This window comes from Mugil cephalus, chromosome 23 (assembly GCF_022458985.1).
Source record: "Mugil cephalus isolate CIBA_MC_2020 chromosome 23, CIBA_Mcephalus_1.1, whole genome shotgun sequence".
NCBI classification, from domain to species: Eukaryota; Metazoa; Chordata; class Actinopteri; order Mugiliformes; family Mugilidae; genus Mugil; species Mugil cephalus.
In genome coordinates this window covers 14,917,011-15,481,436 of record NC_061792.1, presented here as the reverse complement: position 1 = coordinate 15,481,436, position 564,426 = coordinate 14,917,011, and the positions used below count along the sequence as shown (strand labels likewise).

General features: G+C 42.7%; 27 protein-coding genes, 3 long non-coding RNA genes, 1 other non-coding gene and 2 pseudogenes across 93 annotated transcripts in view; 22 read left to right on the top strand and 11 right to left on the bottom strand.

Moving 5' to 3' along the window:
* LOC125000630 (CLIP-associating protein 1-A-like) overlaps positions 1–14,130 on the bottom strand; it is a 22,649-nt gene extending 8,519 nt beyond the window's left edge. For 18 of the 33 annotated variants that reach the window (XM_047576188.1, XM_047576198.1, XM_047576194.1 and 15 more), the window contains exons 1-22: positions 13,818–14,129; positions 13,269–13,465; positions 9,078–9,156; positions 8,851–8,954; positions 8,509–8,600; positions 8,114–8,189; positions 6,860–6,957; positions 6,705–6,775; positions 4,377–4,517; positions 4,222–4,298; positions 4,051–4,143; positions 3,820–3,965; positions 2,567–2,702; positions 2,403–2,473; positions 2,252–2,311; positions 1,785–1,862; positions 1,518–1,685; positions 1,366–1,418; positions 1,082–1,288; positions 802–813; positions 420–518; positions 133–336 (exon numbers count right to left, since the gene is read on the bottom strand). In XM_047576188.1, the coding sequence (XP_047432144.1) occupies positions 133–336; positions 420–518; positions 802–813; positions 1,082–1,288; positions 1,366–1,418; positions 1,518–1,685; positions 1,785–1,862; positions 2,252–2,311; positions 2,403–2,473; positions 2,567–2,702; positions 3,820–3,965; positions 4,051–4,143; positions 4,222–4,298; positions 4,377–4,517; positions 6,705–6,775; positions 6,860–6,957; positions 8,114–8,189; positions 8,509–8,600; positions 8,851–8,954; positions 9,078–9,156; positions 13,269–13,463 (2,260 nt within the window). In that variant the 5' untranslated portion in view covers positions 13,464–13,465; positions 13,818–14,129. Of the gene's footprint in view, positions 1–132; positions 337–419; positions 519–801; positions 814–1,081; positions 1,289–1,365; positions 1,419–1,517; positions 1,686–1,784; positions 1,863–2,251; positions 2,312–2,402; positions 2,474–2,566; positions 2,703–3,819; positions 3,966–4,050; positions 4,144–4,221; positions 4,299–4,376; positions 4,518–5,020; positions 5,973–6,704; positions 6,776–6,859; positions 6,958–8,113; positions 8,190–8,508; positions 8,601–8,850; positions 8,955–9,077; positions 9,157–13,268; positions 13,466–13,817 lie in introns of those variants that run through there. The other 15 variants (XM_047576190.1, XM_047576219.1, XM_047576220.1 and 12 more) reach the window with 6 other exon arrangements.
* On the top strand, positions 9,959–10,087 carry LOC125003096. Its single transcript, XR_007111963.1, has one exon. It is a non-coding gene; the product is annotated as a U4atac minor spliceosomal RNA (small nuclear RNA).
* A 223-nt stretch (positions 14,131–14,353) lies between the features above and the next one.
* LOC125000653 (high affinity cGMP-specific 3',5'-cyclic phosphodiesterase 9A-like) lies at positions 14,354–19,601 on the top strand. Of its 3 annotated transcripts, XM_047576253.1 has the most exons (14): positions 14,354–15,021; positions 15,204–15,353; positions 15,442–15,481; positions 15,558–15,660; positions 15,747–15,889; positions 16,173–16,232; positions 16,310–16,487; positions 18,112–18,234; positions 18,303–18,395; positions 18,494–18,561; positions 18,706–18,808; positions 18,905–19,009; positions 19,126–19,272; positions 19,360–19,601. In XM_047576253.1, the coding sequence occupies exons 1-14, from the start codon at positions 14,871–14,873 to the stop codon at positions 19,483–19,485; spliced, it is 1,590 nt and encodes a 529-aa protein (XP_047432209.1). In that variant the 5' UTR covers positions 14,354–14,870; the 3' UTR covers positions 19,486–19,601. The 3 variants fall into 3 exon arrangements, with proteins under 3 accessions (XP_047432209.1, XP_047432210.1, XP_047432208.1); XM_047576254.1 differs by lacking the exon at positions 18,494–18,561; XM_047576252.1 differs by lacking the exon at positions 18,494–18,561 and having other exon boundaries at positions 18,905–19,272.
* clcn4 (chloride channel, voltage-sensitive 4) lies at positions 19,598–23,985 on the bottom strand. The gene is made up of 12 exons (XM_047576244.1): positions 23,808–23,985; positions 23,110–23,264; positions 22,931–23,030; positions 22,604–22,791; positions 22,409–22,531; positions 22,131–22,337; positions 21,976–22,056; positions 21,350–21,895; positions 21,008–21,194; positions 20,535–20,933; positions 20,239–20,455; positions 19,598–20,152 (listed from the first exon to the last, which is right to left on the bottom strand). Exons 1-12 carry the CDS (start codon positions 23,821–23,823, stop codon positions 20,062–20,064), a joined length of 2,310 nt encoding a protein of 769 aa, XP_047432200.1. The 5' UTR covers positions 23,824–23,985; the 3' UTR covers positions 19,598–20,061.
* A 10,978-nt stretch (positions 23,986–34,963) lies between these two features.
* On the bottom strand, positions 34,964–80,285 carry LOC125000627. Of its 12 annotated transcripts, XM_047576174.1 has the most exons (30): positions 80,164–80,285; positions 78,911–79,034; positions 78,757–78,804; positions 77,949–78,662; positions 76,222–77,857; positions 75,867–76,130; positions 74,844–75,119; positions 73,276–73,428; positions 69,103–69,546; positions 66,318–66,761; positions 63,479–63,922; positions 62,207–62,650; positions 60,606–61,040; positions 58,926–59,360; positions 54,186–54,629; positions 52,505–52,939; positions 50,159–50,602; positions 48,478–48,912; positions 45,645–46,067; positions 43,612–43,872; positions 41,268–41,711; positions 38,933–39,400; positions 38,593–38,856; positions 38,216–38,470; positions 37,880–38,125; positions 37,507–37,764; positions 36,992–37,294; positions 36,637–36,906; positions 36,461–36,532; positions 34,964–36,317 (listed from the first exon to the last, which is right to left on the bottom strand). In XM_047576174.1, the coding sequence occupies exons 4-30, from the start codon at positions 78,337–78,339 to the stop codon at positions 36,251–36,253; spliced, it is 10,455 nt and encodes a 3,484-aa protein (XP_047432130.1). In that variant the 5' UTR covers positions 78,340–78,662; positions 78,757–78,804; positions 78,911–79,034; positions 80,164–80,285; the 3' UTR covers positions 34,964–36,250. The 12 variants fall into 12 exon arrangements, with proteins under 12 accessions (XP_047432130.1, XP_047432129.1, XP_047432131.1 ...); XM_047576173.1 differs by lacking the exon at positions 73,276–73,428 and having other exon boundaries at positions 74,691–75,119; XM_047576175.1 differs by lacking the exon at positions 73,276–73,428 and having other exon boundaries at positions 38,933–39,394; positions 74,691–75,119.
* Positions 80,286–82,637: 2,352 nt separating this feature from the next.
* Positions 82,638–89,437, top strand: LOC125000639 (NACHT, LRR and PYD domains-containing protein 3-like). 3 transcript variants are annotated; one of them, XM_047576234.1, is made up of 10 exons: positions 82,638–83,584; positions 83,651–83,699; positions 84,217–84,454; positions 84,566–84,598; positions 85,175–86,960; positions 87,045–87,162; positions 87,676–87,740; positions 88,203–88,379; positions 88,543–88,716; positions 88,897–89,437. In XM_047576234.1, the coding sequence occupies exons 1-10, from the start codon at positions 83,466–83,468 to the stop codon at positions 88,904–88,906; spliced, it is 2,769 nt and encodes a 922-aa protein (XP_047432190.1). In that variant the 5' UTR covers positions 82,638–83,465; the 3' UTR covers positions 88,907–89,437. The 3 variants fall into 3 exon arrangements, with proteins under 3 accessions (XP_047432190.1, XP_047432191.1, XP_047432189.1); XM_047576233.1 differs by lacking the exon at positions 88,897–89,437 and adding an exon at positions 87,818–87,991 and having other exon boundaries at positions 82,684–83,584; positions 87,045–87,218; positions 87,567–87,740; positions 88,203–88,638; XM_047576235.1 differs by lacking the exons at positions 87,676–87,740; positions 88,203–88,379; positions 88,543–88,716 and having other exon boundaries at positions 82,664–83,584; positions 87,045–87,218.
* Positions 89,438–89,810: 373 nt separating this feature from the next.
* Positions 89,811–93,396, top strand: ephx2 (epoxide hydrolase 2, cytoplasmic). Its single transcript, XM_047576246.1, has 18 exons — positions 89,811–90,203; positions 90,302–90,380; positions 90,462–90,624; positions 90,702–90,892; positions 90,975–91,097; positions 91,174–91,245; positions 91,325–91,420; positions 91,496–91,574; positions 91,663–91,697; positions 91,787–91,813; positions 91,890–91,975; positions 92,067–92,178; positions 92,345–92,419; positions 92,601–92,640; positions 92,715–92,817; positions 92,915–92,984; positions 93,069–93,149; positions 93,223–93,396. Exons 1-18 carry the CDS (start codon positions 90,019–90,021, stop codon positions 93,364–93,366), a joined length of 1,761 nt encoding a protein of 586 aa, XP_047432202.1. The 5' UTR covers positions 89,811–90,018; the 3' UTR covers positions 93,367–93,396.
* Positions 93,397–93,626: 230 nt separating this feature from the next.
* LOC125000644 (X-linked retinitis pigmentosa GTPase regulator-like) lies at positions 93,627–102,910 on the bottom strand. 2 transcript variants are annotated; one of them, XM_047576242.1, is made up of 17 exons: positions 102,764–102,910; positions 102,011–102,136; positions 101,677–101,769; positions 101,212–101,274; positions 100,963–101,121; positions 100,635–100,784; positions 100,299–100,457; positions 99,849–100,004; positions 99,641–99,765; positions 99,330–99,521; positions 99,062–99,248; positions 98,625–98,719; positions 98,482–98,541; positions 95,083–95,187; positions 94,948–94,993; positions 94,738–94,855; positions 93,627–94,597 (listed from the first exon to the last, which is right to left on the bottom strand). In XM_047576242.1, exons 1-17 carry the CDS (start codon positions 102,792–102,794, stop codon positions 94,330–94,332), a joined length of 2,133 nt encoding a protein of 710 aa, XP_047432198.1. In that variant the 5' UTR covers positions 102,795–102,910; the 3' UTR covers positions 93,627–94,329. The 2 variants fall into 2 exon arrangements, with proteins under 2 accessions (XP_047432198.1, XP_047432197.1); XM_047576241.1 differs by lacking the exons at positions 93,627–94,597; positions 94,738–94,855; positions 94,948–94,993; positions 95,083–95,187 and adding an exon at positions 96,870–98,085.
* Positions 102,911–104,173: 1,263 nt separating this feature from the next.
* Positions 104,174–104,959, bottom strand: LOC125000692. The gene is made up of 2 exons (XR_007111359.1): positions 104,896–104,959; positions 104,174–104,715 (listed from the first exon to the last, which is right to left on the bottom strand). It is a non-coding gene; the product is annotated as an uncharacterized LOC125000692 (long non-coding RNA).
* Positions 104,960–104,986: 27 nt separating this feature from the next.
* LOC125000638 lies at positions 104,987–111,959 on the bottom strand (annotated as a pseudogene).
* LOC125001235 (X-linked retinitis pigmentosa GTPase regulator-like) lies at positions 111,265–119,099 on the top strand (the record flags this gene model as incomplete). The annotated part of the gene is made up of 16 exons (XM_047577157.1): positions 111,265–111,268; positions 111,398–111,513; positions 112,753–112,882; positions 113,517–113,642; positions 113,884–113,976; positions 114,376–114,438; positions 114,529–114,687; positions 114,865–115,014; positions 115,192–115,350; positions 115,645–115,800; positions 115,884–116,008; positions 116,128–116,319; positions 116,401–116,587; positions 116,909–117,003; positions 117,087–117,146; positions 117,543–119,099. Coding segments are annotated over exons 1-16 (3,372 nt in total), but the record flags the coding sequence as incomplete, so codon positions are not given.
* Positions 119,100–122,493: 3,394 nt separating this feature from the next.
* dynlt3 (dynein light chain Tctex-type 3) lies at positions 122,494–125,152 on the top strand. The gene is made up of 5 exons (XM_047576307.1): positions 122,494–122,664; positions 123,009–123,050; positions 123,441–123,564; positions 123,661–123,738; positions 124,765–125,152. The coding sequence occupies exons 1-5, from the start codon at positions 122,629–122,631 to the stop codon at positions 124,836–124,838; spliced, it is 354 nt and encodes a 117-aa protein (XP_047432263.1). The 5' UTR covers positions 122,494–122,628; the 3' UTR covers positions 124,839–125,152.
* Positions 125,153–125,641: 489 nt separating this feature from the next.
* LOC125000651 (cytochrome b-245 heavy chain) lies at positions 125,642–134,401 on the bottom strand. Its single transcript, XM_047576247.1, has 14 exons — positions 134,295–134,401; positions 133,756–133,812; positions 133,359–133,451; positions 132,267–132,377; positions 132,088–132,172; positions 131,829–131,977; positions 130,478–130,659; positions 130,256–130,388; positions 129,329–129,421; positions 128,979–129,232; positions 128,314–128,476; positions 128,093–128,239; positions 127,871–127,995; positions 125,642–126,465 (listed from the first exon to the last, which is right to left on the bottom strand). Exons 2-14 carry the CDS (start codon positions 133,798–133,800, stop codon positions 126,348–126,350), a joined length of 1,698 nt encoding a protein of 565 aa, XP_047432203.1. The 5' UTR covers positions 133,801–133,812; positions 134,295–134,401; the 3' UTR covers positions 125,642–126,347.
* Positions 134,402–139,462: 5,061 nt separating this feature from the next.
* On the top strand, positions 139,463–166,439 carry LOC125000657 (prolactin receptor-like). Its single transcript, XM_047576264.1, has 9 exons — positions 139,463–139,675; positions 152,343–152,452; positions 156,365–156,506; positions 157,983–158,152; positions 161,007–161,185; positions 161,321–161,474; positions 161,563–161,650; positions 162,433–162,502; positions 162,585–166,439. The coding sequence occupies exons 2-9, from the start codon at positions 152,362–152,364 to the stop codon at positions 163,233–163,235; spliced, it is 1,545 nt and encodes a 514-aa protein (XP_047432220.1). The 5' UTR covers positions 139,463–139,675; positions 152,343–152,361; the 3' UTR covers positions 163,236–166,439.
* A 1,869-nt stretch (positions 166,440–168,308) lies between these two features.
* On the top strand, positions 168,309–176,880 carry dusp27 (dual specificity phosphatase 27). Of its 2 annotated transcripts, none has more exons than XM_047576232.1 (6): positions 168,309–168,379; positions 168,964–169,128; positions 169,488–169,606; positions 171,141–171,372; positions 171,455–171,672; positions 173,047–176,880. In XM_047576232.1, the coding sequence occupies exons 2-6, from the start codon at positions 168,986–168,988 to the stop codon at positions 175,821–175,823; spliced, it is 3,489 nt and encodes a 1,162-aa protein (XP_047432188.1). In that variant the 5' UTR covers positions 168,309–168,379; positions 168,964–168,985; the 3' UTR covers positions 175,824–176,880. The 2 variants fall into 2 exon arrangements, with proteins under 2 accessions (XP_047432188.1, XP_047432187.1); XM_047576231.1 differs by having other exon boundaries at positions 168,314–168,379; positions 168,934–169,128.
* A 4,014-nt stretch (positions 176,881–180,894) lies between these two features.
* LOC125000652 (zinc finger protein 513) lies at positions 180,895–187,564 on the top strand. 3 transcript variants are annotated; one of them, XM_047576249.1, is made up of 7 exons: positions 180,907–181,171; positions 181,444–181,688; positions 182,944–183,069; positions 183,154–183,288; positions 183,359–183,895; positions 184,967–185,160; positions 186,165–187,564. In XM_047576249.1, exons 2-7 carry the CDS (start codon positions 181,649–181,651, stop codon positions 186,783–186,785), a joined length of 1,653 nt encoding a protein of 550 aa, XP_047432205.1. In that variant the 5' UTR covers positions 180,907–181,171; positions 181,444–181,648; the 3' UTR covers positions 186,786–187,564. The 3 variants fall into 3 exon arrangements, with proteins under 3 accessions (XP_047432207.1, XP_047432205.1, XP_047432206.1); XM_047576250.1 differs by having other exon boundaries at positions 180,924–181,171; positions 183,377–183,895; XM_047576251.1 differs by lacking the exon at positions 184,967–185,160 and having other exon boundaries at positions 180,895–181,171.
* Positions 187,565–189,451: 1,887 nt separating this feature from the next.
* Positions 189,452–192,250, top strand: plaat1l (phospholipase A and acyltransferase 1-like). The gene is made up of 5 exons (XM_047576305.1): positions 189,452–189,612; positions 189,998–190,127; positions 191,087–191,175; positions 191,253–191,417; positions 191,680–192,250. The coding sequence occupies exons 1-5, from the start codon at positions 189,604–189,606 to the stop codon at positions 191,743–191,745; spliced, it is 459 nt and encodes a 152-aa protein (XP_047432261.1). The 5' UTR covers positions 189,452–189,603; the 3' UTR covers positions 191,746–192,250.
* Positions 192,251–192,343: 93 nt separating this feature from the next.
* nhej1 (nonhomologous end-joining factor 1) lies at positions 192,344–203,121 on the top strand. Of its 3 annotated transcripts, none has more exons than XM_047576291.1 (9): positions 192,344–192,408; positions 193,306–193,398; positions 194,006–194,198; positions 194,280–194,501; positions 194,578–194,716; positions 194,824–194,882; positions 202,313–202,505; positions 202,583–202,683; positions 202,780–203,121. In XM_047576291.1, the coding sequence occupies exons 3-9, from the start codon at positions 194,010–194,012 to the stop codon at positions 202,861–202,863; spliced, it is 987 nt and encodes a 328-aa protein (XP_047432247.1). In that variant the 5' UTR covers positions 192,344–192,408; positions 193,306–193,398; positions 194,006–194,009; the 3' UTR covers positions 202,864–203,121. The 3 variants fall into 3 exon arrangements, with proteins under 3 accessions (XP_047432247.1, XP_047432248.1, XP_047432249.1); XM_047576292.1 differs by having other exon boundaries at positions 192,347–192,405; XM_047576293.1 differs by having other exon boundaries at positions 192,361–192,408; positions 193,330–193,398.
* Positions 203,122–203,257: 136 nt separating this feature from the next.
* LOC125000666 (indian hedgehog B protein-like) lies at positions 203,258–213,142 on the top strand. Its single transcript, XM_047576276.1, has 3 exons — positions 203,258–205,399; positions 208,187–208,448; positions 211,684–213,142. Exons 1-3 carry the CDS (start codon positions 205,100–205,102, stop codon positions 212,361–212,363), a joined length of 1,242 nt encoding a protein of 413 aa, XP_047432232.1. The 5' UTR covers positions 203,258–205,099; the 3' UTR covers positions 212,364–213,142.
* A 384-nt stretch (positions 213,143–213,526) lies between these two features.
* On the top strand, positions 213,527–226,483 carry bin1b (bridging integrator 1b). Of its 4 annotated transcripts, XM_047576255.1 has the most exons (18): positions 213,529–213,893; positions 219,407–219,487; positions 219,576–219,630; positions 219,727–219,821; positions 220,171–220,266; positions 220,339–220,446; positions 221,476–221,568; positions 222,047–222,132; positions 222,247–222,322; positions 222,414–222,469; positions 222,567–222,611; positions 223,676–223,718; positions 223,869–224,045; positions 224,513–224,533; positions 224,733–224,945; positions 225,115–225,168; positions 225,247–225,348; positions 225,442–226,483. In XM_047576255.1, exons 1-18 carry the CDS (start codon positions 213,813–213,815, stop codon positions 225,541–225,543), a joined length of 1,584 nt encoding a protein of 527 aa, XP_047432211.1. In that variant the 5' UTR covers positions 213,529–213,812; the 3' UTR covers positions 225,544–226,483. The 4 variants fall into 4 exon arrangements, with proteins under 4 accessions (XP_047432212.1, XP_047432211.1, XP_047432215.1 ...); XM_047576256.1 differs by lacking the exon at positions 222,567–222,611 and having other exon boundaries at positions 213,527–213,893; XM_047576259.1 differs by lacking the exon at positions 221,476–221,568 and having other exon boundaries at positions 213,535–213,893.
* Positions 226,484–227,435: 952 nt separating this feature from the next.
* si:ch211-114n24.6 (uncharacterized protein LOC795591 homolog) lies at positions 227,436–229,178 on the top strand. The gene is made up of 4 exons (XM_047576272.1): positions 227,436–227,453; positions 227,533–227,755; positions 227,844–227,992; positions 228,073–229,178. Exons 1-4 carry the CDS (start codon positions 227,451–227,453, stop codon positions 229,051–229,053), a joined length of 1,356 nt encoding a protein of 451 aa, XP_047432228.1. The 5' UTR covers positions 227,436–227,450; the 3' UTR covers positions 229,054–229,178.
* Positions 229,179–230,423: 1,245 nt separating this feature from the next.
* Positions 230,424–232,847, top strand: LOC125000661 (tubulin alpha-1A chain-like). The gene is made up of 4 exons (XM_047576271.1): positions 230,424–230,523; positions 231,112–231,334; positions 231,423–231,571; positions 231,652–232,847. The coding sequence occupies exons 1-4, from the start codon at positions 230,521–230,523 to the stop codon at positions 232,630–232,632; spliced, it is 1,356 nt and encodes a 451-aa protein (XP_047432227.1). The 5' UTR covers positions 230,424–230,520; the 3' UTR covers positions 232,633–232,847.
* A 665-nt stretch (positions 232,848–233,512) lies between these two features.
* Positions 233,513–237,053, top strand: LOC125000663 (tubulin alpha chain-like). Its single transcript, XM_047576273.1, has 4 exons — positions 233,513–233,634; positions 235,395–235,617; positions 235,724–235,872; positions 235,954–237,053. Exons 1-4 carry the CDS (start codon positions 233,632–233,634, stop codon positions 236,926–236,928), a joined length of 1,350 nt encoding a protein of 449 aa, XP_047432229.1. The 5' UTR covers positions 233,513–233,631; the 3' UTR covers positions 236,929–237,053.
* Positions 237,054–242,669: 5,616 nt separating this feature from the next.
* Positions 242,670–246,536, top strand: LOC125000675 (four and a half LIM domains protein 2-like). The gene is made up of 6 exons (XM_047576295.1): positions 242,670–242,816; positions 244,246–244,423; positions 244,560–244,734; positions 244,819–244,988; positions 245,303–245,489; positions 245,886–246,536. The coding sequence occupies exons 2-6, from the start codon at positions 244,268–244,270 to the stop codon at positions 246,035–246,037; spliced, it is 840 nt and encodes a 279-aa protein (XP_047432251.1). The 5' UTR covers positions 242,670–242,816; positions 244,246–244,267; the 3' UTR covers positions 246,038–246,536.
* A 200-nt stretch (positions 246,537–246,736) lies between these two features.
* On the top strand, positions 246,737–252,436 carry c23h7orf57 (chromosome 23 C7orf57 homolog). Its single transcript, XM_047576297.1, has 8 exons — positions 246,737–246,885; positions 247,644–247,691; positions 247,840–248,013; positions 248,481–248,565; positions 248,827–248,953; positions 249,579–249,646; positions 249,737–249,837; positions 251,164–252,436. The coding sequence occupies exons 1-8, from the start codon at positions 246,882–246,884 to the stop codon at positions 251,220–251,222; spliced, it is 666 nt and encodes a 221-aa protein (XP_047432253.1). The 5' UTR covers positions 246,737–246,881; the 3' UTR covers positions 251,223–252,436.
* A 937-nt stretch (positions 252,437–253,373) lies between these two features.
* LOC125000636 (plakophilin-4-like) lies at positions 253,374–283,947 on the top strand. Of its 4 annotated transcripts, none has more exons than XM_047576229.1 (22): positions 253,374–253,796; positions 254,228–254,402; positions 262,761–262,873; positions 264,042–264,076; positions 264,482–264,592; positions 265,579–265,733; positions 267,229–267,703; positions 270,820–270,996; positions 271,303–271,507; positions 271,647–271,779; positions 271,967–272,180; positions 273,739–273,922; positions 276,206–276,323; positions 276,415–276,609; positions 276,709–276,888; positions 277,769–277,919; positions 278,163–278,355; positions 278,442–278,526; positions 279,469–279,586; positions 279,674–279,805; positions 279,890–279,963; positions 280,766–283,947. In XM_047576229.1, exons 1-22 carry the CDS (start codon positions 253,738–253,740, stop codon positions 281,024–281,026), a joined length of 3,543 nt encoding a protein of 1,180 aa, XP_047432185.1. In that variant the 5' UTR covers positions 253,374–253,737; the 3' UTR covers positions 281,027–283,947. The 4 variants fall into 4 exon arrangements, with proteins under 4 accessions (XP_047432185.1, XP_047432183.1, XP_047432186.1 ...); XM_047576227.1 differs by having other exon boundaries at positions 264,482–264,598; XM_047576230.1 differs by having other exon boundaries at positions 253,374–253,901; positions 264,482–264,598.
* LOC125000641 (kinesin heavy chain-like) lies at positions 283,399–297,774 on the bottom strand. 2 transcript variants are annotated; one of them, XM_047576237.1, is made up of 27 exons: positions 297,606–297,774; positions 297,320–297,460; positions 296,277–296,364; positions 296,119–296,192; positions 294,973–295,077; positions 294,831–294,879; positions 294,676–294,731; positions 293,666–293,753; positions 293,467–293,591; positions 293,283–293,387; positions 293,055–293,203; positions 292,501–292,649; positions 291,850–292,076; positions 291,689–291,757; positions 290,743–290,949; positions 290,505–290,648; positions 289,273–289,470; positions 289,058–289,175; positions 288,899–288,963; positions 288,083–288,192; positions 287,901–288,002; positions 287,693–287,753; positions 286,900–286,971; positions 286,680–286,784; positions 286,103–286,319; positions 285,913–286,020; positions 283,399–284,725 (listed from the first exon to the last, which is right to left on the bottom strand). In XM_047576237.1, exons 2-26 carry the CDS (start codon positions 297,443–297,445, stop codon positions 285,935–285,937), a joined length of 2,895 nt encoding a protein of 964 aa, XP_047432193.1. In that variant the 5' UTR covers positions 297,446–297,460; positions 297,606–297,774; the 3' UTR covers positions 283,399–284,725; positions 285,913–285,934. The 2 variants fall into 2 exon arrangements, with proteins under 2 accessions (XP_047432193.1, XP_047432192.1); XM_047576236.1 differs by having other exon boundaries at positions 297,320–297,768.
* A 785-nt stretch (positions 297,775–298,559) lies between these two features.
* Positions 298,560–304,263, top strand: LOC125000691. Its single transcript, XR_007111358.1, has 3 exons — positions 298,560–298,769; positions 299,231–299,346; positions 302,756–304,263. It is a non-coding gene; the product is annotated as an uncharacterized LOC125000691 (long non-coding RNA).
* A 3,627-nt stretch (positions 304,264–307,890) lies between these two features.
* Positions 307,891–316,043, top strand: LOC125000647 (annotated as a pseudogene).
* Positions 316,044–321,428: 5,385 nt separating this feature from the next.
* LOC125000695 lies at positions 321,429–321,926 on the bottom strand. The gene is made up of 3 exons (XR_007111363.1): positions 321,883–321,926; positions 321,683–321,745; positions 321,429–321,551 (listed from the first exon to the last, which is right to left on the bottom strand). It is a non-coding gene; the product is annotated as an uncharacterized LOC125000695 (long non-coding RNA).
* A 3,266-nt stretch (positions 321,927–325,192) lies between these two features.
* LOC125000634 (methyl-CpG-binding domain protein 5-like) lies at positions 325,193–341,729 on the bottom strand. Of its 2 annotated transcripts, none has more exons than XM_047576223.1 (11): positions 341,407–341,729; positions 337,077–337,697; positions 335,986–336,088; positions 335,317–335,488; positions 332,804–335,164; positions 331,157–331,314; positions 329,957–331,075; positions 328,633–328,706; positions 328,466–328,541; positions 326,914–328,388; positions 325,193–326,639 (listed from the first exon to the last, which is right to left on the bottom strand). In XM_047576223.1, exons 2-10 carry the CDS (start codon positions 337,187–337,189, stop codon positions 328,326–328,328), a joined length of 4,239 nt encoding a protein of 1,412 aa, XP_047432179.1. In that variant the 5' UTR covers positions 337,190–337,697; positions 341,407–341,729; the 3' UTR covers positions 325,193–326,639; positions 326,914–328,325. The 2 variants fall into 2 exon arrangements, with proteins under 2 accessions (XP_047432179.1, XP_047432180.1); XM_047576224.1 differs by having other exon boundaries at positions 329,957–331,072.
* Positions 341,730–343,645: 1,916 nt separating this feature from the next.
* Positions 343,646–347,346, top strand: orc4 (origin recognition complex, subunit 4). Of its 2 annotated transcripts, none has more exons than XM_047576274.1 (13): positions 343,646–343,734; positions 344,472–344,535; positions 344,611–344,687; positions 344,920–345,010; positions 345,079–345,154; positions 345,222–345,307; positions 345,381–345,429; positions 345,512–345,663; positions 345,762–346,022; positions 346,095–346,203; positions 346,740–346,835; positions 346,917–346,984; positions 347,071–347,346. In XM_047576274.1, the coding sequence occupies exons 2-13, from the start codon at positions 344,479–344,481 to the stop codon at positions 347,251–347,253; spliced, it is 1,305 nt and encodes a 434-aa protein (XP_047432230.1). In that variant the 5' UTR covers positions 343,646–343,734; positions 344,472–344,478; the 3' UTR covers positions 347,254–347,346. The 2 variants fall into 2 exon arrangements, with proteins under 2 accessions (XP_047432230.1, XP_047432231.1); XM_047576275.1 differs by lacking the exon at positions 343,646–343,734 and adding an exon at positions 343,745–343,874.
* A 265-nt stretch (positions 347,347–347,611) lies between these two features.
* Positions 347,612–389,797, bottom strand: LOC125000655 (activin receptor type-2A-like). The gene is made up of 11 exons (XM_047576261.1): positions 388,775–389,797; positions 371,226–371,433; positions 370,596–370,729; positions 368,485–368,639; positions 358,781–358,924; positions 358,537–358,680; positions 356,816–356,961; positions 356,383–356,497; positions 355,415–355,553; positions 355,184–355,314; positions 347,612–354,060 (listed from the first exon to the last, which is right to left on the bottom strand). Exons 1-11 carry the CDS (start codon positions 388,827–388,829, stop codon positions 353,866–353,868), a joined length of 1,566 nt encoding a protein of 521 aa, XP_047432217.1. The 5' UTR covers positions 388,830–389,797; the 3' UTR covers positions 347,612–353,865.
* Positions 389,798–564,426: the final 174,629 nt, after the last annotated feature.

Genomic DNA, 564,426 nt, shown 5'->3' with positions numbered 1-564,426 from the left:
GTCTGAGGGGACGTGGACGGAAGAACCTTCACTACACTCAGGTCAACAACCAGAGGGCTCCCGGCTCTAACCAGGTCCTCACATCCTGTGTGACTGCTGCTAGCTCAGCTTAGTACTGACGCCTGTCCTCACCCAGGCCTGATCTGCTGGGGCTGGTCTCTCGGCTGCAGCCCTGGCTGCGGTGACCGCGGGGTCGGCTCTTGTCGCTCAGACCGGTGGAGGCGGAGGCGGAGGTGGAGGCGGAGGCGGACGTGGCAGCGGTGCCCATGGTGGGCCTGGGGATCCTGCCGTAGGTGGAGCCCAGCAGGCGACCAGGAGAACCAGAACGACTGCCGGCTGAATCACAGGAGGACACGGGTTTAAGTTATTCTGGACTAGACTGATCAGATCCGTCAGGTCCTGGAGCTGAAGCTACTCACGCTGAGACTGGGACACCACCTTCCCCCGGCTACGCCCTCGGCTGTCCGTCGCCCCCGAGGGACCGCTCCCTGAGCTCGTCCTCCTCGTCCTCACCCGACCTGCAGAGGCAGAGGGACACGGGCATTTAAACTGTCCTAACACGGACGAGGTTTAACGTCCACAGCCGGGAGCCCTGAGGACAGATGGAGGTGAGACATGCCACAGCACCACATAAACCACATGCAGCAGATTGACATCGTCCACAGCTTCGACATGAGCTGGACAGGAGGTGGTCAGACACGGTGGAGCTCCTCTCTGGACGCCATCACACCATGCACTGACACCTCCATCACAGACCACCACCACCACCACCACCACGACACACAGCAGCTCTGTTCTTACCGTCCGAGCCGTCTGAGGGGGAGGAGGAGGAGGAGGAGGAGGAGGTCAGGAGAGAACGACAGGCTTTTAGGGTCAAGAGGTTAAGATTTAGATGTGAGGGGAGGGATGGGGGAGGACACAGCTGGGAGGCAGCAAATCTGATCTGGACAGGGAGCGTGTCATCAGATTATACTTGGACAAGGCTCCGTCTAACATATGTAATCAGATGATCTCATCAGGCTAGATTCAGTTATTTCAGAGTGTTTAGAGCATCCAGAGGCCTCGGCTTCTGGAGTCTTACCCAGTGAGGCGTAGGACCCAGGGGGCAGAGCCGAGGCCGAGCTGAAGGGGGAACTTGCCGCCACCGCTGAGGGCACGGCGGGCATCCTGGTGCGGGCGGAGGCGGAGGCGGAGGCGGCGGCGTTGACGTCCACGTCGCTGCGGGAGCGCTGCAGAGAGCCGGGAGACGAGGCTGCGGCGGGCGTCCTGGAGGAGGGGGCCGCCCTGGCTGCACGACGACACAAAACACTCACTTAAACCTGCAAATCAGATCAATCAGAGGACGTGTCCACGCGCTGTCCTTACGTCGGCTGCTGCTGCTGCTGCCTCCAGCGACGCTCCTCCCGGACAGAGGCCGACTGGGACACAACGCAGAAGAAACAAAGATCTGAGACACAAAGATCTGTGACAGACGACAACGTCCACAGAGGGACAGACAGTCAGAGAAGAAGGCTCACTTGAGGCTCTCCTGAGACGAGGACGAGGACTGGTCCGAGGCCGGCAGAGACGCCACGCTGTCCCCGCTCCTCAGGTGAGCCTGCAGAGCCTTCTGATAGGACGACTCCAGGCCCTGGAACAGATGCTCCGCCTCCCGGCTGAAGTGACCGTGGAAAGACCAGTAGCACCTGCAGACGGAGAGGATGGAGGACGGAGAGGACGGAGGACGGTTGTGAGGGAACGAGGACTCTGCGTTGGATCTGGTGAATCGTTCAGGTGTGACTTACTTCCTGGCCACAGACCGAGCCTCAGCATCCGCATCGTGGATCCCTTTCTTGATGGTCTCCATCACAACCGCTCCGTGTCTACGAAGCCACAAGACAACCTCACACAAAACTCACACAGGAGCATTATAAGAACAGATAAAGAGGAAGAGCCTCTCTGATGTGAGACAGACTCTGAGAGGTCGATGAGAACCAGAGAGCTCTCCTGACACCGGGGGTTCAGCTCAGGTTTCTGCCTGGTGGTGGTGGTGGTGGTGGAGGCAGGAAGCAGCCAGCAGAAACACAATGAGGCCTCTGGAGGCTGACAGAGACGGTCCTGGCATCGCCATGGTAACCGCTGAGGCAGACCTCGAGACGGCCGGTGTCACGTTACTTCACAGGGTAGAAGATGGACTCTACCCGGAGCTTTAGGCCTCTCTTGGTTTTATATTTACGGTCTGTTTCTACAGGTTTCTGAAACTAAAACTCACCTCTCCAGAGAACTCGTCTGCCATTCCTGCAGCAACAGGTCCAAGAAGTCAAAGCAGCGCCTGCAAACCAGCACGTAGAAGCTTTAACAATGATATTTGGACATTTAAAGGAAAGAAGGGTGTTTGCATATTAACCCTGTGACTCTCTGACCTCCGGACAGCCACGGACTTGGACGTGCAGTTGCTGGTGATGATGGGGATGAGACGTGGGTAGTGTGTTTGCTGCAAAACAAAAACCAAACCTGTGAAGCGTGGCTCACGTGGCTCACGTGGCTCCTGTCTCTACACATTAAAAAAGAGAGAGCTGCCACGTACTCGGAGGATGATGCGGATGGCGGCCACTCCAGAGGTGGCCATGACTTTGGCACTGTTGGGGACCAGGTTGAGGAGGGCCGGCATCACGGCCTCTGCTGCGTGGTCGAAGCGGCTGCCGAGCACCGAGGACAGGTGGCTGGGGAGAGGGAACACTGACTTTAGAACGCAACAGGAAGAACTACAGTAGCCTCTGCAGCATAATGTAGCCTCTGTAGCGTAGCCTCTGTAGCGTAGTTTCTGTAGCATAACATAGCCTCTGTAGCATAACGTAGCCTCTGTAGAATAACGTAGCCTCTGTAGCATAATGTAGCCTCTGTAGCGTAGCTTCTGCAGGGTAACATAGCCTCTGTAAAATAACGTAGCCTCTGTAGCATAATGTAGCCTCTGTAGCGTAGCCTCTGTAGCGTAGCCTTTGTAGCATAACATAGCCTCTGTACCACAACATAGCCTCTGTACCACAACATGGCCTCTGTAGCATAACTAGCCTCTGTAGCATAACATAGCCTCTGCAGGGTAATGTAGCCTCTGTAAAATAACGTAGCCTCTGTAGCGTAGCCTCTGTAGCATAACGTAGCCTCTGTAGAATAACGTAGCCTCTGTAGCATAGTGTAGCCTCTGTAGCACAATGTAGCCTCTGTAAGCGTGCTCTGTGCAAGTAGCTCTGTAGGAGCCTCGTACATATTAGCTTGTAGCTCTTGCAGGGTAACTAGCCCTGAAAATAAGTAGCCTCTGTAGCACAATGTAGCCTCTGTAGCGTAGCCTCTGTAGCATAGCCTTTGTAGCATAACATAGGCTCTGTACCACAACATGGCCTCTGTAGCATAACTAGCCTCTGTAGCATAACATAGCCTCTGCAGGGTAATGTAGCCTCTGTAAAATAACGTAGACTCTGTGGCGTAGCCTCTGTAGTATAACGTAGCTTCTGTAGCATAATGTAGCCTCTATAACGTAGCCTCTGTAGCATAATGTAGCCTCTATAACGTAGCCTCTGTAGTGTAGCATAGCCTCTGTAGCGTAGCCTCTGTAGCGTAGCATAGCCTCTGTAGCGTAACGTAACCTCTGTAGCATAATGTAGCCTCTGTAACGTAGCCTCTGTAGCTTAACGTAGCCTCTGTAGCGTTACGTAGCCTCTGTAGCGTAGCATAGCCTCGGTAGCATAGCCTCTGTAGGGTAACGTAGCCTCTGTAGGGTAACGTAGCCTCTGTAGCGTAGCATAGCCTCTGTAGCGTAGCCTCTGCAGCTCTAGGTCTTACCCCAGAGTGATGCAGGCCTCTCTGACCACCTGAGAGCGCAGGTCCTTGGCGGACAGTTTGAACGCCGCCTCCATGAGCCTCAGCTGCTGCAGAAAGCCATCAAACTCTACGGCCCCGGCCAGGATCAGCGAACGCACCTTCTTCAGCTGCAGGAGAGGACACAGTGATCAGCACGGACCCCCCCGCCTCAATGACAGCTCAAACCCAGGGGGGGCGGTCAGGACTCCTTACCGCCGCCACTCTCAGCTCCCAGTCCCTCTTGTCGTCCGACAGCACGTCTCGAATCTTGGTCATGGCCTCCTCCACCTCTCTGTTGGAGTAGATCTGAAGGGACATGATGACCATTCACACTTTACATTAGAGCCTCATTACAGCCTGTGAGGTCCACGTGACTCCTCCTACCTGCACCGTGGGAACATCCTCGAACGCCTGGATGAAGTCGTCCTCGTCCACAGCTCCAGCAGCAGAGCTGTCCCTCCCTGAGGACGACAACAAGACACAAGCTGCATCAATCAGCTCCTGATGAGTTCACTGACCTCACATGTGTCCGTTCTGACCTGCAGACTTGCTGCCGGAGGAGGACGAGGGCCGTCTGAAGGAGCCCATGCTCACCGCCTTCCTCCCGGACACAGAGGCTCCTTTGGACGAGGACGAGGAGCGGCCGCCGTCCACCGAGTCATCGTCCTCAAAGTTTTTGTCTGGAGGAAGAAGGGAAAGAAATCACAAGTATCCAAACTATTTAGAAGAGGCAGGCGGGTGGTGGCATCCTGACTGCAGCTGACGGAGAGGACATAGCCGGCATTCCTGCAACATAACGAGCTAACAACACAACAATTAGTCCTGTGTCCACGGACAGACGTTATTTAGCTGCTACAAATGTTAATTCCTCTGCTTATGATGAACTCAATGATTCTCCGTTATGTAATCTGATTATTCTCCAGAGGAAAAGACAAAGGAAACAATAAAACCCCTTTAGCACATCAAAGTGAGACAGGACCAGAAACTCCTGGAGTCTAAGAAGACAGACCATCTTAGGGGACGGCGTCCTTCAGCTCACATAAACAAACTGTTCACGAGGACAACAACTAAACCAAACAGGAACAGAAGCCAAACGACTGAGGTTAAAGTCCGGCAGCAGCACCAGAGAAGAAGAAGAGCAGCGTAAGAGGAGACAGCAGCAGCCTCCCTGCCTGCAGCTTACAGGAGCACAGCCGCCTGCACACCAGCTTCCTCAGCATGTCAGCCGCCGCTCACATCTTCACCTCCAGAGGACGAGGGGGACGAGGGGGAGGAGGGGAAGGATGGGGGGGGACCAGGACGAGCCTCCCCCGTCTCCTGCCAGGCAGCATGTGCTCCAGAGGGGTCCTCGCTGGCGTCTCAGCAGCAGAGGATGGATTCAGGAAGGAGGAGGGGTCAGACAGAGGACGAACCGAGCGCTGTTTGGGGAGGAGGGGGAGGAGCTGGTGGGTGGAGTCAACAACGAGGAAGCAGGAAGGTCACTGCTGCTCCACAGAGATAACTTATCCTCCAGCAGAGGAACAAACACCTGAGAGCTCCCACACCCCCCTCTGTTCCCACACCTGCCACCAGGCGGCGCCACCCTAGCCCTTTACACCCTCCTCCGTCTGCCTCTCTCAGTCAGGAGGTTTTAATGTCACGGTTCTAGTTCTAATCACCTCCTCCTGAGCTGGATCTGGACCCGGATCTGGACTGAGTCTGACAGCTGATCTGTCCGATGCACATTCACTAAACGAGGAGAGGTGAGGCCAGGGAGCGTGGGAGAGCATTCAGAGCCTCAGTCTGCTCGCTGTTTGCTTCCATGAAGCCGAGAGAGGACGGAGGAGCTCTGCTGTCCTTATGCAGACCTTTATTTATATTATTGTTGTGGTTTCAGCCTCACTTCCTGTTTCCTGTCTGCTTCCTGTCTTCCGGCCGCTCGAGAGCGTCTTCCTGTTATCTGAGTCCAGACGTCAAGCTTCATCTCCTGTGTCTGCAGCCTTCATTATTCACGAGCTTTCCAACCGTGCAACCTTAGGACCGGGACCGGGACCAGGACCGGGATCAGGACCGGGACCAGGACCAGGCCTCCACCCTTCACCCAGACCTCCACCCTTCACCCAGACCCAGAACCACACACAAAGCACTCAGGATGATCAGCTGCGATTATTGGTAAAAGTTCCTCATCAGTCTCAGCTACAGCTCAGCCCCAGCTACGTCCAGCTACGTCCAGCTACCTGTAGCATCCTGCTAACTCAGACCAGAGCAGATATTTCAGTAAAAAGCGTCTTTACCTGAAACCACGACACGTTCAGTCTCCTGACAAACGCTGCGTCCAGTCACCGAGAGCCACAGTCGACTCAGAGCTGCCTCCTCCCTCCTCCCTCCTCCTCCCTCCCTCCCCTCCAAGCCGGTCTTGTGACTGTAGGGACGACAGCTGACACCACTCCTACAAAATAAGAGCCCTGGGCTGCTGGGATAAAAAGGCTGGCTCTGTTTTTCCTGACCTTCCTCTCTGGTCCCTGTGCTCTGGTCGCTCAGTAACAAGCTACGGCCTTTTTCTCTCAGCTATTTATTTTCTCCGGCTTTTAAAATGATGCAGGGAGATGCACGGGGGGGGGGGGTGGAGGCAGGGGTGGGGGCGGAGTGAAAGCTGAGCCTCTAACCACAGACGTAAACCAGCTTCATGTCACTCAGCGTGGGTTTCAGAGCCGACCCGGGACACACAACCTCCACAACCTGAGGAGGACACAAAGGCAGAGGCTCAGGTTGCCTCCTCCATGCACCTCCACCCCGCAGCTCCTCCCAGTTCACCTGAGAGGAGGCTCCGCCTACTGCCGTAGAACAGGGCGCCGCCACAATCAAAGAGGGAGGAGGAGGGGCCTTACCTGACACGGGGGACAGCACCATGTTCCCTGACCTCTGGACCTCATCGAACTTGCTGAAGATGACGTTGAGTCTGAGGAGGAGAGGGAGGAGAGGGAGGAGAGGGTGAGGTCTGCTGGTCAAAGTGGTTTCATGACGGAGATGAACGTGGACCCACCTGGACTGGGGCAGACCCTTCTTTCCCAGGTCCATTCTGACTCGTTCTCCCACGTGGCGGTAGATCTCCACCAGACAGCTCATGGCTCCGTCACGCACCTACAACCAAAGCCAACCAGGTTTAGAGGCTACGGCTACGGCTGCTGCATCTCCTCTCATGGAGAAAGAGCTGTGCTGGCTGTATGTAGGCTGTATATAGGCTGTATATAGGCTGTATGTAGGCTGTATATAGGCCGTATGTAGGCTGTATATAGGCCGTATATGGGCTGTATATAGGCTGTATATAGGCTGTATATAGGCTGTATATAGCCTTTACATAGGCTGTATATAGGCTGTATATAGGCTGTATGTAGACTGTATATAGGCTGTATATAGGTCGTATGTAGGCTGTATATAGGCTGTATATAGGCTGTATGTAGACTGTATATAGCCTTTACATAGGCTGTATATAGGCTGTATATAGGCTGTATGTAGACTGTATATAGGCTGTATGTAGGTCGTATATAGGCTGTATATAGGCTGTATATAGCCTTTACATAGGCTGTATATAGGCTGTATATAGCCTTTACATAGGCTGTATGTAGGCTGTATGTAGCCTGTACATAGGCTGTATGTAGGCTGTATATAGGCTGTATATAGACTGTATGTAGCCTGTACATAGGCTGTATGTAGGCTGTATATAGGCTGTATGTAGACTGTATATAGGCTGTATATAGGTCGTATATAGGCTGTATATAGGCTGTATGTAGGCTGTATATAGGCTGTATATAGGCTGTATGTAGGCTGTATATAGGCTGTATATAGGCTGTATGTAGACTGTATATAGGCTGTATATAGGTCGTATATAGGCTGTATATAGGCTGTATATAGGCTGTATGTAGGCTGTATATAGGCTGTATATAGGCTGTATGTAGGCTGTATATAGGCTGTATATAGGCTGTATGTAGGCTGTATATAGCCTTTACATAGGCTGTATATAGGCTGTATGTAGGCTGTATGTAGGCTGTATATGGGCTGTATATAGGCCGTATATGGGCTGTATATAGGCCGTATATGGGCTGTATATAGGCTGTATATGGGCTGTATATGGGCTGTATATAGGCCGTATATAGGCCTTATATAGGCTGTATATAGGCTGTATATAGGCTGTATGTAGGCTGTATGTAGGCTGTATATGGGCTGTATATGGGCTGTATATAGGCTGTATATGGGCTGTATATGGGCTGTATATAGGCCGTATATAGGCTGTATGTACCTGGCCAGTGGGATCTCCCAGGAGGTTACAGATGTGAGGAACGATTTTACTGAGCGTCAGACTCTGGGATCCAAACCTGAAACAACAGCACAGTCCAAAAGCTGCTGGTTAACCCTCCATCCATCCCTCCATCCATCCATCCATCCTCCATCCCTCCATCCCTCCATCCATCCATCATCCATCTATCATCCATCCATCCATCATCCATCCATCCATCCATCCATCCATCCATCCATCCTCCATCCATCCATCCTCCATCTATCATCCATCATCCATCCATCCATCCATCCATCCATCCATCCATCCATCCATCCATCATCCCTCCATCATCCATCCATCATCCATCCCTCCATCATCCCTCCATCCATCTGTCCATCCCTGATGAGTCCACTTACACATTTAAAGTGGAGATGAGGCAGAGACACAGTCCCTCCCTGGTCCTGGAGTTCTTGTGCTTGAAGCCTCCCATCATTCGCTCCCACACAAACTGCAGAGACACAAACACAAAGACATGTGGTCTCCACCTACTGGGGGAGTACTGGAGGAGTACTGGGAGAGTACTGGAGGAGTACTGGGAGAGTACTGGGAGAGTACTGGAGGAGTACTGGAGGAGTACTGGGAGAGTACTGGGAGAGTACTGGAGGAGTACTGGAGGAGTACTGGGAGAGTACTGGAGGAGAACTGGGGGAGTACTGGGGGAGTTATGAGGGAGTACTGGGGGAGTACTGGGGGAGTACCTGAGGGTTAGCGGCCTGGTCCATGATCTTCAGCAGCAGCGCTTGGTCCTGGTCCCGGACTTGGTCCTTGGCGTCCCCCAGTCGGTCTATGAGGCTCGGCAGAACTGAGCCAAACATGAACACCAGCTTCAGCTCAGCATTTACAGGATGGATGAAGTACGGATGGATTCATTCGTGATGAGGCAGGACGTGACACTACATAAATGACATGCAGCTCATGTACTGACCTGTTCCCACCTGGGTCCTGAAGCGGTCCTGCAGTCTGCTGACCAGAGCCGACAGAACATCCATCCCCAGCAGCACCACCTGATGGACCAGGACACACACTTTACCGCCTGAAGGGTTTGGTCTCTGTTTGTCTTTTATTCTGCTTTTGTCCTTTTTCTACCAAATGATGGGAAGAAATCTGCCCCTTGGCTTCTGCTTGGATTATTATATTTGGCTCCACTGACTCATCCTTCTGCCAAAAACAAGTCATTCTGTATCGTTAATACATTACACATGCAGCCAAATAGCACATTACAGACGTAGACACACTGATCAACATAAACTCTTCTCCCTCTTTAAAATGAGGCTCATCAATATGTTAGAACTATTACACGTCCCACTCATATGAAACACACAGGATTTATTTATTGACAATTTTCATTCCTCTCTCACATAATACACAGGTTAAACATTTAAAAGAAAGAAAAAGATAAAATGTATGATTTTAAGTGAACTTTAAGTGTTCTTTCCAGTCTGTTTCTGTGTAAGATGTTATTCTGAAACGTCTGTAGCTCCTCAGCAGTTGACGCTGCGCTGAATTACTGCATTTATTAATAAAGTTTATTTAAAAAAAAAACTGGGACACCACAACACACGTGACTGTAGCACATCCAATGGAGCGGAAGCAGGGCTGCAAAGGATTCTGGGTAATCTCACTAAACGAAAGAACTTTTACTCCAACGGCGGCAAAATAACCCGAATAAATGCACTAAATGCGACAAACTCGAGTTATAATCTCACATTCTTTCATCCGGGGACATAAAACACGATCTTAAAAAAAAAACCGTGACTGAAGAGGAGGTGTAGATTTTATAGAAAGCTCCCAGCGCCGCTCTCTTCAACCTTCCTTGTCATGGGGTGGTTTGGGAGACTCAATGAACGTCTAGTGAGAGCTTCCCTGCTGACACCATAACGACACATGCGCACCAGCCGAGCTCCGCGCTCCGGCCCCGGTGCAATTTTTGGAAACTCTCTAAGACTCCGAGAGACGATCCGAGTACAATATGAAGCATTAGCTGCTCTGCTGCCATCTGGTGGACGCTCAATGGAACTGCACCCTGTTTAAATATACGACCTCTAGTGGACATTCAGTAGAACAACACCCTGATTAAATATACGGCCTCTAGTGGACATTCAGTAGAACAACACCCTGATTAAATATACGGCCTCTAGTGGAAGCTCAATGGAACTGCACCCTGGTTTAAATGCCCCCCCTCTAGTGGACATTCATTAAAACTACACCCTGTTTAAATATACGACCTCTAGTGGACATTCAGTAGAACTGCACCCTGTTTAAATATACGACCTCTAGTGGACATTCAGTAGAACTGCACCCTGTTTAAATATACGACCTCTAGTGGACATTCAGTAGAACTACACCCTGGTTTAAATATACGACCTCTAGTGGACATTCAGTAGAACTGCACCCTGGTTTAAATATACGGCCTCTAGTGGACATTCAGTAGAACTACACCCTGGTTTAAATATACGACCTCTAGTGGACATTCAGTAGAACAACACCCTGATTAAATATACGGCCTCTAGTGGACATTCAGTAGAACAACACCCTGATTAAATATACGACCTCTAGTGGACATTCAGTAGAACTGCACCCTGGTTTAAATATACGACCTCTAGTGGACATTCAGTAGAACTGCACCCTGGTTTAAATATACGGCCTCTAGTGGACATTCAGTAGAACTGCACCCTGATTAAATATACGGCCTCTAGTGGACATTCAGTAGAACAACACCCTGATTAAATATATGGCCTCTAGTTGACAACTACAGGAACTGCACCTTAGTCCCTATTTCTATTTTGTTCATATGCCAATTGTGAACATTTTTGCTTCAACTACTTTCTATTTTATTTCACTACATATAACTGTATTTTATTTTATATTTCCTTTTACTTGTAGTTCATAAGAGTGTTTCTTTTATGTGCAAATAAGCTACTGTGAGAAAGCAATTTCCTTTTAAAACATATTTAAAGCTTAATGTTTTGGGCCGTACTCTCCTCCGTCTTTATTTGATTTCACTCCCTACGTCCTCAGGTGAGTTAGTAGCTTCAGTCGCTACTGAAGAAGATGCAGTTTAGGAGGAAATCTGCAGGAGATTGTACTATGAACTAACCCAGAGACAGGGTTGAGGGCAGAGAGGAGGATGAAGGAAGTTCAGAACAGGCTGTTCATTCATCAGCTTAAGACCAGAACTGAAAATCCTAAAAACCTCCTCAGAATGGACAGAGTCATAAAGGACCAGGAGGAGGTTTCAGCAGTAAATGACAGAGATGAACAGGTTTCTCCTCCCGTCTTTAACCAGAACATGGCTCCTTAGAACCTGCTCCTCTTTCCCCGTCATGTTCAGAAGAGTTGAACCAACAACAACCATAACAACAACAACAACAACAACAACCACAACCACAACAGAGCCGCCCTGTTACCAGATATTACTTACATTTCATTTTAATCTGGTTTTATGTTTCTTTTTACTTGTGGTTTGTAAGACTGTTTCTTTTATGTGGCTAAATATTTGCCCTCTGGTGGACACTTAATGGAACTGCACCTATATTTAAATATTTGACTTTTGCCCTCTAGTGGACATTTAGTGGAACTGCACCATAATTTAAATATCCTCCGACTGGTTCTTTTTACTTGTTTTTTTCTATCGTTTCTTTTATGTGCAACTTAGAATTAGCCTCGTTTTTTTCTTATTCCACTTTATTTAAACATTGTAGACGCGTTGTTCTTGTTCTTATAGTGGAGAGGAGATGCTCGCTCCAATTCCAATGTATGTCGAGATGTACAATGACAATAAAGTCTCTTCTCTTCTCTTCTCTTCTCTTCTCTTCTCTTTGTTCCGTCTCCATTTCTCGTACATGTGTTCACGTGCCAATTCTGTACATTATTTCTTATTTTATTTTTATTTTTACTTGTGTTTTTTTAGAGCGTTTCTTGTATGTGGCTAAATATCCGCCGCCTAGTGGACACTGAATGGAAGTGCACCTTAATTTAAATATCTGCCACCTGGTGGAGAATTAACGGAACTGCACCTTATTCTTCCGTCTATTTCTTGCACATTTGTTCATATGCTAATTCTATTCTACTATTTTCTATCTTATTTTACTACATACAACTTAAATTTTTATTTTTAATCTTATTTTATCTTTCTTGTTTCTTTTATGTGCAACTTAGATTTAAACTCTTTTTTCATTCGTTCTAGACGTGTTGTTGCTCTTGTTCCTATGCTCCTATGTTTCCTTGGATGCTGAGATGTACAGTCATGATAAAGTCTATCTGGTGGACAGTTAAGGGAACTGCAGCCACATTCTTCCTTCCATCCAAGACTCTTTCATCCAGTGCTGCAGGAATAAGACCAGTGGAGCCTCTGAGCGAAAGACTATTTACAAGCCATCAGGCTGCTGAGCTGCTAATCTCTACTAGCATCTTTAACTGAAACAAAGTCATTTGTGCAGGGCTGCAACTAATGCTTATTTTCCTGATTAATCACTGATACGCTTTGTTTTTTAAATGATTCTAAAAGTAATGAATCACATGACAAAGACAAGCAAAGCGTCTCTGACTAACAGTGTTATAACCACTGGAGTATTGATCAGTCAGTGTCTGTTAGAGTGATGTGATCAATGTGTTCATCACTGGCCCCAACAGCCTTTTAATTTCCATCACAAGCCTCCGATGGATGAACAGGAGCCATAAAAGCAGCCGGGCTTCCCTCCCGAGCAGGAAGCTGGTGTCCACACTGTGCTCCTCCCTGTGCTGTCGCTGGCAGAGGGAAGGAAACTGGGCTAATGGTGCTGATAAATTAAGCTCTGAGCCACGGCCACGTTCGCCTGGGAGCCTCGTCCCCATTACAGGGACGTCAGCGCCACCGCTTTCCAGGGCAGCAGAGGAAACGTGTCTGCAGCAGCTTAGACTCTTTATTCTGAGCAGCATCAAAGTGCAACATGTTCAACAGCTGCAGGAAAAACAAGTTTCAGAACCAAATCATTACCCAGAGCCATGAAAACACAAATGCACACAGTGTTTTCAGCTCACGTCTAAGCATCGATCCAGCAGCAGAATGAATCCCAGCGACCACAGAGTTCAACCAAATGAAATGTTGTACACAAACGCTCATCAGTGCAGCTCTCACCTTGAAGTTGCTGGAGTTGACCCAGGAGCTGGCCACCGCGTCCACCATCCTGTCCAGTAAACCCTGGTCCTGCTCCAGGTCCGGGGACTTCTCCTCGTCCAGGACCAGCTCCACGATGTCCTGCCCCACCTGCAGCCTCTTCCCCAGGTCCTTGTGCATCACCTGCTCCAGCAGGTACTCCGCGCTCACCTCCATGGCTGCAGCAAATCAGAAGGCACAATGAGCCCAGAGGAGCCTCCTAGCATCCTGGACCTTTCTCCTCCTTCTCCTCCTTCTCCTCCTTCTCCTCTGAGGCCTCGCTGGAACCACAATTCACCAGAGAAACGTGGCAGTGGGACCAAGTTTCCAAACTACGGGTCCTAAATGTGACGGGGCCCTATAGCTGTGACCTGTGGCTCAGTATTAGAGCTGTGGAGCTGCATGTCGCTGCTAGCCGCCGCTGCTAGCTCCTGCTCCAGCTCCAGCTCCAGGAACCAGAGAACCAGAGAACCAGAGAACCAGGCTGCCGCTACTCTCAGCTCATTACACACACACACAACACATACTCACCTGTTAGTGTCGGGGTTATTAACTAACACATCTGCTGTACATCCACGCACCGGATGGAAGGACTCGTTCCCAGAAAAAAGTCCGAAGTGGCGATGCTTCCTGTGGCCACGGACCCCCGCTACTTCCAGCCCCCTGGAGCCCAGCAGCCCGGCGGGAAAGAAGCTCAGAAACCCGGGGCCATGCCAGCCTCCGCCGCCCCCCAGCCCACGACCCTACACGACATTTACTGCAAATTAAACACGACAAAGTGATCGGAATCAGGCAACCCCAGCTTGTCCCATGTCAGACCCCGTAGACCCCGCAGAGGAGGAGTCTGCAGAACAACGACCCCTGGTGGCCGGACCGAGCAACTGCACCCACCCTGCAGGACCACAATAGAATAGAATAGAATAGAATAGAATAGAATAGAATAGAATAGAATAGATTAGAATAGAATAGAATAGAATAGAATAGAATAGAATAGAATAGAATAGAATAGAATAGAATAGAACAGAAATGGGGAAATTGCAGTTTGCAACAGCAGAAAAGTCAGAAAAGTAATAAGAATAAAGAGTGGAGTATGTAAAAGATAAATAATGAGATAAAAAAGAAAAACAGAATAAACAACGTGCAAGTATTGGCATATGTACAAAAGTAATTGTATTATAAAAATAGACATTTCCGCAGGTACAGGTGTAGGTCCAGGTAGACTGGAGAATGTTTGTGCAAGGTTGCTTAGTCAAAACATAAAAATCAAAACGCTTTTACTACTAAATGTAAAAAAGGAAGAAATATAAGTAAATATAAAAGTGCACATTGGTTATTGCACTAGAATGAATAAAAAGAGTTTCCCCATTTCTGATCTTGTCTTATCTTATCTTATCTTATCGTCATTTATAAGTTGCACGTACAAATGGAATTAATATTGCGTGTCTGGGTAGAAGGGTCTCAGCTTGCACATGGAGCTGGTGTTGGAGCTTTTCGAGTCCTCTTCAGGTCTGAGGCCGGCCTCCTTCACTCTAGAGGTGGGCTTCATGTCAGCTGCAGGTGCCTCCTTGCCCATTCAAGGTGTGCATGTCACTGTCAACAGGTCCCATTTTCATGTCTGGAGCTGGTCACGTCCCACATGGCCCTGGGATGACAACGAAAATCATTTATTTCATGGTGAATGGGAAGCTGGAGAAAGCGGAGTTTGGTTGTGACTGCTCTGCTGCAGACGTCAAAGGTGAGACAGGAAGACACGTGGTGGTCAAACAGAGGAGGAAGGGAAGGAATGGGAGGCAGGGGGACGGTTGGTGCTGTCTGGCCTCCATGTGGCTCTGACAGGTTGAGACAGGGACGAATAAACCGTGTGACAGCTTAACGTTTACCGTAGCAGCCGGTTACAATAAACCTTCTGTGCCTCAGATCTGTTCCGAGCAGCCGCTGAGGTGGAGCCGCACCACGTCCTCAAGATGTACAACTGGAGAGGCAGCGTGGTGAACATCTCGCCCCGGCTGGAGGCCAACACTCCGGACTCGTGCTACCGTCTGGAGGCCGTGGCCTCAGACCTGCACAGTGAGCAGCTTCACGCTACATCTATGTCAACATTTAGGCTTCTAGAAGTGGAGCTGCGTCGTATTAAAGTGACAGTGATGTCTCTCAGGTGTGCCGATGCCTCCGGAGCTGGACAGCATGGAGCACAGGTGAGTGTCTCGTGGAGCTGATGTGCTGACGCGTGCTGCTGGACCAGGATCAGCTGATCCCTGTCCCCCTCCCCAGGCTGAACCACCTGGAGACCAAAGTGATTGAAGACGTGGGGAAGACTCCGGACGCCATCTTTGAGCTGAAGAGCCAGGTGGAGTCTTTTAAGAGGAAGCTGGAGGTGGGTGGCTGAGCCTGGAGCTGGTGCTGAGAGGAGGTGGAGGAGGTGCACGGTAAGAGTAAAGGTTTCGTCTTCTTCTCGGTCAGAGCGTCAAGCACCTGAGCTGGATGGGTCTCTTCAAGGGAGACGGCAACCAGCATCTCCCCAAGACCCCCCTGAAAGCCAGGACGCCTCAGCTGAGCGTGCAGGAGGAGCACCAGCGGGTCCGCATGAAGTTCCTCAACATGAGGTGACCTCTGCTCAGATGCTACACAGCCTGGCCACAAAGAAAGAAAGGAAAGAGGAAAGGAAAGAGAAAAGGAAAGAGAAAGGCTCTGCCTGGTTTAACTCAGCTAAAAGGTGGATAATTAGTGCGTGAGGAGTTCAGGGAGCATTTTCACCACTGAAACTAATCTAGAAGCTTCTCATTGAATCATGAGCACAGACACGAGCGTGGACCTTCATCTTTCTAGTGCAGTGACTGTGTGTGGCCTGTAGGGGGCGGTACTGACGTCTTCTCTGTGCTGCTGCAGCTCTCTGCAGGTCACAGGAGAAGTACGAGAGCTTCTGAAAACTCCCATTTTTGACAACTGGTGAGCATCAGCCTGACAACACACACACACACACACCTGCGCCGCCCTCTCACACCTGCATGTGGCGCTGTTGTCAGGCAGTGGGAGGAGGCGGAGATGCTGGTGCTGCTCCAGGTGATGTACACAGACCTGGACTTCCTCACGGCCTTCCACATCGAGCTGGAGGTGCTGCAGAACTTCCTGTTCCAGGTTTACTGCCACTACAACAACATCCCCTTCCACAACTTCCAGCACTGCTTCTGTGTCACTCAGATGGTACACAAACACACACACTGACACAAACACTGACACACACACACACACACACACACACACACACACACACACACACACACACACACTGACACAAACACTGACACAAACACAAACACAGACACAAACACAAACACTGACACAAACACAAACACAAACACTGACACAAACACAAACACTGACACAAACACACACACAAACACACACACACACACAAACACACACACAAACACACACACTGACACACACACTGACACACACACACACACACACTGACACACACACACACACACACACACACACAAACACTGACACAAACACACACACAAACACAGACACACACACTGACACACACACACACACAAACACAAACGCAAACACAAACACTGACACAAACACTGACACAAACACACACACAAACACAAACACAAACACCAACACCAACACCAACACTAACACAAACACAGACACAGACACAGACACTGACACACACACACACACACACACACACAAACACTGACACAAACACACACACAAACACAGACACACACACTGACACACACACACACACAAACACAAACGCAAACACACACACTGACACAAACACAAACACACACACAAACACAAACACACACACAAACACAAACACAAACACTGACACAAACACAAACACTGACACAAACACACACACAAACACACAAACACACAAACACACACACACACACAAACACACACACAAACACACACACTGACACACACACTGACACACACACTGACACACACACACACACACACACAAACACTGACACAAACACACACACAAACACTGACACAAACACAAACACACACACACAAACAAACACACAAACACAAACACAAACACACACACACACAAAAACACAAACACAAACACAAACACTGACACAAACACAGACACAGACACACACACAAACACAAACACAAACACTGACACAAACACACAAACACAAACACACACACAAACACAAACACAAACAGCTGATGACACAAGTGACTTTACACTGACTGTGACCGCGTCTGCTAAAAGTAAAGTTTAATGAAATAACAGGTTCAGTAAATGTTGCAGAATAAACCGGTTAAAACCGACTGTTAGAGATAAATAACACGTTATCAAGATAAAGTGAAGAAACAGGGACAATTAGTTTCATTTATTTCACATATTTAAACATATTTAAGCTGCCGTAATGTCAATAACCGTAATAATTATAGTTTCTTTCCTCTTCATTCACAAACAGCTAATGCTAATGCTAATGCTAATGCGGCGCAACGTTCCGGATGTTCATGTATTTGATTAACGTCCGGTAAGACCATAGACATTAATAGTAATAATTAATGACGGTACCAGAGGCGCTTCCATGTGACGTCTAAATTAACTAAAGTTATCGTTTAAATTACACATATTTAAATCCTACATAAAAGCCTTTATGGAGCCAAACATACTGTGAAAATAAATGAAACTCGTGTGGCGTCTTGTGGAAGTCTCCCATCATACGGCAAAAACACAGAGGTCCCAGCAGCCTGCCCTGCTGTGCCCCAGCACCGAGGCCCAGACTCTAAAGCCAGACACTGATTGGACCCTGTGCTGCAGATGTACGGGCTGATCTGGCTGACCGACCTCAGGAACAAGCTGGGACGAGTGGAGCTGCTCATCATGTTGACCTCGGCGCTGTGCCACGACCTGGACCACCCCGGATACAACAACGTGTACCAGGTGACTGGGGGCTGGTCCTCCACCCGTCAGCCCGGGTCAGGCCTTCACTGACGCCTCTCTCCCCCCAGATCAACGCTCAGACCGACCTGGCTCTGCGCTACAACGACATCTCCCCGCTGGAGAACCACCACTGCGCCGTGGCCTTCGGCATCCTGTCCAAGGTACGACACAGACACGCACACAGACACACACACACACACACACACACAGACACACACACACAGGAGTGTTGTGGTCTAAGTGAACCTTCTGTTTGCAGCCAGAGTGCAACATCCTTAAAAACCTGAGCAGTGAGCAGTACAAACACATCCGAGGAGGAATGATCAAGTAAGCTCCGTGCTGCCGCCGCCCACGCTGTCCCCCACGCTGTCCCCCACACGTCCCCGACACGTCCCCGACACGTCCCCCACACGTCCCCGACACGTCCCCCACACGTCCCCCACACGTCCCAACCTTACGCTCCTCTTCCAGGTGCATCCTGGCCACGGACATGGCCCGACACAACGAGATCCTCAACAGGTTCAAAGTCCTGCAGCCCGTGTTCGACTTCACCAACAGGGAGCACAAGGAAGTGGTGAGGATGCTGGGACTGATGTGAGGCCGGGCCTCCCCCCTCCTCCCTCCCCCCTCCTCCCTCCTCCCTCCCTGACTGTCTGCACTGTGTTTGCAGCTGATGAAGATCATGGTGAAGGTGAGCGACATCTCCAACGAGGCCAGGCCCATGGAGGTGGCCGAGCCCTGGCTGGACTGTCTGCTGCAGGAGTTCTTCAACCAGGTCTCTGTCCTCCGTCCTCCGTCCTCCGTGGTCCCGGCCCTTGGGCAGGAAGGGACGCGTGTCCCGCCTCAGACCAGGTAACAGACTGTCCTTCTCTGTCCATTTCTCTGGCGCAGAGCGACTCGGAGAAACTCAAAGGCCTCCCAGTGACTCCCTTCATGGACCGGGACAAAGTGTCCAAACCGTCCTCTCAGACCAACTTCATCCGGTTTGTCCTCCTGCCACTGTTCACCGAGCTCACCAAGCTCTTCCCCTGTCTGGAGGTAAAGCTGCCGCCCACGTGGCTCCATGTGGACCAGTTTCCTGGCTCATGTCTCATGTCTGATACTAACCCCTGTTCTGTCGTGCAGCAACACATCCTGGAGCCGGTGCGCAGGGCCCTGGACTATTACTCTGATATGGAGAGAGCCAGCAAGGAGGTGAAGGAGGAGGAGGAGGAGGAGGAGGAGGCCAAGCCTCCGACAGGAGGAAGATGAGGAGTGTGTTTCTTTTGTTTCAGTAAATATTAACATGTGATTGATACGTTACGTCTGCTCAGGCTGAAGCGTCTTGTGTTGTGTGGTGACCAGTAATAAAACGTGACAAAGCTTTAGTCTCCGTCCCACGGTTTATTTGTGTCTGAGCACAGCTGATAAATAAATAAGAGCAACGAGCCGCCCAGACTCAGGGTTAGTGTTTCCAACAACTTTAAAAAAAAAAAACACACCAGGAATCTTCATTATGTACAACACAGACAGGCAGCGAGCGAGATCAGGAGCCTGCAGACATCCATTAGTCTGGTCTGACCTGCTGAGAGACGCGTCCCCCTCCTCTCACAAAGTGACAGGCTTATCAAGACCAGCAGCTTCACAGAAATATGGCAAAACAAGACTGAGCAGCAGCGATTACTTCACTCATGATCTAAGAAACAACCTTCAGCTCAGCTCCTAGTGTCTCCTTCTTAGTGGTTTTCTGACCAATGGAACTAGCAGCAATAAATAACAGACATTAAACACTGGTGCTGTGGTCACTATGGGGGGGGGGGAGGACGGGGGGGGTGCAGGGGGGGGGGGCTAGTTAAACATGATGGACTCTGGGTCCTGGTTCATCATTTGAGCCATGTGCCGCAGGACGTCCTTCTTGGTGATGATGCCCAGGAGACGCCTGCAGGGAGAGAAAGGTCAGAGGTCAGAGGTCCCACCGGGGGAGGGGGGCTGGGGGGGGGGGGGTTTCTCTGGACTGGGTCGTACCCGCTCCTGGTGACCAGACACTGGCGCAGGCCCAGCTTGCGGAAGATGTCCACCACGGTCTCCATGGGCGTGTGGTCGGTGACGGTGAAGGGGCTGAGGTTCAGGATGCGGCGCAGCTTCAGGGGCTGGGGGTTGCTGGCCGGGAGCTGGGGCGCGTCCTCCGTGAAGTAGACCACGGAGCTGCTCACCACGCCGTCCTGCTTCTGACGGGCGTTCTCTGTGGAGGCAGGGCAGCTAAATTAGACAGGGAGGGGGAGGAGAGAGGGGGAGGGAGGGGGAGGACGTGAGGGACTCACTGATGGCCAGCGTCAGGTCGCGGCGCTGCACGAAGCCGATGAGCCGCTCAGACTCTCTGGACACCACCACCGGGAAGCCGTTATAGTCCGTGTCCTTGATCAGCGTCTCCACGTCCTCCACCGTGGTGGAGTCCTGGGTGAGGACGGCCAGGGGGGGGTCGTTCCTGCGGGGCCGCATCACGTCGGTGGCCAGCGTGCGGTGGGTGAACTCGTCCCTGACGTCCAGGTAGGGGTAACCGTTCAGCTGGATGTGGGACTCGTAGATGCCCTCCTTCCCGAAGGCGTCCGCCACCCACTTACTGGTGACGGCGGCCGCCATCAGGGGCACGATGTACTCCAGCCCCCCCGTCAGCTCGAACATGATGACCACCAGGGACACGGTCATCCTGGTCACGCCCCCTGAGGACAGGTACAGGTGTGTGAAACCAGGCGGCCTGACTTGGGCCAGTCTGCAGTCGGGACGGGGCACTCACCCAGGCAGGCGGCGGCCCCCACCATGGCGTAGAGTCCAGGCGTCACACAGTCGGCTCCGGGGCGGCACCAGTTCTTGAAGATGATCCAGTCGTGGTGGTGGTAGGCCATCTGCTCCACGGCGATCCCCACGATCCTGCCGGCGATGGCCCCCACCGCCATGCTGGGAATGAAGAGCCCGGAGGGGATCTGGAGGGAGACAGTCAGGTCAACGTGCTGCTCTCTGAGCCCCCGGAACCAGGCCCCCAGAACCCGGCCCCCGGAACCCGGCCCCAAGAACCCGGACCCAAGAACCCAGCCCCCGGAACCAGGCCCCCGGACATGAGCGACATGTGGCGACTGACCTTCATGCCGAAGGTGAAGATGGTGATGACGATCTTGAAGATGAGAGCGAGGGCGAGCTGCCACAGGGCGTTGTAGACGCCGGGCCCGGCCGGCCGGTCCGGGATGTCGTCCACGGGCCGGCTCATGTTGGGGTTGTTGATGTAGTCGCAGAGCTGCGACGACTCCAGGGCCCCGCAGTCGTTGAAGAGCTCTGAGATGAGCTCGCTGGTGCTGCGCCGGGTGTACGGGTTGGGGAACGCCAGCAGGGCCGTGATCCCCGTCACAGCGATCACCTCCAGCACCGGGTACTTCCCCAGCTGGGTGGTCTTCCTCCGCCGGCACCAGGCGATGTTGGCCCGGATAAAGAGGGTCCCCCAGAGACCCCCGAACACCCCCAGCAGGATGAAGGGCACCAGCTCGGCCATGTACCAGGGCGTGTGGTACTCCACGTAGAACAGGACCAGGCGGCTGTTCCCAAACGGGTTGATGGAGCGCAGCGTGAAGGCAGCGACCAGAGCGGCGAAGAAGGAGCGCCACAGGGTCTTCAGAGGGAAGTAATAACTGACCTGCAGTACACACACACACGGCTCTAGACAAAGTCACAATGCATGAATGGACGCACCACACCGGGGCTCCACAAACCCACCTCCTCCAGGCTGAACAGAACCCCTCCGATGGGGGCTCCAAAGGCCACCGACACTCCAGCTGCTGCAGCTGCAGACAGAACCTGCAGGACACACAAAGCGCGTTTAAGCAAACAAGCTTTCATTCCCCGGACAAACATCCGGACCGAGGCAGCACCTCTCGCCGCTTGCCCTCGTTCTTGCTGTACTTGGAGAAGAGGCTGCAGAAGAGGTTTCCACAGCAACAGGCCACGTGGACCAGGGGACCCTCCTTCCCTAGACTGAGCCCTGAAGACACCGCCAGCACCAGGGTGACTGTCTTTATCAGCAGGGTCCACTTCCCCAGGTAGCCCCGGATGATGAAGCCGCTGAGGATCGTCTTGATCTGAACACAAACGTCATCATCATCATCATGTCACAGTAAACAGCTAAAGACGTCTTCAGCCTCCGCGTTACCTCAGGGATTCCTGAACCACAGGCGTACGGAGCGAACACTCGCACCAGCGACACGGCCAGGAAGGAGAAGAGCAGAGCCCACAGGATGTACAGGAAGTAGTTCAACACGTAGGCTCCCGCTCCCTGGAAACACAGACACGTCGCGTTACTTCACAGCGTCCTCAGCCTCACTTCTCCTGCGTCTTCTCATCCCACCTCAGAGTGGCCCGTCATCAGCTCCGCCCACTTCTGCCACTGTGGACACTTGTCTCTGTCGTCAAACGTGGTCTCGCTGGACGTCCAGCAGCACTGCTCGTGACTGTACCAGAAGGCAGACAGACACACGCCCTCCTTCAGGTCCGTCATCCAGTCCACGGCCAGGTCGATCACCCCGGCCAGAGTCCCTGAACAGAAACCACCCTCAACTCCAACACACGTTGTTGATGCTCGGAACCGTAAGAAGCACAAACTTTACTGTCATGGTGCGTTCAAAGTGACTCAGTGTGCAGTAAAAAACACAGACAGAGCTCGTCTGTGACTGACCTGAGAGGAGACCGATGAGCAGCATCACCACCCACCCTGACCAGGCGTCCAGCAGACTCTTGATCAGCTCCCACATGGACTCTTTACTCTTACTGGTGATCTGGAAGACAAATAACTGGTCATATGTGTATGTGGGGACTAAACTCTAAATATCTAAAAGTAAGAAAGGCTGCACACACCTTGCGGTGGCGGTCAGTGTCTCTGGATTTCTCCCTCAGCCAGTCGATGGTGTGGAAGTCTTCGTACGTGCCCACGTCAGGAAAAGGCTCGTCCAGGAAGTCCATCAGGTTTCCAGCTCCGTTCATCTCCTCTGTGGGCGTGGCAGCACTGACACCTGAGCAGGTGGATCATTGGGACAGATAAAGGACACGATTAGGGGCCTGTTGTCAGCCACAATTAACTGTCTGTCAATTAGATGCAGATAGAATTAAGAAAAAATCAGACAGATTCATCTACAAATACATGATATATAACAATATATCCACAATGAACTTTCTTAATATTATTACACCTCGAGGTTTCACACTTTTCCTATTTACTATGTACATCTTTATGAGCCAGTAACACCTGGTCCACCTGTCTAACATCTGACATCATCTGTTAATATTTCCTTGTATCTTTTTATTCTATTTTATCATTTATCTTTTTACTGCTGAGATTCTTTCTGCCCTTTTGTATCCTGCTGTAAACTGCGATTAACCCATAAAATAACCTCCTTCATATAAAATATTATAAACACAGCTACACACGTCTATAATCTATTTTAAATCTCCGACCTCATAAAGGAACCAAACTCTGCAGCTGCGTCTTTATTTACGTTAGCAACCGATGCTAAGCTAGCGTCTTGTCTTTACGCTGAGATAACGTCGTCTTTTACCTTCACCGGCCTCCATGTCTCAGTCCGTCCTCAGAGGAAATGTCTCTTCCAAACGATTCACTTATAGAAAGTCCAGTAAACTGGACATTTTACATAATATTTAGATGAAACTCATCTACCGACAGCAGTCAGCGTCACAGATTGTATCCCACAATGCACCTGTTCAACCTCACGGTTCTTCTCGCGTTGATTGGACCAATGACAAAGATCGTCTATCAAAAGATGCTTCAAACATCGTTTTTTTTCATCCCATGTAAACAAGTTAAAATCTGTGGTCTATCACTGATTCATTACTTTTGATTAGTGGAAAATGTTAAATATAATACATTCATAAAGCAGAATTAAAGTGGGTTAGAAAGGTTGGAGGTGTGTGACTGTATGAATCACAAAAAAACAAATAAACGACGGTTTTTTAGCTGCAGTTCCTGTTTGTGGCCACTGGAGGGCGATGATAGGAACAAAAGAATCAGAGCCGTTTATTAGAATATCTGATATATTCTAATATATAATATATCTTTACTCTGGAAAGAATAAGAACAAGTTTGTGTCCAGTGTCCAGTGAAACACAACGAAATACAGTTTGACAGCTCTTTGGTTCGATAGCAATAAAAAACAATAAAGATAAAAAGAACTATAGCAGCTAAACAGAATAAAATACAATACACAGAGTAAAAACACACAGGAGGACAGAAATTAATGTAATTAGTACAGTAAACAATTAAACAGTTGTGTAAATGGTGATGTTCGTGGAAATGTGCTTATTAATGAGTGAATAAACTGAATATGAGAGAATAAACATATGATAAATATGTTGGTTATATGTTGGTATGCCCAGCAGTCTATGACGGAGAGGTTATATATATATATATACTTTAATATTTTATACATACTTTGTACTTTTAGATGTTTTAGATGTTACATAATAAATTAAGTTTAGAAAAGTTTGGAGGTGTTTGAGTGTATCATGACCAAGAAACTAAACGTTGTTTAGTTGTAGTTTTATTAATTACCGGAAGTCCCAGGAAAAAAGTAGTTAATTGAAAAGTAGTTAATTGATAGAAAATATTAAATAATAAATATTTTCAGAAATCGGAAATTAAAGTAGTTTAGAAACGTTGCATGTGTCTGAATGTGTGATCGACATTGACAAGAAACAAACGTCAAACTAAATAATTGTAGTTCCTCTTAGTGACCACCAGAGGGCAGAGGTAGAGGTGGTTAGTTGTAGTTCCTCTTAGTCACCACCAGAGGGCAGAGGTAGAGGTGGTTAGTTGTAGTTCCTCTTAGTCACCACCAGAGGGCAGAGGTAGAGGTGGTTAGTTGTAGTTCCTCTTAGTCACCACCAGAGGGCAGAGGTAGAGGTGGTTAGTTGTAGTTCCTCTTAGTGACCACCAGAGGGCAAAGGTAGAGGTGGTTAGTTGTAGTTCCTCTTAGTCACCACCAGAGGGCAGAGGTAGAGGTGGTTAGTTGTAGTTCCTCTTAGTCACCACCAGAGGGCAGAGGTAGAGGTGGTTAGTTGTAGTTCCTCTTAGTGACCACCAGAGGGCAGAGGTAGAGGTGGTTAGTTGTAGTTCCTCTTAGTCACCACCAGAGGGCAGAGATAGAGGTGGTTAGTTGTAGTTCCTCTTAGTCACCACCAGAGGGCAGAGGTAGAGGTGGTTAGTTGTAGTTCCTCTTAGTGACCACCAGAGGGCAGAGGTAGAGGTGGTTAGTTGTAGTTCCTCTTAGTCACCACCAGAGGGCAGAGGTAGAGGTGGTTAGTTGTAGTTCCTCTTAGTGACCACCAGAGGGCAGAGGTAGAGGTGGTTAGTTGTAGTTCCTCTTAGTCACCACCAGAGGGCAGAGATAGAGGTGGTTAGTTGTAGTTCCTCTTAGTCACCACCAGAGGGCAGACGTAGAGGTGGTTAGTTGTAGTTCCTCTTAGTGACCACCAGAGGGCAGAGGTAGAGGTGGTTAGTTGTAGTTCCTCTTAGTCACCACCAGAGGGCAGAGGTAGAGGTGGTTAGTTGTAGTTCCTCTTAGTGACCACCAGAGGGCAGAGGTAGAGGTGGTTAGTTGTAGTTCCTCTTAGTCACCACCAGAGGCAGAGGTAGGTGGTTAGTTGTAGTTCCTCTTAGTCACCACCAGAGAGCAGAGATAGTCGTGGTTCCGTGTGGTTGATCGTTTAAACACTAATTCTGGCCTCGGCCGCTACCACAACTGGCAGATGAACAACAGGTCCCAAGAAAAACTCTGACTCAGAGGATCCATGTAGAGTCTTTACTAGAGATTCAATACAAAAAAGGACAAACAAAATATTAATAAGACAAATTAGTTTTATATTCGTAAAATACTGCTGTACAAAGATCCGTTAGCTTCCGGCTAACGTCACAGAAAACGCTAACATAATCCAGATATTACATATAATAATCAAAATAACACACGGTATCATCAGTACTATGAACAATGCTCTTAAATTAGTTCTTAAAAAATAACAAAACGAACCTAAGCCACCTGAGAAGGCTGCTGTACCAGTTCTCGTAGTTGACGCGTCGTCTTCCGGATCCAATGAATGAATTAACACCTGAGCGTCGTATGCAGTCACCAACATTTATTTCAAATCTTGCGCTCTTAACCAATAAGCGACCTCAGCCGAATTTTACACAAACTACTATTTACTTCATAACTTGAATGTAAACTCAAAACAAAGGCTCACATGATTGCCACAACGCAATAACCACACAACAATGCCGGTCAAAAACTGTTTGCTTCCCCCAGTCAGCAGCACCTGCAGAGTAATTACCTGTTGTATTTAACACCATCCGGCCAAAGTGCAGAGCGCCACCTGCTGTGGATTTCAGGTAGTACCCACTGAACACAAATGCCTACATATATGACAGATGACTCTAACAATCAGTACGATGAACAATGCACTTATATCTACTCACAAACATATGTTTCCAAGCCGAACACTGACACAATAATGACGCATTATGCTCTGTGTTGTATCGGCAACACAATCACTTTGTCTAAAAAGTGAGTCAACTAGATTGTACATTGTTTCCGTCTCCCTCCACTGTGTGTCAGAGACAGTTTTAGTTCATTTGCAGATAATGAATAAAACTTATTTTTTATAATATTTAATTGGTATATAATATTAAATAATAAATATTTGTTTCCCCTGAAAGTAGAATTAAAGTAATTTCACACCACCAGAGGGCAGAAGTAGAGGTGGTTAGTTGTAGTTCTTCTTAGTGACCACCAGAGGGCAGAGATAGAGGTGGTTAGTTGTAGTTCCTCTTAGTGGCCACCAGAGGGCAGAGGTAGAGGTGGTTAGTTGTAGTTCCTCTTAGTGACCACCAGAGGGCAGAGGTAGAGTAAACTAGAGAGTAAAGGTGTCAAAGATCGTCTATAGCTCAGTTATACAGGATTAGTTTTACATGAGGACGTCCTCTGGTTCAAATATTACCTCCTACGTTTGAATTTCATGTGGTTCATTCACACAAACAAATACGACTAAAGATGTTTTAGTTTTAGTTGGTAGAAAATATTAAATAATAAATATTTTCAGAAAGCAGGAATTAAAGTAGTTTAGAAACGCTGGATGTGTGTGAGTGTGTGATCGACATTGACAAGAAACAAACGTCAAAACTAAATAGTTGTAGTTCCTCTTAGTGACCACCAGAGGGCAGAGGTAGAGGTGGTTAGTTGTAGTTCCTCTTAGTCACCACCAGAGGACAGAGGTAGAGGTGGTTAGTTGTAGTTCCTCTTAGTGACCACCAGAGGGCAGAGGTAGAGGTGGTTAGTTGTAGTTCCTCTTAGTGACCACCAGAGGGCAGAGATAGAGGTGGTGAGTTGTAGTTCATCTTAGTCACCACCAGAGGGCAGTGATAGTCGTGGTTCCTGTGTGTTGACCGTTTAAAAACACTATTCTGGCCTCGGGCCGCTACCACAACTGGGCAGATGAACAACAGGTCCCAAGAAAAACTCTGACTCAGAGGATCCACGTAGAGTCTTTACTAGAGATTCAATGTAAAAAAGGACAAACAAAATATACAAATTAGTTTTATATTCGTAAAATACTGCTGTACAAAGATCCGTTAGCTTCCGGCTAACGTCACAGAAAACGCTAACACAATCCAGATATTACATATAATAATCAACATAACACACGGTATCATCAGTACTATGAACAATGCACTTATATCTACTCACAAACATATGTTTCCAAGCCGAAAACTGACACAATAATGACGCACTATGCTCTGTGTTGTATCGGCAACACAATCACTTTGTCTAAAAAGTGAGTCAACTAGATTGTACATTGTTTCCGTCTCCCTCCACTGTGTGTCAGAGACAGTTTTAGTTCGTTTGCAGATAATGAATAAAACGTATTTTTTATGATATTTAATTGGTAGATAATATTAAACAATAAATATTTTTTTCCCCTGAAAGTACAATTAAAGTAATTTCAAACCACCAGAGGGCAGCAATGGTCATGGTTCATGTGTTTCTATCATTTAAAATCACTTTCTGTCTAAAAAGTCGAGTAAACTGTGAGTGAGGATGACAAAGATCGTCTATGACAAAGATTCTTACATTAACATCTCAATTTATCGTCTCATCTTCTACCGCTTAATCCTCACTAGGGTCGCGGGGGGTGTTGGAGTCTATCCCAGCTGGCATCGGGAGAGAGGGGGGGTCCACTCTGGACTATCGCAGGACTAACACGGAGACAAACAACCTTCCGCACTCACAAGCACATCTGGGGTCAGTTTAGAGCCACCAATCAGCCTCACGAGTATGTCTCTGGAGGTGGGAACAAGTACCCGGAGAAAACCCACCCGGACACAGGGAGAACACGCAAACTCCCCCCAGAAAGCTGCTGTGTCACCTTCTACAGAAACATTCTCAATATCATTTTCCTCCAAACTATTTAAAACTTGTTCAAATACTGTAATCACTGATGTTTTAGTTTAATACGTGGAAAACATAAAATATAACATTAAAAATCAATATTAAACGGGGTTGAAACGTTTGAGTGTGATGGAGAAGAAACAACTAAACGCAATCATGTTGTGTAGCTACAGTTCCTCTAAGTGACCACTGGAGGACAGTGGTAGTCATGGTTCCTGTTTTTATCATTTAAAATCAGTTTCTGTCTAAAAAGTCGAGTAAACTAGAGAGTGAGGATGACAAAGATCGTCTATGACAAAGATTCTTACATTGACATTTTAAACATCACCTGTTTTGTCTCTAAATAGGTGACATTTTGTTTGAATACTGCCGTCAACGATATTTTATATCTATCTATCTATCTATCTATCTATCTATCTATCTATCTATCTATCTATCCCCGCGACCCTCGTGATGATTAAGCTGTATGGAAGATGAGACGAAATATTTTTTTTTTTTTGCCCGAAAGTAAAATTGAAATAGTTTAGAAACGTTGGAGGTGTGAGTGTGTGATCGACATTGACAAGAAATAAACGTCAAACTAAATAATTGTAGTTCCTCTTAGTAACCACCAGAGGGCAGAGATAGAGGTGGTTAGTTGTAGTTCCTCTTAGTCACCACCAGAGGGCAGAGATAGAGGTGGTTAGTTGTAGTTCCTCTTAGTGACCACCAGAGGGCAGAGGTAGAGGTGGTTAGTTGTAGTTCCTCTTAGTGACCACCAGAGGGCAGAAGTAGATGTGGTTAGTTGTAGTTCCTCTTAGTGACCACCAGAGGGCAGAGGTAGAGGTGGTTAGTTGTAGTTCCTCTTAGTCACCACCAGAGGGCAGAGGTAGAGGTGGTTAGTTGTAGTTCCTCTTAGTGACCACCAGAGGGCAGAGGTAGAGGTGGTTAGTTGTAGTTCCTCTTAGTGACCACCAGAAGGCAGAGGTAGAGGTGGTTAGTTGTAGTTTCTCTTAGTCACCACCAGAGGGCAGAGGTAGAGGTGGTTAGTTGTAGTTCCTCTTAGTGACCACCAGAGGGCAGAGGTAGAGGTGGTTAGTTGTAGTTCCTCTTAGTGACCACCAGAGGGCAGAGGTAGAGGTGGTTAGTTGTAGTTCCTCTTAGTGACCACCAGAGGGCAGAGGTAGAGGTGGTTAGTTGTAGTTCCTCTTAGTCACCACCAGAGAGCAGAGATAGTCGTGGTTCCTGTGTGTTGATCGTTTAAAAACACTATTCTGGCCTCGGGCCGCTACCACAACTGGGCAGATGAACAACAGGTCCCAAGAAAAACTCTGACTCAGAGGATCCATGTAGAGTCTTTACTAGAGATTCAATACAAAAAAGGACAAACAAAATATTAATAAGACAAATTAGTTTTATATTCGTAAAATACTGCTGTACAAAGATCCGTTAGCTTCCGGCTAACGTCACAGAAAACGCTAACATAATCCAGATATTACATATAATAATCAAAATAACACACGGTATCATCAGTACTATGAACAATGCTCTTAAATTAGTTCTTAAAAAATAACAAAACGAACCTAAGCCACCTGAGAAGGCTGCTGTACCAGTTCTCGTAGTTGACGCGTCGTCTTCCGGATCCAATGAATGAATTAACACCTGAGCGTCGTATGCAGTCACCAACATTTATTTCCAATCTTGCGCTCTTAACCAATAAGCGACCTCAGCCGAATTTTACACAAACTACTATTTACTTCATAACTTGAATGTAAACTCAAAACAAAGGCTCACATGATTGCCACAACGCAATAACCACACAACAATGCCGGTCAAAAACTGTTTGCTTCCCCCAGTCAGCAGCACCTGCAGAGTAATTACCTGTTGTATTTAACACCATCCGGCCAAAGTGCAGAGCGCCACCTGCTGTGGATTTCAGGTAGTACCCACTGAACACAAATGCCTACATATATGACAGATGACTCTAACAATCAGTACGATGAACAATGCACTTATATCTACTCACAAACATATGTTTCCAAGCCGAACACTGACACAATAATGACGCATTATGCTCTGTGTTGTATCGGCAACACAATCACTTTGTCTAAAAAGTGAGTCAACTAGATTGTACATTGTTTCCGTCTTCCTCCACTGTGTGTCAGAGACAGTTTTAGTTCATTTGCAGATAATGAATAAAACTTATTTTTTATAATATTTAATTGGTATATAATATTAAATAATAAATATTTGTTTCCCCTGAAAGTAGAATTAAAGTAATTTCACACCACCAGAGGGCAGAGGTAGAGGTGGGTAGTTGTAGTTTCTCTTAGTGACCACCAGAGGGCAGAGATAGAGGTGGTTAGTTGTAGTTCCTCTTAGTGACCACCAGAGGGCAGAGGTAGAGTAAACCAGAGAGTAAAGGTGTCAAAGATCGTCTATAGCTCAGTTATACAGGATTAGTTTTACATGAGGACGTCCTCTGGTTCAAATATTACCTCCTACGTTTGAATTTCATGTGGTTCATTCACACAAACTCATAGTTTTACTCAAATTTACGTTGTGTTGCTATGTCTCTGCTATTTTCCGTCTCACTCCACTGTATCTCAGATACACTTTTAGTTACCCTTCAAATTATAATGATTGATAAATATATTTTTTCTAATATTTATCCACCGACCTGGTGGTTTTTAAATCAGCTCCACCTACAGATGAATACATTGATGGTTGATTTAATGGTTTCATCCCTGGTCTAAACATCTGTCCAAACATTGAGACATGGACGATTCTTACGGGATTATGATCACAGACGATCTCTATGATTGTTGTTAATTACCGGAAGTCCAAGGAAAAAAAGTAGTCCCGTGCAAATAGGACTAAAGATGTTTTAGTTTTAATTGGTAGAAAATATTAAATAATAAATATTTTCAGAAAGCGGGAATTAAAACAGTTTAGAAACGTTGGATGTGTCCGAGTGTGTGATCGACATTGACAAGAAACAAACGTCAAACTAAATAGTTGTAGTTCCTATTAGTGACCACCAGAGGGCAGAGGTAGAGGTGGTTAGTTGTAGTTCCTCTTAGTGACCACCAGAGGGCAGTGATAGAGGTGGTTAGTTGTAGTTCCTCTTAGTCACCACCAGAGGGCAGAGGTAGAGGTGGTTAGTTGTAGTTCCTCTTAGTCACCACCAGAGGGCAGAGGTAGAGGTGGTTAGTTGTAGTTCCTCTTAGTCACCACCAGAGGGCAGAGGTAGAGGTGGTTAGTTGTAGTTCCTCTTAGTCACCACCAGAGGGCAGTGATAGTCGTGGTTCCTGTGTGTTGATCGTTTAAAAACACTATTCTGGCCTCGGGCCGCTACCACAACTGGGCAGATGAACAACAGGTCCCAAGAAAAACTCTGACTCAGAGGATCCACGTAGAGTCTTTACTAGAGATTCAATAGAAAAAGGACAAACAAAATATACAAATTAGTTTTATATTCGTAAAATACTGCTGTACAAAGAACCGTTAGCTTCCGGCTAACGTCACAGAAAACGCTAACATAATCCACATATTACATATAATAATCAACATAACACACGGTATCATCAGTACTAAGAACAATGCACTTAAATCTACTCACAAACATATGTTTCCAAGCCGAACACTGACACAATAATGACGCATTATGCACTGTGTTGTATAGGCAACACAATCACTTTGTCTAAAAAGTGAGTCAACTAGATTGTACATTGTTTCCGTCTCCCTCCACTGTGTGTCACAGACAGTTTTAGTTCATTTGCAGATGATGAATAAAATATGTTTTTTTTTTTATGATATTTATTCCTCGGAAGAGGGCAGTGATAGAGGTGGTTAGTTGTAGTTCCTCTTAGTGACCACCAGAGGGCAGAAGTAGAGGTGGTTAGTTGTAGTTCCTCTTAGTCACCACCAGAGGGCAGAGGTAGAGGTGGTTAGTTGTAGTTCCTCTTAGTCACCACCAGAGGGCAGAGGTAGAGGTGGTTAGTTGTAGTTCCTCTTAGTCACCACCAGAGGGCAGAGATAGAGTAAACCAGAGAGTAAAGGTGTCAAAGATCGTCTATAGCTCAGTTATACAGGATTAGTTTTACATGAGGACGTCCTCTGGTTCAAATATTACCTCCTACGTTTGAATTTCATGTGGTTCATTCACACAAACTCAAACTTTTACTCAAATTTACGTTGTGTTGCTACGTCTCTGCTATTTTCCGTCTCACTCCACTGTATCTCAGAGACACTTTTAGTTACTCTTCAAATTATAATGACTGACAAAAAATATATTTTTCTAATATTTATCCGACGACCTGGTGGTTTTTAAATCAGCTCCACCTACAGATGAACACATTGATGGTTGATTTAATGGTTTCATCCCTGGTCTAAACATCTGTCCAAACATTGATTTATATCACATCCTTCATAATTCTAAAGTGACAAGAGGCAGAAAAAAACGCAAATCAAACAAAGGCGCCAAAAAATAAAAACTCACCCCTAAATCACAGAGATGTTGATTCACACTGGATTAGTTTTATCAGAGGACCTCTGAGGTACGAGAATTATGGAGGTAGTTTGTGGTGTCATTTTCACTTTACAAATCATCATTTTCACGGGATGATGATCACAGACGATCTCTGTGATTATTAGAAATCACCGGAAGTCCCAAGAAAAAAGTAGTCCCGTGCAAATAGGACTAAAGATGGTTTAGTTTTGATTGGTAAAAAATATTAAATAATAAATATTTTCAGAAATCGGAAATTAAAGTAGTTTAGAAGCGTTGGATGTGTCTGAATGTGTGATCGACATTGACAAGAAACAAACGTCAAACTAAATAATTGTAGTTCCTCTTAGTGACCACCAGAGGGCAGTGATAGAGGTGGTTAGTTGTAGTTCCTCTTAGTGACCACCAGAGGGCAGAAGTAGAGGTGGTTAGTTGTAGTTCCTCTTAGTCACCACCAGAGGGCAGAGATAGAGTAAACCAGAGAGTAAAGGTGTCAAAGATCGTCTATAGCTCAGTTATACAGGATTAGTTTTACATGAGGACGTCCTCTGGTTCAAATATTACCTCCTACGTTTGAATTTCATGTGGTTCATTCACACAAACTCAAACTTTTACTCAAATTTACGTTGTGTTGCTATGTCTCTGCTATTTTCCGTCTCACTCCACTGTATCTCAGAGACACTTTTAGTTACTCTTCAAATTATAATGACTGATAAAAAATATATTTTTTCTAATATTTATCCACCGACCTGGTGGTTTTTAAATCAGCTCCACCTACATATGAACACATTGATGGTTGATTTAATGGTTTCATCCCTGGTCTAAACATCTGTCCAAACATTGATTTATATCACATCCTTCATAATTCTAAAGTGACAAGAGGCAGAAAAAAACGCAAATCAAACAAAGGCGCCAAAAAATAAAAACTCACCCCTAAATCACAGAGATGTTGATTCACACTGGATTAGTTTTATCAGAGGACCTCTGAGGTACGAGGATTATGGAGGTAGTTTGTGGTGTCATTTTCACTTTACAAATCACAGACATGGACGATTTTCACGGGATGATGATCACAGACGATCTCTGTGATTATTAGAAATTACCGGAAGTCCCAGGAAAAAAGTAGTTCCGTGCAAATAGGACTAAAGGTGTTTTAGTTTTAATTGGTAGAAAATATTAAATAGTAAATATTTTCAGAAAGCGGGAATAAAAGTAGTTTAGAAACGTTGGATGTGTCTGAATGTGTGATCGACATTGACAAGAAACAAACGTCAAACTAAATAGTTGTAGTTCCTATTAGTGACCACCAGAGGGCAGAGGTAGAGGTGGTTAGTTGTAGTTCCTCTTAGTGACCACCAGAGGGCAGAGATAGAGGTGGTTAGTTGTAGTTCCTCTTAGTGACCACCAGAGGGCAGTGATAGACGTGGTTCCTGTGTGTTGATCGTTTAAAAACACTATTCTGACCTCGGGCCGCTACCACAACTGGGCAGATGAACAACAGGTCCCAAGAAAAACTCTGACTCAGAGGATCCATGTTTCCATCTGTGATTATTAGAAATTACCGGAGGGTCCCAGTTTAAACCAGTCCCGTGTGAATAGGACTATAGATGTTTTAGTTTGAATTGGTAGAAAATATTAAATAATACATATTTTTTCAGAAAGTAGAACAAAGTAATTTCAAACCACCAGAGGGCAGTAATTGTCATGGCTCATGTGTTTCTATCATTTAAAATCAATTTCTATCAAAAAAAAAAGTCGAGTAAACTGTGAGTAAGGATGACAAAGATCTCTTTTAATTCTCATCACGGAGGAACATATGAACACAGAACATTCACAGAACGTTCAACGGATCAGATCCATATAACAATGTTCCAAACATAATAAAGAATAGAATTGTTAGAACAAAATCAAAATGTGAAATTAAAAGTCAAACCAATATGTATTAATAGTCATAAACACATCAACATAGGAGACTGATTGTATCCCACAATGCACCTGTTCAACCTCACGGTGCTTCACTGTCAAAGATCGTCTATTAAAAAGATGCTTCAACACCAACATGCTGAACATCCATTTCTCTCAGAAACAAGTGAAAATGTTTTTGTTTTAATTCTAGGAAAACATAAAATATAAGAAGGCACTGATTTTAATCATTTAAAATCACTTCCTGGGTTTTTGTTGCAGTCCAACCCTCAGCGTATGTTCACATAGAGTCCATAATTACATTTATAACTCTTTTCTCCTGGTATGAGAGTCTGAACGTGTCCTGACTGCTGTTAATTAACATTCTCCCTCTTTATTGATTATTCACTGAGTTCATTCTGCAGCTGAACAGTCACTTAGTTAGAAGACTCATTATTTCTACATGTGAGGTATTGAAATGAGGAAAATGTAACGTTGTCATTTAAAGAGGAGAAAGAATCAGAGAAGATGAACGTTAATGAAACACAAACGTTCACATTTGATCATCTCTCTTAAAGTGATCAGAGCAGCAGGTTTCCTCTGATTGTCCAGTTTAACGTCATTATAGAGTCACTGCTCTGTCTGGACTGAACCCACAGTAAACAGAGTTAACACTAAACTAATAAATAAATGAGACTGAATGACGACACTGACACAGTGGAAACAGCCTTAAACCAGGTCACATAGAAAACATCATCACATGGTACCAGTTAGAAATATGAGCTCCTCCATCAAAGAATAAAACACGGCTGCTCTTTGTTGCCTGGATTCATCATGTACAAACCATGAAGCCCTAACGGAGCAACCAGAGTCTGAACTAGTTAACTACTAACTAACCAACATTTAAACCAAACACCAACACATGACAACAAGACAGCAATGATTCACTGACTGGTGGACATGTTACTGACTGCTTGACATGTTTCTGACTGGTTGACATGTTACTGACTGGTTGACATGTTTCTGACTGGTTGACATGTTACTGACTGGTGGTCATGTCACTGACTGGTGGACATGTTACTGACTGGTGGTCATGTTACTGACTGGTGGACATGTTACTGACTGGTGGTCATGTTACTGACTGGTTACAGCTGCTTCACCATATTTCAAAGTGCCGGTCTTTCCTGAAGGGGGTCGTGTCCTTGATGTTGTTGCTGAAGAGTCTAGAAACAGTGAAGCAGAGAGCAGACGTCACTCAGGACAGAACAACACAACAACTTATAATACATCTACTGTCAGATTATTGTCTGAGAGCCTCTGAGCAGCAGGTTGTGAAGTGATGGAGCACTGATGGAGGTCAGCTCACCGCACAGTGTGGATGGAGGGCAGCTGCAGTAACAGGTCAGTGGAAGCATCAGTGATCTGGTTGTGACTCAGACTGGAACACAAACACAACAACAAGTGTCAAAGCTGTGACAGTAACACACCATGTGACACTGCTGGATGCTGAGAGGGGAAGGAGGGAGGGGGTCAGACACTCACTCCAGGACCTGGACTTTGTGCAGCTGTGAGCTGAGTGGGAGCAGCAGCTGGTCAGTGAGCTGACAGTGACTGAGGTCCAGCTCTGTCAGACCTTCACTGAACTCCAGCATCTGGACCAAAGCCCCACAGGTCCTCTGGTCCAGTCTACGGTGACTCAGATCCAGCTCTCCACCCAGGGCTCCACACAGGGACACGGCCCGTCTCACCGTGTCCTCCTCACTGTGGACAGGGACCAGGGACACCAGCTGGAGGAGGACGGTTTGACTGACTCTGAGCAGGAGAAACAGAGCAGACTGTTAGGAAGCATCAACATGAAGGAACGAGCTGGTCTCTGGTTCAGGACCCTGGTCTTCACCTCAGGTGGACCCTGTTGAGGACAGGAAACAGCAGCTCCAGTCCACTGTCCTCCACCTCACAGTGTCTCAGGTCCAGCTGTGTGTCCATGCTGCTGTGTCTCAGGACGGTGGAGACGACCCTGCAATCGTCCCCAGTCAGACTCAGAGACTCAGTCTGACCGTCCTCTGGTGTCTCCACACAGGAGGAGCAGGACAGGTCCAAGCTGTGCTGCAGAGTCCTCAGGAGACCTGACGACGCCCCCTGCTGGTCGTCAGAAGCAGCACAGCAGTGGACGAACCTCAGCAGCTGATTCCTGTCGACACTGAAGTAGAAATAAACCAAGTTACACAACAATACACAGACAGTTACACAACTATTTAACTGAGCTTTATTCATTAATTACCAACAACAACAACCCTCTCCACACATGATACTGATTAAATAAAGACACAACCATCAGTGAGTCATAGGACAGTTGATTCATGTCCAGTGTGATGGACACTAGTGACACTAGTGACAGTGATGATGTCTGACCTGAGCTGAGAGACTCTGTCCAGTGCAGAGAGGATGGACTGTAGTCCCTCTGTTGGTATCGACATCCACAGCAGCTTCAGCTTCACTCTGTCACTGTGTTTGAGGACGAAGAGCAGAGCAGCACAGTCCACTGAGTCCAGCTCTCTACAGCTCAGACTGATCACATGATCCAAAGACCTCAGTAAACCTGGTACAGAGAGACCGGCCTGAGCTCTGAACAGTTCTCTGATGGAGGTCATCACAAAGCTGGGACTGGGCCTGGAAGGAAACGGTTTGTTAAGCAGATGAAGATGTGATGAACAGCATCATGTCCTATAAAGACTACAGAGGACCAAGTGTCTCTGGTCAAATGTCCAGAACCCTGAATGAGCACCTTCTCAGCACCATCCTGTCCAGGAAGGGAAGCAGACGAGTAGTGTTCTCCTGCAGGAACCGGTTCTTCCTCAGGTTCACGGTGATGATCTGATCTGACGACTGTAGCAGGTAGTGAAGAAGCTCCCAGTCCACACGACAGCAGCTCAGGTCTCCTCCAACTTTACTCAGCAAGGACAACGTCAAGTGTTGGTCCTGGACTTCAAGGACGAGGGTCAGAAGCTGCTGGAGAATCTCTTCACTCAGTCTGAAAAGTTCACAAGATCAAATCAATCCATCTACATTCAAACATGATCCAGCTCTAGATGAGTTCACTGGACTGAGGGAAGATACTTACTTGAGTGTTAGAGGACCATCATGAAGCAGCAGAGACATGAGACACTGAGCAGAGATGCAGGACTCAGTCAGGTCTAAGAGTCTGACTGTCCAGTATCTGAGCAGAGAAGATAAACTACTGACAAACTCCAACATTAATCTGTCTGATGGCTGGACTGTCTGAGGAACAAGATGAAGCTCTTCAACTACTAATGGACAGACCAGTCTGCCTCTTCTGATCCACTGAAACAGCACCAAGGCCACGTTGTTGGAAAGTCTGGAGTGAATGAGAGTCAGAGGACATGATGAAGGATGTTCACTAAAACAACTGTAACTGAGGCTGAATGTGGACACGAGAGAGAAGCTGCTAGAAGAAGAAGAGACAGATCTGATGAGTACCTCAGGCTGTGGAGACATGTTGTCCTTCTGAAGAGGTTGGAGGCTCCTCTGACTGACATCTTTAAGGCTGTGAGGGTGAGATCCACTTTAGATCCACACAGATGGAGAACTCTCCCCACAGAACAACAGGTTTTCCTGTGTAACTTTCCTGTTAAGATCAGGTTGAAGCCAAGAAGCTGCAGCAGAGACGACAACTGATGGACGTCCTCTCTGGACCTCACAGAGATGGAAGAACACACAGACTGGAAGAACTCTGGAGGACAACTGAAACACAGAGAGAAGACAAACTGTTAAAAACACTAAACTCCTGTTGGACTAACATGTAGAAGAAGTGATTTACCTGAGCTGTGAGATATAAGGCAGACACTGCAGGAAACTCCTCACTTCACTCTCTCCATGTGAGCAGCCTCTCAGCTTCACTGGTTTCTTCTCTGGTTGGAGTTTCATCACTTCCAGGAGGATGGAGGTCTTTCTCTCTGAGAGGTTTATGGACCAGACTGTAGGAGACTGGAAAACTGACTGGAATGATGGAAGGAGTCTCAGACCTGTTTTAGTCTCATAGTCCTTCACATGGGAGCACAGATCCAGCAGGAAGTTACTACGATATTTATTAATAAAATCACTGTCGTAAACATCATCATCCATATAATCTTCATCTAAAGGGAATGTTTGATATGTGCAGACTGATGATAACAGCTCCACTATCTTCTCTCCTGTCTGATTTTCTCTCTCTGCTGCTGCACAGAACAGATTCAACAAGAACCTGGTTTGTTGATGAAGATCTGACCTCCAAGGATCAAACCTGAAACTATAAGAAGGAAACATTTAGAGATGATTTGATGTCAGCTGCATAAATACAACCACACACTACTGATGGACTCCATCTAGTACATGTCTGTCCTGGAGAGAATGAAATGACATTTTAAACACATGTTTCATCAGAGCAGCTCAACATTGTTTTTAGACTGTTACTGACTCACAACACAAACACTAATCCTGAGTGTGATTGAATGGTCTCTGTCATTTGATTTGTTGGATGAATGGAGAGAGTAAAACACTAGATAGAAACTATCTACAAATATACAGACTGTGTTTTTATTAAGATGAAGTGGAGTTGCATCTAAATTCCTCCAAATTCTCTCCAAGTCATTTCTCCAAACTGTTGAGAAGAACCAACAGGAGACGTCTGATGTGTCGAGTGACTTTGTGTCACTACACTGTGTGAGAGTGGAGTTATTCATTGTGTTGTAGTTTGTCTCTTCACTGATGTAGATGGTGGTTGTGTAGTCGTCTCATCCTGATAAGTGTTATTGTTCATGTTGTTTCTCTTATGAGTTGTTGATGTTGGCTGAGCTTCATGCTGTATTTATGTGATGATTCATTAATGTAACATCATGGAATGATCATGAACTGATGACAGATGTCACATATTAGCCAGAGATTCAATGAGGTAATAGAGTAAATGTCTGGTGTGACACCTCCAGCCACTGAGTGGGCTGGTTCACCCATTTCTCTGTCGGTCGGCTGGATGGACGTACAGACCTTATTTTTCAGGTTTTTCTACGTAACGTCACCATTCATCTCTTGGTAACGACTTTATGTGTCTACCTGAATAACGTTAGACGTTTCTCCTGCTTTCTGGCCGACACAAAATAAACACTGACTACAGGGGGATTGTTTTTACCACCAGGCTTAATTTGCGGCTTAATTTTCTACTGTCTTCTATACGAGAGGTAATTAGTCACACAGACCTGCCCAGACACACAAGTAACAGGTGTGATAGCGTCAGACTGTGTTAACTTCTCACCAACCAAAGTTACTAGCGTCACCAGCCGCTAGTTAGCAGTTTGCTAGTGGATGTGCTACCAGTGCGTCTAGTGGACACGCCTCCACAGATAAAACCCCGTTGACTGGGTCCACATGTATAAAGAAGATCTCAGGTGTTATGATATGATAAGCATTTGACATGTGAGTGTTACTGCCCTGAGTTTGGGTTATAAGACGTATTGTAGCTTGACAGGTTATTTGATTGCTGATTAAGTGATGATTTGAGGTATTAAGCTGGAGGTTGATACAAACCCACAGGTTAAAGGGTGAATATGTAAGTTTAGGTTTAGTCAGCTGTGCAGAAAGAGTTGTGGTTGGTTTATATGCACTAAATGTTAGTGTCTACAATTTTATTGACTTTAAAAAGTGTTTAAGATCTAATTTTCATGAGTGAATTATTGTATTTTCTTCAGGTTTCGTTAATTTCCCTTGTAATAATAAATTGTATATAATATAGTTGACTTTTCCTTTGTCGTTACATCACACCTGTTAGTAGCAGGAAACAGCCAAAGTGAGGTAAACGCTACATTTCTGTTTGTAACACACTCTCAGTTTGCAAAGATTAATACATTATCTAATACTGATGTTAACATTAGAATAGAGTTTCAGTTTGTTTATGCTAAAGAACTCGAGGCACTGTACATGTAAACTGTTCACAGATACTGTAAGGAAGTGACTCCTTAAGTATCTGTGAACAGTTAAACAGTGGTACACACTGATCTCATTTAAAAGAAATACATGAAATGTGAGAACAAGTGATTCAAAATATGTGAAGGCAGCGGATCATGATCATCTAGAGAATAAAATAGATATAGTAGAGTTGATGATGTAAAGAAGAAGTGATTTACCTGAGCTGTGAGATATAAGGCAGACACTGCAGGAAACTCCTCACTTCACTCTCTCCATGTGAGCAGCCTCTCAGCTTCACTGGTTTCTTCTCTGATTGGAGTTTCATCACTTCCAGGAGGATGGAGGTCTTTTTCTCTGAGAGGTCTATGAACCAGACTGTAGGAGCTAACTGGAAAACTGACTGTAATGATGGAAGGAGTCTCAGACCTGTTTTAGTCTCATAGTCCTTCACATGGGAGAACAGATCCAGCAGGAAGTTACTCTGATATTTCTTATTGTCATCACTCATGTATCCGTCCTCTAAAGGGAATGTTTGATATGTGCAGACTGATAACAGCTCCACTATCTTCTCTCCTGTCTGATTTTCTCTCTCTGCTGCTGCACAGAACAGATTCATCAAGAACCTGGTTTGTTGATGAAGATCTGAACTCTGAGGAACAAACCTGGAACAATAAGAAGGAAACATTTAGAGATGATTTGATGTCAGCTGCATATATACAACCACACACTACTGATGGACTCCATCTAGTACATGTCTGTCCTGGAGAGAATGAAATGACATTTTAAACACATGTTTCATCAGAGCAGCTCAACATTGTTTTTAGACTGTTACTGACTCACAACACAAACACTAATCCTGAGTGTGAAATGACTGTAAACTGATTGAATGGTCTCTGTCATTTGATTTGTTGGATGAATGGAGAGAGTAAAACACTAGATAGAAACTATCTACAAATATACAGACTGTGTTTTTATTAAGATGAAGTGGAGTTGCATCTAAATTCCTCCAAATTCTCTCCAAGTCATTTCTCCAAACTGTTGAGAAGAACCAACAGGAGACGTCTGATGTGTCGAGTGACTTTGTGCCACTACACTGTGTGAGAGTGGAGTTATTCATTGTGTTGTGGTTTGTCTCTTCACTGATGTAGATGGTGGTTGTGTAGTCGTCTCATCCAGATCAGTGTTATTGTTCATATTGTTTCTCTTATGAGTTGTTGATGTTGGCTGAGCTTCATGCTGTATTTATGTCATGATTCATTAATGTAACATCATGGAATGATCATGAACTGATGACAGATGTCACATATTAGCCAGAGATTCAATGAGGTAATAGAGTAAATGTCTGGTGTGACACCTCCAGCCACTGAGTGGGCTGGTTCACCCATTTCTCTGTCAGTCGGCTGGATGGACGTACAGACCTTATTTTTCAGGTTTTTCTACGTAACGTCACCATTCATCTCTTGGTAACGACTTTATGTGTCTACCTGAATAACGTTAGACGTTTCTCCTGCTTTCTGGCCGACACAAAATAAACACTGACTACAGGGGGATTGTATTTACCACCAGTGGTTTGTTTTGACCCAAATGGGGGCGTGGCTTAATTTTCTACTGTCTTCTATACGAGAGGTAATTAGTGACACAGACCTGCCCAGACACACAAGTAACAGGTGTGACAGCGTCAGACTGTGTTAACTTCTCACCAACCAAAGTTACTAGCGTCACCAGCCGCTAGTTAGCAGTTTGCTAGTGGATGTGCTACCAGTGCGTCTAGTGGACACGCCTCCACAGATAAAACCCCGTTGACTGGGTCCACATGTATAAAGAAGATCTCAGGTGTTATGATATGATAAGCATTTGACATGTGAGTGTTACTGCCCTGAGTTTGGGTTATAAGACGTATTGTAGCTTGACAGGTTATTTGATTGCTGATTAAGTGATGATTTGAGGTATGAAGCTGGAGGTTGATACAAACCCACAGGTTAAAGGGTGAATATGTAAGTTTAGGTTTAGTCAGCTGTGCAGAAAGAGTTGTGGTTGGTTTATATGCACTAAATGTTAGTGTGTACAATTTTATTGACTTTAAAAAAGTGTTTAAGATCTAATTTTCATGAGTGAATTATTGTATTTTCTTCAGGTTTCGTTAATTTCCCTTGTAATAATAAATTGTATATAATATAGTTGACTTTTCCTTTGTCGTTACATCACACCTGTTAGTAGCAGGAAACAGCCAAAGTGAGGTAAACGCTACATTTCTGTTTGTAACACACTCTCAGTTAGCAAAGATTAATACATTATCTAATACTGATGTTAACATTAGAATAGAGTTTCAGTTTGTTTATGCTAAAGAACTCGAGGCACTGTACAACTGTTCACAGATACTTAAGGAAGTGCTCCTTAAGTATCTGTGAACAGTTAAACAGTGGTACACACTGATCTCATTTAAAAGAAATACATGAAATGTGAGAACAAGTGATTCAAAATATGTGAAGGCAGCGGATCATGATCATCTAGAGAATAACATAGATATAGTAGAGTTGATGATGTAAAGAAGAAGTGATTTACCTGAGCTGTGAGATATAAGGCAGACACTGCAGGAAACTCCTCACTTCACTCTCTTCATGTGAGCAGCCTCTCAGCTCCACTGGTTTCTTCTCTGGTTGGAGTTTCATCACTTCCAGGAGGATGGAGGTCTTTCTCTTTGAGAGGTCTATGAACCAGACTGTAGGAGCAAACTGGAAAACTGACTGTAATGATGGAAGGAGTCTCAGACCTGTTTCAGTCTCATAGTCCTTCACATGGGAGAACAGATCCAGCAGGAAGTCACTACAATCTTCATCACTCATGTCATCGTCATTTAAAGGGAAAGTTTCATCTGTGCAGACTGATGATAACAGCTCCACTATCTTCTCTCCTGTCTGATTTTCTCTCTCTGCTGCTGCACAGAACAGATTCCCAAAGAAAGTAATTTGTTGTTGATGATCTGAACTCCAGGTATCAAACCTGGAACAATAAGAAGGAAACATGTAGAGATGATTTGATGTCAGTGTTATGACTTGGCTTGAGAGCTGTAACATGAAGTGTAAACAGATGACAGAGGTACATAAATAAATTAATTTCATTACAAAGAAAACAAAAAGACAACAGGTGAGACATGGTCAACTTCTGCAGCTGAAGAGTCTGAACCTTCGACCTCTTCAACAAATCAGCTTCATTTATATAGAACCTTTCATACAAATGAATTTCAAACCAAGGAGCTTCACACATAGAACAAACATAAAACAAGCCTGCACCACACAGCAGGGACAACACAGCAGGGACCACCCCGGCACAGGCATACAGAGGAGAACCACAACCATAGGCAGTGATCAGCCCCCCCATCCCGTCCCCACAGCATCATCACAGCTCCCAGAGAGGACGGTCCTCAGTGAGGAAACACTAGAGCTGGAGGAAAAGTTTAAACAACAACAATAACAACAATAATATGACATAAATAGATATAATAGAATTAAAAATAAAGTAAATAAAAACATATAAATGAATATACGCTGCATAGAGCAATAAAAACAATAAAAAACATAAATGTCAGGTGAGAAGGAGGTGCTGAGGTGAGGACCCAGATCCAGGACTGATTGAAGAGGCAGGGAGTTCAACAAAAAGTATTTAATCATTAACAAAAGGCGCTGGGCAAGGCAGGAAATACAAAATACAAAAATCAAAAAGAAATCATCCACATGGCATGGAATCTAGGATCGTAGCATGGAAAACAAGGAACATGGCGACATGGAAGAGACATTAAGGACGTGACCAGGAACAAAGTGAAGGCAGGGCTATAAATACACATGAGGGCTGAGGGACGACAAGACACAGGTGAGACGCATGACGACAATCAACCCACGTAAAATTAATGAATAACCAAGGCACAAGGAGGCACAAGACAGGAAACCCAGAACTTCACAAAATAAAACAGGAAACAGAACACATGACACAGACATGACAAAGCACAAGGAGACACGACAGACAGGAAACTAAGAAACTTGACAAAATAAAACAGGAAACAGCAAAATATGAGCCCAAAATAAAAGACAGACACAGAACCTTGACAATAAATAAATGGAGAGTTAGTCCAGCGTACTTCATTCAAGTTAAAATAGACATTTAAGACTGATTAAAAGCTAAGCTAAAAAGGTGGGTCTTAATAAAGTATCAACACTCTGTGCAGCCCTGGGTCCTCCCTCCCTCCACAGACGTGGGCCATAGAACTGACAGGATGCCTCACCATACTTCTTTGTGGTGACTCTAGGAAGCACTAAAAGGCCGCTACCAGAGGAGCTCAGGGCTGCAGGGGTCGATACGGTAAAAGCTGATCTGATAAATATGAGGGACCAAGACCATTAAGACATTTAGAAACCAATAAAAGAACCTTCAAATGGATCCTAGAACACACAGGGACCAGATGCAGCATCTTAAAACGGGGGTAATATGCTCTCTGTGTTTCTGGTCTTCATCAGCACACGTGCTGCTGAGTTTTGAAGGAATTGTGAAGGATTCATGTCTTTTATGTGAAGAGTTGATGGTGTAAAGAAGAAGTGATTTACCTGAGCTGTGAGATATAAGGCAGACACTGCAGGAAACTCCTCACTTCACTCTCTTCATGTGAGCAGACTATCAGCTCCACTGGTTTCTTCTCTGATTGGAGTTTCATCACTTCCAGGAGGATGGAGGTCTTTCTCTCTGAGAGGTCTATGAACCAGACTGTAGGAGACTGGAAAACTGACTGTAATGATGGAAGGAGTCTCAGACCTGTTTCAGTCTCATAGTCCTTCACATGGGAGAACAGATCCAGCAGGAAGTTATCATTCATGTATATCTCATCTAAAGGGAATGTTTTATCTGTGCAGACTGATGATAACAGCTCCACTATCTTCTCTCCTGTCTGATTTTCTCTCTCTGCTGCTGCACACAACAGATTCATCAAGAACCTGGTTTGTTGATGAAGATCTGAACTCTGAGGATCAAACCTGGAACAATAAGAAGGAAACATTTAGAGATGATTTGATGTCAGCTGCATAAATACAACCACACACTACTGATGGACTCCATCTAGTACATGTCTGTCCTGGAGAGAATGAAATGATGTTTTAAACACATGTTTCATCAGAGCAGCTCAACATTGTTTTTAGACTGTTACTGACTCACAACACAAACACTAATCCTGAGTGTGAAATGACTGTAAACTGATTGAATGGTCTCTGTCATTTGATTTGTTGGATGAATGGAGAGAGTAAAACACTAGATAGAAACTATCTACAAATATCCAGAGAGGATCAACTAACTCTACAGTCCATATCATGGACACTAGTAGCTTCACCTTCATCCTCATATATGACACACACATGAAATCACAGTTATGATCCACTACATCTGCAGGTGGAGACTCAAAGTGATGATGACTCCTTGGTCGGGCTGGTTCTACCTAATCTGGTGCCTGAGGTGGTTACAGACAGGTTGTCATCATACAGTCAATGGTTGTTATTTACCAGATGTGTGAAGGTGTTTCTTTTGTTCTAGCTCAGGGTTACCAGGCTCGGTTGACAGTAGGGCAAATGACCATATATGGTCACTTCCTCCAGTGCAGTCAAGAAGTGGTTTCCACCCAAACACTCAGCAAAGATCACTGTTCATCATGGAACATGTCATTACAGCAGATGTAGCTGATATATATCTTTCACTCCAAGCTACAAACCTTGAGAGGCCTGTTTAACACGCTGAATAATGACAACCATAACAAGAATAGCTACTTAATTAGAAGGATAAATAAATCATGACAGGACTCAAATTGTCTGTGTGCTCCTCCACCAGTGTTCTGTTGGTTCTCATCCTCATCTGTATGTTTGATTTAGTGTTTCACTCCAGTTTCATCACATCTTCATGGTTGGTAGACTTGAAAATGAACTGTACCACAGTCGTCACTATTATTAACAACTGTGTCTATGACACTGTTGTTGTTGCTGCTTAGTTCTCCTCCTACTGTACTTGGTACATTTGATATTCAGTAGTAGTAGTAAGCTGCAGCAGTTGTTGTTTTAATTGTACAGTAATAAGTTTATCTCCTCTATATCTGTCTAGATGCACTCAGGAAGTATTTACAGACGCCCTAACAGCTGCTGGAGAGGGACCTTCTGATACAACATCAACACTAACACCACTCTGTGAAGCATGAACGTTTAGCCAGTTGATGGTGGTCTCTGACACGCTGCTATGTTGTTGTTGTTGTTAGCTTATTATTATTATTATTATTGATGTTGAATGGACTGAATGGAACAACTTTGTTAGTGATTACAGTAAATGTTGCTATTTATCAAATAAAATGTTTATTTGTACAGTGTCTACTTTATATCCTTTATATCATTTATTAAGTGAAGAAACATGACACAACAAACCTAATGCGGTGGTGTGACAGTATGGGTTTACTCTAGGTCTGAATACAGATACAAGTCAGAAGTCATGCAGCAGCAGCATGAACCACACTGAAAGTCAGGTTGAAGCGATGAGTTGTGTAACTGCATGTTACAGCTGAAGTCATATTACTGAACAATACTACTAGTATTCATAGTTTATACTTCAGATGTGTTTATTACCTGATGTCCTGTAATTTATAAATCACTGAAGGATTTATATCTATATTTGCATGTGAGTTTGAGTCACTTTCAGGTGAATGAACAAGCACAGCACCCTGTCACCCTTAACTGTTTATCTGCAATAATCCATTATACTATCTATCTATCTATCTATCTATCTATCTATCTATCTATCTATCTATCTATCTATCTATCTATCTATCTATCTATCTATCTATATATCTATCTATCTATCTATCTATCTATCTATCTATCTTGTTCATATTGCTGTTAATCCTTTGACTCAATGTTCTGGAGGAAGAGACTGAAACACTGAACCTTTCTACTTAGTGAAGACACAACTGATTTTAAACCAAGAATCAACTAAAGATCATGATACTAATGTAAATAAAAAGAGCATTTTAAACTAATATCAACTACTTTAATTGATCTCTTGTTGGTTTGTTGAATCTGTAATAAAGACTGAGTTTGATAAACTGATCATACATGGATAGAAAATCTAAGACTTCAAGACAATAAGCAACTAAACCAGTCCAATAAATATAGTGGAGTAAAGAGAACAATGTTTCCCTCTGAAACAGACCAGGGAGGAAATGTAACTGAAAGATGAGTCCATGAAGAGAAAGTCACAATGAGGAAATATATTAGTGATGAGAAAGAAACAGCACAGGAATATTTAAAAGAGCTCAATGATGTTAGAATGAATGGAGCTTGAAATATTTCCACACCTTGTTTTCAGAGCACATCTCTTCTTGTGTAGAGTTGATGATGTAAAGAAGAAGTGATTTACCTGAGCTGTGAGATATAAGGCAGACACTGCAGGAAACTCCTCACTTCACTCTCTCCATGTGACCAGACTCTCAGCTCCACTGGTTTCTTCTCTGATTGGAGTTTCATCACTTCCAGGAGGATGGAGGTCTTTCTCTCTGAGAGGTCTATGAACCAGACTGTAGGAGACTGGAAAACTGACTGTAATGATGGAAGGAGTCTCAGACCTGTTTTAGTCTCATAGTCCTTCACATGGGAGAACAGATCCAGCAGGAAGTCACCATGAGATTTATAATCCATGTATATGTAATTAAGAGGGAATTCATTTCTGTTTAACACTGATGATAACAGCTCCACTATCTTCTCTCCTGTCTGATTTTCTCTCTCTGCTGCTGCACAGAACAGATTCATCAAGAACCTGGTTTCTTCATGAAGATATAAACTCTGACGATAGAACCTGGAACAATAAGAAGGAAACATTTAGAGATGATTTGATGTCAGCTGCATAAATACAACCACACACTACTGATGGACTCCATCTAGTACATGTCTGTCCTGGAGAGAATGAAATGACATTTTAAACACATGTTTCATCAGAGCAGCTCAACATTGTTTTTAGTCTGTTACTGACTCACAACAGTACTGGGTCCACATGTAACAAGAAGATTTCATGTGATATGATATCATAACCGTTTCATATGTGAGTGTTACTGCCCTGAGTTTGGGTTATAAGATGTATTGTAACATTAACAGGTAACAGGTTATTGATCACAGGTATTAAGCTGGAGGTTGATTCAAACCCACAGGTTAAAGGGTGAATATGTAAGTTTAGGTTTAGTCAGCTGTGCAGAAACAGTTGTGGTTGGTTCATTTGCACTAAAGGTTCATGTCTACAATTTCAAAAGAGATATGAAAAAGAGTTTTGTTTTTTAGATTAAATTTTCAGAAGTGAATTATCGTATTTTCCTTTAAGTTTCATTAATTTCCCTTGTAATAATAAATTGTATATAATATAGTTGACTTTTCCTTTGTCGTTACATCACACCTGTTAGTAGCAGGAAAAAGCCAAAGTGAGGTAAACGCTACATTTCTGTTTGTAACACAATCTCAGTTAGCAAAGATTAATACATTATCTAATACTGACGTTTAACATTAGAATAGAGTTTCAGTTTGTTTATGCTAAAGAACTCGAGGCACTGTACAACTGTTCACAGATAGTTTGGGGGTGCTACACTGATCTTACTTGAAAGAAGTACATGAAATGAGAGAAAAAACGACTCAACAATTTTACCTCTACCCCTACCCCGCTCACGTACCCCTCTCCCCATTCCCTGATGCAAGTCTCTAGTTTTTCACATTTGTAAAGTGTACTTATTATGTGCTTGTGTTGCTGAGGTTTTTTTCATGTTCCCACACTGTACTCCTCGAGGAGCATAGTATGGGGGTTGTTTTTATTCTCCTCACGTCACTCTGCATCTCTCTTTTCCATCCCTGTCTTCCTGTCCTGTCTACCCCCATTTTGTCAAAGTGTATGTATGTTTTATATGTATGGACGGGTTGATGGCTAATTTCACTGGTACTTGTACTAGTGACAATAAAGGGTTTTTTGATTGATTCAAAATATGTGAAGGCAGTGGATCATGATCATCTAGAGAATAAAATAGATATAGTAGAGTTGATGATGTAAAGAAGAAGTGATTTACCTGAGCTGTGAGATATAAGGCAGACACTGCAGGAAACTCCTCACTTCACTCTCTCCATGTGAGCAGCCTCTCAGCTCCACTGGTTTCTTCTCTGGTTGGAGTTTCATCACTTCCAGGAGGATGGAGGTCTTTCTCTCTGAGAGGTCTATGGACCAGACTGTAGGAGACTGGAAAACTGACTGGAATGATGGAAGGAGTCTCAGACCTGTTTTAGTCTCATAGTCCTTCACATGGGAGAACAGATCCAGCAGGAAGTCACTACGATACATTAGATTGTCATCATCCATATAATCTTCATCTAAAGGGAATGTTTGATATGTGCAGACTGATGATAACAGCTCCACTATCTTCTCTCCTGTCTGATTTTCTCTCTCTGCTGCTGCACAGAACAGATTCATTAAGAACCTGGTTTTTTGATGAAGATCTGACCTCCAAGGATCAAACCTGGAACAATAAGAAGGAAACATTTAGAGATGATTTGATGTCAGCTGCATATATACAACCACACACTACTGATGGACTCCATCTAGTACATGTCTGTCCTGGAGAGAATGAAATGACATTTTAAACACATGTTTCATCAGAGCAGCTCAACATTGTTTTTAGACTGTTACTGACTCACAACACAAACACTAATCCTGAGTGTGAAATGACTGTAAACTGATTGAATGGTCTCTGTCATTTGATTTGTTGGATGAATGGAGAGAGTAAAACACTAGATAGAAACTATCTACAAATATCCAGAGAGTGTTTTTATTAAGATGAAGTGGAGTTGCATCTAAATTCCTCCAAATTCTCTCCAAGTCATTTCTCCAAACTGTTGAGAAGAACCAACAGGAGACGTCTGATGTGTCGAGTGACTTTGTGCCACTACACTGTGTGAGAGTGGAGTTATTCATTGTGTTGTAGTTTGTCTCTTCACTGATGTAGATGGTGGTTGTGTAGTCGTCTCATCCAGATCAGTGTTTTTGTTCATGTTGTTTCTCTTATGAGTTGTTGATGTTGGCTGAGCTTCATGCTGTATTTATGTCATGATTCATTAATGTAACATCATGGAATGATCATGAACTGATGACAGATGTCACATATTAGCCAGAGATTCAATGAGGTAATAGAGTAAATGTCTGGTGTGACACCTCCAGCCACTGAGTGGGCTGGTTCACCCATTTCTCTGTCGGTCGGCTGGATGGACGTACAGACCTTATTTTTTCAGGTTTTTCTACGTAACGTCACCATTCATCTCTTGGTAACGACTTTATGTGTCCACCTGACTAACGTTAGACATTTCTCCTGCTTTATGGCTGACACAAAATAAACACTGACTACAGGGGGATTGTATTTACCACCAGTGGTTTGTTTTGACCCAAATGGGGGCGTGGCTTAATTTTCTATTGTCTTCTATACGAGAGGTAATTAGTGACACAGACCTGCCCAGACACACAAGTAACAGGTGTGACAGCGTCAGACTGTGTTAACTTCTCACCAACCAAAGTTACTAGCGTCACCAGCCGCTAGTTAGCAGTTTGCTAGTGGATGTGCTACCAGTGCGTCTAGTGGACACGCCTCCACAGATAAAACCCCGTTGACTGGGTCCACATGTATAAAGAAGATCTCAGGTGTTATGATATGATAAGCATTTGACATGTGAGTGTTACTGCCCTGAGTTTGGGTTATAAGACGTATTGTAGCTTGACAGGTTATTTGATTGCTGATTAAGTGATGATTTGAGGTATGAAGCTGGAGGTTGATACAAACCCACAGGTTAAAGGGTGAATATGTAAGTTTAGGTTTAGTCAGCTGTGCAGAAAGAGTTGTGGTTGGTTTATATGCACTAAATGTTATTGTGTACAATTTTATTGACTTTAAAAAAGTGTTTAAGACTTAATTTTCATGAGTGAATTATTGTATTTTCTTTAGGTTTCATTAATTTCCCCTGTAATAATAAATTGTATATAATATAGTTGACTTTTCCTTTGTCGTTACATCACACCTGTTAGTAGCAGGAAACAGCCAAAGTGAGGTAAACGCTACATTTCTGTTTGTAACACACTCTCAGTTAGCAAAGATTAATACATTATCTAATACTGACGTTTAACATTAGAATAGAGTTTCAGTTTGTTTATGCTAAAGAACTCGAGGCACTGTACAACTGTTCACAGATACTTAAGGAAGTGCTCCTTAAGTATCTGTGAACAGTTACACAGTGGTACACACTGATCTCATTTGAAAGAAATACATGAAATGTGAGAACAAGCGATTCAGAATATGTGAAGGCAGTGGATCATGATCATCTAGAGAATAAAATAGATATAGTAGAGTTGATGATGTAAAGAAGAAGTGATTTACCTGAGCTGTGAGATATAAGGCAGACACTGCAGGAAACTCCTCACTTCACTCTCTCCATGTGAGCAGCCTCTCAGCTCCACTGGTTTCTTCTCTGATTGGAGTTTCATCACTTCCAGGAGGATGGAGGTCTTTCTCTCTGAGAGGTCTATGTACCAGACTGTAGGAGACTGGAAAACTGACTGGAATGATGGAAGGAGTCTCAGACCTGTTTCAGTCTCATAGTCCTTCACATGGGAGAACAGATCCAGCAGGAAGTTACTACGATATTCATCATCCATGTCATCGTCATTTAAAGGGAAAGTTCCATCTGTGCAGACTGATGATAACAGCTCCACTATCTCCTCTCCTGTCTGATTTTCTCTCTCTGCTGCTGCACAGAACAGATTCCCAAAGAAAGAGATTTCTTGTTTATGATCTGAACTCTGAGGATCAAACCTGGAACAACAAGGAGGAAACATTTAGAGATGATTTGATGTCAGTGTTACGACTTGGCTCCTCAGTGAGGAAACACTAGAGCGGGAGGAAAAGTTTAAACAACAACAATAACAACAATACAAAATAAAATAAATAAAATAGAATTAAAAATAAACAAATAACATAAACAAGTAAATAAACATATACATGAATATAAGATAGATAGAGCAATAAAAACAATAAAAAACATAAATGTCAGGTGAGGAGGTGGTGCTGAGGTGAGGACCCAGATCCAGGACTGATTGAAGAGACAGGGAGTTCAGCAAAAAGTATTTAATCATTAACAAAAGGCGCTGGGCAAGGCAGGAAATACAAAATACAAAAATCAAAAAGAAATCATCCACATGGCATGGAATCTAGGATCGTGGCATAGAAAACAAGAACATGGCGACATGGAAGAGACATTAAGGACGTGACCAGGAACAAAGTGAAGGCAGGGCTATAAATACACCTGAGGGCTGAGGGACGACAAGACACAGGTGAGACGCATGACGACAATCAACCCAGGTAAAATTAATGAATAACCAAGGGACAAGGAGGCACAAGACAGGAAACCCAGAACTTCACAAAATAAAACAGGAAACAGAACACATGACACAGACATGTCAAAGCACAAGGAGACACGACAGATAGGAAACTAAGAAACTTGACAAAATAAAACAGGAAACAGCAAAATATGAGCCCAAAATAAAAGACAGACACAGAACCTTGACGATAAATAAATGGAGAGTTAGTCCAGCGTACTTCATTCAAGTTAAAACAGACATTTAAGACTGATTAAAAGCTAAGCTAAAAAGGTGGGTCTTAATAAAGTATCAACACTCTGTGCAGCCCTGGGTCCTCCCTCCCTCCACAGACGTGGGCCATAGAACTGACAGGATGCCTCACCATACTTCTTTGTCTTGACTCTAGGAAGCACTAAAAGGCAGCTACCAGAGGAGCTCAGGGCTGCAGGGGTCGATACGGTAAAAGCTGATCTGATAAATATGAGGGACCAAGACCATTAACACATTTAGAAACCAATAAAAGAACCTTCAAATGGATCCTGGAACACACAGGGAGCCCATGCAGCATCTTAAAACTGGGGTAATATAATCTCTGTGTTTCTGGTCTTCATCAGCACACGTGCTGCTGAGTTTTGAAGGAATTGTAAAGGATTCATGTTTTTTATGTGAAGAGTTGATGATGTAAAGAAGAAGTGATTTACCTGAGCTGTGAGATATAAGGCAGACACTGCAGGAAACTCCTCACTTCACTCTCTCCATGTGAGCAGCCTCTCAGCTCCACTGGTTTCTTCTCTGATTGGAGTTTCATCACTTCCAGGAGGATGGAGGTCTTTCTCTCTGAGAGGTCTATGGACCAGACTGTAGGAGACTGGAAAACTGACTGTAATGATGGAAGGAGTCTCAGACCTGTTTCAGTCTCATAGTCCTTCACATGGGAGCACAGATCCAGCAGGAAGTCATTACGATATTTCTTATCGTCATCACTCATGTATCTCTCATCTAAAGGGAATGTTTGATATGTGCAGACTGATGATAACAGCTCCACTATCTTCTCTTTTGTCTGATTTTCTCTCTCTGCTGCTGCACAGAACAGATTCAACAAGAACCTGGTTTGTTGATGAAGATCTGAACACCAAGGAAAAAACCTGGAACAATAAGAAGGAAACATTTAGAGATGATTTGATGTCAGCTGCATAAATACAACCACACACTACTGATGGACTCCATCTAGTACATGTCTGTCCTGGAGAGAATGAAATGACATTTTAAACACATGTTTCATCAGAGCAGCTCAACATTGTTTTTAGTCTGTTACTGACTCACAACACAAACACTAATCCTGAGTGTGAAATGACTGTAAACTGATTGAATTGTCTCTGTCATTTGATTTGTTGGATGAATGGAGAGAGTAAAACACTAGATAGAAACTATCTACAAATATCCAGAGAGGATCAACTAACTCTACAGTCCATATCATGGACACTAGTAGCTTCACATTTATCCTCGTATGACACACACATGATATCACAGTTATGATCCACTACACCTGCAGGTGGAGACTCAAAGTGATGATGACTCCTTGGTCGGGCTGGTTCTACCTAATCTGGTGCCTGAGGTGGTTACAGACAGGTTGTCATCATACAGTCAATGGTTGTTATTTACCAGATGTGTGACAGTGTTTCTTTTGTTCTAGCTCATGGTTACCAGGCTAGGTTGACAGTAGGGCAAATGACCATATATGGTCACTTCCTCCAGTGCAGTCAAGAAGTGGTTTCCACCCAAACACTCAGCAAAGATCACTGTTCATCATGGAACACGTCATTACAGCAGATGTAGCTGATATATATCTTTCACTCCAAGCTACAAACCTTGAGAGCCCTGTTTAACACGCTGAATAATGACAACCATAACAAGAATAGCTACTTAATTAGAAGGATAAATAAATCATGACATGACTCAAATTGTCTGTGTGCTCCTCCACCAGTGTTCTGTTGGTTCTCATCCTCACCTGTATGTTTGATTTAGTGTTTCACTCCACACTGTAACGAATTGCTGTTAATTTACAGCAGAATTCCACTATACTGTTTTCCTAAAATACAGCACTTTAATGATTCTAATCATTCATCGAAACCATCTAAAAAGCAGGATCATGTTGTATTATTTGCATCGTGGGAAATTTAACCTGAAGTACACATGGGAAGCTGTATCTGTTCCTCTCTCTATCCATCCCCATCTAGCAAATTGTTTGGTGAGTAGCAGTTTTATAACATTCGGAAATTGCTGCAAAGTACACACACTCACGACACACACACACACACACACACACATATATAGGCAATGTTTTCAGTTTGTTTTCATCAGCCTACTGAATATGTGCATGCCATGACTGAATGATTCAGTAGCTAGCTAAATTTTCTGATTAGCTAGCTACTGACGATCGATGATTCCCAGAACTCTAACCTGTGGGCACACATATTTTACCAGGGAATTCGTGAAGCATATTAATTTTGCTTTAATGGTGTAAATACACCACACAGACTTCGTTTCCTGCTGATTATTGGGTGATATACCAGATTAAAAATTTTAGTTCAGAAATGTGCTGAACAAGATGTCCTTTACTATAACTTACTACATTTTCTAGTCAGTATTAGATAGTTTTGATTTTGTTTTTTGTTTTTTTATTGTGGTTTATTGTTAATTACCATTGCTGTTACCATGTTTGCCATTAATTAATGAATCTACGGCAACCACTGTATTATTTGATCTATTCAGTGTTAGGTGAGTATTTTGGGCATCATTGTAGTTGGACTGTACAGTTTTGACATATTTCTTTGACGTTACAGGTACTGTAGACTATTTGCTGCTGCACTACTGATCACAGTAAGTACTTTTATTTATTTTAGTATGTTTATTGAAGCATAACAGTCAAGTTTGCAATAATGTTTTCTTGTCAGATATGTGCACATCAGTGTAACGACTCAGTGTAACTTCTGCAGTGACAAATCTGATTCCCTGACTGATTTTTACTCTCACCTTAAAGTTCACATTAAAGAAGGACGAGCAGTTGCATGTCCTTTTCTGCACTGTGGTATGACATTTACTGTGGTATCAACTTTTACATCTCATTTGTCCAGAAAACATAAACAAAGTGCAGAGGGAAATTTAATGGTGTCCATCATTGACCCAGCAGGTGCAAGTGGAACAAGTGGCACTCATAATGATAGTGACTTGTTGGGTGACATGCAGGTTGATGCCACCAGCTACCAGCAAAAAGATGACAACAGTCAACCCACATGTATCCGCTTTGCTGAGAAGACTGATGGACTTTCACTGGGACTTCATTTAAAATGTAATAACTGTCAGAACTCCACAAAGAAAGCAAGTTCACCACAAGGTGCTATGATTTCTGAAATTTGTCTTTGTCTTATTTTGAAACTGTATCTCTTAGAGGCTGCTTTACTGCAAATCATTTTAAGTTTCATTATCTGAACTGTTATGTTGTGGTCAGTTTCAAGTCAGTATTTCCAAGTCTGAATGCCTTGTTCTTTTATTATTTCAGCAAAAAGCCAATGGGTTGTTTTTTGTTGTTGTTTTTTAATAGAAAGAAGGCCCTGTCTGAATGTTCTAAATGTATGCTAAAATAAAAGCCAAGGTGCATTAAGGAGCTGTGTTTCTTTCACATTGCAATTACATGCTGATCTGTTCTAAATTCACAAAGCACATTTTGTTGTAGTTTGTAGATTTTGACTGATAATGTATTTTTAAATAGATTATCTGACTGTAAAATATTGCAAAAATAATCTTAAACATGTCAAATTTACAGTAACATGATGGCAAATGTGCTTTAGTTCCTGACTGTTTTTGTACAGGAAAGTGATTTTAAAAAACAGTCCCATACTGTATTTTTCACGAACAGTATAAACTGTGAAGCATGTGACAGTAAAAAGATGTAAATTTTACGGTAAAATAATGGCAACCCAGCTGCCAGTTGTTTACTGTTTTTTTACAGGAAAATTTCTAACAGTGCAGTTTCATCACATCTTTATGGTTGGTAGAGTTGAAAATGAACTGTACCACAGTCATCACTATTATTAACAACTGTGTGTCTGTACTTGGTACATTTGTTATTCAGTAGTATTCAGTAGTAGTAGTAAGATGCAGCAGGTAATGTTTTAATTGTACAGTAATAAGTTTATCTCCTCTATATCTGTCTAGATGCACTCAGGAAGTATTTACAGACGCCCTAACAGCTGCTGGAGAGGGACCTTCTGATACAACATCAACACTAACACCACTCTGTGAAGCATGAACGTTTAGCCAGTTGTTGGTGGTCTCTGACACGCTGCTATGTTGTTGTTGTTAGCTTATTATTATTATTATTATTGATGTTGAATGGACTGAATGGAACAACTTTGTTAGTGATTACAGTAAATGTTGCTATTTATCAAATAAAATGTTTATTTGTACAGTGTCTACTTTATATCCTTTATATCATTTAAGTGAACTAACATGACACAACAAACCTAATGCGGTGGCGTGACAGTATGGGTTTACTCTATGTCTGAATACAGATACAAGTCAGAAGTCATGCAGCAGCAGCATGAACCACACTGAAAGTCAGGTTGAAGCAGGTGAGTTGTGTAACTGCATGTTACAGCTGAAGTCATATTACTGAAACAATACTACTAGTATTCATAGTTTATACTTCAGATGTGTTTATTACCTGATGTCCTGTAATTTATAAATCACTGAAGGATTTGTATCTAAATTTGCATGTGAGTTTGAGTCACTTTCAGGTGAATGAACAAGCACAGCACCCTGTCACCCTTAACTGTTTATCTGCAATAATCCATTATACTATCTATCTATCTATCTATCTATCTATCTATCTATCTATCTATCTATCTTGTTCATATTGCTGTTAATCCTTTGACTCAATGTTCTGGAGGAAGAGACTGAAACACTGAACCTTTCTACTTAGTGAAGACACAACTGATTTTAAACCAAGAATCAACTAAAGATCATGATACTAATGTAAATAAAAAGAGCATTTTAAACTAATATCAACTACTTTAATTGATCTCTTGTTGGTTTGTTGAATCTGTAATAAAGACTGAGTTTGATAAACTGATCATACATGGATAGAAAATCAAAGACTTCAAGACAATAAGCAACTAAACCAGTCCAATAAATATAGTGGAGTAAAGAGAACAATGTTTCCCTCTGAAACAGACCAGACAGGAAATCTAACTGAAAGATGAGTCCATGAGGAGAAAGTCACAATGAGGAAATATATTAGTGATGAGAAAGAAACAGCACAGGAATATTTAAAAGAGATTAATGATGTTAGAATGAATGGAGCTTGAAATATTTCCACAACTTGTTTTCAGAGCACATCTCTTCTTGTGTAGAGTTGATGATGTAAAGAAGAAGTGATTTACCTGAGCTGTGAGATATAAGGCAGACACTGCAGGAAACTCCTCACTTCACTCTCTCCATGTGAGCAGCCTCTCAGCTCCACTGGGTTCTTCTCTGATTGGAGTTTCATCACTTCCAGGAGGATGGAGGTCTTTCTCTCTGAGAGGTCTATCAACCAGACTGTAGGAGACTGGAAAACTGACTGTAATGATGGAAGGAGTCTCAGACCTGTTTTAGTCTCATAGTCCTTCACATGGGAGAACAGATCCAGCAGGAAGTCACCATGAGATTTATAATCCATGTATATGTAATTAAGAGGGAATTCATTTCTGTTTAACACTGATGATAACAGCTCCACTATCTTCTCTCCTGTCTGATTTTCTCTCTCTGCTGCTGCACAGAACAGATTCATCAAGAACCTGGTTTCTTCATGAAGATATAAACTCTGACGATAGAACCTGGAACAATAAGAAGGAAACATTTAGAGATGATTTGATGTCAGCTGCATAAATACAACCACACACTACTGATGGACTCCATCTAGTACATGTCTGTCCTGGAGAGAATGAAATGACATTTTAAACACATGTTTCATCAGAGCAGCTCAACATTGTTTTTAGTCTGTTACTGACTCACAACAGTACTGGGTCCACATGTAACAAGAAGATTTCATGTGATATGATATTATAACCGTTTCATATGTGAGTCTTACTGCCCTGAGTTTGGGTTATAAGATGTATTGTAACATTAACAGGTAACAGGTTATTGATCACAGGTATTAAGCTGGAGGTTGATTCAAACCCACAGGTTAAAGGGTGAATATGTAAGTTTAGGTTTAGTCAGCTGTGCAGAAACAGTTGTGGTTGGTTCATTTGCACTAAAGGTTCATGTCTACAATTTCAAAAGAGATATGAAAAAGATTTTTGTTTTTTAGATTTAATTTTCATGAGTGAATTATTGTATTTTCTTTAGGTTTCATTAATTTCCCTTGTAATAATAAATTGTATATAATATAGTTGACTTTTCCTTTGTCGTTACATCACACCTGTTAGTAGCAGGAAAAAGCCAAAGTGAGGTAAACGCTACATTTCTGTTTGTAACACAATCTCAGTTAGCAAAGATTAATACATTATCTAATACTGACGTTTAACATTAGAATAGAGTTTCAGTTTGTTTATGCTAAAGAACTCGAGGCACTGTACAACTGTTCACAGATACTTTGGGGGTGCTACACTGATCTTACTTGAAAGAAGTACATGAAATGAGAGAAAAAACGACTCAACAATTTTACCTCTATCCCTACCCCGCTCACGTACCCCTCTCCCCATTCCCTGATGCAAGTCCCTAGTTTTTCACTTTTGTAAAGTGTACTTATTATGTGCTTGTGTTGCTGAGGTTTTTTTCATGTTCCCACACTGTACTCCTCGAGGAGCATAGTATGGGGGTTGTTTTTATTCTCCTCACGTCACTCTGCATCTCTCTTTTCCATCCCTGTCTTCCTGTCCTGTCTACCCCCATTTTGTCAAAGTGTATGTATGTTTTATATGTATGGACGGGTTGATAGCTAATTTCACTGGTACTTGTACTAGTGACAATAAAGGGTTTTTTGATTGATTCAAAATATGTGAAGGCAGTGGATCATGATCATCTAGAGAATAAAATAGATATAGTAGAGTTGATGATGTAAAGAAGAAGTGATTTACCTGAGCTGTGAGATATAAGGCAGACACTGCAGGAAACTCCTCACTTCACTCTCTCCATGTGAGCAGCCTCTCAGCTTCACTGGTTTCTTCCCTGATTGGAGTTTCATCACTTCCAGGAGGATGGAGGTCTTTCTCTCTGAGAGGTTTATGGACCAGACTGTAGGAGACTGGAAAACTGACTGTAATGATGGAAGGAGTCTCAGACCTGTTTTAGTCTCATAGTCCTTCACATGGGAGAACAGATCCAGCAGGAAGTTACTACGATAATCATCATCCATGTCATCGTCATTTAAAGGGAATGTTTGATATGTGCAGACTGATGATAACAGCTCCACTATCTCCTCTCCTGTCTGATTTTCTCTCTCTGCTGCTGCACAGAACAGATTCATCAAGAACCAGGTTCGTTGATGAAGATCTGAACTCTGAGGATCAAACCTGGAACAATAAGAAGGAAACATTTAGAGATGATTTGATGTCAGTGTTACGACTTGGCTCCTCAGTGAGGAAACACTAGAGCGGGAGGAAAAGTTTAAACAACAACAATAACAACAAAACAAAATAAAATAGAATTAAAAATAAACAAATAACATAAACAAGTAAATAAACATATAAATGAATATAAGATAGATAGAGCAATAAAAACAATAAAAAACATAAATGTCAGTATTTAATCATTAACAAAAGGCGCTGGACAAGGCAGGAAATACAAAATACAAAAATCAAAAAGAAATCATCCACATGGCATGGAATCTAGGATCGTGGCATAGAAAACAAGAACATGGCGACATGGAAGAGACATTAAGGACGTGACCAGGAACAAAGGGAAGGCAGGGCTATAAATACACATGAGGGCTGAGGGACGACAAGACACAGGTGAGACGCATGACGACAATCAACCCAGGTAAAATCAATGAATAACCAAGGGACAAGGAGGCACAAGACAGGAAACCCAGAACTTCACAAAATAAAACAGGAAACAGAACACATGACACAGACATGACAAAGCGCAAGGAGACACGACAGAAAGGAAACTAAGAAACTTGACAAAATAAAACAGGAAACATCAAAATATGAGCCCAAAGTAAAAGACAGACACAGAACCTTGACAATAAATAAATGGAGAGTTAGCCCAGCGTACTTCATTCAAGTTAAAACAGACATTTAAGACTGATTAAAAGCTAAGCTAAAAAGGTGGGTCTTAATAAAGTATCAACACTCTGTGCAGCCCTGGGTCCTCCCTCCCTCCACAGACGTGGGCCATAGAACTGACAGGATGCCTCACCATACTTCTTTGTCTTGACTCTAGGAAGCACTAAAAGGCAGCTACCAGAGGAGCTCAGGGCTGCAGGGGTCGATACGGTAAAAGCTGATCTGATAAATATGAGGGACCAAGACCATTAACACATTTAGAAACCAATAAAAGAACCTTCAAATGGATCCTAGAACACACAGGGACCAGATGCAGCATCTTAAAACTGGGGTAATATAATCTCTGTGTTTCTGGTCATCATCAGCACACATGGTGCTGAGTTTTGAAGGAATTGTAAAGGATTCATGTCTTTTATGTATAGAGTTGATGATGTAAAGAAGAAGTGATTTACCTGAGCTGTGAGATATAAGGCAGACACTGCAGGAAACTCCTCACTTCACTCTCTTCATGTGAGCAGCCTCTCAGCTCCACTGGTTTCTTCTCTGATTGGAGTTTCATCACTTCCAGGAGGATGGAGGTCTTTCTCTCTGAGAGGTCTATGGACCAGACTGTAGGAGACTGGAAAACTGACTGGAATGATGGAAGGAGTCTCAGACCTGTTTTAGTCTCATAGTCCTTCACATGGGAGCACAGATCCAGCAGGAAGTCATTACGATATTTCTTATTGTCATCACTCATGTTTCCGTCCTTTAAAGGGAATGTTTGATATGTGCAGACTGATGATAACAGTTCCACTATCTTCTCTCCTGTCTGATTTTCTCTCTCTGATGCTGCACAGAACAGATTCATCAAGAACCTGGTTTGTTGATGAAGTTCTGATCTCCGAGGATTAAACCTGGAACAATAAGAAGGAAACATTTAGAGATGATTTGATGTCAGCTGCATAAATACAACCACACACTACTGATGGACTCCATCTAGTACATGTCTGTCCTGGAGAGAATGAAATGACATTTTAAACACATGTTTCATCAGAGCAGCTCAATATTGTTTTTAGACTGTTACTGACTCACAACACAAACACTAATCCTGAGTGTGAAATGACTGTAAACTGATTGAATGGTCTCTGTCATTTGATTTGTTGGATGAATGGAGAGAGTAAAACACTAGATAGAAACTATCTACAAATAGTGGTTGGTTTATATGCACTCAATGTTAGTGTCTACAATTTTATTGACTTTGAAAAAGAGTTTAAGGCTTAATTTTCATGAGTGAATTATTGTATTTTCCTTCAGGTTTCATTAATTTCCCTTGTAATAATAAATTGTATATAATATAGTTGACTTTTCCTTTGTCGTTACATCACACCTGTTAGTAGCAGGAAACAGCCAAAGTGAGGTAAACGCTACTTTTGTGTTTGTAACACACTCTCAGTTAGCAAAGATTAATACATCATCTAATACTGACTTTAACATTAGAATAGAGTTTCAGTTTGTTTATGCTAAAGAACTCGAGGCACTGTACAACTGTTCACAGATACTTAAGGAAGTGCTCCTTAAGTATCTGTGAACAGTTAAACAGTCGTACACACTGATCTCATTTGAAAGAAATACATGAAATGTGAGAACAAGCGATTCACAATATGTGAAGGCAGTGGATCATGATCATCTAGAGAATAACATCGATATAGTAGAGTTGATGATGTAAAGAAGAAGTGATTTACCTGAGCTGTGAGATATAAGGCAGACACTGCAGGAAACTCCTCACTTCACTCTCTCCATGTGAGCAGCCTCTCAGCTCCACTGGTTTCTTCTCTGATTGGAGTTTCATCACTTCCAGGAGGATGGAGGTCTTTCTCTCTGAGGGGTCTATCAACCAGACTGTAGGAGACTGGAAAACTGACTGGAATGATGGAGGGAGTCTCAGACCTGTTTTAGTCTCATAGTCCTTCACATGGGAGCACAGATCCAGCAGGAAGTCACTCTGATATTTATTCTTGTCCTCATACATGTATCTCTCATCTAGAGGGAATGTTTGATATGTGCAGACTGATGATAACAGCTCCACTATCTTCTCTCCTGTCTGATTTTCTCTCTCTGCTGCTGCACAGAACAGATTCATCAAGAACCTGGTTTGTTGATGACGATCTGAACTCCAAGGATTAAACCTGGAACAATAAGAAGGAAACATTTAGAGATGATTTGATGTCAGCTGCATAAATACAACCACACACTACTGATGGACTCCATCTAGTACATGTCTGTCCTGGAGAGAATGAAATGACATTTTAAACACATGTTTCATCAGAGCAGCCCAACATTGTTTTTAGACTGTTACTGACTCACAACACAAACACTAATCCTGAGTGTGAAATGACTGTAAACTGATTGAATGGTCTCTGTCATTTGATTTGTTGGATGAATGGAGAGAGTAAAACACTAGATAGAAACTATCTACAAATATCCAGAGAGGATCAACTAACTCTACAGTCCATATCATGGACACTAGTAGCTTCACCTTCATCCTCATATGACACATGAAATCACAGTTATGATCCACTACACCTGCAGGTGGAGACTCAAAGTGATGATGACTCCTTGGTCGGGCTGGTTCTACCTAATCTGGTGCCTGAGGTGGTGACAGACAGGTTGTCATCATACAGTCAATGGTTGTTATTTACCGGATGTGTGACAGTGTTTCTTTTGGTCTAGCTCATGGTTACCAGGCTAGGTTGACAGTAGGGCAAATTACCATATATGGTCACTTCTTCCAGTGCAGTCAAGAAGTGGTTTACACCCACACACTCAGCAAAGATCACTGTTCATCATGGAACACGTCATTACAGCAGATGTAGCTGATATATATGTTTCACTCCAAGCTACAAACCTTGAGAGGCCTGTTTAACACGCTGAATAATGACAACCATAACAAGAATAGCTACTTAATTAGAAGGATAAATAAATCATGACAGGACTCAAATTGTCTGTGTGCTCCTCCACCAGTGTTCTGTTGGTTCTCATCCTCATCTGTATGTTTGATTTAGTGTTTCACTCCAGTTTCATCACATCTTCATGGTTGGTAGACTTGAAAATGAACTGTACCACAGTCATCACTGTTATTAACAACTGTGTGTCTATGACACTGTTGTTGTTGCTGCTTAGTTCTCCTCCTACTGTACTTGGTACATTTGATATTCAGTAGTATTCAGTAGTAGTAGTAAGATGCAGCAGGTAATGTTTTAATCGTACAGTAATAAGTTTATCTCCTCTATATCTGTCTAGATGCACTCAGGAAGTATTTACAGACGCCCTAACAGCTGCTGGAGAGGGACCTTCTGATACAACATCAACACTAACACCACTCTGTGAAGCATGAACGTTTAGCCAGTTGTTGGTGGTCTCTGACACGCTGCTATGTTGTTGTTGTTAGCTTATTATTATTATTATTATTGATGTTGAATGGACTGAATGGAACAACTTTGTTAGTGATTACAGTAAATGTTGCTATTTATCAAATAAAATGTTTATTTGTACAGTGTCTACTTTATATCCTTTATATCATTTAAGTGAACTAACATGACACAACAAACCTAATGCGGTGGCGTGACAGTATGGGTTTACTCTATGTCTGAATACAGATACAAGTCAGAAGTCATGCAGCAGCAGCATGAACCACACTGAAAGTCAGGTTGAAGCAGGTGAGTTGTGTAACTGCATGTTACAGCTGAAGTCATATTACTGAACAATACTACTAGTATTCATAGTTTATACTTCAGATGTGTTTATTACCTGATGTCCTGTAATTTATAAATCACTGAAGGATTTGTATCTAAATTTGCATGTGAGTTTGAGTCACTTTCAGGTGAATGAACAAGCACAGCACCCTGTCACCCTTAACTGTTTATCTGCAATAATCCATTATACTATCTATCTGTCTATCTATCTATCTATCTATCTATCTATCTATCTATCTATCTATCTATCTATCTATCTATCTATCTATCTATCTATCTATCTATCTATCTATCTTGTTCATATTGCTGTTAATCCTTTGACTCGATGTTCTGGAGGAAGAGACTGAAACACTGAACCTTTCTACTTAGTGAAGACACAACTGATTTTAAACCAAGAATCAACTAAAGATCATGATACTAATGTAAATAAAAAGAGCATTTTAAACTAATGTCAACTACTTTAATTGATCTCTTGTTGGTTTGTTGAATCTGTAATAAAGACTGAGTTTGATAAACTGATCATACATGGATAGAAAATCTAAGACTTCAAGACAATAAGCAACTAAACCAGTCCAATAAATATAGTGGAGTAAAGAGAACAATGTTTCCCTCTGAAACAGACCAGAGAGGAAACATAACTGAAAGATGAGTCCATGAGGAGAAAGTCACAATGAGGAAATATATTAGTGATGACAAAGAAACAGCACAGGAATATTTAAAAGATCTCAATGATGATAGAATGAATGGAGCTTTAAATATTTCCACAACTTGTTCTCAGAGCACATCTCTTCTTGTGTAGAGTTGATGATGTAAAGAAGAAATGATTTACCTGAGCTGTGAGATATAAGGCAGACACTGCAGGAAACTCCTCACTTCACTCTCTCCACGTGAGCAGCCTCTCAGCAACACTGGTTTCTTCTCTGATTGGAGTTTCATCACTTCCAGGAGGATGGAGGTCTTTCTCTCTGAGGGGTCTATCAACCAGACTGTAGGAGACTGGAAAACTGACTGTAATGATGGAAGGAGTCTCAGACCTGTTTCAGTCTCATAGTCCTTCACATGGGAGCACAGATCCAGCAGGAAGTTACTACGATATTTCTTATCGTCATCACTCATGTATCTGTCATCTAAAGGGAATGTTTGATATGTGCAGACTGATGATAACAGCTCCACTATCTTCTCTCCTGTCTGATTTTCTCTCTCTGCTGCTGCACAGAACAGATTCATCAAGAACCTGGTTTGTTGATGAAGTTCTGATCTCTGAGGATGAAACCTGGAACAATAAGAAGGAAACATTTAGAGATGATTTGATGTCAGCTGCATAAATACAACCACACACTACTGATGGACTCCATCTAGTACATGTCTGTCCTGGAGAGAATGAAATGACATTTTAAACACATGTTTCATCAGAGCAGCTCAACATTGTTTTTAGACTGTTACTGTTTCACAACACAAACACTAATCCTGAGTGTGAAATGACTGTAAACTGATTGAATGGTCTCTGTCATTTGATTTGTTGGATGAATGGAGAGAGTAAAACACTAGATAGAAACTATCTACAAATATCCAGAGAGGATCAACTAACTCTACAGTCCATATCATGGACACTAGTAGCTTCACCTTCATCCTCATATGACACATGAAATCACAGTTATGATCCACTACACCTGCAGGTGGAGACTCAAAGTGATGATGACTCCTTGGTCGGGCTGGTTCTACCTAATCTGGTGCCTGAGGTGGTTACAGACAGGTTGTCATCATACAGTCAATGGTTGTTATTTACCAGATGTGTGACAGTGTTTCTTTTGGTCTAGCTCATGGTTACCAGGCTAGGTTGACAGTAGGGCAAATGACCATATATGGTCACTTCTTCCAGTGCAGTCAAGAAGTGGTTTACACCCAAACACTCAGCAAAGATCACTGTTCATCATGGAACACGTCATTACAGCAGATGTAGCTGATATATATGTTTCACTCCAAGCTACAAACCTTGAGAGGCCTGTTTAACACGCTGAATAATGACAACCATAACAAGAATAGCTACTTAATTAGAAGGATAAATAAATCATGACAGGACTCAAATTGTCTGTGTGCTCCTCCACCAGTGTTCTGTTGGTTCTCATCCTCATCTGTATGTTTGATTTAGTGTTTCACTCCAGTTTCATCACATCTTCATGGTTGGTAGACTTGAAAATGAACTGTACCACAGTCATCACTGTTATTAACAACTGTGTGTCTATGACACTGTTGTTGTTGCTGCTTAGTTCTCCTCCTACTGTACTTGGTACATTTGATACTCAGTAGTATTCAGTAGTAGTAGTAAGATGCAGCAGGTAATGTTTTAATTGTACAGTAATAAGTTTATCTCCTCTATATCTGTCTAGATGCACTCAGGAAGTATTTACAGACGCCCTAACAGCTGCCGGAGAGGGACCTTCTGATACAACATCAACACTAACACCACTCTGTGAAGCATGAAAGTTTAGCCAGTTGATGGTGGTCTCTGACACGCTGCTATGTTGTTGTTGTTAGCTTATTATTATTATAATTATTGCTGTTGAATGGACTGAATGGAACAACTTCGTTAGTGATTACAGTAAATGTTGCTATTTATCAAATAAAATGTTTATTTGTACAGTGTCTACTTTATATCCTTTATATCATTTATTAAGTGAAGAAACATGACACAACAAACCTAATGCGGTGGTGTGACAGTATGGGTTTACTCTAGGTCTGAATACAGATACAAGTCAGAAGTCATGCAGCAGCAGCATGAACCACACTGAAAGTCAGGTTGAAGCGATGAGTTGTGTAACTGCATGTTACAGCTGAAGTCATATTACTGAACAATACTACTAGTATTCATAGTTTATACTTCAGATGTGTTTATTACCTGATGTCCTGTAATTTATAAATCACTGAAGGATTTATATCTATATTTGCATGTGAGTTTGAGACACTTTCAGGTGAATGAACAAGCACAGCACCCTGTCACCCTTAACTGTTTATCTGCAATAATCCATTATACTATCTATCCATCTATCTATCTATCTATCTATCTATCTATCTATCTATCTTGTTCATATTGCTGTTAATCCTTTGACTCAATGTTCTGGAGGAAGAGACTGAAACACTGAACCTTTCTACTTCGTGAAGACACAACTGATTTTAAACCAAGAATCAACTAAAGATCATGATACTAATGTAAATAAAAAGAGCATTTTAAACTAATGTCAACTACTTTAATTGATCTCTTGTTGGTTTGTTGAATCTGTAATAAAGACTGAGTTTGATAAACTGATCATACATGGATAGAAAATCTAAGACTTCAAGACAATAAGCAACTAAACCAGTCCAATAAATATAGTGGAGTAAAGAGAACAATGTTTCCCTCTGAAACAGACCAGAGAGGAAACATAACTGAAAGATGAGTCCATGAGGAGAAAGTCACAATGAGGAAATATATTAGTGATGACAAAGAAACATCACAGGAATATTTAAAAGATCTCAATGATGATAGAATGAATGGAGCTTTAAATATTTCCACAACTTGTTCTCAGAGCACATCTCTTCTTGTGTAGAGTTGATGATGTAAAGAAGAAATGATTTACCTGAGCTGTGAGATATAAGGCAGACACTGCAGGAAACTCCTCACTTCACTCTCTCCATGTGAGCAGCCTATCAGCTCCACTGGTTTCTTCTTTGATTGGAGTTTCATCACTTCCAGGAGGATGGAGGTCTTTCTCTCTGAGAGGTCTATCAACCAGACTGTAGGAGACTGGAAAACTGACTGTAATGATGGAAGGAGTCTCAGACCTGTTTCAGTCTCATAGTCCTTCACATGGGAAAACAGATCCAGCAGGAAGTTACTACGATATTTCTTATCGTCATCACTCATGTATCTGTCCTCTAAAGGGAATGTTTGATATGTGCAGACTGATGATAACAGCTCCACTATCTTCTCTCCTGTCTGATTTTCTCTCTCTGCTGCTGCACAGAACAGATTCATCAAGAACCTGGTTTGTTGATGAAGATCTGAACTCTGAGGATCAAACCTGGAACAATAAGAAGGAAACATTTAGAGATGATTTGATGTCAGCTGCATAAATACAACCACACACTACTGATGGACTCCATCTAGTACATGTCTGTCCTGGAGAGAATGAAATGACATTTTAAACACATGTTTCATCAGAGCAGCCCAACATTGTTTTTAGACTGTTACTGACTCACAACACAAACACTAATCCTGAGTGTGAAATGACTGTAAACTGACTGAATGGTCTCTGTCATTTGATTTGTTGGATGAATGGAGAGAGTAAAACACTAGATAGAAACTATCTACAAATATCCAGAGAGGATCAACTAACTCTACAGTCCATATCATGGTCACTAGTAGCTTCACCTTCATCCTCATGTGACACATGAAATCACAGTTATGATCCACTACATCTGCAGGTGGAGACTCAAAGTGATGATGACTCCTTGGTCGGGCTGGTTCTACCTAATCTGGTGCCTGAGGTGGTTACAGACAGGTTGTCATCATACAGTCAATGGTTGTTATTTATCAGATGTGTGACAGTGTTTCTTTTGGTCTAGCTCATGGTTACCAGGCTAGGTTGACAGTAGGGCAAATGACCATATATGGTCACTTCTTCCAGTGCAGTCAAGAAGTGGTTTCCACCCAAACACTCAGCAACGATCACTGTTCATCATGGAACACGTCATTACAGCAGATGTAGCTGATATATATCTTTCACTCCAAGCTTAAAACCTTGAGAGCCCTGTTTAACACGCTGAATAATGACAACCATAACAAGAATAGCTACTTAATTAGAAGGATAAATAAATCATGACAGGACTCAAATTGTCTGTGTGCTCCTCCACCAGTGTTCTGTTGGTTCTCATCCTCATCTGTATGTTTGATTTAGTGTTTCACTCCAGTTTCATCACATCTTCATGGTTGGTAGACTTGAAAATGAACTGTACCACAGTCAGCACTGTTATTAACAACTGTGTGTCTATGACACTGTTGTTGTTGCTGCTTAGTTCTCCTCCTACTGTACTTGGTACATTTGATATTCAGTAGTATTCAGTAGTAGTAAGATGCAGCAGGCAATGTTTTAATTGTACAGTAATAAGTTTATCTCCTCTATATCTGTCTAGATGCACTCAGGAAGTATTTACAGACGCCCTAACAGCTGCTGGAGAGGGGCCTTCTGATACAACATCAACACTAACACCACTCTGTGAAGCATGAACGTTTAGCCAGTTGTTGGTGGTCTCTGACACGCTGCTATGTTGTTGTTGTTAGCTTATTATTATTATTATTATTGATGTTGAATGGACTGAATGGAACAACTTTGTTAGTGATTACAGTAAATGTTGCTATTTATCAAATAAAATGTTTATTTGTACAGTGTCTACTTTATATCCTTTATATCATTTAAGTGAACTAACATGACACAACAAACCTAATGCGGTGGCGTGACAGTATGGGTTTACTCTATGTCTGAATACAGATACAAGTCAGAAGTCATGCAGCAGCAGCATGAACCACACTGAAAGTCAGGTTGAAGCAGGTGAGTTGTGTAACTGCATGTTACAGCTGAAGTCATATTACTGAACAATACTACTAGTATTCATAGTTTATACTTCAGATGTGTTTATTACCTGATGTCCTGTAATTTATAAATCACTGAAGGATTTGTATCTAAATTTGCATGTGAGTTTGAGTCACTTTCAGGTGAATGAACAAGCACAGCACCCTGTCACCCTTAACTGTTTATCTGCAATAATCCATTATACTATCTATCTATCTATCTATCTATCTATCTATCTATCTATCTATCTATCTTGTTCATATTGCTGTTAATCCTTTGACTCAATGTTCTGGAGGAAGAGACTGAAACACTGAACCTTTCTACTTAGTGAAGACACAACTGATTTTAAACCAAGAATCAACTAAAGATCATGATACTAATGTAAATAAAAAGAGCATTTTAAACTAATGTCAACTACTTTAATTGATCTCTTGTTGGTTTGTTGAATCTGTAATAAAGACTGAGTTTGATAAACTGATCATACATGGATAGAAAATCAAAGACTTCAAGACAATAAGCAACTAAACCAGTCCAATAAATATAGTGGAGTAAAGAGAACAATGTTTCCCTCTGAAACAGACCAGAGAGGAAACATAACTGAAAAATAAAATTTCCACAACTTGTTTTCAGAGCACATCTCTTCTTGTGTAGAGTTGATGATGTAAAGAAGAAGTGATTTACCTGAGCTGTGAGATATAAGGCAGACACTGCAGGAAACTCCTCACTTCACTCTCTCCATGTGAGCAGCCTCTCAGCTCCACTGGTTTCTTCTCTGATTGGAGTTTCATCACTTCCAGGAGGATGGAGGTCTTTCTCTCTGAGAGGTCTATGGACCAGACTGTAGGAGACTGGAAAACTGACTGGAATGATGGAAGGAGTCTCAGACCTGTTTCAGTCTTGTAAGAGTACAGGTCCAGGAGGAAATCACACCAGATCTCTTTAACAAGGAATCCTTTGTATGTGCAGACTGATGATAACAGCTCCACTATCTTCTCTCCTGTCTGATTTTCTCTCTCTGCTGCTGCACAGAACAGATTCATCAAGAACCTGGTTTCCTCTGTAGGGTCTGATGACTGAGGTAAAAAACTGAAACCATAAGGATTGGGAAAATTCATGTTTAGATTAGATACTTTACTCCAATAAAAGCTCCGTCTAAAGTCTCATATGAATGTGTGAGTAGACCTGGGTGGTATGAACAAAAATATATATCACAGTATTTTTCTAATTTCTGATGGTGTCATGGTATATTACGGTATTTTTTTTTTATGTATAATCACGTGTTCACAACATTTTCTACTGGTTGAGAGGAATTAAAGCAGTAGATTGACTGAGGACGGACTATTTTACTGTGTGATGAGTAAATATTGTAGAATAATCCCACACTAGTAGTAAAACAGGTTAGCATGACCCCGTGTTAGCACTGACCGCTAATGTGGAAATCTGGAGACATTTACAGCTAAAAAAAAAAAAAAAAAATTAATTAATTAATTTTATGTTGTCAAGATGAAATGAAAAAACAAGGACGATTCCGGTTTCATTTATTTTGACTTATGTATTTGTAGTTAAACATATTTAAACTGCGATGTCTGTAACGTCTATAGCAGTGTGACCGGTTGCTGTAATAATTGTAGTCTTTGTGCAACAGTTTTTTATTTCTCATTCATAAAAAGTTAAAATTGGAGACATTTTCAGGGCAGCTTTAGTCAGGAGACAGGTCATCCAAAACGGGGACATCTGGTCACCCTAAAAAAAAAATAACAAAAAAAAATCTACACAGCACCTTTTATTTGGCACAAGCCCTCTCGTTCCGCCACTTCTTTATTTTTGGACCTTTCCATCTTCACCACCCCTCCCAGTGACACAGTCGCATCATGTGTGTTTAGAAGCTCTACATTGAAAATGGTCCGGTCTCAAACAGCGTCTCACGGTGCAGCGTTCTGAACACCACTCAGATACAAAGGTATGACGGTAAATTCATATGATAACGGGGAAAAAATACTGGTAATTGGTATGAACCTGTTCACCACTCAGCCCTATGTGTGAGAATGTGTTTTGTTTCATTTTAATTTAAACAGACACCCACACAGATTGATGGCGCTGTTTTAAATAAATGACAAGTCAAATCAAAAGCAACAACACAAACACAAATCAACATCAATCACAAATATGGTTATTATTTACCTGAGCTGTGAGATATAAGGCAGACACTGCAGGAAACTCCTCACTTCACTCTCTTCATGTGAGCAGCCTCTCAGCTCCACTGGTTTCTTCTTTGATTGGAGTTTCATCACTTCCAGGAGGATGGAGGTCTTTCTCTCTGAGAGGTTTATGGACCAGACTGTAGGAGACTGGAAAACTGACTGGAATGATGGAAGGAGTCTCAGACCTGTTTCAGTCTTGTAAGAGTACAGGTCCAGGAGGAAATCACACCAGATCTCTTTAACAAGGAATCCTTTGTATGTGCAGACTGATGATAACAGCTCCACTATCTTCTCTCCTGTCTGATTTTCTCTCTCTGCTGCTGCACAGAACAGATTCATCAAGAACCTGGTTTCCTCTGTAGGGTCTGATGACTGAGGCACAAAACTGAAATATAAAGATTAAACATATGATATGTGGTATACTTTTCATCAAATAGATTTTTATCAGCGAACTATAGCAAAATGTTTGTTATATTATTGAATATCTGTATGTACATAGTCATATTACACTGGTCAAAAACTGAAAAAAAAAACTTTTTTTGTCAGAATATATCAAGTCAGTTTCACTCCTAAGATACTGAACTGGAGATCACACCAGCAAACCACTGGTGTGAATGTCTCTGACTAAACAATGAGAAACAGACTCCCTGAGGACCCAACATCCTCTAGAAGTCCACTTGTATTTGTCATAGAACATCATAACTGGCAGGTCGGCCAATGTGCTTTTCACAGATGGGAGCGTGTTCACCCTCAGCACATGTGACAGAAGTGAAAAGTTTGGAGAAGCCGTGGAGAACGTTATGCTGCCTCTGACATCATTCAGCCCGACTGGTTTGGTGGTGGGTTGGTGATGGCCTGTGGAGGAATGTCCATGTAGGGACGCACAGCCCTCGACAGGTTAGACAGTGGCTCCCTGACTGCCATTAGGTATCAGGATGAAATCCTTGGACCCACAGTCAGACCCTACGCTGGTGTAAATGGTCCGAGGTTCCTAATGGTGCTAGACAATGACCTGCCTCATGTAGAGAAAGTATGCAGGGAGTTCCTAGAGGATGAAGGACTCGTTACCACTGACTGACCCACGCTCACTTGAACTAAATTTAAAGAACACCCCTGGGACATTTTGAGTTGCTGCAATTAAAGTTAAAAATCTGAATTCAGCCCTTTGTGGGCTGATCATTATCCAGCCCATGTAATCACGACTTTTTCCTTTTTTTTAGTGGTAGATAAATAAGTGATTTATATGGTGTTTTTCTTCCTACTGGTTCTCAAAGCACTTTATGATGAGAATAACACATCTAGTCATTCACTGATACAAGCACATACACATACATATCAGCATATGGACCTAGTGATACAGTACCACCACCAAATATGTCAAATACAATGATTTACCTGAGCTGTGAGATATAAGGCAGACACTGCAGGAAACTCCTCACTTCACTCTCTTCATGTGAGCAGCCTCTCAGCTCCACTGGTTTCTTTTCTGATTGGAGTTTCATCACTTCCAGGAGGATGGAGGTCTTTCTCTCTGAGAGGTTTATGAACCAGACTGTAGGAGACTGGAAAACTGACCTCAGTTTTGGTATGACATTTAAAAACCCTTCACTCTTGACATGTTGGTACAAATAGAGAAGGAGGTTATTTATGTCAGTTTTATCAGGAAACAATGAGAGGAGCATATTCACTACACTGTCACAGTTGTGTTCATTGTGTAGTGCTGCTCTGACACATAAATCCAGTAACAGCCTCTTCTGATCTCTCTCCAGTGCTGATTGCTCCGACTGACTCCATAAATCTGGATTTCTGTCAGACTTCCTGAAGCTGCATGAAAACAAACAGGTGTTTCAAACATGTTTCTACTGCATGTACTGTAGAATGGCATCATAAACTACTTTTATAACACAGTCACAACCACATCGAGTATTTTCCACATATGTTTCACCAGTGGAAGTTTTGTTGGTCTTCAAATATACTACACAAGTTACAGCTACAGACGGGTCATTATCACGTAGAGACATCGCTGCCAAGATCTATCACCTACTACAGGAGCAGTGACATGACGCTTACTGAAGGTCAAAGAATGCTGCTTTAAGTCATGTCACATCTGAATCACATTAAAACAATGTACTAGTAAACAGCCATCCACAACATTCTACTCCTGTGCTCCACGAAGAGCTCATAATAACCTCATGAAAGTATAACATAGAGCTTTTTATGTGTTCCTGAATAACAACTGTACATTTATGTCTATTTCTGAAGAAACCCAATAGTAAACAGTTCTGAGGTGAAAAGAGTTCAGGGAATTAAAACTCCAGGAGCAGGAAAATCAAAAGGGTTATAATACCCAGACTCATCCTTCACAGTGAGGCTTGATTCTACAAAATCTAATTATTAACTTGAGTAGCTTTACTCATGGATTCCTGAATCCTTATATTCCACCTCATCTCACCACACAATGTATTAAAAAAATTATGACAACCACAACGCTGTGATTTTCATTTTGACACAGACAGACTGGATCTGGGTAAAATGTTGTGTAATAATTATGACTCTAAAGTAAAATCTTACCTGAGCGAGCTGATGTATGGTAGTGCCTGTAAGAGGGACTCACACAGGTTCTGGCAGACAGAAGTCACTCTGTCCCCGTACAGACAGACATTCACCTTCTTAGTCATTCTCTGCATGACTTCAACAGCTCTGTCAAACAGACGTCTTTTACCCTCAACTGGAAGGTGTAGCTGATTTCCATCTATACTAAGCAAGGTCACATAGTCCATCTGTCTGTCACTGAGAAGGAAAATCTTCCACAGCTGCTGTGGCAGAGGGTCACACCTAGAAAGTAAAGAAGAGCCCATTATCTGGTTATTGAACTAATCCAGAGTTAGTGTCATTCTCAGTTTATAAGCAGTAGAGTGAGTCCTACCATTGGACATTTTCCAGACATCCAAACAGTTGTCTCATTCCTTGCTCTGATATCGTTGCATCCTCTAGGTTCAGCCATGCTTTCCTTTCCTTACACTGACTGAGCACATAGGCCAGAGCACAGCAAGGGGAACAGTCCAGACTCTCTTCACTGAGGTCAAGCTGGTAGTCCAGTCTGTCCAGAAGGTAGATGCAATCTTCAGGACTCTGGGACTCATACAAGCACTGACATAAGAACAGTATGTCGACATTGAGCCCACTGTCCTCAGAGTCATCCACACCTTGCTTCTTTAGACCAGGAGAAAATGTAGTTATCACCTCCTTTAAGAACCAGTCAGATGTATTTTTGAGATCATCAGCTGGAATCAGAAGCCTCATCAAAGTAGGTTTCCTCTCACTCAACAATCGACACATGAAAGGGATCAGATGTTTCATGTGTCTCATCTCCTCAGTGAGACACTGCTTTAACACATCTCTGATTCGATCAGGATTCTTCAACAGCCACAGAGCTGCAAAAAACTCCTGCACTGTGTAATGTAGAAAGGCGTATATCGTTTCTGTTTCAGTACAGGCGGCTTTGATAACAAGTGGTTTCAGGAAGGAAAGGACACAGCTGTCTTCACAGGACACTTCAGTCAGGTTCACAGTTTTTCCTCGAGTGGCAACAAAAGCGACCTCAGCCAAAGACAGTATTTCGTTCTTCTTGGTGCTGATGAAGGAGTTGAGATCTTTGTTCTTTGTTTTGTTGCTGTTTATCTGAAGACAGTGACGAACAATATTGATGTAGATTTCTGTCTCAGTGCACGGCTGTGGAGAGCCTCCTGATGAGAAGCAGGCAGCCACCATCAGTGCATACACTGGGACATGGCAAAGAGTCACCAACTCCAGGTTGGTCAAAACCTTCTCTTGTTCATTACCGAGTGCTGCAGATAAGTATGATCTGATGGTCTGCTCACTAAAGCCTTTCACCTCCACTCTGACACAGTCTCCATAAAAGAAGTCATCCTCGTCAGCTGGTCTGCATGTTATGATGATCTTTGCATCAGGTAGAAGGTCTTTCTCTACAAGGCTCTTCACCACTGATGAACAGAGATCTGTGATTCCATCCAAAATGATTGTCACATTTTCAGAGTTCTTCTTTATATCATCTAAGACCTCATCAGCCCCTTCTTCTGGTCCAATGGACACATTGAAAAGAAGCTCCTCTAAACTCCTGGCTGCTGTGATGTTGGATGTTTCTCTCATATCAAAGTAAAACATGTAGTCTAACTCCTTGTTGTCTCTTTCTGCCCAGAGTCTCAGCATTTCATGAGTGAGAGCTGTCTTTCCGATTCCAGGCTTCCCAACCAAGACTATGTTCTTATATGTTTTCAGCAAGTCACTGGGGGAAATTTCTGTTTTGTCCTCAGGGATGTATGTCCTGAGCTTTTTAGGACGAATCATTTGGCCTTTCTTTCTCTTAAGTTTCTTTATTTTAGATGGAGAAACATTGTCTTGTGTATCTAACACAAGTGAAGTGTACGACAGATCCGGCTTCTTGTCTTCAAACAGATTTTTACTTGCCTTCCAAAACTCATTTGATAACTTCCGTGCTTTAGACTTTAGCTTGGCCTGGTATTTGTGGCATGACTTTGGTCCTAAAATAAATATACCATGAATTAATACTTGTAGCACATCAAAACTCTCAAATGTACACACATTCTCAGTTAGATTTTGACTCAAAAATACCTTGTAAGTAGGTTAAATCCACTTGCGGGTCCTCCTTGAAAGAAAAGCAACTGATCCAGTGATGCAGGTCAAACTTCCTGGCCTCAGTGGAAGCATCACTCTTGTTCTTAGAGGGAAGAGGTTGCCTCTCTAAGGTCCTCTTCCTCGTTGTGTCAATGATCCTGAGAAACTCGTAGCAGGCTGCTTCCCCTTTATTTGTGACTGAGTCCAGTATTTTTCTGGTTTTATCATAATCATCCCTCTCTGCTCGTATTTTGCTGACTTCTTCATCAGTGAGGACTCCTTTCTGATACAAGTTCTCCAAAATCACAGAGAGATTCTTTAACTCTCCCACAAGGTGGGTTCTGGCACTCCTGACATAATCTAACGCAGACTGTGTGGTACAAGCCATGTGTCCTGACTTCTGTCTGTTTATCGATTTAAAGATAAACACATCCCATGTCTCTTACAGGCAGATTTATCCCCACAGTTCACATATATCTGCAGCGCAGGTAAAACGCCTGGCTGCATCAGTGGTTTTGAGGTAGTATAAAAATGTCTGACATTCTAACTATAGGTACTACTGTTTACCTCCTTTTTTACAAATTATGCAGGATACAAAATGGCAAATATTGTATGGGATGTGTGTATTCTTGGATCAACCATAACATTTTGACAGAGTGGTCACGCTTACAGATGAAGTGGATAACACAGATTATCTGGGTATCACAGCACCTGTCAAAGGGTGGGATATAGCAAGTAAACATAGAGAGAACTAAACAAGTTCAAGTTGTCTGAAAATACAAAGTTGAGAGAGAGAGGAACTTACACATGAGTCTCAACATCTCCACTGACGATAAACAGCTGTTCAGTACCTCTGGAATTGGATCGGATGACAAAAAATTAATAAATAAAAACAACAAAGGATTATTATCAGACTTCAAAGACACTGATAGTGTCTGTGAAAGACCAGCATAACTTACCCATGGGGAAATTACATATCTCATCCTATGTAACCACTTATCCTCACTAGTGTTGCAGGATAGCTTGAGCCCATCCAGCTGTCATCAGGTGAGAGGCGGGGTACACCCTGGACAGGTCTCCAGTCTATCACAGAGAGACAGACAACCATCACACTCACACTTACGGCTAATTTAGAATCACCAAGCAACCTAACGAGCATGTCTTTGGATAATGGGAGGAAGATGCAAGGAGAACATATGAACTCCACAACCATCAGTGCTAACCACTACTGGCTGAGCAAGTGCAGTGATGGAGAAGGGAGATTTGGATTGTTTAGTGAAAAAAAAAATAATAATAATAAAATAAAAAATAAAAATACAACTACAAACTACAACTTCAGATAATTTCTGAGGGCTGGTCAACGCCAAAGAAAACAGAGAAATAATATAATAAACTCCAGCCCGACCGTTAACCGTTAACTTGCGCTGATAACGTTAACATAGTTACAGCTGCTCCGCTATCATAAAGTTAGCTTCAAATAAACTGTCGCTTCAAATTTAGTTAAAATACTCACAGAGGTGCAAGATGAGTAAACCGCGTTTGTTTAGTGCGGGGGGGAAAAATACACCTGTTTTAATTTAACACGAAGTGGTGAAGTTACTTTACTTTTTCAGTTCCTGTCAGCGTCCGTTGACCACACATGGTCACACATAAGTTTTGTTTTAGTTCGTTATTTGACGCTATCCATTTTATTCCTCGGGTCGCTGATGTAGAAATGATCATGTGTGCAACTTCCTGTGACATTCTTAACAATTTTTTTCAGTGTTTCACAAGGACTTTGAATCATACTTCAGTGACTACCTTTATGTAATTTATAGTGGGAAATGAAGCGCGTTTCATGCCGGGTTTCGTTCTTTCTCTTCTTTATTTATTTTTTGTTCTTAAGTGTCAATGTCCCCGTAGCAACTTTGTTTGTGTTATTGGTTTTTGCACTGCTGGATTTAATGTGAAACACAAAAAAAAAAGATCTTGTGCTTTTACACCTGACAACAATAACTGCACGTGGATCACTTAAGACATTGTCGGATACAAATGATAACTAGAACAACTTTGGATAACTTAAATTATTTAAAATGTATCACACCACGTGGTCGAGAGACGCAAAACTGAGCACATTGGATGATTTCATGTTTCATTTACAGCGTAAAAATTAAAATTGTAAACGCGTTCTACATAAAAAAAATAACACTCTATTATTCTTTGTTACTCTTACCTCTGTGTCAAAGCGTTCACTGCACCCAGAGAGGTTTGATCACATCGATGATCACTATTTCCTGGTCTTATACTTTCATTTCGAACAGGCGTCTAGATTCTAGGTTGAGTCTAGTAGTGGCGTCACTACACGACACGCCTCTGTCTGTGTTCACTATTCACCACCAGAGGGAGATAAAGCTCCAGTTAAAATCCTAAACAGATGGACAGTTTGGAGAAAATGGAACTTTACTGAACATTAATTAGTAAATATAAAAACACACTGTATTTTATGACGTTTGTGTTGGTCAAATGCTTTATTTAAACCTGTCCCATATCATTAGTGTGGGAGATCCCCATCTTGTTAAACATCTGACACATCACTGGCTGCTTCACTGACCCCTGAACAAATATTTGATATTTAAGTGTCTTCACACCAGACTATCAGTGGTCACTGTTTGTACTGAAACCGTTCAGCTGGCCTGTGTGTGGTGTCTGTGGTGTAAACGCCTCTGGGTGTGTCCTCGTTTCAGTTCGGTTGACTTTCACTTTCATGGCGCAGACTGTGTCGCAGATCTGCTTCTGCGCGCACAACTCCACCTGAAGACTGCAGTCACGCCATCTGCGCTTCGGCGAGGCACGGTCGCGCTATCTACACTTGAAAATCGAGTGCCCGTCTACATCGCATCGGACGGTAAAGCGTTTGAGCGGTTTTATGGTGCATTCAAGTGCATCCCGCAAACTCGGAAGTCTATATTTTTCTTCTTATTTTCACTTGTTGAAATACATATATCAGTCATTATTTTGTTGTTATTTTACTACATTCTATTTAATGATTAAAACTAAGTGACAGAACATAATTATTGAAGCATATTCAGAATCCAACTCATTTCTGCATAGTCAGATTTGAAAACTTAATTAAGAAAAGAATCAAATTGTTTTCCGCATACTCTACAGCTACCACTGTGGTGATTTTCAATTTATTTCACTGCATCACTTTCTGAAAATGTGATGTTGAATTCTTATCCAATGAATGATGTATATGGGCAGAGAAAAAAAAAATTAAAAAAAATAAACTAATAGTTTTCTGCAAACTCCACCAGATTCTTGTTCTACATGTCCCCAGCTACCAACAAATTTTCAACAATTTGATTTATTTATTTATTTATAATTGTTTTTTTGAATCTGCCCATATACATCATTCATTGGGTATGATTTCAACATCACATTTTCAGAAAATGATGCAGTGAATTATGTTGAAAATCACTACAGTGGTAGCTGGGGGCATGTAGAACACGAATCTGGTGGAGTTTCGAGAAAACAATTTGTTTTGTTTTTTTAATTATTTTTTTAATCTGCCCATATACATCATTCATTGGGTATGATTTCAACACGAGTTTATTTGAAAATGATGCAGTGAATTAAGTTGAAAATCACCACAGTGGTAGCTGGGACGTGTAGAAGAAGAATCTGGTGGAGTTTGCAGAAAACAATTTGTTTTGTTTTTTTAATAATTTTTTTAAATCTGCCCATGTGCATCATTCATTGAGCCAAATTCAACACGAGTTTATCTGAAAATGATGCAGTGAAATATGTTGAAAATCTCTACAGTGGTAGCTGGGACGTGTAGAAGAAGAATCTGGTGGAGTTTGCAGAAAACAATTTGATTAGTTTTTTTAATTATTTTTTTAATCTGCTCATATACATCATTCATGGAGCATACTTTCAACACAAGTTTACTTGAAAATTATGCAGTGAATTAAGTTGAAAATCTACACAGTGGTAGCTGGGGATGTGTAGAACCAGAATCTGGTGGAGTTTGCAGAAAACAATTAGTTTTGTTTTTTTAATTATTCTTTTAATCTGCCCATATACATCATTCATTGGATAAGAATTCAACATCACATTTTCAGAAAGTGATGCAGTGAAATAAATTGAAAATCACCACAGTGGTAGCTGTAGAGTATGCGGAAAACAATTTGATTCTTTTCTTAATTAAGTTTTCAAATCTGACTATGCAGAAATGAGTTGGATTCTGAATATGCTTCAATAATTATGTTCTGTCACTTAGTTTTAATCATTAAATAGAATGTAGTAAAATAACAACAAAGTAATGACTGATATATGTATTTCAACAAATGAAAATAAGAAGAAAAATATAGACTTCCTAGTTTACGGGATGCACTTGAATGCACCATAAAGCCGCTCAAACGCTTTACCGTCCGATGCGATGTAGACGGGCACTCGATTTTCAAGTGTAGATAGCGCGACCGTGCCTCGCCGAAGCGCAGATGGCGTGACTGCAGTACCTGAAGGTAATGAAGCCGTTTTATGTATGCAATGTTAATATCAGCCGTAGGCAGCTCAGAGACAACAGAAATCTGCTGAAACTTTTTGTGGAGACCGATGCAGCTTTTCAGCCTCCATCAGTCTGTGGACGAGGCGGAGATGTGCCGCCTCTGTCCCGCTGTCTGAGCCTCTGAGAGCGGCCTGAGCTCTGGGGACAGAGGCTGGAGGACAGCTGCATGACTTTCTGTGTTATTATATTTATCAGTGTAGAATAGAACGGATTTTCTTTCCTTTATACTTTAATATTTCCTTCGAGCATTTAGTGGGACTTTGCATTTCGCTGAAGAGCTTTTGCTTTTACTGAATTATGTGCATGTTTTGGAGATATTTGACTTTATAATGTATCGGAGACTTGAGCTCACACATCATCACCACCACTTCTGCTCCGTAGAAGTCAGCGTGTGAAGGCTGCATGAGCCTTGACTGCACTTCATTCAGTTTTATGCAGCATTCATCACTTCTTCATTGTCTTTATTTCTTATAAATCTTTTGTTTTAATGCATGTGTGTGTGTGTGGCTGCATAATATTAATGTGCATAACATGAAATACTGTTACATTTTAATTTGACAAAAAAATGACACAATGGATTCATGACTTTCCTTTTTAACTTGTCAATTCCTTTTCAGGGAGCTAATAATTATTAATAAATAATAATTATTTGGCCTTTGCAACCTGAACTTATGAATTTATTCAAATGAGTGAAGTGGACACTGAGCGTCCGTTAATCAGTCAAATATGTGCTGGTTCCAGCCTCCAGTCTGTGAGTTTGAAATGTTTCTGGTTAATTGTTAATTGACTGTGGAGCTTCAAGAGTTTTTATTGAGAGTAGACCAGTCAACATCCAGAGCCAGTGAGTGGAGGAGCAGCTGATATTTTTACAGCAGAGATGATCTCAGTTGATGTTCAGGTGAATGATTTGTGTTTCCTCTGCAGGTGAAGGTAGAACCTGTGTGTGAGCTGATGAATTCAGTGGCATGGACCAGAGTGAGGACAGAGCAGACTCTCCTGGACCTGAACCTAAACCCAGCTGTGCATCTGTGAAGAGCAATGACGCCACTGAACGTAAAAGACAAAAGTTCTCCCCTCAGAACAGGTAAGACATTGGAGATTTAAAATGAAAACACATCCAATATTGCACTAAATCTCCATCTCTCTGCAGCTTTCAGATCCACAGTCCTGACAGTGGGACCCCGATGGACGACAGCACCGTAAGTTATCCTTCAACAAGTCCCTTCCTCTTTTGTTCCAGATGTGAACGTTTGAGATGTATTCCAAATTAACTTTCTTGGCCAGGAGTAGCAGGGGTATTTCAGACAAACCGAGCGTCCATTGTGAGGCGGCATCTGACCTGCCAGCTTAGCTCTATCGTTTTTTTTAAAAGGAGCTTCAGTCATCTTAAACTGTCTGCCCTGTTAGGTCTGCCACTGGCTTTACATTAAGAGGGAGCACATAGGAAGTGAGCTTGCATCATGTATGAGCGTTATCTCACTGCAGCAGTCGGGGTGGTTCCCATTTGATGTTAAGACTGTTAACATATTTGGAGTCTCTGTTTTGTACTTGTGTTGTCATTCCCCTTGGTCTGTAAATGTTTGGACAGTGACATGAGTTTTGATGTTTTTGCCATCAGGACGGTGCAGGTGGACACACCAACACAATAGAATAAAGTTAATTGGAACAGATTGATCCAGAATAATTCAAATGTTTCTGTTCTTACTCTTGTCTCAGCACACGTTAAAGGAGTGGCTGCTGAACACTTTGATGGATTTGAACACTGAGCAGATGAAGCATTTCAGATGGCGGCTGCAGAATGCGGAGGAGGCAAAGCATGGGTTTAAACCTATTAAAATATATTATCTGGAGAAAGCAGATATATACCGCATGGTGGATCTGATGGTGCAGATGTACAGCACACAGACTAGAACGGTGGTCGAGAAGATTTTAAAGGAAATCCTCAGGAATGAAGGTCAGTCAGAGGGAGGGGAAACCCTGGGACATGTGTCACATAACACAGTCATGAAAGGATTTACGCTGTTTGACCCAGAATAAAAGTCGTCTCATTGCTGGTCTCCAACAGGAAAACCTCTGCCTCAGGACGTCGTTACTGCAGGTATGTTTTCAGTCTGTTCCATTCAGTTGAAACATGCAGACACAGAGGAACTATCTCTGTTTATGCTGCAGAATAACCCTTTCATCTTCAGCACACTTCCTTAAAAGATGACGGTTAGAGTACGATGCATGTTTCCTTTTTCCTGTGGAGTGGCTGCTTGCTAGTATGTGACTATGTATTTCTCTGGTTTCACCCTTGATCATCTGAACTCTTAAGATATGAAAATTGTGTCTCGAAAGTAGAAGATTTTAACTGTATTTTGAACTGTGCTGCAAAATCACCCTTGAGTGTGGTAACTAAATTAATTATTTCTGTGCATTAGTCATGTTCTCTTTTAATGACATAACAAAGAACCACCATCAGAACCAGAACGACCCACTCGTCTGACTGTCTTACTGTGGACCGATGGATAGCTAGACTTAGTAACTCCCTCCAACTGCAGATGCTACATCGCCTGAAGTCGCATGCTCACATCAGCAGAAGCTTCTTGGGATTATATTATAATGTTTGAATAGTTTAAAGCCACAGTAGCTCTAACACACAGATGGTCTGATTATCTGTTGTTGTGTCGTTCAGGTGCTCTTGACAGGTGTCGACGTAAACTTAAATCTAGTCTGAAGGAGAAGTTCCAGTGTGTGTTTGAGGGAATTGCTAAAGCTGGAAACTCAACCCTTCTGAATGAGATCTACACAGAGCTCTACATCACAGAGGGAGGGACTGCAGAGGTCAATGATGGACATGAGGTCAGACAGATTGAAATAGCATCCAGGAAACTACACAGATTAGAAACAACCATCAGACAAGAAGACCTCTTTAAAGCCTCACCTGGAAGACAGAAACCAATCAGAAGAGTGATGACAAAGGGAGTGGCTGGCATTGGGAAAACAGTCTTAACACAGAAGTTCACTCTGGACTGGGCTGAAGACAAAGCCAACCAGGAGATCCTCTTCATATTTCCATTGACTTTCAGAGAGCTGAATGTGGTGAAAGAGAGAAAGTTCAGCTTGGTGGAACTTGTTCATCACTTCTTCACTGAAACCAAAGAAGCAGGAATCTGCAGCTTTGAAGAGTTCCAGGTTCTGTTCATCTTTGACGGTCTGGATGAGTGTCGACTTCCTCTGGACTTCCACAACACTGAGATCCTGACTGATGTTACAGAGTCCACCTCAGTGGATGTGCTGCTGACAAACCTCATCAGGGGGAAACTGCTTCCCTCTGCTCGCCTCTGGATAACCACACGACCTGCAGCAGCCAATCAGATCCCTCCTGAGTGTGTTGACATGGTGACAGAAGTCAGGGGGTTCACTGAGCCCCAGAAGGAGGAGTACTTCAGGAAGAGGTTCAGAGATGAGGAGCAGGCCAGCAGGATCATCTCCCACATCAAGACATCACAAAGCCTCCACATCATGTGTCACATCCCAGTCTTCTGCTGGATCACTGCTACAGTTCTGGAGGATGTGTTGGAAACCAGAGAGGGAGGAGAGCTGCCCAAGACCCTGACTGAGATGTACATCCACTTCCTGGTGGTTCAGGCCAAAGTCAAGAAGGTCAAGTATGATGGAGGAGCCGAGACAGATCCACACTGGAGTCCAGAGACCAGGGAGATGATTGAGTCTCTGGGAAAACTGGCTTTTGATCAGCTGCAGAAAGGAAACCTGATCTTCTATGAATCAGACCTGACAGAGTGTGGCATCGATATCACAGCAGCCTCAGTGTACTCAGGAGTGTTGACACAGATCTTTAAAGAGGAGAGAGGCCTGTACCAGGACAAGGTGTTCTGCTTCGTCCATCTGAGCGTTCAGGAGTTTCTGGCTGCTCTTCATGTCCATCTGAGCTTCATCAACTCTGATGTCAACCTGATGGAAGAGCCAAGATCCTGGTGGTCTAAACTATTAAAAAGAAGAATACATCTACATCAGAGTGCTGTGGACAAAGCCTTACAGAGTCCAAATGGACATCTGGACATGTTCCTCCGCTTCCTCCTGGGTCTTTCACTGCAGACCAATCAGACTCTTCTAAGAGACGTGCTGACAAAGACAGGAAGTAGCTCACAGACCAATCAGGAAACAGTCCAGTACATCAAGGAGAAGATCAGTGAGAATCTGTCTGCAGAGAGAATCATCAATCTGTTCCACTGTCTGAATGAAATGAATGATGGTTCTCTAGTGGGGGAGATCCAACAGTCCCTGAGATCAGGACGTCTCGCCACAGATAAACTGTCTCCTGCCCAGTGGTCAGCTCTGGGCTTCATCTTACTGTCATCAGGAGAAGATCTGGATGAGTTCAACCTGAAGAAATACTCTGCTTCAGAAGAGGTTCTCCTGAGGCTGCTGCCAGTGGTCAAAGCCTCCAACAAAGCTCAGTAAGTATATCATCAGTAAATGAACATCAGTCTCTCAGCCGGTGACAGAAGTTACTAGTTCTTTTTTGTTTTTTTTGTCTTCAGACTGAGTGACTGTAACCTCTCAGAGAGAAGCTGTGAAGCTCTGTCCTCAGTTCTCAGCTCCAAGTCCTCTAATCTGACCGAGCTGGACCTGAATGAAAACAGCCTCCAGGATTCAGGAGTGAAGCAGCTGTGTGCTGGACTCAAGAGTCCAAACTGTAAACTGGAGACTCTGAGGTCAGTTTGCATGTATTTTATTAGCAGCATTCTGGAGAACAGAGATCCAGTTTAGATGATGTCTTTTGTCTGGACTGTTGTACAGAACCAGAAGCTAATTAAAGTGTTGGCATCTTTGTGTTTCCTGTTGAGCTGCAGTGGAGAGATATAAACTCAAAAAGGAAACTTATTCTCAACAGGAACTTTGGTAAATGCCCTCTTGATTAGTGTCAGTCAGATGTTAGGGAGATATAACCTGAAGAACTCTGTAATGTCCATATGTGACTGTTGTTGGAAGACATTTAATAAGATAATAAGAGATGTGATTTGAGCTGCAACTTATAGTTCTTTGATACGTTCGTTATCCAGTTTGAGCCACTGCAGTTTTTCAACGATCAGCTGTGGCCCTCTGGTCTTAGCTCTGAAGTCCAACCCCTCCCATCTGAGACTTCTGAACTTGAGCAACAACAAGCTGGAGGATTCAGGAGTGAAGCAGCTGTGTGGTTTTCTGGAGAGTCCAGACTGTAGACTGGAGACTCTGAGGTCAGTTACTGTTGTGGATCTGATCTGATCTGATCTGAACTTACCTCCATCCATAACGTTGTAACTTTCCATTTCAGGTTGAGTGGCAGCAGTCTGTCAGGGATCAGCTGTGGTTTTCTGGTCTTAGCTCTGAAGTCCAACCCCTCCCATCTGAAACACCTGCACCTGAGTAACAACAGTCTGCAGGGTCCAGGAGTGAAGCAGCTGTGTGGTTTTCTGCAGAGTCCAGACTGTAGACTGGAGACTCTGAGGTCAGACTCCATGTTAATATGATGATCAGCTCAGAGTTTCTGGATTTCTTGGGGTTAATGGAGCTGTGAACTGATCTCCATCTGGTTGTTTTTCATGTTCTCTCATGTTTTCCTGCATCCTACTTGTGTCCTCTGGTTCCTTGTATATTTAATGTGTCTATTTAACATTGAACTTTGTCTTTTTCTTTTCTTTGTTTCCTCCTTTCTGCAGGTTGATTCGCTGTGATTTGACAGGGATCAGCTTTGATTGTCTGGGCTCAGCTCTGAAGTCCAACCCGTCCCATCTGACGGAGCTGGACCTGAGTTACAATAAAGAGCTGAAGGATTCAGGAGTGAAGCAGCTGTGTCGATTTCTAGAGAGTCCAGACTGTAGACTGGAGAATCTGGGGTCAGTTACTGTCTGTTTCTACTGTAGATCCAAATTATGGTCATTCAGATCTTCCATCCATACAGTTTACTTTTACTTAATTCAGTCCCAAGGTGGTTTCTAATCAGTGCTAACGAGTCACATCTGGATGAGTGAAAATGCTCTTTCTTCTTTCTTTATCCAGTTTGAGTTCCTGCGGTTTGTCAGAGATCAGCTGTGATTCTCTGGTCTCAGCTCTGAAGTCCAACCCCTCCCATCTGAAAAGTCTGGACCTGAGTTACAACAAGCTGCAGGGTCCAGGAGTGAAGCAGCTGCGTGATCTTGTGAAGAGTCCACTCTATAAACTGGAGACTCTGAGGTCAGTAGTAGCTGTAGTAGTTCAGCCGTAATGAACTGATCCTGTGTTTCCATTGAACCTGCAGCTTCTCAGTGAAGCTGTGAGAGATGATGTGAAGGCGACAACCTTACGACATGTGAACAGACACTGACTGACCGATGAGGAAGTGACTCTACCTGTTGTTTCTTCTTCTCTCTACAGCGACTGGTGACCATCTCCTCCGAGGTGAGAGTGAACAGGATGAGCTGTGTCCTGATGGTCCTGAGAGGTTGAAGCAGACTGTGCCTGGACCATGTTACTGGGAGGTGGAGAGGAGACCTTCATCCACATGGTCTCCATTTATGACCATCAACAGAGCTGCATGTGAACTCTTCACAGAGCTCCAACAGATCCAGTCCCTCATGAATGATTCAGACACGTCCATCAACAACACTCGAGCATCAACAGTTCTTCCTGCTGGTTTCCAGTGTTCACACCATTTATCTTTGTTAATGAAGACTTCGTGGTTTCCAGAACAAAGTTTGAAGCTGAAGACAATTTTTTGAATGTATTTTAGTGTATATATGTTTTAGTATATTTCATGTTTAGCATTTTTTCATTTATTTCCCTGTAATATTTAATATATTTAGTATTTCGTACACCAGAAACGTATACAGTAACTATTGTATTTATTTTTTCTAAACCTTAAACTATGCAATGATGCTGCACTGTGGAATAAATCTGTACAGCCTGGTACAAAAACTTTGTTGATCTGTTCAGCTTATTTTTCTATTAATTTTATTTTTTTATGACTTATCCATTCATTTGCTTGTTAAGCCTCAAAGTCCTGCATAATTAAGGGAGTGACAAGTAACAGCTGGGAGCTGTCAGCAAGCACTAGCTGTTAATCCCTGGAGTTAATTAGCTCTCACTGTGTTGTCACACGAGTCACATTTCAATAAATTCTATTTGTACTGACTCTCCTCAGGTCAGACTACAGATGCACAGTCAACCGTCAACTGAAAGTACAAGCAGATCATACTAATATATCATTAATCTTAAACATTTTAATAACACGCCTTAATTTAACAAATTAAAGTCAAATCATTACTTCAGGAAAACATCAAACTCATCAACAGTTACTACTTTACCTGGTGAGCTGATATTTTCCATCCTCACACACTAACTACAGTCAACATGGAGCAAGGGGCTGTCCTTAGCTCCTTAGCTCCAGGTGAGGATTAGCAGAGAGACCACAGCTGGAGGCCAGTGACCTCTGACGCCCGCCAACAGTCACTCCAAGGAAGGGGACGCCCCCGCGTATGCAGAACTTCACCCTCCCACATGAATAAAAGCTGCAGCAGCAGAGAAACTTCAGACAGTTTGAGGACAAATTTCAAACCTATGCACTCAGAATCAGAGGAGATGGCAGAGAGGAAAGTCATCCTGTTCAACTTCTGGGGAATTGTTGTCCCTTCTCGGCCCGATGCCGTGTTCGACAAGTTCGAGGAGGTGCACGAGCTGCCGAGGTTAGTTCCTGCTGTCACATGTCATGTGTGCAGAGTAAAGATGTTCTGTGTAGTGTGCAGCTCAGTCAGAGTAAAGATGTGTGCGCTCTGGTTGTCAGGGGTTTCCTGTCCAGTGTGGCGTCCCAGAAGGACGGCGCCATGATGCAGGCGGAGAGAGGCTCCATAAGTCTTTCTCAGGTGGGTGAAGATGTTTGCTGCTTTCCTTCAGGTCTGTCATGTGGCGTTGCTTTTACTGACCGTGGTTGACTGCGTGTGAAGATGATCCCAGCGTTGGAGGCCGACTGTGCGAAGGAGGCTCGGGTCAGGGGAGTGACTCTGCCGTCTGATTGGTCAGTCAAAGGCCTGCTGGAGGAGCTCAGAGGGGCGATGGCGGACGTCCAGACAGCCGTGCTGAAGACGTCTTCCAGCCTGCGTGGCAGTGGTACACTACAGTCTGAGTTACTCATTTCTAAGTTGGGGAAGAGATGTCTGAATGTGACTTTACTCTCTGGTCTAAAGGGTTACTGACAGCCGTGCTGGCCAACCACTGGGTAGACGACAGTGCCGATGGAGACGGCCCCGCCCGCCTTCTCTGTCTGCTGGGGGGTAATTTTGACCTGGTCCTCCAGTCCTGCCGGTCAGGTCACAGAGTCCCCGAGGCTGCCATGTTCAGCTCAGCTTTGCAGCGCCTGGGTGTGACTCCACAGCAGGTAGTGGACTCTGGTGCTGCTACATGCTGCTCACCATGACGTGGATCGACGTCTTTGTGCTGAGCCCTGCATCTTATTCCAGGCTGTGTGGCTGGATGCAGATGAGGAGGGTGTGAAGGCGGCGGAGGGAGCGGGCTTGAAGGCCATCTTGGTGGAGAACCTGGACGTCGCTCTGGAGAAACTGGCCGAGTTTACGGGAGTTCAGGTTTGAATATATCATCGAGGCTTTGATCACTGTTGCTCTGCTGCTGGTGTGAACACATCCCTGCTGTGTGCTTCAGGCTGTTGGAGCAGAGAGTCCTCCACCACCCTGCAGACTGGATCAAGTGTCTCATGGCTACGTCTCCATCAGTGTAAGGCTCTGAACCAACACCAGCAGCTCACTGACTGATCAACAGCCCACTCTCAAACACTGTTGTCTCTGTGTCTCAGCCAGGTGTCAGGATTCATTTTGTGGAAATGGGCTGTGGCCCCCCTGTTCTTCTGTGTCATGGCTTCCCTGATTCCTGGTTCACCTGGAGGCACCAGGTAACCCGATCACTTCCTGTTTCCTCAAGTCAAACAATTGCAGGAGAGTTTTGACGTGTTTCTCCTGTTGGGTAGATGCCGGCCTTGGCTGCAGCGGGGTTCAGGGCAATCGCTGCAGACATGAAGGGATACGGAGAGTCCACAGCGCCTCTTGGTGTGTTAAACTACTCATTACAACACTAATCTCTCGTGTGTGAATCGCCTGTGTTCTCTTTAACTATCATTCTCATTCTCATTCACAGACAGAGAGGAGTATTCAATGGAGAAGATTGTTAAGGTACAAACTCCCCAACAGACTGCAGATTAAAAACAAACATCTATTTATTTAATTATGTTTACACACGACACGTTTCTCTCTTTTCCTAGGATCTCGTCACGTTTTTGGACAGAATGGTGAGTAGTGGCTCGTTACACGGCATACCAGCTCATAAAGTTTCAGGTGGCAGATTCTTCTCTGGCTTTTCTCCAGTCGATACCTCAGGTCACTCTGGTTGGTCAAGACTGGGGCGGCAACCTGGTGTGGACCATGGCCCAGACTTATCCCGAGAGAGTCAGGTGAACACACACACACACACAGACAGACAGTCAGTGATCCTCTGCTGAGGCTGTGTGTGGAGGTGAAATGTGTCCTTCCTTGTGTTTGAAGGGCCGTGGCGTCTCTGAACACTCCTCTGGTGAAGGGGGATCCTTCCGTCGACATCATGGAAAGACTGAAGGCTGTTCCCTTTTTTGACTACCAGTTCTACTTCCGCAACAGAGTAAGCCATAGCGCCATCTTGTGGGCGATGCAGTGAGCGGGACAAAACCTCTTGAACACCCTGAGCCAAATGTGTGCATCCACACCTGGTGTCTCCTGTCCCTTTCTCTGAGGGATAGAAGGCAGCGTAAAGGCAGTAACCAGTGAAATCCGTGTTTGTGTTCCAGGATGTAGCGGCAGCTGAGCTGGAGAAGGATTTGGAGAGAACGTTCAACGCTGTTTTTAACAGAAACCGTGAAGAAGTGAGTACACAAACGGGTGACAACATGTAGCATCAGGTCTGGAGAACAATAACCAAGTTATGTCCCCAGAGAGCGTTAGCGTTTAGAGCGGGCGCTAACAACAACAAAAAACAAAAAACAAATATCAACTCAAGTGTAATCCAGTCTGGAGCATAATAGATGTTTCTGTATTTTTTTGCAGGATGGTCCTGTATATGACCTTATAGGAGTCTGTGATCGAGGTGAGAACATCTCCTGCTGCCTCTTCTTTTTCCACACCGATGTGAGCTCATGTTGTGTTTCCATTGTGCCACAGGCGGCCTGCTTGTGGGTCTGCCCGAACAGATTCCCCCGAGCCCCCTACTGTCAAAGGCAGACATGCAGTACTACATCAGCCAGTACAAAGAGAGAGGCTTCAGGTCACACACATTTAACATCTCAGCTAAACTTCAAAAAAAAAAAAAAAAAGGAGCTCACTGTTTCAGACTCTTCTGTTTCTTCTCATGTGTCGTACAGGAGGCCACTGAACTGGTATGGACATCTGGAAGAAAACTGGAAGTGGATGTGTACTCGGCCCTTTGACAAGGTCTGCTAGACGGAAAACTTTATGGCAGTTTCCCAAAGCTGAGTTTCTCACTGGGTTTTGTGTGTGTGTGTGTGTGTGTGGTAGTTGCTGAAGCCGGCGCTGATGGTGACGTCAGGCAGAGACCGCACACTGCCTCCATTCCTGAGCATGGGAATGGAGGAAATGGTAAGAAAGATTCAGCAGCGAGACCATTGGTGGAGTGATTGTCAGAAATGAACGTGATATTTATGAACCACAGGCAGTGAATCTGACCAGAGGACACTTGGAGGAGTGTGCACACTGGACTCAGAAAGAAAAGCCAGCAGAGACCAACGACATCCTGATATCCTGGCTCAAAAAGACACACAAGAAGTCTGGAGATGTTGCTGGAGATGAGATGTGACTGTGGAATAAAAGATGTGGATTTGTGCCAGCTGGTGTGTTTTAGTGCGTTACATTAGCAGGTGATAAATGGGCTGCATGTCCAGGGTTCACACCAGCAGCTAGCTGAGATAACTGCTGACACCTACTGGACGAATGATGACATGACAACAACACCATAAATAAAATTAATAAAAACAAAATACAATCAAATGAAAATGAACGAAATAAAATGAAATTTTACTAAACAAAGCAAAATAAACTTGCTCCTTTTTTCTTTTCATATCCGTCCATAAATCTATTAAACGTCCTCTTCTCTTGCTTAATGTAACTGTTTTATCCTGACTTCTGAAGCAAAAAAGTTGATATTAATTTTTTACTGAATGAAATTATGGAAAAAATGGATGTTTTTATGTTGGTACATGCAGTACCGTTTCTTAATGAAAACAGGAAAATATAACCCTTTTAATGCAAAATAATGATTCATCTTTATATCAAAATTCATATCATACAAAAACAGGTGAGTTTAAATGAGATTGTCGTATCACAATATAAAAGCAAAGCATCTCTTAGAAACTCAAATATGTCACATCAAATGTGTGAATGTGCTCCAGGACCTGGTCATAATAAATAATCATCATCATCATCATCATCACACACACACACACACACACACACACACACACACACACACACACACACATTGAGGCTCAGCAGCAGGGAGGAAATGAGCCATGAAAGAGTCCAGTAACATCATGAGGTTCATCACTAATAAACCTTTGTGAGCCACCTGGTTTGAGGACAGATGTTCTTAGAAGGAGCTTCACCCCAGGTCTCTGTGAAGCCTGTGGTCTCTGGCAGCGATGTTAATAAAACAGCTCTGTCAGCCAGTTTGTGTGTGTCGGTTTTCAGGCCGGTCTGATGAGTGGAGCTGGTCCTGAGCTCCCCAGGGAAGCTGCTCGTCTGTGTTGCTGCTAATGAGCCTTCACACTTTGGTGGTACTGTCCCAGAGGACTGAGGCCGGCGGAGGGTTCAGTTTCCTGGGATCACAGTACGATGCAGGCTCCAGAGCGGGGCCCTCTGGCTCCGGCTCGCTGCAGTGCTGCACCCTGATGAGTCCTGGGTGCAGCAGCCGGGGGTGGAGGCTCTCCTTGGACGGCTCGGCCCCCGCTGACGGGGCCCTCCGCTGGGGCTTGCTCCGTCTCATTTGTCTGCTTGGACCTGGAGGAGGACAGTCGTCTGAAGACTGAGAGCTGGGAGAGGACAGAGGACACATTTGTCTTTAGCTGGCTGCTTCATATCTGTCAGGGTGGACGTTTTCATCGCTGTTTAACTGCAGCATGTGTCCAGACTGGAAGCAGCTTCTTCTTATTTTAACCTGCTGTTCTTGTACCTTTTTGTTGGAGCCTGATTGGTCGGTGGAGTCACTGTCTGCCGTCCCATTGGCTGCTCTGGTGTCCCCCCTGTCTTCTCTTGGCCTGCAGTGTGGGGCTGCTGGCTGATCTCAGCTGCTGTTGATGTCAGACGTTATTACTCTTATTATTAGTCAACACACTCTTTGCTGGAGGAAATGATGCATGTGAGGAGGAATTAAAGCAGTCACCTCTCTGCCCTCCGTCAGGTTCACATCCTTCTCTCAGATCTTCTGGCTTTGGATTAGATCACATGTTAGAGCCAAATCTGTTTCACCAACATCAACAGAAGACGCTACAGATTCTGTTCAGTGCTGCATATTTACAGGGCTCTCAGTCTCTTCTGCTGGTTTCAAGGACTCGGATGTGTCCTCCTCCTCCTCCTCCTCCTCCTCCTCCTCCTCCTCCTGCTCGCCTCCTTTGGTCAAATCCTGAGAGGTGAGAACATATTCAGATCTGCTTTAGACTCTTTAATCCCAGTTTGCTACCACACTGAGGCATTAAAGGGTTTAAAAGCAGCAGAGGGAAAGGACACAAAGTAGAAATAAAATGTGGGGATGTTTGTGAACGGATGGAGCGTCTAACACAGAGAGGAAATAATACGCTGCCCAGCATCACTGGGGACGATGGGAGAGGACTAGGACGGGACTGGGAGAAGAAAAGGAGCCAACCTGACGGTGAAGAGGCCCAATCAAAGGCTCAAACAGAAAAGGAGCATCGCTGGAAACACGCAGCAAACATTAGTTGTTCGTCAACAACCAGCAGCCGTCTCTCAGGCTGCTGCACTGGAAGCAAATGTTGTTTTGGTCTTTGGATCCCGGAGCATCATTAGCCAGGGTTCAGCCATGTGGAAATCAAACCATCTTAGACATAAATAACCAACGCTGTCCCACTGAGGTGGAATCTAGAGCTGAGGATCTATGTGAGCTACCAGGAGGACGTCCCAGCCTCCATCTACCAGTGAGAGGAGACGCTGGACCAGAGACGCTCCTTCCAGAATGGACCTGATGGTTTGATCCTGATCCTCCAGAGACAGAAGGACGTCCACTGCTGCTACTCGTCTGTTTCTCTTCTAACGCCCACACAAAGACTCAGAGAGACGACACAAAAGAGACACAACCAAGTTTATTACAAAGACAGAAATGAAGGAAAAGGTTAGAAGAACGCTGCTCCTCCAGGTTCATTCGGCTCCTGAGACAATTATTTACAGTCGAGTCCAGACTGAAGGAGCAAATAAAGAGCAGACGTTTAGAAATGAAGTCAGGCAGCAACAAGCAGAGGAGCATCATGTAGGACTCCTCCTCCTCCTCCTCCTCCTCCTCCTCCTGTCTAGCTAGTGGCTAATGTTAGCGTAGCATGTCTCTGTGTTTACTTCAGGTTGAGGTACTGCGGTAAAACATCGTCCCAAAACTCCTCCGACTCCTCGGCTGCCTGACCTCTGACCCCAGACCTCCACTTACTCCCAGCTACAGGTCTAGAACCTCCTCTCTGGACTGGAGCACGTTTCTGTTTGACAACCTCCTCCTCCTCCTCCTCCTCCTCCTCCTCCTCCTCCTCATCTCCTTCGTTTTCAGCTTCTTCCTCCTCCTCATCCTCATCAGTGATCTGTTTGACAACCTCCTCCTCTTCTTCTCCTTCACCCTCCTCCTCTTCCTCCTCCTCTTCTCCTTCACCCTCCTCCTCCTCTTCCTCCTCCTCTTCTTCTCCTTCACCCTCCTCCTCCCCCTCCTTCTCATCTCCTTCATTTTCAGCTTCTTCCTTTTCTTCATCACCCTCCTCCTCCTCCTCAGCTTCATCTTCTTCATCACCCTCTTCTTCGCTGCTCTGTTCTCCCTCCTCCTCCTCTTCTTCCTCTTCCTTTTCACTCCCCTCTTCTTCCTCCTCCTCACCCTCCTCTTCCTCCTCCTCTTCTTCTCCACCCTTAACACTCACCTCTTCCTCAGTACTCTCCTCCTCTTCCTCCTCAATGCTACTCTCTTTTTCCTCCTCCTCCTCCTCTTCTTCTTCCTCACTCTTTACTCCACTCTCTTCTCTCTCCTCTGAGGACTCCACTGTCTCACTGCCACCCTCCTCTTCCTCACTCTCTCTTTCCACACTTCCCTCCTCCTCCTCTGTTTCTCCTCCTTTGCTCTCTGTATCATGACTCAGCCCTTCCTCACTTTCCTCCTCCTCCTCTCCTTCTACATCTCCTCCTTTGCTCTCTTTCTCTTCAGACTCATCTTCACCTCCTTTCACCCCACTTGTTCTGTCCTCCTCCTCCTCCTCCTCCTCCTCGTCTTCATCAGTGTCTGACTGATCTTCAGGATGAAGAGTGTCACTGTCTTTGTCCTCGTCGTCTTCTTCTTCATCCTCTGCTACTTTCTCAGCCCCGTGACCAACCTCCTCCTCCTCCTCCTCGTCCTCCTCCTCCTCCTCGTCCTCCTCCTCCTCCTCCTCTCCTCCTCCTGGCTGTGGTCCAGACTGGTCCTGAGTTCAGGTCTTTCAGGAGCAGGAGTGATGTTGATGGTGACCGGGGGCTGGTCCCTGAATGAGCTCCCGCTGTCTCTGCCTCCAGGCCGGCTGCTCTCTGTCCTTGCTGCCACTTCCTGGATTAAAAGTGATCCTGCTGCGACTGAGGCGGCTCCAGAGAGCAGACTGACCTCTGACCACTTCTTCTGGCTTCGCTCTGACTGGCTTTTGCTCTGAGCCTCTTTCCTGTTTTTCTCATTCTTTGATTTCTTTGACAGGTCCGTGTCCTCTGTAGCTTGGGGCTTTCTGTTTGTCCCTCTCGTGCTCTCCTGGTCCAGGTCCTCTCTCAGGTGGAGGCTGGTGGGACTGTGTTTATCTGCTGCCCTGACTCCTGCATGCTGACTTTGGACCACTATGGCTTTTCTTCTACGCCTCACAGGCTCAGACTCTACTTGCTGAACTTTTCCCACTGCTGCTCCAGAGCTGATACTTAAAACTGTCTTTCTAGCTTCACTCTGTTCAGCTTCTGTTGCCGGCTCCCTGCCAAGCCCTATCAGCTGACTTTGACCCTGACCTGGCCTGGGACGCCGTTGGGATGCAGCCTTCCTGACGTCCTCCAGACTCAGAGGTTGGTTTTTAGCGGGTCTCCTCTGCAGCTCCTCCACAGCCATGATCAGGTTCTCCTTGTCCAGGCTGCTTTCCTTCAGTCTCTGTGGGCTCTGTGAGGCCAGAGACTGAGCGCTGTGGCTCCTCAGGAGCTCTGTGGGTAACGCCCGGCGGGAGGACGCCATCTGACTCTTACCAGACGGTGAGGTGGAGGAGAGACTTCTCTCCTTTCTCTGGCTCTGCTTGTGTATGGCCTTACCATCCTCACCCTTCCTCTATTCCCGGCACCAGAAAGCAGGAAGAGGATGAAACAGAGGCATGCATTAGAGAGGAAGAGAAGCATGTGGAAAAGTCAAAGAGGACGACAGACACACAGAGGAAAATATCAACTTCAGAACAGGACTGGGGCTCTTTTTGGTTTCCCTCATTCATCAAGCTGGAGTAAGAGGTTGCCTCAGGTCCTTTAAATATATTGGACGACTGAAAGCTCCTTAAAGGGAAGCTCTTTGGATTTATGAGGTGGATGTTCAGTGGACATGCTTAAAAAACTTTCTCATTATTCAGACTTGAGACACAACCTGACACAGCAGCCTGATGGAGGCAGAACAGTGGAGAGTTTGTGACTAATGAGGATGAGGTGGAGTGTGAAGTGATGGAGTGTCCTTCTTTACCTTCTGAACTGGAGACAGAGTGAGAGTTTTATCACTGGGATCCATCCTCATCACATGTGTCTGTCAGGAGGGAGCAGAGAGACGATGAGCGGCACAAACCAAACTCATCCCAAACCCAGAGGATGAAGTCAGGGGCCTCTCACCATGTTGAGGAAGTCTGTGGTTTCTCCCAGTCCTCTGACGCTGTCGCTGTCACTCATGCTCTCCACAACGCTGTCTGTCTCGCCGCCTGCCTGCTCTGAGAAAGCACGGACAACATGAGGATGCAGGGTTCACCGCATCACATGACGTATTCTGCCAGTAAAGGAAAGTCCAAGAGAGTTGAGCGGCTTCTTTTAAGGTGAATGAATCATGTTTGTTCCAAACAAACACAAATCACTTCTTTATGTGAGCGGACACGAGGAAACTGACGTGTGGGAACTTGATGAGACAGAACATGATGTTGAGCTTCTCTCAGCTGCAGTGATGTTAAAGAGAATAAGTGTGTGAACTGGGGGGAGGAGGTGGAGGAGGAGGAGGAAGAGGAGGAAGAGGAGGAGGAGGAGGAGGGAGGTGAGGTGAGGTGAGGTGAGGTAGGTACCCTGGTGGATTGACCCTGCGCTCCCATGTTGGTGAGTGCCGTTGAGCACCTTTCTGTGGCTCAGCTCAGGCGGAGGCAGTCTGGGTGGAATGGTGTGGCTGGAGACGGGTAGCGGCGGGTGCAGGCGGCCGGGCGTCATGGCGGGCAGTGTTCGGAACATGGCTCCAAACTGGTCTGGAGATCGCTCCTAAACAAGGAGGACCGGATCAGTCAATCAAGATAAATTATTACCAGTAAAGTCTAAACACAGAATCCAGAAGTGGCTGACCCTCTCCCTCCTGCGAACCCGAGCAGAGAGGCTCCTCTGCAGGGTGGAGGCGTCGGCCGTGTCCCCCAGCAGCTCCACGTAGGGTTTCTCCACATAATCTTCTATCACGTCGTCCTCCTCCAGAGTCACGTCACCACAGCCGCCGTCCCTCGGCCGAGCCAACACCACCATGTGACATCCACCACACGAAGCCTGGACACGTCAACACAACACCTGCTTTTAGAACCTGCTGGTCAAATATGACTGTGACGAATGGAAACGCCTTCAACAAATCCTCCACACGTCACGTGAAGTCAATGTGAAGCCCCTACTGCCTGAACGTTGTACTTGAGGAAGCGTGGACACAGAGTTGGTTTGAACTGGTTGGTGAAGTTCTCTTCTCCCAGACCCAGTTTACCATGCCGGCCGTCTCCAAACGTGTACAGCAAACCCCCGTCTGACAAACACCAGAGGTTTTCTCATCAGACCAGTGAAGAGACCGGACTAGAAGGCTGGAGCCATCAGACCAGGGTCATTTACCTGTGATCACAGCTGTGTGGTTCTCTCCGCAGGCCACCTGACAGGCTCGGCCCTTCTTGAAGTGCTCGATGGGACGCGGCAGCCGAGACTCGAAGATGAACGTCCCGTGGCCGAGCTGTCCGAACTGACCGAGGCCGAACGTGTACACGTCATCCTCTGGAAGAGATCAAACCCACTGAGGTCAGGAGGGGATGTGATGAAGGCTTCTGGTCAAACGTCATATTTCTACTGAGAGGAGCAAATGATTTCCCTCCGTCTTTAAAGACGTCTTCAGTTATCAATGCGTTTCCTAAAAATGTCAGTGTTCAACAGACACTGGCAAAGAAAAAGAAGTTTCTGAATGAATACAGTTTCCAGCTCTACTCAGCTGGTTTCCTGCTTTTAATTCTGATCGCTCTGACCTGCATCTAAGACAGAGTGAAGACATGAAACCAGACGTGTCACATTTACCTGTGAGGGCTACCGTGTGCCCCCCCCCACAGGCCACCTGTGTCACCGGCTCCTTGATGCTCTTCACCCTCTGAGGGACTCGGTGTCCTGGCAGCTGCTCGGTGCCCAGACCCAGTTTACCGCTGTCCCGCTCCCCGAAGGTGTACAGAGCTCCATCCACTGAGGCACAGACAACAAACACTTGGTCCACGTCTCCACATTTAACTTTCAACCTGATGACAACACAATCATCTCCATGACAACGGGATGTCCTCTCGCCATTGTTTAGGACGTCCAGTGTGCAGAGTCCTACTGAAGTGTGAGCTGAAGCTTGTAGCTGACCTGGTCACCGCTCACCTGTCACTAAAGCAGAGTGGTAGTATCCACAGGACACCCAGCGGACGGCTCGTCCCACGCTGACTTCCTGTGGGGAGGACGCCTGGCTCTCCTTCCCCAAACCGATCTGACCTTCAGTGTTGTCGCCCCACATGAACAGTTTACCGCTCGCTGCCACAAATACAGACGGAAACATTCAACACATCTTTTAAGAGTTTATTCTGTTCTGTCTTTCGTTTGTCTCTATATCTAATAACTAAAAAACAGGAGCATCTAGAAATACAAAATGTCCTAAACTACATTAGAGAATGATTTGATTAAACCGTGAAATGAATGAACTGAATCTGACCGGTGAGGGCAGCCGAGGTGTTTGAACCAGCAGCCAGCATCTTGATTGGTCCGAGTGAATCAAAGAAATCCAGTCTCTGGAAGCTGGTCCTCTCCTCACAGTCGCCGAGGCCCAGCTGACCCTCGCTGTTCCCTCCTGAGGCCAACACTTTTCCCTGAGCTGCAAACCCACACGCAGACATGAACAGACACCAGATCAGGTGGATGTTTCCCTGTGACTCAATTAAAACTCTGAGATCCAGGTTCTGACCTGTGCAGACCAGTGTGTGGTTCCTTCCACAGGCCACGAGATGAACTTTCTCTGACTTCAAGGCTGAAAGAGCACAAAGCAGTCAACGCAAATACGGATCTGAACCTTTAAACCTCCTACGAGGAGTTTGCTTAATGTCATGATGACGGTTGGATTTCATGAAGCTTGTATGACGCAGCTGGAACACCAGGAAGTAGACCTGAGTCAGAGATGAGTTGGGGATTTTGCATATTGTGTCCCAGTTACCAGTTCTTTTCCATTGTCTTGTGTTTTGTTTTAAACTGGTGCAGGGGAGACTCAGTTGAGTCACTGTGTCCAGATTAAAGCAGATTAGACCCTTTAGACTGAGATTAACAAACATGCAGCAGCTTGAATGAAGGAGTGGTTTGTTCTTCTTTCTCCCAGACAGCTGTCAGTGGCAGCACTCGCTCACACTACTTTCCTTTCACCTATTTAAACACCAACCTTTGACACAAGTGGGCTTGTTGACAGTGAGTTTGGAGCCCAGGCCCAGTTGGCCCCAGTTGTTGCTGCCGAACATGAAGAGTTTCTTATTTTCTGGGGAGACAAACACAGAAAATCTCTGAGCTTCAGCCACGTTACAGCAGCAGACAGTTTTCATCGCTCAGAGAATGAAACACAAATGTTTTTCAAAGCCTTAAAATTTGGTTTGAAAATGAAAAGATTCTTAATTCTTAAAATTCATATAAATACAAATAAACATTTCAATGATTGGAGCACACATGTGTCGTTTCCAGCAGTAAAGTACACATCAGTAATATCCAGGAGAAGCTCTCACCTGTTATTAAGGCCGTGTGCTCGTCTCCGCAAGATATTTTCAAGGGGACGTCATTTTTTAGCCAGAATTTACTCGGGATGTTGTCAGAAAATTTACTCTTTCCAAACGTGAACACTGCCCCCGACTCTGTAAATAAATAAATAAATGGAAACAAGAGAAGAAGAAAGCTGAGTGCCGGGTTTTCAGCACCTTTATTGGTGGTTTACTGGTTGTGTGTAATCGTCCATCCAATAACATTAATACTCCTGACATGTCTCAGGCTGCAGGCTGGGATTATGTTCATTATTTCTTTAAACATCATAATTAATTATTTCTCAGTTTGTTTAAAGATCTAACAGCAGTAGGGAGCTCATTTGTTCCTCCTGATGTTGGGCTCCACAATGAACACTCATAACATGTGTAATATTATTATTATCACTACTTACTCTGTACTTTGTACAACCTGTTTGCAATTCAATACTTTGCTTTGCTCATTCAGTGCTCTTTATCATTTTATTATTTTAGCGTGTCTGAAAACTGACATATATATACAAGATATAAAGAGGAAATAAATATATCAGCAGCTAAATGAGTCATGAGGATTAGAGGAGCAGCGTAAACAAACAGCTGACAGGTAAACCAACAGAGGCTCTAGAACCAGCGAGCTAAAGCTAATAACTGGAAGCTAATGTGGCAGCGGGCTAACGCTTCACATTAAAATGCTCCGTCCTGACGGTGCGGCGGAGAAATGAGGAGACAACGGCGGATATTTACCGGGTATCTCGTCCTCGGCCTCCCCCGCCATCAACGCGGGACTTTAATCCGCTTTGCTCGGCGGTGGGTGGCTGGGTGCACCTCTTGTTTTCGTCTCCGACAACCCGGAAGTAAACAAAACGTCTCCTAGGCTACGAGGCTGGTCACGTGATTCTTAAAGAGACAGCGCGCATTTAGATATATTAGCCCTCCTGTTATCTAGGATGTTTAGTATTGATAGCGCTGTATTTATCTTCTGAAGACACATCGGTTTTGTTGGACTTTGCTAAGATGTCACCTGCTTGTCCATCTTTGATGTCTGCTATGAGGCCTCTGCTGGAGTGCTATTGTGTAGCTGCTGTTGATTCCTTTGTTGAGTACAATAATCTGGCTGCTGGTTTCCTACAAAACAATTCCAGCTAGTCTATGAAAATGATTTGATCATTGGTCCTGAAGGATGTATTCTGTCAATTCAATTGATGAAGGAACAACAAGTTTTGTACAAATCGTCAGACGTGTTGCCTCGTATTAAAGTTGCTGTGAAGGCTGGTGTTGGTGAAAAACAACTGAGTGAGATGATAAGAAGGTGCCACAATCTGCAGCAGGGTGTCTGCAGCCTCCAGACCAAGGTCATTACTGCCGTGGGAAGGGATTTGTTTTTGTTGAGACTTCCACAGAGAAACTGTCTTCCCCTGAGCACTTTTGTCTTGCAGAAAGGACAAGTTCCTGTTGTGTGTTGACCACCTTCTGATTTGTTTGAAGTCCCCAATGAGTTATGGGGCAAACATAAGTATCATGTGAGATATGTGACATCAGCTCCGCCTCATGTTGTTAAACTCCAAAAAGCAATAGCAGGAATAGAGGTTGTAATCAGGGCACATTAGTGGAGACAAGCAGTCCATGTAACTCTCCCATACTCCCAGTTCCCTACCTTAACAGACCTGATGAGTGGAGGATTGTTCAAGATCTCCAAGCTATTAATAACATTGTTGTACCAACAGCAAAGCACTACACTGTTGTTGGTCTGAGTTCTGCATTTTTCTGGATTCCTCTTCATCCAGATAGCCAGTATTTGTTTGCATTCACATTTAAATGGAATCAATTGACGTTCAGGCTTTGTGAAGAGTCCGACCAGGTATGTGGCTGCAGTGCAACATGATCTGGAAGATTTGCATTTTACGGGTGGTAGTGTTCTACTCCAATATGTGGATGATTTGCCAGTCGCCTCCCCCTCTGAAGAAGGGGGTTGGAGAGGTTGGCAGAGCGTGAACATTGAGCTTCTCTGGTGAAATTGCAGTATTGCAGCCCAGAGATCACATATTTGGATCATGTTTTGAGGAAAGGTCAACAGGTTTTATACTCTGAGAGGATGCAGACCCTAGTGAGGATAAGCGGTAGTAGGAGATGAGAAATAAGCTTTAAAGATCAACAAAGTTTTTGTACCAGGCTGTACAGATTTATTCCACAGCAGCATCATCACATAGTTTAAGGTTTAGCAAATTAAATACAATAGTTACTGTATACGTTTCTGGTGTACGAAATATTAAATATATTAAATATTACAGGGAAATAAATGAAAAAATGCTAAACATGAAATATACTAAAACATATATACACTAAAATACATTCAAAAAATTGTCTTCAGCTTCAAACTTTGTTCTGGAAACCACTAAGTCTTCATTAACAAAGATAAATGGTGTGAACACTGGAAACCAGCAGGAAGAACTGTTGATGCTGGCGTGTTGTTGATGGACGTGTCTGAATCATTCATGAGGGACTGGATCTGTTGGAGCTCTGTGAAGAGTTCACATGCAGCTCTGTTGATGGTCATAAATGGAGACCATGTGGATGAAGGTCTCCTCTCCACCTCCCAGTAACATGGTCCAGGCACAGTCTGCTTCAACCTCTCTCTGGACCATCAGGACACAGCTCATCCTGTTCACTCTCACCTCGGAGGAGATGGTCACCAGTCGCTGTAGAGAGAAGAAGAAACAACAGGTAGAGTCACTTCCTCATCGGTCAGTCAGTGTCTGTTCACATGTCGTAAGGTTGTAGCCTTCACATCATCTCTCACAGCTTCACTGAGAAGCTGCAGGTTCACAGGAAACACAGGATCAGTTCATTACAGCTGAACTACTACAGCTACTACTGACCTCAGAGTCTCCAGTTTATAGTGTGGACTCTTCACAAGATCACGCAGCTGCTTCACTCCTGGACCCTGCAGCTTGTTGTAACTCAGGTCCAGACTTTTCAGATGGGAGGGGTTGGACTTCAGAGCTGAGACCAGAGAATCACAGCTGATCTCTGACAAACCGCAGGAACTCAAACTGGATAAAGAAAGAAGAAAGAGCATTTTCACTCAATCAGATGTGACTCGTTAGCACTAATTAGAAACCACCTTGGGACTGAATTAAGTAAAAGTAAACTGTATGGATGGAAGATCTGAATGACCATAATTTGGATCTACAGTAGAAACAGACAGTAACAGACCCCAGATTCTCCAGTCTACAGTCTGGACTCTCTAGAAATCGACACAGCTGCTTCACTCCTGAATCCTTCAGCTCTTTATTGTAACTCAGGTCCAGCTCCGTCAGATGGGACGGGTTGGACTTCAGAGCTGAGCCCAGACAATCAAAGCTGATCCCTGTCAAATCACAGCGAATCAACCTGCAGAAAGGAGGAAACAAAGAAAAGAAAAAGACAAAGTTCAATGTTAAAGAGACACGTTAAATATACAAGGAACCAGAGGACACAAGTAGGATGCAGGAAAACATGAGAGAACATGAAAAACAACCAGATGGAGATCAGTTCACAGCTCCATTAACCCCAAGAAATCCAGAAACTCTGAGCTGATCATCATATTAACATGGAGTCTGACCTCAGAGTCTCCAGTCTACACTCTGGACTCTCCAGAAAACCACACAGCTGCTTCACTCCTGGACCCTGCAGACTGTTGTTACTCAGGTTCAGGTGTTTCAGATGGGAGGGGTTGGACTTCAGAGCTGAGACCAGAAAACCACAGCTGATCCCTGACAGACTGCTGCCACTCAACCTGAAATGGAAAGTTACAACGTTATGGATGGAGGTAAGTTCAGATGAGATCAGATCCACAACAGTAACTGACCTCAGAGTCTCCAGTCTACAGTCTGGACTCTCCAGAAAACCACACAGCTGCTTCACTCCTGAATCCTCCAGCTTGTTGTTGCTCAAGTTCAGAAGTCTCAGATAGGAGGGGTTGGACTTCAGAGCTAAGACCAGAGGGCCACAGCTGATCGTTGAAAAACTGCAGCGGCTCAAACTGGATAACGAACGTATCAAAGAAGTATAAGTTGCGGCTCAAATCACGTCTCTTATTATCTTATTAAATGTCTTCCAACAACAGTCACATATGGACATTACAGAGTTCTTCAGGTTATATCTCCCTAACATCTGACTGACACTAATCAAGAGGGCATTTACCAAAGTTCCTGTTGAGAATAAGTTTCCTTTTTGAGTTCTTATCTCTCCACTGCAGCTCAACAGGAAACACAAAGATGGCAACACTTTAATTAGCTTCTGGTTCTGTCCAACAGTCCAGACAAAAGACATCATCTAAACTGGATCTCTGTTCTCCAGAATCCTGCTAATAAAATACATGCAAACTGACCTCAGAGCCTCCAGTTTACAGTTTGGACTCTTGAGTCCAGCACACAGCTGCTTCACTCCTGAATCCTGGAGGCTGTTTTCATTCAGGTCCAGCTCGGTCAGATTAGAGGACTTGGAGCTGAGAACTGAGGACAGAGCTTCACAGCTTCTCTCTGAGAGGTTACAGTCACTCAGTCTGAAGACAAAAAAAACAAAAAAGAACTAGTAACTTCTGTCACTGGCTGAGAGACTGATGTTCATTTACTGATGATGTACTTACTGAGCTCTGTTGGAGGCTTTGACCACTGGCAGCAGCCTCAGGAGAACCTCTTCTGAAGCAGAGTATTTCTTCAGGTTGAACTCATCCAGATCTTCTCCTGATGACAGTAAGATGAAGCCCAGAGCTGACCACTGGGCAGGAGACAGTTTATCTGTGGAGAGACGTCCTGATCTCAGGGACTGTTGGATCTCCTCCACTAGAGAACCATCATTCATTTCATTCAGACAGTGGAACAGATTGATGATTCTCTCTGCAGACAGATTCTCACTGATCTTCTCCTTGATGTACTGGACTGTTTCCTGATTGGTCTGTGATCTACTTCCTGTCTGTGTCAGCAGGTCTCTTAGGAGAGTCTGATTGGTCTGCAGTGAAAGACCCAGGAGGAAGCGGAGGAACATGTCCAGATGTCCATTTGGACTCTGTAAGGCTTTGTCCACAGCACTCTGATGTTGATGTATTCTTCTTTTTAATAGTTTAGACCACCAGGATCTTGGCTCTTCCATCAGGTTGACATCAGAGTTGATGAAGCTCAGATGGACATGAAGAGCAGCCAGAAACTCCTGAACGCTCAGATGGACGAAGCAGAACACCTTGTCCTGGTACAGGCCTCTCTCCTCTTTAAAGATCTGTGTCAACACTCCTGAGTACACTGAGGCTGCTGTGATATCGATGCCACACTCTGTCAGGTCTGATTCATAGAAGATCAGGTTTCCTTTCTGCAGCTGATCAAAAGCCAGTTTTCCCAGAGACTCAATCATCTCCCTGCTCTCTGGACTCCAGAGTGGATCTGTCTCAGCTCCTCCATTATACTTGACCTTCTTGACTTTGGCCTGAACCACCAGGAAGTGGATGTACATCTCAGTCAGGGTCTTGGGCAGCTCTCCTCCCTCTCTGGTTTCCAACACATCCTCCAGAACTGTAGCAGTGATCCAGCAGAAGACTGGGATGTGACACATGATGTGGAGGCTTCGTGATATCTCGATGTGGGAGATGATCCTGCTGGCCTGCTCCTCATCTCTGAACCTCTTCCTGAAGTACTCCTTCTTCTGGGGCTCAGTGAACCCTCTGACCTCTGTCACCATGTCAACACACTCAGGAGGGATCTGATTGGCTGCTGCAGGTCGTGTGGTTATCCAGAGGCGAGCAGAGGGAAGCAGTTTCCCCTGATGAGGTTTGTCAGCAGCACATCCACTGAGGTGGACTCTGTAACATCAGTCAGGATCTCAGTGTTGTGGAAGTCCAGAGGAAGTCGACACTCATCCAGACCATCAAAGATGAACACAACCTGGAAGTCTTCAAAGCTGCAGATTCCTGCTTCTTTGGTTTCAGTGAAGAAGTGATGAACAAGTTCCACCAAGCTGAACTTTCTCTCTTTCACCACATTCAGCTCTCTGAAGTCAATGGAAATACGAAGAGGATGTCCTGGTTGGCTTTGTCTTCAGCCCAGTCCAGAGTGAACTTCTGTGTTAAGACTGTTTTCCCAATGCCAGCCACTCCCTTTGTCATCACTCTTCTGATTGATCCATGTCTTCCAGGTGAGGCTTTAAAGAGGTCTTCTTGTCTGATGGTTGTTTCTGGTCTGTGTAGTTTCCTGGATGCTGTTTCAATCTGTCTGACCTCATGTTCATCATTGACCTCTGCAGTCTCTCCCTCTGTGATGTAGAGCTCTGTGTAGATCTCATTCAGAGGAGTTGAGTTTCCAGCTTTAGCAATCCCCTCAAACACACACTGGAACTTCTCCTTCAGAGCAAATTTGAGTTTACGTCCACAAACCTGAGGAAAATGTTCTGAATGAACAAACAAGAAATAATATAGATGAATACATCATACATTGAAACATTTAATTTCTCCAGCAGCTTCAGTGTTTAGAGAAATCCTCTTACTGCTCTGCAGACAGTCAGCCAGCTCCTTCTGCTTCATTCTCCTCAGGAAGTTCATTGTGATCTTCAGAAATAAATCTCTGCTCCTCCTCTGCTCTTCATCCTCACCCTCCAACACCTCCTCATCCTCCCTCTGACTCTCTGAGCATTCTGGGTAATCTGTACTCAGAACCTTCTGGATCTCCTTCAGCTCGTTCTTCACAAAAGTGATGATGTTGTCCTCCAGCAGCTGGAACAGAAGACGATATGAATGACACAAGCAGACCGAACAATCCACTGGTCTACAAAGAGCAGCATGGAGATGATGTGAAGTAGTTGTTGTACATGTACAGACCAGAAAGATGGAGTCCAGCTGTATCTGATGCTGCTGGGTAGACTGACCACTGTGAACCTCTGAGCTGTGGATGAATCAACAACAGTTATATTAAATGATGTCTGAGAGACTTCCACAATATCCATTTTTTGCAGGACACACGATGCTTCACACTCCAAGGAACATGGCTGAGTTTTAAGTGTTGCAGCTTCCTCTTGATAAAAACACAGTATATAATCTGCACTCACTGATTTACAGGTTAAATGTTTTTATGTTATCAACAGTTTACCTCTTTGACCCAGAGAGTTGCTGTTCTTTAAAGTCAATGTTGCGTTCAGTTGACCAGTCACTCTTGAGGGACACACAGCTGGATTCAGGTTCAACAGAGGCTGGTCTGAAAGCAAGGGAAATAAAAGCTTATCTTCACACTGAATGATTTCAGACCATCACAGGCCCATTAAAATCAACATGTAATATATGTTGATTATAGTATTTGCACCACCTTCATTAAAATGACTCAAAACAACAAATCAGGTCAGACCAGAGTCCATGTGTCCAGGAGTGTTTCCATCAATGTGATGAGACTCAGTTTCTGGTTTAGTTTCTATAAATCAGGGATTTGTCTCATGTTTGTGTTGAAGTGTTCAATGACAACGGACAGAGGAGCTTTGTAAGGAGCTCAGAAAAAGAGTTGTTGTTGCTCATCAGGCTGGAAAAGGTTCCACAACCATCTCTAAAGAGTCTGGAAGCCACAAATAATCCACAGAGAGTCAGACAGATTGAAGACGACTGTTCCCCTCCACAGGAGTGGTCCACCAACAAACATCACTCCATCATAGTGGGAGAGGAACCAGAGGAACCCAGGGGAACTTCTAAGCAGCTAAAGGCCTCTCTCACATTGGCTGATGTTCATGTTGATGAATCCACTCAACAACCAAAGACACTGCTCTCTGTCCACAAAGAACATTTGGGATAATGTTTAGTGGACAGACGAGACCAGAGTAGAATAGTTTGGTTTAAATGTTTGGAGATGAACCAACACTGCATTCCAGCATCAGAACCTCATCCCTCCATGAAACATGGGGGCGCTAATGTCCTGGTTTGGGCCTGTTCTGCTGCATCTGCTCATCATTGATGGACCAATGAACTGTGAATTCTACCAGTGAACTCTAAAAGAAAATGTCAGGACATGAGTCCATGAGCTGAATGTGAAGAGAAACAGGGTCATGGAGGAAGACAAGGAGCCCAAGAACACCAGTGGTTCTCCAGAAGAACCAGATTAATGTTTAGGGACAAGTTAAAGAAGCTGCTGTAGCTGTTACCACAAACATTTAGTTACAAGAAGCTCACAGCACAAGGACTCAATGATATGTAATACTGGTTAATTTCCTGAGTAAATAAACACAAAAGTGTGTTTCATGTGTTTGATTGGGTTCTCTTTGTCTACCTTCAGGACTTGTGTGTGAGTGAGTCATTTTTATGCCGAAATGTTGGAAATTCAGAAGACACTGAATGTGTGTGTGTGTGTGTGTGTGTGTGTGTGTGTGTGTGTGTGTGTGTTACAGCAAAGAAGGACTAAAAGGAAATGCCAATTTACCATCTAAAGTCTGGTTTACTTTACATCTTCCAGATGTCAGAATATACATGTAGATGAAGAAGAGTGATGCTGGGCTGAGTTACAGTTGAACTGTTGTCTGTAAGAATCAGTGAAGTGACGACTGACCTGTTTAACACAGGGATGGGTTCAGGGACTCTGTCCTTACTCTGGTCCATGGTGAATTCACATCCACATCAGCTCACACACTCTGTCTACCTTCACCTACAGAGGAAACACAAACCATTCATCCAAACATTGACTGAGACCATCTCTGCTGTATCAGTATCAGCTGTGAAATATTCAGATTAGTATCATAAACTACAAAGAGACTCAGATCAACTCATCCTCCAACTACGTCCAAGGAGAGGAGGCTTTTACAATCATAAACCACGCCTGTAACCATGGCAACTGAAAACTGTGCAATACTAACACAGGATTTGATTTCATAATTATCATGTGTCTGACTCTTAATGGAGGAGAGGTCAGTTTAATAAGAGGAGTTACAGACTAGTGAGGCAGCAGACATGTAGTATCGTTGTGTTTAGTCCATGTCTGTCTGATGGAGCTGTGTGATTGCACATTTAACATTTTGCACATTTCAAGTTCTAAAGATTTGCACATCAAAAATTCTCTTTACAGCTAAATAATCCGAGCTACGCTAGTACCATCATCCATACTTGTAGGTGTTTTATATTTTTATTCTCATTTTTTTCTACCTTGGTTAGCTTATCTTGTTTTATTTATCTTGCCAGACACAACTATTAGTATTATATACTTTTCACTTGTGTCTATATCATAGTTACTCAGTATCTATATATTATAGTTACTATGGGTAACGACCCTGGGACCTGAGTGCATAATTTCGTTTCAGCTCATGCCTCTGTATGGTTTTGAATGACAAATAAAAATCCTTGAATCCTACGTGTAGTTTTAACAGAGGCCTGTCTCCGCTGTCCTCCAGCCTCTGTCCCCAGAGCTCAGGCCGCTCTCAGAGGCTCGGACAGCGGGACAGAGGCGGCTCATCTCCGCCTCGTCCACACACTGATGGAGGCTGAAAAGCTGCATCGGTCTCAGAAAGTAGCAGCACAAAGTTCCTCTACTGACGATCAACTCATCAACTGCTGCTACAAAATGTTCTAGTAGGCGTCCTTTATTCCGTCATTAAACCTTCAGCTCTGACTAAACGTGAACTGTCAAGCTTCAGATTTCTGTTGTCTCTGAGCTGCCAACAGCTGATGTTAAAGAAGGAAAAACTGACACAAACAAAAACGGTTTCCATTACCTTGACATGAAGATCGCACGGAGAAAAAGATCTGCGCCACAAAGTCGATGTAAAGTAAAGGAAACTCCAAGAGGCGTTTACATCAGATAAACTCCGTTATTGGATTCTTGCACTGCAGTGTCCGAGGCACATTTTATGGCAACTCCCGAGAGTGCAGCTTGCACAGGAAGCGGCCCGACAGTGGTCTGCAGCCTACAGCGCAAATAGTTGAACTCAAAAAAATGTCAACAATGCAAGGAAGACATATACGTCAGAGGGCATAGATAATAAAGAGGAAGATTTGTTTGTATGTCTTGGTAATGGATGTTTATCCATTATATTCAGAGATTTGTGTATGAATAGTTATAGCTATAGTTTGAGATATGTTGTTTGCGAAAAGTGCTTGCTGCAGAGCATGATGTTAATTAATTTATTTATTAGTAAAATAAACATGTACTTTTTCCTAGATAATGGGAGGGTCAAGAATATCAGCCCCGTTTAAGTTTACTTGCAAAGGTTTGATACATGTTGAGACTAGGACAGCTGACTAGGACAGAGCAGGAAGGAAACAGAGTCTGAGAGAATATAAAGAGAACAATAAAGAGCCGTTCTGAAGTGATAAAAGTTGCAAAGGAGGGAGTCACACAGCTGCAAGGGTCAGGACAAGGTGAACGTGAGGCCTGTGTCAGCGAGGAACAGGTAAGAAGGGCTTTCTTTTCTTTCTAGGGCTCTGTCCCAGGGGATAAGTCACCAATGATGGGAGGGTTAAGTCTAAACCATGACTCCTCACCACCTGTAGAAAACCAGTCCTATTCATTTTGTTGAAACTGTTATAATTTTGTCAAACTACTAATTAAATCTTCCTTATCTGGGACGTTTGCCTATCTATCTATCTATCTATCTATCTATCTATCTATCTATCTATCTATCTATCTATCTATCTATCTATGTATCTATCTATCTATCTATCTATCTATCTATCTATCTATCTATCATTATCTATCTATCTATCTATCTAATGCGCGCTGTCTCTTAAGAATAGTGACGCCTCGTAGCCTAGGAGACGTTTTGTTTACTTCCGGGTTGTCGGAGACGAAAACAAGAGGTGCACCCAGCCACCCACCGCCGAGCAAAGCGGATTAAAGTCCCGCGTTGATGGCGGGGAGGCCGAGGACGAGATACCCGGTAAATATCCGCCGTTGTCTCCTCATTTCTCCGCCGCACCGTCAGGACGGAGCATTTTAATGTGAAGCGTTAGCCCGCTGCCACATTAGCTTCCAGTTATTAGCTTTAGCTCGCTGGTTCTTCGTGAAGACCTCTGTTGGTTTACCTGTCAGCTGTTTGTTTACGCTGCTCCTCTAATCCTCATGACTCATTTAGCTGCTGATATATTTATTTCCTCTTTATATCTTGTATATATATGTCAGTTTTCAGACACGCTAAAATAATAAAATGCATAAAGAGCACTGAATGACAAAGCAAAGTATTGAATTGCAAACAGGTTGTACCCAGTACAGAGTAAGTAGTGATAATAATAATATTACACATGTTATGAGTGTTCATTGTGGAGCCCAACATCAGGAGGAACAAAAGAGCTCCCTACTGCTGTTAGATCTTTAAACAAACTGAGAAATAATTAATTATGATGTTCAAAGAAATAATGAACATAATCCCAGCCTGCAGCCTGAGACATGTCAGGAGTATTAATGTTATTGGATGGACGGTTACACACAACCAGTAAACCACCAATAAAGGTGCTGAATAACCAGTCACTCAGTTTTTCTTCTTCTCTTGTTTCCATTTATTTATTTATTTACAGAGTCGGGGGCAGTGTTCACGTTTGGAAAGAGTAAATTTTCTGACAACATCCCGAGTAAATTCTGGCTAAAAAATGACGTCCCCTTGAAAATATCTTGCGGAGACGAGCACACGGCCTTAATAACAGGTGAGAGCTTCTCCTGGATATTACTGATGTGTACTTTACTGCTGGAAACGACACATGTGTGCTCCAATCATTGAAATGTTTATTTGTATTTATATGAATTTTAAGAATTAAGAATCTTTTCATTTTCAAACCAAATTTTAAGGCTTTGAACAACATTTGTGTTTCATTCTCTGAGCGCTGAAAACTGTCTGCTGCTGTAACGTGGCTGAAGCTCAGAGATTTTCTGTGTTTGTCTCCGCAGAAAATAAGAAACTCTTCATGTTCGGCAGCAACAACTGGGGCCAACTGGGCCTGGGCTCCAAACTCACTGTCAACAAGCCCACTTGTGTCAAAGGTTGGTGTTTAAATAGGTGAAAGGAAAGTAGTGTGAGCGAGTGCTGCCACTGACAGCTGTCTGGGAGAAAGAAGAACAAACGCACTCCTTCATTCAAGCTGCTGCATGTTTGTTAATCTCAGTCTAAAGGGTCTAATCTGCTTTAATCTGGACACAGTGACTCAACTGAGTCTCCCCTGCAGCCAGTTTAAAACAAAACACAAGACAATGAAGAAGCTTCACTGGGACAAATATGCAAAATCCCCAACTCATCTCTGACTCAGGTCTACTTCCTGGTGTTCCAGCTGCGTCATACAAGCTTCATGAAATCCAACCGTCATCACGACATTAAGCAAACTCCTCGTAGGAGGTTTAAAGGTTCAGATCCGTATTTGCGTTGACTGCTTTGTGCTCTTTCAGCCTTGAAGTCAGAGAAAGTTCATCTCGTGGCCTGTGGAAGGAACCACACACTGGTCTGCACAGGTCAGAATCTGGATCTCAGAGTTTTAATTGAGTCACAGGGAAACATCCACCTGATCCGGTGTCTGTTCATGTCTGCGTGTGGGTTTGCAGCTCAGGGAAAAGTGTTGGCCTCAGGAGGGAACAGCGAGGGTCAGCTGGGCCTCGGCGACTGTGAGGAGAGGACCAGCTTCCAGAGACTGGATTTCTTTGATTCACTCGGACCAATCAAGATGCTGGCTGCTGGTTCAAACACCTCGGCTGCCCTCACCGGTCAGATTCAGTTCATTCATTTCACGGTTTAATCAAATCATTCTCTAATGTAGTTTAGGACATTTTGTATTTCTAGATGTCCTGTTTTTTAGTTATTAGATATAGAGACAAACGAAAGACAGAACAGAATAAACTCTTAAAAGATGTGTTAAATGTTTCCGTCTGTATTTGTGGCAGCGAGCGGTAAACTGTTCATGTGGGGCGATAACACTGAAGGTCAGATCGGTTTGGGGAAGGAGAGCCAGGCGTCCTCCCCACAGGAAGTCAGCGTGGGACGAGCCGTCCGCTGGGTGTCCTGTGGATACTACCACTCTGCTTTAGTGACAGGTGAGCGGTGACCAGGGCAGCTACAAGCTTCAGCTCACACTTCAGAAGGACTCTGCACACTGGACGTCCTAAACCATGGCGAGAGGACATCCCGTTGTCATGGAGATGATTGTGTTGTCATCAGGTTGAAAGTTAAATGTGGAGACGTGGACCAAGTGTTTGTTTTCTGTGCCTCAGTGGACGGAGCTCTGTACACCTTCGGGGAGCGGGACAGCGGTAAACTGGGTCTGGGCACCGAGCAGCTGCCAGGACACCGAGTCCCTCAGAGGGTGAAGAGCATCAAGGAGCCGGTGACACAGGTGGCCTGTGGGGGGGGGCACACGGTAGCCCTCACAGGTAAATGTGACACGTCTGGTTTCATGTCTTCACTCTGTCTTAGATGCAGGTCAGAGCGATCAGGATTAAAAGCAGGAAACCTGCTGAGTAGAGCTGGAAACTGTATTCATTCAGAAACTTCTTTTTCTTTGCCAGTGTCTGTTGAACACTGACATTTTTAGGAAACGCACTGATAACTGAAGACGTCTTTAAAGACGGAGGGAAATCATTTGCTCCTCTCGGTAGAAATATGACGTTTGACCAGAAGCCTTCATCACATCCCCTCCTGACCTCAGTGGGTTTGATCTCTTCCAGAGGATGACGTGTACACGTTCGGCCTCGGTCAGTTCGGACAGCTCGGCCACGGGACGTTCATCTTCGAGTCTCGGCTGCCGCGTCCCATCGAGCACTTCAAGAAGGGCCGAGCCTGTCAGGTGACCTGTGGAGAGAACCACACAGCTGTGATCACAGGTAAATGACCCTGGTCAGATGGCTCCAGCCTTCTGGTCCAGTCTCTTCACTGGTCTGATGAGAAAACCTCTGGTGTTTGTCAGACGGGGGTTTGCTGTACACGTTTGGAGACGGCCGGCATGGTAAACTGGGTCTGGGAGAAGAGAACTTCACCAACCAGTTCAAACCAACTCTGTGTCCACGCTTCCTCAAGTACAACGTTCAGGCAGTAGGGGCTTCACATTGACTTCACGTGACGTGTGGAGGATTTGTTGAAGGCGTTTCCATTCGTCACAGTCATATTTGACCAGCAGGTTGTAAAAGCAGGTGTTGTGTTGACGTGTCCAGGCTTCGTGTGGTGGATGTCACATGGTGGTGTTGGCTCGGCCGAGGGACGGCGGCTGTGGTGACGTGACTCTGGAGGAGGACGACGTGATAGAAGATTATGTGGAGAAACCCTACGTGGAGCTGCTGGGGGACACGGCCGACGCCTCCACCCTGCAGAGGAGCCTCTCTGCTCGGGTTCGCAGGAGGGAGAGGGTCAGCCACTTCTGGATTCTGTGTTTAGACTTTACTGGTAATAATTTATCTTGATTGACTGATCCGGTCCTCCTTGTTTAGGAGCGATCTCCAGACCAGTTTGGAGCCATGTTCCGAACGCTGCCCGCCATGACGCCCGGCCGCCTCCACCCGCCGCTACCCGTCTCCAGCCACACCATCCCACCCAGACTGCCTCCGCCTGAGCTGAGCCACAGAAAGGTGCTCAACGGCACTCACCAACATGGGAGCGCAGGGTCAATCCACCAGGGTACCTACCTCACCTCACCTCACCTCACCTCCCTCCTCCTCCTCCTCCTCCTCCTCCTTCTCCGCCCAGTTCACACACTTATTCTCTTTAACATCACTGCAGCTGAGAGAAGCTCAACATCATGTTCTGTCTCATCAAGTTTCCACACGTCAGTTTCCTCGTGTCCACTCACATAAAGAAGTGATTTGTGTTTGTTTGGAACAAACATGATTCATTCACCTTAAAAGAAGCCGCTCAACTCTCTTGGACTTTCCTTTACTGGCAGAATACGTCATGTGATGCGGTGAACCCTGCATCCTCATGTTGTCCGTGCTTTCTCAGAGCAGGCAGGCGGCGAGACAGACAGCGTTGTGGAGAGCATGAGTGACAGCGACAGCGTCAGAGGACTGGGAGAAACCACAGACTTCCTCAACATGGTGAGAGGCCCCTGACTTCATCCTCTGGGTTTGGGATGAGTTTGGTTTGTGCCGCTCATCGTCTCTCTGCTCCCTCCTGACAGACACATGTGATGAGGATGGATCCCAGTGATAAAACTCTCACTCTGTCTCCAGTTCAGAAGGTAAAGAAGGACACTCCATCACTTCACACTCCACCTCATCCTCATTAGTCACAACCTCTCCACTGTTCTGCCTCCATCAGGCTGCTGTGTCAGGTTGTGTCTCAAGTCTGAATAATGAGAAAGTTTTTTAAGCATGTCCACTGAACATCCACCTCGTAAATCCAAAGAGCTTCCCTTTAAGGAGCTTTCAGTCATCCAATATATTTAAAGGACCTGAGGCAACCTCTTACTCCAGCTTGATAAATGAGGGAAACCAAAAAGAGCCCCAGTCCTGTTCTGAAGTTGATATTTTCCTCTGTGTGTCTGTCGTCCTCTTTGACTTTTCCTCATGCTTCTCTTCCTCTTTAATGCATGCCTCTGTTTCATCCTCTTCCTGCTTTCTGGTGCCGGGAATAGAGGAAGGGTGAGGATGGTAAGGCCATTAACAAGCAGAGCCAGAGAAAGGAGAGCAGTCTCTCTTCCACCTCACCGTCTGGTAAGAGTCAGACGGCGTCCTCCCGCCGGGCGTTACCCACAGAGCTCCTGAGGAGCCACAGCGCTCAGTCTCTGGCCTCACAGAGCCCACAGAGACTGAAGGAAAGCAGCCTGGACAAGGAGAACCTGATCATGGCTGTGGAGGAGCTGCAGAGGAGACCTGCTAAAAACAAACCTCTGAGTCTGGAGGACGTCAGGAAGGCTGCATCCCAACGGCGTCCCAGGCCAGGTCAGGGTCAAAGTCAGCTGATAGGGCTTGGCAGGGAGCCGGCAACAGAAGCTGAACAGAGTGAAGCTAGAAAGACAGTTTTAAGTATCAGCTCTGGAGCAGCAGTGGGAAAAGTTCAGCAAGTAGAGTCTGAGCCTGTGAGGCGTAGAAGAAAAGCCATAGTGGTCCAAAGTCAGCATGCAGGAGTCAGGGCAGCAGATAAACACAGTCCCACCAGCCTCCACCTGAGAGAGGACCTGGACCAGGAGAGCACGAGAGGGACAAACAGAAAGCCCCAAGCTACAGAGGACACGGACCTGTCAAAGAAATCAAAGAATGAGAAAAACAGGAAAGAGGCTCAGAGCAAAAGCCAGTCAGAGCGAAGCCAGAAGAAGTGGTCAGAGGTCAGTCTGCTCTCTGGAGCCGCCTCAGTCGCAGCAGGATCACTTTTAATCCAGGAAGTGGCAGCAAGGACAGAGAGCAGCCGGCCTGGAGGCAGAGACAGCGGGAGCTCATTCAGGGACCAGCCCCCGGTCACCATCAACATCACTCCTGCTCCTGAAAGACCTGAACTCAGGACCAGTCTGGACCACAGCCAGGAGGACGAGGAGGAGGAGGAGGAGGACGAGGAGGAGGAGGAGGAGGACGACGACGAGGAGGAGGAGGAGGAGGACGAGGAGGAGGAGGAGGAGGATGAGGAGGAGGAGGTTGGTCACGGGGCTGAGAAAGTAGCAGAGGATGAAGAAGAAGAAGACGAGGACAAAGACAGTGACACTCTTCATCCTAAAGATCAGTCAGAAACTGATGAAGATGAGGAGGACGAGGAGGAGGAAGAGGAGGAGGAGGAGGAGGACGAGGACGAGGAGGATGAGGAGGAGGTTGGTCACAGGGTTGAGAAAGTAGCAGAGGATGAAGAAGAAGAAGAAGAAGACGAGGACAAAGACAGTGACACTCTTCATCCTGAAGATCAGTCAGAAACTGATGAAGACGAGGAGGAGGAGGAGGACAGAACAAGTGGGGTGAAAGGAGGTGAAGATGAGTGTGAAGAGAAAGAGAGCAAAGGAGGAGATGTAGAAGGAGAGGAGGAGGAGGAAAGTGAGGAAGGGCTGAGTCATGATACAGAGAGCAAAGGAGGAGAAACAGAGGAGGAGGAGGAGGAGGGAAGTGTGGAAAGAGAGAGTGAGGAAGAGGAGGGTGGCAGTGAGACAGTGGAGTCCTCAGAGGAGAGAGAAGAGAGTGGAGTAAAGAGTGAGGAAGAAGAAGAGGAGGAGGAGGAGGAGGAAAAAGAGAGTAGCATTGAGGAGGAAGAGGAGGAGAGTACTGAGGAAGAGGAGAGTGTTAAGGGTGGAGAAGAAGAGGAGGAGGAAGAGGAGGGTGAGGAGGAGGAAGAAGAGGGGAGTGAAAAGGAAGAGGAAGAAGAGGAGGAGGAGGGAGAACAGAGCAGCGAGGAAGAGGATGATGAAGAAGGTGAAGCTGAGGAGGAGGAGGGTGATGAAGAAAAGGAAGAAGCTGAAAATGAAGGAGATGAGGAGGAGGGGGAGGAGGAGGGTGAAGGAGAAGAAGAGGAGGAGGAAGAGGAGGAGGAGGGTGAAGGAGAAGAAGAGGAGGAGGAGAGTGAAGGAGAAGAGGAGGAGGAGGTTGTCAAACAGATCACTGATGAGGATGAGGAGGAGGAAGAAGCTGAAAACGAAGGAGATGAGGAGGAGGAGGAGGAGGAGGAGGAGGTTGTCAAACAGAAACGTGCTCCAGTCCAGAGAGGAGGTTCTAGACCTGTAGCTGGGAGTAAGTGGAGGTCTGGGGTCAGAGGTCAGGCAGCCGAGGAGTCGGAGGAGTTTTGGGACGATGTTTTACCGCAGTACCTCAACCTGAAGTAAACACAGAGACATGCTACGCTAACATTAGCCACTAGCTAGACAGGAGGAGGAGGAGGAGGAGGAGGAGGAGTCCTACATGATGCTCCTCTGCTTGTTGCTGCCTGACTTCATTTCTAAACGTCTGCTTTTTATTTGCTCCTTCAGTCTGGACTCGACTGTAAATAATTGTCTCAGGAGCCGAATGAACCTGGAGGAGCAGCGTTCTTCTAACCTTCTCCTTCATTTCTGTCTTTGTAATAAACTTGGTTGTGTCTCTTTTGTGTCGTCTCTCTGAGTCTTTGTGTGGGCGTTAGAAGAGAAACAGACGAGTAGCAGCAGTGGACGTCCTTCTGTCTCTGGAGGATCAGGATCAAACCATCAGGTCCATTCTGGAAGGAGCGTCTCTGGTCCAGCGTCTCCTCTCACTGGTAGATGGAGGCTGGGACGTCCTCCTTGTAGCTCACATAGATCCTCAGCTCTAGATTCCACCTGAGTGGGACAGTGTTGGTTATTTATGTCTAAGATGGTTTGATTTCCACATGGCTGAACTCTGGCTAATGATGCTCCGGGATCCAAAGACCAAAACAACATTTGCTTCCAGTGCAGCAGCCTGAGAGACGGCTGCTGGTTGTTGACGAACAACTAATGTTTGCTGCGTGTTTCCAGCGATGCTCCTTTTCTGTTTGAGCCTTTGATTGGGCCTCTTCACCGTCAGGTTGGCTCCTTTTCTTCTCCCAGTCCCGTCCTAGTCCTCTCCCATCGTCCCCAGTGATGCTGGGCAGTGTATTATTTCCTCTCTGTGTTAGACGCTCCATCCGTTCACAAACATCCCCACATGTTATTTCTACTTTGTGTCCTTTCCCTCTGCTGCTTTTAAACCCTTTAATGCCTCAGTGTGGTAGCAAACTGGGATTAAAGAGTCTAAAGTAGAACTGAATATGTTCTCACCTCTCAGGATTTGACCAAAGGAGGCGAGCAGGAGGACGAGGAGGAGGAGGAGGAGGAGGAGGAGGAGGAGGAGGAGGAGGAGGAGGACACGTCCGAGTCCTTGAAACCAGCAGAAGAGACTGAGAGCCCTGTAAATATGCAGCACTGAACAGAATCTGTAGCGTCTTCTGTTGATGTTGGTGAAACAGATTTGGCTCTAACATGTGATCTAATCCAAAGCCAGAAGATCTGAGAGAAGAATGTGAACCTGATGGAGGGCAGAGAGGTGACTGCTTTAATTCCTCCTCACATGCATCATTTCCTCCAGCAAAGAGTGTGTTGACTAATAATAAGAGTAATAACGTCTGACATCAACAGCAGCTGAGATCAGCCAGCAGCCCCACACTGCAGGCCAAGAGAAGACAGGGGGGGACACCAGAGCAGCCAATGGGACGGCAGACAGTGACTCCACCGACCAATCAGGCTCCAACAAAAAGGTACAAGAACAGCAGGTTAAAATAAGAAGAAGCTGCTTCCAGTCTGGACACATGCTGCAGTTAAACAGCGATGAAAACGTCCACCCTGACAGATATGAAGCAGCCAGCTAAAGACAAATGTGTCCTCTGTCCTCTCCCAGCTCTCAGTCTTCAGACGACTGTCCTCCTCCAGGTCCAAGCAGACAAATGAGACGGAGCAAACCCCAGCAGAGGGCCCCGTCAGCGGGGGCCGAGCCGTCCAAGGAGAGCCTCCACCCCCGGCTGCTGCACCCAGGACTAATCAGGGTGCAGCACTGCAGCGAGCCGGAGCCAGAGGGCCCCGCTCTGGAGCCTGCATCGTACTGTGATCCCAGGAAACTGAACCCTCCGCCGGCCTCAGTCCTCTGGGACAGTACCACCAAAGTGTGAAGGCTCATTAGCAGCAACACAGACGAGCAGCTTCCCTGGGGAGCTCAGGACCAGCTCCACTCGTCAGACCGGCCTGAAGACCGACACACACAAACTGGCTGACAGAGCTGTTTTATTAACATCGCTGCCAGAGACCACAGGCTTCACAGAGACCTGGGGTGAAGCTCATTCTAAGAACATCTGTCCTCAAACCAGGTGGCTCACAAAGGTTTATTAGTGATGAACCTCGTGATGTTACTGGACTCTTTCATGGCTCATTTCCTCCCTGCTGCTGAGCCTCAATGTGTGTGTGTGAGTGATGATGATGATGATGATGATGATTATTTATTATGACCAGGTCCTGGAGCACATTCACACATTTGATGTGACATATTTGAGTTTCTAAGAGATGCTTTGCTTTTATATTGTGACACGACAATCTCGTTTAACCTCACCTGTTTTTGTATGATATGAATTTTGATATAAAGATGAATCATTATTTTGCATTAAAAGGGTTATATTTTCCTGTTTTCATTAAGAAATGGTATGACACTGCATGTACCAACATAAAAACATAATTTTTTCCCCATAATTTTATTCATTAAAATGAATATCAACATTTTTTGCTTCAGAAGTCAGGATAAAACAGTTACATTAAGCAAGAGAAGAATGAATTAATTAATTTATTTCAAACATAACAACAACAATTTCCCTATTTGTGCATACTAAAGAAAGAAATGATTATAAACCAAAACAAAACAAAACAAGACCAAAAAATAATATATACAGAGCTTCTTTATTCAAAAAAGGACTATCGAAAAGAATAATCTATTATCTAATATCCATATTTTTCATTTTATTTAATATTTTCAGTTTTATTTTATTTTATTTTATTTTATTTTACTGTGTTGTTGTCGTGTCATATCTGTCCAGCAGGTGTCAGCAGTTCGCGGAGCGCCGCTCTGTCTCCGGGTTCGTGTCGCTCTTCTCCGGCGTCGTTGACTCTGTTGACAGCTCGTAGCTCGTAGCTCGTCGGAAGCGGCTGAACGTTTTCTGCCTTTTCTCTGAGCAGCGTCACTTTTTGCTTCTGTTTTTACCTGGAAACTAAGACTGTACTCAGCTCAGACCTCGGACAGATGCCAGGAATGGAGGAATATCAGAACGGAAGCGAGGTTTGTTCCTGAATTGTCTCCGCTAACGTTGGCTAGCATTTAGCTACCGTTTAGCTCAATTAGCCGGCTAGCATCATTAGCCTCAGCTTTAACTTTAACGAGGATTTCTGATGCTGACGCTGTGTTTTCTGTGTGAAATCATTAAGTAATGCTGAGCATCGTATTCAGAATTAATTCTGGTATTTGTGGACCTTAACATGTTTTTGAAAGTCCATGTGTGTTCTACATTATTTGATGCTATAAGCTAATACAGCCCTGATGTTTTCCTTCAAACATCCTGAACTAATATTAAAATAACTTGCTTCGGTGTTGAAAGTGGCTGATAATCTGCATTTTTTTCCCAGGGTTCATTCAACTCAGAAGAGGCTGATAACATTGTCAAAGAGGTAACATCACTTTTACTTTTATCATTTGTTCTGTCCTTATCTTGTGTTTATATGTGATTACACATATATACTCACAGAGTAAAGGTGATATCTAGGAAGTTCTTACTTCACACACTGATGGTAAAGGTTCATTAATTTGTGTAAAGTTAAAACCTTAAGTTAGGCAGAGGCACAAATCAGATGTTTACAGCTGTGGTTTATTTCCGATGCTATTATAGAGGACACATTTGTCTTTCTCAGGTTTGTGTTGGGAATATTTAGTTCAGATCAGAACAGAGTCTTCTCTTCATTTCAGTCCCCTGTGGTGAAACAGCACCCGGTGACTCCCACATGACTCCGATCGCATCCAAACCATGTCTCTGTGTGTGTGTCTGTGTGTGTCTGTCTCAGTGTATCGAGGGCGTCGTAGGTGGTGACGATTACAGCCAGAGTCAGGTGAACAAGTGGACGGCCAGCATCGTGGAGCGCTGCCTCACACAGCTGGTCAAACAGGGGAAGCCTTTCAAGTACATTGGTATGTGTGTGAGAGGAGAACGACCAAAACGAGACATAAAGGAGGAGGAGATGGGTATAAATACAATTTGTTTTGTTTGTTTGTTTGTTTGCACAGTGACATGTGCTGTGATGCAGAAAACAGGAGCAGGCCTCCACACAGCTAACTCCTGCTACTGGGACACTGCCATGGATGGTAGGTTTCTGAGGGTCTATTATTATTATATTAACCCTCAGACTTCTGTTTAATTTGCCAATGTCCAAAAGCTGCTTTAAAAACTTAGCTGATTAATATTTTTATTTCAGATATTTTCTGCATAAATCTCTTAAAACACTTCAGCACTTTACAAAACTACAAAAAATTATATCATTATGAGGATTTTAACCCTTTAAATGCCAGTTTGATAACTTAAAGTCGTTGTTTTTCTTTTGCAGAAAATAAAAGATGCAAATTTAGCTACTTTCCATAAAACTAATGTTGTGTGTCTGGTTCATATTTTTCAACTCAGTCTTGGGTGTGACCGAGATTATGTAAAATATTGACTTGATTATGTGATTAGTTGTCTCACTGACTTCCATCATAACCTCAGACATGACTCAATATAAACATTCATTCTGCAAGATCAGGGTTTCATTTATCAGCTATTTCCCCGTTATAGGGCCTGTGAATGAAATGTTTATTTCATTGTTTTTTGTGAGTGTGTTATTCAGCTTAGGAGATATTTTGAGGTGTGTGTGTTTCTGTGACAAATGTGACCATTTTTCTCATAAATGAAACCCTAATGTTGTAGAGAGATTGAACAATGTGGTTATGGTGGAAGTCAATGGGACATTTTTAGTAATACATTTTTAACCTATTGCTACACATAAACTAATCATATAATCAGGTCAATATTTTAGATATTATAAACATATAGAGAGAGATATATTATATTTCATGCATTTTTTGCAACAACAGTGACTTCAAGGAAATCAAACATTTAAAGGGTAAAAATCATCTAAATGATTGAACTTTTGGTAGTTTTATGAAGTGCTGAAGTGGTTTAAGAGATTTATGCTGAAAAAAATATTACTCAGTTAAGATTTTTTAGCAGTTTATGGACACAAGAGGGTTGGTCAGGTGAAATATGCTCTAACACAGTCAAGATGACGACGAGGTTGGTTTCCTCGGGGTTAATTATACGACGCCTGTTTTCTTCTTGTGTTTGTTTTGCGTCTGCAGGAAGCTGCACAGTGAGATGGGAGAACCGCACCATGTACTGTGTGGTCAGTGTGTTTGCGGTGGCCATTGCATAGGACGCACACGTCACTGAATGACCGCGGTCACCAGGAGAAGGTGCAGTGCGCGGTTGTGAGCAGCAGGGGGCGACCAAGTGCCACAGACTCCTCCTCTGTACAGCTGTGTCCAGCCTTCACATGCATGTAACAACCATCTTAATGTATTTATCTTCTCATGCCGCTGCAGAGCTGCAGTGGCTTCACTTTATTGTTTATGTCGCAGCTGGAAACCATCCATTTATACTTATATGTTCATCACGTGTATCGTGTTAAAGGCAGGAGGAAGATGTTTTGTACTCGAAGCTGCAGGATAATAAACAAACTGAAGCATTCACGTGTTCCTTTTAAATCTATAACAGCGACATTTCATCATTTATTGATTTATAGTATTTTTTAGAGGCAGGCTTTTGTAGGATAAGATCATAAAAATGAGATCAGTGTCACAGATGTACATGTACGTCTGTTAGCTCAGTGAGTTCCCCTCTAAACTACTCTCATGCAAAATCATCTTATGTTGCTGAAGTTCAGTTTTTATCTCCTTCTCTGCCTTTAATCATCTCACAAAGCCTCGGGTCCATCCTGGGACCTGATCCTGATGCAGCTTCAGGATTAATACTAGAATCCTATCAGAGTCATGAAATGCTCTCAGGAAATACGTTAACAGCATGGCCAAACATTACTCTAAGCCTTCTTATCATTTTTTTGTTGTTTTTTTTTTACAGTGCATATAAATGATTTAACAACCTGATCTTATGCAGGAGTTGTGTGTCTTTAGTGGTTGTTTTTGTGTGTGAGCTGCAGCAGCACATTCAAACAGACTCTTCAAAAAGTTCAAGTTTATTATCACTTGGTTGTGAGTGCTACACATACACAAAGTAAAGATCTGATTGTCTGAATAAAAAATGTACTAAATAATACAAATATTTCTACTTTTATTATTGTTCCAGACAAAGTTAGTAACTGATTCAGGAATTTGTAAACAGACAAAAACAAAACAGTCTCGTTGAGTCACGGGATGCAGTTCTTTTTCAGTTGTCACGGAGACCAGAGCCTAACATCTGAACCGTCTCCATGACAACTGAGCAAACTATCCACTAATACATTGGCTGCTTCCTTCAAAGTTTCCACAAACACACACGAGAGTTTCTCAGGCGCGTCTTAACCCGACAAGATAAAATCCATAAAAGCTTCGTCCAGTATTTGAAAACGCAAACAACATGAACATGAACTAAAAAAAAAAAGCAGCGCAGCTCAAAAGCAGAAAACATGGAGGACGTGCTGGAAGCTACTCATCAGCTCTAACTGTAGCAGAGAAAGCTTTAATATCTTATATTTAGCTCTTAACCTCCCACCTTCACCTCAAAGAAAAGTCAGAAGAAACCAAAAAAAAAAGGAACAAATATTTTGAAACCAGCTTGTAACACAAAAGGAGAAGAGGCTGATGTGGAAAGTCTCGCTTCCTGAGAAAGAGAGAGAGAGAGAAAGAGAAAGCGTCGTAGCTAAAGGAGTGAAGGTGTAAAGTTCTTTTCAGAAGTTTTCCTTGTTGAAGATGAACTTGACGTCGGCCTCCGTGTGTGACAGACACTGTTTCTCCAGAGACTTGCCGAGCTGAGGCGGACCGCACAGGAACACTCCCACTTTGGTTCTGCACGACCAAACAAGACATCGTTTAGACTTTATTACTTATCTTCATGCAAACATCTGAATTTGTCCCAATAAAACCACTACAGGCTAAAAGTCTCTGTTCACAATGACAAAGAAAAACAGTTCTATGTATTCTGGGATGCATTCATAGGTATATATATATATATATATATATATATATTTTTTTTTTTTTCCAATTTCCCCCCACTAGTTTAAATTTATTTAAATACACACGAATCCAACATATTTCAGTAAAGAGAGAAATGGAGGCTGTCTTTCAGTCACTCATTCAGAGATAGAGTCCGCAGTAGGCCCCGCCCCTAGTGCTGCTGAGCCAATCAGAAGATATGAGCAAGATGTTAGCAATATTAGCATATGAGAAGCTATATATCTATAAGAGTATTTGAATCTGTTTTATATGAATAGCTTAATGTTAAATGCAAAATGATAATGTTTATTTATAAATAGCTCTAGGCTTTTAGGAGTTTAATATAGAACACATATAGAAGGTCGGGGGTCCCTACTTAATCTGAAAAGTGTTGAAGACCTCTGCTTTTATTGATATGAACCTCTACATTAATGTAAGCAGACCACTGCTGAATAAATAATAATAAATAAATAAATAATAAATGCCAGCAAAAGTAAAGAAGAGTTTTAGTTGCACGAGTCACAGCTTCAGTACAAAAGTAACAAAACAAATCACAGTTTGCATTTATTCACTTTAACTGCTCGGCTTTTGAGAGTCTACATACAAATATCCCTCATGGAACGAAGGCCTCATATATGTATATATGTATATATGCCTCATATATACCTGATAATTCTAGTAAAAATGTCTTCTGAATAGCGACTCTTTATCCTTCTGAGACCTCAGCTTTTATTTTCTATGCATTTTTAATCCCTCCGAGGTATTTGGGATCAGTAGGACCTAAAACGGGATTATTTCATTATTTACATTATAATAAAGTCACAAATGTGTGACAAAATATAAAACTGTGTTCGCAGAATTGCGAACAATGAACGTCCCCTAACGAGTTCATGCTAATTAGCAGCTCGTAGAAACAATAACAAGAATAAATAAACAGGTTTCAACCGTAGAATTTGATGTGGGTTCGTCCCGTGGAGAATGAATTTTTAGGAATAAGTGTATTGGCCCTTTGCCATCACTAGAGGACAGACTAAAGTGTCCACTAACGAGGACAACGGGTTTAAATGAAGCAGAATAAGCTGCAATAAAACCTAAAACTTAATGTCCCCATATGAGGATGCTGGCTCTCAGGAGGTTAAATAGTAATCATGTTTATGTTATGATGTGTTGTGTACAAATTTGATCTTGCGTCCAAACTTGTGTCCTGTAGTGTAAATGGAGGCAGAGGTGAGGATGTGTGCAGCCCAGAGAGCCTCACCCCGGGTGCTTTGACGCGATGTTGGTGAACTCGTTGTCCCAGTTGGGTTTCCCGTAGAGAGTCTTCTGTTTGAGGCCCGTGATCGGATCGTTCTCGGCCTCGTGGTGAACACGGAAATGAGCCGCCTGATACGGGACGGGGAGGAGAGAACCTGGTTTTAGTTCTGCTGCAGGTGTGGATTAAAATTAAAGACCCTGCTGGGTTTCCTGTCCACCTCCTTACCTCGGTCTCCTTCCAGCGGGTGAGGTAGATGTTGTAGCTGAGGAAGTCGGTCATGCCCTTCTCCGTCATCTGGCCCTCCAGAGACTGCAGCAGGTCTGCGAACCACTCGAAGGCCTGAGTCTCGGGACACAGCCAGTAGAAGTAGATCTAGGATGGAGTCACTTCATTCAGTTTTTCTAGTTCTACATTTTAAGTTTAACGCCTGTGCACCAGTTTCTCACCTTCTTGGTAAAGACCTCCTGGTTGTTCTGAATACGTTTGTACCACACGGACTTGAGGATGGAGGCGAAAGGAGTCACTCCGATCCCAGCGCCCACCAACATGACCACCTCGTAGCGGAACACGTCCTCGCTGGCGGTTCCAAAGGGCCCGTCTATGGCCACCCTGAGGACAGGAGGGAAGACACCGGTTATGGAGACAGCTCAGCTTCTCAGGATGCATGTAAAAAACATCTCTCTATGTGTTTTGTACGAGTCACACAATCGCTTTTCTCTTCGCTGTTGTTAGATCTTTCCAACGTTTCTGCAGCACGTTCTCCAACAGCTGCAACAGTTGATTCGTTTCTGAACAATCAACACGCGGCTCTGAAGGTGTTTTCGTCCGAGGCGGCAGCTCTGAATAAAGACCTCATTCTTTCATTGTCTGGTCTCAAGAAAACAGAAAAATTCTCCAGCGCTCACAGCAGGGAATCAACTTAATGGCTGGAAGATGCTATTGATAATCTTTCATGGTGGTTTCAGGAGCCAGCAGAGACAACACATTAAATACTCAGGGCTCTTTTCTCTCCAGCTTTTAAAAGGAGCGCTGGATCCAGGGAGGCAGCGATCGAAAAGCAATTTCTGACTCAATTTTCCTCTTTTCTAAACCAATTTTCCTGTTGTCATACTTGGGCAGTTTCCAGGCCTCCTGCGGTTCGTTCCTGTCTCCTCCACAGGCCTCGTACAGCGCCTGGGTCCAGTCCCCCACGATACGGATGTGGGCGCTGAAGTAGTCCTCCTCTGGGGCCGAGGTCAGGGTGAAGGGGTGCCACTCCAGCCGGGAGACGGAGGGACACTGGATGAAGACGTACTGTCCCACCTCCATGCGGAAACCTTTCCTCTTCATCTGCAGCTCCAGCGTCTTGGAGGGATGCATCACCACCTGTGGACACCCAGAACAGGAGTATCAGGTATATCAGTGCATCAGAGCCACTGAATTATATATGTGTACTTGTGTTTTTACTGCGTGATTACACACCTTGGTGATGACCACTTTTTGATGGGCTCGATAGAGGCGAACGAACCTCTCACACACGTAGAGGATCATAGGGGCTAAAACCCACTTCCATGTCTGGAGAAGAGGAAAATGTTGAAAAATGAACAGTCATAGCTTTTGTTTGGTTTGCTTTTTTAATTTCTCCAAGGTGACTTGGGATCAGTAAGATCTGAGACGTACAAAAGCATCAACTTTGAACAGGAAGTAGTAGTTTTATGTCCTCACATGTGGACACTGGGTTTTTTTATTTTAATACCTGAATATGGCTGAGCAAAGACAGAATGATTAAGTCCCAACGTCCTCAAACGAGTACTAAATTGGTTAAATTTGCAAACTAAATAAATAAATTTAAACCTTTGCTACCACTAGATGGCAGACTAAAGTGTCCACTAATGAGGACAACAGGTTTAAATGAAGCAGAATAAGCTGCAATATTGTCCCCATATGAGGACGCGGGGGTCTCTGGAGGATTAAATGGTATAAAAATGGTTAATTGTTGAGATGGAAGCCAAGAAAGGCTCATGAACTACCTCCAATAAATGAAGCAAAATGTATCTACAGATGTAAAATAACCTTAAACTACAAATAAGATGGAAACAAAACAAAAAATATATAAAGGTACAAATCTTTGTCTAGAAATCTAGAGGAAATTAAAGTAATTTAAACTTTTATCCGAGACAGATACTAGCTACTTGATACTAGTTGGTGTAAAAACATGATAGAGGACGTTTCAGTGGATTCATTCTGCAGCCGATCACGTAACTGAATGCTGTTCATCGACATGTTAGAGCTCGTTCACGGTCTTAGTCTCTTTTTAAAGACACGACTCAAAGGTTTCTAGAGGTGGTTTTGTTGTTGAATCCTATAATGACTGAATGAATGAATGAATGTGTGAGGAAAACTTCTCACCCCTGGTGGATTTCCAGCGAACTCTGGCACGGCACAGTCCGATCCGTTCTTCCCCCACTCTTCGAAGCGACTGGTGCAGTTGACCGGATCGTTTGTCTCCAGGCTCTCACGGGTCTGTCCTCGAACTATGCGCCTGCACACACAAATAAAAGAGTCCAAACTAAACTGGGAGACAGAAGGCAGCTGTCAGGGTCCAGGTGATTAATGGCGTGGACGTCTCACCCGTAGCCGTGGAACACCAGGCCGATGAAGAAGATGACGAAGAGGTGGTGTGTGTACCAGAAGACCTCGAAGTAGGACCTGCGGATGACCTCCATGGAGGAGGTGATGATGAGGATGAGGGCCAGCGTGATGGCCACGCCCGTCAGCCCGGCGATGGTGGTGAACATGACGATGGTGGGGTTCTGCAACACAATACATTTCACTGGTGATTAATGCACTTATTTATATGGATTCTATGGATGTGAGTGGGATTAGTCCTGTGACGGCTGTGGTCATGGGTCAGTTTTATCAGAGGTTTCTAATTTGAACTCACGCCCCTGCAGATCAACTTTATGGGCCAACTTCCCTCATGTGCTAAAGGTCTGTTTTGTCATAGTTCCTGCTAGTTGTGAGGTCAACAAAAGGGAAACAGTTCAAGATGGAAGCTTGTCCCAGTCTGAAGCAGCAGAACGAGTTTCTGGACGTCTACGTTCTGGACGAGGCTCAGGTTTAGTTAGGAAACTGAAATGATGACGAACGGGAGAATCCATAAAAGGATAAGAGTAATAATTAGTATTTTAGTCCTGACACTGTTTCCTCGGTCTTCTCTGATTGGCTCAATGACATGATGAAGGGGGAAACTAAGATGGTGGTACTGTATCTCCAAAGAGGAAGTTTCTCAAAATACCAAAAGTCAAACACATATACATCCAAAGAGGAAGTTTGCCAGATGAAGAAATACATTTACCCCAAAAGAACTATATGAAGCAATTAAGCCGAATTAAGCAGTCGGGGTTTCACACACTTTTGCAACACCAGAAATCTACCAACCGCCCTCCAACGCCAGACCTTCTCTTTAACCTCCTGAGACCACGCGTTTAAGGTTTTAGTTTGCAGCTTCCTCTGCTTTATGTAGTGGTAGCAAAGGTTAAAACTTTATGTATTTATGCTTGTTAACTTTCCAGTTCGATACGACGTGCAAATTTTACAAATTTTACCAATAGCAAGGAGCTAAAATGTGACTAAAATAATATAATAAAAATGCACAGCAAATAACCATCAATATATACATCTAAAATGATTTAACAGCAAATATTAGACACCTAATGGATCCTGAGCCACATTGTTCCCTCTGCTCTCACTGAACCATTGGCTCCTTTGCACATCTTGTTGGAACTATATCAGTGTTGACAGGGGTCCAGTTTCCTATGAATCCTGCAAAAACATGCAAAGTCTGCATGCAAAAACAATAGTAATATGGGAGGATTTAAGTGTGATTGATCTGATCCTCTGCGGTGATGAGTGCATGCTTTGAGAATAAAAGCAGATGTGTCAGGAGGTTCAGGGCAGGAGGCGTCTGGCCTGGACTCACCGTCTCGTTGGTCCTGATGGGGTTCAGGAAGGCCTCGCCTTCCTTGTCGCCGATCTCAGACAGGACGAAGGTCAGGAGGCTGCTGTTACGGTTCAGCTGGGCGTCCATGAAAAACTCAAAGTTGAACAAGTGTGCGACGATGTGCACGGCTGGAAGATGGAGAGACACAACAAGACAAGCAATGAGAAGGAATCACGACGGAACCTCCGACACAATCCACCTTTATTCACCCTCTCTCTGCTTGTTCTTTAATGAGTACCTGTGTGGAAGGCGATCATATAAGCCACCAGCTTGTGGAACGTCAGGTTTCTATCGAGTTGTCGCGCTGCCGTGCGGCTGCAGCACTGAACACAAGAGGAGGAGGAATGAGACATCAGAGACATCAGAGACACTCGGGGGACGGGGCAGTGTTCTGAGGTTAGCGGTGGTAGTTTCTACCTGGATGGTGCCACGGAGGAAGGACAGGAGGTTTCTGCAGACTGGAAGCAGGATGAGCATGCAGTTGAAGTTGAGGCAGGCGGCGGGGGCTCTGGCCCAGGGGAGGGCTTGCTGCAGGATTACAGACAAGAAAGAGAATAGAAACCGTCATTTCAGCTATTAAACGTGTGCATAACTTCAACAAACAAACAAGAGTCAAAGGTGTTGAGCTTTTACTGTGTGTGCACGTACTTTTATTCTCATTTCTGCTTCAATTTCAGTTTTACAAATGACTCTCACCACCACCACCGCCGCTACTGCCACAGGATAAACATTAACTGCACCTGTTAGCTGGTGTTAGCTTAACCTCGGACACTGATCATCCCTCCCCTCAGCCTGCAGCTCAGATCATTCACTCTCTAACTTTAGGATTTCAGGAATAAAATCTGTGTAAAGAAGTAGAAAGCAGCAGCTCGGCCTCCCGTTCCTCATCTCTGTGTTTAATTCTGTCAGATTCAGAGGAAATTTCAGTTCTGTTAGCTTGAAGCCAGCTGTCCACCCTAGTTCCCTTCTCTAGGTGAGATACAAGACACGGGGGAGGAGGAGGAGGAGATAAGGAGTCATTAGAGCAGGGGTGGATGTGTTTATCAGATCTGGGTCAAGTTCAGGTGGAGCTGAGATTCTGATTCTGTGACTCCTTGTTATGGCAAGTTAAGTTTTATTGGTAGGGCCTGACACAACAAACGAGTGGTTCCAGTAAGAGAAACCCACTTTAGGTAATCTGTAAACCCAGTAAAACGAGTCACGGAGTCATGCAGCTGTATGGTGTCGGTCTCTCTAGTAGGTCCGTGTACACTGACATGCAGCGATTTAGGTTTAAAGCCTTTTAGTCGCCCTGGTTCTGCCTCATACAGACACTTTAAAGAAGAGGCGACAGACTCCTTCATCGTCAACACTGAGGACTCTTGCACCTGCTTCATTTTGAGGAAATGAAAATGTGTATTTTTACCAGAGCTTTCTCGTTCTCCTTCTCCTTCTTTTTCACGGCTGAATCTTGAAACTAAGTGAGGGTGCAGCTGAAGCTCTAAATGTGTCGTTGTGTGCAGGACTCACCCCGAGCAGGTCTCTGGTGTAATCCCACCTCTTGACCAGGAAGGCCATGTAGAATGTGACGAAGAGGTACGCGTTGATCCCCAGCCATACCAGCTGCACGAGTCCGGAGTGGAAAGAAAATCACACACACAGCAGGAATAATGGATTAGATCCCCCGTAGATTACAGCATATTACTTTTTTATATGTAGATGTGGATTTACTTTCAGTCGATGCAGGTATTTTAACAATATCGTTTGCCCACAATTACCCAGATGAATCAGTGTAGCCTGAGAATGCATTTTCTTTTTAATTATTGGGTCATGAACAGCACAGAACAGAATGTTAAAAAAAAAAGACTAGACGGATAGAAATCTGATCAGAACTCTGAGAGGAAGGAAGAATTAAAAATATACTCACAATGACAAAGATGGAGAGTCCCTCGTTAGCTACAAAGTTCCCCATGATGAGAAGAGTCTGAGTGTGAAAGGAGTGAGTGAAGGAGCCCGCGTTAATGAGATGATATATGAGGAGGAAGCAGGAAGCAGTGAAGGAGGAGAGTGAAGCGTTTACTCATTTATTACCTCTTGTCGGGGCAAATAAGGAAGTGACCCTTTAAGGCTTTTACGGAATGAAGATTGCTTGTTTCCTTTTCAGTAATTCCTCCAGTCACAATAAAAAATATTCTTATCGTCTTATAACCTGACTCCTGGAGTTAATCTAGAACAGTTTCATCAAAGTTTGTGCAAACACAAGTTATTGGACGGTGATAACGACTTCAATCGACTGTTTCTTTGCAGCTATTTCAACCGTATTAAGGAGGAATATTTGACATTTTGCAAACATCAGAAATGCTCCAGCCACGCAGAGGAATAAAAGTCTTTCACTGCCCTTAAATTGCAAAAGTAAATAAAGGAAAGTGATTTGAGGCGAGGATCAGTGGAGTCAGGGACACTTACCAGCTCGACAGGCCGTGATGCTGCTGAGCTCTGGATGTGCTGAGGCTCAAGGCCGGGCGACCGTTGAAGAGGAACTTGCTCCTTGGTTTTGACATTGTGAATTTTAGACAGAGGAAGTGGCAGATTTGTAAAGGTGAAGTAAAACAGAAAAGTGATTGCCACACACTTCCTGTTTCACGCTGCAGCGCAGAAAGAAAAACACCTGAACTCAATCTGACTCTGGACCAGTAGAATACGAGGACGAGACACCTGTTGGTCTCCTCACGTCCTCACGTCCTCATGTCCTGGTTTCATGAAGCCATCAGAGACACTGAGAAGATCCCCGAGGTCTTGTAGTTCAGGCAGACGTTAAGTAGGAACCCCCCACCTATTATATGTGTTCTATGATAAACTATTTATAAATATACATTATTATTATCATCATTTTGCATTCAGCATTGAGCCTTATCCCTTTACTAAAATATGTTGGATTCTTGTTGACGTGTATCCAAGATGTTTGGGATCAGTATAAAAACGAAGCATCGTCCGTTTATTTTAATACCTGAACGCGGCTGAGAAAAGACAGAACAATGAAGTCCCGACGTCCTCAAACGAGCACTTGCTAATTAGCGACGTTGTAGCTCGATGCTATTGATATAATTTGTTAAATTTGATTTCATATCAAATTAGAAATGTTAACAAGAATAAATAAATAACTTATTTGCACAGTAAAATTTACTGATGTTTCCTTCCTTGTAGAACGAATCATGGTTTTACCATCTAGTGTGTTGACCCTTTGCTACCACTAGATGGCAGAGTAAAGCGTCCCCATATGAGGACGCAGGGTCCCAGGAGTCCCAGACTGATGGAGACATCAAGTAGGGACCCCCCTACAATATGTGTCCAGGCCGGTTATTGGCACAACATGAATAACATAAAATTGGAGTGAATTATATTAAGCTTGGCCTAGTGCTGAAATATCTTGGATTCATGTTAATGTGCATTTAAACAAAGTAAAAATTTGGGGGGAAATTTAAATATTTATATATATGAAAAGATTTCGTGTGCGGACCCCCTAGGGGTCACGGACCACCTGTTGAAGACCTATGCTTTTTTATGAGGTTTTGGGGGGTTTTTAATGATGCGTCATGTGACCAGAAGATGGCAGCATGCGTCATCATGTTGATCCTCTTCCTGTTTGCTGCTGGGCTCCAGTGCAGAGTCATGGACACGAGACCCTCCACGGATCCCCGCGGCCCTTAGAGGATCTTTGAAGTGGCTCCATTAGACCGACAGCTGACGTAAGAGCTCTTAATGAAATCATTAAAAAGTTGGTGTCCTTAAAAGCACCAAATAAAAAAAAAATAAATATTTGCCACAATGCTCTCATTCATAAAAACTTGTCTATCGTGCAGCTCCACACCTCGGTTAAATAAAACCCTCCTGAATTTAATCGACTTCTTAGAATTTCTTTTCAATAAATCCCGGACTGTAACCTCCTGGTTTATAAAGGAACTTTATAAAGAAACCTTTTCAAGGATGATGAAATGTTCTGCTTAAAACCATGAAGAAAAATACAATAAAAGGGGGAATCAAAAAAAAAAAATGTAATCAAGGTCGTCATCTCAAAGTTTTATCCGGGTTTAAGAACAATGGCGTGGACTGATGTTCACTGAGGATTTATGTTCATTTAGATCAGTGCTGCTTCTCTCTGGGGGTTTAACAGTGGCTCTTACATCACTGCAGCTACAGTTAGATCTTAAAATGATTTTTATGTAAGTAATCTCTCAGATGCATCCAGTAAATTCCAGTGTAAACTGTGTATGTTAGAATTAGGGCTGATGTATCTTAACAAGGGCTCCCAGGCTGAACCGGTGTCACTAAACAGACGCACACAAATACACGCACACATCTCTGAATAGCTCCACTAAAGATGAGTAAAGTCACATAAAGATTAGTGTCTGTGAGGATCGATGTTGGTGCATCGCTGCCACTCAGCTGGAAACAGACTCTGCACATATTTACCATTAGGAGACGTTAAATGAAGCGCGGCTGCTCCAATTTAATCTTATTTCTATGCTTTTTTTTTTTTTTTCAGGTCTGACGATGAGACTTTGTGTGCTGACAGATTGTTGTAGAAGCGAAGGATTGGGGTGTATGTGTGTGTGTGTGTGGGATGAATTATTCACACAGGACGAGGCTGAAGTTTAATGGCAGGGTGACACACACAGGATGTGACAGAATGAGTCCAATTCTGCACACACACACACACACACACACTCACAGACACACACATTCACAGACACACACTGTCTACCCTGTGAGTGTAGCTGGAGTTGTTTGACATTGTGATGACCTGTCGTCCGTCTGTCACTAGGCTGTTTCTAAAGGGCTCTTTTTTAACATTTGGGAATGTGTGCACCAACCTAAACTTGGGTTTTTATCCCAATAAATGAGCATTTCTCTCATTTTTTCCTTCCATTATTGTGCAACAGAAAGCTGGAGTTTTATCACATCGTTCCCTAACTGATCTTTATTCACCATTATGCACAATTTAAGAGCTGTAATCTTTATTTAAGAGACTCATCTTGTACTGCAGAATCTTGGTGGCTGACTCTGTTGCCGTGGAGATTAAATGCTAAAATCCTCCAATCCTTTTACTTTCATTATTGATTTTATTTATTTATTTTTATTTCAAGCCCTCTGCTCCGAGGATTTTGTGCCCCCCTTGTAACAAACACTAATGATCTGTCTTCATTATTAATCTTTATTAATAATGAAGTTGCTTTTAATGTTGGCAAATTTGTGAAGTTGAGGGCAGTCTGCAGAGCTTCCTACGGTGGCCCTGAAGGTCAAAACACAACGACATTTCAGAAAAAGCAACAACAATTCAGAAAGCACAACAACATTTCAGAGAACTCAGCAACATTACAGAAAACACAACGACTTTACAGAAAACACAACATTTTACAAAACAACAACAATTCAGAAAACACAACATTTCACAAAACAATGACATTACAGAAAACACAACAACATTACGGTAAAACACATTTAAGAAAACACAACGACATTTCACAAAACACGACAATATTATAGAAAAACACAACAACATTTCAGAAAACACAACGATATTTCAGTAAAACACATTTCAGAAAACACAACGATATTTCAGAAAACACAGCAACATTACAGAAAACACAACGACTTTACAGAACACACAACATTTCACAAAACAACGACATAACAGAAAACACAACAACATTACAGAAAACACAACGACTTTACAGAAAACACAACGACATTACAGAAAACACAACAACGTTAAGATAAAACACATTTCAGAAAAGACAATTCAGAAAACACAACAACATTACAGAAAACACAACAACATTACGGTAAAACACATTTCAGAAAACACAACGACATTTCACAAAACACGACGACATTTCACAAAACACAGCGACAATGAAGAAAAACAACATTTCAGAAAACACAACAAGATTTCAAAAAACAGCAATATTTCAGTTAAACACAACATTTCAGAAAACATTTCACATAACACAATGACAGTGTTGTCCCTGCCCTGAAATGTCATTGTGTTTTGACCTTTGTAGCATCCTGTGGGAAACTGTAAATATTGTGTGGAGGCGTTGCAGCCTGATTATTGTAGACAATCACTGCGCTGGAGTTTACGTTGAATCGTCGTGTGCAGAGTAAATCATCGTGTCGCTGCTTCGTACGTGTCAGGATCCAGCAGCATATGTTAAATAATGAAACCTGGTCAAGGTTAGAGAAACACTCACACGGGTGTAATTTAGACAAAAGGCCTTTGATTTTCATTCTAATCTGAGGGGATTAGACTTAATCTGTTGCACAGAGACTGTGACATCAGCACCAACCCATTTCACAACGACGCGTAATCACAGGAGACGGACTTTCACCACTAGGGGTCCTTCTACAAGACACTGGAGGCTCTTTTCTTCTTCTTGTTATCATTACAGACAAACTAGTCTTACTTTATTGTTCTTTTAATGCCACCACTTTATATGATGAGACCTCTTTCCGTCATTCATTGACTCAGCTGGGGCATATGTTTAAACTGTGTGAGCCTTATGCTAAGCTAGGCTAACTGACTGACTGAGTTGAGCGCATGTTATTCTTCAGAGGACGTCAACATACAGCTATAAACTTTAACTTTCTCTGTCAGAGCTGGTTCATGTTGTCTGAGCTGATGTAACACAGTTTACTGTACAACCACAGCGGCAACACACACACACAAACTTTTCTCCTCCGTCGCTGCATCTGGATCTGTTCAATGAATCATTCAGAGGACGATGCACTCAGCTAATTTGAGTGGTGCCTCTTAGCTCCAGGGAGCAGTCACGCTGGTTAAACATGGACGAGCATCAGACCCCGGAGGCCTGAACCAAACAAGCTGCTGCTGACAATAATCTGATTATTTTTGTCTCTGTGAGGCAAAGCTCGTACTGATCTGAGGCGACTGCTCTTTCACACATGGCGTGCAGCTGCAGGGTCCTGAAAAACATCAATATTGTCCTTTCATCTTCTTCTCCACATTCACATTTTCCACTAAGAAGTGCAGATAAATGACACAATATTCTGATTAAACCTCTAGTTTTCATATTCACATTTGGTTCCGCTCTGCACTGTTTACATATTTCATTTAAATTTTTATTTATTTATTTATTTATTTTTTAAAGGACTCTCAGGTTTAGCTGGTGACCCTTTAGGAGGCCTAGACCCCCCTGCACATAGAAAAGTATTTTTCATTGTTCTTGTTCTTCTTCCACCATCATCATGAAACAAATACTTTCCAGATAAAACTGCACCTCCAAGATATAAATAAATAGAAGACTTTTATTTATTTATTCCCTCTATAAAATAAATGTGATAAAGTTATATTTTCCTACTAAGTGAATTTAGTTCATTGTTTTATAATGCAGAGTTAAAACAGGAGGATTTGAATAATTGTTCTATGTCATTTTAACTCCTCATTCCATGCATTCATGTTTCTCCTCACAGGGCTCCAGGGCGCAGGGGCAGGAGGTGCTCCAGACAGGAGGTGCTCCGGGAGGTGCTCCAGGCCGCAGCTCCAGCTGGTGTTTGGCTGATGACGCGGGATCAGGTGGAGGAAAAGCTCCTTACAGCAGAGAGCCGCTCAGAAACACTCAGCACGTCCGTGGACGCAGGACGCAGGACGCGCTCCGCTGGCTCCGCAGCACCGAGCCGCCTCTGAAGGAGCAGCTCCGACTCTTTCGCACGGAGTTCCCCCGGACTGCCGGCTGCGTCGACCGGCTGCGGGCCCGTCCTGGTCCCGGTGTGGGTGCATGTTTGAGGAAGCGCGCTGCACGCAGCTGTTAACGCAGGTTTCCATCCAGGTAGGACTCATTCGCGCTTTTAATCCGCGGCTCACACATGAAAAGTCACGAAGAAGAAGAGTTGAGTTTTTGAAGTTGATGTGGAGCAACGAGCTCCAAAGTCCATTAAAACCTCCAGGAAGGGTTTCATGGAGTCTTCATCTCTGCACAGAGAAGCTTTAAATGAAAGGTGAACATGTGGCTGACACCAAAAATCAAAGTTTTCCCGATGCATCTAAAGAAGTTAGTTTTCTAGCTTTTTTATTTAGAGAACCTGGAGGAGCAGAGCAGAGTTTGATGTATAAAACACGGACAGAGTCAAATGTTTTGGACCATCCTGATGTTTTGAATTTCAAACAATCTGAGTAGAAACGAGTCATTTAATGTAACACTAAACATCTGAGCTGAGAATTTCTTCAATATTTTTCATTTATTTTCGTTTTTTTTTTGTTTTTTTTGTTTTTTTTTTGGCTCTTGATTGGATGAAAAGCTAAATGCTGATATTTACTGCAGCCCATGTTTTAAATGATATTTTAATTAAACAGAATAAGCAGCAGAGAATCACTTGATGCTTTTTTAGACTTTGCGCTCCAGCTCCAGTAGCTCTGAACAGAAAAGAACATCACCGAGTGTTTGTTTTCTAACACTGCTGCAGAAATCCATCCAACACCTGAATCAACACTCCTCTTATCGGATGCTGGAGCAGATTAAAACATGACATGTGTGTGTTTATTCGTTGGGCCCGTGGAAACCTGCCAGGTCTTAATGATTAGTGCCAGTTTGTTGGCAGCGAGATGTGGAACCATGGAAAGGGAAAGTTTAAAGCTGCTTTGTTTTCTAAATTAGTTTGTGTAAAGTTGTTTATTGCCTCACATAAAGAAAGGTTTTAATAGGACGAGGTGTTCAGGGTCAGAGGCTAACTCATTGATCCAGGCTGGACATTTAATAAGACGCGGCTCACAATGCACACAAGGATTTACTGAAGATATGAGCTGTTGGGTTCAGATGTTTGATACTTCCACTGTGGGACGCCTCGGTGCCAGGAAGTGAACAGATTCAGCCTGGATTCAGGGTTCAGATGTTCTGCAGAGTCGATGTTCTCCGAGGTGACTGCGTTGGAGTTATTTGTGTTTTGAGTGATGCTGGTTTGAGTACAGAACGCCCTGTTTCCTCCTCCCTGGACGCATAAAATCCATGCATCCACAGACATTTAATTCTATACGGCTAACCTTTAACGTCTTTAACATCATGTGTTGAGCATTTCGGAGAAAGCTGCAGACGTCCTGTTTTCCTGTCGTATCTAAAAGCCAAGATAATTCAATTAACTCCACGTTATTAAAGGGCAAACCCTTAAAGTTCTCTCGTGTCAGACTTCCCGTCCTCTGACTTGTTGGCTCGGGCCTCGTTAGCATGTTCATGTTATTCATATGATATCCGCGTGTCCGTTAATTAGCAACGGCAGCGTGGACATGCAGATTACGTAACGCTGCAGGGTTTATGCCAAACGTAACATGTGACTCCCAGTAGATCGAATGCCTCTGTCTCCTCAGATCTGGGCTTCCTGTCTCTCTCTCTCTGTCTATCTGTGTGTCAGGCAGAATAAAGAGAATGCAGCTCCAGATAACACTTATCTCTGCTGCATCTGCACATGACGGTTGAAACCTCAAAGTACAGCAGCAGCAGCAGCAGCAGCAGCAGGGGTGGTGGTGGTGGTGGTGGCAGAAACATCTCGTTGCTCTGTGGTCAAATGTGAAAACTGGAACTTTTAGACATTAATGTGGCGCAATGGAGGTTTTACTGGCTGTTTAGGCTCCAAAAGTTGCAGGAAATTCTACAATTCTGTGATTTTTGATGAGTAAAATATGAGAATCTGTGCAGAACGGCTCCCGTTATATATATTGGTCTCTGTTCTCTGATGATGCCTTTAAATGTCTCCTTCCTCGTCTTTATTGCCATGTGCAAACAGACAAACAGGCACAGAACCGTAAACTTCTCCTGTTTTATTTATTTATTTATTTTTTTAAGCCACTCAATTAGTTTCTGCCTTTTCCCGTTTGTGTGTCAGGTTTTAATTAGAGGCTTTGTTGTTAAAGGTCAGTCTGTCTCCTGTGGGGACGCCGGCAGCAGCAGCAGCATCAGCCCGACTCTTTAAACCAGCTTTATCTCTTATTGTAAATAGCTTTTTAAATGCCTGCTCTCTCGAGGGAAATGTTTTGACGCCAGCGGACAAACCGACGTGTTAATCAGAGGTTTGCACATTTGCTCCGTGGAATCATTTCATTGTTAGGACAATGAATCGCACAACATGAAGATTACAATTAAAAACTGTTACTGTGGCAGCTCCGTTCCCAAAAGTGTCACACGGAAAGATGTTTGGGCTCATTCTCCTGCTGCAGCATGAAACCAGAGGACGGAGGATGTTGGAAAAGCGTCAGTGCAGACAGGTTACTCTAGAGGAAAGTTCCATCACCAAGGCGGCCGGGCGGTGCCCTGGTTCCTACAGAACACTGTTTCAGGCCGGACCCTTTTCAGGGTAGCACCACTGAACACGCACGGTACAGCTGCGTCACTGCGAGGCTAATATCACCGATATCCTGCTCGATCCGATAAAATTCAGGCCGGTATCGATGATGGTACCGATACTTTGTGTAAATACCTCCTAATGTGTCTGGTAAACATGAAACAAGTAGTTTATTTCAAATCATAGCTTCATAAAGAACACAAGACATCAGAGTAATTTATTTATTTATTTATTTTAAGCTGAAGTACATTGGGTGGTGGCCTCATTTACTATACTTACAAAACATATGTGAAAATTCAGTTTCAAACAAAGAAATAAGTAAAATAATGAGACCATTAAAATAAATTACTGTTTAATTGTTAAGAACTGCTGTAAAATGAAAACGTGCATCTTAATTGTGACTCTGTTCTCTCCTCTTCTGTCTCCTCATCATAAATGTCTCGTATTCTGTGTTGTGGTTCAACCTGAGGTGTTTCACAAGGTTTGTTGTGTTGCCACGACTCAGTAGTTCAGTTAGTTTTCACTGCGTTCCTCCAATGTCTGAAGTATCGAACGTTTTGATTTGAGAGTCGACTTTAGAGCATAAACACCTGGTATCGATGTTTTAGTATCGATCAGCACATCACTAGGTCTGAAACATGAAGCAGCAGAAGGAGAGGACTTTTTTTAGGGGACCAGACGTCCCTCGGCTAAAGCTGTTCCCATTTTTAGCTTTTTACGAATGAGGGGGAAAAAATGTTGCGCATCGCCTACAGTTATTACGGTAGACATTCGCGCTGCTACTGACATTACAGACATAACAGTTTACATATATTTAAATATGAATAAATATTTGAAAATACATGAAACCGTATTTGTCCCTGTTTGTTCATTTCATCTGGATAACATTTAATTCTTTCATTTTATTTTTTTTTTGTTAATTTCTGAGCTGTAAATGTCCCCAGATTTCCACATCAGCAGGCAGTAGCTACTAACACGGGGCAATGCTAACCTATTTTACTACTAGTGTGGGATTATTCTGCAATATTTACTCATCCTCACAGTAGAATAGTCCATCCTCTGTCAATCTACTGCATTAATTCATCTCAACCAGTAGAAAATGTTGTGAACACGTGATTATACATGAAAAAAAATACCGTAATACACAGTGATATCGTCAAAAAATACCGTGATATATATATATTTTGGTTGTGCCACCCAGTCCGACCTTGTCTTCTCCTCAGATGTGTGATCTCTGTTATTCAACTCTCTATGAAACATGTGAGCTGGAGGTGAGAATCTTTCACTAATGATGGTTCATGACCTAAACTGTATCATTTAATATCAAGATATTTATCCATTATGTTAAATTAACTCGTAAAAATCATAGTTTCCTGTGTGGGTCTCCACCTTTTCTAGCGTGCACACACACACACACACAACAGTGAAGGACGTGTGCGTTCATCTCTCAGTGTTAGCGGGGCACACGGATGCAGGGAGACAGTCGCCACAGCAACAGTTGCAGGAGGGTGATGATTGGCCCCGAGGACCGTTATGATGTTATAATGGATCGAGATGAACATGTGTGATAACTGCTGGGCTGCTGTTCTGTCCGTGTGTGATGGCATTTGAGTGTAATTTCCTCTAACACGTGTGATTTGTGCTAAGAAAGTTTTTCATTCTCATTTTCTGGGCAAAGACGAGAGGATATTTTACTCCATCATTCCATCTTCCTTTAAATAATAAAAACATTTATTTAAGATCCTCAGTAACAGATTGTAGGAGAATATTTTTGGGGCCAAGTTAAATCTAATCCATGATTCCTCCTGAGTGCTGGCAGCAGAGCTTCTCACAGCTCTTTAAATAATTGCATGATCTTAATTACATCAAGTTAGGACACATGGCTGTTCATTAAATCAAAATTCTTGACTTCAATTATTGACCTCCTGTTATAAATTAGATGTCCTTGTGCTGAACTTTATTTGGAGTTTTTTTTTTTTTTTTTTTTTTTTTTGAGATGTGCAACATTCATCCTCCTGAGACCCTGCGTCCTCATATGGGGACATTAAGTTTTACATTTAATTTAAATCCGTTGTCCTCGTAGGTGGACACATTAGTCTGCCACCTAGTGGTAGCAAAGTGTCAATACACTTCATTCGGATTCCTTCTACAGACGATTCTACTTATTTATGCTTATTAACGTTTCTAGTTTGACACGGGTCACACATTTAATACATTTTATCAATAGCAACGAGCTACAACCTCGCTAATTAGCCTTCGATACGATTGATCTTTCACTACTTCTGTATAAATTAGAACATTACAGGATTAGTTGTGTTGCACACAATTGGCTAATAATTTAGATAATAGGATTCAATACGTAAATATCGATAACAGTTGATCCAGTTGTAGAATAATAACCTGTGGGGTTCCACAAGGGTCAGTATTGGAGCCAAAGTTATTTATATGATGATTTTAATATATTTTGCTCGGGATGAACTAATAAGAACAGTAAAAAAAAAAAAAAAAAATTAAAAAAAAAAACACTAAATGAAACTAAAACAAACTTCCTATTGTTTAGTGGAGCTATAAGCGAAAGGTGAAATAAAATTAAATTTAAATGACGTGGTAATTAACAGAGAGTATGAAATAAAGTTTTTGTGAACTCACAGACTTGGTTGGAAACCACATATACACAAAACAAAAACTATCTTGCTGTTCTAGGAGTGTTCTCCATAAAACAAAGCATTGATTAACTAGTAAAAGCTTGTAGAGTTCTGGAGAACTGCTTATAAATAAGGTCCCATAATTAAACCATAAAAAGGATCCATACGAGTAATAAATAAAGTGGGTCATTTAGAACCAACTAATAGATTATTTATTTATTGAATGTGGCACATTAAAATTCTTGAATATGGTTCAACTTAAAAACATTAGAAATAATGTTGGGAACTAGGAATAAAAGCCTCCTTGATAGTGTTAATTAATTAATTAATTAATTAATTAGGGGAAACGTCATGTTTATTTTGGAAATATGTAAAACAAGAACAAATGTGAAATACAGATGTGTTTCAGTTCTCAGTGTGAAGTTGTGTTGTTCTGTATTAATATTTTAAGAGTTCAAATAGACTTAACTATCGGCCTAAATCCTTTTTAGGTCAATGATTACGACACTGCGCCGTGTAATAAATCGTCGAAAGTGAAACTAATGACCAAAATAAAAGAAAGAAAAAAAGAAAGTATTTGATTGAGGACGTTCGTTGTTTGCAGTTCTGTCTTCGCTCAGCCATGTTCAGGTGACTTCTTTATAGTATAAATAATCAAAAGTTTTCAAAAACTACCACTTCCTGTTGAAAGATGAAGTTAGTTTTTATACTTGTTGGATCCAACTGATCTCAGATACTTGGAGAAATTAAAAATTCATAACTAACTAAAGCTCTAAAAGTCTCAGGAGGCTACGTAAGGCCTCAACCTACAATAATAAACATATTTACCACCACAGCTTCACTGACTCCCACGGAGGAGGGAGTTTTGTTTGTGACTTTTGAGAAGAACATTTCCTGAGACGCTTCAAGTTGGAAAAAGACGTAGCTCACGTATTTATCACCACAATAAATATATAAACGACAGGTCAGCAGAGCCCATGCATGATAAAAGAAGATGTGTCTGCATGTGCGTGGTGCAGCATGTTGTTTTTCCCTTATTATTATTATCATCATGGCCTGTGAAGAACTTTGAGACGTGCTCGTGATAACAAAAAAGTACCATAAACGTCTGAAACGTGCAGTGACTCATGCTCTTAGGAAACCTGTCAGGTGTGGGTTGGGCTGACCTCTTGCACCGTGGATTTATGGGATGAAATCTGTAAATTAGTCATCGCAAATGTAAACAGGAAGTTTTTTTTTGTTTTTTTTTTTTTGGAGGTAATTAGCTGTAATGCATCATTAAAGTTAACCCATTTCTCTGAAAACGTCTCCACACTGTTTAGCTGTTAGCATGAAGCGGCTGAATCAAAGGCCTCTCTGTTGATGCTGCAGCATGAAGCGCTTCCACAGAGTCACATGAGTGAGGCTGGTCGGGGGCTTCCCCCCCTGGATGTCCGATCATTTCAGCGTGACAGGAAGCTGTGAGTTAGCTAATAAACCGGATCTTTAAATCTAATAATCTGTGAAGGATTATCGAGGCCCCTTCTTCATCCAACCCACAGGTCTTCAACAAGTACTGCAGAGGGGTCGCAAAATCTTTGGTTGATTAGACATTTTTCTCTTTTATTTCTACCCACAGTTTTCCCCCACAAATTTCTTTAAACACACATTAACGTGAATCCAACATATTTTATTAAAGGGCTAAACGTTATCTATCAGTCAACACTTTCACACATTTGGTGATACAGGAGTTGGAAACTTCTTGTGTTGAGTTGTGAGCTGAGACCTGTCAATCTGAGTGTCCTGTGCACAGTAGGCCCCGCCCCTATCGCTGCTGAGCCAATCACGAGGCAGCATGTTACACGCTGACTCTGTCAGGTTCCCCGGGATTGGCCGCAAGTCTGAAACTAGAAAACCTGCAAAATCTACTTGTGTTTACACCAGATGATGAAAATCACAGACGAACCAAGCTGCACGGACTGCTTTAAAACAAAAGCGTATTTCGGTTGTTGGTGTAAAAACATCTAATTCCCAACTACAGAAGCTTTAAGGTTGCACAAATATTCATCAATTAAAAATAAAAAAAGGTGCAGTTTCCAGTAGAGTTCAGTTACGCACAAACTCCCCTTTCATGTAAGAAATGAATAAATAAATTAAAAAATAATCCGTTGCACGGCCAGCCTGCTGTTATAAATACCTGAATAGCTTAATACTGAATGATAATCATGTATATTTCTACACAGCACTAGGCCGTGTTTAATATAGAACACAGTGATCTTATTCTAACGTGAGCGTGGACCGAGGCTGCTGGATAATATGAACTGTGAGCAGGACGGGACGGTGGATTCATCCTAAACCTGGAGCTGACACAGTTTCTTGTGCTTTTCCCGTCCGTACTCTTGTGTCCTTGTGGGTGAACAGAGGCTGCTGTTATAACAAAGCCTCGCTGTAATCCCCCTCCTATAAGATCAAGGCAGGGATTATTCTCTCCGATTGTCCGTCGTCTTAGAGCCGCCTGCGTCTCAGTTCGGTCATCCTTCGCCTTCATAAGAACACATTTCCAAGCCCCTAAGCTCCCGCCTGGTCACTGTCCACTCAGTGTGGACGCCGGCCTTTTACATCAGGCTCAGATTTATTTTGATTGTTTTTTGTGGTGTCTCTGGTGGAATGAGATCAGCTGTGGGACGTCCTCGGAGTCTGCACCAAGTGTTGACTCAGCAACTTTCAGCCTTTGGGATAAACTTTATATTTCCCCTAAAAATCCACAAAGCTTCTGTCCCAACTTACTTTAACCTGACGTTAGTTCTATCTGGAGCCTCTGGTAATTTGTAATAATCACAGAGGGCGTCTGTGATCTTAATCCAGTGTGAACGAACCACAGATGTAGGAGATAATATCAGAATCAGAGGATGTCGCCAGGTAAAACTAATCCCATACAAATAGGGATTTTATAAGTACACAATCCCTCCCAATACACCAGAGAATACACCAGCCTGAAAGCCTCCAAACATATGGACTCCTATCTTAGATGTATTCTAATAAAGATAATAATGTGGCCTTTCTATGACGTTAACACACTGTGATGCTTTAAAATGTTTTGGTAAAAGTTCTCTACCATCTATGATGACTTAATGTCTAAAATACAGTCTGAAAGGGCATCAGTGAGTCACGGTGGTGTAGACCTGTGTGTCATCAGCCTCCTGATGATGTAAAAAGTATCGCGCCTTTTTTTGGTAATTCTTACCACCTCATTCTTATTCTTACTCTATTTTTAAGATTATTTTACTCTCATGTTCTTTCTTATCCTGGCACTCGTTTCCCCGTGGCGATCGATGAAGTGATCTTCAATCTTAAATGTGTTGAACCTTACAAAGAAACGACGACCTGATCTGAGAGACAGAAATGAAACCGGTTAAGAACAGTGACGCCGCACGGCCTCCATGAACAGACTCTAGAGTTAATATAACTCTGAAAAGGTGTAAAAATGCATCAACCTTGAACTCGCCTCTGGGCTGAAACACTCATCGAGTCAATTTTGATATGAAAAGAAAAAAGACGGCACCAACCACCACCCTGTGGGTTTGTTCCTTGGTGCCCAGGTGGACCACTGCAGGTCAGGGTCTGGGTCAGGGTCTGGGTCAGGGTCTGGGACAGCTGCAGAGTTTCCTCATACAGTCATGTATCATAGTGGAGACGTAGGACCTCATTTTAGCTCCACTCTCACACTCAGGTTTTGGACTGGGGTTGTGTGTAGACGCCTCTCCAGAGCTTTTTGTTACAGTGAATGTCATGGGAGTGTTCCTGAACGACAAAGAAAAGGGTGACTCATGACTCAATGTGCGTGCAAAAAGAACGTACGTCGTGCTGGGCGAGAAAATACAGATATAATAATTTAGCACATGCAGAGCAATTTATCAAACCTGAAAACTATTTTGCGGATGGAAAGTGGGTCTAGATTTGACACGTCTCAAACGGTTTGTCCTCGGCTGTTATTGTGGAGGAGGAATTCACACATCTTCAGTTTCCCCATGAAACACATTCTGTTTTTATTCGGTAAATATCCAAATGTACCAGTAAATAATGACATAATTTCCATGTCTTATATGAGCCTACCGTGGTCTACAACAGCTATTCCATGGTCTGGGCCTATTATAAGACGTCTCCGTGTCTTATTATTATATTCAGATGTCCTTTTGTTCTAAATTATAGATTGTGTGCATAAATTAGCACCAAATCTACAGTGTGTAGCTATTTTGCTGCAAGATACACTCTGACATGATGCATTACTACCTACCTAAAAAAAAAAAACTTCTAGTTGCACGTCATCAACAAGGATTTTTTAAATGACCGTCATACAGACCAACACATGAAGGGTAGAGACAGTTAGCTGTGAGAGCAGCTGCATGTACATCAATTATTAGTATAAGTGGAGCATTTCTAAAGCAAAGTTTATAAAAAAAAGAAAAGAAAAGGGAATAGAATGTCCTATTGTTATTACACATTGTACAACGAGTGGAGAGCTTCTCCCTTTCAGAGTAAAAGTACAAGTACATACAAAATAGTGCCAAAGGGTTTTATTTGCAGTGAAAACATACAGCAGCAGCGGTGAACATGTAAACATGTATTGCACAAGGTTAAAAACACAATGGAGAGAACAGCAGCATGAGTGTTGGTGGAAGAGTGTCGTTTCACATCCTGCATCATCGATTGTAGCATGTGAGAGTTCAGGGTGTCGATGGAGGCTCTCAGCACCAGTGGATGGACCCAGACAGAACTGGGCCAGGGAGTAACACTCAACACAAACTGGAGTCAGACTAATAAAATAAACCCCTTATCCGCTTAGCTGGGGGCATATGAAAGAGTGAAAGGAGAAGGATGCATGAAAATAATCAGTTCAGAAATAAAGGTTGAAGGATGAAGGAAGAGAAGTGGCGTGAGGCAGATCTGTGTCCACACAGGGACGTTTTAGTTTTACTCATTCTGATCCCTGGAGCTTAAAAGAGGTGAAGAAGGTCTTTGGAGTGACTTTAGCTGACTCACGCTAGGACGCTTCTCAGCAGGTAGAATTAAAACAGGAAGAAGAAAAAAAAAAACTTACAGCTGCAAATCAGGCTTGTGCAAAACTCTGAGCTGAACTGAGAATGTTTCCCAAATTCCAGAATTTGAACAGATAGTTTAATTTGACGTTTTATAACTTTTACATCATGGAAAGTGTAATTTGTTTGTAAACCAAGACCTTTGTGAAACGTGACAGATTCTTCCTCTTAACTCGGCTATAATATAATATTTCTCTGAACTGCATTGAATTTAATTCCAGTTCAACTTCCCAAATTCTAATTTGTCAAATGAACTGAATTGAAATTCCAAATTCTGCATTTTGCACAAAGCCTCTGTGGTTGAATGACATGATATAGGCATGTAGAGCAGGTTTAGAAGGTGACTCTAAAACTACTTCCTTGATCCTGACTCTTGCTGCACGCTGCACATGGTTAATAGAGGCTGGTAGGACTAAGCTCATTGAAGTAATGAGCTTTCAGCACAAAGATCTCCAGCATCTGTGTCCCACTTCACTGCTGCTCAGACAGAGAATCTTCTGACGTGTTTAGCCTTAGCATGCTAATTATTTCACCACTTGCATTCATTTCCATGCTACTGTGCGCTTTTATTGTATATTTATTATATTTGATTGTTTTTTTTAATCTTTCTGTTGCTATAGTTCTTATTTTTTATTGCTCCCGAACCAAATAAGCTGCCAAACTGAATTTCGTTGTTTTTCACCGGACAATGACAATGAAACGTCCTGTTCTTATGTCATGTCAGAGATTATTTGTGACCGTTCCACGTTAACTGAGGTTCAGTTAAGCAGTTTTAATCATTTAAACTTTCCTTCCAAGAAATGTTTTGCCCTCGATGTTCATGTGGAAGTCTGGCCTAAATACTGCCCCACTCAGATTAAAACCCTGATACTATGAACTTATTTCCAGAATCCTTCTTCTAAAAACTCTTGTTGCAGAGGAGGCAGCGTCCGAAACTCAAAAATACCTTTTGCACAATCAGGTTTCTCATATAACAGTGGAACAAGCTGGAGCTAATCTGACAACCTGCACAAATTATGATTTTAAATAATCAAACCTGATTAAGTAGACTACGCTGCTGCTGCTGTCATGTTTTTCTTTTTATAAATGATCAAAAGAGTGACCTCAACCCCATTAACTCTAAGAACAACAGCGCTGTTAGTATAAATTAGCAAATATTTAAAATATATCTATAACTTCTGATTTACCAAAGTTGATATTTAATCCGGCTTTTCTTTACTTCACACATTTTTTTGATTATTTTAATCAGAGAAGCTTTAATGAGCAGCTGGACATGTTAGCATAGCGTAGCACCAAGACTGTAAACTACATTTCATTTAAAGATGTCGTTTTATGTTAACATGGCCACTCACAAACATACGTGTATGTTTTGGTCATTGGATTTTACGTTCAGAAAAGGACATTAAAAAACATTATTATTTGATTTTTATTTTAAATTCAAAAATTAAAATCGAAATTTGAGGCATTTTTTCTTTGGACAAACACAACTTTAAAACCGTCTGACTTTATTTTCTGTTTCTAAAAATAAAATCGTTAGAAGACAGAAACAAAAAAAAACTTTTAAAATGTTTTGCAACCGGAAGTTGTCGTTTTCAAAGTAAGAGCACGTATAATGACGGTGCTGTGCTTCTTTCTCTAGCTAGTCCAGGCTAAAATGAATTTGGAACTTTACTCTGACGTAATTTTTGACAATTCAAGGCTTGTCATCTGCAGAAATCTCTTGTTGTTTCTAAAACAACCTACTGATCCATGTGCATCAACTTCTGTTACACAACACCGTCCTCATTCATGCTCTTACTTTGAAAACGACAACTTCCGGTCGCACAATATAAAAAACACGCGCTTTTTTGTTTCTAAAGATTTTATTTTGTGTTTTAAGAAGCAGAAAATGAAAATAGACCAGTTTTTTTTTTAGTTTTGTTCATCCATTCAGGACCACGAGAAAGAAAAATGCCTTGAATTTAAGTTTAAATGTTTGAATTTTAAAATAAAAAAAAATCAAATAACCTCTTTATTTGTTGTTTTTAATATCCTTCTCTGAAAGGAAAGTCCAGTGACCTGCACACAGGTTCCTCCGCTAATTAACACAGTCCCAGAAACAAGTTTTTGTTGAGCTGCTGTTGTTGCTGCAGCAGAGGGAACTGAGGAGTGTTGGTTTTCCTAAATTTGTCCTTCAGAGCTGGTTTAATGGGAGGAAGGAGGGAGCGGGGGATTGCTCATCCCTTGTGATGTGTCTCATGACTGCAGGAGGCGACGCTGCTTAAAGAGCTGCAGGGCGACCGCACCGCTCAAGATCTAAACATCCACTTCTAGGTCCAGGTCACATGTTCTTGTTGTTGGATGCTGTCACGTGGTGGACGCCGACATTCCCACAGTTAAATGTTAAATGCATGAGATGTTGTTGAGGCCGTCTGACGTTTGTGTTGTGTGTTTGTTTGTGTGGACAGGTTGACGGACCGTAGCAGGATGCTGTGGCTGCTGCTCTGTCTGCTTCCTCCAGTGGGCTGCAGCAGGATCGGCCCCCATGACGCCCCTCCCAGAGAGAGACACAACCATGGTGAGCTCCGGTCCCGCTGTCTTTAAGTTTATTTTAAGATGCAGAGAACATCCAAAGGGACGTTGTGTGAATGCATTACAGGGAGGACGGATGCAACAGACGCCCCCAGTGTTGGTTCAGAGAGTGTTAGTGATATGGTTTCCTTAATAACATCAGATGAAGTCAAAGATTAGTTGGATGAATCTTTGGAGCAGACGATGACCAGCTGAGCCTGTGGATCGTTTATTTCCACTCGGATGAACAGCGTCGGCGTCTGATCGATGCTCCAGGGGGGAGGATGAGTCACAAACGTAGCCGCTGCTTGAGCATCTCCCACCTTTGACCAGGTCAGAGCAGGAAAAGTAAAACGAGATCAGATTTCCAGTCTCTGAAACAGCAGTCGGCTCTTTGAGTCAGTGGGTCACACTTCCTGTGTGCTAATCTGTGGGGAGATGTTTCTGGCCGCTTGTTCAGACTCCAACTCTCCAACAACCTCTTACTGCTAAGCTTTAACCTCCTGAGACATCTTAATTTCTTTAATGTAAGATTAACATCCTTTTTATATTTGGGATTAGTGTAATGTAGAAAAAAACAAGCGTCATCTTTGAACTGGAATTTTTGATATATTTCACAGTCACCAACAAAAATAAAATAAAAAAAACTGTTTACTTTAATGAAAAGCAGAGTTGGAAACTAGTGCTGGGTGGTGGTTCAGAGCGAATACTTTTTTTTTTTTTTTACCGTTATGATATGAATTTTTAATATACCGTCATACCGGTGTATTTGATTAGTGTGCGGAACGCTTCCGCCGCGAGACACTGTTTTAGACCGGACCATTTCCAATGTAGCGCTTCTAAAGACGTATGGTGCGACTGCGTCACTGTGAGGCTGGTGAAGATGGTAAAAATAAACAAAAACAAAAAAAAGAAAAACAAGAGAAGAAGCGGCAGAACGAGAGGACTCGTGCCAAATAAAAGGTGCCATGTCATTTTTTTTGCTTTTTTTTTTTTTTTGACCAGATATCCCCGATTTCTGGGGACAGTCCCCGATTTGGATGACCTGTCCCCCGGTTAAAGCTGTCCCCGAAAATGTCCCCAACTTTAGCTATTTATGAACGAGGGGGGAAAAATGTTGCGCACAGAATAGAATCATTACGGTAGTTGGTCGCGCTGCTATTGACATCACAGACATAGAAGTTTAAACATGTTTAAATACGAATAAATATCTGTAATTGTTTCTTCATTTTGTCTTACATTTAATTATTTTTATTTATTTATATATATAAGCAGTCAGTGCTAACACGGGCCCATGCTAACCTGCTTTACTACAATATTTACTCATCGTCACAGCAAATTGGTCCATCCTCAGTCAATCTACTGCATTAATTCATCTCAACCAGTGGAAAATGTTTTGAACATGTGATTATGCATGAAAAAAAAAACACCGTGATACCGTCAGAATTTTGAAAAATAGTCGTTATTCACGTTATGTCAAACTAGAAAAGTTAATAACGACAACGAGGTCTAAATGAAGCAGAATAAGAAGCTGCAACAAACCTAAAACCTGCCGTCCACATATGAGGACGCAGGGTCTAAGGGAATCCTGCATCGTTGATATAATCCACTACATGAGGTGAAACCGTGCAGCCTGAGCCTCATCACAAATCTGGATGAAATTAAACCTCGAAATTAAAAAATTGTGGAGATTAAACATGTTTCTAGTTTGACGCATAATGGAGAGAATTCATTTTAGGATGTTGACATGAACTAGTGATTGAAATGTCATGCACAGAGAGACCGCCTGAAACGTGGCGTTGTGTTATCATTCAGACCCAGGCGGCAGCAGGACCCTGCGTGTAATTACCATTCAATAAGTTGCTTTCCTTCCTATGTGGACGTCCAGATTTAGCCTCTGGCTGAAACTCACAGCAGGACTGATGTTGTTTCTGCGTTTCTCTGCTGGTTTTGGTCTCTTTCCAGTCAGTTAGCCTCATTTGTGAGTTTTGATCTAGTTTGGTCTCACGTAGCAGCTCAACAGCATCTCGTTATCTTGTGGGAAAATGTTTCACAATCAAAGAGCATTCCTGGATGCAGCGTTTAGAAAGACACACACACACACACACACACACACACACACACACACGGCTTTATTTTTATTCTCGGAGGAAATTAAATCTGCTGCAGCCAAGCTACTCACAAGGCGCGTTTGGACTTTAGACTTGTTTTTGAAGGCTGATTTTTCAGCATATTTTCCTGAAATGTTTTTGAAATAATGCACAGAAATAAATGCTGACTTTGAGGGAGGTTCTGTCTAAGTTTCGCAAACTTTCAAGCTGATATTCCTGGAAATATTTCCTGGAGCAGGAAAAGTCTTGAAAGAATCAAAACCCGCCTTCATCTCTCATTAAAAATAAACTCAGTGTTGCAGACGGTGTAATTAATCCAAGCCGTCTGATAAGCTGCAGGTATAAATTCATCCGGCTCCACCGGTGCCCAGCAAGCGTCCTTTCCTGCTTCATTTCTGGGAAGTGGAGCTCTCTGATAAGAACGTCCCTGCAGCGAGGATCACTGAGCTCCTTACGGTGAACACAAGGCCTTTGTTTGCTCCGCCGCTCATGGACCACAGCACCATACATTCTCTGCAGGATTACTGCTGTTTTCATGTCCTCTCCTCCGCCACAAGAGCGGAGGTCATGCCTGCTCTCATGCAGAACAGAAATTTAATTAAAAACTCTGCAAAAGTGGTTTTAAACTCGACCTATTATTATTATTATTCAGATTCATTTTATTTATTTCAGACATGTGAAACAGTAGGGGGCCGTGCAGCTGCTGCAAACAACTGCTAATATGGCAGCGTGCACCCGACAGAGTCTAAAGCCTCGTGATTGGCTCAGCAGGGATAGGGGCGGGGCCTGCTGGGTACAGGAAGTAGAGACAATATATAGAAAAAGGCTAATCAACCAAAGACTTTGCGACCCCTCTGCAGTACCTACGTAGGTACATCCACTAATTTTATATACTTTTTATTATCTTCACCTATTTTCTCACTTGTGCTTCTCAAGAGACTTCTCAGCAGTTTCTCTTGCGCGTAAATAAAAGTTTGTCTACGTCCGACTTTCTCCTTATACCAGGAAGCTGCTGCTAAAAGCTGCGTTTCCGTTCACTCTGAGTGGCTCAACTTTATCGAGCACTGGAAGAAAACACAGTTTTCCCTCCACGATAAACACAGTGAGCATCTAAAGCTTCTGAAATCATCCATCCCCTCTGTCTCGTCTAATCACAAAATCCATCTCGACTGGTCCCATCATGACCGTGAATTCCACCAGTTGCTCAGCATCCGACAGCAGTGGGAGGTCGACATCGCTTTTATGGAGACGTGCATCTCAGGGATTGTGAATTCGTTTAAGGAAAGAAGTGTTTGATCCAGGCTGAGGTTCCCCAGATGTTTACCCGGAGGAAGGAACCAACAAACTTCCACTTACAAATTCTCATCAGGGATTTCCTTTTTTTTTTTTTTTCTGCCCCTTGCCCTCTCATATAAAGAGGGTTACCACGGCAACCGCAGACCGGAGGGGGGGGGGTGCTTAATCTCTCAATAGAAATAGAGACAGAGGTAAATATATAGGATCAATAAGATGCAATAATAATTAACCGGTTTCTGATTTCATCTGTTTCCATGGTTACTGCAGCCTGTTTAATCATCAATAATTTTAAGATCATGAATCCCCCTTTTCGACCTTTCCCGTGTTCAGTCGCCGCTGGTGAACCTGAGGAGAGGTTCATGCGTCTCACCTGTCCCTTCCTCCTCCACCTGTGCCTCTGCTCCTGCATGCGTTGGAAACACCTGTTTCTGACCGGCCGTTGCCGTGGCGACGCCTGCACTGCTGACGCCACTTTGTACCCTTTTTTTTTTTTTTTTTTTTTTTTTCCACAGAGGAGGCGGTTGCTGCGACGACGAGGCCGCACATCTACCACTGCCGCTCCCCGAACATGGAAGACTTCACCTGCTGGTGGCATCCTCTGGACAACCTGACAGACGGGGAGGACGTCCGATACGTCCTCACCTACTCCAAAGAGTGAGTCCTGGTTATATCAGGACATCCTGCCATGAAATAACTTCTGCTCTTTTACCAACCGATGCGTTCATGTTAGACAGAAATTCAGCCTCTGAAGTTTCTCTGAAGTTTAAATCCAGTTTGATTTGAAGGTTTTAAGACGCTGATATTTCAGAGCAGCCTCACGTGGCCTTGGGAAGGCGCCAGCTGGCCGGCATGGAGCGCACAGAGGAGAAAATGCTGCCGCTAATCAGGACAAATTGGATTGAGCTTTGACCCCACATAGCACCACGCTCACTGTGGACTGTTGTTGTGCTCTCCTGACCCTGGTCGTGTTTTTGTAAAACCTGAAGGAAGTCTGTTAAAAATGAATCAGCTGGGAGGAAAAGTCACTCATCCATATATAAATACCCTGCACTATTTGACATCACATTTATTTATTTATGCAACGCATAAGTGCATTTGAGCTCAGAAATGCTCCTTTCATTCTTTAGTTTTGACCTCCTGAGACCCTGCGTCCTCATATGGGGACGTAAAGTTATTCTGCTTCATTTAAACCTTTACCCTCTTAACTAGATACTAGATAAAAGAGAAAAGTGCAAACATGTGCAAAACCTCACCACATTTTTACGCGTATTCACTTTTCTATTCTAATATTTCAGGTAAATTCTTAACTTTACTAATTGGCAGGAACTTGATTGAGGACATTGGGGCTTAATTATTTGCAACTCTTCTTTTGCACAGAGTTCAGACATGAAAATGAACATATTTTGCTACATATCAGTGATTTTATCGTAATATTGAGTGAAATAATCCCCTTTTCCACACATTTTTTTCCCCCAAAAACCACGTCCTGTTCTAAGATGACGCTTAGTCTTTATAGTTCTCAGGTCGTACTGATCCCAAATAAAGAGAAATGGAGAAATTAAAAATGTAAACCGAACAAAAGCTCAGGTCTCTGGAGGATAATGAGGAAACTTCATCCGTTCTGCTGCAGTGTTTTAGCATTAATGTAAAATTAGATCAACACAAACTAACTGACTCTAACGAATACGGTATTTTTTCCGTTGTAATATGAATTTTTACCGGAGCGTTTTCAGTGTAGCACTTCTGTGTCAGGCATGATGAAGATGGAAAGGTCCGAAAATGAAGCAGCAAAACAAGAAGACTTGTACTTTTTTAGAGTGACCAGACGTCCCCGATTTCTGGGGACTGTCCCCGTTTTTTTATTACCTGTCCCCCGACTAAACCCGTCTCTGAAAATGTCCCTAATTTGAGCTTTTTATGAACGCGGGGAAAAAATGTTGCGCGCACACTACAGTTATTACGGTAACTGCTATTGATGTTACAGACATAGAAGTTTAAATATGTTTAAATATGAATATTAAAATAAATTAAACCATATTTGTTTCTTCATTTCATCTTTGACAACATTGAAATTCTTCAATGTTCTCGTTTGATCACCGTAATAATAAATATCTCCGTAAATCTTTGCAGTAGGGGGCCCAGGCAGGAATGTCCAGACTACATGACTGCAGGCCCCAACAGCTGCCACTTCGACAGCGACCACACGTCCATATGGAAAATCTACTGCATGAACGTGACCGCCGTCACCGCCCGCGGGAACTACACCTCCCTGCAGCACTGCCTGGACGTGGTGGAGATAGGTAAGGAGTAAACCCTCTCTCTGTGACACAATGTGGTGAGTCAGACTGTAGAATTTATTCTGAGAGGCAGTAAAGTGGCATGAATGAGATTAAATTTACTCACAGTGTGGTGATGCTGCATTCATAGCAGAGCCTTTTAGCCTTTTCATTCTCCATTCAATATATATATATATATATATATATATATATATATATACACACACACACTAGAGGCCAAACGTTTGGAAGCAACTTCAAGTTTCTATTCACAATCTTTAAAAGACCAGCACGAGTTTCTATGTGTTCTGTGACTTATGTCTTTACTTTTATTTTTACCAACCACTTTCCTCAGTTTACCTTTAGGACACTGGTGAATAAATGTCAGCAAAAGAGAAGACGGGTTTTTAGTTTTAGGGTCGAGAAGACTCACGGCTTCAGTGGAAAAGTTCAAATCACAGTTTGAGTCTTTGTCTCCTGAGAGTCTGCAGACGAATGTCCCTCGTATGTGTTATGGTGTAGTTAAAGCCAGAGGAGGTTACTGTGAAGAAAGAAAAGTAATAAATAATATAATGAGGTTTATTTTGGTGCAAAGTAAACCAGTTATCTGTACAGTCATGGATAAAACGATTAGATGTTTCCTTCAATTTCTTGCTCATTTTCCTGGTAAAACCGAAGCTACATTTGTTAAAAATAGCTCATGAGAATTTAATTTAAGAGCTGGTGTCGAGCCATTTTCCTCGGTTTTCTTGGTAATACATCGGTGCTTTTTATTCTCCGGACATCGTTGTGGTGTCACTGCAGCCCATTCTTTTGTTTCAGGACATTATGTGAGAGCTGACACATTCTGAGTTGTGTCCTTTTCATGTGCGGTGCTGCTTATGCACCATGTGAATACAGCTAAACTTAAAAAGCTCAAATAGAACATGAAGCATTTTTGGTTCATTGTCTTGTTCAGGTAATAAACCTTCGGTGGTAGCAGACATTAAAATGGACACGAAGTTGAAGAAGTGCGGTCGAATCATTCTTTCCAGGACCGTTTATGTACATGTGTGTGTGTATGTGAAGCTTGTTTGTGCTCATTCTGAATCAAGGCCAACGTTTCATTGAGGGAAGGTTTTTAAAAACCCATTTAAAAGATGAACACATGAATTGAAAAGCCCTTAAACCCTGTTCTTATTTTCATTGAGCTTCTGCTGCACGAAGCCGCTACCAGCGCTTAATCTCATTTACTGGGGACTGAGCGTGTGTTACTGTCCAGATGCAGCAGATCTGGAGCGGTTGCACTGGTTCTGGGTTCTGTTGTGCGTCTGCGTCATGTGAAGGAGTCGTCCTGATGATGTGTGTGTGTGTGTGTGAAGCAGTGTGGGGTGTGTGTCCATGTGCCGTTGAGGAGGTCGTTGTTATCACGGTCCTGCAGGAGGCTGAGTCCACGCCTGCACGTTCAGCCCAACACGGCTCATTTCATTTCACAGTAACGTCACGTTGCTGTCGTGACATTCAGGTGTGCGATAATAACTCGTCTCATGTGTCGACTCGGAGCTAAGGAAACTGATTGACATCCGCTATCAGTCAGTCAGTTGTGACGTTGCCCTTTGAATGGCTTGAAATGTAGCCAGCCGTAGCATGCTAACAGGGTTAGCCTTTAAAGCTGCAGACCCTGCGACCTCTGACCCTCGTTTTCTCTCTGCATAAATCTGCTCTGGATTATTGTAGCATATGTTTAACTCTGAGTTTTAGTGTGTTCAGCTGTCACGTCATGATAATGATCACAGATCTGACTGGAAGGTCCTGGACTTTTTCTTTTCTAGACCCGTCATCATATTCTGTTCCAAAAATTAAAGCATTTGGAGCACATATTATTTACTCAAAGGAGTAAACTCAGTTCCTCTTGTGTGTTGTACCCCGGGGATCCATATACGTATGCATCAATAATTTGGCAAATGTGTCAAATCAGACCATCAAAAATGTTGTTTGCAGATGATACTGGTTTATTTTAGTTTCATTAAAACTCATTTACTGTCTGGAAACTTGTAAAATGACGAAGTGGAAATAAATTGGTTTAAAGTCAACAAACTTTCTCGAAGCATTAAAAAAAATAATTATTTTATTTGGTCTTAAAACAAATCCTATAAATAGGAGCTGTGTTGACTGATAATGTTCCTGTAGCTAATGTCAAATCAACTGGTTTTCTTGGTGTAATTATAGATGAAAAGTTATGCTGGAAACTTCTGGATATCTCATTTATTACATCGAAGATTGACAATAATACTGGAATAATCAGAAGAATTTGTTATCGTCTAAACACTAAAGTCTTGTTAAATCTTCATTATTCAGTGATTTATCCTTCTGTTAGTTACTCCAGTATTGTCTGGGCCACCAAAGTAAACTGGAACCAATTCTAATCTTGTAAAACAAAAACAGATTTGAGAATTATTCTCTGCTCCAAGAAGTCATTTTTTAAAATTGCTCAATTTGTATTTGGTTCATTTAATAAAACACCATTTCGTTCTTTATAGCCAATAATCAGTTTCATAATTATTAATTTCCTCAACCACCTGGGATGCATTTAAAAAGGAAAACTGCTTATTGTTATTGTACTAAGGTGCAAAATAAATGAAATGAAAGTGTAAAGTGACTCTAACCTGCAGCGAGTTTTTCCTTATCTGAACTGGTTTCATTCGGTTCACACTATAATAAATCCTAGGAGCCAGATTTAGCTTGATGGGACATAAACAGAGCAAAACAAAAATACCATAAGTGAATTTTTTCAAGCGTGAATAATGGATTATATGATGTCGTTACACAAGCAGCCACCTCAGAGGAGATGATTTACTGGGAGCATATGACCAGGAGTCAATGTTTTTACTGGCTACAGTTCAGACCGAAGCCCCGGTCAACCTGACCTACCTGCTGAAGGACGCTGGCGGGGACGAGATGGGTCACAAAGTCCTGCTGTCCTGGAAGTACCCGGTGCCCTCTGACCTGCAGTACGGCTGGATCACGCTGGTGTACGAGCTGCAGTACCGACGAGTCACCGAGCCGGACAACTGGAAGGTCGGCACAGCCTCGAGTATCCGACACGTAAACTAACACTAAACGTAAAAGTTGAGCTTTAATAGGCTTAACTTTCCCCCCAGAGGGTCCTTACTGATGGTGCATAGAATAATCTGTCTGTGTTTTTATGTGCAGGTGAAGCATCCTCTACGGGACCCCCGTGTGGAGCTGCTCGGCCTCCCCGTCGGAGACTACGTGGTCCGGGTTCGCTGCCGGTCCCACAACTACGGCCTGTGGAGCCAGTGGAGCTCCACGCTGCTGATGAGCATCCCCTCCAGGCCGCCGGCCGGTACGCTGGAGAATTATTATTTCTGGTTAAATGTTTCCAGCTGCAGGAGGAGGAGGAGGAGGAGATTAAATGTCCTCTACCTGTGCAGGTAAACTCCTGGTGCTGATCCTGGTGACGGGGGTCGGCGTGATGGCTCTGATGGTTATCACCTTGGGGATTATTCCTCAGAGCAAGAGGTGAGACATTGATACAGACCTGAGCGGATGGATTTGCATGTGTCACATCGATGACCAGTTCATACTTATTGATACTTACATACTTACGATAGTAGGTTACAATACAAAACAGTTTAACAGCATAAAAAGCCATTAGTACAAAATAAGGAAAAGGAACAACAAAATATGTAAACAACACAACAACAATGGTGAGTCAGTTTAGCAAAATAACAAAACCAACAATGTAATAATAATTATAAAAACTGCTCAAAGAGAGAAATGTTGCCTCATTCATTTTCCACCAAAGAAGCGTGTCTGCATCCCATGTGACTGTCTTCTCCTCCGAGCACCGACACGTTTCAGCTCCAGCTGTGCGATGCTGCTGTGAGTCAGACTCTGTTCATATCCAGCTTTTACTACAGGTGAGGATGGAGAAGCTCCTGCAGACTTGGAGAGAAGCTGCATGAAGTCTGTGAGGATTCATTTGCTGGACGTGTAGAAGAGAAACTGGAATAAAAGTATCGATCTCATCGTGCATGTATCGATTCAGTACCGATACTAGCCTTGGTGTCGATACCATCGATATTTATATCTTTTATTTATCTATTATCTTTAGTTTAGGAGCTCAAAAAAGTTGCACGAAACCACAAACGGCTACTTTTTCTCAACCAAAAGTTCACAGGAGGAATCGATAATGGCATCGGTATCAATAAGACCCTCTCGATGCCGTCCCCAGTTTCACGTGAACGGATGAATTGCGTTGTGTCTCAGCTCATCTGAACGCATCTGTCTCCCTTTGTCAGAATAAAGGAATACTTCCTGCCGCCCATCCCCAAGCCGCGGATCATCGGCATTGACCCACGTCTCCTGAAGGTAGCTCCCTTTGACACTTGTCCCGTTGAATTTGTTATTTATTTTCCTCTTCCTGTGTTTGACTCTCATTTTCCACCCACAGAAGGGCAACTTGGACGAAATCAACCGCCACTTCAGTAACTTCCACAGCTACAGGCCCCCGAGTTACTCCGAGGAAGTCTGGGACCAGGTCAACGCTGACGATGTTTATCTCACCACGCCGAAGGATGGCAGCGTCCCCAGCGAAGCCACTGACAGGGAGAAGGACGCGTTGATGGTTCCTTGTGTCCAGGCGTCCCCCCATCAGCTCCCGGCCCAGAAGCTGGCGTCCTACATGCACAGCATGTCGCCCTACTGCCCAGCTCTGCCTGAAGCCTTTGAGGTCATGTCCCCGTGGCCGAGGCAAGAGATCGTGACGCTGCCGGGGTCAGACTACAGCATGACCGTCCCTGCTTCTGACCCAACGGCCGCTTTCACCCCCAGCTCTCCACCGCAGGACTTCTACACCTGCGTCCAGCTCATGAATGAGACCGGCGAGGTGCACCTGATGCCCCGCCTGCCGCTGGCGTACTGCCGGGAGATCCCGCCTCCTCCGGGCCTCGAGTCAGATTCGTCAGAGAAGGAAAAGACAAGGAAGATGTCCGACTACCAAGCCAGGAAGAACGCGATGAGCGGGCTGAAAGACGGCGGCGACTCGGAGAGGAGCGAAGCGGCCGTCCCTCTGCTGCAGGTCGCCGTCGACAACAAGGGCTGAAGGACAGGAAGTGACTCCACACTTTAGTTATGAGCTGAAGCATGGAGACATGTCGCCATGTTCCTCGTTAAAATCTGCTTTAAACTGATCTCCTGTTGTGGTGGTGGTTAGAGAAGAGGGGACTCTCTAAAGGTCCCGACAGACGGATGTTTCATAAGGACCTAACAACTCAGTCACTGGTGCAATAAAAATACATTTCCTCCAGGATCAGTGACGTAGCTACACATTTAAACAGCGCTTGTGTTTAGGCGACACCATGTTTTTCTTTGCAAAGCTTCCTCTGGAACTCGACTTCTTCTTCGTCTTATTTTTTTTGTCTCGTCACCACTCAGAAGCAAAAGGTAAATTCCAGCAAGACTCAAGACTTATGTTGAAAACTAAAGTGGCACAAACAGATAGAAGAAGCTCCCGATGAGCCTGGCAGTGTTATAGCTCTTGGTGGTTTATGGGTAATGAAGTCCACAGAGTTTAAAGGAAAATAGAATTTGCCTCGTGCAGCTTTAAAAAAAGCAAACTGTAAAATTAACGCTGCATTCCCACACGCTGCTTCGCCCAAACTGTGTCCGTCTCCTCCCCAAAGCTTCTCCTTCATGGTTGGATGTCTTTCTCAGGAAAACGTTAAGTGCAACGACGTTTGACGTCCAGGATTTTCTTTCAGTTTCAGCGTGACAAAGTGTTAGTGGTTCATTTTCCAGAAATATTCACACAAGACAGTTTAAAATTCATCCTACTGCAGGATTCTCATTTACACATGCCAGCTCATTAAAGGAATATTTCTCAATCTTGGACATGGATGGAATAATAATCTGCGTGTAGAGACACGTCTGCCGAGCTCTGAATCTCTTTCCTCTTCGTCCCTCGGCTGTTTCTCTGACATGTGTCGTTACCATTCAGTGTTTTACTCAAGTAACCTGTTGTCTTGCACATTTTAAATCCATAGTTTCACCCCCTCAGGGACCTTTATTTTGCAGAGAGAGTACAATAAATAGAGATTATGTTGTATAATATAAAAAAAGGTTCAATGACCAGCCTCAGGTAGTGTAAAACACTAACAAATGATAAGTATATTTTATTTTTTATTGATTACTCTGTCCTCTTTGTCAAAATTCCTGATGTATTGATGAAGAGGAGCCATTTTAAGAATGATTCAAACCAAAAATATCTGGCAATTTCTCAGGCGAGTATCGGGCGCCTCCAGATGACGTCACGAGCGGGGATGGTGACGTCGCGCTTTATAATTGGTTGGATAACAGGAAGAGAGGTTAGTCGTGTTAGCGTTTAGCGGTTGGTTGTTCCTCGTTGGATAAATTGATAAAAGCTGCATGATTATTTCATCTTTTTCAGGATAAAACCTCTAAAATTTTTTTGAGCTACATCTTCCAAACGTACTGTGAAATATAAATATAAACTCGTGTTGTTTAACAACGAACCGATCTCCGTCCGAGCCGAGTCGGCTCCATTCGGCTAATAGATGACGTCAATGACGTGGACTTTGATTGGTTCGTTGTTAAACAACATAAGTTTAATTTATTTTTCAGATGTTTGGAAGAGATCGCTCGATAAAGTTATTTTATTTTTAATTTTCTATAAAACACAAAACTACGAGGACAGCACATTATTCATATAAATAAATAAAATAATTCGAATTCAATCCATTCATTTGTACGGTAGGCACGAAAAGATTTAAGACGTTTCGATCCTGATAAAGATTAAATAAAAATACAGCTTTTATCAATTTATCCAAAGAATAAAAGGACAAAACCAAACGATTAAGTTGCTCTGACTCAATAACAACCGCTAGCACCATATGGCTAACCTCTCTTCCGCATCGTGACGTAATCTGGAAGCGCCGGATACTCCCCGAGCTGATCTGCTTCACAACTGTAGCCAGACTTGTTAGACACTCACACTGGATATTTTAAATAAACCACCCCTTTGATTGTGTTTGGTTGGCTTCACATGGAGCCAGATGTGCCAAACAATCCACCGAGCACCAAAGAAAAGCCACTAGCATGTCACCAGTTTGCCCATTATGGTGCTAATCTACATTTATTCCTCTAAGTCACCCCCTCCACCGCTGCAGTGATGTTGTGCCGCCGCTGTGTGTTTTTTCTCGTCTGTGTTGCACTTAGACGTTTTTTTGTTTTTTTGTGCCTGTACGTGCCTTTTATTCACAGAGCAGTATTTGTTGTTCCTCTATCTCAGCAGCCATCGTGCCACTCGCCTGGAGATATTTCCACGAGAAAAAAAAAAATAAAAAATGGTTTGATGGGAAAAGACTTACAATAGATGTTCCCCTTTTTAGTTCGGGTTTCATTCCACTGTGGTGACTTTAAATACGCACTGAAAGGCACCTGAAACTGGCATGGTTTATCATTTATGAACTTTTATTCCGAACTATAGGCCGTTTATGCTCAGTGGTGACATTTGGTGCCAATTAATGCACAAATAATAAATTGTATACCACTGAAAGAACAGAAAAAAAAGTGAACATGGCCTCCAAAGCCACAACAAAAGCAACTCCACTAGGTTCCAGTAAACCATAATTAGGCAGCTAACACTAAATAAATCCTACTTTAGATTGCACAAGAGGATATTATTAGAATAAAAAATGACTGAGAAAACTGTGAGAGGAGATTTTGCTTGCAGTAATACCCAGGTTTAAAGTACTGGGAAAGATTTCCAAACAAAGAAATTGTATTTTCGTACAGAAATGTTTAATGGATTAGAAATGTCCATGGCCCCAAATAAAAAGAAATGTCACTTTTCTATATATAAATAAATATATATACAAGCTCAGAAATGTTATTTATGTGTAGTTCACTTGGCGACTTTCCTCAACAGTGACTGTGTCTTTATCTGCTGCTTCTGCGCACACCTGCATACACAGATAGCATCCTAGCTTGTTAGCTCGGTGTTAAACGTGACCTTCCATTAAAGTGTAGGATGCTCATGTGCTAAAAGCTCAAAAACAAGAGTGACTACCACATTCAGATATATTTTATCTTTAAAAAGCTGAACGTTGTGTTTCATTTTAGCTACTCGTCTGCTGGATAAGAAAAAAATATATATTGTCTAAAAACTGCGTGATAACAATTTTTTTTCCTTTGTGTTTTGCTCACTGAAGAACTGTGTCGTTTGATTTGTTGTCTGCTCAAAAGCACTTTTTCATAATGGTAAATAAAGTCAAGTCATATTCACGTCTGCACGGCTTTTTGTTTCTTGCACACGCCAGAAGTTCACCGAGCGATCGAGCGCTTTAATGGGCCCTTCATGGGCTAACGTTTACAAGCTACAGTGTTTGAGATGTTTTGCCTCCAGTTAAAACACATTACATTAAATATTAACATTACAGGAAATACAACATTTCACAAAACATGACATTACAGAAGACACAACGACAGTATAGAAAACACAACATCATTAGAGAAGACACAAAGCACAACAACATTACAGAAAACACAATGACATTTCACAAAGTACAATAACATTTCAGAAAACACAACAACATTTCACAAAGTACAATGACATTACAGGAAACACAACATTACAGGATACACAACGACACTTCAGAAAAGACAACATTTCAGAAAACACAACAAACGTTAAAGAAAACACGACATTTCACAAAACACAATGACATAGAAAACACAACAACATTACAGAAGACACAAAACACAACAGCAGTTCAGAAAACAACAACATTTCACAAAACACAATGACATAACAGGCAACACAACATAACAGGACACACAACGACACTTCAGAAAAGGCAACGTTTTACAAAACACGACATTTCACAAAACATAATGACATTATAGAAAACACAACAACTTTACAGAAGACACAAAACACAACAACATTTCACGAAACACAATGACATTACAGGCAACACAACATTACAGGATACACAACAACACTTCAGAAAAAAACATTTCACAAAACACAACATTTGAGAAAACACAACAATGTTAAAGAAAACACGACATTTCACAAAACACAATGACATATAAAACACAACAACATTTACAGAAGACACAAAACACAACAACATTTCGCAAAACACAACATTTTACAAAACACAATGACATTACAGGCAACACAACATTACAGGATACACAACGACACTTCAGAAAAGACAACATTTCACAAAAGACAACATTTCAGAAAACACAACAACGTTAAAGAAAACACGACATTTCACAAAACACAATGACATAGAAAACACAACAACATTTACAGAAGACACAAAACACAACAACATTTCGCAAAACACAACATTTTACAAAACACAATGACATTACAGGCAACACAACATTACAGGATACACAACGACACTTCAGAAAAGACAACATTTCACAAAACACAACATTTCACAAAACACAACAACGTTAAAGAAAACACGACATTTAACAAAACACAATGACATAGAAAACACAACAACATTTACAGAAGATACAAAACACAACAACATTTCGCAAAACACAACATTTCACAAAACACAGTGACATTATAGAAAACACAACAGCATTACAGAAGACAACAACATTTCACAAAACACAATGACATAACAGGCAACACAACATTACAGGATACACAACGACACTTCAGAAAAAAACATTTCACAAAACACAACATTTGAGAAAACACAACAATGTTAAAGAAAACACGACATTTCACAAAACACAATGAGATTATAGAAAACACAACAACTTTACAGAAGGCACAAAACACAACAACATTTCAGAAAACACAACAACATTTCACAAAACACAACAACATTTCACAAAACACAATGACATAACAGAAACCATAAAATTTCAGAAAACACAATGACATTTCACAAAACATGACATTTCAGAAAACACAATGACATTACTGAAAACACCAAAAATAAATCTAGTGACAATAAATAAACATATGCAGAAAGAAATGTGTCTGAAAGAAGAGAAAAATGGGGGGTTGAGTGTGGTACTGGAGTAAAAGTACTCGAGTACCTGCAGCTCTGGTGTCGAGTGTCAGGACCTCCACAGGCCTGCTGGGCTGGGGGAGGCTGGGGGAGGCGGGGGAGGACCTGGTCTAACTTTAGGAGACTGTGTCAGTGTAGCAGCCGTCAGCTTCAGGGGAACACACTTCAGATCGAGGTAAGAAGCCGCACACATTCACTCACGGACTCACACTCACAGACTCACACTCACAGGTAGTCGGGCGTTTTGTGTTGAGCACAAACCTGTTGACTCCTGTTTCACAGAGTTTTCACACGTCTGATGAGAGTTGTGTTGCTCTGAGCTCACGGGTCCTGGTTGTTGCTGTCAGGCCTGTGGCTCTGAGGCAGCTGTCGTCTGTGAGCTTAAAAATAGACGAGCTGCAAGGCCTCATATCTCACACATGACACAGACACACACACTCACAGCTACATCTCCCTGGAAAAAAAAAAAGAAAGAAAGAAACAGGTCACTTTTATCACATCTTTATTTTTAACAACCAGTTAATTAATTAGAGAGAATCTTTTACACATTTGATTTGAAGTTGTTTCTGTTTGACCGCTCCTCCAGGCTAAGCTAAGCTCGTTAGCTTCTAGCTGTTTTATCTGGGGTTTACTTCACTTTGCCCATCGTTAATGGCATCAATTAAGTATCGTTAATCGATGCTCATGCTATGAAAGATTAGAGCATGAACAAAAAAACTGCCTGTTTAGTCAATACATGTGTTCGCTGCTGGCGGGAAGGAGCGAGGAGACCTTGGTTGCCATGGCTTCAGCCAATGAGAGCGGGGAGCGTGGCGACCAGACGGTGCCTGATGGCGACAAGAAGGAGGAGCAGGAGGAGAAGGAGCAGGAGGAGAGGAGCATCCGAGGAGTCCAGTCCCAGTACCTGCGCTGCCCCTCGCCCAGGTCGGAGAAAACTCGTGTCATGGTTCATGTTCACTGGGCTGGTGAATTATTTACGCATCTCACATGTGAATAAACCTTCACTAAAGATCCAGCTGAAACACATTTTACATTCAATATTAAGCTATTCAGATAATATACAGGTTCAAATATTCATATTTTATTTTATATTCATATTATTATAATAATAATGATAATATTTGAACATGCATATCATCTGAAGAGCTTATCATTGAAGTCATCTTCATTGAAAGACCCCTGCTCTAATCCACTAAAGGTTTTGTGCCCCCCTCCCGTAGACTACCTCTGTGGACGCCCTGTTTGAGGCCTATAATCCACATTTCCTCTTTCTCCTCTCACAGTTTCTCCATGGCCTCAGAGTCCAGGTTTTCCATGATCTCCGGCTCTGACGCCGCGAGCATCTTCATGGAGCCCATCCACCTCTCGTCAGCCGTCGCTGCCAAGAAGATCATCAACGAGGGTGAGAGACGAGCAGGATAAAGTCACACATGTGACCCTTAATTCCTCCATTAAACTTAATGACTGACTTGGGGCTGTGTAGGACGGGGGGGGGGGGGGGGGGGGGGGGTCAGATCAGACTCTTCTCCTCTCATTTAAATGCAGAGTGTGGAAGAATGAAGAGTCTAATTTGCATTAAACACACTTCGCTCGTAGTCGATCCACGTTTCATCCCTCCAGCTCGTTACCGTGCAGACACGACTGATTGAGGAAATGAGTTCGTAGGACACATCGCAGAGCAGACTCCTCTTCTGACATTAGTGGCAGCTTAATGGACGAAACCACTTCCGTCCGCTTTAATGGGGTGTTAGTCAGAGGCGTGGGTAACTGTGTCGGCCAGTGAATGGAGCTTTAAACCAGTTTCTACGTCAGTGTGCTCGGTATTGGCCCTGAACATTGACCCAGAGGGGAAACTAACAGCGTGTGCCAACAAATAACAGTGATCAGTGGAGCCTGCACTAATGAAATCATCTGCGATCAGCTCCACAGGAGGTCAGACCGCTGCACTGGGCTAATGATTCCTGCACATGTGCACTGAGTAGACACAGAGCGGCGTTAGCCTGAGGCTAACCGTATCAATCAATCAATCAAACTTTATTTATAGAGCACTTTTCATGCAAAAGATGCAGCTCAAAGTGCTTTACATAAAAACAAACAACAAGAACAATAGACACAAGAGAACCACACACGTATGAAAACACACACACTGAGGAAATGCTATCCCTCCCTCACCACCTTATAATAAAATATCAAATAAGTAAATAAAATAAAATAAATAGAAAACAATAACCAAACTAAAAAGGTACAAATAATAAAATAAGTTAAAATGAGTTAAAAAGCCATACTAAAAAGATAAAATGTTAAATAAATAAATAAAATAAATAAAAATAAATTAAAAACCAGACTAGAAATGTAATAATAATAATGATAAGTTAAAATTAGTTAAAAGCTCGTCTAAAAAGATAAAATATTAAATAAATAAATGAAATAAAATAAATGAAAATCAACTAATAACCAAACTAAAAAGGTACAAATAATAAAATAAGTTAAAATTCAATTAAAAGCCATAGCCATACTAAAAAGATAAAATATCAAATAAATAAATAAAATAAAATAAATAAAAATAAATTAAAAACCAGACTAAAAATGTAAAAATAATAATTAAATAAATTGAAATTTGTTAAAAGCCAGTCTAAAAAGATAAAATATTAAATAAATAAATAAAATAAAATAAACAAAAATCAATTAATAGCCAGACTAAAAAAATAAGTAAAAGTATGTTAAAAAAATTATAAAAATAAAATAAAATTCAATAAATAACCAGACTTAAAGGTAGAATTCAGTTGAACTGTATGAGTCCTGGTTTGCTGATTGAACAGATTAAAGAAAACTCAATGTCTTTCCATTTAGCCTCATAGGCTAACACACACCTGGTTCCTGATCTTAAAAAATGATCTATATGTCTATATATTTTAATGATGACTGATCCTCCTCAGAGCTTCCTCCTCGAGGCGTACGCACCGAGTCCGTCCCTGAGTCCATGCTGGAAAGCGCCGAGCAGCTGATGGTTGAGGACCTCTACAACCGCGTCAGGGACATGATCGACGACCGAAGCCCCTACAACACCCCGTGTGTGCTGGACATCCAGAGGGCCATGGTGCAGGACCGCCTGGAGGCTCCCGCCAACCCTGTGGACGAGGTCTGGCCCAACATCTTCATCGCTGAGAAGTGAGTCTGCAGGAAAAGTCTGGAGGAGGAAATGTCAAAATGTTTCTGCAAACTTGCTAATTATTTAATTTTTCCCTCTCAGGTCCGTTGCAGTGAACAAAGCCCGTCTGAAGCGAATGGGCATCACACACATCCTGAACACGGCCCACGGCACCGGAGTCTACACCAACGAGTCCTTCTACGCCGGCATGAACATCCAGTACATGGGCATCGAGGTGGACGACTTCGCCGACGCCGACATCTCGACGCACTTCCGACCCACGGCCGAATTCCTGGACGAGGCTCTGCTGACACACAAAGGTCAGAGAGGACGTTTTCTGGCCTCAGGACCAATCAGATCTAATGAATTCTATTAATTAATGATATAATCTGTCTCAGGGAACATTATTAGTTCTAATAGAGAACGTGCCAATGGATATATTTAACAGTAATAAGCTGACTAATTAAAATGATGAATTCGTCTGTATTTAATGAATGTTATTATGCCCTTCAGTGATTCTGAACCGATCATTACATCATTCCTCAGAGCTCTTCCTTGTCTATCATCATCTTTGTTGGTCCCATGATCAAAAACATGTTTTTCTCTTCATCTCTCACAATCAGATGTGTGAAATTCGGATTCCTTGCCGACATTTATTCAACAGTGACAATACGTTCACTTCACCAGATTTGGCCAAAAGCAAATCTGTGTGGGACACGGTGGAATATCCCAAACAGCTGATCTGTGATATCTGGTTTCTGAGAAGTGTTTTATGAGACCACTGTCTGAGTTCCCGGAAGGCGACGATGCTGTCGCAGTATCGACTGTTTCTCTTATTCATCACAGTTGCAGCTGATCCCCCAAAGTGGTGGAAAAGACGTCAGCAACAATAAGTGAATACGATCAAGATGAATTCATGATAAAACCAGGGCGGCGAATTAAACCACACATTTCCAAGCACTGAAAGGCAGTAAATGAGAATTAGACACGGACGAATACGCAGCTGGGAGAGATGAATGAATGAATGAAGGCTTTATTTCGAACACGAGAAAACTCACACACACGAACAGTGTTGACATAACGTGTCCGAAAGGGCGTAGGAAGAAGCTTATTTAATGCTTCAGCTTCTCCTTTCTCAGTAATCAGTTGATTTCAATTCACAAATTAAAATGTTTGAACCAGCACCTCATCAATATACATATTTATGTATGTACTTCATATATGTACATTTTTACACACAAAACAAAAGAAATAAATTAGACATAGGGGGTCGCAAAATCTTTGGTTGATTAGACATTTTTTTTATATATATTTTTTATTTCAGCCCCCACAAATTTACATTTCGCCAACAGAAGCTAACAGTGCATGATATATATCAGTACGTCTATGTTTACAGTTTCACGGCCATCTTACTGAAAATAAATACTTGAATAGCTTAATATTGAATGCAAAATGATAACAATAATAATGTATATTTATAAATAGCACTAGGCCGTGATTAATACAGAGCACATATAGTAGGTAGGAGGTGCCTACTTAATCTCTCCATCAGGTTGGGGTCCTTGGCCTGAAAAATGTTGAAGAGAGATTCAATATTTATTAAAGTTCTGCAACCTTGAGTTTTTTTTTTTGTTTTTTTTTTTTAAATATGCATGAAATTGTGGATGAGTAATCACCGTTTGCTTCTCCTGCAGGGAAAGTTCTTGTGGTTTCCATGATGGGCGTCAGTCGCTCTGCCGTCCTGGTGGCGTCCTACCTGATGATCTTCCAGCACATGAGCATCATGGAGGCCCTGACCTCCATGAGGAAGAAGCGCGCCATCAACCCCAACGAAGGCTTTCTGAAGCAGCTGCGGGAGCTCAACGAGAACTTGATGGAGGAGCGCGACGACGACGACGAGACGCTCAGCCAGTGCTCGGTGATCGACGCTCGTGCCCGCGCTCGGATCTTCGGCGAAGGCGGGGATGAGGACGATGACGATGACACCGATAAAGAGGACGAGCAGAGCATGATCGAGGTGAAAGCTCAGTCCATTATGATGGAGGAGGAGGAGGATGGGGAAAGTGTGATGAGCAGCGTGGCCTCGTCTGCAGCTGCTGCTGCTCTTAGGAGCGGACTGATCGGTGTCCAGAACGGACACGACCACCAGGCGGCAACCGGGGCTCAAGAGGAGCTAGTTTTGCCGGGGAACGACGGGAGGGAAGATGACGACGACGGCATCGACAGCGTCATCTTTGAGTGGCAACGGAGAAATGAAAAATACCAAAGTGAGGAGTGGTGGGAGGCGCAGCTGAACAGCGACGACGAGGATGGAGAATCTGTAGCAGGACGTAAGACGAAAGAAGGTGCGGACGCCGACGTGGAGAGCATCACCAGCGAGGACGTGCGAGCCGTGAAAGAGCGCTTGAAGCGACGCAACAGACGTCCGCCCTCGGACGCGATGTCCACCTCCAGCTGCACGAGTTACTCTGACCTCTGGAAACAGCGTCTGAGGGAAATCGAGGAACAAGCTGCTGCGCGCTACCGCAAGAAAGAGGACGCTGAAGAAACTGAGAGCACCGCCACTGAAGGCCCTGGAGGGAAGAAGAAGATCGACGATGAAGTGGACAGCATCCTCTCTGACACCACCTCCATGTACAACTTCTGTCAAAAGAATAGAGAGAAGATGACGCCTCTGGAGCGTTGGCGCGTCAAGAGGATCCAGTTCGGCTGGAACAAGAAAGACCGCGAGGACGGAGATAAAAGTTCTGTTTGTGACGGAGAGAAAGGGGACGGCGAGGGAGAAGCCAGGGCGCCGTCCTTCCAGGATGTCAACCTCACGGCGTATCAGGCGTGGAAGATGAGGCAGCAGAAACGCCTCGGGGAGGAAAACACCGAGGAAATCTTGGAGATGAGTCGAGGAGAAGACTCGGCCACAGCCAAGAGAAGGCAAAGGCGCGAGGAGATCCTGGAGCGCTCAAAGAAAACTTTAGAAGAAAGTCAGTCCATGTGTGGCTGGGAGTCCGAGAGCTGCGTCAGTGGAGGTACGATTCCCCTGTCCGCCTTCTGGGCCGGAGCTGGTGCCCAGGGCCCCCCGAGCGTCGCCAACGATGACAACATGTCCATGCTCAGCGGCCGCTCGTCGGTCATATCCTCAGTTTCACAAGCTCGCAGTACGAGGTCGGCACAGTCTGGAGTCCCGGTGAATCCTCCGGTTCCTCCCATCCTCCCGGTTCCAACTGTGCAGGGGCCTGGGGGCGAACCGATGGTCAATCTGGCCAGCATCCAGAACTGGATCGCCAACGTCGTCTCTGAAACAATCAAACAGAAGCAAACTGAAATGAGTCTGCCTCCTCCGTCACGTGCCGGGTCTGAACTCAGCTTTGGTGGTGCAGGAAGTGTCCTTTCGGGCCGAGGGGTGGATGACGACAAAGCGTCCTTGCTGAGCGGTGCTTCCTACTCCAGTGCTCTGGCCCAGGGGCGTGGTAAGGCGGCGTCGGTTCTCTCAGCCGGGGGGTCAAGCAGCATCTCAGGTCTCAGTGGTAGAGGCTCCGTTCTGGGCTCCAGCCTGGGTTCGAGCCTGGGCTCTAAGAAGAACAAGATCACCACCACCAGCGTCCCCCTCTTCAGCCTCTTCCAGGACCAGGTCGACCTGGGCAAACTGGACGCCATAGACAAGGAGATCAAGTCTGACATGAGGGACAAGATGGCTACGTACGAAAAGAAGAAGATCCTGGAAGACAACAAGCGCAGTACTATGTACAAGAAAAAGAAAGCCAAAGAGGACGAAGATGAGGAGGAGGAAAGAAAGAAGAAAGAGGAAGAGTTTCTCCAAGAGACAAAGAAGAAGGAGAAACCAAAGAGGACGTTCGGTCTCTCTGGGTGCCTGAATCTGAACCCCGCGCTGGAAAAAGGTAAAGACACCAGCATCGACGACTGGCTAAAAAGTGTCAGGCCTCCTCCGAGGAAACCGGCTCCAGGAGCAGAAGCAGACGATCCATATGATGATCTTGACGCCTCGGCTTCTGAGTTCGACTTCTCCAGCCGCAGAGCTTCCTACGCTGTTGAAGAAGAAGAGGAGGAGGAGGAGGAGGTGTACGGCGTGGCCTCCAGATACCGGTCGAGGTTACACGAAGATCCGTCAGGTGAAGACAATGACTATTCCTGCAACGGGTTCACGCAATCCCACGGCTACAGCCGAGCAGGGAGGTCGTACGCAGCGTACGAGGAGAGCGACGAGGGAACAGAGAGCTACTCCTCCAGGAGAAAGTTCACCCATCACTCGCGGTATGAGAGCAGCGAGGCAGAAGGGAGGAGCAGCAGGAGGCAGGAGGCCAACGAGGTGGAGGAGGAGGATGATATCGCTACGTTCATCGCCCAAACCAGGCAAAGGATCAGAGCTCGGGCGGCGGTGGAAGCTGAAGACGACGAGGTGCTCGCTGCTTGGAGGGCGCAGCAGGAGGCAAAGTCACAGAGCAGGAACGAGTCATAAAGTAAAAACGTGAAGAGCCGTGAGGTGGGTCAGTGTATGTTCAGGTCATTGGATTTTCCTTTCAGAAAAGGATATTAAAAGAACAACAAATGGTTTAAGTGGTTAAATTCAAAAATTAAAATTTAGTCCTGAATGGATAAACAAAACTTTATTTTCCCTGCTTCTAAAAACAAAAAATAAAATCGTTAGAAACAAAAAAAAGCGCACGTTTTTTTTTCATATTGTGCGACCGGAAGTTGTTGTTTTCAAACTAAGAGCGTGAATGAGGACGGCGCTGTGTAACGGAAGTTGATGTACGTTGTTTTTCGAAACAAGAGTCTCAGTGAAGATGACATGGCTGCAGAAAAGCCTTATATTCAGGTAAAAAAAAAAAAAAATAAATAACCACATATAATCAGGGAATAGTACCAGCTAACATTACTCTGATATGCGTGCAGACATTTCTGCAGATGAAAAGCCTTGTTTTGTCAAAAATCACGTGAGAGTTAGCCTCCAAAGACATTTTAGCCTGGGCTAGCTAGGGAAACCACACAGAGAAGTTATATTTTTGGACGCTTTAGCCAGAAATACAGCACCATCCTCATGCGTGCTCTTACTTTGGAAACGACAAGTTCTGGTTGCAAAATATTTGTCGAAAAACTTTTTTGTTTCTGTCTTTTTTTGAAACAGAAAATTAAACCGGTTTAAACGTTTTATTTATCCATTCTATACCTTGATTAAGCAAAGTACCTTGAATTTCAAATTTTCAAAAATGAAAATCAAATTTTTCGTCCTTTTCTGAACGGACATCCAACGACCACAACATACAGGGACCAGGGTGGATTAAGGGCTTTTTGTTGTGCACAGCAATAATAATAATGATCGATATGCAGTATTCACAATTGTAGAGAGAATATGCACTTTTATCTTAACTGCATCCAAATATTAGAAAAATGTGAATAGTGAAGGTTCTTCCTCAGTTATGGTTTTGTTTGCACCATTTCTTTTTTTTTAACATAAAACACGTTTAGTGCAAATTAACAAAATGTATTATTGTAATAAATGCTCTGGTAAATGATGGCTGGTGCTTTTGTGTCTTGTGTAAAGATGTGGATATAGATGACAATAATAAGAACAAAAGTCGCTCATAAATACACCAGTCTGCACAAACTCTGCAGGCCTGACTCTGTTTCTCATGTTAGACTGCCACCTGGTGGATCACATGTGGTTTTTGACTTTTATTCAAGTATTAATTGTATAAATTGATTTCTTTGGGAGCGTCACTATGTTGTGTTGAGGAAAGAACACAGTGGAATAATTCATGCACACATGTGAGACCGTAACACACACTACAGCTTATAGCGAAGCTTTACGTTCCACGGCAGGATAAACCACGGTGGGAATGTTCATTAATCTGCAAGCCAGAGTCAGAGAGGTTCGGCTGAGGTTTTGCTCTGACATTTACAATTTATTGTCACACCTAAACCTTTCTTATTGATTTTAATGCTCATGGCTGCGGAGGATTATTCAGTAAATCCAGAGTTAGCATTGATTCGAATATTTATAAATGTTTTTTGTTAGTTTGCATCTTTGTGCATCTTGTTTTCCTCTACACTCGCTGTACATTTTCCTGATTCCTGCTGGAGGATTCCAGAGGAGGAAAGGGAGACCATACCTGACAGATTAAAGTATTATGGGTCTGATCACACACATGAAGCATGAGGCTGGAAACGTGGCCTCCAGATTGAGAAATGACGTTTTCAGCCAATCTGCATGTACGAAATCCTTTTCTGACCCCATGCGTGTTTTTTTTTTCTTGCTCCTGGTTTGAACTGAGCTGTAAACGTTCCCTGCATGATGGCAAGCTGGTGGGCGGCTGCAGACTTACTGGACGGTCTGGAGGAAAACTCGATCGTGTCTCAGGTTATTCAAGCTGTCGGCTTGTTTGGAGACATCCTATCATTAGAGGACACGATGGAGTCGATGCTCTCTGAAGGCAAGAAGACGACGGAGGAAGGTGATGGTGATGATGATGATGATGATGATGATGATGATGATGAAGAGGTGGAAAAGGACGGAGGCGATCAATATACTGAAGGTTGGGTGGATAAAAATGAAGAAGAAGAAGAAGGGGGTGATGGGAAAACTGAGGAGGAGATGGAAGGAGAAAAAGCACGAGAGGAGTTTGGGTTAGAAGAAGAAAGATACGGAGGAGGTGTAGTGAAAGAAATTAACATGGAAGCTGCACATGAGGAAGGTAAGAAGGAAGATGAAGGAAAGACAGCAGAGGTAGAGAAAGACGCAGGAAGACACGATGAACAACAAAGAGAGGAAAAGGAAGGAAATGAGGACGTAGAAAATGAGCAAGAGATTCAAGAATATAAAAATGAAGAAGCAAGAGAAGAACGCGAGGGTGACAGAGCAGAGACTAAAGAGCTGGGTGAAGATGGAGAGACTGAGAATAAAAAAATATGTGAAGAAGAAGAGGAGGAAGAACCAGGTGAAGAGCCAGGACACCAGTCTGATCCATCAACTTCCCAAAGAGTTCCACCTCCACAAAACCCTGAATGTGATGAGTCTGAGGACGTTGTCGTGAGCAGCTGCAACGCTTCAAGACAAACTGTGACGGACACACATCTTTCTGGTTCTAATGTTCACTTGGAACTTAGTGGACATCAAGAAATCAGAGATAACGCACCAGAACCACTCACAGGTAGATATTAAATCATTTATTTTTATCCAGAGCCGTATATTAGAGAGAGTCTGGTCAACTCGAATCATGGCGCCATGTTTGTTACATCAGAGGTTAGATTCTACAGTGTGACCCTATGGGGCGGATGTGCTGTGTTGAAATAAATGTCTTATTTTCACCATTAACAGGCCTATAAATGTTATTACCAACGTCTGTCAATATGTCACTTAAATATCCCAGCGTCTACTTACTTTAAATATCTTGAATGAGTCTGTAAAATGCCTTGTAGCTCAATCACCTCATCAGTCATGGAGCTGTGTTTACCTTCTCCTCAGCCTCCGTGTTCATCCATCACCGTTAAAAGGTTCAAAATTATAAATACTCAGAAATAGTGAAAATTAAACTAGTCTTACTGTTATTTAGTGCTATCATTATAGCATTAGCACACTAGCCATAATAACTTGGTAGTAACCGAGGTAAAGTTACGTGTCTATTAAATGTGTCTACATGGACATAAACTACATGAACACATGGGTTTCACAGTATATATGACGCTAGCTGCTGTTTTTCTAAGCCTTTAGTCTAGATAACTAGCTAGCATAAGGCTAGCATAAGGTTAGCATAAGGCTAGGCTAACTTCAAACTTCATTCATGTGTAAAGTGGTGTTGGGTGTTTCTGAGATCAAGGATCAAATTAATGATGGTGTGACTTTATTTTTCTATATAAAATCTTAACAAACGTCACATAATAGAGAGAAATCAGTTGACATCCAGTTCTAACTTTTAATCTAATGCTCCATAACTTTCTACATTTTTGTGTCCCCAGTGTTTTCCTGATCCTGACTTATTTTAACTTTTAATCCAACTTTATTCTCTGTTCTAACACGACGCCCATGAAACACACGAATCAGAAGCTCAGAACCAATCAGCATAGCAGAAATGCTTCTCTTATTTTATTTGGCGACACCTGTGGTCACTGGTGGTAACTGCAAATACATGGATACAAAAGAGAAAATGTAACAATAATGAATATGTAATTGAACACAAAGACACGGATGATATTTCTGTTTCCAGAGCTACAGGCATCAGATTGGAGGCCAGAGACGCAGGAAGTGATGCAGATGGATGAGCTCGGCCTGAGTCAAGACTCATCCAGCGCAGGAAGCCATGTGATGGAGGGCAAAGAAGAGAAAGGTCAAAAGTCTTCCAAGATCAACGGTGAGGTGGATACGGCTGGCGACAAGAGGAAAAACAGGCGTCCGTCATCAAAGTACAAAACTGTGTCCTACAGGAGGATCCACAGAGGAAACACCAGACAGAGGATTGATGAGTTTGAGGCCATGGCTAAGTCATTATAAACATTGACGCCTTATTTATCCTCTGCTTGATTATGATGATCCCTGCTAATAACATATGGAAAGGTGAAGGACCCCTAGCAGAACCATGTGGTACGCCATAATAAACGTCTGTCTTTCTTGTACGTCGTTTAACTCAAGTTACTCCAGAGATTTAATACGGCACCAACAAGGTTTGAAGAAGATGAGCACAGAGTAAAATTACAAATTTTAGTTAATACGTGTTATTAATATTTGTTTTAGATATTGTACATGTAGAAAAAATAATAATTAGCATCATATTATGATGCCATTTCATGTTAAAATATAGTTCACTACTCCACTTTGTGTTGTAGAGTTTAATTAAATAAAGATAAATGGTTCTGTTAATAAACAAGCGATGTAACTATATTTATGATTTAATACAATGATATAAGAAAAGCTAATAAATCATCAAACTGAATGTTGCTTTGTTTGTCTGTGTCATTTCTCTGTAATAGAACTTCATATCAATTTGGTTAAGTTTATATTCAGTTCCATAACACCTTGAAAAAACGGAGTAAAATTAATATAATAATAATAGTAATGCCTTTGCAATAACCTAAATATATAATCCCTTTAATTACTTTTTACTTTAGTCACTTTACTCATACAGTCACGTTTACATCCTCCATGGACAGTTTGGAAAGTTAAAACATTTTTTGGTGTTTTTTTTTTTTTTTGTATATAATTTGTATTGTTCTGTTTTTTCCTTAAAAATGTCTTGTACTCTTGTTCCTTAAATTGCTCCCCGGGCACAAATAAACTTGTTTGTTTGTTTTGTTGTCTGTTTTCTGTCTCGATTGCTTTTCTTTAGTCAAAGTCTAACTGTTATTGTGGGGAACCAGCCTCTTCAAGACCACTGAGGGTATTTTTTTTAGTGGTATTTTTTTGAAAAAGAAAAAAAGAAAAAATCATTTGGTTATTGATTATCTATCCTATTTTGAAATGTGTAAAATAAAAAAGGAACCAAAGCATCTGAATAATAATAACATTATTCATTATTATTAGTAATAGAATAATAATAAATCCTTATTTAGACCCAGTTGGAACTATATCACAATAAAAAACACCATTATCATGATTTGTTTATATTTATTTATATATTTGTACCATCGCCAAAGGAATTAGCTGTAAGGACTTTAAGGACTACCAATCCCACAATCCCCTGCGCTTCTCAGTGACGTCACTCGGAGCCCGGACCCGGCGTATATGTGTGTGTCTCCGGCAGCAACAAAAGACTTGCGTTAGGAAGAGTTTGCGACATTTTGTCGACCCCAGTGCTTTTGTGGACTTAATCGCAGGTATGTTCATCAGCGTATTGACGCCTCATACAATAACATTTATTTTTAGTTTGAATTTGAGGCGGTAGTTTGATCTTTTAACGTTGAACTTAGCTAGCAAGATGGCTCCGACTACTTCCTGCGAAACAACAACAAAGCCTGAGCTACCGCGTTAGCTTCAAAGTGGCAGTTTAGTCTTAAAGTTGTTTAGCATTTATTCCTCCGCCGGATATAAGTGTTATTTCTAAGTGTTGTTTTTTAAGGAGGGCCCTGTGGGTTTTAATGGGTTTCAGGGAGTAATTGGTAGCGATGACACCTCTGCTGCTGGTGTCCGCTGGAGGAAGAGGAAGAGGAAGAGGAAGGAGGTGATGATGATGATGGTGATGATGATGATGACATGCAGTTAGCTGGCTGGCTAACAGACGGACCAGAGCCCGCTGAGAGTGAGAGGTGTCTCCCCGAAACCAGAGCAGGATCCGGGACGAGGAGGAGGCGACGATGCCGCGGAGGAAACAATCCAACCCTCAGCCGGTGAAACGTGAGTCCGGCTCTTTATCCTCCAGCTGTTTGGACTCTGTCTGCTCCTTTCTCCCCACACATCTCATATATCACACACACGGAATAAGGAAGTGGTTCTCCGTGTTCTCTTTCTCTCTCATACATGGCTGTGAGGCTTTTATTTTTTAAAAAAAAAAAACACTTGAAGTTAGCGCAGGAGACAGGAGTCCTGGTAAAAGTTGCCAAACTGGTCCGACGTGTTGATGTTGGAGGCTCTTCCTCAGGCCTGTCAGGGAGGAAGACTGCTGGAGACATGTTGTCCTTTAAGTCCATGTTTGTGTGTTATCTCTTCCTGAACGATCAGGCCAAGCTGGACTCCCACTTCCTCTTCTCTGGCCCCCGTACCTGACCTCCGCCTGCGACCGCCCGTCCTTTCCCTTCTCCTTCCTTTCTTTCTTTTCGTGGCTTCCTGTATGATTTCTTTCTCGTTGCCTCCCCCTTTCTTCTTTCTCTCCGTACCATCTCTGCTTTATTCTCACGTTCTTTGCTCAGAGTGCTAATCGTGACATGACTTCCTATTTCTTTACAACTTAAAGGCTTTTACAGTCCTTAATATCATGGGCGTTCACAGTTCAACACCTTCACACAAGCTGCATCCTGCGAAATGATTTTACAGTTAAATGAACTCGAGCCAAACCTCCTGTTTGTGACGGATGTTTGAGACATCACCTGGTTCACACCTGCACAAACCTGACTAACCACTGCATGAAGCGGATGGCTGATTTATTTATTTATTTATTAAGGTGGTTAATATGCTTTAGGGAGTTTAAAAGAAGTTCTCTAAGGGAGTTAGTCATCACAAAAGACACTTTTATTAATAATTCCTCCAGGATCAGGTGTCGACCCTTGAGCTGCAACAATCTGTAAACTAAGCGACTAATTAATGATTGAATAAAACTAGGATTCAGCTGAACGATTTAGTTCAGAAAATGTCCAAACTGACATTTTAAGTTGAAGTCACCAGACTCCTCCTCCTCCTCCTCCTCCTCCTCCTCCTCCTCGTCCTCTTCCTGACTCTCTTGGCCTCATTCCTCATCCTCCTACTCTTCCTCCTCTGCACTTATCTCATCCTCACTGATTTCCTTTGTCCTCCTCCTCCTCCTCCTCCTCCTCCTCCACCACCGAGCCTCGCGCTTCCTCTCCACCTCCTTAACTCTCGTCCATCTTCTCTGGTGTGTGTGTTTCTCGCGTGTTTAACCTAAGATGTGAGGAGTTAAATGTTTGTTTGTGTCCAGTGGGGTCGGAGGACGGCGCCGCCGTGGTGTCGGATCCGGGCTGCCTGGTTCTGGAGAGCGACTTCCTGCTGAGTGGAGAGCTGGAGTTTGGAGACTCTGAGATCATGGGTCTGGACAGAGAGTCCGGTCAGTGATTATTGGTTTAATATATGTGGAAGTGGCTCTTGGTCATAAACTACCAGTATAAAAACTCTCCTCCTCGTTCCTCAGGTATGACGGTTTTCTCTCTGAGCGTAGAGGACGACCCCTCAGCTCCAAATGTCTCCACCTTCCCGGCGTTCCTCTCCTGCAAAGGATGTGGTCAACTTCTGGGGGACACACCTCTGGGTGCAGGCCTGGACCTGGGTAATTTTAAAGCATGTTTACTTCCAGTCTGTTTGGAAGCAGAAACTTAAACGTCCAATAGAAAGAAAAGTTCTCCCTTTTGTTCCAGGGGTGGGTCTTGATCTGGGGGCGGAGCTTTACTGTCTGACCTGTGAGGAAGGCCTCCAGCACGCCGCCTCCTTCGACTCCTCCGCCTCCCCCCAGGTGGAGGGGTCTAACCTGTCCGACAGATCCATCAGCGGTGGCTCCGACAAGAAGAGGAGAAGCGCGGGAAAAGCTGCCGGGGGCGCCGACACCCCCCCCAAACTGTACTCCTGCTCCCTGTGCACCTTCACCTCGCGCTACTCCAACCACCTCAAACGCCACATGAGGACCCACGACGGCCAGAAGCCGTACCGCTGCCCCGTGTGCCCCTACGCCTCCGCCCAGCTCGTCAACCTGCAGCGCCACGCCCGCACGCACACCGGGGAGAAGCCGTACCCCTGCCACCAGTGCAGCTACGCCTGCAGTTCGCTCGGCAACCTGCGGAGGCACCAGCGCATGCACGCTCAGGAGAAGCCGCAGAGGAGGGAGAAGGAGAAGAGGCGAGGGCGGCGGAAAAAAAGCAAAGGCGCTGAAAGTGAAGAAGGTAAACGCGATGCCACCAATACTGACTAATTCAGGCTGGAATCGCCGATACTGATACTTAGTGCAAATACACCCACATGTGTCAATCTAAAAAAGAATCATAGCTTCATAAAGAATACAAGACATCAGAGTAATTTATCCTTTTCTTATAAACTTGGCCTCATTTACTCCTTAACTGAACAGAAAAACCACAATTATATTCTGTGTTGTTGTTAAACTTGAGCTTGTGTTACACGAGGTTTGTTGTGTTAATAGTAGCGGTGGATATTGGCAAGAACGTTCACGATACCATATGCATCACGATACTTGAGTCACGATACGATACACATCACGATACCTGAGTTACGATACTATTCACATCACGATACTCGAGTCCAAATACCGCAGTATCGCAGTGCTTGAGTCATGATACGGCAGGTATCACGATACTTGGGTTATGATATGATACTGTATGTATCACGATACTTGGATACAATTGATCCATTTCCAGCTTATTGCACTTGTAGATCAATGGTTTACATGACCTCAAGTGACTGAAGTATCAAAAGTATCAATATTTTGATTTGAGAATCAACCTTAGAGCCTAGAGGTGTGGTATCGGAGGTATCGGTATTCCAGTATCGACCACTAGTGTGAATCTACCAGTCTCCAGTTTGAATCCTATATTTGCCACAGTGCAGCAGGATGGCATCGTTTTTCGTTCCCGTCTGTTAATCATGTGCGACGCCGAAACAAAATGCTGTAACTCTTGCGTCTCATGAGAAAGATTGTAAAGTGTGGCTGGCGGAGGGCAGTTTTTATTTGGATGCACTGAGCAGAGCAGAAAAGAGGAAGCAAGATGAAAAATGAGGAAGAGAAATTCTCTCTGGCCGAGCACTCGCCAACCTGAAGTTCACCCCTGCTGACGTGAAACGCACCAGAAAGAACATCTTCACACTTTAATCAGACATCGGAGCAGGAAGCCGGTGGTGGGGGTGCGATAAGAACCAGTTCTAGGAGGTTTTTTAATTCTCAGTAAAACTTTTAGTTGAATCACAGAGTGAAGTCAAATCAGATTTTTCTTGCCTTGCAGTGGTGTCAGACTTGACCCTGAGGTTGTCCCAGGACTCGGGTTACCTCCAGACGCTGGGGGGCCTCGGCTCCCCCTCCGCCCCCCTCCCGGTCCTCCTCTTCCCCCTGTGCTGCCGGTTGTGCGGCCTCACCCTGGAGGAGGCCGACCTGGTGGGGGACAAGGCCGAGGCCGAGGTGGACGCTGACGGAGGACAGGTACGCGCACCAGGACGCACTTTCGGTTTCCTGCCTGCATGCGGCGTGTTGTTGGTTCCCGTAGCAACACGCTTCTGCATCACACGCAGTCATAACAGAAACGAGAAACAACAACCTGTGTGCAAATCCAAAGAAAACTCCTCCTTAATATTGCACATGTTTATATTTAACACTGACTCCCACCGTGCATGTTTCATACATACACAACCCTGTTAAAGTCTGATTTCATCATTTAAGGCGAGACAGAAACACTTAACATGTCGTCTCTCAAACTAGTTTAAAAAAGTGGCTAAAATGCACATTTATGTGTTCATTTCACTGCACTTTGTCTGTGTTGTTCTATATGAGTTACTGTTTGTAGAACTAAAAACATGGCAAAAATAGATATTTTTTAGACAGTGTTTTGTGACTTATAAGATAAAAAGAGATAAAAAGATATGTCCGAAAATAAATACGTGGAAATCTAACGCGTTAACAAAACGAAACAAGAATTTTGAACCTCGCTTTAGCCAGGAAATGCATGCAAATTAGTGCATATTTTAATCCGCATTTGCGTATTTAAATATAAATTTGCAGAATTGCAATACAAAAAAAAAGGGCTGTATTCATGTAAGTAATGTTTCATGGTGGCGTCTCTCAGTTCACTGTTCAACTGTTGTTCCTGACTCTATAAATGATTAGCACCGTCTTTAAATATACAGATGCTATGAATAATGGACTGGTAGATTCCTGGTAACGAGCTTTATTTAGTAAATAACACTGCTGGTGCACTGGAAAGGGAACAAATGGCTGAAGGGAAATAGGAAAAAAAAAAATCCAGGTCTGTTCCACTGTGTCTCAAGTCGAAACCTGCAGGTGCTCGACCTGTTTTTTTTTTTTTATGCATGTTTTTGCATGATTTTTCCCTTTTCCTTCAAGATTTATTTCATATTCTAGAGCTTTTTGTCTGAATTTTGGGCTCAGCTGACGCCCTGGAGGTTTAATTCTGTCTCGTCCTGTTTCAGGTCTGCCGCCGTTGCTCGTTAGACCTCCTGTCCAAAGACGGCTCCGGCGCCCCCTGCAGCCCGGAGGCGTCCCGCGCATCGCGGCGCGGCCAGCGCAGCACCAAGCTCTACCGCTGCCCTCACTGCCCCTTCCTGTCCAACTACCCCAACCACCTGGCGCGCCACGCCCACATCCACTCCGAGGAGAAGCCCCACCGCTGCCCGCACTGCCCCTACACCTCCTCGCACCTCGACAACCTCAAACGCCACCTGCGCGTGCACACGGGGGAGAAGCCTTACCAGTGCCCGTCGTGCAGCTACGCCTGCGGGAACCTCGCCAACCTGCGCCGCCACGAGCGCATCCACTCGGGCGCCAAGCCGTTCCACTGCGTCGTCTGCGGCTACTGCTGCAACCAGAGCATGAACCTGAAGAGGCACATGCTCAAGCACACGGGGGAGAAGCCGTACGCCTGCGCCGAGTGCAGCTACACCACGGGCCACTGGGACAACTACAAGCGCCACCAGAGGAAACACGGACACAACACGGACAGCTGGGACAAACACGCCCCCGTCCACGGCCTCGGCTGGGGCAAAGACACTCAGGAGGGTCACGGCGAGATCCACGGGAACGAAGCTCTTTAAATTCTCAGACAGTGGTAGGGGCTCCACTTATCTACAGGGACTTTATTTCAAACTCTGACCAAACAATGTCCTGGTCCACATGGTGTGTGTGAATATTGTGTGTGTGTGTGTGTGTGTTGTGTAAATACACTGGTGTGACCCTCCAGCTTCAGGTTGGAGCTAAACTCAGGTGCCTTTGACCGACTGTAATGCTGCGCTGACTTTGTGAAAGAGGCATTAATGTGTGTGAGAGATCGGTCCGCGAAAGTCAGAATGTGTCATCAGATGTTTTTTATTTTTATTGTTTTATTTTTTTTTCTCGACAGATGATCTATATTTTCTAAGTTTGGGAGGATTTGAGTGAGTGAATTTGTTACAGAGGTGTGGTGGGGTTTTGTTTTATCCTGGATTCAGTTGTTCAGTGGGACTCCTGTGCAGGCGGGAAAATTAAATGTGATCACGGATGTAATTCAGGTTATTTGTGAAAGAGGAGTTAGAATGTACTCGTGGGGGCTCACGTCTTTCTTTGGAAATGAAATGAAGAGTGAGTTCTCTTCCTGTAATTATTAAATTATGTCATAATTTATCATTAATTGTACCTTTTAGTTGATCATAGTTAGAATATATTAGACTTACTTTTTCTTTTTTTCAGTTTAAGGGGGACGTGCACAGGAGCCCTGCTGAGAACCTGAATTAGATTCAATGCTGTCCTCTCAGATAATTCAACAAATCAGGGAAGAGTTGAGAACATAATAAAAGAACATTTTATCAAATCATTAAAGTTTTCCATCAAACATTCAGAAAACCTGTTTTCATTTCTTTCCTGTCCTGCTGGAACAACACTTCTCCTTAACGTATTAAATCGTGACGTCTCCAGGCTCAGACGGCAACTTTCTATTTATTCAGTTTTTATTGAAGAAGTTTTATTTAAAAATACAAGCCACATGTCAGTATCTTCAGCTTAATGCTGGATAATGATAATCTTTCATATTTCCAGTATTTAAATGTCTGGTTACACCTCTCAGAAGCTGCTTTCTTATCTCTAATTTATAGAGAAAAGAAAGTCTGATTAAAGCTAGTTCCTCTTTCAGGATCGGTGTTTAGGAAACACCTGCTTCACACGCCCAGAGGTGGAGACATGAGGTCAGTGAATGACTTCTGCTCGTCTTTACGCCACAGAAATGTCCCCAAAAATGTCCCCCGGGGACGAAAATCAAACCTGAAGTGAATCGTTCATTTAAAAAAAAAAATAAAAACAAACAAAACAAACACATTTATTTGGCACATTTTAAAATGCATGCAGGGGAAACCTCATGAAAAAAAACCCCCAGGGGACTCCCCAAAAAAACAACAGCTTGACTTTAGTTTAAGGAAATAAATCAAGACAGAAAAGACAAAAAAAGAAATCAAAACTAAAAGAAGTGAGGAGGAAGTGAATTACATATCCTAGGACCTCTTAAATTCTAATTCTCTTAATTTGAATAGTTTTTGTTTACACTCTGGTAGACGGTTGTTCCTCATTGAATTAAACTGATTCCACTATTTTTAAATGTAGAGATGCTTTGGATGATGGATTGGTAGATTCGTGGCAACAAGTTTTATTTATTTATATTTAGTATTGCAAAAACAATGCAATAAATAGATATATATATAATTTTTATTTATTTTTTTAGTAGTTTTTTTTATATCCTGGGATGTTGCACTAAATTGTGATGACGTGGTACGTGATGACGGTGGGAGGAGCTTGATAGCTGTTCAGGTAGGATAATTATTAAATTGATAATTGGCTATAAATAGGGCTGGGCGGTTTACCGCTATTATTTTCCGCTATGACATGAATTTTTAATACCGGTGTGTTTGATTACACAGCGTCCGGAACGATAGATCGTGAGACATTGTTTCAGATCGGACCATTTTTAATGGCGCTTATAAACACGCATGATGCGACTGCTTCACTACGAGGTGTAGTGAAGATGGTAAGGTTGGGTTTTTTTTTTTTTTTTTAGGGTCCCCGATTCTAAAGTTGTCCACGAAAGTGTCCCCAGTTTTAGTTCTTTATGAATGAGGGGAAAAAATGTTGCGCACAGAATTATTACGGTAGCCAGTCGCGCTGCTTTGACATCACAAAACAAGCAGTTTGAATATGAATAAATATATAAAAAATAAATTAAACCATAATTGTATCTTGATTTACATTTACTTATTTATTTATTATACCTAAGCTGTAAATGTCCCCAGATTTCCACATCATTAGCATTCAGTGCTAAAACGGGGCCATGCTAGCCTGTTTAACAACTATTGTGTGATTATTCTATGATATTTACTTATCCTCACAGTGAAGTAGTCCATCCTTAGTCAATCTGTTGCATTAATTCCTCTCAACCAGTAGAAAATGTTGTGAACACATGAAAACATAAATACCGTAATATACCGTGATACCGTCAGAATTTTTTAAAATACCGTAATATGCATTTATGTCATACCAGCCTTCTTTTTTTGTTTCGGTTTAGTTTGGTGAGTACTCGTCCATAAAAGTATTGGAATAAGTAATAAAAGTAATTATAAAATAATATTATTAATAATATAAAATAATAAATATTTAGCAAGATGTTTCCAGTTATTTTTGTATTATTAGACGACACAGAGTGCAGTGAGGAGTGGTGGGAGTTGTTGAAGTGGGTGAGGGGTGGATGAGGTGGACTGTGACCGTGACAGACCTTCAGGTTTCATGAACACATGAGTTCAGATGGTATGTAAAGCAGGTCTGGTTCCTGTGTGCATGTGCGGCAGATTTAATATCAGAAGCAGCTGAAGGAAGGATCAGCAAATACCTGAACCCATGGGCCTGGTGAGTTCTTTCATATTTCATATCATGTATTAATTAAGGGACCAGTTAGTGGCATGTAACCGTGGCAACACGTGCTCATTTAGTAAAAGGAAAACACATAAAAGCTGACTTTTCTTTTAAAGAGTTTTAAATGAAGTATTTCGACACCATTTGGATGCCATAGGCTGTTTGGACGTTAGTAGGAGGCTCAAATATTTAAACTATAATGAGTTTTACAGATGTTTTAAAGAGTGTGATTTGATGAAGTGGTTTAAAAATAATAGAGTGCGCCACACAGAAGTTTGTGGCTTCCCCCTTTCGCTCTGTTCAGCTTTTTTTCTTTGTGGTTGAATAAAAATCCCCCTCCTCGCTGAATATTCGCAAACATCGTTGTTTTTTTTTTAAGAACAACTCCCACCCCAAGCTGTACCCGGGGGACATCGTGGAGTATCCCAGGAACAAATACTTCTCACACTTCGGGATCTACTACGGCGAGAGGGACGGCGTTCCCTACGTGGCTCACTTCACATGTCGAGGTCGGTGCTTTCCTCAACGTCTCATTCTCCTTTAGAGCAGTTCAGCTTCTAGATAAAATATAAAATGATATTAAATAAATGCCTTCAGATAAAGACTGATAAAAATACCAATAGAAAGTGAAACAACAAAAAGCACATAGAGACTAATGCACACTGTAAAAAGGACAAAAATAGAAGATCAATACAACAAATACGTATAAAATAAAATATATTTTTCTATAAACATAAAAAATATAGTAAAATATTAGAACATTAAAAAAATCAAGAAGTAAAATGTAGGATAAAAATATATCGATCTAGCCTTCCTTCCTTCCCTCCTTTCTTCCTTCCCTTTCTGCCCTTCCTTTCTTTAGTGCCTGTATGTAAATGTAAACTGTTTTTTATATATTCGACTGAACATATTTTAATCTGTTTTTAAATATGAAGCTTAACTTACAAAAAAAATTGAAATTAGACAAATACACATTGCTAAAGAAATATTTTAGACGGTAACAAGAAAAAGGACATGGACACTAACGCACGCTGTAATAAGGATAAGTTAAAATAAAAAGATCAATAAGATCAATATAAAAAAATAAATGAATAAACAGTAAGATATATAAGATCATATATATATATATAATCTTTTAGATAATGAATCAAATCTTACATTTGCACTGTGGCGGTTGTATCATACACAACATTTCAATGTGATTTTAGCACAACATAATGTGAAAGGTATATGAAGAAATGATTAACTGCCTCAGTTGGGTAAATACTAATATTGAAATGTCTATTGAAATGTAAATACTAATATTGAAATGTCAATTTAAAGGAAAGGAATTTCAAAATTAGAAAAGCTTTCCATGCAAAACAAAACCAAAAAAACTATTAACTGTTCTTGCACAGATGAGAACAAATTAATTTCCTAGAGTAGTAGTAATTTAATCTGTTTATTATTAAAATGTGTTTTCTGTCAGATTCCGACTCCAAGCTGCCGCTGTTTGGCCGAGCTCTGAGGTCAGAGGTCAAACTGGATCCGGTAGAGCTGGTGGGGAAGAAATACAAGGTAACGCACGGTTCAGGAAACTCCTCCTCCTTTCTTTTCCCTCTTTGATGTGTGGTTGACCGGATGTCTCACGCCAGGTCAACAACATGATGGATAACACGCACACGGCCAGAGACTTCCACAACGTAGTGAAGCCGGCCATCGACGACATGCTGGGCCGCGAGGTCACGTTTGACATCCTGTTCCACAACAGCGAGCACCAGGCCACGCTCTTCAGATATGGAGTCAAGAAGTCTGAACAGGTAGGTCAAAAAGTCTGAGCAGGTTAGTCAAGAAGCCTGAGCAGGTTAGTCAAGAAGTCTGATAAGTCTGAGCAGGTGCAGAGTTTGAGCGGTGAGTCAAGTCTGAGAGGATCAGATCTGAGCAGGGAGTCACAGTTGACAATGTCAGTGAGCAGGTAGAAGGTCGAGCAGAGATCAGAAGTCTGAGCAGGTGAGGGTGGGACACGTTTGACTTCCTGTGGAGTGTCTTTGAAGCAGCAGCCATGTCCTCTGTGTCTTACAGATAGAGACCGTCTACAAACACATCATGCCAGCCTGGAAGAAACTGTTCAAGCAGAAGAAGCTTTGAAAACCAAGAAGTTGATAGACGTACTCCTCCTTCATCCTGACATTCAGTCATTCATCCTTCCTACCTCCTGTCGTCTTTTCTTCTCTAATAACCCTTATCCTCCATTCCTTCCTTAGTGCCTCAGTGCCTGTTTGTAAATTATGACAAATTCTTTTTTAAATATTCAACTGAATATATTTTAATCTGTTTTTAAATATGAAACTTAACGTACAGAAAAATTAATATTTTAACATTAAAAATTAGTAAAGGAATAATTTCAGATAAAGTTGTTATTTTAGAAGGAAATCAAGTTATTTACTTAACACTCAGTTTTTAGATGTTCTTCCAGTTGGTACATTTTTTTATATATATATATATTTTATGATCTGAGTTATTGATAATCAGCTACTGTGAGTTCATTCGTTTTTATTTAGTCATCTCTGTGTTTTGTTCTCGTTTTATCTTGTTTTTGTTGTTGTTGTTTTTTTTTGTTTTTTTCAGAAAAATAAAGTTTTACCTTCCAGAATTGAAAGTCTCACACAAGTACTTTGGTAACTGTTTTATTTTTCACCAATGCGCTGATTTTAACTCAAGCGGAACCTTTGTAAAAGCGTGTTGTTTCACCTCGGTGTAGGAATTCTTTACAGTCAACAACATCCGGCGGAGGAGCAGCTTCTCTTGGTGGTACTTTTATTGTTTGTAATACGTTAGTTTTCTTAAAAATTATCATCTATCTATTCTTGTTACAAATTGCTGCAGTAGAACAATAACTGCACTTCATTTATTTTTGTTTACGATTGCAGAAACACTTCCGTTGTCGCCGTATTCGCATGAAGCTAGCTAAACGTGTTCAATTTCGAAAAGATTCGGGCTTTTTTGGCAATACATTTAATGGTTTGGTGATCGAGATCATCGCCGAATTAAAGAAACACGCCTATAGATGGAGCCAGGTTTAAATTCTTGGCTATATGTTAATCTTATTTCAGACAAAAATTAAAAAAATATTAAAAGTAGTGGATTTTTTAATTCGGTCCGGTTTGCGTTTCTGCTTTTGTCGGCTTCTTTTAAAAATAACCAGGAAAACTCTGTCACCAGCTTTTGAATACTGAACATTTTTATTTATATTAATTTTAGTACAATGTGTGTTGTTTTCAATATTTTCCTGCCACAGTGTAAAATGTGCCTCTGTTATATAGAACTTTTCACTGGGAATGACATGGATCTTTGTATGATATTATGATATTATATGAAGTAGATGGTAGCCGAAACAAAGAGTGGCATCCTATAATTGAGTCTGGGTTTAGTCTCATCGACTGGGTTTAGTTTGGGAGCTTAGAAGCAACGAGATATTAAATTCGAAGATTTTTTGAATGGAGTTTGGTGTAAGCGGTGTACGTTCAGGAGCTAACCGCTGGCATCCGCGTCCGGCTTTGTGTGTGGGTATATCGTAGTCATAAAGCGACTGATTTTGGTATTTTTGTGATTCCTAAATTGGCATGAGTCAGCCTGTGTAAACTTCTTTGTGTTTCAAATTGCGACTGACGAGAAATCCTTCGTTTCTTTCCCCGAAATCCTGAGCAGCCTCTGCGGTCTCCCTCCCGCTAGGTGGTGATTATGCGGCCGGCTCGGCTCTAACAGATCTCGGTCCAGGCTGTCAGGACGCATTCCTCGGAGGTGAGTGATTAAAACAAAAAAACAACGAAAAAAAAAAAAAAGACCTTGTTTTTGAGGCATGGGTGTTTAATTGCATCCACTTCCAGAAACAGCACATTAGATCCACAAAGTAGGGCTGTTAAATGAGTGAAAATGTCAATGTGGTTCTGAACTGTGAGGTTTTCTGCAAAATACAGACAACCCTGGATAATAAGAGTTTTTTTTGTTTGTTTTTTTGTGAAAGAAAATGCATGCCTTTTTTGGGATTGTTAAGCACTTTGTTTTGAAATAAATCTATTATTGATGATGATAAAATAATGGGAGCATCACCACCTGGGATGGGAAGCTGCACCAAATGGACTTTTATAGAAAACGTTGCAGGTTAAAGACAAAGAAGAAGCTGGAATCTCTTAAGGCTGAGGCTGGAGATGAGTTTCCATCCGCATGCATCCATGTGATCAGCTCTGAGCTTTAACTCAACATCTGTCGCTGCACCTTCGCATTATGTTTATGTTTTATATCATATATACATTTATAATTGCTGCAGGTACAACAATACATTTCACCGTGCTTGTACTATGTAGGACTGTCTTATAGCCTCTGTTATTGGTCTTCTTCTTCCTGACAGTTTGATGGAGGCCCGTGGAGCTCCTGCCGAGGACGACCTCCTCCAGAGTCCCTGGTGCCCCGTGAACATCAGCGGCTGCCAGCTCCTCACCAAGAGCCGGTTTGGTGGAACCTCGTACCGCCTCCTGCTGACTGACATGCTCTGTGTGTGGGAGGAGAGGATGGACGAGGCAGCCATCCAGACCCGGGCGCAGGTGGAGTTTAAAACCTTCAAAATCATGCATTTACTTTCCTTCTGGATATTTGATTTAAACCTGTTTTTAATGATGCACCAGGAGCTGAACAAACGTTTGCGAGCTTCAGTCGGGTCCTTCTTCTCCCACCTGTGCTCCGTGGTTCGGCCCCACCTGTCCAGAGAGGACGGCTCCCCTGACGGAGGAGCTCAGATCTCCATGAGCCGACAGGAGGACGGCTCGGTGAGCCTGAGGCTGAAGAGCGAGTTCCTCGGGATGCCCTTCAAGTGGGAGTTTCACTGCACCCCTGCCCCCGTCACGTTGGTACGGACCACAGCTCACATGTGAACTCTTTAGTTCGTGGACGAGGCTGTTCCTCATCCATGTGTGTGTGTTTCAGGTGTGTGCTCAGCTGGTGCGCCCCCTGCTGGCGATGAGCCGCCTGCTGCAGATGCAGGTGGAGCAGCTGGGAGGTCTGCTGGTCAGGAAGGATGCAGAGATCCAGGACTACAGGGAGAACGGAGCCACGCTCAGCAGAGGTGCCCACAGCAGCTTAAACGTGATCCGTTTAAATCCTCTGAGGGTCCTGATCCTCGGTTATTGTTGAAGCCGTGTGTTAATTTGTCCCTGATGTGTGTGAACGCAGAGCGCCTGCAGACAGAAGCTTTTGAGGAGCAAACCTACAGAGAGGACTTCATGACAAAGGTAAGAAGTCAGCCAATCAGGACGAGGCCAGGAGCCCGAGCCTTCCTTATTTCCTGGATGTGAGTTTGGTTTCAGGTGTGGAATTTCTCACCTGGGACCACGCTGACCCCAGACTGTGTGTGCGTTTGACTCGTGGCTTTTCAGATGTAGCTGCTGAATTCTTCCGTCCGCTCCCTCCCTGATTCTTTCTCCAGTTGCTGCCCTGACGTTTATCCACCATGAGGTGATTAGAAACGTTTAACCTCTAAAGAAAGGGAAAGAATAAATCGGCTAATTTGAAGTTGGTTAATCATAGAACTGTTTGGAAGGTGGCGTGGTGTTTGACGATGGTCGGAAAAAGCGGGACGGAGGCTCGTCCGTTGCGTCGTGCGGTGGGTTTTCAGGAGGAAAGAGTTCTGTTTGTTTGATGGTTGCTCCCGCTCAGGTGAGAGGAGTCGTGGAAAGTTACATCAGGTTCACAGTGGCGGCTGTGTTTGTTTTGGTGATCGCGTCAGAGACCACAGAAGAAGAAGAAGAAGAAGAGAAATGCTGCAGCGGATCAAAGTCTTCTCTCTCGTGGCAAATTCCACCGGGCTGCGACGAGGCCGCCCTCAGACCAAAGTCCAAACTGAAATAAAACGTGTCTGGGAAAAATATCACCGGGATGCGTCAAACGGAGAATCACACACTGGATGCACGGCCAGGGAGGCGTTTAGCGTGTGTGTGCAGTATTTATCTATCGGGGCAGGGCCGGTGCACCCACTGACTCCTGTTTGTGTCTCCGTCTGTGTCCATCGCCACGGCAACGCTCGCGACGGGCCACCATCACTCATCGATCGCACACGGGGGTTAAACGCGTCGGTTGGTTTTTAGCTTCAGAGAGGAGGCCTCAACGCGGCTTCTTCGACCTGAAAGACTAAAAACAAAGTTTTATTTCCTGGGTGATTCAGAGGTCGCGTGTCTCTGGTCTATGGATTATTGTCTCACGCCTTAAATCAGATAATTAGCAGATGAGTGGAGCTATAAAGGAGGTTATGCCAGACAATCCTGCTGCCTTCTGGCTTCAGGTCCGTCAGACACAATTTATTCAACCAAAAAATTAAAAGTAAACTTGTTTATTTGTTGACTAAAATGAAGATACTGAAGAAACAACCCCAACTGTAATAATAACGGCTAAATAAGACATTAAAAATTACCAAACAAGGAGCAAATATATTGAGTTCTAGACTCTCAACAACTGATCAAACCAATGAAAGTAAATTATAATAATAATAATAATATCTGCGTTCCAGTTACAGAAGTCGTAAAACAAGATGGCCACCTCCACCAAAGCTCCTCCCTTGTCTGAATATTACTCAGGGGAAACTTGGTGTGTTCAATATTTACACTTTTTTTTACAGATGCAAAGCGAAATTAAAGTTGATATTAATTTATATTCTAACTAAAACTAAATTTAGGCTCTAGGTTTAAGTTCTACAAAGTTAGTAGTTCCTATATGACACAAGACAAAACTTAAATTACACTATAGCAGCATTTCAACATATGTATGTGGAAAAATACTGATTCAGTGCAACAACAACTAATCAGAATAAACGGAATATTACAGGAGCTTCTAGCTACTGTTTACACATGGGGCGGCCATCTTGGAAACTCAACTCAGTCAAAGTGAGGATTGTGCGACTTTCTGAGTAGAAAATCTGACTTGGGGCCATTCCAGTTGAAAATTCCAACTCAGACCTCGGAAATTATGACTTCTGAGTATAAATGTAACGCACCATGAGCTCCCTCCTTCACAGTTAGCAAACAGTGTGATGTTTTTTTTGAGGGGCGGCCCTTAGCTGGAGGCAAAACATCTCAAACACTATAGATTGTAAACAGCTGTAAACAACTCACTCCAAAGTTTTCTATAACTTAAAAAGATAAAAGTTAGTGTTTTTGCTTTTTTAGGTTTTAGCACCTAAAATACAGCAAGACGACATTTTCCCGGTTGAAAGTGACAGTTCTGCCTCCAGCTAACGCTGTGATGTCACACTGACGTAGGCCATCACAGTTTGTAAAGAGTTTTTTTGAGGGGCGGGGCTTACCTGGAGGCAAAATATCTCAACGATTTGACCAAAGGAGGACACAGAGGGGACGACGTCAAGTGAAGACTGTCCGACAAAGAGATTACAAGAAGTAAGCGGAACCATTGTGGACGGTAACGGTTAGCATTAGCATTAGCATGTATCAAGAATCCTCCAAATAATTATTATCAACTTAATGTAATTAAGTAATTGTCTAAACTTATGACGTTATCCAGGCTGAAGCTGATGACGTATTAGATGTTAATCTGACCTGATAGGAGTTGTGTGTGTGTGTGTGTGTGTGTGTGTGTGTGTGTGTTGGTGATGATTGTGTCAATCATTTCTGAATGAAAAAAAACTTCCAAGTTAGTGTTTTTTGCTTTTGTCGGTTTTGGCTCCGACAATACAGCTCATGTTCCCAGTTGAAAGTGACGGCGTTCTGCCTCCAGCTAACGCTAACGCTAACGCTGTGATGTCACAATGACATAGGCCACGAAGGCGTCTATAGTGAAACACTACACAGGGTCTGACTTCGGGCTTTAAGCTTCAGTTTCAGATCTCCTCTGACACAGACTCTCCGTGTGCGTCTCCTCTTCTTGTCCCGGCTTCAGTTTTTCTCCCTCGAGCTTGACCTTCGGTGACATTTGCTCAGTTATTTACGTTCGGGTGCCAACAGGGAGCCTCAGCGTTGCCCTCTTTCACCATTTCCACCAGTGTGTTTGTGCCGCTGCCATTTGTGGCCTTCGTTTCCCACACCAAGGGGGGGGAGCGAAGGGCAGAGGGACATGATGACAGGAGGAGCAGCAGCTTTTATTTTCTACTGCAAAGCCCCTCTCCACCCCGGGCCACCGCACAAACACCCCACCCAGCTCAGGTCAACATTTACACGGGTGGAATTAGACGGCGCTCACACACGCTCCCTTGGTTTTAACTCGGGCTCAGGCTAAAGCTGGAAAAAAAATGTTCAAATCCTTTTAGGATCACATCAGCTTCCCTTAGGAACCTAAATGTGGATAGTGTGTGTGTGTGTTTGTGTGGACAGGTTGTGATGGTGAAGGTTAGTTACCGACCGGGCATAACATTATGACCACCTTTCCGCTAGGTGGGCGCATCCACGAGTTTCCCAGCGGAACGCTGAACATGACCGGTTGGTCATAATGATGTGGCTGATCGGTGCACGTGCCTGCCAGGAGTTTTTCAGGACATTTTGACCGGCGCTGACTTTCAGGGCCGGGATTTCGGGTTCAGGTTGGCTGAATGTTGGGGTTATTTTAGGGGCCTGGGAATGCATTATGTCACTGAGAGTCCTCATAAAGATAGCACTATGGAGAGAGGGGGCGTATTCCTGTCCACACAGAGCAGCCTGTGACGCATGCTTTTGGTTTTTCAGAGCCGAGTGTAGATCAGTGTGTGTGTGTGTGTGTGTTTACATACATATATGTGTGTGTGTGTGCGTCTCTGGTTTCACGAGACGCCGGCTTCACAGCTCCACGGCAACGACATCCGACAATTAGTGGCCACGTCTGACCAAAACACCTCCATCCGAAACGTTACGGCTCTCAGACCTGGCAAGCGCTCGCTCCGAAACTCTGTTTCTTAAAAAACAATCAACAAGAAGAGGAAAAGAAGACTAAAGCGTTAATATCGGCGTCTTTAAAGCAGCGGCTCTAAGTTGAGAGCGAGGCAGGAAAACCTCTCTTGCATGTACTGACCACAGCAGCTGGTTTACTCCAAAATACACACTTGATGAGTGGAGGCAGGGATGTAAAAGCTGAACGCATAATAAAAGGCTTAATAGATAATAGATGGTGCCCTAAACGCCAGGCTGCAGGTGTGAAAATGAGATCATGAGCTGAAGGAAGGTTGGAATCTTCTCTTTTTTTTTTTTTAGTGAATCATTAACTCTCATAAACCACAGTGAGCAGCTCTTTATCTCACCTACCTGAGGAATTCAGGGCCCGGGTGGGAGGTGGGAGGCGGGAGGCGGGAGGTGGGAGGCGGGAGGCGGGTGAGGCTTCTACTCTGCACATTAACACACAGGTGCATCTCCTGCACCGATACCCAGGAACTTTATGACATTTTCTAGCTGCTGAGGAGTAAGAGACGACAAAATACAAAATAAAAGCATCCACACTCGGCTCCTCCTCCTCCTCCTCCTCCTCCTCCTCCTCCCGTACCTTCTGTTGGTTGCACACAGTTTCCACAGGGTTGTCCCCGGCCCGGCTCTGTAATTAGGCCCTTCTTCTGTGGCCTGGCTGCTCCCCCCTCTTTTTCGGCTTCTGGCCTCTGGACCGGCCGAGCGTGGCGTCCCGCAAAGACATCACCAGTCTGCAGCAAATACAAAACACGGCACGTGAACGCGACTCCTTATTTGAGACACGCGCTTCCTGCGCCGTCGAGTTAACGCCGGTCGCTTTTTAGATCCTGTGACGCCTGCATGTGTCAGGGCGCGGTAACGACCATTAACCTCAATCATTCGAAACAAATCCTATCAGGATCACATCCAACGTAACTGAACTCATTCGTGGTCTTGGTCTCGTTTTAAAGACAAGACTCTGAAGTTTCTGTCGCGGAAATCAGAATCACTCCAAGTGGTTTTGTTTTTGAGGAATTAAAGTTGGCTCACAGTTAAAAAAATAAATAAATAAGAAGAAGTCAGTGGGTTCACCATTGACTTTCATCAATGAAACCAGAAGAAGACGACATATTGCATCGAGCAGCATTTACTCAAACACAGCTCGTGTCCAGAGCTCTGATTGGTTCACAGAGACACTGTTGTCCCATAAAACCACCGCCCTGAGGAATGATGGAGGATTAAAACCAACACTGGCAAGAGACGTAAATAACATTTAACATTTAAACCAGAGGACCCCAAACTGATCGTTTTGCTTTAAACATGTCCCTTTACTAAAATATGTTGGATTCCTGTTAATGTGTATTTAAAGAAATTTAAATTTGTGGCGGAAATTTAAAAATATATATAATAAATGTCTAATCAACCAAAGGTTTTGTTTTGTATCTGCTAACTGGTCCCTGAGCAGTTTGATCCTCCGTTTCCTATTTATTTCTTTCTTTATTTTCCCGTGAACGCCGCTCTGACTCGAGGTGGGAAGCTGAGGTCACGACGATGAGAGAGAGTCGAGGGGAAAGAAAACATGAGGTCAGCGACAGAGGCGAGGACGAGGATGAGGCAGAGTTAGTGTTGAGACTGTCCGGCACCAGACCTCCGTCTAAAATCAGACCTGTTTACCTGCTAATAATAGAGAAACGCTACCGCTGCCAACTGCCCCCCGTCCTCTCATCACCTTCCCCACACATGATGCTTTACTGTGGGTCAGGGGGGCGGAGCTTAGAGGCACCAGGTGAGTGCTCCTCCTTCTTCTTCTTGCTGTAGCTGTTGGACTTTGTTCTGTTACAAAAGCAGGAAGAAACTTTCCACAGCTCAAAGGTTGTTCCTCATCTGCTGCTTCCTCCTCAGTCGTCATTTTCATTTCTAGTTTAGTTTTGATGTACGTTCTCCGTCCACGTCTCGCGGCCTGGAGCTCTCCGGCATCCAACAAACCTGAGCTCAACAGTTCACATCAAATAATCTAAAAGGAAGGAGGAGGAGGTGAAGGAGGTGGAGGAGGAGGAGGAGGGAAGTGAATAAAAAGAGAGAATAAAGTCGGCTTTCTGCTGCTTTCTGTGCCCCCCAGCACATTGGTGTCTCTGTGCCCAAAGCAGCACCAAGCCTCACCACAGCATACATTTATTTTTACGATATTTAAACAAACAAATAACAAAAATAAATCAATGCGAAACCTCCAAACCCCCGACCAAAGTGTGTTTAGGAGCCCCTCTGCCCTGACAGCGAGCAGGAGACCACCAATTTCTCCCGGTCAATATTTGAGGAGCTAATTTGGAGAGTTTGTCCTCTCCATCGGGGGGAAAAAAGAGGGGATTTAGTGAATAGCGAGTGTTTTTCTACGCGTCGGCCGTGCGTTCGCATAATGTGGCAGGAGTTTGCCCGCGCCCTTATCTGTCGGGCCGGCGGCCGGACGCTCGGACGTGCTCAGCTGTGCCAATAATGCAGCTTTGATTAGAGGCTTATCGCCGCGGCGGCGGCGCACCCTGCATCACACCTCCGACATGTGACTCCCACGCAGCACGGCCGTAAAACAAACCAACCCAGAGCTGTGGCCACGCAGGGGCTGGAAATCCATGCGCCACACAACACAGAACCATTCTGGTTTATTGTCTGATGGTTTCACACACGTCCAAGAGAATTAAGCGTGAAGTTAGTTCCTCAGACCCGAGTATTTCTTCAAGATGAGATTTAGATCTTTGGGTATTTGGGACCTAAGAAGTCGTAAGCATCATCTTTGATTTTTTACAATCTTTGTATCTTTTACTTATTTTACAATTTAAGTCACCAACGTGAACCAAAATATATTTAAAAAAAAAAGTTTATTTTAATGCAGAAGCAGAATTGTAAACGGTGAAATCCCAACGTCCTCGAACATGTACATGTGAATTTGTTAAGTTTTAGTATCATATCAAACTAGAACAGTTTATTGTCTCCCAGTTCATGGACAAAAGTGTCTCATTATGAGAAGCTGCAACAAACCGAAAACATAATGTCCCCATATGAGGACGTAGGAGATTAATACAGTGTAGAATAAAAATGCTAGTGAGCAGCATCTTTAATTAGGAAGGTAAATCTGAAGGTGTCGTCCCTGATTTCTGGGGACAGTCCCTGTTTCTTATTACCTGTCCCCCGGTTAAAGCTGTCCCTGAAAGTGTCCCCAATTTTAGCTTTTTATGAATGAGAAAAAAAAAAAATGTTGCACACACACTATAGTTATTACGGTAACTGTGATGCTGTTGATGTTACAGACATATCAGTTTAAATACGTTTAAATATGAATATTAAAATAAATTAAACCGTAATTGTTTCTTAATTTCATCTTGATAACATTTAATTCTTTTTTTTTTATGTCTGAGCTGTAAATGTCTCCAGATTTCCACATTAGCAGTCAGTGCTAACACGGGGCTACGCTAACCTGTTTTACTACTAATGTGGGGTTATTCTGCAACATTTACTCATCATCACAGTAAAATAGTCCGTCCTCAGTCAATCTACTGAGTTAGTTCATCTCAACCAGTAGAAAATGTTGTGAACACGTGATTATGCATGAAAAAAAAAATACCGTAATATACTGTGATATATATTTTAGGTCATACCACGCAGACGTACACCAACAGGTCAAAGCTGGAGAGGGAACTTCTCTACTTTTATTTTCCTGCTAATTTGGGGACGTATTTGTCTCCATCTTACACCTTCCTCCTCTTCCTCCTCCTCCTCCTCTTCCTCCTCCTCTTCCTCCTCCTCCTCCTCCTCCTCCTCAGACTCTTCCTCAGCTTTGCTCTGATGTTCAGAGCTTCAACGCCGACCTCCAGCAGCTGTACGCCGCCGTCGTCGTCCCTCACAGAAATACCCGAAAACGTAAGCTGTCAGAGGAGCGCCCCGTGGAGAAGGAGAAGGAGGAGGAGGAGGAGGACCAGCCGGCCTCCAGAGAACCAGCCCTCACTTTGAGTCCGGGTGAGTTTGACTTTTTTTAATTTGATTTAAAGATGCTGTAGAAAACGTTTGGTTTAACAAGTGAGTTTAACCTCCAGGTGATGGATCCGACAGCAGTGAACCAGACAGAAACCAGAGCCACAATGGACGGGCGGAAGAATCTGGATCCAAGATGGCCGACAGAGGAGCAGGACAACAGGTATGAGAGGAGGAAGCCAGCGACACCTATTTATGATTCAATCATTCTTTCTGTTAAAGTGATTTCTCTCCTTTTTTTCTTCTTCTTCTTCTGCAGTCTGTGACCGCAGCGTCCGACCCCCCCGCCGCAAAGCAACCGTCCTCCAAACCAAAGAAGAAGAAAGTGGGGCTGTTCAGATGAGGCCGAGCAGTAGGACGCACACACACAGGCATCATTCAGAAGTCCAGTCACTAAACGGACGTTTTTATCTCCATTCTGACTTTAAACTTTCACTCTGAAACACGGGAGATGTTTTTTAACTAGTGCTTCACTTTTAAAATGTAGTTAATATTTAGGTAATTGGTGTTTTTTAATGTGCTGCTCAGTAATTAAACAGGTGTAAATGATGAAGTCTGATTTTTAGAGAAGCTGTTAATTAAACATATAAATGGATTTTAACGGCTGCTTTTGTCTGTTTGTTATTTTCTGTTGAATCTGAAGAGGATAGAAAGAAAAAGGAGATTTATTTTCTGTTTTTTAATCTGGAACCAGGAGAAACTGGGTCTTTGTCCAGATGTTTGAAGTGTTCGTCTCCTTGAGAGCGCGGTGAGATGTTGACTCAAGGTGTTGCAGCATCTTGGGAATGCTATTGAAGTTTGAGTTGAGAAGTCGCTGTTTGTCTTCAAGTCTTTCTGTGTGACAATCGTTATTTAAAAGTGGGAATGAGAAGCTTTCAACACATAATCTTAACTTTCTAGTGGAAAGAAACGGATGAAACTGTTCAGAAGAGGAGTTTATCGGTTTTATTTCCCAGTAGAATTACATTTAAATCATATTTATTGTTAAGAATAAGCTCCACAGGATCATAAATCCTTTGTCTGTGAGTGTCAAATCCTCATTCCTCTGTCTAAAGCTGCTATTGTGCCCAAACTTAAGAAATTCGCCCTGGACCAGGTAGAAAATGGAACATCGAAGCTAACGGCTACAAGCTAATGGCTGCACAGCCCAAGCTCAGCTTAACATCCAACATCCATCAAACCGTGAACTTAAAAGTTCCCAGATAAAATGTCCTGAAACTTCTTCCTTTGTCTAGAAAGTGAACGTGGAGGCAGAGTTGTGCTGCTGGTTGTGGCGAGATCAGCGGGGCTCTGCAGGAGGGTGTTGGGTGTCATGTTAGTGAAACTGGACCTTTCGCCTCCGACATAATTCACCGCGGTGAGCCGCTCCGTCATCCACAGCTGATCCCTCTGCACATTGTCCATCCGTGTCCGACGTGTCCAACGAAGCAGCTGAGGATCAGCCGCCTCCTCTGTCCAGTTACCTGCGCTGTGAATTATCAGATAGATGTTATCTTGAACCTGTCTTCCTTCTCAACGCGCCGTGAGCAGAAGCTCCTCTTTGATTCACCTCTCAGACTGAGAGCGGACCCGTCCTTCCCTCTTTGGCTCGAGTTATTTCTGACCTGTAAACTGCAAACAAAGCCGAGGCCTTAGGTGGTTCATCTCCTGGTGTGGACGCAGCTTTAAGATCAGACAGAAGCTCAGATTGGAACTAAATTTAGAGGCTGGAGCTCCTGTGAACATTGCAGCCGGGCCCCATGAGCCCCCCCAGTGTGTGACTTTATTAAAGTTTGATCAACTTTAAAGCTGCTTCTTGAGGTTTGTTGCTTCCTCTCCTTATTACGTCACTCGTGAGGCCAGTCTAACATCCTCCTGCTCATGCGTCCCGACTTGAGGACACGGGTCCAAAGGACGCTCTCGTGGCTGCTGTTTGTCTGTCCTCTTGGCTCAAGCTCCAGCTGACAATAAACAGATGAAGGCGGCCGCGGGGCCTGTGCCACCTCCATGGGAGGAGAGGACGGTGCAGAGGGCAGGTCCAGCAGGGCGCGGTCTCCTTCTTCTCCCGCAGCACCTCATCTGTACTGTAGTAGGATCTCTTCCATTTCCATTTCTGCCAACAGCCCTGCGCCACAGGGACGCATTGAGAGCAAAGCCGAGAGGCAGAAACCGCTGCGGGGACACCCTTTGACCGCCGTGCCCAACAGACATCAGCAGCCATCCTACGCACCGCGCCTCCGTGTCTGTCTGTAGCCCGTTTCTCACAGCTCCGACACAGAGGGACCGCTTTGAACCTGCCTGCCAAGATAAACTCACCTCCCTATTTATGCCCCTGCCTCCGCGTGCACTCGGGACAGGAGTGTGTCCGCAGCGCAGAGGACAGGTTCGAGTCTCTCCAGCTCGTCTCCAGCCGCGCACTGGCCACTTTTACGCGCCGGGAATGGCGACTTCCAGGGACTCTGGGATGAGTCCTGCTCTATTATCCCCGCTTTAAGATTCTGGAGGAACCCACGCGCGGGTGGGGAGGGGACACTTTAAAAGAAACACAGCGGTGAAGTTTTGGCCTCCCGCCGGGGGGTGACACACCGGCCCCGGGCGGAATGCTGCTCCCGACGCTGGTGACGTGCCTCGCCGGGTGCGCCTTCCTCCTCTCGCCTGTCAGCGAGGGCTGCGGACCGGGCAGAGGTTACGGCAAAAGGCGCTCGCCGCGGAAGCTAGCGCCCCTCGCCTACAAGCAGTTCAGCCCCAACGTGGCCGAGAAGACGCTGGGGGCCAGCGGGAGATACGAAGGGAAAATTACTCGGAACTCTGAGCGCTTCAAGGAGCTCACCCCGAACTACAACCCCGACATCATCTTTAAGGATGAGGAGAACACAGGTGCAGACCGCATGATGACACAGGTAACCGGAGCTGCGTCCGGACCAGAGGCCGCTGCTCTGGCTCACGGTGCACTTTGCCCGCTCTTTAAACGCTGTTATCTGTTCCGCTGTTCTTGTTGACTCGAGGCTTTTTGTCAGGAAAAACAATCCAGACAAACCAAACTAAACTCGTCTGAATAATTACTCAAACGTCCCAGGACGCGTGTGAACTGTGTATATAATCATTTTTATGTCTTTTTAACCAAATCTACTTCTCAAACTTGTTTTTAAGGTGGATTTTTCTTGAACTACTCATTCCCCAGTCAGTAATAATAATAAATAAATAAAAAAAAGCCCCGCGGCCTGTTGACACAGTGGAGTCAGAGTTGTGGAGGTGACCGGTCTGAATCAGATCTCCTCCTCTGCTCCACTTTCAGAGACTCACTGTGGGCAGCTCATGCGTAAAAGAGGGCAACCCCATCTAAAAATGTACGGAGAGCGGTCGCTCTTAATTAAAACACTATGTCCTCTGTTTTACATCATGTTTTTGGTGGAAAAACAGCCAAAAGTCGTATTTGGTTAGAGCCCGGGTCAAGTGTGTACTGATGTTTACCGTTTTTAGCCCCACTGGCCAGAGTTAACAGTCGCCTTTTGGACTGTCAGAAATCTTTACGACACCGGCATTGAAGTGGCCCCCGGTGGAATTTATTTGACTCCCAATTTCCCCAGGAATAAAGTATTTATATCTGGCTCTTGTGACCGCGGGCTTCCTCCCGAGCTGCACAGTTTATGTCCACAGACCCACGTGGGGATTGAAAGCGCACACTCCCGTCTGGAGCTGTCACCTCGCTGCGCGCACTGCAAGAAGAATCCGAGCGGGTCCGGAAAGACACGAGCGGCTGAAAACCTCCAATTAGTTCATAAAATCCCAAACTATTTCAATGTTCCAACTCTTCAAGAAAGCAGCTCCACACATTTCAGTGCAGCTAATGAGCTAAAGTCTTCAGGTGAATCGTCTTCTGTGTCCAGGACATTTTTTGCAGCGCTGACCTGCTCACAATTTATGGGCTCCGAGCCGCAGGAGACAGCCTCCTGTTTGTCTTTTACTGTTCCGTGTTACTTTTTGGGTTGTTTTTGCAGCGCACATGTGCAGAAATAGCTCATTTTCACTTGTGCTGAAGCCGTAATTATACGGACTCTTTAGTTTTTTATTCGCCTTTCCTGAGCCGCACAGACGCGGCTGCAAAAAAAAAAAAAAAAAAAAAAGAAAAAAACACTTTTCACTGGTTTTATCAAAACAACAATGCGCAAATCCTCCTTAATGTAAGAACGTAAATCCTTTCACTGCGTCTGGAGATGCGCCCCCTTCATCTTCTCTTCGGGGAAACTGGACTTTCAGGCTCCGCTTGAGGTTTAGCGACACGTCTCAGACACTTTTTGCAGCGCGAAGGTGCGCACAGGCGCGCGCTGTCAGCCCGTGCGTCCAATGTTTGTGCAGCCAGCGGTTTGGTGCTAAAACCGCCGCTACAGAAACCCCCGTCGATGTGTATGCCTTGAAAGGAAAACCAACAAAATCTATCGTCTGATTTATGAAGTCCAGCTCGTTGCGCTGACCGCGCAGAGAAAACACAAGACGTTAAAATCCACACTGAACGCCGTGAAAAGGCATCTGTGGCCACCGAGCCCGCGAGCTATTCTTATCACAGCCAGCATGGAAAAAGACATTTATAGGGTTTAATCCTAGTTTGCAGCTTTAATAGACCGAGCATCACTGAGAGACGCTTTGAGAGGAAATGACCAGACGCCCTGCAGCCAGACTCACTTTGGATTAGTTTGCTCCTATGAGCCACTCAGTTTGACTTTATGAACTTTACAGGGGCAGAGAGACGAGGGTAGACCTTTACAGACCCCCCTTCCTTCAGAATATAGAGAAAAACAATATAAAATGTGCAAGAATACACAAAATATAACAAAAAAAAAAAGCAAAAAAGTTTATGCAAAAATAATTAGAATCTGAGCCATGTGTTCAGGCTCCTGGACGTGAACACGCTCCCTTTAGAGGAAGTCCGGACCCGGTCCGGACCCCGGTCCGCCCTGGTCCGGGCCTCAGTCTCGGACCAGGTGTGTGAGAGGACGCTCCAACAATGCTGTGACTGGGAGCCTTTATTCCGCGGAGCCGGGGGGAGTTGAACGGGTTCATCAATAGGCCCTCTCACCTCCTGTTTGCTCGGCCCAGACCAGACTCCAGGTTTAGAGGGACACCGCTGAGAACCTCTTGTTCCCGTAGTAGCAGCAGCAGGCGCCCCCCCGCCACCCCCCCACCTTATAACCACCCTATAACCTCACAGCCCCCCCTACCCCATCCCACGCCCCTCCATCCATCCATCCATCCATCCATCCATCCCCAACATAGCTCACCACAGAGAGCAAACACCGGGCCAAGCTGGGACAGCAGAGGTGCATTGTGGGAAACCAGGAGCCACAGACAAGAAGGGGAGGAGGGGGGGTTTGGTGAAGTCCATGGATGCAGCTAGAAGGAGTCTTTGTGAGGGGCTTTATTTTATCAAAACGCACCCAAACGACGTCTTCTCATTTTCCTCCAGAACAATAAAACCACTTAGAGAGATTCTACAAAACGCCAGAGTCAAAGGAGACCAAGCCCCTGACTGAGCTCCAACACGTTTATTCGGTTACTTTGTCCTAAAGAGGAGTCAGTCAGTGGTTAAATCTGTTTTCCTCCTTCAGATGTTTGGTTCTAGATGAGAGCTGATAGATTTCTGAATCTAAACCAACGTGTCTCCTCCTCCTCCTCCTCCTCCTCCTCTGCAGCGCTGCAAAGACAAGCTCAACTCTCTGGCCATCTCCGTGATGAACCTGTGGCCCGGGGTCCGGCTGCGTGTCACCGAGGGCTGGGACGAGGACGGCCACCACTCGGAGGAGTCTCTGCACTACGAGGGCCGAGCGGTGGACATCACCACCTCGGACCGGGACCGGAACAAGTACGCCATGCTGGCCAGGCTGGCGGTGGAGGCCGGGTTCGACTGGGTCTACTACGAGTCCAAGGCCCACATCCACTGCAGCGTCAAGTCAGGTGAGAGGCGTCCGCTGGAAGGTGGTGACGGGAGGTTTAGTGCTTCCTGCTGGAGAAACCGTAAAAATAAGAAGAAAATAACGGCTCAAATGAAGGAGAAGAGAAGTCGGACTCATCTGAGTTCACTCAGCTGTAAATGAATCTGATGTTATATATGTTGATGTGATTATATGAGATGTTCTGGAGGATTTGAGTAGATCTGGTTTTGGTTCATGGTGGTTTCCAATAAAAATATCCTTGATTTTACGACGTGAAACTTTAAAATGAGCCAGAAATCTCCATTTCAACAACATCCTGCAGGTATTTACAGAGGGGATTTATCATATATCATTCAGAGCCTCATTTATACAACATTTACTCCTGAAAACATGGCGAAAATAGATTTTTATTTGGACTGTTGACAGTATTTTGTGATTTATTTTGTGATAAAAAGAGAAAATTCCCTCTGTAAATACCTGGAAATCTAATACGTTAACTGAATTTTGAACCTCACTTCAGCCATTATTCAGGTTTCTGTTCTGGAAACGTATGCAAATTAGCTCATATTTAAGTCCTCACAAAAAAAAAATATATATATATATATATTGTATTTATGTAACTGGAGAAGTTTCATGGTGACATCAGTTAGTTAATAATTCACCTGTAGTGTGTTAATATTAATTAAGCAGCAGCTGCTTTCATGGCCTCTTCTCTTCTAACTCTTCACTTCACTCTTCTGCCTCCATCAGTAATATCTTCTGCTTCTCAGCTCTTCTTCTTCTTCTTCTTCTTCTTCTTCTTCTCATCTGCCACTCACCTCATAGTTGACGTCACAGCTAAAATTCATCTTTTGTCGCTTTTCTCACACAGAAGCGGGTTTGATTCTAAACATTGGTTTCAGGTCTTGAAAAGACTGTTAGCGTTGGTTGGTCCGTGTATGTTGTGGTTATTGGATTTTCCGTTCAAAAAAAAATGCATTAAGAATAAAATAATTAAAAAAAAAAAAAAGAGCGGTTATTTTATTAAAAATTCAAAAATTATAATTGAAATTCGAGGTATTTTTCTTTATCGGGGTCGGATAAATAAACTTTTAAACCGTTTTATTTCCATTTTCTGTTTCAAAAAATAAAAAAATAAAATCGTCAGACGACAGAAACAAAAAAGCGCCTTTTTTTTACAAATATTTTTGCAACCGGAAGTTGCTGTTTTCAAAGTAAGAGCATGTATGGGGACGGTGCTGTGTTTCTGCTCAAATATATGACTTGTATGTGTGGTTTCGCTAAGCTAGCCCAGGCTAAAATGTCATTGGAACCTGACGTGATTTTTGACATGGCCAAACAAATCAGAGTAATGTTAGCTAGTAGCTACTATTCCCTGATTATATGGAGTTATTTTTAGTTTTTACCTGAAATATGCGGCTTAGTTTTTCTCCAGTCATGTTCTCTTCACTTAGGCTCTTTTATTGTTTCTATTATTCTTGATCCATGTCCATCAACTTCTGTTACACAGCACCGTGCTCTTACTTTGAAAACGACAACTTCCGGTTACAAAAATATGAAAAAAAACGGGCGATTTTGTGTTTCTAACGATTTTATTTTTTGCTTTTTGAAGCAGAAAATGAAAATAGACCCATTTTTTTGTTTATCCTAATAAAGAAAATGCCTTGAATTTAAATTTTAAGTTAAATGAAAATCAAAAATTCGTTTTTTTAATATCCTTTTCTGGACGGAAAATCCAATGACTAAAACATACACGGGGTCCAGACAGAGTCGCTCTTTTCTCTTGTGGCATCAAATCAGCTGCTGAGACTTTTTGTTTTTCGTGAACACATTCCTCATCGTGGTTCCACATAGCTCACATCGCTGCCTGTGTTTGCATTAGCAGTTAGCATGAGAGGTAGCATCCGCACACACAGACATGTGCTGAAAGTGGCACCGCGGTGTTAAAATAAAACACCCAAACACATTTTACACTGAGTGGTAACTGAGATTTTCCCTTTTCTTTCCCTCTTTTTCCCACTTCTTCGTCTCTTTTCCTGCCTGTTTCTCCTCTTCCCTCCCAGATCGGGTTGCGAGGGCCCAGTCCTTGACTTGATCAGAGGGGCAACCAATCAAGTTGGTATTTTTTTCATGTTTTTGACTATTTGATTACTCCTTTCCTTTTTTTTTTTTTTTTTTCTTCTGTATTTTCTCAAAATTTATCCCGAGAGAAGAAGCTGCTCTTAGAGGAGACAATTTAACATTTTAACTCAAGGGTCCAGGAAGATGATTATGAAGGTCATAGGTCAGCTAATTGTAGTTCTTTGCATTAAAAAAGTAGGAAAAAGAGTTTATTGGGTCAATATATAATTGAGTTTTTTATGTTCTTTGCAAAAATCCTTAATCATTCATTATGGAAACAATCACTTATTAATAAAAACAGAATGACTAGATATCACTAAATAAATAACAACCGACTTCTAATTGGCTAAACTCTAATAAAATGAGCTTAATTTAAAGTAGTTTTGATTTATTTGTGTTAAGTTCTTTTTTGGCTTCGTATCAAACAAACACTTTTCCAGGAAGTGTTTTAAATCCAGGTCACACGACCTCCTCTTTATTAGTCATTTAATATAAAGTCAACAGTGTTACCACAATATATTTATTCATGAGAATAAGTTTCATTTTACTCGGTTGTATATATAATATTTAGAAGAATCTTTCTGTAAAAATGCCGTGTGGTGATTGGTTACAGGCGGCCATGTTGTCCAGCAGTTATGTTATTCATTTTTTTCAAAAAAATAAACCCACAAACAAACCTTCAGGTCATTTCCTGGTTCTCTGGAGTCACGTCCGTGTCTTAAATGTGGATCATATTTCTGTCCGATGATTAACCCGCCGCCTGGACTTCCCGCTCTGAGCCTCCCTCCTCCTCCAGGTCACTTATCTTATCACCTGGCCTTGGCTTTCCTACCTTCCCCAAATATTTATCCCCTGATAGATTTCAGCCGGTCCTCGGGTGTCACTTTCAAGTCCCCGGACTCATTGTGAGTGGACACACACGAGCTTTTATCGGACTTATTGTTCTTTTATGTGCAGCGTAGGAAACAGAAGAGTCAATATTGAGCTACAGGGAGTTGCTAAAGATTTATTGTGTGTTTGGTTTGGAGGCTCGTTCCTCCACTAGAAAGAAATGTGAGGAATGACGAATCTCAGCGTCGTCGTGGTTAAAGTTCGGTCCGGGTCTGAATCCTGTCTCTGCTCGTCTCCGTCCTCAGACCACTCAGTGGCAGCTAAGTCTGGAGGCTGTTTCCCTGGCGACGCCTTGGTGACGCTGGAGGGCGGCGCTCAGACCTCCATCAGCGACCTGCGCCCCGGGGATCGGGTCCTGGTCTCGTCCGGCAGCGACGGCCGGGGGGCGCTGGTCTACAGCCAAGTCCTGACCTTCCTGGACCGGGACCCGGGGACCCGGAGGCTCTTCTACGCCCTGCAGACAGAATCCGGGGCCCAGATCTCGCTCACCGCCGCCCACCTCATATTTGTGTCTGAAGGGAACTGCTCAGAGGGGGCGGAGCCGGCCCACGCCGCCCTCCGGACTGTGTACGCCAGCGACGCCCACCCGGGACAGTGTGTGCTGGTGTCGGAGGGGGAAGAGGGGCGTCTGTCCCGGATCAGCCGGGTCAGTATGAGGGAGGGCTGGGGGGCGTTTGCTCCTCTCACCAGGGAGGGGACGGTGGTGGTGGACGGGGTGGTGGCGTCCTGCTACGCCGTGGTGGACCAGCACTCCCTGGCCCACTGGGCCTTCGCCCCCTTGAGGCTGATGCACAGCTGGACCGGGACCACGGGGGGCCACGGTGACGGGGTCCACTGGTACTCGCAGCTTTTACACTGGCTGGGGAGGAGGCTGCTGGACTCAGGACGCCTCCACCCGCTGGGAGTAGCTCCAGACAACAGGTGAAGGAGGAAAATAAAAAACGAACAAAAAAACAAGAACCTGAAACCTCAAAAACCTGTTCGAGCCGGGACCAGGACCGGGACCAGGACCGGGACCAGGACCAGGATGGACCTCCTGCTGAGGACGGGACGAGAACAAACTGTGACGAGACGGACGAGTTCCCCCAAAATAACAAAGAGACGTCGAAATAAATGAGTCAGAGGAACATTTGTGTCCTGAAAACACTATGAAACAAAAAAACCCTTAAAATGACCTCAGTTCAAACTAAACTCATTTTATTAGAATTTAAGTTTGGTTTAATGTTCAGGGTCTGACATGTTTTTATTCTAACATCAACAGTTTCCTCTGATGTGGAATAAAACTTTAAAGCACTTTAAAGGCCTAAATGAAGAAATGACCTTTGTGTTTATGGTTAGAGTTTAGTTCATTATTATTATTATTATTATTATTATTATTATTATTATTATTTATGGGACACCTGAACATGAACCAAACATTCATTCATTCATTCATTAATCCTCCCCTAAGGTTCCAGTCCATCGTTAACTGAGTTTTAAGGGATTTAGTTTCATAGTGAAGCTGCTGTGTTGTTTGTGCACAAAGAAAAGAAATGTACCTGCTTTAATACAGAGACTGTAGGAGAACCAGTAGAACCTATTTAAGTATCGTTTTGTTTACAGAAAATCCAACAATGTACGTGGATATATGGAGTTCCTATTTTGGGTGAAGAGATGTTAAGAAAAAAAAAGATTTATTTTTGAAATTAAATTATATGGAAATGAGCTGTGTGCTGCTTCATCTCTGTGTCCACAGGGGGGCGCAAGTGGAACACGGACATGCGTAAAAGGCGCAAAAACACAAAATTGTCTTCAAACAAACAAACAAACAAACAGGTAAATGTCAGAGGGCGCTGTTTATTTATTTGTTTGTTTATTTATTTATTTGTGGTCAATCAAGGTGCGGATGATTCACCTTTCCTGACACCTGCTGCGTCTCTCTGGGGGACCGGGACTGATTTAGGTTCACATCTGACAGGAAACCACTCGGTGTGCATAAATAAGGCCGTGAGTAAAGACGGCAACACACCAGTGGCATGCATGCAACAGTTGTCAGCTAATAATAACAACCTGCTGCGCCTTTAAGAGGATGACTGAGGAGGAAACCTAATATGTCCCCATATCGAGCTCAAGTCTCCATCAGTTAACAGAAAGAGCCGAGACCAGGGCGCAGTGTGAACGTGTCCTCCAGCTCCGTTCATCAAACTCTCTCTGCCTTTTCTTTCTTTCTCTTGTTTTTACTCACAAACGAACGGGATTAAATTTCGCATTGCACCTTTAAGAAGCTGTCACCGGGATTAGAGTTACGCGCAGCGACACGAGAGGTTTTACGCGCCGTCGGTGTCCAGAGGAGACATTTCTTTCCCCTCTGCCTGGTCCTGACGAACCTCCATCCATGGCCGAGATAGGGAAAGGGGTCACCGCCGGGAAACTGGCCATCAACGTCCAGAAGAGACTGACCAGAGCTCAGGAGAAGGTAAGAGTGGTCAGCTTTTCATTGAGCCATGGCACCGGGACACAGTGTCCTGCTGTGAAACTGGATCCCTCGACTCCAAATACCAGCAGTTGGATCCGGAGCTGAGACAGGCCACACTGGGGAAAAAAAAAAAGTTTGAATGAACCTTTCCCCTCGTTTCAAAGCAGCCGACCCGAATTTAATTCAATTTCAATAGAATGTGGAGGAAAGTCCACTGTTCCTGCACCAGACTTTACCTTAAATGACTTTAACTGATGGATTTTAATTCATAAATGTAGTATTTTTAGTGGTTTTCCTTGAATTAAGGGAGTTTGTTGCACATTAAGGGTGGTGTTTTTCCCTCATCGCTCATTTATTTCTCTCTCATGGGTCAATTCATTGCCAGCAACAGTAAACAATCAATAATATGACTCCAAATCCTTTAAATTAAGCTTCCTTTAAGACTAATATCATATTATTTGAACAGACTTTGCTCTAAATGCTTTAACTGAAGTGAAAACCCAAAGATCTCGTTGCATATGGAGGAATCTGCTGCAGGTTTAGAGGCTTTAGGGTAAAATCCAGGGGAAACGCCCTAAATTGCTGTAATATTTGAAATAAATGGTGACATTAAAGGAAGAATCTTTCCTCCCTCAGTCTGATTCGTAACAATTAAACTTTCTTTTCCATCGAGGCGAATTTCTCAAACATTTTCCCTGAAAGTGGCCAAATGAAACCTGATCAAGAGTCTGTGTTCGGCTCTGGGTTATTATTGTCTGTCCTAATCACACTTGTTGCCTAAGCCCTGTGAGGTTTTACGCTCTAATCACCTCGGTGCCACCAGGAGTGCTGTCAGTCAGAGGAAAAGACTTCACGTTTAAACCTCATTGTTCTCAGCTGCTGCAAAAAGCTGCTCTTAGAGAGAATCTTATTTTTATTTTATTTTATTCTATTTAAAAAGACGAATGGAAAGATGTGCAAAGTAGAATCCTGCAAAAGAAAAGACTGGACTCTTTGTTTTCAGTGTCTCATTAAGTCAGGACCGATGACTGCTGTTGTTTAGAATCATTTCTTTTTCCTGGGACGTTTCTAGCTTTTGCTCTGGGCTAGTGCTAACGTTAGCATGAGAATCACAGGAAGTACAAAAGAAAATCTGAATAAAAACCAATAAATGTATATTCCTCTACACTTGGATAGAAGTGTATCAGTGTAGTGAAGTGTATTAACATGCTAAAATGCTAATGCTATTAAGGTGTGATGTTTACCTCGTCCTTTAGCTTAATGCTAGCATGTTAGCATTAGAAACAGGTAATAAAATCAAAAACTCTAAATAAAAGCAAATAAATTAATATTCCTCTACACTTGGATGGAAGTATGTTAACATGGTGACATGCTAATGCTAATATGGTGTGATGTTTACCTCGCCCTTTAGCTTTGTGTTAGCATGTTAGCATTAGAAGCATAGGAAACAGAAAGGAAAATCTGAAAAAAGACAAATAAATGAATATTCCTCTACTCTTGGATGGAAGTTCATGAACATGCTAACATGCTAATGCTATTAAAGTGTGATGTTTAGCTTGTTCTTTACCTTTGTGTTAGCATGTTAGCATTAGAAGCATAGGAAATGGAAAAGAAAACTCGCCTCAGCTGGAAAATCTGGCTAAAATATTCCTGAATATTTCTCTACACATGGATGGAAGTATATTAGCATGCTAGCATGCTAATGCTACTCAGGTGTGATGTTTACCTCGTCCTTTAGCTTGGTGTTAGCATGTTAGCATTAGAAGCAAATGAGATAGAAAAGAAAACTGAATAAAAACAAACATGAATACTCCTCTACACTTGGAAGGAAGAATATTAACATGCTAACATGCTAATGCTATTCAGGTGTGATGTTTACCTTGTTTAGCTTAGAGTTAGCATGTTAGCGTTAGCAGAGAAGTCAGCTGAGGTCACTAGTTCAGATATCTGTGTTGAGCTAAAACAGAAAGACACGTACGTTTGGTCCACTTCATATTGGACCGTTTGGGGACGTTTGGGACATTTTGAATGGACTTTTATGTCCAATAGCTTCAGTGGGATCCATGCATTTCCTGCAGGAGTCACAGAATTTAGCAGAACAGATTCAGCTCAGGATCAGAGTCTTGAAAGTAATGATACCTGTGCAGGGTTTTGTTGTTGGAAGCATCTGATCGTGGACATTTAAGCTCAACCAGGATGGATCTGAGTTCAGTGTGAGCAGCTCTTTGTATCTTTGTAGCTGCAGAGAAATAAAGAGGAAGGTCAGAGTATCATCTTCCCTGTGGGGGGAGCTGGAGGCTTCAGCTGTCTGTCTGTCTGTCTGCTGGCACGCTGCCCTGCACCTCCTCCTCACCTCCTCCTCACCTCCTCCTGTACCTCCACACCCTTCCTCTTTACCTGCAGCACCTTTCAGGAACGCCTCCTCAGTATTTTTAGCTCTGGTTCCTCCTCCTCTGGTCTCAGTTAGCAGCAGGGCTACGTGCAGGTTATGTAAGTGCACTAAAATTGTTTGTGTATTTATTGCTAAGTCCATATTTAGTTCCTCTCCGGATATTTTTATACATTTTCTTCTATTATAATTCCTTTCAATGAGCAAAAACCAGCAGAGCAGGAATTAGCTTCAATTTTCCTCATTTATAATGTTCGTTAATGTTCAATAAATAAGTAAATAGTGACGCCGCAGAGCATGCTGGGTAAAAATTCCTCTCAAAAGGAATCCGGAAGAGGTGGTGTCCTCCGTTAGAGGAGCAGCTGGAGACCCGGACCCCGACCCAAGGGTCACCTGACCTCCTTCCTACAGATCCACCTGATATGAATGAACCTGCACGGCCATTCATGCTTTTAATATAAGCACAGGGGAGACAGAAGCTGTTCATAGAAAATATATATACATATGTATTTATTATTCTTTATTTGTTTATAGATTTATTTAATTCCTATCACATAATATTTATTTATTTTATTTATTTAGATTTTTATTTATATATTATATTTATTTAGATTTTATTTATATATTATATTTATTTAGATTTGTATTTATATTTTATTTATTATTATTTATTATATTTATTTAGATTTGTATCTATATATTTATATATTATATTTATTTATATATTTATTTATTATATTTATTTAGATTTTTATTTACATATTTATTTATTATATTATATATTATATATTATATTTATTTAGATTTTTATTTACAAATTTATTTATTATATTTATTTAGATTTTTATTTATATATTTATTTATTATTATTTATTATATTTGTTTAGATTTTTACTCAATTACGTATTCATTTGTTTATATTTTTTATTTATTGTGAATGTTGCAGTGTTTATTTTGGCTTTTTGTGAAAATATGCAAAAAAAAATAATAATTATTATAAAAGAAAAAGTACACATCTCCTCACAGATTATTTAAAAAACACCAGAAAGCTGCAGAAATAATTAATAAAAATAAATAAATTATAAAAATCTTTCTGTTCTGGCTTCATCTGAGCGCAGAGGGAGATTATAAAGTAATAATTCAGATTTATCAAAGCTCAAGAAATATGTCAAATAAAATGTTAATGCAGCGCTGATGATGAGGCATCAATTTAATTTAATTCAGATTTAAATGATAAAACACGTCCAGCGTCTGAAAAGAAGCCGAGCGTGAATCTAAAATCTAAAATGACTCTCTAGGATTTGATTCCTCTCACATTTCCACGTCGCCCTGTTTGCCTCGGACACCTGTCCCTCTCTCCCAGCATGCATCACTGCTGAGTGGGGGGGGGCAGATATATTTACCCCCTCCTTCTCTCTAGTCCCTCTTAATACCCCTCAAACTGCCCGCGTGGGCTCGGAGGATATTTTTGGGGGCTTGAAACTGAACACCGGCCTCCGGCGGGTGAATGACTACGAGGTATTCTGGCCCCACTGTGGGAGTGGGCTGCAGCGGGGAAGTCCCCGTCTGCTGGTTGTGTGTGTGTTTCCAGGATTAAGGCGGCAGGTGCTTCAGACGCCGCTCGCCGTCCGTCATCTGATCAGATTAACTGCTGAGCCCGATCGACTGACAAACTGTTTTACTTGTTCACTAAGGACGAAGAAATGGTGCAAAACAGGACGGAGTCTGAAAAGGCTAAAATTAGAAATTAGTGTTTATAATTTAAATTTTAAGCAAATAAACTGTGAAATCAGTGAAATAATGCAAAAAATAATTATGCATCATGATCAGCGCTGCATTAAGATTTTATCTGATGTTGTTCTTGAGCTTTGATAAATCTGAATTATAACTTTACTTTTCACTCTGTGCTCAGATGAAGCCAGAACAGTAACATCTTGGAATTTTTTGTTCATTATTTCTGCAGCTTTCTGGTGTTTCTTAGACAGTCTGGGAGTATTTATTTTTTTATTATTTATTTTTGCATATTTTTACACCAACTCAATATACATTCTACAAAAAATGTAAAATAAATAAATACAGACAAAGATAATAAATAAATATATAAATGAAAATATTAAAAAAATAATGAATAAATAAAAATAAATTTACAATAAATAAAGATTATAAATAAACACGTAAATAAAAATATGAATAAATAAAAATATAAAAAACAAAAAATAATACACAAAAATAAATAACCAAATAAAATATGAAAAATAAAAAAGCTAATCAATAAAATAAATGTAAAAAATAAATAAATTCATAAATATGGCAATAAAAGTATATAAAAATAAATTTAAAAATATCTAAAAATAAAAACAAATAAATAAATAAAGGTAATAAATGAATATATAAGTACAAATATTAAAAACGAATAAATATAAATAAATTAAAAATAAATTAATAAAAATACATAAATATAGTAAAAAGCATAAGTAAACATGTTGACTTTTTATTCAGTGCATTATTTTCTACTTTATTCTGGTGTGTTTTCATCATACGCTTCTTAAAAAATGCCACTTAAATACATTTTCTCCTATTGTTGCTCTATAGTAACATTGAATGTGCACGTGCACAGGAAAATATTAGACATGTTGAGTCCAGAGTCCAATAAATATATAAAGAAATCTGCACGAGAACATGTAGTGAACATGAGTCACTGACTCAGAGTGAGGAGTGAATAAAAAACAGTAACGTTTTAAATGGACAGTGAAGTTTGCTGCTCTCATTCATGACTCAGTCACAGTTTTGCCTCATGCGTCGTCCGCTCAGACTCAAACCACTGATGCTCTGCAGCTCTTTGCTCGTAGCCGTCGTCTCTGTGGTCAGAGGTTATTTTGTGCGTCTCTTGGGTTATGTCACCTCTATCCGGGCGTGTTTGGATCCATGTGACCTCCCTCTGCAGCTGTTTCCTTTTGTCTTTTTTTAGTCCCCTCGATCTGACGAAACATCTGCAGACGCAGAGCGGAGACACATGGCGTCCTGGAAATAGACAGAAGCATGCCTCCGGTTATAGATGTGATTCTGATGTGTGGACGTAGCCGGACTCATTCCTCCCCCCTCCTCCCTCCCTCCCTCCCTACAGGTGCTGCAGAAGCTCGGCAAAGCGGACGAGACCCGAGACGTCGCCTTCGAGGAGATGGTGGCCAACTTCAACAAGCAGATGGTCAGAACACGGAAGAAGCATTTTTTAAAAATCGAAATCCTTGCAGCCGTGTTGTGTCTCACCTTGTTGTGACGTCACTGTGTTTCAGGCAGAAGGCACCAAACTGCAGAAAGACCTGAAAGCCTACCTGACAGCTGTGAAAAGTAAGAGCCCATGCACAAAACGATACGTAAATAAGTCCCTGGAGAAGCGTCTCTGTGCAGACAGGACCCGTGTGTTATTGTGTGCTTGTGTTGCAGCGATGCACGACGCGTCGCGGCGGCTGCAGGACTGTCTGGCCGACATGTACGACCCCGAGTGGTTCGGTAAAGAGGAGATGGACTCGCTGGTGGAGGTGAGAAAACGAGAAAAAACGGACGGTGCACTGATCCTGCACGCTAGCGTTTCCACTTGTAGTCAGAATCCGTCTCGTGACGCGGCTTCGTCTCCGCGTGCGTCTGGAAAAGTCTTGACTTGCATGTGAGGCTTTTCGGCTCATTCTTTCCTTCTCTTTCCACCCTTTAACCTTTGCATGCGTCTTGTTTCCGCGATGAAGGAGATGATAGAGAAGGAGATGGACAATAACTTGGAGGTAAAATGCAGGAAGCTTCCAGAGCAGAGTTTAAATCTGAGTTCAGGAGCTCTGATTTAAACAAAGAGCTGTTGTAGTGAACCAGCTAAAGCTGTTTGTGGTTGTGTTTCAGGACACAGACACTCTGTGGTTGGACTACCACCAGAACATCACCGACAAATCTCTGGTCACCATGGACACGTACCTGACTCAGTTCCCTGACATCAAGGTGAGTGTGTTTCGCTGGCAGAAGGAGAATTTATTCTGTTTAGATTTATTCTGAAGGTTGAGTCTCCCTCAGGCTCGTATAGCGAAGCGGGACAGGAAGATGGTGGACTTTGACAGCGCCCGGCATCACTTCGCCTCCTTACAGAAAGGAAAGAAGAAGGACGAGGCCAAGATCGCCAAGGTAACCACCTCTGTTTGAGTGTGTTTGAGTGAGTTTGTGTGTGTTTGTGTGCGTTCGAGCATGAGTTTAATGGAATAGTTCAGAGATTTTGACTTAAGGTGTTTTGAGGTGCGACAGCTTCTCACCCATATGTGAATATTTTATTTTATTTTATTTTATTTTATTTTATTTATAAAAACAAATGAAAATGTTATGTCACAGTTTTAATCTTAAATTGTTCTTAAAATATCAATTTATTATTTCCAATTGTTGGTTAAACTTTTATTTATTTCAGAGTTAAATTTAAAATTTTAAAAATTTATTTTTATTTAATTTTTAAATTACATTTTTATTTCATTCAGAGTTAAATTTGTCTTTATTTTAAAATTAAACTTTTATTTATTTTTTAATTAAACTTATTTATTTCAGAGTTAAACATTTTACTTATTTTAGAGTTAAACATTTTAATCATGTTAGAATAAAAAATGTATTTATTTCAGAAATATTTAATTATTTTATTTATTTTAAAGTTAAACATTTTATTTATTTTAGAATATTTTTTATTTTTATTTATTTTTATTTTTATTCAGAGTTAAACATTGTATTTATTTTAAAAATTAAATTTATTTATTTAAGAATTAACATTTTATTTATTTCACAGTTAGACATTTTATTTATTTTAAAATTAAACTAGTTTAAATTTTATTTTTTTTTAAATTAATATTTTAGTTATTTCAGAGTTAAAATTTTTTTTTAGAATGAAGCATTTTATTTATTTCTGAATTTTATAAAAAATATTTTTTATTTATTATTTCCATCTTATTTATCTCCAGAACCATGCAGAGAATAAAGCAGGTGTTTGTGTTTTTTGTCGTCCCACCTTAAGTCAAACCGTCCAAACTGTTTCACTTTAATTAGCAGCTAATGAATCTCTGTTGAACTCATTCCAAGTGTTTGCTCCTGATTACTAATTGCTAATTAAGATGTTTGCATTCGTCTTGAATTGTTCTTGTTTGCTTTTTCTCTCTCTCGCATGGTGTGTGTGGTTAGCCAGCAGCCCTGTTGGAGATGGCGGCTCCCAGCTGGGCTCAGGGTTTGATATCAGCCCACCAGGTGGCTCAGACTAACCTCTCCTACAACCAGGTGAAGCTCTGGTTCCTCCACCTTCCTCCTCCTCACCCATGAGAACCGTAGCCCAGGTCCTCCCCCCCCCTCCCTTTAGTAGAAAAGCAGAAGTCCTCTTAAACCTGAGAGACTTTGCATTATTTGTGCAGGGGACGAAGGGACAGATATAGATGTTAAAATCGGTTTTTACTTTATGTAAAGGTTATTTTATATGTTAACCTGGATGCTTTAGAAAAGGATTCATGCAGAGCTGCACCAGAGCCTCTCAGGCGCTAACTATGCTAACGGGTTTAACCCGGAAAACGAACAAAATGACAAAGAGTCAGGAGTTCATTTTCTGTAAAGTAGCAGCAGGAGCAACGTGTAGCTCGTTATTTACCTGACGTATTAAACCCTGGGTGATTTTTCTGTGCATGCTGCTTTGCTGTGAACTGTCCAACCTGAACGTTTTGTGGTCAAACCCAAACACACGCGTGACGCTGGTCGTGCGCTGCAGGCGGAGGAGGAGCTGGGCCGAGCTCAGAAGATCTTCGAGGAGCTGAACGTGGAGTTGCAAGACGAGCTTCCAGGACTGTGGGACAGGTCAGATCTCTTCTTCTTCTTCTTCATCTTCTTCTTCTTCTTCTTCTTCTTCTTCTTCTTCTTCTTCTTCTTCAGATGAATCATTTAAAGACGTGTGTTTGTGTGTGTGTGTAGTCGTGTTGGCGTCTATGTTAACACATTCCAGAGCCTGGCAGGTCATCAGGAGAAGTTCCACAAAGAAATGAGCAAGGTGAGTCAAACTGATGATCAATACAGCTGTGGATCCTCCATCTCTCTGCTCACCACCTCCTCCTCCTCCTCCTCCTCCTCCTCCTCCACAGCTCAGCCAAAACCTGAACGACATCATGACCAAACTGGAAGAGCAGCGGGAGCTCAAGTAAGTTCAGCGTCACAGCGCTTCACATTTTAGCAACAGGTAATAATGACAACAACAATAATAATAATAAAGTCCCACGTGGCGCCTTCTGCTGTAGAAAAGACCCCACGGCCGCCTCCAAACCAGGAGACCGTGCTAAGAGGTAACGTCTGCAGCCCGTGTGCATGATGGAAGCATCATGACTGGACTAACCGCTCTCAGCTGTTTCACGTATTAATTTGCATTTTTGAGCTGCAATTATCTTCTTAGGGTCGTATAGAATAGCAAAGTAAAAGCTTCCACACAATCTGAGTCTGATAGAGCTGAAAAAAATCACGATATGTCTCAAAATTCTGATGGTGTCACGGTGTATTACGGTATTTTTTTCATGTATAATCACATGTTCACAACATTTTCTACTGGTTGAGAGGAATTAATGCAGTAGTTTGATTAAGGATGGAATATTTTACTGTGATGATGAGTAAATATTGTAGAATAATCCCACACTAGTAGTAAAACAGGTTAGCATGACCCCGTGTTAGCACTGACTGCTAATGTGGAAATCTGGGGACATTTACAGCTCAGACATAAAAATAAATAAATAAAATAAATAAATTACCAAGATGAAATGAAGAAACAATTATGGTTTCATTTATTTTGATATTCATATTTAGGTATGAACCAGTATACCGCGCAGAACTACTATTTAATTGAATTCAGTTCAATTTTATTTATATGGCGTAAATAACAATATAAATTGAAACCTCCAGAGCCACCTGGCCTACTATCAGAGCACACCAAACTTTATTTTTATCGTTTTTTATGTATTTGTTTATTTTTTAAAAATGGGACAAACCCTATTAATAAACACACAACAACAACATGATACTGACAGTGTAGCTGAGCCGGGGACCACATTATATAAATAGTGATATAAATAGTGAATTCTATTGCAATAATGTCTTTACAGTGATAAAGTCTTTATAAAGTCGCATGTGCATAAGGTTTTTATTTCAAAATGCTGATGCTGACTGTCCATAATAATAAAGTGCTTTATCGATTTGTCTGGATTAAACCTTTAAACCTGTGTGTGTTTGTTGCCTGACGCGATGTCGCCCTCGTGTGGTCAAAGCGGAGTACTGCTTTATTTTCAGTATTTATTTTTTCTTTTTCTCTCTTGTATAATTTAATTCTTATATCCATCCTGATTTTATTTATTTTTTTCAGTGAGGAAGCCAACCACAGTGACTCTGCCAGCTCAGCACCAAAGGTAAAAAAAAACAAAAACTCACCACACGTCCCTTTGAGTTCGTCCTGATTCATTCACTAACATGTCTCCGTCTCCTCTGGTGCATGGGTGCATGGCTGCTTTTGATTTTTTTTTAAACCTCTGCTGCTGCTGGTGCTGGTGGTGGTGGAGGTGGTGCAGAAACCCGGTCCCCCTCCCAGCCGACCCCCTCCCAGACTAACGCCGTCCCCGGACCTGAGACAGCAGCAGCAGCAGCAGCAGCAGCAGCAGCAGGAGGTCGTCCCTCTAGAGGACGACACTAACACAGACTCCGCCACCGCCACCACCACAACAACACCACCACCGCAGGTCAGAGCGAACCAAAACCTCACAAAGCCAGCATTAGTCTTGTAGTATTAGTATCTTAAAAACCTCCCCCCCCCCTCCTGCAGCGTAAAGCCGCCTAACATGTGTGAATGTGTGTGTTTGTGTGTGCGTGAGGCAGTGTGAGCCCTGGTCAGGGGTGAACCTGCTGGACTGGGATGTGGAGGTGTTACAGCCAGTTTCCTCCCCAGCTCCCAAGGTGGGTCAAGACTTGTGTCTACATGCAGCAAAAAAAAAATAAAATAAAAAAAATAAAGTGCTGCATGTAAACAGAGTCTGTGTGTGTGTGTGTGAAGAAATAAGTGCATGACGTTGTGTTGATTTGTGCAGCCTCTCCTTACCTTCGTGCATTTTAGCCAGTTTCCTTTTGTCACCTTCTTCGTTGTCTTTTTGCTGTTAATGTCATGACAATAGTCTCAATAGTTGTCTTGTTTCCCACTGCTTCACACAAGGCGCCATCTTGGGACTCGTGGGTAAGCATCGAGTCTCTCAAGGAGATTAAATAGGTTCTTTTGGAGCTCTCTAGAAAGCTACACTTCCTCATTTTATCTCGTGGACTCTGGAATAAGCTCTCCGCCTCCTTCCTTTGGCCTTTCTGCACCCAAACACACCTTCCCTTCCTCTCTTGCTTGTAAAAACCCTTCGCCCTCCCATAAACCCGTGACCTGGTAGCGAGAACAGGCCGACACAGAGCATTCAGCTCAGTACGAGGAGGAGCAGTACCCAGAGGAGGCCCAGGGTGGCTGGGATTACAACACTCCTCAGGGCTACACCAGTCCGAGCTGGGAGGACGACGGAGGCTACGCCGAGCCCAGCTGGGACGACGACGGCGCCAAGGTGGTACAGAGTGGGAGCTGGGGAGATGGTGATGATGAAGAAGGACAGGTAGAGTTGGATGATAGGGACACATGTCCAGGATCCACACAACAACAACAACAACAACAACAACAACCGTCTGTCCTCATCTTTCCTTCTTTTCCACGAGGCTTCAAACTTTAAAACAGACTCCACCTCCTTTAATAACACGTCTGGGCCCTTTTTGTGTTTGATGCAGAGTGCGGTGACCAACGGCTCCGATGGCGACCTCCCCCCCGGGTTCCTCTACAAGGTGAGCCCGTGTCTCAGTGCCGCTTTTATTTATTTCACACGACAGAGCAGGTGTCGCTGAAAAGTTGTCGTCTCGCAGGTGAAGGCGATACACGAGTACGCCGCCACTGACGGCGATGAGCTGGAGCTGAAGACCGGAGACATGGTGCTGGTTTTGGCATTCGACAACCCAGACGAGCAGGTCAGCGCAACGTTGTGTTGATTTAATTTTAATTTAAACGCGTTAAATGTGCAGATCTTCAGATTTTCACAATAAAAGCTTGTGTCTCTGCAGGACGACGGCTGGCTCCTGGGCGTGCAGGAGTCTCACTGGTTGCAGAAGAAAGATATTTCAGCCAAAGGTGTTTTCCCTGAGAACTTTACCCAGAAGGTTTGAGGGTTTGAACCCCCCCAGGATATGCACAGATCCCACCCCCTGTTGTCTGTCTGCTCCTGTCGACACAGGATTAGAATCAGAAATACTTGGACATCTCGTATCACGTTTTATGAGGTTGAAACCAGTGCCAGTAAAAGATAAAAGATGATAGAGAATTTGGTTTTTACTGCGACTCACAGTAATAATAACAATTTAAACCCCAAATCAAACTAAGAATTATTCTCGTTTTTGCTGAACTCTAACTAAACACAAGCCCGTGTGTCAGAACTATTTACACAGGAATAATAACTCGAGGACGTACAGTATGAATGTCAAAATATTTTATGTTTTTTTTTTTTTTTTTGGAGAAAAGGTATGTTTTAAGAACCTCAACGGTTCCTTGCATGAAGCTTTTCATTTACTTTGTAACACAGCGAACACTGTGACGCTGGGAGGGGGAGGACGGTCGCACTGTGGAGAAAAGAAAAAAAAAATACTGGTGTCCTAGAACGGAGCCCTGGGGAACACCACCAATATAAAAAGTATGGGTTTTTCTATTAGAGTTTCTTCTTGGGCTTCATAAAAGTTATAAAAGGGAACAGTTGCTTCACAGTAATATCACGGTTCAATACAGCTCATGAACTTCACGTTTTCTGAAAACATCTTTCATTTGAGTGACTCTGGATCTTCAGTCCTTCGCTGCATGAATAAAACACTGGATCTCAACTGTGCAGAAATATATTTTTCCAGTAAAATGAATAAATTGCAAGCAGCTAAATGAGAGACTGGGGTCAAGACGGAAACCGAAGGTGAACCCACGCTTCTGGTGGTAGCTAAACGCACCGTAAAGATGAATAAAACATGACAGTGTGGTATGTTTATTACCTTTTACTTTCTTTGAGGCGTTCGCAACTGGATTCATTTAATACATTTTCTTTGAAAATAAAACTAAATAATCTTGGATGTGTCTGCGTCTTCTTTTAGTTTTCAGGTGTTAACAAATAATCTAAACGATATACACCTGTTTCTTTTATACGACACCTGGTGGCGCCGTGGTCAGGGTTTGAAATCTGTGTTCAGAAGAAAAAGATCCTTTAATCTTTTAATCTTCTAACTCTCTTTTAGTCTAGAATAGTCTGGCCTCATGCTTTATTGTTGCCATTGGCATTTTGAGCTTCATATCAGCCTGGTGGTTTGACCTTCGATGTTTGTGTAACAACAGGACGTCCATTCATGTGGAAAACACAACAGAGCAGCCGAGCCGGGCCTCATTTAGAGAGGGATGGGGGGCGTACTTCCTGTTCTCTAACAATGGATCAAACTGCAGACAGGTTTTTAGTGGTGTCATCGTCAAATTTCAGAATTCACAAATCATGATGTCATGTCTGTGCTGTATTGAAGGCATTTCTTTTTTCTTTTTTTCTTAGAAATGCATCCTTTTCCCTTTTTGTACATCACAACAACATTCTTGACCTTAAGTTACCTGGTTTAAATGTAACTGTTAAACGCGTGAGATGGATTTTAAAACGATTCTGGGTGAAAATATTTGGGGATTTCTCTACATTCCTTCTTGGCCGTCTCCATGGAGACCTCTGCCCTCCTCGGAGCCTGGAGTTCATTAATCGCAGTGTGCTCCACAAACACTAAAACAATGCCGCGTTTGCTTGGCTCGCTGTGACCTGAGTTAGTTTTCCGTGCCTGACATATGTGCTCGGGGTTACACATTATCTCAGTGCAGGTTGAAGGGTTATTGATGTGTGGTGAGGCATGTCTGCACAACGTATTGGCACAAACCCAGTTAACCTCCATTTATCAACAACAAACCTCGTTACTATGGAGTTTGGAGGAGCTATAAGTACCAGAGAAAACTTCACAGACTCCAGACTTCCACTGCAGATCCTCAACACCAGCAGCAGGAATTTATAATCATGGTAAGCTCCTGCACTTTCACATGATTTAAACTCTCAAACACGCACTTTACTAACTCAACCTGTTTGCTATGCTCTGTAGAGGGAATGCCTCTCCATTCACGTTGGCCAGGCCGGAGTCCAGATGGGCAATGCATGCTGGGAGCTCTACTGTCTGGAGCATGGAATCCAGCCGGACGGTCAGATGCCCAGCGACAAGACCATTGGAGGAGGAGACGACTCCTTCAACACCTTCTTCAGTGAGACAGGAGCTGGAAAACATGTCCCCAGAGCCGTTTTTGTGGACCTGGAGCCAACTGTCATTGGTAAGATGATGACTTTCTGATGCAGGTCTGTGCTGTAGTTTGAACTGTGGAACCTGCAGGTTGGATCACTGGTATTTCCTGATTACAGATGAGGTTCGTACAGGAACCTACCGCCAGCTCTTCCACCCTGAGCAGCTCATCACTGGAAAGGAAGATGCAGCCAACAACTACGCCCGCGGTCACTACACCATCGGGAAGGAGATCATTGATCTGGTTCTTGACAGGACTCGTAAACTGGTGAGTTTTCCTGTAGTGACGTCGTGAGTCGAGTTCAGAGAGAAATCAGTTGTAGAATAAGATTTATTGTCTTCCTGCAGGCTGACCAGTGCACAGGGCTCCAGGGTTTCCTCATCTTCCACTCCTTTGGAGGAGGAACTGGGTCTGGCTTCACCTCTCTGCTCATGGAGCGTCTCTCTGTTGATTATGGCAAGAAGTCCAAGCTGGAGTTTGCCGTCTATCCAGCTCCTCAGGTGTCCACAGCTGTGGTGGAGCCCTACAACTCCATCCTGACCACCCACACCACCCTGGAGCACTCTGACTGCGCCTTCATGGTGGACAACGAGGCCATCTACGACATCTGCCGCAGGAACCTGGACATCGAGCGCCCCACCTACACCAACCTCAACAGGCTGATTGGACAGATCGTGTCCTCCATCACCGCCTCCCTGCGCTTTGACGGAGCCTTGAACGTAGACCTGACGGAGTTCCAGACCAACCTGGTGCCCTACCCTCGTATCCACTTCCCTCTGGCCACCTACGCCCCAGTTATCTCTGCAGAGAAGGCTTATCATGAGCAGTTATCAGTAGCAGAAATCACCAACGCCTGCTTCGAGCCAGCCAATCAGATGGTGAAATGTGACCCTCGTCACGGCAAGTACATGGCCTGCTGTCTGCTGTACCGAGGTGATGTGGTGCCCAAGGAGGTGAACGCTGCCATCGCCACCATAAAAACCAAGCGCACCATCCAGTTTGTGGACTGGTGTCCTACAGGCTTCAAGGTGGGCATCAACTACCAGCCCCCCACTGTGGTTCCTGGGGGAGACCTGGCCAAGGTGCAGAGGGCCGTGTGCATGCTGAGCAACACCACCGCCATCGCTGAGGCCTGGGCTCGACTGGACCACAAGTTTGACCTGATGTACGCCAAGAGGGCCTTCGTCCACTGGTACGTCGGAGAGGGCATGGAGGAGGGAGAGTTCTCAGAGGCCAGAGAGGACATGGCTGCCCTGGAGAAGGATTATGAAGAAGTGGGAACTGACAGCATTGGGGACGAAGGAGAGGAAGAAGGGGAGGAATATTAAAATCAGTAAAATGTTTTGCTACTGTTGTATCTCAGCTGTCAAAAGCGGGAACATCATTATATACCGATGTCAAACTTTACCCAAACCCAGAATATTACATTAAAAATAAAACAGAATGAGTCAGATGCGTCTGTTTCTTTGTGCCTAAACCTCCTACAATGCGAGGCCTTGTAGGGTCACGGAAACCCCCTCCTTTATCCATCTAGCCCGACGTGCACTCCAGCAATGATAGTGTTTACCGTTGAAGTATCACCTCCCCTGTTAGCATGAGCTGACATCTGAAAGCAAACAAAGCCTGAGCAAAGAGTCACTAGGGAAACTAAATGAGAGCATGTTCTAACAGACCTCACTTGGCAGATGCAAGTAGTTTGTCATGACATCTCTAAGGTTACCTTCAGATACGGGGCTGAAACCCTTAACAGACGGCTGAAGCCAAACAATACCGACATTGACTGCAACGCAACCATTTTTGCCACAAAATAATTTTTTTCTGTGTTTAGAGGAAGTGAAAAGTTCCGAAGAAGCATCCAGACGTCACTGTTCCCTTTTAAACCATGCTCATGAAACTCTTTAAGGGTTTCCAGCTTTCACCATCCATTCAGAGTTTGGGGAAGTCTGTCAACAACAATCTTAATCTCTTAAATAAAATTCCTTGGAAGAATAACTAATCCTCTGGTAATCTCTAGCGTTAAGTAATGTGTGTATCAAGTTAACTCCATACAGCCACCATGATTATTTTCTCTTTCTTTTGAGAAAAGAGACGTCGATCTCAAATGACACAGAGAAGTGTGCTCCGATGATTTCCAAAGGCAGTCGGCTACCTTTGCATTGCAAATGAATCTTGATCGAAGCTGAGAGGTGGCGGTGATCTGTAACAAAAGCCCGTTCTGTTCACTCTAGGGAGGTATCTGCTTTCTCTCCTGTGCAAGATTAGAAAACACAAGTTCCACATGCATCGTGTTCACAGGTTAAATTGGAGCGTTATAAAGATAACTTCTTTATGCAAGTCAATTCAAACTGAAATGCTTTGAATAAATGTGTCCTACAGCCAGAGAAATGCCCTCAAACTAATCTGAACACCATGCCTGTTTACCACAAAGCATAAACAGCTAGAAAGCCTTAAATCTAACATGTGTAGCCTGAGGAGAGGGCAGGTTATGGGTCAGATTTCATGGCCGATCTGGTCATTGTCAATGGTTAGTCATGTGTGTAACAACAGCCATTGTTCCTTATGTTTGGTTCAGAGAAGCACACTAGTAGATGATTTTCTTTATCACGTGTCCTCTTCCGGCTCATCTTTCATCGAAGGAGCTGGTGTTTGCTTCTCCGGCTCCTCTGGTTACCACAACATGCCAGAGCGTTGCCTAGCGATGCAACGCTATAAAGCGACTTCCTGCACTCGTACCTGACACTACATCCCCAGCCACTCATCTCAGGTGATCAAGGGACTGCTTCGAGCAACAAAAAATGGTGAGGATCTCTTTATTTTCTACTCAGGTCCTTCTCAAGAACAACTCTACTCATGTAATAAAGGTTTCTGTTGGCGCTGTACTGTTTGGAGTGCAGTTTGAGAGACAGAAAATACTATTTCTCCGACTGCATTAGCACATCTCTCAAGTTAAACATGTTAGATTTTGTAGTTATTCAGTAACTTATTATGCAGCTCTACAGCATGGTCACATATCTTCTTAAAACACTGTAGTTTGCATTTTCTTGGTTCGATCATTTCTTCTGTTCACACAAAGAAACATTCATAGTGGCCTTTTTTAAAAATGTTTCTTCAACCACATTAAGGCCGAATTCCTGCTGCTGAGTTGCAGATTCACTCGAGCTTGTCTCGGTTACCAAGTGTGAATGAGATCAAGTAACAGCTCACCTCCTTAGGATATACGTCTCACCATGCATGGCGTTAATTACACTGATGGAAGCATCGTCCTGAATGTCTCTCCTTCAACATTAACAATTTAAACTGGTCTTAGCTGGTCATTATTTGGTTTTTCAAATCAAGAGTAATATGGTTCTAGCAGCTATTGACTTCTGAACCACTCGCTCTTGCAGCGTGAGTGTATCTCTGTGCACGTTGGCCAGGCCGGAGCCCAGATAGGCAATGCATGCTGGGAGCTCTACTGTCTGGAGCATGGAATCCAGCCAGATGGTCAGATGCCCAGCGACAAGACCATTGGAGGAGGAGACGACTCCTTCAACACCTTCTTCAGTGAGACAGGAGCTGGAAAACATGTCCCCAGAGCCGTCTTTGTGGACCTGGAGCCAACTGTCATTGGTAAGATGATGACTTTCTGATGCAGGTCTGTGCTGTAGTTTGAACTGTGGAACCTGCAGGTTGGATCACTGGTGTTTCCTGATTACAGATGAGGTTCGTACAGGAACCTACCGCCAGCTCTTCCACCCTGAGCAGCTCATCACTGGAAAGGAAGATGCAGCCAACAACTACGCCCGCGGTCACTACACCATCGGGAAGGAGATCATCGACCTGGTTCTTGACAGGACTCGTAAACTGGTGAGTTTTCCTGTAGTGACCTCATGAGCTGAGTTCACAGAGAAATCAGTTGTAGAATAAGATTTATTGTCTTCCTGCAGGCTGACCAGTGCACAGGGCTCCAGGGTTTCCTCATCTTCCACTCCTTTGGAGGAGGAACTGGGTCTGGCTTCACCTCTCTGCTCATGGAGCGTCTCTCTGTAGATTACGGCAAGAAGTCCAAGCTGGAGTTTGCCATCTATCCAGCTCCTCAGGTGTCCACAGCTGTGGTGGAGCCCTACAACTCCATCCTGACCACCCACACCACCCTGGAGCACTCTGACTGCGCCTTCATGGTGGACAACGAAGCCATCTACGACATCTGCCGCAGAAACCTGGACATCGAGCGCCCCACCTACACCAACCTCAACAGGCTGATTGGACAGATCGTGTCCTCCATCACCGCCTCCCTGCGCTTCGACGGAGCCTTGAACGTAGACCTGACGGAGTTCCAGACCAACCTGGTGCCCTACCCTCGTATCCACTTCCCTCTGGCCACCTACGCCCCAGTTATCTCTGCAGAGAAGGCTTATCATGAGCAGCTATCAGTAGCAGAAATCACCAACGCCTGCTTCGAGCCAGCCAATCAGATGGTGAAATGTGACCCTCGTCACGGCAAGTACATGGCCTGCTGTCTGCTATTTCGAGGTGATGTGGTGCCCAAAGACGTCAACTCTGCCATCGCCACCATCAAAACCAAGCGCACCATCCAGTTTGTGGACTGGTGTCCTACAGGCTTCAAGGTGGGCATCAACTACCAGCCCCCCACTGTGGTTCCTGGAGGAGACCTGGCCAAGGTGCAGAGGGCCGTGTGCATGCTGAGCAACACCACCGCCATCGCTGAGGCCTGGGCTCGACTGGACCACAAGTTTGACCTGATGTACGCCAAGAGGGCCTTCGTCCACTGGTACGTCGGAGAGGGCATGGAGGAGGGAGAGTTCTCAGAGGCCAGAGAGGACATGGCTGCCCTGGAGAAGGATTATGAAGAGGTGGGAACTGACAGCATTGGGGACGAAGGAGAGGAAGAAGGGGAGGAATATTAAGCATGCTTTAAATAAATAAAGCCAACCACTATCTTAAAAAGCACTGAGACAACAAGCTCTTCTTAAAATGTATGTTCATCCTTTGTTTTTGCAGTAAATTAAATCTTTTTATGTGTAATAAAACAAATGCTGTTAGTATTACTTCTCTACAGTCTGCTGCAATCACGTGTCCTAGATTTAAAACAATAAACTCAAATGTGCTTCTGATGACGTTCTTTCTTGTCACTGCTTGTTAATTAACTCACATTACCTGCTTTACTTTCACCAAACCATTATTAACTAGCAACACACTAAAAAAAATAAAAATAAATAAAAAATAAAATAATAACAATAATAATAATAATAATAATAATAATAATAATAATAGTATAACCATTGCAGACTTGGCCCAATACCTCCAGAGTAACTCGGCTTTAGTTTTTGCCTCCTGCAATAAGTCTCTTTGTTGATATTTTGCATATCTTTTTGAATTCATTGACTCTCCCTTTTGTGTTGTGCCTCTTTGTAGTTGTCTTGTTTTTTTTGTGGCGGTTTTAAACACCGTTTTGGTTGCTTTGCATCTTTTTAAGTGGATTTTGCAGGACAAGTGGGACGTTCAGGGGATACAGTAATCTGAAACATTACACCTGAATTTAGGAATTTAGTTCATGCTGGAGATGAAGAGATGGTCTTCCGTATTCAATACATTATGTCAGTTGTAGGATTCTTAAATGTAATTATATTATTCAAACATTTTGGTCTAAGCATGACTGTGCCTCTTAAACAAAACAAAAGAGTATAATTTACTTGGACAAAATGTGGGAGTGTGAAAATTCTGGGCTACACTTGAACACAGCACTGCTTAACGGTCGCTCCCGCCGACAGGAGCTTCAAACCGCCGCGTTGGCCCCGCCTCCTCCAAAGAGTATAAATACCACCGACTGCTCTTCCGCTCGTCAATACCGCCTTCATACACCGATACTTCAACGTCGGCAAGAAGGAGAAAAAAACTGCTCAAAAATGGTGAGTCTTAAAGGATGAGATGTTATATATGTACATAATTAATTACATATTAAAGAGTAAGAGGCGATATTCATATAGAGAAAATGTCATTTCGTACAATTAAATGTAGATTATTATTTTTTTTGATTGTCTATATATACTGTAATTGCGATAAACGTAATAAATGTCGTCAAACACGCTTACATTTTTATATTCTCTATTGTTTTCCGGCGTTTGTGTGTGGTTGATGTTATCTGGGGTGAAACCAGGCCGAGATGGTGGCGCAGTTTCAATTGAAAATAGCGACGAAAATTACCGTTTAAACCGTTAAGACTCGTTTTCCTTTTTATACCGTTGCTACCGTTTCACTGGATGAACTAATCTTAAATGCTTTGTAGAAATTTTGTGCGCACTTATACAATATTTTCATTTTGAATGGCTGCATTGAAACAGAAACTTTCACGTCGATTTATTAAGTCTGAGCTGGAGGGCGCCATCAGATAACGCCCTGTCCGTGAATGTTACGGAGGTAGGTCTCTGCAGTGGTGGTGTGGGGGCAGGGAGGATGGAGGGGGCTTTTCAAACTCCTCCATTTTGACTCCTTTTCACTGTTGCTGCCGGTGGGCGGGGCTTCCTGCCACGTCACTCCGCATGACTCATCAGGTCTGTGGGAAGTTACTTCCTGGTGGCAGCCATATTGGCAGATTTAAAACTTCCACATGTTGAGGATTCCTCATTATAGGAGGTTTTATTTGTCACATGCACAGTGATTTTATTTTTTTGCTACTTGCAGCAGTAGTGAAAAACGTATGACAATAAAATTAATTCCACACATCACACCAAGTAAAAATATAATCATATATGAATAACAGAAATAAAATGAACTGAACTTGAAAGGTGGTAGCTCACCTTTCTGTAATAGTTAACACGTTATACATCGTCATGTTAATGGACTGGATTAATATTCCTATGTATATGCCGTGTATCCCACCTGTTTCTTATAAAATTATTGTGATAGTTCTGTATATTTTTTTTTGTGTTTACACAATTTTCTATTTTACGTGATATTAATTGTATTTTTACTCATGACTCTTGAGAGTGTTTTATGTGCAACTAAGCTACTGTGACCAAACCATTTCCCCCGTAGATCATTAAACTCTATCTAATGTTAGTTTTACAGTATTTGAAAGCCATTGTGTCAATAGAGTGCAGTCATGCAGCGGTGTTTAAGTCCAGTTAAGCCTCAGAGTGAAGTAGATGGATGACGTGGCCATAGAAACTTTTCACCGGAGCGGAAAAGCAGAAGCATTGTAATAATAGACGGTAAAGGATGCGTATCAAAACTTTACCTTTGGGAGACTAGAATATGTATCAGATATTAAACGTGGGAGCCTTTTAAAAGATTCTTTATGCCAAATTTTGAAATATCTTTTATTCACTCAGCTTGAATGGGCTGAAGCTTCTAAGGACACTGAGATCTGCACTAGTGTTTAATTTATTATTCAGAGGTTCAGGGCTGAGTTTAACACTAGTGGTATTAGCATTTAACACAAGCTTTTATGCTTATTGGAAAGAGTTCAGCTAAGGGCTTTGACTAAACAAAGCTGTACTGTAATGTTTCCGTCTATAAAAAGCAAGTAAGGCCACAGCATGTGATCTGGGTCCGTGAGTCTGCTGTAGAAATGGATTAACGGACTGACGGTGCCTCATTAAAGTACAGCTTCAGATGATGATGATGATGAACAACATGGTCTCTGATCGCCTCCTCTCCTCCTTTGCAGCGTGAGTGTATTTCTATGCACGTTGGCCAGGCTGGCGCCCAGATGGGCAATGCATGCTGGGAGCTCTACTGTCTGGAGCATGGAATCCAGCCAGATGGTCAGATGCCCAGCGACAAGACCATCGGAGGAGGAGACGACTCATTCAACACCTTCTTCAGTGAGACAGGAGCTGGAAAACATGTCCCCAGAGCCATCTTTGTGGACCTGGAGCCAACTGTCATTGGTAAGTATTTCTAATTGAAAAGAAATTAGCAGTGACTTGTATATTACATCTATAATTGTGGTTTGTTATGTGGCAAATGTACAAATGATTTCTTGTTGCTCCACAGATGAGGTTCGTACAGGAACCTACCGCCAGCTCTTCCACCCTGAGCAGCTCATCACTGGAAAGGAAGATGCAGCCAACAACTATGCCCGTGGTCACTACACAGTTGGCAAGGAGATCATTGATCTGGTTCTTGACAGGACTCGTAAACTGGTGAGTTTTCCTGTAGTGACATCATGAGTTGAGTTCACAGAGAAATCAGTTGTAGACGTAAGATTTATTGTCTTCCTGCAGGCTGACCAGTGCACAGGGCTCCAGGGTTTCCTCATCTTCCACTCCTTTGGAGGAGGAACTGGGTCTGGCTTCACCTCTCTGCTCATGGAGCGTCTCTCTGTTGATTACGGCAAGAAGTCCAAGCTGGAGTTTGCCGTCTATCCAGCTCCTCAGGTGTCCACAGCCGTGGTGGAGCCCTACAACTCCATCCTGACCACCCACACCACCCTGGAGCACTCTGACTGCGCCTTCATGGTGGACAACGAAGCCATCTACGACATCTGCCGCAGAAACCTGGACATCGAGCGCCCCACCTACACCAACCTCAACAGGCTGATTGGACAGATCGTGTCCTCCATCACCGCCTCCCTGCGCTTCGACGGAGCCTTGAACGTAGACCTGACGGAGTTCCAGACCAACCTGGTGCCCTACCCTCGTATCCACTTCCCTCTGGCCACCTACGCCCCAGTTATCTCTGCAGAGAAAGCTTATCACGAGCAGCTATCAGTAGCAGACATCACCAACGCCTGCTTCGAGCCAGCCAATCAGATGGTGAAATGTGACCCTCGTCACGGCAAGTACATGGCCTGCTGTCTGTTGTACCGAGGTGATGTGGTGCCCAAGGACGTCAACTCTGCCATCGCCACCATCAAAACCAAGCGCACCATCCAGTTTGTGGACTGGTGTCCTACAGGCTTCAAGGTGGGCATCAACTACCAGCCCCCCACTGTGGTTCCTGGAGGAGACCTGGCCAAGGTGCAGAGGGCCGTGTGCATGCTGAGCAACACCACCGCCATCGCTGAGGCCTGGGCTCGACTGGACCACAAGTTTGACCTGATGTACGCCAAGAGGGCCTTCGTCCACTGGTACGTCGGAGAGGGCATGGAGGAGGGAGAGTTCTCAGAGGCCAGAGAGGACATGGCTGCCCTGGAGAAGGATTATGAAGAGGTGGGAACCGACAGTGTGGGAGAGGAGGATGAAGGAGAGGAATACTAGGTCCTTGGACTCTGGTCTGTTCACCTCACAGTGGTTCATTGTTTTATGGTTCCATGTGTTCAGTTCTGTTCAATCCTGCATTAAATCCTTTGCAAACCTGCAAATAAAAGGAGCATAAAGTCTGACTTTGTGTTTACTTGACTCCAGAGCACCAGAAAAAGGATCCATTTAAATTCAAACCTTTACTGTAGCTTCAGCCTTAGTTACTGAGGTCACATTTAAATGTAGATTACTGTCTAAAGATGTAACAGGCAAAACTATATTTATCTCCAAACTGAAAATGTTTGACGTGATATTTGAGCTGTCGTGAACACAAAGCACAAAGAGTGACAGTGTCCTTTCAGAATAAAATCTCCTGCAGGATTTACTCTCGGTCTAACAGCCATAATCCTTTAATCTTCAACTATTTCAGCCCCTAATTCTTTCATACTTTATAATGATAAATGTACAAACTCCTTTTGCTTTGAAAACATTTCATCACTGGGAATCAGATGTATCTCCAGAAATTAACCCCACAAAAAGTTTGAGTTCAATTTAAGTTCTGATTGGTTGGAGTTGAGTTAAGGACTCAGACTCTCCTGTAAATACAACTTTCCTTTAGTAAATAACAGATATACACACATGTAATACTGTGTAATTTTTATTTGAATAGTGTCAGATTAACCATGTATTTTATTGTTGCTGCCATCTGCTGGCTGCTTTGTGATCTGCAGCTCTAAGATTAAACCAGAGGCTGATAACGGAAAAAATGACCACAACGAAATCTAGGAAGTCAGTCTCATAAAACAATAAACAGAACTTAATTAAATAATTTATCACCAGACGATTAAATCTGGAATGGGGAAAAAAAAAAATGGATCAAAAACGAGAAATGAATGCAGCTGAAAATATTCATTGATTAGTGAATTATTTTGGGAAATTTCGTCAGATTTTTTTATTATTTATAAATAGAAGTCCTGACATTTAAATTTGTTTAATTATGTTTTTTAAAAAAAGGTTCAAAGAACATAACATTCTACTTATAAACATTCATCACTTGAAGTTTGTATTGGAAACTTTAACCAGTACATTACTTCCAAATGGGTTAATTAGGGAAATTAGCTATTACCGGTTAATAAGAAAAAAACAGCCACGTTTAAGCTGCCATTTCTGCTTTTTTTTAATTCTTTCTTGGAAACTTGTTCAATGGGTTCATTTTCACAGTAATTTCAAAAAGCTTTCAGGGAAAAGCAGCAGGAGCATGATTACGTTTCCCTTTTCCCGCTACTCCGCTATTAGATTACGCTAATGTATTTACGCGGTGTTCGCTGGTGTGCCACCCCACAAAGAGCAGGGAAACTTAAAGACAAATCATACGTTTGTGTTGTCTTTTTGTGCCATTGTTAATGTCATCATTGCCTCATTGGAGACACACATGGTCGGATTATTCCGCTTTATTAGCGAACGAGTGGCTGCTGTTAAGTACTTAAGTAGTACCCGCTAAACCGAACCGCGACGGGGAGGAGACGTGAATGAGCTCAGACTCGCTGCACCAGCTGGGACCACATCAGTTTTATTCTTAGAAACACACACAAAAAAAATGTCATTTAACCTTTGTCAGGTGATGTTTTTGTGGTGAAGAGCCTCCTCATTTAGTTTCAAGTGAGCATCACTAACCCAACAACTGAGGAAAGCTGCATGGAGACATCCAACCAGAGCCTTCAAAGAAACCCCGACATGACAAAGTGAAATGAAGAACATACGGTCTCTAAACCAGGTCTCCTGATGCGCCTGCGAGACGTCTAATCCAATCAAGTCTCCTTCTTTTTTTCTTTTTGCTACTCAGAAAATGTTTCCCAGAAGAAGATAAATGAGGACCCGCTGATAGATTACATTTAGTGTGAATCTACTTTATCCAAAATATGAAATAAATAAACTGGAATTGATTTATTTTATTGGATGGAAGAAGATGGAATTTATTGTTACGTGGTGATGCAGCACCTGGGGGGAGTTTTACTACATTTAATAGCGTTTAACTCTTTAGATAAGGGCGGGGAAAATCATCTTACAGCAGGAAATATAAAAAAATTCCCACACTCTAATATCTGGTGGGAGCTCGTTTAGCTTTGATTCAAGCACTGATTCATTTAGAAGCTTCTAAATTTATTTCCATCCAGTGTTTTTAATTAATTTTTCACCAAGATATTGTATTTACCTTTTATATACACTCCGTGGCCACCTGGACCTGAGCAACTGTTAGCTAAAAACTACAAAAACAGCTAAACACAAGAGCTAAAAGAGCTAAAAAAAAAAAATCAGTTAGCTAAAAACCTCTAAAAAAAAGAAAGCTAGCTAAAAAAAGGTTTGCTAAAAAACGGCTAAAACACACACAAAAAAAAGTTAGTTAAAACAGCTAAGAAATCGGTTAGCTAAAAACAGCTAAAAAATCGGTTAGCCAAAAAATAAGTCAACTAAAAAAACAGCCAGCTAAAAACAGGTAAAAAAATATCAGTTAGCTAAAGACAGTTAGCTACAAACAGATAAAAACGGCTAAAAACCAGCTAGCTAAAGATAGTTAGCTACAAACAACAACAACAAAAAACAGTTAACTAAAAACAGCTAAATAAATCAGTTAGCTAAAAAAACGAGTTAGCCAAAAACAGCTAAAACATCAGTTATCTAAAAACAGCTAAAGCACAGTTAGATAAAAACACACCAATAAAATCGGTTAGCTAAAAACAGCTAAAAAATCGGTTAGCCAAAAAATAAGTTCACTAAAAAAACAGCCAGCTAAAAACGGGTAAAAAAATATCAGTTAGCTAAAGACGGTTAGCTAAAAAAAAATGTTAGTTAAAACAGCTAAGAAATCGGTTAGCTAAAAACAGCTAAAAAATCGGTTAGCCAAAAAATAAGTTCACTAAAAAAACAGCCAGCTAAAAACGGGTAAAAAAATATCAGTTAGCTAAAGACAGTTAGCTACAAACAGATAAAAACGGCTAAAAACCAGCTAGCTAAAGATAGTTAGCTACAAACAACAGCAACAAAAAAAAAAACAGTTAACTAAAAACAGCTAAATAAATCAGTTAGCTAAAAAAACGAGTTAGCTAAAAACAGCTAAAACATCAGTTATCTAAAAACAGCTAAAGCACAGTTAGATAAAAACACACCAATAAAATCAGTTAGCTAAAAAACATCTGGCAGCTGAAAGCAGCAATTATCCAATAGGAGGCTCCTTCCTGTTTGCTGAGTTGGATCCAGGTGAAGACTTGGATAATAAACTAGATGCCCAAAGGAATGTCCAAAATATTTGTGGTCATGAGAGAAATAGTTTGTGTTACACTCTGACTTATTGTGGTGCACCTGCGGGGTGAGTTTCAGTGCAGAACAGCATTTAATTTGATAGTCGCGCCTAAATTCTATTACTTTAATAGTTTTCTACTTTGAGAAGCCGATGATTTCACAAATATTTCCTGGAAAAAGTTACACCTTAGTTTTGTGATGCTCGGACCATAAACCAGTGAAGCAATATGTGCAAAAAATAAGCAGAGAACAGAAAAATGAATAAATTAACATCTTATTTATAGTCACAGAGACACATTTTAATGTATCTGACGTTCGTATATTTAGGTTCATCTAAGAGTTTAGTATCTTCCTTTGGGAATCCATAAAGGGCCCCGTCCTCTAGGATTCTTTGGGAATCTGTTTAACCTCCATGTATTACTAGTGCACCAATGCCCTAATGTAGCAAGTATGGCTTTGGCTATATCATAAAAACAGAAAGCAACGGAAAAGAGCAGGGGTCCCTACAAACGAGGTAATTTACGATTCTTGTTTAGGTTCCGAACTGTGGTTAGCGGACAAACCGGGAGGGAGGTTAACTGAGGCGAAAGTCATAGTTAGATTAATATATTCCAAATGACCAGGTACTGGTCAGCTCAGCTGAGTGTCAGGAGACTCATGCAGCTGCTTCAGGTCATTTAAGTTGACTCCTCCATCATGTGTAGCTCAAGTAAATAGAGACTATATCAGTCAAGGAACATAACGCCCCCATCTGCTTTAGTGCTGTTGCAGTTTCAAAAATAGATTTGCTACATTTGGGACAAATCTGGATAATCAGAGCCAATGATGCCTGATTTCTAGTGCTGCGTATCCGCCGCTACGCTAGCAGCCTGAAAATATTCAGACTTTATCCACAGTCCACTAACATAAAAGTTCAACTGAGTCCATCACATGTTTTTACCGATTCATTTGTCTTTTAAATTGATCATGTGGCTGTGAGGCCATCTGTGGTTTATAATGTACTACCTAGCTGTTTATGGATAAATAAAAAAAAAAAAAAAAAGAAATATTCACTTGTTCGAGATTCCAAAGAGGCATCATATTAATTTGTCTGGACCAGGAGTCTAAAAACCTGTCATCTGATCAAATTAAACCCAGTTGCTTATTAAATTGCGTAACATGTTGACCACAGACTGACAGCGGAGAGATGGGAAATTACAAAGTTGCTGCAAAATGTAAAAAAGAAAAACACTGCTTGTCCTTAGAGAGGTCAAGTATCAGTAGTTATACATCTCCACTTGTATTTTATGGGTTTCTCATAATCAGAATCAGCTTTACTGGTCAAATACGTGTGTGCACATACAAGGAATTTGACTCCAGTGGTACAAGAAAAAGCACTTAAATAGCATAAGTAAGTAGATTCAATTTTTAGAATAAAATAATAATAGAAGCGGATATTCTCTATTTCCAACCCTAGTCTAGACACTCTGGTCTCCGTACGGCGGCCATGTTTGAGTTTGGGACAAATCGACCTATTTATTAGGTTTTTTTTGGAAAGGTCCAAGAGTCCGAGTGTCTGAAATTGACAGAAATTGTTAAGCTACTATCTTAAAACATACAGTGGAGGTCAATGGGAATTATTCCCCCCCCACAAAAAAAACATTATCCAAACTAAATATTAGAGTCAACAAAACTTGTAAGACACCATGCTAGCTGCTTGTGCTAGCGGCTAGGGCTACGTGCAATTTATTCCAGTAAATACATTGTACAGCGGAGGTCAATGGGAATTATTTAAAAAGTAATTAAAAACATTTAAGAATAACCAGATATTAAGAGTTACCGAAACTTGTACGCACAATCTGTAAACCTGAGAGTCTGCAGTCATGCTAGCAATCCCGTGCTAACGGATAAGGCTAAGCACAATGGATAAAGTTTGTTCAAATAAATCATACAGTGGAGGTAAATGGGAATTATTTCCAAAAAAAAATCAAATTTAAGAAAAACCGCTGTTGTCCAAATCAAATATTAGTCACCAAAACTTGTACGAGACAATCTGTTAATCTGAGAGTTTACAACCATGCTAGCAATCCTATGCTAGCGGCTAGGGCTAAATGCGATGGCTAAGTTTTGTTCGAATAAATTGTACAGTGGAGGTCAATGGGAATTATTTACAAAATGATGAAAACATTTAAGAATAACCAAATATTAGAGTCACCAAAACTCCCAGGATTTATTCTCTGCTGAGCTCCAATTTTGCAGCAGTCCGTCAAGTTTTAGAGTCATTTTAGCGTGAGAGAAAACTGTCTAATACCTCATGATGCGATCAACTCCTTACTCCAAATAGCACACGTATAAACTAGGAACATAATTCTCCGTACATGTGTTCCAAATGGGTTTTATAAGTCACATCATCACTGGTGGGGTTTTCTTGGGATTCTTCAGCGTTCCCATTTGATTTTATAGGCGTCTGAATATAAACTGACCTGCCCACTCTGGTCACACCACTGCCTCCACCTTCCTGCCCCAGCGTGGGTCACATTATGCTCTAATTTTATAAAGCAGATGGACTGAAGAGCTCAGAAGGCATCTCTGATCCCAGACTGCAAGCTGCTTTCTCCTCTGACTTCCAGGTAAGACTCTTCTCCTGTCTTGTCCATGTTCTCCTCTGAATTAGTAGACTTCACTTTCTTTAGATAAGAGCTGAGATGTTGACTTGATGTTTGACCAATGCTTCATGATAATGTCCTTTTAGTTCAAGATAGAGACGTAAATCCCACGTGGAAGGGTTTTATAGAGATATGGAGGCTCAAAGGGGTTTCACAGAGGCATATAAAGAGTTTAGAGAAGGATAAAGAAAGATTATAGTAGAGTATAGTGAGTTTGGGAAGGGGTACAGGTGGTTTATGATGGTTTATGGTGAGTTTGAGACAAAGTAGAGTGGGTTTATTAAAGCGTATGGAGCAAAAATACCAAAGATATGAATGGGTGTGGGTGGTACAGATGATTGATGATGGGGTGTGGAGGGTGCAAAGGGTTTTAGAGATGGATACTGAGGGTTTATGGTGAGTTTGAGACAAAGCAGAGTGGGTGTATAAAGGAATATGTAGCAAAAATACCAAAGATATGAATGTGTATGGTGGTACAGATGGTTAATGATGGGGTGTTTAGGATTTAAAGTGGCGTAGGGAGAGTTTCTGAAGGTGGTATGGGGAATTTTTGGAGAATAAATAAGTGTCAGGAGGGTTTATGACTAAATACAGATAAAATAAAGTCAAAATGTGTTACGCCATCCTGCCCTAAAAGTCATACTACTGATTTAAATCCACATACTTAGCTTAGTTTGAGGTTTGTTCAGAGCTGCTCGCTTAAGACAAGGAGTTAAACTGTTTGTGGCCTCACAAAGTTCAAATATCAAATCGTGACTCTTTCTGAACGGCCTACTTACACCAGCATAAAGTTTATTGGACAACTTCAGGCTCTTGCTTCTGATAAGAGAGCAATATTCATCCCAGCAATAATGAAATGTCCCAGAACCACATGACTCTTCCCTTTGAACAACTTCCACTCGTATAAACAGGTTGGATTTAGTCCAGAAATTCATTTCCGGACGAAATCAGGATCTCCAATACCTGCACAGTAACTTTACATAATGAAACGATCTTTGAACCTCCAGTTTTCTTATTATCTGGGTTTAACTTTGAAGGAGTCGAGCCAATTTGACCGTTTTAAACTTAAATTTAGACGCGTTTAAGAGCGAGAAAACCAGATTTAAAAGTCACGTAATGTCCATTAAAGGAGTGGAATTTACTCCACTGATTCAGCCACATTCCTCCGGCTAATTTGTTGGACGTAGTGCTCAATTACATTTCAAGGAAGGGAAGCTACACACTGTACATGGTGTAAGTTATTGTTCATTTATTCACCATGTGATCCTGAGACGTTACTGTGCAGCTTTTGTGGAAACAAAGTCAACTATCCAATTACGGCCCAATCTAATTTTCAAAACGCTCGTTGTGTCGCTGGCCCAGTTCTTCACCGTCTTCCTCTTTCTTCTCGCAGGGAAGAGGAGATTTAAGTCAAAATGGTCGAGCGCTACGACTGCAGGGAGTGTGAGGAGTCCCTGTACGGGCAGAAGTACATCCTGAAGGAGGAAACCCCGTACTGCATCAAGTGCTATGAGGCTCTTTTCTCCAACAACTGTGAAGTGTGCACGAAGCTCATTGGCTGCACCAACAAGGTGTTTTATTTATATTTGTTGTCCTGACGTTGATGCAACCTGCAGGATGCTTCGTAAAAAAACTCACTAACACTGACTCGCCTGTGGAGCATCGAGTGGCCGTTCCTTAGGCTGAAATATTTCTGTTTCTGTGCAGGATCTGTCGTACAAAGACCGCCACTGGCACAGCGAGTGCTTCCTCTGCATCAAGTGCAGCCGGTCCCTGGTCGACCGGCCTTTCGCCACCAAGGACGACATGCTGATGTGCACCGAGTGCTACAGCAACGAGTACTCCGCCAAATGCCATGCGTGTCTGAAGACCATCATGCCAGGTGAGAGGTGGTCCAGGTAGTCTAGACGTGGCGCAGGTTAAAATGAATAAATAAATACCAACTTCTGCGCTCTCCACCCGCCAGGCTCTAAAAAGATGGAGCACAGAGGCAACAGTTGGCATGAGAACTGCTTCACCTGCAACCGCTGCCAGCAGCCCATCGGCACCAGGAGCTTCGTCCAGAAGGACGCCAGCAACTACTGCCTACCCTGCTACGAGAAGCAGTTTGCTCTCAAGTGCTTCCACTGCAAGAAGGTAACGCTCTCTGTTTGTTCTGTGCTTCCTGGGCGTGAAGGTAAATGCACTGGTAATTGTACAGGTAAGAAAGATGGTCGGTGAGGCAGCTGTCAAAGAGAAACTCCCCAAAATGAAGAAATGTGAAGTTAAACTGTCTTATAAAGGATGTGTAGAAGTGCAGAAACTGTTGAAATCACTGACATCAACTTTTAAATTGAGTTCTTAAATGTTAAATTTACCAGAAGGGTTGTTGACCACCCTCATTAATTCAAATCAGTCCATTGTTTTAGGCAAATATTCCATATTCACACGTCCTGTTATCCCATTTCCAGCCCATCACCACTGGAGGAGTGAACTACCGCGACCAGCCCTGGCATAAGGAGTGCTTTGTTTGCATTGGCTGCAAGCAGCAGCTGGCCGGCCAGCGGTTCACTTCCCGGGACGACTTCGCCTACTGCCTCGACTGCTTCTGCAACCTGTTTGCCAAGAAATGTGCCTACTGCACCACCTCGATCAGCGGTAAAGACAAAACGCAGTTCGACCTGCTGTTTTTTGACCTGACAAATTTGCTACTGCAGCTGAATTTAACATTTGAAGTAAAATATGTTGCTGTAGGTTGACGTTTAACAAGAAAAATGAATCTGCTGCAAAGTCCAAGGCGCCGCAGATTTGATCACATGATCCTCATTAATGACAAATTGGTTCTAAACTGTTTAAACTGTCCTCGTTTGTAATTCAATTCTGAATAATTCACAATACCTGCTGAGCCGTAGCTTTGAGGTCGACTTAAGCCATAGTTTGAACAATACCTTTAAATAATGTCTGTATGTTCCCTGGATCATAAGCCTCCAATCGCCACCGATTAAAGAGTTATTACATTACAGGGATCATGAGACTCTTCTCTGCTGTGTTCAGGTCTCGGGGGCAGTAAGTACATCTCCTTCGAGCAGCGCCAGTGGCACAACGACTGCTTCAACTGCAAAAAGTGCAGCGTGTCTCTGGTCGGCCGAGGTTTCCTGACGTGCAAAGACGACATCCTCTGCCCCGACTGTGGCAAAGACTTCTGAGCCGCGCCGCCCAGGACTGGGAGAGCACGGCAGCCTTTTCAATACGTCGACATTATCTGCATGCGCTGACGATACCGAGTGTTAAATGAAGCCAATGTTTGTGAAGCAAATGTTTTCTTTGTTGCTTTCATGTCAAGAACCGTAGAAACAAAAGGCGTCAAAATAAGCATATCTGATAGATATTATAGAGCATATAAGAGTTATTTTAATATATGGCACTGTGACACAATTATTACTAATAATGCTGCTTGTTTTAACTGCATCATAGCAAAGACTGTTTAACTTTACCTCTACTGCGTTGACTCTGTAATTCAACTTGCTATGGAAACGACAAAAATGCTAATTTAATCAGAAATCCTCACGTTCTACATTTTCATTACAAATGTAGCATTTGTAGTTTAACTAACAGGCTTTGCTCATTATGGATTAATACCTTTGTTATTTTCTGACCCTGTCAAACACTAAATTGTTTAATTTAATGTAATTTAAATAAAGGAAGGAAAAAAACAAGAAATCAGTGATTTGGGAGTCTATCTATCTATCTATCTATCTATCTATCTATCTATCTATCTATCTATCTATCTATCTATCTATCTATCTATCTATCTAAAGATCGTCTCTTAACTAACACAGCTAACACATTAGTAAAGACCTCCCACTCTGTTCAATATCAAGATCGACTTTGTCCTTTCACACAGTGGACGAGAAAAGCGCCCCAGCGTCATGCTCTTGTTGTACATACACGATCTTTGGGGGAGCGTACAGGAAGTTGGCAGCAGGTGAAGAGGCTAACAGCATCTAATTGCGGCAACCGACTCGACAATTACGAGAAACTAAACAAAACATGTGTAAGATATGTGTCTTATTTTGTGTTTGTAGTGTCTCTAGCAGCTTTGCTAAAAACGAGCTTTCTTGCAGCGCTTTATCGTTACTGCGGCACCTAGCTAGGCGGCTAACTGAATCAGCGAGGCTTTGTTAGCCACATTGCTAAATAAATCTATAGCATCGAAAATGCCAGAAAAACTCCCTGCAGAGGACGTCTGAGTAGGATGCGTATGCAGACATAGAAAATACCTCGTGATTAAAGTCAAATTATGACATAACACTTTACAACATCGGCTGAAAAAGATCCACTTGTATTAGAATTGCGCCCATGCTAAGTGCTCCATCTTGTTTTATGCCGGTTAGCTTGTATGAGAATATAGCTAATATACGTAGCCTCGCAGAAACATGCACGATAAATCCTCCCCTCCCCTTTATTTATTTATTTTTTTATTTTTAATCCTTAAGTAATATCCTAAATGTGTTACGCCGGTGTCGCAGTGGAGTGCAGACGGGCCCTTCTCTTGCACAAAGCCGAACTCCATTAAAAAAATGCTAATTTAAGAATGGGTTGCCTGTAACGAACTGTGCACTATTTCTTTAACAGCTTGTGTTCATTAAAATATTTTGTTTGGGTGTTATATTAAATTCGGCACCCATAATATCTACGAATTAGTAACATATTGCCAAAAATTTAAGTCTTTCTTATAGGACTGCTGTAATTTACATTCAGTGACACCCTTTGGTTTGTGACACATTATAAAATACTGCTTCATGTCTTCAGCTGAAATGAGTGCTGCTGTACCCAACCATCGAAGGACCAAGCCCGGTGGTAAGATTTTCTCAATGGAATGCAATAAAAAAAAAAAAAGAAAGTGTAAAATTTCTGCAGTAAAATGTCTTTCTAGCTTTGCATTCTGCATAAAAACAGCTTTTAAATGTGGCAAAGTGAACATGATGTAATTCTGAGTTGATTGCAGGTATAAAACCTGGGGCCGTGACCAGCGGCGTGACTGGACCCACCTCCCAGATCCCCGGGCTGTCCCAGACCGCGGACGAAACCTCCCCGGTGGAGCGCACCAGCGGGCGACGTGTCGGGATATTTGAGACGGATTCGGAGTACGTCAAGCTCGCCAAGCAGGGAGGACACAAAGGTGACCTGAAAAACCTCCCCAGCCTCAAAAAAACAGAGACAAGGAGCATCATTAAAAATAAAAACACATCCCAGCTCATTTTGTTTGTGGTTAAAACTGACTCTAGGGGTTCAAAACTAAAAAAAAAAAAAAAATGCTAGAGGATAAGATGTGATAGGAAATGTATAAATGTTAGCTACATCCACACAACACTGGAAAAGATGTCCTGGGTTCGTACTTTCTTTTTCTCGTGGCTTGTGCTGAAAAGTTCAGGGTCGAGTTCCACATCATGTTCCAGGAAGATAAGGAAAAACTCAAAAAATTGCCTTGATTACCAAACTCGGCTCGTGGCTGAGTAATTGTTTGGCCACTGAGCTGAACCGGCTGCCGGCTAAATGCCACATTGTGCTTTTTTAAATGTGAGAAGTGAGTGGTGGTAATTGTTTTTTTTTTGTCTCATCTGTGACCATCGTGCCCCCGTCCTGCAGGCCTGTTGAGTCATGACGCCGATTCAGAGGACAAGCCCATGAAGAACTACAATCCTCCCAACTGGTTCGGCGACGAGTCAAAGAGGTAAGAAGACGCTGCATGTTCAAGGTGACGCCTCCGACGTTTAACCCTGAACGTCTTCCCGCCTTCAGCCCGGGGGAACAACACGCCTCGTAACTCTCAAACCAAAAAAAAAAAAATAAAGCGTCTTTTCCTCTTTTTTCCTTTTTTTTCCTTTTTCTGTTTGTGGGTTTTATTTCTAACGTTGACACTGAGCGCCAGATGAAGCGCGAGCCGCAGTGATTTTATTTCACATGGCTTGTCACCGTGGTTTTGTACTTGCAGTGGAAGCAAAGCAACGTCTCCCGACGGCCAGATGAAGGGAGGCCGGCAGCCTCTGGCTGCACCGTTTGGCACCGATAACGGTTCGACCTGGGAAAGAGAGCGCGATAGGTTTTCTGGTACAGATAAGGTGAATGGTCCAAACTAAACTAGTCACCCATCCCGAAACACTGACGCCTTTGCCGATCTCTTCCATCTTTTATTCATTTTTTTTTTTTTTTTTTTTTTCCCATTTCCATTTATTTATTTGTTTCGCTTATTTTTTTTTTTTTTAATTTTTCTCCCATCGTCACATTTTTCCGTTCGCTTAGAGATCATCATTTGGGTTTGATTCGCTGCCGGTGCTTTTTTATTTCATTTTATAATGATAAATAGAATGAATAAATGTGTTAACACATACCAGGTAAGTACAGAGTGATGTGAGAAGAAGGGAAAACATGATTTAGAGATGGTAAAGGTAAAATGTGCATTGTCTGGACAATAAATGATTCATTTTAGGGTGTTTTGGGGAAAAATTGTGGATATAAATGTATATTTTTTTACGTTTTTGTTTAATTCATTGCATGACTTATCTCATCTGAATTCTTCTCCGCTCATTTCATCCTTTGCTGCACAGCGCTAGTTCGTGCTAGTGTATTAGCTGGTGTATTTTTATTTATTTTATTTTATTTTTTTAATGTCCACATTGATGTTCATTCATGAACCGTCTGTAAAAGCTGCTCAGATAAAGTCTAAAGATCGTCTCCATCCTTCAGACGTCTCCTGATGATGCTGCTGCCGGAGACATGGAGGGACTTTCACTAACCGGCAAATACAAGAGAACGTGAGGAGCTGAACTATGAATGATACACATGTTTTATCGTTTTTGTGTTATTGGACTGAGATGGACTCACGCGTCCTGTCGCCTCCTCAGGTCTTACGATAAGAAGGCTCCTCCAGTCAGCATGTCCAAGCTGCTGAGTCACGGATACGTGGAGGAGAAGAAGAAGTCGCCCAATGACGACGATGCTTCAAGTACGAAGTTTAACAATTAATTCGTCTAATCTAAGACGCGAATGTCAACTTTTTAAAAGGTCAAAACTGATCATTTTCATCACTATTAGTAGCTCTTGCTAGCCTCCCTGCTAATAGTAGCTCTTGCTAGCCTCCCAGCTATTAGTAGCTCTTCCTAGCCTCCCGGCTAATAGAAGCTCTTCCTAGCCTCCCGGCTAATAGTAGCTCTTCTTAGCCTCCCGGCTAATAGTAGCTCTTCCTAGCCTCTCGGCTAATAGAAGCTCTTGCTAGCCTCCCAGCTATTAGTAGCTCTTCCTAGCCTCCCGGCTAATAGAAGCTCTTCCTAGCCTCCCGGCTAATAGAAGCTCTTCCTAGCCTCCCGGCTAATAGTAGCTCTTCCTAGCCTCCCGGCTAATAGAAGCTCTTCCTAGCCTCCCGGCTAATAGTAGCTCTTCCTAGCCTCCCGGCTAATAGTAGCTCTTCCTAGCCTCCCGGCTAATAGTAGCTCTTCCTAGCCTCCCGGCTAATAGTAGCTCTTCCTAGCCTCCCGGCTAATAGTAGCTCTTCCTAGCCTCCCGGCTAATAGAAGCTCTTCCTAGCCTCCCGGCTAATAGAAGCTCTTCCTAGCCTCCCGACTAATAGAAGCTCTTCCTAGCCTCCCGACTAATAGAAGCTCTTCCTAGCATCCCGGCTAATAGTAGCTCTTCCTAGCCTCCCGACTAATAGAAGCCCTTCCTAGCCTCCCGGCTAATAGTAGCTCTTCCTAGCATCCCGGCTAATAGTAGCTCTTCCTAGCCTCCCAGCTTAGAGTAGCTCTTCTTAGCCTCCTAGCTATTAGTAGCCTTTCATGGCCTCCAAGCTATTAGTAGCCCTTCCTAGCCTCCCAGCTAATAGAAGCTCTTCCTAGCCTCCCAGCTAATAGACGCTCTTCCTAGCCTCCCAGCTATTAGTAACTCCTCCTAGCCTTCCAGATCACAGTAGCCTTATCCTATCATCATGGATATTAGTAACTCTTCCTAGCCTCCCAGCTATTAATAGTTCTTCCTAGCTTCTTAGCTATTGGTAGCTCTTCCTAGCCTCCCAGCTAATAGTAACCCTTCGTAGCCTCCCAGTGGTTAGTAGCGCTTCCTAGCTTCTTAGCTGTTGGCGGCTCTTTGTAGCCTCCCAGCTAACAGCAGCTCTTCCTAGCTTCTTAGCTAACGGTGTAGTAGAAGTAGTAGAACATTTGTGAATTTTCACTCGAAAAATCAACATTTCCTTCGCACCGTGACCACTGGCTCGTTCGTCGTGTCCTAAGTGTCACAGCAGATTGTTTCTGTCCCTCAAAATGTCGACTTTGTCTTCCAGGTGTGACCTCAGAACAGACCAGCACCATAGCAACGGAGGACGTGGACGACCTGGAGTAGACCCGGACCACTGCTCGTCTTCACTCTGGATTCACTCGCGTTTATTGTGCATCCACTGACTGTTAGGTTTTGTACTCATGTTTATGCAAAAGGTACTGTCCTTATTTATTTGCTTTAATTTGTAAAAAAGAAAAAGAAAACACAGAGTCACACTTTGAGTAGATGTGTCGGTGCTCGCAGTATTATTTTGTAATGTCCCTCGATTTGAAGGATGTGTGCGGGGCTGGAAGCCGACGGCCTTCGCCTGCTGCCGACTTCCCTCCCCGGTCGTATGAAGATCGAGTTTTTAAAAAGTGTTTCGTGCTAACGAGCTGTGGTTAAAGTGACGTGAAGTATTATTTGTTTCGACCAAGGGCTCCTGCTGTCTGAGGGGACGTCGGAGGGTTTGTGTGTTTTCGTCTTGTTTCGGCTTTCGTGGGCGGTCGGTTACGATCATCTGTTCAGACAGCGACCCTGCAGCGGAGAACACAAACATGACTTCTACAAGGTTGCCCCCACCCACCCCCACCACCCCCCCACACACACTGAAACGTCTAAATGTTTAGTTAAAAGCAGCTGTAGTTCATTATAACGGATCTAAATGTGGATTATTCTGCACATTGAAGCCCTTCACTCTCGAATTGTTGCATCCTCATTCAGCCTAAACACTTAAATTATCTCACACAGACGTTTGGGGGGAAGCTAACTTCCTAAAAGCTAACTTCCGATTTAATTCCCAGTGGAAGACGGAGGCAAACGAGTCCTTAAAAAAAAAAAAAAAACGTGCCAAACGAGCAGCTTGTGTTTTCGACTTCATCTGTAGGAGAAGAACATTTTACTTTAATTAGAAATAATGGTCGTTAGTAAACTCGTCAGCTCACTTATCGAGTGGTTTAGGAGTTTTAGTTTTTACGTTGCAGTCCGATGAACAGCGAATGTATCACGATATAAAAACGGGTTTGTTTCCAGTGAACTGTCGAATATTCAGGTCGGTTGTCGGAAAAAAAAAAAAACCTTCAGTGGCTTAACTCTCCTCCTCGAGTCTCGTCACATGCTTTTTATTTGCTTGTTGGTTTGTTTTAAATAAAAAAAAATGTTCCGGAGGAGACGGAAGACGGAAGAAATCCACGCGACACGACTCAATGTAAGACCCCCCCACACCCCCTCACCCCCCCACCCTGAGGACTGCACTCGGACTCTTAACTGTCATTGAAATAAATGGGCATGTGCATGTACTTGGGTGCTGTCTTATTCATTTATTCTCTTTCAATCTTTAAAAAAAACAAAGTAAATCCAAGTCTAAATTTAGGCTTTTATTTCAAGATATTAACCAAAAGGTTTAATTTTGAATTAGTTTAGAAGAAATTAATTATTTAGTTTTATATAACTATAATTTACCTCAGAATCCATAAATGAAGTAATTTTAAATTTAATGATACAATTATTTGGTAATTTTTCTAATAGAAAACCCTAACCCTAGACCTTACATAAAATATGTGTATATGATCTAGTCACAATGTCTTCATTTGCTAATTGGACATTTATAAAAAAAGAGAAATAAATGTTTATTTTCTATAAAATATAGTGAAAATCGGTTTTAAATAAATGTCATATTGATTTCGTAACAACTATTTTCCTAATTTGCTAATTTATACATTTAAATATGAGTTATTTTTGCAGCACTGGGCTTCCGTAGCACTGACTTCCCTAATATTTATATCATGAATAATGGTTTTAAGTGTCTTAAAAATCTGAATATTATAATAATATTATATGTCTTAACATTAATTTGGTAATTGGACTCAGTGGGTCTTTCTTGTAATTTATAAATTTATAATAAATAAAAAATGGCAGAAAACGGCTTCCTCAAAATTGACTTTATATATATATAGTTTTGCTAATTAAATGGGATTAATTAACGTGTGTATTGTTCTAGTTGGTTCAGTGAGATGAGGAAAAAATGTGGCATGATTGTGCTTCCGTAAAATTGATAATATATTTATCCTGTGAATACAGACACTTTATAAACTTTGATGGTTAAATCTTCTAAAGTCCCACGAGGACCGGACAGGACACACGTTTATGTTAAATGTACACACTTCGAGATGGAAACACACACTGGCCGCTGCAGGTTGCACCCCCCCCCCCCCCCCCCAGCGCGCTGTTTGCACGGAGCTCGTGCAGCTGCAGCAGTGCATGCAGCGGCGTGCGTGCATCGGTGATCGATATCTTCTATCGGAACCGTAAAAAAAAAAAAAAAAAAGAAAAAGGAGCGAAGTGAATCCATAGCCGCATGGTGACGTCACGCCGCTGATCGGCGATAGTGGCAGGGCGGGTTGGTTGGTGGGTGGGTGGCTGGGTGCCGTGTGGACGCCAGGGGTGGATGGATTAAAAAAAAAAAAAGAAAAAGACACGGGAGGGAAGGAAAAGGAAGATACTGCACACGAGGAGTGGACGTGCACAGTTGTTTGTTTGTGTCTTCGTGACGCGTGGGGGATGTAGTGGCTGTCACGGCCGCCTGCCGGGAGGAGGATGGATGCGTAACAGGACGGATCGAGCCAGCTGTGGCCTGCGTCTAACAGCAACATCTGGCCGGTGAGTGGCCCGGGCTCTGCTCGTGTGAACCGCGGGAGACGGGCTCGGTTTTTCCGCTGTGCTCCCCCCGGTCCCCCCCGCTCCCCTCCCCCGGTCTCCGGTCCGGTGAGTCGGTGTGACCTCGTCCTTGATTGAATGATTGATGTTTGACATGTGGTGACTTGTGGTCCTCGCGGATAAGATGGAAGGAGGTGATGATGAACGTGACGTGCCGTTAAATGTGCAGCGTGCATCGTGCACACACCTGCAGATGTAGCGCACAACCGTAAAGGTGTGTGGAGAGAAACGCGCTCTCTAATCTGATCATTGATCCTCCCAGAGGCTGGTGATAGGTGATACGAGCCATAAGGTCACGGGAAGAGTCCCTGCAGGAATATTCTGTGAACCCCCACGACACGCGTGTCCACATCCTGACCGCCTCTTTCCTCCAGGGTCGGCTCTGGACTGTATCGCAGGGAGGTGGAGGAGATGGAGGAGGGCGACGCAGAGGGGGAAGGGCCCGTGGCGGTCAGAGAGGTGCCGAGCGGTCACGGCCACGACACCGGCCCGAACACCACCGCCGCCGCCACGACCACCACCAACCTCCTGGCTTCAGTCAAAGAGCAGGTAGGAGCAGGAGATGCTGCAGTCACACCCTTCAGCCTTCACGGGGATTCGTTTTCTCACCTGTTCTCCCACGTTTGGTTCACCAGGAGGTTATTTTGCATCCCCCTTTTTTGGGGGGACTCTGTTGTGCATCAGGTTTTATTTTGTTATTATTATTTGGGATATTTCTTTTCAGTAGTTGTGGTCATTTAATATTTCTCCTGTGGTAGATTTGCATCCCTTTGTGATCATTCTGTCTATACCCAGTTATTTAGCATCTCTCTGATGTCATTTTGCATCAAGTTTTTCCCTAGTGCTCATTTTGCATCCTCAGTCACCATTGTGTCTCGCTTTGTAGTTATTTTTGCATCCCCAGTCGATGTTGTGTCTCTCTTTGTGGTCATTTTACATCCCTAGTTGAGATTTTGTCAAGTCTCTGTGGTCATTTTGCATCATTAGTCAATGTTGTGTCTATCTTTGTGGTCATTTTGCATCCTCAGTTGATTGTTTGTCAACTCTTTGTGGTCATTTTGCATCCTCAGTTGATTGTTTGTCTCTCTTTAGGGTCATTTTGCATCATTAGTCAACACTTTGTCTCTCTTTGTGGTCATCTTGTGTCCCCAGTTGACGCTTTGTCTCTCTTTGTGGTCATTTTACATCCCTAGTTGAGATTTTGTCAAGTCTCTGTGGTCATTTTGCATCATTAGTCAATGTTGTGTCTATCTTTGTGGTCATTTTGCATCCCTAATTGCATCCACAGTTGACATTGTGTCTCTCTTTGTGGTCATTTTGCATCCTCAGTTAATTGTTTGTCTCTCTTTAGGGTCATTTTGCATCATTAGTCAACGCTTTGTCTCTCTTTCTGGTCATGTTGCATCCCCAGTGGATGTTTTGTCTATCTTTGTGGTCAGTTTGCATCCCTAATTGCATCCACAGTCGACATTGTGTCTCTCTTTGTGGTCATCTTGTGTCCCCAGTTGACGCTTTGTCTCTCTTTGTGGTCATTTTACATCCCTAGTTGAGATTTTGTCAACTCTCTGTGGTCATTCTACACTCTTAGTCGACGTTGTGTCTATCTTTGTTGTCATTTTGCATCCCTAATTGCATCCACAGTCAATGTTTAGCCTCTCTTTGTGGTCATGTAGCATCCCCAGTTGACGCTTTGTCTCTCTTTAGGGTCATTTTGCATCCACAGTCGACATTTTGTCTCAGTTTGTGGTCATTTTGTGTCCCCAATCAAAGTTCTGTCTCTCTTTGTGGTCATCTTGCATCTGTTTCTAGTTATTTAGCATCTCGCTTTGCAAATGATGTTGATGTTGATGATGCCTTTGGCTTCTCTGTGAGGTTTTGAATTCCAGGATGTAACTCAGTCACAACTCACTTAGTATTGTAATTGCGTTTCTGCTGACTTTGAGATTGTTTTGCATCCTCTTTTTTGACACTGTTGTGCACATGATGTTATTTTGCGTCTCTTTGGGGCAGTTTGTTAAGTCTTTCATTTATCGTTTTGCATCCCTCAGCATCTCTCTGAGGTTATTTCTCTGCTAGTCTGTGGCCATTTTGCATCCCTCTTCAAGGGTTTTAGCTTCTGTCAGTCTTGGTCATGTTTGCATCCATTTGCTCTGTGGTGTTCACGGGATAAATTAAGATTTACAGAGCAAACTTGCTCGGCGTATCCAGGAGATTACCTCCAGATGAGACTGAAATGAAATGGATCTCCATCAATTTGCACCCACAATTCTATTAAATCTGTCTTTGATGGTCTCAGTGATGCAGCTTTCGTATCTCAGTGCTCTGAAGGAGGATGGCACCACGTCTAAAGAGTTGTATCGGTTGTGTTTACTCTGTGGAAACGAGCCTTTATAGGAGCTGACAGCAGTGTGACGATAGTGTGTCTTTGCACCTGTTTCCTTTCTCACATTTTAGTCACAGCTTTGTTTTTATGTCATTTCCAGCCACAGCTTTTCACTTAGTGTATTATCTTCTTGTCTTGTTGTCATCCTCGCTCTCAGTTTATCTTTAGTTACATATTTGGACAAACGCTGACATCAGCTGACCTCTGCTTTTATGTTTTTTTTCTGGCTCTAACTTCTTGATGCTCGCTGAAGAACATAAGATGAGGGACACGTGGACGCAGCCTCCGTCTGTCTCTGTTTTTAATTCTGATTTCCATCCCGTCATCGTGGGAGTCGGTCTGTTCTCCCGCTCTTAATTACGCCTGGACCGTGGCCATGTTCTCAACTTAGTCCCCGGGTGTGTTTGACTCTGAATTAGACTTGCTGCTATTTAAAGGCTTATGATGTCCAAGAAAAGAGAACCGGCTCCTAATATTAATCTAAGCTGATGTGGAGTTAAGGAAAAGGACTGATGGGCGTCCTTTTGGTTTTCAGTGAAGACGGGAGGAGCTGTTCAGGAATGTTGAAGTCGTTTTTCTGCACATGCATGGAGCGGTTTGATTAAAATGGGGGTTTCCTGTAAAGAGCATGAACAGTGACCTCCGTGAAGCCGTGTGGTGGATGTTGCGATGAAATATGATCCAATGAGGCGGCTGTGAGCGACACATCAGAAGGGTTAAAGTCAAGGACAAGCCGGCGTTCTGGTGTTTCCGGCTGCTGCAGAGGTTGGTGCAGCTAAGTCGTCTCGGGCTGTTTTAAACTTCAAGGTCTTCATCGTCCCCCCAAAAAGAGCCACAAAAACAACAAAAACTTGGGGTCAACATGTCAAGGTAAAGCTCCCACACATCCACTGACAGAAGGACAGAAGGTTCGGGCGGCAACAAGCTAAGAAACATGCTCCCAGTCCAGAAAAAGAGGCGCTAACTAGCATCACCGTGATTTGCCGCCATAGAAAACACAACTACACACAAGGTGCATGTTGTGTAGCCTAGTTTGTCACTTAGCTCTGTCTCCTCTTGGGTGCAGAGATGCTATCCTGTAGGTTGTCTCAGACTGTTGAACAGGCTCCAACTGGAAAACATAATCAACTTTCTTTACTCTCCTCCGCGTTGGAATACGGGCGGCAGGCAGCGCAGCTGAAGCGTCAAATCTACCGCCTGCAGTTCCTCCACAGAAATGTCAAATTAGTCGTGCTAAATGGAGCACATCAGCCGCTGCCTTGTGTTCAGGCCCTGACGCTTTCCCACTTTGCTCTCGTTTAGCCCATCGGAAGCAGGAGAGTGATAGACGTGAACGGGGGAGCTGCCAAAATGTGGCGACGCGGGTGAAACCTGAAACCTGCGCCAGGTCCGCGCATAGTTTAATTCAGTCACTTCTCAAACAAACATGGAGAGATTGATTAGATGTTGAGACAACAGCCGGCAGCAAAGCTGCAAAATGAAAGATGAGACGTCTGTAGCTGCCACCAGCATCAGTCTGCGGATCCAGGATTGAAACATGTCCATGATATCAGCTCTAAAAACACCTCAGAGCGCTGTATTGTGCACTTATTCGTGAAATGACCTCCAGCGACAATTGAGTGTTCACATATTTAGCAGCGAGATGGATGAGACTGTTGGCAGCGATCTTATGTCTGGAACAAAAAGCTGCACTTGAACGCAACACAAAGACTACACCTATACACCTGAGGGGAGATACCTCGTCATACCAGCAGATAGCAGCAGTCTGGATTCATCATGCAAAAGAGGAAACAGGAAGAGCTACAATTAGCTCGGAGGCTAAGAAGAGGTACAGAGCTGAGAAGCTGCAGATCCAGTTAGTGCTAAAGGTGCAAAACAACCACAAAGAGAGGAGAAATAACTGTAAAAACAGATGCAAAATGTCCATACTGCAAAATAAAAGAACTACGACGCAAACTTCTTTGGTTGATTCAACATTTTTTATATATTTTGTTAATTTCTCCGCATGAATTTAAATTTCTTTGAATGCACATTAACATGAATCCAACATATTTTAGTAAATAAATGATGATAATAATGATATATATTTATAAATAGGTCGAGTTTAAGCCTGCACTAAGGGATGTAAAATGAGTGCAACTAGAAGCTGGTCAGCTTAGCTTAGCCTAGCTTAGCAGAAACACAACCAGTGAGAAGCTATGTCAGTTTTCCTTTATGTGTTCTCAGCCCAATATTTAGCGCAAGTTCTTCTTGAGTGAAATACAGAACCCCCCCAAACCTCTAATGTTCCACTAATATGGTTTAATTGTGGTGAAAGGGATTCGTAAACGAGAAACGATTCATCCAGGGACCTTTCTTCCGCTCCGACTGTTGCTGTGCAGCTCCCAGGTGTAAACGCCGGGGTCTCGCTGTGTAAATAGGACGCTGCTGAGAAAGAACAAGCACCATCAGCAAAAACCTCTCATCTGAGGATACATGGAGGAGAAATAAAACCGCTCCCGGGTTCTGTCAGCTGTCTCCGCGCTTGGTCCGATTTTCCACGATTAGAGGCGAATAAAGACCACGCCTGACGTCAGAGTAAATCTGACGAGGATGATTGACGGCTCCGTGAGGACGCTTTGACTCCACCGAGGTTTTTGCATCTGCACGAGCTGCAGCCTGAGTCTGAACCGGCTCCGCGGGTGAAAACCAGGCCGTGATTTGACGTTTTCAATGCACGAGACCTCGCGTCACGAGACGCTGATTCCTCCTGATCCACAGTGTGGAAATCAAAGAGAAACATCCGCCCTCGTACTCCGGTTCAGATCCCATCAGTCTGTTATTTACTCTACTCTCAGCCCTCAGGGAGCAACCTGTTGCCTTGGGTCAAGGGTGGATGTTTGGGCGTATAAACAGTGTTTTAATCCACATGTGGAGGTGGAGAGGCTCAGATCAGGAGGTGTTATCTCCTTGGTGCAATATGTTTATGCCTGTAGAAATAAATAAATGATGGCATGTAGATATGTAGACAGCCATGCAGGGCTGTGATTAGACAAAGCAGGAAGGAATAAGGAGTTTGTGGCCGGTGGTGGATCGTCACCAGCTGGTACGAGAGCGACTTCCAGACATCACGAGGCGACGGGTGCAGGGCTGAGCTGAGACAAGGAGGCCTAGTGTGGCCCCCCCGTCCTGTCTCTGCTCTGCTCTGAGGTGATGCAAGGAAATGAAGGAGACGCTGTGCACACTGTGGCGTCAGTAAACCATCCGGACGCTCGTCATCTTAACCCCTTTCTGGCCGGTTCTGTTTAAAAGTTGTTCACCATAAAATGCTCCAGTTTGAGCTTTAATTTATAAGATGATTTGGCTTCAAATGTAATATTTATCCCTACTGTTAATTTTAATATTTAACGTTCTGCAACCAATCCCAGCTCTGGATACGAGTTGTGTTTGAGTAAATGCTGCATGATGCAATGTGTCATTTTGAGACTTCAGAGTCTTTCAAAAGAGACCGAGACCATGAATGAGCTCCTAAATATTCATCAACAGCATTCAGTTTACTTTGGCTATGTCCTAAATAGATGTTTTTTGCAAAAAGACAGGAACGATGAGGCAGAGGAATTTATTTTTTGAGTATTGATCGTGGCACTTTTGGTCCTCCATATATTTTAGTCATTTATTGGATTGAAAACCAAATGTGTGACGTCCACTGCTGCAAAAAATGAACTCTTCCGAAAAGAAAAAGGCCAACACTTATTATATCTGCAGAATTACCTGTGTGAACCCAACAACTTGTTATTTTTTAACTGAGTTCCAACTTTGATTCCTCCAGAACTAAACCACTTGGAGAGATTTTGTGATAGATTCAGAGACTTGACTTTAAAAAGAGACTAAGAACATGAATGAGCTCCAACATGTTCACGAACAGGATTCAGTTACTTTGTCTATGTCCTAAATATGAGTTTAGGTATTTATTTCTCTATTATTCATTATGGCACCTTTTGTCCTCCATATATTTTGGTCATTTATCGGCTTGAATACAAAACGTTTGACGTTCACTGCTGCAAAAAAAGTGAAGCAACTACTCTTTCCAAAAGCTGGAGCCGCTCTAAAACATACCGGACCACGTCGCGGGGGTTGAGGCCGTTTAACTTTTGGTCCTCGCTCCTTCCGTCTACAGCGGACGAGGCGGCAGCGATAAAACCAACGTGATCCAACCATCAGCTGAAACACCATCTGTCTAAAGGGACAGTCAAGGCTCCGTGCATCCGCGCACAGTCGCATCTGACCCAAATACAAAAGCGCTTTCATCAAGCTGCCTTTTGTCATTTATGAGGGATTATGATTTAAAGGACTTTCAGCTCTTTCTGCTCTGAGATATCTATATTATTTTTATTATGTTATTAAGGAGGAGAGTTCCTTCCTTTGACGTCTGTTCCCACTTGAATGCAGAGCGTCGGGGTTGAACTCGGAGCTCTGTGTTATCTGCTGCTTTAATGTTAAATTAAATGGATGGAAGTGTATGGGGTTAATGTCGGGGCATAATCGTAAAAAATCTATAAGTTTGAAACTGCATAAAGTCCCTTCTTCTAATCTGTGTAACTTGGTTAAAGGTTTGAATCCTTGAAACGTTATTTTTTGTATTTGTTCTGCAGCAGCTCTGGATCTTTGGTTAAACTGTGGTTACTTCACGCTAAAGGAAACAAATTTACCATAATTAACATTTACAAGCCTGTTTGAAACTCCATAAAAACACAGCAAAAAGATTCAGGCTTTTTAAATTCTCTTTCCATCTTGCAAAACCTTTAAAGCTGATTTTAATATTTTAAACACAGTATTTAAAACCTATGATTTGTTTCTTTTGTCTTTGCCAAACGAGTCGATCCAGGTTTTTTTTTGCTGCGAAGGTGCGTCTCCTTTATATTTAGACGTTATTTGCAGACGTGTAATTCTCCCGCGATGACACCAGCTGTGGTTCCTGGAAGATTTATGAAGCAGCTGGGCAGTTATTACGTAACAGAATAGAAATGAAAGACTGCCAGATACTTTCATCTTTCACACCCCTGAGCAAGGCACTGGATCTTCACCAGCTCATCCAGGCTTTTAATAAATAGGGCATGTGTTATGTTTGCGAGTTTGTCAGCGTTGCCAAAAAAGCACCGTGATGGCAGAATTGCAGGACGACTGTTTTGAGAAGGAGATCACACTGAAAGCATCTGATTCCCATTAACCTGCAGCCTGTTCCTTCAACCTGTCTAAATCAAATTATAGCCACTCAAGGCTTTATTACAGCTTTTAAAGTGTAGCTTTAAAGTCTCTTTAAACCAGACTAGTCGTGGAGAAAGAAGGCGCTATAATGATATGTGTCTTATTACGTTTAAGTTCATGAAACTGGATTCTTTCCCACAGAGCTTAATACGTCACCTCTGTGAAGAAAATACCTGAAATTATTTAAAACTGATAATTTAAACTTCAAAATTCACCACTTATCCAAGTTTTCGTCCTTCCTCCATTCTTTTCAAACACATTTTTGTACAAAAATGTTAAAGTAAGATTTGAGATGTTAAGAGTCTGAAACTGCACTTTAAAGAACTTTAAAGAGTTTTTTTTTTGCTTCCGGCTTCTGAAAATGTGAATATTTGTCAGTTTTCTTCATCCTCTATAACAATAAACTGGATGTTTGTATCAGTCAAGTTGCTACGTATGGAAGAGGATAAGGGCCACTGAAAAAAAAATGTAGTTAGACCAAATTATTTTTATTTTTTTTATTTCTGACTTTAACTCAGAAATTTGAAAATTGAGAGAAAAAGTCACAATTCTAAGAAAAATGTCGAAATTCAGACAAAAAAGTTAAAAATTCTGAGAAAAATGTCAGAATTTTGAGATTAAACTCAGAATTATGAGAAAAAAAGTCAGAATTATGAGAATTAAGTCAAGATTCTGAGAAAAAAAGTCAGAATTCTGGGATTAATGTCAGAATTTTGAGAATTAAGTCAAAATTCTAAGAAAAAAGTCACAATTCTGAGAAAAAAGTCTCAATTCTGAGGAAAAAAGTCTCAATTCTGGGATTAAAGTAAGAATTCTAAGAAAAAAGTCTCAATTCTGACATTGAAGTCAGATTAAATTCATTTGCTCTAACTACTTCTTGTTTTTTAGTCGCCCTAATCCTCTTCCATCACTATGACAAAACTATATTGTGCAGCTTTGCCAATACAATATTAAAATTCCTGAGAGACTGGAGGACTCAGAGTATGTGCTGCCTTAAAATCTATATTTTATCATTCCTCATGCTTTATATGTATATATTTTTTAAAGTGTGTAATAACATTATCTGAACTAAAGGCTGTTAAAAGGTCCGGGACGCGGCTTTAAAAAGTCTCCTTAACAGCCTCTCAGCGAGTTCTCAAACTGTGAGAAATCCGTCGAGTGGCGCAGGCTGAATACAAAAAAGGGTTTTACATTTAATTCTAACTGGCACCAAATGGGTCTGTTAGAAAAAGAGGCTTAAATGTTGGGTTATAATCACCACTGTTAACGTCTCGCTGCAGGAGCTCCAGTTTGAGCGTCTGACTCGGGAGCTGGAGGAGGAGCGGCAGATCGTGGCGAGCCAGCTGGAGAGGTGCATGCTGGGAGCTGAGTCACCAGGGGGAGACAGCAGCAGGTAGACTTTTAGTCTAACAAAGCAATAAATGCATGAAACAGCTGCAATGACACACGTCTACAGCAGGACTTTTGTCAGAACATTATTTGTCAGTTTGCCGTTGACTTCCATTCATATTTTTTAATCTTTTTCTTTCTATGAAGCTGAAATTCAGAAAGAGCTATTAGTTGATTGGAGGCTGGTGGGTTCCTTTCTCACATAAATTTGCAAAAATCTTAAATTCTTGTTGCAAAAGTGCAGCAAACCGTGTTTTTATGAGCTAATATTAGCCAAAAATGTCCAGCTAACTAGCATAAACTATCAGCAGTAACTTAATTAAGCTTTTTTCTTGCAGGATTACTGGTAAAGTTAAGATGTTTTCACATTCGCCGTCCTGTATATATCTGATTAAGCTAAAGTTAGCTCTACTGTGCAAGACTTTTTATGCGAGTATGTGATATCTTTTGATCTTCTATCACTAATTAAATTCAAATAATCGTAGAATGAGTTTGAATGCATGCACCGAGAAACTAACTGCACATTTTGCAATTACATAAGTGTGTTTACTGAGTCACAATCTAATCTAGCATAATGCAATATGCAAAATAAATTCTTTTTAAGATAAACTTAGTTTCCCTCTCATAATGTTTCTGCAGTAACTTAAAATGAAATGCACCCGGAGCCTAATCGCTGCTGTTGTTGTTGTTGTGTGAACTACAGTTGTAAATCACGCTTGTCTGCAGAATGCTCTGTTAAACCACATAATAGTGAATATTTGTCTTGAGGAGGAACGAAGCGCGGCTTAGCTGACAGTCTGTCATCACTCCAAACCTTTTAAATCCACAAACACTGACGCTCGGGCCTCTGCAAAGTTCATAAGATGTGTTGAATAATCAGTATGTTTCCTGATACTAATTCTGTTTATGAAGGTGGTTCTTTGGTCCATGCATATGTAAGAGGACAAATCACCAGCTGGACTCAACTCAAACTCACTTTCACTTTTTTATCAATTTGCGAACTCAGAAACTTCATTCTTCTCAATTTCCTTGCAGATTGAATGTATTTTTTTCCCCGTCCTCTTCCTGGTGTGATTGGATGCAAAGTATTCGACTCTGATTTGATTTGTCTCTTGCTCTCTCGTCTCCTCCACTTCCTCCTCCTCCTCCTCCTTTTCTCTCTGCTGCCGAAGCTCGTCTGAGAAGTCGTTTGCATGGAGATCTGCAGGTAAGATTTCGGATTTTAATGTTTTATTGTAAACATCCTAACCCACTATGACATTATTAAGGTTGTGTAAAAGCGGACTTTTGTTTCTACGCCTCCAGTTTGGCTTAACGCGAACTGTGGCTTGAAATAGAATGAAATCCATATGATGGGAAAGTCATTATAGCATCCAGAGGGCTGAAAATTGCCAGAAAGCAGCCGGTGAAGCAAAACAAAAACAAAGTTTCCGTATAGTCTCTGAATTGGACCCATTTATTATTCTGTCACAGATCCCTCTCCTCAGATTTCGGGCTCATTTTTCACTGTCGACTTTCCAGAAAACAAAAGAACTACCTTAAAAAGAAGTGAAGCTGAGACTCTCCGGCTTTTATTCATGCACCAGGGCTTGTTTTTTTAACTCTGCGCCAGGTGGAGAGTCTCAGGGCGGAGCTCTGGAGGCGTCCGGACGTCCCGGTCGCCACCTGGAGGCCGAGGAAGGACTTTACCTGCCTGAACCGGACCGGGGATCCCTGCATGACAGTGAGGGTCTGTTAAATGTACACAGCACACGGTTTGAACCCCCACCCCTCCAAAAAAAACAATTAAACCGGAAGTTATGATGGCAAGAAATGCCAATGACGTAAGAGGTCTGCAAATTTCAATCAAAAATAACTACAGTTCCCAATTTATCCACTAGGGGGTGCTCTCTTTAAGTCAGCGTTAAGATGGCAGCAATGTTCTTGATTGATTTCAATCAAAAACCCTCTGCATCTTTAAATATTGAAAGGTTCATCTGAACCTTTGAAAAGTTGTGAATAGGAATCCTGCCGACTTAATGCTCAAAATCTGCAAGCAACAGGCACAAATAACCAATTATCATTTAATTAAAGACGTTCCTGATTAGTTCCTGACAAGTGGAAACCTGCGGATGTGCAGTTCCACAAATGGCCACTAGAGGCTGGCGTTAAAAGTGAGTCAGTCTCTGCGTGTTTAAAGGGATACGTCGCCCTAATGTGTAATTTAGTTGTTAGTGGTGGATACGTGAGAAAAAGTGTTTTTTAAATCGGTCCTAATCAGCTGTTAGCTTTAGCTTAGCATGGGCGGAGCTTCCAGGAAGTGGGTGGCAGGTAGAACCTCCCTCTTACTACGTCTAGTTTCAACACCCTCAGTCGGTTTTAAAGGCTTAAAACAAACTTGCCTTTGGTCTTATTTATATTCCGTACAGTTGGACGGGTCTGAGAGTTTAAAAATATCCCCCTCCTCCTCCTCCTCCACCTCCTCCTCCTCCTCCTCCTCCTACAGGAGAAAGTAGGCCAGCAGATTGTTCCAGGAGCAGCATAAAGGCTCAATGCAGATATCTATGTGTATGTATTTATGTGCATGAGGCCGTTTAGCGACTTCAAAGCTGTGTGAGATAATATGCAGATCATTCAGTGGTTTGATGGAGGCTGCACATCCGTCCCAGCAAAGATCTGCTTTAGCGCTGAGGCGTCTTCATCCTCCTCCTCCTCCTCCTCCTCCTCCAGGCTCCGGAGGTCACTCGGCCCAGATGACCTCGTATTCGGACAGCGGCTACCAGGACAGCAGCGTTAGCTACTACAGCAACCAGAACGTGGTGCGTTCAGAGCCCCGAGCCTCCGTATCCAGAAGCCCCCGGGCGGAGGGTCAAGCCTCTGGGCAGGTGGGCCTCATCCCCGTGGTTACAGACCGATTTATCAATTATTTAGGTTGTTTGTTTAAAGCAGAAACAATTTATGGGAGTGGAAACTAACAATACCCCAAACAGCTGTTAGCTTAGCATTACTGAAAGTTTTGATTTATTGCACCTCGAGCAGTTAACACATTAGAATAAATAGTTTAATTCATGCTTATTTTAGATTAATTTGATTAATTAGATTAGATTAGATAAAATTAGAAGAGATTATATTGTATTAGAGCAGAAGAGATTATATGAGGTTAATTAGATTAGATTAGATTAGATTAGATTAGATTAGATTAGATTAGATCAGATTAGATTAGATTATATCAGGTTAATTAGATTAGATTAGATTAGATTAGATTAGGTTACTTAGATTAGATTAATAAAATTAGAAGAGATTATATTAGGTTAATTAGATTTGATTAGATTAGATAAGGTTAGATTAGATTAGATTAGATGAGATTATATTAGATTAGATTAGATTAGATTAGATTAGATTAGATTAGATTAGATCAGGTTAATTAGATTAGATTAGATTAGATTAGGTTACTTAGATTAGATTAATAAAATTAGAAGAGATTATATTAGGTTAATTAGATTTGATTAGATTAGTTATATTATATTATATTATATTAGATTAGATTAGATTAGATTAGGTTAGTTAGATTAATAAAATTAGAAGAGATTATATTAGGTTAATTAGATTTGATTAGAGTAATTAGATTAGATTTACTTAGATTAGATAACATTTGATTGGATTAATTAGATGAGATTAGAAGAAATTATAGTACAGATTAGATTAGATTAGATTAGATAAGATTAGATAAAGTCATATTAATCAAACTGCTAGAAGACAGTACTGAGTAAAGATTAAGACTTTTCTAACAGTTTTCCACTATTTCCTTTGGTTAGTAAGATCCAGAGTTTGAAAAAGGGCCAGTTAGAAAAACACGGCATTAAAATATGAAGTTTCCACACATTTTGTCATTATCTTAAAGTTCTCATCTTATTCTTGACCTATAGTCGCTTCGGTAGCTGGAGAAACTAATTAGCTTTCACACATGACACGTCCTTAAAATGCTAATTTGTTGAGCTACAGCTTGAAGACATCGGGGCTAATTCCAGCCGCTAATCACGATCGTGTAACACGGTCAAAAAAAAAAAAAAACCTCGCTGGTTTACGGACGAGGAACGTCCCTTCACACTGAATCAATAATCGATAAGGTCTGAAAAGTTAATGCTCTGGAAAGTGTTGCGTTACTTGTAAACGGGGGCAGATATTTATTCAGGAATCAGCCATTAATTGTCGGCAGTGTTGTGGGTGTTGACATTTTGGAGCTCGGACGCCGGGAACCAAGTGAATGTTAATTAGAAATGAGTAAAAATGTCGTTAAATGTCATTTAGTGTCGATTGCTCGGGCCAATTTACGCCTCTGATGAACTAGTTTTTGAATAACCCCTCCTCTCCTGTGCGCAGGCCTCCAGCCGGGTGTTGCGGAGGATGGCCTCCCTCCCCTCCAGGAGCCAGTCCCCCGGGTGTGGCACCGTCTCCCCCTCCCGCATCTCCCTTCGAACCTCCCAAGGCAGCACCTACGACTCCCCCATCCTGTCCGAGCCCAAGCCTCTGGCCGCCATCTTCCCCGGGACGTCCATGCCGCCCTCCTGCCCGTCGCCGACCTCCCCGACCGACGGCAACGGCGGAGGTGGAGGAGGTGGAGGTGGAGGTGGAGGAGGGGGAGTATCTGGGATGGGAGGAGGTGCACGGCTGGGGTCCACCCTGTCTCTGATCGAGGGGCGGGGCTTGACGGGGTCGCCGCTTCGCTCGGGGATGACGGCCGTGCCCCAACACTACGGCTCAACGCTGCCCAGACAGAGCCAGCCGTTAGCGTACGGCGCCGACCCATACGGGCTGTACCAGAGGAGCGCCCTCCCCCGGCCCGACAGCCTCATAGGTCAGTCCGGCTAAAACCTCAGTTAAAACAAACAACAACGTGATAAGCAGCAGAATATAAAATAAAATGAAATAAAATGTCGACTTATTGCCCTCAAAATTGCAAAAAAGACAAAAATAAGGAAGGACTTTTCCTGCCTGAACCGGACCGGGGATCCCTGCATGACAGTGAGGGTCTGTTAAATGTACACAGCACACGGTTTGAACCCCCCACCCCTCCCAAAAAAACAATTAAACCGAAAGTTATGATGGCAAGAAATACCAATGACGTAAGAGGTTTTGTGATTTATGTCAGTGACTTGCAAAAAACACATTTTATCTGCAAATTTCAATCAAAAGTAACTACAGTTCCCAATTTATCCACTAGGGGGCGCTCTCTTTAAGTTAGCATTAAGATGGCAGCAATGTTCTGTTGATTGATTTCAATCAAAAACCCTCTGCATCTTTAAATATTGAAAGGTTCATTTGAGTAATTTCCACGTTAATATTTAATCAGAATTTATAAAAAAAAAAAAAAAAGAAGCTGCGAAAAGGAATCCCGCCGACTTAATGCTCAAAATCTGCAAGCAACAGGCAAAAATAACCAATTATCATTTAATTAAAGACGTTCCTGATTAGTTCTTAACAAGTGGATGTGCAGTTCCATAAATGGCCACTAGAGGCTGATGTTAAAAGTGAGTCAATTTCCAAATATTTACAGAGATACGTGTTCCACCAGAGTTAAATAAGTGAGAACAACTTGTTTTTAATCAGTCCAGGCATATATAATGATAATCAGCTGTTAGCTTTAGCTTAGCATAGGCGCTGTAATGGAAAAGCGAAGTCAAAACACTCAAGTTTTCCTACCTCAGCCCCAACATGTGGGATATTAAGAGCCAGTGGACACTGAATAGAACAGAGCGTTATCTTAAAGTCCAGCATCTCTGAACCACATAGGTGGTCATAAATATAATCCTTCTAGTCCTGTGTAGCTAATGTGGCTAATCGTTAATATCACTTTAGTTTGTTTTGTGGAAAGTTTGTGTAGAATGAGAACAGAAAGAGGAGTTTCCTCCTGAGAGTCTTTGCTTGCAGCCTATTTATGGCCCAAACCTGCTCCTCAGAATACGGTTTATTCCCAGGATGCACGTATACGTTTTTAACTCTTTACCTTCTACTTGTCTCACACATCTTGGTTCAGAGTAAGTTGTGTTAGTTGTGCAGGCAAACTTTAAAAGAGTCTGATAGTTGTTGATGTTTCATTTATTTATTGAAATAATGCGACTTTTTGACTTGCGACCTTCTTTAAATAAATGTTTCAGGCGAAAAAAGAAGACGTTGAGCTGGTGAATGTTTCACAAAAAAAAACTAAAAGATTATAGAGACGTTTAAATCAGTGTAGAAAAAACACATTTTTAATCATTTCTCGATGTTTTTGGAGCTTAAAGCGACTCGTCGTTCCTCCCGGACGCGCCGGCTCCATGTTTTGTTGCGTGCACACGTGGAAGACGCAGCTTTTCTTTCGTCCTCCGTCCTTTCAATCAGCCCCGGAGGCTCCGGTCTATCTATCCCCTCTGTTCCTTTAACACCGAAGCACAAAAGCCTTTTTTTTTAACCGAGCGGGAACTCTGCAGAGTTTCCTGAAACCACTGAATAAAGCCGCGCGTTGGACAAAATAACTTTGAGGCAAAGAAGTGCAAACTCTGCAGGTGATTGTATCTGGGATCCCGGCTCAGTGGAATAATCGTGCAGCGCTGCCAGATAATGCTGCTGGTTTGATGGATTTTTATTTGATGTATGAAAACTAAGGGATGTAATCTTCCAGGCTTAATTTTTCTTGGTGCTGGTTGTGATTGATGTGCAGCAGCTGGAGGAGAGCGGGGTTAAACCCACAGCGCTTAAAGACAGTTTGGAGCATGAGTTGCATAAAGACAGAAATGCAACGTGGATATTGTGCAAGATTCTGCAGAGAACGACTGATACCGAATACTAGTCGAGCCTTTCACGCATTAATAAAAACCTCCTGCTCCGTCTCTGTCTCATCTAACGAGATGTTTTCTGACTCCTGGGACGGAGTCGCCATTGATCAGTTTACCGGTGGAAACGAGTTGTGACGATTTAAACCGTGTTTGAAGCAGAAACGAGCTGTAAAACCTCGTCCAACCTTCTCAGTGAATGATCGGTTAAGACGAGGAAGGATTATTTTACAAACGCCTTCGAGGCCCAGAAAGAAACTTAACCCGGAGCAGCTTCGTCTTGGCCATGCAGGGAAACTCCTCCCTTATTCTTATTAACCGGCTATCGACAACTTTCTCCTGTGCGCGCTGGAGGAGGATTTACAGCCGGGGGGGGAAACGCTGCTGATGCTGCAGCGGCGACACAGATTTATTCCTCCGTCCTGCCCCGTGTCACTTCTCTAAGCCGCTGCCTCTGACCCATATAGGGGTGTTTCTACCACAAAAGCCCCGTGGAGCGTCAGCATGTGATTATCAGCTGATGGCGCTGGAAGGCTTTTATTTATTATTTATTTCTCATCGTGCTGCTGCGCCTCCTCTAGTTTTTCCTGCGCGTGCATACACGTTCATGTCTCGCGTTGTTGCGCGTGCGAAGACTGGATGGATCGTGTGCGTGATGCAGAGTCAGTGAACCAAACGAAATGCCTTCCTCAGTTGAGTGGTTTCCATCCTGCGGCGCTGCTAAGTGGCCTAATGCGTGGCCTCGGTCCGTGCTCCCAGTTATCCCACGCATCCAGATTAATCCCAGATTACACCGGGGAGATGAGCATTAAGTGGATATAAAAGATTAGGCTGTTACCGATCAGCTGATGGAGCCTGATCGATTGTAGCTTCTAGTTCTAGTTGCACATTAAAAACCAGCATCTGTGGAGGTTTGGGTCCAGATACATTGAGGATGCCTCCACCTCCTAAAGCTGCAGGATTTAAAGGATCTGCTGCAGACGTCCTCAACAAAAACTCCAAACTTTTATCTGCAGCTGTGTCCTGAAGTGTCTCAATAAATGAAGCATTCTGTGAAATCTGTAAATCTGCAGGTATTGATTAAGTCGTCCCTCCTGAGCTCACGTTTCCTTAAAGTGTGGAACACAAACCATCTATATTTACTCCGTTTTTTTCCCTGCAGGGCTTCACAGCTCGTACGCCGGCCACGCAGGGACGCAGATGGATCCAGAGCTGAGGGCGGCGTTGTCTCCGGACTGCCACATGACGCCGGTGTTCGACGAACGCCCCTCTTTCCACAGCCCCCTGTACCACAGCCCCACCCATGACCCCCAGGGCGCCCTATACAGGACAAGCACAGGTACTGCACCCCAATTCTCCAATATCAACTCAACACCTGTGGCCTGTTTTGTTTTTTTTTTTTAACGCTCCTCTGGGTGTTTTTATGAGACAGCAGCAGCTTTTTGAACCAATCAGAGCTCTGGACGTGAGCTGAGTAAATGCTTTTACTCAAATTTCTTCTGATTGCATTGATAAAAGTCATCACAGGATTCAACCGACACGGTTTTTCAAAGCAAAAACTTCAGAGTCTGTGCATGCATGAGCTCCAAAATGTCCTAAATATTTATTTTTTTGGAATGATATGAAGTTAAATATCCCCCCCCAGGTATGGGGACCCTTCCTCGGACCACAAGCCATTGCGGCACGCTGCCGTACCAAAGAAGCAGCAGCTATGGGCTGAGCTCCGCGGCCGTCTACGTCGACTCCTTCAGGGTCTCCGGTGAGCCGGTCTACTCCCACAGACACTCCGGGCTGGTGGACCGGGTGGTCACCCGGACCCCGTCCATCGAGAGCATCCACAAGGACCCCAGGTACTAACGCCGCGGAAACATTTCCACCCTAGAAAACGTCTCAAACGTCCCTAGAAAGTTGTCGTCAGGTAAAAGTTTTGTATGTCGCTAGGTGAGTGAGTGAGCACGTGCTAATGTTAGCGTGCTAACATCCCTCCAGGGAGTTTGCTTGGCGTGACCCAGAGCTTCCAGAGGTCATACACATGCTGCAGCATCACTTCCCCTCGGTCCAGGCCAACGCCGCCGCCTACCTGCAGCACCTGTGCTACGGAGACAACAGGGTCAAGGTGGAGGTGGGGAGGAGCTTCTGTTTACACTTTGGGAGATTTTGATTGAAAAAACCCGATTTATAACATTATAAAATACAACTAGAGGAAGATGTCTCCATCATGGCCGCCCACATGGCTTCCATCTTGGTTTATGATGATGTTTATTATTGTTATTATTGATCCTCCTCTGTGATTGGTTCCCGGTCTGCAGGTGTGTCACCTGGGAGGGATCCAGCACCTGGTGGACCTGCTGGACCACAAGGTTTCCGAGGTCCAGAAAAGCGCCTGCGGGGCCCTGAGGAACCTGGTGTACGGCAAAGCCACCGACAACAACAAGGTGGCGCTGAGGAACTGCGGCGGCATCCCCGCGCTGCTGCGCCTCCTCAGGAAGACCACCGACAACGAGGTCCGGGAGCTGGTCACCGGTAGGTCCAGACCAGACTCTGGATGTGTCGGATTACTGAGCGGATTAATTTTTGAGGAAACCAAGTGAGACAGTTTTCATTCAAACTAGAAATGCGCAAAACCAAAAATGGTAACGGAAACACCTACGGAAGCTGTAAGTGGCCATAGATGACAGAGGAACAGAGGAAATAATATGCGAACGCCATAATCTTTAAATAAATAGCATTTATGGCATATATTTAGTTATTTACTGAATTATTTATGGTATATATATATATATATGGCAGTTCCCCTATATGGAGGACAAACTCTGCCATAATTATAAATAAATAAATAGATTGCATTTATGGCATATACTTAGATATTAGTTTTTTAATTTATTTATGGCACATATGTATTTAGATATTAAGTGGTGTATGTATTCATTTATGGCAGAGTTGGTCCTCCATATAGGGGAACTGAATTTTCCTCAATGTGGAGGACCAACTCTGCCATAATTATAAATAAATAAATTGCATTTCTGGCATATATTTAGATATTTATTCATTGAATTGTTTATGGCATATATATTAATATATTGAATAATTTATTTATTTATGGAATATATCTGTAGGTGTTTATTTATTAATTCATTTATTTATGTATTTATTTTATTATTTTATTTATTTTTTTATTTATTATGTATTTTTAATTATGGCAGATTTGGTCCTCCATAATGCATGAGCTTAGGACAAACTTTCTAATTATTTCATTCAGTGGCTTGATGATGATGATACTATATTTTGATTGGCTCAGGCCAAAGAGTGGGTGTGGCTTCCAATCAGAGCCGCCTCCCGATTGGTTCATTCTTCTTCCTTTTTTTTCTGCTTGGCCTCCTTGAGGACAACAATATATTATTATTTAATATTATTGTTTTCACCTTCCAGTTACCTTAAAATTTACTGCATCACTTTTTATTTGAATATGCAAATCACCATGAAATCTCAGTGAATGACTTTAAGGAAAAGACTGAAGCTGATTGAATAAAACATGATTGAATAAAAAAAGCTCCATCCGGTCCGTCTTCCTCCAAACGCTGGCGTGACACATGAAACCTGAGTGGTGGGCGTCGGCCTGATGGCTAATGGCTAACGGCTGATAGCGTGGTGCTAATCGCGGCGTCGTCTGTTCCGTGGGAGGTGAGAGCGGCGGAGGCTCCAACGCTCGCTGGTGTTGACAGAACAGATCTCGCCACAGACCTGGAGACAGATGCCGAGATAATGTGGTTTATAAAAACAGGACGAGGATCAGACGTGATAAACTGATGGAGATAAAGTGATAGACGCTAGAGATAAGTGTTATGTCGTGATGTATGCATGTTGTTTTACTAGTTTCTTTGTTTTAACCACGCCCCCTGGTCCAGCCGTAGCTCCGCCCCCCTCTGTGTATTCCCCCTGACCTCTGAAAACAATCAAACCTTCACCTCTGGCCTAACGTTGCCTCCTCTTCCCAGAACATATCCCAGAATACTTCTGGCCTGACGTTGGCGTGTAACCTGCTCCTCTGCGTCTCCTCCCTCCTCCCTCCTCCCTCCTCCAGGAGTCCTGTGGAACCTGTCCTCCTGTGACGCCGTGAAGATGACCATCATCAGAGACGCTCTGAGCACGCTCACCAACACCGTGGTCATCCCTCACTCCGGCTGGAGCAGCGTCTCCCACCGCGACGACCACAAGGTCAAGTTCCAGTCGTCGCTGCTGCTGCGCAACACCACCGGCTGCCTGAGGTGAGGGCCGGCGAATCAAGCGCACCCCGCCCTCTGGTTACGGGTTTAGAAAGTAGGAAGCAGCTTGTTATTGGTCGTGACGTTTAGGTGCACGGCTTCAGACTGAAATAAGAAGCTTCAGACTAAATAAGACACAAACATTCTGAATATATTTCTCCAACGTATAAGACCTCAGTCGTCAAAATGAGCTTCAACCGTCTGTTTCCTCTTCCTAGCTCTTCCTAGCCTTACAGCTAATAGTAGCTATTCCTAGCCTCCTAGCTAATAGTAGCTCTTCCTAGCATTCATGCTAATAGTAGCTATTCCTAGCCTTCCACCTAATAGTAGCCGTTCCTGGTCTCCCAGCTAATTTCAGTTATTCCTAGCCTCCTAGCTAATGGCAGCTCTTCCTGGTCTCCTAGCTAATAGTAGCTATTCCTAGCCTCCTAGCTAATAATAGCTCTTCCTAGCCTCCTAGCTAAAAGTAGCTCTTCCTGGTCTTCCAGCTAATAGCAGCTATTCCTGGCCTCCTAGATAATAGTAGCTATTCCTAGCCTCCTACCTAATAGTAGCTCTTCCTAGCCTCCTAGCTAATAGTAGCTATTCTTAGCCTCCCGGCTAATAGTAGCTCTTCCTAGCATCCCGGCTAATAGTAGCTCTTCCTAGCCTCCTACCTAATAGTAGCTCTTCCTAGACTTCCAGCTAATAGTAGCTATTCCTAGCCTCCTAGCTAATAGTAGCTCTTCCTAGCATTCATGCTAATAGTAGCTATTCCTAGCCTTCCACCTAATAGTAGCCGTTCCTGGTCTCCCAGCTAATTTCAGTTATTCCTAGCCTCCTAGCTAATGGCAGCTCTTCCTGGTCTCCTAGCTAATAGTAGCTATTCCTAGCCTCCTAGCTAATGGCAGCTCTTCCTGGTCTCCTAGCTAATAGTAGCTATTCCTAGCCTCCTAGCTAATAATAGCTCTTCCTAGCCTCCTAGCTAAAAGTAGCTCTTCCTGGTCTTCCAGCTAATAGCAGCTATTCCTGGGCCTCCTAGATAATAGTAGCTATTCCTAGCCTCCTACCTAATAGTAGCTCTTCCTAGCCTCCTAGCTAATAGTAGCTATTCTTAGCCTCCCGGCTAATAGTAGCTCTTCCTAGCATCCCGGCTAATAGTAGCTCTTCCTAGCCTCCTACCTAATAGTAGCTCTTCCTAGACTTCCAGCTAATAGTAGCTATTCCTAGCCTCCTAGCTAATAGAAGCTCTTCCTAGCCTTCCAGCTAATAGTAGCTATTCCTAGCCTCCTAGCTAATAGTAGCTCTTCCTAGCCTCCCAGCTAATAGTAGCTATTCCTAGCTTCCTAACTTATAGTAGCTCTTCCTATCCTCCTAGATATTAGTAGCTCTTTGTAGCTTCCCAGCTAATAGTAGCTCTTCCTAGCATTTCAGCCAATAATAACTCATCTTAGCATCCCTGCCTCCCAGTTGATAGTAGCTCCTCCTAGCCTCCCGGCTAACAGTAGCTCCTCCTAGTTTCCTAGCTTGCTAGCTAATTGTAGCTCATCTTAACCTCCCAGTTTATAGTAGCTCCTCTTGGCATCGTAGCCACCGAGCAAACATCAGCTCTTCCTAGCTTCCTAATCTCCCAGCTTATGCTAGCGCTTCCTGTTTCCCCTGATAAGATCCTCAGGAGACGTGGACATGTTGCCTTTTATCTGCTGCACAACATCTAATCTGAACCGTGTGACGCAAAAGATTTTATTTTTCCTCCTCTTTCTTCTAGAGAATCTTTGAATCCAAAAAAAAAAAATCAAAAATAGTTTAAACAGAAATTTGTATCTCACATTAAATGTGACACAATCTGACATTTCATCTCATTTCCTGGAAATAAAAGTCGAGAGATCCTCAGGAGACGTGGACGTGATTATTTGCCCCACGTTGTCTCCAGTATCTTAAAATATCTTGCGTACGTGGTGAAGCTTGGAGCCGTTGTGGCTGGTGCAGGACTCCTGTTGGTGATGAATGTTTCTGAGGAAGATCTGAAACTAAAAGTCTGAGTGTGTGTGCACAGAAACCTGCAGCATCCCTCCTCGCTCCCACTGGCTGTAGATTGATGGTGCAGCAATGCATTGTGGGAGTCGTTGTGCCTCTTGTGCAGTCTCCTCATGCAGCAGCTCCTATTGGAGGAAGGGGCTCCCTTGCTTTACTGTATCCGGGCAGGTTTTCAGCAGCCACCCTGTGGGGGAATCCACGCACTGCACCTCCTCGTCCTGTCTGAGGGAATGTGTGTTTTTTTTTTTTTTTTCTGTGTTTGTTCTTGAGGAACCTGAGCTCGGCCGGGGAGGAGGCGAGGAGTCAGCTGCGTTGCTGCGAAGGTCTGGTCGACTCTCTGCTCCACGTCCTCAGAGCCTGCGTCAACACGTCCGACTACGACAGCAAGGTGGAGCCACTCAAATAAAGTGATAATTATTGTGAAGATTTACGCCCTGAGGTGAAGTGTTTTATTATTATTATTATTATTACTTTCTCAGATCGTGGAGAACAGCGTCTGCACCCTGAGGAACCTCTCGTACCGGCTGGAGGTGGAGATGCCCTCCTCCCGTCTCCTTGGCAACCAGGAGCTGGACACCATGCTGGGCTTCTCCTCCCCGGCCAAGGAGCTGGACTACCTCTGCTGGGGGAAGAGGAGGCGCGGCAGGAAGCGGGGCGGCTGGCCCGACAGCAAGGTGGCAGAAGATATCATGGATCCACATTAGCTACACAACAAACTCAAACTACGAAAACGGCTAAAATTGTGCTAAACTAAACAATTTTTGACTTTGCAGTGGGACGGCGTCGGGCCGGTCCCGGGCTTCCCCCAGTCCCTGAGGGGGGCGGAGCTGCTGTGGCACCCGATGGTGGTGAAGCCCTACCTCAACCTTCTGGCTGAAAGCTCCAACCCCGCCACCCTGGAGGGCGCCGCCGGGTCCCTGCAGAACCTCTCCGCCGGGAACTGGAAGGTAACGGTAAAAAAAATGCTTTAAAACTTAACTGAGTAATATTTTTTCTGCATAAATCTCTTAAACCACTTCAGCTCTTTACAAAACTACCAAAAAAATCCATCGTTTTGAAGATTCTAACTTAAAGTCACTGATTTTTACAAAAAAAACATGAAAAGTTAGCTATTTTCCATAAAGCTAATATTTGGAGGCTGGGGCATTTTTTTCAAATCAATCTTGAGTATGACCAAGATAAAATATTGATTTAATGCATTATTAGTTTTTGTTTTGTATCAGATTTAAAATAAGTCCCATTGACTCCCATTATAACCGTATTATTTCATCTCTCGGCCGTGACTCAATATAAACATTAATTCTGGAATATTAGGGCTTCATTTGTGAGAAAAATGGTCAAATTTGTCATTTTTAGTGTTCAACATTGAAATCAGCCATTTCCCCATTTTTTTTCTTTTTTTAAATCAGTCTTGGGTTTGATCAAGATTATATAAAATATTGACTTGATTGCATTATTTGTTTTTGTGTAGCATCAGATTTATAAATTACCATTAAAAAAAGTCCCATTGACTTCCATTAAACCCACATTAGACCCTGATTAGACCTGAGAGTGTTTCCTTGACCTTCTCTGATTGGCTGAATGAAAACCACATGGTTCTAAATCTCACTGAGAGGAACGAAGACGTGAAGTTACCACATATGGTTCCTTGCCCCATAAAGGGTAAAGGATGTGCCCCTCTATGGAGCCACCGGTCCACTTAACACCCCAGCAGCTTTAAAAACGTGGCCCGACATCTTAAGAACAATAAATGTTCATGGAAAGATGTCAAGTGTTATTAATTAATAATACAAGATGCACATTTTCAAGGCTGCGTTGCGTTTGTGTGCTCAGTTCTCGGCGTACATCCGAGCGGCGGTGCGTAAGGAGAAAGGTCTTCCCATCCTGGTGGAGCTGCTGAGGATGGACAACGACCGGGTGGTCTGCTCCGTGGCCACCGCCCTCCGCAACATGGCCCTGGACGTCCGCAACAAGGAGCTGATAGGTCTGAAACCACCAAACTTCAACTTTGCAGCGTAGATTAGATCATGTGGTGTGGGTCTGAGGCAACATGTCGCCCCCTGGTGGTGGAATAATCCTTCCAGGCGCATTATGAAGAAACAAGCAAAGATGATTTATTTATTTATGATTCCAGATAGAAACTTCATTATAATGTCCATTAGATTATGAATAATTTAACAGATTTGAAGTATTTCTGACCCAGTCCCGGTTCCTCCTCCTCCTCCAGGAAAGTACGCCATGAGGGACCTGGTGAACCGACTACCCGGCGGCAGCCCCACGGTGCTGTCGGACGACACGGTGGCGTCGGTGTGCTGCACGCTGCACGAGGTCACCAGCCGCAACATGGAGAACGCCAAAGCTTTAGCCGACAGCGGCGGCATCGAGAAGCTGGTGGACATCAGCAAAGGACGAGGGAAAGGGTACAGGCCACGCCCCCCCAGCTGGTGAGACGGAGGACGCCATGTTTATGTGTCTGACGTTGTTATTGTTTCATTTCTGCTCACAGGTACTCGATGAAGGTGGTGAAGGCAGCGGCTCAGGTGCTGAACACACTGTGGCAGTACAGGGAGCTGAGGAGCCTCTACAAGCAGGTGAGGAGGTGAACTTTAAACTCCTGGGGGAGGTCAAAACCAGTGAATTTACAGAGGAGGAGGAGAAAAATGAGAAGAATAAGAAGGAGATGATGGAGGAGGAGCAGAGGGAGAAAGAGGAGGAAGACGAAAAGGAGGAGGATCGAAAATCAGAAAGCAGGGGGAGTAAAAGGAGGTATAGGAGGAAGAGGAGTTGTAGATGAAGAAGAAGAAGGAAAAAGTAAAGTAAAAGGAAAAAAGAAAGTATAATTTACCTGTGTTGATCCCTCATTAAGTTTATTCTTATTTTTAATCTTATTTTTATTCTTATTTTCATTATTTTTTATTCTTTTTTATTCTAATTCTTATTTGTATCCTTAATTTTATTCTTATTCTTATTTTTATTCTTATTTTTATCCTTATTTTATTCTTATTTTTTATCCTTATTTTTGTTCTTACCCATATTTTTATTCTAATTCATATTCTTATTTTTATTCTTATACTTATCCTTATTTTTATTTTTATTCTAATTCATATTCTTATTTTTATTCTTATACTTATCCTTATTTTTATTTTTATTCTAATTCATATTCTTATTTTTATTCTTATACTTATCCTTATTTTTATTTTTATTCTAATTCATATTCTTATTTTTATTCTCATTCTTATTTTTATTTTTATTCTTATTCATATTCTTATTTTTTATTCTTATTCTTATCCTTATTTTTATTTTTATTCTTATTCATATTCTTATTTTTTATTCTTATCCTTATTTTTATTTTTATTCATATTCTTATTTTTTATTCTTATCCTTACTCTTATTTTTATTCTTATTTTCATGCTTATTTTTTATTTTATATTCTAATTTCTATTCTTATCCTTAATTTTATTCTTATTCTTATTTTTTATCCTTATTTTTATTCTTAATCTTATTCTTTGTCTTAATTGTCTATGTGTGACCAGGACGGGTGGAACTACACCCACTTCGTGACCCCCGTCTCCACCCTGGAGAGAGACCGATACCGGTCTCAGCCGACGCTGCCCACCAGTCCCATGCAGATGTCCCCCGTCATCCAATCAGGTGGACGTCAGGTCTAGGACAAGTTATCCCTGGATCCTTTAATGACGATGGTAAAGTTTAATTTATTTATTTATTTATTTTCTCCAGGCGGTAGCGCTACGTCCTCGCCGGCCATGCTCGGGATAAGAAGACACAGCTCCAACTATCAGAGGGCGCAGTCATCTATGCAACTCGACACGTATTACGGAGACAACAGTTTACACAAACGGCAGTACACAGGTCGGTGTGGCGTTCCTCAGGGTTCTGTACGTGTGCCGCTGGCGTTTAATTACGATGCTGAACGTTTTTCTTCTTTCACGTCAGGGTCTGAGAAGAAAACCCCGTATTTCATTGGGACGTATTCCTCCCAGTCAGGAGAGGATTTGAGGAGATCCCAGGTAAAACGTTGTTGTGACGTTAAAAACTTAAACAATGAGTTCATGAACGCTCTTCTATCCATCACCCATTAAAGCTCCGCCCCAAATGATCTGATTGGCCCTGGAGTGAGTCATATCAGCAGGTGGCAGTAGTCTGGATTCATCTTTAAAAGGGGAAATAGGAAGAGCTACTGTTAGCTAGGAGGCTAGGAAGCTCTGAGTAGCTAATATTAGCTAAGAGGCTAGAAAACTAGGAAGAGCTACTATTAGCTAAGAGGCCAGGAAGAGGCTAAGAGGCTAGGACAAGCTACTATTAGCTAGAAGGCTAGAAACCTAGGAAGAGCTACTATTAGCTGTGAGGACAGTCGCTAGAAAGAGCTACTATTAACTTTGAGGCTCGGGGGCTAGGAAGAGCTAGTATTAGCTAGGAGGCATGGAAGAGCTAGTGTTAGCTGTGAAGCTAGGAAGAACTACTATTAGCCGTGAGGATAGTCACTAGAAAGAGCTGCTATTCACTGTGAGACTAGGGGGCTAGGAAGCGAAACTCTTAGCTAAGAGGCTAGGGGGCTAGGTACCATTAGCTGAGAGGCTATGAAACTAGGTAGAGCTAATATTGGCTAGGAAGAGCTACTGTTAACTAGGAGGCTACGAAGAGCTACTATTAGAGAAAATATTAGCTAAGAGTCTGGGAAACCAGAAAGAGCTACTATTAGCTGTGAGGCTAAGTAGCCTTCGGCCACAGAGAAATTTATGGGCGGAGCTCTACCAGATTAGTCGGTCATTAGCTCTGATGCTAATTTGATGATCGTCCTTATCCTCCCAGAACCCAGAGCCATTCTACGACGAACCCGACAGGAAGAACTACAACAGCTACAGAATGTACCTGTCGTCCCCTCAAGGCTTCGGCGAGGACCAGTACGAGGACGATCCGGTCCACCTGACCCCGTCGTCCCCCCCCGACGGCTACGCCAGCCAGTCGCTCCGATTCAAAGCCAACACCAACTATGTGGACTTCTACTCCACCACCCGGAGGCCTTCGAACAGGGCGAACAAGTTCACGGGCTCCCCAGACTCCTGGGTTTAGAGGCGCAGCAGCGTTGGCCGTCCGTCTCCGTGGGTGTCGATGTGAACGTGGAGCCTTGAATGATTGTGTGGGAGGTCGTGGATGCATGTGGATGTGTGTGCATCTGTGTTGAAACTGTGCTGAATGACCAGGGCTGGGTTTGATCCATGCAGCTTTTGACCTTTAATTGGAGCCACAAGAACATAATTAGCATCACGGACCCTTTATCCCAAACAGTAGTGGTTTAAAAACAAAATGATGCTAAATTAAACTTAGACTATACTTGATTCAAGCTACAAATACACACATATCTACATATAAACCTCGTTAGCTGTTGTAACATGGCCACCATATTGGTTAATGGGAATTTAAAAAACAAGGCAAAGTTCCTGAGACCCTGCGTCCTCATATGTGGACATTAGGTTTTATGTTTGTAGCACGTTTTAGCTTAGTGGCAGCATAAGGTCAACACACTAGGTGGTGTAAGAACATGATTTCAGTGGATCTGTTCTGCAGCAAAACCTCATCAAAGTTTATGGTTCTAACTTGTCTATTTATTTTTATTAACTTCTCTAGTTTGATGTGACACCAACATTTAACAACTTCTGTCGGTAGTAACGAGCTACTACGCCACTAATTAGCAAGTTTGCAATCCTGTTGTTCAAGTATTGTAATATCCAGTGAAATAATCCCTATGTCCACGACATTTTTTTTTCAAAGATCAGAGTTGATGCTTAGTTTACTAATTAGGTCCAACTAATCACAAATATCTTGGAAAAATTAAAAATGCACCACAAACAAAAGGTTTCAGGAGGTTAAGATGTTAATTTTGCTTCATCTGAATCAGAAAAGTCGTTATTGCCAAGTATGATTGTACATGCAAATAATTTGTCTCTGTGTTCGTTGCGTGAAAAAAAAAAAATTCCTTGCATGTACGTGTTTTTTAAAATGTTTATTGACCTGAGAAATTAAATTTGCAAATAAATTGTGTAAAAAAAAATAGATATATAATTTATATCCGATTAACTAAATTTACAACTCGAAAAGAACTACTCAAAATTAGCCTAGCCTAGTAGCTTGACTGACTTAGCCTAGCATTAGCCGTCCGTTCATTTGTGCTAGCGTATTATTTGGCATTTTATTAAAACTTGCTAAACCGGATGAAGCATAAACGACCTAAGTAAAAATCAAGTGTCAACCTCCAGGTCGGAGCGATGAAGCCCATGTGGAACAAAAAGCTGCAGTTCATCGAGTGGCCACTAGAGGCTCCAAAAGGGAGCAAATCCCCATAGACCCCCATGTTAAAAAGCCCAACTATACAGCATTATTAAACATGTTTACAGCCTGGTACATAAAAGGATTTTGGTCTCAAAGGTTAATTTCACTATTCATGACAACTGCACGGGGGTGAATCTTTTTCTAACTCCTTTGTTTATTTTTTCATTAAGGTTTAAAATTCTGCATAAATAAGGGCGTTCCTGCTTTGAGTGACTGGTGGTAGCCTGAGCTAACAGCGAGCAGAGGATTGGTCGGGCCCCATGTCCATATTTGGGCGGAGTAAAGCTCATCCAACATGGCGACTGCTGGCTCCGCCCACTTCGGGCTTCATATTCGAGGTTCAGAATCCAGTGGGTGACGTCACGGTGGGTTTGTCCATAAGTATAAACCGTCAGTGGTCAAAAGCTGCTTTTGTTTTCTCTTTTTTCGAACAAACCCGGCCCTGAATTTTGTCGTTTACCAGAGTGTTTGTTCACGTCAACAGATTTAATTTCTCTCTGCAGTAAAAGTGTGCAGTGTGTTGGCTTTATAACATAGATATCAGCATCACCTGGAAAAAAAAAAATGAAAAGAGAGCGTACCTGGGACATATACTATTTAAATAAAAATACTATATGACCCAGGTGTTTTATTTATCTATTTATTTATTTATTTTCTGGAGAAGAGGGTCCTCACTCACTCTCGGGAACCTTTAAAGACTCCTCAGAGAACTGGGGTTACATGTGTAACCCTTTGCTTTCCTGTAATGTTGGCCAAAAAGTGCAGTAAACCATAAAGTATGTGAATCATGTGACAGACAAAAAAAAAAAAAGAAAAAACAAGAAAAAAAAATCTATTTGTACAGATGCAATGGTTCAACCGTCCTGTTACATTGTTGTACTCAATATGTAGGACTTTCTATGTGATTGTGTGAAGAACATTTTTCTATTATTTATTATTTTTATTAATTTTACTCGTGACCCAAATACTCAAACACCCCGTCCCCCCATCTGTCTGTTGTGTCCAAGACCAATGACGACAATGATGAAGATGATGATGATGATGTGCGATGTTACAGAGGGAAATATATATGTATAGGGATTAAAGATTATATCATGACGCCTGAAACTTGTGGGTTTGATCTCGGAAAAACAAAAACTGGAAATAGATCTTTATTCGCTTTAATTGCATCAGGTATATTCAGATGTGTGAAGCCACGACAAAAATGTACATCATGATGAGGTAAACAAACAGCCCTCCCTGAGCATGCCTTTATAACTCGAGCTCCAGTCCATGCAGTTTTCCAGATATGTGGTGATGTTCAAACACATGCTCAGCCGGCAGCATGAAGAAAAGCAGCGCAGACATTTAAATGCATCTTTAAGAGGGTGGAAATAGATTTGTCGTTCTGCGGGTGCTCAGTTGAAGTCTGTTATTCTGACTTTTTCGGGTGTTTCTAAAGGCACAAAGTGTGGCAGAGTGAATAACGAAGACTTTCAGACCATCGGAGGGATTTAAGAGAAGAGCTGCTTTGCTCCGTCCTCGACTCTGATTGGCCGATCAGGATCGTTAACGGGAAAGCAGGACGTTGCAAAAAACAATTAAGAAAAAGTTTTAAAGAAGCTGCTTCAAGGAGCGTCTGATTGGCTGGTCAGTGTCCCTGAATGGCGGCTTGGGGAAATAATTAAAAAAAACAAAAACAGAAGACATTCGTATAGTTTCAACATTTCCAACTTCCAACGTTAGCATTTATGCACCGTTAAATTTAGCTCTGCGTATGAACAAAACAATTACAAAAAAATAAAACCAGATAAACAATACAATGAGAACACGGGAATAAATAAAAATAAATAAATTACAAGTTGGCATTTATTGTAGAATTTGTTTGAATATCTAATTTTCCCCACTTTTAAAAATCCACTGTTAGCATTTATGGAGGAGTAGGCCTACATGTGACGCTAAAGCCTGCAGCTAGTTAGCTTAGCTTACATTACTATAGACTTAAAAGTGTCAGCCGACAGGCTAGCTCTTTCTGTGTTTTTTTTTGTTATGCTAAGCTAGTCTAAATGCTTAGCTAGACTAACCAGCTGCTGGCTGCACGTAAACTATTGTTTCCAAACTATCCCTTTAAATGAATGAATGCTGGTTTGATACTGAATTATAAATCTACTGCTACTTCCCTTTGTGTAAAGCTGCACAAACATTAGCTTCCTAATGTTATGCTAATTAATCCCTCCTAAAATATTTAATCTGATTAATTAATTTTGTCGCCGTACGATCAGAGAATCACAGAAACATGTTGTAACGTGTTAGAAATGAGGGCTCGTAGATCTACGTTCATGTCAGTATTTACAGGCGTTTCTCCTCTGAGCGATGACAGTCTGTGAGGAAGGACTCCCATTGGTGCTCCAAGGGGAGGGGCGGGGCTTGTGGATCCAGGTGAGGTGGTGGTCATGCGTCTGCCTGCAGCGAGAAAGTTTGTTTACCATCTTATCTCCAGTTTCTTTCCACTTGTTTCCAGGTTTTATGCTGAGATGAGCTAGGCTAACCAGCTGGACAGTGACATGCTAAGTATCTCTATTTCCAGTCTTTATGTTAAGCTAGTAAGCTAGTCAAACCACGTGGAGTGAACCAGGCTAGCTCTTTCCACCTGTTTCCAGTCTTTATGCTGAGATGAGCTAGGCTAACCAGCTAGACGGTGGCAGGCTAACTCCTTCCATCTGTTTTCAGTCTTTATGCTAAGCTAGTAAGCTAGTCAAATCAGGTGGAGTGAACCAGGCTAGCTCTTTCCATCTGTTTCCAGTCTTTATGCTGAGATGAGCTAGGCTAACCAGGTAGACGGTGGCAGGCAAACGCCTTCCATCTGTTTCCAGTCTTTATGCTAAGCTAGTAAGCTAGTCAAACCAGGTGGAGTGAACCAGGCTAGCTCTTTCCATCTGTTTCCAGTCTTTATGCTAAGCTAGTAAGCTAGTCAAACCAGGTGGAGTGAACCAGGCTAGCTCTTTCCATCTGTTTCCAGTCTTTATGCTAAGGTAGTAAGCTATTCAACCCAGATGGAGAGAACCATGCTAGCTCTTTGTACTTGTTTCCAGTCTTTATGCTAAGGTAGTAAGCTATTCAACCCAGTTGGAGAGAACCATGCTAGCTCTTTGTACTTGTTTCCAGTCTTTATGCTAATCTAATCAACCAAGATGGAGAAGACCATGCTAGCTCTTTCCATTTGTTTATGCTAAGCTAGTCATCCTAGACGGAGAGAACCATGCTAGTTCTTTGCACTTGTTTCCAGTCTTTATGCTAAGCTAGTCAACCCAGATGGAGAGAACTATGCTAGCTCTCTCCACTTGTTTCCAGTCTTTATGCTAAGCTAGTCAACCTAGATGGAGAGAACCATGCTAGCGCTTTCCACTTGGTTCTAGTCTTTATGCTAAGCTAGTCAACCTAGATGGAGAGAACCATGCTAGCTCTTTCCATTTGTTTATGCTAAGCTAGTCAACCTAGACGGAGAGAACCATGCTGGCTCTTTCCACTTGTTTCTTAGTCTTTATGCTAAGCTAAGCTAACCAGCCGAACAGTGCCATGCTACCTCTCTTTATCACTGTGCTAAGCTATTGTTCATGTCCGCCCCCTGGTGGTAATTTCAGCGTACTCACAGGGTAACTGTTGGCGGCGGTTTCATTTGTGGGCGTAGACGCCACGGCCTCTGATGGAGCTGGAGCTGGGGGGCACCTGGGGGTGGTGGCCCGGCCTGATGGGCTTCGCTGAGACCCCAAAAAAGCAAAACGGTTCATTCACAAACTATTCTTTCACCAGATTATTTACCTTTTAACCACCTGAGCTCACCGATCTGTGCGGAGTACGCCCTGCGGAGCATGTTCTTGACCCGGACGGCCTCCTTGATCCGGTCCACCTCCTGCTGGTAGCGCTTGCGGTCCCCCATGGCGTTCTCCTTGGCCTCCTTCAGGGCGTTCTCCAGGGCTTTGACTCTCTCCGCCGTCACTCTCAGACGCTTCTCCAGCTTGGGCAGCTCGCAGCGAAGGTCAGCGTTGTCTCGAACCAGCTGATACGTTAAAAACACACATTAATTCTCATTTTCCTTCATTTTGGATGTAAAACTTTGTGCTAAAGTCAGATTTGACCAATTAAATTACATTTCATCCCATGTTAAGTGAGAGTTGTTCACACCTTGATTCAAGCTACAAATACACATATTTACACTCAAAATAAAAATAATAATAATCCATACTTTCAACAAATATAAATAAATAGAACTAGAAAAGATGTTATTCTCTCATTAGCACTTAACGAAACGCATAAACGAGCTAAAAGCTAGTTTTTAGCTTTTAGCTTCTAGCTTTTTAGCTCGTAGAAGCTAAAAGCTACAAGCTACAAGCTAGAAGCCGAGGTGTCTCCATCGTACCTGCTTGTGAACCTTTGTGAGCTGCTCCAGGTTGTTCTCCAGGAACGAGATCTTCTGTTTCTGGGCGGCGTTGCTCAGCCCTTCCTCACAGTCCAGCTCTGCACTCTGGTAATAAATAACAATCATAAAACAACAACAGAACGGTCAGAAAAACCAATGACAGTGAACGTTACACATCCACAGATGGAGGAGGAAGAGGAGGCGGAGGAGGAGGCGGTACCTTCTTGACCCTCGTGGTCAGATCCTGAACGAAGAGCTGACGAAGGTTGTGGAGAGTCTGAAGCTCTTTGGCCTGAAAGGAGGAGAAAAGAAAGAAGAACAAAAGGGAAGGAGGAAGAGAGAAAAGAGGAGGAGGAGGAGGAGGAGGAGATGATGAAGGAGGAGCAAAAGAAAGAAGAAGAAGAAAAGGAGGAGGATTGACATCAGAAAAAATGAGAAAAAGCAGGAGAAGGAGGAGGAGTATTGGTTTGATTGGTCTAATCTGACATGGAGGTATCTGGGATGTCCTACACTCAGCGTGGTTCCTGAACACACCGTTGTTTTTGTGAATGAACAGGTGTGAGAGTCTCTGATAGCTAATTAGCTGGTTAGCTTGTTAGATGGTTAGCTAGTTAATTTGCTGGTTACCTAGATAATTGCTTAGCTAGTTAGCTAGATAATTGGTTAGCTGGTTAGCTAGATAATTGGCTAGCTAGTTAGCTGGTTAGGGAATAAACCCAACCAGGGATTGAAGTTGCTGTGACTTAGTTGCCCTCTCTCTACTTAATGTTGTTGTTCCTGAACTGTGACCACATGGCGACGCTAGGTTGCTAGTTAGCTTCCTGATGCTAACAGTATGCTAATTATTATTCATTTATTTAATTTCAATGTTCATTCGTGTCTCATTATTTTGTTTGTAGAAATAGAAGTGTCTCCTCCTCCATGTTAGTATTTCTTTCATTATTAATGCATCTTTCTTTCTTTCTTTCTTTCTTTCTTTCTTTCTTTCTTTCTTTCTTTCTATCCATCCTCACCACAGTCTCCTCCAGACCCTTCAGATCTTCTCTGGCTTGTTCCCTCTGTTCGTTCAGGATCCTGCACAGAAAACCAACATGAATCCATCCATCCCTCCATCCCTCCATCCATCCCTCCATCCCTCCATCCATCCCTCCATCCATCCCTCCATCCATCCCTCCATCCCTCCATCCATCCCTCCATCCATCCCTCCCTCCGTCCACCTACACCAGTCTCTGTAGCTCCTTGTCCTTCTCCTGTTCCTCCGTCTTCAGTTTCTTGTAGTCCGTCCTGAGTCTCTGTTGCTCCAGTAACAGACCCTGGTTCAGACTGAGAGACATGAAAGGACAGAGTGAGACGTCTGGGACCAGAGGACCAGAGGACGAGAGGACAGTGAGACGTGTCCTCACTCTGTCAGCTCGTCCAGCATCCTCTGCTTGTCCTCCATCTCGTCTCGGAGTCGGCTGATCTGCTTCTGATGGACGTCTCTGTGCTTCTCCAGCTGCTCCTCCACAGCCGTCTGGACACACAGCAGACATTCATTCATTTTAGTTTTAGTTTTAGTTTCAGAATCCAGCTACGACATCACACAGAACAAAACTAAATAGGAAAAAACAGACTAAGATAGAAACAGAAAGTAACTCCAGATGAGGTCAATAAGTTGAATGGATAAAATAATAATAATAGTAGTAGTAGTAAATTAAATAATAAAGAAAAGAAAAGAAATAATTTGTTAAAATAAAATATGAAAAAATAAAACAAAATAGGAAAAAACAGACATAAGATAGAAACAGAAAATAACTCCAGATGAGGTGAATAAGATGAATGGATAAAATAATAAATTAAATAATAAAGAAAAGAAAAGAAATAATTTGTTAAAATGCAATAAAATAAAAAATAAAATAAAAATAAATAAAATATAAAATAGATGTGGAAAATAAGATAAGGTTAATAGGACGAATAAATAAAATAATAAAGAAAGAAAAATAAATAAATAAATAAAATAAAATAAATAATTTGTTAAAATAAAATAAGAAAAAATAAACCAAAACTAAAATAAACCAAAAATGAAAGAAATAAACAAATATAAGCCAAAATAGAGGAAATTAAAAAATAAAATAATTAAAAATAATATACTATTATAAAATAATAATTTGAAAAAAATAATCAATCAATTATCTATAAAACACGACACATACATGTCGTCTCCTTCTGGACGAACCTACCTTGAGTTCCTCGTCTCTGTCCAGTCTGCCGATGTCCTCCTTCTCCTTCACCTCGTGCCTCTTCTCTGGAGGAGGAGGAGGAGGAGGTTATGAGGAGGTTATCAGGAGGAGGAGGAGGAGGAGGAGGAGGAGGAGGAGGAGGAGGAGGTCTCTACGTACCCTGGGTCTGGAGTTGTCCCAGTTCTTCAGTCAGAGAGTCCAGAGTCTCCTCCAGCTGCCTCTTCTTCTGCTCCATGTTCTGCATGTAGTCCGTCAGAGACCTGATCCTGGCCTGGTGCTGGACGGGGACACGGGACAACAACAGTCTGTCCATCCATCCCTCCATCAATCCCATCCATCTACCCATGGTTGCCTAGGTGACGGCGGGCGGTTACCTGGGAGACGAGGAGCTGACAGGAGGCCAGCTCCTTCTCGTTGGCCTGGATCTTGCGGAGGACGTCGGCCTGGGAGCTCTCCAGCTGTTTGCTGCGGTTCACCAGAGACTTCACCTCCGACTTCATCCTGCTGATGTAGAGCCGAGCCACCGTGAACTCCTCCTCCACCGCCGAACCGTTCCCCTTGGTCTCCAGGGACTGACCACAGGACAACGGGTTTCAGGGGTTTCAGGAGTTTCAGGAGTTTTAACAGACAGAACCTGCACTGAGCGACTCAAAGGGACTGAACAGCCTTAAGAACATGAATGTACAAGCTAACAGATTATTTTAGCTGCTTATTTAGCTAATTGTTTTTAGGCGTTTTTTTAGCAGAGTTTTTGGCTAACGGCTTTTTAGCTAACCCAATTTTTAGTTAGCTTATTTAGCTAGTTGTTTATAGCTTTTTTTTTTTTTTTTTTTTTTATCTAACTGATTTATTTAATTCATTTTAAGCTGTTTTTGTAGGTGTTTTTTAGCTAGCTGTTTTTTTTATCTAATTTATTTAGCTAATTGGTTTTAGTTGTGTCTTACCTAACCATTTTTACTTAACTGTTTTTTTTAGCTGTTTTTGTAGGTGTTTGTTAGCTAGCTGTTTTTTAGCTAACGTTTTAGCTGTTTATTTAGCTAACTGTTTTTTTTAGCTAATTTATTTAGCTAATTAGTTTTAGCTGTCTCTTACCTAACCGTTTTTGGTTAATTGTTTTTTTTTTTGTTTTTTTGCTGTTTTTTAGCTGTTTATTTAGCTTACTGTTTTTTTTAAGCTAACAGTTTTTTCCAGCTAACTGTTTTTTTAGCTAACACATTTTCAGCTACTGATTTTTAGCTGTTTTAGTACGTGCTTGTTAGCTAACAGATTTTTTATTAGCTAACTGATTTTTTAGCTGTTTACTTAGCTAGTTTTTTAGTTTTTTTTTACTGCTTTTAGCTAACCGTTTTTGTTAGCCGACTGATTTTTTTTTTTTTTTTTTTTAGCTAACTGTTGCTAAAGTGCTAATATGTGGGGTTGCTGCAGTAGCTCAGGTCCAGGTTCATCAACACTGGTCCCAGAGAATGACGTCCATGGAGTTTTCCTTCCATAAATCTAGAAGCTTCATATTTAATGATGGTGAAGGAGCCAGATACTCAGTGTGGGACCTTTTTATTTTTCATTTTTTAGTCCAGTAGTGTAAATCTCTTTAACAGGTTTGTCTCACCTTGACGTCCCCGGTGCCGATGATGGCTCCGATGTCTCCGAGGTCCCTCAGCAGCAGGTTGAGGACCTCGGCGGCTCTTTTCCTCTGGAGGCCGTTCAGCTCCTGCAGTTGACTCAGCTCCCTCTGCACCACCGACAGCAGCGCCTGAACAAAGACGCCCCCACCACCCCCAAAACCAGGTTCACTTACAGCAGGAGCAACCTCCACCTTTTCTCCCGCAGGTTATTCACAGTGCTACCGTCTTGTGCTGCAGCTCCTCGGTCAGCTGCAGGTTGGCCTGCTCCCGCTCATCCACCTCCAGGCTCTTCTGGTCGAAGTTGACGGCCAGCTCCTCCAGAGCCTGCAGCACCTCCTTCACCTCCTCCTTGGCCAGCTCGTTCTCCGTCTGCAGCCGGCACAGCTCCTCCTGGATCTTCTCGTGGTCGCGGCGCGTCGACGCCAGCAGCTGAAAAAAAGGAAGCGTGCAGGTTTTTACGTGAGACGTTGTTTATTTATGCCAATATATAAATAGAAAAAAATGTGAAAGAATATACAAAAAATACTGAAAAACATACAGAGGAAAATAGAAATGTAGCGACATTGGTTATATAATAGTGAGGTCGAAGCTTGTGCAACAAAAAAAAAGGAGAATAAATGCAAAATAAATCACAAAAAAATATTTAAAAATAAATTTGACTCAGTTTCCTTAATTTAATTAACAAATAAAATGTTTTTAGTGAAATCAAAACATAATTGAGTCCTGCTAAATGCTAACTAGCTTGTCCAAATACTGCTAGTAGCTATTTCTGCTGAGTTACACAGATTAAACAGAAGTGCAATAAATAAAATAGATAAATAAAAATTAAAGGGGCTAAATGAGGTTAAATGCAAATAAGCAAATACCTAAAAAATAATATAAATAAAATGAATGCATACATTTACCTTTTAACATTTATTTATTTTTAACAATATTTTAAATAAATAAAATACATATATCACACAGCTCATAAAACTAAATAAATAAAATAAATAAATAAAAAATAAATTAATAAACACAATGTAGAATGAGAACAGACATCAAACTAATAGGATGAAATAAAATAAAATAATACATTCACGTTGTCCGTCTAAATTCATGCAAACATTTTTGGTGCATAATTAATTTCGTTTTCTGCATCTTTACGCCACAAGACTTTTTAACGAACCTCTTCCTGGTCCATCATCTGCTCCTTGAGTTTCTCTGCCAGCTGACTGTGCTGGTTGATTTCATCGTCCTGAACAAAAAATAAATAAAAAAAAACACGAGAGAATTTAAAAATCTGTGCAGGATCTGAAATGTTCCAGATGTGGCAGCCGACGTCGTCACCTTATCGTCCAGCTGTTTGTACAGGTCGCTGATGTCGTCCTCGTATTTGCTCCTTTCCTCACAGGTCACCGATACCAAGCCTCCTCCTCCTCCTCCTTTCCTTCCTCCTCCTCCTCCTCCTCCTCCTCCGGCCGGCAGCAGGTTGTCTATGATGGGGGTGTTGTCGTACGGCTCCACGTTCTTCTGGTCTTTGGAGCTCAGCTGCTCGTCCTCGGGGACGTTCTCACCTGCAGCAGGTTATTAAATGCTAACTCATTAGCACGCTAGCACAGCTGTTCTACACATCCTGCTTTATGCCATTAATGAAACAACACATCCACACAGGATTTAGTCACAGAAACTTCTGTGGATTTTAGGTTCAAACACTGTTCTCTTAAATGTTGTCGTTTAGTTTTTCTGTGAATATAAAAGTGGATTTTTTTTTGCGCTGCGGTGAATCGATCCACTGACGTTTGGTTCAGTCAACAAACAAACAAACAAAGAAACGAGAACCGAGAAGCTGCTGTTTGATGAATGTCTGACTCAGGACGGAGGCAGAAACGCTGACTCTGCATCATTTCTGTGCGGAGGGGGGAGGAAGGGGGAGGAGGGAGGGGAGGAGGGTTTCAGCGGTTGCCAGGCAGCAGAGGATGAGTGTGGACCAGATCTCACCGTTCCTCCAGCGGTTCAGCTCGGCCTCCAGCCTCTGGATGACGCTCTTCAGACCCTTGTTCTTCTCCTTCTCCTTCTCGAACTTCTTCTTCCACTCCTCGGCCGTCAGCTCCAGGTTCACCGACACCGTGTTCTTGATGGTCTTAGCTCTGGACAACAAACCAGATAACTGTGTTATTTTATTTATTTATTATTATTTTTTCACTCGGAGCTGCAGAGCTGAGGCATAAAGTTTGCATTTGATTTGTGTCGTAAAAAAAAACGTTCAGACTCGACTCTTGTGCACATTAATCTGTGTTCATTACATAACCGGTCGTTACTGTTTATTAAGTTACTCTCTAAACGAATAAAGGACCATTAAAAGGTTCTAAATAGAGCTCTGCTGGGAGTTATTCTGGGCTTTAGGAGACAAATAAAGGAGGACGGTTATAAATAGATGCAGAGTGGGACTCTGAGCCATCTGGTTGTTATTTTGCAGCCTTGACGTCAACAAATAAAGCCCTGACTGTGTGTCTGGGTGATGTGATTGTAGCGGAGGAGGCCGGGGACGGTACCTCTGTCCGAACATGAGCGTGGACTTGGTCTCGGCCTCGTTGTAGACGGACGGCGAGCAGCAGATGATGATGGTGGTGCGGCAGTTTCCTCCCAGAGAGTCCTGCAGGATGCGAGTCATCTTGCTGTCCCTGTACGGCACGTGGGATTTCTGAGGAGGAGCCGCTGCAGATGAGTTTTCTCACCCTTTATCCCGTAATTAACTAAATAAGAGTCAGAACAGAACTCACGGTTCCCTCGGCCAGAGCTGAGATGACGTTCCCCAGCGCAGACAGAGATTTGTTGATGTTCTTGGCCTCGTCCAGCACGGCGCCCTCCGCTCCCGTCTTACTCACCTGTGCAAAAGTAGACTTTATTAGATTAGCATCAGCTTTAGCTACGACTGCTACTGCAGCCCCCGCCCCCGTGACCGACCTTCTCGCTCCCGGCCAGGTCGACCAGGTAGAGTTTCCCCGACAGCTTCTTCTCCGTCTCGATGTTTTCCTGCTTGATGTTGATGAGGAAGATGCTGTGGCTGCGAGAGCTGTGCTCGTTCATGTCTAGAAATAAATGTGAAAAGGTTTTAGCATCTACATGAAGGTTTCTGACCTGGTTGATAATAAACGATACGTACTGGTCACAGCCACGTGCCGATTAGCTTTGCCCTCATCGATAACGTCCATCACCTCCTCTGGACTGGACACGAAACGCTCGGTGCAACCCTGAGACAGACGTTAGCCCGCGTTAGCTACGCATATTTAATTAAAAAATAATTAAAATAATAATAGTAAATAAATAAACGCTAAAGGCACGAGATAAGGGAAATAAATAATAATAAATCAATGCAGAAAAATTACATTAAAAACGAGAATGAAAAAGAAAAAGGGGGAATTAATAAGTAAACTAAAAAAAAAGTTAAAGCGGCTAAATTAAAGAAAAAAAGAAAAGGCTGAAGGGAAATAAATTTAAAAAAACGTATAAATTAAATGGAAAAAATAAAAAAATAATTAAATAAAAAACAAAAATGTGCCTATGACCAAAGCGAGAATATAAATGAATAAAGAAATAATAATAAAAAAAAAATAATGCAAATAAAGCAGAACCAACATAGATTAATAAATGCATAAGATTGATTTTATTTTGCTATTATAGTTTATTTACCTTTTACCTTCAATAAATAATGTGAGTTGCACATTTGTTGTCTGTATCTTTCTGCAGACATAACGTAATTTAACGTAAGCTTTGTTAATGATCAGTTGTTTTTCTTTTAAATATTTTTAGTTATTTGTGTAAAGTTGTGTTTGTGCAGTAAAATAAAAACAGGAATTTGGTTTAAATATATAATAAATAAACTAAAATTGAGGTGGTGAATGCAAATAATTAATATTTATTTATTTTTTAAGTTATTTAAGTTAAGTTTGTTCATTTATTCTTGACTCTTCCTGCTTCGTTTCTCCCTCTGAAGCATCTGTTACACGACAGTGACACCACAGACGAATAATCCTGATCTGAAACTAATCCTGATCTGAAACTAATCCTGATCTGAAACTAATCCTGATCTGAAACTAATCCTGATCTGAAACTAATCCTGATCTGAAACCATTTATTTATGAGTGTAAAGTCTGAGGACTCATCACGACCAACCTTGACGTAGGGAACTCTGTTTTTGTCCTCGTGCACAGAGAGGTTCGTCTTGGACACTTTAATAAAAAAAATAAAAAGAAGAAGATCAAATGTTAAAAATTCAAGTTGTTTTAATTAAACAAAGAGCAAAGTAGCATCACAGAGTCTCTGCGTACCGTCCAGGAGGTCTCTGATCTTGTCCAGGTAGATTTCAAAGTAGGAGACCTGCACCGAGACACAGATCAAACTTAAAACGTCCTAATTCTTTTAAAAAGTGGCTTAAATTCTGCAGCAGAAAAACTGAAAAGCGTGTCTGACCTTGATGTGGAACTCGAGGTTCTCGTCCATGGAGTAGATGTGGTCGAAGATGTCGTGGGCGATGCGAGGGATGATGCCCATGAGCTGAGGGTCGTGGAGTTTTCCCTGAACGCAGAGGAAGAGAATGTAAAGAGTTCGGAGGTCGGATTAAAGCATTAAAAGAAGAGGCAGTGAATCAATGTGGATTTACTGGTTGGTTTAAGTCTGTTACACAATAAACGCTGCTTTAATAATCTGTCTGCAGGAGGAAAGGTCAGAATATCCACAATAAACACATATATACGTACAATCTTAAAGATTTAGAAGACTTTTTCTGTGAAGTAGTCACGGGAATGTTTTGCCCTTTCTCTCTGGAGGAGTGTTATGGCCACCCATGAGAAAAAACATTAGAGGAGGAGGATTTTTATTCATCATAACCTTGAGAAAAAAGTTAAAATTTTGGGAAAAAAGGTCGAGAAAAAATTTAATTTTGAGAAAAAAAGTTGAAAATTTCAAGATAAGACTCAAAATGTTGAGGAAAAAATGAGAAAAAATAAAACAATTGACAAAAAAGTCAAAAATATTGAGAAAAATAAATAAATTTCAAGAAAAAGTTAAGAAAAAGTGAAAATTTCAAGAAAAAAAATCGAGAAAAAGTTAAACTTTTGAGGAAAAAATTAGAAAAAATAAAACAATTGACAAAAAAGGCGAATATATTGAGAAAAAAAAAATTTCAAGAAAATAATTGAGAAAAAAATCTGAATTTCAAGAAAAAAAGTCAGAATTTTGAGAAACAATGGGAGGAAAAAAATCGAAATTTCCAGGAAAAAGTAAAAAAAAAAGTTGAAATACTTTGTCATGAAGTTGACCTTTAAGCCGTAACGTATGCGTATGGTACCGCCGATACTCACAGACAGGACAGGGGTTTAATTAGGGCTTAATTAATAATAAATATTAAGAATTTAAAATTGTATTGTGATTATTTTTTCTGTTTTATTGCTGATATATTATATTGGACTGTTTCATGTCAACAGGGACTTGGATTTAGTCACATACTGTTGCTGCCGGTTTGAAGGTCTACTTTATTGGTGCGTGATGAAAAATAAATCTACCTCCTCTTATTTTTTTCTCCTGGGTGTCTCTAATACACTTCCATAGGTGTCTTACTTCCATGGTGTGAGTTTTCCCAGAGGACGTCTGTCCATAGGCGAAGATGGTCCCGTTGTAACCTCCCAGCACATCTGGAAAAAATAAAAAAAACACCGTCACTAAGAAGCCAAAGTTCACGGCTCCATTAACCAGAGTCTGAGAGCAGACGCTCGAACCTTTGACGATCTGTTTGGCGCATTGGTCGTACACCTGCTCCTGCGACGTGTTGGGAGGCAGCACCCGGTCGAACACGTACGGTTTTCCCTGTAACAGACACAAACTCAGGCTCAGACGCAGCACAGCAACAAAATCTAATCAAAAATCTGATTTAATGCACCAAGAGGCTGATGGATGGGTTGTTTCTGGAAATCAAGAGTGATTTTACATGTGAGAAAACTCCTGAACAAAAACTCATGTGTGCATGACAATGAAATGAAACGGCATCAGTTTTTACTTTTAAAAGGTTTTAATTTAACTGTGGCTGCAAACGGGATCTTGATTAAAACGTTTCTCTTTTAAAAGGAAACATCTGCACAGGAAGAATCAGGTGAAGCTCAGTTTCAGGATTCAATAATGCATCACACACAGGCTGAGGAAGGAAGGAGGTGCGGTTGCAGCGAAAAAATCTAAAAACATAAATAAACGTAACAGTTTAATAGTTGACTTCCCGTCCTCCAGAGACATTATACTCACTTCTTTTCAACGTAGCATCAGTAAATATCCTCCACATCCGTTACTAACTGTGGTTTTTAAATCAGGATAAACTGATTGATGGTGATAATGGAACAGCATGAATCATTCAGAGCTGCTGCCTCTGAAACAGGGAAGGCTTCATTTCCTGTCTTTTAGATTCTGTCACTTTGCTCCCAGAATAAAGCTACATAAACGGCTTGTCCGTGTTAGCTCCACCCGCCTGGGACTCCAGGGAGCAGAAAACAAACATCCCCTAAAAAATCAAATGTGAGGTGAATCTAAATGCAGTACTGATGCTCATGAATCAGCACATTTAAAACGGTGAGTCAGCATGAGTGACCTCTGACCTCTGCATCGTCTCCCTGTGACTCCCTGCAGGTTAGTTTTTCATTTTCACAAGAATAAGAATAAAAACCACTGCGCACTTGGCGCACAGAGCTCCTGCAGAGCTCCAGGTGACTTTCACCTCCTCCTACCTGCACACAGTTAAGCAGAATACACGGAAACACCAGAGGGGATGACTTGCCGTTATGAGCACAGTGTCGTCCTCTTTGAATTTCGGGATGTATTTGTCTCCTCTGGTGATTTCGGCCTCGTTCAGGGGCCTGAAGCGACACATCACCCTCACCCCGCACTCCGCCGCATCCACCATGGCTGCTGCTTCCACCTCCACACAAATAAACAAACACACAGGATCAGAGTTTAGTCCGGTTCTTATTCAGAGCCTCCTTCATCCGAGCCGAGCATCTCCGGCTCTCAGCTGCGCCATGACCCGGATCAACCGCAGCGCTGCGTCCCGGGGAGGAGCTCACCCTTCCTCGGTGTCACGGGCCTCTCTCTGCGGCGCTGACACCGATAAACCGCGCAGAAGAACCCCGTCCTTGTTTCCTCCAACACTCGTGTCCGCAGAGGAGGAGGAGGAGGATGCGCAGAGACAGCCGCAACATCCAGGGTGGCAGTAGAGGCGCGCTCCCGCACGCTGCCGCGGCGCGCTCATGTGCTCCCATCAGCGTCTCTTGTGAGCGCGCGCACAGTTTATTCTAAAAGCTTTACTTTTATTTTATATGTAATTATTTAGCATTAGCTCGTTTGCGACATTTTATAAGACGAAACAAACATACTTTAGACATTATTAAGAACTTAAGTCCAGATTATTTATTTTTTTAATCAAAACGTACATTAAAACCAATACAATTAATTATTAAAGTGGTATTAGAAGTCTTAGAAATATAAAGACGAACTGTACAAATCAAGTTATTAACAGTGGATTTTTACTGACTGTCTTAATCGAGCTACAACCTTTATATATTTATTTTTAATATGTTCATAAATTATGAATGAAGAATATCCGTCCCCCTATGTCATAGTACAATATGTGCAGCGTGCAGTAAAAGTATGCAGTGTGTTGAAAAACGTCATAGTATAGTATGTTTAAAAAAAGTCATAGTAAAGTATGTTGAAAAAAGTCATAGTATAGTATGTTTAAAAAAAGTCATAGTAAAGTATGTTTAAAAAAGTCACAGTATAGTATGTTTAAAAAAAAGTCATAGTATAGCATGTCAAAAAATCTAAGTAAAATATGTTGAAAAAAGTCACAGTATAGTAAGTTTAAAAAAGTCATAGTATAGTATGTTGAAAAAAGTCATAGTAAAGTATGTTGAAAAAAGTCATAGTAAAGTATGTTGAAAAAAGTCATGGTATAGTATGTTGAAAAAAGTCATAGTATGTTGAAAAAAAGTCATAGTAAAGTATGTTTAAAAAAAATTCATGCAGGTTCGCCTGGGTCCAGTTGGTGGCGGTAATGCACCTATAAGCCTACAAACCCCATAGAAGAAGAAGGAGAAGAAGAAGCGGACAGGTGTTGTTAATTAGTCTAAATAATGTCTCTTTTGTCCTAAAACGAGACAACTTGTGACTCAATGAAGAGGAAATTAACAGAAAATATTGTAATAAACACGGAGACATCGAGTGTCCAGGTACAGTAACATCCTGAGTTAAAGTTGACTTCCTGTTCGTGTTTACCTGTTAGCTTTGAAGCTTAGCTTAGCTTAGCTTTGTTTTGCTAAAAGTAAAAAGAAATATTCTGTAGCTTTGCTTCAACTCAAAATAATCTGCTTCTAATATTAATAGTGTGTTATTTTTATTATATATTTAAAAATAATGATCTAATATTTTTATAGATTTAAGCCAAGACTTTAATATAACAATATATTTAGTTAATAATTTAATCTTAGTAGCTTAGCTTGCTCAAAATAACGTGTATCCTTTTATTTAATTTATACACTTTTAAAATCTACTACACGTAAGCATAGTATATCAAACATGTGTGTATACTGGCTTTATTTTTATTTCTTTGCATCGCTGTTTTATTTAAGGTGAGTGCATTATTATTATTTTATCTCCAAATGTTCTTAAACCATGTACAAACATCTTGCAGATTTCTAAATGCACTGACGGGATGTTCAGGAAGAAAACGTTCAACCAACAGTCATGTTTCTATCTGGGCCGAGCTCAGCAGAAACATGTTCCTCCTGAAACCTGCTCAGAGTCCAGGTACATCTCAAAACATTAGAATATCAGGAAAAAGTTCAACTCATTTCAGAATGTGAAACCCATATATTATATAGATTCATTACACATAGTGACACATTTCAAACATTTATTCCTTGAAATTTTGATAATTGTGGCTCATAGATAATGAAAACCCAAAATTCAGTGTCTCAGAAAATTAGAATATTGTGAAAAAGTTCAATCTTGGAAAGTCATGGTGTCAAACCCTAATCAACTAATTAACTCAAAACATCTGCAAAGGTTTCCTGAGCCTTTAAATGGTCTCTCAGTCTGGGTCCGACGGCTACACAATCACAGGGAAGACTGCTGACCTGACAGGTGTCCAGAAGACAATCATTGACACCCTCCAGCCACAAAAGGTCATTGCTAAAGAAGCTTTAGCTTTAGCAGTTTCACAAGGAGCATCAAGAGCCACTCCTGAACCAGAGACAACGTCACAAGGGTCTTACCTGGGTTAAGGAGAAAAAGGACTGGACTGTTGCTTAGTGGTCATTTCTGTTTAAAATATCCTTTTTTCCATTGGTCTTATGTAATATTCTAATTTTCTGAGACACTGCATTTTAGGTTTTCATTATCTATAAGCCACAATCATCACAATGTTTGAAATGTGTCACTCTATGTGTAATGAATCTATATAATATATGGGTTTCACATTCTGAAACGAGTGACAAAAAATATTGAACTTTTTGATGATATTCTAATTTTTTGAGATGGACCTGTAGAGGGAGAGGTCTGAGACTCGGAGGTAAATCCTGCATCAGGAGAAAATACAGTTCACACTAAATGGATAAAAGAAAAAAAAAGTCACATGTCGAAAAAAGTCATAATATAATATGATGAAAAAAAGTCTCAATGTGACAAAAAAGTCTTAGTATGGTATGTTGAAAAAAGTCGTCATATATGTCAAAAAAGTCACAATATAGTATGTCGAAGAAAAAGTCTTAGTCTAGTATATCGAAAAAAAGTCATGGTATAATATGTTGAAAAAAGTCATATAGGCTTATACGATGAAAATAGTATGTTGAGAAAAGTCGTAATACATGTCGGAAAAAGTCATAATATAATATGTTGAAAAAAGTGATACGTCACGATATGCGTCGGTCTAATAAATTCAGTTTATTGAAGTTGCTCTGTTGGACCCTTGTGCATGTCCTCATCTCTGTTCCAGATTAATTTCAGCCTGAGCTCAAGGAGAGAAGGATCCTAGAGGACACAGCCTGCAGCTATTTGCTCGCTGTGGTGTGAAGAGCTGTTAACTTAAAGTTTGATATGTACATCTCTTGTGTCCTCCTTCTGTTTCAGGTGCTGCTTAAATCTCCTGGTTGCTCGCAGCATCTCACATCATCCTTGTTGTCTTATTTCTGTCTGACCAGCCGTCTGCAGCCCAAAGACGCTCAGTTTATCATAAATAATCAAAAGTAGACGAGTCTGGAGCAAAAAAACGTCACACTATACTATGTTGGAAAAAGAAGTCATACTATACTATGTTGAAAAAAAAGTCATACTATACTATGTCGAAAAATTGAAAAAAAAACGTCATACTATACTATGTCGAAAAAAAACGTCATACTATACTATGTCGAAAAAAAACGTCATACTATACTATGTCGAAAAATTGAAAAAAACGTCATACTATAGTATGTCGAAAAATTGAATAAAACGTCATACTATACTATGTTGGAAAAGAAAACTCATACTATACTATGTCGAAAAATTTAATAAAACGTCATACTATACTATGTCGAAAAATTGAAAAAAGTCATAGTATACTATGTCGAGACATTTAAAAAAAACCTCACACTATACTTTGTTGACAAAAACGTCATACTATACTATGTCGAAAAATAAAAAAAAACGTCATACTATACTATTTCGAAAAATTGAAAAAAAACGTCATACTATACTATGTCGAAAAATAAAAAAAAGTCATACTATACTATGTCGAAAAATTAAAAAAAAAGTCATACTATACTATGTCGAAAAAAAAACGTCATACTATACTATGTCAAAAAATTGAAAAAACGTCATACTATACTATGTCGAAAAATTGAAAAAAACGTCATACTATACTGTGTCGAAAAAAACGTCATACTATACTATGTTGAAAAAAACGTCATACTATACTATGTCGAAAATTTAATAAAACGTCATACTATACTATGTCGAAAAATTAAAAAAATGTCATACTATACTATGTTGAAAAATTGAAAAAAACGTCATACTATACTATGTTGAAAAAAACGTAATACTATACTATGTTGAAAAATAAAAAAAAACGTCATACTATACTATGTCAAAAAATTGAAAAAAACATCATACTATACTATGTCGAATAAAAAACTCATACTATACTATATTGAAAAATTGAAAAAAACGTCATACTATACTATGTCGAAAAATTGAAAAAAGTCATAGTATACTATGTCGAGACATTTAAAAAAAACCTCACACTATACTTTGTTGACTAAAAACGTCATACTATACTATGTCGAAAAATAAAAAAAAACGTCATACTATACTATTTCGAAAAATTGAAAAAAACCTCATACTATACTATGTTGAAAAAAACGTCATACTATAGTATGTTGAAAAATTGAATAAAACGTCATACTATAGTATGTTGAATAAAACGTCATACTATACTATGTCGAAAAATTTTATAAAACGTCATACTATACTATGACGAAAAATAAAAAAAAGTCATACTATACTATGTCGAAAAATTGAATAAAACGTCATACTATACTATGTCGAAAAATTAAAAAAAAGTCATACTATACTATGTCGAATAAAAAAACTCATACTATACTATGTCGAAAAATTAAAAAAATGTCATACTATACTATGTTGAAAAAAACGTCATACTATACTATGTCGAAAAATTAAAAAAATGTCATACTATACTATATTGAAAAATTGAAAAAAACGTCATACTATACTGTGTCGAAAAAAAAGTCATACTATACTATGTCGAAAAATTGACATAAACCGTCATACTATACTATGTTGAAAAAAACGTCATACTATACTGTGTCGAAAAAAAACGTCATACTATACTGTGTCGAAAAAAAACGTCATACTATACTATGTCGAAAAAAAACGTCATACTATACTATGTCGAAAAATTGAATAAAAAGTCATACTATACAATGTTGAAAAATTGAAAAAACGTCATACTATACTATGTCAAAAAAAAAACGTCATACTATACTATGTCAAAAAAAAACGTCATACTATACTATGTCGAAAAATAAAAAAAACGTCATACTATACTATGTTGAATAAACCGTGAGACTATATTACAAAGATTTATTTATTTAAAAGACGCGTGTCTGCGCTGTGGAGAGGAAAGACAATATGTTTAATACATGATTTTATTTTGTCCACGCAGGGACGTCAGAGACCTGGAGGTAAATCCTGCAGATTCACACTGAAGGAAGGAAGGAAAAAAAAAGAAAAACAGGGGACATGTGGACAAATAGCTCAGGCTATTAGACGACTCTATAGTCAGTGTTAAGTCATGGGTTCAAATCTTATGACAGTCATGACTTTTGAAGCTCAACACCCAAAGAAACAGAGGAAAAATGTCAATGAAAGACCAGAGACTCTCAGTTAAATAGCTCAGAGAGTTAAATGACTGGTTGACACGTCTGAAGACGTAGGTTCAAATCTTATGACGGTCGATCAATTTTAAGTCCAACAGTCAAAGTAGAGACTGAAATGGTTTAAGAAAAACAAATAGCTCAGACTGTTAGAAGAGTCTATGGTCAGAGTGAAGACATGGGTTCAAATCCTATGACCATCATGACTTTTGAAGATCAAAACTTTTAAAGTCCAGATTCCAATGTGACGAAGACAAAAGCGTTCAGAGAGAAGCTCGTAGCTCACGCTGATAGAGGACTGTCTGGAGACTCTGAGAACATGGGTTCGAATCTTATCGGGTTCGAATCTTATCAGGGTCGCTGTGTTTTGAAGTCCAGATTCCAAAGTGAAGAGTCAAATGTCGTACACGTCATTGAACCACCTGTCTGGAGTTAACATTTCAAAGGTAAAAGGCGAAACACCTGTGTGCTGTAGTGAGGGCCTCCTATGAAAATAAAGTAGCCTTTATCAATGAAACTCTTGCAAGAAGGACTGTTTTTATTATTTTTTATATTACATTTAAATACTAATGCTTTTAAAATAGAAAAATATTCCATGCATATTTGTACTTGAAAATAAATAATATATACATATGTTTTTTTATATGTGTTTTTTATTATTATTATTTTTATCACAATTTTATTTATTATTTTTTATTATTTATTATTAAGACAGAAATTCTGGTAAATAACAGATTGCATTTTAAGAAGTTATGAGTCAGTGTTCTGTGTAATTATCTGGAAGAAAGATTAGTTGTAAATAAAGTGTTATAAAATGTCTGTGATTTGTAGACCAATAAAAAGCTGTTATTCTGGTAAAAGCCAATATTTTGTACAAATAATGTGATTTGCATTTTCTATATTATTTTCTTTATTGAAACTGTCAGGTGATTTGTTGGCTTGTGTGTCCATGAACTTCAAGAATTTTCAGTAAATTGTACTTAACATAGCAAAGGTACAAATGTGATAATAGTTTATTTTAATTTGACTGATGCTGCTTTTAATCATAGGCTATAACCACAGATTCATTCATTGTGGATTTATCCGTCAGTTATTTATTCTTTGAGTATTTGAATAATAAGTACTAAGTACTATGTCATTATTACACCACATTGTTTTTATGATCATCAAATAATTAACTGAGCTGGATACATGTTTTTTATGGAGAATCATATTCTGAAAGTGACCAACAATTCCAGATGTGAGACTAAATATAGTTCATTCAAAATATAAAATCTTTTATATTTCCTTTGGTACAAACACCAATAAAAATGTGGAAACAAACAATTGTTGTTGTGGCCTTTTGTTCACCCTGAAGCCGTGTTTCAATTGATATATACACATTTGTAAATAGTTCCTGTCCTGTAATTAAAGACAAACTGAAACTGAATCACCTTGCGTTGCCTAGTCTTTTATATTCTGTCCCCAAACCCCTCGACCAGGGCGCAACAATTTACTTCAGTAAAAGCACCAGACTGTAGTAAATACTCCAGTCCTGCAGTGACAATCTGTGTTAACATGAAAATGTAGTTATAGTATCAAAAGTAAAAATATTCCCTGTGACATATTATTATAATTATCAGTATTGATGTTCTGTCCTGAACACACTAACGATGAAGATCCTACACATGAAATAAATTAGAGAAAAACTGACAGTGACAATAATTAAATGAATCAAGAACAAACATGTCTGATAAATTGTTGTCTTATTGTGAAAATCTACATCCCTCCTTCCTGTCCTGCCTCAATCACAGGTGAACTGACCCTTGATCCAGGAAGTAGCTGACTCACCTGTTCAGTGTTCAGGTTGGAGTGGAGTCTTCTTCATCTCTCTGGTTAAATAAACTGTAAGTTTGATTTGTTTAAAGCTTTAACTTTGTCTTCAGTAACTTTAATGTTTGTTTCTGCTCTGTAATGTTTGTAGAAGATGTTCACTTCTTATTTCATTTTTAAGTTTGTGTCACTCTGTTTGAAGATCAGTCTACATTATTATTAGATAAATGATTCACTGGAATCAAACAGTATGATGATCAGATTAAATTAAATTATTAAATCTTCATTAATCTGGATCCAGCCTCAGATTTAAGTCTAAAGTTATTTTCACTTTCACCACGTTGTGTCACAGATATTTTTCTCTGTGTAAACTCTGTCTGAAGGTCAAGTCAGTAGTTTATAATGTTTAACTCTTTAATATCAGTTGTCAGCAGCTGAAATCTGAGTCAGAGCTGAAAATACAAGTTTGGGACGGAGGATGTAAACATTTTGTGCTGATGTGGCAGCACATAAATTCAGTGAAGGTGGATGATTTGAAAGAGGAGTAAAGGAAACTGGACTGAGATATAATCTGCCATCAGCCTACAGTACAGTCTTAACACCTGTCCTCACCCCCGTTCACACCTTGACACTGGAGCCTCTCACTCTTGTTTTTTCTAGAGATGAAGAAACGTGTAAATGTGTAAAATAAAACGACTGACGTTGAGGCAGAGACTGTGTTATAGAGAGAGGTTGGATGTTTTGTTAGATTAGTATTCACACACCTTCATCTCTTTATAGAAATACATTGACATCAGTTCAATAAGAATTCAGAATAATTTACATCCTCCAACATCGTTCATCAGATGAACACAGTGATGTTTGCTTCTAGATGTAGTTGAGTTAAAATGAGTTCAGTGATCTTCATCTGATATTAAAACATTTTTCAGAATTTGCTTTTGTAACTTGTTGTGGTGAAGGCACATTTTCTCCAATACTACAGAATAAAATAATATATGAATTATCTTAAAACATATGTTTAATTGGGTTAAAGTAGGTGATTTTCATATGTTATATCATATGTTAGATATTAGTGGCGACTATCATCGATCAAAGTACAAACTAACATACCTTCCACATCAGATAAAAGCTGTAAAGTGTTGTAAAGTAAATTGAAAGTTGTAAACAGGTTTTTTAGTTGTGTTGAACTCTGGACATCTCCAGTCAAATTCAATGTTATTGAATGTTAATTATTCTTTGGATGATTTCTTTCCTCTGCAGGTGAAGGTAGAAAGTGTGTGTGAGCTGATGTGAATCCAGCAGAATGGATCAGTGGAACAGAAAGTGGGGATTCCCTCCCTCGAAATCCACTGTGAGAAAGTTATGTGAGATGTTCGAGAAGAAGTGTGAGGCTCAGAGGTGAGATGAAGAACTCCGGGGGTTTGAAAACAACCTTAATGTCTTTCCACATTTCACACGGCTTAAAACTCCACAATCTCATACACAGCTTCTGTGGCTGTGGACTAAAAGTGACTTTCTCTGTCTTTGTCAGTGTCCATCAGACACCAGAACGTAAACATAGACCTGAAACCAGCTGTGTGTCTATGAAGAGTGACTGGTCCATGGATCAACCATTAACATTTGACTCCAGAAAGTAAGTTGTGAGGTTTGGGGACATGTTCAGCATCTTCATTGTCAGTGTTGTGTGTGTGAATAATATCTGTCACAGTCATGACAAATCCTCACTTGTTAAGAATTTAGTTGTTGTTAGTTGTTGTTATGAAACATTCTGCTGGTAGTAATTTCGTCTTCACTTTGTCTGTCAGGATCCATCAAACACTAAAATACCCTGAACCTAAACCCCGACTGAAGCACAAACCTGATCCCAGCAGTGTGTCTATGAAGAGTGACTGGTCCATGGATCAACCATTAACATTTGACTCCAGAATGTAAGTTGTGACTAGGTTGAAATTGTTTAGGTTTGTTTTTTAATTGTGTCTTGTTGTGAGGTTTGGGAACATGTTCAGCATCTTCATTGGTGCAAATCCTCCAGGACTCCATTCAGATTATATGGCAGTGATCTGAAATCATGATGAAATTGATTCAAAGGGGTTCACCCTGCTTCATCAGTATTGTTGAATACTGGGTACTACACAGTTCAACCAGTCATAATCAAACAAGAATGTCAGTGTTAGAGGAAGATATCACATCATGACCAAAGTTTCTCCAGGAGCTCCTCCACTGAGAGTCTCCATCAGATTAAAAGATCAACAGGAGCATTAAAGAAAAAATGTGTTTTAATGAATGAGGAAACAAGGAGCTGACTGTGGAGATGAATCATTACATGTGTCTGAATCAGTATAGACTTGATATCAGTGTGTTCCAGTGCAGAGTCTATCCTGTGTTTATCTCAGGAGAAAGTGAGAAGAACAAGACACCATAACCTGAACCCGACTGACTCTGTTATAAGATCAACATTAATATTATTCATTCAAGAGACAAATGGAACCAGAAGTTATGTCAGTAATCATATGTAAATACAGTTAGTGACCAAACATCAAGAAGCAAGAGCTGAAAGCTGTTGATTCTCAGTGGGATCAGAAAGAATAATCAACCTTAATGACTACAAGGAGTCATCTGATTCACTGTTCACATCCAGATATCACTTCATGGACATTTACATGTTGGTCTCTGTGGACTGATATGATGTGAACTAATTCTGATGATTCATTCACAGAGTGAAGCAGCAGAGTTTAAATGTTCCCAGTGGTCAGTCTGTTCATCACCATCAAACACAGCTGGACTCCATATTTAAGGTCTGTACATGGACAACAACTACTTTCCATCATCTCCATGCTGCTCTTTGTAGACCAGTGGACTGTCAGTCTGTCCAACATGGATCTGATGTTTGTCTCCATGATTTCAGTCTGGTTGTCATTCACATAGTTTTCTGTTCCAGCTGCTGGAGGACAACATTGTCACTATTGAGAAGAAGGAGCTGAAGAAGATTCAGAGGGATCTGAGTCCAGATTACCCAGAATGCTTAGAGAGTCAGAGGGAGGATGAGGAGGTGTTGGAGGGTGAGGATGAAGAGCAGAGGAGGAGCAGCAGAGAGGCATTTGTGAAGATCACACTGAACTTCCTGAGGAGAATGAAGCAGGAGGAGCTGGTTGATCGTCTGCAGAGCAGTAAGAGGATTTCTCTAAACACTGAAGCTGATGAATGAATTAAACATTTACTAATGTCTCAAGAGAAGGAACAAGATACTGTATATTCACTCATTCTTTCAGGAAATGCTGGAAATCTATTTACTGATCTTATTTGTTGTTTGTTCATTCAGAACGTTTTGCTCCAGTTTGTCAACGTAAACTTAAATCTAGTCTGAAGGAGAAGTTCCAGTGTGTGTTTGAGGGAATTGCTAAAGCAGGAAACTCAACTCTTCTGAATGAGATCTACACAGAGCTCTACATCACAGAGGGAGGGACTGCAGAGGTCAATGATGAACATGAGGTCAGACAGATTGAAACAGCATCCAGGAAACTAGACAGACCAGAAACAACCATCAGACCAGAAGACCTCTTTAAAGCCTCACCTGGAAGACATGGATCAATCAGAAGAGTGATGACAAAGGGAGTGGCTGGCATTGGGAAAACAGTCTTAACACAGAAGTTCACTCTGGACTGGGCTGAAGACAAAGCCAACCAGGACATCCACTTCATATTTCCACTGACTTTCAGAGAGCTGAATGTGGTGAAAGAGAGAAAGTTCAGCTTGGTGGAACTTGTTCATCACTTCTTCACTGAAACCAAAGAAGCAGGAATCTGCAGCTTTGAAGACTTCCAGGTTGTGTTCATCTTTGACGGTCTGGATGAGTGTCGACTTCCTCTGGACTTCCACAACACTGAGATCCTGACTGATGTTACAGAGTCCACCTCAGTGGATGTGCTGCTGACAAACCTCATCAGGGGGAAACTGCTTCCCTCTGCTCACCTCTGGATAACCACACGACCTGCAGCAGCCAATCAGATCCCTCCTGAGTGTGTTGACATGGTGACAGAGGTCAGAGGGTTCACTGAGCCCCAGAAGGAGGAGTACTTCAGGAAGAGGTTCAGAGATGAGGAGCAGGCCAGCAGGATCATCTCCCACATCAAGACATCACGAAGCCTCCACATCATGTGTCACATCCAGTCTTCTGCTGGATCACTGCTACAGTTCTGGAGGATGTGTTGGAAACCAGAGAGGGAGGAGAGCTGCCCAAGACCCTGACTGAGATGTACATCCACTTCCTGGTGGTTCAGACCAAAGTGAAGAAGGTCAAGTATGATGGAGGATCTGAGACAGATCCACACTGGAGTCCAGAGACCAGGGAGATGATTGAGTCCCTGGGAAAACTGGCTTTTGATCAGCTGCAGAAAGGAAACCTGATCTTCTATGAATCAGACCTGACAGAGTGTGGCATCGATATCACAGCAGCCTCAGTGTACTCAGGAGTGTTGACACAGATCTTTAAAGAGGAGAGAGGCCTGTACCAGGACAAGGTGTTCTGCTTCGTCCATCTGAGTGTTCAGGAGTTTCTGGCTGCTCTACATGTTCATCGGACCTTCATTAACTTTGCTATCAATCTGATGGAAGAACAACAAACAACTTCCTGGAAGTCTAAAATGTTTAACAAATCAAGTCTAAAACATCTCCACCAGAGTACTGTGAACAAAGCCTTACAGAGTCTAAATGGACATCTGGACATGTTCCTCCGCTTCCTCCTTGGTCTTTCACTGGAGACTAATCAGACTCTTCTACAAGGCCTGATGAAGCAAACAAAAAGCTCAAAGACTGAAGAAACAGTCGAGTTCATCAAGAAGAAGATCAGTGAGAATCTGTCTGTAGAGAGAAGCATCAATCTGTTCCACTGTCTGAATGAAATGAATGATGGTTCTCTAGTGGAGGAGGTCCAACAGTCCCTGAAATCAGGACGTCTCTCCACTGATAAACTGTCTCCTGCTCAGTGGTCAGCTCTGGTCTTCATCTTACTGTCATCAGAAAATAATCTGGACGAGTTTGACCTGAAGAAATACTTTGGTTCAGAGGAAGCTCTTCTGAGGCTGCTGCCAGTGGTCAAAGCCTCCAACAAAGCTCTGTAAGTACAGAGATAGTTTAAGTCATTAATAGATACACAGCAATCTTTAAACTGAGGAAAATACAAGTCTGACTAGTTCTTTATATTTTATTTTCTCTGCAGACTCAGTGGTTGTAAACTCTCTAAAAGAAGCTGTGAAGCGCTGTCCTCAGTGATTAGCTCCCAGTCCTCTAATCTGACAGAACTGGACCTGAGTTACAACAACCTGGAGGATTCAGGAGTGAAGCAGCTGCGTACTGGACTGAAGAGTCCAGACTGTAAACTGGAGACTCTGAGGTCAGTTCAGTCTGCTTTGTTTTTTATTTATATTTTTATTTCAGCTTTTATTCATTTTATTGAATTATTATTGATTGAAGACAGAAGATCCTGTTTTTATCAGTTCTCTTGTCAGGTTTGGTGGAAATTCACATGAAAGGACACAAAGTCAGAACACTTCAGGTCTTTGTTTAATTTTCATCTATAGATGGGTTAACACATTAAAAGAGTTATTGTAGTCAGTAATCATTCTTTCTTTTCATACTGTCTGTGAAGAAATCATCAATAATAATCTGAGTCCAATGTGACAAGACGGAGGACAAACTCTACAGTGTTGTTCTGTGAATGTTCTGTGAATGAATGATTGTAAAGTTGATCTTAAACTAATCTCCTGCTGCAGCAGTCAGAGCTCCACAGATCCAGTCACCAACTCTGTGTTTTCACGAACAGAAACTAAAAGAGAGAACTTTGTTCTACAACAATTCAATGAAAGAAACAGTGTCAGACGGAAGCTTCATGTTAGTGTCAGTGATCCACAATAATTGAGACATATACTACCAGTCAAAATGTTGGACACACCTTCTCATTTGATATTTTTTGTCTTATTTTCACAACTATTTATGTTGTAGATTCTCTCTGAAGGCATTAAATAAGTGTTAAACAATTCAAAACATGTTTTATATTGCAGATTCTTCAAAATAGCCAACTTTTGCTTTAATTACTGCTTTGCTCACTCTTGGTGATCTCTATATGAGCTTCATGAGGTACTCACCTGAAATGGTTTTCCATCAATCTTGAAGGAGTTCCCAGACATGCCGATCACTTATTAACCCTTTTGCCTTCACTCTGTGGTGCATCTCATCCCATACCATCTGGATTGGGTTTAGGTCAGATGACTGTGGAGGCCAGGCCAGTCCATCACTCTCCTTCTTGATCAAATAGCTCTTAGACAGTCTGGAGGTGTGTTTGGGGTCATTGTCCTGTTGAAAAATAAATGCCATCATGGTTCCTCCTCCATGCTTCACAGTGGGAACCGTCCATGTAGAGACCATTCACACATCTCAGATTTGGACTCATCAGACCAAAGCACAGATTTCCACTGGTCTAAATCTCCTCTGCTTGTTGTTTGTCCTTAGTCGTGGTTTCTTAGCAGCTATTTGACCATAAACCTGATTCTCCTCTGAACAGTTGATGTAGAGATGTGTCTGCTACTAGAACTCTGTGTGGTATTTATCTGGGCTCTAATCTGGGTTAACTTGTTATTTCTGAGGCTGGTGACTCAGCAGCAGAGGTGACTCTTGGTCTTCTTTTCCTGGGATCCTCATGTCAACCAGTTTGGGGACACATTCAAAGTTTTTGCTGTTTTCCAGACTGACCTCCGGTCCTTAAAGTAATGACGGACTGTCCTTTCTCTTTTCTTAGTTGATTGGTTCTTGCCATAATATAAATTGTAACAGTTGTCAAATAGGGCTGTCAGCTGTGTACCAACCTGACTTCTACACAACACAACTGATTGTCCCAACTTTATTAAGAAGGCAAGAAAACAAATGAACCCTGACAAGGCTCAGCTGTGAGATGAAAATCATGAAGCTCATTGAGAGAAGGTCAAAGGTTTTCAGAGATGTCAATAAAACAAAGGGTGGCTACTTTGAGGAATCTAAAATGTAAAACATATTTAAAAAAAACATTTTATTTGCTGCATAATTCCATATATCTTACTTCATATATTCAATATATTCAGGATGTATCTACAATGTAGAAAGAAGTAAAAATAAAGAGAAAACACTGAATGAGAAGATGTGTTCAACCTTTGACTGGTAGTTGGGTTCAGCTACAGATTTAAAACCTGAACACATCTTATTATTCTTTATTCAGGTTGAAGTCCTGCAGGTCAAGATTCTTAATGAAATATCAAATGAATTAACGATACACAGACCTTCTAACCTAACATATTTTATTCTTTATTCAGGTTGTTGAGCTGCAGTTTGTCAGGGATCAGCTGTGATTATCTGGTCTTAGCTCTGAAGTCCAACCCCTCCCATCTGAAACATCTGGACCTGAGTCACAACAACCTGAAGGATTCAGGAGTGAAACATTTGTGTGGTTTTCTGAAGAGTCCAGACTGTAGACTGGAGACTCTGAGGTCAGACATCATGTTTTATTTGTGTGTTCAGATCAATATGATGTGAAAGTTGTGTTGACACTAATCTACAGACATCAGGCTGATATTCTACTGATCCACACTGAGGATCTTCATGATAAACTCTGTTTCCTTCTTCTGTGGTTTAGTCCATTGACTGTGGCAGAGTTATGTTGACTACACATTTAAAACCATAGAAGAAGAAAAATCCTCCACTGGATGATTCATTCTGAAACTATGACACACTTGATGTTCACCTCTAATTTCACCTCATGTTTTCAGATTCAAACCACAACAACAACTAATATTTTTTCTGTTATTAATGAAGCTGTCTGTGAGGGACCGAGCTGCAAAGCAAAAGGAGTCGCAGTTGGATTTTGAAATATACAAGTTTTATTTACCCCAAAAAAATAGGAAAAAAATTTACAAAAACAAGCAGTTAATTCTGGGTCCATAAAAGAGGTCAAATAAACAAAACTGAACTCAGGCTATAATGCTACAGCAACCTGACAAACCAACTGAGCTAACGAACAGACAACAAAGGGGACTTATATAGTGGCTGATCAGGCCAATTACACACAAAGGGAACAACATAAAACAGTAACACATTAACTAACAACACAGGGCAGTTTGTTTACCAGTCAAATAAACATAATAAACCAACCCCAAAATATTCAAATAACAAATTTAAACCTAATGAAATACACAAAATAGTTAAACTAATTAACTCCCCCCTGTTGTAACAGGCTCTTGGTACGACCTTATTAGCACTTCCTGTATTTAAACCCACAGTTTCCTGGGGGCCGTCCTTTTGCCAGATGCCCCCAGCAGCAGAAGCCAGCCTTGAGTCTATAAAATGTCAATCCTGCAAACTGACAAACTTTCTCTGATTTCAAGGTGACGTCTTCAAATGTCTCGTTTTGTCCAAATCTAAAAATATTCAGTTTGCTCTGATTGGCTGAATGAAAACCACATGACAATGAACCTCACTGAGAGACACAGAGACACGATTCAAAATGTGATGATGTCACCAAATATGGTTCCTTGCCCCATAAAGGGTTAAACAATTGGTAACCTCATTTATTATCATGTAATAAACAAATGTTCTAAGTAATAATACTTAAATATTCTTTTCTTATTTCTTCATACACTTTCATTCAGTATTTATTCATAATTTACTGATCGTCAGAATGAAGGACTTATTGTGAAATTCCTCTCAGTTTATTTTGAAAGGCTGTAGCTTTGAATCCACATACAGAGAATCACAGTGAATGTTAGTTTTAACTTAGTTACTTGGTAGAGATGTCTTCTACCTTTAGAGTTACACTTTTATTTCCATCACAAAACCCACAAAATAAATGAAGAAATATCAAGATATAATTTGTCCCTGGGCCTGAATGTTTCATTTTAATTTGTATGATTTGAGCATGAAACTAAAAATCTGCATTTTGAAGTGTCAACTGGTTTTCTATATATATTTGGTTAAATATTCTTAATGAAATATCAAATGAATTAATGACAAACAGACTTTCGAACTTAACATCTTTTGTTCTTTATTCAGACTGAGTTGCTGCAGGTTGTCAAAGACCAGCTGTTATTATCTGGGTTCAGCTCTGAAGTCCAACCCCTCCCATCTGAAACATCTGGACTTGAGTTACAACAACCTGAAGGATTCAGATGTGAAAAACTCTGTTTTCTTCTTCTGTAGTTTAGTCCATTGACTGTGGCAGAGTCACAATCTTTTTTCCAATAGTTCAGTCTATAAAATGTCAAAAATGTTGAAACATGCTGATTCCACTTTCTCTGAGTTCAAGGTGTCGTCTTCAGATATTTAATTATATCCCAAACCAGAAATATTCAGTTTACTGTGATAGAAAACATAAAATGTTCCCAGTGAATAAACTGGAAACAGTTTAGTTTTTCTGTTTGATCAATGACTCAAACCATCATCACTGTGGTTTTTGATCTTTTCTCCATGGACTCATCAACTCATCAACTTATTGTTTCAGCTCTAATTCAAACAGTTTTTACACTAAGAGACAGAAACAAATATTCAGTATTGTGTAAAGATAAATGACAGATGAATCAATAATGAAATGTATTTTCATGTTTAGTCCTAATTTAAATGTCTCCATCATAACATGAACATATTTTAGAGTCTTGATCATCATTTTATCAACATTTCCATATTTGGTGTTTTTCTGATCTTTGAGTAGAAAGTGAAATAAATGTCAGAGGGTTTTTACTTGTGTTTGTTGGTCAACATGAGTTTGTGTGGATGGATCCACTGGTGGAGCTGTCAGAGTTTCAGAGCTGATGTCACTACGTCTTTATTGAAGCAGCAGCTTGTTGTCATTAATATTAATGAGAGCTCTTTTTCTCTTCTTCTATTTGACTGATTGAAGCTGCTTCCTGTTGGTTCACATGTTTAGAGTTTCTATTTTCTAAACTTGTACTTTCTGAACCTTCTTCAGCTCTGAACAGACGATGAAACACTGAATGATTTCAAGATGGAACTTTGTCTTTTAAACCAACATCTTTTATTCTTTATTCAGATTAACTGACTGCAGGTTGTCAGAGATCAGCTGTGATTCTCTGGCCTCAGCTCTGAAGTCCAACCCCTCCCATCTGAAACATCTGGACCTGAGTCACAACAACCTGATGGATTCAGGAGTGAAACATCTGTGTGGTTTTCTGGAGAGTCCAGACTGTAGACTGGAGACTCTGAGGTCAGACATCATGTTTTATTTGTGTGCTGATGACTCTGTAGTGGTAGGGTGTGTTTGAGATGGACAGGAGGCGGAGTATAGGACACTGACCACAGACTTTGTGAAGTGGTCCCAGGCAAACCACCTACTCGTGAATGTGGACAAGATCACAGAGCTGGAAGAGGTCACCAGTGGAGCTCATCCCCATCCAGGGCCTGGAGGTGGAAGTAGTGGACCACTACGATGCTGTGTACAAGAAGGGCCTGAGTAGACTCTACTTTCTCAGGAAGCTCAGGTCTTTCAACGTGTGCAGTGAATTACTAGAGTCTTTCTACCAGTCTGTTGTAGCGAGTGCCCTGTTCTTTCCTGTGGTTTGTTAGGAGAGTAGTAGCAGCAAAAAAGACGCACCAGCAAATTGATCTTAAAGTCTGGACATGTGATCGGTAGAGAGTTGGAGTCATTTGTCTCAGTGAGGGACAGGAGGACACTGGATAAACTGCTCTCCATTATGGACAATCCATCCCAGTAACCCAACAGTAGAGGGTCAGAGGAGCTCATTCTCCAGCAGAATGATTCAGCTCCACTGCCACAGTGAACACTGCACAACTTATTTTATTCCATCTGTCTTTGTTCCATCTAAGTTGTGTTGACACTAATCTACAGACATCAGGCTGATATTTTACTTGATTAACTTTGACATCTCATCAAAAAATTCATAAATGTCACATGAATCAGTGATGAAATGCATCGTCATGTTTAGTCATAAATGTCAGACGTTTGTTTTTTGGTCAACATGAGTTTGTAGCGATGGATCCACTGGTCGTCTGACACCTGAATGAATAACAACAAAACAACAGCAATAATGTCTGAACTTTGTCCTTTCAACTTCTCTTTTTTCTTTATTCAGTTTAAGGGGCTGCAGTTTGTCAAAAAGCAGCTGTGATTCTCTGGTCTCAGCTCTGAAGTCCAACCCCTCCTGTCTGAAACATCTGGACCTGTGTTACAACAACCTGAAGGATCCAGATGTGAAGCAGCTTCTTGATCTTGTGGAGAGTCCAGACTGTAGACTGGAGACTCTGAGGTGAGTGGAGGGTTGGAGTCAGTTCATTCTTCTTCCAGTAGTTTTGTACTAGACACAGAATCTAAAGTGTTTCCTGGAAACCTGCTGCTGTTTTCTTCAGAGATGCTGTCAGAGGAGAATGGAGACAGACTGGACAGAAAGACAGAGACAACAGTCAGACAATCAGATCATCCTGAAGCTTGTTGTGTTGATGTTTTCAGGAAATAAATGTGGATTCCAGCTGACAGCCTTACTAGATGAATAGAGACAGTGGTCCTCATTCATCAGATCTGACCTCAGACTCTTTGTTCTCTCACCTCAAAACTAAACAACTGATCAGTTTCATCTTTGTCACAACTCTGAGATCAGTCTGACTGAAGCCTGTAAATCACAGAACCATCATTACATTTAGTAACCATGTGGTCTTTCTACAGAGCAGAACCTCTGCTGAGGTCCAGTCATCACATCTGTATCTCTGTCATTAGTTTCATCAGATATCTTCAATGTTTCTTAGTCAGCTGATGCTTCAGAAACACATGAGATGTTCATCAACACACTCAGACTCTTTATTGAAATGGAACAGCTGTAAATCCATCACTAAAGTAGTAGTAGTTAAGTAGATTTAATTGTAAAAGGAACCATATATATTGTCCTTCATGTTAAAAATATTCTCAGCCTCAAGAATTCTGTGGACTGTGAATATTTGTTGCTGCTGCTGATGAAGTGATTCTCTGTAAACACTGACTTATCTACTGTTGTTGTTGTTCTCTCTACAGCTGGCGGTGAACAGGACGGTATGTGAGCTGAGAGAGGATGAGCTGAGTCCTGATGATCCAGAGGTTGAATCAGCAGCAGCTTGTGTGTAGAGAGACTCTGACTGGACCACGTTACTGGGAGGTGGAGTCAAGAGATTAAAGATCCTCAACAGAGCTGCACAAACTATTAACACCAACAAGTAAAGACCAGTCCCTCTCCTGAATTATTGGACACATTAATCAACCACCATCAACAGTCTTTCTATATTCTAATGTGTCTCTTCACTTCTGTGTTTATTGTACTGTTTATTTTACTCCTTTTTCAACCAAACATTTATTTCATTTGAAAAGAAGCAGTTTTCACACTGAGCCTCTGCTTTATGTATCATTGTCAGAGATGGAGATAAACTATTGTTGTTATTGTGACACACTTTCATCTACACTTTGCTTTGTTGTGCTTCACTCTTCACTGACTGGTTACAGAGACGTTATTTAAAAAATGTCTCAGAATTAAAATTAAGAGCTCAGCGCCTTCAGAAAAAGGTTCATTTAAGACATAATTAATGGCACTTCTAGGTTTTCCATAATGATCGTTGCATATTCTTGTGTATTTTGTACGCTCTTTTAAACTTCATACAGTCTTTTATTGTTTGTAGATTGCTTGTATATATTTTCGTACCAAATTCTGCACTACCGTGACAAGGTCATTTCCCATATGTGCGATAAATAAACGTTGTTTTATGTCTTATTATTGAATGAAGGCTTTACTTCGAACACACACAGAAATCAAAATAGTCAAAACTACAAAAACAATGTTAACATAAAATGTCCGAAAGGAAGTAGGAAGAAGCTTATTTAATCCTACGCCTTCTCCTTTCTCAGTAATTAATGATCAGTTTCTCAATTTCCATTTTTTTACAGTTCATGTTCTAGTTTACATTTTTTAGTGTTAGGCGCTAGCTGTAGTTTAATGATGTGGCCACTGGAGGGCAGTGATCGTGATGGTTTCTCTGGTCGTTATTAAAGCAATATCATGTAGTTCATCGTTTCACCGCCAGATGGAGAAAAACTGTCACCGGTCATTTTATATCGTAGAAGAAGAAACCGGAAGTAGTGAACAGGTGTTGATCGGTCAATGGTGTTGATTAATTAACCTGATTAATGTTGAGTTGGCAACTGACTTTGGTCTCACTGTATAGGGAACAAATAAGTAAAACCCGACATGAAGACACTGAGAGTTATATCCAGGTACAGTAATTCGTGTTAAAGTTGACTTCCTGTTCGTGTTTAGCTGTTAGCTTTGAAGCTAATAGAGGAGGAGCTTGTGTTGTTTTGCTAAAGTTAAGAAATATTATGTAGCTTTTCACTGCTTCATCCCAAATAAACTGGTTTGAGCATTAATTTAATATTAACACGGTTCAGGTAAATACGACATTACAAATATTTATCTACTATTTTAAACGACGTGTCATCAGTGTAACATGGAGAAGAAATGTGAACATGTCCATTTAAAACCAAAGCAGGAGCCTCCAGTTCTTCATGGTAAAGTCATCTTTTTGTTTCCTTGTTTGTGTCTGACCAGCAGTCTGCAGCCTAAAGACACTCAGTTTATCATAGAAATCACAGGTGGACACGCAACGTTTTATATTTCAAGCCTGGAACAACAGAGATGTGCATTTTTATTTAAATGTAAATGATGTGAAATGAAGAACAATGACGTGATGTGTGTCAACCAGAAATCCTGATGAACAACAAACAACATTAAAGAAACTGTACAGTGAAGAAGAACATTAGAAACCAGGTCCCTGCTCCTCTCCAGTGTAAAAGCTCCTCCTCATGTTAGTACATGTTTTCATATTATATCACTGTATGTACTCTAAGTAGCTTAGTTTTCATTCATCTTTCTGTATTTTTTAGCTTTGTAGGAATTAAGGAATGAACTCATTTCATGTTCAGTACCTGGGGTCCACGTTGGCTGTGGCCTCGTCGATGATGAGGATGCGGTTCTTCCTGAGGATGGCTCTGGCCAGACACACCAGCTGCCTCTGTCCCACGCTGAAGTTGGAGCCGGACTCTGCCAGGACCGTTTCTAACTTAGTAGGTAGCTCCTCCACCACAGACTTCAGCTGAACCTGCAGAGAACGAACAGAGCGAAGACTGGATTCTACTGTAGTGATGTGTTCATGTGCTCTGAGTTTCAAAGTAAAAGCTTCAGTCAAGTCAACTTTTTTTTTCCCCTTATTAAAACAAAGGTACTAAAGCTCTGCTATGATTCGGCCGTTCTTTCATTATCTGTATCCGCTTTCTTCACATGGTTTTATTGTTCCTGGCACAAAGCTAATCAGCCAGGAGATCATGAGGCCGTTTAATTGTACATAATGGTGTCTGATTAGGTTAGTCTGGCGCTGTAACACACTATTTGCGGTACCAGACTGAGCCAAAAAAAACAGCTCATATATAAGCTGGCAAAATGAGACTTTACAGAGTTGCTGCAGGAGACAAAGTCTGAAATGATTTAAGAAAGCGAGATGACATCACTCAGGCCGGCTAGTGGCTCTCCAGTCATTTTGAAACCTTGTTCAATTGTTCGGACAGTTCCTGAATTTTCCCAACAAAGTCAACACCCTAAATGAGTCAAATGTGCAGGAAACCATTGTACTATTTGTCTGGCTGTTAGACGACTGTTTGGTAGTTTCAAGGTTGTACGTTTGAATCTGCCGACGTTGAGCCGGCATTTTTGGGCTGGGTTGAAACCTATAAAGTATTGCATTTCTTGTTGAAGAGGACGAACCAACATGAAGACCAGAGAGTCGTCAGTGCAGAGGTGAAGGTGTCACAGTCCACTGTTGGAAGAAGACACCACTCATCAGTAGTAAGAATCAGAAGGTAAGACTGAAGTTTGCAAAGAAGTACAGAGATGAGCCACAGAAGGTCTGGAACAAACAATCTTATGGACTGATGAGACCAAGATAAATCTCTGCCAAAGTGATGGAGAAAGAAAGGAGCTTCTTATACTTAAGGGATTCTGAAGACGTGGGTTAAATTCTTAGGATGGGCCACAATAAAAACATCCATGCGGCCAAATAGCTCAGACTGTTAGAGGGGTGTTTAAAGGCTCCTGATGATCTGGGTTTGATTCTTGTGACAGTGAAGTTCCAGCCTGTTTGAGGAATCTCTTAAGATTTTGGTTGAAGCCTGATGACACTCAGGAGCTTTTAAAGTCCAACCCCCAAAGTGAAGAATGAAAAGCTCTAAGAAAGACAGTGGGTGTGTGGTCTCATAGCTCAGGCTGTTGGAGGACGGTGTTGTCATTCTTAAGTCCTGGGTTCAAGTCTTATGACGTCCACTGGTTTTTAAAGTCCAACCCCTAAAGTGAAGAATGAAAAGCTCTAAGAAAGGTCAGAACCATGTGGTCACATAGCTCACGCTGATAGACGACTGTCTGGAGACTCTGAGAACATGGGTTCGAATCTTATCAGGGTCGGTGTGTTTTGAAGTCCAGATTCCAAAGTGAAGAGTCAAATATCGTACACGTCATTGAACCTCCTGTCTGGTCAAACAGCGCGGGCTGTTAGGAGGCTGCTTGCCAGTCTACAAGTCATGGGTTCGAATCTTATCACGGTCGGTGTGTTTTGAAGTCCAGATTCCAAAGTGAAGACTTAAAAGCGCTCAGAAAGAAGGATAAAGTGTGAAGGGCCGTCGGTGGCGTGGTGGGTTTCAACCACGACTGGAAGTCGCAAGAGATTGGTTCGAATCCCATCCGTGGCCGGGGGCCTGGATCCACCAAACATCCCTGCAGTAGCAGGCCGGGGGGGGGCCGTGTCCTCCCCCGCGGTTTCCGAGCAACACAAGGAGGGGGTTATGGGACCCACAACCACGACAGGCTGGAGTTTTACAGGGAAGGGAGAGAAGAGAAAAAAAAAAAAAAAACAAGAGTTGAGGAAGTGAAAGGAAGAAACAAGAAAAATGATGGAAGAATTTTGATGAAAATGAATTAGCCAACATTTATATAAGATTATGAATTATCATTACTAAAATAGTAAAGATTGTGAAGTTTCATTACTAAAGTAGTAACATATTAATATGTTGGTAAAAACATTTTTAAGTAACTTGTTAAAAGTCTTGAAAGTAACTTATGAATGAAAGAAGTTACTTAACTAACTTAATTACATAACTTTTACATAAACCTAGCTATACTTATAGAGGCAATAAAACTTTCTGTCCATGTCCCAGGCAAGTTGTTGAACAACAGGTTTCCGTGTCCCCATGAGAACTTTTAGATTTAGAAACAAACAGAAAAGCTCCAGGAAGAGTGAGCACATGTGTGGTCAGATAGCTCAGGACTTCTTGGAGGTTCTGAAGACGTGGGTTCAACTCTTATCGTAGTCTATGAATTTTAGAGTCCAACACTCAAAGTAGAGACTGAAAATCTCCAAAAAAGACCAGGAACCTGTGGACAAATAGCTCAGACTGTTAGAAGAGTCTATGGTGAGTGTGAAGTCATGGGTTCAAATCTTATGACAGACATAACTTTTAAAGTCCAGGTTCCAAAGTGACGATGACAAAAGCGCTCAGAGAGAAGCTTTGAGTGTGAAGGGTTCTCGGTGCGTGTGGTGGGTTTCAACCGCGACTGGAAGTCGCAGGAGATTGGTTCGAATCCCACCCGTTGTCGGGGGCCTGGATCATCGGAGTGGGTCCTGTGGTAGCAGGCGCGGGGGGGGGCCGTGTCCTCCCCGTGGTTTCTGAGAGGTAGAAGGACGGGGTTATGTCTCCCATAACTAAGTTTTACAGTGAGGGGGGAGGAGTCTGCAGAGGGGGGAGGGCCTCCAAACAGAGGGACAGATATAAATAATATATAAAAAACATACGTTACCTGAAGCGCGAAGATCCTCCTCTTCACGTGAAGTCCTGGAAACCATCAAGGCCGCGTCTCCTCCTGGAGAGATTAGAACAAAACATGTTAGTCTACAATTATGAAACAGTCAAACAATACTACGTACATAATATAACAAACAATAACGTAACATCATTTTAAACCATTTTAAAACGATCATTTAATTTATTACACTGCACCTTTTGCAAAGTTGCTGTTGTTCAGGTGAAGTCTTAGAAACCATCACATTACTACCTGTTACTTGACTATTAGAAAAAAAAAGTTATTGTATAGTATGTTGAAAAAAGCCATCTTAAGAACCTTCAAGTCATAATAGGATAGTATATAATAAAAAGGTCACAGTATAGTATGTAATAAGTCATAGTATAATATATCAAATAAAAAAAATATGTGATGTGATCGTATGTGATAAAAAAAGTCACTGTATATGTAATAAAAAGTCATAATAGTATAATGGAATAAAAATTCATAGTATAGTATGTAACAAAAAATCGTAATTGTATAGTATGCAATAGAAAGTCATAGTATAGTATATTGAAGAACCTCGACAACAAACTGGACTGGTCTGTATAATTATAGCCAATGCAAGTTAAGTAATGTTCAACAACTTGCCTGGGACATGCTATGCTATGTTTATGTAATAAAAGTTATGTCATTAAGTTAGTTAACTAACTTCTTCCTTAAGTTACTAAAGTTGTTGAACATTACTTAACTTGCATTGGCTTATAGGCTTAAAACTTTCTCTTGAGGAACAGGTTTCCGTGTCCCAGGGCTGTGGTATTAGAGTACTTGTTGTTTTTGTCTAAATACTGAACCGTGTTGTTGTTGTGTGACAGACAGACTCATTTAGTATCACGTCTGCACATAAAGACAAATATATGCCATATTTTCGAGACGTGTCACGGACTGACAATGTAGATCTTCCCCTGAGGCTCTGCCAGGCGGATGGGTTCAAATCTTATGACAGTCGTGACTTTTACAGTCCAGGTTCCAAAGTGACGAAGCTCTAAGTGTGAAGGGTTCTCGGTGGCGTGTGGTGGTTCAACCGCGGCTGGAAGTCGCAGGAGGTTGGTTCGAATCCCGCACGTTGTCGGGGGCCTGGATCGTCCGAGGTGGGTCCTGTGGTAGCAGGTGCGGGGGGGGCCGTGTCCTCCCCGTGGTTTCTGAGAGGTAGAAGGAGGGGGTTATGTCTCCTAGAACTAAGAACAGCTGGAGTTTTACTGTGGAGGGGGGGAGGAGTCAGAGGGAGGAGGGCTGTCATCATCTCTAACATGTTACTCTACAATTACTAAAGTCACAAACAACGTTACATAGTTATTATATATATTATATTATTTGTTAGAATGAATCCTTTTAAAACAGCTTTAAGTAGTAATATAATATACTATATATATGTACATATAATAATAAACTGTACCTTTAGGACGTCACTGGTTGAGAAGTTCCTGTTCTGTGGAGAGAAATAAGGAGGTTAGAACAAACCTGGCAACAAAACAAAACCTGTTACTCTACTACTGTGATAGAGTCATAGTATAGGATGTAAAAAAGTCATAGTACAGTATGTTAACCCTCTGAATCTCAGTTGATTGATTTGTTAGAATGAATCCTTTTAAAACAGCTTTAAATAGTAATATAAAATATGTGCCTTTAGGATGGAGGATGGAGGAGATGAAGCTCAGATAAACCAGGGTTCCACCTGATCCTGAGAGATTCCATGAAGCAGGAAGTGTTTTTAAAGCATCACTGCCCCCCGGTGGCCACGATCAGGAACTACATCAACACTGATGTTTTATCTCAGGTTAAACTCAGCAGAGACGTGAGAGGGAGAGAACATGATGAAGAACTGTCCTGGTTTAGTGTCTGATGATGAGTTATAAATAAAGTGTAATTGTCTCCTTGTTTAGGGACCAGGTTCTGTCTGAGGAGGGTCCAGTTCCTCATGTGGAGGCAGAGCGCCGCCCAGTGACCGTAGAGGGGAAGGACATGGAGACAGAGGTAGATGATGGTTCATCATATTATATATTTATAATCTGTTTATTTTAACGTTATATGTGTTAATACTACTATTACTGGGTCTCTATGTTTACAGAGTCCAGGTCCAGGTCCAGAGTCCAGGTCAAACAAAACATTTGGGTGAAGACTTCAGGGTCGTTCTGGAGAGAAATAAGGAGGTGTTAGTAGTAGTAGTAGTAGTAGTAGTAGTAGTAGTACAGCAGTAGTAAAGTATGTGATAAATTCATAGCGGAATATGTAAAAACAATCACTAGTATGTAAAAAAAAAAAGTAAATAAAATAGTAAAAAAGTCATAGTGTGTCACAAAAGTCATGGTATAGTATGATAAAAAGTCATAACATTAGTTATAGTATAGAATAGTATGTCAAATAAAAAAGTCATAGTATGTGATAAATAGTCACAGTATAGTATGTGATTAAAAAATCAAGTATAGTATGTCAAATAAAAAGATAGTAAAGTATGTGATAGAAAAATCTTATAGTATAGTATGTGATAAACAGTAAATGAATAGTATGTCAAATACAAAAGTCATGGTATAGTATGTGATAAAAACGTCATAGTATAGTATGTGATTAAAAAAAATCATCTAAAAGTGAGTTTGCAACAACAACACAGAAACCTGAAGACAGTTGTTTCTACTTGATGAAGGACGACCAGAGTTTCTACTCTGTCTAGTTATGTTACAAGTTTAAAGGTAATAATAAAACTATAATAGTCTTTCCACAAAATGTCACAACCTTAGTCTTTCATCAAGTATTATTATTATTATTATTTATGATTTGAATGGATTTTGATGTGAGGCTTTTATTAAATTATTTCATTTGAATGATGTCATGTGGTTAATTCAGAGAAATAAACATTCACATTCAGTCTCAGTGATTCAAAGATTCAAATTACCCAAATGTTTGTTCCATGTGCTCCATCCACACCTGCTCAGGTAGGAAGTCAGACTGGCAAACAGGAAGTGGAAGAATCCAATCTGATTTAAAGGAGGGGGAACTGGACCGTACCAAGTTTGTTATTGTAGAAGGGTCGGACAGTGACCCATTTTGTATTTAGATTTTACAGTATATCTAGTTTAGTCATTTTTACAATGCTATTATTTACAGTTTATCTCCTTTTAGTTGCCCTTATAGCCTTTTTACAGTGTATATCTTTTTATTTTGCTTCACCTTAACAGTGTATCTTGTTTAAGTAACTTTTTTTTTACAGTGTGTATTCCTTCAGTCATTTTTAACAGTCTGTATTGCTTCAGTGGTTTTTAACAGTGCATCTCCTTTTAATCATTTTTACAGTGTATCTCATTGCATCTTTTTTTTCACAGTGTATGTTCTTGTTGCGTTTTTTTACAGTGTATCAGTGTAGTTCATTTTATGTAACTGTAGTTCACACATTAATAGAGGCGTGCTCTCCCATCCGTCCACTAGGGGACAGTATGCAACAAGAGGACACAGAGACAAACCAGATCGTTCAAGTAAGAGTGACCATGTTTTTAATATCTTAAACATCTGTGCAACATTATTCAAAATGTTACATCACTGCATGACCTGTAATGTTTCACAATATTTACAAAAAAATGCTGCTTACATCAAACCATTAAAAAAAATCCAAAACAATCTGAAAATAATGGACAAACTATCCCTAGCCCACATTAATGCAAAAAAACAAACAAACAAACAAATAAAGCAATCAAGTGCACATCATACTTCACGCAAGTCTATTTTTTGTAAAGTATATATTAGTGAGAAAATATATACTTAATTACAAGTTTAAGGAAATAAAATACTGACAACGAAAAGAGCAAAAAAATAATAAAAATAAAGAAAATCACACGGCACCTCTTCAACAGATAACATGATAGAACAGATCCACGGGCTCCTGCTCGTCATTGCACCAAAAAATAAAAATAAAAATAAAAAACAACGGAGGAGGCAGAATGAACTTTACCAAAAGAGCTCACGTCACATTTTTATTTATTTATTTATTTTTTTTTATAACGGCTGGGAGAGATTTCCTCGCCACAGTTTACAGTAAAGATCTGTGAAAGTGTGCACGCTGAAAAAAAAATAAAAATAAAGATAAAGTCTCGTTTCTCAGCGCGACACCTCAGATCAGAAAATACAGTACGACTTGACTTTAAAAGCATCTAAAGATATGTTTTAATCAGCGGTTGTTTAGTGGATTATTTGGTTTTTAGGTCATTTAGTTTCTGACTTAAAAAAACAAACAAACAAAAAGAGAAAGAAATTCAAGTAAAGTTTTATTTTGCGGGGGTTTGTGGCACGTCTGGAAACTAAAAACTTCATTTTTGAGAAGAAACGTTGAGGGTTGATCGTTGCTGCCGTCGACTGTGATATTGCACTTGATATTTTTCTGTAGTGATTTGAGGCGTGAGTCCAACACCAGTCGGCCGTAGACGGATGGTTCGTAGTGTTATGGGGAGTAACGTGTTAATAACGTGTTAAATAAGAAGGGGATATGACCTCTGACCTCATGATCTATTCACTGGTTAGAAAACAACAACATACATTTACACATATAAGGCTTGAGTTCTCAACTCTTGGTAGTATTATTGCCATCTAGCATATTTGTAAAGCTTAAAATAAATATGGAGTACTGTACAGAAATAATTTACATCAAAAACTTCAAATAAAAAACAACACAAGGCCCCGAAAGAAGGAGAAGAGAAGAAGAAGAGAAGAAGAAGAAGGAGAAATGCTTTGAAGGCTCCTGAAAACCTGTTAGTGTTTCTGATGATCTAGACTCTGAGAAACCATCATGTCACATGTCACTGAACAAACCAGCGCCAACACAAGAGCAGATGAGACCACGACAGCTTTAAACCACCTGGAGGACACGTCTCTAAACGTCCTGGATCTGACCCTAAACGTCTCTAAACGTCCTGGATCTGACCCTAAACGTCTCTAAACGTCCTGGATCTGACCCTAAACGTCCTAAACGTCCTGGATCTGACCCTAAACGTCCTGGATCTGACCCTCAATGTCCTAAACATCCTGGATCTGACCCTCAATGTCCTAAACGTCCTGGATCTGACCCCAAACATCCTAAACGTCCTGGATCTGACCCTCAACGTCCTTAACGTCCTGGATCTGACCCTAAACGTCCTAAACGTCCTGGATCTGACCCTCAACGTCCTAAACGTCCTGGATCTGACCCTAAACGTCCTGGATCTGACCCTAAACGTCCTGGATCTGACCCTCAATGTCCTAAACGTCCTAGATCTGACCCTAAATGTCCTGGATCTGACCCTAAACGTCCTAAACGTCCTGGATCTGACCCTCAATGTCCTAAACGTCCTAGATCTGACCCTAAATGTCCTGGATCTGACCCTAAACGTCTCTGAACGTCCTGGATCTGACCCTAAACGTCCTGGATCTGACCCTCAATGTCCTGGATCTGACCCTCAATGTCCTGGAGTTGGTTCCCTGTAGACCCCTGAAGTCTTTGTCCATCAGGGTTAAGTAGTGTGGAGAGGGGAGCTCGTACCTTGTGTCCTCTGCTCCAGAAACGCTCTGGTCATAAACTCCCTAACTCTCTCTGGAAGATTTGTCTCCAGGAAACTTTCCTCGTCTTTTAAACCCTCAGTGTTTGTGTTCTTCTTCTTCTGGGATAATAACGGCCGACCACCATTAAAACAGAAGAAGAGTAGTAGTAGTTGTAGTAGTGGTGGAGGTTAGTCTCTTGTTCTGTCTAGCGCCACCACAGAAGAAGAAGATCAACACCTCCCTGGTCTCCTGTTAGGTTTCTGTCATCTTAGATGTTTCTCTCCTGATCCTGATCCTGATCCTGGGACTGGAACACGCGACTTAAATCTGAAGCGGAGGGTGGATGAATATCGGCAGCGGTTTAGTTTTGGTGCTTAGAACGAAACGAAAACGAAGCTCTGAACACTTTCTGCTGGTAAAGTTCATTCTGTGGTTTCATCTTTTTTTTTTTTATGTTGTTGTTGTTGTAATGGAGAACTCACGTGACGCTGTTACCCATAAAAAATGAAAATAAAAAAAGGAACCAACAGTAAAGTAAACCAGCTGGTCATATAAAAGCTTTAGGCTGTATTCTTATTTGTCCTACGCATCGTTTCTGAATAGAAACCCAGACATTGGTACACTTCTTCTGCTTTGTTTTTGTACAATAAAAGATAAAATGTGCATTAGGTACGCTTGTACATGACATTGTACAATATTTACATACAATTCTTAATAGCAGGAAATTTCAGGATTATCTATATACATATTGAAAATGTATCAGAAATATTTGGACTGTCTATTCTTCTTAAATATGTAAGGTAATGCTTGTTTTTTTTGTTTATTTTACTATCTTATACTAGAAAAAAATAGTTAATTATTCAGTGAGCTGTAGACAAATTGCAACCGATGTTTTTCTGTCTTTTTTCTTCCGTTTCTCTCTCTCTCTCTTTTTTTTTTGTTTAGTTGTGTTTTTTTTTTGTTTTTTTCGCCTCCTACAGTTTTAACCTGTACGGTGGTGGGATCTGGGATCATCTCCAGCACCTCAGTGAGATCACGGGACCAGGATGTACCAGTCGAGTCCTTGTGTAGCACCTGTTGGAGAGCTGGGACACATTCAATGTTATCTGGAGATCTTCCTCCTCTTGGGCTTGGGCAGCTTCACCTGACGGTCCCGGGACGGGATCTGAGGGGAGACACTGGGGTTAAGCGCGGGTCTAAAGGCCGGACTGGATCTGGATCTGGATCTAGGAGGATACTCACTGTGCCTGACATCTTGTCCAGCTCGCTCATGGCCTCGTGGATAGCAGCTTCCAGGTGATTATTCAGTTTCCCCGGCCTGTTGGAGGAAACATTCACATTAAACTCTTTGGTCTTTTTTTTTTTTTTTTTTTTTAAGGACGTCGTCTATAACCGTGTCCGGGTCTTACTTCAGGCCTCGTTTAGCGGCTCGGTCAAGTGCCTCCAAGTCGTGAGTTAGTGTTTTTAGCTTTTCTGGCTCCACCTGCAGGAAGAACAGGAGACGAGAGGTTCATGGAGACGATTCTTCTTCTCGTCTAAAGGATAAAACACCTTCAAGAAACTCGACTCAACTTCCTCTAGCACGTTTGTTTTGGCTCAGCCTGTTACTAGAAAAGCCTAAACGTCCTGGATCTGACCCTCAACGTCTCTGAACGTCCTGGATCTGACCCTAAACGTCCTAAACGTCCTGGATCTGACCCTAAACGTCCTCGACGTCCTGGATCTGACCCTTAACGTCCTCAACGTCTCGGATACTCGCCCAAAACTCCTATCGAACCCTCTAGTACTTTGTTTGGTAGCTTCTAGACCTAAACGTCCTGGATCTGACCCTAAACGTCCTAAACGTCCTAGATCTGACCCTAAACATCCTGGATCTGACCCTAAACGTCCTAAACGTCCTGGATCTGACCCTAAACGTCCTGGATCTGACCCTAAACGTCCTGGATCTGACCCTAAACGTCCTAAACGTCCTGGATCTGACCCTAAACGTCCTGGATCTGACCCTCAACGTCTCTGAACGTCCTGGATCTGACCCTAAACGTCCTGGATCTGACCCTCAACGTCCTAAACGTCCTGGATCTGACCCTAAACGTCCTGGATCTGACCTTAAACGTCCTAAACGTCCTGGATCTGACCCTAAACGTCTCTGAACGTCCTGGATCTGACCCTAAACGTCCTGGATCTGACCTTAAACGTCCTAAACGTCCTGGATCTGACCCTAAACGTCTCTGAACGTCCTGAATCTGACGGATCTGACCCTCAACGTCTCTGAACGTCCTGGATCTGACCCTCAACGTCCTGGATCTGACCCTCAACGTCCTAAACGTCCTGGATCTGACCCTCAACGTCCTGGATCTGACCCTAAACGTCCTGGATCTGACCCTCAACGTCTCTGAACGTCCTGGATCTGACCCTAAACGTCCTGGATCTGACCCTAAACGTCTCTGAACGTCCTGAATCTGCAGATCTGACCCTCAACGTCTCTGAACGTCCTGGATCTGACCCTAAACGTCCTGGATCTGACCCTAAACGTCCTGGATCTGACCCTAAACGTCCTGGATCTGACCCTAAACGTCCTGGATCTGACCTCTAGCACTTTTGTTTTGGCTCAGCCTGTTATTAGTTTCTATTCTACCACTAGTCCCTGGAGTTCAGGTCCCTCCAAGCTGCTCTAGACTGAACCGGTCTTCCTAGTTTACGGGGGCTCTGGGTCTCGGAGTCTCTAGGTCTCACCTTGGCCTGCTCCCTCAGCTGCATCGCAGCGCTGTGAACTTGCTCGTCCCCGGCCAGCTTAGCGGGCCAGGGCGGGAAGCCCTTCAGCTGGCCCCAGACCAGCTCCCCCATGTTGAAGGTCCTGGAGCGGTAGTGGAGCAGCTCTGAGGAGGGGGAGTCCGGCTGCCGCAGGTCCTCCTCGCTGCTCAGGCTCTTAGTGTCCGAGGGGCTGGGGGCCATGCCGTTGAAGTGGCCGTTGTAGTGGCTGTAGTCTTTGGCCGTGGCCAGGGGCCCCTCGAGACTCGTGGAGGAGCTGGGGGACTGGTCGTCCCCCGTCAGCTCCTGCCGCGGGGGGCCCAGGACTTCGCCGTAGCCGCGGGTGTTGAAGTGGGGGGTGGCGCCGTTGATGCTGACGCAGCGCTCCACCGTCTGCTCCAGACGCTCCTTGTAGTTGGAGGGCGTCCGGCTGCAGTTGTTGAAGCGGTAGCCGTTGTCCAGGAAGGCCTTGTCGTGGGCCAGGCCCAGGCCGTGGTCGCCGGCCCCCTCGGCGGGGCACGGTGGGGCGGGGGCCAGGCTGCAGGGACTACTCCTCACTTGGGTGGAGCACTCCAGAAACTCCTCGCCCCCCCAGGCGCTGTTGTTGCTGTGGGCGTCGAAGCCGCCCCCGTGCTGCGCCTCCCCGTCCCACTGGCCCCGGGGGGTCCCGCGGCCGGGGGACCGGAAGTAGTCGCCGGCCTCCGGGCCGTCGGGAGTTCTCTTCCCCGGATCCAGGTTCTTCTGACCCCGGCCCGGCCTCACCTGCCTCGGCCTGGCTTGCTGGGGGGGCACGGCCTCCCCTTCCTGGTGCCCGTGCAGGACGGCGCTCACGGCCTGGGGCAGGTTGACGGGCTCCCCGATGGAGGCGGTGAAGGCACTCATGGCGCTGAGGGCCGGCACCGGGCTGGCCTGGGTGGTCCCGCTCACCGTGGTGGTGATGGTGACGTGGACCCCTTTGCTGGCGGCGTCCACCACCGCTCTGTAGATGGCGTCCACAGACTCTCCACCGGGGCCCCTGTCAGAGCCAGGCCCCCCCGGCGGGAGCCCCTCATCCTGGGGCTGCTGCTCCTCCCCGTACGGCGGGTGCGGCATCATCCCCCCCTGCTGTGGACACAACGGTAAACAGGTGAGTGGGGGGGGGGCGACAGGTGAAAAGCTGCAGAGGAAGGGAAGTGAAGGGGGTACCTGGTAGTTCTGGTAGAGGCAGGGCATGGACCCCGCGGGGCCCTCAGAGAAGTGCTGCCCCCCCGGGTAGACTGGGTGCTGCATGGGGCCCTGGTGGACCTGCTGCTGGTACATGGGACCTCCACCGCTCAGGGTGCAGCCGAGGGACGACGGGTTTCCTGGATACGTTAAAAAAAATATATATATATTGTTTTTAACAAGACACTGAGAAAAAAAGTTGCACAAACCAACAATCACACACACCAACAGTCACACACTAACAATCTGTTGCGTCCGGCTCCAACAGATGGAGCCGTCTCAGCATCAAGGACGGAGCAGGAACAAACACATCAAGGCCACAGATGTACGAGTGGATGAGGAGGAGCCGGCAGCAACGTGACGCAGACAAAGACCAACAACACTCGGCTGACGCCGCGTTGTTGTTGTTGTGTGTGTGTGTGTGTGTGTGTGCGGGTTTTTTTTTTTTCTGTGTGTGTCCAGAGCAGCTGGTGCGATGCTGCGTTGCTAAAGGGCAGCTGTGTGTGTTCTCCATTTTTTTTCTCCTCCTCTTTTCTTTCTTCCCTCCCCCCTCTGCCCTCCCCTCTTTCCTCCCCACATCCTCCGCTACTGCTATGATATAGTGACGGCTGTTGCCGGGGGAGGTTGTCATGGGAACCGAGTGATGATTGGTGGTGCTGTCCGCTGCCAGGAAGCTCGTTGGGAAGGGGGGAGACGGAGCCGGGAGGAAGGTGGGGGGGGGTTTTTCAGCCCCGCTGGGGGATGGGGGTGACGGTCAGCTGGGTGGCAGGGGGTTCAGAGGGGGTTCAGAGGGGTTTACAATGAACTCTGGGAGGGGGGGGGCGCTAGCTGTATAGAAGCAGATGGCTAGAGGCTAAAGCTAAGACCACCAGGACCACGAGCTTCCACATTATTTTATCCTCACGGCGTTTTCAGCTTCAGCCTGAACCACATTTTATATCAGAGAGCTAGATACCAGCCCCCCCCCCCCCCCACCACCACCATCATGAAGGACAGGACTTATTAACTTTCACTAATGTACCTAATGTTTTCTGGCAAATGAGAGCGTTTTATTTTTAAGCTTTAATCGACTGTCACGATGGAAACTTGTCATGTATGAAACATTACGCAACAAGGCCACAGCGAGAGGAGAATAAAAAAATAAATAATATTAATAAGTCGGGAGTAATTTAAATGTCTGTTTACTCCCCCCCCCCCCTCCCCCCAGACCACCTGAATGTCGACGCCCCGGTGATGAGACCAGGTGGCCTGCAGCAGAACCTCCATGATATCTCCATTATAAACCACACGAGGACACGGCGACGCATCGCGAATACATAAAACCGTCGGCGGTCGGGTCCCACACACACACACACACACACACACACACTGTAACACACAAGTAGTAACACACAGGCCTAAACCCTCATCAAAGGCTTCACTCTGGTCTCTATTCAGGGTTACTATAGCGACCGGCTTTAGAGGCCGCTTCCCTTAAAGCGAGATGCAGATCCCATTTCCATCTCCTCCTCGCACCGACCCACTGACTGACTGCGGGCGCACAAATAAAACAAAGACACACAACTCTGGCTGAGAACTAGAGGAGGGTCTGAGGGGAGGAGGCGAGGGGGGGGGGCGCTCATGTCTCACCTGTGTCAGAGATGCTCTGCGTGCAGCTGCCATCACCGCCTCCATGTGGCATCACCATGTTTGTCCGTCCCATGTTGTGGAGCTGTGAGGGGTGAGGGCCGGGGTGAGGGCCGGGGTGAGACAGGGGCGGGGGGTTAGCGTTGGGGCGTCCCAGGGGCATGCCGTCCGGCCCCACGGGACCACAGTTACTCATGGAGGACGCCTGCATCTGAGCCATCATGTCGGGGAACTGGCTCTGCCGGGAGCCGAGGTGGCCCCCGGAGGGGTCCATGCTCTGGCAGTGCTGCATGGTTTCACCTGGACCCCGCAGCCTCTGCTGGACCAGGAGGTTCTGCTGGGGGCCCCCGGGGACCAGGACTGTGCTGTCGTTGTAGTGCAGCGGTGCAGACCCTTGGGCGCCGGGACCCGGGCCGGGGCTCAGGCCTGGACGATGTGAACTCTGGCAGCTCATGGTCTGGAGCAGCTGAGCCATGGAGGTGTTGGGGTGGAGGTTTCCGAGCCGGCCCACTTTCCTCAGCTGCTCGGTGGCGCTGGGGCCCGGCATGTGGGGCTTGTTGAGCAGGCTGTAGACCATGTTGTTGCTGTTGTCGTGGTTTACAGCGCCGCCGCCGCCGCCGCCAGACGACTGCTTCCGTTTGCGCATGGGGTCCCTCTGCTGAGCCATGAGTTTGTCCCTCAGAGCCGCCCGGCCGCTCTGGCCCTCAGCAGCGTTGAGCAGCATGGTGGAGTTTGGAGGGAGCATGGGGTTTAAAGTGCTGTGTCCGTCCATGCCTCGAGGGCCGCTCATGGAGCCGGGGTGACCGCCGCCCCCTCCGCCGCCTCCGCCACCTGCCCCCATGCCTGACATACCAGCGGCACCGGCGGCCATGCCACCGCTGCCGCTGCCAGCAGCGCTGAGTTTGTTTTGATTTGCTAGCTGTGCTTTGGCTGCAGCCGACAGGAGACTGCTGGCCGGGAAGGAAGCAGCGTTCTGTTGGTTGAGGATCTGGTTGAGGGGCATCCCCAGGAGTCCTGGGTGGCCCTTCTGGGAAGCGCTGGGCGTTGCCAGGGAAGATGACGATGAGGAGGAAGAGGTCGGCGAGTACATGGGGTTGCTGTGTTGCTGGGAGCCGATGGAGTTTGCCATCCCGGGCAGCAGCTGGGAGTCTTTGTACTGGTGGAGTGGGTCCGTTTTGTTGGTGGAGGGGCTCGAGGGCATGGCTGGCCGGGGAGACCCCATGGCCGACCTGGGGGAACGTGGAGGAACCTTCATGCTGCCACACGGGCCTTGGTGCCCTGAGGGCATCGCGAAGTTCCCATGGTCAGAGGAGGTGGAGGATGAACGCGAGCGATGGGGGGAGGCCTCCATCCTCCCGAGCGCAGGTCCGGCCATGTGGACCGGGGAGGTGACGGGGGAGGGAGACATGGAGGAAGCCGGACCAACCTGTTGAGTCCTTTGAACGTGGCCACCGTGTCCCACAGGCCCGTGCTTCACTGTGGGTAAAGGTAAGTTGCTTGGCAAAGGGACGATGGCGGGAGGGGGGATGTTTACATTCATCATTGGTACCTGAGAGTGGATGTTAGGCTGGAAGTTGGAAGGGTTCTGGGTGTTGGCAGGCGCCTGGCTGACTGGCTTACTGGGAATGGGGTCCAGGATGCCGAGGGGGTCCTTTTCAGAAGTCAACTGCCTTTTCTGAAGCGCACAGGATGGCGGTATGGATGGCGGGGGAGGTACGGGGTGCACGGGGGGCTGCGTTTTATGGTGAAATGCTGCACGTGGCAAATCCATGCCAGGGGGAAAGTTCCCTCTTGGCATGTTCATGTTCATGACAGGGCTTTTGGCAGTGGCCGTCGGGGAAAGGGGCGTACTAGTCCTCCCTGTCATGGCGCAGGAGATCTGGCCCGCGGGGGAGCCGTGGAGCATCAGGCTGGGGGGGGAAAGAGGCGTCCTGGTGTTCCCGTGAATGGAGGCCGAGCCGGGGCTACCGGCTCCGGGAAAGCCACAGGGATTGGTCCGTGGGAAGCCCTCGGGACTCCCCAGAGTGTCTGCGCTGGGAGACTGCGAGCCGTCTCCGTACAGCTTGGCACCGGAGGGAGGGGGGCTCAACATGCCTCCATACCCAGACCGGTACGGAGATTTGGGGCCCGGCTCCCCGCTGCCCAGCCTCGGCTGCCTGTGGTACCCAGAGTAGAGCTCTGGCTGCTGGGCTCCACTCATCTCCTGGGGCGGATACAGCCTCTGCTGCTGCTGCTGTCCAGCTGCCATCATCATCTTGAAAGAACTCTTGCAGTCGGGGCCGACAGCGTTGAGCAGGCCATCGTTGGGTTTAGTCCTTATTGCTCGTTGATTCGTGGAATGCACGGCGACACCAGACGATGTACCTGACACACAAAACACAGACACTTTCAGTTAAACCCAGACGATTTCCGAAAACAAACACGTAAAAAACTCCAATAAATTCTATTTTAGTCTGCAAAAACAAGTCCATCTGGTGTCTATGTGCATTGTTTCTGCAGCTTGATTGTATTCGTACCTCCACCCGGACTGGTCAGCGTCAGAGGTGGGTGCGTCTCCATGCTCTTGTGCAGCGTGGCCACGGCCAGAAGCTTCCTCTTGTGAATGCAGAGTTTGGTGACGTCTTCATCCGCTTTCACATCCTCCGCCGTCCTCAGCTTCACGGCTGCCCCCGGGTCAAAGTTGAACACCTGAGGACAAAGGATGAGAGGTGAAAATCACCTGCGGGGAGATTTATCCTGAATAAATCATGTTTAGATTTGAATCATCCGTCTCGTCTCTAGGAGAATATTCCAGTTTTTTGGGGCATTGGACAGAAAGATGAAACTAAATCAGACGTCCTGATCAGACGAACATGGGGCGTTTTGGGGACAAATTTAGCATCTAGAAGGATAATCAGCTCGGTTACCTCATGTAATGTGATACAGCCTCACAACAACATCTGTAGCTTCACAGAAGTCAGTGAAGCGACCGGCTTGGAATTTATTTCATACTCCCTGAGCATGTAGAAGTGGATTATGCTGCAGGAACAGCTTGAAAGCTTCCATTGGACATTTTAAATACATTTTTCCCACCTTGAAATGCGGCCGCTACGCAAACCGTAGTCACATGTGTCTCATTTGACGTCCAGCAAGTGGGAATTTCTACTGTTACAGCGACTTTGGTCGGTTCGTTCATCGTTCGTTACCTTGTGGAGGATGAGAGGACACTCCAGGCCACATTTACAGGTTCCATCTGTCAGCAGGTAGGTCTTCACCTGCTCCAGACTGGACAGCACCGAGCCACTGGGACTGCACATTAAAAGTAAAAAAATAAATAAATAAATACACAGCGAAGCTCAAGTATTCTTGCTCAGAATACCATTCAGTATTTTTTTATTTGACTCTGAAGCTCCTGGAAAGTGAGAATGTCGAGCATTAAATTGATCATTTGACTTATTTTATGCTTCCCCCAGAATAAGAAACCAGTGCTGAGAAGCTGCACCACGGAGAAGAGATTTAAAGGGCGGCTCCACAGAGGTTCATACGTTTTTTTTTTTAGCAAAAACAACAACAACAAACACTGAATGTTGAGTTTCCTGGAGTAGAGAACACAAGGCTCCACAACACGTTAACTTGAAGACTTCTTGGACTCTGTGAGGAGACACGGACGGACTTTAGGAAGCGACAGGGAGGATGTTTCAGATGGGGAAGTCACAGCTGCAGCGACCGTTTTGCAGAATGAGAAATAAAATGGTGTGTGAGTGCGCTGTGTGCTTTAGCATCACGCCACGGTCACAGACAGGATTCTTTCCGACGCCCAAAATAAACCTGACACCAGCCGACTGCTTGGGTTCATAGGAGCCGGTAAACACGTGAACCTGCAGGAGGCGGGGAGCTGGTCGGTAAAAAAGATCCAAACCGCGGGTCCAGAGAAGTCCCCCTTTCAACTAACTTTGTAAACATTTGGCCGGTTCATTAAAAGGAGGTTGGAGGCTTGTGAAATGTGCGACTGAGCAAACACGTGGGCTGAAGCTTAAACCAGCAGGGAGAGTTTTAACGGCAGGTAGACGCTAAATTTCAACCGTGACTCAACACGGCAACATCATCACAAAAAAGAGTTTGTGATGGACGCCAGAACCTGGACAGGACGACTCTTTCTGTTTCAGCAAGATCTGACAATTTAGTCATTTTCTTCATAGAAACCTGGAGTTGGGTTCTACCAGAGAATCTTGATATTCATGCATTTCCCCCCTGTGGCGGCCATGTTTGCTGTAATGATCTGATGATATTTGCGTACCTTATGTACACGACCCCTCCGCCGAGCTCCGCCTTGCGCTGCCAGCCAATGGGGACCTGGACAGGGACGACCTGCCGCTCGTCTCCCACCTCACAGTCCTTTCCGCCATTCATTGCTCCACCGGGTTTACGCTCGACACCTCAGAGGGACATATATCAGACATCAACCGGTGTCATTTTTCGTTGTCTAAAGCCGTGGTGGTGGTGGTGGAGGAGGAGGAGGTGGAGGTGGAGGCGGCGGGAGGGGTGGAGAAGGTGGGCGGAGCTTCAAGATTCAACGCGGGGCTCTCGGGGGGCTCTCGGGTGGAGCGGCGGGCGGGTAGGGCGAGGCCAAGCTCAGGGCGGACCCTACCCTTTGAGCGGCTTCATGGCTACGGGGCTGAACGGCGTCTGGAACTCCATTACTGCATCTTGTCGTTCGGAGCCATGCGACTCGGGGACGATGCCGGCGGGAAACGGTGGCGGGGGGAGCGTTGTGCTTTCACAGGAAAGTCCTTTATTAAATATTATTCTGTTTATTCTTTTGTCATTTGTCTTTCATGCACTCCCTCAGTACGACGTGTGGAGGATCTTCAACATACTGGGTCCCAAACACAGCTGGGTAGTGGTATTCCCATGGTTCCTGCAAGAAGAACAGAAAAGAAAAGGAAATGAATGGTCAGTGGAATCAATTTAATCCAGGGAGGCAAAATGGAAAAGGACTGAACACTTCTTCAAACCGACGAAAGGAGAAACTAATCAAATGTATTTTTTAATGCAGCTGAACTGGCAGTGTTCCCCTCATGTCTCTGACGCTTCGAATTAAAACCAATCAAAGCCGGTGAATCCTATGAGCGAAGCCGCCGGTGCTGCTGACTCATAACAAGCCCAGAAACACCACAGAAGAAGAAGAGAGGCAGTGAGGGGCACGGTGCATGTTTGCCGTTTATCTGGAAAGGCAGATCGCTTCATCTCAGGAGAGAAACCGCCACGTCATTAAAATCTAATTTCCCACATGTTTGGGAAAGACACAACATAAATTTCTATCCTTCACAGTGGAGGAAGAACGATTTAACCGCAACAAGTTTAACTCGGGGTGGCGTTTTATTTGCTTTCAATCACAGAGACGTAAACAGAGGCGTGATTTAGCCAAACCATTTCATCTTAACCTTTGGCAAAACAAACTTAAATCTCCACTGTCATCTCCTAAATAAATAATCACGAACCCTTTACTGAAAGCTAAAGGTAACGTCTTCAGCACATTGACTTTAAAACTTTGTTTTACAGAAACAAACATCCGTGCGGTTGCTCTGTGATGAAGGCGGCGAAGCTGAAACCGTCTCTTTTGTTGTTACGACTTTTCCAAAGAAACTGACACGAGGAAACTTCACGCATTGTTCCACAGCGACTTTCTGAATATTTATACAAACTGTAGATGCAATTTAAGCTAATTTGTGTGCAATAAATAAGACAGGAGATCGTTATTAAAACCAAACTCAAATAGCTTTGGTTGTGCACCAAGAAGTCAAGATGTGTTTTTAAAATCACCCCATCAGCAGCATTAAAAGACATTCTAGTTCTTTATGAGACATCCTGAAGGACAGATATTGAACCACTACAGAGGCTCCCTGAACGCATCAAAACCACCTCAATTGAAAGCTATAATAATAATAACAATTAAAATAATGCATTTATTTTTAGATGCTCAAAGCGATTGGGATGTTCCCCATCAGCACCAGGTCTTATCCAGGTAAAACCAGTTTTTGTAGTTGACAAATGAAGCAAAGTTTCTTAAAGGAATCACATTGGAGGAGGCCACACATCGAGGTCCGGTGGAGCTAAACTGTGTCCCGGTGGCGTCACAACATCTTCTTTCTCCATCATCAACAGCATGTATTCAGCATGAGGTGGTAGTAGATCATCATTCAGTATTATCAACTACACGTCACCCAAACGACAACAACAAGAAACGCATAAAAGAAAAGTTTCAAAGAGGGTTCGGGAGTTTAAGGCCGCGTTGGAGGACCAGAACATTTGTGGAGTAGAGAACACGAGGTACGAGCTCCCGTCTCCACACTGTATTAACTCTGACTGGAAGAAATATTTATTGGTCTGGATCCAGTCGACTGTAGGAGACGACAAGGAAAGACTTCAGGAAGCTACAGGGGACCAACTTTAGGACATTTAAGATTGGTTTTGGATCGGGACGTTCCAGACTAAACCATCTGAGCTGCAACTAGCCGATAGCCAGTTATGATTGGCTGTTTTTGGAAACTTGAACGCAATATCTTTAAAAAATGTCCCCACTCGTCCTTATTTTGTCCTCAGAGTGCTGTTGTTTTTACTGTATCATCATCAGCGCCTTAATGAATTGTAACGTGAAGCCTGTCACTGTAGAGTCACTGACGTCTGCGATTTGAAATGACAACAAAGCAACTTGCATTTTTTTTTTGGCGACGTATAAAGATAATTCTCCAAGCATTATGTTTGGGGGGGGAATTGTGCAGAGTTTCCACAATCAATCCAGCTGCAAACTTCAAACAAACATCAACTTGCAAGAAAAAAAAAACTATTGCACAAATGCTAAGAAAAAAAAAAGATAAGAAATCACATCAAAATGACGAGCGCAACCACAGCCAAACATCCCGGAGTAAGTGAATTTGTGGTCCATTAAGGACGGCAGATTATGTAAATGAAAATGTTGCGTCTCTAAAGAATATGATGAGGAAGTAGCTCGTGAGCATTTTATTACAAGGTCAAGACTCTGTCGTGTTTTGTCTTTGGTGTGTTTTGCAAAATTTTGCAGGACAAAAGAGGGAAGAAAAAAAAATGTCTGGCAAACCCACAATCACTTCTGATTGACTCATATTTTATTTCAACTCGTAGCTGGTTCCAACCTTCACCCACGGACTCATGATTCAGGTCAGAACAAGATCTCAAAACGATGACTGGGGTAGATTTACACCAAACCATGCACCAAGGAGAAGTCTGCACCGGGAGCCAAACGAATAAAGCCAATTAGAGGAGATAACAGCGAAGGGGTGGTTGTTTTTGGACACTAAATATCAAGGAAAGGCCTCGTCACAGGTGATTTAAGGCCACTATTTAACACATGACACAGAGAGGTGCATTTAATCAGATCTGTGCTAAAAATACAATTCTATGTGCATTCACAGACTCAAAAAATGAATTTAATGCAAAATAAACACTGCACCTGGATAGGCAGAGATGTACACTACCTGCACAAAGATCTGCTGTTTCATTACGACCCTGGACCAGGATGAAAAATGACAGACTTCTGCCTCTTGCTAGATTAAATCCAGCGTTTAAATCTTGCAGTGACTCCATGGAGGCTTTGGTGGCAAATTAGCCATCAGCCTTCTAAGTTGACAGTTACATGCGTTGACTTTTCCTCCAATATATATACACACAAAAATAAAATTAAAAACCTGGAGATCATGACAACCGCATGAGTGCACGACCAAAACAACCAAGAGGTGTCTGAGATAATAGCCAATTAGCTTGGTGAACGTTAGCCTTATCCATCAACTGTGCAGCTTTTTAGTAGCCGATTTAGCATCTATCGGGGGCGGTTAAGGGTTGTTCGGTTCCCGGGGAGACGCGGTGTGGGTTTTACGGGCCTCCGCGGTGGAAGGGGCCGCGTAAAGAAGCGAGGTGAGCCCTGTCTGACTGTGCTTTCTGGTGCATTGGACACAGCATCTGAACTAGCTGGGGGGTTAGCATGCCAAGCGTCAGCTGTCTAGCTACCGTTAGTTAGCCATTTAGCTACCGTTAGCTAGCCAGCTAGCTATCGTTGGTTAGTTAGTTAGCCATCGAGCTACAGTTAGTTAGCCGGCCATTTAGCTGCCGTTAGTTAGTTAGTTAGCCAGGCAGCTACATTTAGTTAGCCATTTAGCTGCCGTAGGTTAGCCAGCCATTTAGCACCCGTTAGTTAGCCAGCCAGCTACCGTTAGTTAGCCAGCCAGCTAGTCAGCCAGCTAGCTTGTTGTAACGAAAATGAATTAGAGAGCGAGCTCGGCTACGCTAATAACGTTTCAGCCCTTAATTGGCGAACCGTAACCGGGATCGCGTACGTGGGAGGATCCCACAAGCCCGGACCCCGACTTCAAATTGTCGAAGTGAAAAAAAGGGGACAGCCAGGCCCGCATTTGGGTGTCGAACCAAGGGACCCATAGGGCCAGGACCAGGGCCAGGGCCGAGTTAGCACGGGTTAGCTTAGCATGCTAACTAACAGCCGTTGCGTTTGCAGGGGAAGAGAGCGAAGAAGAAGAAGAAGAAGAAGAGAGGACGCTTTTAGATAGATAGATAGACCGTAAACTGTCCGCTCTTACCCGGGCATCCCAGCGAATGCGTACCGGTGCCGAAACGGTGAAACGATGCGCCTCGAAGCTGGGGTAAAATAGGAATAATAATAATAAGAAGCAGCCTCTACCCATTAGCCATTAGTTCTCTGCCTCTGCTGCTTCTCCTACACTGGGATATTGGAAATGATGGAGAGCCGCACTGCGCATGCGCGACGGAGGAGCAGCCAGCAGATGGAAGAGAGGTGATGCGCGTTTACTCCTCATACATGAGGAGAAAGTTGGGAATACAATTAGCAGGTGATTGGTGAACAACTGTAAATGACGGTGGGGAGACTCATGAAGAGAAGCAGCCTTCATTAATGGTTCCCAGCGTGAGGTCTGGGGGCCTCCAGGGGCCTCGAACCGAGCTTCAGTGGCCCTTCACAAAACAATAAAGAAATACTGTGTAATTTCACAATAAACTATGGATATTGTACTTCTAGTTAACTGAGAGTGTTAAAGTGGAAATTAAAGTGAATACATGTTAATTTTTTTAGGTTTATATGTCGTCTTTCATTAATACAGTGAAAGTAAATAATAACTGAAAGTTATTTTGTTGTTTTCTTCTTGGTATTTCATCATATCACCACACTGACACATACGCTGAAATATAAAAAGGATGTCTCTTTATGCTGTATTTAAGTGTGTAAAAATATGAAGTTTATATCATATAATTTATACTTAGGTAAATAAAAGACACAGCTCAAAAAGCTTGATTTTTTTTCTGAAGGTCAAACCTGAGGAGATGTTGAATTAATTTAATGCATCGCTGCTGTAATAAAAAGCTGCCTCATGTATTTTTTAAGGACAAAACACAAGGAGTCGAATATGTGCAAAGCAGAGGGTCGTATTTTAGAATAATGTGACAGGCGAAGTGTGAGCGCCAGCCGGGAGACGATTTGCGAGATCTCTGCTGGTTTATTGTGTTTTTGAGTGTCTCCAGAGCTTCATCGTCGCCGCGAATGAATAAAAGATGTTGTCGCAGGAAACAGTCGTTCACATGAACCAACCCTCGCAATCTGATCAAAATCAGAGCAATGTTTGCAGTCACGGCCCCACACACTGAAAAGACAAAAGCAACCACTGATAAGACCAGAAATTATTATTTTTATTACAAAACAATTGTTCATTGGCTTTTTTAAAGTATTAAACTTCAGCAAAAATACAATATATATTGATTTTGATGAGGTTTAGTTTATTTATTCATAAAAAATGACTTGTTAAACACATTTTAGCAGAGATACAATTAAAAAACAATTTGAATATTAATGAATTTATGAGGTTTGAGTTTTAATTCTGGTTTTTAATTATCAATTTATTATTTTATTTCATTTGTATTACTGGTAAAGCGGTTCCCTTTGACCCTAAAACCTGTGTTCTAATATTTATCCAGATGATTTTGTCATTTCCAACTGGTTGAAGGGAATGTAATTTAATTTTGTCCTTACCCTTGTAATTTTACTCAAAATAAACTGGATTTGGGGATTTTTTTTTATAATTAATGTTTTTATTTTATTTTTTTTACATTTATTTGGAATAGACTGAGAAAAAATTCTGATTCTTGAAATGATGAAGTGAACTGAGTGAAAATGGATTTTTTTTTAAAATATATTATTATAACTCTCTTTTATCCATTATTTACTTATTTATTATGTTCTTGCCCATTATGTTTGTCAATATATTTGCTTTATCTTGACACCATAAAGACAATAATGCAAAAAATACAATAAAGAGATGTATGTTATTATTATCAGCTGTGGACAAAAACAATCTTAAGAACCACAAGTAAAACGAAAGATCCAATAAAATAAAATATTAAATATTATTTATCATTATCGGGTCAAGTCAGTTATGTTTATTTAATTATATTCTATTATTATTATATTACACTATTTTATTACATATTACTTATATTTTATTATTTTATTCTATCTATGACCTTTCTATTATTTATATTATTATTATTATTAGTTGCAGATAAAAACACTCGTATGTACAACAAGTAAAAATAAAGATACAATAAAATAAGCTTAAAATTAAACAAAATATTATTTATTTATCACTATTGTTATAGTGTCGAGTCAGTTCCGTTTATTTAATTAAATTCTATTATTATTATATTACACTATTTTATTTTCTAGACATTACTTATATTTTATTTTATTTTAATCTAAGACCTTTCTATTATTATTATTATTATTATGTTAAATTCTATCCACTTCCGGTCTCGGCCTCCTCAGCCAATCAGAGCGCAGAAAGCCGGAAGTCGTCATCGCGGCCAGACCAGGATTCCCGCGAAGATTGAGCCCGTTTCTGGTACGTGTTGCTGCTAAACACGCGTGTTTGTGTGTTTACAGCTGATTCTATCTAACTACACTATCAAAGTCCGATTTATTTGGAAAAATAAATACTTACGGGGCCGATGTGTTTCTGTTGCGCGCTGATAGCGAACCTCGGTGAGGATCTGTAGCCTGGAGCGAGAGCTACCAAACTCCTTTCTTAAATTAGGACAGATTAGTGTTTTGCTCCTTGCCGGTACATATTTATACAATTATGAGTAAAACGTGCTATTTTTATAGGCAACTAAGAGTCACTTTATAATTCGGCATACATATAAGACACTTACATTTTAGAAATCTTATCATATCATTCGATTTGTGCTAAATAATAAAGCCGATTAGATTTAGCAAGCTAATAAAGTGCAAAATATATACAAATAAATTTAATTTCTTGCTTCAGCTATACGCCGAATTGAAAGGTGATTAGTGCTATTACATAGCATCGATTAAGTCATGTTACAACGCATATGCACCATGTTTAAAAGCGAAAATATTTTGTTTTGACGAATATTTGAATAGAATTTGGTGTAAACTCGGTTATTTGGTGCAAAGGCTTTGTGCATTTCATTTACATTTTTTTACATTTTTACTGAATATCAAGCTCCTAAAGTAGATTGTATCCAGAATTAAATTATATGTAATTATATATTTTACTTTGGGGTTGCTGATGTCTATTTTTATTATTATTATTATTATTTTAATAAATGTTTTTAGAGTCACCATGAGCAAGAGGAAAGGGAAAGAAGGTCATCTGCCGATTGGAGAATGCATCACACAGGTTTGTTTGGAGCACACGGACTCACTGTGATGTATAGATTTGTTTAATTTAAACCGTAATCACGTTTATTTACAGGTTCAGCAGATTTTGAGGGAGCGGTTCTGCCATCAGCAACACACTGGGAAGCTGGAGGGAGTAGAATCTCAACAAAAGTAGGCAAATTTTTATTAACCTTCATTATTTTGCCTCAAATTTAAAAAGAATAATTCATGAGATTTGATTTTGTGACATATTTAATTTGCACATTTAGTAAAAAATAACTGGAGTTTAAAGTGTTTTTAGGACAAACACAACATGAGCATTGAATCTGCTGTTGTGCAGGCGCTGCAGAGGGAGGGGAAAGGCATTCTGGGTATTGTAGTAAAAACCTGTGCGTATTCATAGACACCTCCTGGAGCTGCTGAAGCGAACGGCCGTCCACGGGGAGAGCAACTCGGTGCTGATCGTCGGCCCCAGAGGAGCCGGAAAAACAACGGTGAGTGCCTGGAAAGATGTTGTTGTTGTTGTTGTGGAGCTGTGTTTAAATCCCGTTTTGTGTTGCAGCTGCTGCAGTGTGTGCTGAGGGACCTGCTGCAGGAGAAAGACGCACAAAAAAACCTTCTACAGGTTCATCTCAACGGTAAATACATGATTGTAAACGTAGCACGTTCCTGCTGGTCCGGATGTTGAGGTTTGTTTCCTCTCAGGTCTCCTGCAAACTGACGACAGAATCGCCTTAAAAGAAATAACCAGACAACTCCACCTGGAAAACGTTGTGGGCGACAAAGTGTTTGTAAGTTTTCACCTGCAGCTTTGGGACGATTCTGCTCTTTAAAAAAAATAAAATAAAAATTTTCTCGTTTCAGGGAAGCTTTGCAGAAAACCTGGCGTTTCTTCTGGAGGCTTTAAAAAAAGGTCAGACACCGTTTCAGAGGATTCGAAGCTGAATTCAGCCTCATTTTCTTCTTCACGTTTTACGTTTTATGTTATTTTGAAGGCGACCGCAGCAGCAGCCGCCCGGTTTTGTTCGTCCTGGATGAGTTCGACCTCTTCGCCCACCACAAGAACCAGACGCTGCTCTACAACCTGCTGGACGTGTCCCAGTCGGCGCAGACGCCCGTCGCCGTGGTCGGCGTCACCTGCAGACTGGTGACTTTTCTCAAACAGCAACTCATCACCGCAAAGGGACAAACGTCCCCCCCCCCCGTCCCCCGTCCCCCTGTTAACCCGCCTCTGCTGCTCTTTAGGACGTCCTGGAGCTGCTGGAGAAGCGGGTCAAGTCTCGGTTCTCCCACCGTCAGATCCACCTCCTGAGCGGCTCCACCTTCGCCCGGTACCTGGAGCGGGTCCGGTCCCAGCTCAGCCTCCCGGGCCACTTCCAGGACGCCCAGTTCGCCGAGGAGTGGAACGCCAGCGTCCGGTCGCTGTGCGAAGACCGGGCGGCCGAGGAGGTTTTCAGGAGACACTTCAACTCCAGCACAGACCTGCGCTCTCTGCACGCGCTGCTGGTGAGAATAAACTCACCCGCCTTCGAAATATAATAATAATCTGATAATAATCTAACAACCGTCTCTGTCCAGATGTCGTGTCTGAGTCGCGTCTCCGTCTCCAAACCCGTCATCAAACCAGCCGACCTCCTGGACGCCAGCCGCACGTGTCTCGCCGACGCCAAGGCCAACATGCTCCACGGTGAATACGAGAAAATATTACAGCTCAGACTCTTTAGATGTGAACTTCTTTAATCTAGACGTGTAATATTGGCTCATTTTCTTTAACGAATACGTAAACAAGGACGATATTTCTATTGCACGTGTGTGATTTGGTTCTTTTGAGTCTTTTTAACCTCGTATCATTGCAGCCTTTTTGCAAAAAATACTGTAACTCTGCAGAGGTAATAAGCGTTGAGGCTTTTTTCTTTTCAATGCATTAACTTCTCATCATTTCAGCCTTTTTGCAAAAAAAAAAAAACAAACTTAAATTTACGATATATCCAAAGTAAATGAACGCTGCTCGTGAATATGTTGGAGCTCATTCATGGTCTCGGTCTCTTTTTAAAGACAAGACTCTGACGTTTCTATCACAGAAGCGTCAGAATCACTCTGAGTGGTTTAGTTCTGCAGGAATCAAATCAAGTTGCAGCGTTTGCTTGGTTCAAAAAGCGGCTGCTGTCCCTCATGTTGGTGCATTAACTTCTAAGCGTCTGTCCTTTTGTTTCCTCCGTTCAGGACTCTCCATCTTGGAGCTGTGTCTAATCATCGCCATGAAACACCTCAACGACGTGTATGAAGGAGAACCGTTCAACCTCCAGATGGTTCACAACGGTGCGTGAATATTAAAGAAGAAGAAGAGGAGGAAGTTTAGAGGAAAGATGGAAAAAAAAATAATCTTTTTCTACCTCCTAGAGTTTAAGAAGTTCCTGCAGAGGAAGTCGAACTCCATGTACAAGTTTGAGCAGCCGGTCGTCATGAAGGTTTGTCGCTTTCTTTAAAACACCAGAAGAAGAAGAAGGAGGCGGCGTTCAGCTGCGACTAACCCTGCGTTTGTGTCGTCCCTCAGGCCTTCGAGCATCTGCAGCAGCTGGAGTTGATCCGTCCGGCCGACGGCTCCTCGGCCAAAACTCAGAGGGAGTATCAGCTCATGAGGCTCATGCTGGACCACAGTCAGATCATGGAGGCCCTGCAGAAGTACCCACAATGCCCCACGGACGTCAAGCAGTGGGCCATGTCGGCCTTCGGATAGATTTAAGTTCCTGAATATCAGCTAAAAATCAAACCACGTCTTCCACATTTGTGTGTAAATTATAATTTATCACAGAATAAAAGTTAAAACTTGTCTAATTGTCTAAATTACCTTTTGATTAAATCATTAAGAGTGTGAAGCTGCTGAATGCTGCCATCTAGTGGTGGACGCCTGCACCTGGACAGAACACGGACCTCACTTTAAAAGTCGATTTTTAAAAGAAATATTCATTCGCTCTCAATGGATCTTACCTGAAATGAGTCAATTTTATATATTTTATAAACATCCAGACAAAATTTCTTGTTTTGAGCAGTTTCTTTTTTTAAAAAAAAAAAAAACAAGAAAAAGAAAAACCACATTCACAATCTAAAAACACATTTATTTACATCATGTGGGTCACTTCAGCTGATAAAAACCATTAGCCCAGAGTCGCAGCGCTGATCAGGGATCCAGTTATTTCTTTTTTTTTTCTGCCTCCTCTTTTTAAATGTCTGCTTTAATACTTCCTCCTTTCGCTAATGATTCTCCGGGAGGTCAAAACAGAAACAAGAGAAAAAACAAAACAAAAAACAAAAAAAAAAACAGCGGGATGCTTTACAGTTTCCAGTTTGAAATTCCCCGACCTTAAAATTTCTATTTTCACATTTATTTTTTTTCCTCAGTAACATCATAAAAACATAATAGTAGTCACATATATCAGGAGTAAAGAAACATTTTCTTTTTTTTTCGTTTCCCACATGGATTAGTTTCTCCCCCCCTCCCTCCCTCCCTCCCTCCCTCCCTCCCTCCCCCCCGTCACCAGTACAGAGTTCGTTGTCAGATCCTGGATTAGCGCTGCAACTCGAGAGCATCCAGAAATGTAGGGTCAAAACAAAAAAACAACAAAAAAAAGAAGTAGTGTTCTCGTAGAAATTGTCAGACCTGGCAACCAAGACGTATCTTAAAAGATAAAAGTCTGAGCGGCGAGGTCACTGGAGTTCAATGTTTCCTCTAAAATTCGTAGTGGGGGGTGGGCGAGGGGAGGGGGGGGTAAAAGATGGTGATTGAGATGCTGGAATGAAATACCTGTAGTGGATGATTGCATTATCACATAAAAGAAGTATTGCAACTGCTCTTAAAGAGCCTCAAGGTTTTGTTTTTTTTTGTTTTTGACAAAAAAAAAAAAAAAAAAAAAAAAGTTAGGGGATCCAAATAGGCGCCCTGAGGAACGCCCTGGTGTGATTCTTCTTCTCCTTCTGCTGATGAACCCTTAAGTGCTTTTACAATGAGCCTCTAGCTTTCAGCTTAAACACAAGCTCAACTTTAAAAGATATTCTTTACGCAAAGTGAAAGGGATTTAGAAAAAAAAAAAAATAAAATAAAATATAAAGTATAGATGAATGTCGAGGAAACACTGAAGTTCAACACGCACTTATAAAGATTCAGAGTATATAGTTGATACAGGTATTTATGTTCTCATGTCTGTACAGATCCTAGACGGTTTAAAATAGTGGTGGTAAGAGGGGGGAGGGGGGCGGGGCAACAAGACACAAATGTTTCACTGTTAGTTTATATGCACAGCAATGTGAGGTGCTGGGCCGGAGGAAGTCCAGTGGTAGAAAACCGTAAAGTCAACGCATTGAGGAAACCCATTCGTACGTCTCGGGGATGCTTAAAGATTGACAAAAAATGGCCGCCTCCAATTTAGTGTTTTGTTTGAGCTTCGATGAAGAAGAACGGAGCTAGGTTGCGTTTTTTTTCGGTACAATCGGACTCCGTTGGCGTCGTCCCAACGCCGCGCTAGCTCCTGTACGAATTGGTTTCCAAATGCGCTTGTTTGTTGTTGGTTGTTTTTTCAATTTATATATATATATATATTTTTTTTTTACCAGTTTCTACAGGACACGGCACAATCACACGAAACCAGCCATAACGCAAAGCCCTCTAAAGGTACACGGGGCCGGGCTCAATCCGTCAACACAACACTGGAACCCAGGTCTCTGAAGAAACATTCATTCTCGGTCGTTTTTTGTCCACAGACTGAATAGAAAAAAAAAGCATGTTACAGTTTATATCTTTTCTTTTCTTTTTTTTTTCAATTAAAACTATTTTCCTGAATTACAACTGAACGCCCACCCTCCCCTCCCCTCCCCTCCCCGACAACCATAAACCGTGCCAACTCTTACAACGTTATTCTGAGTTGCACCTGAGCTCTGATCCCCGAAAAAACCTCAGGCCAGTAAATTAAAAAATAAATACAACATATCAATATGCAAGGTCACGGATTTTCCAGAAAAACAAAAAAAAAAACAAAAAAAAAAAAGAAAAGAAAAGAAAAATTAAAATGCTACAAGTTATTTGTGTTTGTTTGTTTGTGTATTGAAAGTCACTCCTGCAGCTGGTCCTACAGAGGTGTAGGGTAGTTTGCGGCACTGGTTGCATATAACTCGCTAGAACTTAGAAAAGCATAGTACTGAATCCCTGAATGGTATTTGTCGGTTTGGGGTCGGTTTCCCGAGCGCAGTTTAAACTCCCAACACTGGATGATTAGACGTGACCGATAAAACCAAATGCTACCAAGTCGTCGTAGCTGTGGCGGATTGGTTTGTCGGCCACTTTGGCAGGTGACCAACCAACGATTGGAGGCTCAAATAAAAAGTAAATCCAGTTGGCGGCTGAAATACTGATGAGTAAATCTGAGGACACAAACATTTGGGACAAAAAAAAGGGGGTAATACTGGTTCTTTACGTCTGTGTCGGTCAGTATTTAGTATTTATGACCAGGAAACTTCTGTTAAGCTTTAATTTTCAAGAACGTGGGACTTTACTGCTGCAGGAACCTGGTTCTGGTTTTGGTTTATTTGCCACACTCCTACTCTAGCCCCCAAAAGAAATCCCTGCGAGTGAGGTAGTACTTATTGAAGGGTTTGCTGGGGTTTTGCGATAACTTGATCGTTCCCTGACTGAACGGCGGCGGCGGCGTAAGGAAGCGATATCAATGCACATATTGTACTCGTGCTACAAGTAAGCAAAGAACAAGACGATGGCTTAAACTTCCTTCAGGTTTGCTGCGTTGTTGCGATATTGTGCGCTAAAAATAATAACCAAATCTCAAGCTAATACGGACATGGTACCTTCTCCACTCTGCTAGTTCCTGTTTCCTTTTCGTTGGCGTTCAATTTGGTCAAAAATAACTTCAGTTTCGGGGGGAGTTTTGTGTACAATTGCGTATTCTCCTGAAAAGTTCCTTTTCGGTTCAAACTGCGTCCGGTGAAACCGTCCCAAAGCTTGAGGAGAGACTGCAGGTCTGCCGGCACCAGTGTTTAACGTCCCTCAGAAGGAAATAAAAGACTAAAAATAAAACCAAAAAAAAAAAAGAAAACACTGCCGCCGTTGTTGTCTTTAACAACGTGGGCAGATACATCCGTTTTGCCTGACATCTACAAGAGTTAACTATCATGGATGCGTCGAAATGGCACCAGGATGAAAGAGGGAGATTGTTGGTTGGTTAGTGTTGGCGGGTTAAAAAAAAAAAATAATAAAAAAGTCTTTTAACCCCTGTGCATTGTGGGAAAATAGTTAAACCTAGAGCTAAGCGAGTTGGTAAAAGTTCCACCACAAAGAAAGCCTCAAAACGGACACGCTAAAAAAAAAAGAAAAAGAAAAGTAGATTGCTTAAACCGCTGATGGCTGAAGGTTCCCATTCCCGTCCAGCTCAGCGTATATATCCAGAAAACAATTTAAAAAATAAATAAAAACAAAGGAACTTGGACTTGTAGGGTTTAGTGAAGACTTTTCATCCAAGTAGCTTCTGTAGATCTAGTGCCACAATGTTTTTTTTTTTTTTGAAGAAACCCGATAAGTCCAGTTGACCTTGTTTCAATGATTTCTTGGCACACTGGACTTGTAGATGTGGCTCCTCCAGGTCTAAATGACTGGTGGTGTTAACTTGACTCCAGTCTATAGGTTTAGATAAAGGGTATATACTCTTAGAACTGGGGTTACATCTGGTAACCACCACTCTTTACGCCCAGGTTAATCTGCACCAAACGTCGTCCAACGTCCAAATAGACACTAGTCACGTTAGCTTCTGATGGACGCCACCAGCAGACGTTACAATTAAAACCCAACTGGTCTTTCAGAACCAGAAACCAAACCCGATAAGTCTGGTTGAGCTTGTTTCAGTGATTTCTTTCTAAACTGGAGTTGTAGAAGTGGCTAAATGACTAGTGGGAAGTTTAAGCTTCTATGAGAAGAAAATTTTGTCGGTGATGCCAACTTGACTGGAGTCTGAACCTGCACAGGTTTAGCTAAAGGGTATATACTCATAGAACTTGGGTTACATCCAGTAACTATCACTCTATAAATGATCCGTGGGAAGTTTCAGCTTCTATTAGAAGACATTTGTGGGCGGTGCCAATTTGAAACTCACCTGAGCGGAGTCTGAACCTGCACAGGTTTAGCTAAAGGGTATACACTCATAAAACTTGGGTTACATCCAGTAACTACCACTCTTTAGAAGACATTTGTGGGCGGCGCCGACTTGAAACCCACATGAGTGGAGTCTGAACCTGCACAGGTTCACAGAACTGGGGTTACATCCAGTAACTATCACTCTTTAAATGACTGGTGGGAAGTTTCAGCTTCTATTAGAAGACATTTGTGGGCGGCGCCAACTTGAAACTCACATGAGTGGAGTCTGGGAGGTTTAAGCTAAAGGGTATACACTCGTAGAACTGGGGTTACATCCAGCAACCACCCCTCTTTAGACCCAGGTTAATCTCTTCCTGGACACCACCGGTCTTTTAGAACCAGGAACCCGACAAGTCCAGACGCCCTTCAATCATTTTTCGGAGACTAGATGTCCAGAGATGGCAGCTAACAAGAACAACCAGGTTTGAATTTACCACCGGGATTAGTGTTAACTTAAAGTGAAGAGAAAAGACAGAAAGAGACGGTGGAGACGGGAGGTGGCGCTCCGGGTTCAAGTGAGGATGAGGATGTAGTGGAGGATGTGGCAAATATTCCTGAGGTGTATCAAAAGAGACAGAGATAGAGCAGAAACTCTTTGATAGTAATCCAGATGTGTGTGCAATCAAATCAAACGCAAGCTGGCTCAAAAATAATAATAATAAAAAAGAAAAAAAAATAATCCAAAGTTAGGGGGTAACACCTGGAAATTGTCCTAAAAACAAAGTTTCTAAATAGAATCAAGACAACACATAACTGATTTCACAAGAGAGAGATATATAAATTCATAATATCCAGATCTCATGACCAAAAACAAATTAAAGATATTTACCCCCCTGTCGACAAGTTGACACGGCAAACCAGAAAAAAAATAAAATAAAATATAATAAACGACAACTTCTTCTTCATCATCATCATCATTATAATTATTATTATCATTATTTGGGGGGGGAAGGTTGTTTCTTTTCTTTTTTTTTTTAAAATCCCGCTTTTATCAGCGAAGAGAGAAGAATAAAAACAAGAAAAATAAAAATAAATCAGACGGAGAGAGGGGAGGGGGAAACCGGGCGATGGCCACGTCGTGTGCGTCGAGGCGTTTTTTTTTTTTATATCCGACGTCTTCGCCCGCGATCGGGACGAGGAGTCGGGGAGAGAAGTGTGAACTACGACCGTAAACAGGGAACAGGGACTAATTTAATTAAACTGTGTCCATCTGAACTGAGGTATACCTGGTTGAAGGAGGTTTATGGTTTCTTTCTTTTTTTTTTAGTTTTTCCGTTGTTTTTTTTTTTTTTTTCTCGTCGTAATGCTTGAAAATGGACCCCCCCCCCCCCCCTCCCTCCCCCACGTCTCCCACCCCCTCCCCCCTTTAAAATAAGCTTGATTACCAAGTTGTCTGGGTCCATAATACACTATGTACAGCAGCATTACACTATAAACATTCAGAAGCCGTTGCTTATTGGCAGAACGATAGTCTTCAAAAAAAAAATAAGAATAAAAATAATAAAATGCACACAAGAAAAAAAAAAAAAAGAAAAAACAGCAAATGTGTTCATTGTCCTTTTTTTTGTTTTTGTTTTTTTACACTAAAATGAAAGTTTTGTGTAATTTTTCCCGTCTCCTCTTGTTCTCAGGTCGCCCGCCTACACATTTATATATATATATATATATATATATATAGTGTATATATATATTTAAATACACACATATATTTAAATATATATATATGTGTGTGTGTGTGTGTGTGTGTGTGTGTGTATAAAACCAATACATGATAAAAGTGTTGAGTGTCGTCGTCGTCGTCCTGAATCATCGTCATCTGCGCGGGATCGGGACCCGTTTTTAAAATGTTGTTTAAAAAATTCCTCAGGCACACATAATATCAAAATGAGGTGGATTTCATCGAGTGATGCGGTGAGGGGGGGGTGAGGTTGGGGGGGGTGAGGTGGGGCTGGGTGAGGCTGGGTGAGGCTGGGGGGGGGCGCAGGGTGTTTCCTGAAGTAGCGGCCCGCACTTAAAGGAACAAAACTAAACCAAAAAACTCAAAATGAAAGAGAGAAAAGACAAAAAAAATTAGACGACGACAACGGCGCCAACCAACCAGGGTCGGCCATTTTTTTTTTTTTTTTTTTTTTTCTTCCTTCCTGCGAGTCGATTGGCCGATCATAAGCTGGACTCCTTGGGGGGGAGGTCCACGTTTGTCACCATGGTGACGACGGTGACGATCTCCTCGGGGCCGATGGCGGGCGCCTGGCGCTGCATCTGCCCGATTCGCTCCTCGACGCAGCCGGCGGAGAGACGAGCCTCAGCCTCATGGTCCCAGCAGTCCTCTATGGTCTCACACAGCATCGCCAGGCCCTGGGGGGGGGGGTTATAATACAGGGGGGGGGATGGATGAGAGGAAGGAAGGAAATGAGGGAGGGAGGAAGGAGTAAAGGAAGAACAGGAGGGAAGGAAGGAACGAACGAAAGAAATCAGGGAGGGAGGAAGGAAAGAGGAAAGGAAGAAAAGGAACAAAGGAAGGAAGGAAGGAAGGAAGGAAAGGAAGGAAGGAAGGAAGGAAGGAAGGAAGGAAGGAAGGAAAGAAATCAGGGAGGGAAGGAAGGAAAGAAATAAAGGAAGGAAAGGAGGGAAGGAAGCAAAGAAGGAAGGAAGGAACAGAGGAAGGAAGGTGTGATAAATGTCGTGTTGCGTTGCGTCTGTGGTGTTGTTGTGTTTGTGTTTGTGTTGTGTCGTCGTGTTGTTGTCGTGTTGTTGTGTTTGTTATGTTGTTGTGTTGTGTTGTTGTTTTGTGTTGTGTTGTGTGTGTTATTGTGTTTGTGATGTGTTGTGTTGTTGTGTTTGTTATGTTGTCGTGTTTGATGTGTTGTTGTGTTTGATGTGTTTGTTGTGTTGTGTTATTGTGTTATGTTGTTGTGTTTGTGTTGTCGTGTTGTCGTGTTGTTGTGTTGTGTCGTGTTGTCGTGTTTGATGTGTTGTCGTGTTGTTGTGTTGTGTTGTGTTTGTGTTGTGTTGTTGTGTTGTTGTGTTTGTCATGTTGTTGTGGTATTGTTGTGTTGTGTCGTGTTGTTGTGTTTGATGTATTGTGTTGTTGTTGTGTTTGATGTGTTGTGTTTGATGTGTTGCGTTGTCGTGTCGTTGTGTTGTGTTGTTGTGTTTGATGTGTTGTGTTTGATGTGTTGTTGTGTTTGATGTGTTTGTTGTGTTGTCGTGTTGTTGTGTTGTGTTGTGTTGTGTTTTTGTTGTGTTGTGTTGTTGTGTTGTTGTGGTATTGTTGTGTTGTCGTGTTGTGTTGTTGTGTCATGTTGTCGTGTCGTTGTGTTGTGTTGTCGTTGTGTTTGATGTGTTGTCGTGTTTGTCATGTTGTTGTGGTATTGTTATGTTGTGTGTGTTGTGATGTGTTGTGTTGTGTCGTTGTGTTGTGTTGTCGTGTCGTTGTGTTGTGTTGTCGTGTTGCGTTGTCGTGTCGTTGTGTACTCACGGTGTGTTTCTGCCAGCAGTCTCTGAGACAGGGCCTCAGCTTCTTGTGAACCACCACCTCCTGCATGTCCTCCAGAGACGGGTGCTGTCCCACCTCCTCCTCAAAGGGCAGCATGTACTCGTCCACGGGGCCTGAGACGGAGACGGAGACGGAGACGGAGACAACGTTAGAACCAGCTGACTGTGAGTTTAAACGCGTTTGAAAGGGTTTTAAGGGTTTTAAAGGCGTCACCGTCTGCGGCCGTGCATCGCGCCGCCAGCTCCCACAGCACCAGGCCGAACGCGTACATGTCGATGCGCAGGAACGAGTCCCTCTGGAAGTTGATGGCTCCCTCCAGCACCTCGGGCGCCATGTAGCGCCGGGTTCCCACCTACGGGTCACAGGTCAGAGGTCAGAGGTCAGAGGTCATAACCCCTTTAATAAACCTTTAATAAACCTTCAATAACGCTTTTAATAAACCTTTAATAACCCCTTTAATGACCCTTTAATAACCCTTTTACTAACCCCTTTAATACAACTTTCATAACCCCTTTTAATAACCCCTTTATTAGCCCTTTAATAAACCTTTAATGACCCTTTAATAACTACTTTAATAAACCTTCAATAAACCTTTAATAACCTCCTTAATAACACTAATAAAACTTTAATAACCACTTTAATAACCCTTTATTAGCTCTTTAATAACCCTTTAATAACCCCTTAATAACCCTTTAATAACCCCTTTATTAGCCCTTTAATAAACCCTTTAATAACCCTTTATTAGCCCTTTAATAAACCTTTAATAACCCTTTAATAGCCCCTTAATACCCCTTTAATGACCCCTTTAATGACCCCTTAATAACCCTTTAATAGCCCCTTTATTAGCCCTTTAATAACCACTTTATTAGCCCTTTAATAACCCCTTTAATAACCCTTTATTAACCTTTTAATAACGTTTTAATAACCCTTTATTACCCCTTTAATAGCCCTTTAATAACCCCTTTAATAACCCCTTAATAACCCCTTTATTAACCCTTTATTATCCCTTTAATAAACCTTTCATAACCCCTTTAATAACCCTTTATTAACCCTTTATTAACCCCTTAATAACCCCTTTATTAGCCCTTTATTAACCTTTATTAACCTTTATTAACCCTTTATTAGCCCTTTATTAGCCCTTTAATAAACCCTTTATTAACCCTTTAATAACCCTTTCATACCTGGCCATGAGTGTCTCCTGCAGACTTCCCAGCCTCAAACTTCAGAGCGAGGCCAAAGTCTGCGATACAGGCCGTCAGGTTGGTCTTCAACAACACATTCTTACTCTTTATGTCCCTGAGACACACACACACACACACACACACACACTTATTATAATATTACAATAATAACAACAATAATAATGACAATAATATGACACTGTAGAATAGAACACAGCAAGGAAAGGAGTGTGTTGTGAGTGTGTTGTGAGTGTGTTGTGAGTGTGTTGTGAGCGCGTTTAGAGTGTGTTGTGAGTGCATTGTGAGTGCATTGTCAGTGTGTTGTGAGTGCGTTGTGAGTGCATTGTGAGTGTGTTGTGAGTGTGTTGTCAGTGTGTTGTCAGTGTGTTGTGAGTGTGTTGTGAGTGTGTTGTGAGTGTGTTGCGTGTCCTACCTGTGAGCGATGGAGGGCTTGTGGCCGTCCTTGTGTCCCGGGATGTCTTCGTGCAGGTAGGCCAGGCCTCGAGCCGCCGTCTGAGCGATGTGACACAGCTCGTTCCACGACACCACGTTGGCCTTCAGGTAGTCGGTCAGGGAGCCCTGGCATCAAACACACAAACACACACATGTTCATCCTCTACACAACGTCTCTGCTCTTATATAACCACAACAACAACAACACAAGGTCACTGAGCCGGAGCGCAGGCGCTGGGAGCCGCCACTAGAGGGCAGCACCAACACACGATTCACCACCGGGAGCTTCTCTGTGAGGTCACAGGACGTCTCTCTGACAGATTTACTCCTCGAGTTAAACCAGAACAAGGTAAAATGCTCCGTCCAACGTTAAAAACCCAGGTAAACAACAAATACATGAATAAAAAGTGACTCTAGATCAGCTGTCGAGACGCCAAACACACTCGTTTACAACTTTACAGCGTAGCTTGGTTCTAAATATATAAAATATAATAACATAATATCCACAGAGGAAATAAGAAAAACTTTAAGTCTTTTAGTTAATATATAATATAATATAATATAATATAATATAATATAATATAATATAATATGTGATGTTAAATGTCCTAAAATCTTTTCTTGTATGACTACTTCCTTCTTCTCCTTATTTTCTTCTTCTTCTTCACCACCGCACAAGAAGAAAAAGGAGAAGAAAAAGGAGAAGCAGAAGAAGGCAAAGAAAAAAAAGAAGTACTAAAAGAAAACAAAGAAAAAGGAGAAGAAGAAAAAGGAGAAGCAGAAGAAGACAAAGAAAAAAAAGAAGTACTAAAAGAAAACAAAGAAAAAGGAGAAGAAGTAGAAGAAATAGGAGAAGAAGTAGAAGAAATAGTAGAAGAAGTAGAAGAAATAGTAGAAGAAAACAAGAAAAAGGAGAAGATAAAGAAAAAGGAGAAGTAGTAGAAGAAGAAATAGTAGAAGAAGTAGAAGAAATAGTAGAAGAAGAAGTAGAAGAAATAGTAGAAGAAGCAGAAGATAAAGAAAAAGGAGAAGAAGAAGTAGAAGAAATAGTAGAAGAAGAAGTAGAAGAAGTGTTAGCCTGATGCTAAGGCAGCTGAGTGTAAACATGTGTTGTGTCTAGTTGTGTCTAGCTGAGTGTAGCTGTGTGTAGTTGTGTAGCTGTATGTAGCTGTGTGTAGCTGTGTGTAGTTGTGTAGCTGCGTGTAGCTGCGTGTAGTTGTGTAGTTGTGTAGTTGTGTAGTTGTGTAGCTGCATGTAGTTGTGTAGCTGCGTGTAGTTGTGTAGCTGTGTGTAGTTGTGTAGCTGTGTGTAGTTGTGTAGCTGTCTCGGGGCTGCGTGTAGTTGTGTAGCTGCGTGTAGCTGTGTGTAGCTGTATGTAGCTGTGTGTAGTTGTGTAGCTGTATGTAGTTGTGTAGCTGTATGTAGTTGTGTGTAGTTGTGTAGCTGTATGTAGTTGTGTAGCTGTATGTAGTTGTGTGTAGTTGTGTAGCTGTATGTAGTTGTGTAGCTGTATGTAGTTGTGTAGCTGTCTCGGGGCTGCGTGTTGTTGTGTAGCTGCGTGTAGCTGCGTGTAGTTATGTGGCTGTGTGTAGTTGTGTAGCTGTCTCGGGGCTGTGTGTAGTTGTGTAGCTGCGTGTAGTTGTGTAGCTGCGTGTAGCTGAGTGTAGTTGTGTAGTTGTGTAGTTGTGTAGTTGTGCGAACCTTGTCGTGGTAGGCCGTGATGAGCCACAGCTCCAGGTCCAGGTTGTTGTTCCTCTTCTCGACGCCGATGAAGTGCAGGATGCTGTCGTGCTTCATGCCGCACACGCTGTAGATCTCGTACTCGTTCTGCCAGGACAGCTTGTCCTGCAGAGACGGGGTCGGGACGGGGGACACGGTTACTTCACCCCGTCCATCAAAAACAATAGATAAATAAATAAATAGATAAATAAATAAACAGACGTACCTGAATGGGGAAGATCTTCACGGCCACGTAGTCGTTCAGCAGCTGAGCTTTCCACACGCAGCCGAAGCGCCCCCTGGCTTTCACCTCGATCAGCTGCAGGGGGATTTGTCCTAGAACCGGGGACGGGGGCGAGGGTCCGGGATCCTGCAAACACCGAGAAAGAACAAACAAACCTCTCGCATTAAGATAGCACCATTAGCAGTCGCCATAGCAACTCGTATCTCGCCGATACTTAACGGCTATTAGCGTAGCTTCGTTAGCTCTACTCTCACAGGACTAGTTTTATCTGGGAACCTTCACTCATCTGGAATAAAGTCGGAGGTTCGTCTGTGGTCTCCGTGTATTTACAACTGGAAAGTCGGGAAAGTGGGTCACTACGCCCGAGTTGAGTTTCCAAGATGGCCGCCCCGTGTGTAAACAGTTAGTTAGAGGCTCCTGTGATATTCAGTTCATTCGTTTTTGTTGCACTAATTCGGTCGCACAGACAGAATTTATGCTGTTCTAGTGTGATTTAAGTTTTTCATGTGTTATATGGGAACTACATGCACATGTCGCGCTAACGGCTAACGGCTAACGGCTAACGGCTAAAACAATAGCCTGGTAAAACCAAAACATAGACAAACTGTTTTTCTAATAGTTTATATTTTTTTTACAATTAAAACTATTTTTTTTTTATAAATTCCTGCCTTGTGTGATCTCATCACTGTAAATAACTCTAGAGTTGGTTCAATCAGTTAAATTAAGTTTAGCATTACAGCAATAACATTAGCTAATCATCTCGTTTTCAGATGCTAAGGTGCGTGTTGATGAACTCTTAACTTAAATCAAGCATTAATGGTTTCATTTTAAGTTAATAGATGTTTAATGTTCATCCCGTGTGAATGAACCACATGAAACCCAGACGTAGGAGGTGAGACCAGGTCCCAGGTAAAACTAATCCTGTATCAATACGTTTACGTATCTGTTGTTTAACGTCGGGTCATGCGTGCTCCTCTGCTCTGCGCTCATGCTAAATCCCACGCAAAAACAAAAGTGAAAGCAAAGAAGCCGCGTGCACCGGGATCCAAAGTAGGTTAAACACAGCTGGTGATCGGGATTAAGCTGATCACTTTCACATGGGACCGAGCGGGGAAGGTTAAAAAAGGAGCATGCAGCGAAGGGGAGTCGCATTTCCAGAAGGATAAAAGGTGGAGGAGAAAGACTAGCACATGACGGATGGGGGGGGCCTTTGATGAAACCAGATACGCTGCTGGAAAATCTTCACTTCCAAATGCCTCTGTCGCTAATAAAGAAGAGGAAAAAAAAAAAAAACTTCTCTCCCTGTCTCTGATGCCGGCGACGTTCATGTTTTCACTTGAACTGGAGGCTTACGAGGAGCTGGATAATAAGCCGGAGCAAGTTTCAGGACCCCGAGGCCCGAAGGATCCGCTCAGCAGCGATAATATATCACACACAGCACGCCTGTCAATTCCCGTCTGTTTCCCTCACCTCACATAAAATTAAAAAAAGAAAGAAGAAGAAGAAGAAGAAGAGGCCCCTTCCTGAGTTACAAGGTTTGCCAAGGTTCAACGAGTTGAAATAAAAAAATGTACATTTCAAAACACGTGTCGAGGTTTTTTGCTCTTTCTTCTGGCTTCAGCGCTTGTTCCGACAAGCACAAAAAAAAAAAAAAAAAAGATTTAACGGCATCAATCAGTTTGATTTTTATCAGAGTCGGTCCTGAACTTTTTACCTTTAATAAAAAATTTTATAATCTATTTGGTATGTGAGTGGGAGGGAGGGAGGGAGGGAGGGAGGGAGGGGGAGGAAGTTAAGAAAGCAAGCCTGGACTTCACCGGAGAAACTAAATGAACTGGTCACAAAAATGTTTTTTACGAAATTATCCTTCCCTGTGTATTTAGTTCTTATTATTAGCAAATGTTAGCATGCTAACAAAAATATGATCTGCAATTGCGAGAATGTTAGCACCTACCCTTAAGCTAGCAAAGTTAGTAACGCTACGTGAGTCGAATCAATTTTGGAGGCAGCGCACAGTTTTTTGCGCAAATTAGCAAATGTTAGCACGCTAACACGCCGAAAAAAAATAGAATCCGAGCACTTACAGCTACGCTAGCATCGCTCTATTTTTCATCTCTGTGCCTGAACATCGACTGTAAATATATAAACATATATTTCTAAAATAAAAATTACGTCAATGTGGATTGACTCAATTGCAGAAGCCGCCTCTAGTGGACAGTTGTGGAACTGCATTTTTTTTTTTTTTGTTGTTGGTAAAATAGCAAATGTTAGCATGCCAATATATATATGTATATGATGGTATTCAAGGTTTGGGGTTAAAACCTGAAGAGCAGTTTTGAAGCTCAGTGTCGACTCTCTGGTGGCGGCCATCTTGAACCCTAATTTAGAAATAGTTCAAAGAGGCGGAGCTTTAGTGGGACTGAGGCGGGAAAAGCTGCAAGTTTTGACACTTGAGTTTAGCTGCAGAGGTTGTAACAGTCGTAGCATGTGTAGCATGTGTAGCATGTGTCTGCCCATTTGACTAAAAACCCTGCGAGAAACAAATATTTGGTTTTGCAGAGTCGGCTGTTTAAGCTTTTTTACCAACAGCCTGGGCGGCGTGAGGGGGGGACGGAGGATTCGAGTGGGAACCTGGTGTGTTTGCTTAAAGCTTTTTCCCCTCTAACAGGGAGCTGCGAGGCAGACCTGCTGTCTGCGCGCTGCTTTCACACCAAATGCCAGCCAAATGACGGGGAAAATTACCCACTGTGGCGCTGAGGTTGGATTACAGCGCGGCCCGAACGCTCGGCAAGTTGGCAGCTTTAGAGGCGTCTTCAAGAACACACCGTGCTCACCAAAAAAATAAATAAAATAAAAATGTTTCTCTACATCTGTTAAAAAAAAAAACATAAATGCTGTTTTGTAAATAGGGGAAATGGAGGCCTGGGCCCGGCGAGGACTGGAGGTGCTGAGTTTATCAGATCAGGAAGTTGGCATAAATGACCCTTCTGGATTTATTAACCAAAGTGAAAGCGTTTGGTGCTTGGCAGGCAGTAATTCCAGACCTTGTGTATGAACATACTTGGCAGCTGTTTGTCTTTTGGCATCACTGATCGCTTTAGGAATAACTGCGATCTGGTTTCTCCGCGATTGGACTTTCAGATAAACCTGCGGAAGCAGATTTATCATCTCTGCACAAACTGAGTACGAGGCGTTCGAAACCGATCACGGTGCTACCGCGCGACGTAATTAGAGGGCGAACGAATGCACTTGTCCAACAGGTCTGTCTGACAGTCAAGGTTTAGTTAATGTTCGGTACCTGAAGTCATCTATGAGCCAAACACCTTGAACTGTTAAATCTAAATACTTTTTAAGATTTATTATCTTCAAGCAAGGAAACCTGTTTCCCCAAGACACATTCTGCAGATATGTCCTCCTTAGTCTGTTTCATGTTCTTTCCTTGACCCATTTAAGACGCCACAGTGTACGAAAGAACAGAAATAAAGCTCCAGGAGAGCGAAACAAAAGATAAATTCACACCGAGAGAACAACCACGAAGGTACAACTGCAACCTCTCGATGTGGACACTCGTCAGTTTGCAGAAAACCAATTCTGGTGCGAACTCTGATCGTGATTCAGTTGAAAGTCAAGGTATAATCCAAGGATTTACCAACACAAACACTGCTTCAGGAACTAATTTGTATTATTCGTATGCAAATCTACTGTTTAGGACGCGTTGTATTCAAACATTCACATCATTCTGTCCATGGTTTAAATTGTCAGGAATCTATTGGTGGTAAGTTGCCCAATTGCGGCCGGGAAATCAGTGTTTTATCTTTAGATGAGTCACAGAGTGAAATTCCTGTTCGTCCACTGTCCTTGGAGTAAATATGTGATACAGACTCAGATTAAGACGAAGACGAGACACTGATCACTGTTTAACATACCAGGACCGGTCAAAGGTGAAACGTGAGAACAAAACTTTATTTTTCTTATTTATAAAAGGGTTTATTTCTGCCGTTAAGTTAAATTAACTTGCTTTCGGAGCCTCTAGTGGACGTCTGAGTGTTTCCGGCTGCTTCTTCATCTCCACAATTTACGAATTGATCGTTTCTTTTTGTGCAACTCTCAAAGCGCTTAAACGTTAGAGACCAAAACTCTTATTTATTTTTTAATTTTTTAATCAGATGTTAACATGTTTATTTCGGTTATTAAGTGAAATTAACTCACTTTCGCAGCCAGCCTCTAGTGGGCATTTGTGGAACTGCATTTTTGAGAAAATTAGCAAAAGTTAGCATCTTAAAATTACGCAATTTAATTTTCAAATCAGTTCTTTTGGATTAATAAGGAATTAACTGAGTAGTTTGGGGGTACAGACATTTGTATGAATTTTGGCAAAAGTAGAAACAAAAATGAACCCAACTGGCAAAAAAGACACAGCGCTGACTAGTGTCTGGGGGGAGTTGTTACAATATATATTTCTGTCTCATAGTACTTTAAAGGAGACTTTATGGAAAAGGACTTTCTATTTCTATGAGGACGGGAGCAGAATTTGTGTCATTCTATTCAAACTTTCACATGTTTTTATTGGACTCATTATTTTTACTACTCACGTCAAAGTGTTGGCGATGCAAATCTGAGGAAGGTAATTTAGCTCATGTTTTACCGTCCAACAACAGTTCTGGGCCCAAATGATTAATTATGATAATCTGTGTGAGATTACAGAGATACAAATCCCACTTAACGTTAGATTCTTTGTTTTGGGCGACAGTTCAGCTCTGACGGGACAAACGTGTCAAAAGTTATGTCCAAGACAGTTTTATGATTGGACGTTCGTAGACTGTCTTTGTAGATACTGAGCAGCCTGAATATTCCTGTCGCTGTCAGTAACCAGGAAGTTGAGCGGTGGATTTGATGGCGACCCGGCATCCGAGACGCTCCTGATGATTATCAGGACGTCACCGCGAGACTCTTTTCTCTCTTCCTTTCTGGAAACTCTCGCCTGCCTTTCCGGGCTTCGGCCTGACATGGCGGCCCGGCCCGAGCCAGGCTCAGACCAGACCAGGCCAGGCCCCCCCCCCACCTCCCCAGAGAGTCACCGGATCCCTGGTCCGATCGCAGGGCGCCGTGGCCTCAGATGGGGGGCGCATTACACTTAGTCAGCAGACCACAGGAAACAGGAAAACAGAATCTGCTGCTTCACGCCGTTCTTCCCAACCCTCGACCATCTCCCGTGGCCTAATCGGGTTTCACCTTCATCCATTACATCAGGACCAGGTCCTTCAGGCCCCGGTTTGGTTTGTTCTGGGTTTTTCGGGTGCAGGTACGCACACATGGTCTACACTTAAAAGCCCTCAATATCTACAAGTTCTGAACCGTAATTCACACTTGAAAAACACTCCTACTAATGCAAAATGTATCTGAGTTTCAGCTTCAAACACTCACTCTGCATGGAACAAAAAAAATAAAAAAACATGGCGGATACCGTTCTTGAAACTGGGTCACATCACACACACACACAATATGTTACATAAACATCACAGGTGGACGTTCGCACGAAAAACAACAATAAAATAAAGAAATAAATAAATAAATAACGAGGGCTGCATTCAGGAGCCGCGCTGGCCATTTTCCACCATGCACAATAATACATTTTCAGCAGGGAGCACAAAAGACATCCATTCATGCAATTAACCCAGGCATAGAAAATAAAATATATATATATATATTATGAACAATGTCCAAAAAAAGCAATGCGGAGAACAAAATGGCGGACTGGGATTGAGGTGGAGAATTCATACCAAGCTCTGAACCCAAAAAATAAAAAATAAAAAAAAAAGAGAAAGAGGAATAGTGTTTTTCGACTTCAAGTTAAACTGCTCTTACCTCCACCATAATGTGAAAGGCGTGCTTGTTGAAAAAAGGAACATAAGAAGCAAAAAGGAGAAATTATTCCTGCTTTCTGTTTGGTTAGTAGATGAAATAAGAGGCGGACAGAAGGCAGGAGGTGATGGCTCGGCCCTGAATAACCTTTTGTTCCCGAATGAGGCCCTTCCATAGCTATGTTTAGGGGCACAGGTGCTTATAATCCCCTCGTGGACGGTGGAAGGGGTTAATAAAGGCACATTTCAGGAGCTTAAACAATGCTGAGCTGAAGGCCGGCAAACTGAAAATAGACCGAACGATGTGTCAAAAGGAGCGAAACAAACGTAAAGTTCACTTCTGTGAAGATGGAAGCGGCTCCAAAATAAAAGCAACTGGTGAGATGTTCGGTCGAGGAAACAGGGTCGAGGTTTAAAAACAAACCAACAGAAAAAAAAGGCCAGACTTGATGTTTAAGTGCCCCAGCGTCTGGGCTTCTTCTTCTTCTTCTTCTTCTTTTTCGTGTGAAAGCTGTGGGTCTGTGTACTCAGACAAAATCAATTCCAGTTTGCCTCCACTTCGCGCTGTGGTGCGGATAATGGAGGCTCGGTGGCAAATAAGCAGCGCATGACGAACCCTGTGACGTCGTGCGACGGAAAGCGACTTGGCCGCACTCGGATTTGACGTTTTAAGCGGGAAAAAAAAAAAAAAAAAAAAAACACTCCAGCGTCGTGTTTTGTCTCTGCAGCGTTTACATTAAACCCTTTTATAGATGTTTCAGTAGCTTCGATCCGGCTGCAGCTGCAGCCCGGTTATGACATAATCACATTCCCTCTGCTTTTAATTAGAGCTTTAGATTAAATGCATGCACAGTGTGAGGCGGAGTTCAAACGTTTTTTTTTTTTTCCAGACGCGGCGGCGCAGTTGGCACATGGACCCTTGTTAGGGAGCAGATTAATAACTGGAGCACCTTCGCGTGAGCTTTAAAGACGCTAGGAACAGGTGCGGCTAATTTGTCGGCGTCACACTAATGATACATGACTAAGAGATTATCGGGGTATAGACCGGGGACGAGGACGAGGGTGGACGGACGGTGAACAGCGTGTTTACATGAAACCATATCAGCCATAACATTATGTCCTAGTGATGTGGCGTGTGGCACAGAGACGTTCAGCAACAAATCCTTTAAATCCTGCAAGTTAAAGGTTGGATCAGGCTTCTTTGTCCAGACCGGATTGAGATGTGGAGGGCAGGTCAACACCTTGAACTCATCGCTGTTGTTGTTCCTCTCAATCATTCCTGGACCGGGCGGCGTTAGGATGAATGAACGGGCGACTTTTAACAGAATCAGCATCAACGTTTTCAGAAGTTTAAGCATCGGTTGGATGTTTTTTGACTATATTTTTAGTCATCCAGGTTACGGTTAATATCCAAAGATGTTTTTAAAAAACAAAAAAAAGGGGGCAACTGGACTTGTAGAGAACGGAGAAGAAGGTTTCATCAGAGTAGCTTCTTCAGCTCTAAGAGACTGGAGGGAAGTTTAAAGAGGTTTAAAGAGAAAGAACATTGTTTTTTCGACCATGTTACACTAATGAACAGGACAAAAATTACAATTTGATGAATCTTTTTGAAGGAAATGTCACATTTATAGCACTGAGATGCTAATTCACACTGGAAAATGATTGTCAGCAACTGGTGCAACCTTTTCCCATTAGCCGCTAACAGCTAGCTGAGGGGAGGGGGCTGTTTGTCCCTGTGGATTCATTACCAGTCATAGGCTCCAGTCTCAAAGGGTTGAAACTTCATGGTGACGGGAGTTAAACTGATGTCAGTCTTTCAAACCATCTGTCTTCACGGGCTAACCAATAGATACCACAACCAATAACAATAGAGGTAAGTATCTAGACATTAATGGACGCTAGTTGCTAACAGATGGGTTTTTACTCAGAGTTGCTTCTGTTAAACTCTTGTTGGATAAACCATGACTATCAGTGGTTATAATGTTATGGCTGACCGGTGCTTGCGTGATAATTTAATCTGGTTTCATATCTACAACATGACTGATTTCAAACAAACACAAACAGGATCTGTTTGTTTTAAGCGACTCGAAGGAGGACTTCATTAGCTCCACGCCAGCTATTTTATTTCCCTTTATTTCTGATCTGGTTTTGTTTAACGCTGTTTATTTGTTCGTTTATCTGTTTCCAGGTGTGATGCTTCCTAAGCCTCTTAGCGCTGCTGTTTTTTCCTCTGCTGCTATTTGTTTCCAGATTGCATTTTCATATTTTTTTATTTTTTTTTCCTGCAATGCTTCAACAATCCTCAAATACAATAACCAAGTTGAGAGAATCGCATGTCTCTCTTCACTCCTTCGCCCACACTCCCCACCCACCCACTCATCCACCCACCACCACCACCACCGTCCTCGGAGGCAGAGCTGCGAGCGCCTCTGTGTTTAGTTTTGTTTGCCTATATAAAGCCTCATCAATAATGCAGAGGCCCCTGACTCCTCTTCCATACCGTGAAAGCTCTGCATGGGTTTTCTTTTAAAAACCCCTTCCTGCTAAACAGCGGCAGGAAAAAATACAGCTGGATTTAAAAAAAAAAAAAACAACAAAACAAACTAATCAGGATGGCAGCGTGTGGATGAAATTATGCGTTTGCTCAGATGAGGACATGAAAAAGATCAAACGATAGCATGCGCTACATCGAGCCCTTTAACGGATGCACTCATGGAACCGGAGTTACATCCAGTGACTACTGCAGCCAAATATAAAGCTGAAACAACCCAGAACTCACCTGCATTTAGAGGATGTGTCTCACTTTAAATAATAGTAGTTACTGGATGTAACCTCAGTTCTATGAGTATAAACCATAGACTGTATATAAATATGGACTAAACCCGTCTCCACTTCCTCTCATTGGTCCAAACTGATGTCATTTTCCATGTTATACGGACTGATCAGTACGGTCAGAGGGCGGAGTCTTGATATTGATGCCCCGCCCACACTTGCCTCCACTAGCTACAAGGAAATATTGGACTATATATATATATATATATATATATATATACAATGAACTTATTTGTTCATTTATGCTCTACAGCGCTTACGCTTTATAGCACGGTTGGCACGGCAACTGGTAGCCGTCCTGTTTCTACAGCGTCAACTAACGAACTAAAATGTAAAGTACCCAAAAACACCTGAACATGCATCAACATTATATCAACTACCTAAAATAATTGGAAACCCTTGTTGAAAAATATTTTACGACGTGTATTTTAAGTGTTTTAGTTTGAGGCCCACTAAGATGAAGGGGGTGGAGCTTATGACCTATGCTGTAGTCAGACACCAGGGGGAGCTCTGCTTTCTTTGTTTAGTGTAGCCTTATAGAAACTGAACAACATCCTCTAATTGCAGGCGAGTATTAGACCCTTAGAGTTTTAGAAGGAGCTCAAGTCCAGTTACCTTTGTTTTAGCTTTGACTTTAGATAAACCATAACCTGGACTCTTCTTATCCTTTAATACGAGTTTATAAGAAGAAACCGAAAATGCGTAAACTCCGATCGGAGCTCCGCTGCTCTGCTGCACCGGGCAGAAACCAGATCATTGGGTATTTTCTGCAGATGCGCTTTACATTTCCCCTTTGGTTTGCAATTAATAGACGAAGTAAGTAAAAACTCAACGGCCTCCGAGGTCGAACGGGGAAAGAAATAAAAAAAGAGAAACTCGTAACTGCACCAGCAGCAACTTTTCAAACGAAAGAGGACACCGCAACACTTGATTGACGGCTGACCTCTGAAAACAGTCAGACGGTCTTTCTCCGTCCTCCCGGTGAAGACTTACATGTGTGGGGACGAGGGCAGGGGGGTAGGCCAGCTTGTGATGCCTCCACATCCAGAACGAGAAGAGGACGACGACGGCCAGGCATATGATGGGAACCAGGGAGTAGAGCAGGGTGCTGAAGAGCTGGGGCTTCTGGGGAAACGGGTTGGAGGTGGCTGTGTGACGGAGAAGAGAAAGCACGAATTAGACGCCTCGACGTTGGGCTGCGACATCTCAAAGCGCAGAGCCGACCCCGCTTGCAGCTTAGCGCCACCGTGCTTAGAGATCATATCAATGCACGCACACACATGCACGCGGCGGGATTAGCGAATCCATCTCGTGACATAACGTAATCTGCCTGCCAAAAATAACATGAGCCGTGAACTGTGGCCGACCCCTTGCAGGAGTGGCCGGGTTGACGCCATCGGGGTTTGCACCAGCTGCATGGTGGGACCCCCGGGGGTGTTTGTCACGGAGAGAGAGTCGGGAATGGGGTTTCCTCTGCAGGGTGTCTTGCAGGTTTCGCAGATTTAAAGGAATGCAAAGAGACAGACTTTGGTGCCTGTTGGACAATTTAGCTGGAGAGAGATGAGGCCAAGGACAACGGAGGATCCTGAGGTTTTTAGATAACGCTGAAAATCACCTAATTCCCTTGAGCCTGCAAGTAAAGAGAAACTACATTTTGTCCAGTCGACTAAAGGCCCAGACTTGCCTTTTGTTGCTTTTATTACCCTTCCTCGAATCCTTAAATATTTTTGAAGAGCACAGGAACACCTGGAAGCACATGGCAGCCGTCCAGAGCGTCTTACATCACACACTTTGCACGAGACGACGCGCTCAAAGTAAAATCTCAAAAGTTTCAGAGCAGCACCAGTTTCCCTCTGGTAGAGTTGGTCCCTGACCCAAAACTTTAGTCCAAGCAGGATAAAAAAAAAAAAGATGGGAAGCTTGAAAACATGGACTAGTCTCTAGACTTTAACCCTGTGGAGCTGGTTTGTGATGAAGCGCACATTTCTGGGAATGTACGTGACAAAAATTGGAAGAAATGGAAATATTTAATTTCCATTTTTAGAAAGAACGAATGTTAAATCGGTCAAAGACGGTTACTGGGACAAATCCAAAGTTTAGAATAGATACTGGGTTATATATTAATTCCATGATTTGGTTTAACTTCAGTTAAAGTTCATTTCCTTCTTAGATTAATAAAGTTTCATCAAAACGTTTCGTAAAAAATAAATAAAGAAACACATGCTCATAATATATTAAAAAGCTTCCAAGGCATCTCACTGGTTCATAATTGTGTCTATTTCTACATTGTTCCACAGACGTTCCCCTTTCATTGTTGCACATCTTTGTTCTGCACTGGTTCTTTCTGAACTCTCTCTGGAAGCATGTTATCAAATTTAAGTCACAGTTCGTACGTCCATGATTTGTCGTCATCCAATCAAATCAATAGTGTTGTTGGCAAAATGGGAGGAGGTTTTATCAGCAGTAAAAAAAAATAAAAAAAGAATTTCTGTCTGAAGATTTCAGGAGGCGGGTTTTAAACGCTTTGGTCTTGTCGTAACTTGATTATTGTTTTGAAGCTTTGGTCAAGTGTTTCAGTTTCGGGGAATTGGGAAAATTACAAGTAGCTCAAAATAAAAGATGAAAGACGACTCTCCCGTTTCGTTCAACGTGGTTATTTAACGATCAGAAAGGAGGTTCATTTCGATCAAAGCGAGAACGGGTAGAAATACAGAGCCTGGTTCATGAAAGTAATAAAAATAGGTTCTTTTAGTTTTTAAGGAATTATCATTTAACATATTTCACATCGTGTAATTGCAGTCAGTTTATTACGTTTATAAATGTGATTGTTTGTGTATTATATTACATTATTTAAGGTAGTACTGGAGCATGGGATGAAATCTGAGTCTGTAAATCTGTAATGTGTGTTTTATTTTATTAATAAGTGGCTTGCACTCTTTTCTTTTGCTCTCTTTTGTGATATAAAAACTGTTTTGTGCATGATAGAGTGGTACAATGTCTTTTGTTTGGTTCTACAATGCAATATATTGTGATGTTTTGCTCTCGACATGATTCACTCCAGCTGGATGTATTTGCAGCAGCGGTCCTGACTCCAGCGTACGTACTGTAGGCGGTCGAATGGTGCGTTTCGCTCTGAGAGGACGATTCAGGGGCGTACAGGAACCTCTCGTTGCACATGTTCCCTTCGCAGCAGCAGAAGAAAACGTCGGGACTCTCCTTCTTCTCCACGCACTCGTTACTAGAAAACAAAAAAGGACACAAAAAAGGAGGTGGAGATTATAAAAACAACTCCTCTCCGCTGTCACCTGCACCAAACCAATCTGCACCAGAAAACATTTATAAAAAAAAAATATCGCCCACGCGTCGCAAACAAACACAGTCATCAGATAAAAAAGCCAAAGGAAGTGGCGGCCGCCCTCGACTCGCTCCGGACTCTCCGGGGGGAGGGAGGCGAGCGAAGGCGCCGTCTGAGCACAGGATCCCCGACAAACTTTATCGCTCAGGAATCAGAGCTAAGAAACCGCCACAAACCGGCATCCGACATATAATAACACGCTCTATTAATATCCACCCGCCGCCCGGGGGTTTAGGCTCAATCCATTTCTGCGATTTTAAATTTCCCCGGGTGTCGTGGTAATTAAAACGTAGCCTCAATCTGACGGGCGAAGTTCACAGAGGGATGCAGAACGATGCTCACCGTGGTTTTTAAAAATAAAAAATGTTTCCCCGCCCACCTGTCGTAGCAGTTCATGTCGTCCAGCCAGCAGCCTTGCTTGACGATCTCCACGCTCCCCGAGACGTTTTTCCACGTGGCGAAGCAGTGCCGCCGCTTGTCTTTCTCGCCGTAGCACGGCTCGATGCCGCTGCGATTCGTCCGCTCCTTCTCCCAGCTCGAGTTGTAGTAGGCGCACTCCTGCGTCTCCGAGCGTCCCAAGATGGCACCTGGAAACAGACGAGCAAAGAAAAAGGGGGTTTAGGTCCCACATAAAAAAAAAAAACAAAACAACAACAAAAAACATGTCACAGTCGTAGCTCCGAATTTTCTCATTCAGCTTTAGTGGCGTTTCGGTAGCGTGCAAAGAAGAAGAAGAAGAACAGAAGGAAGAGACTTTACAGGACATTAAAAGACTTTAAAATACTCTACAGGACGTTAAAAGATGTTAGAGGACGGTAAAGGACTTTACAGGACGTTAGATTATGGTAAAAGATGTTTATAAGACATTAGTGGACATTAACATACGTCAAGGGATCATAAAAGACGTTAAAGGATCATGAACAGGACGTTTAAGGCTTTAGAGGATCCTAGAGAAGGTTAAAAGATGTTTAAAAGACGTAAGAGGACGGTAAAGGACTTTAACAGAATGTTAAAGGATTTTAGGAGACGTTGGAGATATCAGAAGATATTAAAATATGTTAGAGGACGCTAAAGGACTTTAGAGGATGGTAAAAGAAGTTTAAAAGACAAGTTAATGGACCTTAAAGGCCTTTACAGGACATTAAAGGACTTTAGAGGACATTAGAAAACGTTAAAATACGTTTAAAATACATTAGAGGATGTTCGTGGAACTCAACAGAAATCAAAGGACATTCAGGGACGATACAGGAACTTAAAAGACGTTTAAAAGATGTTAAAGGACGGTAAACGACTTTTACAGAACGTTAAAGAACTTCAGAAGACACTATGGGACGTTAAAAGATGTTAGAGGACGGTAAAGGGCTTTACAGGATGTTAGATTATGGTAAACGATGTTTATAAGACATTAGTGGACCTTACCATACATCAAGGGATCATAAAAGACGTTAAAGGACTTAAGAGACAATTCCAGGACTTTAGAGCATGTTACAGGACTTTAGAGAACATTAAGAGATGTTAGAGGACGGTAAAAGATGTTTAAAAGACATCAAAGGATCTTAAAAGACGTTAAAGGACGTTAAAGGACTTTAAAAAGACGCTATAGGATGTTAGAAGATGTCAGAGGATGGTAGAATTAGTTTAAAAGACGTTAAATGACCTTACAGGATGTTAAAGGGCTTTAGAGGACTTTAAAAGACGCTGGGGGACGTTGTTAAGGTGTTAAGACAGGTAACATTCCTACTTAAACCCCAACTCCTCCCACCGTCCTTTAGAACTGACTTCCAGATTCCTTTCTTTAGCGGTTTTAGATAAACAGAAACCAAGACGCAACACATCCGACTCGACCTCGTTGCCTTTTATTTATTGCTGCCGTTATTGTCGCTTGCTGTGATTTTTAATAAATACATGACATCTTTTTTAAAAAACACGCCCTGTCAGGACCCAAGAAGTGACGTTAACAGCTGCAGATGGAAGTGAGGAGGTCACTCTGACGGCATTTTTCTCTCATCAAGTCCATTTCCCATGAAGCCCCCAAACTATTTCACAGGCAACAGGTGTCAAATGTGAGAGCAAATGGCCGACAAAAAAAAAAAAAGAAAGACGGCAAAGAGGAGAAAGGAGGGGGAGGAGGACAGGAGGAATGCAGAAATAATCGGTTGTGCGGTTTATTTAGACAAGAAAGTAAAGATAAAATTTGCCCAAACGTGCACATGAGCATGAATAACGCCACAGGGAAGATTACTTCATCCTACTTCCTGCTTCATGCCACTTTTAATTTCACTCCCGCCTACACGTTCTCTGCCCTTTAACTCCAACTAAATCTCTGTCTGTTTGCTCAGTTGTCCACTATCGGTGTTAAAATGAAATAAAAAAAAAAAACATAAAAAAAAAAACACGACTAAATCAACTTTTGCACAGTCAAACATCTGCTGGACTTGAGACATGTGAAGAGGAGTCGACGTGCGTTTCCATGACGAATAAAAAAGAAAACCAGAGCACACTGTGCTGAACTCGGTTTAGTTTTCCCGTCATGCCTCCAGGCTGCTGTTCGCCGTCAACCACATCTGGAGGTTGAGGAAATGAGTGATAGGAGGGTAGAGAATATTTCGCAGACCGCAAATCACTTCGCGGCAACAAGAGGCAACAAGAGGAAACTGATTCAACATCCTCAGATGACCTCCTTCTAAATATGAGTTATAAAAATCCCTGATGGTGTTCGCTGACTCCAGTCAGACCGTCAGCACTTCAAGTGTTCATTGTCCGGAGCGTCCGCTTTCTATTAGTTCTATTCTTTCCTGAATGAGCCTGAATGCATCGTTCGATAATGACGGAGGAGATGGAGGAGGTGAAATCACCACTGGACTAAACAATCCTGAAAATAAAACTCTTTAAATGACCGAATGTGGGAGACGACACGTTTCCTCGTCAGGTCCGCGCTGACGACATCTAAAGTTTAGTTTAACAGTGTCAGTGAAAGGTTTATTTTGTCGTATTTATTGGTTTCTTGTAAAGTTCTGGTGAACTGAAGAGTCTGTGAGGGTTTTCAAACATCCAGGTCATGGTGTATCCAAACACAGTGGACTTGTTAGAGGACGTTAAAAGACTACACATGATGTTTTTATAGGAATTTAAAAGACATTAAAAGATGGTAAACAACATTACAGGACTTTATAAGACATTAAAAGGACATTTGAGGACATTAAAATACATTAGAGGATATTACAGTTCTTTACAGCATGTTAGAAGATGTTAAACGATCTAAAAAGACGTTAAACTTTACAGGACGTTACAGGACTTTAGAATACATTAAAAGACGTTGGAGGACAGTTCACAGGATGTTAGGACACGTTTAAGGATCTAAAAAAGACAATAAACGACTGCACAGGGCTTTAAAGAACTTTAGAGGTGTTAAAGGCCATTAAAAAATGTCAGAGGACAGTTAGATGACGTTAGAGGATTGTAAAAGATGTATAAATGTTGTTAGGAGACCTTGAAAGACATAAAAGGATCTTAAAACACGTTACAGGATTTTAAAAGACAGATGACGTTAGAGGATGGCGAAGGACATTGGGGGACCATAAAGGATCTTAAAAGGATGTTAGGGAACCATAAAAGACGCTGAGACTTTACAGGGACTTATAAGATGTTTAAAAGACATTAGGGGACCTTAAAAACTTTCGTTTGGGATAAAACGAAAATCCTCAATTAAATTAACTGCTTGCTTCATCCCAACAAAGAGTCACGCCTCTGTTGTGCCTCTGAGTCAGAGGTGAGAGTGCGCACACCTACAAAAGACAAACACTAACCTTATATAAATTGACAGAAATGGATGCATTTCTAAATGTGGCGGCCGCTAAATTTAAAAAAGCCCGTTGCTGCCTTTTGTTCTGCAACGGCGAAGGAGCCCGCGAGCCATGTGAACTGCAAATACAGCACTCCACTGTAAACACAAGCCGTCAAGAGCCTGAATCAATCACTTCCCTGAGACGAGGTGACAGGACGGCTGCCTCCTATAAGCGCCGGTGTGCCGAAGGTGGGCAATATAGCGGATATGAAGGATACAAAGCAGAGAAATCAATCTCCGGTGAGTTCGCTAAAGCAGATAATGTCACCGAGTGCAGAGCTCACATTGTGCAAGGACATACAATAGAGCTTCCACCCACATCCATACGTCCGAGGCAATAAAAGAGAGAAGCCTCTTTGTCTCTGAGAAACATTTCTCGAGTGGAAATGTCAAACCTGAGTGGCACAGGCTCGCTCTGTTTACAGTAATAAAAGTCTGTCGAGATGCGAGGTCGTTCTCTCGGGAGAGACGAGGAGATTAATTTGCTAAATGAAAAACGTCTCTGAGTCAGAATAGATGTTAGAAGACATTACAGGGATCTTAGAAGATGTTTAAGGACTTTAGAATATGTTAAAAGGCAATTCAAGGACTTACAGGATGTTAGAAGACATTAAAAGATGTTAGAGGACCTTAAAAGATGCTTTAAGGACGTTAGAGGATGGTAAAGGACATTTAAAAAGACATTAGGGGGTATTAAAAAACGTCAAAGGATCTTAAAATACGTTGAAAGACTTCAGAGGACATTGAACTACGATAGGCGATAGTATAGGACTTAACAGTTAGATGGCGCTAGAGGATGTTTAAAAGACATTAAAGGACTTTCGAGGTTGTTAAAAGACAGAAGACGTTAGAGGATGGTAAAGGACATCAGGGGATCTTCTTACAGGACGTTAAAGGATGTTAAAAGAGAGAGGACGTTAGAGATTAAATGGATAAATGAAAAATGTCTCCGTGTCAGAACAGATGTTAGAAGACATTAAAGGATCTTAGAAGATGTTTAAGGACTTTAGAACATGTTATAAGGCAATTAAAGGACTTACAGGACGTTAGAAGACATTAAAAGACGTTAGATGATGGTAAGGTTCTTTACAGGATGTTAAAAGACATTAAAAGATGGGCAGTGAAGGACATTATAGGAATTTAGAGGACCTTAAAAGATGCTTTAAGGACGTTAGAGGATGTTAAAGGACATTTAAAAAGACATTAGGGGGTATTAAAAAACGTCAAAGGATCTTAAAATACGTTGAAAGACTTCAGAAGACATTGAACTAAGATAGGCGATAGTATAGGACTTAACAGTTAGATGGCGCTAGAGGATGTTTAAAAGACATTAAAGGACTTTCGAGGTTGTTAAAAGACAGAAGACGTCAGAGGATGGTAAAGGACATCAGAGGATCTTCTTACAGGACGTTAAAGGATGTTAAAAGAGAGAGGACGTTAGAGATTAAATGGATAAATGAAAAATGTCTCCGTGTCAGAACAGATGTTAGAAGACATTAAAGGATCTTAGAAGATGTTTAAGGACTTTAGAACATGTTATAAGGCAATTAAAGGACTTACAGGATGTTAGAAGACATTAAAAGACGTTAGATGATGGTAAGGTTCTTTACAGGATGTTAAAAGACATTAAAAGATGGACAGTGAAGGACATTATAGGAATTTAGAGGACCTTAAAAGATGCTTTAAGGACGTTAGAGGATGGTAAAGGACATTTAAAAAGACATTAGGGGGTATTAAAAAACGTCAAAGGATCTTAAAATACGTTGAAAGACTTCAGAGGACATTGAACTAAGATAGGCGATAGTATAGGACTTAACAGTTAGATGGCGCTAGAGGATGTTTAAAAGACGTCAAAGGATGTTAAAAGACATTAAAAGATGGACAGTGAAGGACATTATAGGAACTTAGAGGACCTTAAAAGATGCTTTAAGGACGTTAGAGGATGGTAAAGGACATTTAAAAAGTCTTTAGGGGGTATTAAAAAACGTCAAAGGACCTTAAAATATGTTAAAAGACTTCAGAGGACACTGAACTACGATAGGCGATAGTATAGGACTTAACAGTTTAGATGGCGCTAGAGGATGTTTAAAAGACATTAAAGGACTTTAGAGGATGTTAAAAGACAGAAGACGTCAGAGGATGGTAAAGGACATCAGAGGATCTTCTTACAGGACGTTAAAGGATGTTAAAAGAGAGAGGACGTTAGAGATTAAATGGACAAATGAAAAATGTCTACGTGTCAGAACAGATGTTAGAAGACATTACAGGGATCTTAGAAGATGTTTAAGGACTTTAGAACATGTTAAAAGGCAATTAAAGGTGTTACAGGATGTTAGAAGACATTAAAAGACGTTAGATGATGGTAAGGTTCTTTACAGGATGTTAAAAGACATTAAAAGATGGACAGTGAAGGACATTACAGGAATTTAGAGGACCTTAAAAGATGCTTTAAGGACGTTAGAGGATGGTAAAGGACATTTAAAAAGTCATTAGGGGGTATTAAAAAACGTCAAAGGACCTTAAAATACGTTAAAAGACTTATGAGGACATGAGAGAACACTGAACTACGATAGGCGATAGTATAGGACTTAACAGTTAGATGGCGCTAGAGGATGTTTAAAAGACATTAAAGGACTTTAGAGGATGTTAAAAGACAGAAGACGTCAGAGGATGGTAAAGGACATCAGAGGATCTTCTTACAGGACGTTAAAGGATGTTAAAAGAGAGAGGACGTTAGAGATTAAATGGATAAATGAAAAATGTCTCCGTGTCAGAACAGATGTTAGAAGACATTAAAGGATCTTAAAACATGTTAAAGGACTTTAGAGGACGTTAAAGGATGTAAGAGGATGTTAGAGAACGTTAAAAGCCCATTAGAGGATCTTAAAAGACATTAAAGGACTTGATGGGATGTTAGAGAACATTAGAGGACGTTAAAAGACGAGGTGACAGGCCGACGTCCATACGTCCGAGGCAATAAACGAGAGAAGCCTCGTTGTCTGTGAAAAACATTTCTCGAGTGGAAATGTCAAACCTGAGTGGCACAGGCTCTGTTTACAGTAATAAAAGTCTGTCGAGATGCGAGGTCGTTCTCTCGGAAGAGACGAGGAGATTAATTTGATGTCAGAATAGGCAACGGAAAACGAGTCTGAACCTAAAAGTTAAAAGCAAAGTAATGAAGATAGGAAATAAAAGTGAAATTAATTGATAATAAAAGGCTGGAAAAACATCAATTTGTGCAGGTAAGACTTAACCGATGCTCATACAACAGATTTATCAAGGTTAACCTACTTTAAGCTGCGGACATTTCACCAACTCTTTTCCAAAATGTCTAAACACCCGACCCACTTCTCAATTCGCAAAGGACCCTGTTTTTTTTTTGCTTCTCACCCCTCGCTAGCTACATGACATTTTAAATGTTACATCCACCGCAATTAAGCTCCTAAAAAATACAAGAGGATGGTCAGACACAAGACTGGTTCAAGATCTGAGGACGAAGGTTCAATTCCTGCAGAATCTAAATGTGTTTTTAACTTAAAGCAAGTTTATGAAACTGAAAATAGTCCAGAAGATGCAGTAGAGTTGTGAAAAAGCCAACGCAATGACTATTGAGACACGGTTCTGGTCTGATCCAGAGAGGTGCATGCTGGGTGGGAAATGACCACGAACAACCTGAAAAAATGATCGATTGGAGTCGTAGCAGCAAACGCCAAAAAAAAAGTAAAATAAATGATCTGTCACTACATTTTATCCTCAGTTTTGAATCGTCATATTGTCCAAAAAAACCCTTAAAAACTATGTGATACCTTCATGTTTCTGATTTCAGGCGATTTCTGAGGCTCGAAAGTTAAGGAAACACCAATGACAGTGTTTTATTATCATTATTATTACCAGTGGTTGAAAACGTGATCTCCAGTCTTGAAAGTTGATGAAACGCCGATGAAAAAGTTTAGTATCAGCGAATAACTCAAGAACTTAAGTCTTTTTCACTTGACAACTGTTTTATCCATTTTGAGTTTTAGCAGCAAAACCCAAATTTAAGAAGGAAAATCAGCTGAAAACATCACTTTTATTGGCGTTTAAGATGAACAAGATCACGATTTAAAGCAGCTGTTTTCAGATGTTTATCGTATTAAATTTCGTGTTTCCTCCAAAGACGCAAAAGGGACAAAACAAAAGGACGACTCTAGAGTCAGAAATGCTACATTTTAATGAAATTATAGGCTGATAATAAGCTTTTTCATTGGCGTTTCACCATTTTTTAAGACCAGAAATCACCCAAAATCAGAAACATGAAGACATCACTTCTATTTGAGCTAAGACGAAAACAATATAAGCTGAAAACATCTGTTTTAGCCTCAGTTTTGAATTGTGGTCATGCTCATCTTGGCTTAAAATAGAAGGGACGCGTTCATGTTTCTGATTTCAGGTAATTTCTCAAAAGTTGATGAAATGCCAATGAAAAAAGTCAATAAGTCAAGAACCATCCTTCGAGAGTGTTTTTATCCCTTTTGAGTTTTAGCAGAATTTAAGACAAAAAGATCTGAAAACATCACTTTCATTGGAGTTTCATCAACTTTAATCTGAAACCATGAATGCATCACTTCTTTTTGAAGCTATATTGAACATAATCCCAATTAACAGCTGTTATCAGATGATTTTAAATTTGGTGTTTGCTACTAAAACACTCGAGGAAAAGACGCTTGAAGGAGATTTTAATGAACTTAGAGGCTGATAATAAACTTCTTCATCAACTTTTAAGACTCGGCTCATCTGAAATCAGAAACGTGAAGACATCACTTAATTTTTCTGGGCCAAGATGAACACGATGTTAGACGAGAACCAGTTAAAAGCGTCTGTTTTGAATCATCGTAGCTTAAAAAAAAACAAGCAGAGCTTCTCCGAGTCGTAAAGAAGTTTATTATCTGGCGCCGTCTGCATTAAAACGTGACATTTCCGACTCAAGAACCGTCCTCCGAGCGCGTTTTCCCTCGACAACTGTTGAGAAGTACAGGAACTAATATCCAATTTCCTCCCCGTGGCCGGTCGCAGGGCCAGGGCTTGTGTTGTAACTCTGCTCTTGCAGCGTTTATAATGAAGTGGCGTTCTGGCGGGCCTGGCCTGAAGTAGGTAAACAACTCATTCATCAAGGCTTTTTTTTTTTTTTTTTTTTTTTTTGTGCCTGCCAGGAGCCGGGATTGTTCGTCATGATGGAATTTGTTCTAAGGATCAACTTATCATCTGTGTCCGGGGCACGGATGAAATAGATTCGAGGTGATGGCATGGCTGCTCGTGTGGAAAAACAAACCGTGTTTTGTTTTTGTTTTTTGTTTTTTTTTGGGAATAAAGAAGTTAAAGGGGCCGAGGCCACAGGTTAGAATGATGCCGTCTGCAGCGCTGATGATATCTGACACTCCTCCCCCTCATAACTGACTCAACAACACAACTAAATACAGCTTTTGGATGAATAACCACATACGGTACATTTAGCGGAGGGACTTCTAATCATAGCAGCGACGACAGGTTGGAGACTCGAGCTTAAATTTCCGGCCTAATCTGTGCTCTTTTAATTATTGCTGCTTAGGAGAAGTAATAATAAAGACGTTTTCAGCCTCAGGTCCCGACGAACAACAACAACAACTTACAAAGAGATATATAATAGAGAAATAATAGACTTTGTTGGTGTCTGTGCAACCTTAATGGACACAAAGTGACATTAATTATTAAGATTCTTAAAGGAATCATAAAAAAACAATATATTCAGAAAAGGTGAAAAGGACGATAGAAAGTTAGAAAGCTGGACGTTACATAATTAGATTAAAACGCACAAATTAGGAATTAGTTTTCATGGATTGACTGTAATTTCCACATATGCTGGCGTCCAGATTAGACTCTGTGGTGGTAAAGCCTGTACAGTAGCGTTAGGGGGCTATGCTAATACGCTAATGCTCCGTCGGACGGTGTCGTGACATGGGGGCCGGGGTTGGCCGGGGTGAGCCGGTCACAAAGGGCGCACTCTTTTCCATGGCGGGTGAGGTGGGGGGGGGGGGAGGGAGTGGAGGGAAGGGGGGTGGGCATTAAAAAAACCACAGCACTCAGCAACTGAATCCAATCCCTTTAATCCTGGCTGGTATGTTTGAGCCCATTGGTCCACGCCTCAATTAGCGCCGACGGGGAGGGGGGGAGGGGGGGGGCACCTGGGTCTCAAAGTGGACCGTTTGCACGAAAAAAAAAAAAATAAGGGGGGGGACATGCATACCAGTGTTGTCCCTTGTGCGTAATGGGCTTCGGTCCATTTCTGCATACCGTACATTCTTTACAGGACGACTGATTTAAAAAAACGCCTCATTATTAGTGTCAGCGAGAAGGAAGGAGCTACTGCAAAATAACCCCCCCACAAAAAACCCACCCCCCGCCCCAAACTAAATAAATAAATCAATAAAAACAGGTAAATAGCCTGGATTTATCTCAAGGGGCAGTTCTCAGGTGTCATTTGGGCTTTAAAGAGTTAAAAGTTTCTATAAAACAAGCAGGAAAACATCCTTTATCTGTGTATATTTATACTTTTCCATATTTTATATAAACACACACGTTGTATATTTCTATTTATGTGTGGTTTAAATGATTATATTACTTTATATTTAATTTATTTGCATTTTCTTTAATATATATGTTTGCAAACAGATTTTTTTGCATAATTTTATATTTTATATACATACAACTGCATGTTATAAATATGTGTGTTTTTGTCTACATTGATTTATATATTTTTTTATTTATATGTATTTTTAAGCATATGTCTGTATATTTGTTTATGTACAATATACAGAAAAAATGCATGTGCACTTTCTATAGTTTTCTATGTATTTATTTTGTATATTATATATATATATATATATTTATTCACTCACTAGTTTATACCTTCATATCTCATGATGCTTTTAATTTTTACCCACTCTGCTTGCCGTACGCCCTCTGGGTCATAATCCACTACTGTAAACCTATTTAAAGGGGCAATAAAGGCATAATCCTGTAATCAGAATATGATTTTACTCCCTGCAGCCTTGACTCTGGGAGAAAGTGTGAAGACGGCTGCTGCTGATGTGTGAACCCGACACACCTCCTCCTCCTCCTCCTCCTCCTCCTCCTCCTCGCTAGCTCTGAGTCATCTCACGTGGCGCCTCCGACCTCCGATACGCCGTCGTCAATCGAGCTGGCGTTCGTACGAGGCGAACCAATAAACGTCGGGAGTCAATAACTCCCTCCCTCCCTCCCTCCTCCCCCCTGTTTCACGCCGCGACCCGGCTGACCTCGCCTTTATATTTAGTGTAAACTAATGACACACACCGGGTCACGAGGCACCGGCGGGGCCAAAATAAAACGCTTTTATTTATTTTTAATTGAGATTATATTACGGGTGCAGCGGAGCCAAGAGGAAAAACACACTTTCTACTACTGCTCAGTCATAAAGAGACGCCCCCCCTCCCTCGCTAAAAGAAGCCTTGGAGTCAAGGTGAAAAGGCAGCGGCGGGACACTTCTTACTTTTCCCGGTAAATCGCACACATTCCTGACGCTCATTTAGGCCTGTGTGACATTTGAGGCTTAAGCGACGGCGACAATAATGTCAAGAAGCGAGCGCAGCCATTAGCCTTTAGTGGCTCGGCGGTGATAAGGGGTTAGGGCGACCTTCATGACAGGCAGGAATCTTGGCGAACGTGAAGAGGAGGAGGAGGAGGAGGAGGAGGAGGAGGAGGAAGGTGGGAGCGTAAAGCAGGCGAGGACCCTTGAGAGAGTCTGAAACAAGAGAAAGATGAATGTACAGCTCACAGTTTTTAATCAAGGATCAAAGCAGGGCCTCCCTCCGTCTGCCAGCCTGTCTAGACTGAAACTCTCCCAAGCACATAAAGCAACATCTGCAGGATGCATTAATTACACAAACGGACTCATCTCCAGGCTCTGGGTCACGTATGTATGTGATCATCACCAGCTCCATCCTCAACGAAACCCAGCGGAGAAAACAGCTCGGAAACTACAACCCAGAACTCACCGACATTTACAGGATCAACACTAATCTGGCTGTAAACAACAGTAGTTACCGGATGTAACCTCGGTTCTATGAGGGTAAACCACAGGCCCGAACGTAAATAAGGACTAAACGCGTCTCCACTTCCTCTCGTTGGTCCGAACCGATGCTATTTTTGTTTTACTTTACAGAGCGGTCGGCATGGCAACTGCTCGTCATCACTATGTGCCATCCCGTTTCTATAGTGTCACATAACTAAACTAGTTATATTAACCTAAATTGACTGTGTGTAAAATGACTGTGTATTTCTAGTGTTTTAGTCCCGCCCACTAACATGGAGGAGGCGGAGCTATGCTGCTACCTAGCTCCACCTTCATCCATCTTTATATACAGTCTGTTCACTGTTATTGTCACTTCAGTCTAGACGTAACAATTCGATTTATTTGCTGATACGTTTTTTTAATCGTACAATGTAGCTAAATCCAATATTCAAGTTCATTTAAAGAGGGACTGAAAGAGTTTTTAATAGTTGGTGTAGTTCCGATACCGATCAGTTCCTTTTAAAAAACACTTGGATGGGCCCAGATACCGATCTCCCGGATCCCGATCCCTAATCTCGAAGCCCCACGGCCCGAGGTGTGTCTGGAGGTTCTCCATCCCTCCCTCATTTGCTTTAATTTGAATCTGTAATGGTTACAAGGGCAATCCATCGACTTCCCATTAGGGAGGTACGCCCGTCCCGCATTTACATTTTTAGGCTTTCAGCCGACGCTCTTTTTTAGCCCGACTTTCAATCAGCTGAGCAGGTATGTTTTTTTTTTATATTTTAATCAAGGACAGGATGTAGCGGATGTCGAACACGTGACCTTTCGCCGCCGTCTCGTCTCCGTTCATTGCACAACGCGAACCCACAAAAAAAAAAATAAAAAATGAAAACCCAACGAGATATAATCATTTAACGACAGCTGTAGCAAACACCTCTGCTTCCTTCTTGCTTGTAGCTATAAACCAGGAGCAGGTTCAAACAAATCTCTGCTGCAGACACAAAAAAAAAAAAATCCCCTCAACAGCAATTATAGTTTTTAATTGTAGTGAAAGTTTAGATTGTCATTTATAGCCTCGAGTTTCAGCGTCTTACGCAACAAAACCCAGTCAGACGTGGATTTTGGGTTCAGTCATTGACCCTGCAGGTAAGTAAACAAGCAGAGAAAAGGCAGGTTTACCTTAAATTCTAGTGCACGTGTTTTAGTTTAAAGATCATTTTTAAGTCACCTACGGGCTAAATTTAACTCCGGCTGGTCGTAACTTTTCGTCTGCTTTTACCTGTGGACACCGACGAGGTGCTGGTCGCTTTGTTTTTCTTGATGTTTAAAGGAGCAAGAATGATCCACAGCCCTGGAAGGAAGGGAGGAAGGGAGGAAGGGAGGAAGGAAGAAGTCTGGCTAGTTGGGCCCGATGGGACTCCCAGGCTACATCTGGCCTTAACAAATACACCTGTGCTTTCGGAGGCTCATGCATAATGCAAGGGAACGTATTAGAAATAGATCGGACGGGAGAAAAATGGGACATGACCACTCTGGGATCACCCCAAAAAAGACAAAATACAGCACAGAAAAGAGGAGTTTTAGTCCTGAAACGTAAATTAACACTTTGAGCTATTTAATAAACGTCAATACAACTCATTTAACGTTTCATTCACTGGTTTTCAGCTATTTTAAGTGTAAACAACGTTGTTATATCGCAAAAACATTGCACGAAAATGTGTTTTTCATCCAGTTTATGAGACATGTTTTAGGTTTAAGAGATATTTTAAGAGATGTTTCAGTTTATTTTAGGTTTAACAGATATTTTAGTAGATTTTTACATAGTTTTCTATCCAGTTTATTGGACATGTTGAGATTATTTTTGCTTATGGGATGTTGTTGCTCGTTTCTGAGGATATTTGAGAGTTTCTTTGTTGACTAAAAGTAACATTTCTCTGTTTATTTTAGGTTTTTAGGACCTTTTAGTAGATTTTTAAACTCTAAAGTAGCTTTTTTTATCCAGTTTATGGGACATGTTTCAGTTTATTTTAGGTTTAACAGATATTTTAGTAGATTTTTAGACATAGTTTTCTAAAGACATGTTCTTTGTTGACTAAAAGTAACATTTATCCGTTTATTTTAGGTTTTTAGGACCTTTTAGTAGTTTTTTATCCAGTTTATGGGACATGTTTCAGTTTATTTTAAGGTTTAACAGATATTTTAGTACATTTTTACACATAGTTTTCTAAAGACATGTTCTTTGTTGACTAAAAGTAACATTTTTCCATTTATTTTAGGTTTTTAGGACATTTTAGTAGATTTTTAAACTCTAAAGTAGTTTTTTTATCCAGTTTATGGGACATGTTTCAGTTTATTTTAAGGTTTAACAGATATTTTAGTACATTTTTACACATAGTTTTCTAAAGACATGTTCTTTGTTGACTAAAAGTAACATTTTTCCATTTATTTTAGGTTTTTAGGACATTTTAGTAGATTTTTAAACTCTAAAGTAGTTTTTTATCCAGGTTATTGGACATGTTGAGATTATTTGTTGCTTATGGGATGTTGTTGCTCGTTTCTGAGGATATTTGAGAGTTTCCTTTTTGACTAAAAGTAACATTTCTCTGTTTATTTTAGATTTTTAGGACATTTTAGTAGTTTTTTATCCAGTTTATTGGACCTTTTAAAGTTGATTTGAGGTTCCTGGGACGTTGCTGCTTGTTTTTAATTGTTATCTGAGCGTTTGTTTGTTGATTAAAAGGAACATTTCTCTGTTTTGTTTTTTTTTCGTGCTAAATGGGAGGGCGACGGGCTGATCCTGAAACTGAATCATCAGATCCGCGGTGCTGCCGAGGACTCAGAGCAGCTTCATCCTCGTCGTATTGATGTAACCTTACACTGGTGTGAGGGAGGATCAATGTCTGTGTGAAACTGCTGCAGTGTACAAAACATGAGGCCAAACTCAAAGCCAGGGCACGGGACTCGACTTAAAGTCCTCTCGGCCCCTTCAGCGGCGGCCACAAGCAAAGCAAAGCCGACATTTTCCACCCAATAAAAAGAAGAAGAAGAAACATGACATTAGCCAGAAAGTGGGGGCTGACTCGCTTCATGTCATTAGAGGAGGAGGAGGAGGAGGAGGAGGAGGATCAAGTTGAAACGGTTTCTACTCCATGAATCATTAGAGAAGAATGTGACGGTCATAGGGTCAAACCCTTATCAAGCATATAAGAAAAACACACTACGCAGCAGATAGCGTCCTGACACACCGAGCATCAAGGTGAGGAAAACAAATCTCTGTGGATCTGGATCTGGATCTGTATCTGTATGTGGCGTAACATCCGACAACGCAGCGAATGTAAATATTTACCGGCACTCACAGGTGAAGATCCGAGGCAGAGTTCACCGAGTTCAAAAAGAAAGAAAGAAAGAAAACTGAAGGTCTTACGAGCCTTCCAGCAAACAGCAGCTACTCCTAGCATCCCAGCTAATTTTAGCTCTTCCTAGACCCCCAGCTAATAGTAGCTCCTTCTAGCATACCAGCTAATAATAGCTCTTCCTAGCCTTCCAGCTAAAAGTAGCTCCTCCTAGCTTCCCAAAAGATAGCAGCTCTTCCTAGCCTTGCGACTAATAGTAGCTCCTTCTAGCGTTTAAGCTAAAAGCAGCTCCTCCTAGCCTCCCAAATGATAGCAGCCCTTCCTAGCCTCACGGCTAATAGTAGCTCCTTCTAGCGTTTAAGCTAAAAGCAGCTCCTCCTAGCCTCCCAAATGATAGCAGCTCTTCCTAGCCTCACGGCTAATAGTAGCTCCTTCTAGCGTTCAAGCTAAAAGTAAGTCCTCCTAGCCTCCCAAATGATAGCAGCTCTTCCTAGCCTCACGGCTAATAGTAGCTCCTTCTAGCGTTCTAGCTAAAAGTAACTCATCCTAGCCGTCCAGCCTCCCTCTAGCCCTTCCTCCCAGCTAACAGTAGATCTTCCTAGCCTCCCAACTAAGTATAGTTCCTTTTAGCCTTCCAGCTAATAGCAACCCTTCCTAGTCTCCCAGCTAACAGTGGCTCTTCCTAGCCTCCCAAGAAATTGTAGCTCCTTCTAGCCTTCCAGCTAATAGCAACCCTTCCTAGTCTTTCGGCTAACAGAAGCTCTTCCTAGCCTCCCAGCTAATAGTAGCTCCTTCCAGCATTCCAGCTAAAAGTAAGTCCTCCTAGCCTTCCAGCCTCCCTCTAGCCCTGTCTCCCAGCTAATAGCAGATCTTCCTAGCCTCCCAACTAACTATAGCTCCTTCTAGCCTTCCAGCTAATAGCAACCCTTCCTAGTCTCTCAGCTAACAGTAGCTCTTCCTAGCTTCCCAGCTAACAGGGGTTCTTCCGAGCCTCCCAGCTAACAGGGGCTCTTCCGAGCCTTACAGCTAATTGTAGCTCCTTCTAGCCTCCCAGCTAATAGTAGCTCCTTCTAGCATACCAGCTGATAATAGCTCTTCTTAGCCTCCCAGCAAATATTAGCTCCTCCTAGCATACCAGCTGATAGCAGCTCTTCCTAGCTTCGAGGCTAATAGTAGCTCCTTCTAGCGTTCCAGCTAAAAGTAAGTCCTCCTAGCCTTCCATCTAATAGCAACCCCTCCTAGTCTCTCGGCTAACAGTAGCTCTTCCTAACTTCCCAGCTAACAGTGGCTCTTCTTAGCCTACCAGCTATCAATAGATCTTTCGAGCCTCCCAACTAAGTGTAGCTCCTTCTAGCCTTCCAGCTAATAGCAACCCTTCCTAGTCTTTTGGCTAACAGTAGCTCCTCCTAGCCTCCCAGCTAACAGTAGCTCACTTAAGTTATTTGGCTCCAAAAACTACATTTGAAGTATGTTTGGTTTCGTGCAGAATAAAACCTCTGGGCTCGGTGCCCTGCTCTTATCAGAGGTTTTCTTTGTGTCGGCTCATTATTCCACTTCAAGTAGCAGCCATTTAATTTCCACCGCTTCAGACAGTAACGAGCGTGAGGAATAATCAACACACACCTGGCTTCACACTCCAACCAAACCCTTTTAATTCCTCCTCCGGGCGCCCCAGGGCTTCGCTGTGGAACTACAACTACACCACCTTCTTCTGAGTGACTTCGTTTTACCCCGATAGGAACAGATTTTATGCAGGTACAGGTAAATATTTTATAGATTTCATAAGCCATTTATTTCCACAAAATAAACAGATTTGTTGCAAATTAGTGCAAAGAAGAACAAGTAAATTAGGAGAATGTTAATATTTAATAAAATATCCTTTAATTTAATTTCTTCAGGTAAAATAAGTTTAATTTGGGCTCGTTGTTGTCTAATGTGCAGTTCTGAGCTTCACTAGCTGCGTTTCCATTATAGTTTATGGCAAAATAAAAGCGACATTTCTGTTACTCTCGTAAAAGTCTTGCAATATCCCATAATTCTCCTAAATTCTCCATGAAGATGGACTTTAAATGGACCGGTCACATGACCCCCCGTGTTTCCATTACACTTTTTACGTCGATACGTCTGGAAAAAAAAACACCTCATTGGAGCATTAAAAACGTTTTAGCTTTTAATATGTGTTTCCATCACCAGTTTTTATTGCGATTTAGATTTTGCACATTTTTGCTGTTGTATTCTGTCCACTTCTCTGAACAAAACAGTGCACAAATTGGGAATAAGAGTTATATTGTTGTGTAATTTTTGCACTGTGTTGAAGTATGTTTAACACCTGGGGTATAAATACTGATTTAGGTTGAACTTTTTAACTAAAAAGCTGCCGATTTGGTTCCCACGAGGGCCCCGTCCACAGTGCTGACATCCACACATGGGGACTTGCACAAATAACGAATTCAGACTGATGTTTTTTTTTGTTTTGTTTTTTTAAAAACTCCCACCCGTTCCCGCCGGGTTGCATTGCATTGCATTGTTCACACATAACAACAAGCCATGCATGGATCTCTGCAGAGGTAACAATAAGCATTGCACTGGATCCTCCACAGCTGACAAATAAAAGCCCCCCTCCCTCCCTCCCTACATCCCTCCATCCCTCCATCCACACCCACCTGAAGAGCAGGAGATGAGGAAAACGGCGAAGGCCAGTTTGGTGGCGTCTCCCATTTTCCATCCGAATCTGATCCTCTCACCAGGAAAAAAAAAAAGGAATTCAAAAGAGCAGTTTAAAAATAAGAACAACAACAAAAATAAAAGGATCAAAATGTGATTACGAGTCCTGCTGCTGCAAACAGCACTGTCTCTGCAGGAAATGCATGTTTCCACAAAACAAAAAACAACAAAAAAAAAAAAAATCTTATAATCCAAAAATACTCCAGGTGACGTGAGTGTGACTAGTCCATGAAAAGAAGAAGGAGGATTGAGGAAGAGGATGAGGATGAAGAGAGGATGGGAGTAGGTGGTATTTCCAGGTTTAAAGCCAAGCAATGGAGGACGACTTGTAGGCAAAGGGGCCAGGTCTGGAGCATTGTTGTGAATGTTCACCACCTGGAGCCTGTTCGGACGTTTTAAACCTCGTTTATTCTTCTTTACTTATTTATTTATTGTTTATATTTCCACCACTAAAGAGCGGCGCACGGAGCCGAGCCACAGCCGGGTTGGGCTAACATCCATCGGACTGGAAATCAAGCGCTCTCTCTCCAAAAATCAAACTTCTGAGCTCCGTCGCATAGCTGCAGAATGATAATAGTAATAAAAAAAATCTTCTTCCTTCCTTGTAAAGTTTATTTTGTTAGGGTATATTCCGTGGGATAGAGGAATTAGCTCCACATTTAGCTTCGGCTGCACCGGCCACAAAACACAAGCTGCGTCCGCTCCAGGAGGCTCCTCCCCCCGCCTCCCCTCTCCTCCTCGGCCCGGTGGTTCGGTGCCTCGGTGGCTCGGTGTTATATTCCCCTCCAAAGTGGGCGAACAACCGTCCCCGATGTTGAGACGAGTTAAAAGAACGAGTGGAAATACTACCGTGAGATAGCAGGCGGTAATCCGTGTAGTTAATGAGTTCAGGACGAGCTGCTTTTTCCTCCTAAATCCGTCTCCTCTGGTCGGGACGATTTCAAGATGGCGTCCGCTGGCTACTGTTAAGCATGCGCAGATGACATAACAGGAACCCGGGCTGGGATTTCAAAATAAAAGCGTTACACAGAAAAGTCAAGTCAAAGTCAACTTTATTGTTATTTCTGACACAAACACAGACACAGAACTGGAATTATATTCCAGGGCTACGGTGCAGCAACTACACGTTGACATTTAAACAGGAGGTTGCAAAATATTAAAATATATAGCTTATGTATATAAAGTATACTAAAAAGAAAGGAAAAACGTGGCAATGACACATGACATATTATAATATTCAAATACACTACGTGGCCAAAAAAAAAAAAAAAAAACACTCTACTATTTGATTGCAGCTCCTTTAGCTTCCATTCCAGTGTAATTGTTATTGTTTCATTAAGAAGCTTCTGCACCAGATTTATTTCCATCCAGTGTTTTTCATTTTCACCATTTTTCCATCAAGATCTCGTAAGATTTTCAATGGGGATCAGGTCTGGACTCTGATCTGGTCCCATGCTCCCTTAGCCACCCTTTCACCATTTGAGCCTCATGAATTCTCAGTTGGGGTTAAATAACTTGTTTCCAGCTGAAAGATAATCAACCATGCAGTAATTAAATTACATTAAATTAAATTAACCAATACCTGTTAGTTAAGTCCAGGTGGAGACTTTTTAAGGTGTTACAGCGAGACGAGAGAAACTATATGAAAGTAAATATGTTAAGGCACAGAAAATATTGTTGTTTTTAAAGTTAATTTAAAGTCTGATATTAATTAAGCTTAATAAAATGCAGCTGATGTCTTATTTTGAAGGCCAGCTCGGTGAACTTCCTGTAGTCAGCTGTCTCACTCTCTCCAGCCTCTTTGAATCCTTTACGACCTAGGGATTGTTTTGTTCGGGAAGGCTGCTTGTTTTTAACTCCAGCTTGCTCCGGTGTCATAAGAGAAGGGCGGAAAGAGTCAGGCTGACACGTTTTTTTTTTTTTTTTTTAAATAAATAAACAGCAGAACATGAGTGTTAAGCAAACAAGTTGCTGCTACATGTGTGTTTCTGATTAAAAGCCAGCGGTTTATGTGTGTCTAAAGTAACGCAGCCAACCGTATAAAAGCTATTTCTAATCAGCAGTAGCCCCCATAACATGCAGCCCACCTCCCCATGTAGGTCAACACTTACAGAATGTGCTACTATACTGTCACAGATCAGATTTCAACATGGGTTGGGTGCTCGGTAATAAATGCTGAGAATGCCATGAAGTACAGATATAGGCTTGGCCCATTCCCAAATCTGTGTGACACTAATCTCTCTAATAGCCTGGAGCAGATCTCCAACCGTAAGCGCTGCGAAACGATTAGGAGGTCAAAGGTCTCGGGGGATTTCTCTGCCAAGCTGGAAGCTGAGTCACCTGTTCTATATCGGAGTGTAGGGCTTTCATCTTCAGCAAAACACACGGTCCTGTACGTGGCTGGTTATAGCCGGAGGCGCTAACACAGGCCTCCGGTGAGGAGATCAGCTCTTGTAGGTGTCAAACATGCGGCCCGTGGGCCAAAAGTGGTCAACCAGAAGGTGTAATCATGACTTTGAATTTGCAAAGTGCGAAAATTACATCGAATTTTACAACGAAAACAACTCCCATCCCTATATTTTCCCCCGTTTTAGTCAGAGAAGTGAAAAGAACACGACAGTGAGAGCCAGGACTAAACAGCAGACGGAAATAAACCCAAATTACACTTATATTTTATTAAATTTAATCATTCTCCCAATTTGCTTGTTTTTATTTGCACTAAAACAAATGGAAACAACCTGGAGTCGTCCTAGTTTATCGTGTTGTTGTATTGCTAACAAACAAACGTCTCAGTTTAGCCTGTTGATATTTTTTGTTTATATTTTTTGGATTATAATCGCAATTATTTATTTCTTTTGTTTATACAAATGGTTACATGTTTTTATACATTTTCAAAATAAATCCATTCATTCAAGTCTCCCTGGACAGAAATGCAGCCGAGCTCCGTCCTGGAAATAAATGTGGGGGAAGTTTATCGCTCTCCAGTTTATAGACACACACACACCGACATAATTTATTCAGATTATTTTAAGACACAGTCAGCATACGCACTAATAAGATTACACCTCATTGTCAGACTCCTTCCCTGCGTCACAAGCAATTAACTAATTTAGTAACAGGGTGAAGTCATGCTGCACGATCACGCTATGCGTTACCTGCAGAAAGTGTCAATGAAATAAAACTCATTTTTAACATCTGTGTTTTTATATGAGGAGTAAATGAAACACTGCAGAGCTGTAGCCAACATTTAGATGAACCATTCAAGTCAGAGAAGCTACAAATAAAAATCAAATGACATTTGTAATTTAAAACTTAGTAAAAGAAAAAAAAATATTCTGCGTTAATATGCAAATGTTATACATGCTAACACAGTAAACAGAGATGTTAGCATGTACATATTTGTCAATTAATGCAGAATATTAACATGCGAACATGCTAACATCTCAGTTTATTGTGTTAGCATCTCAGTACATGCTAGTTAACACAAAAATTAACCTGCTAACGCACTAAGATCTTAGTTTTTGCGTATTAGCATGCTAATATTTCCTAATCAAAGCAAAATATTATCACACTAACATGTTAACATCTTAGTTTTGTGTGTTAGCGTACTACCATTTGCTAATTAACGCAAAATATTAACATGCTAACACACCAACATCTCAGTTTATCGTGTTAGCGTGCTACTATTTGCTAAGTAGTGCAAAATGGTAACGTGCTAACACACCAACATCTTAGTTTATTGTTTTAGCTTGTTAATATTTGCTAACTAATGCAAAACGTTAATATGCTAACACACTAACATCTCAGTTTAGCATGTTAGCATGCTAATATTTGCTAATTAACGCAAAATATTAACGTGCTGACATGCTAACATCTTAGTTTTGCATGTTAGCATGTTAATACTTGCTAATTAAAACTAAATATTAGCATGCACATTAAAATCTTTTTTTTTTTTTTGCATATTATCATGCTTATATTTGCTAATTAATGCAAAACAAAAGTACATTTTGATTTTCTTTCATGTGAATCCTGTTTGTTTGTGGTTTATTATTGAGGCCAAAAGGATAAACAAACTGTGCCTCACTCCCCTGCATGTTTAATTACTTATAATTAAATTATAACAGATGAAAGAAATATATTTTTTGATGCTGTTTATCCCTAGGAAGTAAATTACCAAGCACCTGTCAGTATTTAAATCAGCTCCACCTTTACAGATTTTATGGGTGAATGGGTCAGAGACACTCTGCTTTCTAACATCTGTCCAAACTTTGATTTATTCAACATCCGTCATAATTATTAAGAGACCAGAGGCAGAAAAAAGCCTCAAATTAAACAAAAGTCTCGAAAAATTCACCCTCTGTTTTATGAGAATTATGTGATAAGTAATCACTTTACAAATTATGGACATGGACGATTCACACAGGATTAAGATCACAGACGACCTTCGACATTATTATAAATTACTGGAGGTCCCCTGGTAACAGTCGTCCCGTGCAAATAGAGCTTTAGACACCTCAAATAAGAACACACAACATGTATTTAGTCCAATCAAAGTCAGACCATTTCTCCACTACAGCCGCATCGCTTAATCCTAAAAAAAGAAAAGGAGAGAACGAGCTCCCATCCAAGACAAAAGGATGACTTGCAAGTCCAACTGTGCGTCTGTCTGTCTTCCTTCGAGCGGGGAAGACCTGCAGTTCTGGTCCTGGAGATTTACTGCCGAGCTAATCCCATTACTCAACTATCAGATGCCAAATCTCCTCTAATGGCATTACACGTGCCAGAATTACGTATGATGATGCTTGCTAATGAGAGCTCAGCTGATATACCTTACTGGAACCAGTGGCCCTTGTGCATGGAGTAGCCCCATGGCTCTGCGGCTTAATGGACTCAGTATTGAGTGTCAAGGGAAGTCAAATTTATCGACAAAGTGCTTTTAACAAAAAGCAGGTTGCATGCAAAGTGCATCGCAGAGAAACAAGCCATGTAAATACGTTTAAAACTGTGAGCAAACACGGCAAAAATGTTAATAGTTTGAGGGCGGAACGTGGGACGGCGAGAGCAAGTGGACACTTCAGGATTCGAGCATGAATGATGAATGGAAGGATGGAGTTTCCCCACACGAACCTCAAATCAGGCTTCTGTGACATCCAGAGAGGTCGTATATATTCACATCTTTGCCGAGAAGAAAAACAGGAACGTACTTATATCTAGTAATGTCTTTGAAGAGAAGAGTCAGTGTCACTAAAGATTCTTTACTCATCAAACCTGCAACCGAAAAATATGTGTGAAAACTATGAAGCTAAAAGAGTTTAGCCCTTAGCACCAATATCTGATTAATAACCAGTGATATAATGGCTACACTAGTAGGGGGCGGTAGTCTGTGTTCGTTATTCAGAAGGGGAAACAGAAAGAGCTACTATTAGCTGGAAGGCTAAGATACTTAAGCTACTATCAGCTGGAAAGCTAGAAAGCTATGAAGAGCTACTATTAGCTGAGGGGCTGGGAAGCTAAGAAAAGCTGGTATTAGCCGGAAAACTAGGAAGCCTGGGTTAGCTGGGATGCTAGGATGAGCTATTATTAGCTACGAGGCTAGGAAGCTAGAAATAGTTACTATTAGTTAGGAAGAGGTTATATTAGCTGGAAGGCTAGGGCACGAGGATGAGCTACTATTAGTTGAGAGACTAGGAAGAGCTGCTATTAGCTGGGAGGCTAGGAAGAGCTAACATTATGTGGCAGGCTAGGAAGAGCTACTATTAGGTGGCAGGCTAGGAAGCTACAAATGGTTACTGTTAGTAAGGAAGAGCTGCTATTAGCTGGAAAGCTACAAAGCTAGAATCAGTTTGGGTTAGCTGGGATGAGCTAATATTAGCTACGAGGCTAGGAAGCTACAAATAGTTACTAATTTTTAGGAAGAGGTACTATTAGCTGGGAGCCTAGGAAGAGCTACTAGTAGTTGAGAGACTAGGAAGAGCTACTGTTAGCTGGCAAGCCAGGAAGCTAGAATCAGTTTGGGTTAGCTGGGATGCTGGGACGCTAGGATGAGCTACTATTAGCGGCGAGACTAGGAAGCGACAAATAGTTACTATTATTTCGAAAGGCTAGGGCACTAGAATGAGCCACTATTAGCTGGGAGGCTAGGAAGAGCTAGTCTTAGGTGGCAGGCTAGGAAGCTACAAATGGTTACTATTAGTTAGGAAGAGCTACTATTAGCTGGGAGGCTAGGAAGAGCTACTATTGGCTGGTAGGCTAGGATGCTAGAATGGACTAGCGTTAGCTGGAAGGCTAGGAAACTAAGAGCTACAATTAAAAACACACCTGTGATTAACTAGCAGAGCCAGTGTTTGCAGCGTGGCGAGCTAACTCTGAAATCAAAGCTTCTTTCTGCTCTTAACTCCCTGGAAAATGATTCATACGCCTGCGTTCTGCTTGTCGCGATGCCACTCAGAGCGATTTATCTTGCTTGGCCGTGGCCAACCTCCCCCCCCCCCCCCCCCCGTCCTCCCTTTCTGTTGTTTCAGCATGAATGATCTTTTCCATTGACAGCTTTGTTCATCCCTGCAGGCAGATCTGCACCTGTAACCAAAGCCCGGTGGATACCGGCCTAATTACCGTTCTCATCTGGCACCCAGCTGCCTTCACTGTCCTCGCACGAACCCACAACAGCAAACCTCAGAAGAGGGGCTGTAGTGAGTTAAAAATGAACCTCCATCGCTGTAGCTGCAGTGTGGCTGCATGTACAGCGCAGCTCAGAAGAAAGGGTTTGTTTTTTTAGGACAGAAGGTCAGGACAACGCCAGAAAGAAAAGAATGAAGACAGCCGTGCTCCAGCTACGTCGTCAGTCATCGACGACAGTTCACGCTTATGTCATAGTGGCAGGTATCACTGTCTTCTTAATCCCTGGCGTGATCTGTAACAGCGACTGTTTTTAAACCGAGACGTGCAAGAGCTGTCAGCAGCAGAGGACTAGAAACATCAGGCCTGCAAGGGGGGGGCGGGTGGGGGGTATGGGCGGGGGGGGGATGCTCGTGCCTTAAAGGTTGATGAGTTCATTCTGAGAAAAATCAGGGGCACAGATAAGTGACTCTAGTGGCAGGAGTCTGTATTTGTTATTCAAAAGGAAGAGCTTCTATAAGCTAGTAGGCTAGGAAGAGCTACTATTAGTTGGGAGGCTAGGAAGCTAGGAAGAGCCACTATTAGCTGGGAGGCTAGCAAGAGCAACTAGTAGCTGCAATGGTAGGAAGGTAGGAAGGGTTACTATTAGCTGGGAAACTAGGAAGAACAACTATTAGCTACAATGCTTGGAAGCTAGGGGGTGGTACTATTAGCTGGGAGGCTAGGGAGAACTACTGTTAGCTGCAAGACTAGGAAGAGTTACTATTAGCTGAGAGGCTAGCGACAACTAATATTAGCTTGGAGGCCAGGAAGAGCTACTATTAGCTAGTAGGCTAGGAAGAGCTACTATTAGCTGGAAGGCTAGGAAGAGCTACTATTAGCTGGGAGGCTAGGAAGTTAGGAAGAGCCAATATTAGCTGGGAGGCTAGCAAGAGCAACTAGTAGCTGCAAGGGTAGGAAGGTAGGAAGGGTTACTATTAGCTGGGAAACTAGGAAGAACAACTATTAGCTACAATGCCTGGGAGGCTAGGGAGAACTACTGTTAGCTGCAAGACTAGGAAGAGTTACTATTAGCTGAGAGGCTAGCGGCAACTAATATTAGCTTGGAGGCCAGGAAGAGCTACTATTAGCTGGGAGGCTAGGGGGAACTAGTATTAGCTGCAAGACTAGGAAGCCAAGAAGGATTTCTATTAGCTAGGAAGGGTTTCTATTAGCTGGAGGACTAGCAAGAGCTACTATTAGCTGCAGGGCTGGGAAGCTACAAGAAAAATACTTTTGGATTGGAAAAGCTACTATGAGCTGGGAAGCTAGGAGGCTAGGAAGGGCTAGCATTAGCCAGGAGGCTAGGAAGCTAAGACGAGCTGAGAGAGTGAACTTAAAGGTTGATGAGTTCAGTCTCCATGCATCTAACCTGAAAAATAGAGAAAACATAAAGTTTCGTGGGTTGTAGAAAATATTATATTATATAAATATATTACATATTCATATTAATATTTTACAGCCAACAAAAGACACGACTGAATATGAGGCTTAAAGTCGGATGCTTTTCATCAACTCTAAGAATGAAGAAGAATCTACATGCAAATCTTGACCTTTCCAAGCCGTTAGTTAGATGAGAACTGAACATCTCCTCGTTTCCACCAACATTTAATGGAGGAGAGTTTCACGGGGGCCGATGAACCGAGCTACCTCTCTTCTGGAGAAGAGTCGGGGGGTGACGCCGTGTTGACAGCTCTAAATTTAAATGCGCGGCGCCCCGAAATATACGGCGTGTCAGCATGAGGAGGCTAGTTTGGAAATAACCCCAATGCTCCGAGCATGACGTGACTCTTACGCAATCGCACAATGAGACCTTGATATTCAGGGAATGCAACGGGACACGCCAAAACCTTTATAGACGGCTTGTTGCCGGCGTTCAGGGAGGCAACTGAGTCTTTACGGTTCTATTAACTAATTAAAGTTGACTGAACGTCTTCCAGACACTCAATAAACCTATTTACTTTAAATGATATACCAGTCAACCCAGTTACGCATTAAACTGAATGTGTCCAAAGTTTCCTGGTAGTGAAAGGTGTGAAAATAATAATAAAAAAGAAATGTTGCATCCTCTCAGGATTACAACATCGTGAGTGAGAGTGAAAAATAAAACTTTAAAACGTGTAAAACCAGACAAAAATGTGACATTATTAAAGATTTACACGTGTCATTTTATTCTTTATTAACTTTAAAAGTGAGAAAACCCGAAAAAAAAGTATTGGATTGAGCCATTTAGGTTAGTGTAAGGTGATAAGCTCCACCCCTTGTCTACCAGAAAGGGGCGCGGTCAGCTAAATTTGCATTTAAAGCGACAGATACACAAACAAAATCACTTGAAACATGAAACACGTTCTGTGGAAACATGAGAATTAAATAAGCCTGTTAAAAATATTAAATCTGGATTTTTCCATGAAAATTAAAAAAAAAAAAAGTAAAAAAAAGTTTTCTTATGGCCTAATTTTCAATTTCTATTTCAATGAGTGCTCTATAAAGGGTTAAATTACAAAGACTACTCGATTATGTCTACAGATGTTAACTGCTAAAATACAGGAATGTCCAGTCAATGGTCCAAGACACCCACGCTAATCCATGCTAACCCTAACTCATGCTAACTCCTAGCCTCCCAGCTAGTTTTACTTCTAGACACAATGTTTACTGAGAGATCTTGGTCAGTTGTAATGACTCCAACTTCAGCTACTTTTCTGCTAATCGTGTTGTAGCATTGTAGCTTGCTAATCTTTGCATTTAGCTAAAAAAAATAAAATAAAAAAACAATCACTGAGTCTGCAAACACATGAATTACAGCCTCCTGGTCGTATCCAGCTCATTCAAAGTGCTGCATTTATTCCTAGATAATAGTCCTGGCCTTCGTTTTCTGCTCTCAACAGCTGTACAAGGCTCTGCCAAGGACCTCCTCTGTCCCGGCCTGCTCCTCTTCTTTTCTTTTCTTTACCTCGATCATCTCCCGAATTAGTGCATATTTTTGTCAGCCGAACTCGCCCTCTAAATCTCTAAATAAGAGCAAAAAAAAAGGCAGAGGATAGTTCACTTAAAGCGCTTCCTCAGAAAAAACACAGCGGTTCTCCCACAATGCACCGGGGCGTCAAACACATGCAACAACATGGCCTCTGCATGCACAGTGCAGTGCCAAAACTTAATGCTTGAACTCATTTGTTGCATCATTTTATGTATTTACTTAAAGCCAAAACATGACACTTTGCCACTTATCTTTCTTCTGTGTGACTTTATCTTTTAGTTTTCGCTTGTTTATTTATTTTTGCTGTAAAAAAAAAACAGAAAAGTATAACTCCAGTAAATCAGGTGGAAAGTTAAACTGAGTGCACTTCCATAAAGATTTAGTTGTGTCTTTACCTCGGGTTTGGAGCCAGACTCCTCACTTGGTTTGTTTTCCTGCTGGAGTCGAAAAGGAGGAGGCGAAGGAGGAAACACTTTGCCGTCCAGTCACGGCGCCACTTATCAGCTCAGGATCTCCCAGCTGCCCCGGCATTTCCTGCAACAGGCCACACTCTATTAAACTTCAAAGATTCAAGGAACCGTTCGGGAATTTTTATTTTTTTTCCTGCGGAGAATTATGATAATGACGCATGAAACCAAAAGAACATCTTGGAACTTGTTTTCGTACCTTCTCTCAAAGAAGATTAGCTGTGAGGCTAGGAAGAGCTACTACTAGCTGGAAGGCTATGAAGCTAGGAAGAGCTACCAGTAGCTGGGAGACTAAAAAAAAGCAAATATTAGCTGGAAAGCTACGAAGCTAGGAAAAGTTGGGAAACTCAGAGAAGCTACTATTAGCTGGGAGACTAGGAAGAGGTACTATTAGGCAGGAGAATAAGAAGAGCGTCTATTAGCTGGAAGGCTACGAGGCTAGGAAAAGTTACTATTTCCTGGGAAACTTAGAAAAGCTACTACTAGCTGGGAGACCAGGAGGAGCTACTGTTAGCTAGGAGGTTAGGAGACTAGGAAGAGCTACTATTAGCTGGAAGGCTACGAGGCTCGGAAAAGTTACTATTACCTGGGAAACTTAGAAAAGCTACTACTAGCTGGGAGACCAGGAGGAGCTACTGTTAGCTAGGAGGTTAGGAGACTAGGAAGAGCTACTATTAGCTGGGAGGCCAGGAGGAGCCACTGTTAGCTAGAAAGGGTAGGAGACTAGGAAGAGCTTAGCTGGGAGACTAGGAGAAGAGTACTATTAGCTGGAAGGCTAGGGAGCTAGGAAAAGTTACTATTACCTGGGAAAGCTTCTACTATCTGTGAGGCTAGGGAGCTAGGAAAAGGCTTCTGCTAGCTGGGAGGCTGGGAAGTGTTAGTATTAACTAGGAGGCTAGGAAGAGCTACTATTATCCAGGAGGCTACGAAGAACTGCCATTAGCTCGGAGGCTAGGGAGCTAGGAAAAGCTTCTGCTAGCTGGGAGGCTGGAAAGTGTTAGTATTAACTAGGAGGCTAGGAAGAGCTACCATTGGAAGAGTTACTATTAGCTGGGAGGAAGCTATGATGTTACTGTTAGCTAGAAGGCTAGGAAGCTAGAAGTTACTGTTAGCTAGGAGGTTAGGAAGCTATGAAGAGCTATTATTAGCTAGGAAGCTATGAAAAGTTTCTGTTAGCTGCGAGGCTAAGAAGCGCTAAGGGAGTTAACTTCTTAACAGGCTGATGAGTTCAGTCTTCGTAGCTTCTTTCACAGGGGAAGAAGTTGCCTGATTTCTTTTAGCGTAGCATCGGACTCTGTGGGCTCGAAGCTGAAAGGAACAACGCGTTCCTCACAACTGAAAGTGTGTTTTGTTCCAGATTTATATTTTATATTTTTTATCTTCCCCACTCACCCGAGAGAAGGCTTATCTTCACATGAACTGTCAAACATTTTAAAGCAGTATTGAAAAACTTTTGGGATCAGTTTGAAATGGGAAAGTTTTTTGTTTTTTTTGTTTTTTATTTTTTTGCATCCGTTGACCTCGTTGCTAATAGAAACTGTCCTTTTAGTCGCTATTTATTTTTATTTTCATTTGGCCGAGAGACAAGTCAAACAAGTCGTTCTCATGCAGGTGTTTTTACGACCAGCATGGAGGGGATAACACGCCAACTAAGATCAGGAATGTCAACAGCCATGAAGTCAAGGTGGCATTCGATGTCGTCCGACTAGTTCTGCAGAAAAATAACCGTCATCCTGACGTAGCACACCGGCTCCGAACAGAGGTTTATTAGTGGATTTATCGGTACAAATGTCCAGCGTCCAAGAGCTTCAGGTCTGTTTGGATCTAAATTAGGGAAATGTGACGCAGTGCGACATATTGAAAGCTTCATGTTGCGGCCGCCATTTTGGTTCCTACCACCAGGTGGTGACAGTGAGCTCAGAGCGTCGGGTTAGCTGTTATTATATATATTATTATTATATATTAGCTAATTATTTATCATATTAATGTCTTAATTATATATTATCTAATCTGTCTCTCTCTGTCTTTCTTTATTCAGATTTGTTTCATTTTTAATAAATAAATAAATAAAAAATGAAGCAGTAATATTCCAGTATTTTCTTTGACTCTTGGTCTGTGGATGATTTCTCTCCTTTTTTTTCTGGTTTTCTACCAGTTTCTGAGCCGTGTCCCTTCATCTCTCCATCATCCCGGGGACGTTTCCAGTCTCTCGCACCATCTGCTCCAATCGCCTCGACTTCTATTGAGAGGAGGAAGAGCGAGAGCCTCCTCCTCCTCCCCCACCTCCTCCACCTCCTCCTCCTCCTCCTCCCCTGTGAGGCTGGCCATCTTGTGTGTGGAGGTGTAAAAGCTTGAGGACATTAAACCCTCTTCTTCCTCTCATTCCTCGGAGATTCATTGTTTTTTTTTTTTTTGCTGTTGTTGTTTTGTTTTTTGTTTTGTTTTTAATTAATAATCCAGAAAGTAAAACAGTCAATAAAGAAACTAAAAACACAGACGTCGCCATGGAGACGTTAATTTCCTGGAAACAACGATGCATTTTAAAGCCTCGTGTTAGTACGTTAGACAGTTTTAGGCAGGTATGTAAAATGTTAGTATATCGTGTATTATTAGAAGTTTTTTTCATTGCCGTCTGGGTATAAAACAGGATGAGATGAATGATCCAACTGTTCACCAACTCCACGAACAAATTGCATAACCAGAAAGACTGTCACCAAAGTAGAAGAGAGTCCAGAATGTGTGACTCTCTGGTGGAGCCCTCAGCCAAAACCCTACAGCTTCTGGAACTTTGATTTATTTATTTAGTTAGTTATTTATCTGTGAACAGAGCAGCTTTCTTTATTTTCTTTCTTTCTTTCTTCTTAATCTACTGCACGTCCATTAACTGAGAGTAAAATAAATTAAATGTAGAAATAAAAAAGGGAGAGAAAACTAAGACTTGGACTCAGACTGGCTATAGTTAATAGTAGCTCTCCCTAGCTTCATAAGCTCCTATCTGGGTAACAGTACCTTATAATTACCTCTTAGCTTCTTAGCTAATAGTAGTTCTCCCGAGCCTACCAGCAAATAGTAGCTCTTCCTAGCTTTCTAGCCTCATAGCTAATAGTAGCTCCTCTTAGCTTTCTAGTTTAATAGTGCCTAATAGCTCTTTGTTGACTCTTAACTTCAAAGATAATAGTGGCTTCCTAGCCTGCCAGCTAATAGTAGCTCTCCCTAGCCCCCCCAGCTAATAGTAGCTCCTCTTAGCTTCCTAGCTAAATAGTAGCCAATAGCTCTTCGTAGACTCTTTACTTCACAGCTGCATAGCTAATGGTGGCTTCCTAGCCTCTGGGCTTAATAGCATCTCTTCTTAGCCTCTGGGCTTAATAGCATCTCTTCCTAGCCTCTGGGCTAATAGCATCTCTTCCTAGCCCCCGAACTAATATTAGCTCTTCCTAGCCTCCCAGTTTATGGCATCTCTTTCTAGGCTCTGTGCTAATAGTATCTCTTCCTAGCTAATAGTAGCTCATCGTAGTCTCTTAACTTCGTAGCTAATAGTAGCTTGCTAGCCTCCCAGCTAATAGTAGCTCTTCCTAGTTTGGTAGCTAAGGGAGAATTATCATAGCTTCTTTTCTTCCTAGCTAATAGTAGCTCTTCGTAGCCTTCGTAGCTCGTCCTAGCCTCCCAGTGATCGCTCATCCTAGCTCCCTAATACAGGGTTGTCCTAGCCTCTTGTTAGCTAATAGTAGCTAATAGTTCCTCTTTTTTTCCAGACTTTTTAATGTCTTTAATTCATAGTCTCCCTCTGCTCCTCTATGTATGATTTTAATTAAACCTTCAAAACTTGGATGCAACTTTAAAAGCTTTCTAGACATAGTAGATGTAACACAGGTTGGAGTGATGATGAATTAGTGGCGAATTAAAGAAGCAGGAATAAAAGACATGAATAAACATCATATCGATGTTTTTCTGTACCGTCTGAGAGCCCAGGGATCCTTTTATCGGCTAAAAAAGCTCCTCTCTGTCTCTTTCATGTTTCATTGGGGCTCGGGGCATTGATCGAGCAAACCAGGAGTCGTTGACATCAAACCTGGCCACCGTCTTTTATTCCTTCCAGTTGAGTAGACAGACTTGCCAGGTTGCCAGGTTACAATGAGGGATTTACTTCAAAAAGAAGGATTATCTCTCATATATGTCACAGACAAAATGTCCTTCAGTGACTATGAGGACTACTTATAGTTAAAAACCACCCAGCAGGGCTTTGGTTCCAGTCCTTGAATAGATGGTTGAATCTTAGCGGTGCCCTTGAGCAGCGCATTCAATCCCAACTTGTTGGATAACTGTAAAATAAAGTAGATTTAATCAAACATGTGAAACAAATGTTTTCATTTTCAGTGCTATTGCATAATAGAGGGAGTACAGTGGCTCTTCCTAGCCTCCAAGCTAACAGTAACTCTTCCTAACCTCCTCATCTCCCAGCTAATAGTAGCCCTTTACTAGCATCCTGACCTCCCAGATAGCTAATAGTAGCTAATGCTAATGCTAGGTCTTCGAAGCCTCCCAGCTAACAGTTGCTCCTCTCCAGTTAATAGCTCCTCTTCTTAGACCCCTGGCCAACAGTAGCTCTTCCTAGCTTCCCTACTTATAGTAGTTCTTCCTAGCCTAGCTAGCTAATAGCAGCTCTCCCTATTCTCTCAGCACGTTGTAGCTTTTCCTAACATTGCCTCCAAGCTAATAGTAGAACTTCCTAGCCTTCCAGCTAGTGCCAGCCCTTCCTAGCCTCCTAGCTATCAGCAACCCTTCCGAGCCTTCCAGCTAAAAACAGCTCTTTCTAGCCTTCCAGTTAATAGCAGCTCTTCCTAGCCTCTTAATAGTAGCTATCCCTAGCCTCCCAGCTCATAGTAGCTATTTGCACTCTCCCAGCTAACAGGAGCCTTTCCTAGATTCTTCCCACTTCGACTAATAGTAGCTCTTCCTAGCTTCCTGGCCTCCCAGTTACTTACTAATAGCACTTAATTGCTTTCGAGCCAATACTAGGTCTTGGAAGCATCCAAGCTAACAGTTGCTCTTCCTAGCCTCCGGTTAATAGCTGCTCTTCTTAGACTCGCATCTAATAGTACCTCCTCCTAGCCTCCAAGCTATCAGCAGCTCTACCTTGGAAGAGCATTGTGGTGAGTTAAAGTGAAAGTTTTTGGTCTTTACTCTACACTACGTCCGTTTCCTCCTGAACCGCTCGTCCATTTTCTCTCTCTGAACCCTGACGTTGTAAAGCTGCCTAATGAAGCTGATGTTAACTCTTCTATAAAAAGTAGGTAATTGATTGATGCACTCACAAAATAAAGGAAAGCTGCAGTTTGCTGAGTAAACACATGATGAATCACTCCAGCTAAGAGCCTCGGCTTTAATGTAAAACATAAAGCCAGCGCTGAAGGTCATTAGGAACAAAAGACTGAGAAACCCTTCTCCAGATGTTTGTGCTATCAACGTGATGAATTTGTTTGCGTCTTCATTAGGCTCCGGGGTTAAACTTTAACCAGTCAAATTGCTCTCTTAATTGTGAAGCCTTATTGGAAGATTGATTATAATTAGACGTGCTTGATGGGAAGTTAATATCCGTCAATTATGCAAGAGATACCGGAATAACAAAGATGAAACGCCGCTCATCGTTATTCCCCTGCTGATGATTTGTTTGGAGGATGACAGAGACTCCAGCCTGGCCTCAATCTGTCTTCAAGAAGAAATAGATTTGAATATTAAATACTTCTTAAAAGAACACGTTCTCTCCGGGGAGGGCCGCCTTAACAATGTGTACTCTCTTAAAGCTTCTTCTTCCACACGGTACAGACTTACTAGAAAGCCGGGTTCGATATTTATCGAACACTTCCGATAAAGGTTATGAAACCAGACGTCGGTCTTGGGATGACCTTGGAGATCTGAGTTCACTAAAGTAGAAGATTATTAATTAATAAAGAAGAAAAAGAGGTAGTTAACGAGCCTCAAGAATCACCAGATAAAACCAGTGATTTAAGGGAGTTTGAGACTCTTAGCCAACCAGCTAATAGTAGCTCTTCCTAGCCTCCTAGTTATTAGTAGCTCTTTCTATCCTCCCAGCTAACAGTAGCTCCTCCTAGCCTCCCAGCTAATAGGAGCTCTTCCTAGCCTCCTAGTTATTAGTAGCTCTTCCTATCCTCCCAGGTAATAGTAGCTCTTCTTAGCTTCTCAGTTAATAGTAGCTCTTCCTCTTCCAAGCCTCCCAATTAATAGCATTCTTCCTAACCTCCCTGCTAATAGCAGCTCTTCCTAGTCTCCCAGGTATTAGTAGTTCTCCCTAGCATCCCAGCTGATAGTAACTCTTCTTAGCTTCCCAGCTAGTAGTAGTGCTTCCTAGCCTCCCAGCTAATAGTAGCTCTTCCTAGCCTCCTAGCTAATAGTAACTCTTCCTAGCCTCCCTGCTAATAGAAGTTCTTAGTAGCCTCCCAGCTAACAGTAGCTCCTCCTAGTCTCCCAGCTAATAGGAGCTCTTCCTAGCCTCCTAGTTATTAGTAGCTCTTCCTATCCTCCCAGCTAACAGTAGTTCTTAGTAGCCTCCCAGCTAATAGTAGCACTTCCTAGCCTCCCAGTTAATAGTAGCTCTTCCTATTCTCCCAGGTAATAGTAGCTCTTCTTAGCTTCTCAGTTAATAGTAGCTCTTCCTCTTCCTAGCCTCCCAGCTAATAGCATTCTTCCTAAACTCCCTGCTAATAGCAGCTCTTCCTAGTCTCCCAGGTATTAGTAGTTCTCCCTAGCATCCCAGCTGATAGTAACTCTTCTTAGCTTCCCAGCTAGTAGTAGTGCTTCCTAGCCTCCCAGCTAATAGTAGCTCTTCCTGGCTTCCTAGCTAATAGTAGCTCTTCCTAGCCAACTAGCTATGAAAGGAGAGCGTCCACATGTAATAACAGAGTTATATATCAGTTTTTTAATCTTGCAGCTTCTCCCTGCCGGGTGCAGCAGGTGGATTCATGTGAACGTGAGAAAGCTGCAGCGTGAAAACGCCTGTGGTCGATTTAATCCACCACAAAACATGGCGCTAAGCGTGGGGCATTCACAGCGAGCCGGTGGGTCGGAGGCTTTCACCCTCCAGACCGCAGAGCAGCAACACCAGCAGATCACGTCTACAGCTGCAAAGCACCTTTAATGGTTTTAATACGCTGCAAATACAATAACAATACCAAACTTATGCTAAACGGTCGGTCTATGCACCTGCTCAGGTCAAAATAATTGTCTCATACCCCACTTTTCTGTCTCTAAAGTGTCATTGGTGTTGTTTTTACATGTTGCTCTTCATTCACTGATATTTTGCAGTGAGTGAAACCAGAAATTAAACATATTAAGTTGTTAAATTTTGAACAAATTCATTCATTTCATTCATATTTTTATGAAATATGTGTGTATATTCTGATTAAAACCAATGCATTCAACACATTTATAAGCTTCATGGTCATGCTTTGGTCTAAAAACTGACAAATTTACTGTAAAATGTATTTGTTTTAACTGCTCCTTCATTTCCAGAAAGGATATTACAGTTATCTATTTAAATAACTTCACTTAAAATACCATATTTGATGTATATTCTGCAGTTTATTTAGATTTCTGTTCAGTTTTCTTCATGTTTTCTCTTCCTTAGTGGATTTTAAATGTTCTTCTGCATGGTAAGAGAATGCTTCTTATGTTAATATGTCAAAATATTACAGTTAAGATCATAATGCTTGGCCTAAAACTCTTCAATTATAAAATATTTAGAGTAAAATTATCATTGTTTTGGTGTATTTAACATGTTGCTGCTGTGTTTTGATATATTTTGAGTTAGTAAAGGCAGTTTATTTTGATTATTATTGGGTTTTTAATGCATTTCACACATTTTAAAGCCTTAACAAAAATGTTTCTGGGGTTAAAATGCCAAATATTTTGTATATTCTGGATAAAATCTATTTATTTTCTGTAACATTTGATCATAAACAGCTCCTGAAGTTATTAAAATGACACATTTCAAGAAATGTAAACATGCAGCTTGTGTAATTTAATAGATTTTGAGCTATGCAACAAATTCAAGCTCAAACTGAGGCAGTTTAATTTGATTATTATTGAATTTTCTTAGTGTTTTGCATCATTTAACACGTTTTAAACAGTTAATTGAGACATACATTTTGACTGTGCGTGTGTTGCATTTGGCAGCTTTTTATGCACTCGCTCTCTCTAAAAATAATAGTGTGTGTATAGACGTCATATTTGCCTGATTCCAGCTCAGATTCAACCTTGAGCTGCAGCCAGAAGCCAGAGCGGCGCCACACACCAACACACACTGAGCACCGCTGGTCCACGTCCAGCTTCCAGCGCTGTCATCGCCGCTCCAAACTCCAAACTAAATCTGATCTAACTATCGCTGGGCGCTTTTAAACCACGGTGATCGTTTCATGTGGAGGCCTGGCTCGGCCGTCAGACCGAGGGGTGGGGGGGTAGATGGGGGGGGCATGTAAGCCACTGGGATATTTGATTAGACGCCGCCCCGTCACAGATGCTTCATTGATTTAGGCCTCCAGCACCTCCACAAGGCTCCGCACTGACTTTTATGATTTCACTTAATAACCTCTGACATGTTTACACACGGTTTGGCTCCTGTTGCTTCTGTGATTTGATCATTTTTGAGCTATGATGCAGAAAAAAAAAAAAAAAAAAAAGGCAGTTTAATTGGATTGTTGCTCAGTTTTCTCTAAATGCATTTTAAGATTTATGACTTTTTCATTGTGTCTTTGACTTTTGCAGCTTCATCTCCACTGTGAGTGAATGTTCCTGATGTAAAAATATCAAATATCTCAATTAAAATCAGGATTTTGGGCCAAAAACTGTCAAATTTGGTTCAGTTTTCTATATTATTTTATCGTCTTCTACAAGTTTTATTACATTTTTTGGTGTATCTTTACAAATTTCGAGGAAGTTAGAACATGTTACTTCTGTAATTTGATCATGTTTGAGCTTTGATACAGATTGAAGCTTGAAAAAATTGAGTTTATTCAGATTTCCTTTCGGTTTTTCTCTTCTTTAACACATTTTATAGGGTTTTATGTGATGTAAATCAATGTTTCTGGTGTTGAAATATCAAATTTTGTGATTATAATCGGTGTATTTTTATTATTTATTTATTTATTTTACAAATTTCTAGAAGTTAAAACATGTTAGCTATGATTCAGATTGAAGCTTGAAAAAATGCAGTTTATTTACATTTTTGTTTGGTTTTCTTAATATTTTCTCTTCTTCTACAAGTTTTATAAGGTTTTCAGTGCTTTAAATGAATGTTTCTGTTGTAAAAATATCAAATATCTCAATTAAAATCATAATTTTGGGCCTAAAACTGTCAAATTTGGTTCAGTTTTCTTAATATTTTCCTTCTTCTAAAAGTTTCATAAGGTTTTCTGTGCTGTAAATTAATGTTTCTGGTGATAAAATCACAAATTTTTCCACTGTAACCACAGTTTTTGAAATTATACATTTTATTGGTGTATTTTTACACATTTCAAGGAAGTTAGAACATGTTACTTCTGTAATTAGATTGTTTTTGAGCTATGATACAGATTCAAGCTTGAAAAAATGGAGTTTATTCAGATTTTCTTTCGGTTTTCTCTTCTTTAACACATTTTATAGGGTTTTATGTGATGTAAATCAGTGTTTCTGGTGTTGAAATATCAAATTTTGTGATTATAATTGGTGTATTTTTATTATTTATTTATTTATTTTTTTACTAATTTCTAGAAGTTAAAACATGTTAGCTATGATTCAGATTCAAGCTTGAAAAAATGCAGTTTATTCAGATTTTGTTTAGTTTTCTTAATATTTTCTCTTCTTTAACACATTTTCTGCACTTTTCAGTGCTGTAAATCAAAGTTTCTAGTGTAATAATATAAAACATCGGAATTAAAATCATAACTGTTTGCTTTAAACGATCAATTTGTTTATTATTATTATTTTAAATTAATTTCATAAGTCTGTAATTTGAACATTTCTGAGCTATGATACAGACTTAAGCTCTAAAAATTACAGTTTATTTAGATTTTTGTTTTCTTAATGTTTTCTCTTCTTTAACACATTTTTATAAGGTTTTAAGGGAAGTAAGTGAATATTCTGGTATTGAAATATCAACAAGTGAAATTAAAATCATATTTTATTTTTTTTTTTGCATAAAACTGTCAAATTTGAACGTACCTGGTGTAAAATGAAGTATTTGCATGAGATTGTGGAGCTTAAATTTGTATTTATTCAAATTTCCTGGAGGAAATGGAACAAAAAGAAGGAGAAGGACGTAGGGAAAGAAGAACATTAGAAGAAGAAGAGGAAATGGAGGAAGGATAGGGAGGAGGAAGGGGAAGAAGAAGAGGAGGAGAAGGAGGAAGAATATATAGAAGAGTAGAAGAAGCAGAAGGAGGATAAGAGTCCACGTTGACCTCTGACCTCTGATGGAAGCTCAGACCTGGACCATTGTTTGTCTGAGGAGAACCTGATTGGCCCATGATGAGGTAATGCACCTGGCTTTCTTCCTCCTCCTCCTCCTCCTCCTCCTCCTCCTCCTCCAGGCAGCCGGCCAGGCAGCATGAGCTCATACGTCCTTGGAAAGAATAGATAAATAAATAAATAAAAGCGGTGATGGGCGCGCATCTGTCATTCTTAAATAACCTCCTGACAAATGAAATGAGACGAGTTACATGTTGTTTATAGTAAGGAAAGAGAAATAAAGCCACAGAGAGAAAACTACACGTGTATTTTAATAATGTACTTTAAATGAACATTTAGGTTAGCTAATATGAGTTTGTTTTGTGTGTGTGTGTGTATTTTCCTGCTCATTTGAACTCATTAAACTGCTCGTCGTCCTCTGGGAATGTCTAATTGTTTCATCAAATTAAGAAAACCGCGCTGCAGCCGTGAAGTTGAGGCAGGATATGTTGTTAAACGCTGCCATCTGGTGGATAAACACTTTAAATGCATTGTGAAATAATATGAACGTGGTCAAGAAAGCATCAAGTTACGTGACATGTATTTAATAATATTTTTAAATATATTTTAGAATATATATGTGTATATATGTGTATGTATATATATGTGAAGTGTATTTAACAACTGGAACTCATAATTTATGTAGAAATACATTTACACTTTGAAACATTATGAAAAAAAGAAAAACACTGATGAAATGCTGTCACCTAGTGGCCAAATTAAATACTAACATTAAGAAGAAACAACACGGTCCTTTTTTTCTTTTTTAGATTAAAAAACACATTTCTATCCCTAAAATAAACGTTAAAAATATTATACGATTAAATTAAAGAATATATATTAAGGATGATTTCTTCGTAAAAAAAAAAGGCTTAATATAAGATAAATTAATAAAGATAAATACTAAAAAGTTACTTCCTGTATTTGTGTCACATGGTTCAATAAGCCACGCCTCCTCCGGGAAGTGAGTTGAGTTAATTTTCTTTAAATCAAATTATTATTATTATTTTTTTACCGAATAGTTATCTAAATTAATTCAAATGAATAAAATATTAATAAAGATTATGAGTTTTAAAAGGCTAAATTAAAAATAATTATCTTAGTTCGAGACTTTTTTTTTTATTTTACCTCCCGCGAGATCTACAATCGCAAAAATGATAAAAAAAAAGAATAATAACGCATTCAAAACTAAATTTAATTATTTTTTCTCTCAAGGCAAAGTAATTTTATTGAACGCTTCGTTACTAAAATAAAATAAAATACAATAAAGAAAAATAAAAAATAAAAACCTGACGTAGCTAGCATTAGCCGCACGGTTAGCCGGCCCATGCTAACATTTGAAGCTAACCGCTGTCGACATCAGGTGAGTTAAAAACTTCCTAAAAGGAGGGAAAACACGACCTAAAACGATGATTTTCACACTTTATTAAAGCTGATTGGGGTTTTAATGGGCGCGGATCGTCTTTAGTGACACTTAAATGAGTTTAGTGTTTAGTTTATGTAGTTTCCGAAACATAAAATTGCTAAAACCTGTTAAAAAAAAATCACGTTGTTGGAGCAAACTTTATTTAACGATCGCTAACATTTTTCGTGGCTCAATCTATTTAAAATACTTTTTTTTGCCAAAGCATATAGTTGTAAATGTCAATATAAAATAATTTTATATTATTTACCGCACTAAAATGAGTTAATTGAGTTAATTTATTTCCATTTGCATTATTTTTTTGTTCTTCTGCAAAAAGATAATTAACAGGATGTCTTCCTTCATTAAACGCTTAAAAAATAGTCAAATAGTCAAAGATAAAGCAAGTTAAGAAAAAATATGAACCTGCTGGGATGTGTTTATTGTTCAAAGCTTTATTGATTCCAGCTCATCTCTCTTTTTGCAGGTGTTTTTCAGCGTCTTTTACCTGCACACAGGTGATTCAAGAACAGGTAAAACTCCACAGCTGCTTCTTAAACTGCTCTTATAAGAAAAATGATCCACATGTTAAGTGTCCGGTGTATTTATGGAGCTTAAAGCTGCTGCTCCGGTTGTTAAAAAGCATGCATTTAAATCGGAACATCTCGCTTCTGTGCTTTAAGCACATTTTAAAGCTTTAATTACAACTATTCTGGTGTTAAAATGCAAATATGTTGTATATTCTGCATAAAATCTGACCTAAACTAGTATTTTTGGTGTGAAATTTGATCATTTTTGTGCATTTACGGAGAGTAAACAGCTCCTGGAGTTGTTAAAATGACGCATGTTAAGAAATTAAAATGTGCACTTTGTGTAATTTAATATAAAAAAGCAAATAAATTAGCGACTGATTATGGATAACTTAAAATAATATGAATAATATTTAACTATTTAATATTTTTATTTTGGTGTTTGAATCTATTTAAGCTGAAACGGAGGCAGTTGAATCTGAGTTTTCTTAGTGTTTTGACTCATTTAACACAGTTTAAAGCTTTAATTACGATGTTTCTGTCGTTAAAATTGCAAATGTGTTGTATGTTCTGGGTAAAATGTTTCATTTGGTGTAAAGTTTTATCGTTTTTGTGCATTTATCGAGCGTAAACGGCTCCTGAAGTTGTTAAAACTACACATTTGAAGAAATTAAAACAAGCAGCTTGTGTAATTTAATGTGTTTTGAGCTACACAACAAATTCAAACTCAAACTGAGGCAGTTTAACTTGATTATTATTGAATTTCCTTAGTGTTTTTACTCATTTAATACATTTTAAATCTTTTACTTAAATGTTTCTGGAGTTAAAATGGCAAATGTGTTGTATATTCTGGATGAAATTTACCATGTTTTGGCCTAAAGTGGCAGTTTTGGTGTAAAATTTGATCATTTTTGTGCATTTATGGAGAAAAATAGATCCTTTTTATTTTTATTTATGTTTTTGTATTTCATTTTGTATTTTTTCTTAATATTTTAAATGTTCAGTATTGTCTGAAAGAGTTATTTTAAAATGGCAGCTTTTAAAAGATGATCACACCTGAGCTGCGTTTCTTTCGTTTTTTCTTTTTTTTTTGCGTGTCTTGACTTCGGGCGTCCTGTGAGTTTGTGTTTCTTTTTCTCGCCGAGGCCTCAGACTAAGTGAGACGTCGGACTGGAGCGCTGCCACATTATACATGTAATAATAGTTTAAGGATACGATCCATCACCGCTGCCTCGTCGCGTCACGTCAGCCAGAGTTGATCCATCTGCCCGGGTCATCGTTTCTCAGCCTATTAGACGACAAATAACTGCTCGTTCATCAATAACAACAGATGAAAGCTGAAATGATTTATGGCCTTTATAACAAATATTGGGCGCTCGGTCGGAAAAGGGAAGGATCGGGGATGGGAAAGGGGGAAGAAGGGAATATGGTTGGAGATAAAAAGAAAAGTTTCTTTCCAGCTGCCATTGATCTTCTATCAGAGTCGTGATGAATCGCTCCGACCTGCTAATCCCGCTCAGACGCCCGACGTCCTGTTATCGATCTGCTCGGATCCTCGTCTGATTCCCACCTTCACAGAGCTTCCCTCTGCCCCTGGAAACGTTTACCTTGGGTTGAGCCATAACATTATGACTAATGCAGACTGACGTCCTGGTTCACAGATGGTTTGATGCCGCGTTCAGCATCATGAATGTCTTTATTTTAAGTTTCTTATTTGTCTTTTTTTTTTGTCTGCAGGATCTGAGCTGCACAGAAAGTCAACTAGGACAATCAACCGTGAGTAAAAACTATTATTTAACTGGCATTTCTTCTTCTTCTTCCGGTTTTTGTTACGTTTCTTTACACACTTAAGTTAAAATGCAAATATGTTCCATATTCTGGTAAAAATGTACCACATTTTGACCCAAACTGGCATTTTTGGTGTAAGATTTTATAATTTTTGTGCATTTATGGAGAGTGAACGGCTCCTGAAGTTGCAAAAATGACACATTTTAAGTAATTAAAAGCTGTAATTTAATATATTTTGAGCTACAAAACAAATTCAAGCTCAAACTGAGGCAATTTTAATTTGACTCTTGTCCAGTTTCATCCCCTTTTATGCATTTTAAAGCGTTGACTAAAATGTTTCTGGGTTAAAATACCAAATATTGACTGGTAAAAAAAGACACAGCGCCCCCTAGTGGGCTTGGTTGGCTTTTACAGGGATGGTCACGCCAACACCTGGAGGCTTTCTGCAACAGGCAAGGTTTAAAAACGTGCAAATTTAACTTCTAAGTTAACTTTTGGATATTCTCCACTTCTTACCCCAATAAAAAAACAAAAACAAAAAGCCAACAAGTGAACTTCTGCAGCTGAAAAGTCCTCTTCAACTCTGTAACGAGGAGCTTTATTCACTTCATCTTGTGTGTGATCAGAAAGTCCAAGAAATGTTTTCTTCACCTACGAGAAACGTCTGTTTTCCTCCTTTACTTCCTGGTTTCTTTTTTAAATATATTAAAAGACCAAAGGTAAATAAATGAAAGGCTAAATGACTCGTGAAAGCTGACGTCTTTACCTCCTCCTCCACCAAACAAACCTCCCTCAGTGTCCGATGGACTTCCTCTCCCAGATCTCCTCTCTTCTGCTCCTCTGACTCCTGTAATACTGTTCACTCTCCCCTTCCTGAGTAATTGAAGTAATTTCCCACCTTGGCTATGATGAATGTGTCCCGCTCTCCCGCCGTGCCCTTCTACTTTAGTCGGCCTAATTAAAGAAAACATTCCATGATTGCCTATTTTTCCTCGAGCGTGACAACCTATTATTCTCCCCGGCACCTGATTAGAGAGTTATTATGCTTAGATTTAGATTGATTTAACCAGGCAGCCTAATAAAAGACTACTTGGGTTTTGATTTAAAGTGGGGGAATTGCAGGTTTTGGAGCCAGTCACGGTGTGTAATTGTTATTACTGGTTCGCGATATGGTGGGCAGGGGAGTCCTCGGAATTGAATTAGAAAATTAGAAGGTCAACCGGCGTACAACAGGTGACATTTTGGGACGTTGGCGCCGCGATGGAGCTGTCAGGAGGAGGCGCGGATTTATCCTGGAGTGATAAATCGCATCCATCACGGCCTGCGGAAACTGACATATTTCTATCAAAGCAAGATTAATCTCTCCATCAGCTGCAGAAACGTGGGGGCTCATAATCATCCCGGAGAATTGGATGCAAAATGGCTAAATTGACTTGTGTTTGTGTTGCTGTGGCGCTCCGCCGTGGGTTTCTAGCGTCTCAATAAAAGCTAAATGGGAGGATACAGTCGCATGAGCCAGCTGCTCGAGTCGCGGCCCTGTCAGCCTCTAATTCTTTTAATTGAAGTGGCCGAAGGATTTTGTGGATGAAACCTCGCGTTTGTCGAACCCAAAGGTCAAAGACTCCTGAAAGTGGAATAAAACGAACTCTATCAAACAAATGAAACTGACTTATTAGACTTCGGCATGTGTTTAAGAAAATTAACCATTTGTACAAGTTAAAAATGAGCTCAACCGTCTTCTCAACCAAATGTTTCTGGTAACTGCTGATCTGTCGTCTACAGTGGATTCAGTTTCTGCAAATGAATTGGGTCCAAAAACCCAAGTGAACAAATGAAACTGAAAAAGTATTTAACTTTTAACCGTTGTTAACCATTGCTTTGACCTCCTTGTGCTGCAGTAACGACAACTAAAGGTTTCCGGTAACTGCTGATCTGCTGGATTCCATTTCTGAACTGAATTAGGTCCAAAAACCCAAATATTTGACCTTTTGTTTTGATTTATACAAGAAAGTTAACCATTTGAACTTATCAGTTGCCAAAATGAGCTAAACCGTCTTCTCAACCAAATGTTTCCGGTAACTGCTGATCTGTCGTTTACGGTGAATTCTATTTCTGAACCTAATTAGGTCCAAAAACCCAATCGAACAAATTAAAATAAGAAAATATTTAACTTTTAACCATTGCTATGAGCTCCTTGTGCAGCAATAACGACGACTAAAGGTTTCCGGTAACTGCTGATCTGCTGGATTCCATTTCTGAAATAAATAGGGTCCAAGAACCAAATCGAACAAATTAAACTGACAAATATTAGACCTGTATGTGTTTATTTAAGAAAATTAAACATTTGTACATATCTGTGAGTGGCCAAATTACGCTAAACCTTCTTCTCAACTGAAAGTTTCTGGTAACTGCTGATCTGCTGGATTCCATCTTTGAGATTAATTAGGTGCGAGAACACAATCAAACAAATGAAACTGAAAAATGTTTGACCTTTTTTTTTGATTTATACAAGAAAATTAACCATTTGTACCTATCAGTTGCAAAAATGAGCTAAACTGTTTCCGGTAACTGCTGATCTGTCGTCTGCAGTGGATTCCAATTCTGAAATTAATTGGGTCCGAAAACCCAATTGAACAAATGAAACAGAAAAATATTGGACCTTTTGTATTTATTTATTTTTTCAAGAATATTAACCATTTGTCGTTGAGTTTCAAAAGTACAAAACCTTCTTCTCAACTCAACGTTTCCAGTAACTGCTGATCTGTCGCCTACAGTGGATTCCATTTGTGAAATTAATTAGGTCCAAGAACCCAATTGAACAAATGAAACAGAAAAATATTTAACTTTTAAACCTCCAATAGTTGCAATAATGGCAACTAAAGTTTCCGGTAACTGCTGATCTTTCTGAAATTATCAAGGTCCAAGTCTTTTTCCTTTTTTCCAAAGGACAATAATAAATAGATTTGGTAGCTATCGGATGCCGCTAGTTCTGGTTCTGCCACTCAAAATACGCGGTACGGGTACCTGCTGCAGCCCACGTCTGTTTTGAAGCTGAATGATGGCTGCTACTCTCCGTGGCCTCGCTCAGATCTAGTTAGCATAACTGCACTCGCTGACGCAGCCGAGCAGCATTTTGATAAATGACGCGATTAGAGCCAAAATGAACAATTTGACTCGGGCCACGCCACGGAGGCACGGAGGCTTCGCGCTCGCTTGTCAGAGGGGCGACGCGAGTTCATCTTTCACGTCTGAATTCCAGCAGTGTCACGGCGCAAGTCGTCTTTGACATGTATTCACTGTTGGGAGTATTGGCAGTCACTCTTTCACTGTCACCGTGAGTAACGGCGACGCGCCGCAGCGCTGCTTGTAGCTCCGTGGGCGAGATTGATTTATGAACACGTGAACTGACTGATGGCTTGATGCGGAGGTGAATGAATAGATATTTTTAAACGGATCAAATCATATTATGACTGGAATTGAGTAGCTGCCTGGATGTTTAGCGATTAGCTCTTTAGATGCAGCTCTAATTGAAACTGAAAACCATCGCCTGGCCTTCAGCAGGGCCGTCCTGTCCAGTGGTTGGTGGACGCTTATGAGGACGGGAGGAGGAAGTTTAGTCCAAAGTTTGGTCCATGTACAGTCACATTTCTGCACAAAAAAAAGGGAAACATGAGTGGATTTTCATAAAACTCCTGAAAGTAGAAAAAGAACCCACTCAAACGAACATATACTCGTTTACACTCTTGTGTTTGTCTGTTCAAGAAAGTTAAATCATTTGTTCAGTTCTGTGAGTTGCAAAATTCTCTCATTTGTTGCCTATTGGAGCAATTTTAGCCCATTCTTTAGCTCTTTTTAGCTTCCTAGCCTCAAAGCTAGTAGTAGCTCTTTCTAGCCTCCAAGCTAATAGTAGCTCATCCTAGCTTCTTACCCTCCAAGCTAATAGTAGCTCTCAATAGCTTCCTAGTCTCCAAGCAAATTAGCCCTTCTTAGCTTTTTAGCATCCAAGCTAATAGTACCTCATCCTATCTTCCTAGCCTCCAACCTAATAGGAGCTCTTCCTGGCTTCCTAGCCTCCACGCTAATACTAGCTCATCCTAGCTACCTAGTCTCCAAGCTAATAGAAGCTCATCTTAGCATCCTAACCTCCAAGCTAATAGTAGCTTATCTTAGCATCTAGCCTCCAAGCTAATGCTAGCTCTTCCTATCTTCCTAGTTTCCAAGCTAGTAGTAGCTCATCTTAGCATCCTAGCCTTCAAGCTAATTGTCGCTCTTCTTACCTTCCTAGTGTTCAAGCTAATTGTAGCTGCTCTTGGCTTTTTAGCCTCCAGGCTAATAGTAGCTCTTTTTAGCTTTTTTGCCTCCAAGCTAATAGTCGCTCTTCATAGCTTCCTAGTCTTCAAGCTAATAGTAGCTCATCCTAGCTTCCTAGCATCCAAGCTAGTAGTAGCTCATCCTAGCTTCCAAGCTAATAGTAGCTCTCAATAGCTTCCTAGTCTCCAAGCTAATTGTAGCCCTTGTTAGCTTTTTAGCCTCCAAGCTAATAGTAGCTCTTCTTAGTTTCCTAGTCTTCAAGCTGATAGTAGCTCTTCCTAGCTTCCTAGCCTCCAAGTTAATAGTAGCTCTTCCTAGCTTCCTAGCCTCCAAGCTAATAGTAGCTCTTCCTCGCTTCCTAGCCTCCAAGCTAATAGTAGCTCTTCTAGGCTTTTTAGCCTCCAGGCTAATAGTCACTCTTCATTGCTTCCTAGTTTCCAAGCTAATAGAAGCTTTTCCTATCATCCTTGTCTTCAAGTTAATAGTATGTCTCCTTATCTTTTTAGCCTCCAAGCTAATAGAAGTTCTTCCTAGCTTCCTAGTCTCCAAGCTAATAGTAACTCTAATTGTATCCCCTCTTAGCTTCCTAGCGAATATTAGCTTCTCTTAGCCTCCCAGTTATAGAGAACAAGAATATGAGATTAGAAACGATATAAAGCCACTTAAACATGTGTTTCTTTTCAATTTAAGGTGAGATTTTATGGGCATCTGTTTATTCTCTCTGTCCCGTAGTCGTTTAAAAAGGAAATCTGGACGGATGTGTGGGGTGGGGGGATTTGTTTTTATTTAAAGAGCTACTTAGGTAGTTTAAAGTGCAATTGACACCAATGATTAAAAGTGTTTTTTATCAGAAATAAGCTTAAACTTTTCGTCTTTTTTCTTAATCAATTCATGTCCCATCCACAGTTATGTCCTCGTGTCCCGCCACCAGTTTATAAGTCACATCATCCACAGATAGATCCTCGATTTGTCCACTCGAGCAGCAAATATAGACCTGAGCAGGAAAAAATAATAAAAAATAAAAACACGCACGCTTTAAGAGAAATTGGATTTTGAAGCTGGATTTAAAGGTAGCTCAGGCAGTTCGGCTTTGAGATGGAAAAACGAGAGGCATGAAGCGAGGGATGAAATTAGAGCAATCAAGGGCGGAGGAGTGAAAAAGCAGCGAGAGAAAAACCATATATGTGTGATGTTTATTAAGTCCGGGATAAATGAGACGTCGCGGCAGCTGGCCGCACGATAAAGCCAAACATTAAAAATAAAGAGATGATTTCTTTAAGGGATTAATAGCGCTCTGAAGTCACCGATGATCACTCACTGAAGACTTCATTATTCCAATTAATGGGCCCCTCCGCTACTTGACCCGACCGTCAGAATTAGCGGCGAGGAACCTTTAAGTCAGATGGATGAACTGCCACAGCATCGCCGGCTAATTGGCAGCCACAATCAAGAGCGAATATGTATCAGGAGAAGAAGAAGAAGAAGAAGAGCTTAAAATATTAGCAGAAGAAGAAAAATGAGGCTGTAAGCACCAACTGTCTGGATGTCAGTGGGTGAGGGGGGGAAAAATGGTGATGGGACAAAAGATGATTAAGAAACCAAATATTTTCACCGAGTCGATTTCACTGAGTTTTTCATAAACATTCATCTGGCATCATTTTGTTGACTCCGACCCAGTGAGTTTCGGCCCCCGACGTGACAGATATGATGCACTTTGTGTAATTAGATTGCCGCTTGTGAGTAAGTATGTATGACTTTCATTTTACTGCTATTGTCTCATGTTTCAGGCTAATCCTTGAGGCAGACATTTTTTAAAAACAAATCATAACCGCAATTAGAATAAAGTCTTTAAACCTATGTTCATAATTTAACAGAAGAGTAGGACAGGATGGAGTGCGACGATACTTGGTGCTGATATTCTGAAGGCTGAGCCCTCTCTCATGTTTTGGGTTCAAAGTCCGGGAAAATTATTTATTTGGAAGTTTTGTGTCCAGTTTTCTAGCCTCGCATCTAATATTAGCGCTGCCTAGCCTCCCAGCTAATAGTGTCCCATCTTAGCTTCCTATCTAATAGTAGCTCTGCCTAGGACCCTAGCCTCTCAGGTAATAGTAGCTCTTGTTAGCTTCCTAGCCTCCCAGCCAATAACAGCTCTTGTTAGCCTTCTAACCTCACAGCTAATAGCGGCTCCTCTTAGCTTTCTAGTCTGCCAGCTAATAGTAGATATTCTTAGTTTCTAGCCTCCCAGACAATAGCATCCGAGCTCTTCTTGGCTTTTTAGCCTCCCTGCTAATAGTAGCGGTAGTGAATAACCGTTTCTCCTACCCTCCCAACTCACATCCATACTTCCTAGCCTCCCAGCTAATTATACCTCTTCTTAGTATCCTAGCTTCCCAGCTGATAGCAGCTCTAGCACCCTAGACCTCCAGCTAATTGTAACTTTTCTTAGCTTTCTAGCCTCTCTTTCTTGCGCTCTAGTCTCCCAGCTAATAGTATCCCATTTTAGCTTTCAGTGCTAGTAGTAGCTCTTCCTAGCTTCCTAGCCTTACAGCTTCTGTAGTAGTAGCTCTTCCTACTCTCCAGTCATTATCAGTTCTGCCTAGTCTCCTAGCCTCCCAGCTAAAAGTAGCTATTCTTAGTTTCTAGCCTCCCTGCCAATAGCACCCGAACTCTTCTTAGCTTTTTTAGCCTCCATGCTAATATTATCTCAAAGTATCTAACATCCATACTTCCTAGCCTCCCAGCTGACATCAGCTCTTCACAGCACCCTAGGCACCCAGCTTATTGTAGCTTTTCTTAGCTTCCTAGCCTCCCAGGTAATAGTAGCTCTCCTTAGCCTTTTAGCCTCCCAGTTTATGGTAGCTCTTCTTAGCTTTTTAGCCTCCCAGCCAATAGCACCCTTGCTCTTCTTAGCATCTTAGCCTTTCAGCTAACAGTAACTGTTCTTATCTCCCTAGCCTCCCAGCTTGTAGCAGATCTTCCTAGCGTCCTTGCTAATAATATCCCTTGCTAGCGTCCTAACCTCCAACTAGAAATTACATCTAAAAATGCTACATAACCCAAGCTGTGACAGTTAAAGCCACGCTCGGCCTGGTTTAACGTGGAGAGGCGTCGAGACGACACTTCCACTGAAGGTGGTTTGTTGAGGGGCCCCCGGGGGCCCCATAGAGCCGAGATGAACGGGGCCCAGGTGAGTCGAGCTGCTAAAGCAAACCAATCGCCTCTCCGTGTCCTGGCATTGATTTTTTCCCCCCTCTTCCTGGGGAGAAAGGGGATTTTAAAAAATGGCGCCATGCTCTCGGTCTCATGAATCAGCTCAGTCGGGCATAAAATAGTCAGTTTGGATGGGTGATCATGAACTGGCAGCATCGAGGACGGGATGGGGGGGGGTTACCAGAGCTAAATTGATGCTCAGACGGACGCCACTTTTTATCTGGCTCCCGCTTTCATGTTACAGCCCTAATTTATGGTAATAATATCCCTGAAAAGAAGCGTATGAGGCAATTGGCGTGTTTACATCTCCTGTATGATGGTGGGAGGCAGGAGGCCTGTATGGGGGGGGGTGAAACTGTCCGTAATCCTGGAGGTGCACCTCACTGACATGTGATATTTCTGTTCCACGTGTTCGCCGGGTGTTTTTGCATGTATATGTTTTTGTATTCACTTATTCACTTTCACTATAATTCTTGTAAATATTCTGTTATTGTATTATAAGATTTTGAAGCTAGATTGAGGTACTATTAGCTGGAAGGCCAGGAGGAGCTACAATTAGCTGGAGAGCTAAGAGTGGCTGCTATTAGCTGGAAGGCTAAGAAGTTATGATGAGGAACTATTAGCTGGAAGGCTATGGAGATATATGATTAGCTGGGAGGCTATGTAGCAAAGATGAGGTGCTATTAGCTTGGAGCCTAGTAAGGTATACTATTAGTGATTAGCTGTGAGGCTAGGACGCTAGGCTGTGGTACTATTGGCTGGCTAGGAAGAGCTACTATTAGCTGGGAGGCCAGGAGGAGCTACAATTAGCTGGAGAGCTAAGAGTGGCTGCTATTTGCTGGAAGGCTAAGAAGTTAGGATGAGGAACTATTAGCTGGAAGGCTATGGAGATATATGATTAGCTGGGAGGCTGTGTAGCAAAGATGAGGTGCTATTAGCTTGGAGCCTAGTAAGGTATACTATTAGTGATTAGCTGTGAGGCTAGGAGCCTAAGATGAGGTACTATTAGCTGAAAGGCTAGGAAGCTAAAATGAGGTACTATAAGCTTGGAGGAGTGGAATATATACGATTAGTGATTAGCTGGGAGGCTAGGAGACTATGACGAGGTTCTATTAGCTGAAAGGCTAGGAAGCTAGAATGAGGTACTATAAGCTTGGAGGTGTGGAATATATGCGATTAGCTATTAGCTGGGAGGCTAGGACGCTAGGCCGTGGTACTATTGGCTGGCTAGGAAGAGCTACTATTAGCTGGGAGGCAAGGGAGATATACAATTAGCTGGAAGGCTGGCTGTAGCTACTATTAGCTGGGAGGCTAAGTAGCTTGGGTGAGGTACTATTAGCTGAAGTATAAATGGATCCTTTTCAAAACGAGTGCAGTTTTTCTGCAAATTAAAGGAGGAGAGTGGGCTCATTAGCTTTTAGCATGTAGCTATGCTAGAGCAGAGCGTGTTGCTCTATTTTTTTCATTTATTCATCTTTTTGCGAAGCTGATTGATGGACCCGAATCCTCTTGGCTCAGACTTCCTGGTTTGTTGTCGCCCGACTCGCTCCGAGACTTTTTGCTGGTGGACTAAAGGCCAAACGCTTTGTAACTCTAACAGGGTTATTACCATGGTGATTTATGAGGTTGTCGATTTTTAATTTTATTTAACCCGCACCCACTTTTTGTTTTTTCTTTTTTTTTTTTTTTGTTAAGATATTTGATCAAACTAATTTATTCTAATTATGCACACCGCCTATTTCTTCTGCACTCTGCTCCCCCCCCCCCCTCGCCGCTGCCCCCCCCTGTCTCCTTAAACCTTTTGGTGCAGATTAACGTAACAAAAACTCCATTAATTAACATTTTGTGGCTTTTAATTTCTGGCAAGGATGCCCGTCTTGATGCAGCTGCCTGTCGAGGCCCCGTCACTGCTGAACCTGAGCCAAGGAAAAGTGCAGATGTAATTCTGTTATCTCTTGCTTAGTCATTTACACAAATTAATTTGAACAATTAGCCCTCTCTGCCGGCCTTCCATGAATCACACGAGAGCCTCTTCGCCTTTTCACAAACGAGGTATGAAGTGTTGTACCTGCCGTCGTCCTGCAGTCTGAAGGTTCAAATGAGTGGATTTAAGCCTATTTGAGTCTTTTATTTGAGCTCTGCAGGTACCAAAGCAAATAAATGCAAAGAAAATAATGAGAAGCAGACAACGGCGCGTCCCCGAGTTTCCATTAGACTAATTAAAATAGCTGTAACCTTAAAGGGTTTTCGAGTTTTACTGGCCCACGGTGGTCTTTTATCGGAGACGTTCCCGCTTTTGAATAGTGGGTGAAAATTATTTGCACAGATGCCGCGTTAAACACCTTAAAACCCCGGGAATCATAAAAGCAAAAGTTTCTAAACACGGGGGGAAAAAAAAAAAGCTTGAATCTGCAGCTTAAATAAATCTGCACAACAAACACGCACCTGCAGAGAAAACAGGATTTATATTATTCATTTATTAACCGTGTTTTTAACAATAATAATCATAATAAAGAAAACACACACCAAGCTAATTTAGACTGAAATAGATGAGCCTGTCTTTGCTAATGGCTCATTATGTGATAGCTGCATGTTAAATAAGAAGGAGGAATGAAAGGGAAGAGGAATAAAGGAAAAATAAAATAACTCATAGGACGGAAAGACGAATCTCGTGCTTTAAATCCCCCTTTTTTCCTCGGCGTCCTCCCTCTAACGCTCCAGCAGGGGGCGTCTTCTCCCCACTTGTAGACCGACTCGGGCCTCCTCTCATTGCGGTCATTAACGAGACGTCAGCCCTAACGAGTCGATTGCAAGCGGAAATTGAGGTTTTGAAAATGTAACCGAATAAGCAGATCCTCTTCATTCTTCAGGACAGGAGGCGTCCTCCTCTGCATTATCTTTAAACCACTTCTTCTTCTTCTTCTTTCTTTTTTTTAAAAGAAAGAGGCCATTAAGCGGCAATAAGTGGAATCCATATGATCTGCTCAATAATGACATGTAATTTTGTGACATTTATGTGTTGTTACGCAAATGTATGGGGCAAGGCTTCTCCCCTGTAAGTGCCCGCTAACTCGATTGTGTTCGTGTATTTCTTCAGCCCCACGTTTAATGTCCATTAAGAGTTGAGAGACGGTGACCGAGCAGCGTAATGGTGTCCTGTAGCACTGCGTAGGCCTCTCACAGACTTTTAAAAGGACAGTTTACAGAGGAAAAAACAACCAAAAAAAACCCCCAAAACAACACAAACCTTGTTAATTTGTGTCATCAATTACATCCTTAATTTATTCAGGGTTATCAATTTTTATCAATTAAGTGCATTTGCTCGGAGGCTAATTGTTTAGGTCGGTGTGGATAACTTCAATTAAATCAAAACGAGTGAAAAAACAACATTTATTTAGTTTCACTGATCAGCACAAAGAAGGTTTCAGTTTTGTTTTATAGATAGATGGTCCTAGCCACCTAGCCTTCCAGCTAATAGTAGCTCCTCCTTGCCTATTTAGCTAATAGTACCTTGTCCTAACTACCTAGCTTCCCAGCTAATCGTATATCTTCCTGGCCTCCCAGCTTATAGTACCTCATCTTCGCTTCCTAGCCTTCAAGCTAATAGTAGCTCATTGTAACAGCCTAGCCCTCCAGCTAATAGTACCTCTTCCCAGCATTCCAGCTAATAGTAAGTTGTCCTAGCTTCATAGCCTTAAAGCTAGTAGTGCTGCGTCCTAGCTTCCGAGCAAAGATGACCTCATCTTAGCCTACTAGCCTTTCAGCTGATAGTACCTCATCCTTGCTGCCTAGCCTTTGAGCTAATCGTATGTTTTCCTAGCCTTCCAGCTAATAGTACCTTATCGTACCTCATCCTACCTTCCTAGCCTCCAGCTAATAGCACCTTATCCTAACAACCTAGCACTCAGCTAATAGTAACTCGTCCTAGCCTTCCAGCTAATGGTAACATGTCCTAGCTTCGTAGCCTTAAAGCTAATAGTGCTGCGTCCTAGCTTCCGAGCTAAGATGACCTCATCTTAGCCTACTAGCCTTTCAGCTGATAGTACCTCATCCTTGCTGCCTAGCCTTTGAGCTAATCGTATGTTTTCCTAGCCTTACAGCTAATAGTACCTTATCGTACCTCATCCTACCTTCCTAGCCTCCAGCTAATAGCACCTTATCCTAACAACCTAGCACTCAGCTAATAGTAACTCGTCCTAGCCTTCCAGCTAATGGTAACATGTCCTAGCTTCGTAGCCTTAAAGCTAATAGTGCTGCGTCCTAGCTTCCGAGCTAAGATGACCTCATCTTAACCTCCTAGCCTTTCAGCTGATAGTACCTCATCCAAGCTTCCTAGCCTTTCAGCTAATCATATATTTTCTTAGCCTCACAGCTAATAGTACCTTATCGTACCTTATCCTACCTTCCTAGCCTCCAGCTAATAGTACCTTATCCTAACAACCTAGCACCCAGCTAATAGTAACTCGCCCTAGCCTTTCAGCTGATAGTACCTCATCCTTGCTGCCTAGCCTTTGAGCTAATCCTATGTTTTCCTAGCCTTCCAGCTAATAGTACCTTATCCTAACAACCTAGCATCCCAGCTAGTAGTACCTTTTCCTAGCCCCAATAGTATCTCATCCTAGTTTCCTAGCCTCCAGCTGATGGTACCTCATCCTAGCTAACTCCTCCTAGCCTTTCAGCTGTAAGTACCTCATCCTTGCTGCCTAGCCTTTGAGCTAATCGTATGTTTTCCTAGCCTTCCAGCTAATAGTACCTTATCCTAACAACCTAGCACCCAGCTATTAGTAACTCGTCCTAGCCTTACAGCTAATAGTAACTCGTCCTAGCTTCCTAGCCTTAAAGCTAATAGTGCTGCGTCCTAGCTTCCGAGCTAATATGACCTCATCTTGTCCTCCTACCCTCCCAGCTAAGAGTAGCTCTTCCTAGCCTTTCAGCTGATAGTACCTCATCCTTGCTGCCTAGCCTTTCAGCTAATCGTATGTTTTCCTAGCCTTCCAGCTAATAGTACCTTATCCTAACAACCTAGCATCCCAGCTAGTATTACCTCTTCCTAGCCCCAATAGTATCTCATCCTAGCTTCCTAGCCCCAATAGTATCTCATCCTAGCTTCCTAGCCTTCCAGCTAACGGTACCCCGTCCTAGCTGACTCTTCTTAGCCTCCTAACCTCTTCTCTAAAGAAATTAACTTTTTAATTATCCAAGATTATTCAGACTCTGTAAGAAGCTGGTAAACAAGTAGTTTATTGTTTTGTGGAACAATAGTTTTTTTTTTTTCCATTTTATCATCTGTCCAGGTGGAATAGTTGTTTCCATTTTCATCATATCATCATCAACACACACAACACGACTTCTTGCTCTGCTCATCGACTGTAATCACCTTAATGCAAAAAGCTGATGAAGTTGCCAAGCGCTCCGTCTCTTTTTCTGTGATTTTTTTATTTATTTATTTTTTTTTGTTGTAATGGCGCTGTCATAACCGCTCTGCTCCGTCTGGGCCTAAGTGAATCTGAGGCGCCATCTTTTAAACGAGGCTAACAAATGAACACGTCCCCCCCCCCCAACACAACCCCCCCCCCCCCTACACAACCCTCCTATCAAACGGCTCCTGACAGTGATGCATGGGCTTCCAGATGAGCTCTGAAAAACTGATGGATCTGCGACGGTACAAGCGCTTAGATAAACTAATGCATGTAATTACGTTTTCCATTCCCACTCCATTGCAAGGCATCTTATTACAATATCATTAGTTGCAATGCAAAAATGTTTTTTCGTTCTTTCTTTCTTTTCATTTTTTTTTTTTTAAACCATGTGGAGTAATTACGAGAAGTTGATTTCTTTGACTGGAATAAAAACGAATTCAATTTGCTTCTCTTCTCTGGAAGAGACATTATCAGGCATCTCACAGTTAAGTGTTGGTAATTGTTGGAAGTCTTATTCACCGACCATCGGGTTGGCTAGAGATACCCTTCATCTCGGAGATAATTTTCTAATTGACTCCAGGTCATCGAGTCGGGCACGTTTTTAGGTCGCCGTAAAAACCGCTTGGTGGCGTAGCTGAAACGCGTTTTAAAAACCCGAAGCCGACTCTTTAAGACGGATGAAACGATCTGGAACATCACAAGCCTCATTACACTGATTAAATCTGTAGCTCTGGTTTCTGGGTTTAGTTTACTGCCACCTGCTGGTACGGAGAGTTACAAGTGTCGCTTAAGGCTTAAAGTTTAAGCTTTAAGTTTAAATGAAATCATTTAAGTTTTTAAGTTTAAGTCTTATGGTTTTAAACTTAGGCAGCGGCTTGAGGAATTAGGCTTAATACTTAAGGCTTAAGGTTTAAGGCTCCAGGCTTTAGGCTTTAAGTCTAAGGTTTTAAGCTTAAGCAGCGGCTTGAGGTTTGACGCTTAAGGCTTTAGGCTGTAGGCTTTAAGCTTAAAGCTAAGTTTAAGACTTGAGCTTTTAAGTTTAAGGCCTAAGTTTTCAAGTTTAAGGCTTAAGGTTTTAAGCTTAATTAGTGGCTTGAGGTTTGACACTTAATACTTTAGGTTTTAAGTTTAAGGCCCAAGGTTTTAAATTTAATGCTTAAGGTTTTAAGTTTAAGGTTTTAAGTTTAAGGCCTAAAGTTTTAAGCTTAATTAGTGGCTTGAGGTTTGAGACTTAAGGCTTAAGGTTTTAAGTTTAAGGCCCAAGGTTTTAAATTTAATGCTTAAGGTTTTAAGGTTAAGGCTTAAAGTTTTAATTTTAAGGCTTAAAGTTTTAAATTTAAGGCTTAAGGTTTTAAGTTTAAGGCTTAAAGTTTTAAGTTTAAGGCCTGAGGTTTTAAGTTTAAGGCCTGAGGTTTTAGGTTTAAGGCCCAAGGTTTTAAATTTAATGCTTAAGGTTTTAAGGTTAAGGCTTAAAGTTTTAATTTTAAGGCTTAAAGTTTTAAGTTTAAGGCCTGAGGTTTTAAGTTAAAGGTTTTAAGCTTAATCAGTGGCTTGAGGTTTGACGCTTAAGGTTTAAGTTTAAGGCCTAAGGTTTTAAGTTTAAGGCTTAAAGTTTTAAATTTAAGGCTGAAGGTTTTAAGTTTAAGGCTTAAAGTTTTAAGTTTAAGGCCTGAGGTTTTAAGTTTAGGGTTTTAAGCTTAATTAGTGGCTTGAGGTTTGACGCTTAAGGCTTGAGACATCGGCTTGAGACTAGATAAGTCAGAACTGAGAATAATGATCAGCTACACGACTTTTTGAGACTATTTCAACAGCTGCTCAAAAACTAAATCAACATGACTTTTCAATAAAAAACAGCAGCTGACTGTAAAGGTCAAAGTTCATTCATTAAAATAAAGGGTTAGGCTTTGTTTTTTTAAAGATTTCACCTACTGGTTGATTTTTTTTTTCTTTTTCTTTACATCAGATCATTTGAAAAAAAAGAGAAATAATTTCTAGAAATAATTAATGAGGTGGATTGTAAAATTCCCAGTGCACAGAAACTCCTCTCATCTCTCGCTTCTTTGCGGCCGGCGTGGCGTCCTTTAAGTGACGTCTCCGGCTGGAGTGGAAGGACTTTTTCTTTTTGTGTGTGTGTTTTAAACGTGCGGCGTTTTTCTGGTTCTTCTTTCTCTGACGGCGAAGCGTTCGCTGTATTTGTACATGCTGGTCAGAGACGAGCACGTGTGATGTTGAGAAGCAGCAGCTGAGCTCATTAGCGGGGTACCAGGGGAACTTGGCCGCTGCACGCCCCCCCCCCCCCCTTTCCTCCTCTTCCAGCTCCCAGGACTCCTCTCGTAGCCCCCCCCCCCCCTTCCCATCCACAACCCTTCATCTGCACACATCACACTGAAAGCTTCTGCATGGCAATATGCTGTCATATGCTAGGTGACGTCCAGTGTAAAGAGTCGCTGGTGGTTTTTTATTTTTTTTTGTCGAGCATCGAGCCGTAGCCGAACGTTATTTAATCTGGTGTTTCTTTTTTTTTTTTTTATTAATTATCTGTTTAAAATGAATAATATAAACTAAAATGGAAAGCGTTTTTAAAGAGGATAAAGTACAAATGAATTGTTTTGCACATCTCGGGTCGGATGGAATTAATCTTAATTATTGGAGGATATGTTTTGGAGGGAGGAAAAACAAGACGTGGAAATGTAAAAACAAAGGAAAGCGTTGTGTTTTTTTTTGCCAGTCATCTTGCGATGCTGTGAGATACCATTAGCTGTGACAGGACGGTGTGGTGATGAAACCATGTTAGGATATAAATATGGTTTAGAGGGGCCAAAGAAAGTCTTTTTTTTTTTTTTAATTAGCCGACGCAAGAAAGCAGAAAACAGAAAAACACTCCACGGCTCATAATTTCCCCCCCTTTTTTTTTTAATTTATTATTTTTTTTTTTTTGTTTTCCACGTCTGATGCAATTTTTACAGCTTCTTATAATGACCCTTCTGTTCTGCTGCAGATAAGACTCGATCAGCTACTTTTTTTAGAGTTTTATTTCATTTAACTGCAAAACTGCAACAGCTGCACAGGTGAGAATTGACCTGTTACCTTTAAAATAGAATAAAATAAAATCTCTGGAAGCTCTGCTCCCTCTCTTTCTCTGTCTGTCTTTGACAAATGAGACTTTCATTGGACAATTATCGTTTTCGGGATCGCGAACGTGCGAACAGAATTTGTCACTGTCACTTTGTGTGTGTTTAAGGGCGTATTAATCAAGTGATTAATTGCCAGATATTACCCACCGAACGCGGCCTGTGTTTCCATTCAAGTGCTACTTCGCCTCCGAGCGCCACTGCTCTAATGATTTTAGTTGCTTTTAAGGTTTTCTAAACTTCGATAATGTCGAAAAAGCAGAACAGGATGTGGTTTTACAGATGAAAAACTAAAATTTCCTTGAATAAATGAGTACATATGAATATTTTTTTTAGTTTAAGTGTTATAAACTCTTTAAACCTTAAAAAAAGTCACGCTTAAGAAAAATAATTAAAAAAGAAGCTTAAAAGTTTTGAGCCTCAGTGATGTGGAAGAACTAAAACTCCAAATTAGTTTAGGTTTTATATTAAATTACTTAACATTTTCTCAGATTATGATTGGCTGTTGTCAGTTTAGATGCCTCTAACTGCCTTTTTACCTTTTTAAAATCTGCTTTCTAACTTAAGTCACATCTGAGACACTGCGAGATTTACCTTCTTTAAATATTTTTTGTGTAAAAACTAAAACGTAGTTGGCAGAACAAAAACTAAAATTTCCTTGAATAAATAAGTACGAATGAACATTTGTTTCAGGTTTAGTGTTAAAAGTTGCTCTCTAAACTCTTTAAACCTTAAAAAAAGATCACGCTTAAGAAGAATCATTAAAAAAGAAGCTTAAAAAGTTTGAGCATTGAACTTGAACTTGCAGTGATGTGGAAGAACTAAAATAAATAAGTTCAAATTAAATTAGGTTTTATATTAAATTACATAACATTTTCTCAGATTATGATTCGTGTTGTTTAGATGCCTCTTAAGTATCTTTTTACCCTTTTAAAATCTGCTTTCTCACTTAAGTCACATCTGAGACGCTGCGAGAAAAGATCTTTTGTTTTTATGGAAAAACTAGAACCGGACGTAGTTGGCAGAATAAAAACATTAGTTTGAGTCTTTTAATTTGACTTTTTGAATTAATAAGAACAAATTAATAGTTTTTAAATGATGTTTTATATTAAATTATTTATCGTTTTCTCAGATTATGATTCGCTTATTTAGTTTATCACCTTTTCAAACTCTCCAACTTTTCAAACAAGATTTTCCTTCTTTAAAATAAATTTTTAATGGAGAAACTAAAACAGGACGTAGTTTTGCAGGCTTTTTTTTTTTTTTTCTTTTTCTAATTAATAAGAATAAATTCATAGTTTTTATTTCAGGTGTCCACAGTCAACTGCTGCAAATCCTTAATTGGCCGATTACATTTTTGTTGCATTAAGTTGCATCAGCATCTGCATGTTTTTCATTTAAAATAAAAAAGTTTTAATGCACAGTCTGAAAGAAGAAATAGATGTTTTTTTTGGGGGGTTCTGCAAGTAGCAAAAATATGCAATACATGTTTATTTATGTGCTATAATTCTCATTTAAATGACTCGTTGTTGCACAGGAGAAGTTTCTGCTTTTAAATGCCTTCATCGGACACTAGAGGGAGCTAAGCTAATGTGGGATGAGAGGGTTTTGCAGTACACACACTTCAAAAAACAATCCTAATTGGGCCTTTTTGCTCTCGTCCAACTCGGAGACAGACGCATACGTCTTCCCTCAACCTCCAGCCTTAGATGCACAATTTGGTTTTTTGACAAACGTGATGTTTCAGTTAAATTGTTAATGGTGCTTTACAGGAGCGGGCGAGCCAGACATCAAAGGGCATACATTAATACACGGCGCTCGTGTTATTTCTTGTTCTGTTTAGTCTCCCGGGGAGACGAGTATCTCCTCTTCTGCTGCTTAATAAACCCTGATGTTTCTTTTCCTAAAGGTAAAGAAGCACCTCTGCACGCAAATGAGGGAGAAATTTATATATATATTAAAAAAAAAAAAAAAAAAAAGATGAAAACGAGGGGGGCCGAGCCGGATGATCTGCCGACGTTAAGAGGCGGCTTTGAAGAAAATTCCATCAAAGGGGAAACAATAAGTGAAGCGGTTGTGTGCGGAAAAGCCGGTGTTAAATACCTCTTGTTGTTCGGAAATGCTTAAAATCTCAATTGGCTGCGTTTATAACCGGCATCTGGAGAACAATGAGTCGAATCTGTTAACGTCTTCTTCCGTTTAGACCCCGCGCACCTTTGCTTCCGTTTTCTTCTTCTTTTAAACCCTGGAAATGTTTTCAGTGTTTGATTTGCAGCTTTTTCTGCGGACGGACGCACCATTTTATTTCTCTCTGCATCAGATTTGACGTCTTTCGGTGGAATCTCGTTGCACTGAAGCCGGTCATCAGATGCGTGGAGGGAACGGGGGGGGGGGGAAAGCTTCCTGCCTTTTGTTTGAAGACATGTTCATTTCTGACATTTCACCCCCCCGTCCCCCCTCCTCCTCCTCCTCCTCCTCCTCCTCGCCGACCTGCTGTGACACAAATAGACGAACTGTCACATGATGTATAGTCGAGGATACATCAGGGAAAATGGTTGTCGACGAAGACGTGCGGTGTGATTTTTATGAGGCTGCGCGAGATGAACCTCGAGGTGTCTTTAGAGTCTAAAGTTTGGTTTATTAGCTTTTTAAAAAACTGTCACATCCGAGTTGCTGCGGGATTTTTCTTCTTTAAAATTAATTTTCTTTGCCTTTTCAGCCTCAGTGATGTCGGGGAGTTGAAACAGGAAGTAGTCTGCAGAACAGAGGCAACATTTGTTTGCGTCTTTTTTCTTAATTAAGAATTATTAAGTACAACTTAAAAAAAAAAAATGTTTTACTGAGAAGAGAAGCTAGGAAGAGCTGCTATTGGCTGGGAAGCTAGGCCAAGCTACAATTAGCCAGGAGGCTAGGACGCTAGGATACGCTACTGTTAGCTAGTAGGGTTAAAAAGCTAGGAAGAGCTACTATTAGCTGTGAGGCTAGGAGAAGCTACTAATATCTGAGGTGTTGTGTATGACGACTATTAGGTCGGAGGCTAAGAAGCTACAAGTAGCTTGGAGGCTAGGTGGCAAGTTTGAGCTGTTATTAGCTCTGGGGCTCGGAAGCTAGGAGAAGCTGTTATTAGCTTGGAGGCAAGGATAGACTACTATTAGCTTGGACGCTAGCAAGGTAGGAGGAGCTACTATTTACTGAGACGTTGTGTATGATGACTATTAGCTGGGGGGCTAAGAAGCTACTTTTAGCTTGGAGCCTTGGAGGCTAGGTGGCAAGTTAGAGCTACTATTAGCTTGTAGGCTACTATTAGCTAGGAAGCTTGCTACTATTAGCTTTGAAGCCGCAAAGCTACTGATCGCTGAGAGGTTAGGAAGCGACTATTAGCTGGGAGGCTACGAAGCTACTGTTGGCTGGAAGGCTAGGTAGAACTGCTGAGAGACCAGGGAGCAACGATTAGCTTGGAGGCTAGGAAACTAGTTAAAGCTACTATAAGCTCCTATAAGTTAGGAGAAGCTACTATTAGGTTTGATGTTGTGTATAGCTACTGTTAGCTGGGAGGCTAGGAGGCTACAATTAGCTGGGAGGCTAGGAGGCTACTATTAGGTTAAATATAGGTTAATATCTGAGCTTTTCCTTATTTCCTTGACTAGAAAGCTCAGTTTGAGCTAAAAAAAAAAAAAAAAAGGGCCATCGTGTCTGTCTCATCTTCTGAGGTCAACATCAGCCCGGAGGTGAAATCACGTCCTCGAACTCGCCGCTGTTCCTCCAAACGTCTCGCCAGCTGTCTCCTAAGCGTCTCTTAACCAGGTGAGACACGAATCGACCTCGACGTCCTCCTCGCGACAGGAGGAAGAAGCAGCTTTGTGTGTTGTGGCATTTTTAGCCGTGAAGTCTTGGAGCTCGTCGCGGCGCCTCGGGGCCGCTACCCGTCACGTCTGAGCCGGCGTGGACGTTGATGGCAGCGAGGACGGGGGCCAGGTGGAGGTGGATCTGTCCACGCTGATCTGTCAGGCTTTCACTCACCGCCGGCAGAGGTGGTAAAACTGCAGCTTCCATGAAGTCTGCGCTTAGTCATAAGGACATCGGCGGCTATTTGTCTCCGCTCATCTGTCCAAGCAAGAGATAGTGTCTTTAATAGTTAATTTATTGCTGTCTGAGCGAATCACCTTCAACAGGACTGTTTGTAGTCTCGATACCTATGTAGGTAGAATATCTTCAGGCTAGTCCAGATATCTAGTATTAAGCATTGGTGATATTTTGATTTATTTTAGACTTTCTCTCTGTTTATTTACGTCTGTTTATATAAAAAACTAGTTGGGTTTCCGTTGTTTCAGCCTTATTTTATGGATATTGATATTTCTTAGGAAGAGCTGCTATTAGCCGGGAGGCTAGGGTGAGCTACTATTAGCAAGGAAACTAGGAAGATCTGCTATTAGCTGGAAGGCTAAGCAGGGTTACTATTAGCAGGGAGACTATTAGGAGCTACTATTACCTGGGAGGCTATAAAGAGCTACTATTAGTTGGGAGGCTAGAAAGAGCTACTGTTAAATGTAAGATGCTACAAAGTGTTATTATTAGCTGGGGAGAGCTAGGCTAGGGGGCAGAGAAGAGTTACTATTAGCAGGGAGGCTAGGAAGCTAGGATAAGCTACTATTAGCTTGGAGGCTAGGTAGGGCTACTATATAGGTTGCGAGACTAGAAGGCTACTATTAGCTGGAAGGCTATGAAGCTACTGTTAGCTGTGAGGCTAGGTGGCTAGGAAGAGCTACTATTAGCTGGGAGGATAGGACGAGCCACTATTAGCTGAGAGGCTAGGAAGAGCCACTATTAGCTGAGAGGCTAGGAAGAGCCACTGTTAGCTGGCAGGCTAGAAAGAGCTACTATTAGCTGGGAGGCTAGGCAGCTAGGACGAACTACTACTAGCTGTGAGTATAGGAAGAGCCACTGTTGGCTGGTCGGCTAGGAAGAGCTACTGTTACCTGAGAGGCTAGGAAAAGCCACTATTAGCTGAGAGGCTAGGAAGAGCCAGTATTAGCTGGTAGGCTAGGAAGAACCACTATTAGCTGGGAGGATAGGACGAGCCACTATTAGCTGGTAGGCTAGGAAGAGTTACTATTAGCTGGGAGGCTAGGGAGAGCCACTGTTAGCTGCAAGGCTAGGCAGCTAGGAAGAGCTACTATTAGCTGGTAGGCTAGGAAGAGCTACTATTAGCTGGTAGGCTAGGAAGAGCTACTATTAGCTGGGAGGCTAGGAAGAGCCACTATTAGCTGGTAGGCTAGGAAGAGCTACTATTAGCTGGGAGGCTATGAAGCTACTATTAGCTGGTAGGCTAGGAAGAGTTACTATTAGCTGGGAGGCTAGGAAGAGCCACTATTAGCTGGGAGGCTAGGGAGAGCCACTGTTAGCTGCGAGGCTAGGCAGCTAGGACGAGCTACTATTAGCTGGTAGGCTAGGAAGAGCTACTATTAGCTGGGAGGCTATGAAGCTACTATTAGCTGGTAGGCTAGGAAGAGTTACTATTAGCTGGGAGGCTAGGAAGAGCCACTATTAGCTGGGAGGCTAGGAAGAGCTACTATTAGCTGGGAGGCTAGGAAGAGCTACCATTATTTTATTATTCCAAGGTGAATCTTCAGCGCGTTTCACGCCGCTCGATGTTCATTTGACGTCTCCGACACAAGTTTCATATCTGGGAAAAAAATAAAGCCCTCCCCTCCCTCCCCTCGCCTGGTGATTTCCCCAAAGTGCGGTGGTGTTTTATGTGTGCTTTTCTTTTTGGAGCCGGCGGCGGGGTCGACGACGGTCCGAGACGTGGGAGAATGAAATGAGGTGGCTGTTTATTCTCCCCTCGCCGAAGCCACATACCTTTACAGAGTGGCTCTGGAGCGAGGCCTAAAACAACACCAGAGGCCATGTACACAAATCACATCCCTCGCTCTGAGGAGAAAAAGGAGGCTGGACAGGAGGATGGAGGAGCCCGGTTCCCAGTAAAATAAGAAAATAAAATAATAACAGCGCTCGGATATATCCCTACTTTCAACACGTTCATGCTCGGAGTAGCTTAAAGATCTTGTTTTTACTTTCTTTACTATCTTTGGGCCGGGGGTTCACGCGGAGGCCGCCGCCGATTCTGCAGCTTCGAGAGCTCGCGTTTCATTTTAACAAGGGGAAGCGAGCGTTGACTTTGATAGATTACAGCGAGGACGTCTAATTGAAATGAATACTGTCCGCCCTCAAAAACCAGAAAAGATAAATAAAGAGCAAAGCCACGTCGTGACGAAGGGTGTCGGCGATTAAACGGTCAATATTTTATTCAAGTGGGCACATTTCCTGCATTTTATACCTTCCAGCACCAGGAATTCTGTACGACATGTGTCACGACTGAAGCAGAAATGACTCTACATCCTTATTTCTGCATTTTTACCAGCTTTTTTTTGTTTGCAATTTTTGACATTTGTGAGTGTTTTACTCTCAAATCTCTTTTTTTAACTTAAAAAACAATTACTTTGGTATAATATGTCAAAAAATTCTCCCCCTAACATATAACTTAAGAAAAAAAAACTTCAATAAGCGTATCTATGCATATTTTGCCACATTTGTTTAAAACTTTTTGCATTTTTGCCCTCAATTCTGCAAGAGCATTTAATTTTTTCTTAAAAATTTTAGAATTTGAAAAACATGGAAATGGTTAAGGTACTTGTCTCAAATTCTCACTTTTAAGAGATAATTAAAGAATAAGTCACTCTACAAGCTTATTTGTGCGTATTTTACAAGATCTTTTTGTAATTTTTGCCATTTGTGGTTGTTTTACCCTCAATTATGCAAGAAAATTACAATTATTTTTGAATTTTCTAACTTGAAAACCAATAAATATGCTGTGATATGTCACAAATTCTCACTTTTAAGAGACAACTAAAGAAAGAAAACGTGTCTAGACATATTTTACCAGATTTGTTTGAACGTTTTTACATTGGTGAGCATTTTGCCCTAGATTCTGCAAGAATGTAAATTTTTTTTAAATTTATTTTGGAACTTGAAAAACAAGAAATTTGCTGTGATATATGTCTCAAGTTCTCACTGTTAAGAGATAACTGAGGAAGAAATCACTACAAGCTTATTTCTGCATATTTTACAAGATTTAGTTTTGTAATTTTTGACATTTGTGGGTGTTTTACCCTCAATTCTGCGCATTTTTTTGAATTTTATAAGTTGGAAAAACATTGAATTTGCTGCGATATCTCATAAATTTTTGACTTTCAAGAGATAACTAAAGAATAAATCACTCTACAAGCTTATTTCGGCTTTTTCTGCAATCCTTGACATTTGCCCTCAATTGTGCAAGAACATTTCAAATTTTTTTGAATCGTATAGCTTGAAAAAATGAGGAATTTGCTATGATATATGTCATAAGTGAAGAAAATAATCACTTTACATGCTCAATTCAACATTTCAGCCTTCAACCAGTCCAGTCCAGAGATAATGATGCTTTCAGGTGACATTTGTGCAGGTTTTGACCTAATTTTTTTTTGGAATTTGCTACGATATACGTCTCAAACCCTCAGGTTTCCCTGCACCTGCAGTCAACCCGTTTATTTTCCTGCTGCGGATCATGAATATTTAGCTCGTAGCACTCGACGTTTGCTTGTGTGGAGGAAATAAGTCGTGTTTACCCACCCTGAGCCGAGGCCCCGGCCTATTATTAATTTGTGTCCGGGCTTTATTTATTATCGTCTGAGCACTTCATCTCTGCTGCGAGAAGAAATTATTATTACTGCGATTGTTCTTATTTACTTTTTTGCGGTTAAGTGACCCTGAGGAAAAAAAAAAAAAAAAAGAAAAAAGAAAGAGTGACAACTCCTGGAGTGTTTACCCACATTAATCTGCTGCTCTCCTCCTCGAGCGACCCGACGCCGGGACCCATCCCGGCGGCTGATGGGGGGCAGGAAGGGGTCAGTGTGAAGCAGGAAATGGGGAGGGAGGGGGGGGGTTCGTATGATGACCAGCGGCTTGGAAAGCGCCTGCCCATCCATCATGAACATCCTCTATATCTCAAGCTCCCGGTCCGATTCCGATCCGACCTCGGCTCGGGCCGTGGGAGTCGGGCGTCGTCGAGGTGTAATTACAGAAAGAGGAGAGAGGCTGAGTGTGAAGAGGTCGGTTTGTTTGTATCGTTTTGATTCTGGGAGAGACCCGAGGAGGAAGTACATGAAGAAGAATTGAGGGGGGTTAAAGTAAAATAAAATTAAAATAAAAGCCATGCACAAGCGCCCATGGGCCGTGCAGAGGCGGCCTCAGCTGCTGGATAGGTGGAGCAGGCTGGATGCTCTCTGAGGCTATGCAGATGTCGGAGCCCTGCAGCTGCATTAATGCACCTCTTAACCCCACCCCTGATTTTTCCTGCTCCCATCCCTGCACACGCACTCATCAGGAGAGAACGGTCTGTTGTTGTTGTTGTTGTTGTTGTTGTTGTCTTACGAGGGGGTGACGTTAGAAAGGAACATTTGATCCCTTCAAAAAACTAAAAGTTTGCATATCCTTGGTTTTAAAGATTCAGCAAGATTTTACATCTGTGTTTTCTGCGTTTCCAACCCTGAACAGTTTCATACCTTCAAAAACAAGGGATTTGCTGCGATGTTAATCACTTTGCAGCCTCGTTTCTGCATTTCTTACCTTCTCTTCTCCGTGTTCATGGTTTGAAGTGGCTTCGATCCATTTCTGCAGGTTTTGAGCTCAAATGTGCAATTTTATACACTCAAAAACAAGGAGTGTGTCACAAATCCTCCTTTTTAAGAGATATTTGCAGAATAAATCACTATTTAAGCTTATGTCTGCATACTTTACTAGCTTCCTTTTGTATTTTCTAATATTTGTGCTGGTTTTATACATTTAAAAATAAGACATTTTGCTGTGATGTACGTCACAATTGCTCATATTTACACCCTACAAGCTTCATTCTGCTTCTCTTCCAATCTTTTCTTTGTAATTTCACATCATAAAACCTGCACATCTGTAGTTTAAAGTGTCTCCTTTTATACAGTAGGTCGGCAAATGTGCAGGTTTTGCAAATAATTGTGCATGAACACGTGTGATTTCCTGAATTTTCTGCCTTCAGAATCAAAGAATTCACTGTGATACGTGTCATAACGAAAGAAAAAACCTCTTTGCACGCTCATTTCTGCAGCTCTTACAATGTGTTTTCTTTAGTAACGCCTTCACATTCATGGTTTAAAGTGGCGTCAATCAATCCAGTTCACATGACATCATATTTTAAGTGTGCAAATCACAATTAATGACATTAGTGACAGGTTTCGCCAGCAGTTGCATAATTTTAATTCCTTAAAAATCAAAGAATTTGTTATGTGTCATAACTTTTCATGCTCATTTCTGCATTTTTTAGTCATATTTTGGGTTCAAAGTGGCTTCAATCAATTCAGTCCACAGGAAATAATGCTGTAGGTGTGGAAATGACAATTACTGTCATTTGTGCAAGAAAATGTGTAATTTCCAGAATTTAATACCTTAAAGATCAAAGTATTTGCTCTGATACGTGTCATAACTAAAGAAAAGATGACTTTTCATGCTCATTTCTCAATTTCTTTTTCAATTAATTTTACGTTATTCACGGTTTAAAGTGGCTTCAATCAGTTCAGTCCATATGACATCGTATTTTAAGTGTGCAAATGACATTTATTGACATTTGTGCAGCAATTGTGCAATTTAACACCTTAAAAATCAAAGGATTTGTTGTAATATGTGTCAAGACTAAAGACAAAATGAATTTGCATGCTCATTTCTGCATTTTGTGCATCTTTTTTAGTCATTTCATGTCATATAGCCTTAATATTCATAGTTTAAAAGAGGCTTTAATCAGTTCAGTCCACATGAAATCGTTCTGCAGGTGTATAAGATGCTTTATTCATCCCAAACTGGGAAGTTTCACAAATGATAATTACTGACATTTGTGCAGGTTTTGACAGAATTAAAGAATTTGTTAGAATATGTGTGATAACTGAAGAAAAAGCTGACTTTGCATGCTCATTCCTGCATAAATCAGGTTTAAAAGTTACTCCTCGTGCACAGAGGTCAAACATGTGCAGATGTAAATATCTCTGTGAAGCACACGACTGTGATTCTGCCCAAGTGGGGGCGCGATGCAGAGGAAAAAATAAAAAAAAAAAAAAAGCACCAGGACGGGCAAACAGCCATGAAATCCCTGATGCTTCCTGCCAGTGTGAAGATAGGCCCCGCCAACTGTCCAAATCCAGAGCAAGTCCTCATTCCTCCAAACGCCGCTAAAGCCTCTCCCAATGTCAAGTGGCATTTATTAAATAGCGTTTTCATGCGCGTGTCCCCGGTGAGCTGTGTGGTCCAAAACCCGGAGAGCTGCTTTCTCTTTCTCCTCGTCTTAGCCCTCGTCCTCGTCTTCTTGTTCTCTCCGGGTTTTTTGACGCCCGTCCAGGTTTTTTTTCCGCCGTAATCCCCCCCCCCCTCCTCGTCCCCGAGTCTCAGGTACGACGTGGAAACGGGTCCGATAAGGCGTCGGGGACGACACAATCAATACCCGCGGGAGGTCGGGTTTCAGGATTTGTTTTTTTCGGAGGGACGTAGGGTGGCATCACGGGTGGTAAACCTTCCCCCTGCACGGCGGTTTTTTTATTTATTTAAATGTCGGGGGCCGCAATCTAGCGGCGCAGACCGGCGGAGTCCGCTTTATTGTTCGTTTTGGCTGCGAGAACATGGGAGTTCGTATCCAAGGATAATCTGGTATTTTTTATTTTTAATGCCTCGTCTCGGGTGAATCCGAGCTTTTGGTGGAAAGAATAAAAGGCTCTAATCCTTGGGTGACCACTGGTGAGGGCGACCGGAATAGTTTTTCCAAAACTACCGTCCTCTTTCTTTCTGTCTTTCTTTCTTGTGTTTATTTATTTATTTGTTTATTATTGTCCTCTCAATGCAGAGAGCTGGAGCCGAGGGCGGGGCGACAACCGCAAACTACATTCATCAGTTCACAGTTTGAGAGGATATTGCAAATCAATTTATTAGATTATGAGGCCTGCTTTGAGCTCTGCTTTCCTTCTCCACCCCCCCAGCTCCCTCCACTCCATCCCAACCGCCTTCAAACGTAATATTTTAAAGGAAACTCTATTTCCAGATTAGAGAGCACTTTATCGCAGAACAAGGAAGTATAAATTCTGGCCCAGACATCCTAAATCCTATTTTGTGTCTCCATCTTCTAATTCTTCTTCTTCTTCTCCTCAAGGACATTTATGGTCCAACCTCTCACATGTGGATTCCTGTAAATAGAAAAATAAAAAAAAAAACGCCCGGACGTTTGGCGAGCCGGTCGTCCGCCGGTCCGGTCGACGACGCGAAGCACAAAGAAAGAACAAAGTCGAATAATGCGCAATTAATCTTCCAGCCAGTGATCCAATTATCCAACTGAAGCTGCAGTTTATGAACGCTCGGCTCGTTACGCGCCCGGACGCCGCTCGGACGACGACGCGGCCTCTTTAAACGGCGTTATCCCTGGAGACGCGCTTGTTTTCCGACTAAAAGCTGCTACGAAGGAGATAATTCCCGAATCGCTGCTCTTCAGTTCCACGCCTCTCGTGTTGGAGGAGACCCTGGAGGGGTCCGAGACGCCGGGTTTAATGCGACTGAGCCCCAGATACTGTTTCAAAGTTGTTTAAATGTTGTTGCAGAAGGAATTCAGATGGGAGGAGGTCAAAAGCATTTTAATTTCTGTGAGATAAGATTAAGATTAGTATAAAAAATGAGCCTCATCTTTCAAGTTTTTGAAATAAATTACGTGGACACAGGGATTATTTTACAATTAAATCACCACTGTGTGAAGCAAAATATATATAAAAAAGTTTCTTTTAATGCAAAACCAGAATTAGAAACAATGAAATCCCAACGTCCACATACGAGTACTTGGGAATTTATTACATTTTCGTGTCATATCAAGCTAGAAAAGTCAATAAAAGTGTATTGACCCTTCGCTACCATAAAAGTGTCTCTTTATGAGGATTAAGAAGCTGCAACAAACCTAAAACCTAACGTCCACATATGAGGACGCAGGGTCTCAGTCGTTTAATATCTTTTAAAATGTAAAGTTGAGGTTGAGCGTCAGAAATGTTGGAGATTCAACTAAAAAAAAGGTCAAAATAATTAATATCCGAGCCCAAATAACTCTTAAATAACTGTGCAACTGTGCATTTTACCTCTTTAAAATATATATATTCAAACCTAAAAATAAAATACATATGAAATGTGATTTAAATAAACTCCTCGTCTAGACGCTCGGCTGCAGCAGATTTTTCTCTCTAGTCCAGAATAATCATCACTTCCAGACCTATTAACTGCGGAGGGCTTGTCGTGTTAATTCCTATGCTCTGGGATATATTAACTTGTGTGTGTCTGTGCGTGTCTGTGTGTGTGTGTGTGACGGTACCTGTCACATTTCGTGCGGCTAAAACCGAAAAGACCTGCAGAAGAAAGACACTTCCTGTCTGCAAAAAGCCGTCCCCTGCTGCTTCTGTTTATCCAAAACACTAGCCTCTTACTCCGGCTAATGGACTGGGACTCGAATCAGATCTGACCCCGAGCATTAGCACCACACACACACACACACACACACACACACACACACACACTAACAAAAAAAATAAATAAATAAAAAAACAACACCACAACAATGTGATAATTCAGTGGCTCCAGTTAAATAAATTAAAGCTCGGCTCCATTTGATGAAATCTTTTTTATCCGAGAAACAAAAGAGCTGATTTGAGCTTTAAGGTGGATCTTAGTTGAAGCTGCTTTGAATTTATCGGGATTAGTAATAAAAATAATAAATAAATTAATAAAGAAAGAACAAATGTTTTGATCTGTTTAAATATCAGCTGCTGATTAAGTTTTCTTCGAATTTTAGCATCACAAAAGAAATAGTTTCGAAGCCTCATCTTGGTATTTTGAAAGGCGCCATCTTGGATTTTGAGTCTTGGAGGCAAAGCTACGCTAAGAAATGCTAAGCTATGCTACGCTAGGTTTGGAAAAAAAATGTCTAGGACTCTTAATTTGAAACTTTAATGAATAAAATTCTTAAAATAAATCAGTAAACAAGCAATGAAATGTCCTTTTATTATTAAATCAGATATGTCGACTTGTGTCCGGTATCAATTCATATTATTTATTTATTTATTTTTAATTTATGCCACTTCCTTCATCGTCTCTCGCTGTAAATCTCGTCCAGCTCTGAGAGAGAAGAGCTGCACAAGACGTGAAAATCTCCTCGATAACTACGTAAAACGGTTCTAAATCTGCTCTAATGTCTCATTATACTCATCGTAATTTACAGAAATAGACGCGTAGACGTGTGTTTGAGTCCGTGAACTCGTCAGGAAAATGTCTATTAATCAGGTTTTACTGGTGTATTAGTAAAAAAAAGACAAGAATATGTTAAAGATGCTGAGTAAATATGGATATTTAAAGCTTTTTAATGTGGTTGCACGTCTTCACGTTGTAGTTGAAGCTGTAAAACGTGCTCCGTCCACCTTAAGAGGAAACCAGGAGAAGGAGAGGAAGAAGAAAGAGGGGATGGGTGGTGGTGGTGGTGGTGGTGGTGGGGGTGCAGAGTAGTGTTAAAAAGAAAAAACAAAAAAAAAAAAAAAAAAAGAGAGAGGAAGCAAAGCTGATGAAAAGGACGTTATTAGCTTGGTCGCGGTCGGAGCCCATTTGCGTCCATTTGCATCTGGGCTGAAACCTGCAGCTGAGAGCATCTCGGCGGATCTGTAATGACCGGTTGTCACAACAACACGGGAGGTGGCCCCGCCGGCGAAATGACGGCCCTGTCACTCCTCCGCAAAGACGAAAGCTCTGGCAACCTGTAATTCCCCCCCCCTCCTCCTCCCCCGGCGATGCTTCCCTTCCTGCGCCGCCGCCGCCACCGCCGCTTGGTTAAATGGCACTTTTGAAGGAAGTAAATCTACAAAAAGTTGTGTTTAATAACAACGCCCGAGCCGAGCGTTTGACGGGGGTGAGGTGTGTTTGCAAGGGGAAGGAGGGAGGGTGGGTGGGTGGGTGGGGGGGGGCTCTCGGGGTTAAGAGGGATTTGTCATTTGTTTGTGCTCCAAGGCCGTAATCTGTTCATTGAAACGGTCCATTTTTTCAGCTAGCTGCTCTCGGAGTAAATGAAAAACAATTATGCAGCGAGTGAGGAGAAAAGAAAAGGAAAAGGTGGGGATGTGTGTCGCGCTGCAGCCGTTTGATTTACACCGGTTATACGCTGTAAAACCCAACGTCGCGTCAATGTTTCAGCCAATTATGGTAATTTCTGGGGATACGTATCGCGATACTTGAGTCACGATAAATTGCAGAAATTTTAAATGCAGCTTAAAATACATGTTGTATAAATGTACATCGGATGATGTTCCATATTAATCCAAATGATCCATTTCCGATATATGAGACATTCAAAATGGATATTGTATCGGAAGAAAAAATATCGCGATGTATCGCCATATCGATATTTTTTTCCCCCACTTCGAGTATTTTCATAAAATGAGACTCAAATACAGATTTTTAAACACTTTAAAACCCAAGGTTTGTACACTTTGCACCGATTACCGTGTCATTACGGTAATTTCTATTGGTGGGACGTCCACGATACGTATCGCGATATTTGAGTCACGATACAGTACATTAATGCAATTTTCGAGAAATTTTAAATGCAGCTTAAAATACATGTTGTATATATGTACATCAGATGACAATTAACTGGACAAATCGAGTCCAAAATTAATCCAAATGTTTTTTGATATTAAGAATTCAAAATCGATATTGTATCGGAAGAAAAAATATCTCGATATATTGCTGTATCGCCATCCTCCCCCCACTTCTAGTAATTTCACTAGATCACATGTTTATTACTTTATTACGATATTCAGTTTTTTAATGTGCAACCGATAAAGCTACTTTTTATTTAGACGAGTTATAAAACCAAACTTTTGTGCATGTCGGATTAGGAGGGTATTGGCAAGGTCGTTCACGATACGATACGATTATTGCGATATTATGATATTACGACATATTGCAATATTCTACCAGCTTAAAATACACGTTTGCATACATGTACAGATCACGGTGGACAACTTGAGTCCAAATGATCCATTTCCGATATTTTTGGATATGAAGACATTGAAAACCGATATTGTATCGGAAGAAAAAATATCGCGATATATCGCCATATCAATTTTTTTTCCTACACCTAGTAATTTCACTCCTTAGATTAGATTGCAGCATCAACGTTTGTGCTCTTCGGATTAACGTAATTACGCCAATATTACGGCCAATATGGTGACATTACGGTACTTTCTAGTGGTGGGTATAGATGCACGATACGATACATTATTGCGATATTACGATATTGCGATATATTGCAATATCGATATTTTTTCCCACCCCTGACAGCTTCCTCAATTAGTCAAAACTTGCAAGGATTTATCATTTGTTTGCGCTGGCAGGACGTTATCTGTAGATTTTTTTTTTTTATTTTTTCCAGCTAGCTGCTCTCGGAGTAAATGAAAAACAGTTATGCATCAAGTGTGGAGAAAAGAGAGGAAAAGGTGGAGACGTGTGTGACGCCTGCAAAACTACTTTTTGTTTCATCGGGGGGAAAAAAGTGAAACTCCAAGAAAACAGCTTTAATGAGTCAAACGCTTGGGTTGCAGCCTCCTGTCTCTGCAGATGTGAAGCCGAGTGACACATTGATATGCAGGAAAGAGAGAGAAAAGAAAAACAACAGTAAAACTCAACAACCAAAGGCCTCCCCAAAAGGCAAACACATAACTAAACCTGCACGACGAAGAAGCAGCGGGGAAATTAGCGACAGAGCATTATAATTTGTCACTGATGCATAAATCTTGCTGACGTGCTCAGTCACGCTAATGGCGCCGCGGCTGCTCGGTGGAAGGCTGTGCAAACTTGCGCAGTTGCAGAAAAAACAGGAGGAGAAAAAAAAAAACTATATGTTTCGAAACATCACCTTATTTGCATAATTTACCAAAAGCCAATGAGGCAGCTCAAGGAGTTGCGGGTGATAGTAATAAGTGTTTGGGAAAGGCAGAAAGATCACTAATGGTTTGCCTATGGGGATTTCTCCACGCCATGGGGGAGGAAAATGAGAAATATTTTTCAAACAGCAGGGGTAAAGGTTTTAAAACTAGGAGCACATGGGGAGATAAAGATGTTCCTGCCACGGGGTGCTAGGCGGGAAAAATGCAACGGGCGAGGATGACAAAAAGAATGCCCCCGTAATTTCGGCATTAAGAGGTAATAATCATGTTTCACCGATGATATTAAAAACGGTAACCCGCAAAGCCGGAGTGGAATAGATAAATATATAAATAAAAGTGGAGAGGCGAGAGAGGGAGGAGTGCGCCCATCAGGTAGAGGAGGTAATGAGGTGGGGGAGGAGGAGGAGGAGGATGGAGGGTGGAGGATGGAGGATGGAGGAGGAGGAGGAGGAGGATGATGGGCGCTCATCACCAACTCTGTGTGAGAGTAAACAAAGAGTGAAGTGAGCGGGGAGAAAGAGTTCGGAGAGATCACGACCGAGCTGCAGATCGGCGGCCTCGCTAGCTAAACGAGCTACAGCGCCGACTAGAGGACGACTAGAAGACGCGTCGTCTTCAGACAAAGTCATAAATTATCACTTTAGACCAATTAAACACTTTAAAACCAAATGTTGCGTCAATATTTTAGCCAATTCGGTGTCATGGCTGCAGATACTGCTAACAGTGCTAATGCTAATGGTAGTAACCAGACTGAAAACCAACCGGATTTGGTTGCTTCACTTGAATTTGTAATTAGCGTAGCCCCCTTAGCTCTATTGCTATTGTTTTTCCACCTGCATTGATGGAGGTGAACCTTCAAAAATACCCTAAAGCCAAAAGCTTCACCTCCAAAGATGCAGATTCTGATCAACCTGCAACGAGAGAGCTAACACCTGGAATTAGATTCAACATAGCATTTTATTAGAAGAGCAGAAATGTGTCGTCTTTGATCAGCCTTAAGTTGTATTTATATTATTTAAATTAATATTCTGTTCAACTTGCACGTCACATTTTCATTCTTTATTCTTTATCATTGGCACCATTTCAAAAGTACCAGTAATTTCACTCGCTCTACTTTGGATCGTAGCAGTTTCAGACGACTAACGTGACCTTTTGGGCTCAAATTGAGATTTTTTTTTAACAGTAGAACGGGATGGATGTTTATTACTTTGCAATTTGAAGGATTTTGGGATTTGAATTTAATTTTTGTTGAAGCAGAAGTCTATTAAAACCCTAAATATTTAAAATTCCAGTGGTTTCTGAAAACTACCTACTTCCTTTCCGCTCCTAGAAGGTTATTACGCTCTTATGACATGCAGCAAATTGTAAATAAAAACCATATATTTGAAGTTGAACTGGATTCAGTCCATTAAACGTTTGTTTAAGTCAGAGTTAATGTAGTGTGGAGGTAGTAGTGTGTAGTTCTGGTCCTCCAACGCTGCCATAAACTCCCCAACCCTCTCTGTAAGATTTGTCTCCAGGAAGCTTTTCTCTTCTTCTAAACGTTGCAGTGATTGTTGTTGTTGTTGTTTGGCTGCAGCCTTTTAACCGGAGTTGACTCCGTGGATTCTAGCTACGTTTAGTCCAATGGTTTTGGGTCGTCTTCTTATAATTTTCTTTTTGGCAGTTTTGCCGTTAGCCAACCACCATTAAAGCAGCAGAAGAAGTTTTGGTTTATGACAGACCTAAAATAATAAAACTACAAAACACTGGTGCCGATCTGATCATTTTAAATGATGCTGCAATGCAACCATTAGCGTTTAGAGGCTAACAGTTAAGAAAAGGTCGGACTCGGCTGAAGTCTTTTACCAGTGAAATCATTTTAAATGAAACCGATGGCAGCTTATCGCTTCATTTCGCCGGCTTCCGTTAGAAATGTGCCTCTTGCTGCTAATATAAACGCACGGTAAATTGTGGAAACTCCTCTGCATCGCAGCTGTTAGCAACTAGAAGCCACCGAGGCTAGCAGTTAGCCATCCGACGACTTTTTGTTTTTCTTTTTGGCAGTTTTGACGCTAGCCAACGTCGATTAAAGCAGAAGGAGAAGAAGTTTTGATGCTACAAGGACGTGGTTTTGAAGCCTGATACCGATCCCTTTACCATTAGCATCTAGAAGCCACCGAGGCTAACAGTTAGCCATCCGACGACATTTTGGTTTTCTTTTTGGCAGCTTTGCGAAGGCTAGCAAACCTCTTTGGTTTTGATTCATGTCAGACCTGAAATAAATAACTACAAAATGATACTGAAAGACAACAATTAGCATCTAAAGGCTAACAGTTAGGAAGCAGACGACTTCTTGCTTTTGCAGGAGAAGAAGTTTTGATGCTACAAGGACGTGGTTTTGAAGCCTGATACCGATTCCTTTACCATTAGCGTCTAGAAGCCACCGAGGCTAACAGTTAGCAATCTCATGACTTCTTGGTTTTGGTTTTTAACAGACCTGAAATAAATATCTGCACAAGATCCTTTTAAAAAAATAAATAAATACCTGGATTCGAGCTAATGTCTCCACATGTGGACGGAGCTTTGGGGAAATTCGCTAAACTTTTTTTTTTTGACATGCGAGTTAAACTCAAGTGGCGCGAAGCCCATCTGTCTCTCCCTCTCTCTCGCTCGCTCTCTCTCAAAGTGAGACAAAGACAAAACTCCAAACTGCCGAGCCGACTTCTGGATAATGTTGGTCGGATGTGTTTGTGTCTGGCTGCTGAGGACGGGAGCTGCAGCGAGCAGCTCGGCGAATGTCAGCGGACGCCTGCCTCCAACTTCCTCATGAAGAAGACGATAAGCGGGGGAGCCGGTCGAGACGGTCGGCAGGCTCGGTACATTGTGATAATGACATTTGGGGAGGGGGGATAGTGTTGCAAAGCTGTTAAGCTCTTTCATTGCACCAAGAAGATTAGTGGACGAGATGGGGCTGAATGACAGCGAAGGTAGCGTCCCCAGCCGTCGCCTGCCGAGGACTTGGCATGCAGAGGTCCGTTAAAAGCCAAGCGCTCACTTTACACCGAGGACCAATTGTCCTTCATCTCGCAAAGTATTTTCAAACCCCCACAAAGCAAGGGCATTCAGTTGTTTGTGTCTCTTTTCATCTGGCTCTGGGTTTGCCAGTCGTTTCTACATCTCTACCACCTTTTTATATATTTATTTGGTTCCACGTCGGGGCCTCGTTGGTTTGACCGTCCTATTATCCGAGACACGGGCCTGCCGGTTTTGTCACGTCGTCGCCTGTTGGCGTTATAAGCCTTCGGGGAGCGGCGGGCCGCCCGCCTGCATCCGAAACGGCTCCGCATCTACACGAGCGTCGGGTCTGTGGTTTTAACCCGAAGTTTCCCTACAGGCCTCTGGAAAACACTTTGTCCATCTCCGCCCACGCAGGAGTCATTTTTATTTATTATCCGCTCTGACAGCGGAGGGGGGAGTCGGGAGAAAGCGTTTTGTCAGTCCTTAAGTGTCCTGACAGTCCGAGTGAAGTTTAGCATGTGAGGAACGAGAGGCTGTTTTTTTATTTTTTTATTTTTTTATTTATTTATCTCCTCGCTGATGGGCCGCAGAGAGATGGAGGGATGACAGAAAAGGAGTCGGCGCTTGACCTCCACGGTCAAAAAAAGACGCCGATGTGACAGGAAGCGTCGTCTCTCGAGAGAAAATCCGACAGCTCCCGTCAAATAAAAGCATGAAATAAGACTTCCAGGTGATTAACAGACGAACTCTGCCTGTTATTCAGTCTATTGTTATTATTATTATTATTATTTTTTTTTGCGTACATCTGTTTGGGGGGATGTTTTAGTCACATTCCCAGGTGGGAGCTCACGCCGAGGCCTGAAAAAAAAAAAAAACGCAGCGTGCGGACGTTGCGTTGATATTTTCATTCTCCTGCAGAAAAAAACGCGAGCGAGAAACAAACACATCCACCTCCCGTTTCCCGGCGGCAGACGCCGCAGACCTGACTCCTCTCGCCTCAGCAGTTACATAAATGCACTCCTCTCCGTTGTAATTTGTGGCCTCAGTGGGCTCTTTTCTTTCCCGTTTTTTTTTTTTTTTTTTTAATGCGATGTTTATCCCTGCAAACACAGCAAACAGATTCAGCGAGAGCGACGACAGCCGTGAAAAGCATCGGCGAGCACAGCAGGTACTCCTGAGCTCCGCTGTAACAAATACCTCTTAAAGACTCTTATTTAAATGCCCCATCTGCTTTGACAGGTGCTGTTTGAAATCTAACCCCACGGGGGGACAACCTTGTAACTTTTTTAAACGCGCCTCTTTGTAACCGCGCGGAGGGAAGAAGCAACGGGGAGCGCTCTCTTTAGTCAACCCCGCCGCACTTTGAAAAATAAATAAATAAAGAAATAAACGCGTGAAAAAAGGCGTTTGTGCCTTTTTTTTTTTTTACGGAAAACTTTAACTCAAAAGATTTTTTTTTTTTTTTTTCCTCTCTCCATGTGGCGACTCTTCTCCTCTCACGCAACCTCCGGGGAGATGATAGTCGAGATCTCCTCCAGGATAAATAAAAACAAAACGATTTGATAAACTTGCTCGTCGGGATTATGACAAATAATAAAGTACCTGCCCTCCCCCACCACCGCCGCCGCTCACTCACCCACCAACCCTCACATGAAGATGAATTACCCCTTTAATGTGTAACGACACGCAGAGCGCAATGACAATTACCTGCCTTGGCGGGGGGAGGAGGTGGGGGTTGGTGGAGGGGTCCTGGATGGAAGACACCTTACCGCTGTCACGGGCGGCGAAGCATAAACTGCTTTAAGCTTTAATTACCTTGTTGTTTTTGTCCCCGCGACACACCGGCCCCTCGCACTCAATCATGCTGCTGCCAAAGCCACGGCTCCACTCCAGAGACCCCCCCCCATTCCTCCCCCATTCCTCCCCCCACCCCATTCCTCCCCCCTTTCAGTCCAATGCAACACATTAAGAATAGATTAATAAACAACATTAATATCTTTTTGTTCTCGTTCTCCGTGTTGAATCTCAAGTCGTCGTTGGGGCTTTGTTCGTTGTTAAAGGTTCACCCCCCCCCCCCCCCTTCCTAAAATAAAAAAAAAAAAATTTAATTGCCCGCCATCCTTGATTGCGAAAGCTTCGCCGCCGCCGTGTGTGCGTTGAAGAGAGGCCGCCGCCATTAGAGCCTCCTGAAGGATAATTGCTATCAGTGTAATGATCACAGCGCTTTTCATGTACCGGGCTCCCTGATATCTCCCAGATATGTGCCATTAAGAGCAAGGTTGTCTTTGTTGAGGCTGCTCATGCTTGGACATAGGCCAGCACCCCCCCCCCCCCCCCCCCCCCCCCAACCCAACACCCCCCCAAACACCCCCCTTCCTCCTCCTCCTCTTCCCTCATATTTCTAATACGCCAAGAAATTCTCGTCGGAGGTGAAACCGAACGAACCGACACGAAGCGACGGGTTCAAACTTTACACGGAGGAGGAGGAGACGTTGTTAAACCCGTTGTTTCGAGATGTTACGAGAGGCTCTCGGAGAAAACAAAAGCGATGCAAAAGAGGAGGAGAATAGACAAATAAATAAATAAATAAATAAATAAAGAAATAAATAAAAAGGCACTAGCCAGACATCTTGGCATCTGTTACCATTAATTTACTGCTCACTGCTTTCAATGTGATTTCCTCCCATATGTTTCAGATGTGTCTTTGCCTTCAACTCCACCCCCCCCCCTCGCTTCAAACCACCACCTCCCAACCACCACCACCACCACCAAACCCCCCCAACATGAAAAACAAACGTCTTTCTCCTCCGAATTATTCAAACTCATCCACAGCTTCACACATTTAAAAGATGCCAACGTTGGCTCCACATGACTTCATTTACTTCCTGGTCATTGTGTCCAGCCCCCCCCCCCCCCCCCCCCCCCCTCAGTCCCCCCCCCCCCCCCCCCATCAGATAAGCCCTCAGGTGCGTCTTCTCACGCCCTAATATGTTTAGTCTGCGCTCACAATTGACACAATGAGGCTTGTAGCCGTCGGCCGATAACAGTCGACGCTGTGACGTCCGTTGCATTGTTGTGCAAACACAATACGGTCCGAGTTGTGCCACTTCCACCTGACTTTGAAGTTCAACCCCCCCCCCACCCACCATCAAAAACCCCCCCGTCCACTAACCGGTCTCGATGCCCTCTCGTGCCACCAGCAGCTCTGAGGTCAAACCTTTGTGCTCACGTCTTTCCTGCTGCTACAAAACGATCTTTCTTTGCAGAAAATTCTGCAATTAGTTTTTAAATGCAAAAAAAAAAAAAAAAGAAAGAAACAACCGAACCAAACTCCCACTGTGTAATTTGCGACAGGTTTGCTCAGAGTCATAGACTCCTGCTGTCTTTAAAAGAAGTCACAAACACTCGGCCTTACAGGCTGACAGCTTGACAGCTAATGAGCTCGACCATCATCATCATCATCGTCGCCGTCGCCGTCGTCGTTGTGTCTCCGGGAAGAAATAAGAAGAAGAAGAAGAAATGTTTTGGTTTCGATGAGACCTTGTGTGACTCGAGGTAATTGCTTCGGTTGAACAGAACAGAAAACGCTTCAATCTTTTGGATATTTTTTTCTGCCCAGGCCGAAGAGACGCTGGCATCGGGTTTTTTAACGAAGGGAGTCCGCATCACATGACACATGACAGGCGACGAGAAACTTTCCAGAACAGGATCTCTACATCACGCTTCTCAAATAATTCCCCCGCGCCCGACAAATACCGCAAACAAGAGCGTCTTTGTTTGGCGGGAGGGGATTTTCCGGGGGGCTTCCCTCCACGGGGGCCAGCGGTTGGTCATGGGGTTGCAGCTACAAAAAAAAAAAAATGAAATAAATAATAAACCACGGGCAACAAGCATGCAGCTGGGGCAGTCCCGGTTTGTTGGGTGGTCTAATAATTTACTTCAATGCATCAAAACAGACACGAAAGTTTTGCTCCATTTTACTTTAAAAATGACAAACAAAGAAAAAAAGTTTGGGATGATGTTTGTTGGTCTCTAGGCCCCGTTGCCATGGTTTCCTCTTGCATGTTTCCGAGTGGAAACGTAAAAAAAATATCTGATGCTACGCGCTAATCTGCTGTTAGCATGGTGGATCTGGTGGTGGGAACCAAAATGGCGGACGGTGCTTCTTCCTGTTTGCTTGCGGTTTTTAGTCGCTCCCGTTGGTCGACGGCTAAAAGTTGAGTTTACTTCAACTTTGTGTTGCTACACGTTTGTCTTTTCTCCATTTATTTGCTGGTAGGAACCAAAATGGTGGACGGCGTTTCCTTGACGCCAAAGTTGCGTCGCCAACTTTTGTTCTTCTTCCAACCATTGTTGCAATTTCTGAATTTAATTTAATTTATAACCATTTATGTTTTCTTGTCTCCACGTCGATGGCTCCACCTGTGTTCGTCTGACGCTCCAAGCTTTCTGCCGTCAGTGTGGTGGATTTATTGGTGGGAACCAAAATCGTTCCCTCAAAGTTGCATTGCCAAAGGTTTCCTTTCATTACGCTGCTCATTTCCAATTTATTCTTATTTAAATAATAAATAATTTAAAATAAAATAAATAAACAATAAAACAAGAGAAATAAATGAATAAATAAAAACAACCTAGAAATTTTCACAAAAAAATACAAAATTAAGAATAATAGATAAAATAAAAATAGAGTAATAAAAATCTAAAAAAGTAAAGTAGAAACAATCTAAAATTTGTTGGTAATTAATATTCATAAAATAAATAAAAATAAATAAAATCCTAAAAAAACACACATATTGAAAACAACGTGAACATTTTATAGAAAAAAATGACAAAATATAAATAATAAAAAATATAAAAATATAGAATTAATAAAAACAGCCTAATAGAAAAAATAAAGCATGCTGAATTTGTTGTCTATTAATATTAAAAAATATATATATAAAAAATAAAACAGACAAAAGTAAATAACGTGTATATATACAACCAAGAAAAAAACACAATTTTAAAATACACAAAAATAAATTTAAAAAAGTCTAAAAAAAAAAAAAAACAACCTAAAAATAAACCAAACGATTGAATAAACATAACCTTAAAATTTAAATAAATAAAAACAACCTAAAAAAAATCTCCAGCCATTTATTTCCATGCTTTTCTCTTTGTGTTCGTTTGTTGTCAGAAGTTGGACATGTTGAAGTTTCCGTCTCTGCCGTGAGACGAGTTGTCCCCAGCGTCTCTGACTCTAATGGGAACGAATAGACACTTGTTCATGTTCCGTCTTGAATGCGATTGCCACCGACGTGACGGGCAGAGACGTCTGGGGGGCACATGATGTCATTTATTGATAAGACGACGGCCTATCAGCCTCAGCTCGCCCCCGCTCCCATTTACCGCCACTGCTCTTATCAAAAAAATAAATAAAAAATTTTAAAAAAAGAAGAAGAAACGAAGAAACAGATCTGATTTTGTTGGATTGGAAACAGAGCGTTTTTCAGTCGCAGTGAGTCATCGCTCTTACTTCCTCTTTGATGTGCGGCGCAGAAACGATGCAAATTGCATTTAGTCCCTGTGAAATAGAATAAGCGCAGCGCGTGATGGAGAACGTTTTCATTTGGCCAACATGCGGAGCTCGAAGCGAAAGGCGTTCCCGTCCTTATCTGAGGGGACTCATCAGCTTCCTCCCTGATAAAAACCAAAGAGAAGGAGAAGAAGAAGAAGAAGAATTAATCCAGGAAATAAGATTTAAAGGCGACGCTGACCTAGAACTACAAGTTCTTCTTCTACTTTTAACTGTTGGTTGATTTTTAATTTGCTTCCATAGCATAAAGGGCACGGGCTCGTTCCCTAATAACCACGGCGGCATTTAAACTTCCGATCAATTTAAATTTTTACCGCCTTGTTTGCTCTGAGATCATTAATTACAAACAAATTAGGGAGAAAACTGGTCGTTGACCCGGAAACAGCTCCTCCTCCTCCTCCTCCTCCTCCTCCTCCTCCTGACCCTCGGCCGCCGCAAACTTTTTTTGGCTTCTGCAATTTTCAGGGGTCGCACATTGAGTTTGTTAATGACGACCATTTGTTAATGCGTATGTTTTTTTTTTTTTGTTGACGACATCCGGACGCATTTAAAACGTTTTTCTAGTCTCAAATAAATTAAATATCAGGCAGTGAACCAGAAAAATAAACCATCAAATATCTGGAATTGTGTTTTTAAAAAGGATTTGGTCCACATATAAAGTCACACCAATCAGCCACAACATTATGACCACCGACAGGAAAAGTAAATAACGTTAAAACCATCGAGTCTTTTGGACCCGGAATTCACTGCATCTCCAACCCGCTTCCCTCAAAGATGAGTCTTTTCGTCTTTTCCTGCCTTTATCTCCCTCCGAGCATCTTTCCGCATCGTGTGCATGACACAACCGTGACCACATCGCTCCCGTCGGACGCCGCGCTCGCTGAAATGTGATTGTGATGTGCAGGTACGAGCCATAAACGTCACCAGATCAGCCACTTAAGCAGATCTCAGGACCAGACGCTCTGTGGAAGAATGACCTCACCCCTCGGCCCAGAGACGGCCGGGGCTGATGGATGGATTGATGGTAGATAGACGTGGAAGCGGCCGCGCATTCGCTCGGCGCCCGAGGTAAATGTAATGTGACAGGCCCGGGTTTCCCTGGAGATTGTGTAATTGTGTTTTCACGTCGTGGAAAGCCGGAGCAGATTCCCCCGGAGCGTCCGCGGACAGATGGGCCGTGCTGCATATTTCAGAGGTGACAAAGCTCGAGACTTCCACTACGTTTCTGTTTGACTTCGGAGACGGCACGGGACGCCGCCGCCGCTAACCGCCGCCGCCGCCGCCGCCCGCGACTTCTTCGTGCTTCAGCGGCGTCGCACCCTGAAGATTCATCCTTAGTTCTAGAAACACTCATTTCAGATGGAAAAGGCTGAAAAAATCTAGAATTTAAAGTCTTTTTTTTCCGTCAGATCATCACGTTTTTGCAATTAAAGTTTAAAAACTAGCAGACATTCTCGTTTTTAAATGAATTTCCAGTTCAAAAAGAAAAGAAAAACCTTAAAAAGCTTGAAAATTAAATGGATTTTAGTCGTTTTTATGCATTGGGTCGTCAAGTTTTTGCAAATAAAGCTTAAAATACAGATATTCTGCTACATGAATCAATTCATTAACACAAAAAGTAAAGAAAAACCTTAAAAAGTTAATGAATTTCAGTAAATATTTATGCAGCAGGTCATCGGGTTTGTACAAGTAACGTCCTTAATCCTGGACGCAAGTCAAGAATTTTAAGTACAGAAATTCTGTTTTTTAAATTTAAGTTCAAAAAAGAAAAGAAAACGTGAAAATCTTTAAAAAATTTGATGAATTTTGAGGTTTTGGTTGGTTTTAAAATTCATAACTTAACACAAAAAGAGAAGAAAAACCTTAAAATCTTGAAACGTTGATGAATTTTCATTTCATTTTTCATACATTGTGTTGTCAAGTTTTCGGTGAATAAAGCTTAAAAACTACAAACATTCTGGTTTTTAAATGAATTTCAAACATAAAAACAGAAGAAAGTCTTAAAAATCTTGGAAATTTTAGTCGTTTCTGTGCATCAGGTCATGAGGTTTTTCGCGAATAAAGCTTAAAAAATACAAACATTCTGATTCATAAATTAATTTCAAACTTAAAAAGAGAAGAAAAACCTTAAAAAATCTCAGAAATTAACAGAATTTTAGTCGTTTTTATCCATCGCGTTGCCACGTTTTTTTGCAGTTAAACTTTAACAAAACAAACCTGCTGCTAAACGAAGATTCTCCTGAAATAAAGAACACGTGACCTTTTATCTACTATTTGCAGGACGTTGGGACCTTTTTTGCGTTTGGTTTAATCCAACACGAGGCCAATGTGTGAGTCATGTTCATCCAAGTAAGAGCTCGGAGCTACGCTGACCCGAGGCTAACGTTAGCATAGCGGCAGATGTCAGCTGTTTTACTCCTCCTCCTCCTCCTCCTCCTCCACCATATACAACTTTACTCCATTTTCTTTTTTTTTTTAGTTTTGTGTTTTTGGTCTGAAGGGAATCCATCCTGACAGAACCCCCTGTAATTAAGTGCATTGGTTTGCCCTCTCGCTAAGCTAATGGCTTTATTTTGACAGTGTTAATTGTGGTAATTGTCAGAATGGTACCTCTGACACTCGGCTCGGAGGACGTCGGCGAGGAATTGTTCCTGCGCGTTTGATGAAAGCGTTGTCATACATACTTCATCTCAACGAGCTAACGCGGCCCCCGTCCAGGCCTTGTGGGACGCTGCAGAGGCATCGGCTTCCTAATTGCCTCTAATGAAACGCCGGCGAGGGAGGTGATCCGCTCCCATTTACATCTCCAGCCTTTAAAGGGGGAGACGCAGGAGAAGGAAGGAGGGAGTTGGTGAGGAGAAAGTAGGAGAAGGTAGCAGAGGAGGAGGAGGGGGGGGTGGGGGGGGTGCATGCTAATTAAGGCTAACTCCCCCCCATCCCCCACCCTCACCCCCCCATCCCAGTTAAACTTGACTCAGTGGTTTTAGGGAGTGTTAAGTATGCGCGTTTGACACAGATGGTGTGTTTGCCCCCACGCCTCACTTTCCTCCTCTTCTTCTTCTTTTCATCATCTTTTTCTACGCGTTCCTCTCCTTACTTCTACTTCTTCTTCTTCTCTGCTCTTTCTTCTTTGTCTTCTTCTACTCTTCTTTCTCACTCTCACATCCTCTCCTTCTTCTTCTACATATTTATCTCTTCTATCCCTCATCTCCTTCCTGTCTGCTCCTTCATTTCTTCTTCTTCTCATCTTTTTCCTACTTTTTCTTCTCCTTCCTCCTTCTCCAACATGTTTTCCTTCTTCTTCTCTTCCTCCTCCTCCTTCTTCTTCTTCTACTCATCTTTTTCCTACGTCGTGTCCTTCTCCTCTTACTTCCTACTTCTTCTTCTTCTTCTTGTCTCTTTCCTTCTTTGTCTTCTTCTAACTCTTCTTCTCTCACCTCTCATCATCCTCCTCCTTCTTCTTCTACATATATTTTATCTTCTTCTATCCCTCATCCTCCTTCCTGTCTGCTCCTTCATTTCTTCTTCTTCTCATCTTTTTCCTACTTTTTCTTCTCCTTCCTCCTTCTCCAACATGTTTTCCTTCTTCTTCTCTTCCTCCTCCTCCTTCTTCTTCTTCTACTCATCTTTTTCCTACGTCGTGTCCTTCTCCTCTTACTTCCTACTTCTTCTTCTTCTTCTTCTTGTCTCTTTCCTTCGTTGTCTTCTTCTAACTCGTCTTCTCTCACCCCTCGTCCTTCTTCTTCTTCTTCTACATATTCTTCTTCTCCTTCTACATATATTTTATCTTCTTCTTCTTCTATCCCTCATCCTCCTTCATTTCTTCTTCTTCTCATCTTTGTCCTACTTTTTCTTCTCCTTCTTCCTCCTTCTCCAACATGTTTTCCTTCTTCTTCTTCTACTCATCTTTTTCCTACGCCGTGTCCTTCTCCTCTTACTTCCTACTTCGTCTTCTTGTCTCTTTCCTTCTTTGTCTTCTTCTAACTATTCTTCTCCCACTCCTCCTCCTCCTCCTCCTCCTTCTTCTTCTACATATTCTGATTCTTCTTCTAAATATATTTTATCTTCTTCTTCTATCCTTCATCCTCCTTCATTTCTTCTTCTTCTCATCTTTTTCCTACTTTTTCTTCTCCTTCTTCCTCCTCCTCCAACATGTTTTCCTTCTTCTTCACTTCCTCCTCCTCCTCCTCCTCCTTCTTCTTCTTCTTCTTCTTCTTCTTCTTCTTCTTCTTAATATTCCACTACTACTTCTTCTTCTCCTCCATCTTTTCCACCACTATTTTCCAAAACCAGATCTTGTAAAAAGCCGCCATCTTGGATCTGAACTTTTTTAAATTGCACAGATGTAAAGTCGTTTAAAAACGTCATTTTCATCCATTTTTTAAATTTTTTTTTTTTGCAAATAAATAACTAAACGCAAAACTAAATAAAAATAATATAATAAAACTTCAAAAGTTTGCATGGATGGAATTTAAAGTGTTGAGTTACTTTGTTTCTTGGCTTTAAAATAGTTTTTAGACACAAAAACTGGTTCAGTAGCAACAAAAATAATAGTTTTGTCTTTTTTTTTTTGGACATGAGAAACATAAATTACAGATTTCAGTATTTTTCTTGTCTCCCTGCTAATCATCGCGCCGCGGCCTCGGGCCTCGAGGAGGGAGGGAGGGAGGGAGGGAGGGAGGGAGGGGGGAGAGACCGGACGTGATTTTTAATAATGAACTCTGAAGTTGGAGATGGTGAAATTACAAACACATCCACAGAGGTGGAGGCTGAAAGAGCCCCAGAAACCCAGAGGAAGAGTCCTCTCTGACTCCACCGCAATAATCCGAGTGCAATTATTGCAGCAGCAGCAGCAGCGACGACAACAACAACAGCAGCAGCAGCAGCAGCTCCTTCGACTTCCTCGTCTTCATCGTCGGGGTCACACAAGAGATAATAACAAGTTCAAAGCCAACGGTTTAGATGAAGCCGTGTGTGGTGGTAAACAGCCGGGATTATCTGAGGGAAGGAAATGTTTCCAGATAAGAGAATTAAGGCACGACGAGTCTTGTTTATTAGTAAGTTAGCGCCCTCCATTAGAAAACCCAGATCAGCCTGATAACCACCCCTCCTCCGGTAAATAACCACGGGTTCTCTGACTCCCTCCTCCTCCTCCTCTCTACCTGACTCACGGAATAAAATTAAAAATAAATAATAAAATAATATACAGTCATAACATGATAAATAAAATAAAATATAAAATAAAATTCATTACTTTAAATCATAAATAAATATAAAATAATTAATAAAATAAAATTAAATACTGTAAGTAAATAATATGAATATAAAATAATAAAATAAAATATAAAATAAAATAAATAATATAAATAAATAGAATAAAATAAATCTAAATAATACAATAAATAAAAAATAATATAAATAATAGAATAAAATATAAAATAAATAAATACGAAATATAAAATACAAAAATACATAAAATAAAATAAATAAAATAAAAGGAGGGCGCCCTGGAAAGATTGATAAATCCGCTGGAATCTCAATTAGGCGTCGGGGGGGCACGGAGGCAGATATTAAAAAATTTGGTCAAGAATCTAATTAGCTGGAGGTAATTAAACAGTCTCACACAGGGTCATTAATCTTTCCCGTGGACCTTTGATGTTTTGCATACTGTCTTGCAAGTCATTAATAAAATTCATAACGCTTTTCTTTGTGGTGTTTTATCACGGCCGCTCCCTTCCTCCTCCTCCTCCTCCTCCTCCTCCTCCTCCTCTTCCTCCTCCATCTTCCTCCTCCTCCTGCACAAGTGTCAACACATCACAAGGGCTTCTCCTCTTGAGTTAATTTACTTCTTTCTTTTTTTTTGTGCGCGTGCATATTACATTTTTAAAGTTCCCCTCCCGTCCTCTTCTTTTTCTTTACCTCTTTCTTTTCTTTTCTTCCTTTATATATTTATTTATATATTTATTTCTTTATTTATTTTTTTGGTGAGAGCACAATTACAGCCTCAGATCAAATTAAATTCTTGTGCTGGCGCAGCTCATTTGGAGGCTGAAACATTCCTTCGGCGAGTGTGCAGCCGAGTGTGCGGCCGTGTCAGCGCCTCGCAAAGGAGGCGCAGAAGACGAGAAAACAAGAACTGTGTCGGCCATTGTGTGCCCCCCCTCCTCCTCCCTCCTCCCCCCCCCATCCATCCCTCCCCCCCTCCTCTTCCTCCTCACCCCCTGTAATTAAATCCCCACAATCAAGTCCATCTTAGAGCGGTCGCTGTGTGAAATACGAAGAAAAGAGGAGGAGAGCGATGATGTTGAATGACATGTAGAGAAGTGACGATGGAGAGGAGGAGGAGGAGAGATGGAGGAGGAGGAGGAGGAGGAGGAGGAGGAGCAGTGCTCTCTCAGGTGGAGGGAGGTGTCCGGTCGGTCATTATCGGACAAAATCTTTTGAAATAGTTTTTTAATGTTGGAAGAAAATTCGAGTCTGATAATGTAATAACACCTCCTCCTCCTCCTCCTCCTCCCTCCATATCTTCTCCTCCTCCTCCTTTCTATCTCATCCTTCTTCTAACTTTCCTCCTCATCCTCCTCCATCTCCTCATCTTCCTCCTTCTCATTTTCCTTCTTCATCTCCTTTTTTCCTCATCCTCCTCCTCCTCTTTTCTATCTTCTTCTTCCTCCTTCTCCTCCTCCTCTTTTCTATCTTGTTCTTCCTCCTTCTCCTCCTCCTCCTCCTCCTCCTTTCTATCTCATCCTTCTTCTAACTTTCCTCCTCATCTTCCTCCTTCTCATTTTCCTTCCTCGTCTCCTTTTTTTCCTCTCCTCCTCCTCCTCTTTTCTATCTTCTTCTTCCTCCTCCTTTCTTCTCCTCCTCCTTACTCTTCTCCTCATCCCCCTTCTCCTTCGTCATCTCCTCCTCTTCCTCCTCTCCCCTATTTCCTTCTCCTCCTTCATCTTATCGTTGTCCACTTCCTCCTCTTCTTCCTCTTTTGTGTCTGGTCCTCCTCTTCCTCCTCTTCCTCCTCCTCCCTCCATATCTACTCCTCCTCCTCCTCCTCCTCCTCCTTTCTATCTCATCCTTCTTCTAACTTTCCTCCTCATCCTCCTCCATCTCCTCATCGTCCTCTTTCTCATTTTCCTTCTTCGTCTCCTTTTTTTCCTCCTCCTCCTTCTCTTTTTATCTTGTTCTTCCTCCTCCTCCTCCTTTCTTCTCCTCCTTCTTCTTACTCTCCTCCTCATCCCTCTTCTCCTTCGTCATCTCCTCCTCTTCCTCCTCTCCCCTATTTCCTTCTCCTCCTTCATCTTATCGTTGTCCACTTCCTCCTCCTCTTCCTCCTCTTCCTCTTCCTCTTCTTCCTCTTCGTCTTCGTCTTCCTCTTCCTCCTCCTCCTCTTCCTCCTCTTCCTCCTCCTCCTCCTCCTCCTCCTCCAGGTGTCAGTCTCTCTGACGTCTCCTCCCGTTCTCCTGCTGTAAACTAACTCTTCACCAGAGGAGACTTTGACAGATCTGGCGCCAATTAAGATGAAGCTGGTGCAAATTTAGCAGATGGAGGAGGTGGAGGAGGTGGTAGATGTGAGGAGGAGGAGGTGGTGGAGGAGGAGGAGGAGGCCCCAAACTTTATTTTTTTTTTTCCCCACACATGATACTTTGACTGTGAGGTTTCGCTCTCGTTGCCCCAGTCAGAGATTTTTTATTTTGGACGAGAACCGCGGCGGCTAATTAGCGAAAAAAGGATTCTCTGAGAATAAATCGCTCACGTCCCAGAACAAGTCATGTAATATTTATCACGTTTCAGGAAAAGTAAACTTCATTCAAAAAGAGTCTCGGTGGAAGGGAAGGTGAAGAAAAAAAAAAAAAAAGGAGGAGAAGAAGGAGGAGGCCTTAATGCTAATACGACTTATATAGAAAATATAATATAAAATACATAAAATAAATTCTGGAAATGTTGAAACATGACGAGAGGAATAAGCTTCAGTGACCAGAACATGTTTATCTCTGCTTTAAAGTTATGATATTATTATTTATATTGTGTTTTATTAGTGCGGTTGTTAGTAGCAGGCCTCTAGTGGACGGTAGTAGAACTACAGCGTCGCTCTGAGAATAAATAAATAAACAAATAAATACGAGAGCAAGGTTTACTTCATATAATTGAAGTAAACTTTATTGATATCTGTGTGTCGTTCACCTTGTTGTGTAACCACCGTATCAGCCCCTTTGTGTTGTGCTTTGAGACTCCTGACGCTCCTGTTTTGTTTCCTCCTCTTCTGTCGTGTTTCAGGGGGAACCCAGGAGAGCGTCTCCCCGGGGAACCGGCGGTAACTAACGACGACGGTGGCGGCGGCGAGGAGGAGGAGGAGGAGGAGGAGGAGGAGGCCCGGCAGGTAATTCCCACACACAAAGACTGTTTGTTTTCTTCCTCGCGAACTATTTTCGTCTCTTTCTTCTTTTATTTGTTTCCTGTTTGATTCCTTGTGTCATAATTTCCTTTTATTCCGTTTTATTTATTTATATATTCATTTTTTTTATATATATATTTATCTTTTCTGCCTGTTTCAGTCCTCCTGATTTAAATTAGACAGGTTTGTGTTTTAAATTTAGTGGGAGGGAGGCCAGGGAGAGCTACTATTAGCTGGAAGGCTAGGAAGTGCTACTATTTGCTTTGAAGCTAAGAAGGGCTACTATTAGCTGGGGGGCTAGGAAGTGCTACTATTAGCTGGGATGTAGGTAGTGCTACTATTAGCTGGGAGGCTAGGGAGCGCCACTCTTAGCTGGGAGGCTAGGGAGCGCTACTCTTAGCTGGGAGGCTAGGAAGCGCTACTCTTAGCTTTCAGCTTTGACGCTAGGGAGTGCTACTCTTAGCTGGGAGGCTAGGAAGCGCTACTCTTAGCTCTCAGGCTAAGAAGGGCTACTATTAGCTGGGATGTTAGGAAGAGCTACTCTTAGCTGGGAGGCTAGGGAGCACTACTCTTAGCTGGGAGGCTAGGAAGCGCTACTCTTAGCTGGGAGGCTAGGAAGCGCTACTCTTAGCTTTCAGGCTAAGAAGGGCTACTATTAGCTGGGATGTTAGGAAGAGCTACTCTTAGCTTTGAGGCCAGGAAGAGCTAATATTAGCTGGGAGACTAGGAAAAGCTGCTCTTAGGTGGGAGGCCAAGAGGAGCTAGTATTAGCTTTGAGGTTAGGAGGAGGAAACAGAGCGTATATAGAACGTAGCACGATATATTCTCACATCCATCCACAAAATAAAATACATTTTTGTTTCTCATGATCTATTTTCATCTCTTTGATTCCTTGTGTCATAATTTGCTTTTATTCTGCCTTATTTATTTATTTATTTATTTATGTATTTGGCCCTCCTGGATTTAAATAAGACGAGTTGGATTTTATTAATTAATGAATTTATTTTTTGGAGCAGTCTTGTAACTACCATAATTAAACGTGCTGTGACAATGGCGGCTAATGAGAAATACAACGGCGTTAACAATAGGAGCTGATTAGACAAAGGCTGAGGCTGATAACGGCGAGGAGAGCTCACGGCCGGGGTTTGTCTACCTGAAGACACCTGTCCTCTGATTGTTATAATTGCAGCTTTAATTTGTCTCCTACAGCTGAGACAGAAGTAGCTTTGTGGCGAAGTAGCAGTCATAACACAACGTGGCAATAAAACAAGTAATTCTTTAGTTTTTTTAGTTGGTGGGCTGCAAAGAGCTACTATTAGCTGGGGGGCTAGGAAGATCTTCTCTTCGCTTTGAGGTTAGGGAGAGCAACTCTTAGCTGGGAGGCTAGGCAGCATGGAAGAGCTACCATTTACTGGAAGGGCTGCTATTAGGTATGAGGCTAGGAAGCTAAGAGGAGCTGCTATTAGGTGGGAGGCTTGGAAGAGCTACTATAAGCTGAGAGTGAATGCAGGGCTACTATTATCTGAGAGGCTAACACACTAAGAATAGCCACTATTAGTTGGTGGGCAAGGAAGAGCTACTATTAGCTGGGAGGCTAGGAATAGTTAGTATTAGCTGGGAGGCTAGAAAGAGCTTCTCTTAGCTTTGAGGCTAGGGACAGCAACTCTTAGCTGGGAGGCTAGGCAGCATGGAAGAGCTACCATGAGCTGGGAGGATAGAAAGAGATTCTGTTAGGTGGTAGGCTAGGAAGAGCTAATATTAGCTGGGAGGCTAGGAAGAGCTAATATTAACTGGGAGGCTAGGAGGAGCTTCTTTTAGCTGGGAGGCTAGGAGGAGCTACTGTTAGCTGGGAGGCTAGGAGGAGCTTCCTAGTTCAACCGTGATAACCTGAGGTTTTATTTACCGTTGAATTAGAGCGTAACAAGAGGATAATTGAATATTACGTCGTTGACATATTCTTACATCCAACCACAACGTGAAATAAAAGGTTTGTCTTTGCATTTTAATAAAAAAAACATTCACCTTCATGTCACATTTTCTCAGTTTAACACGTTTCTTTTTCAAAGGGAGCGTTTGTGGGTTTGATTCGAGGGTGCGTTCGCAAAGCAAAGTGAGAAAACCACTTAAAGTCTATTATGCTGCAGTTTTCTCACCGTAAAGGTTATTTACACCATGTTTTTTTTTTTATTATTTTTTTTTCTTTTGCTGCCTGCGCTGATACCGAGAGCCGAGACCTTTTGAGTGATACAATGGTGCATTTACACGGAGCAACGGCAACCTGACACACCGTTAAAGCACTTCTGAAAAGCCCTCAAAATACAGCGAGAGAGTCGGCGGGGAAATGAAGGAGGCTGCAGATAAGAGTCGACTTGTAAAACATAATTATATTTCCGTCGCGTTGAAAGGAATGCATTTAACCTGTGATTCATGCATGGCAAGAAGTTGTCGAGGGGGAAAGAGGGGGGAAAAAAAAAGAACAGCAGTTAAATTGTGGAGGTAAGAAGCCTTGAATAAAGTGTAGCTAAGGTCATACCATCCTATGAGAATAATTTGATTCGGTGCTAGTCTCCTCTCCTGCAGGCTTTCTCTACAGGGAAAAGGATTATATCTTTCCACTTTTTTCCTGCTTCCCAAAAGGATGGGGAAAAGGTCTGCTGGTATTAAAATCCTGTGAGCAGGTTTGGGGCCTGAATAACTCGAGAAAGAAAGAAAGACAGAAAGAAAACTGTTTCGTGCCACAGCTCTCCAAACCTTTCCCTGGGTTCATTCATTGGAAATTGCTCCCTGCAAAGAGGTCAATTTCCTGTCGGCTCTTGTTTAAATTAATTCACAAAAGCGTCCGTTGGACTCGGGAGGAAAGTACAGATGAGTATCAACACTTTGTTTAGTCAAGGAGTATTTCCAGATTATTATTATTATTTTGGTTACAGTGAAAAGTTTGATTTGCAGATTTGAATTTTATCTCCTCCTGACTGTAATGCGTTGCTTACCTCCCCGGTTTCCGTCTATTTTAGCAGCAGAGGTAAACACAAGTGTTGTTTTCGATGGCGGAGGAGGGAGAGGTTTCCCATGAAAGCGCTGACTGATACTCTCCTTTGTCCTGGCAGGATATCAAAGCTTTAATTCACTTCCTGTCACCTACTCCACCTACTCCACCTACTCCACCCGCAGTGTAGTTGTAGTCGTTGTTTCACTGGACGACAACGGAGCCTGTCAGCAAAATGTCGACAGTCACATCTTGTTGATTTGTTAGCATTAGCTGGGAGGCTAGGAAGAGTTACTATTAGCTGGGAGGCTAGGACGAGCTGATTTTAGCTGGAGGGCTAGGAAGAGATACTATTAGTTGGGATGCTAGGAAGCACTGCTATTAGCTGTTAGGCTAGGAAGCACTGCTATTAGCTATTAGCTGTAAGAGTTACTATTAGTTTGGAGGCTAGAAAGAACTCTGTTAACTGAGAGGCTCGCAAGCTAAGAAGATCTACTGTTAGCTCGGACGCTAGGAAGAGGTACTATTGGCTGTGAGGCTAGGAAGAGCTACTGTTAGCTGGGAGGCTAAGAAGTTAGGAAGAGCTGCTGGAGGGCTCAGGAGATCTACTATTAGTTGGGAGGCTATAAAGCTATGATGGAATACTATTAGCTGGGAGGCTAGGAAGAGGTACTATTAGCTGAGAGGCTAGGCAGATCTACTGTTAGCTCAGACACTAGGAGTAGTCGCTATTAGCTGGGAGGCTAGGACGTTAGGAAGAGCTGCTATTAACTCGGACGCTTGGAAGAGCTGCTTTTCTTTTTCTTCTTCTGGGACTTTTGGAAAAAAGTGGTGAATGATAAGAAGTATTTCCAGAAGGGCATGCTAATAATAATAATAATTATTATTATTATTATTATTAATAATAATAATTTTATATTTACCTTATACACCGTACAAGTCAGACACATTTTATAATACATACCAGAAATCAAAAAAATTAAAAAACTACAAAGAGATAAAGAGATAAAGGATTTGGTTAATAAAGGATCAATAAATCAGGAGAGACTGACAATCAGAGTCGGTAGGCCCGTAGGCTGGTAGGCTGGTAGGCCCGTAGGAACAGGGGGGGCTGTTTGAGATTTAAAAACTTCCACTTGGGCCTTTCAGAAGTTTTATTCAGGTGATGCATCACAGCTGGAAACGGCCGAGCTCGTCCAATCAGGCAGATTTACAGTACTTGAACTGGTGCTCCATCTGGATCGCCTCCACTAAGCAGGTTGGCATCGTTTGAATCGGCGGGGGTGAGGGAGGGTGAGGAGGGGGGGGGGCTGCCTCCCTCCCTCCCTCCCTCCCTCCACCATCGTCATCGTCGTCTGCCAATCTTCACACGCACCGAGAATTTCCTATTCAAATGTATTCCTGTTGTATCGGCTAAAAATACACGTCAGGAAATCAGGCGCATTGTTCTGTCAGGAGCGTAGAAGTGAATATTTTGAAGGGGGGGGGGTCGGGGGTGGGTCGGGGGGGCTTTTGAAGAGCATGTGAGGTCTGTCCTGAAGAGATATTATTGGCACAATATCTGTGAGCTAGATGTGAAAGATCAGAGTGATATGTAGCCTTGCGGGATTCTCCAACCCTGTTGGGACTTCAAAACGAGGTTAACCTCTAAAGCTGTCACCTTCATCTGCCCCCCCTCCCCTCCCTGTTCCTCCTCCTCCTCCTCCTCCTCCTCCTCTTCTTCTCCCCACTGCTCTGAACTGCCAGAGAGTTTCTGTTTAAACTGCACAGTGCCACCCCGAGTTGGCCAAAGTGCACTCGCAGCCGGATCAAAGTCGTTTATTCTCTGGCTCGCCTGGCGTGCGGAAGGTGATAACGTTCGCTTTTTTCGCGAGTCCTCCGGGCGACACTGCTTTTGTGGTCCTCGCGCACCCCACCGCCGGCTTCCTCCGGCTGGAGGCTGAGGAGGCATCCCGAAGCCCGAGCGCCGCGTCTCTTTTCTTCCGAATCGTAATTAAAAGGGAATAATTATTTCTCGGCGGTCGCGGTCCAAACAAACAGACTGACAGCTCTCTCCTTTCGGCAGAGGCCCACAGTTGATATCTCCCCGGTGGCTTTCTGAAGCTGCCACTTCTTGGTTTTTATTATCTTTGTCTCCAGCCCTGGCCCTTCGTCCCTGTGCTGGCTCTGTTGGCACCGGCCTCGCCCCTGCCATCCCTCTGTTCCACGCTCAACTTTTTTTTTTTTTTTTCCACATGAAAAGCAGGCTGCCCGCCGAGAGACCGCGACCACGTGGCCTGGACCGTACCTTTCCTCCCTCCCAAACTTTCCTGACCTAATTAGTGCCGAATTAAAAAATCGGACAGGATGCATTCATTATTAATTTCCCCGGGTTGGATGTTGGATGTTGGAGGTTGGACGTTGGGGTCTTGAAATAGACATGAGGAGAAAAAAAAAATAAAAAAATAAGCCGAATCCCCCTCCCTGTCCTGGACTTCATTTGAATTCATGAAGCAGCTTTAGAAAGACAATACAAGTTAATCGTGTGCAACTGTGTTCTCTTCTCTGCAGCTCTGGACGTCTGGCATTTAATATTCTTACTATTTGGTGTTTTTTTTTATATCCGCCATTGTTCAGATTCAGACTCAGAGAACTTTATTTATGACAGTTTGTTTGTCTATAAATTCACTTGCACACACAGTAAATCTGATAAACAAACAAGCCAAGGAAACAATAAGTGCATCAATAAAATCAGTATTAAAAGATCTATTAAATAAACAAATCCCACTGATAAATAGATTCAGTAAATAAATAAACCTTAAAAATTGTGAAAACTATGTATTTTAACATTTTTATCGAATGCTATGCTAAAATCATCAGTGCAAAGATTTAGATTTTGCAATTTAATTGCTCTTTTAAAGGTTTCCCTGATTTTTTTTTTTGTTGTTTTGTTTTTAGGTTTGCTTTTAAAACTAGAAACAAAAATCAGGGCAAACAAATAATATACAGTTATAAACAATATATAATCATTTTTATTTTTAAATCCATAAAATAATCAAAAACAAAAAAAGTAACATAACAAAAAACAGGAAGTAGTCTCCATGGTGACCACTGGTCCAGGTCTCAAATTGCTCAATTTTCTGACCCATCCATCCACCCAGAGCTCCTCCCTCGTCAGTAACAATAAAGATAACATAATATTTATTATAACATAGCTACGGAATAAACTAATAAATGTCAAAATCTAAACATAATTAAGCGTTGGAACAAATGGCTCAATTTTCCCACCCATCCATCCACCCGGAGCTCCTCCCTGGTCAGTAATAACAAAGACAACGTGATCTTTGATGTAACGTATTTAAGAAATAATCTTGTGAATGTCAGCAAACTCTAAATATAAATTAGTGTTTGAACAAATGTACAAATTGCTCAACTTTCTGACCCATCCATCCACCCAGACCTCCTCCCTGGGCAATTACAACAAGGTAACAAATATTTATAACATACTACGGAAATTAACTAATAAATGTCGACCAAATCTAAACATAATTAAGCGTTTGAACAAATGGCTCAATTTTCCCACCCACCCATCCATCTGCCCAGAGCTCCTCCCTGGTCAGTAAAAACAAAGACAACGTGATCTTTGATGCAACATATTCAAGAAACAAACGAGTGAAATCTAAACAAAAATTAGTGTTTGAACAAATTGTAATCTTAATCTTTCGGCTAAGCGTTTGAACAAATGGCTCAATTTTCTGACCCATCCATCCACCCAGAGCTCCTCCCTGGTCAGTAACAATAAAGACAACGGGATCTTTGATGCAACGTATGTAGGAAATAAACTTGTCTCCATGGTGACCACTGGTCCAGGTCATCCATCCATCCACCCAGACCTCCTCCCTGGGCAATTACAACAAGGACAAATATTTGATGCAACGCATTTAGGAAATAAACTTGTGAATTTCGACTAAATCTAAACATAATTTAGCGTTTGAACAATTTGCTCAATTTTCTGACCCATCCATCCACCCAGACCCCCTCCCTGGTCAGTAACAATAAAAACGTGATGTTTGATGCAACATATTTCAGAAACAATCTTTTAAATGTCGGCAAAATCTAAATATAAATTAATGATTGAACAAATTGCACTAATTAAGCACTTTTCTGACCCATCCATCCACCCAGACCTCCTCCCCGGTCAGTCACAGCACAGACCACATAATGTTTTATGTCACAAATCTGTGAAATCTGAACATAAATTAACGTTTGATCGAACTGAATAAACTGAGCACTTTTCTGACCCATCCGTCCACCCAGACCTCCTCTTTGAGCGATTGCAATAACAACCTACATCGCAAGGAATCACGGTCGAAGACGCTCCGTCTGGTTTCTCCCGACGATGCAGTTTCACGCTATCACTCCCCCCTCCGCTATCACTTTCCTCCCCCCTGCGGGTGAAGAACAGAGCGTCGTCGAGGCCTTTTGAGGCTCGGCAGGTCCTTCGTCTGAACATCAGTGGCGGCGCTTGTGAAAACGCCGCCAGCCGCTACCTCCCGTGGTCAAACCGGGCGGCGGCGGCGGCGGTGGGGGGGGGGTTCCTCTGTGATCCTTAGGGTGGTGGACGTTATGTTTTAACGGCGTAGGCGTCGAACGAAGCGCATCGTTTTGTAAAAAGTCTCACCAACACTTTGACGGAAGAATTAAAAATGAACGCTATTTACATGTAGTGGTGTGTGGAGTTTTTTTCATTTTTTTATATGAATGTTTTTTAAGGAGCAAAAAATACCGAGCAGACGTCAAGCAGAGGAGGAGAGTGAAGGTCAAGCGAGCTTTGGCAGACTGTAGGCTAAACTAATTAAAAGCTCTTGAGTTTGGGATGAAATACAAATGTAAATGACTGCACGCTGGGGTAGATTTACACTTTGGAGATGTGTATAATTGATTGGACTTGACTTTGTAGTGCACGGTTCATCCTGTGACTTCCATAATAGAGGAGAGAAGAAGAAGAAGAGCCTCTATGGTGTTAATCAGCGTCGCAAGATCCTTGTTATTTTAATCTCTCGCTCGCTGCATAATCGTCCATACCTGTCAATAACTCCGGTTTATTTTAAAGGGTTGTTTATTTCCCTCCACCCCGTTCTCTCATGTTGCAGTAAAATTTGTCATAAACCAACCGTCCCACAGACACAACTGCTAATTTCCAGTCTGTTGTTGAAATTGGATGTCTGAGCGGAGGATAAAATCTTCCAACCCAACAAAAGCCGCAGTACGACAAGCATGTGATATAACCGGCTTCCAGATGGTTCATCTGCAAATGATGCACTCAGTTCTTCATTTAGATAATGTCGTTGTGGAGGATATGTTTGTCTAGTGTTTTTTTTTTTTTTTGGTTTTGTGTGTGTGTTTTCGACCTGGGCACGTTACGCTCAGAAAGTTTCGTCTTTTAACTTTTATGCATCACCCAAAAAAAAAAGATTTTTATTTATTTATTTATTTAATCGTTAAAAGTAATCCTCCGTTCTTGGCTGATTTTTACATTTCGGAAAATAAAACGCCTTCGGAAAAACCAAAGGAAAAAACCTGTTTGTCGGAAAAACATCAATGCCCGAGTTCTGCGGTAAAAAAAAAACGGGCGAGCGGATCAAAGCGGGCAGAGGTGTCACACAGGCTGAGAGGTAAAAGATTTTTCCAAGTCGTCAAATCAAGAGTTGGACTCAAACATTGGTGCACAGTGCGGGCAAAAAAAAAAAAAAAAAAAAAAAGAAAAACACAGAGAAAGAGAGACACAGGGAGAGATATGTAAAAGAGAAGAGATCAACCATACAGTCATGTCATAGCCCAAGGCAAAGAGCTGCAGATGTAACAAAGACAGGGCCTGCGATTGTCAAGAGGCATGGATAATGATAGCTTTGCATGTAGGGTACAAGGCAAACATCAAGGCCATGCACATCGCAGTGCAGGACTTTAAAGGCTGTGGCAAGAACGGGGGCCATGGGAGCGAAGATGGCCCCAATATGGCCCCCAGTGACTCTCCCTGTGATGGCAGGGGCAGGTAACTGGGAACAAAGCAAATTGGACGGGGGTACAGTGTGGAGCCAGTGTCAGCGCTCGTCTCTTTCTGTTTTCTTTCTTTTTTTTTTTTTTTTTTTTTTTTGTTAAGGGGTTTTTGTGTTAAAAACTTTTCTTCTTTTGTTTGTTTGATCCTCCCCGTCTCTCCCAGCATGCATCACTCCAGATACTTCTGAGTGGACGACTGAGGGGCTGCTCTGCTCCACATGCACTTCTGCAAATGAGGCCACGTTGCAGAACGAGCTAAAATGTACAGGGTTAGCGACGTGTTAGCTAAAACTGAAAATATGTGGTTAAATTAAACAAACAAACCCATCCATCTACCCCGATCTCCTCCTCCTCCTCCTCCTCCCGATAACACATTAGCATATATGTTGCACGAATTTAAGCAACAATCAAAACAACACGAATTTCCGACCCGTCCATCTACCCAGACCTCCTCCTCCAGCTAACACAGTAACAATAGTGTAATATTTTCACATTTCTTCCTTACAAGCTAAATAGGTTTGAAAGAAATGGACTTTGTGTCTGAACAAACTGAACTTTTCTGACCCGTCCATCTACCCAGACCTGCTCCTTAAGGGAAAACGATAAAAAAACAGTGTAATATTTTTATATTTCTTCCTTAAAAACTAAATTCATTTGAGAGAAATAAACTCATAAATGTGATTTAGTGTTTGAACAAAGTGAGCAGACGTTATTTTTCTGACCCGTCCATCTACCCAGACCTCCTCTTTGGTAGATTTTGTGCTGTTAATCACGTTGGCTCTACGAATGAGCGCCTATATATTTTGGAATAAGCCCATGTGAGCTGGAAATTCCACCAAATTGTAATCAAATTGTCCGATCTTCTGACCCGTCCATCTACCCAGACCTCCTCCTTAAAGGAACACAATAACAATAGTGTCATATTTTTTTTTACATTTCTTTGAAAGAAATGAACTCATAAATGTGATTTAGTGTTTGAAAACAATCTCCGTCCATATACCCCAATCTCCTCCTAATAACATTAGTTCTGCACATATATTGTAGTAATATCAACTGCTGTTTAGAAATTCAACCAAAAACCACCAACAATCAAAACAACATGATTTTACTGACCCGTCCATCTACCCACACCTCCTCCTTAGACTAATAACACTGGTTTTACAAATGGGCCCACATATATATTTACAGTGGAATAAGGTCATATATGGTAGAAACTCCACCAAATTAAACACTATGCAGTGAAATCATACAGTTTTCTGACCCGTCCATCCACCCTGACCTCCTCTTTGGTATATTCTACGGCTTACGACGGCGGAAAATGATCAAAATGAGAAATAAAAACAAAGGACATGAGCCGAGGCTCCACGAGAACTGAGTTATATTGTTTTAAATTAATGTGATGATTTAAGCGCCGGGTTCTTAAATTAATCATTTGCAGCATATATTTTTCATACCTATGTACAACCACACACACATATATGTTTATATGTGTGTTTTTTATTTCAGTAAATGACACAGGATACAACATGATGAAATAAAACTGCTTTTCCTTGCACATTTGGCCCAGGAAATATGTTTTGCTCTCTTCACAGTCGGTGCACTGCTCGCTATATCATAGACTTCAGGAGCAATTAATGAAATTATGATAGAGAGCTGGAGTTAGTTCAGGCAAGCGTGCAGCATTTCCCCTCTGAGTATTTATGTCTTGATTTTTTTTGTGTGTGTATTTTGGTAAAGAGTGCAACTTTTCACTTGGCGGGACTCCTCTTAATGACCGTTGGCTGCCAAATGTTTCTTCAGAAGCCATAAACATCTTCCCTCTCCTTTTTTTTTTTTTTTTTTTATTCCCACAGCCTGTTCCTCGGATATGCACAACAAAAATAACTTTATTCTGCGTCCAATCCAATTAGGAATACTTTTGAGAAGTTCATCGGTAATTGCCAGACGCTGCACTCTTCAGTCGGGTCAGCTTTTTCTTTAAACACTCAGGAAAAAAACGATCCGGTCACCGGCCTCCAGTTTGTGACTTTTATATTTCATTCTGCGCCACATCGGGCGGGTGGACGTCCCTGCAGCTGCAACGCCGCGTCCACTCGCCTCGTGTTGCAGCTCATGAAAATGCATGTTTTTCATAATGCATGTAGGTGCAAGCGATTCCCCAAAGATGGTGGTGATTCCAGGGCTGCAGCTATGCCGTGCAGCGGGGGGGGGGCCTGTACACCCCCGGGCCATTGGTTGATGTTAGCGCTGATGGTTTAAAGCTCCAGCTCAACCCGCTGAGGCCCACGTCGCCTAGATAGTGGGGGACCCTGACGAGGAATTGGCCTCACACATGTACCCGTTCAAAGGTTAAAAGCGCCCGATTAAGGGTCTGGATTCAGAGGCCGGTGGATGCAGCCCGCGGTGTTTTTTTTTTTTTTTTTTTTTCCTGCTCCTTCGCCGTGATTAGACCGACCCGCTCATGAATCTCAGAGAGCTGAATGCCAACGAGGTTGTTAGCGCGGAAAAACCGAATCTCACAGCACAGAAACGGTGGAGCCACAGATTTTTTTTGATTTCTTCGTTATTCAGTTGGAGTCGTCTGCAGCCGGTCGACTCTCTGCACCCTGGAACCGAGGCCTTTAAAAAGGTCTAAAATAACACAGTAAAAAAGAAAAATGAAATTAAAGAGCAGGTTTCGGGGTTTCTGGGTCCAGATCGGCAGCAGACGGCTTCACTTCTCCTCCTCAGCCCTGGGCACAAATTAAAATATCCAAACTCTTAATCACTCGGAGCGTTTGCTTGAGGGGGGGTGGTTTCTGGATACGCCCCAAATGGTTTGCATCTCTGACACATTACTGCCGGAGTCAGGCGCTCTTCATAAATGCACTTGGAGCCAAACCTGGTTTTTGTTTTTCCTGAAACAACAGCCGAGCATCTTCTGATTTACACGTCTCCTAATGTCATTCTGCGTGTGCAGCGTTTAAAAGCAGCATGAACGTTTAAGTGGAGGAGAATCAGTCTAGTAAGGACGTCCTGATAGATATGTTATATTCAACGTGAAGTAAAACCACAGTTACTTATTCTAGGTGAAAATTGAAAAAGAAGAAGAAATAAATGAAATAGGCAAAAAAATAGAAGGTGGTTGCAGCAACAAAGAAATAAAAGGAGTAAAAGACAGAAGAAAAAGGTGAAGAAGTAGTAGAAGAAGAACTTGTAGTAGGATAGAAGGAGAAGAAGATGTAGAAGAAGAAGAAATAAAAGAAGTAAAAGAAGATGAAGAAGAAGGTGGTGACTAAATGGAAGAACAAGAAGTAGTAGAAGAAGAAAAAGTAGAATAAGAACATTTGAAAAAGACAAAGAAATAAATGAAATGGAAAAAATAGAAGAAGATGGCAACAGCAGCAATGATGTAACAGAAGAAGAAAGTTGTAGAAGAAATAAAAAGATGTAGAAGAAGAAATAAACGAAGTAGCAGAAGAAGTAGGCAAAATGGAAATGAAAGAAGTTATAGTAGAAGAAGAAGAAGAAGATGGAGGCGGCAGCAAAGAAGGAGTAGAAGAAGAAGGAAACAGAAGGTGAAATAGAAGTAGTAGTAGAAGAAGAAGTAGAATCTGAAGAAGTTGTAGAAGAAGAAGTTTAAGAAGAAGAAGGTTGCAGCGAAATAGAGGTAGTAGTAGAAGAAGAAGAAGAAGAAACACTGAACGCTGCAAAGTTTCCTGGAGACGTGTCTCCCAGAGAGAGTTAGAGAGTTTACAGTGAAGACGAGGAAGGACGTCTTGAAGCTTGTGTCCATATGTCGTCTCCTAATGGGAACTAAACAACCCTTTACACAACTAATGTAAACATGCGCCCGAACGGCAGCAGCAACACAATTAATACACCAAATAAAAAGCAAATGAGCAGCAGCCTCAGGTTCTGCTCCGACGTCTCCAAAACACACATCATCACCACCTCCTGGAGGGGCCTCGCTCGGCTCATCCTTTCCTCCCACCGTTTGGGAAGGTGATGCGTTCGTGGTCCTCCGCGGTAACTCGTCTCAACCTGGGAGGAGGGAGGGGGGGGAAAGTTAAGGGAGAGTTTGGTGGCGTGGGACCGGGATGAAAGCGAGGAATCGGCGACAGGGACCCCCGTGGAAAGCGAGAGCCTTTGTTTATCAATTTGCTTTTAACATCAGAAAGATGAGAGGACGTGCGCTGCAGAGGAGCCGTTTTGTTTTATCTGGCTTCAAAGACCGAGCCGCCGCCGCCGCTACGCTAACACCGCCGCCGCCGCTACCACCGCCGCCGCCGCCGCCGCCTCGCTGCTCTCTGCCTGCTTTCATTTCAAGTGTGAAGTAAAGGTTTGCGTAAACATATGCAGAGCGTCGCCCCCTTGAAGAAGAGATACACGTCTCATTCTTTATCCTGTCTCCCCCCTCGTCCCCCCCCCCCCCCCCGTCCCCCCGTCTCCTTTGATAGAAGCTCCCCTCAAGGCTTGTGTACACACTGAATAAGCCTGTTTTGACAAAGCAAGGTGGAAAGAAAAGAGAAAGCTTCTTCTTCTTTCTCGTCAGCTTTTTTATTTTTTTTTGCAGAGAGGCCTTTTCTGTCTCGCTGTCTGTCTTGACAGGGACAGCTCCCCCCCTCCCTCGCTCCGCCCCCCCCCCCCCACCTCTTTTGCCCATTTGATGTGGGCTTGACGGTCAAGGATAATGGTGCGTCGTGGGACCGTTGTCATCCCTGTCAATAGGAGGGCCGGGGGGGGGGGGGGGGGGGGGGGGGGGCGGCGGCGCTCTGTGAAATCACCTTTTTCTTTACGTTTCGCTCGTTCTATATTTTTATATTTGTCTAAACGTGTGTGAATGTGTGTGAAATCACCGTTTCTCTTTACGTTCGCTGTATCTAATTTAGATTGTCAAACGTTTGCTGTTTCTTGTGTGGATAATCCTTTTCATGCACGACAAACTTCCTTCATCATTCACGTCGTCTCAATGTCAAACAAAAGCCTTGAAAGCTTCACATCATTCCTGCTTTTCCTTTCTCTTTTTTTTTTTTTTTTTGTTTGGATTGAGTCTAACTAACAAGGATCCTTTACTTCTTCTTCTTCTTCTTCTTCTTCTTCTCCTTCTGCTCGTCTTTGATGTAATTAAGCTCCTGAGGCTTGATCTGGGTGTAATTTTTTTATTTCTCTCCTTCTTCCCGAGCTTGGCGGGGAGCTATCAGATAGACTTCAGATGTCAGGAGCTCTTTCAAGCTTCACGGCACCTCCTTTTTATTTTCCTCCTTCTTCTTCTTCTTCTTCTTCTTCTTCTTCTTTTTTTTTTTAAACACCAAAGGGATTGTGTGTGTGGAGTAAAAGCTAATGGACTGGTCGCTCACACACTCTTTACCGTCTGAATCTGGCCACCTGTAGCCCCCCAGGACTGGCTTCCTTTTAATGGGGGCTGGTTTCTGTTCAGTGACCAACTGGTGTCACTTCAACCCCCCCCCCCCAAAAATAACCAGGAGCCCCCCCCCCCCATTTTTTCTTTTTATTTCTTCTTTGTTTTCTTCTTACTTCCCCTCGTTTTTCTTATTATTCATATTTCTTCTTCTTCTTCTTCTTTTTCTGTCCTTCCTAATTTCATCATCTTCACCTGGTTCTTGTTCTTCTTCACGTTTCTTCTTCTTCTCCTTCCTCACTTCTTCTCTTTTGTCTTCCTTCTTTTTCATCCACATTTCTTCTTCTTCATCTTTTTTGTCCATCTTTTTCCTCATTTCTTCTCATTTGTCTTCTTTCATCCTCTTCATCGTCTTCTTTCTTTTTCCTTACATTTCTTCTTCATCATCTTTTTTTGTCCTTCTTCCTTATTTCATCATCTTCACCATAGTTCTTCTTCTCCTTCCTCACTTCTAGTCTTTTGTCTTCCTTCTTTTTCATCATTTCTTCTTACTTCATCTCGTTCTTCTTCTTCATCTTTTTTGTCCGTCTTTTTCCTTATTTCGTCTCTTTTGTCTTCTTTCATCCTCGTCGTCTTCTTCTTTCTTTTTCCTTAAATTTCTTCTTCATCTTCTTCCTTCTCCACCTTGTTCTTCATCTCCATCATATTTCTCCTTCATCTTCTTCATCCATCTCTTTGTTTCTTCTTCTTTCTCATTTCTTCTTCTTCTTCCTCCACCTTGTTCTTCTTGTTCTCCTTCCTTATTTCTTCTCTTTTGTCTTTCTTCTTCTTTTTCATCTTTTTTCTTATTTCTTCTTTGTTTTCTTCTTACTTGACCTTGTTTTTGTTATTATTCATATTTCTTCTTTTTCTTCTTCATCTTTTTTTGTCCTTCTTCCTTATTTCATCATCTTCACCTGGTTCTTGTTCTTCATCTTTTTCCTTCTTCACTTTGTTCTTCCTCTTTTTACTCATATTTCTTCTCTCTTTATCGAGCTGTTCTTCACCTCCATCATATTTCTCCTTGTTTCTTCTTCATCTTTTTCCTTCTTCACTTTGTTCTTCTTCTTTTTACTCATATTTCTTCTTCTTCTTCTTCTTTAATGGGAGCTGGTGTCCATTAACCTGCCCCCCCCAGTACAAACATATTGAGAGTCATATTAGTCAGAGAGAGAGAGGGAGAGAGAGGGAGAGAGGAGGTGCAGGCTGGAGGAAGGATGGAGGCTTCATTTCATTTCTTTCTTGCAGGACTAATCTGTATTTTCCGGCCTTTGTCTTGTGTAAATTGAGCCCCAAGTTCATGCAAGGAGAAGGTGGTGGTGGATTAGTTTTTGATGGTTTTGAGAAGAAGAAGAAGAGGAAGAAGAAGAAGGGGAGGACGGAGGAGAGGGGGAGGGCAGTGATTTGTCTTCCGGTTTTATAAAGTTCACCCTCAACTGATCCGAGGCCGACCCCTCGGCTGACAGACACTCAGCCTGCGTTCAAAAGCGTAATCTTCAACCTCTAGGTAGCGCCGCTCAGGCTTGAAAACAAAATCTCCATGACAGAGGAGAGGGAGGGGGTGAGGAGGGGGTGAGGAGGGGGGAGGAATAAAGGCACATTAGATAGACAGTTCCTCTCAATTGCTGAAACAATAAGCCCTATTTATCGGCCGTTTAAAAAAAAAAAAAAAAGGTTTGACGTGGAGGCTTTCATCTCGCCGGCATATTAAACTGTCACAGTGCTTAACTTTAAATTAAGGTGACACGACGAGGGGAGGAGGGGGGAGGAGGGGGGAGGAGTGTCACTAATAGTGCAATGGGCGACCTGCTAATAGAAGAGCGATATGACACGTTTTTTTTTTTTTGCTTTGACTAAAACCGCCGCTGTCAGATTAACACGCTGACATCTTAAACTTTTCATACATTAAACGGGAACAAATGCAATTTTCCTTCTGACGTGGGATAAAAAAAGGGAAGAAGAAGAAGAAGAGGAGGAAGGAGCTGGAGGGTGATAGTGACGGATCACAGGCCTGATGTAAACGTGGTGTTAGAGGAGGAGGAGGTTTGTTTTACAGGTTGGGTCATAAAAACCAGAGAAGTTAAATAAATAAATAAATAAATACAGAGGATTTAATAGATTCACAGTGTTTGACCTGAGAGAATTAGTTTAGTTATTTACAGATTATATGACTGTAGTAATATGGATCCTCCTTCTACTTCTATTAATCTACTTCCTTCTCTTTCTTTATTTACTTCCTCTGATTCTGTTTTCCTTCTTCATCTTTTCTTCCTATTAAACATCTTCTTCTTTCTTTACTTCAAATTCTTCTTTTTCCTTGTTTGTCATCCTTCTTCTTCTTCTCCACTTCCTTCTTTTACTAAACATCTTCTAAATTCTCTTCTTCTAATTCTTCCTCTTTTCCCTTCTTTATTCATTCTTCTTCCCACTTCCTCTACTTCCTTCTTCTTCTAAACTTTCTTTTGTTTCTCATTCTCCGTATTTACTTCTTCCTTTTCATCTTCCTGCTTCTACAAAATGTCTTCTTCCTTCTTTATTTACTTCCTCATCTTTCTTCTTTCTTCCTCGTTCATTCACTTCTTCTAATTCCTCTTTTCCTTCCTTCCCTTTCTTCCTTCTTCTTGCCTAAATCTGTTAAAGTTTCTTTCTTCTTCTTCTTCTCAAACATCTTCTACTTTCTTCCTTCTTCATTTACTTCCTCTGATTCTTTTCTTTCGTTTTCATCTTTTCTTCCTGTTAAAACATTTTCTTCCTTCTCTATTTACTCCTTCTTCTCCATCTTCTTCCTGCTTCTACTAAACTTTTCTCTTTCTCCTTCTTCCTCGTTCATTCACTTCTTCTAATTCCTCCTTTTCCTTCCTCTACTTTCTTCCTTCCTCTTGCCTGAATCTGTTAAAGTTTCTTCGTCCTTCTGCTTCTCAAACATCTTCTACTTTCTTCCTTCTTATTTTACTTCTTGTTATTCCTCTTTTTCCTTCTTCCTTTTCTTCCTCCTTCCTTCCTTATTCCAAATTCTTCTACTAAAACATCTTCTTCATTCTCTTATTTGCATGAATCTATTAAAGTTTCTTCTTCTTCTTCTTCTTGCTGTTTTTTGGTCAACTTATTTTTACCTCCTCCAGGTCAAGGACTCACTCTCTCTTCTTTTTAAGAAACGAACCCCCCCCCCCCCTCCCTCTCTGATTAGAGTCCTGACGCTGACTCGACAATCCACTATGATTCCAATTAACCGAAGGAGGCCCTGGACGACATGGGCCGCTGCCTCGTTCCTTCCTTCTTCCCTCTTTCACACATGTTTGTCGGCCACGAATCTCCAGCAGCAAACAATCAGCAGTTTAGAGGTCGGGAATAAACAGGAAGCAGCAGCAGCAGCGAAACCAGAACACGCACAGCTTGACGCGGAAATGTTTGCCAAGCGTTCCCTAAATTCCTCTTTATATTTATATGATAGAGAGAAGCTGAATATGTACCTGGGCTGCACGTGGAGAAACCTCCGAGGGCTCATCCTGCTGCTTAGCGTCAGGGCTAATTGGAGAAAAAAAAAAAAAAAAGCAGTAAAATCCCCTAATTCCTGGATTATAATTTAAAATATTCCAAAATGCTAATCAGGGAATTGCAACCAACAAAGGGATAATAAGACGGTCATCCAATTACTGGCATGTTCTCTTCTCCAACCTCCTCCTCCTCCTCCTCCTCTTCCTTTTTTTATTTTTTATTTTCTGCAAACCTGAACGCACCACCTCCACCTCCACCTCCTCCTCCTCCTTTTTTAAATCTGCATGGGACGGGGAAGCCTTCCAGATATGCTAATTAGGGTCCAGATATTCACACGCTCTTAATTAAGCCAACGTTCAGGTTTCTCCTCCATTTTTTTGTTTTTTTATTTGAATACGGCCTCAAGGTGATGAGGACGTGTAAACGAAACTCTAAACGCCTAAATAAACGTTTTCCATTCAATTAGATGTGCAACTTTTTCTTATTTTTGCCTCGACAACAGGGGGCAGTCTGTTATTCAGCCACATGTGAATCAAAAAATACATAAAAGAATGAAAGAAGGAAGGAAAGAAAGCAGCTTGGCGTATTTATCGGCCCCCCCCCCTCCTTTCTCCTCACTTGAATCCCTCACGCAAATACACAATGACCCAAATAGAGTAGGAGGAGGAGGAGGAGGAGGAGGAGGAGGTGCAGGGTCTAGACGTGGAGCATCACCCTGCAGGTATTTACCAGCGAGTGTCACCTCATTGTTGTTTAAATGCGATTCAAATGAAGGAGCCGCTATAAACCCTCTCACCACGAGCTGGGCTCCACGTAGGTGAAACCAATGACCTGCTTAAGCACCTGCAGTCACGGCCGGGCCTCATTTACATCCACAGAAATCATAAAAAAAAAAAATAAAATAACACACTCGGAGCTGTACGTGACCCCGTGGCTGACATCCACCACCACCACCAGTCCTATTCATCTATCCCAGCTTTCTCCCAAACACTTTTTCCAGGAGGAGAAACTTGACACGGGTCCAAATCCAGTCCCTGGGCTTTAGTGGAGTATGTAAAACACGCTCTTTACCTACAGCTGACTGGTGGCGGAGGGCCAACACTCGCAGGCGTTTTGCTTTAACTGCACGGCTGAGCCGCTCTGGGGTTTGCTCTGCATTATAGAAATATGCTGCAGTATAGATTATTAACAGGAGGAGTGTGTGTGTGGGCGCTCGCTCCTCCACTACTTCTTCTTCTTCTTCGTCTCCTCGTTGTTTTCTGTTAATTTTACATCCTCCTTCATCGGCGTAATTAGCTCAGCTTGCCGGGGAGTGTTGACGGATTTAAGAACAGCATCTTGAGTTTGTCAGATCTACTAAAAATAAAAAAAAAGAAAGAAAGAACGAAAGAAAGAGGAGAGGACCTTGAGAAGTTCTGCTTTCACACGTGAAACAGAAACAAACAGAAGGAACCTGGAAACATTTTTAAATCTCACAACAAACTTCGTTCACTGGCTCCTTCGTCTTCCTTCCTCATATTCTTTTTTTTATTCTTAGTTTAGTTTATTTCAAACGTGTAAAAACAAACAAACAAGAACTTAAATAACAGTAAATAAATCGACAATAAAGTAAATAGAAGCTAAATAAACCTCTACATGTCGATGGAGTGGGAGGAACTATAAACTAAACTTATTCGTCCTTCTCCTTTGATCTTCATCATATTCTTCTTCATCATATTCTTCTTTCTTCTTCTCCTTTATCAACTTCTCATTTCCTCTTCTTCTTCATCATCTTCTTTAGCTTCCCCCTTCCTTCATACTCTTCTTCCTCATCTTCTTCTTCATGTCAATCCCTGTTCTTTCTTCTTCTATTACCTGTTCTTCCTATTTCCTCTTCTTCATCATCATCTTCTTCTTCATCATCATCTTCTTCTTCTTCATCATCTTCCTTTTCTTCTTATTAATCTTAAAATTTCTTGTTCTGTCTTCTTCTTCATCATCTTCACCAACTCATCTTTCCTCTTCTTCATCACCTTCTTCCCTTTATTCTTCTTAATCTTGTTCTTTTTTTCTTCCCCTTCATCTACTCTACGTCTTTCTTCATCATCATCTTCTTTAGTTTCCCCCCATCCTTCTCCTTCATCTTAATCTTTCTCGTTCCTTCTTCTACACACGGATGAAAACAAACACAAAGTCATTTCTGAAGAACCTGCAGTCGTATTTAAACATATTTAAACCATGTGATGATGTTCTAACCCCCCCCCCCCCCTCCAGAAACCAAACATGTTTTGTGTAAATGAAGCCTCAGAGTTTGTCCTGGACCTTGAACCTCTCGGTTTTCGCTCTGTGGCCTGTTTACTCTGCGGCTAAATAAAATAATTTGATCAGATACGTGTTTACACCACGGAGACGTGTGAACGATGACAAACTGGAGGAGAAACGTCAGTGGACGCTCAGGAACAGCTGATCTGGATTCAAGGTTTACACCAGCCCCCCCCCCTTCACTGTGATTGGATGCTGTGGTTTTATTCCAGATTATTAGCAGAAACACTTGTGTCCTTGAGGACGTGGAAGTTTTACCTTCCAACGTCTCTGTCTAAAATAAATAGAACGGAGGACAAGCCGGTGTTTTTCATATTTGGACGTGGACGTGTCAGAGTCTGGTCTGGATGAGGAACAGCTTAAGAGCTCAGAATATAAAATGAATTCAGAAGTTTAAAAAAAAAAAACAAAACCAAAAAAAACAACACAACAACACCAGGACGAACAGAGAGGACGTGGCAGCTCAGAAGAAAAGGAAGAAGAGAGTTCATGACGTCTTTAATTTAGAGAAACCGGTTTATAAAGGTAAACATAAAAATATACAAATATATATAAAAATATTTAAAACAAACAAAACATTAAAAATATATATAAAAAATAAGGAAAAAATATAATAAATACACATGAATAAAATGTATAGAAATATATATTTAAAAACATACAGAGTATGTATAAAATATATAAAAGTATATGAAATAATAAGTAAAAAATATTAAATGTAATAAAAACACAAATAAAGTATATGTAAAGTAGAAAAAATTATTTAAACATATACAAAGTATATATAAAATACATAAAAGTATATTAAACAATAATACAATGAATACATATAAAAATTAAGTTTATAAAAAATATATTATAAAAATTTACAGCATATAAAATATATAAATAAAAAGTATATATCCAATATAGTGTGTATGCAAAATATACAAAATTAAATTATATATAAAACATGCAAAATGTATTTTAAAAAAATGTACAAAGTATATTTTAAAACACACAAAAATACATTTAAAAGAATACACAAGAAAATATTTTAAATAAATAAATAAATCAATTTACATATGTACAGCCAGAATAAATGCAAAGTATTTAGAGAAGTGCTGGAATATATATAAAACGTATAATAAATCCATTTAAAGTCAGTATGTGAGTGTTTGTGTGTGTGATGTGATTGGGTGGATTTGTGTCCGTCAGGAACGAACGTTCATGTCAAACCGCTGCTGTATTTATACCTCCTATGAAAAAATAAATAATAATAATAATAATAATAATAATAATAAAAAAATCTCCTGTCAGCTATTCTTACATAAAACATCTTCTCATTGTTGGGGAGAACGGCGGCGGAGGAAGATTTAAGCCTCTCGACTTATGAATTTTAAAAGTATCCCAAGAACTGAGAGCTGACCTTAATCTTAAATAGGTCTCGGAGACAGGTAGAGTGATAAATGGACTAAAGTGATTCCCGTTGAAAAGAAAAGAAAGAAAGCTAAGCCCCACTCGGGCGGAGGGAGGGATGGGGGGTGGACGGGGGGGCTGTTATCGCTGGCGGGGTGACAAACAAGCTCCAAACTCCAGGTTCCAGAGGAGTGTTTGGATGCACGCCGCCATAGATTAGTTTACAAGTTTGGCTCCCGTTGGCGGCTGGATTAGGCGCCATGATGGCGGGGGGGGGGTGTTCGCTCATTGTTAGACGGGCGTACACGAGGCGGCGGTCAGCGTCGGGCGCCGCTCTGACGGACTTACGCTAAGTCCTTCCTCGGTCTGGCTTTATCTAAATGTGACCGACTGTGTTGAGCCCCGGGAGCCGGGACACCTTCAGCTCTAACCAGGAAGTGATTGTAACCTTGGTGGTGGGGGTGGGGGGTGGTGATGGTGATGGGGGGGGGGGCATCTTTCTAGCCCTCGGGCTACGTCTTTAATATCTCTCGACGCCGCGGTGCTGGTGTCAAGATCAAAATATCCAGTGACAGAGGCCGTATCTAATGCCTCTACACTGAGCTCTAATCACAGTAATCGCTTTGAACTAGTTCACAGAAAGAACCGCGCTGGATTTCACAAAGCAACACAAAAAAAAAAAGAAAAGAAAGAAAGAAAGAAGGAAGGAAAGAAATGGTTGCGTCTCCTTTAGCACGATTTGATTAAGACGGGAGCAGAGAGGGAGGGGGTGGAGGGAGGAGGGGGGGTCAATAATATTTATCTGAATCCCTCGGCTTGTAAATCATTTACTGTCTTTGACGCAGAACCAGCTGTGAATTAGGTAAAAATGTAATACTGCTTCCTAGCCTCCCAGCTAACAGTAGCTCCTCCTAGCCTCCCAGCTAACAGTAGCTCCTCCTAGCCTCCTAGTTAATACTAGCGCTTAGCCTCCCAGCTAACAGTAGCTCCTCCTAGCCTCCTGGTTAATACTAGCGCTTTGCCTCCCAGCTAACAGTAGCTCCTCCTAGCCTCATAGTTAATAGTTGCGCTTAGCCTACCAGCTATTAGTAGCTCTCGGAGCCTCCCAGCTAATAGTGGCCCTTCTTAGCCTCCCTGGCTAACAGTCGCTCCTCCTAGCCTCCCTGGCTAACAGTAGCTCCTCCTATCCTCATAGTTAATAGCAGAGCTTAGCCTCTCAGCTAACAGTAGTTCGTCCTAGCCTCATAGTTTATAGTAGCACTTAGCCTACCAGTTATTCGTAGCTGTTCTTAGCCTCCCTGGCTAACAGCTGTTCTTCCTAGCCTCCCAGGTAACAGTATTTCTTCCTAGCTTTCCAGCTAACAGTAGCTCTTTCTAGCCTCCCAGCTAACAGTATTCCTAAATTTGCTACCAGCTAACAGTAGCTCTTTCTAGCCTCCCAGCTAATTCAACTTTTTCCTAGCACCTTAGCTTCTCAGCTACTAGGAACTCTACCTAGCTTTGTAGCCTCACACCTAATTGTGAGTCTTCCTAGTTTCTAAAATCTACTGCTAATAGTTGCTTCTCCTAGCTTCCTAACCATACTGCATAGTAGCTCTTCCCTAGCTTTCTGGCTAAAAGTAGCTCTTTCTTGCAACCAATCTAATATTAGCTCTTCCTGACCTCCCAGGTTATTGTAGTTCCCACATAATCGTAGTTCTTCTTAGCCTCCTAGCCTGTTAGATAATATTAGCTGTTCCTTGCCTTTCAGCTAATAGTAGCCCTTTCTAGCCTCCTAGCCAATAGTAGCTCTCTCTACACTCACAGGTAGTTGAACCTTCCTAGCTCTTAGTAGCTTCCTAGCCTCCCAGATAACAGTAGCTTTTCCTAGCCTCCCAGTTTATAGCAGCTGTTCGTAGCCTCCTAGCTTCCTCGTAAATAATTTTTGCTCTTTCCCCGCTCACGTTTGACTCAGACGCCGGTCATGAATTAGGTTTTAATAAACTCCTGCTCGTCAGAAAAGAGGAAGAGGGTCAAGAGCAACCAGACCTCTAGGGCACCCGAGGGACTCCCCCAAAACTCCCCCCTAACCGAGGCCTTTAATTGTTATTTCAGTACCCCCACCCCGCCCCCCCCACTCCCCCACTGCAGTGTCCGGGCAAACAGAATGGTCCTGATGGCTTCCTAATGAGCGTTAGCGTCCAGAGGGAGCGGGCTAGTGACTTCCAAATACATTGCCCTTGTTAGCAATGTTTGGCCCGTGTTACAGATGTCTGTAATAGAGCGCTAATAGAGATCCATTACCCTTAGGTTGGCTGGGAGTCTCTTTTTTGGGGGGCGGCGGGGGGCAAAGAGACTCGTAAGATTACTCCACTCGTGGCTTGACCTCTGCCTCATTCCCAAACTGATTATTTCATTTAGACGGAGCCCAAAGGTGGCGGCCGATGATTTGATTACCCGCGGTTTCGTTTTGGGATTCGTTTGTATTAGCGGCGAGGAAAAAGGAGAACAATGGAATAACAAACGGCGGCGTGTTGCCCCCCGGGACAGATAGGTAGACAGAAACATTAAATTAATGAGCCCAGAAGAACTTTGTCACAAAATGAATTGTGTAAATACTTCCTAATGATTTTTCTTTCTTTCTCTCCGTCTCCCATCCACCGACCATTATTTATTTATTTATTTTATTTTTTTCTACATCGCCTGTTCTGTTCTGTTCTCTCGGTAAACACTCTTCCCTCTTCTTATCTGCACGCTGCCTTTCTCCCTAGGCTATGGAGCAGATTTTTCATTTAGCTAAAAGCTCGGTAAGAGGTCTACGAGAATGATAATCCTACCACGGGTCGCAGCTGGCGTTTTCCACTGCGCGGGTGATTAGTCGGGAGCGTTTTGCATTCGACCTGGAGAAATTCTCTCAGTAGGAAAGTTAGCATCCGCTTGCTGTCTTTTATTGGCGGTGGGGGGGCTGCAGACTCACTCGTGCCCCCCCCTCCCCACCACCCTCACCCTCACCCTCACCCTCCCACACACACACACACAGACTCTGGAGAGGAGGCTTTTATAATTGACTCCAAATACCGTCACTCTTGTCACTTTCCCCGGTGACCTTCGTCGAATATGTTTTTTTCTAATTGTTTTCCGCGGTGAATTGGCCTCCTGCTGCTGCAAGGGGCTAATAGTAGCTTTTCCTAGCGTCCCTGCTAATAGTAGCTCTCCTTGGCTTCCTGGCCTCCCAGCTAATACTAGAGGTTCTTGGCCTCATAGCCACCCAACTAATGGCTCTTCATAGTCTCTTTTTAGCTTTCAGGCCTCCCAGCTAATAGTATCTTTTTCCCCACTTACTAATGGTAGCTCTTCCTAGCGGCTATGCTCATAGTGGCTCTTTTTAGCTTCCTAGTCCCCCAGCTAGTAGTAGCTACTCCTAGCTTTCCTGCTAATAGCAGCTTTTTATAGCCAGCTAACAGTAGCTCTTCCTAGTCTCTTTCTAGCTTTCTGATCTTCCAGCTAATAGTAGCTCTTCTCAACTTACTAACCTCAAGATTAATAGTAGCTCTTCCTAGCCTCCCAGCTAATTGCTGCTCTATTTAGTGTCATAACCTCACAGCTAATAGTAGCTCTTCTAAGCTTCCCTGCTAGTAGTAGTGCTTCCTAGCTTGCTAGACTCCCAGCTAATAGTAGCTCTTCCTATCCTCCCAGCTAATAGCAGCCTTTTCTAGCCTCTCAGCTAACAGTAGCTCTTCTTAGCATCCCAGCTAATTGTTGCTCTTCTTAGCGTCATAATCTCACAGCTAATAATAGCTCTTCTTAGCTTCCCTGCTAATAGTAGCACTTCCTAGCGTCCTCGCCTCCCAGCTCATAGTATCTGTTCATTGGTTTCCTTGCTAATGGTAGCTCTTCCAAACCTCACAGCTAATTGTAGCATTTCCTAGACTCCCAGCTAATAGCTCCTCCTATCCCCGAGCTAATAGCAGCTCTTCCTAGCCTCCCAGCTAATGGTAGCTCTTCCTAACCTCATAGCTAACAGTAGACTTTCTTCGCCTCCCAGCTAATGGTAGCTCTTTCTAGCTTCCCAGCTAATTGTAGTTCTTCTCAGCATCCCAGGTAATAGTAGCTCTTCCTAGCCTCCCAGCTAATAGGAAGTCAGAGCTCCCCTCAGATGGAATTAACCGGAGGAACAGGTCATGAATGCACTTATCTCATTTGTTTGACGGGTTTAAGCGTTTATTAAAGGCCTCAGCCCTAATTCCCTCAAGCAGGTGTAAGCTTCCGTTGGAGGTGTGAATTATATCCAATCGAGCAGATACGCTCCTAATATGATGAACGCGAGCTAAGCTTTTCTTTTTTTCTGCTTTTCCAGGTGAAAATTGAATAACTCATGGTTTTTTCTCGGCGTAATCCGTCCGTGCATTATCAAAGACACAAGCTTTGGTTACAACACTCGCCCCACAATAAAGTGCATTAACAGCATTACACGCCTCTCGAATTACACAAATAAAAGTCGCAGGGATTCTTGTTGGATGTTTTACGCAAGGGGGGGAATCCTTTTAGAAAGAGCTCCTCTGTTTTTGGAGGAAAACAACACAAACTACATTTAAAGATGCACCAAAGGGAGCACATGCAGCTCTTTTTATTTATTTTATTTTATTTTTTTTTCTACTTTCGCTGCCTCAGGTCACATCACAACAGGGCCCACAGTGGATGGACAATGTTCACCGATGCAACAAACTCAAATGTATTTGCTTTCCTTCCAGCGTTTTCTGCCACCTGGCTTTGGTTATGGAGAAAAAAAAAAAAAAAACATTGTTATTCCTGAGAGGATTCATATTATCTTTTCACTTTTCACTTAATTTCAACCCTAATTCTCCCCCAGACAGAAATAAAATTCTTTTAGGATGTACAACCACGGCATTCAGTGAGTGGTGTAAATATTATTCATGTCCTCTCACCACTTGTGGACAGGCTGGACTGAAGGTGTCTTTATTCTTGGCTCCAGATGCTGGATGATGATAACCGTTATTCATCATTTATTTATGTCATCTTTACAACAAATGTCATGTTTGCCACTCGATGTATAGAAATCTTTGTCTGTGCCCGCCCCAAGGTTCTCACTTCACTCAAATAGGAAATAAAGAAGTCCCTGTGAAGCGATAAGTGGCCGCATCTTTGAGCTTTATTTAAAAAAAAATAATAGTAAATTGCAAAGCGCAGTGGTTTTAATCTAAAAATTAGCCTTTAATCTGGACGTGTGTCACAAATTAAATCTAAAGGGAGGAGGTCTGGGTCGATGGTTGGTCCGGTTTTAATGCATTATAATTTCTGCACATGCAGCTCAATCTTTCAACTCTGGTTTGTAGCGCCTCCTAGCCTCCCAGCTAATAGTAAGCCTTCCTAGCTTCCCAGCTAATAGCAGCTCTCCCTAGCCTCTCAGGTAAAATTAGCTCTTCCTGGCATCACAGCTAATAGTAACTCTCCTTAGCTTCCCAGCTAATTGTAGCTCTTACTAGCCTCTGAGCTAATGGTAGCTCTCCTAGTCTCCCATCTAATAGTAACACCCCCTAGCTTCCCAGCTCATAGCGGTTCCTCCTAGCCTCCCAGCTAATAGGAGCTCCTCCTAGCCTCCCGGCTAAAAATAGATCCTCCTAGTCTCCCAGCTAACTGTAGTTCTTCCTAGCCTCCCAGTTAATGGTAGGTCTCCCAAGCCTTCACTAGCCTGCCAGCTAATAGTAGTCCTCCCTAGCCTCTGAGCTAATAGTAGCTCTTCCTAAGTTCATAGCCCCCCTGGTAACAGTAGCTCTTTCTAACCTCCCAGCTAATAGTAGCTCCTCTTAGCCTCCCCGCTAATAATAGATCCTCCTAGCTTCCAGCTAATAGTAGTCCTCCCTAGCCTCTGAGCTAATAGTAAGTTCATAGCCCCCCAAGTAACAATAGCTCTTTCTAACCTCCCAGCTAATAGTAGCTCCTCCTAGCTTCATAGCTCCTTAGCTAATAGTAGCTCCTCCTAGCCTCCCAGCTAATAGTAGCTGTCCTGTCCTTCCTTCTTGTAAATACTTCTGTTGTCGTTGTTGCGTTTTCCCATTATGTATTTTTTCTGATCCATTTCTTTGAGGAGGAGAACACGATGAGGGGTGGAAAGTTAGAAGTGATGACACCAGTGTATCTTGTCCTCCTCTTTGTGCGTTGCTTCAAGGAAACATATTTGTGTTTGACCTTTGGCAGAAAGACCTGGAGGCTTTGGAACTTTAAAAATACCAACAATCGACTTGTTCTTCGCGCCGATAAATATAGCGCTATAAGTGTTTTGAACGTAGCGTATTTTTAAACGAGGTTTGAAACTGTGACTGCGTAACAAATCTTTAACTTCTGGGGGCGGGAGGGGGGAGTTTCCCAATCACTGTGGCTCCATTGTGGTTCTGAATTACATAAAAATGAAAGGAGAGGGAAAAACAGGATGAATACAATCATGTGACCAGAAGTAATGACAAACCGTGACCCATTTGCGCGATGATAATTAACCATCCACAGCCACGGGGCGATGACCTCCGAGCGCAGATGAAAAACAAACCCGTCTGATTTTAAAAGGTCTCTTTGTCGTCGAGGACATTCCAACATTTTACACCGCTCCTTCTCCACTCCTTCACACTCGCCATTGTCTCCGTGTGTTTGGATGTTCGCGGCCATGAATGGCCTCCAGTGTTTTTGGGGCCGAGTCTTTGTGTTCTCGTGACCTCCACGGATTCTCAAATCGTTCCTGACATCTGCAGGGAAATCCACCGTAAGGGGGCATCGACGCTAGAACACAATAAAACAAGAGGGACGTTATGTCTGGTGGTCGATGGGCGTCACTCGTACATGTTTGTGGTGCGTTTGAAGAGCAGCTACTGCTGGACCCCAGCTCCCATTAGCTCAATCACATCTTTTCACCTTTTTGTAAAGAGATTTGACGTGATGTATCGCATGGTAGAGTAGCATATCTAGGTAGCATAACTCGACTACTGGACCTACGATTAGATGTGGAACGTCTTTCATTTGGGGACGAACTCTCTAAATAAGAATATTACTTTCAGTCAGGGCTGAAATATTTAAAATGTGACTATTAATGCTCGCTCCCAGCTAACAATAGCTCATCCGAGCGTCCCAGCTAATAGTAGCTCTCCCCAGCCTCCCAGTTATATGTAGTTCTTCCTAGCCTCTCAGCTAATAGTAATGTCTCCTAGGATCCCAGCTAATAATACCTCTCCCTAGCCTCGCAGTTATTGTAGCTTTTCCTAGCATCATAGCTAATAGTACCTCTCCCTAGCCTCCCAGTTATTGTAGGTCTCCCTAGCCTCATAGCTAATAGTAGCTCTTCCTGGCCTCCCAGCTAATAATCGCTCTCCCTAGCCTCCCAGTTATTGTAGCTCTTTCTAGCCTCATAGCTAATAGTAGCTCTCCCCAGCCTCCCAGTTGATAGTACCTCGTCCTAGCCTCCCAGCTAATAGTAGCTCTTCCTAGCCTCCTAGCTTATAGTAGCCTGTCCTAGACTCCAGCTAACAGTAGCTCTCCCTAGCCTCCTAGCTAATAGTAACTTGCCCTAGACCCCAGCTAACAGTAGCTCTCCCTAGCCTATAGCTAATATTAGCCTTCTGTAGCCTCCCAGCTAAAATTTTTCATAGAATATTGTGTTAAAAGTTGTCGTTACGTACAGGTTATTATGTTGTGATCTCATTGGTCCAGGCCTCTTGAGGTCAGCCTGCGTTGCATGTTTCCCCCCCCGAGCTAAAATGATCTAAACGTAGCTTTCAGTCTTGAAATGCGCGAGCAAGTCTTTATTCTTGACCCGGGTTTGGAGCGGATCTGGTAAAAGTGTCGGAATTAGACACCCGTCAATTATACGAGCAGATTCGAGCAGACTTCCGCAACCCGGCAAACCTCGGCTGAGAGACGAGAGACGAGATTAGAGGCAGAAACCTGGCGCCGTGGCGGTGATCGCTGAGCCCCGGCGCCGCTTCCCTCCGACGTCTGCCGCTGTAAGTCGGTTGAGCAGCGTCGTACCTACCAGGCAGATCGGGGGAGGAAAAAAAAAGAAAATTCAAACACCGAGTGCTAAGATCTTTATGTGGATTCCCTACTTCCAAATAGCTTAGGATTATTCTCCGTCTAAGCTAATACCTGGTGAGGAAGTAAAGCCTGAAGGATGGGATTATTTAATGTGGCATTTTTAATGTGTGACACGCTAATCACATCTCAGAACAGGAATACTTCAACCATTTAACTTTCGTCAAGGGAGGAGAGACGTTTTTTTTGGGTGCAGGGGAGGGAGGGGGGGTAAGCCTTCAAAAGAGAACCCCCCCCCCACCACCCTCTTCATACCGGCTCCAAAAACCACTGGTGACAATGACACATTGTCGTGCCTTAGAGGGGAAAACGAGGGGAGGGGAGGACGACGGAGATGGAGGAGTAACCTCGAGTGCACGAGCGAGGAAAAGTTTTCATTCCCGACTGTTGTGGTGAAACAGGGACCCAGGGAGTCTCCTCCTAAGCATCAATCCTAGACGGCAGACAGAATTACCCGATAATGATTTCACAATCCTGGCGTACCGGCGCCTCAGTCTTCCCGAGGATTTGCGGATGAAGCGCGAGTTTTCGACGCCCAGATCCCAAAGTTGTGCACAAGGTGTCTGGCTCTAGATTTGACCACTCTGGAAGAGGCCGGAGAGGAAATTTAAAAAGCTGCCTCTTCCTTCCTTCCTTTCTCTCTCTCTCTCTCTTTCTATCTATCTATCTCCCGTCATCTTGTCCGTGATCATTAATGGTTAAACATCTGAAGCGTTGCTATTATATGGAAAGTTATTAAAACGCGTACACGCCGCCGCCCCTCGCCGCTGTCTTTTTAAGGATGGCGGCGCTCTGATAGCGCTGAGGAAATCAATGAAGGGCCTGAGAGCAGCCGGTCTGGCAGGCTTGACACGCAACAGAGGAAGGTAAATTATTGGAACTTTAATTACTTTGATCCGTCATGCATTGTAGCATTGTGTCAGGGAAGTCAATGCCATGACAGACGCCGAACAAAGGCCAGCGCCGCATTTTCATAACATCTTCACTCCCCTTTTATTTTTTTTTCTTTCTTTCCTAATGCCTGATTAAAGCCACGGTGTCGACGACCAGAAGCCCCCTTTCTTTTTATTTATTTTTTTTTTTTCTCCTCTTCTGCCTCTGTGCACTGATTTAGAAACTCATTTTGAAAGCTCTGTTTACCCAAGTCATTACTGAAGTCAGGGATTGAATGCACGGAGTCTATTATGGGCCTCTGCACCACGGCTTTACAAACAAGCACAATGCGCCGCGCTATCGCCATTATCGCATTGTTTGACCGTAATGTATCGCCTCGTTTTTTGTTTTTTTTTATTATTATCAACCCATAAATATAAGTCCGTGTTTTCGGCTAAATTAAGAAGGATTTGTCCTTGTTTTCTGAGTGGTCAAACGAGAAAACAATGACAAACTCACAAAGTAAATGAGCACGAGTGACAAGAAATTCCTTTTTTTTTTTTTTTAAGTTTTAATTTTTAATCATGAAACCAAAATTACTCCCTTTTTCCAACCATTTCATGAATATTCCACCACTTAGCGTTGGGATGAATCTGCAGGATTGTTCCGGGAGCTGATAAATGGCCGGCATGTGTGGCAATTTAGAAGTGCACATTAATCTCCAGTCGCGGCCTGAGAAGGGAATAAATAAAAAGGTAATTGATATCCAGTAAATGCAGATATAAGTAAGGCGATTATTAATTGCAATGTGTGTTTACATTCTTCACTCTGAACTGAAACGCGGCTCTTGATTGGGGGGATTTGGACTTCAGTCCTAATCATCCAACTGATGTTTTACTTTTGTTTTTTTTTTTTATATTTTATTTCCGTCTCTGCAGCGTCTCATTGTGGATAATCCTCACACAATGTGACCACAGTGAGAATTCTGCTAAGTTGTAAAGGACGACGAGGACGTTGGCGTGTTTTAACCAAGGTGACTGAACCAATACACCTAAAAAAAAAAAAAGCTCAAATTATGCAGGTTTATGCAGGAAAACGTCCTGGAACTTTAAATAAATGGTAGTTTCCTGCGCGTTATAAGGAAAATTCCCGTAATTGCACCAGATTGGCTGTAAAGTGTCTCAGCTTTCAGAAACCGCTGGAAAATTTCCCATGGTACAAAATGTGACGTGAGTTCGGTAATCCAAAGTGAGCTCAGAGATGGAGGCCCATTAGCTTTAGCTTTAGCATTTCCTGTTGTCCCACAAGAAACTTTCATCCATTCAACGATCAATCACCAAATTATTACATTTAACAAGTAAATATACAGTTAGGTAATGAGTTCTGTTCACTCTCCATCCTGTTGTTGCTCTGTAGAAGACAGTAGATTTAAATAGTTCAGTTTTCCGTGGTTCTGTATGACCTGAACTAGCTCGTCTCGTCATATGGTTCTGGGAAATAAGGGCTTGTGGAGTTTCTTGTAGACGTTTCTCCACTTTTTGAATGCTTAGACATGTGCATGGACCAATTTTAACCACCGCAGACGTCACTTTTGCACAATCAACTGTTGTAGCTGTTCCTTGGAGCTCAGTGGTCCTAATGTTATGGCCGACGGCCGCGTTGAAGTTGAATTTCTCTCTTGTGAAAAGTTTTTTTTCGAAGCGAACATCAGCGCTCAACGTGAAAAACTTCAAATGTTAAGAAACCCAAAGAAAGAAAAATCATACTTCTCTCTTAATTTGTATTGATGGCCTGGAAGAAAACCCGCGTGCTTTGCAGTTCTGGAAGGGGGAAGATGTTTAAGTGGAGATTAATTCAAATTTCTGCTTGCTCAGTACTTGTAAAACTAAAGCAATTTATATTCCTTCTCTTAACGATCCCCCCTTTCTCTGATTGCGGTAATGTAATCTAATTGTAATTATGATACTATCTGAATCATGCAGACCTTAACATGATTGGAGCTACTCATTGCATTAAAAACTAATTTTTGAATAATGATGAAAGGGGTACTGGAAAATGTGGAAGTATTACATTTTTTCTTTATCTCTGTTTTGTGGGGGGATCTTGTTCTTTCCTTCCCACCCCCAACCCCTCCTCAACCTCAGCCTCCCCTCCAATCCCATCTGCCTACAGTCATCGTTCTGGTGTAAATGACACGGAGGGGTGAGGGAGGGAGGTGAGAGAAGGGGGGAGATGGGGAAAATGGACCACCCCAATTAAACATATCAGGCTCATCAGTGGCTGCGGGATAGAGGGAACAAGTTCAGTGTCGTCCCACGAGGTTTAGCTTATCGTGTGTCCTCCTACGCCAATGCATCACCCCCTCCCTCAACCCAACGCCCCGTTCACCTCACCCGAGAGGGGAGGAGGGAGGAACAGCTTCTCCTGCCAGGATGATAAGAGTGAAGTAAAACAGTCGTGCAGCGCTGATACGGAGCCAGCGTCATGGTGTTGGCTTTCAGTTCTAAAAAGGAGGCGAGGATGCTAGCAAGAGCTACTGTTAGCTGGGAGGCATGGATGCTAGCAAGAGATACTGTTAACTGGGAGGCTAGGATGCAAGTAGGAGCTACTATTAGCTGAGAGGCTTGGATGCAAGTAGGAGCTACTATTAGCTGGGAGGCTAGGATGCAAGTAGGAGCTACTATTAGCTGAGAGGCTTGGATGCAAGTAGGAGCTACTATTAGCGGAGGCTGAGCAGTAGGAGTATATTAGCTGAGAGGCTGATGCAAAGGAGTATATTAGCTGGAGAGTGCAGTAGGAGCTACTATTAGCTGAGAGGCTTGGATGCAAGTAGGAGCTACTATTAGCTGAGAGGCTAGGATGCTAAAAAGAGCTACTATAAGTTGAGAGGCTAAGAGAAGCTTCCATTATTTAGGGGGCTAGGAAGCTATGCTCTAATAGTAGCCGTGAGGCTAGGAAGCTAGGAGGAGCTACTATTAGCTGTTAGGTTAAGATAAGCTACTATTAGCTCAGAGGCTAGGAAACTATGAGCTACTATTAGCTGGAAGACTTGGACCCTAGGAAAAGCTACTATTAGCTGAGAGGCTAAGAGAAGCGACTTTTTGTTAGGAAACTAGGAAGCTAGGCTATACTAGCAGCTGGGAGGCTAGGAAGCTAGGAGGAGTTACTATTAGCTGGTAGGTTAAGATAAGATACTATTAGCTGAGAGGCTAAGATAAGCTACTATTAGTTAGGAAACTAGGAAGCTAAGCTCTACTAGTAGCTGGAAGGCTAGAAAGCTAGGAGGAGCCACTATTAGCTGGTAGGTTAAGATAAGCTACTATTAGTTCAGAGGCTAGGAAACTAGGAGGAACTACTACTAGCTGGAAGACTAGGATGCTTGAATCTACTATCAGCTGAGAGGCTAAGATAAGCTACTATTCGCTAGGATGCTAGGGCTAGCTACAGTTGGGTGGGGGGCTAGGAAGAGCTAATAGCCTGGATGCTAAGAGGAGCGACTGCTAGCTGAGAGGCTAGAAAGGTAGGAGGAGCTACTATAAGCTGGAGGTTAAGAGAAGCTACGAAGAGCCACTGTTATTATTATCATTAGCATTATTAGCCTTAGCTTCATACCTGTATAACTCATGTTGTCCCGGCTCCATCCTCCCTGCAGAGGCGTCACATTGGTTCAGCTTTAGCCATAAAAGGATGAGGAAGGTAGTGCACCTGCCCCACATTAACGGATCACCTCTATCGGAATATGACTCTTGTTAAATCTCATTTGAGGGCCCTAAAAAGGCCAAAGTGTGCACAGCGAGCCTGTTAACAGCAGACACGAGGCCGGGGCGAGGGAGGCGCAGATAACACCGGCCGGCTTTCACACTCCTGAAGGTAAAAGCGTTTAATGTATGAAATGAGGTGGCGCTGCAGAGGTGGAAGGGAACTAATGGAGCCGGAGACGCTGTGAAAGTGAAAGCAGACTTTAAATCACCTGCAACTTTTACAGTTTGTCGCTGTATCGGCCGAACACAGGGAGGTTATTAGTGGAAATCAAGTACAAGAAGCTAATCTGAACTTCTCCACCAGCTATAAAAGATAGTTGTCACCACGTATCACTCAGGTGATACGTGGTGACAACTATCTTTACCATCGCCGAGGGATATGTGATCCTGGCCTCATTTTTACACCCCCCCCAACCCCTCCAACCCCCCCCGGAAGTCCATCTGTGCATGTATTTTTTCCTTTCGGCTCGTTCAGCCGTGGCTAACCGGCTACCCCCCCCCTCCACTCCCTGCCTCCTCGGTGCCACCTGGGTGCTCTCGTGGCTCCGAGGCGAAGATGTGCAGGATGTGACCAAAACCATGTCTGCGTTCGTGTGCTGAGGGCGTGAGCCATATTCTCTGTGTCTGTGTTTCCTGTCAGAGTCAAATCCATCACATGCACCTCACCAGGAGCTAGCGAAGTTTATTAAAGGAAAGAGTGTGAACCTTTCGTTTGTGTAGAGATGCCCAGTAAAAATACAGTCAATAAATACGGCCCAAATGATATATTGGTAAGAATTTATTGGTAAAACAGGAGGAGCTACTATTAGCTGGTAGGCTAGGAAGAGCTACTATTAGTTTGGCGCCTAGGAGGAGCTACTATTAGCTTGGAGGATAGGATGACATACAAGAAGCTGGGAAACTAGAAAGAGCTACTATTGGCTTGAAGGCTAGGAAGAATTTCTATTAGTTGGGAGGCTTGGAAGCACTAATGTTAGCTGGGAGGCTAGGAAGAGCTACCGTTTGGTAGGAGGCAAGGAAGAGCTACTATAAGCTGTGCGACTTGAAAGAGCTACTATTAGCTTGGAGGCTAGGAAGAGCTATTGTCAGCTGGGAGGCTTGGAAGCACTATTATTAGCTGGTAGGCTAGGAAGAACTACCATTTGCTGTGAGGCTAGGAAGAACTACGAATAGCTCAGAGGCTAAGAAGAGCTACTATTAGCTGTGAGGCTAGGGAGAGCTACAATTAGCTAGGAGGCTAGGATGACGTACAATAAGCTAGGAAACTAGGATGGCTACTATTAGCTTGAAGGCTAGGAACCTAGGAATAGCTACTATTAGCTGTGAGGCTCGAAAGAGCTACTATTAGTTTGGAGGCTAGGAAGAGCTATTGTTAGCTGAGAAGCTAGGAATAGCTTCTATTAGCTGGGAGGCTTCGAACCAATAACATTAGCTGGGAGGCTAGGAAGACCTACCGTTTACTGTGAGGCTAGGAAGAGCTACTATTCGCTGTGAGAAGTTTGATTCTCCAGAGAACAGAACAGACACGAAGCATCTGCTTCACGGCGTCTTAGCGTAAAGGTCGTGTTTACTTGTCGTCCTCCAGGTAAAAACAACTTAACGCCCCCCGACCGGTTTTGTAGTCGCCTCCTCATTTAGCCCCCGCAGAGCGGCGGTAATCGCCCGTGAACGTATCTGAGGGCGAGGGGCTTTGAAGTGACCGGTCTAAAGGTCCCATTATGCAGCGATTGGAGGTGTGTCATCATGTCCTTAACATATGGGCCTTCAGATAATCCTCCCCCCTCCTTCCTCCTCCTCCTCCTGGCCCCCCCGCCACCGTGAACGAGCTCCCATTTCCAATTCAGACGGCGACGCCTGAGCCGTAGGTGTAATTTACTGATGATACCAATCTGAGCTCATTGTATTTCCTTAAGTGCCCAGGAATTAGTTTCCTAGAGGAGCTGCACGGGGAGGTTTTTCTTTCTTTCTCTTTTATATATATATATATTTATATATTTATATATATATTCATCGTTGGAAGGGGTCACAGGAGAGTCGGAGCCTTGATGAGCCAGGATGATCAGGTTCTGTCTCTCTTAAGTCTCAAGGGTTTCCTCTCTTCTCAGTATTAAAGACTCCCTGATTGGACTCTGGACACCCTGCAGATGTTGGCAGCTGGCGAGGGGAAGGATGAGGTCACGTGGGCTTCTTGAGAACTGCTAATAAATGTATACGGAGGCAGGAGGCGGGCGGCGGCGGCGGCGGCGGCGGTGGCGAGGGATCTGCATATGCCCAATTATTCCGTTGCTCACCAAAGGGTGTGATGATTAAAAGAATCTAAAACTTCACGAGGAGACAATGTTTGCGGAAAGGACGGCGCTTTGAGGAAGGCATGTTTGTACTTGTTAGGTCGGGCAGGATGATGAAATGATTAATTTATTAATTGAGAGCGGCGAGGAGAGGTGGGACTGAAAGTGAAATAATAATAATAATAAAAAAAATAAATAAATGCAAGAAAAGCTGTCTCCTAGCAACAGCATCCACCCCCTTCCTCCTCCTCCTCCTCCTCTTCTTCTTCCTCAACATGTCAGAAACCTTTGCCCCCCCCCCCAAAACCCCCTCCGGCTCCAGGAAAGTTTCCCTAGGTGTCTTTTACACCGCCGCCGCCTCCTGATTGGCCGAGGCCTTTCGACCGGCTGTCAGCCGCCTCCCTTAAGGGAACCTGGCAGATCCGGAGGAGAGGAAAAATCAATTTTAAGCTCACATGCCCCACTGGGTGCCAAAGCCACTTCGGGGATACTGAAGGATGCCGGAGTTGACAGGATATGACTTCCAGAGGTAGAGAGGTGACAAACTCCATCACGGGGGAGGGAGGGGAGGAGGAAGGGGGGAGGAGGGGTGAAGCCTGGGAGGGCTAACCTGTTCTCGGGGATGGCTGACCCGCCGTCGCATTTGAACCTATATATCTCTGAACAGCGCCGTAGGTAACCACCGGGGAGTCTGAAGGAGGTGAGGAAAGTTGGTGCAAAGAAGGAAAAAGGAAGGATGGAGGGAGGGAGGGAGGGAGGGTGAGGGTAAAGAAAGAAAGAGGAAAAAAAAAAAGGAAAAAAGTGGCAGAATTCAGCGGTGTAAATGATGAATTACTTTTCATCAAGTGAAGGGAAACATACTCCGGAACAATCCAGAAAACGGAGCAGGGAGACTCTGACCTCGTGCTTCAGAGCAGCCAATATCTTCATTCAAGAAGACAACCATGAAATTACACAGAAAATGGGATTGTCATGAGCGGGCCCCTTGAAAATCTCGGTGTACAGTCATTACGGCGCCGGAAAAAAAAAAAAAAAGAGCCTTCATCCACACATCATACCCCTGTAAGAGAAGGGAAGCAGGGTGTGCACCCGCAGGGACAGCTGCTAGAAACGAGAGGGTTCGTTTAATGAAAAGCACTCCAAATATTACACATTTAAACGCGTTCATGTGCTGTAGCGAGCAAATGTTGGCGAGGCTAAAAAAAAAAAAAAAAAAAAAAAAAATAAAAAATATAGAAAAAGAAAGGTTACGCGAGCAGATGCAGCAGCGTCTAATGAGCAATCAAATAATAATTAGGAAAAAATTAATAAAATAAAACGAAAGCAGAGGGCTTCGGATGCAAGATGTTCAGGTTAGCCTCGGAAATAGAAACTTAATTTGTTAATTACTGTACGAGAATGTAATTAAATCAGCGAAACCAGAGCCCTGGTCAGAGCTGCTACGTTCCCATTAGCAGGGTTTTTTTTCGCAAAATAAAAGCGAAATTTACGAAATTTTGACAAACTAAGTGTTTACATTGAAAGGTGTTTTGCGAAATAATAATAATAATAATGAAAAATTGCGATATTGTCTGAAAAACCTCTAGAAATATGAGAGTTTTTTTGGAAATGTTGGCGTTTCCATTAGCTTTTTTTCGCGAAATAAAAGCGAAATTTATGAAATTTCGCTAAAGTAAGTGTTTCCATTGAAAGGTATTTTTGCGAAGTATTGTCTTGCGATATCCCATAATCACTTAAATTCTCTAGACTTCACTTTAAGGATATGAACTGGTCACATGACCCCCTGCGTCATCTCTGCTGACAGAAAAATGCGCAAAAAAATTCGCAGATGACGCGAAACTTAATTTGTTAATTACTGTACGAGAATGTAATTAAATCAGCGAAACCAGAGCCCTGGTCAGAGCTGCTACGTTCCCATTAGCAGGGTTTTTTTTCGCAAAATAAAAGCGAAATTTCTGAAATTTTGACAAACTAAGTGTTGACATTGAAAGGTGTTTTGCGAAATAATAATAATAATAATGAAGAATTGCGATATTGTCTGAAAAACCTCTAGAAATATGAGACTTTTTTTGGAAATGTTGGCGTTTCCATTAGTTTTTTTTCGCAAAATAAAAGTGTTTCCACTTAAGTGTTTCCATTGAAAGGTATTTTTGCGAAGTATTGTCTTGCGATATCCCATAATCACTTAAATTCTCTAGACTTAACTTTAAGGATATGAACTGGTCACATGACCCCCTGCGTCATCTCTGCTGACAGAAAAATGCGCAAAAAAATTCGCAGATGACGCGAAAATACAAAAAATTGCTTTTGCGATAAACTTTTTATTTCAATATGTCTGAAAAACCACCTCATGAGAGCATAAAATGTTTTAGCTTTAGAAACATGAGACGTTTTTTAGAAATGTGTGTCCATTAGCAGTTTTTCGCTAATTAAAAGCGTTATTTATGAAATTTGCTGAATTGCTGAAGTACAATTGCGCTTTTTTTACGTATTTTCATTGAAAGTTGTTTTGCGAATCAGCTGTAACTCTCGCGATGTCCCTTGTATTCTCTTAAATTCTCGTCACTTCTCGTCAAGTCTCGCGATAAACTTTTATACCGAAACATCGGAAAAATCACCTAATGAGAGCTTGAAAGTGTTTGTGAGAGGTTTTTATTATCAATTTTCGCAAAATAAAAGCGATATTTTTGAAGTTTCGCTACCATTGAAAGCTGTTAACGCATAATCCTCTTAAACTCTCGTCATATGTCTGAAAAACCACGTCATAAGAGAATTTTTCAGAAAATTTTCATTACCAGTTTTTCATTGCGATATTTAGGTTTCGCATATTTCTGGAGGGGATGGAAACGTAGCAATTGACGTACGATTGTATGAAGTGGCTTCAACTACAGGACTTCTGATCTTTCGTTAACGAAGATGAATATTAATTTTCCTGTGACGTAACATATTGGACATGTTAGCGTTAGCCTACCAAAACTAGACAAATGAGGTTTGAACATGCATCATGCTGTTATTTATGCTAATAAGCTAACTAAGAAGCTAAATTAGTCTCATCCAAGTGCATTAAAAGTTTTGCAGTTTTGCCTTATTGCCTTTTGGGATGAACCCAACTAACTTTTTGGAGCTCATTCATGGTCTCGGTCTCTTTTTAAAGCCAAGACTCCCAAAAGTCAGAGTCACTCTAAGTGGTTTTGTTCTTGAATCCTATTGTGTCCTATTTTAACAATGAAATTAGAAGAACACAACTCGTGTCCAGAGCTCTGATTGGTTGAAACAGCTACTGATGAACGTTATATGTTTTTATTCCCAGACATTTGTCTTTCTCTGAAGAAACCGGCTCAAACATCCAAGGTTTGAGTTGTGGTTTGGTTTGTGGTGACGTTATTGCCAAGTGTGAAGATTAAGCATTGCAGTTGTGTGTTTTTTTTTTTTTTTGAATGAATGAATGAATGAGGATGATACCAGTTGAGTTGGGGTTAAGGTTCACACCTCAAACAAATCTTTAAAACCTTTCTGTACAAAAAAAAAAATCACATTTTCTGCACAAACTTGTGTCTTTAACTTCGTCGTCGTCGACGCTATAAAGCAGCTTCTCCAGCACCGACACAAAACCAGAATTGTCTGCATCGGTCAAACCTTTAGGTCATTATCGTCGTCGTCGTCGGTTATAAAAGGATTCCTCATGGGCTCCTTCCGAGCAACAGCCCGGGGACACACATATATAAATATATAAATAAATATATGAACATCACAGTGCAGTTATGCGTTGGGAACAAGACGGGCTTTGTCTCCAGAGTGAATGTCGCTCGTCATAGAAGGATCCTGTTTACTATAGATGAGTGGAGGCCGGGGGAGTGGGAGGCTATCTTGAAATTCTTTTCGCCGGCTGTACTCTCAAAGCTCAGAATTAACGAGACGAAGAAGCGATGTGGCCACGGAAAGTATTTTGAAGGATCTGTAATTTTCAAAGTGCTCTGCATTTAAATGTCCCTTTTATTCCTAAACAGCCTTAAGACACTTTTCAAACTGCTCGATTCACATAATTAGATGGGAGTAAAGGGAGGAGGGGGGGGGGGACGGCGACAGATGACTCTCTCCGTCTCACTGCGCCATTAGAAAAGGGGTCATTCTCTTGTGCAGAATGGCCACTGTTCTCGCTTGTCATTAATTTGCCACTTCAAAGCAGCGGGAGCATGTGACGCCGCACGACAAATGGAATAAGTTACACTTATCTCAAACGGCCGCCATTACAGCTGCAAACTTTTCAACTCCAATCACTGCTTCTTAATACTCTCCCTTAGTCTTCAGACAAATCAAAAGCTCCGTCTGTGACCGAGAAGCAGCGTTTTCAGGAGCTACTTTTACCGGACACACTTTTTATTTTATTTTATTTTTATTTTTTTTTTTACAGTAGAGCCGCCTCCGCCTCCGCCGCTGCACTTTGCTTCACTTTATTTTATTATTGTCCCTTCGGGGGAAACTGGCCTCGCAGCAGCAGCAGCCATTAAAAATACAACAGAAGACGCGCTTCAAACAACGTATAAGAAGAGACGAAGCTCATTACTACTCTCTGATTAGAAATAGTTTATGTTATATAACGTATTTTGTCACTAATGAACCCAGCTGTGATTTTTATTTTTTATTTTTTTTTTGCGTTTCAGTGCAGTACAATACGTCTCTGTGCTCGTAGCTGCGCTCTGTGGGTTTTTCGGGCCCTGCCAAGGTTTCCTGTTTGGGAAAATGTTTGAAATGCTATCAAAGAGCTGGCGTCCTCATCAAAGAGGTAAACTTTAAAGAGTTCCACCTTTGCCGTCGTCTTCTTTTAATCTGGCGGAGCTCTGGCAGTCAAAGGTAAATAAGTGTGAAATGGGACATGTGTTTTCCATCCTTTGTCACACATGTTCTCCCTCCTCCTCTTTCTCTCTTTTTTTTTTCTTCTTCTTCTTTCTCTTGATTCTCCGTGATTAACATTCCACCTACTCCAGGTCGCCTTTTCCTTGGCGCGGGCCACCTGGAATTCCACTTCCTGTCCATCTGAAATCCATTGAGCCAACGTGACGGGAGCGTGACATGACAGCGTGACGGCGCTGTTTGCTCTGGATCACGTCGCTCTTTGCTGATCGACTCCTGTTTATTGGTGTTGGTCGGTAACATGGCGGTAATCATTTGAATGCAAAGATGAGGAATCCTCCTCCTCCTCCTCCTCCTCCTCTTTTGCTGCGAGCGTCTCCAGAACATCACGAGACGAACTCTGCATTTTGCATGAAAAAAAAAAATAAGAAGAAATAATCTTTTGCTTGTGCGCAGGATGAAAAAAATCTGTTCCACATGTGAGAACAAATGCATATTGTGCGTTTATCTGTAAACATGTCGAGCCGCGAGCCGAGCGTCGTCCTTGGGCCCCCCCCCCTCCATCCACCCACCCCCTCCACCCAGCTTTACCTCCACGCTTTGAGTCCTTGTACCTTGGCAGGCGGGTCCAACCATATGGCACAACTAAGTGTCGATTATCAGCCGCTCTCGTATATCACACGCGTTTCATCCGATGAAGCCGGATATTCGCCGCCCGTGTTTTTTTTTCTCGCTGTTAAGTAATGACAGATGAACGGCCTACCTACAGCTCCACTCATCCAGAAATATCAAATGTGTTTCAGGGCCGTGCCAATAGTCTGTCTTTTTTGTCATTGAGGCCCAAATGTTGCACGGCGCTCCGTGCGTTTCATTATTTTGATCTTTTTTTTTCTGCAGCAACAGAGCTGGATTCCTGCAGAATAATCCTGAATAAATTAACGTCACGTTTTAGCCCTGTATATATATATAAAAACAACCCAGAAAGATCAAGAAAAATTATAATTTCCTGCTCATCAAAGACTCGCAGCTATCCCCCAGTGAGATTAACTGTTTAATTTAAATTTCTTAGAACAAAAATAAGTGCATTTCCTACAAAGCAAACCTTTCAGCGTGTGGAGTAGGTGAGAGTCGATGCTTCCAAATATAATCTGAAATGTGCAGCAGCCTCAGCCTCGGCATGCAGATTAGACTGGATATTATCATATGTCACGTCACCATGATCAAAAAGCTTAATGAATGACACAGATATGATGATTACCTATGTGTCTTGGTGCAGCAGCAGCAGCTTTGGAAAAGGCTGCTCGGGTTATTATTATGTGCAGCACTTAATTAGTCATAATTTTATACAACTAATTTACTCAGGACGCATTAAATAAACATAGATGTCTAATTAGAATATTGTGTTAAAGTCGTTGGATTGAGCGCCGCGGCCGTGCACGCGCTCACAAACACACTCGGCTCCACTCAGGTTCATTATCGGGCGGATACCTTCGCAGCTAATTCTGCCTTCAGCGCTGCAGAGACACGCTCATTTGCATACACAAATACTCCTGCGCTGTGCACCGATCATACATTAACTGTACAAGTGCACCGGTGTATCTGTTCGCTATCCACTCATTTAGACGTTATTATTATTATTATTATTATTAGTGAAGCGCCTCCACTGCCTGGTCACCTGTGCAGAATCTTTTAACCACAGATGTATTTCTAGTCCAAAGAACAACCCAAAACCATAAAATTATTCTGACTGCAACCACACGAGACCAAGAAAACATGTAAAATCACAACATTTGAGAAGTTGCATCTAGAAAATGTGCAGAAAATAAATGAAAGAACAGCTCATAGATGCCTTTCTCTGATTCTGATGTGTCCAAATTAAGCAGAGAACTGTTTCTTTCTTTTCTAATCTTTGTCTATTCTGTCCATATGTGACACCAGTCTTATTTCTAGTCCTCAAAATTGTCCTCAGAACAACCCAAAACCATAGAAATATTCTGACTGCGACCACACAAGACCAAGAAAACTTGTAAAATCACAGTTGCATCTAGAGAATGTGCAGAAAATAAAACAGCTTTTTCCTCTGACCAAAACAAACCAAAAATGTCCAAAATAAACAGAGAGCAGTTTATTTTTTTTTGTCTGTTCTGTCCAAAGAACAACCCTGAACTCAAAAATGATTCTGATTGCAACCACACAAGATCAAGAAAACCTGTAAAATCACAATATTTGAGAAGTGGCATCTAGAAAATGTGCAGAGAATAAATAAAAGAACAGATCATAGATGCCACCGTGTTTGTTTTCCATCTTCCTCCAACTCAGGCGTGTCAAATTAACCAGAGAACATTTTATTTATTTCTAATCTTTGTCTGTTCTGTCCATATGTGACCCCAGACATATTTCTGGTCTTAAGAACAATCCAAAACCATAAAATTATTCAGATTGCCTCTAAAAAAGACCAAGAAAACTTGTAAAATCACGACGTTTGAGAAGTTACATCTAGAAAATGTGCAGAAACTAAATAAAAAAGATGCCACCGTGTTTGTTTCCACCAACTCAAACGTGTCCAAAATAAACGGTTTCTTTCTTTCTTATCTTTTTCTGGTCTCAAAATCGTCCAAAATCCCCAAAAATCTGTCACATAAGACGAAGCAAACCTGTAAAATCACGACATTTGAGAAGTTTCATGTGGAGAATGTGCAGATTATTGATGCCTTCCTCTAATCTGTGTCCATAGCTGCTGTCCACATGTTAATGTCGCCGAAGCCTCCTCCACCTTGGGTGGGTGTGTGGTTGTGATGAGCCGGGGGGCAGCGGTGAGTCCAGCAGTAGGACGGCACATTAGCCAAATGTTAATGGTGGAATTAAGACCCAAACAAGCCATCTCTCTCGGACTCCTGCGTGAGTCCATTAGCATCGTAGCCGCCACGCTGGTAGGTGGGTGGGTGGGTGGGTGGGGGGGGCGACTCTACCCACGTACCCGGCGTCCAGGACGAGGGCTCTCATGCAGGTAGATGCATCCATCTGCCTGACCTCTGCTGGGATGGGGGGGGGGCACAAATGGTTTACAAATGAAACAAGGAGGGAAGGAGGGGGTTGATGAATCACATCAAGGACAATGTCGGCCATTTTTACTTGTTGGTCCAACGCTGCCTCGTTTATTTATTCATTTATTTATCGGCTCTGGTGTTAAGAGACGTCCCGGATCAGGATCTCAGGCCTCACACCAGAATCAGACAAATATTAGACGTCTGTTGTAGGTCCGGACTACAAAAACAAAACCACTTCTTCTTCTTCATCTTCTTCCGCTTTAATGGTGTTTGGATCGTTCCAACTACAAGAAGAACAGAAGGAAGGGAGAGAAGAAGAAGATAAAAGATGAAGAATATGGGGAACAAGATGGAGATAGATGGAAGGTGAAGAAGGAGGAGGAGAGTGAATCCTGTGACCAAACATGTCGTCGTCATGGAGACAGATCTTCCAGAGAGGGTTGGAGAGTTTCGTGGAGGACCAGAACGTTTGTGGAGAACACGAGGTTCCACACCACGTTAACTAAGACTGAAAGAAAGATGACGATGGGACTGGACGGGATGAAGACGTTGAGGACGATGGAGACATGTAGCTCGGAGGTCGTGGCCTCCTCTCATCCGTCTAGATGAAGGCAGCTTCAGATCTAATTACCACTGTATGAATGCGTGTCTTGCTTTGCTCTAATGCTGTTATTCTACATCATGGAAAGTGTAATTGAGACGGTGCCGGGGCATTAAAGGGCAACAACGTTTTTCTTTTTTTTTAGTGTGTGTGTGTGTGTGTGGGCGAGGGGGGGGTACGTTGTTTCTTAATTAGAAACTCAGATCACGACGTCAGAACCAGCGGTCACCAAAAAAAAAAAGAAGAAGAAGAACCATGTTTAGGATAAATGTGCTGACGAACGTCCAGAGGATGCTTCATGGACAACGCAACTGAGGAAGATAAATTAGAGCTCTTAACCTGGTAATGTCCTCTTATTGGGGGGGTGGTGGTGGGGGTGGGGGGGTAATTGGTTTAAGCATTAATCAGATTGGAGCAGGGTTGTGGTTTTAAGTGTCGTAAGGTTTCCTGTCCTGAAACTATCAAAAGACTTTTAGTCGACAAACGGATGTGTTTGTGTTGCCGCGGCGACCAAACATGCACTTAATGCCCCCCCATATTAGGTTGACGTTATTGACATGACTTCAATAAGGAGACGATTCTGGTAACAAAAAAATAAATAAAATATCCAGTTTAGATTAAAATTATTAGAACTAGGAGGAGGAGAAGAAGAAGAAGATGAAGAATTTGAGGAAGAATCCTTCTTTCTATTCTTGTATTCTTCTACTTCTTTAACTTCCTTTATTCCTCTTTCACTTCCTTCTATTCTTCTTCTACTTCCTCTTTCACTTACTTCTATTCTTTCACTTCCTTCTGTTCTTCTTTTACTTCCTTCTATTCTTTTTTCACTTCCTTCTGTTCTTTTACTTCTATTTTTCTTTGACTTCCTTCTATTCTTCTTTCACTTCCTTCTGTTCTTCTTTTACTTCCCTCTATTTTTCTTTGACTTCCTTCTATTCTTTCATTTTCTTCCATTTTTCTTTAACTTCCTTCTATTCTTCTTTGACTTCTTCTATTCTTCTTTTACTTCCTTCCTTCTATTCTTATTTCACTTCTATTCTTCTACTTCCTCTTTTCCTTCCTTCTATTCCTTTTATTCTTCATTTGTTCTTCTACTTCCTCTTGCACTTCCATCTATTCTTCTTCTTTTTTCCTTCCCTCTCTTCATCTCTTCCTTATACTCCAGGTTGTGTTGTGTAATTCAGAGTGAACACAGACTCCCTTCACTCTACATTATGCAGCACACGCACAAAAAAAGAAGATGAAGATTTTTCTAGATGTAACATCACGTCTCCTTTTCCAAAAACAAGACCTGAGGAAGTGAGGAAGGGTTGAGGCAGCTGGAATAAAAGAATGGTATAGATGGAGGAAGAGGGTTGTCACCTTCACCTCGCGTACTTGTCATTCGCCCAGCGTCAGGTCATTAAATTCACATTAGTGGTCTCTGAGGGACGCCCGGATGCTGTTAGTGCACCTAAAGCTGTGTGGCAGTAAAAAGAATCACAACTTGCTCGTCGCCTCTCGACGGGGGGAAAGTGCAGCTCTGCGCCACTTTGCATTCTGACACTGGATCATTACGGCCTCTCGTCTCCTCTCTCTTTTTTTTTTTTTCTTTCGCCGGGGTCGATAATGGAGACCGGGGGCACGGGAGAGACGCCGGTCGTGTCCATTTGTCCGTCCCCAGGAGGACGGAGCTGGATCCGAGTCAAAGTTTTAGATCGCTGCCACCGAGATGGCATTAACTCCGGGTCCCGGGGGCCGCCGCCGTGAATCATTTATTAACAGAAACCTGCGACGGCCGTTTCAAATGTCAGATCACGTTAGGCCAATGTCCCCAGATTATTCAAGGCACAAAAAAAAAAACTAAATAAATAAAAAAGGTAGCTGCCGTGGCACTTTGTCATGTGGAGCGCTAACCTCCCGCTGCAGAGAAATCTGTCGCCGCTGTGCAGCTCTTTCAAAAAAACCAAACACCAGGATGTTGAGTTTAGATGGAGCTCGTAAGACCCCCAAAAGGATGTTATTTATGTTCATTTCAAACAAATAATGTGAAAAGATGCGACTGAATTAATGAAATTTGAGCTCCAGTTTAGCCACGTCTTCAAGCTATGCTGCTATTGCTAAGCTAACAGGCTACAGAGCACGTTAAGACACTTAATTGGACAAATATTTCAGTCGTAAAAGAAAGAAACATTCATATTTCTGCACTTCAACCCCAAGTAAAAGACGTTTAATAACTGAAATACTAAGACTGGAGGTCCAACAGTTGGTGTGTACGTTGAAGTCTTAAAGGTTGCACAAAGAAATTAATTAGCAGCTCTTAAAAACCAAAATTTAGCATTTTTTATTTGTGCAGGACAAGCCCAGAAGAAAGATGATCTCTGTTATTTTTCATTCATTTCCAATAAATAACGTGAAAAGATGCAGCTGAATTAATGAGATTTGAGCTCCAGTTTAGCCACATCTTCAAGCTATGCTGCTATTGCTAAGCTCTACCTGTAGCTGCTTAGTCAATTCAAACCAAGTCTCAAAGAAATTAGTTAGCAGCTCTTAAAAACCAAAAAGCATGATTTTTCAAGCTTTAAAAGGAGGATTGAATCTTATTTATGCAGGACAAGACCAGAAGAAAGATGCAAATCTTCAAGTTATGCAGCTGTTGCTAAGCTAACATGCTACAGAGCACGTTAAGACACTCAATTGCACAAATATTTCAGTCATAAAAGAAAGAAACATTCATCTCTCCAAGAAATAATATGAAAAGATGCCACTGAATTAATGAGATTTGCGCACGAGCTGTAGCCACTTAGTTTGCCAAGCCTTCAAGCTATGCAGCTATTGCTAGGCTAATATGCTACAGAACACATTAAGCCACTTAACTGCACAAATATTTCAGTCGTAAAACAAAGAAACGTTCACATTTCTGCAGTTCAACCCCAAATAAAAGACGTTTGCATCCAATTTTAACTCCAACAGAAGATTAAAAAAAAAAGATGCGACTGAATTAATGAGATTTACGCTCCAAACGTAGCCGCTTAGCCAACTCTAACCACGTCTTAAAGTTATGCAGCTGTTGCTAAGCTAACAGGCTACACTGCAAGTCATAAAGGAAAGAAACGTTCTTATTTTTGGATCTTTGATCAACACCAAATTAAAGACGTTTTCCAATTTTGGCTCCAACATAAATTTAAATAAAGACGCTGCACATCACGTTGAATCCCAGAGGAAATAACTCGACGTCTAATTTCAGATTAAAGCTCAACATGATGAGATTTGTGCTGCTGCTGCTGCTGCTAGTGGACAAATAAAAGAGTGACGTCTATCGATCTGAGGCCGGGCTCTGGATTCGGTCGGGTGGCGGCGGCGGCGGCGGTGGCGGCGGTGACCTTCTCCACGTTCGTCCGGCCACGTCTGACATTGGCCACTCCATTTGTGCCGCTTATTGTTGTTTATGGACGGGAAGTCGAGGGCGGCGGGCGGGTTTTTATAGGCCGGTTGTTGCACGGACAGCTGCTGCGTTTGGCTGTTGACCAGAGGCTTAATAACAACTGCATGAGCGGGACATTACCTGCAAACAGCTGCCGTCCCGCGGCGCGATGTGGTCCACAACAATAACAAACGCAGAATGGACTCACAAATACTGATTTGAGCTGCAGCCTCGGAGGTCGTAACCTTTAGTGACGTTGTGCATCCGAGTCTATAAATGAGCTTTATGTTGCATCTCATGGAGGAGTTTCCTCTCGGTACGGTGCAGCATATTGGTTTATCCTCTCATTTCTCATCTTTACACATGAGTTGATCGCAGCAGCCCCCCCCTCCACCCTCCTCCACCCTCCTCCACCCTCCTCCACCCCCCCACCAGCCTTCAGCCGCGTCCTGCAAGCAAGACAGCTGTGAAAACAGTGAGGAATCTGTGCAGAGGAGCCGGCTCGCTGCTGCATCCTCCAATTTTAACCAGATTTTCCAGGGATATTAGAGGAAACAAAAGACGCGACTAGCCGGCGTCGTCGCACCGTTCAAAGCTCCACCCGATAACTTTGATGCGAGATTCATTCTTTTTTGTTTTTTTTTTTTTGGACGGCTTCCTTCCCTACGTTTTAAACTGAGGTGACACTCAACGGCTCCATAAATTTGCATTCGTTAGCGCCGCGTCTTTAGCATGCATAATAAAGAACCGGAGCCCCTGTCTTAAGATGTGGAGATCTGAAACCGGAGAGATTGCATGTTTGTCGTGATAAGGCTCAATCCGCACGCCTCTGACGCAAAGAAGGAGAAGAAGAAGAAACTTTTTTTTCCGGCTGTTTGGAGCCATTTTTAACTTTTGCACTGTAAATAAACATGAAGCATTGTCAGGAACCTTAAAGACTAAGCTGCTAAGATCTGGCAGGAAATTAGACTTTTCTGCAATCTCGGGTTATTAAGGTGCTATTTGCTGTTTAGGTTGAATTTACCTCTTCTCTGATTTGCAAACTACACAAAGAAAAACATGAATAATGTAGAGGAAACAGGGTTCATTCTAATTAACTGAACCCAAGAAGAACTTTGCAAAAAAGACTTGAGGTAAATTCAACCTTAAACAGTAAACTCCACTACATGCATTGTTTAAATCAACACCTTGATGAACGGAAGCTGCAGAAAAGTCAATGTTTCCTGGTGTTGATCTTGCAGCTTAGTCTCATTCACGTTGAATAGATGCAGTTGACTTTTGTCTACACTTTCTGACCTCTTTTAATTGGATAAAAAGTGTCATTGTGTAGAATTAACTCGTTTAATGAACACATAAATTCATGTAAATATGTCGTGCGTCTAATCATCCTTCTTGATCGTTCTTCTGATGGTTGCAAACTTTGATTTTATAGCTCATCCTTCATAATGTGAAGCTTCAGTTTCACTTCACGACCTCAGTGTTTCTCTTTTTTAGTTATTCTTTACGAAGTTCGGCAATTCTCAGTTGTCTAAAAATGGTTTGTAGCTCTTTTCCTAGCTTCCTGGCTAATAGCAGCTCTTCCTAGCCTCCCAGCTAATAGTAGCTCTGCCTAGCCTACCAGCTAATAGTAGCTCCTCCTAGCCTCCCATGCAGTAATTTATATTTTCCTAACGTCCTATCTAATAGTAGCTCTTCCTAGCTTCCTAGCCTCCTAGCTAATAGTGACTCGTACTAGCTTCCAAGCTAATGTAACTATGTTTTCTTCCTAGCCTCCTAGCTAATAGTGACTCGTACTAGCTTCCAAGCTAATGTAACTATGTTTTCTTCCTAACCTCCTAGCTAATAGTAGCCCTTCCTAGCTTCTCAGCCTCCTAGCTAATAGTAGCCTTTCCTAGCTTCTTAACCTCCTAGCTAATAGTAGCTCTTCCTAGCCTTCTAGCTAATAGTAGCTTTTCCTAGCCTCCTGGCTAATACTGGCTCTTCTTAGCTTCCTAGCCTCCTAGCTAATAGTAACTCTTCCTAGCCTCCTAGCTAATACTGGCTCTTAGCTACCTAGCCTCCTAGTTAATAGTGGCTCGTACAAGATTCCAAGCAAATGTAACTATGTTTTCTTCCTAGCCTTCCAGCTAATTGTAGCTCTTCCTAGCCTCCCAGCTAATTGTAGCTCTTCCTAGCCTTCCAGCTAATTGTAGCTCTTCCTGGCCTGTCAGTTTGCACTGTATTAATATCACATGCAATTATTACAAATTACTGGAGGTTCAAAGGTTAAACTCGTCCTGTGTCATTAAGGCTTTAACACTTAGATATTTCATTGCTTTTGAACCTTTACAGTTATTATTTTTCCTATATTTTGTGTTTTTCTCCTGACTTTCTGCAAATCTTCTGCGAGTCTTTTGTTTGGACTGACCAGTAACACCTGAGTTAGTCGCCAATAGAACGTCTGTGATTGGCTGGAGCATCACCCGGTTGCGTGCGGAGCATGATGAAATCCCGCTGGCGTGTTTCCAGACTCGTAATGCGATAAGAAAACCATTTTAGGACGCATTACCTGCAATTTATAGCGTCAGGTGGATAATGTGATTAAGTCAATGATGTGCAGTTGTCACTCTACATTTTAAAGACCTCCTTAAATCAGCAACAACAGGGGGGGAGAAAAGAAAAAAAAAGAGACGATCCAACAATCCCTGCCTCATTTTATTCCGCCCCATGTATAAAACACAATGTGGGAATAGGTTTGACTGATCCATCCCATCTAATATGCGACTTTCTTTCGCTCTTTTTCTTTGCTCATAAGTTGCAAATGGCTTCATTAAAACAAAAGCACGACCATAGGGAGCACATAAAACACGCTGCCGCTACCTAATATGGTATTTATGACCGGGGCTAAATGTAGAGTGAATTAAACTTTAAAGGATTGCAGTCAGGTAGACTCGCCGACGTTTGTGGAGGAATGTCCATTAACAAGATGAAAGAAGAGAGGGGAGTGTGTGTGTTGGAGGGGGGAGGTGGTGTTATTCCCTCATGGCCGCCGCTGGTGGAACGTCATCTACCCGAGACCCAGACACCTTACAACCGCACGAGAAATGGAAAAAAAAAAAAGCCCCCGACCTCCTTCAAAGTTTCATCTGGCTCGAGAAAATAAACCAATTAGCAGCCGATGTGGAAAGTGAGGTCTAACGCAAACAAAGAGTGAGCTTTAAAGGACTGATCCAGGTCTAAATAATAAAGTCCTGAAGTCACTGGGTTCTGACACAAAGTTTCGGCACAAGTTGGCAGCAATTCAGACGATTCAGCAAGTTCCAGCCGTCTAAAAGTGGCCCGTAGCTTCTCCTAGCCTCACCGCTAATATTAGCTCCTTCTAGCCTCACTGCTAATATTAGCTCCTTCTAGCCTCACCGCTAATAGTAGCTCTTCCTAGCCTCACCGCTAATAGTAGCTCTTCCTAGCCTCATAGCTAATACTGGCTCTTCTTAGCTTGCTAGCCTCCTAGCTAATAGTGGCTCGTAGCTTTTCCTAGCCTAATAGCTAAAAGTAGCTCTTCCTAGCCTCACTGCTAATAGTAGCTCCTCCTAGCCTCACCGCTAATAGTAGCTCTTCCTAGCCTAATAACTAATAATAGCTCTTCCTAGCCTAATAGCTAAAAGTAGCACTTCCTAGCCGAATAGTTAATAGTAGCTCTTTCTAGCCTCCCAGCGAACAGCAGTTCATCCTATTTTCCTCCCCTTCCAGGTAATAACAGCTGTTTATTACCTTCCTAGCTAATCAGAGAACCTTTAGTACTAATTAATTAATTCATTAATAATTAGTACTAGCGCCTCTAAGCAATTGGTAGCACTTCCAAGCCTCCCAGCTAATAGCAGCGTTTTTCTAGCCTTCCAGCTAACCGCAGCTCTTCCTAGCCTCTTTGTTGAAAGTAGTTCTTCTTAGCCTCCCCGCTAATATTAGCTCTTTATAGCCTGACAGTAGCTCCTCCTGGCATCACAGCTTACAGTAGCTCTTCCTAGCCTCCCTGCTAATAATAATTCTTTCTAGCCTCAGCCAATAGGAGCTCTTCCTAGCCTCCCAGCTAATAGTAGCTCTTCCTACTTTCCTCCCCTCCCTGCTAATAGTAGCTCCTCCTAGCCTCTCCGCTAGCTCTTCCTAGCCTCCCAGCTACCAGTAGTTCTTCTTAGTCTCCAAGCTAAGTAGCTCTTCCTTCTTTCCTCCCCTTCCAGCTAATAACATCTCTGTCTAATAATCCTCATAGCTAATACTAGCACCTCTGACTACTGCCACCTGCTGGTATTTAGAGATATTTCCTTCAGTGCCATCTGACCATTAGCTGTTGTATTTTTGCTGTATCGAAGCACAATTTATAGATTTATTTCCTCAGTTTCATGTATCCGTTAGCAGGCTAAATAACATTCATGATAATATACTTTAAGTTTGTTGCATAACACAGTCAGAAAGTCTTTGTCATCATTAGAAGATTTAAAAAATGTAGGATTCAAAGGATCAGTTCCTGTGCAAAGATGTGACAAGTGTAATCTGGGTAAACATGGAAAGTGTATATTATGTGAACACTAAGTATGTAAATATGTTTCCCAGAGCTGATGCTAAATAATGTATGACCCCAGTTCATTTGGTAGACTAACATGCACGCAGTCAGACGGATATAGGGTGAGTCAAAATAAGGTCTGCAGAAACTGAGCAAATTATTCTCCTGAAAACATATTCATATATTCTTCTTTATATTGGAGTTTGTTTGCCTCACGGCGATCACCAACTCGTGTTCAAAGATGACCCAGATTCAGATTTATCAGTTCAGATGTGATCGATGTGGAAAACCCACTCAGTGCTGCTGTGCGTTTATTCGCTAACCGACAAAACAACGTTGTGCACGAAATGGAGTTAAAGAAAGAACCGTTAATAGACGGTGTTTTAATGTCAGCGAAGCTACAGTTTCACTTCACTACCTCAGTGTTTCTCTTTTTGGTTGTTTGTACAAAGTTCAGCAAATCTCAATTGTCTAAAAATGGTTTGTAGCTCTTTTGCTGGCCTCCCAGCTAATGGTAGCTCTTCCTAGCGTTCCAGCTAACAGTAGCTCTTCTTAGTTAATAGTGTCGCTTCCTAGCTACATAGCCTCCCACGTAATAGTAACTATTCTGTCTTCCTAGCCTCCCAGCTAACAGTAGCTCTTCCTAGCCTCAGAGCTAATCATATCTATTCTTTCTTTCTAGCCTTCCAGCAAATAGCAGCTCTTCCCAGCCTTACAACTAATAGCCTCCCAGCTCACAGTAATTCTTCTTAGCTTTCCATCTAATAGTAGCTCTTTCTAGCTTTCCAGCTAATAGTAACTATTCTTTTTACCTATCCTTCTAGTGAATAGCGGCTCTTCCTAGCCTTCTAGCCTCCCAGCTCTTCCTAGCTTCTCAGGTAATAGTAGCCATTCTTTCTTCCTATCCTCTAGTGAATAGCTCTTCTAGCCTCTAGCCTCCACTCTTCTAGCTCTCAGGTATTAGCCATCTTTTCCTAGTAGCTAATAGTAGCTCTTCTTAGCCTCCTAGCCTCCCAGCTCTTCCTAGCCTCCCAGCTCTTCCTAGCTTCTTAGGTAATAGTAGCTCTTCCTAGCCTCACAGCTAATAGTGGTGTTTCCTAGCTACACAGCCTCCCAGGTAATAGTAGCTCTTTCTAGCTTTCCAGCTAATAGTAACTATTCTTTTTACCCATCTTTCTAGTGAATAGCAGCTCTTCCTAACCTCTCAGACAATTGTAGCTCTATCCTAGCCTCCTAGCCTCCCAGCTCTTCTTAGCCTCACAGCTAATAGTGATGCTTCCTAGTTACATAGCCTCCCAGGTAATAGTAGCTATTCTTTCTTCCTAGGTTCCCAGCTAATAGTAGCTCTTCTTGGCCTCCTAGCCTCCCAGCCCTTCCTAGCCTCCCAGCTCCTCCTAGCTTCTCAGATAATAGTAGCTCTTCTTGGCCTCCTAGCCTCCCAGCTCTTCCTAGCTTCTCAGGTAATAGTAGCTCTTCCTAGCCTCATAGCTAATAGTGGTGCTTCCTAGCTACATAGCCTCCCAGGTAATAGTAGCTCTTCTTAGCCTCCTAGCCTCCCAGCTCTTCCTAGCCTCCTAGCTAATAGTAGCTCTTCAGTCAAGAATCTTATAATAAAGAGTCTTTATTTCATTACAAGAACATAATAAAGACTTTAAAAGACACACACATATAAATACTCAGACATGTAACTAAAATAATTGTGAAAAAATATGAAAACCCTTAGAAATAAAAACAATACCTGTAAATAATGTAGTAATGTACATAAAGAACATCGTGCATGTTTCATAGACCGGAGTCATTTTGGGGCAGGACAGGTAAGAGTGTAAATATTTGAAATGGCCTCGGGGGTCATCCATCTTGGATAGGGGTGTCAGACGCTCACAGATGTAATGGCTGACATGCTCTTTCTTTTCTCCCCCCTCCCCCAACGTCCCGTGAGACTCGTCCACCTTTTTAGCTCACAGATGGGCGAGAAAGGTTCCCGGCTCTCAGGCGTCCTCTGTTGAATGTAAAAATTTGTGACACAAAGTGGTGTGGTTTCATATTTGTCATATCTGGGGACAACCTGGGATCAGTGCGCTGCTGGTTAATGCATGAGCCATGTGTTCAGTCTGAGACACGTCCTTCACGGAGACATCGCCACAGGCTCACACATACCTGCCTGTCCTCCTGCATGTCCTCCTGGCTGTCCTCCTCTCTGGCTGTCCTCCTCTCTGTCCTCCTGCCTGTCCTCCTCTCTGTCCTCCTGTCTGTCCTCATGGCTGTCCTCCTGGCTGCCTGTCCTCATGGCTGCCTGTCCTCCTGTCTGTCCTGCTGGCTGTATGTCCCCCTGGCTGTCCTCCTCTCTGTCCTCCTCTCTGTCCTCCTACCTGTCCTCCTGGCTTCCTGTCCTCCTACCTGTCCTCCTGCCTGTCCTCCTGTCTATCATTTCTACTGTCCTCCTGTCTGTGTGTCCTCCTGTCCTTCTGTCCTCATTCCTTCCTTGTTTTCTTTTTATTTCCTTCCTTCCTTCCTTCCTTCCTTCCTTCCTTCCTTCCTTCCTTCCTTCCTTCCTTCCTCTTTCCTTTCTTGCCTTCCTTTTTCCTTTCCTTCCTTTCCTTCCTTTCCTTTTCTTTCCTTTCCTCTTTCCTTCCTTTCCCTCCCTTCCATCCTTCCTCCATTCTATCCCCCCTTCCTTCCTTTCTTTCCTCTTTCTTTTCTTCCTTCCTTCCTTCCTTCCTTCCTCTTTCCTTTCCTTCCTTTCCTTTCCTTCCTTTCCCTTGTCCTTCCTTCTTCTTTCCTTTCCTTCCTTTTCCTTGTCCTTCCTTCCCTCCTTCCTCCATTACATCATCCCTTCCTTCCTTCTTCCTCCTTTTATTTCTTCCTTCCTTACATCCATCCTTCCTTCCGTCCTTCCCTTCCTTCCTTGCATCCTTCCTTCCTTCCTTACCTCCCCCCCCCATATGAAGTGCTGGTGCTGACATGTGACCCATGTCACATTAACTCTGTATGAGTCACAACAAGCTGTGACACTTGAACCTGACCGAGTTCGTCTCTTCCTTTACATTTTTCCCTCAGTATTAATTCAAACGCTGTAAATCTGAACCTGAGCCCCTCGTCTCCGTCTCCGTCTCCGTCCCCGTCTCCGTCTCCACCGTGAGCTCCATGTTTGAAGGCTCCACCGGAGCACGGGAGGTAAAGACGTGAATGTGTAGTGACAAGAGGAACATGAAGGAAGGCGGTAATTATAGAGGCTGGACGTCCCAGTGAATCCAGGAGACACCGCTCTAAGAATTTAATAAGCCAGGACGGAGGGAGACCGTCCCAACGCTCCGCTTTGAGACACGGGAACATTCGTGGACAGCTGGTCTTCCTCCCTGTCTCTTGTCTCCTGTATCTGAGGACTGTTGTGGAAGGAACAGTAATGTGTTATTGCTTTGGGAGCCGGGGTTTTGTCAGTGATTACATCAGATTTTAATAACGACGAGAAAATCTACCTGTACCTTCGCTTCTGCTGCTGAAACCGAATTAGCCGCGGCCGCGTTGCTAACGCTCCCTTTGATTAAACTCTCATTAAAGAGCAGGATTATTTCCTGTTTTGCAAGATGTTATGAGCACATTTCATTCTTCAGTCAGTCAGACGCTGGTACCGTCCCTCAGAGAGACTCGTCCACCTTCAACCGCAGGAAAACAGACAAGGTTCTATAGCTCCTGCTAGCTTAGCCTCCCCGCTCAAAGTAGCATTTCCTAGCTTCATTGCCTTCCAGTTAATAGTAGCTCTTCCTTTGTTGTCAGCCTCCCAGCTAATCGTAGCTCTTCCTAGTCTCCTAGCCTCCCAGCTAACGGTAGCTCTTCCTACCCTCCCATCGAATACTAGTTCTTCTTAACTTCCCGACTAATAGTAGCTCTTCCTAGGCTCCCAGCTAAAAGTAGTACTTCCTAGCCTCCCAGCTAATAATAGCTCTTCCTACCCTCCCCACTAATAGTAGCTCTTCCTACCCTCCCAGCTAATGGTAGCGCTTCTTGGCTTCACAGCTAATAGTAGCTCCTCCCAGCCTTCCAGCTACTAGTAGCTCCTCCTAGCCCCCCAGCTAGCAGTAGCTCTTCTTAGCCTCCCAGCTAACAGTAGCTCTTCTTAGCCCCCCAGCTAACAGTAGCTCTTCTTAGCCTCCCAGCTACTAGTAGCTCCTCCTAGCCTCTAGCCTTCCAGCTAAAAGTAGCTCTTCCTAGCCTGCCAGCTAACAGTAGCTCTTCCTATCTTTCAAGCTAATAGTAGCTCTTCTTAGCCTCCCAGCTAACAGTAGCTCTTCCTAGCCTTCCAGCTAACAGTAGCCCTTCCTAGCCTCCCAGCTAACAGTAGCCCTTCCTAGCCTCCCAGCTAACAGTAGCTCTTCTTAGCCCCCCAGCTAACAGTAGCTCTTCTTAGCCTCCCAGCTACTAGTAGCTCCTCCTAGCCTCTAGCCTTCCAGCTAACAGTAGCTCTTCCTAGCCTGCCAGCTAACAGTAGCTCTTCCTATCTTTCCAGCTAATAGTAGCTCTTCTTAGCCTCCCAGCTAACAGTAGCTCTTCCTAGCCTTCCAGCTAACAGTAGCTCTTCCTAGCCTCCCAGCTAACAGTAGCTCTTCCTAGCCTTCCAGCTAACAGTAGCTCTTCCTAGCCTCCCATCCTGTTCAAGCTTCTGAACAAATGTAAAATAACACCTTATTTTTAGTTTATCACTTTCCAATGAACTAGAAATATTTCCTCAGGCCGACGCCGTGGACGTGGCTGAACTCCTCATGTGTACCTTGTTAAAAAATGAATTAGTTGTTTAGCTGGTTTGTATGTGAAGCATTTTTTCCTTCCTCTTGGGGGGTCGGGGGGGCTTTGATGTGTTTATTTAGCCTCCGGTCTGGCAGCTACATGTGTTCAGGTAGGCATCGCCTCCAGCAGCATCTCCATCATCCGCCTCCCTGTCCCAGCCCCTCAGCCATGGACGTCCTGATTCCAGCCGACACCAGAGTCAGTCCTCAGTCACTCTGATGCTGTCAAGGAGCTGGAGACATGAATGGAGGGGGGGGGGGGGGGGTCTATTTTTACCCCAGTCACCTGATCTCGGGCCAGGAATATTAAACTGACAGCAGCTTATTCTCAGATGTGTGATTGGGCCTCGAGCTGAAGGGAGGAAGGAAAAGGAAAGAAAACAAGGAAAGAAGGAAGGAAAAATTGAATGAAAAAAGAAGGAAATATTATTGACAAGAGGAAGGAAAAGGAAAGAAAGGAAGGAAGGAAGGAATTGAGGAATTAATTTTACCTGACGTTGATGAACACCAGGACTTTGCAGCAGTTACAGACGGTTTACGGCGTCATCACAGTCACATGTGGTTGTTTACATTCTTACTTCCTGTCTTTCATATTTCTTTCTTTTCTTTCAGTCCCTCCATCCATTCATTCATTCACCTTCTCTTTTTCTTTCTTTCCACCTTTCCTCCCTTACTTCCTCTCCCTTTATCCACCCCTCTTTCCATCCTTCTGTTTTTCGTTCATCCTTCCTTCCGTCCTTTGTTCGTTCGTTCGTTCCTTCCTTCCTTCCTTCCTTCCCTTCTTTCCCACCTTTGTTCCTTCCTTCCTTTCTTTCCTCCCTACCTCCTTCCTTCCTTCTTTCCTTCCTTCTCTCCTTCCCTCCTTCCATCCTTCCATCCTTTCTTCCTTCTCTCCTTTCCTTCCTCCTTCCTTCCTTCCTTCCCTTCTTTCTCACCATTGTTCCTTCCTTCCTTTCCTCCCTACCTCCTTACGTCCTTCCTTCCTTCCTTCTCTTCTTTCCCACCATTGTTCCTTCCTTCCTTCCTTCCTTTCCTCCCTACTTCCTTACGTCCTTCTTTCCTTCCTTCCTTACGTCCTTCTCTCCTTTCCTTCCTCCTTCCTTCCTTCCCTTCTTTCCCACCATTGTTCCTTCCTTCCTTCCCTCCCTACCTCCTTCCTTCCTTCCTTTCCCCCCTACCTCCTTACGTACTTCCCTACTTCCCTTTCTCCTTCCATCCTTCCTTCCTTCTCTTCTTTCCCACCATTGTTCCTTCCTTCCTTCCTTCCTTCCTTCCTTCCTTCCTTCCATCCTCCTCTCCTTCTTTCCTTCCTTACGTCCTTCCCTCCCTCCTTCCATCCTTCCTTCCTTCCTCTCTCAGTTCTTTCCATTCCTTCGTCTGTGTATTACTCATCTATTTATCCATCCCTCCATTTTTGCCCACTGTGTTAAATCCTTGGCTCCGTCCCTCCGAACCCAGACGAAGCCGTTGACAGACGTTGGACAGACGCTGGACAGACGCTGGACAGACGTTGGACGGCTCCGTCCGTCCAGGGGTGGAAACTTAATCACGTTTACTTGGCCTCTTATCTGCGTGTTTGACATCTCGTCTCGTCGGCCCTGACGACCGACGAGCTGTCAAACCGGGCCGCCCGGCCCCCGCCACGTTAAACAGCCCACATCTGGGCCGCCCGTAAACACTCGTCGCCCCCACTACACCCACCTCCCGTCCTAACCGGCCCCACATGTGGCTGCTCCGGCTCCCGTCCGGCGCCTGGACGTGAGGGAAGCTGTCAGGTCGGTGGGAGAGCGTGAAACGGATACAGCGTCGGGATTACGATCCGATAAATATTTGAAGCTCCGCTCTGATTCTAATGAAGGCAGGTTTCAAACTGGGGGCCCCTCCGCGTTTGATCTCCACGCCGTCCTGATTCAACTTTAGATGGGACATTTATTTAATACCGGCTGCAGCTGGCAGTTAAAAGCCAACCCCCCCCCGCCCTTAGATATCACCACTCTGTGGTTTCACTGCTTCAACTCACCTTTCTAGTTCCCCTCAAACTCTTTCATTCAGCCTCTGAAGACGGGACGTGACCTCGCTGTTCGGCTTCATGTTCATTTAACTTCTTTTATTTATTTACAACAGACAGAGACGTGTTTCAGACATGTTTTCTTTCTACGCATATAAAAAGGAGGAAAAGGTAAATTGTTTGGCTTTTTTTAGTCAAAGAAAGACCGAAACGTTGCTTTCTACCTGCTGCTTGGTATTCATGCTACTTCCCAGCCCAGCTCCCACCTCCCCCCTCAGGTTTTGGAGGGGGGCAGATGTTCTCGACACAGAGATCAATGAGGGGTTTGTTCCTCTCGTCTTTGTTCCCGTCTGTTCGACACCAGAGCCTCTCGCAATAATTCACCAAAGCGACACAACAGAGGACGAGTGATCGAAGTCAACAGGGATGTGGTGTCTCCTGAAAACTGTTTCTCTTGATTTGAATCTAGCTTTCATTTTTTTTCTGCCTCGTCCTGCAACTGTTACACCTACATGGTTTCCCCCTGGGGATCAGTAAGGCTAGGATTTAGGCTAAGAATCAAGGAACAGCTACTATTAGCTCGGATGTTAGCAAGCTAGGAAGAACTACTATTAGCTGAGGGGCTAGGAAGTTAGGAAACACTATTATTAGCTTTGAGACTAGGCAGAGAGGCTGGAAAGAGCTAGTGTTAGCTATGGAGCTAGGAAGATTTACTTTTTATGGAGAGGCTAGGAAGACCTACTGTTAGCTGGGAGGCTAGGAGGAGGTACTGTTAGCTGGGAGGCTAGGAAAACCTTCTATTAGCTGGGAGGCTAGTAGGAGGTACTGTTAGGTGGGAGGCTAGGAGACGGTAATGTTGGCTGGGAGGCTAGGAGGATGTACTGTTAGATAGGAGGCTAGATGGAGGTACTGTTAGCTGGGATAAGGAACTGTTAGCGCTGAGGCTAGTAGGGGGTACTGTTAGCTGGGAGGCTAAGAGGAGGTACTGTTAGCAGGGAGGCTAGGAGGAGGTACTGTTAGCTGGGAGGCTTGGAGGAGGTACTGTTAGCTGGGATGAGGTACTATTAACACAAAGGCTAGGAGGTGGTACTGTTAGCTGGGAGGCTAGGAGGAGGTAGTGTTAGCGCGGAGGCTAGGAGGAGGTACTGTTAGCTGGGAGGCTAGGAGGAGGTACTGTTAGCTGGGAGGCTAGGAGGCGGTACTGTTAGCTGGGAGGCGAGGAGGAGGTACTGTTAGCTGGGAGGCTAGGAGGCGGCACTGTTAGCTGGGAGGCTAGGAGGAGGTACTGTTAGCTGGGAGGCTAGGAGGAGGTACTGTTAGCTGGGAGGCTTGGAGGAGGTACTGTTAGCTGGGATGAGGTACTATTAACAGGAAGGCTAGGAGGTGGTACTGTTAGCTGGGAGGCTAGGAGGAGGTACTGTTAGCTGGGAGGCTAGGAGGCGGTACTGTTAGCTGGGAGGCTAGGAGGAGGTACTGTTAGCTGGAAGGCTAGGAGGAGCTACTGTTAGCTGGGAGGCTAGGAGGAGGTACTGTTAGCTGGGAGGCTAGGAGGCGGTACTGTTAGCTGGGAGGCTAGGAGGAGGTACTGTTAGCTGGAAGGCTAGGAGGAGCTACTGTTAGCTGGGAGGCTAGGAGGAGGCTACTGTTAGCTTGCCTCTCCTGGATTCATTCATATTAATTGTAGGTGAATGTTGTTGTGGAAACATTGAACTTCCTGAATCGACTGCATTGAATTCACCAGCGTCTTTGAACGTTACGTGTTGTTTTATTTCCAGTGAGTTGTTAAATATATAAAGATGAGGTGTGTGTGTGTGTGTGTGTGTGTGTGTGCACGCTCTGATGTGGGTTCTCAGCCCAAACCCATACATCATCGCCGCGGTGACGGCGTCTCCGAGCGTCGGAGCGTCTCCGGCCGGGCCTCCCGGGGGTCAGCGTCTTAAATGAGATTTCAGCACCACTGACCCGTGCTCTGGTCCTCTCACCTAGAACCAGGAGAACAGGAGAACCTCCTGACCCCGGGATCCGTGACCAGCAGCAGCAGCAGCATCGTCCTCGTCTCCATCCGGCCCGTCGCCCGTGACGACCTGGTGAGGAGGTGAGTCCCGGCGTCTCTTGATTGTTTAATTCCTGTTTTCTCCCTGTAACACTCGTGCAGAACGTGGAGGAGGAACGTACGTGGGTGGGGGGGGTAGTGTAGTTGTGTGTTTGATGTAGACAGAGTGTGCGTTGCAGCCTTTAATGTTCACATGTGTAGTTGTGTGTTTGTGACGTGTGCGCGGCCTCTGTGTTGTGTGTGTATCTGTGTATGTCATTAATTGAGTCTCCAGTTCCCTGGAGTGGCTGGTTCTACTTGTACTGGGGGAGATAGATAGTGGGGGGGAGATAGAGATGGGGGTGGATGGGGGAGGGATGGGGGAGGGATGGGGGGGTTGGGGGGGGGTCTTTGTGTGTGTTTTCCAGCTCTGACCGCCTGATGATTATACTTGATCAGTGTCAAACACAAACTAGTGCAGCGGCTGCTTTAAAGGGAAGATGTTGCCTCAGAGCTGCTGTGATTTATCCCCACGGCTTCACCTCATCTCTTCTTCATCTCATCCCTTTATTTTCATCTCTTCTTTATTTTACTTATTTATTTATTTCATCCCTTCTTTATTATTTTATCTCTTCTTCATTTTATTTATTCATTGTTGAACAAACGCTACAAGACACATCGAGCAACAAAGAATGTAAAGAGTTAAACGTCAAACACATCATCAATTTAGTTCCTTCTATTTTGACAACTATTTATTCCTTCCTTCCTTCCTTTCCTGTTTTCTTTCCTCCTTCCTTCCTTCCTTCCTTCCTTTCCTGTTTTCTTTCCTCCTTCCTTCCTTCCTTCCTTTCCTGTTTTCTTTCCTCCTTCCTTCCTTCCTTCCTTCCTTCCTTCCTTCCTTTCCTGTTTTCTTTCCTCCTTCCTTCCTTTCATCCTTCCTTGTTTTCTTACCTTCCTTCCACTCTTCCTTTTTCTTTCCTTCCTTCCTCGACTTCCTTCCTTCCTTCCTTTCCTGTTTATTTCCTTCCTTCCTCCCTTGTTTTCTTTCCTCCTTCCTTCCTTCCTTCCTTCCTTCCTTCCACTCTTCCTTTTTCTTTCCTTCCTTCCTTCCCTCCCTACTTACTTTCCTGTTTATTTCCTTCCTTCCTTCCTTGTTCCTTCTCCTTCCTCCTCCTTCCTTGTTTTCTACCTTCCTCTTCTTCCTTCCTTCCTTCCTTCCTTCCTCTCCTTTCTACTTCCTTCCTCTTCCTTGCTTCTTTCTCCTTCCTTGTTTTCTTACCTTCCTTCCTTCCTTCCTTCCTTCCTTGCTTTCTTTCCTCCTTCCTTGTTTTCTTACCTTCCTTCCACTCTTCCCTTTTCTATCCTCCTTCCTTCCTTCCTTCCTTGCTTTCTTTCCTCCTTCCTTGTTTTCTTACCTCCTTCCTTCTTTTCCTCCTTCTTTGTTTTCTTACCTTCCTTCCTTGTTTTCTAACCTTCCTTCCTTCCTTCCTTGCTTTCTTTCCTCCTTCCTTGTTTTCTTACCTCCTTCCTTCTTTTCCTCCTTCTTTGTTTTCTTACCTTCCTTCCTTGTTTTCTAACCTTCCTTCCTTGCTTTCTTTCCTCCTTCCTTCCTTCCTTCCTTCCTCTTACCTTCCTTTCTTCCTTCTACTCTTCTCTCCTCCCATCTCTCCTTCCTTCTTTAACATCCTACCTTTCTTCCCTGTCATCCATCAGTCCTTCCCTCCTCCCTTCCCTCCTCCCTTCCTTCATGTTTGTGTTTATCCATTTATTTATTTACATTTGTTTTGTGTGGGCGTGTGTGAAACTAATCGGCCATTTTGGCTCCTCCCATTCTCTGACGTTGTTCTTTTGAAGTTAGACGAAGCCCCGCCCACTTTTGGACAGTTCTTCCTGTTAGTGACGCGATGCTGTGACAGAACATCACAGCATCTATCTGAGCTCAGACCTCAGCTCTTCTCCAGGGAAAAGTAGAAACCAGCTTCTCTTTTATAGTCGGTGCAGCTCTTAAAGGTGCAGAATGGACGTCTCTCTGTCTTTCTGTCTGTCTTCCTGTCTTTCTTTAGGACTCCTAATGTTGCTTTAAGAGACAAAATGAAGGCTTTATTTGTTTTCCGGGGGCATTCAAGCCAAGCGAGGGCCGGTCGGAGCCGAACGCGATATGGGGTAAATATTTGTATCTCAGCAGTGGACGAACGCCGCTGAGGTCAGTCGTCTGGAATCCACTGTTGTTACAGTTGGGAGGAGGAGGAGGAGGAGGAGGAGGAGGAGGAGGTAGTTTTCTCCTTTTACACAAATACGGTTTTTGGGAGAAACTGGATCAGTCTCTGGAACATTTTTGAATCCAGGTCTGAGCCGTGAAGCCAGAAGCTGCAGTTCATGTAGTGGCCACTAGAGGCTCCACAGGGGAACTGGTTACACAGAATCAGTATCAGAGTATCTTCTGAGAACATAGTAGTGGCCCACAGTATCTAAACACACCTCAGAAGCACACTTTTCCACTCTTGCGTTGTCTTTTGTGTTAGCCTCGTCGTAGCCGGTCTTCAGCGTGTTCCACCGGTTCTGAAATGGTTCCGCGGTTCCGTCTCTCGGCTCCAGTGATTTATTGTTGGACCTTTTTAAAAACGTGGATATTTGTGTTTTTGTGCGATTGTCCCCATGTCCCCCCCCCCAGTGTCTCTGTCCTCCAGTCAGACGGACAAACATCAAACCATTGTAGTAACTTCACTTCGTAGACGCAGTTTTTCATTGGATCGAACTTCCTGCCCCCCCCCCCCCCATCTGTAAACGAGTCTCTGCAGCTGTTTGATGAGAGCGAATCAGTGTGACTAGCTCTGCCTGGTAGCGACGGCGCGGTGAGCGACATTAGCGGGGGTGTCATGTTTGATTGGGGTTTATTAGCTGCCGCCCGTATTGTTTCTGTTCGTCAACACACTCCCAGGTAATGTGGTGATAATCGCCGCCGAAGCCTCCATCTGCTCGGCGGAGGGGAGCGGGGCTGGGGAGCTGCCCTCGTTTCAAATCCATTTTCCCAGGTGCTGATGGGAGGCCGCGGGGTGGAAGTCGGCGAGGGAGGGGGGGGGGCGCGGTGTGAAACCCTCTGTTTCATTCACACAGGAGTGTCGGCTACGCAACCAGGTTGTCTCCGCTTGTACCGGCTAATGCTTCAACCCCAGCTGGCTTCGTTTGTGGTGGGGGGGGTGGTGGTTATTGTGGGGGGGGGGGCAGGGGCGGCCTCTCTCTCCACTCATACGTTTTGCTCTTTGGCTCACGACCAAAACGTTTGGCGTTTTTTATTTTTTGCAGGTGCCGCCGAGTTTATCACTCAGGTGTTTGGTGCAGTCGCCGTAAAATCCAATAAATAGATAAATAAATGAATGAATGAATGAATAAATGAGCAGCGGGGGCTGGGATGTGACCCGAGGAGGCGTCCTGGGGGGGTCAAGGTGCAGCCGGGAGTTAGGGGGGAGGAGGTGGGTGGGGGTGGGGGGGGTGAAGCCATGCAGCTTGACTGTTTGTGAGAGGCAATTCTCCACGCTTGTAATTACACGTCTTTAATTGATAACGCGGAAAAACTGCATTGATTTGGTGTCAAGCTCAGACGAGGAGGAGGAGGAGGAGGAGGAGGAGGTGGAGGAGGAGGAGGAGGAGGCCTCGGCCTCTAATTACTCCTCAGTTCTGCCGTGTCGGGTTCGGTTTTGAACGTCGAGCACCTGAGCGGACGACTCTTTTCCCGGAGACGCTGCAGCAGCGAACTCCAAAAAAGTTGTGCAAAATATTTGGAGCCGCTTTCGTTTCACCTCCAGTCAGAACGATGCAGAAGGCAAATAACCTCCCACCTCCACCTTCCTCCTCCTCCACCTCCTTCCTCCCAGTCAACCTATCGTTGTGAATTTCCTCCTGCGCTAAATCAAGGCTCGTTTTAAGCGTCACCCGATTCCACATGAAGCTGCTAAATGTCGCCGAGGTGACGACGGAGCAGGACCGACTGGTTTCACATGAGACGTCCCGGTGCACGGAGGAGGAGGAGGAGGAGGAGGAGGAGGAAGAGGAGGAGGAGGAGGAGGTGGAGGAGGAGGAGGAGGAGGAGGAGGAGGAAGGTGGAGGAGAAACAGATCTGGGAAAATCCTGCAACTAGCGCCAACTTCACCGAGTCTCCTTCTACTTCAGTAGTTGAATAGAAACTTATAACAGACAAATAATTGAGGCTTTTTATTGAATGTTGACGTCGTGTTTGATGCACGGAGGAAAAAACAAATGTTAGCAAGAGGAGAAATGGTGCAACTATTGGTGGACAAACCAATCAGGACACGATGTGTCAGTGGTTGCTAAGGAAGAAGAAGAAGAAGAAGAAGAGATGTTCATGTCTGTGGAGTTTAGACTTTATTCTTAACTGGAAACGGTTGTTTGAACCTGTTTGTGTAACTTTTTCCTGCTGGTTTGATGCTTTTCGGTCTGAAATGAGTTTCAAAGTCACACGTGAGGCTGAATTAAAGGAAACATGAAGAGAAAACCAGACGGAGCGAAGGGTTAAACTTTGCCTCAACATGTTGTAGTTGCAAATACGAGTGAATTAAGCTCATAAAAGCCCCCCCCCCCCATGTGCATTTCCTGGTGCTGTATACGTTTGTGTTTGTGCGGCTACATTAACCGTGAGCGGCGCTAATAGAGAGATCCTGTCAGCGGCGCACACCGTCGACGCCGCCTTAAAAGCCATTTAATGTGGTTTTAATTAGATTTTAATTGTGTTACCTGATCTTAATGAAGCTCACGAGGGAAAACAGGATGACGCCGTGTATTATTTATGTTGTGCTGCATCTTCTTCTTCTTCTTCTCTTCTTTTTTTTTTTCCCTGTGAACTGTAATTTGCATTAAGGAAATGAGAAGATGTGAAGGGGAGGAGGGTTGGACGTGTCTCGGCCTGTAGATGGAGCTACACTCTACACTTCCCACTTTCTCCTTCACCCTCCATCTGCACACAATGAATACATTGTCCCCCCCCCCCCCATCCATCCACCCACCCTTCATGTCTCTTTCTCCCTCCTCCTCCTCCTCCTCCTCTGTTTCTCCTCCAACAGATTTGGTATTTATGTTAATGTACACCTCTGTGCATGTCTTGCCTCCCAGTGGTTAGAGACCCTGTTGATATGTGGCTTTGCTTGTGTTGTGTGTTGTGTGTTGTGTGTTGTGTGTTGTGGGTGGATGTGAGCTGGAGGGGCTGGGGAGGGGGGGGGTTTAGGATGTCAAAGGACGATTCCTGAGACTGTTACTTCCCTCCAGAAAAAAATAAATAAAAAGAAATAGAAGAAGAAGAAGAAATCCTGGCGCTGGATGGACGACTGAACCCTTAGCATTAGCCGTTAGCTTTAATGCTGCTGCTGCTGTAGTTATAATAATAATAATAATAATAATAAATATAAGAGGAGTGGTCCACCAACAAACATCACTCCATCATAGTGGGAGAGGAACCAGAGGAACCCAGGGGAACTTCTAAGCAGCTAAAGGCCTCTCTCACATTGGCTGATGTTCATGTTGATGAATCCACTCAACAACCAAAGACACTGCTCTCTGTCCACAAAGGACATTTGGGACAATGTTTAGTGGACAGATGAGACCAGAGTAGAATAGTTTGGTTTAAATGTTTGGAGATGAACCAACACTGCGCTCCAGCATCAGAACCTCATCCCTCCAGGACACATGGGGGCGCTAATGTCCTGGTTTGGGCCTGTTCTGCTGCATCTGCTCATCATTGATGGACCAATGAACTGTGAATTCTACCAGTGAACTCTGAAAGAAAATGTCAGGACATGAGTCCATGAGCTGAATGTGAAGAGAAACTGGGTCATGGAGGAAGGAAGGAAGGAAGGAAGGAAGGAAGGAAGGAAGGAAGGAAGGGAGCGAGGGAGGGAGCAAGGGAGGAAGGAAGGATGGACGAGGGAAGGACGGAAGGAACGAAGGAAGGAACGAAAGAAAAGGAAGGAAGGAAGGAAAGAGAAGGAAGGAAGGAAGAATGGAAGGAAGGAAGGAAGGAAGCAGTAGAAGGGGGAAGAAGGAATAGGGAAGGAAGGAAGGAAGGAAGGAAGGGAGGGAGGAAGGAAAGAAGTACATAAGGAAGGAAGGAAGGATGGACGAGGGAGGGAAGGAAGGAACAAAAGAAGGAAAGAAAAGGAAGGAAGGAAAGAGAGGGAAGGAAGGAAGGAAAGAAAATGAAGGAAGTAAGGAAAGAAAAGGAAGGAAGGAAGGAAGGAAGGAAGGGAGGAAGGAAGGAAAGAGAGGGAAGGAAGGAAGGGAGGAAGGAAGGAAAGAGAGGGAAGGAAGGAAGGAAGGAAGGAAGGATCAAAGGAAGGAAAGAAGGAAGGAATGAAGAAAGGAAGGAAGCAATAGAAGGAGGAAGAAGGAAGAGCGAAGGAAGGAAGGGAGGAAGGAAGGAAAGAGAGGGAAGGAAGGAAGGAACAAAGGAAGGAAAGAAGGAAGAGGGAAGGAAGGAAGGAAGCAAAGAATGAAGGAAAGAAAGAAGGAAGGAAGGATGGACAAGGGAAGAAAGGAAGGAAGGGAGAGAGGGAGGGAGGGAGGAAGGAAGGAATAGAAGGAGGAAGAAGGAAGGAAGGAACGAATGAAGCGAGGGAGGGAGGAAGGAAGGAAGAAGGAAGCATAGAAGGAAGGAAGAAGGAAGCATAGAAGGAGGAAGAAGGAAGAGGGAAGGAAGGAAGGAAGGAAGGAAGGAAGCAAAGAACGAAGGAAAGAAAGAAGGAAGGATGTAACTCTATGCTCTGTTCCCCTCCCCTCATTCCTCCCTCCTCTCTCCTCCTCTCCTCGCCCTCTCCGTTCCTCCTCCTCCTCCTCCTCCTCTTCTTCCTCTTCCTCCTCCTCCTCTTCCTCCTCCTCTTCTTCCTCTTCCTCCTCCTCCTCCTCTTCCTCTTCCTCTCCTCTCCTCTCCTTCCTCCTCCTCCTCCTCTTCCTCTTCCTCCTCCTCCTCTCCTCTTCCTCTTCCCTCTTCCTCTTCCTCTTCCTCCTTCTTCCTCCTCCTCCTCTTCCTCTCTCTCCTCTTCCTCCTCCTCCTCTTCCTCCTCCTCCTCCTCCTCCTCTTCCTCTTCCTCTTCCTCCTCCTCCTCCTCTTCCTCTTCTTCCTCTTCCTCCTCTTCCTCTTCCTCCTCCTCTTCTTCCTCTTCCTCCTCCTCCTCCTCTTCCTCTTCCTCCTCCTCCTCCTACTCTTCCTCCTCTTCCTCTTCTTCCTCTTCCTGTTCCTCTTCCTCTTCCTCCTCCTCTTCTTCCTCCTCCTCCTCTTCCTCTTCCTCCTCCTCTTCCTCTTTCCTCTTCCTCCTCCTCTTCCTCCTCTTCTTCCTCCTCAACAGGTTTTTATCTGGTCAGAGTCGATGGACTCGTTTGTCTCTGAGAGGAACCAGGAAGTTTCCTCCTGTGACTGAGTCCTGATGTTTTACTGGATAGAAACATGATGAGCTGCAGGTGACGATTCCTTCTGTTTCCCTCCTTCCTCCTCTCAAACACACACACACACACACACACACACACACACATATATATATATTTATATTTATATTTATATTTATATTTATATATAAGACGAGTGTGGAAACAAACTCTTGAAACGCAGACATCAAAACAAACGGTGAATTAAGTCTGTGCGGCGGCGCCTTGTTTCCGAGGATCATGGCCCTGAGCTACCGATTCCTTAAACTGTGCCACCGTTAATTTATGCGAAAAGATCTGAACTAATTCTTTGGCAAGTGTGAAGCGGGAATATTAACGCGATGTATTTTCCTTGTCGATGATAATGCCGCGCTCTTAATTTGAGATGTGCGGTGTAGTCGAACATGAAATGGAAATTTGCCCCAAACTATGTATTTGTCACCGAACGTCGGATGTGGAATGAGGTTACATGCATCCTCCGCTACCCACACTCCTCCCCCCTCCTCCCCCCTCCTCCCCCCTCCACGCATGTACGTACGCACAACTTCACATTATATCATACACATTTCCACCAGCGCTTTTCCTTTTTTTCCTGTTTCTTAAGGTATTTGCATAGATTTCTGCCTGTGCACAGAGGAGCTCGCACATAAAATAATAATCCTTCGCACTAAAAATAAAATAAAAGCAGCGTTTGCAGCCTCTCAGGTCTGTTTCTGATTCAACTGCAAGTGAAAAAAATCCTGCACTTTTCTTTTTAGGATCTGGAAAAAAGTGAGATGATGAATTAAAGGTGACACGGATTCACTGCTTTGTGATTTATTTGGCTCAGAAACAGACAAAAGCTTATTTTAAAAAAGAAATAAAAGAAATTACAAACGGCGAGAAAAAAAAAATCAAAAATAATAAAAATGTATGAAATGTAAATGAGACATAAAGAGAAGTAAATGGTCTGTAACTCCACATGACAACGCGCTGCCTCCCCCTCTCCCTCCCTCCCCCCTCCCTCCTTTCCTCCCCCCTTTCTCTCTCCAAGCAAACGCCGAGAATATTTAGAAAGACTTCAAAATACTTCACCTAAACCAAACCTGTGACGGACGAGGCGCAGGAAAAAAAAAAAGGCTACTTGACGTTACCCGACTCACCCGTGACCCCTAACGCATACAAACCGTCAGGGGGGGAGGAGGAGGGGGGAGGAGGGGGGGAGGCGGCGGCGGCCGGGCCGAAGGTAAAAGTTTCCTTCCTGGGGTCCAGGCGCTTAAACGCACGGTGTTAAATGAGGAGGAAGCGCCTGGTTTACGCTGTGTAAACCTCAGGATGCTGCAGCTGCTTCAAGTTTACCTGCTGGATGTAAACCTCACCCCTCCTCCTCCCCCCGTCTCCCCCCCGTCTCCCCCCCGTCTCATCCCTCGCTGCTTTTTTTGTCGCGTGCAAACTTCCTTACTCAAACGGCTGCAAGAGGATTTAACAAATTGGGAGAAGGGCCCAGATTATACATGGTTAAATGATTAAATCACTGAGGTACGGAGCAGCAGCAGCAGAAGAAGAAGAAGGAGAAGGAGGAGAAGAAGAAGAAGAAGAAGAAGAAGGGAAAACAGGTCAATGTGCACCCACAGAGTGCTCTGGGGAAGGAAGGAGATAAGAGTTTATCACATGCGTATAAGTAGATACCGTTAATCCTCCTTCTGTGACTGTTCTACATGGAATAAATCTGTGACTGACAAACTGGAAAGATACTATTGTTTTAAAGGTGGAGGGGTTTCGGGGGGGGTTTCGGGGGGGGTGGGGGCGCGCTGGTTGTTGTCAGCAGATAAGCTCGCAAGATAATCAATTCAGGTTGAGCGGTTTTTTCCCCCCTGGAAGATGCGCGGCGAGCGGGGGAGCAGGTAGACGGCGGCTCGGCGCTGAGCTGGTAAAATGTTTTAGTCCTTAATAATTAATCCGGCGGTCGCGCCAAAAGCAAGATTGATTATTCTATTAGAGGTGGGGATCAACAATGACCTGAGTGCGGCTCTATTTCACACGCCGTTTGAGTGGTGGAAATTACCGCCGCTGCAAAGCACGCCGCCGTTTTTTTTTTTTATTTTAATTTTTAAATCCTCTGAGCCGTGGTGTTATCCAAAAAAATATTAAGATATCACTCGTGATTACAATAAACGAGTTTATTAAAGCGTCTGAGCGGCTTTGTTTTTTTTTTTCACACACAGAGACACCGAACCGTCGTCTGCAGCGTCGACGTGACGTCGTCGTGGGATGTTTGACGCACGACCTGGACGTCACGCTCATGCACGGCGAGTAAAGCCAAGTTAGACAAGTGTCCAAATATCAAAAGAATTAAGACGTTGAGTTTGTATGTTTCTCATCGACAAGAAACCTGCAGATATTTGTACTTGTACATGAGTTTCACGCCAGAAAAACAAAGATTTGAAACTTGTCTTTACATCCTTCCCTCTTGTGATACTCTAAAGTCCAGGACCTGGTTTCCGTGGCGACCGGAGCCTTGTCCCGTCTTTATTTCGTTAAAAGATTTTCCCTTTTGTGCGACTTTCCCCCCCATCGCTTCATTGTGTAACACCTCGCTCTCGTAAAAAAACATTATGCAACTGGTGAGAACAACATCCCGCGCGGCCGTTGCGTCGGGATTTCTTCACCCGAAGGTGCTTCCTGTGTGCGCTGCTACCTGGAGGAAAGTGTTGAAACGCTCCTGGTTTTGTTTGATCGTGGCTGGAGCCTGAGGGTTTTTGCAGGAATCGGACCTCAGATGTGTGTGTGTGTGTGTGTGGGTTTTGCGTAGTGTGTTTGTGCGGTTGCCTGCACCTCTCTGTCCTTCCTGTTGCTGTCAACCGCCAACACTTAGCGGCCGCCGCGTTTGTCAGGTGCTGTTACATCAGGGCAGCGCACGTGTTTCGCGTTGGGAAACCGCTTCCAGAAAGGTCGCCGGCCCCTCAGCTGTTAGCATGTAGCTCGTCTTAAGTTGATCAACGAGCAAAAAGAAGAAGAAGAAGGAAAAAAAAAAAAAAGAAGCATTTCTTTTTAATTATCTCAACTTTTCCTCCTCCAAGCTGTTCGCCTGTCAGCAACTCCAGCCTCGGCCTCACGCTCCGCTGCACATCCCTCCATCGCTGCACGGCAACTTTAAGTTGGCCGAGGCCTCGAACTTCTCTCCGAGGTTGGCTGACAGCGCTTCATGCCTCCCCCCCTCCCTCCCCCCTCCTCCCCCCTCCTCTTCTGGCTGGAGTTAACTCCCTCCTGGGCCGAGAGGACGAGGAGAAGTCAAAGAGAAGGAAACTCCAAATAAACTAGTTGATGTACAGTTGCAGGAAGTTCTGGTTTATTTATTATGTCCTCAAACTTACTTTAGTTTTCCCAAACAAATGGATGATTACACTAAACTCTAACCCTTAAGATAAATGTGTTGCCATGAAAGCACAGCTTCACTTTCACACGACAGCATCAAAAACATGGAGACACTTTGCCTGAACTTCTCTGCACTTTTATCTCGGTGAAATATCGCGGATGAACCGGACGGCGACTAAAACCTGGAGATAAAATCTCATTTCTGGATTAAAACAAACATTTTGCATGAATCTTTCTGCAGGTTTAACCTCTTAAATGTTCCACTTATCTCCGAGGGAACAGATGCACCAGACGACCACCATAAACTTTACATCTCTACATTAAACATTTTGCATGAATTCTTCTGCACGTTTAACCTTTAAAATATTCCCAAACATGTAGATGAACCGGATGGCGACTAAAACCTGGAGATAGAATCATTTCTACATTAAAACAAACATTTTGCATGAATCTTTCTGCAGGTTTAACCTCTTCACTTCAATTATCTCCAAACGAACAGATGCACCAGACGACTACGTTAAACTTTACATTTCTACGTTAAACATTTTGCATGAACTTCTCTGCACTTTTATCTTGGTAAAATATTCCCAAAATATGTGGATGGTGACTAAAACCTGGAGATAAAATCTAATTTCTACATTAAAACAAACATTTTGCATAAATCTTTCTGCAGGTTTAACCTCTTAAATGTTCCAATTATCTCCAAATGAACTCATGCACCAGACGACTGCACTAAACTTTACATTTGTACGTTAAACATTAAACATTTTGCATGAATTCTTCTGCACGTTTAACCTTTAAAATATTCCAGTTATGTAGCAGTAAAATGAAACGTCTGTCGGGGGAACAGGTGTTTAAGGTGTTTAAGGTGTTTAAGGTGACAGGGCTCCACCTCCCGTCCTGCAAAGTTTCATCAGCTTTTCGTCAGCACATGAACGGAGACGAGGCGGGAGGAGGTGTGTGCAGGGTGGAGTGGAGGGAGGAGGAGGGGGGGGGGTGTTGGGGTAAAGCTCTTTCTCTCCCAGCGACCGGGGGCACATTTTCATGCAAATAACGCCGTCACAATTTATTTTTTTTATTTTTTTTTTCTCTCCCCTAATAGCTTCTTACAAATGATGTGCCATTACAAGGAGGTTTATTTAAACAAATTTAATACGTCTTTAATCAACCCTCGGCGAGCGCCTTTCAAAAGGTCACACGCCACATCAGGACGGGCTCAATATAACCCCCCCGCCCCCCTAACCCCCCCCCCATCCCACCCTACACAGCCCCATATCAGAGCGTGAGCTCGGCGATGGAGGAGGAGAATTATTTCACGGACAACTCATTTGGAGCAAATCTTTATTTACATTTTTATTCAGTTATTAAATTTTATTTCATCAGGCGACAGAGAAGGAGGTGGAGGGGGGGGGGAGGAGGGGGGAGGGATGGGGGGGTGGGGGGGGTTCACCTCCACACATTTCCTTATGAAGTCATTTAATCTGAGAGCAGGAGGGCGTGTGTGAACCTCCAGCCGACACACAATTAAACCACGTTTACAGGCGCTTTAATGTTTAACTCTTTTCTCTTCCTTTAACAAATAAGTAAAAGTTAAACACCTGCATCATCTAAACTTCAGGTCTTCAACAAGGCGTCTGCAGCCCAGCGCACAATCTTTGGTTGATTGGACACTTTTTATACATTTTTATTTAAATGCACGTTAACGTGAATCCAACATATTTTAGTGAAAAGGTTAAAGGAAACAGATTAATTCTGAATGCAAACTGCAGAAGGCAGAGTTTAATCTCTCCTCTGAACTGTTTCTGTCGCCTGCACGACTCCGACCAAAGTCAATAAACAAACCCCCCCCCCCCGTCCTCCTCCTCCACCCACCTATTTAAATAATAAGTGCCTCGTAGCTCCGCCCACCGCTCACGTAAAAACATGCGTGCACGTTTCCAGAACGAGTCCCACGTGGCTGTCTGGAGGGATAAAGTTATTCGGGTTTTTTTTTTTGTCGGATGAGCCGAGCAGAGCGTCTTAATTTTACTTTTTTTTTTTTTTTTAACCCTTTCCACGCTAATGCCTTTTTCTCAGGGTGGCATTTACACAAAATGAATTGCTTGCTTAGACACAGCTAACTAAATAAAAGACAGCGGGGGCTGATACTATGAAAAATGGATTTTCATTACTGTTTCATTGATTCTAGTAAATAAGGGCCCGGGGCCTGCACCGCAAAGGCTGCAAAACGGTAATAATTTAATCTAAGGTGACACAGACCAAAATGTATGTGGACAAAAAAAAATCATCCCTGAATATTAAACAAGGGCCCCGAGACAAGAGAGAGGAGGAGGTGGGGGAGGGAAGGGAGGGAGGGGGGGGCGGCTTTTTAAACGTATGCAGATTGCCGTCCAACCTATTTAAAAACAAGAATTAGGTATTCCTGTCATAAATCACGTTTTGCCGCCACGGATATGCCTTGTTATGTCGGTGTTTAACGGAAACCTGAAAGGTTAAAGTACTCGGTGCATTAAATTGTACAAGGATAATTAATACTTTTCTCCTGGCTATTTATAAAAATATGGAAAATGGAGTCGGCTGAACTGTGACAACACGCTCGTTTGGGGAGTTCGGGGAAGGAGGGAGGGGGCGAACACACACATGAGCATCCTTTCCGTCGTCAGGTGAAAGGAGACGGCGTCACCAATAATCTGGTTTGCCCCCCCTACTTTCCACCTCCCCCCCCCCCCCCCGGCTCAGACTGATGTGAGCTCTCGTAGCGAACAGTGTCGCTAATTAGTGCCTGTTAGCGGTAAACTAGTGCAAACTCCCTAATTTGACAAGTCTGCTCTGGAGGTGTTGACCTCTCACTCGCAACCGGCGTCAGCTCCGTCAAAGCTGGCACCTCGAGGTTGGGATTAGGTGGGAGATTCGGAAGGTGTCGCATCTACCTGGCCCCCCGTCGCACCTTTCCCCCCCTCCCCTCCCATCCGACGCGCTGTCAGGGTCTAAACGAGCCCAACGCAAAACGGTTGTTATGTAAAAAAAAAAAAAAAAAAAAAAAAAAAAGGGGGTCATTTGGCAAATGGCGGCCTCGTCCGAGTGAGCAAGAGGCGACTTGACAAGTGTCCGGGCCCATTACGCCGCGTTAGTCCATTCGCAGAGTCGTGCTCCAGTGGGTTATTACGCCTTTAACATGCCATCACGTCAAGTTGGGGGAGATAATAGATAACGCCCCCCCCCCCCGACCCTCCACCCTCCGCGGAAAAAAAGCACAACATGTGGAGCGAGAGCGGAGGTTTCACTGAACCGACGCCTCGTGTGTGGGTAAAGGTATCGGCTTAACAGCCTGGATTATGTCGGTTTCATGCTTGGCGTGCGATTGCTCGCCCGCCCGCCCGCCCTCTCCGATCTCTTCCGCGGGAATCGCCTCGACGAAGGTGCTCAGGTTTCACTGGAGAGTTTAATTCGCGCTTGAACGCTCGGGGGGATTTTTTTTTGTACATTTTCCCGTGAACAGGGTGCAAACGCTTAGTCACTAGCCGACCTCGCAAAGCTGTGTTCATTACAGCGCAGGAGGAGGAGGAAGGAAGGAGGAAGGAATAGTTAAAGTGATGACAGCGCCGCACTCTGAGCAATGTTTAAGTGAACCGTCAAAGCCACGACCACGGCTGACCCTTCTCCACGTTAGCCTGTTAGCGCCTGTATCATCCCGGCTCAGTCTTGAAAAGTCGTAAAAAGTCTGCTTTAAACGGCAAAACACCGTTATTTTACCTCATTAACTCCTCGTCTATCAAACTAGTTTTAAAAAAGTGGTTCATTTCACTGCATTTTTTATATGTTGTGCCTCTAATTTCCTCCTAAATTCTCTAAAAATCTGGTATATGAGGAACTGTTGTGAAGCTCTTTATCTCCTCAAAAAGTCACTCGCCTCCAAATATGGTCATATCCTGTCTGTTGGCGACCGATGGTGAAAGTAGAAAGAAATCTGAAGCTAAACTCTTCAAAAGTGACGGATATTCTGCCTCTAGTCTGAGTTTATCTGAGATAAAGACGTTTAAAGTCGTCTCTGAGAAGAAAATTACAGCTGAAATTATCAAGAAAAGTCAAAGATGAAGGAGAGGAGAGGGGAAGTCAGACTCATCTGAGTTCATCCGGACGTAAACTGTCTTTGGTAAAAGGAGACGAAGGTGGAGACGATCAGCGACGCATCAAAACATGAACATTTAACCTGATATTTATTGATATTATATATGTTGATGTGATTATATAAGATGTTCTGGAGGATTTTAGTAGATCTGGTTTTGGTTCATGGTGGTTTCCAATAAAAATATCCATGATTTTACAATATGAAACTTTAAAATGAGCCAGAAATCTGCACTTCAACAACATCCTGCAGGTATTTACAGAGGAGATTTATCATATATCGTTCAGAGCTTTATTTATAAATCATTTCACTCCCCAAAACGTTATTTAGTGATTTATTTTCTGATAAAAAGAGAAAATATTCTCTGTAAATACCTGGAAATCTAACACGTTAACAAAACGAAACAAGAATTTTGAACCTTATTTTAGCCATTATTCAGATTTCTGTTGGAAATTTATGCAAATTAGCGCATATTTAAGCACTCATTTGCATATTTAAATATAAATTCACAGAAAACCTGTTAATAATTTTACCCTATTCACCTGTAAGGCCTTAATACGTTTTAAATACGAGCATATCCTTATTTTTAAAGTAACTCTGGATTATTCTGATGTCCTTTATCTTATTGTACTTCACGTAGGCCTTAAATTTAGCCCATAAATGTCTTAAAAGTCTTAAATTCAGCCGCTCCGTTCAGGAAGTGATCTGCACATTAACAGAAACACGAAACATCTCTTTAAACTCATTTCAGATTCAAGTCACTTCTCCTCCTCTGCTCCTGAACTTAATAAAATATTTGCTGTTTGCTTGCAACAATTAGCACAAGATAAACACCAGCCAAATTGTTCTCGTCCCTGCTAATGGAGCTAGCTAGCCCCTGGCCACACTATAATTATTCCTATTAGCAAATTAAGTTGTTACCTTCCCTCCTTCCTCTCCTCTTTTTTGGAAATCCCTCTCTTTATCTCTACATTGGGACTTGTTTCTACTCAGAGCCTGCGAAAAAGGTCAAGACCGGTTCGTCGTCGTCGTCGTCCAACGTGGAACTCCCGATAGCTTCCGTGGTTTGTGGTGTCGTTGCGTAAGAGGAGAAGCCCCCCCCCCATCCAGGCCCCCAGGTATCCTCTCATGTCACAACCGACCACAAGTCCTTGCATTGGGCAAACCTGAAAACGGTTGCGTCTATTCAGAGCTGTGGTGGAAGAAACACCTTTTTCTCTGCATTTACATAACACGTTTAGCGCTAATGTGACGCAACGTTGCAGCATGTTGACAATTAAGAGGTTTAGTTTCTGCATGAATCTGCAAATCACAAACCTCTAAAGGTGCTTTTAAAGGGGGGGTTTGTGTGCACATGCATTGTATTAAAAATATAAAAGGGAGAGTGTCATTTTGTTTTGCCTGGACCGGCGGAGGGTTGCCGTCACGTTCCGTTCTCTTGGACGACCTGACTGCAGCTGGACAACCACCCAAATGCTTATACACTTTGGCTGCAGGACGCAGGTTTGCCAGCCTCCTCTCCAGATGCTTTGGCAGAACGCTCGCCGTCATTTGGACCAGAGTCTATCTGGCTTGGGGGCGGGCGGTGAAAAGCAGGGGGGGGGCTGCTGAACTCTGGGAAATGACTAGTTGCTGTTGGGGAAGGTGAGATTCCTGCCTTGGTTGTGGCTGGAACGGCTTGATGTGTATTTGAGAACGTGCCAGAGCTAATTAGTTGACTTTTCATATTGTTGGATGAGTTTGGAGGCTGAATGTGTCATGAGCTGCTGGAGAAACGTTGAGTCCCCCTGAAACTGAACCATGTGTCTCCACTTTTATTTAATGTTTGTGCACACAAATCTACACTTCCCAGCTAATAGTAGCTCCTCCTAGCATTCTACCCTCCCGGCTAATAGTACCTGTTCATAACCTCCAAACTAATTTAAGTTCCTCCTAGTTTACTAGCCTCTCAGCTACTAGTAGCTCTTCCTAGCCTCCCAGCTAATAGCAACTCTTCCTAGCCTCCCAGCTAATAGTAGCTCCTTGTAACCTCACAGCTAATACTAGCTCTTTATACCTTCCCAGCTAATAGTAGCTCCTTGTAGCCTTGCAGCTAATAGTGCCGCTTCCTAACCTCCCAACTAATTTAAGTTTCTCCTAGTTTTCTGGCCTCCCAGCTAATAGTAGATCCTCCTAGCTTCCTAGCCTAACCTCCTAGATGATCATAGCTCCTCCCAGCTTCAAAGCCTCAAAACTAATGGACGCTCTAATAATAGCTCTTCCTAGCCTCCCAGCTATTAGTAGTCCTTCATAGCCTCCCAGATAATGGTAGCTGTTGCTTCCCTTCCAGCTGATAGTAGCCCCTTGTAGCCTCCCAGCTAATAGCAGCTCTTCCCAGCTTCCCCAATCAGTCACTCTTCCTAGCTTCCTAGCTAATAGTAGCTCGTCCTAGCCTAGCCTCCCAGCTAATAGTAGTTCTTCCTAGCCCCTCCTAGATAACCATAGCTCCTCCCAGCTTTAAAGCCTCAAAAGTAATGGAAGCTCTTCTTAGTTTCATAACCTTCGTAGCCTCCTAGCTAATAGTAGCCCCTTGTAGCCTCAAAGCTAATAGTAGCCCTTTATAGCCTCCCAGCTAATAGTAGCTCTACATAGCCTCCCAACTAATTGAAGCTCCTCCTAGCTTTCCAGGCTCCCAGCTAATAGTAGCTCTTCCTAGCTTCCTTGCTATTAGTAGATCGTCTTAGCTTCCCAGCTAATAGTAGCTTTTTCTAGCTAACAGTAGGTCTTTTTAGCTCCCCAGCTAACAGTAGCCCTTCCTAGCCAATAGTAATTCTTCCTAGCTTCCCAGCTAATAATAGCTCTTTCCAGTTAATAGTTGCTCTTTCTAGCTAATAGTAGCTCTTCCTAGCCTCCCAGCTAACAGCAGTATGTCTTTTTTTGCCTTTTAGTTTTGCCACAGAGCCACTTGTTGCTTGTTTGTTAGTCGCTGGTTTCTGTTTCCTAACAAGTATCCTCTGCGTTGTCTGGAGCTGGAACGCACTGAAGAAACATTTCAGTATGTGTGTGTTCTAACACCCGTAATCCCTCGTGTTTTTCGGGGTTGTTTCCTGTTGTTCCAGATTGTTTTCACTGCTAACAATCCCCACTGCAGTTTGCTTGGACGAGCGCAAAAGATCCACAGCTTTCCCCGGCGTCGTGGTGCCGTCGTGTTCTTGTTCTCACCTGGCCAAACAAACCCCGAAGCTTAAAGAACGCGGGTTGAGGGATCTTTGCGTTGACTCTACTACAATGACAGAGTGGACTGCAGATGCATAAAACCTGGCTTCAGTCCCGCATTAGCATCGCCTGTGCGCTGATAGATCGTCCCTGGCTGCATGTGCAATGCGTTAAAGTTGCCTCCCGCCGCTGGTAGCGAGACACCTGCGTGATTGATGCTCGCTATTTAGCAGCAGGAAAGAACAAGTGCACCTCGGCTCCGGGGAGCGTTCGCCAGCACCTTGTACCGGACAGCTGTGGGTGGCCCGGAGGGAGAAAGTGAGAGATTAAAAGGCGCGATGAAGGAGTGAAAGGTAAAAACTGAAGGAGATAAAAGAGAGCAAAGCAGCAGAGGGAGGGAAAAAAAAAACTAAAAAGAAGAAAAAAAGATGAAATGAAAGAAAGTGGATGTATGAGAACAAGAGCAAGCGACCCACATCTGTTACTCATTATCCTCCTGGCCCACGCTCTGGTAATCGCTCCATCTGACATAACTCACAGCAGACCTCACTTTGACTACAGATGGGAGCCGAAAGGGAAGGAGGGGAGGGGGAGGGAAAGTGTGGGGGGGGGGGGTAAAAGTTATTCAAGGCAAAGTTACAAAAGGTACAACGGATCTAACGGTGAACAATTTAAAAAGTCCTCATTCCTTGCATGAGTGTAAATAAACCTCGTTATCTCACAGTTTTGATAACGTTGCTTGTTTCTGACCAAAAAAGAAGGTTGCCCCCCCTCCTTAAAAAAAAAAAAAAATAATAATTATATGAATGCAAATAGAGGAGCGTGGATGCAAATGGTGTGTTATTATAATCAGATTCTCCTCAGTATCTTTCAGGTCATTGAATTCTTAAGGACGTGCAGAGGCTGTTGAGGCCTCTGCCTGTACTTAATCACGATGTCTTGAAATGAGATCCATAGTCGGCGTGAGGAGCCCCCGGGAGCCGGCGGCCCACTTGTACACTCGGGAAGGTCAGGCCCCTATTGTGCTCCTCAGTAGTCAAGAGCTCTTTTTTAATCACAGCGCCGAGTATTGCAATCACACGTTGGTAGCCCGGATCCTGGTGAATATGCAAGGTGTTTACTGGGTAATTACTCGGGCGGACACCGTGGGATCAGGTGGAGGCGCCCAAATTTTTCGTCCTGTCCCACATTTATAAACTTTCAAAGATAATTTATTTATTTTTTAACTATTATTTTTGGCCAATCGTGTCAGAAAAGATCCCCACTCTTCCTAGCCTCCCAGCTAATAGTAGCTCTTCCTAATGTCCCAGCTAATAGTAGCTATTCTGAAGTTCTTAGCCTGTCAGCTAATATAAGCTTTCCTAGCTCCCAGGTAATAGTAGCTATTCTGGTGTTCTTAACCTACAAGCTAATATTAGCTCCTCCTAGCCTCCCATCTACGAGTAGCTCTTCCCATCTTCCTAGCCTCCCAACTACTAGTAGCTCTTCCTATGTTTCTAGCCTCCCACCTAATAGTATCTCTTCTGAAGTTCTTAGCCTACCAGTTACTAGTAGCTCCTCCTAGCCTTTCAGCTAGTAGTAGCTCTTCCTATCTTCCTAGCCTCCCACCTAATAGTAGTTTTTCTGAAGTTCTTAGCCTACCAGCTGGTAGTAGTTTCCCTAGCCTCCCAGTAACTAGTAGCTCTTCCTATCTTCCCAGCCTCCCAGCCAATACTAGCTACTCTGAAGTTCTTAGCCTCCCAGCTAATAGTAGCTCTTCTGGAGTTCTTAGCCTACTAGCCAATAGTGGCTCCTCTTAGCCTCCCAGTAGTTCTTCCCGTCTTTCTAGCCTCCCAGTTAATAACCTCGTAGCTAAATTTGAAAAATACCAGTGGTGAATAACATAATAAATACGGATATTATTGGTGTTTCTTTATAAATTAGTTTTATACCTCTGTAGTCTGTTCCTAAATGTTTAAATCAGTCTTAAAAAATTAAACGTGTTTATTTTCGTACACACAATCTCTTATAAATGGTTAGATTACAAAGACCGTGTCCAATATTTGTAATATCATTCAATTAGTCAAAGCACTTAAACCCACACACAAACCAAACGGGAGGTTGATTTGACATGATTGGCCCACCTAGGCAAAGACATCCCGGACATTTGTTAGTCTTTGTGGATTTTTCTGGCTCTGATCTGAGCGTCTCTGGTTTCTGCCACTTTCAACAGTCTGGTTTCCCAAGGTGTGCCTTGAAGCTGGTGTGAAGGGATCAGGAAGTAATTCAGCTCTTCCAGCTGTAAAAACACACACTCCCACATGGAGGCTCTGAGCGCCGGCTCCAGGTGACTGCACACCTTGACTTCCATTTATCAAAACCCTGTTTGCTCTGGCTGACAAGAGCGAGGCCGCGGAGGAATTGACTTCCCAGAGAAAGATGGATGCGGCATGCTTCACATCTGTTGGGAAACGCCTGGCAGCTGTAGCCCGAGGCGATTGGTTTGAATTGGTGTAGCACAAGTAGTCTAGTCTAGTCTGGGATGAAGTGTTGGAGAATATTGTGGAGGCAGGATGAAGGTAAAACATCCTTTAAATTATCTTCTTGAGCTTTTATTACACACTCTCCCCCTGACTCACACCTGGGAGTTGCCCATTTTAAAAAAACTCCTTGGACTGGATTGTACCACGTTGGAAAAATGAGTAATACTGGTCTAGTTTCCAAGACTCCCAGTGTCTCATAGCTATCCCTAGCTTCCTAGCTTCCCGGATACTCGTAGCTGTCCCTAGCTTCCTAGCCTCCCATCTTCTCATAGCTGCCCCTAGCTCTCCAGCTTCTAGTAGCTGTCCCTAGCTTCCTAAACTCACAGCTAATCTTAGCTGTCCCTGGCTTCCTAGCCTCCCAGATTCTCGTAGCAATCCCTGGCTTCCTAGCCTCCCAGCTTTTCATAGCTATCCCTAGCTTCCTAGCCTCCCAGATACTCGTAGCTGTCCCTAGCTTCCTAGCCTCCCAGCTTCTCGTAGCTTTCCCTAGCTTCCTAAACACCCAGCTAATCTTAGCTGTCCCTGGCTCCCTAGCCTCCCAGATTCTCGTAGCTATCCCTAGCTTCCTAGACTCTCAGCTTCTCATAGCTGTCTTTGGCTTCCTAGCCTCCCAGCTTTTCATAGCTATCCCTAGCTTCCTATCCTCAAAGCTAATAGTGGCACTTCCTGTTTCCCTTTTTGAGTCAACATCACCGTCAGACTTTGTCAATGTTTTTTGGCTTTGCGATCTGCGATTAAACCAAGATATTACAACTGAAAGCTCAAATTGCAGCTTCAAAGTTATCAAGCCCTAAAAAAATGCTCCAGGGCCTCTCATGTCAGCTGATATTTAGTGATGCGGATTCACAAGCAAACTCAATTAATTTTGCACAAACCAGTTGACACACAGTAACCTCAAACCTTTCTCAAGGGTTTTGTTTCTGGAGCCTGGGGGCAATTGTCCATTTTTGCCCCGTTGGTAATCCAGCCTCGTTCTGGTGCAGCTTGAGGTACCTCCCCCCCTCCCCCTCCCCCGTATCCCCCATTCCTCGTTACAAGACAAGCAGATGAAGGTCAGAAGTAGAGTTTAGACTTCACCGCAGAAACAAATTGTGTTCATAAATACAACTAAGTGATGAATAATCCTTTCCCGGCCGCTCAGTTTCACTTCCCACACAGCTCACACTCTTTGGCTTCTGTAGGGCAGCGAACATGTGACACAATAATGTAATAAGGTAAGCTTATCTTAAACACAGGAAAGGCATATTAGATATTCTTACGGCTTAAAAAAAAAAAAGAATGAGTTATAAGAGCTGAAATGGCCTCTGGGAGTTGGACAGGAGTGTAGGTGGCTGGGAGAGGATCTTTGCTGTTCCTGAGCTCAGATAAGCCAACATTTCCTCCCCTGTTTGGGTTTATTTTCCTTCGGCTTTAGAGTCAGGCCTCATATATCCCACTGCTACAAAGCCTGCGCTCAGTGGAAACCAGAGCCATGTAAAACCTGGACTAGTGGTGTCCTCTTGGGTGACCCACACCCCCAGTGTTGACCTCTTCTGAAGTACACAGGAAGCATTCCACCTCCAGTCCACAGTTTGCAGCACGAAAATGAAAAACTATTTTTAAAGCTGCACGCATGACAATTTGCTTCGAGTTAGATGTGTTAATGTTTTATTACAACAAATGAACAAAATAGAAACTGTTCTTTCAGATTGATAATAACAATAAAACATCTAACTGCTACTTTTATCAGTCTGGGCTAACTTGGGAATGGCATAGCCTCCATGCTAATAGTAGCTCTTCTTAGCCTTTCGTAGCTTGCAGTTCTCCACAGCTTCCTAGCACCCCAGCTAATATTAGCTCTTCCTAGCCTTTCAGCTACTTGTAGTTCCTAGCTTCTTAGCTTCCCATCTGCTCGTAGCTCTTCCTAGCATCCCAGCTAATAGTAGCTCTTCCTGTCCTCCCAGATACTTGTAGCTCTCCCTAGCTTCCTAGTCTCTCAGCTGCTTACAGCTCTTCCAAGCTTCCTAGCCTCCCAGCTAATAGTAGTGCTTCCTATCTTCCCAGCTACTCGTAGCCCTTCCTAGCATCCTGGCTAAAAGTATCTCTTACTAGCCTCCCAGCTACTCGTAGCTCTTCCTCGCATTCCAGCTAAAAGAAGCTCTTCCTAGCATCCTGGCTAAAAGTAGCTCTTTCTAGCCTCCCTGACCTCTCATCTAATAGTAGCTCTTCCTATCCTCCCAGCTACTCATATTTCTCCCTAGCATCCCAACTAATAGTAGCTCTTCCTAGCCTCCCAGCTACTCGTAGCTCTCCCTAGCATCCCAACTAATAGTAGCTCTTCCTAGCCTCCCAGCTAATAGTAGCTCTTCCTAGCCTCCAAGCTACTTGTAGCTTTTCCTCCAATTCCATTCCACTTCCAGTATCTTTACGCATATTGCAGGACAAAAAAATGTAAATTAAAACAAATATGTTTAAAGCTGCATCAGTGACAATTATCTTAAAGTTAGCTGTGTTAATGTTTAGCCCCCCTCCCACAAAAAAAAAAAAAATAGAAAAAAGAAACTGTGCTCTCAGATTGATAACGGTCATAAAACTTCAAAGGCTACCTTTTACTGTGGTCACTGGGGGCTAACCTGGGAATGGCGTGGGCGCAGGAACCTCCACATAAGCTGGTATTTTCTCTTTTCTTTTTCCCTGTTGCTGAGGAAAAATAAACCACCGTGGAGCCCCCTGTCTCCCCCTCAGGCCCTCTCCCACGTTTAAACATGTTATCCTCCACATCTGTAATAATAAGGGGTCATTTGTTGTGATTACGGCTTTTATCTGAGACCTGCATCTTACATCCACAACATCCTCCCCGTTACACCTTCCTCCCCGCGCTGGTGTGTGTTTACACTCTTGTCTGCGGAGGCTTAATGCGCTGGCACTGTGACCGATATGCATGCACAGTAACCATGTACAATAATATACAGGGCAGTAATAGTGGGAGACCACACCGCAGCTACTGATCCTCTGCAGATGTGCGAGAAAACAAACTAATTTATTGCATGTATTAGTGTTATTATTGCTATTATTACATAATGGCTCCTATTAACACTGGATAGTTCGGGAAGAAACGGAGAAAATGTTTCTGCACGATTCAGAGAGTCCCAAGAACGTCTGGATGTGGTGTATTTCTTTATCTCCTGCCAATAAAAAGGCGACAGATCCTCAGGTGACATGGAAATAATTGACTCTATCAGGCATAACATTATGACCGCCTGCCTAATATTGGGTAGGTCTCCAAAACAGGCAGCTGGCAGCTGTAGCCAGAGGCGATTGGTTTGAATTGGTGTAGCACAAGTAGTCTAGTCTAGCCTGGGGTGAAGTGTTGGAGAACATTGTGGAGGCAGGATGAAGGTATGAATTATTATTAGCTTTTATTACACACTCTCCCCCTGACTCACACCTGGGAGTTGCCCGTTTTGGACTGGATTGTACCACGTTGGAAAAATGAGTAATGCTGGCCTAGTTTCCAAGACTCTCAGATTCTCATAGTTGTCCCTAACTTCCTAGCCTTCCATCTTCTCAGCTTCTCGTAGCTGTCCCTAGCTTCTTAGCCTCCCAGATTCTCGTAACTATCCCTAGCTTCCTAACCTCCCAGCGTCTCTTAGCAGTCCCTGACTTTCTAGACTCCCAATTTCACGTAGCTATCCCTAGCTTCCTAGCCTCCCAGCTTCTCTTAGCTGTCCCTGACTTTCTAGCCTCCCAGTTTCACGTAGCTATCTCTAACATCCTAGCCTCCCAGCCTCTCATAGTTGTCCCTAGCTTCCTAGCCGTCCAGCTCCGCAACTTCTCGTAGTTGTCACTTGCTTCCTAGCTTCTCTTAGCTATCACTGGCTTCCTAGCTTCCCAGCTTCTTGTAGCTATCCCTAGCTTCCTAGCCTCCCAGACTCTCATAGCTGTCCCTAGCTTCCTAGCCTCCCAGCTTCTCATAGCTGTCCCTAGCTTCCTAGCCGTCCAGCTTCTCAGCTTCTCATAGTTGTCACTTGCTTCCTAGCTTCTCTTAGCTGTCCCTAGCTTCCTAGCCTCCCAGCTTCTTGTAGCTTACCCCGGCTTCCTAGCATCCCAGCTAATTGTAGCTGTCCCTAGCTTCCTAGCCTCCTTCCAAGAAGGTCTGGATGTGGTGTATTTCTTCATCTCCTGCCAATAAAAAGGCGACAGATCCTCAGGTGACATGGAAATAATTGACTCTATCAGGCATAACATTATGACCGCCTGCCTAATATTGGGTAGGTCTCCAAAACTGTTGGTGTCCTTTTCGTATGAGCTACATTACGTAGCTACAATCTTCTAGAAATGATTTGATGACATGGCTGCATTTATGTTCAGAATAATGAAAACAAACAATTAATTCCACCATTTATTTACATATACTCAATGTATGCGATCTTTAAATTTCGAACCGGTTTAGGATCTTGTGCTGTTTCTTTGTGTATTTCCTAAAGCGTTTTTCTTTTTGTTGTTGTTGTTGGAGGGGTGCTACGTGTCTAAGTAACATCCACATGAATGAATACCAGGTCCCAAAGTTTCCCTGCAGAACTTTGAATTATCACTAGACGGTCTCATTCACGTCTGCTGTCAGTGGTTTTAATGTTGTGGCGGATCGAAGAAAGAGAAATGTCACCCGTGTCGAGTCTGGTGAGGAAGCGGCGTCTTCCCTGAGTCCGGTTGATGTGACAGCGCTGCTGCTGGAAGAATAATGTAACGTGTCAACCGGCGTCCAATATAAACGCGACGTAAATAAAAGGCAGCGACTTCCTGGTGGAGAAAAGGTTGGCCCGGAACGTGGAGTGACAGCAACTTATTTTAACTCGTATCTTCCTCCATCTTCCTCCTCCATTCCTCCTGCACCTTACCACAGATTAAAGCGTCGCATCCGAATCTAAAAGGATTAAAGGGGATAAAAAAGACGCACTTTTACATTTCCACACAATTACCTTTTCACTTCAGTTTCTGCTCGTCTGATTTTTTCTTTTTTCTTTTTTCCACCTTCTCCCTCTGCAGATCTAAATCAGTGGTAATCAGTGAATCAGGAGGAGGGTAAATCCAGGCGGTAATAATCACTTAAACAGGCGCCAGTGTGTGTGGATTAAGCTTTAAGCTTTTATTTACCTCTTAGAAATGACTGCCGCCTCGTATGAAAGCATATTACATCGTCTCTTCTCTCCTGTGATGTGAGCCGCCCTGCAGATGCTTTAGTTTCAGCTTCATTTGCGGCATCGCTTTACTGAAACGTACTTTTATCCAGATAGAAATGAGAACAACGTGGGAGTTTATTTCCCACATCTGATTGTCTTTTCTCCGAGACTTTCCTCGACTGAAACATGAAAACAAACTCGATGAAAACCTGTTAAATGGCTTTTATCTCGGATTCCTCTCGACGCTCGGCTGCTTTTCAAATCATGTCGCAGGTCACCACCGCGCCGTCCTTAGTAATTCCTCCAACAGTGGAGGGGCCCCGGGGGGTGGGGGGTGGGGGGTGGAGGGTGGGGGGGGGGATAACCAACAAATAACCGTATCATCTTCAGTGATCTCTTCATGTGATTGTGTCCACGTTGTGTAATGTAGTCGCTGATGGCTTCTCCGTTTCATCCGATCTGCAGGAAAGTAGTTGTTTTTTTGTGGTTGGACTGAAGCGGTGGAGCCACTTTATTCCACGTTGAAACACTATCTTTTTTATTATTATTATTATTATTTTTTTTTTTTTTTATAAAGTTGCTTCTGAACTTTTAAATGTGGTACAGTATAGAGGAAAAATAAAGGTTTTAACGTCACCGCTGAGGGGAAAAGATGCCAAGCTATGCTGCAGACTCACATGTTTATTGTAAAAGTAAAAGATAAATATACAAATAAATAAAAAAGTATTTTTAAAATATATAAAAACTTTCCAAGAATGAATAATAAATATATGAAATGTATTTAAAAAATAATACAATATATAGAGATATATAATATCATTAGCCTAAAAGCATAATTGTCTAAATAAGTTTTTGACTTGCTGTTACAATATAAATAATTTTTTACTGTTTTCCGACAACATTCAAGAAAACCTTTTAAGAAACATTGCCTTAAGCAATTCTGCTGTTAGACTAACGATGTACAAAAATACATATTTAATTCAATATAAAAAATAAAAATAAAAAATCTGATTAATATTATATATATACAGTATGCAACAATATATCTAAAAATTTTTTTAAAAATATCTAAAATTAAATTATATGAAAATATTATAAGGCGAAAAACTATACATATATAATATGCAACAATATATGTTATTAAAATAAATATACTTAAAAATATACGATATATATAACAAATAAGCAAAGATATACGACGTATATAATATACAACAGTATATATGTAACAAATATTAAAAATACAAATAATAAAAGTGTATATTCAATAGAGAAAGATACATTTAATGCAATAAATATTAAATATGTGATAATACAAGATGTATAATATTAGTTAAATGGCAACAGAGACACATTTAAAGTTATTAAACGTGTCCCACTGAGACGTCGTGGAGACGCCGGACGCTTTGTTAGCGGTGAAGCAGAGAAGCAGCCAGAGCCTCGCGTTTGAAGTAAGTTTGAAAAGTGGAAAAAGTAGACAAACATCAATAGAGCGAGTTCACCGAAGACGGCTGGAGAAAACACAGACAGAATGAATGTGTAGTTCACAGCAGGTGGTTCGCTGTTTCTCGTCTTTTTCCTACAGGCATAAGAAAGCGCCTGGTTAAGTGTGTGTGTCTGTGTGTGTGTGTGTCTGTGTGTGTGTTAGCATCTCCGCGCATCCTTGCATGGCAGCGCTGTGTGGTTTTCATCCTCCCGGGCGCTGAGCAGAGGTGTGTGCATGTGTTTGTCTAGTATGGATTGGGTCAGTGCAGCCAGGCATGTTTTCAAACAGCAGACAGATCAGGGTCCACGCTCAGGTCTGTCAAGTGTGGAAATGTACGAACAGATATCGGTTCTCGCTGCTGGTCTGAGGCTGGACTGAAAGGATGCCACCTTTGTTGTGATTTGCTCTTCTGGGTTCGCTGACCTCTGGGAGTTATTCTTATAATTTTGGCGCGAGATGAGGAAGGAAGTTGTTTGGGAGCGGGCGACACCTCTGCATCCAGGTTCTTTGTCGGCAGCGCTGCCAAGACTTCACAGGTATCGAGCTTGGTTTCCACCACAACTAGTTTTTGCTTCTTTTCTTGAAAGTTCCCGAGAAAACAAAGGTTTACTTTCACTCCTGAGTGGAAAATATCACCATTGATCACGTTGTTTGGAGGATTTCAAAAGAATAAAACATTATACATGTACAGGAAGTGTCTCTCTCATCTCTGAGGACAAAGACAACTTGTAATATAGTCCTGCTTCAATCGTGCAGGTCAAGCTGGTGGTTGAAGCCCAAACCAATGGTCTCAAGCTTGGTTTCCACTAAAATACGTCAACAGGAACTAGTTTTTGCTTCTTTTCTTGAAAGTTCCCAAGAAAACAAAGCTTTACTTTCACTCCTGAGTGGAAAATATCACCACTGATCACGTTGTTTGGAGGATTTCAAAAGAAAAATAATGTGTTTTCTCCTGGTTGCATAACTCTCGGCACAAAGACAACTCGCAATATAGTCCTACTTCAAGAACGATCATGCAGGACGAGTTGGTAGTTGAAGCCCAAACCTTTGGTCTTTGCCCATCAGCTAGTTTGGTATCAAGCCTCAAAAGACATTTCTAGGAAGATGGCGTCAACTTTTTGGCTCCGTTTGGCTTCTTCCCTAAAGAACCAAACCTATATTTTTACTTTTTCTGTGGAAAAAAAGTGGAAAATCTCCGCATTTATCCTTCTGTCTGGAGCTGAAGCCCAAACCATTGGCCGTTGCCCATCGTCTAGCTTGGTGTCGAGCTTGGTTTTCACTAAAATACATCAACAGGAACTAGTTTTTGCTTCTTTTCTTGCAGATTCCCAAGAAACTAAAGCTTTACTTTTACTCCTGAGTGGAAAATGTCACCACTGATCACGTTGTTTGGAGGATTTCAAAAGAATAAAAACGTGTTTTCTCCTGGTTGCACCTCTCAGCACAAAGACATCTTAGAATATATTCCTACAACACTTCAACACCAGTCGTGCATGTTGAGTTGGTAGTTGAAGCCCAAACCTTTGGCTGTTGTTTGGTATCGAGCCTCAAAAAAACAATTTCAGAAAGATTGCATCAACTTTTTGCTTCTTCCCTTAAACATTTCTCAGATAAACCAACCATATCTTTACTTCTTTTAAGTGGAAAATCTCCTCATTCGATGAGCTGGTAGCTCCGAAACCTGCAGATATTCCATTTACTGTCACACGAGACATTTCGGAAGGTGAAAACATCTCTGGTAGTTCGGTATCGAGCCTCATTCAGCGGCTTCTTCTCGTTAAACCCAGTCGTAGACGTTTGCAGGACAATATCTGCATCTCTGCTTGGAAAGAATCAAACAACTCATGCACCTATCAGGAAGTTTTTCTTTTTATTATTTCCCCCCCATTGTTGCTTCCCTCCTTCCCTCCGTCCAACTCTCCTCCTTTCTCCTCTTTCCTGAGTGCGGCGGCCATGTTGGAAGTCGTTCACTCCTTCCACCATCTGCCGTCACCAGAAGCTGGAGGAATCTTTGAAGAACAGCGCCCTCCTCCTGTTTGGTGCCACAAAGCAGGTTCCTCTTTCCAAATCTGAACAGGTGGCTCGCGATGAAACGTTGGACGAGTCGACGGTTTCATCTTTATCCTTTAATGCTTCGGGAAAAAACGACTTATTACTATTAGTTCATACACACACACACGCATATATATATTTATATATATATAAATATAAATATCTAATCTAATTTCAGGTAGCGCCGCTCGATTTGCAGCTTAAACGCTGCAGAAAACACTTCAAAGTGTTCCCATAGAGTTTTGCATGGAGCAGTGTGTTGGAGAGCAGAGGGGGACTTTAACACACCAGATGGACTCTGTCACGCTCCGGCTCGAGGCCTATCTGCCGGCCTCAGAATTTCATTAGTAGCTTGGCCCCGGTCGCAAGTTTGAAGAGCATAAGAGGTTTCGATCAAAGGATTAGCAGCACATCTGAAGCAACAAATGGTCCACTCTTCTTTTTTCCACCCTCCCACCTCCACAGAAATAAAAAAAAGAAGTGCTCAGACCTGGCCAGAATGGAGGAGAGAGGGGCCACAAGTGTTCGGCGACAAGCAGTTAATTAAAAAGGGACAAAGAACAATAGCTAACGGTGCTAACGTGTTACTAATGTGTTTTATTTAGCTGGGATCAGAACGTGCAATAATCACACGTTTTATTTTTTTTGTGCAACTTTTGAGAACTTTCTTGCATATAAATATAAATTTTAATAATAATAAGAATAATTTTGGTAATAATAATAGTAGTAGCAGTGAGATTCCTCGGTCAGACGAGGACTCGTGCCGGAGTTTGTTGAGTCGCTCGAACGCACCGTTAGCGAACAGCGTGTCCACTCTCCCTTTTATTTTTCCCTCCTACTTCTCTATTTGATCAATGAACTCAATTACAGCCGTGTCCTGAGGTTTTCCCTTCTCTTCCTGCTCCCTCTGATGATGCATCGCATGAGCCACACCTGACGCCCCCACCCAACACACTCCTCCACCCTCCAACCCCACTTCCTTTAAAAAACCTCTTCAATAAAATAAAAGAGAGGGTTCCTGCTGCCTCCCATGCATCCCTCCGTCTTCCCCGGCCAGACTCTCCCCTCCGAACAGCTCCACTGCCCAGCCCACGTCTGATTCCTCTCCGCAAGGGTAGCCTCTAATAGATTCCCCCAACTCCCCATGTATTATTAATGCTTACTGCTCTCCAAGGTGGCAGTGACAAATAGGGAGCAAAATTCACTGACTAGCGGTGAATGTACTTTTTAGTCATGCTTGAGCTTCCCCTAGTCCATACTGCTGCCAGTTGGAGGACTTCTCTCCTCTCCTGCAGTCTGAACACACATCGGACATTTTTTTTTTTTTTTTTGTCGGTAAAATCTTTCTTAACCTCTTTACTTTAGGGCTTGGTTGGATTTTTTTCCGGTTCAGATCTTTTCCTGCAGCAGCGTTAACCGAGCACAGTCTCACAGTTTCAAAGTTTTTTTTAAAAAAATGTAGAGCTGTCAGACTAAAGGTGTGTGCGCAGGAACGTGGTTTTAAAAGACTCTGATTGGATTTTCTTTTTTAAAAAAACAGTTTTGAAATGTAAATATCTTTAAATTAACATAAAAAACATGTAATTTTAGTCTTAAAAATAGAAAAAACAAACATTTTATCAAGTGTTAAATAAATGAAAACCAATGTTTGAGCGTTTGGAAGAAAAAAAAAGACCTTAAAGTGACGACGAAACCATTTCCAGCATCCAACAAGACTGAAAGATGATTGGATTTTAAAAAAGTACGACAATAGAGAAGAGTTATCGCACATCTCTGTAACCAACGGCAACATTAGTTTGATTAAAAAATCTTTAATTTCTCCAAGGTGTTTTGGATCTAAGACGTATAGAAACTAAGCATCGTCAACAGGAAGTTGTAGTTTTTTTGGGGGGAAAAAAACGATGTCCTCATGCGTGGACACTGGGATTATTTCATTATTTATGTTATAATAAAGTCACTAACGTGTGACTAAATATTAAAACGGAACATGGCTGAGCAAAGACAGAACAATGAAGTCCCAACGTCCTCAAACGAGCGCTTGCTAATTGCTAATTAGCCAAAAAAAAATGCTAATTTGTTAAATTTGCACGTCGTATCAAACTAGAAACGTTAATAAGAGTAAATAAATAATATTGGCTACCACTAGGGGGCAGACTATAGCGTCCACACATCCAAACTGAAATATCTTGAAAAGCGTAAAAATTAATTTGAACAAAAAACCTAAAAACTAAACGTTTTGTCGAGTGTTATATAAATGAAAACCAACCTTTGAGCGTCCGTGTGGTTTGAAAGTGAGAATAAGTCCTTTCTAAAATGTGAGCTAAAGAACGAAAAAGACCTTATCACACATCTCTGTAACCAACGGCAACATTAGTTTGGTAAAAAATCTCTTTTTTTTACTCGAATCAAACAGTCTTGAAATGGAAATATCTGTAAATGAATAAAAAAGTAATTACAGCTCCTAATTTAAGTCTTAAAACTGGAACAAAACCTCAAATAAAACTAACATTTTATTGAGTGTTAAATAAATATAAACCAACCTTTGATGATTTCTAGACCTTAAACTGATGAGGAAACTGTTTCCAGCCTCCAACAGGACTAAGAGATGATTGGATTTAAAAAGAAGACGTCGAGACAGAGACAGAGATGAGAAACTAGAAGAACTTTAGTTTTTGAAGTCATCATCCGTCTCTAGAAGACCGTCCAGACGCCGGTTGCCAAGGTTACCCTTGTAAAGTAGAAATATGAATCTGGTGGGAGGAACCAAAGCGGAACTTTTCCACCAGTTGCTTCACAAATTAAATTTCATCCACATTCTCTAAACCAAAGTTTAAGCGTTGCCTTTGCTTCAGTGCACAGCAGTGGCATCGTCCACTGCTCCCATTGAGAAAGACAAACGCAGGCATGTGGCTCCACATTCACATCCAGCCTGGAGGGACAGCATCTGCACAGTTTAACCCAGATTGCCGTGTCTTCCCGGGCCCCCGCCTCCCCCTGACGGGCCTACCTGGATGTGACAGGAACGGGAGAAACGGGCAAAACAACAACAACGACGACTGCCTGAGAAACGGCTCGGCTCACAACACGTCGCACGCTGCCGAGCCGCCGGCTGATCTTTAAGGGATGAGACAAGCCTCACCTGGAAGTAACGGGAGCATATGTCGGCCCGACGGACGCCTTCATCCCAGGAGGCTTCACCTGTGGATTCATCCCGGGAACTGGACGGTTTTAGCTCAGATAAATGCTGATCCGTGATGCAGCTGATACAGAGTAACTTTTAATAGATGAAACTACCAATTACCAACGACCTGGAGGTATTTAAATCAGCTCCACCTTTACAGATGGTTCAGTCAGTCATTTTATAGGAAAACTGTGCTGTTATTTTTACTTTACAAATCACGGATATGCCCGATTCACACTGGGATCAAGATCACAGACGTGATTATTACGAATTACCGGAGATCCCCAGGTAAAACTAGCCCTGTACCAACAGCTGATGACAAGATGGAGAATAATTCAGGAAAAAAAATACCCTGAAAAACAGAGAAGGGGTTCAAAAAAATCTTAATTTTCTTTTCTTTTTTTTAAAAAAAAAAATCTAAAAAACAGGAAATAATTACTCAGAAAAACAAACCAAAAAAAATACTCCAAAAAAAGAAAAAAATATTCCCAAAAATGAAATAAATTAATCTGAAAAGTTACTGCGAAAAACAACCCCAAAAAAAACTCAAAGAAAGAAAAAATGAAACAAAAAATCTGAAAAACTGGAAAAAAAATACAAACAAAAAGAAAAAAAAGTGACAAACAGGAAAAAGTTACTGTGACAAACAAACCAAAAAAAGAAAAAAACTAATCTGAAAAATTGAAAAAAAAATCTGAAAAACAGGGAATAAAATACTTAGAAAAACAAACAAAAAAATCCAATAATAATAATAAATTACTCTGAAAAAAAAGCGAAAAAAAAGAAAAAATTGAAAAACAGGAAAAAGTTAACCAGAAAAACAAAACAAAATAGAAATTCTCCAAAAATGGGAAAAAAAAAATAAAAATAAAAAAATCTGAAAAACAGGAAAGAAAAACAAACTAAAAAAAAACTGTGAATTTTGCGTAGGTTTGTCTTATATTGGGGCTGATATGGTGATTTAGCTCCATAGCTAATCTGCTACTATAATATATAATATGTCGTCAAATGTAGCGGTAGCTACGAGGTTCGCTAACAGCCTCATCCAATCACGAGAAAACAACGCACACATCAGCCATAGTTTCTCTCGTCAGATATTAGCGTTAGCGCGTTAGCATCGATGCGCTGATTAAACGGACGTCTCCTCGCCCGTCTCCACGTCCCAGATGTGGACAGAGAACCCGTAAACCTGTAAAACTTCTCGTCCTCCACCAGTGAACGTTAACGATGAACCTGCTAACGAGTGTTTTTAATCGAGCTCCAGCTCCGTCAAGGCCTCGTTCGCGGGTCAAACCTCTGCTCAACCGTTCTGAGGATACGGGGGGCGGGAGGTGGCGGGAGGTGGTGGGAGGTGGTGGGCCTCCTCGCCTCCCATCCTCCTCCTCCACCTCTGTCTTCATCCGCCGTGACGCGAGAACCCTCTCTACAGCTGTTCCCCTGTTGATCAATTAAAAACATGCTTTGGTGAAATAATTAGCTGACATTTGCTCCTACTTAACAGATGTTTCTGCCTGTAAGAAAGTACAGAGGTGGAGGAACCGCTGTGCGTGTTGCTTGGTGATGTTACAGGAGGAGGAGGTGGAGGAGGAGGAGGAGGAGGGCGTTTGCACATTTTCTGCTCAGGAATAAAAAAAAAGATCCCTTTTCAAAGTTGTGCACATCTTTTAATGCAATTATGAGAGGTGGGCCCCTCGCTGCAGCGATCTGAATGCTAATCATCATAGTTAACCATCGTTTACATAATTACCCCGTAATTAGCATCGCATTACGGCTATATCATCGAGCATTAAGCAATTAATTAAACCCAAATATGGACCCTTGTATTGTTTGTTGTATTTTTATTTATTTATTTATTTATTTTTTTCCAAACGCTTCGATCTCCCAAACGAGAACATTTTCACTTGGCTACTTTCGGCTGCATTCGAAGGCTCCTGGAGTTGGAATATTGATTTGGATCCCACTTAGAAAACAAACAGGAGCGGGGTGTTAGTCAGGGAGGGAGGGGGGGAGAGTGTGTGGGAGGGGTGGGGGAGGAGGGGGCAACAACAATAACAACAACAACAACAACAACAATAAATAAACGTAGGAATGAAAATGAAATGAAGTCGTTAATTTAAATGTTTGGGGAGGAGGAAGTTAAAGAGGACGGGCTCCAGCGCCTCCACCTCCCTGGAACTTTCTCCCGTCATGCTGCCGCCTCCTCCCCCTCCTCCCCCTCCTCCTCCTCCTCCTCCTCCTCCTCCTCCTGTTTGAAGTCCAGTCTTCTCTGAGCTGCATGCTCTGATGCCGTCCGTGTCCACTTTATGTTTCGGGCTAAATTGGCTGATTTCATTACCATTCAGGTGCAGCCTCCTCCTCCTCTTCTTCTTCTTCTTCTTCTTCTTCTTCTAAATAAAAAAAAGCTGCAGGTGCAGAAAGGTTTTTTTTTTTTTTTTTTTTTTAGCCGTTAGCAGCGGTAGACGCGTCCGGGCTAATCCCCGAGGTGTTTAATGAAGTTCTTCTCTTAAAAGCTGCCTGTGCTAATACTCAGAGGCCGTGGAAGATAACCTGGAATAGAGGGTTTAAAAGAGGCAGGATTTAAATTCCTCAGGCTTTTATTTATTTATTTTTATTCTTTGACTCAAATGTGGACTCTTATTATTATTATTATTATTATTATTATTATTATTGAGAGGTGGATGTGTGGTGGTGTGTGTGACGCCTGCAGCGCCTCTTTATTTTCATGTTGTTCGTGTGATTTATTAGCTCCACACACACGAAACAAAAAAAACAAATAAAATAAAATCAGAGCCAGAAGCCGAAGCCGTCGGAACGATCGGGAGAAATAACGCGGATTACCTTCTCCTGAGTGCGATTCCAGAGGTTTAACAGAAACAGGAACAGAAGGAGAATAAATAAAATAAATAATAAGAGAGACTTGAATTATCCCGAGGCTGTTTCTTCTTCTTCTTCTTCTTCTTCCTTTTTGCTCCAGACACGCAGAAACAAAATGAACTCCCAAGTTCAGGTTGAGGCTCGGCTTTGCCCCGAGGTTGTAAATTCTCCGCCTCCTCACCCTAACCTCCCCCCCACCTCCTCCTCCTCCCCTCGTCTCCTCCTCCTCCTCCTCTCACCTCCCGTGCTCACATGCATCCTGCACGAGATGCATGAAGTGACAGGACGATTTGCATTCGTGCAACTTCCAGACAGAATCGCAGCTAAAAAAAACGGCCTTTTTTATTTATTTTTTTATTTATTTATTTGTTGGTTTGTTTGTTTGGTTTCTACCTTGACGCCATGAATATGTAGCTGGGAGTGTTTGCGCCGCGCTCGTGCTCATGTGTCACGTCGGCTTTGGATCTCGGCGGTGAGGCCTCGGGGTCAGGTGTTAGGTTCAACACTTGCGCTGAAATCGGGTTGACCTGTCCCGCCCGGAGGCTGCGACACCAAACACAACAAACTGACAGCGGCGGCGGCGGCGGCGGCGGCGCTAACGCACACGGCCAGCGTGGAATCATGGGTAACGGGAGGATGGAGGAGGCTCAGCTCCTCAGAGCAGAGACGCTCAAATGAGTTGTTAATTTCACTCTAAAACAGAAACATAAAACATAAAATACATCACAGTTGTGTCTGATATTCTTCAAAAACTAAACGTATTCAGGTAAAAATGACCGAAAAAGGCAAAAATACCTTAAAATGAAACATTTTAAGGTCAATTTCCAAGTAAAACTCTGATTTCCTTCATTTCATCTTCTCTAATCTGCTTTTATTTGTCATTTTTACCTGAATATATCTGGTTTTTGAAGAATATCAGACAATTATTACGTAGTTTATCATTTATTTTGTTATTTTTTGGACACATATATATATAAGACACACAAGATTTCAACATTATTCCATTGACATAATCCATCCATTCCCCAAAGCCTCTGATCCCAAGCTGTAAAATAACAGAATTGATGCATATTCGAGAAGATTAATCTAATCTAGAGCCCAAAAAATGGTCAAAAAATAAAATAATATGCATAATAGTTTTCTCAGGTTCAAAAACTAAATGTATTCAGGTAAAAATGACTGAACAAAGGCAGATTAAAGAAGGAAATCAGGATGTTCAGACTTTAAAAGAAAGATTTATGTAAAAAACATGTTAATAATCCTGTTTTTAGGGCGTTTTTGAACTTCTTTACCACAAAAAAATTAAAATAATCAAAATTAATGTTGCTGCTAATCATTGACGTGTCCAAGTCTGTAATAAACCCTGAGAAAAATCCACTTTTAATGTAGATTATTGGAAATATTCCAAATGCCACCACAGACTCTGGCATATAAAAGGTTAAAGGTCAAACTACGATCAGGACAACGTGACAATTTAGGCCACACAATGTAAAAACGTATGGGATGAAATGTCAAAAAAAATCTGTTATAAATAAGTAAATAAAATGAAAAAAAGACACTTTTTGGGCTCGAGGGTAAATTCTAAACGAAGGTTAAAGTCAGTGAAGGCATCGTTCAGGCTGAAGGTGTTTGGAGGAAACTTAAAGTGACGAAGTTAAAGAAGACTTACATGCACATAGTGTGTGTGGGGGGGTGGAGGTGGTGGAGGGGGCGTGTGACAGAGAGATGTGGGTGTATGACGAGGAAATAAAGAAACATCCAGAGGAGAGCGAGCGGCGTCGGCTTCTCCAGCCGTGGACGATCAATAGAGTCGCCGAGCGTCCCGACACGCTGCCTCTCTGACACGGAAGGGGGGGGGTTAGTGCTACACAGGGCCGGGGAATAAGTCTCGGGGTTCCCGGGGTGGCGGCGGGGGGGGGGGTTGCGGCGGCGCCGGTCCATCATGGCGTGTCACGGCGATGAAATGAGTTGTCTCCAGCCTCCAGATCGATGGCTGACACCAGAAAAAGAAAAGAGCCGGGGCCCGGGCGTCCCAAAGTTATTACCTCCACCTCGCTGTCAGAAAATCACGGCGTGATGCATTACATGTGTTCCCTGTTGTGTAGCGTGCATGAAGGAGGGGGGGAGGGAGGGATGGGGGAGGGAGGGGGGGGCACAAACAGAGAGGATGAAAAATGCAGTTTCCGCTCCATTCGTTCTCCCACAGAACGCGAGCGGCATCAGTCACATTCAGCTCGATATCTGCTCCCTTCACCGCACGTAGTTACTTTCTTTCACCTCCTTCTATATTAGTTATTCCCTAAATGAGGCCACGCCCCCTTAACCCCCCCCCCACCTCCTCCTCTGACGCCGATTGATGGTGACACGCTAATTTTTCAAGGGTTAGTTTCTAAAAACGCGCCTCACACGTAACGTCTGGACTTATTAATCCAGAAGAACACAACGTCTTCTCCCTAATAACCCCCCCCCTCCCATCCTCCTCCCCCCTCCTCCCCCCTCCCTCCTCATCCGTCTGCTCCTGGCAATAATAAATCACACTGTGACAAGTGGCGCACTCTTAACCTTGATGGACTGAGAATCAGCGACCCCCTTCAAATAAAGGCTGATTACGCGATTGGCATCGATCATCGCTCTTGTCTTCTCCAATAAGGAGCTGCTTATTCTGACCCCGACGTCCCGACCGACCGCGAACGCATCGCGTCCACAAAACTCCTTACCCCCAAAGAAACGCGTCTAATCTAATCCCGCAGCATCTCAGTGATTGCATCTTTTTTTTTTACGTTTAATAAACATTTGTGAAGAGTTCAAAAGGATTTAATGCAACTTGCAGCAAAGATTTACATGGAGCACGTGAGCCGTTAACCGTGTTCCCCCAAAGGACGGTCCACGTAACTCTCTTCCTGTTTACTTCAGGTTCGTGGTCGACTGAATTGAGGAGGGAGGGGGGGGGGTTGAACAGGTGTCTGGAGCCCACACACCTAAACAAAGTGGCACAAAGAGTTTCAGTTTATCCGACTTAAAAGAACAAATAAAAGCTCACATGGATGCAGGAGCCACGTTTTTTTATTATCTTATTATCTGGAGCCTCTCGTTGCTCCTGCAAATATCTGCAGGGCCAATTAGATCGTTTTATGGGCGGGGCTTAAGTTGGAGAAGTGGAGTAGACTTTTTCATTGATGTCATTCGTCCTCCAAGCCTAAAATAACAGATGGTGCATGTGAGAGAAGCTAAAGCTAATCTGGAGCTAATGAGGAGTTAAAAAATGAAGTAAAATACATAATACTGGTCTTAGGTTTGTCTGTCGTGGCTCAGAAACTAAATGTATTCAGGTAAAAATGACCGAAAAAGGTAAATTTATCTTAAAGTGAAACATCTCCAGGTGCTTTATCGTCTCTAATGTGCTTCAAAGTCTTTATATTTCTGTTTTTATGAATCAAATTAACATTCACGCCCTGGAAATGTTACATTTTAAGGTGAATTTCAAAGTAAAACCTCCCGATTTACTTCTCTAATCTGCTATTATTTAAACGTAAAGTGGTGAAGTTGTTTTGACCGTGTACATCAGTTACTGCTGCAGGTGCTTGGTTTTTATTTAATGTTCGTTTCCAAAAAACAACAAAATTCTGTCTCATTTTGTCTGAAATTCCTCAAAAACTAAACGTATTCAGGTAAAAATGACAGAAAAGACAAATAAAAGCAGATCAGAGAAGATGAAATGAAGGAAATCAGGATGTTTAGCATCATTTTTTTAAAAAAATATTAACCTAAAAATTAAAGAATGAAAATGAACGTCAGGGTGGAATTATGGGTAATTCCTCAGTAAACTTTAATGTTAATTTACTTCATAAACACAGAAATATAAAGACTTTGATGCACATTTTTACCTGAAATCATTTAGCTTTTAAAGATATCAGACAATCATTTTGTCGTTTATCATTTTGTTGTTATTTTTTGGACGTGTTCATTTGAGACACACAGGATCTGAACATTTTAAAAGACTTTTCCATTGACGTAATTCGTCCCTGAGCCTCTAATTTGGATAAAAACCTGCAAATAACCACGACTCCAGATGTTTCTCTGTGTTTTGGTGCGAATAAAAAAAGTTTCTATCTTTTAGTGAAACGCTGCAGCCTGAACCCGGGTCTTAGCAGGTTTTAAGGCTCTGAAGGGGGCGACGTTAGCCCCCCCCCCCACATTAGTATTCAGCCCCCACAGCCTAATAGAAACCGGTGCACCCCACACCGGAGCTCCGTCCCCGTCTTCTCCGGCCTCCCTCTCAGCACATTTCCCGTCTGAAGCCTCTCCACTCCTCCCACACCATGGAGATCAATTTGTCTTGCCGACAGGAATCCATATTTTGCTCATCGCAGGTACTGCTCCTTCCTTCCAGGCCCCCCCCCTCCCCTCCCCACTAACCCCCCCATCACTGCCAGCTGAATCAGCTCCACAACATAGCTGCAAAACACTTCATCCCTGCATACATGCATGTCAAAAACACACACACACACACACACACAACTGTCCTCCTGTTCTTGTTCAATTTACAGCGTCTGACCAGCGAGCGCCGTCCCCGCGGCGGCTTTCCAAAGGTGTTCCATCACTCTGCAGCAAAAAAAAAATAAAAAAATGCACTCAAAAGTGAGTAGAAGAAGAAGAAGGAAAAAGAAAAGGAAGCTTGACATCGACAGGGGAGAGTCGGAGGGAGGGAAGGCGTTTTACAGCGCATTTTTCTCTCACCGTTGTCTACCTTGGCTGCGAGGAGAGGCCGCCGGGCTCCCTCGTGGCCGCCGCCGCGATCAATACTACACAAGAGTTGAATTAGACCTCAAGTGGAGCGCACATCTACCTTGGCGGAGGCAGAGGCCGACCTGAAATCCCTTGAACATTTACTTTCTTTCCACCGAGTTAACCAATAACTGGATGAAATGAGAGGGAAAAGAGCAGCTGTCTT

Excerpts from the sequence above, each read along its gene's own strand:
- LOC125000627 (XM_047576173.1), bottom strand. The coding sequence starts at position 78,339 with ATGGCTTGTACCACACAGTCTGCGTTAGATTATGTCAGGAGTGCCAGA. Across the intron at positions 61,041-62,206 it reads CCTTATATCTCACAGCTCAG|GTTTGATCCTCAGAGTTCAG; the intron begins GTAAATCACTTC and ends TTATTGTTCCAG. Across the intron at positions 48,913-50,158 it reads CCTTATATCTCACAGCTCAG|GTTCTATCGTCAGAGTTTAT; the intron begins GTAAATCACTTC and ends TTATTGTTCCAG.
- dusp27 (XM_047576231.1), top strand. The coding sequence starts at position 168,941 with ATGTGTTCGCTGCTGGCGGGAAGGAGCGAGGAGACCTTGGTTGCCATG. Across the intron at positions 169,129-169,487 it reads CTGCGCTGCCCCTCGCCCAG|TTTCTCCATGGCCTCAGAGT; the intron begins GTCGGAGAAAAC and ends CTCCTCTCACAG. Across the intron at positions 171,673-173,046 it reads GGCTCTGCTGACACACAAAG|GGAAAGTTCTTGTGGTTTCC; the intron begins GTCAGAGAGGAC and ends CTTCTCCTGCAG.
- LOC125000661 (XM_047576271.1), top strand. Across the intron at positions 231,335-231,422 it reads CCTGGAGCCAACTGTCATTG|ATGAGGTTCGTACAGGAACC; the intron begins GTAAGATGATGA and ends TCCTGATTACAG. Across the intron at positions 231,572-231,651 it reads TTGACAGGACTCGTAAACTG|GCTGACCAGTGCACAGGGCT; the intron begins GTGAGTTTTCCT and ends GTCTTCCTGCAG.
- LOC125000653 (XM_047576252.1), top strand. The coding sequence starts at position 14,871 with ATGTCACTGTCAACAGGTCCCATTTTCATGTCTGGAGCTGGTCACGTC. Across the intron at positions 15,661-15,746 it reads CTTTTAAGAGGAAGCTGGAG|AGCGTCAAGCACCTGAGCTG; the intron begins GTGGGTGGCTGA and ends CTTCTCGGTCAG. Across the intron at positions 19,273-19,359 it reads AGCTCTTCCCCTGTCTGGAG|CAACACATCCTGGAGCCGGT; the intron begins GTAAAGCTGCCG and ends TCTGTCGTGCAG.
- si:ch211-114n24.6 (XM_047576272.1), top strand. Across the intron at positions 227,756-227,843 it reads CCTGGAGCCAACTGTCATTG|ATGAGGTTCGTACAGGAACC; the intron begins GTAAGATGATGA and ends TCCTGATTACAG. Across the intron at positions 227,993-228,072 it reads TTGACAGGACTCGTAAACTG|GCTGACCAGTGCACAGGGCT; the intron begins GTGAGTTTTCCT and ends GTCTTCCTGCAG.
- LOC125000675 (XM_047576295.1), top strand. The coding sequence starts at position 244,268 with ATGGTCGAGCGCTACGACTGCAGGGAGTGTGAGGAGTCCCTGTACGGG. Across the intron at positions 244,424-244,559 it reads TCATTGGCTGCACCAACAAG|GATCTGTCGTACAAAGACCG; the intron begins GTGTTTTATTTA and ends GTTTCTGTGCAG. Across the intron at positions 245,490-245,885 it reads CTGCACCACCTCGATCAGCG|GTCTCGGGGGCAGTAAGTAC; the intron begins GTAAAGACAAAA and ends TGCTGTGTTCAG.
- LOC125000655 (XM_047576261.1), bottom strand. The coding sequence starts at position 388,829 with ATGGGAGACGCCACCAAACTGGCCTTCGCCGTTTTCCTCATCTCCTGC. Across the intron at positions 368,640-370,595 it reads GCACCATTCGACCGCCTACA|CCACCTCCAACCCGTTTCCC; the intron begins GTACGTACGCTG and ends TCCGTCACACAG. Across the intron at positions 356,498-356,815 it reads AAGCCCTCCATCGCTCACAG|GGACATAAAGAGTAAGAATG; the intron begins GTAGGACACGCA and ends TGTGTGTCTCAG.
- LOC125000663 (XM_047576273.1), top strand. Across the intron at positions 235,618-235,723 it reads CCTGGAGCCAACTGTCATTG|ATGAGGTTCGTACAGGAACC; the intron begins GTAAGTATTTCT and ends GTTGCTCCACAG. Across the intron at positions 235,873-235,953 it reads TTGACAGGACTCGTAAACTG|GCTGACCAGTGCACAGGGCT; the intron begins GTGAGTTTTCCT and ends GTCTTCCTGCAG.
- LOC125000666 (XM_047576276.1), top strand. The coding sequence starts at position 205,100 with ATGCTGCTCCCGACGCTGGTGACGTGCCTCGCCGGGTGCGCCTTCCTC. Across the intron at positions 205,400-208,186 it reads CAGACCGCATGATGACACAG|CGCTGCAAAGACAAGCTCAA; the intron begins GTAACCGGAGCT and ends CCTCCTCTGCAG. Across the intron at positions 208,449-211,683 it reads CCACTGCAGCGTCAAGTCAG|ACCACTCAGTGGCAGCTAAG; the intron begins GTGAGAGGCGTC and ends CTCCGTCCTCAG.
- LOC125000641 (XM_047576237.1), bottom strand. The coding sequence starts at position 297,445 with ATGGTGGATGCGGCGGAGTGCGGGGTGAGGGTGATGTGTCGCTTCAGG. Across the intron at positions 296,193-296,276 it reads CGCCAAACAGATCGTCAAAG|ATGTGCTGGGAGGTTACAAC; the intron begins GTTCGAGCGTCT and ends TATTTTTTCCAG. Across the intron at positions 289,471-290,504 it reads TCGGCACCGGGGACGTCAAG|TCCCTGGAGACCAAGGGGAA; the intron begins GTGAGACAAACC and ends TCCTGTGGTCAG.
- ephx2 (XM_047576246.1), top strand. The coding sequence starts at position 90,019 with ATGAATAAAAGCTGCAGCAGCAGAGAAACTTCAGACAGTTTGAGGACA. Across the intron at positions 91,246-91,324 it reads ATGGCTACGTCTCCATCAGT|CCAGGTGTCAGGATTCATTT; the intron begins GTAAGGCTCTGA and ends TCTGTGTCTCAG. Across the intron at positions 92,420-92,600 it reads TTAACAGAAACCGTGAAGAA|GATGGTCCTGTATATGACCT; the intron begins GTGAGTACACAA and ends ATTTTTTTGCAG.
- c23h7orf57 (XM_047576297.1), top strand. Across the intron at positions 249,647-249,736 it reads ACCGGCAAATACAAGAGAAC|GTCTTACGATAAGAAGGCTC; the intron begins GTGAGGAGCTGA and ends TCGCCTCCTCAG. Across the intron at positions 249,838-251,163 it reads CAATGACGACGATGCTTCAA|GTGTGACCTCAGAACAGACC; the intron begins GTACGAAGTTTA and ends TTTGTCTTCCAG.
- nhej1 (XM_047576291.1), top strand. The coding sequence starts at position 194,010 with ATGGAGGCCCGTGGAGCTCCTGCCGAGGACGACCTCCTCCAGAGTCCC. Across the intron at positions 202,506-202,582 it reads AGCCCTCACTTTGAGTCCGG|GTGATGGATCCGACAGCAGT; the intron begins GTGAGTTTGACT and ends TTTAACCTCCAG. Across the intron at positions 202,684-202,779 it reads ACAGAGGAGCAGGACAACAG|TCTGTGACCGCAGCGTCCGA; the intron begins GTATGAGAGGAG and ends CTTCTTCTGCAG.
- LOC125000657 (XM_047576264.1), top strand. The coding sequence starts at position 152,362 with ATGCTGTGGCTGCTGCTCTGTCTGCTTCCTCCAGTGGGCTGCAGCAGG. Across the intron at positions 161,186-161,320 it reads CCGAGCCGGACAACTGGAAG|GTGAAGCATCCTCTACGGGA; the intron begins GTCGGCACAGCC and ends TTTTATGTGCAG. Across the intron at positions 162,503-162,584 it reads TTGACCCACGTCTCCTGAAG|AAGGGCAACTTGGACGAAAT; the intron begins GTAGCTCCCTTT and ends TTCCACCCACAG.
- orc4 (XM_047576274.1), top strand. The coding sequence starts at position 344,479 with ATGAGCAAGAGGAAAGGGAAAGAAGGTCATCTGCCGATTGGAGAATGC. Across the intron at positions 345,011-345,078 it reads GAGGAGCCGGAAAAACAACG|CTGCTGCAGTGTGTGCTGAG; the intron begins GTGAGTGCCTGG and ends TTTGTGTTGCAG. Across the intron at positions 345,308-345,380 it reads TTGTGGGCGACAAAGTGTTT|GGAAGCTTTGCAGAAAACCT; the intron begins GTAAGTTTTCAC and ends TTCTCGTTTCAG.
- LOC125000651 (XM_047576247.1), bottom strand. The coding sequence starts at position 133,800 with ATGGGGAACTTTGTAGCTAACGAGGGACTCTCCATCTTTGTCATT. Across the intron at positions 129,422-130,255 it reads TCGCTGGAAATCCACCAGGG|ACATGGAAGTGGGTTTTAGC; the intron begins GTGAGAAGTTTT and ends CCTCTTCTCCAG. Across the intron at positions 128,240-128,313 it reads AGGAGGTCTTTACCAAGAAG|ATCTACTTCTACTGGCTGTG; the intron begins GTGAGAAACTGG and ends ACTCCATCCTAG.
- dynlt3 (XM_047576307.1), top strand. The coding sequence starts at position 122,629 with ATGCCAGGAATGGAGGAATATCAGAACGGAAGCGAG. Across the intron at positions 122,665-123,008 it reads AATATCAGAACGGAAGCGAG|GGTTCATTCAACTCAGAAGA; the intron begins GTTTGTTCCTGA and ends TTTTTTTCCCAG. Across the intron at positions 123,051-123,440 it reads CTGATAACATTGTCAAAGAG|TGTATCGAGGGCGTCGTAGG; the intron begins GTAACATCACTT and ends TGTCTGTCTCAG.
- LOC125000644 (XM_047576241.1), bottom strand. The coding sequence starts at position 102,794 with ATGGCGGGGGAGGCCGAGGACGAGATACCCG. Across the intron at positions 99,766-99,848 it reads CCACACAGCTGTGATCACAG|ACGGGGGTTTGCTGTACACG; the intron begins GTAAATGACCCT and ends GGTGTTTGTCAG. Across the intron at positions 98,542-98,624 it reads CCACAGACTTCCTCAACATG|ACACATGTGATGAGGATGGA; the intron begins GTGAGAGGCCCC and ends CCCTCCTGACAG.
- clcn4 (XM_047576244.1), bottom strand. Across the intron at positions 22,792-22,930 it reads GCTCATCGGTCTCCTCTCAG|GGACTCTGGCCGGGGTGATC; the intron begins GTCAGTCACAGA and ends GTTTCTGTTCAG. Across the intron at positions 22,532-22,603 it reads TGATGACGGGCCACTCTGAG|GGAGCGGGAGCCTACGTGTT; the intron begins GTGGGATGAGAA and ends CTGTGTTTCCAG.
- LOC125000652 (XM_047576249.1), top strand. The coding sequence starts at position 181,649 with ATGCCGCGGAGGAAACAATCCAACCCTCAGCCGGTGAAAC. Across the intron at positions 183,896-184,966 it reads AGGCGCTGAAAGTGAAGAAG|TGGTGTCAGACTTGACCCTG; the intron begins GTAAACGCGATG and ends CTTGCCTTGCAG. Across the intron at positions 185,161-186,164 it reads TGGACGCTGACGGAGGACAG|GTCTGCCGCCGTTGCTCGTT; the intron begins GTACGCGCACCA and ends GTCCTGTTTCAG.
- LOC125000639 (XM_047576233.1), top strand. The coding sequence starts at position 83,466 with ATGGACCAGAGTGAGGACAGAGCAGACTCTCCTGGACCTGAACCTAAA. Across the intron at positions 86,961-87,044 it reads AAAGCCTCCAACAAAGCTCA|ACTGAGTGACTGTAACCTCT; the intron begins GTAAGTATATCA and ends TTTTGTCTTCAG. Across the intron at positions 87,219-87,566 it reads TGTAAACTGGAGACTCTGAG|TTTGAGCCACTGCAGTTTTT; the intron begins GTCAGTTTGCAT and ends TTCGTTATCCAG.
- LOC125000636 (XM_047576227.1), top strand. The coding sequence starts at position 253,738 with ATGCGTAACAGGACGGATCGAGCCAGCTGTGGCCTGCGTCTAACAGCA. Across the intron at positions 254,403-262,760 it reads TGGCTTCAGTCAAAGAGCAG|GAGCTCCAGTTTGAGCGTCT; the intron begins GTAGGAGCAGGA and ends GTCTCGCTGCAG. Across the intron at positions 279,806-279,889 it reads ACACAAACGGCAGTACACAG|GGTCTGAGAAGAAAACCCCG; the intron begins GTCGGTGTGGCG and ends CTTTCACGTCAG.
- plaat1l (XM_047576305.1), top strand. Across the intron at positions 190,128-191,086 it reads GGCTCACTTCACATGTCGAG|ATTCCGACTCCAAGCTGCCG; the intron begins GTCGGTGCTTTC and ends GTTTTCTGTCAG. Across the intron at positions 191,176-191,252 it reads TGGTGGGGAAGAAATACAAG|GTCAACAACATGATGGATAA; the intron begins GTAACGCACGGT and ends GTCTCACGCCAG.
- LOC125000634 (XM_047576223.1), bottom strand. The coding sequence starts at position 337,189 with ATGAATGGCGGAAAGGACTGTGAGGTGGGAGACGAGCGGCAGGTCGTC. Across the intron at positions 331,315-332,803 it reads GCAGAGCATCTCTGACACAG|GAAACCCGTCGTCCCTCGGC; the intron begins GTGAGACATGAG and ends TAACGTATCCAG. Across the intron at positions 328,542-328,632 it reads GCCGCTAAACGAGGCCTGAA|GCCGGGGAAACTGAATAATC; the intron begins GTAAGACCCGGA and ends TTCCTCCAACAG.
- bin1b (XM_047576255.1), top strand. The coding sequence starts at position 213,813 with ATGGCCGAGATAGGGAAAGGGGTCACCGCCGGGAAACTGGCCATCAAC. Across the intron at positions 220,267-220,338 it reads CTCAGTTCCCTGACATCAAG|GCTCGTATAGCGAAGCGGGA; the intron begins GTGAGTGTGTTT and ends AGTCTCCCTCAG. Across the intron at positions 224,534-224,732 it reads CGCCATCTTGGGACTCGTGG|CGAGAACAGGCCGACACAGA; the intron begins GTAAGCATCGAG and ends GTGACCTGGTAG.